A 555426-nucleotide genomic window follows, 5' to 3' on the forward strand; every position below is an offset into this window, starting at 1 on the left:
CACACAGTATTATCCCCCATAGTGTCCCCTGCACACAGTATTATGTCCCATAGCGACCCCTGCACACAGTATTATGTCCCATAGTGGCCCCTGCACACAGTATTATCCTCCATAGTGGCCCCTGCACACAGTATTATGTCCCATAGTGGCCCCTGCACACAGTATTATGCCCCATAGTGGCCCCTACACACAGTATTATGTCCTTTACTGGCCCCTACACACAGTATTATCCCCCATAGTGGCCCCTGCACACAGTATTATGTCCCATAGTGGCCCCTGCACACAGTATTATGTCCCATAGTGGCCCCTGCACACAGTATTATGTCCCATAGTGGCCCCTGCACACAGTATTATCCCCCATAGTGTCCCCTGCACACAGTATTATGTCCCTTACTGGCCCCTGCTCACAGTATTATCCCTCATAGTGGCCCCTGCACACAGTATTATACCCCATAGTGGACAGCCATAAACAATTATTATACTCTGGGGTCTTTTCAGACCCCAGAGTATAATAATCGGAGACCTGGGGGAATAAAAACATAAAAAACTACTGTTACTTACCTGTCTCCGGCTCCTACGCTGTCTTCTCCGCTGGCGTCCTTATTAAATGACGTCAGACATCACATGACCCGGGATGCAGGCCGGGTTCATGTGACGTCAGAGACGTCACAGAAAGGAGGCCTGGCAGGATCATGGAGAGGTAAGTAACACTGTTTGTTATGTTCCCGTACCTGTGGCAGCTGCCTCCGCTGCCTCTATGATAGTTACACCCCTGATAGTGCAGTGTATATTTGCTAGAAATGACTCTGGGCAAAAAAACTTTTTTTTTTTTTTTTTTTTAATGGTCTGTTAGTGCTATGAATGGGTTAATAACTGCACCCAAACAACTTTAGCGGTGTTTTGAGTAATTTCTGGGTTTCTCTGGGAGCTCCTGGCATCCTCTGTATTTGTTTACAGGATGTAACTTCTTGCTGTCTTAGCTAATGCTTTCACTCCCTCCCTCACACCCCCTCCCTGTCTCTCTAGCTATCCCACCCTCTACTAGCCATTGCCAACTAACTAACTCAGCCCACCTCTCCACCCCATCATACTTACGTGTCTTCCTTTCTAGATATCTCTTCTGGGATGGGCTATCCTCTTCTTTGACACTGCAGGCTCGTGGGCAGGTCGGAGGTGCCTCCAACACATGTTCAGTAGAGATGACGCCTGACTTTACTTTTTTTTTTTAATTAAAAAGCTGATTCAGCCTGCATTAATCTCAAAAAGTCTTCATTATTTAAGCGTTTTTGTTTTGTTGCTCACCCAATAAACATTCTTGCGCAGTCTGCGCTAATCTGAAAATAATCTGTTATTTAAGGGTTTTTTGTGCTGCTCACAAAATAAACAGTGTGATGGAGCATACTAATCTGAAAAAAAAAAAAGTTTCTTGAGTGGCCTACTCCATCATATTTAGAGATGAGTGAATCGATGCTAACGAGGTGGAATTCAATCTGAATTTCAGGAAATATTCAATTTGCCTCGAATCCGGATTTCCTTACGCTTCATAGTAATGAATCACATTTTTTCTTAAATTACTACTGCACATGTTAGGACATGGGGCAAGGAATTCTGGAAACAAGGGATCACCCCTTGATTAATTTGTAACATAAACCAATATAAATATGGTATCACCATAATCGTAATGACCAGCTGGACAAAGCTGTCATGTCATTTTTAATGCAGGGTGAATGCCGTAAAAACAAAATACAAAAAACTTGGATAGAATTGTGTTTTATTTCACATGGACCCCAAAAAATGTAATTAAAAGCTAATGAAAACATTATGTGTAACCCAAAAAGGTGGCAAATGAAAGTACAACTCATCATGCAAATACAGTCCTATGAAAAAGTTTGGGCACCCCTATTAATCTTAATCATTTTTAGTTCTAAATATTTTGGTGTTTGCAACAGCCATTTCAGTTTGATATATCTAATAACTGATGGACACAGTAATATTTCAGGATTGAAATGAGGTTTATTGTACTAACAGAAAATGCGCAATATGCATTAAACCAAAATTTGACCGGTGCAAAAATATGGGCACCTCAACAGAAAAGTGACATTAATATTTAGTACATCCTCTTTTTGCAAAGATAACAGCCTCTAGTCGCTTCCTGTAGCTTTTAATCAGTTCCTGGATCCTGGATGAAGGTATTTTGGACCATTTCTTTCTATAAAACAATTCAAGTTCAGTTAAGTTTGATGGTCGCCGAACATGGACAGCCCGCTCTCAAATGATCTGAAAACAAAGATTGTTCAACATAGTTGTTCAGGGGAAGGATACAAAACGTTGTCTCAGAGATTTAACCTGTCAGTTTCCACTGTGAGGAACATAGTAAGGAAATGGAAGACCACAGGGACAGTTCTTGTTAAGCCCAGAAGTGGCAGGCCAAGAAAAATATCAGAAAGGCAGAGAAGAAGAATGGTGAGAACAGTCAAGGACAATCCACAGACCACCTCCAAAGAGCTGCAGCATCATCTTGCTGCAGATGGTGTCACTGTGCATCGGTCAACTATACAGCGCACTTTGCACAAATAGAAGCTGTATGGGAGAGTGATGAGAAAGAAGCTGTTTCTGCACGTACGCCACAAATAGAGTTGCCTGAGGTATGAAAAAGCACATTTGGACAAGGCAGCTTCATTTTGGAAACAAAAATTGAGTTGTTTGGTTATAAAAAAAGGCGTTATGCATGGCGTCCAAAAAGAAACAGCATTCCAAGAAAAACACATGCTACCCACTGTAAAATTTGGTGGAGGTTCCATCATGCTTTGGGGCTGTGTGGCCAATGCCGGCATCGGGAATCTTGTTAAAGTTGAGGGTCGCATGGATTCCACTCAGTATCAGCAGATTCTTGAGAATAATGTTCAAGAATCAGTGACGAAGTTGAAGTTACGACGGGGATGGATATTTCAGCAAGACAATGATCCAAAACACCGCTCCAAATCCTCAGGCATTCATGCAGAGGAACAATTACAATGTTCTGGAATGGCCATCCCAGTCCCCAGACCTGAATATCATTGAACATCTGTGGGATGATTTGAAGCGGGCTGTCCATGCTCGGCGACCATCTAACTTAACTGAACTTGAATTGTTTGTCCAAAATACCTTTATCCAGGATCCAGGAACTGATTAAAAGCTACAGGAAGCGACTAGAGGCTGTTATCTTTGCAAAAGGAGGATCTACTAAATATTAATGTCACTTTTCTGTTGAGGTGCCCATACTTTTGCACCGGTCAAATTTTGGTTTAATGCATATTGCACATTTTCTGTTAGTACAATAAACCTCATTTCAATCCTGAAATATTACTGTGTCCATCAGTTATTAGATATATCAGACTGAAATGGCTGTTGCAAATACCAAAATATTTAGAACTAAAAATGATTAAGATTAATAGGGGTGCCCAAACTTTTTCATAGGACTGTAATAAGCCCTCACATAGCTATGTTGACAAAAAAAAAAAAAATTATGATGTCTGGGAGGAAAAATATGAAAAAAAGTCACCGAGCAGTAGTGTACAGACTACCCTGTGCCCATAAGGGGTTAAATATCCTACTACAAGTTGGTGGGTTTTTCTTTGAATCCCGGTAATTGTGAAAATGTTCTTAGTCTACCATTCACAGAGCCCATCATTTTGATTTAGTTTTGGTTTATTTTTAGGAGGTTTGGTGCATTTAGTTTTTTGTTTGGTTTCCGCTTTTAACAACTAATATACATTTATTTGCATATTTTCATGAAACATTCGCTTTAAATCAAAATTGCATGAAGGTGCCTGTTCGTATACAGTACCAAGTGGCATTCTGACAATGCTGCAGGTGTCTACTTTAAGAAAATATATAGGTATGGGGGGTTGGATGCTTTTTTAATGTTGTAATTTAGGTTTGATTTGTCCATCTCAAAACTGTGAAAATTGCTCTGGCTACTGGAGGTGCAAAATTTCCAGAGACCCTTGGCAGCCAAAAGGTTAAACAAAAACTCACTAACACCAAACAGTGAGAGGCAGCCAGAATTGCAGGACAGGGGTTGAGTAGGAAGGTTTGAGGGTAAAACAGACTCACACAGAACAAAACTCACACCACTTCCAATTCAGCTTCAGAAACGTACAACTCTATACTCTCCATCTAGACTGGGCCAAGAATCCTAACTGGTAACCACTAGAGATGAGCGAACAGTGTTCTATCGAACACATGTTCGATCGGATATCAGGGTGTTCGCCATGTTCGAATCGAATCGAACACCGCGTGGTAAAGTGCGCCAAAATTCGATTCCCCTCCCACCTTCCCTGGCGCCTTTTTTGCACCAATAACAGCGCAGGGGAGGTGGGACAGGAACTACGACACCGGGGGCATTGAAAAAAATTGGAAAAAGTCATTGGCTGCCGAAATCAGGTGACCTCCATTTTAGACGAATAGTGGATTTCAAATCCGGGTCATATGAGAATGTGAACTTTGTGACTATGAGACAGGGATAGCTGTACAGGCAGGGATAGCTAGGGATAACCTTTATTTAGGGGGGAATGTTATTAAAAATAACTTTTTGGGGCTCTATCGGGTGTGTAATTGTGATTTTTGTGAGATAAACTTTTTCCCATAGGGATGCATTGGCCAGCGCTGATTGGCCGAATTCCGTACTCTGGCCAATCAGTGCTGGCCAATGCATTCTATTAGCTTGATGAAGCAGAGTGTGCACAAGGGTTCAAGCGCACCCTCGGCTCTGATGTAGCAGAGCTGAGGCTGCACAAGGGTTCAAGCGCACCCTCGGCTCTGATGTAGGAGAGCCGAGGGTGCACTTGAACCCTTGTGCACCCTCGGCTCTGCTACATCAGAGCTGAGGGTGCGCTTGAACCCTTGTGCACACTCTGCTTCATCAAGCTAATAGAATGCATTGGCCAGCGCTGACTGGCCAATGCATTCTATTAGCCCGATGAAGTAGAGCTGAATGTGTGTGCTAAGCACACACATTCTGCTCTACTTCATCGGGCTAATAGAATGCATTGGCCAGCGCTGATTGGCCAGAGTACGGAATTCGGCCAATCAGCGCTGGCTCTGCTGGAGGAGGCGGAGTCTAAGATCGCTCCACACCAGTCTCCATTCAGGTCCGACCTTAGACTCCGCCTCCTCCAGCAGAGCCAGCGCTGATTGGCCGAATTCCGTACTCTGGCCAATCAGCACTGGCTAATGCATTGTATTGGCGTGATGAAGCAGTGCTGAATGTGTGTGCTTAACACACACATTCAGCTCTACTTCATCGGGCTAATAGAATGCATTGGCCAGCGCTGATTGGCCAGAGTACGGAATTCGGCCAATCAGCGCTGGCTCTGCTGGAGGAGGCGGAGTCTAAGATCGCTCCACACCAGTCTCCATTCAGGTCCGACCTTAGACTCCGCCTCCTCCAGCAGAGCCAGCGCTGATTGGCCGAATTCCGTACTCTGGCCAATCAGCACTGGCTAATGCATTGTATTGGCGTGATGAAGCAGTGCTGAATGTGTGTGCTTAGCACACACATTCAGCTCTACTTCATCGGGCTAATAGAATGCATTGGCCAATCAGCGCTGGCCAATGCATTCTATTAGCGTGAACTGAGTTTGCACAGGGGTTCTAGTGCACCCTCGGCTCTGCTACATCAGATTACTACATCTGATGTAGCAGTGCCGAGTGTGCATCAGATGTGTAGTTGAGCAAAACTGACTCAGCACTGCTAAGTCTCTGCATTCGCATAGGAATGCATTGGCCAGCCTTCGGCCAATCAGCGCTGGCTCTGCCGGAGGAGGCGGAGTCTAAGGTCGGACCTGAATGGAGACTGGTGTGGAGCGATCTTAGACTCCGCCTCCTCCAGCAGAGCCAGCGCTGATTGGTCGAGTTCCGTACTCTGGCCAATCAGCACTGGCCAATGCATTTCTATGGGGAAAAGTTAGCTTGCGAAAATCGCAAACTGACAGGGATTTCCATGAAATAAAGTGACTTTTATGCCCCCAGACATGCTTCCCCTGCTGTCCCAGTGTCATTCCAGGGTGTTGGTATCATTTCCTGGGGTGTCATAGTGGACTTGGTGACCCTCCAGACACGAATTTGGGTTTCCCCCTTAACGAGTATATGTTCCCCATAGACTATAATGGGGTTCGAAACCCATTCGAACACTCGAACAGTGAGCGGCTGTTCGAATCGAATTTCGAACCTCGAACATTTTAGTGTTCGCTCATCTCTAGTAACCACAAAAACTGGCAAGGACTGAAGCCAGCAGTCAGCCTTTTACAGACCGCAGAAAGACCTGATAGGTTGACGACAATTACACACACCTGAAGCTCACATCTACTGAGACGCAAAGCAAACTCAAATAGACACTTAGGCTGAGACCCAACCACTATCCCAACAGCTCAGTGGCAAAGAGAATCAACCAAAGGACACCAGCTCAAATCCCCAGATGAACACTATCTAAAATAACAGCAATTTTATATACAACTCCTGACAATATTGCCATCTCAACCTGTATATGATAGCTTAAATGAATATTTCCAGTTCCAACATTCAGGGTATGTCAAGTCGTGTTCAGGTTGATGTATAAGATGTTTTATCAATTCATCCGCCCAATATTCCTAACTTTTTACTAATGATTGGTCTTTTGCAAGATTACGCATACAATATTTTCCAAAATTGATTCCATCCATTTAATGTAGATCCATAATGGATTTATTTTTTATGGCATATTTTTATGATAGGCTATAAATATCTGATCGGTTCGGGGTGACTAACTGTACAAGAATGCTTTTGATGCCCAATACTCTACACCATACGGACCCAGAAACAGTTGGCTCTGTTCCCTATATAGTGGTTGGGCTGAGTTACTAAAGCAAAGGATAGGCCGTGATAAAACAGATCCTGAACTATACCTTTAATGGAGATGAAACATGTAGCTAAAAGGCAGATTCTGATTGACACTCATGTGTGCCCAAATCTGTTATCAATTGTATTACTCAGCCTATATGGAATCTATCCCATCACTTTTGACCTCTAGTCAATAATGACATTATGTAGCTGCAAGTTTCTTAGTAGCAAGCAGAATACATTGTGGTTTCACATGTTCTCAATACTCAACTGTGGGAAAATTGACCTTGTATTCTAAAGCAGTTCAGCATATGTGACAACTACATTTATTTTCTCAAAGGGCCAACATACTGTATGTAACAGAATAATCTCCATGACTCATTATATATATATATATATATATATATATATATATATATATATATATATATATATATATATATGTCTTGCATGTGAGTGCAGACCTGAGGAACCTTTTACACAGCACATGAATTGTGCGTAATGACTGCTGATCAATGATATAGGAATTTGATCAATCAGGAATAGGTCGAACAAATGATCTTTCTTGCAAAGATTCATTCCAACCTCTCCTCTCATAGACATTTTTTTTTCTTTTTTATGTTATTCAAAGTTTTTAAGTTTAAAAAGCTTAAATAGAAAAACATGTAATGATATTACACCATATTGACACAACTTATGAACATCATTAATAAAGTGTATAAATACAAAAACAAGAAAAAAAGTTTAACAAGAAAAATAAAGAAATGAGAAAACTTGAAAATTGGGAGATATAGGAGGAGAATAAATGAAAAAGTTTCTATTAGTACTGTACTTTAAATAAAAAATCCTGGAGGCCCCTTAGTATAGCACTTATACCATATAACCCTTGAACTGTGACCCATCATTAACCCTTATGTGATGCAGGCATTTTTCATTGTTTTGTTTTCGTATTTTATTTCATATTTTTATGAAATTACAGTCTGTAATAGAACTACATGGATTTTACAATACACTGCAATACACTAGCATTGCAGTGTATTGTATTAGTTATCAGATCCCCTAAAAAATTTTTTAAAAAATGTATAAAAAGTTTAAATCACTTCTCCTCTCCCTAGATCAGATATACAAATAAATAAATAAATAAAGAAAAACACATGTTAGGGATCCCTGTGTCAGAAAATGTTCAAACTAAAACTTAAATATTTTTTATATATGGGGAACACCTATGATAAAAATGTTCATAAAAAATTATAAAAACATTACAACAGGGCTGTTTCTGGGTTTGTGTGGGCCCTTGTGTGACAGACCCTCAGTGGCAGATGGATATTTTGTATTTTGTTTGTGTTTTGTCTACACCACTTCTAATAAAACTGGTTGCGGCCAGATGCACCATATTCTGCTGGACTGGACTTTCATTTTTGTGCCAAAAGTGCTCGTCGTTCTGAGGAGACGACGATCCCTGAGTTAATCCCGTTACAGTATAAATATCTCACAGCGGCCCCTGCAGCCTATATCATGCCCCACAGTGGCACAATAGACTGTGGGGCATAATAGAGGTTGCAGGGGCCACAGTGGACCCTTCAAGCTCTATTATGCCCCACAGTTGCACACCCATGAACTATTATTATACTCAGGGGTCTTTTCAGAGCCCCAGGAGAGATGAGGGAACATAATAAACAGTGTTACTCACCTCTCTGGGATCCAATGTTATTCCTAGCAGGCTTCTGGCCTATATGGTAATGTCCCAGATGTCATGTGGTCTGGGATATGACCATTTAGGCCCAAAAGCCTGTGCTAGCAGTACCATACAGGCCTAAAGCCTGTGGTAGCAGTAACAGGCTATTACTACTAGCACAGGCTTCAGGGTCTATATGGTACTGCTAACATAGGCTTTGGGCCTAAATGGTAATATCCCAGACCACATGACCTCTGGGACATTACCATATAGGCCCGAAACCTGCTAGGAATAACATTGGATAAGGTAAACAACACTGTTTATGTTACCTCACCTACCCTGGGGCTCCAATTATTATACTCGGGGGTCTGAAAAGACCCCTGAGTATAATAATAGAGGTAGTGGGATCGCGGCCAGGGCCCGGGCCTATTCACTACCTCCCGCCGCGGCCTATAATACAAGAGAAAGCGGGGGTGGCAGTGAACAGATCCGGGGAGGTTGGTAAAAAAAAATTATTTTTTTTTTGTTTTATAATAGGCCGCTACCTGCTGTAGTATCCCCAGCAGGTAGCGGCCTATTATAAAACAAAAAAAAGCTATTTTACTTACTGACCTCGTGCTGCTCCCGCTGCCGCCATCTCTTCTCCTGGCAGTAAGACGTCTGCGTCTCAGCGTAGGCGGCGTGATGACGCCACCCGCAATGACATGTATACATCTGGACCAGCACAGGAGAGCTGCAGCTCTCCTGCATTAGTATAGAGGAAAAAAAGGAAAAAAAAAATCGCCTTGTGCTGCCACCCCCTCTGCAGTGCCACCTGAAACGGTCGCCTCAATTCGCCTTATTAGAGGTGCGGCGCTGAGCGCAACTGTCACTGCATGGGGTATCACAGGAAGGAGATGTATGACCAATAGCTATAACATATAAGCATCGAGATATACCAAAATAATAAAATCCCCATTAAAAACATGACTCAGTCTAACAGACAGTATGACATAAGGTACAGCTCATTATCATTCTTAATACAATCTAATACAATCCAAAATTACAAAGTATTCAAGAGTCACTATGAACCCACAACAACACAATAAATTACTGAATAAATATAAATGATACCTCAACATGGACGTGTTGTGACAGTGATGGAGTAGATTGGTGGGGTCTGAATGTCAAGAACATTGCTCCCAGGGCTGATGGCCAAAAAAGGTATGTTGCTTACTACTGTAATGTGCTGATAAGATAAGATAAGATAATCCTTTAATAGTCCCACCATGGGGAAATTCAATGTGTTACAGCAGCATGGACAATACAGTAATATATTCAAGAAAGAACACATACAAGCTCATAGCAGATAGAAAAAGATACAAGGAGTCATAGCAACTAAGAAGAAAAGAAAGACTTCAGGATCATTTAGTTCTCTGTGCGGAGTGATGTGCTCTATAATACTTTGGTGAAAGGTAAATATACTCCTTTTAAGTGTCTTCAATGGGAATGTCAATAATGCAAAGTTATAATACTAGTTATAATACTATAATACTGTATGATTGTTGAAAGTCAACCGATGGGACTCCCACTTTTCTCAAGATTTTATGTGCCCAGTATATATAGATTTTTTGCCTATTGCTATGGGACCTATGGAGATAGCACTTAGCTTCTTTTCTGCAGTCTCATAGAAGCGAACAGAGAAGCATCTGCATATGGAAGACACAGGGCCCCCACTTCTTATGATTGATGTGATTCCCATCAGTCAGACCCCCACTGATCAGTTAGCTATCTTGTGGATCATAAATTTTCTTGCTGAGATACCATTTTTATCAATATGCAAATGAGCTCTTTGGAGCAATGATGGCTTTGTCCTCTTTGGATCAGTGGTAATGCCCTCAGTACCCCAAATAGCTAATTTGAATCCTGACATAGCCACAATATCACAGCAATGGAGGCATCGATTTGTAAAGGGAAAACACCATTTGATTCCGGGACACCACCAGATCTTTAAAAATGCCTTGGTACACACTGGCCATTTTGGAAAGAAGTCAGAACTTACAGGAGATGAGTCCGGGACTCGCCTATAGCAGCATTGGTGGAGGACAAGACACCTTTCACCACTGGACATTGGCAATATGGTAATTGTATAAACACTCTGTATGCTAATATTCATGTGTCACACTTCATATTAAATCTAGCTAGATAAGAAGCTATAAGAACATAACTCATCTCTTCCTTTCTACTCATAGTCCTCTTCATGGAGGGATATTCACAGGAGGTAACGTCAAAGCGGAGAATGAAATGTTCTTAGAGTCTTTCCCGAGCATAAAATTATTAATTACTTTCAGAATTAATCAGAACTTGGTTAAGAGTTTCATCCAAGGTATGAGAATTAACGGGAAGATGAGTGTTAAAACCATGAAGAGAAAACATAATGCAAACCACGCAAATCCCTGAAGGACTCATAAAGTCACAATAAAGTTGGGAACAGTATTAAAATGTATAAATGCACAGCAAGGGCCAGTCATTAACAGATCTATCCAAACTCAATTATGCTAGTCTTATTGTATTGATGTAGTCACCGGCTGACTGCTGCATGTTAATTTTTACATTTTTTTTTCAATGTGATCAATCTTTCATTTTTATACTGATTCCAGCTTTGTATGTTAAACTATAAACTGACTTGTGAAGAGAACATGCAATATTAGACATGCAAACATTAGAGATGAGCGAGTAGTGTTCGATAGAGTAGGTATTTGATCGAATACTACCGGGTTTGAAATACTCGTACTCGATCGAGTACCACTCGCTGTTCGAATGTAAAAGTTCGATGCAGAACCAGCATTGATTGGCCGAATGTTATACAGTCGGCCAATCAATGCTGGTTCTTCTCCTACCTTTAGAAGTCTTCTCCGTACTGCGTCCCCGTGGCGTCTTCCGGCTCTTCATTCACTCTGCCAGGCATCGGGCATGGGCAGAGCCGACTGCGCATGTCCGCTTGTAGTGCGGGCATGCGCAGTCGGCTCTGCCCAGGCCCGATGCCTGGCAGAGTGAATGACGAGCCGGAAGACGCCGCGGGGACGCTGCAAGGAGAAGACTTCTTGGAGGATCCAGCCCGACCCTCACTCGTGGACTTGGTAAGTATAATTTGATCGAACGTTGCCTACCCCTGAAACGAGCATTTCCCCCCCCCCCCCCATAGACTATGATAGGGTTTGATATTCGATTCGAGTAGTCGAATATTGAGGGGCTACTCGAAACGAATATCGAACCTCGAACATTTTACTGTTCGCTCATCTCTAGCAAACATATAACGGCTTCAACATACAACCTGATATAGTCATAATTAGAGATGAGCGAGTACTATTCGAAACGGCCGTTTCAAATAGCACGCATCCATAGGAATTAATGGAAGCGGCCGTCACGCCGACTTTGCCAACGCCCAGCCGCTTAACCCCCTGCGTGCCGGCTACGTCCATTCATTCCTATGGGTGCATGCTATTCGAAACTGGTGTTTCGAATAGTACTCGCTGATCTCTAGTCATAATACACATAGCCAGGGATGAAAGTAGAGAGCAAACTATACAGTTACATAGGGAGCATCAGCTGCGCCTGCCGAAATAGATCACAGATGGCGTGACACCTGAGGCTCGCATTCACCATAACACAGAGTTAAAGGGGTCACTAGAGATGAACAAATCGATTTGGCATGGATTGATTTTTTTCCAAAATTCTGAATAGTTTCAGATTCTAGGGAATCCAAAAGTTCTAAGATTCTTGGTGGCAACCATCTTACACATTATAATAAGACAGAGACAAAGAAGGAACACACAACCTCAGGCGGTGGACTTTTCCTTGCAGGTAGCCTTCAGTCATATGACATATTTTAGGAAGACTCACAGATGGCTTATTATAGAAAGCCCAACCATGAAGGCTGCCATGTTGTGGGGATAGATGTTGCAGAGAGCACATCAGACAGACCATAGATAGTGAGGATTAGTGTGATTCAGTGTGGAGAAGAGATAAATTAGACTGAATTACAATGTATACTTTACAGTGCCGCACCTCCCATGAGGCGACCTGAAGCGAGCGCTTCAGGCGGCGCTATGCCAGGGCCTCAGGGAGGGTGGCATTTTTTTCTAACCTAAGCCAGTCCAGGACAAGCTGTCCTGGACTGGCTTATCACCGAGCGGTGGTTTGGGGAGGCCACTGGAGCAGCGCTGCTCCAGCAGCCTACCCTCACGCTCAGGCAGAGAGCAGGCAGTCTCCGGGCCTACTCTCTGCCGGCGAACGGGGCTAAGCCACGCCCCTTCACTCGACCACGCCCCAGATTCACTCAGCCACGCCCCCGATTCGCCCGGCCACGCCCCGATACGCCCCCTCCTCCCGGCGGGGGGGGGGGGGGGCGGCTTTCTGCAGTTAGCCTCGGGCGGCGAAAGGAGCAGGCTCACCCCTGATACTTTATACATTGATAGAGAGAAATAGATTTTAGGGAGGGAGATACCAGTGTCACGGTATTATGGGGAACCAGGGCACCGCCATTGCTGTCAGGGTGCTGCATCATAATCAGTTTTACATTCATTCACGCTATGTCCAAGTGAAGTGACAATTGGTATTTATGTTATTGAGACAGAGCAACCTAAAATTGCTGAAAATCCTTTGGCAACTTGACAATTTAACACCTGTTTTAATTCCACTTGAATTCAGTATGCAGCATCCTGGAGTAGCTGCTATTTCTTGTGTTTGTCTATTGTGCCTCCAGGCTATGTTGGTATGTCCCATCCTATATGTTCTATGTTATATGTAATTTGTATATGGGTCTCCCTGTTATTTTCCCCCCTCTGCAGTTCAAACCACTGGCACGGTTCAGCCCTGACCAATCACCTGCCACTGGGCGGGATTGTGAGGAGACTGTAGTCTCCTGGTGGCAGTTGGGGATCTCAGTCTAGTGTTAGGGTGCATTCAGACTACGTAACGCCGGGCGTGTATGAGAGCCGTACACGCCGGCATTACGGCAGACTGCCGAACACTTCCCATTCACTTCAATGGGAGCGCTCGTAAACGCCGCTGTTACGAGCGCTCCCATTGAAGTGAATGGGAAGTGTTCGGCAGTCTGCCGTAATGCCAGCGTGTACGGCTCTCATACACGCCCGGCGTTACGTAGTCTGAATGCACCCTTAGCAGCCATCCTGCACAGTTGGTTTGGAACTGAGTAGAGGCAAGACCAAGACTGGATCCTAATGGTCACCTGCACAGCCTCTAAGAGGGATACTTTTCATCCCAGGCTCCTCCAGAGACAGGCCTGAGACAGAGAATTTATTTATGCAGCCCTACTATATCCCCATCCTACTAAATTGGGAGTGACATGAGAGGAGTAGTGGAGAACTATAGCGTTAGAGCCTGAAACATCCCTGGGCAGCCTCCTATGAACAAGCCAGTGGGACTGAACTGCAAATGTGCCCTGTACCCACAGTATGATGCCCCATAGTAGGCCCCTGTACACAGTATGTTTCCCCATAGTAGGCCCCTGCACACACAGTATGATGCTCTATAGTAGCCCCTGCACCCACAGTATGATGCTCCATAGTGGCCCCTGCACACACAGTATGATGTCCCATAGTGGGCCCCTACACACACAGTATGATGCCCCATAGTGGCCCCTGCACACACAGGATCGGGGCTTTCACATTTACTCGCATTCACATTCGAACTCCATATTAAACTACATTATCGACCAACTATACCAGAAAACTTTTTGATAAATTCCCCCTACTGAGTCCAAGGCTCTCCTTTGTTCAGACTTAGCCACAAAGATTGTTTTGTTTTTTTTTATTTTGCTAAAAATTGTTTTTCTTTTCGCTACAAATGAAAGATTGCTCTTTCCTATTTTTGAGAATGGGCTTTTTACATCATTTTAGACTGCTTTAGTTGTGTTTTGTTGCAAAAACCTTGGCAGCCTAAGGGTTAAAGACCTCAAACACAAATCTGCACAAATATTAATACATATTTATAGTAATCATGACTCATAGAAGCCATAAATAAGTCACAAGACGGCAGAATAAAGCGTTACAAGTACAGAAAGGCAAAATAATCACTTTGCAAAGTGTGCACCAAGCAATGATGGTTTACAATACTCGGATTACACAAAGGAAATAAAACTATAGCCTTATCTGTAATCCTTATTGGCAGATTTGCAGATTCCAATATTGAATAGCTAAGGCTAATAGTAGACAGTCTACGCACACATTACAAAACCCCACATACAGTCCTATGAAAAAGTTTGGGCACCCCTATTAATCTTAATCATTTTTAGTTCTAAATATTTTGGTGTTTGCAGCAGCCATTTCAGTTTGATATATCTAATAACTGATGGACACAGTAATATTTCAGGATTGAAATGAGGTTTATTGTACTAACAGAAAATGTGCAATATGCATTAAACCAAAATTTGACCGGTGCAAAAGTATGGGCACCTCAATAGAAAAGTGACATTAATATTTAGTAGATCCTCCTTTTGCAAAGATAACAGCCTCTAGTCGCTTCCTGTAGCTTTTAATCAGTTCCTGGATCCTGGATAAAGGTATTTTGGACAAACAATTCAAGTTCAGTTAAGTTAGATGGTCGCCGAGCATGGACAGCCCGCTTCAAATCATCCCACAGATGTTCAATGATATTCAGGTCTGGGGACTGAGATGGCCATTCCAGAACATTGTAATTGTTCCTCTGCATGAATGCCTGAGTCGATTTGGAGCGGTGTTTTGGATCATTGTCTTGCTGAAATATCCATCCCCGGCGTAACTTCAACTTCATCACTGATTCTTGAACATTATTCTCAAGAATCTGCTGATACTGAGTGGAATCCATGCGACCCTCAACTTTAACAAGATTCCCGATGCCGGCATTGGCCACACAGCCCCAAAGCATGATGGAACCTCCACCAAATTTTACAGTGGGTAGCAAGTGTTTTTCTTGGAATGCTGTTTCTTTTTGGACACCATGCATAACGCCTTTTTGTATGACCAAACAACTCAATCTTTGTTTCCAAAATGAAGTTGGCTTCTCCAAATGTGCTTTTGCATACCTCAGGCAACTCTATTTGTGGCGTACGTGGCTCTCCCATACAGCTTCTCCTTGTGCAAAGTGCGCTGTATTGCTGACTGATGCACAGTGACACCATCTGCAGCAAGATGATGCTGCAGCTCTTTGGAGGTGGTCTGTGGATTGTCCTTGACTGTTCTCACCATTCTTCTTCTCTGCCTTTCTGATATTTTTCTTGGCCTGCCACTTCTGGGCTTAACAAGAACTGTCCCTGTGGTCTTCCATTTCCTTACTATGTTCCTCACAGTGGAAACTGACAGGTTAAATCTCTGAGACAACATTTTGTATCCTTCCCCTGAACAACTATGTTGAACAATCTTTGTTTTCAGATCATTTGAGAGCGGGCTGTCCATGCTCGGTGACCATCAAACTTAACTGAACTTGAATTGTTTTGTAGAAAGAAATGGTCCAAAATACCTTCATCCAGGATCCAGGAACTGATTAAAAGCTACAGGAAGCGACTAGAGACTGTTATCTTTGCAAAAGGAGGATGTACTAAATATTAATGTCACTTTTCTGTTGAGGTGCCCATATTTTTGCACCGGTCAAATTTTGGTTTAATGCATATTGCGCATTTTCTGTTAGTACAATAAACCTCATTTCAATCCTGAAATATTACTGTGTCCATCAGTTATTAGATATAGCAAACTGAAATGGCTGCTGCAAACACCAAAATATTTAGAACTAAAAATGATTAAGATTAATAGGGGTGCCCAAACTTTTTCATAGGACTGTACATATACTAGTGCATCTCAATACATTAGAATATCAGCAAAAAGTTCTTTTATTTTAGTAATTCAATTGAAAAAGTGACACCCCCTATATTATATCGAGCCACTACAAACAGAGTGAACATTTCCAAGTGTTCCTTTCTGTTACTGTTGATGTTTCTGGCTTACAGTCAAGGAAAACCCAAAAGTCATTATCTCAGAAAATTAGAATATTATATAAGACCAAGTGTAAAAAAAAAATATTTAACACAGAAATGTTGGGCAAATGAAAAGTCTGTCCAGTAAATGCCCTCAATACTTGGTCAGGGCTCCTTTTGTATGAATGACGGCATCAATGTGGCAATGTGGCATGGAGGGATCAGTCTGTGGCACTGCAGAGGTGCAAGCCCAGGTTGTATGATAGCAGCCTTCAGCTCGTCTGCATTGTTGGGTCTGGGGTCTCTCCTCTTCCTCTTGACAATACCCTATAGAGAATCTACGGTGTCATGGTCAGGTGAGTTTGCTGGCCAATCCAGCACAATGATATTGTGGTTATTAAACCAGGTCTTGGTACTTTTGGCAGTGTGGACAGGTGCCAAGTCCTGTTGGAAAATGGAAATTCCATCTCCAAAAAGTTTGTGGGCAGAGGGAAGCATGGAGTGCTCTAGAATTTCCTGGTAGACGTCTGCACTGACTTTGGTCTTGATAAAACACAGCGGACCTACACCAGCAGATGACATGGCTCGCCAAACCATCGCCGATTGTGGAAACCTCACACTAGGCCTCCTGCAGCTTTGATTGTGTACAGCGGCTTCTCCACTCTTCCACCAGACTCGGGGACCTTCCAAAAGAAATGAAAAATTTACTTTCATCGGAAAACTCCTTTGACCACTGAGCAACAGTCCAGAAACTTTTGATGATATTCTAATTTATCGAGATGCACTAGTCTATCTATCTATCTCCTATCGATCTATCTATCTATCTATCTATCTATCTATCTATCTATCTATCTATTATATTTAGGTAGGTACTGTAGGATCTAAAAGTATTTTAAACTTATCCATTTTCACTAAATTGGATATCTATATGATTGGTGGTGGTCCAACTAATGGGATGCCTATTTATTATGCTTAAACTGAGCATCAGGTTGAACGTGTTCATTCTCTATCAGAGACTTAGAGATAGCCAATGTTAGAGATTGGTTTGACCCCACATATACATCCATTCATTGTATAACATTTCTGGAAGGTATCTGAACACCTTCCACATCGCACACACACACACTTGACTCTTGATGTTTCCACACTTCCTTCCAGCTGACCTATCCACTAGGTTTCACAGTGATTTCACACTCATGCAACCACACCAATCTGCCATCACTTTACATTAGATGACATATCAGTATACCCAAACCATGCAAAAATCACACACAAAAAGACTAGCAATTTTTAACGTGGTGAGTTAGAGACAAAGGACAATGCTATAAAATTTTAGTTTTAATATACATAAAAATGTACAGCACAATAACAGTAAACTATGGAATAAAAACAAAGACAAATACATGCAAACGATGTGAAATATTGTGAGAACTTACATACCTGGGGACAGAACCCACACCTTTTATGACTCCAAGGATCTGCCAACTGAAATCATGAACCTCATCATAGTTATGGCGCCCCTAGCCCCCAAGCTTCTTCCGTCAATCTCCCATCTGTGCTGTGATGTCATTTTTTTTTCTTTGATGAAACCACAGTCTTTTTGATTAGCAAATCCCTACATGGTCCACTGCTGCAAGATCTGCAATGGTCAGGAACCCTGGATTGCCAATTGACCATTAAATGAATTATCACCTGGGGCTGGTTTCTCTACTTTAACCTGCGTATTATAACTACTGCACCAAATATACAGGAAACTCTAGCACAAGTACACTAAGGCCCAATCTTCTAACGACACTAATGAATAAAAAACCATAACTACGGTATAATGAAATTCCAAAGCAGACAAATAACTCCTACCACAATATCTGCATAATCCATCACAGCTGAGTATTGTGCTTGTAAATTCATAAATTTGGTGCAATGGCTTGCTGGGCTCAGTAACCAAATCCTACTAATATTATAAATGTGAAAGTTTGAGTGTTTGTGTGTTTGGATGTTTGTTCCTCAATCACAGCCAAACGGCTGAATGGATTGGGCTCAGATTTTGCACCTACCAAAATATTTGTCATAGGCTACTTGGCAGGCCACGCACTCTGCCGACAGACCCACCATGACTGGCGAAACGGAGCCCCTGCTCCGCTGCAGGACCTTGGTGACGTTATCACAGGTCTGTTAGCGGGGTTAGTCTGTTAGCGGGGATACGATTGGTGCTGGGGGTGATGCCGATGCAGTAGCAGTGCGGCCCGATATGTCCACGCCAGTCTGTGGGCGGTCCGATGTCCGATGTGCAAGCTGGCCGACATGGCAGCTGCTCGCAGCGCCGGCGCTCCACCGCCAAGCCGCCTGGCTCTGCGGGGCCCAATGAGGCCAACGCCAGCACAACGCATGCAGCGAACAGGACACGCAGCTAAACTCGCCGGAGCACTCGGCTGTGCCAGCTGCGTAAGCACCCCGGCTGCCTCCAGAGTGCAGGTACGGCTTCCCAAACGCGTGTCCGTGGCCAGGATGTGCAGGGGGTCAGGGCTGTGCCAGTTGCGTAAGTACCCTGCTAGATTGTAGGGTGCAGCTACGGTGGCCCAACCCTGGGGCCACAGTCAAGGTGTGCATTGGGCCTGGCCAGCGCCGCAGGACTGTACAATTTTGGGGTGCTGGGCCAATGGGCAAGCCATTTGGGGTCCTAGGGTGTGCGCAGGAGGCTGCTATGCAGGACAGCGTTTAGGGAGGTACAAGGAGGGTGCCCGGGCCCGTGGGGCACAGAGGGCAAGGCAGTAGGCTTTCTGCGGGAGCGCAAAGCCGTGGATGTTGGGTAGGCCCCAGCAGGAGGGCCCAGAGGAGGTTTCTGGGGCCGCCGCGGGATGGGAGGGAGGGTGGTCTGGGGGCCCACGGGAAAGAGCAACACAGGGACAAAGGAGATCCGCCTTGGCCCACGGTGCATCTTCTCCGTCAACTATACAGCACCTGTACGTGGTTCCACGCCACCGCCAACATGCAGATGAAGTCACAGGTGGATGCTAGTATGAAATATTTCAATAGTGAATTTTCATCAAATATCAACATGTAACGGCTACCTAGCAGATTTATAGATGAGGGTGGCATATTATTTTAATATAATGCCATCATCTATTGTGTGCGGTTTCAAGGACCAAAAAATTGCAACAGATTTGTGTGGAGAAGTTACCTATACTTTATGCAGGCTGTCACTGAAATACACTTATTGCATAATTGAATTTGCACCCAGATTCTTAGTGACCTTTTACTGGAATACATTATAATGTAATATTCAACTATGACAAATGGAAGAACAGAGTGAATTTTTTAGATGTGTACAATTTTGGGGGAGGGGGCTCTCCCATTTATTTTTACTGCATATTGACTTGGATTACAATTAGAATTAGACCTATATAGCTAGCCATTTACCCTTTCACTTCCAATGCAAAAAATTATGCAATTTGTCTTGGCTTTAAATGAATGTCATGGTTGGAATATAAAGGCTAGAGCTTTCAGTGTTGCTTTTAAGGCCAGAATATTATAGTTGGGATACAGTACATTTTCAGACTCGGACCAGGAAGAATGCTTTTGCTTCCTGATTCCTGGAACTTTCTGATTGTCATATTGTATTTTGTTTAGTTTTTTCCCTACTAGATTGATGAGAACATAACAGTAATATAATAGTAATATTTGCATACCCTTGGTACCTAATGAGGCAAATTGTTGACTCTGAGACTCAAATGGATACTGGCAGTGGCGTAACTAAAGTCTTGTGGGCCCCGGTACAATCTTTTGTCCGGGCCCCCTACCTCATCCCTAAAGCGAATTCTTGATAGTGATGGTTACAGGAGCTAAGGAGTTTAATCAACCTTAGTGTGGTTAGTGTAATCTGTGTATCTCCTTGGTTTATGGGCCAGATGGAAGCTGCAATCTCAATACTGATGCCAGTGCTTATGGGAACCCCTAAGGCTACTGGGCCCCAGTACCCTCTGCATTCCCTTAAGTTAAACCCTTGTATACTGGCATCTAGAGTATAGCCCAGATTTACCAATAGTTAGACAAGCAAACTTAGACAGGCAATCTGAAAATACACCAGATTTATCACATTGGCTGATGTTGGATGATAAATAGAAATGAGCGAGTAGTGTTCGATTGAGTAGGTGTTTGATCGAATACTACTAGCTGTTCGAAGTTTAAGGTTCGATGCAGAACCAGCGTTGATTGGCAGAATGCTATACATTCTGCCAATCAACGCTGGTTCTTCTCTTACCTTTCCGAAGTCTTCTCCGCGCTGCGTCCCCACGTCTTCTTCCAGGTGGAATTCACTCTGCCTAGGCATCCGGCCTAAGCAGAGCCGACTGCGCATGCCTAGGCAGAGTGAATTCCACCCGGAAGAAGATGCGGGGATCCTGCGCCGGGAGAAGACTTCAAGCAGAATCCAGCCCGACCGTCACTCGTGGACTTGGTAAGTATGATTTTATCGAATTTTGCATACCCCTGAAATGAGCATTTCCCCCCATAGTCTATAATGGGGTTCGAAATCCGTTCGAACAGTCGAACAGTGTGCGGCTGTTCAAATCGGATTTCAAACCTTTTTAGTGTTCGCTCATCTCTAATGATAAATATGGCATAATCTGTCTAGAGTTATATCACATTTTAGTTGGATTACTTTGAGGCAGAATGTTTCAATACTATCATGACATATTTTTGTTGCATGGTGGTGCATTTAAGCCAAATCGCTTTATCTGACTACATGTCTAAGTACTTGGAAAAATTTTAGCCCAAATTGTCACCACATTGCACCTGATATGCACCGCACTGCCCCAAGGAAAAGCCAAAGATGGTTTAGCCATGTTTATGCCATTGTATAGTCAGAACCCCAATAGCAAATCTGGGACAATGTTTTGTCTCTCTGATGACTTTGTAAGGGTGCATTCACACGATGTAACGTGCAGCATGATCTGGCACGTATACGGCGTGTCAGAGTTTGTGTGTCGTAAAAGCTCCCATTCATTTCAATGGGAGTTAGGATCGTATATGCCGCATTATTTTGCGGCCGTGATTTTTATAGGTTGACAATTTACAGTTATATGGAGAACCAATTGGCAATGTATGCATAGATGTTCACATGTGTTTTTTTTTATTATAGCACATTTGTAATATAATGAAATTTATTGTATTATATTTGTGGTTTCATTTCCATCATATACTCAGATTTGCACTTCAAAAGTTTTGCTAGTTCCCCATGGAACTATAAGATTCTTGGCTTTCCCAGAAGAGGAAGCTTTCCTATGATGTGAAATACTATATATATATACTATATAACAGTACTTGATTCTACACTTTATAGCATACCTGAGTGTTCATGAAAAGTTATCTGTCTGTTCTATGACTGTATAAGCAGTCATACATGATGGTCTATCAGTGTTTCTGCTAATATCCCCATTATGGCTGAAACACATTTTACATTTGTCTCTTAGGTTGTGAGTGTGTAGTCCAAATGAACATAATATAGGTGATCCAGGAACATGGGACTTCAAATAAAGGGCAAATATATGCAGAAAGGCAGCTAAAAAAACAAAAAAAAGATCTGAGTACCGACAGTAAAGCTGTCTGTGAATAATACCTCATTTGTAATCACAAAGGAGCTAGATGTAGATATTAGTAAAAAGAAGACTGTTCTTACATTGTAAGCTGTGAGATTTGCAAAATCTTCAGCCCTTTGCACAGAGAAACATTTTGAAGTGTGTGTGAAGGAAAAAAAGAACCACCCCCTCCACTCACTGTGATTCTGTCTTGCTTCTATCATCATATCTATGGATAGACTTCCCTGGTAATAAGGGAGTGAACTACAAATTAGGTAGTATGGGGATTCCAGGAACAAATATCACAAAATGGGAGAGGGCAGTAGAACAGCTGCTTAAATCTAATACATTGCAAGCTTTTCTGAATTTGCGGTCCGAGTTATCTTACCCATATATTATTTAAGAAATGCTCCACTTACTGAGACCAAAATCAGAACCCATAGATTTGAAACATGAGAATATATGTCCAGGCAAATGGTCAGTGCCAAGAGATTACATCAAAGGCAGAATCAGGAAACAATTCTGAATCCAGAATCCAATACAAAACCAAGGTTCAGTTCTGAGCAGTATCGTCAAAGGCAGAATGTGTGGACAAATTAATAACCAGAAACAAGCCTAGAGTCTGAATTCAGGCAGGCAACCTGATTTAGGAAAGATGGGTCTTTTATATGCCCCCTCAGCCCTCATGCCCTAGAATCGTTGTAGTGAACCTTTGCCACACGTGTCAGAGTGGACACTCAAAGCCCTCTCTGTGGGTATGTGCGCCTTCGCCCCAGCCAGGCTCCTTAGTTGCTCACTTACAAGAAATCTAAGACAACTGTCCCAGATTCCTCAAGGAGCAAGCGCTTATTTTAGGTGTATGTGTAAATGCACATACATCTGAAATCTGTCAGTGTAAGGTGCAGGTCCATGGGACCACAGCTTACATTGACAGAAGATTGTGATCTCTTCCCCGAAGCAGGCACAAAATGTCATTCATCAGTGACTGTATTGCAGTGGAAGAAGAAGTTTGTCTGTCTGGTCTTTGTAAGAGTAAGTACAGAAGCATATTATACTGTGTGGGGGGCCACTGTGGATTATATTATGATCACACAGCCTATTATACTGTGTAGGGGCTACTGTTGGGATAATTATACTGAGTGTGATGTGGGGGGGTACTGTTGATCATATAGAACTGTGTTGGAGGCCACTGTGGAGCAGATTGTACTGTGTGGAGGCCACTGTGGAGCAGATTGTTCTGTCTGGGGGACCTTGTGGAGGAGATTGTAATGATATCACACAGTATATGTTTTATAGCAGGTATGTGATATTATTACAGGCTATAATAACATTGCTCAGTCACTATAAAACATATCCTTAGTAGAGATGAGAGAATAGCATTCATAGGTATTCAATCGAATATTACGGTATTCGACATATTCAATTTCGATCGAATACCACGCGGTAAACGCAGTAAAAATTTGTATCCCCTCCCACCTTCCCTGGTGCTTTTTTTGCACCAATAACTGTGCAGGGAAGGTGGGACAGGAAGCAGGAAATTGTAGACATGGAAAAAAATAGGAAAAAGTCATTGGCTGGCTAAATCAGGTGACCTCGGATTTATAAGAATAGTGGTAGCCATATTCGTGTCAGATGTGGTTTGGTGAGATAGGGAGAGACATCGTAGTGAGGGTCAGATAGCAATTAGCTTCTGCTAGGCAGGAAAGCTGAAAACAAAAAAGCTCTTTTCAGAGCTACACTGCAGGAAGAGTGTATATACTGAGCTGTATATACACTCAACCTGCCAAAACTTCACAAAAGCCCTTTTTAGGGCTCAAATTGATTACAAGTGGTATACATTCTAACTGTCCGATAGGGGTGAGAATAAAGCTTCATACTGTCATCACCTGTACACATTTGAAAATGTGTCAGGGTAGCACAAAGGGACGGGGAAGAGGACGGGGGCGTGGAAATCCAGCTGGGGATCCAGGCCACAGCCGAGTTACTGCGGATCCAATGGCTACTGGAGAGGGTCAGCCAGCAGAGCCCCTCGTCATTAGCACAAAGGGACGGGGACGTGGAAATCCAGCTGGGGATCCAGGATGCAGTTGAGCTACTGCAGATCCAATTAGCTACTGGAGAGGGTCAGCCAGCAATGCCACAACATGAAGTAGGGTGTAGGGTACCCCGCTGACAAGGCCCAAGCACCAGGAACTGATGTTACAGTGGATAGCAGATATTGCTTCCAGCGGCATTTGCACCAGCCAGTCACCCACTACCTCCAGGCATGTAGTAACACAACAGTCTGCCTCTCCTGGCGATGTAGTGGCTGTGAACCTACAACCAGCATGTCCCATCAACAGTACTAATGACGAGACACAATTCCATGTTTCTGTGCCAGCTCACAAGTTCCTCCTCCTCCTCCTGGTACAAGGCTCAACTCACCCCAAGGGCCTGAAGCTAAGTTTCGGAGGGCTCAGCCCAAGGGCCTGAAAAGTAAATTTTTGTATGGCTCAGCTTAAGGGCCCCTAACTTAATTTGCAAGGGCTCACGTGAAGGGCCAGAAAAATAATTTTTGGAGGTCTCACCACATCACACACACATAAACAATGACAGTTAAGGGTGGGGGCTGTTGGATTTCCCATTGTCTATGCAATCTGTGGTTATCACAGGCAACGTGATTTCAATTGGTGCATGCTAATGTTTTTTTTAGCTTAAAATTTGTGTTTCTGTCCATACTAATGTAGAGGAAAGAAGGTTTCCAAGTATTTTTCCACTTTTCATATTGAGTTTGGAGTGTCTAGTTGATAGGCTGTGATAGTGGGGTAATCCTGGGACTTGGGCATGTTAGATGCATCCAGGCATGCTTCCCCTGCTGTCCCAGTTGCATTCTAGAGGTGTTGGCATCAATTCCTGGGGTGTTGAGGTGTCATTGTGGACTTGGTGACTCTCATTAGTCGAATAGTGGTTTCCCCTGAAACGAGCATTTTTACCCCATAGACTATAATAAATATCGAATATTTCACTACTCACTCATCTCTAATTCATAGCAATGAAAATAGTGAATATTAATTGTTCAAAAGTATAAAAATATACCAAATGCAAAGATTTACCTTTCAGTACAAAGTTGTTTGTATCCTAGAAAGCTCCATAAAGCCCCATTCACACGACCGTATTTTGCGGGTCCATAACTGTTCACAGTTGTGGATCCGCACAGTATTACTTTTATATAGTCGTGTTGGCACTATTCAATAAATTAGTGGGTTTTGACTTGCAGTTTGAGCACTTAGTCTCTAAAAGGTTCACCACCATTGTCTTAGATGCATTAACAATGTAAAGCTTGACTTTAACATTTCTCTTGCATTTCCTCCTCTATCTAACAGTTTTCATTGACATTTATTAATTTCTCATGTTTCTAATCCAATATTGGTTAACACTAGAGATGAACGAGTAGTGAAATATTCAATATTCGACATTCGTTTCGAGTAGACCCTCAATATTCGACTATGGGAATATCGAATCCCATTATAGTCTATTGGGAAAAAATGCTCGTTTCAGGGGAAACCACAATTCGACTAAGGAGAGTCACCAAGTCCACAATGAAACCTCAGCAAATGATGCCAACACCTCTAGAATGCAACTGGGACAGCAGGGGAAGCATGTCTGGGGGCATCTAACAAGCCCAAGTCCCAGTATTACCCAACTATTACAGCCTATCAACTAGACACTTTCCAAACTCAATAGAACCTCTATGAAAGTGGAAAAATACTTGGAAACCTTCTTTCCTCTACATTAGTATGGACAGAAACACAAATTTAACCCTAAAGAAACATTAGCAAGCACCCCTTTAAATCACATTGCCCATGACAACCACAGATGGCCCCCACCCTTAACTGTCATTGTTTATGTGTGTGTGATGTGGTGAGATCTCCAAAAATTACTTTTCTGGACCTTGAGGTGAGCCCTATTACAATTTAATACTACTGGACTTACGGAAATAGTGAATACGCCGTTTTTGACTCCCCTCTTTCTAAACCCCATAACTTTTTTATTTCTCCGCTCCCAGAGCCATATGAGGTCTTAATTTTTGCGGGACAAATTTTTCTTCATGATGCCACCATTAATTATTCTATATAATGTACTGGGAAGCAGGAAAAAAATTCAGAATGGGGTGGATTTGAAGAAAAAATGCATTTCTGCGACTTTCTTACGGGCTTTGGTTTTACGGCGTTCACTGTGCAGCCAAAATGACATGTCCCCTGTTTTCTGTGTTTCGGTACGGTTCCAGGGATACCAAATATATATGGTTTTATTTACATTTTGACCCCTTAAAAAAAATCCAAAACTGCGTTAAAAAATGTTTTTTCTAAAAGTCGCCATATTCTGACATAGGAATTATATATTATTATGCATAGGGCGTCATTTTTTGCGGGGCTGGGTGTACTTTTTAGTTCTACCATTTTCGGGAAAAAACGGCGGTTTGGCACTTTTGACTATTTTTCCCGCTTCATCGTTTACCGAACAGGAAAAATATTTTTATAGGTTTGTAGAGCGGGCGATTTCGGATGCGGGGATACCTAACATGTATATGTTTCACAGTTTTTAACTACTTTTATATGTGTTCTAAGGAAAGGGGGGTGATTTGAACTTTTAATACTTTTTGTATTTTTTTATATTTTTTTCACTTTTTTTTTTTGCATTTATTAGACCCCCTAGGGGTGTTGAACCCCAGGGGATCTGATCACTAATGCAATGCATTACAATGCTAATGCATTGCAAAAAATCATCCTTTCTTTTGCAGGCTGCATAGACCAGCCTGCAAAAGAGAGGATTTGCAGACAAGCCTGGGAGCCTTGTACAGGCTCCCTGCTGTCATGGCAACATGACGTCGGCCCTGGAGCATGCTCCAGGAGCCAGCAATCCCGGGCAAAATGGCGGCGCCCATGCGCCGCCGGGAAAATGGCGCCTCCGGTGCCTTTGACCACGGCGCCGGAGGGGTTAATGCCCCGGACCGATTGGAGGCATTAGAGCCGATTGTCTACTGCTTAAAGGGGGGCCCGGCCAAATTTAAAAATGGGGCCGGCAGCAGTCATTGTATGTCCTGCTTGTTTCAACTCAGATCTGCGTTGAACACATACGCGGCTGAAGCGAGGAGCTGACCTGTGTCAGCTCCTCGCTTCGCCGCTGCGGCCTCTCTCGCTGACACATATGTGGCTGGCTCAGCCGCATATGTGTCAGCGAGAGAGGCGGCAGCGGCGAAGCGAGGAGCTGACACAGGTCAGCTCCTCGCTTCAGCCGCATATGTGTCAGCGTCAGCGAGAGAGGCGGCAGTGGCGAAGCGAGGAGCTGACACAGGTCAGCTCGCTTCAGCCGCTGAAGCGAGGAGCTGACCTGTGTCAGCTCCTCACTTCGCTGCTGCTGCCGGCCACCCGGCAGTGTAGACGCGATGTGATGACGTCACATCGCGTCTACAACTGTGCGCCAGTAAGAGAGAGAGGCGCGCAGAGAGCAGCAGGGAAATGAGGAAAAGGTAAGTGTAATGTGGATTATGTGGAACGTGAAACTGGGGGCAGATGAAGGAGAGGACGGCATGACACTGGGGGCAGAGATGGGGGGCATGAATCTGGGGGCAGAGATGTGGAGACATGAATCTGGGGGCAGAGATGGAGGGACATGAATCTGGGGGCAGAGATGGAGAGGACATGAATCTGGGGGCAGAGATGGAGGGACATGAATCTGGGGGCAGAGATGGAGAGGACATGAATCTGGGGGCAGAGATGGAGGGGACATTAATCTGGGGGCAGAGATGTGGGGACATGAATCTGGGGGCAGAAATGGAGGGGACATGGATCTGGGGGCAGAGATGGAGGGGACATGAATCTGGGGACAGAGATGGAGGGGACATGAATCTGGGGGCAGAGATGGGGGGCATGAATCTGGGGGCAGAGATGTGGAGACATGAATCTGGGGGCAGAGATGGAGGGACATGAATCTGGGGGCAGAGATGGAGAGGACATGAATCTGGGGGCAGAGATGGAGGGACATGAATCTGGGGGCAGAGATGGAGAGGACATGAATCTGGGGGCAGAGATGGAGGGGACATGAATCTGGGGGCAGAGATGTGGGGACATGAATCTGGGGGCAGAAATGGAGGGGACATGGATCTGGGGGCAGAGATGGAGGGGACATGAATCTGGGGGCAGAGATGGAGGGGACATGAATCTGGGGGCAGAGATGGGGGGACATGAATCTGGGGGCAGAGATGGGGGGGACATGAATCTGGGGCAGAGATGTGGGGACATAAATCTGTGGGCAGAAATGGAGGGGACATGGACCTGGGGGCAGATATGGAGGGGACATGAATCTGGGGGCAGAGATGGGGGACATGAATCTGGGGGCAGAGATGGAGGGACATGAATCTGTGGGCAGAAATGGAGGGGACATGAATCTGGGGGCAGAGATGGGGGACATGAATCTGGGGCAGAAATGGAGGGGACATGAATCTGGGGGCAGAGATGGGGGGACATGAATCTGGGGGCAGAGATGGAGGGGACATGAATCTGGGGGCAGATGAAGGTTGTATATGAAGCTGAGGGAGAGACGGAGTGGGGACATATAATTTACGGGTGACTGTAGGAGGATTATACAGTGTGCGGGCACATGAAAAATTAATGAGTGGGCGGAGTCAACATAACAGTGGGTGGGGCTAAATTTCCTGCGGCGCGCAAAGGGCGCCACACATTTTGTCCCTATTTTGGTTCTTCAAAAGTTGGGAGGTATGGGTACAGGGGGCAATGGAAAGATGTTAGAGGGTGGACGGGGGGATTGTTGGGACATCGGGTGTGCGGCACTGCGGAGAGGGAACTGGGGCAATAATATATAATATATAAGTTTTTAGCTGGAGAATAATAATGATGTAGGCCGCTATACTACTAGCATAGCAGCCTGTTTGGGGGTGGGACTTTCACTGTAAAGGAGTATTCACGTTGCGTTTTTGGCCTCCCTTGCTGGGATACGTTGGTAACCAGTCACAATCAGCTACCCACTTATCCCTGCACGGAGAACTGCAGGCCCCCCTTTTTTTTTAATGGCCAGTTCTTCGTGCAGGGATAAGTTGACAGCTAATTCTGACTGGTTACCAACGTATCCCGGCAAGGGAGGCCAAAAACGCAACGTGAATAAGCCCTGAGGATTTATTAGGAGGGCTCTTATATATGGTGTTGGCTCTCTATAGGCGCTGTCACACGTAGCAGATTATACCTGCAAATAGAATCTGATTAAGCCTTGTAATGCTGCTAAATAAAGAGAATTGTAATACAGAATTGGTATGTCGCAAAATAAGGTCGTTTTAAAATGGCAGGGAAGGGGGGGGGGGCCCAGACACTTAGGCTGTATGGGGCCCCAAAATTCCTGATGGCGGCCCTGGCCGTACTATTACAGCGCATGTCGGGAAGGGGTTAAAGACACATCTTTTCAGACAGGCCTATCACAATTCTTAATGTAAACCCTTCAGTACCGTCATTAGAATCCCCCAATTTTTTTTTTTTTCTTAATGTAGATTGTGAGCCCCACATAGAGTTCACAATGTACATTTTTTCCTATCTGTATGTCTTTTTGGAATATGGAATGGAAATCCATGAAAACACAGGGAGAACATACAAACTCCTTGCAGATGGTTTTTTGCCCTTGGTGGGATTTGAACACCAGGACCCCAGCGCTGCAAGGCTAACCACTGAGCCACTGTGTGGCCCCTAGAATCCCCAAAATCTAACCCTCCTCTGTCCCCGCTCCCACATTACCCCACATGATATGAGGCCATTTCAGGCTAACTTTATATGTCCAAGCTCCATCCACATGTTACAGGACACGACTGGTGACGGCTCGTACAGTTTTATATTTGTGTAGTGACAGTCACCTCTATTACAACATTGTCTGACCCCCTGTATAAGCAATGCCGCCCCTGCTACCTCTTGTGTCACCCCCTCTACCTCATAGATTGTAAGCTCTTGTGAGCAGGGCCCTCAGTCCCATTGTGTGAAATGACTTTCTTTGTTATGTACTGTATCTGTCTGTACTTGAACCCTACAAATTGTACAGCGCTGCGGAATATGTTGGCGCTATATAAATACAATGTATTATTATTATATCTCCTCTCTCCCATATATCACATCCAACAATCTCCCCTTTTCCTTGCCATAGTCTTAAATGTATCACTATTCTCCCTACAGAGCTCGGTTGCTTCCCTCAGTATGTCCCAGTCTTGCCTCTTCCCCTACTACTATTTTCTCTGGTGTCACTTCCCTATTCTCCTCGCAGCCATGTCTCGGTCTTGCCGCAGCTCTGTTCCTCTTCTCTCCTCCTCTCAGCCCTCCCCTCCCCGTCTCCATTCCAGCTACAGATAGCGTGGTCCTTGCTCAGCAACCCCCTGCCCTGCTCACAGTAGTCCCTCTCTCCTTCTCATTAACCCTTAGCTCTCTGCCCCAACCTCCCATGCTCCTTCCCCCATTGCTTGCCCCTTGCCTTCTTATCATTCCTTTCTGCTTCCTCTTTCTATTCCCCTCATTCCTCCAGCTCTCCTTTATTATCTCTCTACCGCTCTCATTTACTGATGTTTTATATGGATATTTGTCAGGTGACACTTTATATGATGATCCCTATTGCTTTTACTATTTATTTACATCATCTATGTTTAGCATTTGAGCTTTGTCTTTCAATGACATCATCATTATTTTTTCCCACCATGTTTTGCATATTAACGTTAACATACAAAGCCATCCACACCCTGTCCCCTCCATATATCTCTGACCTCATCTCCCGCTACCTGCCCACACGTAACCTCAGATCCTCCAATGACCTCCTACTCCGCTCTGCTCTCATCCGCTCCTCACACAACCGCCTCCAAGATTTCTCTCGTGCATCCCCCATACTCTGGAACTCCTTACCAAGACACATAAGACTGACCCCCACAATCACAGGATTCAAGAAGGCCCTGAAGACTCACCTATTCAGGAAGGCCTACAACCGCCAATAACACTATCACCGCACCCCCATCTGTACAGTCTCCCCCCTCTCCTTCTGTCTCTACCCCCCTTCCCTCATAGATTGTAAGCCCTCGCGGGCAGGGCCCTCTACCCCACTGTGCCAGTCAGTCACTGTTAGTTTTATATCTGCCTGTATATTTTGTGTATTGTATGTAACCCCCAAATGTAAAGCACCATGGAATTAATATAATAATGTACAGCACCATGGAATTAATATAATAATGTACAGCACCATGGAATTAATATAATAATGTACAGCACCATGGAATTAATATAATAATGTACAGCACCATGGAATTAATATAATAATGTACAGCACCATGGAATTAATATAATAATGTACAGCACCATGGAATTAATATAATAATGTATATCACCATGGAATTAATATAATAATGTACAGCACCATGGAATTAATATAATAATGTACAGCACCATGGAATTAATATAATAATGTACAGCACCATGGAATTAATATAATAATGTATATCACCATGGAATTAATATAATAATGTACAGCACCATGGAATTAATATAATAATGTACAGCACCATGGAATTAATATAATAATGTACAGCACCATGGAATTAATATAATAATGTACAGCACCATGGAATTAATATAATAATGTACAGCACCATGGAATTAATATAATAATGTACAGCACCATGGAATTAATATAATAATGTACAGAGTCATGGAATTAATATAATAATGTACAGCACCATGGAATTAATATAATAATGTACAGTACCATGGAATTAATATAATAATGTACAGCACCATGGAATTAATATAATAATGTACAACACCATGGAATTAATATAATAATGTACAGCGCCATGGAATTAATATAATAATGTACAGCACCATGGAATTAATATAATAATGTACAGTACCATGGAATTAATAGTGCTATATAAATAAATAAACAATAATAATAATACTATGTAGTTTGTGTCTATGATATTAATGGCCTGATGAAGGCTTCTGTCCAATTCCTAAACCAGTTGCCAAAACCCAGTTGAGCATGCTTCCTGCTATACTTCCTAGTCAATGGGGTCCCTCGTGTGTTACCACTATTTTATGACGGACCAGAACAATGGAAATGCTATATTAGTGTGAAACTAGCATAACCACAGTATTCACCAATGGCCGTAAAGCCATAAACTGAAATGTTTAGACATTATGGGGCAGATTTATGGTGTTGTTAACCTCAGTCTTTACAGTCCCATCACCATACGCCTGGGGGGAAATGTGTATGAGCTCATAGAATCACTCACACAAAATTTCTGGAATACATGATAATAAATCTGGTATGGCCTATGGCCTCCCCACACACACGCCTTCATAATGCCCCCTTTTCAGGAAAGTAGTGAGGGCAGCGTTAAAATATAAAAAAATATATATATTTTTTGCGCAAAACTGATATGAGTAAAAAATGTAAGACTTTTTATAACCTGTATGCCAGAAAACTGCCCCTTAACTCATACAGAACACCATAAAATTTCCTTTAGGATGTAGCACTTTTATCAGTTTACTTTTCTGCTTCTCTGGTTTACTGTACAATCCATAGACTTCTTGTGGCATGAGTAAACTGCATTGTGTAAGATTGTGAAAAATGAAACAGCCCTTTAAGGACTATTCATAATAAGACAGAAAGAAAAAGCAACAGGCTTTATGTCAAAAGATGTCATTAGACCAAATAATAACCTACAGTGTGTGTGTGTGTGTGTGTGTGTGTGTGTATGTATAAACTATCTATCTCCTATCTATCTATCTATCTATCTATCTATCTATCTATCTATCTCCTATCTATCTATCTATCTATCTATCTATCTATCTATCTATCATCTATCTATCTATCTATCTATCTATCTATCATCTATCTATCTATCTATCTATCTATCTATCTATCTATCATCTATCTAGCTATCTCCTATCTATCTATCTATCTATCTATCTATCTATCATCTATCTATCATCTATCTATCTATCTATCTATCATTTATCTATCATCTATCTATCTATCTCCTATCTATCTATCTATCTATCTATCTATCTATCTATCTATCATTTATCTATCATCTATCTATCTATCTATCTATCTATCTATCTATCTATCATTTATCTATCATCTATCTATCTATCTCCTATCTATCTATCTATCTATCTATCTATCCATCTATCTCCTATCTATCTATCTATCTCCTATCTATCTATCTATCTATCTATCTATCTATCTATCTCCTATCTATCTATCTATCTATCTATCTATCTATCTATCTATCTATCTCCTATCTATCTATCTATCTCATATCTATCTATCTATCTATCTATCTATCTATCTATCTCCTATCTATCTATCTATCTATCTATCTATCTCATATCTATCTATCTATCTATCTATCTATCTATCTATCTATCATCTATCTATCTATCTATCTATCTATCTATCTATCTATCTATCATCTATCTATCTATCTATCTATCTATCATCTATCTAGCTATCTCCTATCTATCTATCTATCTATCTATCTATCTATCTATCTATCTATCATCTATCTATCTATCATCTATCTATCTATCTATCTATCTATCTATCTATCATTTATCTATCATCTATCTATCTATCTCCTATCTATCTATCTATCTATCTATCTATCTATCTATCTATCTATCATTTATCTATCATCTATCTATCTATCTATCTATCTATCTATCTATCTATCTATCATTTATCTATCATCTATCTATCTATCTATCTCCTATCTATCTATCTCCTATCTATCTATCTATCTATCTATCTATCTATCTATCTATCTATCTATCATTTATCTATCATCTATCTATCTATCTATCTATCTATCTATCATTTATCTATCATCTATCTATCCATCTATCTCCTATCTATCTATCTATCTATCTATCTATCTATCTATCTATCTATCTCCTATCTATCTATCTATCTATCTATCTATCTATCTATCTCCTATCTATCTATCTATCTCATATCTATCTATCTATCTATCTATCTATCTATCTCCTATCTATCTATCTATCTATCTATCTATCTATCTATCTCATATCTATCTATCTATCTATCTATCTATCTATCTATCTATCTATCTATCTATCTATCTATCTATCTATTCCTGCATGCTGCATACAGCCACATGTGCTACCTGACTCCTGTGACCTAATCCTGCAGGTAGATTGTAGGACAAGCAGAGGTGGCTGCGTCCTGTGCCCTGCTGCTGCTGCTGCTACTGTTGCTGCTGCTGCTGCTGATGATGATGGTGATGATGATGAGGATGTGCCTGCTCCTTGCTATGCTCCTCTATGTTAGGATTTCCCGTATCTAGGCCGGCTCTCCTGCATCCACATATCAGAGCAGAAGTAATTGGTTTGTTTTTTTTCTGCCCCCTCCCATAATCAGAGAAATCGTGATCAGGTACAGTCTGTATCTCTTCTCCCACCACCACTGCAGCTTCCATGGGAATGGCTGCACCGTGCTCAGGGAAGGAGAGCCGCTGACAGGTCTCGGTGCCCTGAGCTCCTCGTCCCCAGCAGCAGCAGCAGCAGCATCATCTGTAGTGATCGAGCACCAGCAGATCTCAATCACAGCCATGCTCACCCATCTCCCCCAACCCAGGAGCTGAGCCTGCACCCGAGCCTAGCCCAGGAATACCTCCACCCTCTCGCCAGCCTGTATGGACTAAGACCAAGACACCACTTTTAACCCTTTGCAGACTTGGACATTTTCCCCCCTTTTTTTTTTTCCCTCAATCTTTTCCTGCAAACAGTCCTTGTGGATGCTGCCTTCACTGCGCATGCCCCTCTCTATTAGGAATTATCGCCTGGCTTCAGACTTTTAGTTGCATTCGTTGAATCTTCTCTCATTAAGCAACGTTTTCTTTTTTTCTATCAACTTAGTAATGTGGACGCTGCAGAACAGAGGAGGATATTTCAGGATTGTATCGTTTCCTATGCTTATAGCCATGGTGTGCTGTGCTCAGAGGTGAGATGTGCTGCAGAGAAAATATGCAGATCATTAATTGGGATCATATAGATGTATATATTTGGGATGAGGATGGGGAGGGGGAGTTATGTCTGATGCTTGTAGTTTACGTGCTGACTCCAGTATGTATATACTACTGCTTCTTCTTCTTCTTCTTCTTCTCCTTAGTGTTAATGAGCCCAGCAACATGTCATATGTGAAAGAGACAGTGGATAGATTGCTCAAAGGATATGACATCCGACTGAGGCCAGACTTTGGAGGTAACGACACCGATACAATGATGCTATTGTATGGAATGTACTAGCAATACACATATTGTCATGTAATGCAAGCACAATAATCAGAGCTGATGCTAAAATGTCATAGAAAAAAGATGGTTCCTGAATTATTCTGCAAATTGCTCCTATGATGACACGTCTGCCTCCTGCTTCTTCTCCCCAGGCCCTCCTGTTGATGTGGGGATGAGAATAACTGTAGCCAGCATAGACATGGTCTCTGAAGTCAACATGGTGAGTACATCCTATGAATTAAACAAAGTGCGCAGGGAGGAATGGAGAAGGAGGCTGGTGCTTACCCTACAACTTTGTGTCAACTTGGTCTCCTCTCCTGAGGATTTGATGACTTCACTTAGCTGCCTGTGTTGTGACTAATTGCACTGGTGATCGTTAGTGCTAATTATATCTCTGTATATTAATTCTGATGTATGAAATGTCTCCATCTGTGGAGAGTGGGGCTGTCCTACTACTCCAGCACCATGGACAGCACTAGGATTTCTCAGCTAGCTGCTTGCCTGATGGATCTGGAATCTGGTGTTGTCTGGGAATTAATGAAAGGGTTAAACGTGACTGACGTCACGTAGTGGCGTAGAAGAATTGTCGCCCTGCTGGCTTTACTATGACGTGTGACGTTGTGTACTCAGTGCCTAGAAAGACAATATACCAAATATTAAACTTATATTAATATTCATTGTATTACTTGATTTTTTTTTTATGTATAGTGTGTCCATTTTGGGTATCAAATGTAGAAGTTTCTTCTCCAGAGCTTGTAAAAGTTTCACTAAGTTCTAGGGCAGGGGTCGCCGACCTTGTCTAGTTCATGGCCTGATTTCCAATACAGTGGTCCCTTGACTTTCGGGGGGATACATTCCAAGGGCCGCCCGCGAAAGTCAAATTTCCGTGAAGTGGAGATGCGGTGTTTAATATCACGTTAGGGGATGTCCTGCAATACTGTTCATATCCAAAATAGTCTACGTACAGTACAGTACAGTACAGTATATGAAATGATATGGGTACTCACCATTGAAGAAGATGCACAAAACTTTTCTGATGATATTGATGAGCGGCCGCGGAAAAACACATGGTGTTCAAAAAAACAACGGAATATCCTTCCATTAATATTAAAACCCGTGGTATAGCCCTTCCGCGAAGGTCGGACCCGCGAACGTCAAGGGACCACTGTATGGCAGGTGTTGAGTGGACTGAAGGTTATGAAGTAAAGAGTTAATCCAAAGGGGGTTTCCTGCTATTAACATGTATTCCCTATCCACAGGAAGGAATAATGTCCAATCCCTGGTGGGATGGGGGTCCTTGAATCTCTCATGTGACTGGTGATGGTACAAATATGTGGCCATCGCTCCACTATCTATGGGACATATGGAGAGTGCTGTTCCATAAGTCCAATAACACAGTGGTCACACAAGTGTACAACTGCTCCATCGACATGGGTCAATTGGGGATTCTCATGGATCTGGCCAAACTCTCAGCCATCCGACACTTAAAAGTTAAGTGTTAGGGATGACAAATCCCTTTAATATATACGTCCCATGATGCCCTAAAAACAACTTCCAACAGCATGGTCTCATAGTCAATAATAGTATTCTATACTACTACTACTACTACGTTCCTTGTGCCACTAATATTTACAGCCTCCGCCATCTAAGAAGCCATATTGGGCCTTATGGGATGGGAAACACTGGTCTACCGTTTAGCATGAAGCTGTCAAAGTTTACTATGGAAACATTGGAAACTACATTAATGATCTTTTTATATGTTGTATAATATGTTGCTATGCAATATATTAGTGTTATTTTTTGATAAGATTTTACTTTTTATCTTCAATAACCCTGTAGTATGTATTCTTTAGTTCCTCTTGACTCTATAAGATGTTTTTCTTTGCTTTCCCTCCATTTTTGTTTTTTTAAATAAATTATTTTTTTAAAATTTTTCATAAAAGAACAAGCAAATAAATGTTTAAGATAAAAGGATAGATATGGGGCACTATTTGGTGCCAGAAGCAGATACAAAGGTTAGTGAAAGTATATGCGGTATACGCAACTGTACCACAGGACAATACAACAATCAAGTTATTTCAGTACCTTCAATATTAACCCAAGTAGGTGCACAACAATGCCCCTGTACTAAAAAGGTAAAAAGGGAATTGGGGAAGCAGAACGAGAGGAAAGAGATGAGGAGAAGACAAGGAGGAAGATCTTTTTCAATCAGCCACCCATGGGCCCTTTGGTTCTCATGAGGTCTTGGTATTCTTTCAAGCCCTAAAACATGATCTCAGGGGTCCAGGCAGAGATGAAGGAGCCATGTGTATTCTTGAGGAGCCATTAGGTCCTCCATCCTCTGAATGTCTTGCACTCTTTGGGCCCAGTGTGATAGCGTAGGCTGAATGGTGGACTTCCAAAGAGTCAGGATACAGGTTCTAGCTTCAAGAGAGAAACCTAAGACATGTAACAGACAAAAGGCCAGGGAGTCTGGTATAAAGACTTGAAAGACTAGTGTGAGTATACTGTGTACTTCATCCTAGTAGGACTTCAGTAAGGGGCATGACCAGAAGATGTGAAGGAGGATGTCCTCTGCCAACCAACATTTCCAGCATGGAGAGGAGGTGTTTATGAACATGCTGTACAGCTTGTAGGGGACATGGTACCGATGTGTCAGGAGTTTATAACCTGCTTTCTGGTACTTACTAGCAATAGAGGACTGTGCTGTATCGGGAGGCAGAGAAGGACAATCTTAGGTCCTCTTCCCATTTATGCAAGAATGGTGGAGTGTAGTCGTGAGAGGGGAGAACCTAGGCAGAGTAGGCCCTCACTATTTTTTACCCAGTTTATGGTGAATTCAACTTCCATCAAATGTTACTAAAACTACCTATCAATAATGTTAGAATACAATATTTCTTGTAGTTCTTCTGGCTTGTTCCTATGACTATCATGAATCTCGCAATAACGGCACTGAAAGCATTATAATCTGTCCTCTATATTAAAGTGAGTCTATCAACATAACCCAGCATATCAATCCAGCCCGATAGATATCAACATATATCAACCAATATATCAACCCTGATAGATAGATAGATAGATAGATAGATAGATAGATAGGAGATAGATAGACAGACAGACAGACAGACAGACAGACAGACAGACAGACAGATAGATAGATAGATAGATAGATAGATAGATAGATAGATAGGAGATAGATAGACAGACAGACAGACAGACAGACAGACAGATAGATAGATAGATAGATAGATAGGAGATAGATAGACAGACAGACAGACAGATAGAGAGATAGATAGATAGATAGATAGATAGATAGATAGATAGATAGATAGACAAAATATATATGACTGCACCAGTATAGGTATAGGGTTCACCAATAGGAAAAGGATTTGTCCCATTCAATATAACTCCAAAAAATCAGGTGGCACACCAAACAGTATGTAGTAAAAAAAGAGAAGGTTTATTGCCTGCTTCTCTTTTTTTACCACTTACTGTTTGATGTGCCGTCTGCTTTTTTGGAGTTAGATAGATAGGTAGATGGGGTCACCGGAATCAATCACTGGTTTCCTCTTGGTGCCCCAGTTTCTGAGATATCGTTTTTGTCAATTTGCATTTGAGCACTTTGGAGCAATGAGGGCATGGCCACTTACCTCTTTAGAGCAATGACAATGTCCTTGTTGCTCCAAACAGTTCATTTGCATAATGATAAAAACAGCAATATCAGCCATGGAGGTACCAATTCATAATCAGGTGACCCTAACCTATCTATGTGGGTTCTGGTAACAAACTCGCTTTAACATTTCCTTCATTAGGTGATATCATATATGTATGCAATGTAGACCTTTAGTTCTGGTGTATTTATATATGGTGCTATATGGTTCAGGTCAACAACTTACCTAAAGTTCTGACAATGGGGGCAGGTTCTTACACCGTTAAAGTCCTATAGGATAACCCAATTTAAAGCTGTTTTGGGGGCCTATCATTCTCTACAAGGAGCAAATCTTCTGGGTTGAAAATTCTTCATTGATTGTGTACAATGATAGCAGAATGATGTAGGATTAAATTAAGAGTGGATATTTCCATGGTCTGTATATGTCTTTTCCATTATAGGTGGGGCCCACATTAGATACTTTATGTTGAGAATACAATTATTTTCATTCTCCACTGTCCTTGTGTTAAATATAATGTTACAACTATGTACAGTATTAGGGTAGAAGATTAATTTGGATCAGTGAATTCGCATCTCGTCATACCTTGCACTATGTCCTAAAAAAAAAAAAGTCCCCTAGCCGTGAAATAAAATTATGTAATTTTCTAAGAAACATGGCTGGCACTATCCCGTAGACCATTCATTGTCGATATATCAGAGACCCATAGGGGGATTTATTAAACCCTGTGCTGCGGAATTCTGGTGTAAGCAAAGTTTTGAGACAATTTTGCAACATTTGACTTTTTATGGAGGTGGGCAAGTGGGTGTGGTTAGTCTGTTCCTATGATAAACCCTTCTATAGAATGTTTACTGACGTAAAAGCAGTATGTCATGGGTGTGAGTAGATGGGCTCAAGTGATAGCCCCATAAGGTATATATTGCTTAGTAGGAAATTTTTTATGTAGATTGTGAGCCCACATAGACTTCACAATGTACATTTTTTCCCTATATGGGATGAAAATCCATGCAAACATGGGAAGAACATACAAACTCCTTGCAGATGGTTTTTTACCTTTGGCGGGATTTGAACACCAGGACTCCAGCGCTCCAATGCTAACCACTGAGCCACCATGTGGCCCCTAAATTGACACATTTTCATACAATTTCCAACAAAACTTTTTAGAATACAAGTGGCACATACTACTGTTATACTTCCCTATACTAATATGTTAAATAAGATAGGACTTTTTACCCGAAATGATCAGAAGTTTTGGCAAATTAATCAAAATAATTGATAATTAGTCTTATTTTTCAATAGACCTTTCCAGTTTCTTGTTAACAATTGGGGTATGTTTGGAAACGGAACTAGGAGCAGTCATATTGGTTGTCACTGTTGCATTAGCTTCTAAGATCCTGAAGATCAACATTCATTTTGACATTATGTCCACTGGTATAACAATGGGACAATTGTACAGTTGTTGCTTATAGGGTAATGCAAAACTGACAACCGATATGGCAGCACTTGCAAAAATAGCCACTGAAACAAAATACTCATATATAGCATTTATGTGATTTTTTTTTTTTTTTTTGTTTTTTTTTGTTTTAATGAGATATTGTACCATTTTGAACCATGAAGATCTACAATAGGTACCGGTGACAAATTAAAGGAATGTCATTTACATTGTCTTATATTTAGATAAGAAACATGAGTTGTATTTAAGGAAAACAACTTCTTTGTTGATGTTTGGTCCTGAAGGTAGTTGATTGTAAAGAAGTTCCAGTTTCTTCTGAAATTGTAAACAATTTAAGTATGACCAAGACGATATCTTCTGAAGTTTTACCTTTCCAGGATAGACCCGAGAATCTGTTCCTCTACTAGATCGCAAAGCCTAAGCTAACTTACAATTTGTAAGAATACACTAACTGCTAGTATGGAAGAACATATCTATTGGCGCCACATATCTCAGGATGTGCAGTACAAAATGACCAGATTTTAAAACAATACATGATTTTGATATTTTGTCATGAGAAGTACATCCTATATGTGTCTCTGTGTGGCCATCCAGTGTTTGTCTTATGATTTGAAGACCTGCTGCCAAAGTGCAAATTGTAATGAATTGGTTTCATGTGAGATTGGAGTCCTTAATAGAGATGAGTGAGTAGTACTCGATCGAGTAGGTATTCGATCGAATACGACGGTATTCGAAATACTCGTACTTGATCGAGTACCACTCGCTGTTCGAATGGAAAAGTTCGATGCAGAACCAGCATTGATTGGCTGAATGCTATACAGTCGGCCAATCAACGCTGTTTCTTCTCCTACCTTTAGAAGTCTTCTCCGTGCAGCTTCCCCGCGGCCTCTTCCGGCTCTGAATTCACTCTGCCAGGCATCAGGCCTGGGCAGAGCCGACTGCGCATGTCCGCTTGTAGTGCATACAGTGAGTGAATACAGAGCCAGAAGATGCCGCAGGGACGCTGCACAGAGAAGACTTCTCGGAGGATCCAGCCCGACCCTCACTCGTGGACTTGGTAAGTATAATTTGATCGAACGTTGCCTACCCCTGACATGAGCATTGTCCCCCCATAGACTATAATAGGGTTCGATATTCGATTTGAGTAGTCGAATATTGAGGGGCTACTCGAAACGAATATCAAACCTTGAACATTTTACTGTTCGCTCATCTCTAGTCCTTAACCAAATTTGAGCTAAAGTATGGGTGGGCACATCTGTATACGTCTCTATCTGATAGAGTAGAAGTCATCAAAAGATGATTTTGAATGGTAAATGCTGGGCAAAAAAGGTATTATTATTATTATTTAATTTTTTTTTAATTAGACAGAATTTTTTTCAAGTGGAATTAAGCCTTAAAATATTTGTTCTCAAGCTCCTCCACTTATTCCAACACAGTTGGAATTTTTTCCCAAGTCCCTGTTAATTTTGGTGCTAGATCTGGTATTTAGGCTTTCTACTGTCAGATAGACAGTGTCTATGTCCATCTCTGATTGGAGCTTTGTATCACACCCCCTTTCCTGCTCTTGTCTAACATTGACCCCCTGGTGAGGTTACAGAGAAATCTCCACCTGCACTGAAATCAATGACATGGCACCTAATAACATGCTAAGAATTGGGGGAAGTAGTGAAAGGTCCTCTTTAAGACTATAAAACAAAAATGGGCATATTGTAATAAAAATAAATTAAGTCAGTACAATGCGCTTGAATCTCAATTTCATATATCTGAAAAAAGCTTTTTCAAGCAAATGGAGCATCTGCTGGACTATTTAATGGTATGATGGTGCTCTGCGTAATGTCCTCTACTGGCCTGAGTTTCCTGGTGGCCAGTGCAGGAACAGAAGGGAGGGTGCAGTTCTTGTACACTTGAGAAAGGGTCAGTAAGACCCGAAACGCGTTGTGTTGTGAACCTTAATAAAGTTTTATGAAGCTATTCAGAACATAATGGGTGAAGCGCAGTCCTATGTTTCTGGTCCTTTGCATCTATCTGCACACCATCGGTGATTGTGTACTGCAGCTCAGAACTCACCCAGGGAGGAACCCCCTGTCAAATGGTTCCAGAGCCCAAACGGTTGTTGTGATTTACACAACCCAACCAGGTGAGAGAGATTCTTATATTGGATTGTTCTACATCTTCTCTAATTACTACACTATATACAGTACGGTGCTGTCTTTCTGGGTTTTTTTTTAAGCACCTTGAGGATTGGTTGGGGTTCCAATTATGGCATATGCTACTGATATACCAACATATCTTATGATATGAGTAACTATTTAAGGTTATAAGTATTACCATTGACTTATTGATGAAACCCATCCAAATAATATCCAAGTGATGTATTGGAGCAGAAGTGAATTATCCTTATGTCTACTACTAGTGATTCGCAAAAAGGTCACATTTCACTCTTCCAGTGGATAATTTTAAGACTGAACATCCAAGAATTGACTAAACGTGAGCGATTCAATGAAGTTGTCTACCCAGGGCACCAAAATAAAGACACTCATATGAAAAATTGACAACATGGTGACAAGTAGCCATGCAGAAGCATTGGAATCTAGCTTCATGTGCCAATGATTGATCGCTAATATTATATAGATACATTAGGTTCACCTGAATCAGACAGTGTTTTCCCCTTGAGAATGGTTGCAAGATATCAATGTCGTCAATATGCAAATGAGCCCTTTAGCGGGTGTTGTCAATGTTCCAAAGAGGTATACACCGTGCAGCAATGCACTTATTTCTTCTGAGAGTTAATTTGCATATTGACAAAAAACTTTGATATCTCAGCAATGGAAGCCCCAGTTTACAAGGGTAAAATGCTGTTTGATTCAGGTGAACCTAACCTATCTACTGTATTGTTGGGCTAGGTTTATGGCTTCGGTTGAAAGACTTCCTTTGAATTTGGTAGGGATTACCATTTACAGACTGCAATTCACAAAATAACCATAGGATGACTACACACAGACACATATAGGCACATATATAGACACATTCCACTTTATGATATAACGTTACAAAATCATAATATCGTAAAAATCTGTTACTCTCATGCTACACATAATTGGACATGCCCAGGGAAAGTAAAGGCAAGGAATCTCTCATCTCTACTGTATAAGTACTATGACATGCCTAATATTGTTGGCACATGGCATTATGTACATCTATGAACACCAAAGGAACCAAAGATAGAGAACCCCACATATCCACGTGAGGAAATTCCTCAACCAGGGGGATTATTGACTTAGCCAATTGGCTTGCATTGTAGTAATGAAATGGAAATATGACATGGGTTAAGTAAACATTTCATTGTATTTGTTTTTCAGGGCCACGTTTTGCATATTAATTTGCCCTCATTTCTTTGAGAGATAATATTCCTAAGGGACAGATGTCCTGGATTAAATGTATCGGTGGCATTAAAAAATTACTGCAGCACTTGGTGACTTAATGGTTTGAATTTATGGGACACTCAAACGGTCTGTTAAAAATATTGAGCACACATTTATAAATGTCCGTATGTAGCGCTACCTCAGTCAGAATTTCACAAGGAGAGACGAAAATAGACTGAATTCTATGTATGCTTCAAACTGACTATAGCATGTGGGAATTTTTTTTTAACCCCTTAGTGACCAACTATTATATTCTGTATTTAGTACCTCTAATTCTAAAACTATTTTTCATTGATGAATAGCACAGGTGATTCTAAGACACTTTGTAATATGTCATATTTGAGAAATATGTTTCCTTCCCCATTTATCAATCTGAGTTACTATTTAGATATTAATCTATGGAGAGGAGAGGGGGGAGGAAGACGCTGCTGGAAAGGACATACAGATAACGGCAGCTGCTATACTCTGCTATTCTGTGAGCGCTTTTAACATGTTATGTCTAAGATAAGAGTCTACCCCGACACAGAATAAGCCAATAAATCAATTAATGCCCCCCTTCCCCTCTCCATAGAGTGCTGTGTGTGAGATTAATACTCTTATGTAAACAAACAGCATGAGTGAAGATAAAGAGAAGGAGAGCAATGGAGTGGAGAAGGAAACAGATTTCCTAACCAAGATATATTGCAACGTTCACATGTCCTATTCATTGATGAAAAGTAATTTTATAATTGGAAGTACATTTCGTTTTGAAGGGGTTTTCAATTATTTAGATGCTAATAATTAGAGATGAGCGAACAGTAAAATGTTCAAGGTTCGATATTCGTTTCGAGTAGCCCCTCAATATACGACTACTCGAATCGAATATGGAACCCTATTATAGTCTATGGGGGGAAAATGCTTGTTTCAGGGGTAGGCAACGTTCGATCAAATTATACTTACCAAGTCCACGAGTGAGGGTCGGGCTGGATCCTCCGTGCAGTCTTCTCCGTGCAGCGTTCCTGCGGCATCTTCCGGCTGTGTATTCACTCTGCCAGGCATCGGGCCTGGGCAGAGCCGACTGCGCATGCCCGCACTACAAGCGGACATGCGCAGTCGGCTCTGCCCAGGCCCGATGCCTGGCAGAGTGAATGAAGAGCCGGAAGATGCCGCGGGGAAGCTGCACGGAGAAGACTTCTAAAGGTAGGAGAAGAACCAGCGTTGATTGGCCGACTGTATAGCATTTGGCCAATCAATGCTGGTTCTGCATCGAACTTTTACATTCGAATAGCGAGTGGTACTCGATCGAGTACGAGTATTTTGAGTACCGTAGTATTCAATCGAATACCTACTTGATCGAGTACTACTCACTCATCTCTACTAATAAGCTATCCTTATGACAGGTCCTTATTGTCAGATCAGTGACATTCCCACTATTCTGCTGATATTGTGAGGCTTCAGCACTACGTAATAGGCCACAACAGCCCCTTACACTATCACAATTCCTTGTCACTCCAGCTAAGCTCCATCTCAAGCAAATCAGAAATAAGCTTCAGTTGTATTTTCTAATCTCACCATTCTTCTGACCAGTAAGATTATGAAGTTACCAAATTTACTTTTGGTAAAAAATAATGGATTTGCTTTTCATCACCATATTGTGACACACTGTTTTATTTTGCTTTGGTTAGACTTGGAGCTGTTGGGCTTGTATTTTGTGAGGAAGGTTACGGTTTTTATGGGTAATATTTGTTTCATGTGAGATAAGTAACATTATATTTATTAGTTATGAAATTTCTGGATGTAGCAGTAAAAGTTCTATTATAAATTGTGGTTTTGTCAATAGATACTATGCTTGAAAGAGAACTAGGATGGTCCAAAATGAGTAACCCTCATAATGTTCATTGGGCTTTGCTTTATAAATTTCTGAAACATGTTTTAAATTTGATCCAATATAGGGTTATAATTTTTTTTCTGGCTTGTTTCAACTTTATTTATTTTTTAATTATGTTTTTGATTCTTTTTGTTAAATTAGAAAAGGGAGTCTTATGAATTTTTCATATCTAGATTTTTTGTATATCTACACATTTACATAGTACGGATAGAAAATGTATATTCGTCAAATTTAACTAAGGGATGGGAAAGGACATGGTTTAAGAATAAAGGCAAGGAAAAGTATACCATAGATCTGTTTTAAAAACAAAACAAAAAAATCCTGGCTGGTGTCTGGGTAGGATCTGCAACTGGTACTATTGGGTCTTTATCAGAACCTGTCTATGGGTGCCAAGCATTCTTTTCATTGCCATATAGATATGTTTTAACATATTTCTTAAACCCTTTTTTTTCTTAAATAATGGGAGACTTGAACACTTTAGTATGGGAATGTATTGTATGTGCGCCAACTTCCTAATAACCCCCTCCTATCCTGTAAGATGAACTGTATGACACTTGTGTATTGTGTTTGCTGACAATCTGAGCTTGTGTCAGATAGTCCTTGTGTACTATTCCACTTTATGTATGGTTGGATGCATTAAGTGTTTAAATCTCTTTCCATTGGATTTTTTTTGCCCCCATTCTTTGTGTTCATCTATTGGTGTGTGGCATCTAGAGTTTCAGATTTCAGGTACTGTATATACTCGAATATAAGCCGAGGCCCCTAATTTTATCACACCCCCTCCCCTTCCCCAGCATCTACTGTACCCAAAAACTGCGACCATTTTAATTTTTGATGTTTTCCAGTAGCTGCTGCATTCTCCCCCCCCCCCCCCCCCCCTCGGCTTATATTCGAGTTAATAAGTTTTCCCAGTTTTTTGTGGTAAAATTAGGGGCCTCGGCTTATATTCGGGTCGGCTTATACTCAAGTATATACTTGTACTTCCTTATTAATCTACCTTTCTAGTTTTCCCTAGTTTTTTTTAAAAAAAAAAAAAAATATAAAAATCTTTCCCAAGTGTAGGGCTGTTTTTTAATGCTTTGACTTTTTGGTATTCCCAACACTTTGTGTATTAAGGATTCTCTTTTTTATGAGATAATCAAATTTTATTTAGCATGACATCATGTATTTCTACAGAATCGGCCACAATAACGGTATACTATTTTTAGGGTATTCTTGGTTTAATCTTAAGTCTATGTTGCACAATTCCAATAATTCGCTTTTCAAGTAAACATGATTTATCGGTGTCAGTGGTTATTGCAAAAAGTGATCATTGAATAAGAAATTCTTAAAGCTTGACCTGTTAAGGGCATTGGAAGATTGGAGCTGAGAAATCTTGCCTTAGTTGACACATTGCTGTAATGACAACAGGCTTATGAAAGCAGTAAGAGCATTAGAAGTATACCGAAAATCTACCTAGGGGACAGGCTCACATAGATATGTATATTCACTCCCTGTGATTGTTTGTAGATTTATATTTGTTATATGTAACTTATTTGGCCTATGTTATTAATATTTTTTTATACTATAATGAGATTTCATTAATAAAAATGCATATTCATGATTTTAAGTGATTTTGGCTGTATATTTTGAAAAGCGTTGTTTCTATTACATTTGTAAGGCCAATTCTGATATTATCATGATATATAAGCCCATTCTTCACAGGTTTCCTTGTATTCTTCCAATCTTTTGGGAAGCTTATGTTTTTATTCTTTCTTTGATGACATAGACAACTTGTTGGAAGCCATCCCTTTTGAATAACATCAGTGAACATCATATAGGACTGCAAATATAGGCCATGGTGCAGCTAAAAAGATCCCTGACACGGAAAGAGAGAACTCTATGAGCTTAATAAGGAAGGCTGCTTGCTGTCTATGACTAACATCCCATCAGTAATAGCATAAGCAGCCAGAAATAGATACAAGGACATAGTAGACTTTTCTTATATTTAAGCTATGAGATGTTGCAGAATCCTTTCTGTGTACAGAGAAAACCTTGTAGATGCTGTCAAGTAAGACCAGCTCCTCCCCTCTCCATTCAGTGAGTGAAGAAAACCAGCCCCTCCTCCCTCCATATACTGTGAACCAGTCTTGATTTTGAAGGTGACTAAGGACAGAACTGCCCTAGTAACAAGAAGTGAACATTCAATTAGCTAGAAGGGAGACACCTAGTGGCAGCAACTTTGGACTATTTTTTCAAGGAGAAAACAGCAACATTTTAAAATAAAGTGCATCATGCTTTGATCCGCAATCACGTGCTCTATTAAATGAAACTAAGTTGTCTGAGAAGTTAGTGACCATTTAATGATATGTCTGGATTTCAACAAAGGACTCCAGCGCTGCAAGGCAACAGTGACAAACACTAAGTCACCTTTTGTCGGTTACTGTAAATGCTTCATGAATGTATCCAAAACTCCATGAAAATTGGCTTCTTTTTCCATTAGGTAGTCACACAATACGGAATACGCCATCATTACTAATATGTTGGTGATTCGTGACATTTCTATGCCAGCTCATGTCTACTAGTCATTGTTTACGTTACCTTGAGATTAGAGATGAGCGAACACTAAAATGTTCGAGGTTCGAAATTCGATTCGAACAGCCGCTCACTGTTCGAGTGTTCGAATGGGTTTCGAACCCCATTATAGTCTATGGGGAACATAAACTCGTTAAGGGGGAAACCCAAATTCGTGTCTGGAGGGTCACCAAGTCCACTATGACACCCCAGGAAATGATGCCAACACCTCTGGAATGACACTGGGACAGCAGGGGAAGCATGTCTGGGGGCATAAAAGTCACTTTATTTCATGGAAATCCCTGTCAGTTTGCGATTTTCGCAAGCTAACTTTTCCCCATAGAAATGCATTGGCCAGTGCTGATTGGCCAGAGTACGGAACTCGACCAATCAGCGCTGGCTCTGCTGGAGGAGGCGGAGTCTAAGATAGCTCCACACCAGTCTCCATTCAGGTCCGACCTTAGACTCCGCCTCCTCCGGCAGAGCCAGCGCTGATTGGCCGAAGGCTGGCCAATGCATTCCTATGCGAATGCAGACTTAGCAGTGCTGAGTCAGTTTTGCTCAACTACACATCTGATGCACACTCGGCACTGCTACATCAGATGTAGCAATCTGATGTAGCAGAGCCGAGGGTGCACTAGAACCCCTGTGCAAACTCAGTTCACGCTAATAGAATGCATTGGCCAGCGCTGATTGGCCAATGCATTCTATTAGCCCGATGAAGTAGAGCTGAATGTGTGTGCTAAGCACACACATTCAGCACTGCTTCATCAAGCCAATACAATGCATTAGCCAGTGCTGATTGGCCAGAGTACGGAATTCGGCCAATCAGCGCTGGCCAATGCATTCTATTAGCCCGATGAAGTAGAGCTGAATGTGTGTGCTAAGCACACACATTCAGCACTGCTTCATCAAGCCAATACAATGCATTAGCCAGTGCTGATTGGCCAGAGTACGGAATTCGGCCAATCAGCGCTGGCTCTGCTGGAGGAGGCGGAGTCTAAGATCGCTCCACACCAGTCTCCATTCAGGTCCGACCTTAGACTCCGCCTCCTCCGGCAGAGCCAGCGCTGATTGGCCGAAGGCTGGCCAATGCATTCCTATGCGAATGCAGACTTAGCAGTGCTGAGTCAGTTTTGCTCAACTACACATCTGATGCACACTCGGCACTGCTACATCAGATGTAGCAATCTGATGTAGCAGAGCCGAGGGTGCACTAGAACCCCTGTGCAAACTCAGTTCACGCTAATAGAATGCATTGGCCAGCGCTGATTGGCCAATGCATTCTATTAGCCCGATGAAGTAGAGCTGAATGTGTGTGCTAAGCACACACATTCAGCACTGCTTCATCAAGCCAATACAATGCATTAGCCAGTGCTGATTGGCCAGAGTACGGAATTCGGCCAATCAGCGCTGGCCAATGCATTCTATTAGCCCGATGAAGTAGAGCTGAATGTGTGTGCTAAGCACACACATTCAGCACTGCTTCATCAAGCCAATACAATGCATTAGCCAGTGCTGATTGGCCAGAGTACGGAATTCGGCCAATCAGCGCTGGCCAATGCATTCTATTAGCCCGATGAAGTAGAGCTGAATGTGTGTGCTAAGCACACACATTCAGCACTGCTTCATCAAGCCAATACAATGCATTAGCCAGTGCTGATTGGCCAGAGTACGGAATTCGGCCAATCAGCGCTGGCTCTGCTGGAGGAGGCGGAGTCTAAGATCGCTCCACACCAGTCTCCATTCAGGTCCGACCTTAGACTCCGCCTCCTCCGGCAGAGCCAGCGCTGATTGGCCGAAGGCTGGCCAATGCATTCCTATGCGAATGCAGACTTAGCAGTGCTGAGTCAGTTTTGCTCAACTACACATCTGATGCACACTCGGCACTGCTACATCAGATGTAGCAATCTGATGTAGCAGAGCCGAGGGTGCACTAGAACCCCTGTGCAAACTCAGTTCACGCTAATAGAATGCATTGGCCAGCGCTGATTGGCCAATGCATTCTATTAGCCCGATGAAGTAGAGCTGAATGTGTGTGCTAAGCACACACATTCAGCACTGCTTCATCAAGCCAATACAATGCATTAGCCAGTGCTGATTGGCCAGAGTACGGAATTCGGCCAATCAGCGCTGGCCAATGCATTCTATTAGCCCGATGAAGTAGAGCTGAATGTGTGTGCTAAGCACACACATTCAGCACTGCTTCATCAAGCCAATACAATGCATTAGCCAGTGCTGATTGGCCAGAGTACGGAATTCGGCCAATCAGCGCTGGCTCTGCTGGAGGAGGCGGAGTCTAAGGTCGGACCTGAATGGAGACTGGTGTGGAGCGATCTTAGACTCCGCCTCCTCCAGCAGAGCCAGCGCTGATTGGCCGAATTCCGTACTCTGGCCAATCAGCACTGGCTAATGCATTGTATTGGCGTGATGAAGCAGTGCTGAATGTGTGTGCTTAGCACACACATTCAGCTCTACTTCATCGGGCTAATAGAATGCATTGGCCAGTGCTGATTGGCCGAATTCCGTACTCTGGCCAATCAGTGCTGGCCAATGCATTCTATTAGCTTGATGAAGCAGAGTGTGCACAAGGGTTCAAGCGCACCCTCGGCTCTGATGTAGCAGAGCCGAGGCTGCACAAGGGTTCAAGCGCACCCTCGACTCTGATGTAGGAGAGCCGAGGGTGCACTTGAACCCTTGTGCAGCCTCGGCTCTGCTACATCAGAGCCGAGGGTGCGCTTGAACCCTTGTGCACACTCTGCTTCATCAAGCTAATAGAATGCATTGGCCAGCGCTGATTGGCCAATGTATTCTATTAGCCTGATGAAGTAGAGCTGAATGTGTGTGCTAAGCACACACATTCAGCTCTACTTCATCGGGCTAATAGAATGCATTGGCCAGCGCTGATTGGCCGAATTCCGTACTCTGGCCAATCAGTGCTGGCCAATGCATTCTATTAGCTTGATGAAGCAGAGTGTGCACAAGGGTTCAAGCGCACCCTCGGCTCTGATGTAGCAGAGCCGAGGCTGCACAAGGGTTCAAGCGCACCCTCGGCTCTGATGTAGGAGAGCCGAGGGTGCACTTGAACCCTTGTGCAGCCTCGGCTCTGCTACATCAGAGCCGAGGGTGCGCTTGAACCCTTGTGCACACTCTGCTTCATCAAGCTAATAGAATGCATTGGCCAGCGCTGATTGGCCAATGTATTCTATTAGCCTGATGAAGTAGAGCTGAATGTGTGTGCTAAGCACACACATTCAGCTCTACTTCATCGGGCTAATAGAATGCATTGGCCAGCGCTGATTGGCCAGAGTACGGAACTCGACCAATCAGCGCTGGCTCTGCTGGAGGAGGCGGAGTCTAAGATCGCTCCACACCAGTCTCCATTCAGGTCCGACCTTAGACTCCGCCTCCTCCAGCAGAGCCAGCGCTGATTGGCCGAATTCCGTACTCTGGCCAATCAGCACTGGCTAATGCATTGTATTGGCGTGATGAAGCAGTGCTGAATGTGTGTGCTTAGCACACACATTCAGCTCTACTTCATCGGGCTAATAGAATGCATTGGCCAATCAGCGCTGGCCAATGCATTCTATTAGCATGAACTGAGTTTGCACAGGGGTTCTAGTGCACCCTCGGCTCTGCTACATCAGATTGCTACATCTGATGTAGCAGTGCCGAGTGTGCATCAGATGTGTAGTTGAGCAAAACTGACTCAGCACTGCTAAGTCTCTGCATTCGCATAGGAATGCATTGGCCAGCCTTCGGCCAATCAGCGCTGGCTCTGCCGGAGGAGGCGGAGTCTAAGGTCGGACCTGAATGGAGACTGGTGTGGAGCGATCTTAGACTCCGCCTCCTCCAGCAGAGCCAGCGCTGATTGGTCGAGTTCCGTACTCTGGCCAATCAGCGCTGGCCAATGCATTCTATTAGCCCGATGAAGTAGAGCTGAATGTGTGTGCTTAGCACACACATTCAGCTCTACTTCATCAGGCTAATAGAATACATTGGCCAATCAGCGCTGGCCAATGCATTCTATTAGCTTGATGAAGCAGAGTGTGCACAAGGGTTCAAGCGCACCCTCGGCTCTGATGTAGCAGAGCTGAGGGTGCACAAGGGTTCAAGTGCACCCTCGGCTCTCCTACATCAGAGCCGAGGGTGCGCTTGAACCCTTGTGCAGCCTCGGCTCTGCTACATCAGAGCCGAGGGTGCGCTTGAACCCTTGTGCACACTCTGCTTCATCAAGCTAATAGAATGCATTGGCCAGCACTGATTGGCCAGAGTACGGAATTCGGCCAATCAGCGCTGGCCAATGCATCCCTATGGGAAAAAGTTTATCTCACAAAAATCACAATTACACACCCGATAGAGCCCCAAAAAGTTATTTTTAATAACATTCCCCCCTAAATAAAGGTTATCCCTAGCTATCCCTGCCTGTACAGCTATCCCTGTCTCATAGTCACAAAGTTCACATTCTCATATGACCCGGATTTGAAATCCACTATTCGTCTAAAATGGAGGTCACCTGATTTCGGCAGCCAATGACTTTTTCCAATTTTTTTCAATGCCCCCAGTGTCGTAGTTCCTGTCCCACCTCCCCTGCGCTGTTATTGGTGCAAAAAAGGCGCCAGGGAAGGTGGGAGGGGAATCGAATTTTGGCGCACTTTACCACGTGGTGTTCGATTCGATTCGAACATGGCGAACACCCTGATATCCGATCGAACATGTGTTCGATAGAACACTGTTCGCTCATCTCTACTTGAGATCTTAAATATTTCTTGTCAAGGAATAAGTTGTTGGTTTTAACTTAAGGAGCCTATAAGCTGTCTTTGACTTTGCTTAAGTGAGTTCTATTTGAAAGATAAACATCAGTGTCCTTTTCCCTCCGGCTGTCATAAGTCAGATGCTGTTTATTCTGTGGCTGGCTCGGAGTGGACGTATTTTGATTGTAGTGTCCATTTCAATTTTACCTGCTCCTCTTTTATTCTATTGTTTCTGAAAGTTTGTCCAGAATTGCTATGTATCTGTATATCAAGGTTCTTCTAGTGATCGCATCTATAAAATACAATCTGCTGCAAGAGCTACAGATTTGATCATCTCTCAAAACTTGGCATAAAACGGAATCCGCCTGTATACTACAGTGAATATCTTTTTTATTAAATTTCTTCTTTGGTACGTGCCAAAAAATGGTCCACACGAAAACCAAAGAAAGTGGAGTAGTCACATGAGAGCCGTGCAGGGAGGAACATTGTTTGCCATCTGGCTGTATTCAAATGCTAGTCAGTATAAAGTTATGCTTAGAATAATATGGGATGACAATACACACTAAGCTATTTTTTTAACACCTTAATGCCCAGACATGAAAAGGCCTTAATAACAGACACATGTTAATATTTTTGTTCTTGTGTTGTTTTAATTTAAATTGATAGTATTTTTTTAAAATTTGTAAATTGTCAATAAAATAATATATTAACATGGGTTCCTATTGTACAATGGACATTTGGACATAGTATATACCGTATATACTCGAGTATAAGCCGACCTGAATATAAGCCGAGGCCCCTAATTTTACCATAAAAAACTGGGGAAACTTATTGACTCGAGTATAAGCCTAGGGGGGGAATGCAGCAGCTACTGGAAAATTTAAAAAATTAAAATGGTCGGAGTTTTTTGGGTGCAGTAGTTGCTGGGGAAGGGGAGGGGGTGTTTTGGTTGTCTGTCTGCCCCTTCCCTGAGCTTGAGGACTGAGTTTTTCTTCCCCCACTTGGAATTCAGCCTGGCTGAATATAGGGGATCTGCAGTGCTCCTATTAACCCCTCCCGATGGAAGAGGAGCACTGCAAATCCCCTATATTCAGTTGACCGGGCAATGTCAGACACAGGGATACATAATGTTTATGTGTTTCACAGTAATTTTCTACTTTTATATGTATTCTAGGGAAAGGAGGGATTTACAACTTTCATATATTTAATTTTTTTTTTTTTTTTTGAAGCTACTTTTTTTTCACTACTTTATGGGAGATTCTATACATTATTATTGTGGCTGGTCATGGACCCCCCCCCAAAAAAAAAAATAAAAAATGTTCTGCTTGACTTGAGTATAAGCCGAGGGGGGCGTTTTGTCAGCACAAAAACTGTGCTTAAAAACTCGGCTTATACTCGAGTATATACGGTACTTTATATAGTCTTAAGTGAAGGGGGTGGTTATAGCGACGGTTTGCTTCTATGGGCACTTTACTTTTTTTTTTATTATTGTTTTTCAACTGTAACTGGGGCATAAAGATGAGTCCCAGCTACAGGTAAGAAGATCCATAGTCACTGGCCAAACTAATCTGGGTCTGCTACTTTGGCTATCATGTGAGCACTAGGTCCAACAGGAGCGGTGCCTAATTTGTATATTGATAAAATGTTTCTTTTTTTTCTACGGATTGCTGCAGTGATTCCTAACAGTAACAGTATGTTGGGGAAATTAAAATGATCCCCTATAAGGTACTTTTAGGGGCTTAGCATGGATTAGGTACAGATGTAGCAAAGTTCAACTTGACATTGCAACGGGAAATTTTTTCACAGAACACAGACCCTTGAAAAGTTGGGTTAAAGTTTGGAGCCACTGTGTAGTTAATGTTATAAATTTAATAATATTTTTAGAGATTTTTTGTAATGCATTTTTTTTATCAGTTTTATTTGTATGTTGAACTGAGAGTGTTCAGTGAGTCTCGCGTATTGGGGTGAGGGGGCTGGGAGTCTACTGCTCAGTGGCCCCTCGGGCTTTGGGACCCACTGGAGGATTCTTCTGCTCCCCTGTGGACCAGTCCCAGCTTGTATGTAGACAGAAAGTGATTTTTTCTATTTATTCCTATGAGAGCGCCAACGTGAGGCTTATTTTTTCCTACATCTACAAAATGATTTGTTATCTACTCCAATTTTAAATCTTAAGAAAGCTCTGTGTCCCTAGAAAAAGAAACATAGAATTAAAGGTAGATATAAAAAAAACTACCATATAAACTCGAGTATAAGCCGACCCGAATATAAGCCGAGGCCCCTAATTTTACCACAAAAAACTGGGAAAACTTATTGACTCGAGTATAAGCCGAGGGGGGAAAATGCAGCAGCTACTGGAAAATTTCAAAAATTAAAATGGTCGGAGTTTTTGGGTGCAGTAGTTGCTGGGTGTTGGGAAAAGGGAGGGGGTGTTTTGGTTGTCTATCTGCCCCTTCCCTGAGCTTGAGGACTGTTCCCCCCCCCCACTTGGAATTCAGCCTGGCTGAATATAGGGGATCTGCCGTGCTCCTATTAACCCCTTCCCGATGGAACAGGAGCACGGCAGATCCGCTATATTCAGTAGGCCGGGCACTTTCAGACACAGGGATACCTAATGTGTTTGTGTTTCACAGTAATTGTCTACTTTTATATGTATTCTAGGGAAAGGAGGGATTTACAACTTTTAAAAAAAATTTTTTTTAAAGCTTCATTTTTTCCCCACTATTTTATAGGAGATTCTATACATTGATATTGTGGCTGGTCATAGACCCCCCCTCCTAAAAAAAAATAAAAATAAAAATGATTTTATTTGCTGACTCGAGTATAAGCAAAAACTGTGCTGAAAAATTCGGCTTATACTCGAGTATATACAGTAAATAACATTACCTTAAATTTTTCCGAAACATTTCTAGTTATTACAGGATTGAAGGTATAATCCAAAATATAGTTGATAAAGGTATGAGCACTGGGTACACCATCTCAGTGACCCCCTCCCCCACTAGAGTACCCCATTCCTCCTCAGTACATGACCACATTGAGGTCTGATGTATTGGTCAAGCATCCACCCTGCCACTCCTTTAAGTGTTTAGGATAGACAGAGACGACCAAGCATTATGCTAAGTTCTAGGGTAACAGAAATCTATACTACAATTTCCATATTCTAGTATAATAGATGCTATTGCCATGAAACAATATACTGCATTAATATCATCAGGGATAACCACTATATGGGTCATGGTAAATTATGAATGCTTACAGTTTGCTGAAGATCAGAAACTGTTTTATTCTTTTGCTGAATCTTAGAAAATCTATTAAAATGAATATGTATCTGGCGAGATACCGGAGTAGATATAGGGTTGCAATAAATAAGAACATTAATGGTCAGGAATTTTTGAGAGCGCAGCAGTGGAGATAAATCAATAGAGTTTCTATATGCTAATGATAGTGTTATTTTCTGCAAGTGAATACACTCTGCTGCTCTTTTCTGTGACAGCATTGTGCTGGAACATGTGGCATTCATACAATGCTCTGGGGCATCCATCAGGCTAAGATCACTTAGCAACAGCTACAGTTTCTTGGGAGTCCCGAGATGCTTTCTTAAAGGGGTTTTTCTAAGACTGAATCTTAACGTCTTTTTTTAAAGAAACGAGCTTGTAAGAATTCTGCCTCGGCCACTCGCTGCTTAACTATCAATAAATCATACATCCATAGCTCACGGTAATCCTCCTGAAGGTCACATCACATTATTGTCCAATGGTTTTGGCAATGACTATAGACAATGCAATAATGTCATTGATCGCATGGACATGTTATCAGTAGAGATGAGCAAACCGGTTCATAACAAGGCTGGTTCGTTACAACTGTTGCAAAGATCTCAGGTTTGGCTGAATCTAAGATTTTTGTTGTTCGCCACCAACAAATCACCACCATAGTGGGTGAACTTTGCCAATATGAGTCTGGTGAGGTTTGCCCATATCTAGTTGTCACGATGATTAATTATCCAGGAAATCAGCTGTAATGGGGTTGCCCATAATAATAATTAGGGTTGAGCGATCGTGTTCGGAAAAGATCGGATTCCGATCGGCAATCGAGAAAATTTCACGATTGTGATCGGAATTCTGAACTTGATCGTTTTAAGTGGGATCGAGATCGGTGATTATTTCCCACAATGCTTTGCTTAGCCTTCACACTGAGTATACGCTCCGCTCTTTCTGAGTGGAGTGTATACTCAGTGTGAAGGCTCCGCTGCGGTTCCATAGGAATGAATGGAAGCAGCCGGCACACAGCTTTAACCCCCTGCATGCCGGCTGCCTCCATTCATTCTAATGGGAGACTAAACTAACATCTCTAGCAGCTACTTACCTACAGAGATGGCTGGTCCAGTGCCCGGTGTTCTCCTTCTTCTTCGCCTTGCTGCCGCTCCACGCTGCTCTTCTCACCTCGCTGCCGCGGCCTCCCAGGTTAGTGTTTAAAGAGCTAGGAAGGCGGGGCTTGTGGCTTAGGAGAGTGTGGGCGGGTACAGGGCGGAGAGACGTGATGTCTCCCCTCCCAGTATTAGCCCACTCTCTCCTAACCCGCCCACGCTCTCCTAACCTGGGAGGCAGGGGGCAGCGAGGCGAGAAGAGCAGCGTGGAGCGGCAGCGAGGTGAAGAAGAACACCGGGCACCGGACCAGCCATCTCTGCAGGTAAGTGGACACTAGGGGGGACTAAGTAGGCTCTGGCTACTTAGTGATTCACTACACAACGTGGATTCTAACAATGAAAGCGTTCAATTGTTAGATTCCATGCTGTATAGTGAATAGGATTGCTTTTAAAATCCGATCTCCGATTAATAAAAAAATCCCATTGACTTGCATTGGGATCGGAATTGGGATCGAGATCGGGTTCGAATGAAAAATGATCGGAAATCGGATTTTAAAATCGATCCTGAAAACTCAAGATCGGCTCAACCCTAATAATAACTTATCGCTGACCAATAAGAGAGATGGTAAGCAGGTCACAGCACTGGAACCATCACAGTTCATGAGAATAAGGGTCCCATGTCTACCTACCAAATGAAGTGGTTATCTTTATCAGTCCTTTAGACTTTGAATGTAGCAACCACATGTACATGTGATGGTCACTCTATTCAACTGGTAGACACAAGACCCTTTTCTTGTGGTTCGTGGGAAGTAGACGCATTTCATGTTACATAACAAGCCTTCTGGTCACTAACATTAATCTGATGCTACTAAAATTCCACTATGTATTCTTGTGGAGGAGATTACAAACCACTGCAGAGTGCTGGATCCATGACATGATGTATATCAATAATGGTCAATGGGGTCATTAAAGATCTACTGTATGGATGGGAATAATAATGCTGCATTCTAAGCCTATGTGACTTTCCCATTCCGCACTGTGAGAAGGTGACAGACAGAGTGCAGGAGTCCAGATATATCAACCCCAGGTTTCTGACATATGTGTGGTCCAGGGCAGATCTGGAGTAGGCCTCAGCCCAGGTTTAAATCCTTGGCTCATTTCTGGGCCAGAAAAGGCTGCAGCTCTTACATTGCAGTTCAATTCCATGAGGTAAAAAGAGGTGCATGGTTCTGTCCTGTAACCCTGAGTCCGGTGAGACAATATTGCGCCTGCTTTGTTTGTGTGGCTGGTAGTAAGCCACACATATAGTTAGGTTATCCGTTCTATTTAGCTAGTGGCTCAAATGAGCAGGTTTTTATCTTGTTTTTGCCTGAAGTTAAGGCTGTATTTTGTCTTACTCATTTTGTGCCTGAAGTAAAGCTTTATTGATTTTCCTGTTTTTTTGTTTTTCTAAATAAACCAGTTTATGTCCCTGTCTTGACTGTTTGGGTCCGCACCACTGCTTCTACCGAGCTAACTTACCCACAGCTCTAGTTATTTTTTTGACTCTTTATATTTCATGAGAGACTATCCTGAAATGTTTAATCCATCAGGTCCACATTCCCCCATCACCTTCCCAGTGTTATCAGTAGCATTTGCTGAAGTTTTTTAAAACCTTTGGTGACACCTTCACACTCTAAGGTCCTGAAAGGTTCATTTTAGTATTAGCTCCAGTGTTTCGCAGAAATAGGAAACAGACATGGGATCAGGTACTAGGCAAGGGTGACATTTTGAATTTGCTAAGATGATTCCTTGCCTAGCTACAATAAACATGCTAGAGTGTCATTTCAACCTCTTCATGGCCTTTCCCAAGTGACTTCAACCTGAAGGGTCTCCAACTGGTAACAGGCGCTTAGCTAAGAAATTGGAAGATGTGGCAATGAATACAAATGTATAAGATAAGTTAGGATAGCCAAGGATCAATATCGGGAGAGGCGGAGCACCAGCAGGAGGTTTCTGATGTGGTTCATAGGAATGGCATCCTGTAGATAAAACATTGACTTTTAGATAGCATATATCGTGAACAGATTTTGTCTTGTACATAAAAGGACTGGATCACAAAACATTTACAGTAGTGCAGGTCTTGGTAGGACTATCCAGTATTAGCACAGCATTGTGCTGTAATGTTATCATCTTTATTTTTGGGGAAATATGATAATTCTTTCATGCTGTCCACAGAATCATGTTACATTCTCTGTCAGGACTAGTCACAATAGACTCAACCTCCTTGCTCTGCGCATTTCATGCGGCAGTCACATTTCCTTTAATGTAGCGTTCTACTGAATCAGATCAGCATAATTAGCAGAGAGATTAACACAATTAGAAGTAAGGAGATAGTTTAAGCTATTCTGAAAGCTGTGAAGTGGAAAATGGATAATTATATGGATGCAATATTTGGGGTGTGATTTTCAACCCAATAAAAGAAAATTTAGGTTGCGAGTGAAATGTTTTTATACTTCTATGAGTTTTGGAGTGTAAGAAGTACGTCTGGAATACATTACCTGGGATGTGATAATAATGTGTTTACTGACCTGATTACATCTAGAGACATGTTACAGAGTTACAAAGATTGATCCAGTTTTATTCAGCTGGATCTACACATGTGCAAAACTTTACTAGGACCTTAATGGGTTGTAAACTACAGTCATAGGAAAAAGCAAAATATATATACTCAATGAATTGCTGAAGCCCATGACCATCAGGGGAATTTTGCAGCGTGTTTTCTTGAAAGCCACCACCATGACAATAATCTCCAACATCAATATCAAATTCCTACATGTGAATGGCCCCCAAGGCCTCCTTCACATGACCTTACTTTTGATTAGGGTTGAGCCGATCTTGACTTTTCAGGATCGATTTTGAAATCCGATTTCCGATCATTTTTCATTTGAACCCGATCTCGATCCCAATGCAAGTCAATGGGATTTTTTTACTAATCGGAGATCAGATTTTAAAAACAATCCTATTCACTATACAGCATGGAATCTAACAATTGAATGCTTTAATTGTTAGAATCCACGCTGGGTAGTGATGTTTTTTTAATCCTCTGGCTACTTAGTCCCCCCTGGTGTCCACTTACCTGCAGAGATGGGTGGTCCAGTGCCCGGTGTTCTCGTTCTTCTTCGCCTAGCTGCCTCCTGTCTCCCAGGTTAGGAGAGTGTGGGTGGGTTAGGAGAGTGTGGGTGGGTACTGGGAGGAGAGACGTCAGGTCTCCCCGCCCTGTACCCGCTCACACTCTCCTAAGTCACAAGCCCCGCCTTCTTCCTAGCTCTTTAACACTAAAATGGGAGGCGGGGGCAGCGAGGCGAAGAAGAACGAGAACACCGAACACCGGACCAGCCATCTCTGCAGGTAAGTAGCTACTAGAGATGTTAGATAGTCTTCCATTAGAATGAATGGACACAGCCAGCGCGCAGGGGGTTAAGGCTGTGTGCCGGCTGCTTCCATTCATTCCTATGGAACCGTAGCGGAGTTTTCACACTGAGTATACACTCCGCTCAGAAGGAGCAGAGCGTATACTCAGTGTGAAGGCTAACATTGTTAGCTTTTCCCAAAATTCTTGGCCAGTAGCAAAGCATTGTGGGAAATAATCACCAATCTCGATCTCACCTAAAAAGATCATGCTCGAAGTTCCGATCACGATCGTGAAATTTTCTCGATCACCGATCGGAAACCGATCTTTTCCGAACACGATCGCTCAACCCTACTTTTGATCCACAATTTTGGATCAAAGTATGGACACGTGCATTTCTTTGGACCTAAAGACATGACTTCAAGTTTTACAGCTGTGTGACCTTGCTGTATCAAACCTTGCTGTGTGACCTCAATTTATGAAGCATGTCTTATTATTGTCTGCATTTGCAGCACAGACAATTGTAGGTGATCATACTAGTCTTTTTGCGAATCCATGTTTGTGGATGACATACTGACATGTTTTTTGCGGATTGCAGATGAGTAATTGTGGACACTAAAAACCACTGCGGACAAGTGCAGGAGGCCTACAACTGAAATGCAAGCAATATGTTCTGTATTGAATGTTCAACATAACAGTGTACAGTATATACCATAGAAATGACTATGCAGCTGATATAGGACAATTGGGGAGAAGTGTCCCATTCCAGATTGGAGTTTTCATCATTTTAAAGAGTACCTTTCATGTCCTCGGGCACATACAGTTTTATATATTGCTACGACGCCGACAGTGCGCTGAATTCAGCACGCTGTTGGCTTTCCCGTTATGTACCCAGGGCTGGAGATATTGGTGCTGTTACCGATATCTCTTCACTGTCAGAAGGGTGTTTCTGACAGTCTAACTGGTTATGCCCCTCCTGACAGTACTGTGTGTAGCGCTATACTGTGAGGGGCATGACACTGAGCGGTGAGGAACGCCCCCCTCCAGTACTAGTCTATGGACGAGTACTGTCAAGAGGAGGTAAGGGTTCCCAGTCAGATTGTCAGGAACACCCTTCTGACAGTGAAGAGCTATCAGTAACAGCACCGATAGCTCTTTCCCCGGGATACATAATGGGAAAGCCGACAACGTGCTGAATTCAGATTCAGAACACTGTCGGCTTTCTAGGAGTATATAAAACCGCATGTGCCCGAGGACTTGAAAGGTCCTCTTTAAGTTTCAGAGAGAAACAACACAGCATGTGACGTACCTTAGCTGTCCAATGTCAGTCAAATAAAAAAAGGAAGTGGGTTTTCAAAAAAAGGATGTTTCAGTAGAGAATAGACATGATCAAGTAGTGAAATATTCGATATTAGATATTCGTTTCGAGTAGACCCTCAATATTTGACTATTCAACTGAATATAGAATACCATTATAGTCTATGGGAAACAAATGCTCGTCTCAGGGGAAACCACAATTCGACTAAGGAGAGTCACCAAGTCCACAATGACACCTCAGCAAATGATGCCAACACCTCTGGAATGCAACTGGGACAGCAGGGGAAGCATGCCTGGGGGCATCTAACAAGCCCAAGTCCCAGTATTACCCCACTATCACAGCCTATCAACTAGACACTTTCCAAACTCAATAGAACCTCTATAAGGGTGAGTTCACACTGAGTATACGCCAGCTTATTCTGAACGTAAAATACGTTCAGAATCAGCGGCGTATAAAGCAGCTCCCATTCATTTCAATGGGAGCTGGCATACGAGCGCTCCCATTGAAGTGAATGGAAAGTGCTCGCGTGTACGGCTAGCTCTACTCATGCCGAGCCGTACACGCGAGCACTTCCCATTCACTTCAATGGGAGTGCTCGTAGTGAAAAAAGCAGCCCATTCATTTCTATGGGGAGCACTCGTATGCCATATGAGATAGAAATGAATGGAACTGCTTTATACACCGCTGATTCTGAACGTGTTTTACGTTCAGAATAAGCTGGCGTTTACTCCGTGTGAATGAGCCCTAAAAGTGGAAAAATACTTGGAACCTTCTCTCCTCTACATTAGTATGGACAGAAACACAAATTTTAAGCTAAAGAAACATTACCAAGCGCCCCTTTAAATCACATTGCCCATGACAACCACAGATGGAATAGGCAATGTGAAATCCAACAGCCCCCACCCTTAACTGTCATTGTGTATGTGTGAGTGATGTGGAGAGACCTCCAAAAAATATGTTTCTGGCCCTTGAGGTGAGCCCTTCCAAATTAAGTTAGAGGACCTTAAGCTGAGCTACCAGCAGTTTTTGGCCCTTGAGGTGAGTTGAGCCTTTAACCAGCAGTGTTTTTGGCCCTTTGGGTGAGTTGAGCCTTTAACCAGCAGAGTTTTAGTTTTTGGCCCTTTGGGTGAGTTGAGCCTTTAACCAGCATTGTTTTTGGCGCTTTGGGTGTATTGAGCCTTTTAACAGCAGAGTTTTAGTTTTTGGCTCTTGGGATGAATTGAGGATTGTAGGAGCATAATATTATGCTCCTATGGAATAAATTGAGCCTTTTAGGTGCATAATATTATGCTCTTGGTATGAATTGAGACTTGTAGGAGCCTAATATTATGCTCTATGGATGAATAGAGCTTTGTCAGAGCATAACATTAGGCCCTTGAGGTGAGCCTTAATGGGGTGATTTTAAATTTTGATTTTCAACTGTGATGGTGGAGGAAGAGGAACTGGAGAACTGGAGCACACACATGGAACTTCATGTTGGGGTGCTTGGCACTGGTGGACATGCAAATGATGGGTCAATCCAGTGGCAGCTCATTTTGATCAGCGGCAGCCAGTCAACACTGTCAGCTGACAGATGGCTGCACTTATCGGTGACGATGCCATCGGAGGCGCTGAAGACCCTTTCCAATAGAACGCTGGCGGCAGGGTAGGACAGCACCTCCAAGGCGTAAAGCGCAAGCTCCAGTCACAAGTCCAACTTTGACACCCAATAAGTGTAGGGCACAGAGGGATCGGAAAGGACAGGGCTGTGGTCGGCCAGGTATTAACACAACATGTGCCTATACTTGTCCCTCCTGGTGACATTAGGCCCCTCAGTGGTGGTAGTTTGGCGAGGGGGTGCCATTAAGCTGAAGCAATGGAATGCACTGAACTTCCCTGCTAGCCTCATGTGTGACAATGATCTCATCTGCCACTTCATCCTCCCTCTCCTCTTCCTCCGTCATTACAGGTTGAGAAGCTGACAGAAGTGTGCACTGACTATCCTGCTGGGATGGGTTTGCTCCTATTCCCGACTCCTCAGCGTACAATTCGTTATCCCTGATGGCGATGAGGGATTCTCGCATCACACACAGGAGTGGGATGGTTACACTTATTAGTGCGTCATCACAGCTGACCCTCTTGGTGGACTCTTCAAAGACGGGTAGTCTCTCACATAAGTCTGCCATCCATGGCCACTCATGGTGCAGAAACTGCAGGAGTTGACTTTGAGGAACCCTTGGGTTTTGGAGATGGTACTCCATCAAGGGTCTCTGCTGCTCACACACTCTACTCAACATGTGTTACGTCGAGTTCCAGCATGTGGGGACGTCGCACAACAGCCGGTGTTCGGGCAGATGTAGGCATTGCTGGAAGGTTCAGTGGCTAGCAGTGGCTACTGTCGCATTTTCACCAGTAGCTCATGAACATTGGGGTACATTTTTAAAAGCCGTTGCACCACTAAGTTGAAAACATGAGCCAGGCATGGAACATGTTGGAGGCTGGCAAGCTCCAGAGCCGCTATCCGGTTCCAGCCGATATCACGCATGGCCATGCCTAGGCCCAGGTGCAGCGTTGCAAACCACATTGCCATCTCATCGAGAATGTGGTTCAGATCCCCGCCCCAATTTGCGACCCGGTCCCAGCCTCCATTACATTCACCCAGTGTGCCACGAGAGAGATATAGTGTCCCTGTCCGCATGCACTTGTCCACGCACCGGTGGTCAAGTGGACCTTAGTGCAAAGTGCGGAACTAAGGGCACGCCTGATGTTACGTGACACGTGCTGGTGTAAGGCGGGGATGGCACACCGTGAAAAGTAGTGATGGCTAGGGACGGCATAGTGAGGTGCCGCAGCTGCCATCAGGTCACGGAAGGCCTGAGTCTCCACAAGCCTGAACAGCAACATCTCCAGGGCCAGCAGTTTGGAGATGTGCCCGTTTAAGACTTGAGCATGTGGGTGGGTTGTGCTATATTTTTGCCTGCGCTCAAATGCCTAGGAGATGGTGGGTTGCTGGAAAGAGGCGCATGATGGTGTAGGAGAAGGAGCGGAGGCAGAAAAAGGGGAGGATGAGGGTGAAGTCCCCAAAGTGACAGAGGCAGATGTGGAGGTGTCCTGCCTGATGGTCTGGACTGCAGCGACAGCTCTGGACACAGTGGAAGAGGCAGTGGCGGCAACGCCGGACAACGATTGCCCTGCGTTTGCTCTCTCCCTCTGAGCCCAGTGCTTACCTTCCAAATGACAGTGCGTGCCTGAGGTGGTAAGGTTGATCTTTTCAGAGTCCCTACTCAGTTTAGAATTGCAGTGTGCAAACCGCACTAAATTTGTCCTCCGTGCATACATTGAAAAATCTCCACACCACAGGAACGTGGCCTCGATGGGGGAGTTTTTTTTGCAAGTGGCTAGGACAGGGAACATCTTGAGCCTTGCTGGGTCTGGCCTGGCTTCTGTGAAGCAGCTGTCCTCTGCCTCTGGTCATGCCTCTGCCTGTAGCCACCTTTTTTGGTCCTGCGCTTGCCTCCAGATCTACACTGCTTTCCCCACTAGACATCACCCCTGCCCAGGTCGGGTTGGTCACCTCGTCGTCCACCACCTCCTCTTCCAATTCCTCAATCTGCTCCTCTTCCTGCACACCGCACAAGACAACAGCCTACCCTGATGGCAACTGTGTCTCGTCATCATCACTGATGACAGGTTGCGGGTCCACAACCATAAAATCGCCAGGAGATGGCGGATGCTCCAGTGTTTGGGCATCAGGACACAGAAAGTCGCCTGTTAGCTACTGGGATTTGGGAAGTGGTTGAACAGAGTGTGAGATGGTAAAAGGACCCGAAAACAGTTCCTGGGAGGGGGCAAAGGTGGGATCACTCTGCTGGGAAGATTGGGCATGTTGGGAGGAAGGAGGGGCAGTCTCTTGGCTAGGTAGATGACTGCAGGTAGTGGATGACTGGCTGGTGGAAAAGCTGCTGGAAGCGTTATCTGCTAGCCACTGTAACACCTGTTCCTGGTGCTCGGGCCTGGTCAGTGTTGTACCCTGCACTCTGCTTAATGTAGCCATTAAGCCAGGGATTGTGGAAAAGCGCGATGCTGGCTGCTCCTCACCAGTAGCCATTGAATGCGCTGTAGCTTGACCGCAACCTTGCTCCCCAGCTGTATTTCAACGCCCCCGGCCTCGCCCATGGCCTCGTTCCCGTCCCAAACTGATGTATTGTATACAACTTTTTTTTCTATACACAGAGGGTAGATATATTGAGCGTATATACTGCCGTATATACCGGATGACAGTATACAGCTTTCTTCTCACCCAATGGGAGAGTTAGAATGAGTAAGTTCACAAACTGATGTATACCAATGTTTTTTTTGTTTTTTTTTTGTATACACAGAGGGTAGATATATTGGGCATATATCCTGCCGTATATACCAGATGACAGTATACAGCTTTCTTCTCACTCCCTATGGAACAGGTATATAGTGTGTTCCAGTGGTGGAGAATTTGAGCCCTAAAAAGGGCTTTTGTGAAATTTTGGCAGGTTGAGTGTATATACTAGTGGTGTATATACTCTTCCTGCAGTTTAGCTCTGAAAAGAGCTGTTGATTTTCAGTTTTCCTGCCTAACCAAACCTAAATCCTCTCTCGCCCTCAGCACGATGTCTCTCCCTATCTAACCCCGCATCTGACAAGAATATGGCTGACACTATTATTATAAATCGGAGGTCGCCTGATTTAGCCAGTCAATGACTTGAATTTTTACTGCGTTTACTGTGTGGTATTCAATTGGAATCGAATATCTCGAATACCGTAATATTCGATCGAATACCTACTCGATGGCACGGTATTCACTCATCTCTAGTAGACAACATTTTTTGGATTGAATGGTTTGCCATAATGACCTCACGTTAAAATTTCGTTGCAGAATCCTCAGCTGTTTTATTCTGCTCTTCTGAAACAATCTATAAAAATGTTATATACTACCTACTGATATCCGAATGTCTCTGTCCATCTATCATCTTTTTTATTTCTTAACAAACTGGAGTCACAGGGAGATGAATGATATCTATGGAGCGATGCTGACGGCGAGCACATGTACGGTATAATGCACTGTATGTTTTACGGTATGAATGTGGTTAGGTTGTACGAGAAAACTGAACATATTGTGCCTTCTTCTGTTCCTCCCATGTCTATAAGAAGGTTCCATTTGACACTTGGTATGGGGGTTCTTATAGATTAATTAATTTTATGGACATTAATTCACCCTAAATATTTTAAAGGGGTATTCCCACCTCACATACTCATCAGTCTTTACTGCTGTAAAATCTTCTTTCTTCCTGGTTTCTTGCATCATTTGGTGGGCGGGGTTTCACATGCAACCTGCCATTTAGCTCCACCCCCAAATTCATGTGTAGCTCCGCCCACCCATATTGGACTATGAAGTACAGGCAGGAGCAGCTCCATTCTGTGTTACATACAGAGACTACCTGTCTCTGCCATAATGAACACAATTGAATTAGCTAGCCTGATAACTGGGAGAACAGAAGAAATGAAAGCAGCTCCTCTCCTCTATCTGATAGCAGAAAGCTAGGTCACATGGTGTAGACACAGGAATAGCTAGATACACAGGCTCGCTCCCTGCACTTAGCCCCTCCTCCCTCCCCCCTGAGAGCAGCAGATACATCACTTGACTCATGAGCAGCTAAGTCAGGGCTGTGGCCACAGAGAATTGAATGAAGTAAGATAGTAGACAAACAAAGCAGTTTTGCTGAGGCAGTGTATTTAGGAAAAGTCTTACATCCACATTAACAAGCAGTATAGATAGGATCCTTGTGATGGGACAACACCTTTAAGTGTGGGAATACCAATGCAAAGAAGTCATTGGGAAGAATTCATTCAACCTCTTTTATTGGTGTTACCTTAAAAAAAAAAAAAAATCACAATTTTGGGTTGTGAGGCTTTGCACAATTTGGTAAAATATTTTTGCAGTTTTCTGTAACTTAAAGAAGGTGGGGGTCTTAGTGGAAGGATGACAGCTTGGCAGTTTTATTATAATTGATGCCATAAAACTCTGATAGCCTAAATATAAGATATAAATTCTATCTTCTAGATCAGGGGTGCTCACACTTTGTCAGCATGTGAGCTACTTTATAACATGACCAAGTCGAAAGATCTGATCTACTACCCACTTCTAGTGGGTCGGGCCAGGGTGGGCCTGTGGGCGGGGTCGGGTAGAGCGTGAGAGCAGGAGACAGCGGCGTTCTGTGGCTGCCCAGGGATCCCCGGTGTCTGCTTGTTCACAGCGCAGGCTAAGAGTTATCTCTGGACACTGGCAGACTGGGGCTGTGGCAGCCCCTCCTGCCAGTGTCCGTAGATGACTCTCAGCCTGCGCTGTGAACAAGCAGCACCCCAGCTCCCTCCATCCCTAAGAGCGTCCTGCAAGTTTCCGGAGTACTTGTTCACAGCGCAGGCTGAGAGTCGACTCCCAGCCTGCACTGTGAACAAGCAGACACCGGGGATCCCTGGCTGCAGCCCGCGATCGACCCATACGTCCATTACGATCGACCGGTAGATTGCGATTGACGTATTGGGCACCCCTGTTGTAGCTGACCTGTGGTGTATCACTGGCCATGAGATGTCAGATTTATTCTTTGGCATATGTATCTTACATCTTTCTCCATTGACCATTTTACTGAGATTGCCATATGGGACTGTTTTTGTTTATCAGGCTAAAGTCACATGTGGCATCCTGCAGCAAAAAAGTGCTGTGGGAAAAACTATGGCGGCAACGCATTGTGTTTCTTCCCACAGTGCTGTTTCCTCTGCGGACTTTCTGCTTCATTTATACCTATAGGGAAACCGCCGTCATTCCCCAAGTATAAATGACCTGCTGTGATTTCCAAAAACGCAACGGTTTTGCCATAACGGTCTACCCCTTTAACTTGAATCCGGCTGAGCAAACAACTCATTTCAATGCCACTTCTTTTCACTATACTAGATTCAATTTTCCTGTTCGAGTGCAGCCCATAAATTTGATGTTGTACTAAGTTCAGGAAATGGACCTGCAATAAGCCATAAAGACATTTGCAATTGAGGCAAAATTACTGAATTATTTTATTCCCAGGATATGGGGTTCCAGTTTTTCCTGTAAGAGAACTTGCTCCAGGGACAGACTGTTCTAATGAAGATGTATGAGTGCCTAGGACAAAAACATGATTATTTTGTTCATCCTTCTACTATTTCACATACATTTCTTTTTAAATTCCCAGCCCATCTGATTTAATACTGCTGGACTCCCACTTCTTAAATGCTGTACAATATTCAATCTTACTTTCCATTTTCATTAAGTAAACTAAGCACATAAATCAATCTGCGGGCACACTTCAATACTCTGATGGCAAATTCTTCCACCAGTGTTTTAGTACCTCATAAACAATTTGGATAGTTTATTTAGCATATTTACTGAGCATGCAGTTTTACTTGTGTCAAGAAAAGTAATGGATGGGCAATTGTTTCTAGATATTTTAATTTTCATATTTGTGTTACATTTCAAATTACCATACACTATATTGAAAGAACAGAACTATCTACATATCTCATATCTATCTGTATGTCTATTATCTATCTATCTATCTATCTATCTATCTATCTATCTATCTATCTATCTCTCTCTCTCTCTCTCTCTCTCTCTCTCTCTATCTATCTATCTATCTATCTATCTATCTATCTCTCTATCTATCTGTCTATCTATCTCCTATCTATCTATCTATCTATCTATCTATCTATCATATGTATCTTCTGAGACCTTACCCTCTTCTACTGTTTTTTTTCTTCAATTGGTGGCCATAACTTACTGGATTTCTCCAGCAGGGAACTGCCAATTTTCAAGTACCCAACACTGCTCCTGCCCATGGCCTACTCTGCTTTGGCCTTGAAAGGGTGCTGCCCATTATGTCTCAATGCTAAACAATATCTGGACGTTGCGTCATAACATTGTTCAGTGTTGGGACTTAATATGGAGGAAGAGGCTGGCGGTGAAGTGGAGGTGGCAGGAGCAGAATGGATAAGTAAAAATTGGTCATTACTTGCTAAAGTAAACCAGTAGACCGCAGCCTAATGTTAATCTGTGGAGGCCAAAAAAGGGGGCAATTACTGTATGGGGACCAACAAAGAGGCAATAGATGGTGTGAGGGGCCAAGAAAGAGCACAATATTGAGGCATATATAATGTGTAGGGACTAGAGATGAGCGAGTAGCACTCGATCGAGTAGGTGTTCGATCAAATACTACGGTATTTGAAATACTAGTACTCAAGTACTACTAGCTGTTCAAAGTTAAGATTCGATGCAGAACCAGCGTTGATTGGCAGAATGCTATACAGTCGGCCAATCAACGCTGGTTCTTCTAGTACCTTGGCGTATCTCGGACCTGGCATCGGTCCTGGGAAGAGCCGACTGCGCATGTCCGCTTGTAGTGAGGGCATGCGCAGTCGGCTCTGCCCAGCCCCGATGCCTAGCAGAGTGAATTCATGGCCAGAAGAGGACGTGGGGATGCTGCGCAGGGAGAAGAATCCAGCCCGACCCTCACTCATGGACTTGGTAAGTAGAATTTGATCGAATGTTGCCTACCCCTGAAACGAGCATTTTCCCCCATAGACTATAATGGGGTTCGAAAACCGTTCGAACAGTCGAACAGTGTGCGGCTGTTCGAATCGGATTTCGAACTCCGAACATTTTAGTGTTCGCTCATCTCTAGTAGGGACCAATAAAGGTGGCAGTATACTGTATGGAGGCTAATAATGGTGGCCATATACTGTATGGGGGCCAGTGGAGGGAGCTGTATATTGTGTATGGGGCAATAAAGGGAGCCGCATAGCTTGTAGGAGCAAAAAAAGAGAGAGATATCATTTGTGTGTGTGTGTGTGGGGGGGGGGGCAGTAAAACAAGTGTTATACCAAGAAGAGGACAGTAAAGAGGGCTTTAAAATAGTGTGGCCAGTAAAGGGGGCATTACGCTGTGGCCCAGATTTACCAATGCTGCCTAGAAGTTAGACAGTGCAATCTTAGACTAGATAGTCTTAAACTGCCCCCCAAAAAAGATTCTTCTGTTCAGCTCACCATATCAACTCAATTGGCTCTAAGTCACAGTGCACCGAATCGCTCTTAGGACTTCAATCCAACAAACAGATGAAGACTTAGCTCAATAAAATATTCGTCACCAGCATCACCCTACAATAATCCATGTGAATATTATAAAAAATAACTTTTATTCCATACACATAAAAACTGTAACCATGTTACAGCCAGAAAAACGTGGATCCATGAAAAGCCTATTAAAGTTTTTGGTGCATTTGTGGCCATGCCCCTTTCCAGAGAATCCACGCCTCTTTCCCACCAGGCCACGTCTCGTTTTTTGGTCAAGTCGGAAAAGTGGCTACAATGTTTAAATGTCTTATGGATGGTATAATTTTTGGAAAATCAAATAACACCTTTAATCCAACTTTTTTGATCTTTGCACTTATTCCACTTGGTTTGTCCTTGTACTGTGAAGGTTTTACAGTAACTATTCAATCTGAAAGAACATCATGACAAGCCACCAAAGATTTGTTGAAAAGGTTCTACTTCAATATATTGTATAGTGCTGAATCAATTACAAGATGTATAGATAGAAGCCTTGATATATACAAGGAAGCCAAGCTGAAGAGTTGTATTTAACTTGTCTGATGCTTGTACTTGTATTCTTTGCACATTTTCTTGAAATCTTGCTCAGTATCTTAGGGCAAATGACGTTAATCAATCAAATCTAAAGAAATTATTATTTAATATCGCTTTCTTATGGACCATTTTGTAAAGTAGGTTAACAATATGGAAGACCTTTTTTAAACATAGATTATGAATATCAAATTGTTTGAGGTCCAACACCAAGCACCCCCATCGATCAGCTGTTCTCAGTAGCTAATACACAGAAAATAGAGCAGGAAGTAGACAGCGCCGCTCTATGTGTACTGGCAGAACTGAGTCACTGCAGCTTAGCTCACATTCATCTGAATGGGAACTGAGTTGCTGTATTGCTTCATTCTCAGTATATCAGCTGCTGAGAACAACTGAACTGTGGTGGTGCTAGGTGTCAGAAAGACTCATGACTTGTCCTTAAAGGGGTTTTCCCATCTCAGTGTTTCAACAGCCTGCCTGCTGTCTCTTCTTCTCACTTCTTGTGTTTCTCCCCCTCCTCCCGCTTACTAAATGGGCTTCAGAAGGATCACAATACTTATGCAGATCAGATGCTTGTACAGAATGGACACAATTGTTATCTATGCGTTTACATAGAGAGAAAAAGACTAGGCTTTATCAGCAAACAGCAATTAACTGAATAATTGTCCTGTCGGCAACAGCACTGAGTAAGTGATGTCACTTGTGTGTAAACAATAGGAGGAATAAGTTCACATATCAGGCAAACAAAGCAGAATTTCTAAAGTAAAATATTTAGGAAAAGTCTTCAATTTACATAAGCTACCAGTATAGATAGGATCCTTTACATGGGAATATCCCTTTAAAATAGTTAATCAATATTTTTTAGCTTCAGACACTCTGAAGACTGTGAACGGATGTTCTTATTTTTTTGTTTAAATATATACAGTGTTGGCCAAAAGTATTGGCACCCCTGCAATTCTGTCAGATAATACTCAGTTTCCTCCAGAAAATGATTACAAGCACAAACTCTTTGGTAATATCTTCATTTATTTTGCTTGCAATGAAAAAAACACAAAAGAGAATGAAAAAAAAGTCAAATCATTGATCATTTTACACAAAACTCCAAAAATGGGCCGGACAAAAGTATTGGCCCCCTCAGCCTAATACTTGGTAGCACAACCTTTAGACACAATAACTGCGCACAACCGCTTCCGATAACCAGCAATGAGTTTCTTACAAGGCTCTGCTGGAATTTTAGACCATTCTTCTTTGGCAAACTGCTCCAGGTCCCCCCTGAGATGTGAAGGGGGCCTTCTCCAAACTGCCATCAAGAGATCTCTCCTCCCCCACAGGTGTTCTATGGGATTCAGGGCTGGACTCATTGCTGCCACTTTACAAGTCTCCAGGGCTTTCTCTCACCACCATTTCTAGTGCTGACCTGAAGTGTGTTTTGGGTCATTGTCCTGCTGGAAGACCCCTGACCTCTGAGGGAGACCCAGCTTTCTCACACCGGGCCCTACATTATGCTGCACAATGTGTTGGTAGTCTTCAGACTTCATAATGCCATGCACACAGTCAAGCAGTCCAGTGCCAGAGGCAGCAAAGCAACTCCAAAACATCAGGGAACCTCCGCCATGTCTGACTGTAGGGACCGTGTTCTTTTCTTTGAAGGCCTCTCTTTTTTTTCCTGTAAACTCTATGTTGATGCCTTTTCCTACTTTTGTCCCATCTGACCAGAGAACATTCTTCCAGAACATTTTTGGCTTTCTCGGGTAAGTTTTGGCAAACTCCAGCCTGGCTTTTTTATGTCTCTGGGTAAGAAGTGGGGTCTTCCTGGGTCTCCTACCATACAGTCCCTTCTCATTCAGACGCTGACGGATAGTACGGGGTGACACTGTTGTGCCCTCGGACTGCAAGGCAGCTTGAACTTGTTTGGATGTTAGTCGAGGTTCTTTATCCACCATCCGCACAATCTTGCGTTGAAATCTCTCGTCAATTTTTCTTTTCCGTCCACATCTAGGGAGGTTAGCCACAGTGCCATGGGCTTTACACTTCTTGATGACACTGCGCACGGTAGACACAGGAACATCCAGGTCTTTGGAGATGGACTTGTAGCCTTGAGATTGCTCATTCTTCCTCACAATTTTGCTCCATGCTCAGTGTGGTACACACAAGGACACAGGACAGAGGTTGAGTCAACTTTAATCCATTTCAACTGGCTGCAAGTGTGATTTAGTTATATCCACCACCTGTTAGGTGCCTCAGGTAAGTAACAGGTGCTGTTAATTACACAAATTAGAGAAGCATCACATTATTTTTCAAACGGTGCCAATACTTTTGTCCACCCCCTTTTTTATGTTTGCTGTGGAATTATATCCAATTTGGCTTTTTGACAATTCTTTTTGTGGTTTTCCATTGAAGACAAATTAAATGAAGATAATAATACCAAAGAATTTGTGATCGCAATCATTTTCTGGAAGAAAATGAGTATTATCTGACAGATTGCAGGGGTGCCAATACTTTTGGCCAACACTGTAATACCACAGTGCTAAATAGAAATAGCATCACCATTAGGTCCCTGTCCCTACTTGAGCTCCCAATTGAAATCCCTGATAGCTTGACTGGTGGCTCAATGGTTTGAATACAGCAACATCTGCAAGGAGTTAGTATGTTCTTCCCATGTTTCCTTGAGTTTCCTTTGGGTACTCTGGTTTTGTCCCACACTGCAAAGACATATTGATAGGGGTTTTAGTTTATGAGCCCTGCTAGACATTGAGTGATCACAAAGTCTGTAAAGCTCTGTGAAATATGTTGGTGCTTTATGGGCATGGGGAAAAAAAAATAACATCAACATGTTCCTTCAACAAAATGCTTGGAGGAAACCCATACATATATAGAAAAGACATAGAACTCTACAAGTATTGGCCCAGTGCTGCAATGAAATAGTGCTATCACTGAGTTACCGTGCCGCACATAAAGCGGATGATTGTTCATATTGTTTTTACAGTACATTGTATTTCTTCATTTACTGCATATTGTTGAACATTTCTACTAAAATATCAAATAACGTGTTCTTATTGATCTTCTTTTTGTCTGAAAAAACTTCATTATTCTATACTTTAGTATCTTCAGTTATTGCATTTATACTTTTTGTAGGTAATGCAATGAAATAAGTAAATAAAGGGAACACAGAGCTTGGCAATTGGATTTTTTTCAACTCCTTTGAAAAGTATCATAGGTTTATTCAGGACATTTACTGAAGTGCTGAATCAAGGAAAAACAACTTTCTTTGCACCAGGTAATTCCTGCCGCTCCAGTACTTGGCAGTCCACATATATCATTGTGCTTGCCAGAAGTACACAGGTCATTTGGATACAATGAAGCGACGCAAGTCAGGAAAAAGGTTCCAATATAAAGCATGGGTAATCTATTATACTTCTGGAGGAGCAAACATTTCATTTTACTTATTTATTTTATTTTTAGGGAAAAAACTTAACATGACCTTATTCATTTAAATGTTTTACAACATTTGGATGCACCAAAAATCTCATTTTCAGAAAGATTAAGGCTAAGGCCCCACGGGGCGTCCCACAGCAATAAAGTGCTGCAGGAAAAAGCGCAACAGCAACGCAGCACTTTAAACAGAATTGACAGAGTTTTCCACTGAGGACTTTCTGTTACAATTATATCTATGGGGAAACTGCCGGTGTTTCTGTAGATATAATTAACATGCTGCAATTTCCAAAGCCGTGCCGGTTTTGGAGACCACGGCACATCCGCATCACGGTTTTTATCGTAAAGTAGGCATAAGATTCGCTAGAATCTCACCCACTTTGCACTTACTGTAAAATGCTGCAATTTTTCATGTGGTGTTTCCTCCGCAGGCAAATCGCGGCATTTCTGTCCCATGGGGCAAAGGCCTTAAAGTTTAATTTCTCACTAACAAGACTGCACTTTCACCCAAGAAATGCATGTTCACTATGTAACCATCCTACAACAGAATATAAGTGACACAATCAAATTCTTAAAATACTTCAAAAAGTTGGATGTGGGGTGAAGATGAGTCTTTTACGTAAAACCTGCAGTATCTTTCTCTTCTTCAGGAAGCAACTTACTTAAACATGCATCAGACTTTCTCTTGCAAAAGTTTTGATCACACATTGGATGCAATGAGCTACAGTATACATAGGATATTTATTAGAGATGAGTGAACGTCGTTCGATCGAATAGGTATTCGATCGACTATCAGGCCAATTGAGGTATTCGATTCCAATCGAATACCACGTGGCAAATGCAGTACAAATTCGTATCCCCTCCCACCTTTCATGGCCTGTTTTTTGCACCAATAACTGTGCAGGGGAGGTGGAACAGGAACTACAACAACGGAGGCATTGAAAAAAAGTTGAAAAAACCCATTGGCTGCCGAAAACATGTGACCTCGGATTTATAAGAATAGGGCCACCATCTTCATTGTAATTTTGTGGTTTGTAGACGTAGGGACAGATGTGCTGCTGAGGGCTAGAGAGGGATTAGCTTCTAGTAGGCAGGGAAAAACGGAAGAAAAACAACAGCTCTTTTCAGAGCTATACTGCAGGGAGAGGAGTCGGGCTCTCCACGGGGTGTCCCCCCGAAAAGTAACAGGGATACAGAGCAATTAGGTCCGGCTATATACGCTCAACCCAGCTTTCCACGGGGTGTTCCCCCAAACACCTAACAGGGACACAGAGCAATTAGGTCCGGCTATGTACGCTCAATCTAGATATCCACAGTGTGTACCCCCAAAACCTAAGTGGGATACACAGCAATTCAGTCAATCTATGTATGCTCAAACCAGTTTTTAATGCTGTACCCCCAAAGCTAAGTGGGATACACAGCAATTCAGTCAGGCTATATAAGCTCAATCCAATTTTTAGGGGTCTACCCCCCAAAACATAAGTGGGATACACAGCAATTCAGTCAGTCCATGTATGCTCAAACCTGTTTTTAATGCTGTACCCCCCAGAGCAAAGTGGGATACACAGCAATTCAGTCAGGCTATATACACTCAATCCAGTTTTTTAATGCTGTACCCCCCAAAGCTAATTAGGATACACAGCAATTCAGTCAATCCATGTATGCTCAAACCAGTTTTTAATGCTGTACCCCCAAAGCTAAGTGGGATACACAGCAATTCAGTCAGGCTATATAAGCTCAATCCAATTTTTAGGGGTCTACCCCCCAAAACATGAGTGGGATACACAGCAATTCAGTCAGTCCATGTATGCTCAAACCTGTTTTTAATGCTGTACCCCCCAGAGCAAAGTGGGATACACAGCAATTCAGTCAGGCTATATACACTCAATCCAGTTTTTTAATGCTGTACCCCCCAAAGCTAATTAGGATACACAGCAATTCAGTCAGTCCATGTATGCTCAAACCTGTTTTTAATGCTGGACCCCCCAAAGCTAAGTGGGATACACAGCAATTCAGTCAGGTTATATATGCCTAAGGATAAAAACTGAAGGTTCCGCTAAAGTTTGCTGGTCGAGCTTGCTCAGTTCCAGTGATAGGAATTGTTGGTTATGAAACAGCAGAGTACAGGTGGGGCAGAGAAAAGGAGCTAATGTTCAGGGCCAGCGTTGGGAATGGGGTGGGGGAAACTGATGAGGGGTGCAAAGAAATTCCTCACCTTTTTCCTCCATGTGAATAGCCCCTTAGACCACTACTCACATAAGCTGCTGCTGAAGGCAAATCAACTCTTACTGCTCGCAGGAGGAGACCATAAGAAACAATAGTGTAATAGAAATAATTACTTTCTAAATGTTTAGGATTTAGTATTAGCTTTGTAGTGTTGCCTAGGTGTAATAACCCTGAGGATACTTTCAATTTTCTTACCTGTATGTTGGAAAACCCCTTTAAATTGGTTGCCAAAATAAAAAAAAATGGCCAAAGTGTATGAATATTATTGAAATACTCATCATAATTATAATAAAAATCTCTGCTCATAGGTTTAATCCTAACTGCTATAACACTGCAGCTTTGGTGGCCCTTGCTAGTCTTGGCGTGATGACGCGCCATACATACACATGACCATTGCAGCCAATCACTAAGCTTGGTGCTGATGCTAGAATGTATGGCACATGATCATTGATGCCAGCGGTTGGCTGGAATGGTAACAAAGATGTATGTGGTCACTGCAGAACAAACGAACAGGGGCAGGAGGACCACCAGAATGGCAGGACTGGAAAAAAGGGGAATGAACATGTCAGTATGCATTCTTGAGGCACTGGCTTCCTAATTACATCATGCAAGTCAGATTTGCATGTTCTTCCCACGTCCCTTTGCACAGTGGAGCGCTCATGGCTTAATAAGACTCCACACACCTAAATGGTGGTTCAACCCTGTCTAAGCCTCTCACCTCTGCCAGGTCAGTCCTCTCTGTGCCAAGCTGATGAGATGCAAGAACATCAACACAGCTGTCCTTGGCTGAGAGACTGTACCTGGTAAAATACCAACATCATTGCAAACAAAGGCCTCTGAGAAGGTCGGCATGATGTTAAAGGGGGCGCCCTCTATTGGTTTGCTTGCCTGAGACTCTGTCTTCCTAATTACATCATGGAAGTCTGATTTGCATTTTCTTCCCATGTTCCTTTGCACAGTGGAGCGCTCATGGCTTAATAAGACTCCACACACCTAAATGGTGGTTCTCTCCCTATGGAGTGATGATATCCCCTCAACCCTATAAGAAACTTTGTAATATATCTTATTAAGGAAATATTCTTCTTTCCCCACTTATTTTACCTGCTCTTATCACCCTTATCTTCACTCTATTTATATAGAGTCTGTCCCCTTATTCACCTCCCCTTCACTTCAAGTCTATGGGACAGGAGGCTGTTAATTGAGTTAATGCCTCATTCTGTGTGTCAGGATCTTGTTTTGTTGAACTCTTTTTTGCCATCAGTCAAGATGGAGTTTTTTGTGTTTCCTGCCTGTGACTTACCCTGATTTCCTGATTCTTCATTATTTAGCATGTGTGTTCTGATTACCCAGTTGCCTGAGTATTGTTTTCAGAAGCCTGTCTTCTGCAAGGACCTCAAGCTCAAACTGACTGTTTCAAATTAGTGAATTACCTGCAAGTTGATTGCTACCTAGAACCACTACCCCCAGCAAGTCCTCCTGCTACCTAAGACTTGCTATCCACCCGGTCTACAGGAGCCGTGGAACTACTGATCCCAGCAAGCCCTCCTGCTGAGTATAGGACCACTGCTTCCGGCCAAGCCTCCCTGCCTTCCACAGAACGGACTGTAAGTCTATTTGTATATTACTATTGCTAGACTCACTGTTCCCAGCCATTGGTCTCTAGAAAATAGAAAGGGTATTGTGACACTGTGCATGAGTAGAGTCTTATCTTGAAACATCGCATGTTAAGACTGTTCCCTGACATATATCTGTAACTATTTATGTATCTTTTCCATCCGCTTCTTCCTTCCACCTCCACAGACTTCAATGTAATAAGTAGCCAAGTTCAATAAGTGGAAAAGAAAACATGTCTTTAAGATATATTATAAATCTTATTATATTCACTTGTACTACACTGTCTACCAATAAGTATTTGGACACCTGTAATAAAATAGAAAACAACATTTATTCCTATTTAATAGTCGGTAGAGCCTCCACGAGCAGCAATTACATCCTCAACCCTCCAGGGCTTTCCACAAGTCCTTGTATGACGGCTAGTGGGATTTTATTCCATTCGGCTTGGAGGAGACAGGTAAGTTCTCTCACTGATTTTAGACGGCTGCTGTTTCGGGAATCTGGTGACTCGGGGCACATTCTGACAATCTCTGTTCACCTTCCACTTTGTAATCACATAGGCCGCTGTTGATTTTGGGTAATTCTGTTCACTTGCTATGTCCCTTTAAGGATCAACCATTTCTGTGGTAACTGACAATTACCCCTTTCTCGAATTCAGACAACTCTGCACTTCATGGTATCTTACATGCGACTAATGCCAATGCTGTTTCCTATTTTTCGTCGGAAGGCGTGACGTAGATCATGACCGCAGATATCTTCATTTGTATTTGCATGGGTGTCCAAATACTTATTGGTAGACAGTGTATTAATTTATAAAAGGCGGTTTTAGAATTGGGGATTTGTAACTCTAGTGTCAACTCTTTATCCCTACATAGAATGGATTATCGTACATTTTATGGCATCTTCTACAACTTTCCATACTTAGGTATTGCTGCTTGCTTTATAATAAATGAAAATATGCCAACTACTTTTTCTGCAAACAAAGATAGAAAGATGTGTTTGAAGAGCTACCTTTATGAAATAATGATGAGATATCAACCCACTTTCTATATTTAGAGCCACGGAGAAGTTTCACAACTCGTATGATTGAGTTGAGGTTCATTGGATAATTACATGAAACTTATCATAAATCCAGAAGAAACGAAACGTATTATCTAACACAATGGAAAAAACTGTCATACTTCTACTTATTAAGTGAATTCTAGATAAAAAAGGAAACTTTTAACATAAACTAATCTAATTAGAAAGTGCAGTCAAACTGGAACACTATAACCTATATGCTCCTATATCTGTAATGAGGCATATAGTAACTTGTTTTCTAAGCTAAATTTGTTAAGAGGGCAAAAGTCTAAATAAAATCCGCTTTTTTTTCCCCTGTAAACTCTATGTTGATGCCTTTTCCCACAAAAATCTACTTTTGTCTCATCTGACCAGAGAACATTCTTCCAAAACGTTTTTGGCTTTCTCAGGTAAGTTTTGGCAAACTCCAGCCTGGCTTTTATATCTCTGGGTAAGAAGTGGGGTCTTCCTGGGTCTCCTACCATACAGTCCCTTCTCATTCAGACGCTGACGGATAGTACGGGTTGACACTGTTGTACCCTCGCACTGCAGGGCAGCTTGAACTTGTTTGGATGTTAGTCGAGGTTCTTTATCCACCATCTGCACGATCTTGCGTTGAAATCTCTCGTCAATTTTTCTTTTCCGTCCACATCTAGGGAGGTTAGCCACAGTGCCATGGGCTTTACACTTCTTGATGACACTGCGCACAGTAGACACAGGAACATTCAGGTCTTTGGAGATGGACTTGTAGCCTTGAGATTGCTCATGCTTCCTCACAATTTTGCTTCTCAAGTCCTCAGACAGTTCTTTGGTCTTCTTTCTTTTCTCCATGCTCAATGTGGTACACACAAGGACACAGGACAGAGGTTGAGTCAATTTTAATCCATTTCAACTGGCTGCAAGTGTGATTTAGTTATTGCCACCACCTGTTAGGTGCCTCAGGTAAGTAACAGGTGCTGTTAATTACACAAATTAGAGAAGCATCACATGATTTTTCAAACAGTGCCAATACTTTTGTCCACCCCCTTTTTATGTTTGGTGTGGAATTATATCCAATTTGGCTTTTTGACAATTCTTTTGTGGTTTTCCATTGAAGACAAATTAAATGAAGATAATAATACTAAAGAATTTGTGATTGTAATCATTTTCTGGAAGAACATGAGTATTATCTGACAGAATTTCAAGGGTGCCAATACTTTTGGCCAACATTGTATTATACAGAAAATATAGAGACATAACATTAACTGCTAGAGAAAATGTATGGCTCTGTTCACACAGAGGAATATTAAGCAAATTTGGGAGGTGGATTACACCCAGAATCCGGAGAAGATTCCTCCTGGAATCCACCTCCTATTGTTTTCAATGGGAGGCAGAGATCGCAGCAGGACGCGGAATAAAGAAGATCTTGCCGTGGATTCTGCAGCTGATTCAGCCGCAGGGTTCACAGCTTGAGTCTCCCTCCTGATTAGGCCCATGCATCCAAATCTAATCAGGAGCGACGGAATTCGGATGCACTGTGTTGGCATTCCGTCGCGGTCAGACTGCAGCATAAATGCCGGCGGTAGAAAAAGAAGAAAAATTCCTCTTCATTTTCTGCCATGGGAACACACCCAATCTGATCTGACAAGTCAACTGTGCATGGCAAATTGTAGGGCTCTAGTCAAGGACTGCTGATGGGGTTCATTAAGTTTCCATTGTTATCATGGCAAAAATAGTGCTGCATGCTATGTCATTCTTGCCCTCCAATTTGATGGAATTAAGGTCTGAGTCTCTGCTGAAAAATATACACACATAAAGAGGCCAATACTGCATAGTGTGGTTACGGGACTTAACTCATATATACAAAGAAAACAACCATATCCACAAATAAATATAAAAGTATATTTTATTACTATCCAATTAAAAAGTTTTTCACATGGACATACAATAATACATTACATAAATAACATAAAGTAAACGGGCTAAACCGTAAGGTTTATAGGTGCCAGCAAGCCAAAGTGATGTGGGTGAGACAAAGACATAGGTATTTGAAGTCAGTATTTAGCCATGGGCAGGGCAACTAACGGGTTAATTGAATAGTATACATATATACCATGATAGAAAAAAGGACAACTAGTCCATTAATATGTAAAGTTACACATGGCATAATAATCAAAGGTCACAGAACTCAATTATATCCCAAAGTGCCCACATATGAATAAGAGATATGCCTTAGCTCACCTTAACATCATATAAACTGTTCGGACAGTTTATATGATGTTAAGGTGAGCTAAGGCATATCTCTTATTCATATGTGGGCACTTTGGGATATAATTGAGTTCTGTGACCTTTGATTATTATGCCATGTGTAACTTTACATATTAATGGACTAGTTGTCCTTTTTTCTATCATGGTATATATGTATGCATGTATACTATTCAATTAACCCGTTAGTTGCCCTGCCCATGGCTAAATACTGACTTCAAATACCTATGTCTTTGTCTCACCCACATCACTTTGGGTTGCTGGCACCTATAAACCTTACGGTTTAGCCCGTTTACTTTATGTTATTTATGTAATGTATTATTGTATGTCCATGTGAAAAACTTTTTAATTGGATAGTAATAAAATATACTTTTATATTTATTTGTGGATATGGTTGTTTTCTCTGCTGAAAAATATATACAACAAAACTTGACATATGGTGTTATGGTTTATTTTTTACAATTTTGACATATTTGAAGACAAATTCTGGGCTGTTGATCTGTTGGAAAAATTTTATATCATGCAATATCATTCATACATTTTTATGGAATGGGAAACACAGAAATATTAAAACCACACAAAAGTGATGGTGTCAATCAATGTTGGCCGTAACTATTTCTCCTGACTCCACATGCTTATGTACAGTTGGTTTGGCTAAGTGCCCATGTGTTGTCATGTTACTCCCCCATGTGCACACACAGTTGGTTTGGCTAAGTGTCCATATGTTGTCATGTTAACTCTGAAGAAAAATATTGAAATTCAACATACCTGATCCATCCTTCCCCCAACGTCTTCTGTGGAACAGCTGAGAGCCCATGATATGAATACTGTAAGATGATCATCCAGACCGAAAGTGGTAGGGTTGTCTGGACTTTTTCTTATGTGTATGCAGGCCTATAAATGTCCATGAAAATAGTTCAACTTACTGTATATACTCGAGTATAAGCCGAGTTTTTTCAGCACAGTTTTTGTGCTGAAAAAGTCCCCCTCGGCTTATACTCAAGTCAAGCGCACGGGGGATATTGTTATATACACTCCAGACACTGTATTGTTTGCATGGTGTAGGTTGCACTCACATTCACTATTGTCCAGCCAGAAGGTCCACGGGGAGTGCAGTGGGATGCCCTCACTGTCCGGCTCCTGCGGCAGCTCCAGGCTGGTGATGGTTCAGGTGCAGCTGCTCCTCACTCTCCGCCTTCAGCTGCCGCCGGTCCGGACCCGCGGGGAGCAACAGCATCGTCACTAACTGCGCAGAGAGTCAGCAGTTTCGGTGTTGAGTCCACAGGAAGATGGTGCTCCCTGCGGGTCCAGAACAGCGGCAGCTGAAGGCGGAGAGCGAGGAGCAGCTGCACCTGAACAATCACCAGCCTGGAGTGCCACAGGAGCCGGACAGTGAGGGCATCTTGCTGCACTCCCCGTGGACCTCGCCGCCAAAACCCAGTCCTCAAGCTCAGGGAAGGGGCAGACAGACAACCAAAACACCCCCTCCCACTTTCCCAGCACCCAGAAACTACTGCTACCAAAAACTCCAGCCATTAAAATTTTTGAAATTTTCCAGCAGCTGCTGCATTTCCTCCCCTAGGCTTATACTTGAGTCAATAAGATTTTCCATTTTTTGTGGTAAAATTAGGGGGTCGATCTATATTTGGGTCGGCTTATACTCGAGTATATATGGTAACCACTATTTTTCTTTTCTTTATATTAATACAACCATTTAATCACTGAGGAAAACATGGCGTTCTGTCTCCATGGTGTACGCCAGGGGTCACCAACGTTCGACACTCCAGCTGCTGTGGAACTGCAACTCCCAACATGGTCCATTCACTTCCATTGGAGTTCCAAGAACAGTAGGGCAGTATACATGCTGAGAGTTATAGTTTTACAACAGCCGGAGTGTGGAAGGTTGTCTACCCATGGTGTCCACTGTATGGATCATGTAAAAACACAGACAAATAGCTAGTGGTGTGTTCACATGGTTAATTTTTCAGTGTAACACCAATATCGCAGTATGTTATATAAGAAGCCACCACTGCACAGCCCAAGGTCTGGATCAGTAAATGAATATATCCGTGTACCAAGTATTCAGAAAATCAAAAATGTGTGGGTCACCTCTGGTACACATGGATGCAGATGCATAGAACAAAGTATTGTTGCTAAATCCTTTATTGGGTACTATGTGTTATAACTAGAGATGAGCGAGTAGTACTCGATCAAGTAGGTATTCGATCGAATACTACAGTATTTGAAATATTCGTACTCGATCGAGTACAACTCGCTGTTCGAATGGAAAAGTTTGATGCAGAACCAGCATTGATTGGCCAAATGCTATACAGTCGGCCAATCAACGCTGGTTCTTCTCCTACCTTTGGAAGTCTTCTCCGTGCGGCTTCCCCGCGGCGTCTTCCAGCTCTTCATTTACTCTGCCAGGCATCGGGCCTGGGCAGAGCCGGCTGCGCATGCCCGTTTGTAGTGCGGGCATGCGCAGTCGGCTCTGCCCAGGCCCGATGCCTGGCAGAATGAATTCAGAGCCGGAAGAAGTCGCGAGGACACTGCACGGAGAAGACTTCTCAGAGGATCCAGCCCGACCCTCACTTGTGGACTTGGTAAGTATAATTTGATCGAACGTTGCCTACCCCTGAAATGAGCATTTTCCCCCTATAGACTGTAATAGGGTTCGATATTCGATTCAAGTAGTTGAATATTGAGGGGCTACTCGAAACGAATATCGAACCTCGAACATTTTACTGTTCGCTCATCTCTAGTTATAACACCAAACAGGAGGTCTAAAGCATATACACAAGTTTCTTGGGGTAAATTATACCAGAAACCTCATGCATATGTATTAGTTTATCAGCCCCATTGTTCCTGGGGTTAATCATTGATGAAAATTGCAGCAGAAAACACAGGAAGGGAATTTGGAGAGGAATCTCTGATGGAAGAATTTCTTATTGGTCTTTTCATCTAGTTATTAAAAAAGTAAGCCAAAACAATAATAAAAAAAAGAAGATACTTACAAAAATTTACCTATCAATCTTCAGCATTTTCATGTTCTATTAATTTACCTTAATTTTTTTGTATATTTTCTCCATTATTTTATTCCTATTATATTTTAGTTCATATTTTATTAAAATAATTTAATTTCTCATTTTCCAATGATACCATACTGTCCACACTGTAAATGATCTTGAAGTATGTTATGCTATATATACTGTACGTATAGTACTTATATAAATATTTCCCTTCACATATAACCCTTGTGTAACCCTCTTGTGTCTTATTCCTTTTATTCTTGCACATAGGATACTCAGACTAAAAATAGACTTGAATAGAAATGTTCAAGTCAGCAACAAAGACCGCAACATAATTGTACTTTAGATGTTGATTTTAAAAAGAAGTTTAAGTCCAGGGGGATTTCTGTAAGTAGACATCTTGTAAAAACAACGAAGCAGAAAAAGTCGTTCATGTGCTCAGAGGATGATTTTTTTTCACCATTTCTATTACCTAATACTGGATTTTCTACAGTAAAAACTACTAAATGGCTTAGAATTTTACATCTTGTCCTAGATGTTTCCTGTACGGTTTCTGGTCGTACAAAATCGAAGTTTGAAGGCTCTTCACAAGGTCTCATTCACATTACAGTATTATGGTCAATATTTTACATCAGTATTTTTTAAGTCAAAGTCTGGAATAGAACCTACAGTGAAGAAGTAAAAGAGAAAAAATTGCAACTCTTCAGTGTTATGGGCCCATTGTTGGTTTTTCCTTACAAATACTGATGCTATAGTCTGGCCAGGATAGGCTTCATGGTTAGAGTTGGCTATAAATTTAGGGCATAGTCATAGTTGGTAGATTTCTTTGTAAAATTTCTGTAACTGAAAATCAGTTTCATTTATCTGAATTCAATTGCTTTTGGTGAAAGGCAGGTGAATTTCTGTAAGAAAATTCTGCAAGAAATAATTCTCGTAAATTCACATTTTAATTCCACAAGTTATGTGTTAGGGCCAGGCATTGAATAAATGTAAAGTTCTAGTAGGGCTGTTAGTTAGTTGCAACCATGCTGTCTTTGTCATTTTCTAGACATCATTACATAGCTGACAATGACAAGGTGGATAAAGTCCATCAGGTCCAACCTACACAGTCCAGTAACATTAATGTGACCACCTATCAAAATCCAGAATAACCACTTTTGGCAGAGCGGACCGCTGAGAGACGTGCAGGAAGAGAGGGGATGTTGTGATGATATTCACTGGGATGTTAAGCCATGCTGACTCCAGTGCCGTGGCCAGCTGCGCTAGGTTACACAGTTGAGCATCCATGGCACCAACAACCCGATCGAGGTGGTCCCACAGATTCTCGATTGGGTTCAAGTCCGGGGAATTTTCTGTCCAAGGGAGTACGGTAAACTCATCCTGATGCTCCTTGAACCACGCATGTACACTGCGAGCTTTATGACACGTCGCATTGTCCTGCTGGTAGATGCCATCATCACCACCATGTAGGGGTGAACATAGTCCGCAAGGATAGATGCATACTTGTGTTGATCCATCGTGCCTTCCACAATGATGAGTGCAACCAGATGGCTGATGACACGTGCCTTCTGCCATTGGTTATTTAACGCTGATGTCAAAAGTAGGCACTGGTCACACTAATATGACTGGACTGTGTATAATCTTACAAAATTGAAGACAAAAAACCTCATGAGGCAGACACCAATTGTCCTATCAGAAGAAGAACAAATTCTCCCCAATTCCAGTTATAGCAACTGGACTAAATTCATCAATCAACATTCTATCTCAAAATTTTAGTTATCATAACTTGTGATAGTTTTACTATCAAGAAACTCATCTAAGCCCTTCTTGATCAGCCACAACCTCGCCCTTCGATAGTAAGCTCCATAGTCTCACCTCTCTTACTGTAAAAAGTCACTCAGGTCACTTGCACTAAAGATCTAACCATCAACTTGGCAGATAGACCTGGTGGATCAGAAAATGTACTGTAAGAAGTGTAAAACATCACAGTAGACTTGAGCAAAGTAGCAGTGTGGCAGAGCATACCATACACTTGTATTACCAAATGGTAATGGGTAGAAGAGTCAAGCTGGAGAGATCGCTGTTTTTGTCAGACAATAATTTTCTGTTGGCCATCACAAATTATTTATCTGATGTGTATGAGCTGCTTCGGACTGATCTGGCTCAACAGCCAATAAAAGGGTTTTCTTAAAAATAAAAAAAAAATTCTGTGCCCATATAGACTGCATGCTGTGGACATCATAAAAGATAGTCCCCTATTCATGAACCACAGTATAAGCCAGAGTAGTTAACTGCTAACAAACAGCTACAGACTGCTATGTACATGGTCATACAAGTGACTGAGAGTGACTGACGTCAGCAGCTATATGCTGTGTATATTCACACTCAATCCCTTCTTCCTGTTTCCTATTTTCTTTTTACATTACATTGAATTTTAAAAAAATTCAATTTGGCAGCTTCGCCAAATTTTCTGATACAATTCGATCCAAATTGATTTTTGGTGAATCACATTAAAAACAGCTATTTCCTGGTTGCAGAGAACCTGTAGTTTGGTGTAGAACACTGTGCCTTCCAGTGGTTTTTAGTAGAGATGAGCGAACAGTGTTCTATCGAACTCATATTCGATCGGATATTAGGCTGTTCGGCATGTTCGAATCGAATCGAACACCGCGTGGTAAAGTGCGCCATTACTCGATTCCCCTCCCACCTTCCCTGGCGCCTTTTTTGCTCCAATAACAGCGCAGGGTAGGTGGGACAGGAACTACGACACCGGTGACGTTGAAAAAAGTAGGCAAAACCCATTGGTTGCCGAAAACATGTGACCTCTAATTTAAAAGAACAGCGACGCCCAGCTTCGCGTCATTCTGAGCTTTCATTTCCCTGGGGACGTAGGTTTCCGTCCAGCTAGCTAGGGGTTAGATTCTGGGTAGGCAGGGACAGGCTAGGATAGGAAGGAGAAGACAACCAACAGCTCTTATAAGAGCTAAATTCCCGGGAGAAGCTTGTCAGTGTAACGTGGCACTGACGGGCTCAATCGCCGCAACCCAGCTTTCCCAGGATCCTGAATGGAATACACTGTCAGTGTATTCCCGTATACCCGATATATACCCCCGATACCCGTTCCAACGGTGTGCCCCCCCACCTTCACCCCAGAAATACCCTGCAAGTCCCCTAGCAATAGAATTGGGGCTATATACACCCACTATTTTTGCTACTGCCATATAGTGCCATTGTCTGACTGGGAATTCAAAGAATATATGGGGGTTACGTGCACCCACAATTTTTGCTACTGCTATACAGTGCCATTGTCTCACTGGGAATTCAAAGAATATATTGGTGTTATGTGCACCCACAATTTTTACTACTGGTATATAGTGCCATTGTCTGACTGGGAATTCAAAGAATATATTGGTGTTATGTGCACCCACAATTTTTACTACTGGTATATAGTGCCATTGTCTGACTGGGAATTCAAAGAATATATGGGGGTTACGTGCACCCACAATTTTTGCTACTGCTATACAGTGCCATTGTCTGACTGGGAATTCAAAGAATATATTGGGGTTACGTGCACCCACAATTTTTGCTACTGCTATACAGTGCCATTGTCTCACTGGGAATTCCACAAATAATTTGGGGATTCATTCACCCTACATCTCAGGCTCTTGCCATATTCACCCAGGTTGTCAGTGCTGCACCAGCTCGTTCCCAGACAGCTCGGCCCGAAAAACACGTTACCTATATAGAGGATTTGGACAATGAAGACAACATGTTCTAAATCTAATGTCTGCACCTTCTCCAGAATTAAAATAAAGGCAGCGTTTAACTTTCAAATAGCACTGCACAAAGGAAGAGCTTATCAGCTTGTCTCATGACATGCTACTGAAAAGTGTCATTTGTGTATCTTAATGTAAATATAGTTGTATAAGCTTTTTGGGTTTTAGGCACTGCCAAGTTATTTATTACCACCCGCTCCCTTATAATGATGATGACGCCAAAGTCACTGTGGGTGTTCAGAGCTCACAGCTTTGGTTGACATTTGTCTTGCTCTCTGTCGGTACCAGCTGTCTTTTTGGATACCGTAAAGTTATGTTGACTTTATTAACAGCTATAGAAGCTTTAGCCAGGTTGTGACGGTGTGTAACCCTAACAACACTAAGTGGGATACACATTAATAGTCAGTCTATGTACGCTAAACGTATCACTGAAGTAATTTTTTTTCCCTCTCCCCTAATATAAGAAAGGAACAGACATTAGACCTAGACCGGGGTTCGAGGCTTGTAAAAATCCAGTATTATTTGTTCTTCATGATGTGAAATATGTGTTGAAAAGCAACCCAAGATGAAGTCAGCCATGTGTGCCAGTGTGTTACTTGGCATGCCTTTGCTGGCCCCAACTGTAAGGGTCACTCTCCATTTCCTCCATTTTCCACTCCCCTTCACACCATTTGTGGTGAAGCAATGGGATGCACTGAAGTGCACCCTCTAGCCTCGTGTGGGATAGGGACATCAGATGCCACTCCAACCCCCTCGTCTTCCTCCGCCAGCCAACGGTGCGAAGATGAGAGGAGTGTGCTCTGAATGTTTTCTGCCTAGCAGAGGCTAGTTCTCACTTACGAAAATGGCCCCACTTTGACCTGTATATCAGGCACAATGGTGTAGGTTTCAAAGAAACATGGCACCAACAAGTTGGAAAACGTGGACCGTGTTTGAGTCTGGCAAGCTCCAGATCTGCTACCAGGTTCCAGCCATTATCACAGGCGCAAAAATGCCAGGCCCCAGGTGTAGCAGGGAAAAAAAAATGCCATCTCAGCCAGGATGGCATCCCTGACCTCGGAGGCACTGTGCTGTCTGTCCCCCAAGCTGATCAGTTTCAGCACGGCCTGCTGACATCTCCCCATGCCAGTGTTACAGTGTTTTCCGCTAGTAGCTGGGGTGGAGGTTGCAGCTTCGTAGGGTTTCAGTCTACTCCTGCCATGAATTTTGGCCTGGGAGAGGAGATAGGCCACCCCAGTTTGCACCCGGGGAACAGACTCCACCACATTCACCCTGCCTGTCATTAAAGATAAGCACTGCAGCATCCCTGACCACAGGCGCTTGTCCATGTGTCGGTGGTCAAGTGGACCTTGCAGCAAAGCGCAGAGCTCTGGGCCCGACTGATGTTATGGGACACATGCAGGTGCAAGGCAGAGACAGCACACCAAGAGAAGTAGTAATGGCTAGGCCCAGCATAGGGAGGTGCCCCAGCTGCCATCTGCTGACGGAAGGCCTGGGTCTCCAGAAGCATAAACAAACACCAACATCTCCAGGGCCAGCAGTTTATCGATGAGGCTGTTAAAGGCTTGGGCATGGGGGTGGGTTGTGTTGTACTTCTGCCTGCAATGAAAAGCTTAGGAAATGTGGAGTGGCTGGGAAGAGGCGCATGATGGTGCAGGCCAAAAGGGCGCATGAGGGTGAACTCCCCAATGTGTCAGAGATAGGTGTGTAGGTGTCCTTGCATCATATACTTGCACCATATTTGGCTTTGGAAGTTAATTTTGTGCCAAAAAGTGGTTAAGACAGCGATCCCTCAGCTACTCCCGTTACACTGTCTATTGAAGTTACCATCTGTGGAAGTGGACCACCATTTCTAAGATCCCAAAGGAAGCAGGCAAGAGATGTGCAGTTCAGAAAAAAAGATGAGAAAATAAGTGTAGGCTGTAGAGCACAGAGGGATCGGAGAGGACAGAGCTGGTGTCGGCCAGGTATTCCCACAACATGCGCCTATACTTGTCCCTCCTGGTGACACTAGGCCCCTGAGTGGCAGTAATTTGTCCAGGGGGGCCATTAACGTGTTCCAGACCTAGGAATAAGTCTTCCAACAGGGTAGAGTTTTGCATGCCTTTGCTTCTACCCACTGTTTTTGCTGCTTAGCTTCCCTCCACATCTACACTGCTTTCACCCCTAAACATCACCCCAGTTTATGCCTTTGTTTCTACCCTGTTTTTTTTGTTGAATTAGCTTCCCTCTACATCTACACTGCTTTAGCCCCTAGACATCACCCCTGTCCATGTGGGGTCGGTGGCCTCGTCATCCACCAACTCCTCTTCCAATTGCGCACTGGCCCCTTACTGCAAACCGCACATGACCACAGCTTGCCTTGATGGCAACTGTGTCTCATGATCCCCACTTAGGTCCAAACAAGTCGGTGGCGGGTCCAAAACCCCAAAATTGGAAGGAAATGGCAGATGCTGCAGTATTTCTAACACCTGTTCCTGGTGCTCGGGCCTGGTCTGTGTTGTACCCTGCACCCTGCTTAACACAGCTGCCATATCCGAAGTTGTGCTGAGCGTATGCTAATGTTTCGTGTCCAGTGCAATGGATGGGATGGGATTTCACATAAGTCTGCCACCCATGGCCACTCATGGTTGAGCAACTGAGGGAGTTGACTTTGACGAACCCGAGGGTTTTGGAGTTGGAACTACATCAAAGGTCTGTGCTGCTCACACACTCTGCTCAACACATGATATGTTTAGTGCCAGCAGTGTGGAGACGTCGCACAACAGCCGTTGTTCCAGCAGGTACAGGCGTTGTAGGAGTGCATAGAGGCTAGCAGCGGCAACTATAGACTTTAAAAACTATCCGCACAAGCGCCACATTTTCACCAGTAGCTCAGGAACATTGGGGTACCTTTTTCAAAAGATTAGCAGCAATGAGTTAAAAACGTGGCCCAGGCATGGAATATGTTGCAGGCTGCCAAGCTACAGAGCCAATCCCAGGTTACGGCCATTATCACACATGACAACATGCCTGGGCCCAGGTGCAGTGGCAAAAACCACATTGCCGTCTCATCGAGGATGACATGACTCACTTTGTAGGCAGTGTGCTGTCTGGCCCCCAAGCTGATGAGCTTCAGCACGGCCCGCTGACGTCTCCCCACACCAGTGTTGCAGCATTTCCAGCTCGTAGCTGGGGTCAATTTAACAGCGGAGGAGGGTTTTGTTTCAGCCCTCCTCCCAGGAATGTTGTGTGGGGAGACAAGTCAGTCCACCACATTTTGCGACCCGGTCCACGCCTCAACTACATTCAACCACTGTGTCCAAATTGAAAGGTAGCGTCCCTGTCCGCATGCACTTGTCCATTCGTAACTGGTCACATGGAACTTTAGGGCTAAGCGCTGAATTTAGGGACCGCCTCATGTTTGGGGGAAAGTGCTGGTGTGGACGGCACAGTGCGGTGGCGCAGTAGACACTCTGCCCAAAAAGGGCAGAGTGTCCCCCAGCCGGGATTCCAACATCTCCTGGGCCAGATTTCTTGAGATGAGGCCGTTGAAGCCTTGGGCATGTGGGTGGGTTGCACTGTACTTTAGCATGAAATGAAAGGCTTGGGAGATGGGGAGTTGCTGGGAAGAGGCGCATGATGGCGCGGGCAAAAGGAGAAATGGCAGGAAAAGGTGAGGATAAGGGTGAACTCCCCAAAGTGTCAGAGGCAGATGTGGAGGTGTCCTGGCTCCTGGTCTGGACTGCAGCGCCAGCCCTGTCAACAGTGGGAGAGGCAGTGGCCGCCAGGCCAAACGACTATTATCCTGCGCTTGCTCTCACCCACTGAGCCCAGGGCTTGCCTTCCAAATGATGGCACCCGCAAGAGGTGGTGAGATTCCTCTCCGCAGATCTCCAAACCATCTTGGACTTGCAAATTGCACTAAATTTGTCATGTAACTGACATGTATATGATGAGTCTATCCATTGTGTGTTCATTTTGGTGAAAGCCAGCCTGTCAGCTGACAGACAGCTGTGCTTGTCAGTGATGATGCCACCGGCTGCTTGTACCCCCCGTTTTTGCTGTTTAGCTTGCCTCCACATCCACACTGCTTTTGCCCCTACACATCACCCCTATCCATGCCTGTGCCTCTAGCCATAAGTCTGCCACCCATGGAAACTCATGGTGCAGAAAGTGAGGGAGCTGACTCTGAGGAACCCTTGGGTTTTGTAGCTGGTACTCCATCAAAGGTCTCTGCTGCTCACACACCCTGCTGAACATACGGTATCTAGGGTTAGAGCGTGTGGTGACCTCGCACAACAGTAGGTGCTTCAGGCAGATGTAGGCCTTGCTGGAGTGTATTGCGGCTAGCTCCAGGTACTGTAGACTTGGGAAAGTGGGTGTCCAAGTGCCGCACTTTCACCCTTAGCTCAGCTAATTTGGGGTATGTTTTTAAAAATCCTTGCACCACTACATTGAACACGTGGGCCAGGCATGGAACGTGTTGGAGGCTGGCAAGCTCCAGAGCCCTCCAACAAGACAAAAAAGCCTGGCCCCAGGGGCAGCGGGGATAAACAAATTGCCATCTCATCCAGGATGGCATCCCTGACCTCAGAGGCAGTGTGCTGTCCATCTCCCAAGCTGATGAGCTTCAGCCCAGCCTGCTGACGTCTCCCCACACCAGTGTTGCAGCGTTTTCAGCTCGTAGCTGGGGTCAATCTAACAGCGGAGGAGGAGGAGGGTGGTGTTTCAGCCCTCCTCCCAGGAATGTTTTGTGGGGAGACAAGTCAGGAAAATTCTTGAAACAGGGGAGAGTTTTGCATCTTTGCCCTTGCTGCCTATGGACATCCCTTTGCCTCTAGCCACCATTTTCCCTGCTTTGCTTGCCTCCACATCCACACTGCTTTTGCCCCTAGACATCACCCCAGTCCATGCCTTAGCTTGTACCCCCAGTTTTTCCTGCTTAGCTTGCCTCCACATCCACACTCCTTTTGCCCCTAGACATCACCCCAGTCCATGCCTTAGCTTGTACCCCCAGTTTTTCCTGCTTAGCTTGCCTCCACATCCACACTGCTTTTGCCCCTAGACATCACCCCAGTCCATGCCTTAGCTTGTACCCCCAGTTTTTCCTGCTTAGCTTGCCTCCACATCCACACTGCTTTTGCCCCTAGACATCATCCCTATCCATGCCTCTGCCCCTAGCCATAACTCTGCCACCCCTGGAAACTCACGGTGCAGAAACTTTGTGAGCTGACTTTGAGGAACCCTTGGGTTTTGTAGATGGAACTCCATCAAAGGTCTGTGCAGCTCACACACCCTGCTCAAGATATGGTATTGTAGGGTTTCAGCATGTGTGAATGACGGACAACAGCCTGTGTTTGGACAGATGTAGGCCTTGCTAGAGTGTTTTTAGGCTAGCAGCGACTCCTGTGCACTTGCAAAAGTGGGCGCACAAGCGCCGCATTTTCAACAGTAGCTTCGGTACATTTGGGTATGTTTTTAAAAAAAACTTTGCACCACTAGGTTAGACGTGGGCCAAACATGGAACGTGTTGGAGGCTGGCAAGCTCCAGAGCCGCTACCAGGTTCCAGCCATTATCACAGGCGTAAAAATGCCAGGCCCCAGGTGTAGCAGGGAAAAAAAAATGCCATCTCAGCCAGGATGGCATCCCTGACCTCGGAGGCACTGTGCTGTCTGTCCCCCAAGCTGATGAGCTTCAGCACCGCCTGCTGACGTCTCCCCACACCAGTGTTTTAGCGTTTGCCGCTAGTAGCTGTGGTGGAGGTTGCAGCGTCGTAGGGTTTCAGTCTACTCCTGCCATGAATTTTGGCCTGGGAGAGGAGATAGGCCACCCCAGTTTGCACCCGGGGAACAGACTCCACCATATTCACCCTGCCTGTCATTAAAGATAAGCACTGCAGCATCCCTGACCACAGGCGCTTGTCCAAGTGTCGGTGGTCAAGTGGACCTTGCAGCAAAGCGCGGAACTAAGGGCCCACCTGATGTTGAGTGACTCGTGCTGGTGCAAGGCGGGGACGCCACACCGGGAGAAGTTGTGACGGCTAGGGACGGCATAGTGAGGTGCCACAGTTGCCATCAGGTCCGGGAAGGCGAGAGTTTCAACAAGCCAGAACGCCAACCTCTCCTGGGCCAGCAGTTTAGCGATGTTGGCGTTCTAGGCTTGCGTGGGTGGGTGGTTAGCGGTGTATTTCTGCCGGCGCTCCAATGTCTGAGAGATGGTGGGTTGTTGTAAAGAAGCGCCTGATGGTACAGGAGAAGGAGATAAGACAGAAACAGGGGAGGATGAGGGAGAAGTCAACAAAGTGGCGGAGGCAGATGAAGTGATGTCCTGGCTCGTCCTCTGGAGTGCATCGCCAGCACTGTGAGCAGAGGCAGTGGCATGAACGGCGGGCGACGTTTGTCCTGCCGTTGCTGCCTGCCACTGATTCCATTGCTTGGATTCCAAATGACAGTGCATTGAAGTGGTGGACAGGTTGCTCTTCTCAGGGCCCCTACTCGATTTCGAGAGGCAAATTGTGTAGACGACACTATATCTGTCCTCGGCGCATTCCTTGAAAAAACTCTACACCTTCAAGAAACGTGCCCTCGATGGGGGAGTTTTTCTGGGCTGGGTACAAAAGGGAACATCTTCGGACATTCCGGGTCTGGCCTGGCTTCGGCAAAGCAGCTGACCTCTGCCTCTGGACATGTCTCTGCCTCTAGCTACCCTTTTTGGTGCTGCACCTGCCTCAACATCCACACTACTTTCCCAGCTTGACATCTGCCTTGTCCAGGTGGGGTCGGTGTCCTCGTCGTCCACCACCTCCTCTTCCAACTCCTGTCTCGCCTCCTCCTCCTGCACAATGCGCATGTCAACTGGCTGCCCTGACAGCAACTGCGTCTCATCGTCGTCGATGAGGGTGGGTTGCTGGTCATCCGCCACCAAATCGACCGGAGATGGAATGGAGGAGACTCTAGTGTTTGAGCATCTGGACACAGATACTCGTCTGTTAGGTCCGTGGAATCGCGAAATGGAGGGGCAGGTTGCGGTACAGTCAAAGGAAGGGAGAACAGCTCTGGGGAGCAGGGACAGTTGGGGTTATTGTTCTGGGAAGATTGGGAATTTTGGGTGGAAGGAGGACAAGACTGTTGGGTAAGAGGAGGTAGAGGCTGACTGGCTGGTGGACAATGTGCTTTAAGCGTTATCCGACAGCCATTGCAAGACCTGTTCCTGGTTCTCGGGCCTACTAATCTTTGTACCATTCAGCCTAGTTAATGTGGAACTTTTGTGCAAAGCGCAGAACTTAGGGCCCGCCTGATGTTAAGGGACACACGCTGGTACAAGGCTCAACTCACCCTAAGTGCCAAAAACACTGCTGGTGCAAGGCTCTACTCATGCCAAGGGCCTCAATCTCTGCTGGTAGCTCAGCTTAAGGTCATGTAACTTTGTTTGGAAGGGCTCATGTTAAGGGCTAGAAAAGTGAATTTTGGAAGGTCTTACCACATCTCACACACACACACACACACACACACACACACACACACACACACACACACACACACACACACACTCAAAATGACAGTTAAGGGTGAGGGCTTTTGGAATTCCCATTGCCTATTCCATTTGTGGTTGTCATGGGGAACGTGATTTAAAGGGGTGGTTGTTACTGTTTGTTGAGCTTAAATTGGGGTTTGTGTCCATCCATTTGGGGAGTAAAGAAGGTTTCCAGGTATTTTCCCACTTTGATAGAGGTTTTTTTGAATGTGGAAAGTGTGTAGTTGTTAGGCAGTGATGTTGGGGTAATAGAGGGTCTTTGGTGTGTTAGATGCCCCCAGACATGCTTCCCCTGCTGTCCCAGTGTCATTCCAGAGGTGTTGGCATCATTTCCTGGGGTGTCATAGTGGACTTGGTGACCCTCCAGACACGGATTTGGGTTTCCCCCTTAACGAGTATCTGTTCCCCATAGACTATAATGGGGTTCGAAACCCGTTCGAACACACGAACATTGAGCGGCTGTTCGAATCGAATTTCGAACCTCGAACATTTTAGTGTTCGCTCATCTCTAGTTTTTAGTGATGTCCCACTAGGGGACCTGAACCAGACATGCACTGATCACTGTTTCAGCAGAATAGACTGCAATACACGTGTACTACAGTCTATAGAGGAAGTCAGCCTATGCAGACGCATAAGCTCACATCTTCACTTCTGGGCAGGATCAAGCAGGTACCAGTAGATACCAGCAGGGAGTGCTGAGGGGGACATGTAGCATGGCAAAACCCCTTGGATGCCGTGGTCATATTTGTCCATGGCATCCATATGGTTAAACCCCCCAAGATCCGAGCTGTGATCCCGAACTCTGATCAACACTACAAGATCCCAGGTAACTTCACCTGCAGCACACCTAATGTGGTGTATTTGATATTGTGTACCAAGTGTCCTGGGGGTCTGTATGTAGGTGAGACAGGACAGGTACTTAGGATGAGGATGAACTCACACAGACATACTATTACAGAGCAGAGACTGGACCTCCCTGTGCCAAAACACTTCTGCAATGAAAATCATAATATGACCCAGGATATGAAGATCCTGGTACTGAGAGGGAATTTTAGAAACAGAAAGGATTGCTGCATATGGGAGATTAAACTCATAATGACCTTCAACACTCTCCAAAGGGGGTTAAATCAGGCACAGGGTTTTATGACGTTTTGTAACCACTAGACACCACGTCACTGATCAAAGCTATAAACCCAGAAAACTTTCCTGTGAACTGATACATGTTTTTTTTTTTAAACTGTTTATTTACATTATGTTCTGTTCTCCATCTATTTTGCATCTAACACTCCATTTCTCTGTGTATATATATATATATATATATATATATATATATATATATATATATATATATATATGCCTACCTTCAGAAATTGTGTTATACCATCCTGATGAAGAGACCTCTATAGAGTCTCGAAAGCTCGATATGTCATCAAAACATTTTTTAAGTTAGCCATTAAAAAAGTATCAACTACTGAGGACTTCCCTCAAAAAATTTCTTTCATTTCATACTGTAGTTTGGTAAATGTATGGTATGTATGGTGATCAGAATATGGCAATGCAAATAATATTTTTTTTTTTGGGGGGGGGGAAGCTTCTGATTTTACTAAAGGTGGTAAAACATTTTAAAATTATATAGATTTATTTTTTCTGTGACTGTACTAACCTTCACAACATAGGTAATGGCTAGGGTTGAGTGATCGGGATCGGAAAAGATCGGATTCTGATCGGCGATCGAGTAAATTTCACGATCGCGATCAGAATTCCGACCTAATCTTTTCCAGCGGGATCGAGATCGGAGGTTATCTCAAGATCGGCTCAACCCTAAAAGTTACTTTTCCCATAGAGAAGCATTGACTAGGGTTGAGGATCGGGATCGGAAAAGATCGGATTCCGATCTGCGATCGAGCAAATTTCACGATCGAGATCGGGATTGAGATCGGCTGGAAAATGATCGGAAATCGGATTTTAAAATCGATCTTGAAATCTCAAGATTAGCTCAACCCTAGTAATGGCTCATTTCTAAAACATGGTAAATGCTGGAAAAAATTAAACCCATTCCAATTCTTTTGCGTAGAATATTAAATAGTGTCATAAAAAAAATAGCCCTCACGAGGTTATGTGAATAGAAAAGTAAAAAGTTTATGGTATTTAGGAGACAGGGAATATAAAAGAAATATGGAAGAACATAAAACTACAACTACACAACATACAGTATGACAGACTCTCCTCTATAGGGAATTGTAGGATTCTAAAAATTAACCATATACTGTAAAATCTCCAGTCACCCCATAATATTTCCAGTGAATAGTTACACAATGATGTTCAATATTCATGTCTTATTTATTTCTCAATCCACTTGCTTTCTTAAATATTCATCTTTTGGATTCTAAGCCCAACAGCCATACTTCTTCTTGCTGGCTTTTCTATCAGGAAATTTCTACATTTACTATTTATTGCTATGTACAGTAAGTGAATAAGCAACACAATAGTATGACCTGCCATGTAGGAAGAGGCAGGAAGGAAATCTTACCAATATTATTTTCTAGGTCAATGCCCAACTAGTGGGTCCTTACATACTGAAGTACAGGAAAAAGCAAATTGATGTCCCACATTGGCCTGGACAGTTCCTAATTTTCAGAAACAACTTGGCCTCAAAGGGTAAGTGGTTTACCCATCCTTGCCCCAGAGTGGACACAGCAAAGGTTCAGACAGATGAGTTTTTAAAAAATATTATTAAAAATGATCATCCCCACCACCCACAAGGGTCAGTTGTTTGCACAGAGAGCCAATGAACCTATCAGCATTAGGGTTGAGCGATCAGGATCGGAAAAGATCGGATTCCGATCGGCGATCGAGTAAATTTCACGATCGGAATTCTGATCTCGATCTTTTTAGGCGGGATCGAGGTCGGAGGATATTCCCCACAATGCTTTCCCACAGGCTATTCTCACAGCCTGTGCTGGCATCTGGCCAATTAACCTCCTGCGCGCCGGCTGCGTCCAATCATTCTAATGAGAGACTAGCTAACATCTCTAGTAGCTAACACTTACCTGCACAGATCGCTGGTCCTGTCCCCGCTGTTCTCGCTCCTCGTCTTGCCTCTTCTGGCCTCGCTGACCCTGCCTTCCAGGTTAGTGTTACAGAACTAAGAAGAAGGCAGGGCTTGTGGCTTAGGAGAGTGTGGGCGGGTAAAGGGAGGGGAAACGTGAGTGATGCACTCACATCTCCCCGCCCTGTACCCGCCACATGCTCCTACGCCACAAGCCAAGTCAGAAGAGGAGCGAGAACAGTGGGGACCGGACCAGCAACCTGTGCAGGTAAGTGGACTCCAGGGGGGACTAAGTAGCCAGAGGATTTTTTTTAATCACTACACATGGAGTATAAGCTCACTGATTCTGAATGTGTAAAACAGATCCCATTGCTTCCTATGGGAGCCGACATACGTGCGCTCCCCATAGAAATGAATGAGCTGCTTTTTTCCCTATTGCTTTCAATGTGATACGCGCGTATCTATTCTATTGCCTACATACCTTTCCTCAGAACCATACACCAAAGCCTTTGAAGAGGAGGTTGCTGTCAGCAGATTAGAGTCTTCAGTTGACTGTTGGAGAATCAGAAGAGTACTCTCAAAGTAGCACTCACAGTGTAGCAGCTGCAGTTATTTTGTGTTGTCTTTTCTATTTTTTTCCCCTCTCCATAGACTTATATGGATAAAGTAAATCAGCCTGATAGATGAAGAAACAAAGATATTTCTATAAGATATAATACAATGTTTCTGGCATTCACTTACAAAGTTGTTCTATAATTGGAGATAGGCTTCAAGGACTCTAATTTGTCATGAAAACTATTCAATCAAATGTTAAAACAACCCTATAAAGACTGCAAAACACAACACAACCTCTGGTTAGCAACAGGTGGACACATATAGCCTATCACTATTAGAGAGGAGCGAACACTGTTCGGATCAGCCGTTCCGAACAGCACGCTCCCATAGAAATGAATGGAAGCAGCTAGCTACACTTTGCCGGCGATTGGTCGCTTAACCCCCCGCGTGCTGTTCGGAACGGCTGTTCTGAACAGTGTTCGCTCATCTCTAATCACTATGTGACACAATCTCACAAAACAATATTGTCGTGATAAGCTAGTCATTATCTGACACATGTACCACATGTCCAACCAAGTAGCAGAACCATTTCTAATATCATACCAGCTAATGTAAGTATTAGAGATGAGCGAACAGTAAAATGTCCGATGTTCGAAATCCGATTCGAACAGCCGCACACTGTTCAACTGTTTGAACGGATTTTGAACCCCATTATAGTCTATGGGGTGAAATGCTCGTTTCAGGGGCACGCAAAATTCGATAAAATTATACTTACCAAGTCCACGGATTCTCCTTGATGTCTTCTCCCGATGCAGCGCCCCCGCAGTGTCTTCCGGCTGAAATTCACTCTGCCTAGGCATCGGGGCCTAGGCAGAGCCGACGGCGCATGCGCGGTCAGCTCTGCCCGGTCCGACGCCTGAGCAGAGCCAACTGCGCATGCGCGGGCATGCCCGCGCATGCGCAGTCGGCTCTGCCCAGGCCGGATGCCTGGCAGAGTGAATTCAGAGCCAAAAGACGCCGGCGGGACGCTGCGCGGAGAAGACTTCTAAAGGTAGGAGAACAACCAGCGTTGAATGGCCGACTGTATAGCATTCGGCCAATCAATGCTGGTTCTGCATCGAACTTTTTCATTTGAATAGCGAGTGGTACTCGATCGAGTACGAGTATTTTGAATACTGTAGTATTCGATCGAACACCTACTTGATCGAATACTACTCGCTCATCTCTAATCATATCAGCTAATGTAAGTATACAAGTAACTTTCACCTGTTATTATTTCTAATAGATAAAAGTAATTTCTTATCTGGTCGGACAGCCACTTTAAAGGGATTCTACCACTAAAACACTTTTTTTTTTCTAGTTACCACGTCGGAATAGCCTTTAAAAAGGCTATTCGTCTCTTACCTGTGGAAGTGCTCTCCGCCGCGCCGTTCGTTCAAAATACCGGTTTGTACCGGTATGCTAATGAGTTCTCTCGCAGCGATGGGGGCGTCCCCATTGCAGCTCGAAAACTCATCGCAGCGCCGCCTCTCCGGTCTTCGGTGTCCTCCCCTTGCCTCTTCAGCGTCTGTCGGACACCTGCGCAGTATGCTCTCTGTTCGACGAAGATTGCTGAACGTACTGCGCATGCACGAAAGTTCGGTGCCCGCACTATGGCTGGGATCGCAATTTCGCGCATGCGCAGTACGTTCGAACAGAGCGTACTGCGCAGGTGTCCGACAGTACGCTGAAGAAGCAAGGGGAGGACACCGAAGACCAGAGAGGCGGCGCGGCGGTCAGTTTTCGAGCTGCAATGGGGACGCCCCCATCGCTGCTCCTGCGATGGGGACGCCCCCATCGCTGCGAGAGAACTCATTAGCATACCGGTACAAACCGGTATTTTGAACGAACGGCGCGGCGGAGAGCACTTCCACAGGTAAGAGACGAATAGCCTTTTTAAAGGCTATTCCGACGTGGTAACTAGAAAAAAAAAGTGTTTTAGTGGTAGAATCCCTTTAAGAGGAAGACTTCTTGTCTCACAAGGATAGTCTCATAGGGCAGTGTCTGTCAACACGTTATTGACTGGTTCTAGCACTATCAAGTCCATTTGTGAATGCGGCTCTAGGCTAAAACACACTGACTGTAAGAAAGAATCCGTAAAAGATAATGTGAAGTATAAACTAAAATTATCTTTATGGGTAAATTTAAACTTTAAGGTGTTTGGGAGAACCTTGTTAGTGTTGGATGCTGCAGAAACTACAAAAATTGAGATTGAGATTTACCTAGCACTTTGTAGCTCTTCCAAGAGTTGTAAAAACACTGTAAAGTGTCAGAAAAGATTAGCTTTAGTGGCTAGAGGGATATATTTGGTGTAGATTTTTCTGTTTGTAACTTCTGGAAATGCTCATTGCTTGACAGATAAAGTACTGTTCAGAGCTAGTATTTCATAAGAGAATACCCGCCATAGCTGTAAACATGTCAAAAGAATTTATCTCAAAATTCGGTGCCATTGTGTACATCTTAACTAGGTTTCTGTGCTTAAGACAAGCAAATGTCATCCTGTTCTAAATATATTTGAGGTTCTCATTGCTTTCCCCGGTTTGCTACTTATATTTATTAGCAGCTCCTCTTTTTATTTCTGCCTTGATATTCTATAACACCTGAAATCATATTTTCTTTTCCAGAATTCATAAATTTTAACAATCTACAATATAGTATAATGTTGTTTTCTTTTGTTCCGTACTCAGAAATGGTTACAATGAGATTTCTATACTTCGCAGTATTGCAAGTATAACTCAGGCTAGAAAGCAGCTATAGGAGGTGTAAAAGCAGCAATCACTATAACTCAAGTAAGTGGGTGTATATATATATATATATATATATATATATATATATATATATATATATATCCCCTCCTTCCTATGTCACCACTAGGATTGAGCGATCAGGATCGGAAAAGATCAGATCGGCGATCGAGTAAATTCCGCGATCGGAATTCCGATCACGATCTTTTTAGACAAGATTAAGGTCAGAGGTTATTTCCCACAATGCTTTGCTACTGGCCAAGCATTGTGGGAAAAGCTAACAATGTTAGCTAGGTCACATAGGAATGAATGGATGCAGCCGGCACACAGTCTGTGCTGGCGTTCGGCCGCTTTGCCCCGTGCGCGCCGGCTGCATCCAATCACTTTAATGGGAGACTAGCTAACATGTCTAGTAGCTAACACTTACCTGCACAGATCGCTGGTCCGGTCCCCACTGTTCTCGCTCCTCTTCTCACCTCTTCTGTCCTTGTTAGTGTTACAGACCTAGGAAGAAGGCGGGGCTTGTGACTTAGGAGAGTGTGGGCAGGTACTGGGAGGGGAGACGTGAGTGATGCACTGCTTTCTCTTTGGCTCTTATCTTTGGCTTGCTAAATTCACTTCTGTGTTGTTTTGTCCTGTCTTGTTTTCTGTGTGATACTTATTTCTAGGAAGGGATTGCCGCCAAGTTGTCATCTGTCACCTAAAACAGTTCAGACTAGTAGGCAGGGACAGGGGCTGGGTCAAGTTTAGGATTCACTGTCTCTCTTTCCCTTCTTCCATTGTTCCAATAGCAGCGCTAGGGAATTACACAACTTGAAATTCCCTTATATGTTGCCTGTGAATGATGGTAAGGAAACTTCATTTTCTTATTCAACATTTACGCAACTGTCTACAGCTGGCCGCATGACTCTACCCCAACAGTAAGTATTGGGGAAAATAATTTTTCTGTTTTCAACATTCCTGACCCTTTTGTGTCAGTGACTTACTCCCCCACTGAAAAATACAATCATGCATGCATATGTATGGGATGTTGGAAAGTAATAGCTGTTGTCCAGCTTCAGACTGGACGCTCAATCAATCAGCAATTTCTTTGACCACCAGGACAGTAGTACTTACAAGTAGGCAGGATTTACCATTGGTGCCTTGGATTTGCTTTTGTTAATTTGCTTTGGTCCTGGTATTTAGTTATTATTTCACTGTATAGGCATCACTTGAATGCTGATAGAGGTGCATAACATTTTTGGGCCATATTCAGACTGACTGAGTCAAGTCCAGGAAAAGGGGAAAGCTGGAACTGATGGGGTTACAATGAAAACAATAAAACAGTCTATGTTCTTTAGCTTCTGTGTTAAAGTAATAATAGACAGTAGGCAAAGTTTTGATGACTTTAATGTTCGACTGAAATATCATTGATACCTCTTCTTGAGTGAATGGATGTGACACATTTCATGAGACTTGACAAACATATTTTCTTGCCCTGGGCACAGACATTGTAAAGCACATAAATAAACAAGTAGATAAACTTTGAATCCCAGCAGAGGAAACATCAAGAAACTGAGCAGCCAAGAAAATTAATTCTTCCTGACACCTGAAATGTCATGCACTAAGCGATCATCTGAAATGGGAACGTAGCGTCCATGATAAATTAATGCATGTTCTTCTTGTGCTCTCTGAAGCGTATTATTTAGTGTATGAAGCTACATGGTACAACACTTGGGGCACATCTATAGAAATGGTTTGGTCAGGGGTATAACTATTGGGGGTGCAGAGGTCTTAGTTGCACCTGAGACAGTGCTGTAAATGTGTATGGCTCTGTGGTTTGCTTGGTATTGCTGTGTGTCAGATACCCACGGATCTTCAATTGATCAGCTATCCCTAGGATGGGTCACCAATTTTAAGCCCCAGAAAATCCCTTTAATCACATGACTGAATATTGGCATCATTGTCTGCGTGATCTTTGTATTGTGATGATGCTTTACTGTGATATCGCTGTATACCTTTTCCATGAATAGCAATACTAAATGTATCATCCGTGTACTGTGACATCACTGTGGGTCTAAGTTATTAGCTGTAAAATTATTATTAATAATAATACTGTGACATGTTCCTGTTCTTTGACATCACTGACTATCATTCTGACTCTTATCTCTGTTGTGACATCACTGTGAAAAGTTTATTGTCTTAGTTTGGTGACATTATCCTTGTTGTGTGACATCACTGCATGTAGTATTCTTGTATTATGATGTTGCTCTCTCTGTGCAATGATATTACTGTGGGCCATAGTCTACCCCAGTTCTGTGACATTACTGTATGTATTATCCTTTTGTTACAGTGCTGGAACTATTATCCCTATCTGACACATCACACTATGTATTATCCTTGTTTTATAATGCCCGAACCATTATCCTTGTCTATGACATCACTATGTGCATTATCCTTGTATTATATTGCGGGATCTATTATCTCAGTCCTATGACATCACTATATGCATTATCCTTGTATTATATTGCGGGATCTATTATCTCAGTCCTATGACATCACTATATGCATTATCTGTGTGTTATAATGCAGGATCTATTATCTCAGTCCTATGACATCACTATATGCATTGTCTGTGTGTTATAATGCAGGATCTATTATCTCAGTTCTATGACATCACTATGTGCATTATCTGTGTGTTATATTGCGGGATCTCTTATCTCAGTCCTATGACATCACTATGTGCATTATCTGTGTGTTATAATGCAGGATCTATTATCTCAGTCCTGTGACATCACTGTATGCATTATCCTTGTGTTATATTGCGGGATCTATTATCTCAGTCCTGTGACATCACTATGTGCATTATCCTTGTGTTATATTGCGGGATCTATTATCTCAGTCCTATGACATCACTATGTGCATTATCTGTGTGTTATAATGCGGGATCTATTATCTCAGTCCTATGACATCACTATGTGCATTATCTGTGTGTTATAATGCGGGATCTATTATCTCAGTCCTGTGACATCACTGTATGCATTATCCTTGTGTTATATTGCGGGATCTATTATCTCAGTCCTATGACATCACTATGTGCATTATCCTTGTGTTATATTGCGGGATCTATTATCTCAGTCCTGTGACATCACTATGTGCATTATCTGTGTGTTATAATGCGGGATCTATTATCTCAGTCCTATGACATCACTATATGCATTATCCTTGTGTGTTATAATGCGGGATCTATTATCTCAGTCCTATGACATCACTATGTGCATTAACGTTTTATTGATACCACACCTAGTTTATCTGGTTTGTGATGCATTGCCACTGTATTAGCGCTGTATTTATTATCCCTATGCTGCGACATCACTGTGACCCGTTGCTATTAGCTGTGACATTACTATGTTTACTCTCCAGTTCGGTGGCATCATCCCTGTACATCCCAGTAATGCATTATCCTTGTAATTCTATGTTGTATCTATTATCCTTGTGCTGTGACATTACTGCAGTCCTTATCCATTAGCCATGACACCACTCTTTTATTACCCCCATTCTCTGACATTACAGCCGTGCTGTGATATCACTGTGTACAGTAACTGTTTCCTATGAATTTGGCACAAAGTATCTTTGTACTATGACATCACTATGCCTGTTATTCTAGTTTTGTGAACTCGCGTTGTGCATTATCTCCATAGAATTGGGACGCACGGTTACATATTTTGCATTGTAGCTTAGGATCTTCAAGTTACATAAAATACACCATTTTTCCATTGGATAAAACAGGGCAATCTTTATTCAATAATTACGGTATAGGACGCAGAGCCTTGAAATATAGGGCAGCGGTAACATACACAGCATGAAATATATATTCTAACAAGTATGACAGGTGTGTTTGATGCATTTCTGTAGTGTGTCATATTATTACACAGCGTGTTGGAATAGGTCTGGAAATAGTATCTTCAGTATTGGAGAAGGTGAAGCGCTACATTCTCACACTGTGTAGGTTTTTACGTAAGGAATCGTCTATTTTTATACCTTCATTTGTGAATGTGAATGGTAAATATACGAGACATCTTCTGGTGGTCTGTAAGGGAACAGGCTTCCATTTGATTTCAATTTTGTATGTGCTAGAGCTAGTCTTCATACTGGGGAACATTTAGATGACATTCTGTTATTTTATATAGCCCAAGGGAGAAAATGATGACATTTTAAAATGGCACAGAGCGGAATGCACACAAACAGTGCAAAAGCTTTAACATGTAGTGAAGTAGAGCACCATGCTAGAAAAATGCTGAAATGAACGGGACGGAAATCTTATTTTCCAGCGTGTGAGCTTGAAATCTTTAAGTAGAATACTGCAGGTGCAAACTGTATATGGAGAATATATATGTAAGTCCTGTGCCAGCATCTTCAAATGATGGTACAATTTATTGAAGCCCAGACCTGCTCGTCTGAGCAACTAACTAAACAGAACTGATATCGGCTCAGACAGGGGGCTTTTTCATGTGGACCAAATATGATGTATAGTCTCGGCTTCAATAAATGGCTTCATTGGAGATGCTAGCGGAGGACTCTTTCTTGCTAGATTGAGAAATTGGGTTTCTGCTCTGCAACAATGGTAAGATGGTTAGTGTGGTCTTGCTTTTTTTTTCTGAACTAAAGTCTTGTTTTCTTTCATACTGTATACAGGAGACAAAAAAAAAATATATAATATATATGGGAAGTTAGCTCAGTACAAGCAGTAGTGCGGACCCAAACAGTCGAAACAAGGACACAAAATGTGCAGCAAACTGGTTTATTTAGAAAAAATCCAGGTAAATAAATAAATAAACCATGACTTCTGGCACAAAATAAACAAAACAACATACAGCCTTCAGGCAAAAACAAAATAAAAACCTGCTCGTCTGAGCAACTAACTAAACAGAACTGATAACCTAACTAATGTGTGGCTTACTTCCAGGCACACAAATAATACAGGTGCAATATTGTCTCGCCGGACTCCGGGTTACAGGACAGACCCACATACCTCTGTTCACTCCATGGAACGGCACTGCAATGCAGGATCTGCAGCCTTTTTCTGGACCACTAATGAGCCAAGGACTCACACCTGGAGCTGAGGCCTACTTCAGATCTGCCCTGGACCATACATAAGTTAAAAACCTGGGGGAGATATAGCGCAATTCCAGAACTCTGCTGTCACCTTCTCACAATATGTATAACAGACTTGCCTTTATATAGTGTGAGCCGACGCCTGCCGGGTGCTCACATTTTAACTAAAATTGAGACAGGAGTTCAGGGCTAGGTTCCTGTGAAAGGCAGGTTGTCAGATCAGGGATCTAAGTTAGGATTCTTTGGCTCTGCCGTTAGCGACCTGAATTGCCTATAGAACTGTCCATCAACTTGGTAGCTCCAAGCTATTGTGGAGTCCTTTGTGTTGCTGACCAGGGGTGACTGTTAACCCCTGGCAGCCTTTCCTGTGTAGCCGGGTAAAGCAGGTGCTGGGTACATCTCTCTGCTGATAGTTTGCAGATGACTTTTCCAAGGCCTCATTAGGCTTCACTCAGCAGCTATACACAGGTGTGCTCTCCCACTGAAGTTAACTGGTGAGAGTTGATTGCAGGCTGTTCACACACAAACCGCACAAATGCCACTGCCAGTGCAGTTTAACTGGTAGTTCGCTTTGCAGACAGACGGCTGCCCTGCTGGGGCTTGTGGACCTCACTGCAGTGTCTTGCTGTCTAGCGGTTCTGTCAACATTAAAAAAATATTAATTTTATATATATATATATATATACACACCGAACCGTAACACTTGTCTTCTGATTCTGATGTGATTTTCTGGAACTGACCCTTGGCTTGTTACCTGACACCCGCTTGTCTTCTGATTGTAACTCTGATGTGATCTCGAGGAACTGCCCATTGGCTAGATACCAGAAAACGGATTGTTTCCTAACTCTGATTCAGACATTTCCACCAGAATGGTGGATGGCATGGACATGGACATTTCCACCAGACGTGACTATTGGCATGGATGTTCTCTCTCCTTATTTTTCCTCTGATTCTAATCAACCTTGTAAGTTTATTGTGCGTTCTGGTTTGATTTCTGATAGTGGAGCATTTACTCCTTGTACACTTTCTGCGGTTGTAACGTGGACCCTAAATTCAGCAACGTTTATCTGCCCCTGTGGCTAGTGCTGGTAATGGTGTTTTTAGGTGTATGGGACCTATTGTTTAGCACAGTGTAGGAGTTAAACAGCTAGTTCTATTGCTCTCTGTTATCAGCCAGATTCTGCTATTTTCTGACACTTGCTCCATGGACTCTACCATGACAGGTGGATTATAGGACAACCCTGTCTTATCCACTTTTGTGACAAAAGTGCTCTAAAAACAAGCTATTGGGACCTCCGATGATCCACTATCATTGCACATGAACCAGCCTAGAAGAAATGGAGCATGACATACTGCTATTGAAATAAATAGCCTATCTGTGTAATACATGGACAGGCTCGGTCAGCGATAAATGAGGCTTCTGAATGAAATACCCCTCTCCAATTGGGGAATTTTCTATAGTGGATTTTCTATGAGATGCTTCAAACTGCAATAGTCATTTTTTAAGAATGATTTCTAATAAACGGACAATGCAAATTTCATTTTATCCATTTCTGTGGCGAGGTGAAGCCAAAGTCGTTTTTGTGACATTTCTCTATCCAGATGACTATTGGAAACACATACAAAGTCTCTATTTGTCACTAAGTTCAATTGATTTTCCTGCATGCCTTGAAGTCAGAGGAGCAGAGTGCAATGAATACAAACAGCACGGATCTGGAAAACAATGTGACATGAATTAAAAGCGCTGTATTTTCTACTGAGCTTGTATTACATTCAGATTGGAATGTGCTGCTTGTGTGAAGCTGTCAATTTTACGCTTAGCACATGATAACATATGTGTTGGTTAGTGTTAGGAAGAAACATCCAAGTTCTAAATCCCAGAATTACACATAGATATTACAATTACACATTTACATTAGTCAAGCCAATACCATATGACTTGTTTGTTGCATTTATTAAAGGGTTATTCCTATTTCTGCAAATTTCTGCTGAGATGGGAATGACTACTCATAAGTCCTGATAACCAGGGCACAACTTATGGAGACTGTGTGATGCTGAGGAGAGCAGTAGGGGTTTACACACTGTTTCAGTAACTTCCAAAACTGAATGAGAACTACAGAAACAGTGTAACACATTTAGCTATATTGTTTGTATTACTAGAGAGCTACAGAAACAGTGTAACAAATTGTAGCTATATTGGTTCCATAACTGCACAGCTACAGAAACAGTGTAACACATTTAGCTACATTGGTTCCATGACAGTGAAACTACAGAAACAGTGTGACAGATTTAGCTACATTGGTTCCATGACAGTGAAACTACAGAAACAGTGTGACAGATTTAAATACATTGTTTCTATTACTGGAGAGACATAGAAACAGTGTAACACATTTAGCTACATTGGTTCCATAACTGCGGAGCTACAGAAACAGTGTAACACATTTAGCTACATTGTTTGTATTACTGGAGAGCTACAGAAATAGTGTAACACATGTAGCTATATTGGTTCCGTAACTGCACAGCTACAGAAATAGTGTAACACATTTAGGTACATTGGTTCCATAACTGTGGAACTACAGAAACAGTGTAACACATTTAGCTACATTGCTTCCATAACTGCTGAGTTTTAGAAACAGTGTAGCACATTTAGCTACATTGGTTCCATGACCGTGAAACTACAGAAACAGTGTGACAGATTTAACTACATTGTTTCTATTACTGGAGAGCTCTAGAAACAGTGTAACACATTTGGCTACATTGGTTCCATAACTGCACAGCTACAAAAACAATGTAACACATTTATCTACATTGGTTCCATTACTGTGGAGCTACAGAAACAGTGTAACATTTTTAGCTACATTTTTTCTATTACTGGAGAGCTACAGAAACAGTGTAGCTCAACTGTGCTATGCCATTTCCATAGCTCCCATTCACCTCTATTAAAGTTACAGAAACAGTGTAGAGCTGCACTAGTCATCAGCATCTGTAATTCATCCCCCAGTGATTGGCCAGTGATTTACCAAGATGGGGATAACCCTTTAACATTGAGGCAGAGGCTCCACGTTGTGGTAATGCAACATTTTGGTGAAATGAGGTGATTTTGCTGCATTTTTTTTTCTGGCAAAAAAAATTTGCAACCCTTGAGTTTTTGACTTTTTAAATACCACTTACAACAAACATTGTCACAACATTTGTTTTTACACTACCCATGTTGCTTTGCACAAGGCATGGTGAGGGTATGCTGGGGGCTGAGCCATAGACCCAATCAGATTTATTATCATTTAGGCCAGAAAACTGGTCTAAATGATGCCTAATATGCACACCAAGTATGAGATACGGTAAAGTTCAGGGCAGGTGTACGGTCCAGCGTGCGTCTCCTCATAAGTCAGTTGTGAGATATAATAAACTTGTTAGGCTGAGGCTTTCCCACCATGGCCGATCTTGCTCGTCCCCACCACTTGCAAAAAGTGGCGAGTGTGGCACAGAACATACAGGCAATCTGGAAGATGGGAGTCGTAGTTATTGTCAATAGTAGCCAATAGATTCAACCAAATCTTCCAACCCACTTTGTACAAATGGATTAGGACTGACATTCGAAGAGATGGTCTTAATAAATTATTATTATATATTAGTATTATATGTTCATTCTTCCTGCTCATTTTAACCACCAACCACTATTGAAAATACTAGTTACTATGTATAGTTGCTGGTGAAATGTGTGGCTGTAAACCATTACATTCATCCACTGTTCGATAATTCTCAGTCATTCCAACAAAACTGAAGTCATAATATTTGACTGGTTTTAGTCTCTACTTTGTGGATTAATAGACTATGGAGCTCCATTTGCATAAATATTCAGCGGCTCAGGTCTGAAGGTCACAGTCATTCAGATTGGCGGTTGTCCTTTTGCCCTGCATAAAGCCACACATAATCAGTGTGGGCATACATCACATGCCGCAGGATTACATTCACACTCTGTATATGTGAGATACACTGGAGCATTTGAAGCTGTAATATTTAGCAGCATAGACGGGGCTTTATTTATAGAGTCTGTGCCAATAAAGTGTCTAGCTATGGTTAAGTCATTAATTGGTATTCAATTACCACTGACATTTTTTCCCAGAAGTCTCAAGAGGTACATTGAACGTATTCATCAGTCATACTTATGTAGTCAAGTGTTTCTTCATATTAGACTGTCTGTCGGAAAGATAAAGAATCAGATGTTACTACCAGTTAAGAGAAAATGGATGCGGAATAGGTTTCTTCTATAGAAGAGATTTTCATGATGTCAGTCCAGTTGATGACTTTTTCAGATTCATGCAAAGATGTAGCTAGACGTTCCTTCCCCAGGACAAAGATTTCAGGTGGTTCTTTCATAAACCTTCTCCCTTCATCCCAATGTACATAAGGAGGTAGACTAGAAGGCTGGGAGTAGTAGTCGCTGTAGTAACATTGGAAAGAATCTTTACCAGATCCTTCAATGTTCAATCTAGGTTGGAGCAGTGCTGAGGGAATCTGCAACGTGTAAGATTTTGGTAGTAGTGTTGACCCAGGGGCACAATCTAGTAGTAATAACCTTTCTGAGCTTGATGGTGGTTTAGTGTCCATGATGGTAGATGCAGGAGTAAGAAACAAAACTGGGTAAATCCAAACAGTGTCCAGATAGTGGAGGTAAAGTTCTTAGGTGCTTTCTGCTGGAGCTGTACTGGTAGACGCCACTTACCAGGTAGCATTCTGTGTCTCCGTTGATGGGGCAGTCTTCCAGTTTGTGCTTGTTATGGTCAGCAGGGTTTATTAAAAAAAAACTAAACAAATGAAAACCCTGCGTAGCCCTCTGGGCTTCTGAACTGCAAAACAACCTGCTGTGAACACTGTCTGACAGTTAGTGTCACTGCCAACTAAATAAAACAACCAGGTGACCTCTGTTACCATTCACAGAGTCCAGTGCAGTTAGACCAGCCGCTACAAATAACAAACTGGCTAGCCAGAACTCCTGGACTAGCCAGAGACCAAGTAACACTGTGTGCTTCCAGTTCCAACCAACCACCAAGGCTGCTTACTGCCAAACAAACTCTCAGTGTGAACACTGACTGAGGGGTGAAGCTAGCTAAGGCCAACTGAGATTCTACCACACACCATACAAGGCAGCATGCTGCCTGACTACCAGTGGCATTGCTGTCTCAGGGATAATTTCTAGCTAGGCCAATTATGGTTATACAGGCTGGAACCCAATCACACATACACGCACCATTTAGGATTTCAGATTTGAGAGTGGATCTTAGAGAGTCGGGCGATTAGGCCAGCCCCCTTATATAGGCAAGGGGCGGTCACCAGAAAATAGCCCAGCTGCCCAATCTGAGCATCCATTGGTCGACACACCAGTCCATCAAAGACTCGACCACACCCGGCTGTTGCAAGGCCGGTTAACCCCTGCAACCCTGGACTGTACAGAAGCACAGGCAGCGACGCCCATCTCATGACCGTAACTTCTGCACAATCCTAACAGTGCTACACTCTTCAAAAATACAAACAGTATCTATAATGGATGTGGGGTGCAGGTAGCCTACTGGAACAGAGGCTATCAAAGGCTAAACAATCTCTTTTGCCAGTCAGCATTTTTAAGTGTGGTGGCAGGGATGTATTGGCACCTCTGGTATAGAAATGTGGTCAAACACATCAGCAACCACTGCATTATAGCTCCACCACTGTATAGTATCCCACATTACAAAAACTTACCTTTTCTGTAGATTTTTCACCTTCCAGTAGTGTACAAAGCTGTGTTTAGTAGAGGACAGATATTTTTTGCAGTCTTATTTCTCTTTAAGACTACCCCTGTCCATTCTGACAGTGATACCGCATGGATCAAGTTACAACAGCTAATAAAAAAAAACTTGCTGCTGTAACTTAAAGAAACAAAGGCTTGAAAGGAGAGAAGATGGCAGAGTCTAAGCACTGTAGGCAGGACAAGCGTATGAGGACAAATTGAGCAATTGCCAATGGCCACCATCCTCCAAAGGGCCTCCAGAGATTCAGACTTTCGAACTGGTACTTTAAGTGCCCAGATTCAACTATATCCATGACCTCAAAAAATATGGATACTTTAAAACCAATGGTATATTTGGGAGCTATTGGCTCCCTGTGCTGCTATTCTCAAGTCTAGACTGCACACAGGACATTCGGCATCCTGGTGGCTTAATGACATTGTTGCATCACACTGCCTGTGCTGTCAAGCTGCTCTGCATCAGCTGCTCTGGACATCAGGGGATTTGGGTTAGGTAAGAGGTACTTCTTAGAAAAGGTGGCCTTGTCTGACTATGGGGGAAGCCTATGAATACTATTTTGGTACGATTTTACTACTTGTCACCATAAGGAGGTACTTTATGTCTAAAAGGGGCGCTACAGTGCTAATAGGGAGCATCACCTGGCTACTGTGGCACTTTTTGGATAATAAGGGGGAACTTCTTGACTATTGGGGACACTACCTGGCTACTGTGAACGATCTGCCTATATAAGAGACTCTGTCTTATATCCCAACATCAAAGTCAATCAGAATAAATCCTTAGATGAGTCTCCCATCTCCAGAAATCAAATATACATATCTTGCAGCCAACTCCAACTTCTATGAGATAAGCATCTAGCCTCTCGTGTAAGGGGGCATTCACACTGCGTATACTGAAGCTTATTCTGAACGTATTTTACGTTTAGAATAAGCTTCAGTATACGTAGTGTGAATGCCCCCTAAAAGTGTTTATATAGTATCTGCCATTACGACCTAATGTCACTGCTCTAACTATAAAGAACTATTTCCTATATAAATGTCTAAATCACATTTCCTCTACATGTAAAGAATGTTGCAAACCATTTTTCATGCTCACCTTGCAAGATCCATAATTTCTATTTTTCTATCAATACAGTATATAGATATAACATATAAGCACCTGTTTTTTTTTTTGTTTTTTTTGCGCCTCTCCTTGCTCTTGACTCCCCCTCTTCATCCCAACGTGTGCTCCCATATCCCATATCTTACATTCTGATACAAATCAAATCAAATCAAACAGGCTTTATTGGCACGTCCGAATGGATATTTGGCATTGCCAAAGCTAGTAAAGTAGGGGGGGAATTGGAGTCGAGGGGGAGAGTATGGGGGGTGGGGTGGCTGATTTGGGGTATAACAGTCCGTGGAGTCTCATCTTCCTCTTAGTTGGTGACCGCTATATGGGGGGGTGGGGGCGGGTGATTTGGGGTATAACAGTCCGTGGAGTCTCATCTTCCTCTGGTTTGGTGACAGCTGGACACGTATTGGGCAGCGATCTCCACAGTGGCCTCTTCTTCTCCCAGTAGGATGTAGAGTTTCCTCTTCTCGTCTGCAGATATGAAGTCTGGGATGTGGGCAGAGAGTCTTTGGAAGTAGACGGCCCTCACAGCTGAGTATTTGGTGCAGTGTTGCAGGAAGTGGGTCTCGTCTTCTAGGGCCCCCTGGTCGCAGTGCTGGCACAGTCTGTTCTCCCGTGGCTTGTACGTCTGCCTGTGTCGCCCCGTCTCCATCTCCAGGTTGGGGGCGCTCAGTCTGTACCGGCTCAGGGTCTGTCTGTGTTTGGGGTGGCGTATTCTCTCCAGGTAGGTGGCCATGGTGTAGTTCCTTTGCAGGACTTGTACATGGTGAGTTTCTTGGAGTAATTCATTGCGCTTCTACATTCCTCGATGTACCGCTCTCTGTCTCTCTCAATGACTCCTTTTATTTGAGCCTTGTTCAGGGCATGTTGGGGGTTTTGGCTTGGCAGATGGTTGATGCTTGGTTGGGGGGTATCAGTTTTTCTCAGGGGTCTGTGGCTCAGCCAGGCTTGGTGGTGGTAAGAGCCAGGACTGCTGCCCTGTATGTGTGTCCAGAATGATAGCGCCCTCTTCTGCATGGTGAGCCATAGGGGGAGTCTTCCTAGCTCTGCCCTGCAGGCCATGTTGGAGGTGCATACTATTAGCATGTGAATGTAACGTGCAGCAGTTCCTGAAGGCACTTGTTGATGGCAGCACTAAAGGAGCAGTATACTGTATAAGGGGCACTAAGGGGGCATTATACTGTGTAGAGGCACTAAGGGGCATTGTACTGTGTGTAGGGGGTACTAAGGGGACAGTAGGATGGAGTTAATGTATTTACAGAATGTGACTGTATTTTTTATTAAGAAATTCCAATTTTAAAATCAAGATAAATTACAAGTCATTAAATATTGGCTTACATGAAGTCTGTCAAATAAAATGGCTGTTCATCAAGAATAAGAAATGAGATAGAGCTTTAACTACGAGACTGCTTCGAAGTCATGCCTTCCTCTTATGCCGCAGACACTGTGTGGCTTCTGGATCCCACTGTGCATGTGAGAGACGGAGCACAGAGTTGATTGTTTTTCTATGGGTCTAGTATTACTATTACTTATAGTCACCAGCGGAGAGATATAAGTGATTAAGGGATGTTCAATGTGCAGGACATACTGTAATACGGCACAGGACGCTCGCTTACTGTCATTTCTGAGTCTTGATTTTTTTTTTTTTAGCTGTGGTGATAAATGGAACAGTTATTTACTGATGTTTTTTCAGTTTTTCTAAGGAAAAAAATGACAGTAAATGTTGTAATATTTGCAATTATGATACAGTATATATCTCATTGGTGAGCATTTTTAGAAGTATTATATTAAGGCTTTGCATTCATCTATTAGGAGACTCCATTGAAAATATCTTTTTTTTTTTAAGTATTGGGTCAGAATTACTAATACTATAATATTAATATTACTAATATCTCATAAATTTAGGGTCGGTTTATCATGTTTTGTTCCCCAGTTTCTAGTGTATAAGACATGAGAACGTTGGCAATTTTTGGTACACGCCAATTTTGCGCAGAAAATTGCAACTTTTTGCCTTTTCCATGAGGTGGGAGGGACAAAACAGATCCACACAGGCATGCTTCTAACCAATGTGCAGAATATATTTGATTTTTTTTGACCGAAGGGAAGTTATTTGGTGAGATTTACCGGTACATCTATTAGATGCCTCAATTGCAGAATCCATGGTTTTTAAGGAAAAAAAAAAATACTGGAGAACATTTACTATACGAGGCAGTGTAAATGTAGAGGACAATTTATCATGCTTTTTATACCAAGGATACGAAAAGTTGCAATTTTTGGAGCAAATAAATTTTATGCAGAAAATGTAATCTTTTTGTCATTTTCACCAGGTGTGGGGCTCAAGACTTGCCATGACATGGAAGACTGACACATTTGTTTTAACCTGTACGCATTTATTTTAACTTGCATCAGAAAATTGGTGCAGATTAGAACTGAAATATACAACAGTCCTTGACTGGCGCAGAATTTAGTTCAGGCACATGGGAACTCCTGAGATTCACCTGAATTATTAAAGAGGACCTTTCACGTCCTTGGTCACATGCGGTTTTATATACTGCTAGAAAGCCGACAGTGCGCTGAATTCAGTACATTGTCGGCTTTCCCATTATGTGCCTCAGGGCTTTAGATATCGGTGCCGTTACCGATAGATCTCTTCACTGTCAGAAGGGCGTTCCTGACAGTCTAGCTGGGCTGTGAGGAACGCCCCTCCTGACAGTTCTGTCCATAGCCCTATACTGTCTGGATTCAGCGCACTGTCGGCTTTTTAGCGGTATATAAAACCGCATGTGCCCGAGGACATGAAAGATCCTCTTTAAGAGGTTAAAGTCTCTTAATAGTTCTGGTGCATTTCAGGCCAGTGGATGAATGGATTAAAGCATATCTAACCTTTTTAACAATTTTTACATAGTAACACAGTAGATTAGAAGAAGTCCAACATATAACCCGACGGTGTGGATCCAGAGAAAGGCAACAAAAAAAAACATGAGGCTGATGGCAATTGCCCTATTTCAGGGGAAAAAATAGTTCCTGACTCCAACTCAATCAGTATAAAATCAATATAAAAAAAATCATCAAAAATCTTCACCAAAAAACTAATACCCATAACCTTTAATATTTTTCCTTCCAAGAAAGGAATCCAGAACCCTCTTGAATTTATGTAATATTCTACTATCACAACATCCTGTGGCAGTTTTGATTTTCTGGCATTTTTTGTGTCATTAATAAATGTAATACCCGTATATACTCAAGTATAAGCCGACCTGAGTATAAGCCGACCCCCCTAATTTTACCACAAAAAAATGGGAAAATTGACTCGAGTATAAGCCGAGGGGGGTAAATGCAGCAGCTACTGGAAAATTTCAAAAATTAAAATGGTTTTTGGGTGCAGTAGTTGCTGGGGAAGGGGAGGGGGTGCTTTGGTTGTCTGTCTGCTCCTTCCCTGAGCTTGAGGACTGTTTTTTTTTTTTTCCCCACTTGGAATTCAGTCTGGCTGAATATAGGGTATCTGTAGTGCTTCTATTAACCCCTTCCCGACGGAACAGGAGCACTGCAGATCCCCTATATTCAGTAGACCGGGCACTGTCAGACACAGGATACCTAATGTGTTTGTGTTTCACAGTCATTTTCTACTTTTATATGTATTCTAGGGAAAGGAGGGATTTACAACTTTTATTTATTTTATTTTTTTATTATATTTTTTAAAGCTTCTTTTTTTTCACTATTTTATGGGAGATTCTATGCGTTACTATTGCGGCTGGTCATAAAAAAAAAAAAATAATAATAATAATTTTTTTTTTTGCTTGACTCGATTATAAGCCGAGGGGGGCTTATACTCGAGTGCTTAAAAATTCGGCTTATACTCGAGTATAATTAGCAAATTTTGACAAATCATGCTGAAATCCACTTTGTTTCTTTATTGCCAGTAGAAATCTGTACACCATTTCTCAGTAGAGCATGGATGTGGGGTCCTGACATAATCCCGGGAAGCTGAGTTGGGTGGGGTCACTCCAGTTATAGCTCTGATAATATAAAGCGTTAAACAGTGGTACTAGAAAACCATGGGGAATTGATACAGAAAGTAGATTGAAAAATTCTACAACTTTTCGTTAAGCAAACAATAACATTTGTCTCTCAGTATTGGTCTGAAACTGGAAAACCCCTTTAATAATAAATCCAATACATTACACAAAATTACTAATCCATGTGAAAAAAACAATGCATGAGCTCAGAATGACAGTAGGTAATTTGCCTGTTATAGTAGTGTGCTGTATCGCACAGACTATAGAGTCGTCACATAATATTATTAATGAATATCTCAGTCTGGTTCACTGAAGAGGTAATTAATCATGCGGCTTGTCCTATTTTTAATGTGCACATTTCCTTTATATATTGGTTGAATTCAATGAGTACCCATGCCGTGGAAAGATTATGGGTGGGATTCATCTAGATCGGCGTATTGTACGCCAGTCATTCTGTCTTTTTCTGCTTGCAGAGGATGTGCTTAAAGAGGACCTTTCATGTCCTCAGTTACATACGGTTTTATATACCGCTATAAAGCTGACAGTGTGCTGAATTCAGCTTTCCCGTTATATGTCCCATGGGGAAGAGATATCGGTGCCATTACCGGTGTCTGTCCACTGTCAGAAGGGCGTTCCTGACAGTCTAGATGGGCTGTGAAGAATGCCCCCCTGACAGTACTCATCCATAGCCCTATACTGTCTGAGGGGGCGTTTCTTACCTCCTAGCGATGACGCTAAGCTGTGACTAATGTCCCCCCCCCCCCCCTCCCGACTATAATTGTCCATAGACTAGTACTGGGGGGCATTCTTCATAGCTTAGCATTATAACGGCACTGATATCTCTAGCCCCAAAGTACATAATGGGAAAGCCGACAATGTGCTGAATTTGGCACACTGTCGGCTTTCTAGTGGTATATAAAACCGCTTGGTAGGAGGACAGGAAAGGTTATTTAATAGAGATGAGCAAACAGTAAACTCTTTGAGATTCAATATTCGTTTCGAGTAGCCCCTCAATATTCGACTACTCAAATCAAATATCGAACCCTATTATAGTCTATGGGGGGGAAAATGCTCGTTTCAGGGATAGGCAACGTTCGATCAAATTATACTTACCAAGTCCACGAGTGAGGGTTGGGCTGGATCCTCCGAGAAGTCTTCTCTGTGCAGCGTCCCCGCGGCGTCTTCCGGCTCTGAATTCACTCTGCAAGGCATCGGGCCTGGGCAGAGCCGACTGCGCATGCCCACACTACAAGCGGATATGTGCAGTCGGCTCTGCCCAGGCCCGATGCCTGGCAGAGTGAATGAAGAGCCGGAAGATGCCGCAGGGAAGCTGCACAGAGAAGACTTCTAAAGGTAGGAGAAGAACCAGCATTGATTGGCCGACTTTATAGCATTCGGCCAATCAATTCTGGTTCTGCATCAAACTTTTACATTTGAATAGCGAGTGGTACTCGATCAAGTACGAGAAGTTTGAATACCGTAGTATTCGATCGAATACCTACTCGCTCATCTCTATTCCTTAACTCATTACGAGACTCATGCCTCCCCATGAATTAGGTGCATCCTCTGGGACCCCATCCCATATGTCTTGGCTAAAATCTATGCCAGCTAATTGCCAGAGTAAATTCATGCAGCTTTTACATTTCAATAACTAGTTAGTAAATTAGATTAATGTACCATCTACAAATCAGCAGTTTTGAAGTCCTCTCAACAGCTAATACCTTAGAAAAAGGATGTGGTATGTCGAAATTCAATGTCTGATCCTCTACCTGGTTATAGAATGAGTTATGTGTAATCACTCAAATTCCAAATTCCTGTTTGTTTCCAGTTTTGCTATAGGAATCTATTACTTGAAGATTTGCTACGTCCAGGTCTACTAGCTCAGTTTACTTGCCTCGGGGCCTTAGTACTCTCTTGTTGGTTATGTCAGGATTAGTATTGTGGCTTTCCATTAGGAGTCATTGCATTGTTCTAACAGGAGGGATTTTCTGAGTGATGATGTAATCCTCTAGGTTCACCATAAGCCCCGCTTTTCCTGAACAATCAGGGTTGTTAGTTTTGCTGTTTTACATGCTAACTCAACTCTCTAATGTGAAGTGTTAGGCAAAAGCATACAAGGTGACATGAGACAGAGCTCTAGTCAGAGATGAATAGTGTCGGAGCTCAAACCCCCTACTTGCCCCTGCCTGATACCTCCTACCTGACATTAAGAAGTCTAATTAGCATACCAGGCATCAAAACTACCTGCACTTTTTGCTCAGGAATAATGGGGGCTACAGAGAATATAGTGTTACTGTGTTGGAACCAATGGACCAAAGCCTAGTAAATAATAAAAAGCACTTGGATTGGTGATCATTCTTAATACTACAGGCATTTTTGTGTCCGTTACAATAAAGAGATTTCATAGTATAATAGATAGTGGTGAACCAATATTGACTTTTCAGGATCGATTTTAAAATCCGATTTCCGATCATTTTTCATTCGAACCCGATCTCGATCCCAATTCCAATCCCAATGCAAGTCAATGGGATTTTTTTATTAATCGGAGATTGGATTTTAAAATCAATCCTATTCACTATACAGCACGGAATCTAACAATTGAAAGCTTTAATTGTTAGAATCCACGCTGTGTAGTGAATCACTAAGTAGCCGGAGGATTTTTTTTAATCCTCTGGCTACTTAGTCCCCCCTGGTGTCCACTTACCTCCAGAGATGGCTGCTCCGGTGCCCGGTGCCTTCCTTCTTCTTCGCCTCACTGCCGCTCCACGCTGCTCTTCTCGCCTCACTGCCCCGTCTCCCAGATTAGGAGAGTGTGGGCGGGTTAGGAGAGTGTGGGCGGGTACTGGGAGGGGATACGTCACGTCTCCCCGCCCTGTACCTGCCCACACTCTCCTAAGCCACAAGCTCCGCCTTCCTAGCTCTTTAAACACTAACCTGGGAGGCGGCGGCAGCGAGGCGAGAAGAGCAACGTGGAGCGGCAGCAAGGCGAAGAAGAAGGAGAACACCGGGCACTGGACCAGCCATCTCTGAAGGTAAGTAGCTACTAGAGATGTTAGTTTAGTCTCCCATTAGAATGAATGGAGGCAGCTGGTACACAGGGGGTTAAGGCTGTGTGCCGGCTGCTTCCATTTATTCCTATGGAACCGCAGCGGAGCCTTCACACTGAGTATACACTCCACTCAGAATGAGCGGAGGGTATACTCAGTGTGAAGGCTAAGCAAAGCATTGTGGGAAATAGTACCAATCTCGATCCCACCTAAAAAGATCGTGTTCGGAATTCCAATCGCGATCGTGAAATTTTCTCGATCGCCGATCGGAATCCGATCTTTTCCGAACCCTAATAATAGATAAAAAACAAAATCTAATAGTCCAGTTATTGAAACCTACTATATAATGCAACTAATACCATAATTCTCTGCCATCTTATATCTCTGTCCTAGAGCAGGGAACTATCACAGTACCGCAAGTTAAAATTGCCATCAATTTCCTTATATTGGTGAAAACCTGATAGTGAAATATCACCGTTATTAATGCCATGGAGGAAGAGACTTCTAGTTGAATGTAGAGATTTGAAGTACTTAAAAATAGTCTTAGAACATTGAGATGACTATTTAATGAACTACTTTAATGCCCGTGTACACCTGCAGTATAAATGGCTTTACATCTACACTATAAATCACTTTATTCCTCCAGTATATTTAGCTCTCCGAGGAAATGCGCCCTCATACCAAAATATTATACCTGCTCAATGGATTAATAAAGTAAAGAAGATGCAGCGACTATGCACTAATGCCTTAGATTCGCCTCATAAATTTTCCGGCTTTCTGACAGGTAACATGTATTTGATTAAGTTTCTAGTGTTAGTAAATTAAGCAATAGACTTGTTTCAGGATTGGAAATTACTTTTAATGAGAGTGCTGTAATTAGAGGTATCTGTTTTGTTACATGGTTGAGATCAGCACCATTGACCACAATGGCAGGTGAAATCTTTCACAGTAATGGCTTTTAGACATATTATTGTAATGATGTCTAGAGAAAAAAAAAATCTGTTTTTCATCACTTTCTGTTGTGGTATGAATTTATTCCACCTAGTGGATTATAATGAATCTTGGTTAACATTCACGTTGGGTCTGAAAGTGAAATATAATACAGAATTTATTACACAGGATGCTTGAATATAAAAACGTTATTCCAATTTTAGCTTACTGTATAAGAATATCGAAAGCCACTAAGGATTTGTTGGATGGAATAGTGGATTGTAAATTGTATATTATGTTGTTCTGTAACGCAGGCATATGAAACGTTAATACAGTATAACTTCTAATAATATTGTTTGTTAGGGTGGAGGGTCATATACTTCCTATAACATAAGACCTAAGATTCCCATAAATCTTTAGTAACCATCAACCAAACATATGTTCCTTCTTACCCCAATACACCCACATGCTTGGGAAAGGGGAGTAAGTAACTGGCAAAGACCTCTGGTGGCAGCAGAAGGATCAGGTATTGAAAGTCTACTGGACCAATCATTTGTTTCTTTAAATGGGTTGTCCTATCTCAAGGATCCTATCTGTACTGGTAGCTTAAGACTTTTCCTAAATGTATTGTTTTAAAAATACTGCTTTGTTTGCCTGCTATGTGACCTTATTCCTCCCATTGTTTACACAGCATTACCATAACCACGGATCTATGGAGAAAGATGTGGGGAATCAGGAGCAAGCAAGGGGTTTGAGCTCCGACACTATTCATCTATGACTAGAGCTCTAACTCATGTCACCTTGTCTGCTTTTGCCTAACCCTTCACATTAGAGAGTTGAGTTAGCATGTAAAACAGCAAAACTAACAACCCAGATTGTTCAGGAAAAGTGGGGCTTATGGTGAACCTAGAGGATTACATCATCACCCCTTGCTGCCTGATACCGCCCACCTGACATTAAGAAGTCTAATTAGCATACCAGGCATCAAAACTACCTGCACTTTTTGCTCAGGATTAATGGGGGCTACAGAGAATATATTGTTACTGTGTTGGAACCAGTGGACCAAAGCAGCTAATTGCAGTTTTGCTGATAAAGCTGAGTCTGTTATCTCTATATGTAAACTCAAAGATAACATTAAGCCCATTCTCTACAAGCTTCTGCATATTATCTGACCTGCATAAGTGTTGTGAGACTTCTCAGTCCCGTTCAGCAAGGGGGAAGGAGAAATACAGGAAGTGGGAAGAAGAGACTGCATCAGACTGCTGAAACACTGAGTTGGGAAAACCCCTTTAACATCATTGGGGAAGTGTTTGGAGGCCTGATAAACATAAGATATCTAGCTAATCCTATGAATTTGGCTGACTTTACTTTTATATGTATGAGGGCCTATAAAGTTTGATTAACTACAGGGGGTTTCTGGCCCCAAATGCATTGTTATTACTTTGACCTATCCACAACATAAGTCTGATCTTATCTGATCTTTGTGGGTCTGACAAATGGACACCTGATCCAATTGACTACTGAAGCTGGAAGCTGGAGCAGTGAACAGGGAGAAGAAGCCAGCTTCTCCTATTCAAGTAACAGAAGCAAAGCTGCATTTCCCCAGCCCCATCACTATACAGTGGACAGAGTTTAGCTCTATGTTTCTATTCTCGCCTAGGAGCAGACCGCCTCTGCTACCCATCCACTGCTATGCCGCTCATGTGACCATATAATTATGGTGGTGACTATGAATATCAATGCACTTATGTGAACCTCAATACAATACGCCACAGTCTGTGGACATAAGGTTGTCCTTGCATAAACTGGATATTGTTAAGGAATTTCCAGAAGTAATTGTCATTTAGGACATTGTGTTTGGTTAGAGCTGGCTTTATAAGGAATAGAAAATATATTACATTGCCTTAGAGAATATGTTCTAATTGGATCTGTCTTAAACCAAATTCCTTCATTACATATGACATTAATTTTATGCATTAATCAAAATCTTCATATTGAAATATAGTTCCCTTTGTGACTGTGATCCAAGTAATAGTTACTGAAAATGCATCATTGTAGCAGTGTAACACACATAGGGATGCTTAATAATTGTTGGAAATTGGGTTATACACTACTGTTATCTACAATATGGTATTTAATGAAAGTCTATTGGTATTTACACACACATCGATGTATACTATAGATCTGTGATCCCCGGTGGTGGCCCAGGAGTCACATGTTGCTCTTAATATATGGCCACTATTAATACAATGCTGTCCTAGAGACACTAGGGATCTCATAGTAGTGTTAAAATATAGTAATGGATAAAACTATATCATTACTAGTTATTTCTAAGGTAAAATTTAGTTTTTTTTTCTTTTTAATATCTAAAATGGTTTAATACCACTTGTCCTATCTCATGTGATTGAAAAGGTTGGGGCCCGTTGATGAACAAGGCTGTGATGGTTCTATAGATCCAAGATCCAGCAAGCTCAATAAGTGTCCATAGGAGTCCAGGAGGCATAGATTCATAAGACTTAAAGGGGTTGTCTCATCACAAGGATCCTATCTATACTGCTTGTTAATGTGGATGTAAGACTTTTCCTAAATACACTGCTTCAGCAAAACTGCTTTGTTTGTCCACTATCTTACTTTATTCAATTCATCGTTGACACAGCCCTTGACTTATCTGCTCAAAAGTCAAGTGACGTAGCTGCCTGCTCTCAGGGGGGAGGGAGGAGTGGCTAAGTGCACAGGAGCGAGCCTGTGTCTCTAGTTATTCCTGTGTCTGCACCATGTGACCTAGCTTCCTGCTCTCAGATAGGGGAGAGGAGCTGCTTTCATTTCTGAACTTGTCTTCTGTTCTCCCAGTTATCAGGTTAGCTAATTCAAGTGTGTTTATTATGGCAGAGACAGGCAGTCTCTGTATGTAACACAGAATGGAGTTGCTGCTGCCTGTACTTCATAGTCCAATATGGGTGGGCGGAGCTATACACTAATTTGGAGGTGGAGCTAAAGGGCAGGTTGCATGTGAAACCCCACCCACCAAATGATGCAAGAAACCAGGAAGAAAGAAGATTTTACAGCAGGAAGACTGGTGAGTATGCGACGTGGGAATACCCCTTTAACTGGCCTGAACTTTGGCACATCGTGTTTAGCTGATATGCAGACTATGCAAGAGCAGGATGTGACTAGGAGGTCATAAAAGCAGATTGAGTGGATATTGAACACCAGAATCATGGGATACCAGAGAGGAGGCCTGAAATCAGAGAGTGAAGCAGCTAATATCCCAGGAGGTGACACTTGCCAGATTTCCTCTGTGCTTGCTTGGCTGCATTTTAGCTTTTCTGTGGCATGTGTGGCAAATTTCAGGCCAGTTAAGTCCTATGAATCCACACCACTTGGAGTCCTAAGCTTATCGAGCTGGCTGGATCTTGAATCTATAGAACCATCACAGCCTTGTTCATCAGATAAGATAAGATAATCCTTTAATAGTCCCACAGTGGGGAAATTTCAGTATGTTACAGCAGCATAGTAATACAGATACAGGATAATACACAGTAATATATTAGACGTAGACACAGATATACTAGGAGTCCATAGCAGCTAAGGAACAGAAGAAGAAAGAGGAAGACTTCATAGTCATAATCATTAGTTCTCTGTGCGGAGTGATCTTCGCTTGGTCTGATGTAGATTATACAGCCTGGTCGTGGTTGGAAGGAAGGACCTGCGATAGCTCCTTCTCACACTTGGGGTGAAGCAGACGGTCACTTACAGTGCTGCCAAGTCCCATCAAGGTCTCATACATGGGGTGGGATTTGTTCTCCTGCATGGAGGTCACCACGGACAGTATCCTTCTGTCACCTACCACCTGTACTGGGTCCAGGGGGCCCCCCAGGACAGAGCTGGCCCTTCTGATCAGCCTGTCAAGTCTATTTTTGTCCCTGGTTGATATACTGCTCCCCCAGCAGGCCACACCGAAAAAGATGGCTGAAGTAACCACAGAGTTGAATAAGGCCCTAAGAAGTGGCCCCTGGACTCCTAAGGCCCTCAGCCTCCTGAGCAGGTGGAGTCTTCACCAACAGTCCCCAACCTTTTCAGTCACAGGTGCTTAGCTGCATTAACTAAAGGGACCTAGAGGTAGTCTAAGACACCCCCCCTGTCTCATCATTGGTTCAGGTCGTTACTCTCCCTCTTTTGAATGGTTATGTATATGCAGTGTCCAGTTATGAGCTCAGAGAGTGGATAGAAATATAATTTCTATAACAATTCTTCAAGCTTTTCTAGATCTTCTCGGCTGTGCACTTGTGTGTCCATCGCATGACTATGGATTGTATAGCACATGACTATGGACTGATTTGTATCCAGAATGAATGACAGGAAGGATATTTTCTCTCAATATTGGTCTGAAACTGGACAACCCCTTTAAGAACGTATTTTGGAGGACAGAATAAGATAGACAAACAATCTGTGTTAAGTTACAGTCTATCCATTTGCACGATGTAGTGAAGTAGCACTTTGCCTCTCCTTATCACCAAGAAATGTGATATTGTTCTGCACGGAGCATCTCATTATTGTTACTAGACCATGACCATGAAGTAATACATAAGAAATCCATCCCTAGCGTTTAATACTATGAGTCAGTAGTAGACGAACATCTCATGTAGAGATTACGGTGATGAAAATTACTTGCCCAATGCGCACTATTAGTCTAGACCCAAGTGAAGCCGTTTTACATGGAGAACAGAGTCAAAAGACAAATGCAAACAGTCTAAGGGGGAGTATGCATCAAAGTAATTGTATCAATGTCGTAGGTGTATTACTTCCAAAAAAAACGGTATACCTAATGACACTCGGAGAGATAGAGATGGAATACGGGTTTCTTTTTAATGCATTCAAATTGTCACTTCTTGTATAATTTTGTCATCCGTTTTTTTATGACTACTTTGCAAGTCAAGTCATGGACTCTGCCAGAAGGACTTCAAAGGTAGAAATACATAAGAGAACCAACAAAGCAGCGAGATAAAAGATTGGAACATTAGGATCTCTGACAAGTCTCTCCAGCTTTATTTTCATTCCGCTTGCGTCTTAAGCAACGGAGACAATTTAAGAGTTTAATTTAAAAATAAAAAAATGGAAATGACATGCCGTTTTAATTGGAGGAGGGGGCAGTGTACGGAGTATGTGGGGGGGTTGTATATGAAAACGCATGACGGTGTCTGAAATCTGATGCGTCACAGATTAATTAATCTTTTGACTGCGTTCCTTGACCTGGAAACTAATTATTTTACTTCATCTAATACAAGATCACTATCCTTCCTTCAGTTCAAATGACTTCCTTTCCAACATGCCTAAGTTGCCTAATTGTATATTCAAAGCATGCGATCAATCTTTTATGTCTTTGCACTGCTGCCTTGCATATCAGCTTCTCTACAGATGAAATTCCACAAACACTCAAAAACTAATTCCATAAGGGTTGAAGGGTTCATTGAATTGTTCAGCAGATAACACATTGAGAGTGGATATCAGTATTCACCTGCACTAATGCCTTCAGAACATTTCTCCTTCTTCCTATTTTACTACTTCTGCCGGCTAATTTCAGAGAAAAATAATATTCGTGTAGAAATGACGGCTCGTCTAGGCATAGCCATGGCGGTATACGGCATCAGAGGGAATTGTTTAGTATTGTCTATTAGTTAATTACGCTCTTCGATGTCGTAGGCAGGGTCATTGGGGAGATTACAAAGAGAGCTTAGTCTTTCATCCTTAAAATAGATGGCCGCGATTGTTATTGGGCCGTCTGTGGAAATAATAAAGGATCTTGGTTATTTGTAAGCAGACGTCAAAATACTTACATGGTATTAAGCAGATCGTAGGGCATTGGAAAATCTCAGAGCTACGCCATCTTATGTAGAGATGAGCGAACAGTAAAGTGTTCGAGATTCGATATTCGTTTCGAGTAGCCCCTCAATATTCGACTACTCGAATCGCATATGGAATCCTATTATACTCCATGGGGGGAAAATGCTCGTTTCAGGGGTAGGCAACATTCGATCAAATTATACTTACCAAGTCCACGAGTGAGGGTTGGGTTGGATCCTCCGAGAAGTCTTCTCCATGCAGCGTCCCCGCGGTATCTTCCGGCTCTGAATTCACTCTGCCAGGCATCGGGCCTGGGCAGAGCCGACTGCGCATGTCTTCACTACAAGCGGGCATGCGCAGTTGGCTCTGCCCAGGCCCGATGCCTGGCAGAGTGAATTCAGAGCCGGAAGACACCGCGGGGAAGCTGCACGGAGAAGACTTCTAAAGGTAGGAGAAGAACCAGCGTTGATTGGCCGACTGTATAGCATTCGGCCAATCAATGCTGGTTCTGCATTGAACTTTTCCATTCGAATAGCGAGTGGTACTCAGTCGAGTACGAGTATTTCGAATACCGTAGTATTCGATCTACTCGCTCATCTCTAATCTTATGGGCTGGGTTTGATATTGCAGATCAGGCCTATAGCTGAGCTGTAATATTAGACCAGTCCATAAACAAGAGTGGCTCAAGCTAAGATTTTCCTATCCCATTCAACAATTTTAACGTCAAAGTACAACTTCATGGCAATATCTGACACCAAACATTGACTTTCTGAGACAAAACGAAACAGGATTCCCAGCAGGGTGTCACTCAGATATGTTTAAAACTTAACTTTTATTGGAGACGGTTCACATCCTTAGAAAAACGTTGTTGTTTGCGCCTACACATTGACTTTCCGACCATAATGACTAAACACTCATAATCTGTTAAAGATTACCTGTCACCACTTACACCATGTAAAAGGCGCTGTCATGCTGAGCATTTCGGTATTTTGTTTGTCCATACCTATTCAGCTATTCTAAAGCTATAAGCCCTTTTAATGTTGATGCAAATTAGGATATGCGAGACAAGTGGGTGGTAACACTGCGTGACATACAGCACACAGGGAAACCTTAGTATTACCCCCCACGTGGCTTGGATATCATAATTTGCATCAACACTAGCAGGGCTTATATCTTTGGAATAACTGAACAGATTTGGAAAAACGGAACACTGAAATGCTCTGGGTGACGACGCCGATCAGATGATGTATGTCATTGAGTTTTTCAGATCTGGTACAAGTCCTCTCTAACTGACTAATTTGTGTTTTTTTAAATATTTTGTAATTCTTTTAAAACCTACTTCAATGTGATATATTCCCATTGTTTGTACCAGGTTTTCTCATAGCTATTATGCCACCGTATTCATCTCAGTTTTACTTATAAATTCATCTATCCAATCCCAAAAGCATTCTTTTTTCTATCATCGTCATTTTGGTCTAAGCGTTACGATGGAAAGGGAAACTTTGCAGTGTGATAATGTAGTTGTTATTGCTGCTCTATTTCCCAGTGTCCACTACTATATACAGCACACATATACAGCATTTATAGTCAGTCATTCAGTTCTACTCAGCCGTATGTGTGTGTGTGTGTATACTGTAGTCACAAAAAGCATTCTATTTTATGCATAACCTATAACACGTGTATCACATATATATATATTTATTTACAGGGTGGCCATAATATAACCTCAGCTGTTTGGAGTCGTGTGCAGGCTGACCCAATGGTCGGAATTGCCTGAAAATTTGTATGTGTGCTAATCAAGGTATGGGGAAACGGACGACGTGAAAAAAAAATAAAAAAAAAAACCTAAAAATCATCACCAACTGCTTCCTCGTGACAATGGCACCCGCATGACATTTGCATTAATGTTTCTGGCCAGAGTGGAAGTGGATACCAATTGGCCATGGAATATCCTGGGGAGCGACAAAGTGCATTTTTACCTGAATGGAACAGTCAACACACAGAACTGTCGCATATGGGACACCGAAAACCTGCGTGCGCTCGAGGGGGTTCCGCTGCATTCGCCCAAGGTGACCGTTTGGTGTGGGTTCACCTCATCGTTCATGATCGGACCGTTCTTTTTCAAAGATTTGGGCCCAACTGGGGTTGCCACCTGTTCCGTCATGTCAGCAAGGTACCGGACAATGCTGGAAATAATGGTCGTTCCCCAACTCAAACAGCAGCAGTGTCTGCAGACGATCACCTTCATGCAGGATGGAGCCCCTCCTCACATCACAAATCCTGTGAATTTTCCCGATGACAGGATTTTGAGACGCTCATTCCCTACAGCGTGGCCACTGCGCTCTCCGGATCTCACTCCTTGTGATTTCTGGTTGTGGGGACACTTGAAGGAGCGTGTTTATTGGGGGAATGTCGAAACCCTATCTGACCTCAAAGACCGCATCACGTTGGAAGTGCGCAGCATCTCACCAGAGATGTTACACGCAAGCGTCGAGCACGTTCTGCATAGGATGGCCATACTCACCATACATGATGGCAGCCACATTGAACAGTCATGCTAGTCGGTGGTCCAAATGGGACATCCCCAAGTATCGACAGAGGGGTTTTGCGCCGCGCGCTCACTGTACAGCGCCACATTATCCCCTGGTGGGGAGTTTTCGTATTACATTTTTTTTTTTTTTTCATGCCGTCCGTTTCTCCATGCCTTGATTAGCACACATACAAATTTTCAGACAATTCCGTCCATTGGGTCAGCCTGCACACGACTCCAAACACCTGAGGTTATATTATGGCCACCCTGTATATATATAGTCTATTATACATCTGAATACTGTATATAGTGTAATATTATACCGTAACAATTGGCTCCACTATCTCACAGCTTGACCTGGTGTGACCATCACAATTTCTGCGGTGCTCTGTTTTAGAGTATGCGAATTGGGGTTGGTTTTTGCCTTTTGTTTGTGCTCGCTTACTATGTAATTTGAATGTCTAAACATGGTTAAGTGTGTAGGAGGTTAAATGGAGATTAACATTATTACAGTAGTAAACCTATTAATAGCACAGAGATTTAAAAAAAAAAAAAAAAAAAAAAAAAAGCATTTGTGTTCATGGTAGGATAGCACGTGTCATAAACACGATATCTCTGGCGAATTGAGTATGTACTGGCATCATTCAGCCCAAGGACTTACATTACTTTTACCTTACGCTCTAGCACTTTAACTCTTGTGATGTATTGCAATGAATAGGATCATACAATGATGAATGGTGTGGGAATAAGGAGATACTATAGTAACTGCTGGAATTTAAAAACGGCATGACCACATTCATATGACGCTTATGTGTCATCTCCATGCAGAATACTGTCCAAAAGGTTAACATCACACGCTATTATGCAAAACTAGTGAACATCATGGAACTATTTCGCTTGGATTGCATGGTATTATGCGCTTGCAAGCGATATAGACAGATAGGTCCATAAGTATTTGGACCGTGATACAAGTTTTGCATTTTAGCTGCCTACCAAGCATATTCAAGATACAGTTATATAATCAATATGGCCTTAAAGTGCAGACTCTTGGCTTGAATTTGAGAGTATTTGCATCTTAATTCGAGGAAGGGTTTTTTAGAATTACAGCTCTCTGATATGTTTCTACCTCTTTTTCGAGAGCCCAAAGGAAATTTGACAATTATCTCTAAAGCTATTTAATGGGCTACATGGGCTAGTCCCTGATTTACCCATCATCAATTAAGCAGGTAAAAGGTTTGACATTGTGTCCAGGTGTGGCATTTGCTTTTGGAAGCTGTTGCTGTGAACCAACAACTTGAGGTCAAAGGAGCTCTCAATACTGTTAGGAGTGGCCAAATCCACAGTTTGCTACATTCTAGAGCACACTGGTGAGCTCGGGAGCTCGGAAAAGGTCTGGACATCCACAGAAGATCATCTAACATTGGTGGATGTTCACACAATCTTTTTTCATGGTGAAGAAAAAACCCTTGTTATGGTTTGCTGGGTTTATTAAAAATAAATAAATAAAATGAAACCCTAAGGAGCCCGCTGGGCTCTGGACCACAGAAGTGCCCTGGAGTGAACAGGGTCTGACAGTTAGACGCCACTGCCAGCCCTCTACACACCCTAGTTCGTTCTGTTAAACCACAGCGGTCTGTGTAGGTCAGAGCAGCCGCACAAGGACTCAGTCTAGACAGCACTCCTGTGCTAGACTGCCCACAATTAGCTAGTGTGCGCACAGTGGCTTCCTGAGGCACACCAAGCAGCTACCAACTTAAAGTTTTTAGAAATAGAGTTCTACCTGAACTACAATTCTGCCTAACAAAATTTCTAACTAGCTAGCTAGCCTAAGCACACGCAGTGCATTTGTGAATTGACATTAGGGCAGCGGGCTGAGGAACCTCCCTCTTTATAAAGGGAAAGGGCGGTCCACTTTCGGCCAAGCCAGCTGCCCAAGGCGGAGGTGATTGGTCGATACGACTGTCAGTCACAGCCTGACCACAACCTCCGGCTGCAAGAGGGTTTAACCCTTGCTAAACCTGACTGATAGCACAAGGAGGGAGTGACAGGCGGCAATACGCTACCACAGAGAGACGGGCTGCGACCTGACCCCTCGGCCGCAGTTGCCGCACAGTCCTAACACCCCTTCACAACAACCACTCAAATGAAGAACAATCTTCAAGAAGTAGGTGTAAACAGTAGTAAAGATTAGTTTTGTCCTGTGTTCAAATGAAGGGAACCCCCGGTTCGATCTGAACTAGTTTGCATAGAATCGGAAAGGAAATTACTATAGACTGGGGTTTCTTTAGAGCTGGATGCCCAGAGGAAGTGACAAAAATAATAATAATAATAAAAAAAAAAATTATACTCGCTTTACGATACCTCTTTGGGCTTCCACACAGCGTCTGGTGCTCTTCTGTGACATCATGTACCCGGGGTCAATGGCGAGGCCTGTAACTAGGCCATAGTGGTGACATGAGCATGCTGAGCATCAGAATGTCACAGCACACTGCTACTTGAAATAAACAAAGAAGAAGACCGAGTGGCCAATAGTGTAGTATTTCTAGATCCCAATGGTAATAAATATAAAAGGCAGGTTCTCACCTGACTAGGTTGTGTTCACACAACCCTTTGGAGGCGTTGGAACCGATCAACAGAGGGCTCCTCTCTGTGTGGGGATGGTTACAGCTGCAATAAATTCCAGGACACCTCAAGGTGTGTATTAGCAGTAGGAGAAGGACCAGACATGGACCCGCCGGGAAACCAAGTCTCAGGAATTGCGCTTCCACAACAATGAAATTTGAATCGGTTTTATTTAGCAAAACACTACGTGTTTCGGGCTTCGCATAACCCTTTATTAAGTGTAATAAGCTCTCTTGGACCTAGACAGGTCTATAGTGTGAACACAGGGCAAACTACCTCTCTCGGACCTGGAACAGGTCTACAGTGTGAACACAGGGTGAGTAGGGTCCAGAGCACAACTTTAAACTAGCCAATTCAAATTTCATTGTGGTGGAAGTGCAATTCCTGAGACTTGGAGACTTGGCGGGTCCATGTCTGGTCCTATTCCTACAGCACACTGCTAGACACCGTAAGGAAGCAGAAACAGAGCACCGGACACTATGAGGAGGACCAAAAGAGGTAATGAAGAAGAGTATTAATGTATTTTTTTAATTTTTTTTATATCTTCTCTTGGATCAGAAGAGAACCCAGAGTATAATAACTTTCCAGCAATGGCCATTTTAGTTTGTCCAAGATGAATCCCGAATTGTTAGGTTTAATTAAAAACTAAACAATTTGGAATATTTGGGTCATTGCTAACTGATTCATCTATCTCTAATCCGTATCTAAGTCCACCATAAGGCAAAGACTTCATGAGACCAAATACAGAAGGTTCAGACCATTAAATAGCCTCAAAAATAGAGAGGCCAGATTAGACTTTGCAAAAAAAAAAAAAAAAAACATCTAAAGAAGCCAGCCAGCAGTCATTGGTCAGATGAAACTAAGATCAACCTGTACCAGAATGATGGCAGTATGTAGAAGGCTTGGAACAGCTCTTGATCCAAAGTAGACCACATCCTCCATAAAACATTGTGGAGGCCGCGTGATGGCTTGGGCATGCGTGGCTTCCAATGGCACTGGCGCACGAGTGTTTATTGATGTTATGACAGAAGAGAGAAGCAACTGAGTGGATTCTGAAGTGTACAGGGATATACTTTCTACTCAGATTCAACCAAATGGAGCACTTAGAATCCATTCACATGGAGGAAAATGGTGAGGAATTTGGTGTGGAATTTCAGCAATGAAAAAAAAGCCTCCCATTGACTTCAATGAGTTCCTTTTAATGCTACAGCTTCAATGCAATGTACAAATTCAGTATGCAGCTACTAGCATCTATCCCTGAGACCAATACTAGCAGAAAAAGGAACCCATTGAAGTCAAAGGGAGGCTTTTTTTTCGGCGCTGAAATATATATACATATATATCCTGTAAGTATATACTCTTATTCTCCAGCAGTGCTTTTAGCCAACTAAGCCTACAAGTCATGTAGGCCCATCTTCAGCATCTTCAGTGTCTGGAATTACCAGCATAACAGGATAATAAACTGACATAGTAAAGATAATATGACTTCGATAAAGTTGATGGAAAAAAACAATATTAAATAGTCTTTGGGACTTTGACTGGGCACGTAGCAAGATGACTTCAACTGTCATGTGATGAGAATTTATCTATTTGGGAAATTGGCATTGGATACATGTGAACTAAAACGACTTATTCAAATGATTAATGTTTAACCACTTCCGGACCGCCCATAGACTACAAACATCCAGATAGTGGTTGCCTAGTTCTGACTGGATGTACCGGTACATCCAATCAGAACACAGCAGCTGCATGGAGATTGTGCAGCTGCTGAAGCTGGGAGCCGGCTGTAACTTCAGCCGGAGATCACAGAGAGATGGCAGGGAAGGTTTATTCCCGTCCCTGAGCGCTGTATACACAGCTATGGGCGCCGCCATGATGCGGCTGCCCTCTGACCCGGCGGTCATGTGAACCGCCGGGCTCAGTGTCTTACAAGAGCTGCTGGGTCCTACAGGATCCAAATCAGCTCTGTATACTGTGTATGATTACGTTTTATCATGTTTTGATTATTGATTTTAATTCTAGTTTTTGTCTGTTACTGTATATTTTAGTGGCCTGAAGAAGACACCCGCCCGGTGTCGAAACGCGTAGCCGTTTTAAGCTATTGTTCATGTCCTTGGAGCAATAAAACAGAACCAATTCATCTTAACCTTGCATATCGTCATTTTTATTTTTCAAGTCTATTACGGATTTTGCTGCCTTTAGCGCTCTGCCAGTTCCCGGTCTTTCTATATATCCTATACAGCGTGCAGGAGGCTGTATTCCACCTGCAACTGAGACTAAATGTAGCAGCCTCAGTTATAGGGGAAATCAGCCTCTCTAACAAAAAAAGTGATCAGATGTCACCAATGGTCTTTTATGACCTTATGGGGACACAATCTGAAAATAAAAATAAAATATAATAAAAAAAATTTAAAAAAATGAAAATAAAATAATTTAAAAAAATTAAATAAAATATGCTAATAAAACACCGTTATTAAAGGTTATAACCCCACCCCCGACGACGCCATACAAAATAAAAATTACCGTAACGAAGAGGAAAAACTATTTTATAAAGTTTTTCAGTGACACTTTGTGTTATTAAATAAATTAAAAAAATAATAAAGTGAAAACCAGACACAATTTCCCTCCTATTATGTTTACATTTTCCCGGATATAAAAAAAATTAAAACACATTCGAAAATAAAAACAACATAAAAATAAAGCCCTATATGTCCCCGAAAAAAGACGCAAACTTTAGTTGAATGAGACGTATGAGAAAAATGTTACAGCCCTCAAAACCGCACATACAAAATAAACCTAAAATGTTTCTGGTCCTGGACCACAAATTGGCCCGGTACTGAAGTGGTTAATCACAGATGTACGCCCACTCTAGTAAGTATAAGAAGGTGCGATGTACACAATAAAGCTATGCTTCTACCCAGGTTCAATTTATCTCTAGGTTAAATGTATCACTGACTCGAGTCTTTATCTTTAAACTTAAAGACAAAAAGGGGATAAAGGACACCGAGCAAACCGTAGTGTAGTATTTTCTTGAAATTTTTTTTTCAAAAGCTTTACAGAGGAATGATGCTCACCTTGAGAGGTTGTGAGCCCAAGTCACAACTCTGTATTCGCAATATGAGACAACCATAGGGCTTCTCTTCGACTGAGGCAGCAATGTTTCCAACACCTCACAGGCGTGTAATTACGGAGTATAAAGGACCGACAAACCAGATTCAGTAATGGACCTGGTACCAAGGAACTGTGCTCTTCTTAATATTTAGAAAACACGGCTTTATTGGTATCAAAACACACACAACGCGTTTCGGGCGTCAGACCACGCCCTTCCTCAGGAGCAATAGTTTCTTTTGCCTGCTGGGATGAGAGACTCACGCATTGTGTGTGTTTTGATACCAATAAAACCGTGTTTTCTAAATATTAAGAAGAGCACAGTTCCTTGGTACCAGGTCCATTACTGAATCTGGTTTGCCGGTCCTTTATACTCCTTATCTTTAAACTTGGCTATCATCCAATATACTTCAGTGGTCCCATTGAGACCACCCCGACAGTAGGAAAGCATAGTTGTACAATCATGTTCTAGTGTTTTCAGCTGTATAAAATAACACATTTACAATTAAAATAGGTTTGATTTGTGAAGAAATCTAAATTATATGAATATTTGGTGTCACCGTGCATTGGAGGAGGAGTCCTGGAAGTGATGATACGGCCCCCACAGAGCTTTGCTCTCAGCATCATCCAGTCTGTCTGGGATTACATGAATAGATAGAAGGATTGGAGCAAACCTACATCTACAGATATGTGCTTAGTTCTCCAAGTTTACCCAGAAGGCAATGGGCGGACACACAAAATATTGATGTCATTTACATCTCTCTTTTGTTCATTGTCCTAATTTTGTTCGTTAATGAAAATAATCTTCTATTTTTGAAGGCATTCTTACTTTGCAGTATTTTTTTTACACCTGCCTAAAAATTTTAGGGTTTACAGCGATCCCAAATAAATCACAATAAAGTACTGTGTGCAGCAAAAAGGAAGCCAACAGACTTATCATTACACTTTACCCATATAGTTTATGTAATTCTTCTGTGTTGTGAGAATCAGTATAAGATTTGGAAATAATGTTATGAATGTTAATTCAGTCTAATGAATTGTTCCTATAATGTGCATAGGTCAATGCTGTTGAACTTGGCAGTATTTTAATAATTTTGTTTTTGGCATTCAGTTTCGCCCTCTGACTTGAACAGTATTTTACAATCCTGCCATGATTTTCATTCCTTGGAAAAATAAATATGACTGTGAATTGTAGATTACTTGTAAAGAATGCTAATCAGTATTGTTAATACATTAAAGGATTTGTTGGGCTTTCCATATTGATAATCTGTAAATTAATAATATCAGTTTTATAGGGTTCCAAAACCGGATACCTCACACTAATATTCCCCCTTACATATATAGTACTGGGCATGAGGTTCACTTGCAAGTATTATTTTATACCTAACTTGCTATTATTATATTGTGGAGACACTTCACTGTCGTGGCATTAAAGGGGTTGTCTAATTTCTGACCAATATTAAGAGACAAATGTTATTGTTTGTATAATAAAAAGTTGTACAATTTTCCAGTATATTTTCTGTATCAATTCCTTACAGTTCTCTAGATCTCTGCTTGTTGTCCTTCATTCAGCTTACTTCTAATGGATAAAATTCGGATCATGATCATGTGACATACAGTCCATAGAAAACGGTGAGAAATTGGTACAGGATGTATATTGGAAAACTGGACACATTTTTATTATACAAACAATAAGAGACTTAATAAGTAGAGATGAGAGAGTAGTTAAATATTCGATATTCGTTTCGAGTAGCCCCGCAATATTTGACTACTCGAATCGAATATTGAATTCTATTATACTCTATGGGGGAAAAATGCTCGTTTCAGGGGTAGGCAACATTCGATCAAACTGAACTTACCAAGTTCACGAGTGAGAGTCGGGCAGGATTCTCCGAGAAGTCTTCTCCGCGCAGCGTCCCTGCGTCATCCAGCAATGAATTCACTCTGCTAGGTATCGGACCTGGGCATAGACGACTGCGCATGCCCGCACTACAAGAAAATGGCCGCTTACAGTCAAAGCGGCCATTTTCTTGTAGCGCGGGCATGCACAGTCGGCTCTGCCCAGGCCCGATGCCTGGCAGAGTGAATTCAGAGCCAGAAGACGCCACAGGGACGCAGCGAGGAGAAGACTTCTAAAGGTAGGAGAAGAACCAGCGTTGATTGGCCGACTGTATAGCATTCGGCCAATCAATGCTGGTTCTGCATCACATTTTTCCATTCGAATAGCGAGTGGTACTCGATCGAGTACGAGTATTTCGAATACCGTAGTATTCGATCGAATACCTACTCGATCGAATACTACTCGCTCATCTCTATTAATAAGTTTACATGGTGGAAAACTTTTCCGCTGTGTGACTTTTCCACACGGCTAATCGCAACGGGATACCAATGCGGCATTCTGCTCCTGTTTAGGCCTGAATGAATGGGCTTAATCAGGAGGGCGTCTCAAGCCTAAAGATAGGGCATACCGCTTCTTTTTCCTGCTAGCTGAAAAAAAATCTCTAGTGGAAAAAAAAGTGAGGGACTCCCATTGAAATGAATGGGAGACGTTTTTGCAGGCAGATTTTGAGGCAGATTGGGAACATACCCTAACATTGGTCTCTCAATATTGGTCTAATAGTAACCAACCCTTTTACACCCTCAACATGACTGCTGAGGCCAAATCAGTCTTCATTGGTGACCTGGCCACTGAGCACACAAAGGAGACTGGAAGAAGCTGGGAATGCCTAGGAAAGCGGACCAATGCCGTGGTGAGGGAAAGGTGAGTATGAGTATTTCTCTTATTTTTCCTCACCTTCCTTGGGCCTGAGATTTTTATACTTCATCATTGTTTTTTTTATACTGTCCATTAAAAATGGATGCAAAACAGACGACCCTTGAAAAACAAAAAAGAGATTCAATAACGAAAGAGATCAGATGCAAAATTGATTAAAAAAAACAGCCATACAAAATGTCCATTTTTAACGGGGATCCGTCAAAAACATTATGGGCGTGTGAACAAGGCGCAAAAAAAACTTGAAAATGTTAAGGTATGTTAACTCCATGTGTGTATAAAGTTCCATAGAGTGTTGCGATAAAAGCGAATACGCTACATTTCCATATAACTGGACAGCCCCTTATATCAGTGGTTGGCTGTGACCCATGTGACGCTTATGTAATGGGGTAGGTGATAGGATCGCTTGACTTTTTGTTGTACTTTTGTGTTGGAGGATTAGTATTGCACACGAGTCCTGCGTAGCAGGTTGTTTTGTCATCTTAGATAAAATATAATAAGTAAATGATGGAATCCAAATGAGACAACAAGACATAAAGTATTAGGTAGACCTTCTTAACGAAGTTGAATATTCATTCATTAGCATTTAAATGAAAACTAGACACTGTGTCATTTGATTAGCTAAGAAAATTGATCAAGTTTAATTTGTAAGAAAAATTCATTACGGCTTCCTCATTGATGCCAGGACAAAACAATACAATCTAAACTGATTGCGGCATTAAAAGAAGTAAGTTCCAAGAGAATGCAGATATCCAGAGTCATAATTGAATCAGTGATACGTCTTGTGTACCGCAATACGTTTTATAGGCTTCCATATTATTGCTATTGTCTTGTCCTTTTAATGGGGCCAATGAAGCAAGAAATATATGTTACTGTTGCCATTTTGCTGAGTGGGCAACCTGTTGCGTTTATTTGATCAATTTGTGTTAAAGTGGTATTCCCATCTCCAGGATCATAATTAAACATCTAGCTTAAAGGGAGTCTATCATTAGAAAAGAACCTAACTAATGGAACATTGGAATGGCCTTTAAAAAGGCTAATCTACTCCTATTTTCCATTCTTTTCTTCTCCCCACAGTTTCTGATAAAATCAGTTTCTTCCGTTATGCTAATCACGATCATGAAGCCCTGGGGCATTACCCCTGTGTTCCAAGTACCCCCGCGTCATAACTTTCTACCGCCCCTTAGCTCATTGTGTTTACTCCCCTCTTCCTCTTCTCCATATCTTCTGCCTTTTGCAGGCATTGAACGCAGCATTGTAACAGACCACCTGGGCATGCTCAGTCGGGTCTGCCCGGGCCGCCATTTTCCGGGGGTCTGTTACAGCGCTTCATCCGATGTCTGTGAAAGGCAGAAGATACAGAGAAGAGAAAGAGGGGCGTAACAATGAGCTAAGGGGCGGTGCAAAGTTATGATGGGGGGGTGCTTGGAGCATAAGGGGAATGTCCCTGGTGCTCTGTGATCATGATTAGCATAACAGAAGATACTGGTTTTATCAGAAATGGTGCGGAGAAGAAAAGAATGGAAAGTAGGAGTAGATTAGCCTTTATAAAGGCCATTCCAACATTTCATTAGTTAAAAAGGTGTTTTTCTAATGACATACTCCCTTTAAGATAACTGAAATATTTTACCCAATGCATTGCTTTATCCATCGTGTTCTCTTTGTTAGATACAGCTGAATAGTGTTCTCAGTGTTTACAATGTGTTGACTTGGTTACAGACCACCACAGTATTGTGTAGTTGCAGTGGTTAGGCTGGTGAGGTGACACCCTGTTCCCAACCACTTCTATTCTTTTTACTGTAATTGACAACTAAAGTGGCCCTCTGCCAACTCTGCAAAGGAAAATGTTTGTTTTTGTACCGTGTTAGCCAGTGGTTATGAAATATAAAAAAAAAAAAAAAAAAAAAAATTGCAAGTCTTCAGTAGGTGATACCTTTTGGCATGACCCTATTCAAGACTCTGGATAGTGGAATGAACCTTTCACATGGGTTCATGTCTTTCTATACAAATCACTGAACTAAGACAGCCATAAAGATAAAGAATCTGGGAATTGTTTATTTGATTTTATATGTATATAGTAATAAGCCTCTTCCCCCCCCTCCCTCCTGTAATCCTATCCCAATGTGTCCAGTTATACATAAATATGCAGCCTGCAGAAAGTGTTTTTAGATATATCTGAAGAAGAAGCCAGAGGTAGCTTTAAAACATCATATTCTGTCATCATTATTAGTTAGCCATTAAAAAAAGGTATCACCTACTGAAGACTTGCAAGTTTTTTTGTTTTTTTTATATTTCAACTCTGCAAAGTGCACTTAGCTGCCTAGCCCTGATAAAGAAGGGCAAGATCAGTTCCTCTGGTATGCCTGTCTTGTAAATCCAAAAATAACATTGTGCATTTTGGTCTTGGAAGCATGCTGTTGACCTGACCTGTACATTACACAGGCTATGCCTACCCACCATCTTGTCACTAAAAGCAGAGAGTGTAGGGGAGACAAGACAAAGCAACAGGTGAAACCCTAAGATGAAAAAAAAAAAACCCAGTTTTGTGTGTCCATATATACATTCGGCTGCAACATGTTCAATATTATAAATCTATACCACATGTCCAAGTGCCATACATGTATATAAATGCTGTTATGTGTACCAAGTTAATGACCCCAATGACACCTGTAGTCCACAACTAACCTCCTTTCCAGAAGTCTCCATGTTCGCCAAACACACCCTACAAATTAGACAAAAATTAAATAGCACACGTTTGTGTGGTCTCTGGACAGATAGGTTCCATTTTTTTTCTTCAAAATAGCATTTTCCTGTGTAACAGTCACAATATGTTTGTCAACTGCTAAGCAACAGAGACTACGGCAGGTGTTTGACACCACCGCCATAAAAAAGACTGACGTGCACAATGATTTCTTTTGCCAGCAACTTTGGTCACAGCTTGCTGACGGAAAAACAAAAGGTTCCGTAATGGACTATTAAGATTTCAAATATCCACTAGGGAATTTAGAGTTAATAGAGGACATTGCTCTGTCCAGGACTGTCATCTATTAGGCACAATGCAGAATCTCTAAAAACGTGCCTTTCTTTCTGCAGGACACATGTCTCTGAATTAACAATAAAGGGGAACTGACAGCGGATTCATATTACCCTAACCACAGTCAGCACAAAATACAGACAAGCTCCGTACTTTTGCTCCGTCCAAAAAATAAGAATACACGACGGACTGCAACAAATTAGTTTTTTATAACATGTGGGTCTATGGGTCAGTGAAAATCACACACAGCACACGGATGCCTTGTGTGAATAAGCAATAAGAAATGTTCAAATTTTGATCATTAACATAATTGTTCTCTTTAAGGAACTGCTTTGACCCCTTCTGACCTATGTCTATGATCTCTCATCTAGCCAGCCAGTGCCCTGCTTGTCTGCAGATGGGTTTTCTCTTCCTTTGGAGGAGATATTCTGGTCTGATTCCCAGATCATGTCACTAGGTTTCTTGAAAACCAATCATTGATTTTTAGGAATATACCTTCCAAAAGATGGTGCTAGAGCATTTTTTTGTTTGTTTTCCATCTATAACACCTTATTTGTATAATCTTTCCAAAGACTTCTTAGCAGAACATGTATACTCTGTAAAATTCTGCAGGCCTATATGTGGCCTGTAAATGCAGTCTCCTTAAAGAGACAAAGGCTTTCATTGAATGCCGTAAAATATCTATCTGTGTCTCAATTGTACATTTGGTTAGAGTCAGGGGTTTAGCTATATGAGGTTCAGAAGTAGCGGGCACTACCAGGCCCTGGAACCTGAGTGTCCCCAAAGGTCCCCTTGTCACATAAAATATATAAACTATACCATTATTCTAAGAGGCACACACTATTTAGAGGCCCCATTACAGATTTTGCAATGAGGCGCAGGTTCTTCCAGTTGTGTCTCTAGTAAGAGTCATTTGGACAGGTTTATGAAACTGTCTACAATAAAATTGGTCATTGTTGATCATCATCACCAATCACAGCTCACCTTTCATTTTAGAAGAGCAATGTAAACAATGAAAGCCGAGCTGTGATTGGCTGCTGTAGAATAGAGACAGTTTCCTGGCTAAAAGATCTTGTTAGCCCCTGGACTGAATAGCTCACCAAGACCAGAGCACCTGTCAACAACAATCACATATCATCTAGACATATTGCATTGCTTTTCTTTACTGTGCTGCTGTTTTATTTACATACACATTCTGTTATGACTAGCAGGATACTTAAAAAAACCCCTAAATAATAATATCCTGCGGAGCCCAACTGGGCTCTGAGCACAGAGCTACCCTAGTATGAACAAGGCTCGACAGTTAATGTCACTGCTGGGCTACAACACCATCTGGGTGAACACAGTAACTTATAGAGAAAATCTCTGCAGGACAGAGCAGCCACAAATGAGTACTAAGTCTTTCTGTTACTCCACTGAAAGACAAACACAAACTATGACCGTGTGCTCCCAGTAGCCTACTGGGCTGCTGTTAGGACAGTGCGGCAGCTGTGGCCAAGGGATCAGGTCGCAGCCCGTTCCTCTGTCGCAGCATCTTGCTGGCTGTCACCACCTCCTTGTTACTGGCACTCCAATACAGCAGGGGTTAAGTTCTTGCAGCCAGGTAGGCGTGGTTGGTTGCCTGACTGACAAGGGTGTTGACCAGTGAGTGCCCGGCTTGGGCAGCTGGGATGGCTGCTTGGGACCGCCCTTTCTGTATTTAATGAGGCAGGTGACAGCCCACTGCCCTAGCCTCTTTCCAGATCCTCTTTCCTGATTTGTTGTGTGCATGCGTTCCTGTGCCGTTCTCTAGTTGGCCATAGCTAGATTATTTCCTCTGAGATAGAATCACACCATTCGTTGTTTGGGCAGCAAGCTGCCTTGTGTGTTTGATTGGAACTGGTAGCACACACTTTAAGTTGGTCACAGTCTAGCTCTGTTGTACTGGCTAGACTTCTGTGCTGCAGAGGTCGCCTCTGTGCTGTAACAGAGATCACCCAGTTGGTGGAGTAGCCCAGCAGTGACGCTGTCAGGCCTTGTTCACACCAGGGTACGGTTCAGAGCCCAGTTGGGTTCTGCAGGTTTTATTATTATAATCTACTGACCGTAACAGCCGCACCCACTACAGCTACCTGTTGTTGCAGCACAGCGAGGAAGCTGACAGACTGTGTGAACTAGGTTCTAAGTAAATAGCCTAAATTTCGGAAGGGAGACCCACTTCCACAAACATAAAAGTACACAGACAAGAACATAGACCAGTGCTGGGCCACACAGAGCCGCAGCACCACACACAGTGTAATTAGAAATGACACACACACGTACTAAACATACTTTGAATTGAGGCTAGGACACCGGGCTGAGAAACCTGCCTCCATAAATGGAGGGAAGGCGGGCCTGATCAGCAAGCCCAGGTGTCCAAGACAGGCGCTCATAGGCTGACACCACTGTCAGTCAGTAGACTGACCACGCCCAAAGACTGCAAGGGAATCAACCCCTGCTATGCTGGACTCCCAGCAACAAGGAGGGAATGACAGTGTGTTACGGCACCACAACAGAGGAACAGGCTGCGACCTAACCCCCTGGCCGCATCTGCCACACTGTCCTAACACATTCCTTTAGTCAAGAAGTATGTTAATATGTCAATCTGTGCCATCTATTATATGTATAGACATTAGATAGATAGATAGATAGATAGATGAAATTGTTAAAGGAGCAGAGAAGACAAAAAATTGGGTGCAAGTCTAAAAAGGAGAATGACTACTTTTCCAATGGTAAATGGAAAGATGACGGTCCTCACAGGAAGAGAAAGCTAGATAGATAGATAGATAGATAGATAGATAGATAGATAGATAGTAGGGGTGTCACTACCAGGCCCTGGAATCTGAGGGGGTCCCAGAAGTCCCTTTGCAACATAAAATATTATGTTACAGATTTTGGCCCTGGAACTTCAAGATATAGCTCAGATAGATGGATAGACAAACAAACAGATGAATGAATAGATCGAGATAGATAGATATTAGATGGATAGATAAATAGATAAATAGATAGATAGATAGATAGATAGATAGATATTAGATGAATAGATAGATATTAGATGGATGGATGGATAGATAGATAAATATGAGATAGATAGATAGGAAATAGATAGATAGGTAGATAGTAGGGGTGTCACTACCAGGCTCTGGAATCTGAGGGGGTCCCAGAGGTCCCTTTGCAACATAAAATATTATGTTACAGATTTTGGCCCTGGAACTTCAAGATATAGCTCAGATAGATAGACAAACAGATGAATGAATAGATCAAGATAGATAGATATTAGATGGATAGATAGATAGATAGATAGATAGATAGATAGATAGATAGATAGATAGATAGGAGATAGATAGATAGATAGATAGATAGATAGATAGATAGATAGATATTAGATGGATGGATGAATAGATAGATAGATAGATAGATAGATGGATAGATAGATAGATAGATAGATAGATAGATAGATAGATAGATAGATAGATAGATGGATAGATAGGAGATGGATAGATATGGGAGATAGATATGGGAGATAGATATGGGAGATAGATATGGGAGATAGATATGGGAGATAGATATGGGAGAGATGGATAGATAGATGATAGATATGAGAGTTAGATAGATAGATAGATATGAGAGATAGATAGATAGATAGATAGATAGATAGATAGATAGATAGATAGATATGAGAGATAGATAGGAGATAGATAGATAGATAGATAGATAGATAGATATGAGAGATAGATAGGAGATAGATAGATAGATGATAGATATTAGATAGATAGATAGATAGATAGATAGATAGATAGATAGATAGATAGAATCATCTATTTAATACAATAAAAAAAGATTTCCAAAGAAAATATCCCACAAAATCAACATTATTTCCGGGTTGAATTAACAGACCTCAGTGCTAAGTTATTATTAATGTAACCATGACAGCCAATCTCTCACGTCATCGAAGTAACGTTATGTTGGTCACCATGGCAACCGCGTGAATAGCAGTGATACAAAGCATGCTCACAGATGACTTTGTCAGTAAATTTCCCCATATAAATTGTGTTATACAACATGAAATATTAGCCGTGATTGGTTTTTAGATCAACGTATGAAAGTGGCTTCTACATTACAGTAGGGAAATGCATTTTATGACAGAGCGGGTGATTATGTGCTGTTTATTCTGGACAGGTAGGAAGAAACTGCCACAGAATAACAAAAAAAAAAAAAAAAAAAAAAAGGAAAAATAAAACCTGTTTACACCAGTTCATTTCATTTGCAATTTCCCAGTATAATTGTAATATTCGAGTCGCCATCTTTCAAGAGCAGGGGCGCTGACTGATATTTCGACATTAAAAGTAGACACATTGGTATTCTGCTAATAGGTTCAGTAGGGCAGCGGACATCTTTACGTCCCTGCTGTATTGTCAAATGAGTCCCACAGGTAAAGAAATAGCTAAAAATATGCTAAAAAAAACCTTGAGATCTCTTTGTAGGAGCCATAACAAGGACCTGTTCTTCGTCAGAGGATCCTGAAGTCTCCAAAGATGAGGTGTCATGGATGGGCCATTCACTTGCCATTGCTCCCCCCTGCAAAATGATAGATGTTGCTGTATATGTGATCCTCGTAATGACTAGAAGAGATGGACAGGAACATTGTCCTCTTGGCCATGATGTCTAGTCCAGCTTCTGTGTCTGGCCTTGTAGTGGCATAAACCATGGTGGAAATGTAGGCCAGCTATGAGATGAGCTGATATAGCTTTCACTTTAGGCATATAGCCCAGTGGTAGGTTCCCTACATACAGCACACCCTTCATTGGCACAAGGGGCATCAAGACTGGCATTGGACATCAGCCTATATAAGTCTCCTCCTGTGTTCTTATACTACACCTGTGGTAATTTGCAGATCCTCCAAAAGTATATCTGTGAGTCTTCATCCAAATATTTGTTTCTTTGTTTGTTTGTTTTTTAAAAATGTAGATTGTGAGCCCCACATAGAGCTCACAATGTACACCTTTCCCTATCAGTATGTCTTTTTTTTTTTGGAATATGGGATGGAAATCCATGCAAACATGGGGAGAACATACAAACTCCTTCTAGATGTTTTTTTTTTGCCCTTGGTGGGATTTGAACACCAGGACTCCAGTGCTGCAAAGCTAACCACTGAGCCACCATGTGGCCCCCATATTTGTTTCTTTTTGTGAATATTATTGAACATGTGCAGGATTTTGTAAAAGAGATGATTCAGGCCAAGACAATTCAGTACCACCATTTTGCCTTTGGTCCCACATAGTCGCTACGTGCTCTCAAATAGCAACAACGGCTTTCCTTGTTGATGACAAAGTATGATGACCCCTTAGTGTCCCCCACACAGTTTGATGCTCCCTTAGTGCCCATTATAAAGTATAAAGCTTTCTTAGGGCTCGTTCACATCTGCGCCCAATCTCCGTCTGTCGGGTTTCCGTCTTCTGCAGACAGAAGATGGAAACCCAACAGACAGTGTCTGGCCGTGAGCGCCGGGGAGCGTTTTGCGCTCTCCACGCTGAAAGCATTTTATTTTTAATCAGACACAAAGTCCTGCATGTCTGACTTTGTGTTCGGTTAAAAAAAAAAAACGCTTTCGCCGCGGAGAGTGCAAAAAGCTCACCGGGCTCACGGTCGGACACTTTCAAAACCCATTCAAATGAACTGACTGCAGGTTTTCTGTCTCCTGCCCAGTTTCGGGCAGGAAACGGAAACCTGCATAACGGAAGCCAGGGCGCAGATGTGAACCCAGCTTTAGTGGTGGCCACACAGTATAATGCTCTTTAGTGGCTCTCCACAGTATTAGGCTTCATTAACCACTTCTGTACCAGGCCAATTTGTGGCTCAGGACCAGACACATTTTCAGGGTTTTTGTCTGTGTGGTTTTGAGGGCTCTAACATTTTTAGCATTTGCATAATTAAACTAATTTCTTTTTTCAGCTTTATTTTTATGTTTTTTTTTTATGTAGATTGTCAGCCCCATATAGGGATCACAATGCATTTTTTTCTTTGTGCATGTCTTCGTAGAATGGGAGGAAATCCACACAAACACAGGGAGAACATACAAACTCATTGCAGATGTTGCTCCTAGGCAAGATTCGAACCCAGGACTCCAGTACTGCAAGGCTGTACTGCTAACCACTGAGCCACCGCGTTGCCCCTATGTTGTTTTTATTTGTTCATGTGTTATAATTTTTTTATATTCAATGAAAATATAAATAAAAGAGGAGGGAAAACCTGTGTTTTTCACGTTTTCATTTTTTTATTTAACAACACAAAGTGCTACTAAAAGTCTTTTTAGAATAGTTTTTCCTCTTCCTTATAGTAATTTTTATTTTGTATGGCGTCGTCGGGGAAGGGGCTATTATAAGTGTGTGCTATTGACATATTATTTTATTTATTTTTTAACTATTTTATTTACTTTTTTTTCACATTGTATCCCCATAAGGTCATAATAGATAATCTGATCACTTTTTTGGGGAAGAGAGGCTGATTTCTCCTGTAACTGGGTCTGGATACTGGGTATACAGCCTCCTGCCCATTATTATAGGACTAATAGAGCTGATCTAGATCTTGTAGGACCAGGCAGCTCTTAAACATACAAAAGATGAATGCTACATCAGACTCAATTGTAGATCCGATATGGTTGCATCGGACAAAACCCTGACTGCAAAGGGTCAACAATGTTCAAACATTCTCAAAAAAAGTATGTCCAGCAACCATTGAATAAAATATAACTTTTACTTTATCAAAAAAATAAAAAGGAAACATCTTACATGCTCCAGGAACAAGACAGAAGAAAAAATATCCGCTTACGCGTTTCGGGACATGTTGTTGCGTCCCTTAGTCTTAGCACCTTAGCATAGCTATAACTAAGGGACACAACAACATGTCCCGAAACGCGTAAGCTGATATTTTTTCTTCTGTCTTGTTCCTGGAGCATGTAAGATGTTTCCTTTTTATTTTTTGATAAAGTAAAAGTTATATTTTATTCAATGGTTGCTGGACATACTTTTTTGAGAAGCTCTTAAACATGCTGATCCCAGCAGATCATGTGACCCCATAGCGATGCATACAGTGATCATTGAAGTGCTTTATACACAGTGATCGGGAAGTCATAAGCCGTCCCTGCCTTCTCTCTGAGAGACCTGGCTGACGTTACAGCCGGATCCCCATTTCAGCAGCTGCACAATCTCGTGCAGCTGCTGAAACCTCTTGGACATACCGGTACATCCTTGTAGAACAATGCAATCACCTTCCGGACGTAAAAATCCAATAGTCGGTCCAGAAGTGGTTAACAACTGCCACACTATATAATGCCCCCTTTGTGGACCCGCACGGTATACTACTTCCTTAGCAATCCCCTCCACAGGAAACCTCTTAGTGTACCCCACACGGAAACCTTTCTGGTCTGAGTAGTCTAAGGGTGCCTTCACACGGAGTTACGCTCCGTGCGTTTTGTCCATTTTACACATGTAAAAATACAGGTGTAAAACGTAGTTAGCCATTGAGTTCAATGGCTTTTTTTAAATGCGCGTCTTTTTGCGCGCACAAAAAGACGCACATTAAAAAAAAACCATTTGGAATCGATTACCTCAATCCCTACACACCCTCACAAGCCACTTTTTCAGGAAAATGTGCAAAAAAACAAAAAGTTGCACATTTGTTATACAAAAATCTGATTTGCACAAAAAATTGTGATTTTTTTTTTTTATGCTTTGTATTTGTACACTAGAATAAAAAACATAATAAATGTGTAGCATGTAACACCTGCAGATTTTGTTGTACAATTGCCGCGGGTTTTCTGAAGATCTGCTGCAAAACCCATGATGGAAGGAACTCAACGCCTCTTGACTTACTCTTAGGTTTCAACCTATTTTGTTTCCATTAACCCTGACATGGATAAACTAGGGTGGCCTACCTACATAATAATGGAAACCTGGTAGAAATTGATGGATCCCATATTGAGTCAATAAGATCCATTATGTCCATAGCCAACATGTTAAAAAAAAAAAAGTGGGAAGTTCCCTATTTTAGAATAGCAATTCTAGCTACGAACTTGTGCCTAGAATGGAATCACAGAGCCAGAACAAGTTCATTTATTCCTGACACATGTTTTTGGCTGTGGTCCAGTCCTATCAATACCAGTGTATGTGGAATATGGTGCCCTAGAACTATTACACTGAGTCTGAGCTTGTGGTATAACTGGATGCATGACAAAACTCCTTGTCATCTCGAATCAAACTAGATTTTGCAATATTTATACCTTAAAAGAATGGACGTTTCACGGCCAGTGCTGTGTACTCTGCTTGCAGGGTCTTAGCTAACTGTCCAAGGTAAATAGGGAATCTTTGTGGATTAAAAATACTTGGCCTTAGATGATGCATTTATTTGAAGAACTTATCACTCTATAGCAACCTTGTCATGTATCAGTCTTTATACGGCTGCAATAAACACAGCTTTGAACCAGATTCTACCATTGCTCTGTACACGTGTTAGTGTTACATCACGACATATTCATAGAATAGTCAATGAACTTCTGTCTTTTTTTCATTGTCCCATTGGTCATAAAATTGTTCTTTGTAATAAATTAGTTTTATGGTCTATTTATACATCAATAATACAGCGTGTTATACTGTATACGGTGGATTTAGCCACAAAGAATCCCCTGCAATGGTGTGGGGCACCAAGGATCGGGGGAACTATTGTTCTAGCTTTTTTTTTTTTTTTTAACTTGTCTGTGTCCAATTGGACAACTCCAAAAGATAAAAGCAGATCACTGATCCTTGGTTCTACGCTGATCCTCATCCTCTTTGGCTCCATGGAGCATCGCACAACATGGATTCAGAGCAACATCCAGTCTTCAAGTCCTGACTAGAGATGAGCGAACACTAAAATGTCCGAGGTTCGAAATCCGATTCGAACAGCCGCTCAGTGTTCGACTGTTCGAACGGATTTTGAACCCCATTATAGTCTATGGGAGGAAATGCTCGTTTCAGGGGTACGCAAAATTTGATAAAATTATACTTGCCAAGTCCACGAGTGACGGTCGGGCTGGATTCTCCTTGAAGTCTCCCGGCGCAATGACCCACGGCGTCCTCCGGCTGGAATTCACTCTGCCTAGGCATTGGGGCCTAGGCAGAGCCAACTGCGCATGCGCAGTCGGCTCTGCCTGGCCCAATGCCTGAGCAGAGCCGACTGCGCATGCGAGGGCATGCCCGCGCATGCGCAGTCAGCTCTGCCTAGGCCGGATGCCTAGGCAGAGTGAATTCCAGCTGGAAGACGCCGCAGGAACGCTGCACGGAGAAGACTTCTAAAGGTAAGAGAAGAACCAGCATTGATTGGCAGAATGTATAGCATTCTGCCAATCAACGCTGGTTCTGCATCGAACCTTAAACTTCGAACAGCTAGTTGCACTACTTGCTCATCTCTAGTCCTGACATTACTCAGCATCAAGATGTGGTATACGTTAGGAGGCCTGCGGCAACAAAGACGACGAAGTACTAATCAGTGAGTACTAAATATCAGCCATTACCTGTTGGGACCAAAAATGGGGATAATTTACAGAGTTGTGTTGGGGCCTAAAAAGGGGACATTATATTGTGTGGTTGATAAAAAGCAGACCATACACTGTTTAAGGCCAGTAAAGAGGCCAATATACTGTGTGAGGTCCAATAAAGGGGCCATTATACTGATTGGGCAAAAATACTATGTGTGGGGCAACAAAAGGGACCAAATACCGTGGTGGAAGGAGGTAATAAAAAGGAAACTGCTTGGTCGGCCAGAAAAAGGTTGCAATATACGGTATGAGGACCAGTAAACGAGGGAATACGTTTTCTAAGTGTAAGGGAATTGTTAAAAGAGCAATTCCCCAGCAGTTGCTGCTGAACCCTGGGAGGGAGGGAATGACAAAACAGTGAATCTTAAGCTGAACCCATTTCCTGTCCTTGCCTCATTGCCCTAGGCGGCAGACGACAACTGGGTGGCGGTCCCTTATTATGGTATAGGTGATAACACAGAACAAAGACAAGAAAGACAACAACAAACTAGAGGCCAGCTGGCCAAGGGGTCAGTGGAGCAGGGCAAAATATGGAACAGCATAGGGAACATGCTGAAATATTTTATCAACATTTTTGAACCTGCAGATGGGGGTAAAGAAGAGGCATGGCCTAAAAATTTTGATTAGGAAGACTCAGGGTATAAATTTTTATGGGCCCTTTTAAAAAGTCCACATCTGATAATATTACAACTGCAAATTTTGTCCTGACGGGAAATCTAGTGGCCTGAACTAGCTGAATCTCACATTCGTAGGAGGCAACTAGTTTGGGTCATTACTTGTTGTGGGTAAAATATGGTTTATATAATATAGCTAGTCTACATTGTCTATAAGTTGTATGTCTACGATCAGAATGTAGGCTGCGGGGTCAATAGCTGCCCATCACATAAATTGTCCCCTTGTTTGAGGCCATAGGATAGGCACATCAGCCTATAGAAGATGCTGGCTTTTATATTATATTCTATAAGGTTAGACATGGGCAGAGAATCATTTTTTGATTGAGATACACAGAAGACATTTAGTAGGTCGTCAAGGTCAGATAATTAGAGAAAACAAACATAATGCAGAACATATTTAATATGGAATTCTCAAACCCAAAGACACAGAAAAACATCTTGATGGCAGATGTTTCTTATTTTTTTCTATTGGTCTAGAGCAGGTTTCTTAAACTTTTGGACAAGTCACTTAAGCAGCCACTACTTGCCTCAGTTGGAATGGCTTACAACTAGAGATGAGCGAGTAGTATTCGATCGAGTAGGTATTCGACCAAATACTATGGTATTCAAAATACTCGTACTCAATCGAGTACCACTCGCTATTCAAATGTAAAAGTTCGATGCAGAACCAGCATTGATTGGCCGAATGCTATACAGTCGGCCAAGCAACGCTGGTTCTTCTACCTTTAGAAGTCTTCTCCGTGCAGCTTCCCCGCGGCGTCTTCCGGCTCTGAATTCACTCTGCCAGGCATCGGGCCTGGGCAGAGCCGACTGCGCATGTCCGCTTGTAGTGGCCCGACCCAGCCCGACCCTCACTCGTGGACTTGGTAAGTATAATTTGATCGAACGTTGCCTACCCCTGAAACGAGCATTTTCCCCCCATAGACTATAATAGGGTTTGATATTCGATTCGAGTAGTCGAATATTGAGGGGCTACTCGAAACGAGTATCGAATCTCGAACATTTTACTGTTCGCTCATCTCTACTTACAACCAATAATGAGGCCTTGGTATCACAGTGTTGTGACTGGTGAGACCCCAGTAGAAAATTACTGAGAGTATGACTGTATTTTGCTATGTGGGGCCTTAGCCATAAGCTATATTCACATGTCATCACATGGCTGAAGTAAAATTGATTCATTAAAATGGGGGGCTACTCATATGACCATGACCGTCAATTAAAATGTATGAGAGATTTGTGAAAATGAATGCCCCTCGGGTGCCAGATGTCCATGAAAAATGTATGTTTTTAAAGGTCACGTTACACAATGTTGGTGTGAATGTAGCCTTAGGGTAAGTTTACTACCATTATTAATGTCCATTGCTCTAATCCATCATTGGATGTCAGCAACAGACATTAACTGCAATAAAATGACTGATGCACACATTGCATTGTCTGTCTGTATTCACTCTAATATAAAAAAAAATATGACACAGGCTTTGTTTCATCATGTTTTTTACTTTTGTAAAGGAAGAAGATGTCCTGCATGTAGCAACTTTTCATGTTTTCCATGTCCTCTTCCCAAAATGTAGAACTTTTTTATTTTTATGCCAGCATAGTCCTGTGATAGGTTGTATTAATATTTGGCATCATGTTGGGGTATACATCACAATTTATACTTGAGTATAAGCCGAATTTTTCAGCACAGCTTTTGTACTGAAAAAGCCCCCCTCGGCTTATACTCGAGTCAGCAAAAAAAGAAAAAGCTTTAAAAAAATAAAAAAAATAAAAGTTGTAAATCCCTCCTTTCCCTGGAATACATATAAAAGTAGAAAATGACTGTGAAACACAAACACATTAGGTGTCCCTGTGTCTACTGAATATAGGGGATCTGCAGTGCTCCTGTTCCATCAGGAAGGGGTTAATAGGAGCACTGCAGATCCCCTATAGTCAGCCAGGCTGAATTCCAAGTGGGGGAAAAAACAGTCCTCAAGCTCAGGGAAGGGGCAGACAGACAACCAAAACACCCCCTCCCCTTCCCCAGCATCTACTGCACCCAAAAACTCTGACCATTTTAATTTTTGAAATTTTCCAGTAGCTGCTGTATTTCCCCCCTCGGCTTATACTCGAGTCAATACGTTTTCCCAGATTTTTGTGGTAAGATTAGGGGCCTCAGCTTATATTCGGGTCGGCTTATACTCGAGTATATACGGTAGCTCCTATTAATGTTTAGGGGGTCCATATTTTTTAAAAGTTTACAATTTGGTCATTATTTTTGTGGCTTGTTTTTATGGCTTTATGATTATTCTGATACCATATTTATATCGGTTTTATTATGTTTTACCCCTTTAACTAAATAAAACTCCATTTTGTGCATATAATTGATTTGCCTGGAGTTACGTGAGAGCTCTGTTTTTTTTGCTAGGTAAGTTGTAGTTTTTATTAGAACCATTTATTGCTATGTATAACTTTTTGATCAAGTTTTATTGCTTTTTTGGGAGATGAAGTGACCAAAGCACGCTCATTATTGTAGGGTATGTAAGTAGAACATACTGTAGTATGCGGTGCTTTGTTAAACTTTATTTCATATAATGTATTTTAAGAGAACCTGTCACATTGAGAACGCAGTCCACTCTGTATATAGAATGTTATAGGTTAGATGGGACTAAACAAGTTAAAATATAGATTTGGTAGAAATGATTCACTACAACTTCTCATTTACTCATTAGAATTTCTGGTGGTCATTCTAAGATAAGGGGTCTAGTCCAGTAATTGACAGTCTTTCCTGCACGAGTGTGCAAACAGATATCAATGTCAATGTCAGTAAGTACGACCGCCCACTGGACTCTAAAGCCCAGAAATGGACAGAAATGTACATAGGCAAATGAAACGTTATAATGGAACTTTCCTACAAACTACATAATATATTAATCTGCTCATCACCTTCTGCTTTATAACATGATGCTTGCTGATTTGTAACACACTCCCTTTAAGCTATATCCAGATACTATGGTGTAGGTCTACTAATACTGTCTAGACAGTGTTAAAATGGGCCAAATTTATCCCAATGACTCATGCTGGATTATAAATTCGAAGCAACTTTGGACAGTATAGTCAATGCTATCCCACCTATTAATTGGATTAGTTTCGGACAAAAAAAAATCCACAGTTTTGGCAAATTTTTGCCACACAATGCTGTATCATAAACGTATACCATACAGTTTCCACAAAGCCCTATACCCTTGTTAGACAAGACTCAGAAAGTTTTAGAAACAATTAATAAATTTAGTCTGATGTGTGTGTGATGAGCGTAAACCAAGACAGGCATAATCCACTAACGTAATAGTAAAGAAAGTTTAATTATATAGCAAACGTACCAATCTGACCCCTCAGATGAGCCAAGAGGACTACATAGCTAATCTAGGTTCTAAATACATCTTCTTGTCTGAGTTGGGCATCTTAGGTATCTACGTAGGCTCATGTAAATAATCCACTAGATAAGTGATGGCGAACCTTTTAGAGACCAAGTGCCCAAACTGCAACCCAAAACCCACTAATTTATCACAAAGTGCCAACACGTAAATTTATCCTTAATAATGTGCGGATCCACAATTGCAGACAATTATGGAACTGCAAAATACGGTCATGTGAATGGGGCTTTATAGAGCTTTCTGCTCCATTGTGACCCCCCCACACAGTCCAAACTGCTTCACAGTGACATCAGCTCCACAGTAGCCCCCACACAGTACAATCAGCTCCACAGTGGCCTCCACACAGTATAATCTGCTGCACAGTGGCCTCCACACAGTACAATCTGCTGCACAGTGGCCCCCACACAGTATAATCTGCTGCACAGTTGGCCCCCACACAGTATAATCTGTTCCACAGATGGGTGCCCAAAGAGAGGGCTCTGAGTGCAACTTCTAGCACCTGTGCCATAGGTTTGCCATCACAGCACTAGATCTTGAGTTTTTGTAAAGCATGGGTCAAAAAATAGACTGAAATGCCTCTCAGAGTGCTTGCACTGAGCACTGGGCCTACAATCTCCCTAAAGCCTGATTCGGAACCATATTCCTAACCAATCACAAGGTCCCTGAAAAAGGAGGAACTACTCAACATGACATGTTTCAGTCCCAGTTAGGGGCTCATTACGGGACAACGAAACCAAATAAAAAAAAGGTAACTTAGCATAAGTTAACAAAAATGTGATATGGTATGGGTACATGACAGAACCCCCCTAGAGACTAATAAATCATAGAAGGCACTTGGATGACACTTGGGTGTTGGCACACAATCGGTCTGTACTCTCGGCCATGTGTGAGGCCTTAAATGCATAGTGTGTTGTATATTTACATATAATAATTTAGAAATATTTTTGGCTTAGAAATTGTATTGCAATAAATATAGTTTATCTGCTAAATGGCATAATTATGTGTATGATGATGATGATAAAGTGTCTGGTGTTAATATTTTATTACAGTAAATTTGTTGTTACTAATTGTTATGCACAGGGCATTTATAAAGTCAGAAAACTCAGAAGTTTGGCTTATCAATTCCACATTCCTATTTGCAGGAGCTTCTCTTTTCTGGAGGAGCACTGTCTTGTTCTACATTGCACAAAAAGCCCAATGAGTTGAATGGGTAATGTGAAATTCTTCATTTCTCCTGCAGGGGCACTGTGGGGAAATTGGACACATGCCAACATCTTCCGTTATACACAGCGCTTTATAGAGCAGGGACTATATCTGTCAGGTCTCAACTGATTTATACTTTGAACATGGGCCTCCAGTGCTACTACACTTAACCTCCTTTCCCTTGTCTTGTGCTGTCTCTGCCCATTGTTTTCAATTTGATTTCATGGGATGGCTCCCATCCAACAAAAACACAGGAACCGTCCAATCTCTATGACAGTATGGAGACTTGTGAAGGCTCCCAGGCTTATCATAGTTGAGGTTTGCCTCGACAATCGAAGCCGTTCGCTTTTTTTTTCCCGCTAGCTAGTAGCGAAAAAAGAAGCATGACCTATGACATGACCTATTTTGCCGAGACTGTTTAGGCCCATTCATTCGGGCCTAATTAGTAGCGGGATGGCCCAACAGAATCCCGTTATGGCTACCTGCGCCAAAAAATCACACGGCAGAAAAATTTTCCGCCATGTGAACGAGCCCTAATGATCGCCGGTTCAATACATTTTTTTTTCACCCTCCTTTAAAAATATTTTTTAAAAAAAGTAAAAAACTCTCAAATAAAAATAAACAAACATAAATTCACATAAAAAATGTCCAAATATAGAAAAATACTTTTCCCATACTGTAAACACAGTAGTAAGAAAAAAAATCAAAATGGGCGAACGTCAGTTTTTTTTCCAAAAAAAGTATAAAGAAAAAGCACTCAAAACATCAGACATTTTCCAAAATGGTATAAATAAAAACACATTTGACCCCAAAAAAACCATGCTTTGCATAGACCCATATAAAGAAACCTAAAAAATGTACAGGTGTAATTTTTTCCAAAAATTTATATTTTTTGTTAAGGTATAAAACATGATAAAATACAATATATATATATATATATATATATATATATATATATATATATATATATATATATATTGTATCCCCAATATCGCAATGGCCCACTGAAAATAAGAAATAGGTCATTTTTTTCTGCACAGTGAAATCTGTAAAATCAAGACCCCCTAAGAATTTTAATTTTTCTCTAAATAATCGAAATTCTGATTTTTCTTATTTTTTAAAGCATTGCACAGAATATTTAATAGTACCACTATGAAGTAAATCTGTCCTGCAAAAAATAAGTTTTTAACTATATGGTATGAGAGCTTATCGTTTTTGGAAGGTGCGAATAAAAAGAAGAAAAAATAAAATTTAACATTAAACTTTAGATTTTTCAAACTTTGCAAACATAAAGATTTTCCTTTGCCATTGATACAGCCATCGGGAACTGAAGTTAATGAGCAAATAGACAAGGCACTAGGTGCTCTTCTATGTTCCTTAGTGACTTCCCTCCTGCTTCTTGGCCATGAGTGCAAACATTTTGGCTGCTCTAGGTGTAGAAGAGAATAGGCATTTTTGTTTCCCTAGAGCAACCTCAGTCGTTTGGATCTGTCTACAAACAAATGCACAATGAAAAGGGAACTTGTGCCAGAGTAACAAACATAGTGCTATATTATAATAAAGAGCTTCACAAAACATACATCTTTCCTGAACCACAAAATAAGATTTTTGAAATTTCTTAAGCTTAGAAAATGTGAATTTTTTTGCCCTTTCATTTGATTTTTTTTGGGGGGTATTTTAAGTCATGCTATAGAGTTTAGTAATAGTTGTACCAGCTCTTTGTAGGCTGCTCCAAGAATTGATCTATCCATTTGGTTTGCACTGTTGTACATGCGTAATACAATTACTTGTGTCATCTAAATGAAAAAGAAAATCTGCATTACCAGTCCTGTGCCAAGAACTGATTCACCCCTGCAGGGCCACCAAAGTGCTAATATAGTACATTGATCAATGCAAGCTATTTTCCCTGGTTCAGGACTGTACACATTTTTTGTTTTTTTCATGCATGTGGTTGTGAGGGCTATAACACTTTTTTCCTTTGGGTTTTTCAATTAATTTTTCACTTTATCTGTGATGAATGGGGCTAGATTTTTATTTTGTTTTTCCTTGTTATTTTATTTTATATATGTTTCTGAGAAATAAGCAAATTAAAGCAACGAAAATGGCAGATACATAAGATAACATAATTCTTTAATAGCCCCAACATGGAGAAATTCAGTGTGATAGAGCAGCATGGATAATACAGTAATATATTACAAGAAAGAACACATACAAGCTCATAGCAGATAGAAAAAGACACTAGGAGTCATAGCAACTAAAAAGAGAAGAAAGACCGCAGGATCATTTAGTTCTCTGTGCGGAGTGATCTTCGCTTGGCCTGATGTTGATTATACAGCCTGACCGCGGTTGGGAGGAAGGATCTCCGATAGCGCTCCTTCTCACACTTGGGGTGAAGCAGTTGGTCACTGACAGTATTGCCCAGTGCGGTCACAGTCTCGTACATGGGGTGGGAGTTGTTCTCCAGCATGGAGCTCACCACGGACAGTATCCTTCTGTCACTCACCACCTGTACCGGATCCAGTGGGCTCCCCAGGACAGAGCTGGCCCTTTTAACCAGCCTGTCAAGTCTATTACTATCCCTAATTGATATACTACTCCCCCAACAGGCCACTCTGCAGATAACACAGGTTAATAACTTTTCACACCATACATGCAGTTGGCAGACCCCAAACTCAATAGAGGCACATTTTTTGAGCCCCTCCACATATTTCCTTTTTTGACCTGTACCTTATCATGTACATGTAAAATGTGGGAGGAGGCGGGTGATGGTGGTGGGCCCTGATTTTGTCTAGGGCCTGTGATATCCTGGGCCACAGCTGGCTATCTAATAGGGGGAGTGAGGAAAGTGAGTAGGACTGTGGAGGTAAGTGATAGGCCCACATGTGACATGGACAAAATTCCAGTGGGATAAGTCTGTCTGGATGGGTGGGCTACAACTGCACCTGCATTAGTATTAACTGAACTGATACTGATGTCACAACTCAGTGAATACTAGTGAATAGATATGAGCGAACACTGTTCGGATCAGCCTTTCCGAACAGCACGCTCCCATAGAAATGAATGGAAGCACCTGGCACGTACACTTTGCCGGCGGCCGGTCGCCGTGCCAGGTGCTTCCATTCATTTCAATGGGAGCGTGCTGTTCGGAAAGGCTGATCCGAACAGTGTTCGCTCATCTCTACTAGTGAAGTATCTTGTAGTCACAGATCCTCCTTTGGAGTGCACTGCTAGTACAAGCCAGCTAAGATTTGCAATGCCTCTTCTCTGCAAGTATTTCTGCCATTCCTCTCATACTGCCTGGCTATGAATGACTGAAGAAAGCAGTCAGCAGCAGATATTAAAACCATGCATGTTTATGGGCCCGTTCCATTATCTCTATGGCTGGGTTCCAGTACCACCAGTACTGCCTTGATGACAGCTGGGATCTCCCCTGTCACTCTCTGGTCTCTGGGATAGATGGCATCACTTCCTGGAAACTGTAATGATCTAGGACATCCCTCTATTGACTGACTTCCATTCATTTCAGCTGCCAATATCAAGCCTGAAAAGTCCAATAGCATACATCATCTAGAGCTCTTACCTTGAGTTACCTTGGTGTTTTGTTTTTCCTAATCCGTCCAACTTTGCCTAAAATATAAGCTCTTTTAGTGTCAATGCAAATTAAAGTCTACTAGCCATGTACTTTTTATGGGGTTGGATGCCTGGAGTGTGCTGTGTGTCATGTAGTGTTACCACCCACTTGACTAGTATACCCTAATTTGCATTTTCTCTAAAAGGTCTTATATGTCTGAAATGCTCTACAGTATAGATTTTGATAAACAAACCACCAGATTGGTGTCATTGGGGTGTTCAGACCTGGTAATCTTTAAAGTGTTTAACCCAGTTCAAAGATCCTAACTATACCGGTAGCTTATGTAAATTGAAGTCTTTTCCTAAATACATTGCTTTAGAATTGCTGCTTTGCTTGCCTGCTGTGTGAACTAATCCCTCCCATTGTTTACACAGTGTTTCCATAAACACGGACCTGTGAGATAGAACAAGTGACGTCACTGCTTTCTCTGTTATCTATCAGTTCAGATAATTGCAGTTTCCTGATAAAGCCGAGTCTGTTATCTTTCTATGTAAACACACAGATAACACTGAGTCCTTTCTCTACAAGCATCTGCATATTATCTGATCTATGTAAGTATTTTCATCCTGTTCAGCAAGAGGAAGGGGAGGGGGGGAGAAATACAGGAAGTGAGAAGAAGAGACAACAAACAAACTGCTGAAACAGTGAGATGGGAAAACCCCTTTAAGGAACTCCATGTCTACAATATGCAACCCCCTCCAATTTTTCTGAAAAACTGAAAAGAGATACGACTTTCTAAAAAAAAATACTATTTATCTTCTAAAGATTTACATCTAAGTAATGAAAGGAATATAAATACAGTACATGATGAGACATTCCCTTTAAGGGACCTGCTGGTGCAGCAGCTACTATTCAGATGCCTGGGGCAACATGTGATGCTTTGACTTGGGAGTTAATACTGCAATTCCCTCTGTGTTATGGAGCCTGTCAGTCCCTGTCATTACCCGTCAATGTAATACTCTTTAATTGGTTACAAGGGTAATCTAACATCTTAATGAAGGAATTATATATTTGGCTTGGTTTTCCTTTAATTGTACACGATCGCACTAAAACTTTAGCAATGGTTTAATTCTTCCCACTTAATTACTAATCTTAATTGTTGTGGAGGAAGGAAACGCTGCTGCTGAAAACTTAACAAATAAGTCCTGTTATGAGAAATCAATAGTGAATTGACTTATACTATTTTCAATTACTGTGCCTTACAACCAATTTCTGTGCTGCTTTACAGAAGAATGCCACAGTAGATGCCTTGGGTCATTTTGATACGTCTAGTTTTTGCTTGTGAAGGTCATAGTGTTAGACTTTTCAAATTCCTTCTGGATTTGTTTTTCACAGTATGTTTTCTCTAAGTCTAAGACTTCAAGCTGCTGAAGCAATATACTCCGTGCAGCAGGCATTTGTAATAAAAGGTAAGACTCTTATAATATGCTGTACGGGATATTTTGGTAAGCAACGGAAGCCTAGCTTGTATTATTAATTGGCATTGCAGTGTCTACAACAAATGGCATTTTTATTTCAATGTATCAATTTTATTTTATTTAATGTTACAAACTTAGTATATAGGATCAGATTGACTGGCCAATAAAACTAAAAGCTCATAGCGCTGTAAAGAATAGAGATGAGTGAGTAGTACTGGATCGAGTAGGTATTCGATCGAATACTACGGTATTCGAAATACTCGTACTCGATCGAGTACCACTCGCTATTCGAATGGAAAAGTTTGAGGCAGAACCAGCATTGATTGGCCGAATGCTATACAGTCGGCCAATCAAGGCTGGTTCTTCTCCTACCTTTAGAAGTCTTCTCCATGCAGTTTCCCCGCGGCATCTTCCGGCTCTGAATTCACTCTGCCAGGCATCAGGCCTGGGCAGAGCCGACTGCGCATGTCTGCTTGTAGTGCGGGCATGCGCAGTCAGTGTGCCCAGGCCCAATGCCTGGCAGAGTGAATTCAGAGCCGGAAGATGCCGCGGGGACGCTACACAGAGAAGACTTCACGGAGGATCCAGCCCGACCCTCACTCGTAGACTTGGTAAGTATAATTTGATCAAATGTTGCCTACCCCTGAAATGAGCATTTTCCCCCCATAGACTATAATGGGGTTCGATATTCGATTCAAGTAGTCGAACATTGAGGGGCTACTCGAATTGGATTTCGAACATCGAACATTTTAGTGTTCGCTCATCTCTAGTAATGAACAATGTCAAGAATTCTATGTTGCCGATCACCTGCAATTCCAATTTTCCCCTGGTCCCCAGCCAGTTTCTACTTCCTGGTGACACATGGCAAACACTGGCTAGGCAGTCATTTCCTGTTTCCTGTATGTAGTGAGGGACCGGGAAGTAGACAACTGTGGGGAGGTGGGAAATGATGTACAGGAATGACAGGGGATCAGTGGGGTGCTTAACTTTATATTTCAATAAAATGAGCATTCTTTAAATTATATTAACTGGACACCACATTTAAATAGAGAATACGAGAAATAAGACTTGGCGTTTTTGAAACATACTTATTGAAGGGTAGGCTTCTAAAATAAAGCCTAAACTTCAAAAACCAATGTACTGCCTTAGAATGTAACCTCCTACAGAAATAAAGGAACCCCAAGTAAACTAGGCAAATGCATGATTCAATGGTATACCTGAAGTTTTTGTAATAATACTGTAATACTTCAGAAATCAGACAATAAAAATCAAGACAACTTCTTAAAGAGGTTGCCCAGGCTAAATAATGTTTTCTAATTAAGTTGCGGGACGTAAAATTAAAAAAAAATCTAAAAAAGTCACCTGTCCAGATGCTGTGTTGTCCTCTCAGAGCGGTCCAGTCAGCTGATTTCTCCTTGATAAATTTCTCATCAGATGTGACATTCTGGATCCCTTCCACTGAGGCCACTGATTAGCCTCAGCGGTCACGTGACTACTAATGCCAATCAGTGGCCTCAGAAAGAGAACCGAGGATATCACAGATTGTGACATTCTGGATCCCTTCCACTGAAGCCACTGATTGGCCTCAGCAGTCACGTGACTACTGAGGACAATCAGTGGCCTCAACAGCCTCAGGAACATAACCAGGAACGTTACAGGTAGAGATGTCTCAGGTTCCCTACTTGATTCTGCACGTTAGCCTCAGCTGTCACATGGGACAGGTACTTCCAACGGAAGACAACCATGAAGCTGCAGGACTGGACCGAACCGTGCGGGGACAACCTCTTTAAGTAGTTCTCCATTTTGGTCAATTCTTTTTTTGCTCTGATAGTCCCTTGATGATAAGCTGAGCAGAGAGTTTAGCACAGTTAGTGACTACTAGCAAATTCTAATCTATCCTGCAGCGCCACCACAAGCAGAGTGAAGCATTACACCTTTCTTATTGAAATCAATGAACTATCCATGCAAGGCTCCAATCTGCTGAGTCCTCCTAAACATGAGCGGCTCTGTGTGGCTGCTTACAGTACGGCTACTTCTTGAGTAATGTAGGATTTCTATTTTCTCACAGCCAATTTTCTAAGCCAGACATACTCTTTAACGAAACCCCGCATAAAATATATGTTGCCTATTAAGTCAGCCTTTTTGGAAGTTATGTGTATGTCATGTTGTGCTGTGTCTAAGCCAGCCTTTCACATAAACCATGCTCACTGAGAATATTTTAATGCACGTACTTTCCTTTGGATAAGGAGAAAATGAATATCAGGCAAACATTCTGCATAAGTTCTATTTAAACATCATAATAATACCGTATATTGATGCTTGTAAAGAGTCTTTCAGTTCAGGCCTGAAGTATAAAAATCTCTAGAAAGATGAATATAATTCACATTCTCATGATATCTGTTTGGTTTTTCTTATTCTGGTGCTGTACTAAACACTGGAGTGCTCAGCATTATAGGAAAGCAGGAAGACATAGGAGGCAATGCTGTACTGAGTGTAACCCTTTGTTCACATCTGTATTGGTATTTTGTACGGGGGAGTCCGCATGGGGACCCCCCAAACAGAATACTATACACAATTGCAAGTGCTGTGCAGCAAAAGCACACAAATCCCCATAAACTATAATGGGGTCCGTGTGCTTGCCGCCACATCTCCGCACAGAACATACGGACAGGAAAGTAGTTCACAAACTACTTTCTTGTCCGCATGATTCATGTGGGCACCGCGCAGCAAGCACACAGACCCCATTATATTCTATGGGGTTGGTGTGCTTTTACTGCACAGCGCTTGCAATTGCGTTTGGTATTCTGTTCAGGGGGGTCCCCATGCGGACTCCCCCATATGGAATACCAACGCAGATGTGAACTAACCCATCCCTAGCTGAAGAGCAGCAGACAGGAACCATAAACTAATTGTTAGTGATAATATCAATGTAAATCTTTAGGTTGCATGTTACGTTGAGGCAGGCTAGCCATATATCATGTATTTATCAATTGCACAATTTTTCAAAAAATTTTTGGTTTGCTAATTTTGTATGCTTTATCAATCCATGCACCTAATTTACTAAAAATGCAATGACATCATAATGATACAAAATTAACCTAATTGAAAGTAAGGTTTTTCATGCTGCCCATTTATTGGAGTGGCGTTGCCCCTTTTTTGGTAACAATTTTACTCCAGATAAACCACACACACCTTCCCTGACAATAAGGTAAAATGATGAGTCTTGTGTAAAACCCTGCCTAATAGATAGAAACAGATGATAAATCTTAATCACAGGGCATAAAACATAAAAAAAAGGGCAGAATTAAAGGTAAATCGGAGCAAAAGGCTTAACAATGTTTATGCTTATTTATAGAGAGGACTCTCCTTAGAAACTCTGTTAGAGCAATGCTAAGGAAACATTTACTAAACATTTACTAAAAGAAAGCAAAATATTCCATCCCCCATCCGCTTGAAAAATGCCTGAAAAGTTCTGCAAGCAGTTTACTCCATGGGGCTGTGGGTTTACACAGGAAGATCAGGAAGTGTTGAAGAGTTCAGGTACCAACCTTGCCCATCTTGGCTTGAGTGACATGTTCTTGGCCACCATACATAACCAACAGCTTTTCCAAATATTGCACGTACTGTACACTGTTGATGTACTACCCGGGTATGTAAATGAAGCAAGGTGAAATGTAACTGACTTTACCACTGTTCACTTTTGGCACTCCCACATAACCCAACTGCTAGAGGAGGAGTTCCCCAGTAACTTCTGGTGAACCCTGGGGGGGAGGGGCACAACAAGACAGTGAGCGCTAAGCTGAACACCCCTCTTCCCCTGCCTGCCTGCCTAGGTGGCAGAGGACAACTGGTTGGCAAAGCATTTCCTCTATATATATGTGGCACAAAGAACAAGACAAGACAAACAACACAGAAGAGGGGTCAGCAAGTCAAGGGTCAAAGCCAGAAAGACAAAGCAGTACAAAATCGTAATCCAAAAGAGTAGTCATAAGAGAAGCCAAAGGTCAGAGATCAGTAATACAATAGTAAGAGAAGTAGGAAGCTAGCGAGGACAAAGTCACAGAACAGAGTCACAATAGCCAGCAAACATGTGTGGGCTGATGACCTGTATATAGGAAGTCTAGGACTTGATTGGTAGACAGGCTGTCAATCACACGGGTAAGGCTAAGACTTTATTTGATGGACAGAGGGAAACAAGGTGCAGGAGATGGGTGCGGTGGAAATTCAATTACAGAGGACAGGTAATAGAGTAGCATTCAGACAGAGCAACAAAAACTTTAAGCAAGGTATCAATCTGAACACGCCTCCTGTGAGTGAAAGGTGGTGCAGGGACCCGAACAGGCAGAGACGTTACACCAACATTCTATCCAGAATCCTATATTAATACAGAATCTGATAGTACTAGTATATTATTCCTATCAGGCTAAACTTGGTGCGCTTCTATAGGTTGGTTCTTCCATATTGTTACAACTAGTTAGTATTTTTTATTTGACTTATTACCAGATTTGCCAAATTGCTCATTGTAAATGAAAAAAAAAAAAAAATGCCATTGTAGGAATCTAAAGTTTTATTGTATTTTGTACATATTGTATATTCATTTACTATCTTAGCTGGGTTTTCGGCAGTGCTCAACGTGTTCCACAAAACAGCACAATTGAGCAAACTCTCTGTTACTGTATATCACCTAAGAACTGTGTGACTATCTTGATTTAGTTAGATTCCAATAAGTTCAAAAGACAATGGCTCTCCGAACACCAAGGAAATGCTGCAAGTATCGATTTTGTAATCTATGTGTATAAAATATCTGCAGCTTTTATTTATCTGTGCTACATTGTACTTTTACTCTGAACTAAGAGTTTAAAGTTATTTCTTAGGTCTGCCAGGGCTTGAAGTAATTGATACTTGCACGGACAGAGAGATCCTTCTAATTCTTAATGGATACAGTATTTTGCACTTGTTGCCCTAGTAGGTAATAGCTTTGGGTATAATATGGACAAGCACTTTCAAATAGATATTTTCCATATTGTAAGATTAACAAAGATTAAATGTCAATTGTAGGTGAACAATTATTATCATTATAAAGTTATTAGATGATCAGGAGATGGGCCTGGGTATAGGATCTCTTGGTAGGATTGGTAAGAGGGCTAAATATGTATTTTCCTTACAAGTAAACAGGCTAATATTACGATTTTTTTCACCTTAGGAGACAGAGTAGTTGCCCGTGAAATTGTTCATCAGTTTATTGCTTCATTGCTATTACTTATTGTATGCCATGTAAATGGAATACTCATTTTGAGTAATGTATATGCAAAGAAGACCTCATTGATGTAGGAATTTGCACCTAGGACCACCTTCTGGAAGGTAGCTCCCTGCAGATTAATACCTGGTTTTCAAAAGAAACCTGGGAATTATAAGCCAAGCAGGGTTGAGCGATCGTGTTCGGAAAAGATCGGATTCCAATCGGGGATCGAGAAAATTTCACGATCGCTATCGGAATTCCGAACACGATCTTTTTATGTGGGATCGAGATCGGTGATCTTTTCCCACAATGCTTTGCTTAGCCTTCATACTGAGTATACACTGTATACTCAGTGTGAAGGCTCCGCTGAAATTCCATAGGAATGAATGGAAGTAGCCGGCACACAGCCTTAACCCCCTGCGCCCCGGCTGCCTCCATTCATTCAAATGGGAGGCTAAACTAAACATCTCTAGCAGCTACTTACCTCTAGAGATGGCTGCTCCGGTACCCTCCTTCTTCTTGCCTTGCTGCCCCGCCTCCCAGGTTAGTGTTTAAAGCACTAGGTAGGCGGGGCTTGTGGCTTATGAGAGTGTGGGCGGGTACAGGGCGGGGAGACGTGACGTCTCCCCTCCCAGTACCTGCCCACACTTTCCTAACCCGCCCACACTCTCCTAACCTGGGAGGCAGCGAGGCAAAGAAGAAGGAAAGCACCAGGCACCGGACCAGCCATCTCTAGAGGTAAGTGGACACCAGGGGGGACTAAGTAGCCAGAGGATTTTAAAAAATCCTCTGGCTGCTTAGTGATTCACTACACAGCGTGGATTCTAACAATTAAAGCGTTCAATTGTTAGATTTCATACTGTATAGTGAATAGGATTGCTTTTAAAATCCGATCTCCGATTAATAAAAAAGTCCCATTGACTTGCATTGGGATCGGAATTGGCGTGGAGATCGGGTTCGAATGAAAAATAATCGGAAATCGGATTTTAAAATCGATCCTGAAAAGTCAAGATCGGCTCAACCCTAAAGCCAAGTCAATATCCGATCGGTGGCAGTCTGATATCTGGAACCCATACCTATAGACTTAAGAGACCACAGCATTCAGAAAAGTGATAAAGCCTCTTCACTTACCAAACACATCACCATGCATTGAGCAATGGCTGTGCTTGATATTGCAGCTCAGCCCTTTGACTTGGATGGGACACATTTTCAAACTGGCCATGTAATAAAAGGACCTGATACCACATGTCCTGTAATGCAAAAGCAGCACTCACTGGAGTTCCACCATACCTTTGATCAGCTGTTCTGTAGAAGACAAAGGTATTGGACCACCGCCGATCTAATATTCGGGATTTATCCTCAATATTAAGTCGGCATAGGTAGACCATCAATGTTTTCATTTCTCTTAATCTGGTAAGAGTAGATACAGCTGCAGGTCATCTTCAGAGAAGAAAAATATAGGAATAGGAAACATCGTTGGTCATGGACATAAGCGTTCTGATATTTATCCCTTACACTTTAACCCATTGTTTCTTGTAAAAAAGGATTTAGGGATATCTAAACATTAAAAAAAAACAAAAAAAACGTATCCTTCCTTATAATGGCACTTTACCAGGTTATGCACTTCTTTTTGGCTATCTGATTGTACAGGTGGTTCCGCTTAAAGCCTACCTCCGGCTATAAGCCACTTTTCATATTGAATATAAGAAACTTTGTAATATACATTATTAAGGAGATCTGTTTCCTTCAACACTAGCTGCTCTCCTGCTTCTTGTCTTCAATGTGACTGATTATCTACTTTATATTTTTCTCATATTCAGCCTCAGGCACTTAGAACTAAGACAGCCATAAAGATAAGAACCTGAGAACTGTGAATTGTTTACATGTATATACTAATAAGCCTCTTCTCCTCAGCCCCTCCCTCCTATCCTATCCCTATGTGTCCTGTTGTACATAAATATGCAGCCTTCAGAAATTGTTCTTAGTTATATCTGAAGAAGAAGCCAAAGAGCTTTGAAATGTTATATTCTGTCATCATTATGAGTTAGCCATTAAAAAGATATCACCCACTGAAGACTCAAGTTTTCTGCCTGAAAAGTGTAGAAGAAAGGATATTTCATTAATAAGATATTACATTGACAACTCCCTATTTCAATGAAGTGTGTGAATTTTTTTTGCTATGTCTTAACATTGTCTAAAACAGTATGTTAGTAAGTCATTACCACCTTTACTCATCTGTCTATTATTAGACTTAGTGATCAAAGTAAAAAATATACATAGTGATATGGTAAAATCATATTATTTATATAATATGTGTATTGTGGGGAAAGGTAACTCGGTAGAAGCAGTGGTGCGGGCTCAACCAGTCAGAGACAGGGACACAAATCTTGCAGCAAAAACTGGATTATTTAAAAAAACCTCAAAATAAATAAACCTTTACGTCAGGCACAGGATAAAAAAAATAAAATTCAGCCTTAACTTCAGGCAAAAAGGCAAAACAAATCCTGCTCGTCTGAGCACTAACTAAACAGAAAATACTAACTGTATGTGTGGCTTACTACCAGCCACACTAATCAACCGAACAGTAGTAGAGTATCACATCTCACCAGACTCTCAGGGTTTCAGGACAGCCCCAGGCACTCTCTCTCTCTCCCAAGATCTGCCCTGAAGTTCAGGCTCTGCAGCCTTTTATGTCCTAGTAATGAGCCTATGAACCAAAACTGGGGCTAAGGTCTATTCAAGACCCGCACTGGACCACACATAGGTCAGGAATCTGGGGGAGATAAACAATGACTCTAGCACTCTGCCTGTCACCTTCTCACAAAGTATATATATATGAGACCCAAACATGAAAATTAAAAAAAAATCACAAAAAGTTTAATAAAAAAGCAAGATATAAACAATTGTTCATTTCCTGGCGACCCTTTAAGATTTTTTTAATACAACCTGCAAAACAATTATAGGGAAATGAAAGATCCCTGTAGCCCTGTATGTTATTGGCAGCCTGTCACCACTTAACAATGTTAGATAGGTGGAAGTCAGCCATCTGAAATTCTCAGGAGTCTAGGGTCTCGTGTTTCGGCTCTGTACACTGAAGTGGTTAGATGAGCAGAAGAGAGCACTGCAAAGTTTTCATGCACAGGCACACATTATAGTCTAAAGGCAAGATGAATAAATAAAGTACTATTAATGGAATGAGACAATTGTTAGTATAGGAAAAGGCAAACACGTGAATTCAATACAATTGCTTAAATTATATTATATGATTTCCACTTTTACATGACCTTTTTTGTTTTTTTTAATTTTTTTTTTTCGTTTCACCAAAATGATAAGTCAGCCTGTTTTTCTGTCCTCTTGTGTAAATTACAGTGTATCAAGCAAGCAGCATAGAAAGATGTAGTTAATCCAGGCATGCCATCCCAGATCAAATGCAAAATATTCCTCAGGCAAATGAAAAACATCTTGGCTGCACCAGCAGGAAGGTGGCTGTGTTCTTGACAAATCTTTATAAATGAAATGACACACATAGTGATTGTCACAGCCACTTTTTTCTGAATTTTATAAAATATTTTGTAAAGTTAAGACTGGTTGTCATCACGTTTCATCATGATCAGATACATGCTGAAAGGAAAACATGGTGCAACAAGGTTAACGTTTGCTAAATTTGTCTCTTCGCAGAGGTTATACATTGTGCGTAGTCCTTGTTTCTACAAGCATTACATTGATCAGGTTAAATTGTAGTGATAGTCATAGGTCATAAATTGGGGAAAAACTGGAAATAAAAGTGGTGCTACCCATGGAAAACAAGGAAAAGAAAATTGTTATTCTTATTCAGGGTCATTTAAAAGCTTTAATAAAAAACATTTCTGAAAAAAATAAAAAAACTTGTATTTTTTACATAAATTTTAGAAAATTATAGAGGTCAACCAGCAATGAACAATCACAGGCACAAACTGAAGCACCTAGGTCCCAATGCAAAATTTTTAATGCAATTGTGTGCCAAGTAGAATAGTGGAATATTTTATATAGCAGAGGGGCCTTTAGGGTTATATCAGGGTCCAAGGCCCACTAGTGACTGCTAATGCTGTACCCTCTACAGCTATGCTTGTATTCATAGGATGTGCAAAGAATATGCTACAACGATTTGTGGCATTCTTACTGTTCTGATTCTATGAGAGGGTCCAGTGTTCCCCATTACTGCTTGGAACCTGGGCTAAAGAAAGTAGAGGGACCTGATTAAGTATTAAAGTCTACGACAATCTGTGCCTACCAGGAGACACACACACACTCCATCCACAGCCATTACAAGGAAAAGAACGCATTTGATGGCCCTAAGCCAGACATAGTTACAAGACCCACCGGTCTTTCTAAGATATGGAAACCTTTCAGTACTCATGCTCAGATTTCCTTTGTCATGAGAGGCTCTTATGTGACACAAACTATCTGCATTAATACTGTAGGCATGACTTATCTCTACAGATGTGTCTGCACGTGCCTGAAATTAGACTCCAAATTTTCATGAACCAATTCCTAATTCGCAACACAACTGTGGTGTTCGTACATAGATGTACTGTATACACTCGAGTATAAGCCGACCCGAATATAAGCCGAGGCCCCTAAATTTACCACAAAAAAACTGGGAAAACTTATTGACTCGAGTATAAGCCGAGGGGATAAATGCAGCAGCTACTGGAAAATTTCAAAAATTAAAATGGGCGGAGTTTTTGGGTGCAGTAGATGCTGTGGAAGGGGAGGGGGTGTTTTGGTTGTCTGTCTGCCCCTTCCCTGAGCTTGAGGACTGTTTTTTTCTTCCCCCCACTTGGAATTCAGTCTGGCTGAATATAGGGGATCTGCAGTTCTCCAATTAACCTCTTCCCGAAGGAACAGGAGCACTGCAGATCCCCTATATTCAGTAGACACAGGGATACCTAATGTGTTTGTGTCTCACAGTCATTTTCTACTTTTATATGTATTCTAGGGAAAGGAGGGATTTACAACTTTTATTTTATTTTTATTTTTTTTGCTGACTCGAGTATAAGCCGAGGGGGGCTTTTTCAGCACAAAAACTGGGCTGAAAAATTTGGCTTATACTTGAGTATATACGGTATATAGAATGGACATTATGTGAAGGAGGATCACAAAATCATGTTGTTTTTAAAAGCTGGTCACATATTATACATGGTCAGCCAAGAGAAAAGGTTAGAAAGGATACCTTTTCGGAATCTTCTACTTACTTTCCGATACCTAAAATCTTTCTATAGTGTATACTCTAACAATGGCTTATACTATGGGAGACATAGAGAAGAACAAGTCTTCCTTTGATTGGATTACATCCCCCTCCTTCCTTTGTTCATAGCCAAAATGCTTGAAGTGACCATGCTGATATGTTAATCATTTTTTTTTGTCTTCTTCATAAGTTTCTTAATTTTCTTGATTGAAAAGTCAAGTATTTGTAGAGATCCTGCATGCGGAGAGGCTAGGGGAAGCGGCAGCATTACTAGATGATTGAAAGCTTGGGGGTTTTATAATAGTTCCTTTCACAAAGTTGAATTGGAGTGTCCTATAAGAGGCATCACTGTATATGAATTGCAGATAAGCTCGCTTCCATTTCAGTAATGGTATCCAATCCACTACTTCTCCTTCCTTACATGTATCATAGTAATTAGAGATGAGCGAGTAGCATTCGATCGAGTAGGTGTTCGATCGAATACTACGGTATTCAAAATACTCGTACTCGATTGAACACTACTAGCTGTTCAAAGTTTAAGGTTCGATGCAGAACCAGCGTTGATTGGCAGAATGCTATACATTCTGCCAATCAACACTGGTTCTTCTCTTACCTTTAGAAATCTTCTCCGTGCAGCGTCCCCGCGGCGTCTTCCGGCTGGAATTCACTCTACCTAGGCATCTGGCCTAGGCAGAGCCGACTGCGCATGCGCGGGCATGACCTCGCATGCGCAGTCGGCTCTGCCTAGGCCCCGATGCCTAGGCAGAGTGAATTCCAGGCGGAAGAAACCGCGGGAGCGCAGCGCCGGGAGAAGACTTCAAGGAGAATCCAGCCCGACAGAGTGGACTTGGTAAGTATAATGTTATCGAATTTTGCGTGCCCCTGAAACGAGCATTTCCTCCCATAGACTATAATGGGGTTCGAAATCCGTTCGAACAGTCGAACAGTGTGCGGCTGTTCGAATCGGATTTCGAACCTCGGACATTTTAGTGTTCGCTCATCTCTAGTAGTAATCATTTATGTGACCTTTAATAGATCAGATGAGATTTAGGGCACAATGTGTAATCCCAGATAAACAGTAACATAAGATCTGATAAACCTTACATCATAGACACAAAGCCTTACAGCATACTGGTCTAGAAAATATTCTGTTATAAAGCATGTATAAATGTATACTGAATTGTTACTGGATCCATGTCACGGTGTCTTAAAGAAACCACATACACTTCCACACAGCTAATGAAACTGTTAATAGGGCCTGTAATTACTTTTATAGGGTATTTTTGCTCCTGGTGCTATACCTTTTAATGAGCCCATTATACTGTGCTTTTTCTTATTAGCAAACTCACAGAGGGTTTCAGTTTTATTTCTGTAAAAACCTGATTTAACCCCCTAAGGATCAAGCCATTTTTGGCTTTAAAGGTATTCTACCATTAAAACCCTTTGTTCTGTGGATAAGACGTTGGAGTAGCCTTTAGAAAGGCTATTCGTCTCTTACCTTTAGATGTGATCTCCGCCTTGCCGTTCCTTAGAAATACCATTTTTTTACCGGTATGTAAATTAGTTCTCTCGCAGCGATGGGGGCAGCCCCCAGCGCTGAAAATGCGATGAGGGCGTCCCCACTGCTGCCCAAGAACAGGATCCTGCGACACCTCCATCTTCTGCTGGATCCTCCACTTCTTTTCTCATCTTTCTTTGGCGCTTCATCTCCGACGCCTGCGTAGTTGGCTCTGCTAGTGAGACACTGGTAGAGCCAACTGCGCATGCCGGCCGGTGGCCATAGTTCCGAGGCCGCAATTGCGCGCATGTGCAGTCGGCTCTACTAGTGTCTCACTGGCAGAGCCAACTGCGCAGGCGTCGGAGGTGACGCCGCCAAAGAAATCATTTTTCATTTACACATCCCAATATTAGTAAAATCGGTGAAACAGCTGTAGGGCCAAAAAGGTCACTATACCCCTTGATGAATTCTGTGAGAGGTGTAGTTTCTAAAATGGGGTCACTTTTATGGGGTTTCCATTGTTTTGGTACTCTAGGAGCTCTGCAAGTGAGACATGGTGCCTGAAAATTGTTCCAGCAAAATCTGCTGTTCAAACACCCAGTGTCGCTCATTCCCTTCCATGCGTTGCTGCCTGCCCAAAAATCAATTTACACCCACATATGGGGTATTTCTGTGCTTTGAAGAAATTGCATGATAAACTGATAGATGAATTTTCTCCTTTAACCCTTTGTGAATGTGTTAATTTTAAGTCTAAATGAATGTATTAATGAAAAAAAAAATGAAATTTCTAAATTTCACCTCCATATTATTTTATTCTTATTAAATGCTTAAAGGGTTAACAAACATCCCAAATGTTGTTTTGAATGATTTGAGGGGTGTAGTTTTGAACATGGGGTGATTTATGGGGGGTTTCTATTATACAGGCCTTTATAATTCCTTTCAGAACTGAAGTTGTCCCTAAAAAATTAGTTTGGGGAATTTTCTTGTAAATCTGGAAAATTGCTGTTAAGCCTTGTGACGTCCAAAAATAAATTAAAATACAATCAAAAGATGATGCCTGAAAAGCAGAAAATTTCAAATTTTGATAATTGTAATTTTTTCAAAATTTCCTTCAAATTTCCTTTTTTTTTTTTTTTTTATAAATAAATATAGAAATATTGATCAATGTTTACCGCTAACATGAAGTATAATGTGTTACAAAAGAAACAATCTCAAAATCACTTGTGTAAGTTAAAGCGTCTCAAAGTTGTTGCCATTTAAAGTGACACGTCAGTTTTGAAAAAATAGGCCTGGTCCTTGACTCTTGTTATTTATAATTGTAGTCCTGTTTGGGATGTAAATGAAGTAACAGCTGCAAAGAAAAGCTCTACAGAATTGGCAAATATCAGTCCATGATTAGGTTTAATGACTAGAATGACAATTGCAGGATATAGAACGCTTCAAATTATAGATAGTGGAAAATAAAAACAATAATCTGGGAAGCATCAGAACAGAAGTTGCAGGAGATAGGTGAGGTGAGTACAACATTATTTATTTTGTGTTTTATGCAATTTAGTCACTTTTCTTAAATTTACAGACCAAATAAATCCCTTTAATATCAAGAGATACTACTTAGGGGGCTTTCACACCTGCATGTCTGACTTTGTGTCCAGCTAAAAAAATGGTTTCCCCCGCAGACCGGCAGCAGTTAGACACAGACGATTACATTTACGAATAGAGATGAGCGAGTAGTATTTGATCAAGTAGGTATTCGATCGAATACAACGGTATTCAAAATACTCGTACTCGATCGAGTACCACTCGCTGTTTGAATGTAAAAGTTCGATGCAGAACCAGCATTGATTGGCCGAATGCTATACAGTCGGCCAATCAACGCTGGTTCTTCTCCTACCTTTAGAAGTCTTCTCCGTGCAGCTTCCCCGCGGCGTCTTCCGGCTCTGAATTCACTCTGCCAGGCATCGGGCCTGGGCAGAGCCGACTGCGCATGTCTGCTTGTAGTGTGGGCGTGCGCAGTCGGCTCTGCCCAGGCCCGATGCCTGGCAGAGTGAATGAAGAGCCGGAAGATGCCGCGGGGACACTGCAAGGAGAAGACTGCTCGGAGGATCCAGCCCGACCCTCACTCGTGGACTTGGTAAGTATAATTTGATCGAACGTTGCCTACCCCTGAAACGAGCATTTTCCCCCCATAGACTATAATAGGGTTCGATATTCGATTCGAGTAGTCGAATATTGAGGGGCTACTCGAAACGAATATCGAACCTCAAACATTTTACTGTTCGCTCATCTCTATTTACGAACCCATTCAAGTGAATTGGTTATAAAGCTGACCGCCGGGTTTGCATCTCCTGTGCAGTTTCGCCGATGCTGAAAACGGAAACTCGGCGGAATGTACAAACCGGAAAATGAGTGCAAGTGTGAAAGACCTTTATCCAAATCTGTCAGCCATTCCAAAGATACAAGCCCTTTTTTACTGATTATGAAAATTAGGGTTTACTAGCCAAATGGGCAGTAACACTGTGGTTTCTTGGGGGTAGGGTCTCTGTGTGACGTATGTCATGTAGTGTTACTGGCCATTTGGCTAGTATATCCGAATTTATATCAAGCACTAAAAGGGCTTATATTTTTGGAAAATCTGGACAGATTTGGAAAAATAAAGACCAAAATGCTCAGAGTAACATCAGATGATGAATGTCATTGTTCTTTTTTCAGACAGGTTCTTTGTCACAATAGGAATGATTTTTGCTTTTTGCAGATGGTAACTAGAGCAAGAATTACTGATACAATAAAAAGTCAAATGATACAGATTTACTATTTGGTTATGGACTCTAGATTTTAAGGACACGTTGATCCAGGGTTTTATACTGACCGCCAGATTTGTAGTCGGGAAGGAATTTTTTCCCCTGAAATAGGGCAATTGGCATGAGCCTCATGTGGGTTTTTTTGCCTTCCCCTGGATCAACACTGTAGGGGTTGTAGGGTTATAGGTTGGACTTGATGGACTAATGTCTTTATTAGAGATGAGCGAACAGTAAAATGTTTGAGATTCGATATTCGTTTCGAGTAGCCCCTCAATATTCGACTACTCGGATCGAATATCGAACCCTATTATACTCTATGGGTGGAAAATGCTCATTTCAGGGGTAGGCAACAGTCGATCAAATTATACTTACCAAGTCCACGAGTGAGGGTCGGGCTGGATCCTCTATGCAGTCTTCTCCTTGCAGGGTCCCCACAGCGTCTTCCGGCTCTTCATTCACTCTGCCAGGCATCGGGCCTGGGCAGAGCCGACTGCGCATGCCCGCACTACAAGCAGACATGCGCAGTTGGCTCTGCCCAGGCCCGATGCTTGGCAGAGTGAATGAAGAGCCGGAAGACGCCGCGGGGAAGCTGCACAGAGAAGACTTCTAAAGGTAGGAGAAGAGCCAGCATTCGGTCAATCAATGCTGGTTCTGCATCGAACTTTTACATTCAAACAGCGAGTGGTACTCGATCGAGTACGAGTATATCGAATACCGTAGTATTCGATCGAATACCTACTCGATCGAATACTACTCGCTCATCTCTAGTCTTTATCCAACCTCATCAACTATGTAACTATGTTACAACCAGACATTGGTGCAAACATGGTACATCTCTATTGAATCTTTGGTGCAAGGCTTGGTATCCAGTTTGGACTTATATTTTTTGATTTGTTAAACATGTGGGTTTGGATTCTGAGAAAAGGGGGTCACAATGTACCACATTGTGTTACAAACTTTTCACTTAAGATAAGCCATATAAAAGTTACATTAGACTTAAAATCCTGTATCAGCTATTTCGATAAACTGGCAGGGTTTCTAGACTGTCTATGCTAGTTCACAGTGTCAGAGAATGTAAAAAAAAACCCTTTAATTTAAACAGAAATGTTGCACCTCTAACCTGACATTGGATGTTTTGTTCTTTCCATATGAAAAAAAGTGGAGTCCTTATTTTGTTAATACCTCCATTTTTCATTTGCAAGCAATTTTGACAGTATACAAGACCGACGCTTAGTAATGATGCGAAATCCAGATATTTAAAGTGTGTTCTGCCGTTCAGCTTTGTGCATGTAGCAAATATTTATGATGCTTTGTCAATGGCATTTATTATGCTAATCTGAATCAAGTACTCATTATTAAAAGTTCACAGCACACTTGCTGGCTTTCCATTTTTGGTGCCCTTCAAACAACCCTTCCTTATCTTAACAGAGGTTCAAAGACTTTAGCTTTTATTTTATGAGATTATTTTGAATTACAGAATTAATGCCCCGGCAAAAAAAACCATGAACATCTAAACATCTAAGTATTAGAAAACTGCAGCGATAAAACAGAAATACATTAATTCATGAGAATATGTTTGAATAAAATTCAATGTAGCAGTTCAGTCGTGTACTACTTGTAAGTTCTGTCATGCAAGTTAATGGAAAAAAAATTAAGGGACTTGCACTTTAAGTGAACCCATAAATTCCGGGGCAAACAGATCAAAAGAGAGAGAGAGGGCAATTAGAATTGAAATTTGAGGTTTTATCTTGGTTCACTTGCGAAAATGTGACTTTATTTTGTTGGTTATTAGTAGGATGCAGTTCTAGAATAGGACTCAATTTATGAGAAGGAAATAAATCGATGGTGCCCATTGTTATATAATAACTGTCTGTGATGGATTGAGAAGACTTCAGCTGTCATATACTTAAAGAGGACCTTTCGTGTCCTCAAGTCGGCTTACCCAGTATGTGCCTTGGTGGTGGAGATATCGGCGCCGTTAGTGTCAGCACCGATATCTCCCCACTGTCAGAAGGGTGTTCCCCGTAACTCAACATCATTGCTGAGCTGTGAGGATTGCTCCCTCCTGACAGTATGTCAACAAAGCCTTGTACTGTCAAGCGAAGTCGCTGAGCTCCCCCTCACTTCAGTCGAAGTCTATGGATAAGTAATGTTAGGGGGTGCATTCCACACAATGTAGCAATAACACTAAGCTATGAGGAACACCTTTCTGACAGTGGGGAGATATCAGTGTTGAAACTAATGGCGGCAGGGAACATACTGGACTATCCACCAGTGTGCTGAATTCAGAACATGAAGGGTCCTCTTTAAGGTAGCTATCAGATTTGTTCCCTTTCGGCTAACAGCAATTTTGTTATGATCCCTGAAGGACTAGAGAGACGTAAGCCACTGTCGGATACATCTGGTGGTGGCTTATCTCCTCAAAGAGCAAAAAGGTTGACCATATTGAAATCCATCAGTCTGATTCTTTAACTTCGACCATTAGGGAAAAGTTGTGAAACACTGAATAGGGACACCATCAAAAATTGAAGGTTTGCCTCTAGTTCTATTAGGCGTCGATGCGGAGAAAGCCTTCGACCGAGTCGATTGGGACTTTATGAGATTGACTCTACTTAAGTTTGGCTTTCCTTCACCCTTCATTACATCTATCTTCTCCCTTTATGCCAATCCATATGCCAGGCTAAAGATAAATGGGACTTTGTCGGAAGCTTTTAAAATAACAAATGGTACGAGGCAGGGATGCCCTCTCTCACCGACTTTGTTTATACTCGTACTAGAAACATTGCTACAAGCAGTGAGACAGGACCCCAAAATTCAAGGAATGAAAGACGGAACACTGACTACATCGTCAGTCGCCTTCGCGGACGATGTGCTCTTCCTGGTGTCAAATCCGGAAACAGGCCTGAGCTCTTTAACCGCCATCCTTGAGGAATATAGCATAGTATCCAGATATAAGGCAAATTTCGAAAAATCTGAGGTCCTCAATATCTCTCTCGGCCCAAATCGGGTGAAACACCTGAAGTCGCAATCACCGTTTCAATGGGCCACCAAATCGATTAAATATTTAGGTACTCAACTCACGCCCAGAGTGGACCTCCTTTATGAAACCAATTTTTCACCCTTACTACTTACTCTGAAGAAAGACCTCCAGAATTACCGTGATTTACCCTTGTCGTGGTTTGGAAGGAAGGCCCTCATTCAAACTTACCTAATCCCGAAGGTCTTGTATCTGCTCTCTATGCTGCCAATCTTCCTGCCAAAAGAATTCTTTAGCTCCCTCAGAACGACATTTTCAAAATTTGTTTGGAATTCCAAGACCCCCAGAATTGCTTGGTCCCTTCTACTGAAAAGCAAACACCAAGGGGGCATTGGTATGCCAGACCTCAATCGTTATTATAAGGCGATACAACTACGCTGGTGGGCGCATTTATTATTTCCGATACAGGATCGATCTGTTACACTTTCGACTGAATTGCAAGGAGACTTGTGGCTACCATCCACTATAGGAAAACCCTTATCTTCTATGACCCCGCTTTTTAAGGGTGCGGTCGATACTTGGATGGAATTAGGTACAGACTTGGCCCCTCTTCCGTCCCCATTATTACCTGTGTCTCTTCTCCCACGATGGTTGAGCCATGATAAAAGAAAGTTTGGCCCTACTTGGCCTCCGAGCCTCAATTTGCATTTACGTGAACTATGCACAGATTCTCACAACACTATGTTTATAGATCCTATGACGTTCCAACAGGATTGCCAAGTATCTTTCTTACATCAAGCTCATATCCATCATTACATCTCTGAATTCAATGACTTGAAAATCCCACAGAGAGCGATGACGAGTTTTGAAAAATTGCTTGTGTCCAAAACAACCATGTTGAGGAAAACCTCGGCTCTCTTACACAGATTTATCACTCCTCCAGCTTCTTATAAACCAGCGTACCTCACTAGCTGGGAGAAGGAACTGAATATATCCTTATCCGAGGAGGACACCGAATTGGCCCTGAAGGCGTCACATGGTTTTTCCACCTGTATCAGATTACAGGAAAATAGTTTTAAGCTTTTGTCCAGATGGTACAGGACCCCCGAATGGCTGGTACAAAAAGGCCTCTCAAAAGACTCAAATTGTTGGAGATGCCTTTCACAGAGGGGCACCTACCTGCATATCTGGTGGACTTGTCCCAAGATTGCACCCTTCTGGAGGGAAGTTACGAACCATATTTCAGACATTAGAGGATCCCCTTTTACACTTACTCCAGAAACACTTTTCCTGTCATTACCGAAGGTAACCTACTCTCCATCCAAGGATCGACGATCACCATGCTTTTGGCAGCAGCCAAACTCTTAATCCCGAGGTTTTGGTTACAAGAGTCACCACCACCTATCGACCTCTGGATACGGACAGTCCAGGATATAGCTAGACTGGAGGAATTGCTTAGCTGGTCTTCTAGAACACATGATAACTTTTTGAAAGTCTGGAGGCCATGGAGATTGTTTATGGCTACTAGATCATCTGACTCCTTATGATTACAACATATAACATCACCACCCCTTCGCGCAATATACCTACAAATTTAATGTCCCACCACTTTATTCTCTACATCTATTTCATACCCACCCTCTCCCCCTCTTTTCCTTTATCCCCTCAGGAATTTGTACTTCTTTCCTGGTTATTGGTGTTTATTCTTTAACCCTTCAATGAGAAATGCTGTTATTGGTCCTGCGTGACCACTGTTGTTATATACCTTTCACAGTACCACTTGATTTGTAACTGAACTATGTTTGCTTTTGAGTTATGCACCCAGTCCGGGAATATCCGCACTGTTGAATTACCTTTCTATTCTTTTGTCTATGTACCTTAAAAAATCTTCAATAAAAATGTTTGAATAAAAAAAAAAAAAAAAAAAAAAAATTGAAGGTTTGGTTGATATTAATCTGAAATGTATGGCCAATGTTACACCTGTATGTGTGGAAAACCCCTCTAGCTTACAGCAATAAACCTATTATTTGACTCGTGGTCTCATATCAACTTTGCAATTTTGCTGTGGTTTACTCTACATGTACTGCACCTGAGGATATTGCTAGTTATGTTATGTTATACTATTATTAGTATCATGCTTGTCTGCTTGTGTTGGTTTATTATGCTCTTTTATCACTTGAAATTGTAAAGTTTATAGTAAAAAATAAAAAGTAATTAAATTTAACAGAAAGTATAAAGATAAATTATACTTTGGTAACTATTGTCTTATTACTAAGCATTCAATTATTGTAATATAATAATAATAATAATAATTATTATTATTATTATTATTATTATTATTATTATTATTATTATTATTATTATTATTATTATCACATGACCACAAATAATACTTTTAAGGTATTAGTATCCAGTGATTATACACTATGGGAGAGTGTGAACCTAGGGGGCGCTGTAGAGCAACCATAAACAGGGTGGAAAAGGACCACCTGCTCCCTGCAGGTCACCAGCAGTACTGTCTCTGGAGTTGGGTCCCTTTCTCGGGTATGAGTGTGGTCGAGGTCCTTTTCCACCCTGTTTTTGGTTTTTCTCCAGCGCCCTCTAGGTTCACACCCTCACAACTACTACTATGTGGTTTTATGGATAAGTCTGAGTATATCGGCTAATAAACATTTATTGGGATGCAGGATATGTCTTCATCGAGCATTGGTTCAATAGAGTTTCATTGTCAATATCTAGTCAAATAAATATATCCATGGACTTTTGAGTAATGGATCATCGTTCTAATACTAATACTTTCAGTAAATCCCTCCTTGTGTTTTTTTTGGATGTTAATCGAAGCCTGTCATGCCTTTCAATCTGTTATCAGCATGTTCTAAGCTAAACAGATCGAAATAAGATAAGATAAGATAAGATAATCCTTTAATAGTCCCACAGTGGGGAACATATATATTTAATTAAAATGATTCCTTATCCTTTGTAGTTTCTTGACCTAAGCTTATTGATAGTCTAGTTCCAGTATGGGAACTAGAATTTCTGAGAATTGATGTTGATCCAGATATATAGTCCAATTGCAAATTGGAGTTAGGAAGGAATTTTCTTCTCTGTTGGTGCAACTAGTATCCGTCTCGTGCAATTTTTTTTGCTTTCCCCTGGCAGGTTTATAGGTTGTATTGGATGGACTTGTGTCTTTAGTAGGGTTGAGCGATCGGGATCAGAAAAGATCGGATTCCGATCAGCGATCGAGTAAATTTCATGATCGCGATCGGAATTCCGACCCGATCTTTTCCAGCGGGATCGAGATCGGAGGTTATCTCAAGATCGGCTCAACCCCAAAAGTGATTTTTCCCATAGAAAAGCATTGACTAGAGTTGAGGATCGGGATCGGAAAAGATCGGATTCCGATCGGCGATCGAGCAAATTTCACGGCTGGAAAATAATCGGAAATCGGATTTTAAAATCGATCTTGAAATCTCAAGATCGGCTCAACCCTAGTCTTTAGCCAAACTTATAAACTAGGTTACGTTGCAAGTAGTACCGCTTGCTGGACTCCCCAGCCCAGAGTAGGGATATAGATTACTATAGATCGAGTGATACTTTCTCGAATGGATTTTCCAGTGTTCAGAGTTTTCTTCGAATAAGTTAGCTATAGGATGTGCAAGTAGAAAAATTGTAAGTAACAAAAAGGACTCATTTACCTTGCAGAATTATTATATGAATTTATTTGAGCATATATTAAATACTGTTTCATGGCATTGCAATAAAGATGGAAATTAATATCTCCGTTATATTTTTATGTTTTGCTTTTCTTAGGACTATACACTCACTATGTACTTTCAACAATCATGGAGAGACAAAAGACTTTCTTATTCAGGAATTCCTCTTAACCTTACATTGGATAACAGGGTCGCTGATCAGCTCTGGGTACCTGACACATACTTTCTCAATGACAAAAGATCATTTGTCCATGGAGTTACTGTAAAGAATAGAATGATACGTCTTCATCCAGATGGAACTGTTCTTTATGGACTAAGGTAAGATGAATTTTTTATTATAATATTTTTATTGTTTTTCAGTCTGATTATACATGAAATAAAATAATGGCGACTAGAACCTGGTTACATGTCAGCAGTCTGGGTATTTGGGAACCAGCAGAGTGTTGGGGTTGTTGGGGGTTGGGAGGAAGTAGATTCTTATGTTGTAGGGTCAGGGATTTATGATAAAAATATAGAAGACTAGCTTTTACCCGCGACTTCGTCTGCGGTGAGTTGAGTATTGGGCGGACACAGACGTGTGAAACTGTAAAAGTGCTTTAAAAAGTTTGGTGGGCTAGCAAATGTGATTTGATGTGTTATATTGTGTAAGTTGTGATACAATGTGATGTGTTATACAGCCTGTGTACAGGAGTATATATGTATCAGGTACTGTATATAGCAGTGATAGGAGATACATGTAATATATAGTATAGACAGCCTGTGTACAGGAGTATATATGTATCAGGTACTGTATATAGCAGTGATAGGAGATGCATGTAATATATAGTATATACAGTCTGTGTACAGGAGTATATATGTATCAGGTACTGTATATAGCAGTGATAGGAGATGCATGTAATTATATAGTATGTACAGCCTGTGTACAGGAGTATATATGTATCAGGTACTGTATATAGCAGTGATAGGAGATACATGTAATATATAGTATAGACAGCCTGTGTACAGGAGTATATATGTATCAGGTACTGTATATAGCAGTGATAGGAGATGCATGTAATATATAGTATATACAGTCTGTGTACAGGAGTATATATGTATCAGGTACTGTATATAGCAGTGATAGGAGATACATGTAATTATATAGTATATACAGCCTGTGTACAGGAGTATATATGTATCAGGCACTGTATATAGCAGTGATAGGAGATGCATGTAATTATATAGTATATACAGCCTGTGTACAGGAGTATATATGTATCAGGTACTGTATATAGCAGTGATAGGAGATACATGTAATTATATAGTATATACAGCCTGTGTACAGGAGTATATATGTATCAGGTACTGTATATAGCAGTGATAGGAGATACATGTAATTATATAGTATATACAGCCTGTGTACAGGAGTATATATGTATCAGGCACTGTATATAGCAGTGATAGGAGATACATGTAATTATATAGTATATACAGTCTGTGTACAGGAGTATATATGTATCAGGTACTGTATATAGCAGTGATAGGAGATACATGTAATTATATAGTATATACAGTCTGTGTACAGGAGTATATATGTATCAGGTACTGTATATAGCAGTGATAGGAGATACATGTAATTATATAGTATATACAGGCTGTGTACAGGAGTATATATCAGGTACTGTATATAGCAGTGATAGGAGATACATGTAATTACAATGTGATGTGTTGTATTGTGTATGTATAGTGGAAAGCTATATGTAAATGTGAGTGAGTAGAGTGAGGGCTACTCCTGAGGTGACAGTAAGGAGTGTGCAGGCAGGTTGAGGCAGGAAATGCCAGGCAGTGTGTGTGAGTCTATAGCTGGGGCTAGGAGTCCTGCTTTTGTGAGTCTCCTGCTAGGAAGCCATGTTGTTTAGTGGCACCAAAAGTAGCCTGTGACTCAATCCTGAGGGAAAACTATGTTTGTGGAAAATTGCACGCAAATCCGTCCAGGCGTTTTAGCGTGATCGAGGAACAAACATCCAAACTCACAAACATCCAAACATCCAAACACACAAACTTTCACATTTATAATATTAGTAGGATTGAGAGCCGAAAATATCCATCCAGGGTTCCAGCTACTCTGACTTTACATTATTACTAGGGTTGAGCGATCAGGATAGGAAAAGACCGGATTCCGATCGGCGATCGAGTAAATTTCATGATCGCGATCGGAATTCCAATCCCGATGTTTTTAGGCGGGATCAAGGTCAGAGGTTATTTCCCATATGCTTTGCTACTGGCTAAGCATTTTGTGAAAAGATAACAATGTTAGCTAGGTCTCATAGGAATGAATGGATGCAGCCGGCACACAGCCTGTACCGGTGTCCAGCCGCTTAACCCACTGCGCGTCGGCTGCGTCCATTCATTCTAATGGGAGACTAGCTAACATCTCTAGTAGCTAACACTTACCTACACACATCGCTGCCGCTGGTCTGGTCCCTGCTGTTCTCGCTCCTCTTCTCGCCTCTTCTCACCTTGCTGCCCCCGCCTCCCAGGCTAGTGTTACAGACCTAGGAAAAAGGTGGGGCTTGTGGCTTAGGAGAGTGTGGGCGGGTACTGAGAGGGGAAACGTGAGTGATGCACTCACTAACTTGGGAGGCGGGGGCAGCGAGGCGAGAAGAGGAGCGAGAACAGCGGGGAACAGACCAGCGGCAGTGATGTGTGCAGGTAAGTGGACACCAGGGGGGAGCAAGTAGCCAGAGGATTTTTTTTTACTCACTACACAGCGTGGAGTCTAACAATTAAAGTGTTCCATTTTTAGACTCCATGCTGTGTAGTGAATAGGATCGTTTTTACAGTCCGATCTTCGATTATTAAAAAAAATCCCATTGACTTGCATTGGGATCGGAATTGGGATCAGGATCGGATTTGAATGGAAAATGATCAGAAATCGGATTTTAAAAACGATCCTGAAATCTCAAGATCGCCTCAACCCTAATTATTACAATTTTATCTTAGGATAGATGTGTGTTTATCTCAGACGTATAAATTCAATTACTGTTTCCCAACAACATCTGCTGCAATCTCCTGACATTGCTTCTGATCTGCCCCCAAACTAATTTGGGATTGTGTCCCCTTGTTCTCATGTATATTTTTTTTCTATACTGAAAACATTTTATTCCTGAACCTTATTCATGCATTTAGCATATTTACTTTTGGTAACTTCTTTTTATTGACGTGTAAATGATAGTTATAGTTTATACTTACCTTTACATATGTGGTTTTCTCATGGTTGATGCTGGAACATTTTTATCATTTGGATTACATATTTAAATGAGGATTTTTGAAGAAGAAGAAGTTTATTGTGCCATATTATAAAATATATTAAATTCTACTTAGTTTTAGGGATGATGAAGTTTTATGTAAAATAAAGACAAAGCCTATACTTACCTTTTTAAAGGGATTTTTTCACTAGAATACCCTTTTAAAACTAAATACATGTAGGAATAGCCTTAAGAAAGTCTATATAGGCTATAAGAAAGGCCTATTCCTAAGGCTATAGCCTTAAGAAAGGCTATTCTTATCTAACCTTTATTATTCTGATCCGTGCCGCCGTTCCTTAGAAATATCTTCTTTCTTCCTTATGTACATGAGTGTTCTCACAGCACTGGGGGCGTTCCCAGTGCTGCTTGAAAACTCTCAAGTGATGGCCTCTGTCTTCTTCTCTGCCCCGCCTCTTCTCTTGTGCTCCTCTTCTCTTTTTCAAAAAGCACCGACTGTGCATGTCCATCGGCCATTTTCTTCATGCCTCTCCTGTTTGGCCACAGGAAAATGGCCGAAGGACATGCACAGTCGGCGCTTTTTGAAGAAGAGAAGAGGAGCACAAGAGAAGAGGTGGAGGCAGAGAAGACGACAGGGGCCGCCACTGGAGAGTTTTCAAGCAGCACTGGGGACACCCCCAGTGCTGTTTGAGCGCTAGGGAACGCCCCTCGGTGCTGCGAGAACTCATTTACATAAGGAAGAAAGAAGATATTTCTAAGGAATGGTGGCGCATATCAGAATAATAAAGGTAAGAGAATAATAGCCTTTCTTAAGGCTATCCCTACGTGTATTTAGTTTAAAAGGGTTTCTAATGATAGAATCCCTTTAGTTCTGGAGCTAATCCAAGTACTACCACTTTGATCCTGCAGTGATGACATCATGTTCTTCATTCATTCCTGTTTAACCAATCACTGGTGTCAGAGTTCTTGTATGCATCTATGACACTTGGCCAGTGATTGGTTGCAGTGGTCACCATTGAGAGGTTCTTGATGTCATGATGACAGTTCGGCAGGGTTTGGAGTGATATCGGAGGAGTCAAGGACCATTTAAAAGATGACTTCAGGCAATTCCTTTATTTTACAATTTCATATACAAAGACATGCTAGAAAAATCTCGGACATTCCATTTAAAAACTTTTTTTTCTAACCAGTTTTAGAAGTTTGAGTTACATAATGCCGGGAAAGGTAACTCAACGCCGAATAAAGGAAAACAACAGTGTTCATGTTAGTAGTAATGAATCATGTGACATCTCTGCTAAATGTAAATTATGATTTCAGTTATATACCAGCTGAAGTTGCAGGAGATAAATGCAATCACAATCATTATAATTTGCATAGAGAAGTAAAGGAGGAAATCAAATGTAAAAAGCATTAAGCATAATTTTCCTTTGCAATTTCAAGAGGTGCTTCAGCTAAAAAAAGAAAATATTTCTGTATGCCTTGAGACCAATGAATTTGTCCTCTTAATCAGTCAAATTCTTTGAACGTCAAAATTGTCAGCACGGTGCACCATGTAAGTGATTTATCATTATTTTCCTATGATGTTTAGAGATGGATGTGCTGGGCTTAAGTGGGGATAAGTATCTGATTTTAATTATCACAAAGTTGAGCACTTGATATTTACCAAAATAATGAAAATTGGCATGAAAGAGAGCAAATATGTTAAGTGTGGAATGTCATTGTAACTCCGCCACAAAGTTCATACTAAAGTTCTTTAACCAACTTTTCAAGTGTCTTATCTAATGCTGTAGCATAGTGGACAGTCAAAAAGGAAGAGGGATCCGGTTTTGTCTATTTTTCTTGTATTTTTATTCTGTATAATTTCATTCTTCTCTGGAATGTTCAATTTGGCGGTTTTCATGTAGCACATAGTCTAGTGTGGATGTAGCCACTTGACCTTCAACAATGTAAGGTAATGTAGTAGGTCAATGGTCAGAATTGTGGATAGAATGGTCAGAATTGGAATCAGGATAGGAATCACAGGTCTGAATTTGAAAATTTGACCAAGGGAACATCTTCATAGAGTTTGGATGTTCTACTCATGGTGGATTTTGTGCAGGTGTCCTTGCTCAGGACAGTAAAAAAAAATTTAGGGTTTTTGCATTTGCTGTAAGTGTCCATGGTTGAGATATGAGAAGAATATGCAAATCTGACTTCCCTGATGTAATTAGGAAGACAGTGCCTCAAGTATGCACACCAATAGAGGGCACTGACTGAGAATGTGCAAGTCTGTCTTCCATGATGTAATTAGGAAGACAGTCTCAGTCAAGACAACCAATAGAGGGCGCTCCTTTTAACATCATGCCGACCTTCTCAGAGGCCTTTGTTTGTAATGATGTTGGGATTATACCAGATACAGTCTTCTCAGCCAAGGACAGCCGTTTCGATGTATTTGCATCTCGTCAGCTTGGCGTAGAGAGGACTGATCTGGCAGAGGTGAGAGGCTTAGACAGAGTGGAGCGCTCATGGCTTAATAAGACTCCACACACCTTAATGGTGGTTCTCTCCTTATGGAGTGACGATATCCCCTCAACCATGGTTGAGATAGGAAAGTTAAAGTAACTCTATTGGGGACAGGGTCTTGTGTGTACTCTAAATTCTATTTTTGGATAGACTCGACCAATGGAAAAAAAGATATATTAGATATATAGCTGTGAATTTTTGCTGTAAGATGCTTTAAATTCACATCTACGTCAAATAAGTAAACATTTAACAAGACTGATGTTTTATATTGTATGCGATCTTAAGTCAGTCTTTCACATCAGATTTTCTTCCATGACTGATTCATTATCCGAGACGCAGATGCCGCAAAGCGTAGTTCACTACTGGTTGACGGCAGACCTTAGTCTGCTGAAATCAGATTAGTCCTACTGGATATTTTTAGCTGGCTGTAGGTTGAAAACATCAGTGATTGGCACAACCGTCTGCTTGTGGGCGATCATCAGCCACACAGGTGTAACTTGAGGGGGTGCAGAGGGTGCAGTCGCATCGAGGCCCAGGAGGCTTATAGGGCCCATAAGCACTGGCATTAGTATTGAGGTTGCAGCTTCCATCTGGCCCATAAACCAAGGAGACCTACAGATTACTCTAACCACACTAAGGTGGATTAAACTCCTTACCACCCGTAACCATCACTATCAAGAATTCACTGTAGGGATGAGGTAGGGCGCCCCGGACAAAAGACTGCACTGGGGCCTGCAAGATGGGATGCTGCATCGGCATCCCGTCACGGCTAGCCGCGTGGAATGTTCACAAGGCAGAAAAGGTTTCCGCCACCTTTTCCTCCATGTAAACATACCCTTAATCTGTGGTTTATGGGTATAAGATGTATCAGTTATTAAGTGGAACATGTACAATGTCTATTAATTGTGGTACATCTTGGGCAGTTCATGTCCCAGAAATCAAATTTATGCCAGCTAGGTTTCACACCAATTTTCTGCCTTAAATGACTATAAATGTGTCGGGCCATGAAGACCGCATCCTTTCCTTCTCATGTAAACAAAGTAGGTCTCTACTTACTCATGTAACACCACTTGCTGTTCAAGCTCCTGTTTTGTAAGACACCTTCCTGACTACCCAAACCGCGAAACAAGGGGAAGGGATTTACTGTAGTAAGACAGAGCTAGATTCCTTGCAGAATGTAACACGTAATCTGTGACTATACAGACTGGCACAGGAAATAATAACTATATAAAGAATACTGCTGATTGGTTACCTCCATGTATGGAGGATGAAGTATATTGTGTTAAAGACTCATTGTGACTGGCACAATTGTGTGTACTGAATGCTTCTAGTAAGAGCTTAAAAGGAAGCTTCTCCGGAATCTAAAGTTATCCATGTAGCCCATTATGAAATCCCATGTGCCATCTTGCTTCTTCTATGTCAGTACAGTACATCACTGGGATAGGTGCATGGCTTTCATGCTTTCTCTACTAGAATCTATGTGTTCAGGTGTCAGAAATGTGTGTGTAATGAAATGGCAGGTACTGCCCCCCACAGGATAACCACAGGAAGAAGACAAACTCCTATCACAGTTACTGATGATTATTGGATGGCTCCTGTCACACAGTAAGGGCCCCTTCACACGGAGTAAACGCGCCGCGCATTGTGGCGCGTTTACTGCGCGTGTACGCCGCGTTTTTTTACGGTGCGCGATTACGCCGCGTTAACGCGCGGCGCGTTTACTCCGTGTGAAGGGGCCCTTATAATGTAGAAAATGCTGGATCGGGTTTTGTAACTGTTTATGGTTTATAGATATTTTTTTTTGAAAATATAGAGGATAGTAATAATAATAATACATTTTATTTATATGGCGCCAACATATTCCGCAGCGCTGTACAATTTGTAGGGTTCAAATACAGACAGAAAGATACATAACAAAGAAATAGTCACTTCACACAATGGGACTGAGAGCCCTGCTCACAAGAGCTTACAATCTATGAGGTAGAGGGGGTGACACAAGAAGTAGCAGGGGCAGCATTGCTTATACAGTGGTCAGATAATGTTGACAATGTAATACACAAACATAAAAATATATGAGCCGTCACTAGTCGAGTCCTTTAACATGTGGATGGAGCTTGGACATATAAAGTTATCCTGAGATGGCATCATATCATTTGGGGAATTGTGGGAGCGGGTACAGAGGAGGGTTAAGGGTTTACGTTAGAAATTGTGATAGGCCTGTCAGATAAGATGTGTCTTTAGTTTGCATTTGAAACTGTATAAATTGGGAGTTAATCTGATTGTCCGGGGTAGAGCATTCCAGAGAAGTGGTGCAGCTCGGGAGAAGTCTTGTATACGAGCGTGGGAGGTTCTGATAATAGAGGATGTAAGTGTTAGGTCATTGAGTGAACAGAGAACACGGGTTGGGCGGTAGACAGAAATGAGGGAGGAAATGTATGGAGGTGCGGCATTATGGAGAGCCTTGTAGATGAGGGTGATAACTTTATATTTTATTCTATAATGAATAGGCAGCCAATGTAGTGACTGGCACAGACCAGAGGCATCGCTATAGCGTCTAGACTGATAGAAGAACCTGGCCGCTGCATTCAGAATAGATTGTAGAGGGGAGAGTTTAGTGAGGGGAAGACCGATTAGTAAGGAGTTACAGTAGTCAAGGCGAGAATGAATCAGAGAGACAATAAGTGTCTTTAGTGTATCTCTGGTAAGGAAAGGCCGTATTCTGAAGATGTTTTTGAGGTGGAGGTGACATGAGCGTGCGAGTGATTCCATATGAGGGGTGAAGGAAAGGTCTGAATCAAACATAACCCCGAGGCAGCGGGCATGCTGCCTAGGAGTTATAGTAAGGCCTGAGACTGCAATGGATATATCAGGGACAGATCTATTAGATGGTGGAAACAGCAGTAGTTCAGTCTTAGAGAGATTTAGTTTCAGATAGAGCGAGGACATGATATTAGAGACAGCAGAAAGACAGTCACTGGTGTTCTGTATTAGTGCAGGGGTGATGTCACGGGAAGATGTGTATAATTGGGTGTCATCAGCATAAAGATGGTACCGCAAGCCAAATCTAGCAATAGTTTGTCCAATGGGGGCTGTGTAGAGAGAAAAGAGCAGGGGGCCTAGGACCGAGCCCTGAGGAACCCCAACAGCAAGGGAAAGAAGGGAAGAAACAGAGCCTGCAAATAATACACTGAAAGTGCGGTCTGAGAGATAAGAGGAGAACCAGGAGAGCGCAGTGTCATTGAGGCCAACTGAGCGGAGCATAGTGAGGAGGAGATGATGGTCAACAGTGTCAAAAGCTGCAGAGAGGTCCAGAAAAATAAGAAGAAAGAAGCCACCTTTGGATTTAGCCATTAGGAGATCATTGGAGACTGTTGTGAGGGCCGTTTCAGTAGAGTGCAGAGCACGGAAACCAGATTGTAAGGGGTCAAGCAGAAAGTTAGCAGAGAGATAGCGGATTAAATGAGAATAGACCAGGCGTTCCAAGAGTTTAGAGATGAAGGGGAGGTTAGAGACGAGTTGATAGTTAGCAGCACAGAATGGGTCCACGGAGGGTTTTTTCAATAACAGGGTTATAACAGCATGCTTGAAGGAGGATGGGAAGAGAAGAGAAGAGAGAGAGAGGTGAAATATTTTAGTAAGGTAAGTTGTGACAGAAGGCGACAGAGATTGGAGAAGGTGTGAGGGGAAGGGGTCACTACTGCAGGTTGTAGGGTGAGATGAAGAAAGTAGCTGGGAGACTTCCTCTTCTGTAACAGGTTCAAAAGATGAGAATGGAGAGTCTGAAGTGCGGTTGGTGAGGGGATCATTGCTATGGTAGGTGATGGGAATCAATGCCACCTGGGGCTTGGGTAAAAAATATGCAAATCTAGTCTCCTGGATGGAATTAGGAGAACAGAGTGCACTCTGTACACCACCCTATAGAGGACAGCATCCTTAACATCATGAACGACTCAGTTATAAAGTCTTTTAATCATAATGTGGATTTAATTGCTAAATCAGTATTTCTGTCCCAAAAGGAACAGATTCCCAACTATGGACAGCGCTGTTTCAGCCTATTGGGCCATCATCAGCATAGTGTAGGGATACTGATTTAGCATGGTGAGAGACTATAGACCAGGGTATGGGGGCACTCGTCCACATTAGGGAGAGTGTTCGCCTTTTGGGACAGAAATACTGATTTAGCAATTAAATCCACATTATGATTAAAAGACTTTATAACTGAGTCGTTCATGATGTTAAGGATGCTGCCCTCTATAGGGTGGTGTACAGAGTGCACTCTGTTCTCCTAATTCCATCCAGGAGACTAGATTTGCATATTTTTTACCCATAATCCCTAGCGGAGCAGGAATGACTTGTAAGTCTCCGTACTGCCTATGTAGGCGAACACTCTCCCTAATGTGGACGAGTGCCCCCATAACCTGGGGCTTGGGCAGTTATTTCATGACAGATCTTATCAATTTTATCATGGAAATACGTGGCCAGGTCATCAGCACTAAGGTCTGTGAATGGGGTCTGTACCTTGGGTGAAAAGTTTAAAAAGCCTTTTAGGGTTGCTAGAGAGAGAAGAGATGAGAGTGGTGAAATAAGCTTGTTTGGCGAGTGGCGAGGTAAAGGACAGAACTATATGTTTTAAGCATTAATTTGAAGTGGAGGAAATCTGCAGGTGAACGTGATTTTCTCCAGAGATGTTCGGAACACCTAGAGCACCGCTGAAGAAATCGTGTGTGTGGCGTGTGCCAGGGTTGCTGCCTCCTATGTGGGACTTTACGAGTGGAGGGGGGAGCCAGCTCATCCAATGCATTTTTAAGGGTTTCATTATAGTGACTGGTGGCCAAGTTGGGACAAGAGATTGAGGAGATGGGGGACAGAGAGGACTGTAGAGTATCTGAGAGGTGCTGGGTGTCAATAGCACGCAAATTCCTATATGTGTGATGGGTAGGGGTATCTTGTGAAGGGGAGAGGGCACTGATGGTGAGAGATAGAAGATTATGATCATAGAGTGGCGGAGAAGAGTTAGTAAATTTAGAAACTGTGAGGAGTTGATGGAAGACAAGATCAATCGTGTTGCCAGCTACATGTGTGGTGGAAGAAGAACATTGTGAAAGACCAAGAGAAGTGGTTATTGAGAGAAACTGTGAGGCAGCTGGGGAGACAGGGGTGTCAATAGGAGACATCTCATGATGCTGGATTTGAACCAATCGGATTTGAACCGCCGGAAGAAGATGACGATGAAGCCAGGGGAAGAGCCAGGACCGAAGGGCGTCACCGAAAGAAGAAGAAAGAAGAGGAAGGCGTGCCAGAAGATGACATTTGATTGTGCATCACCGCCACCTGCGCGATAAGTATAATTTACATATATGTTTTTAGGGTTTTATTTTAAAATGAGGGGGGGGGGGGTTAAAATAAGATTAGCGGTGCCTATGTGGGACTCATAGAGCATTATGTTGCTGATAGAGCCCCTTTAAGCAGCAAGAACAATGCTCCTGAATCAAAAGGCCCGCCCCCAGTGCACAAACTGCCTGATTTGTATAAGACTTCAAAGTTGATCTCCAAATCTACTAAAGTGACCAACACAGGTATGTTATTTGTCACTATTATGTGCTCTGTACCACAGTGGTGATAGTTGAATATGCTTGGGGGGAGATGGTAGAATTCATTTACTGATTTTGTATGTGTGTTTATGTTGTTACCTAACAGTATTGTGAGAGTAACCTAATAGTATTCCAGTTTATCAAATCTTGTTTCTTTATCATAAAATATAAATCTGAAAACCCAATGGTATCCTATAGCATTTAAAGTGATATGGCAGCAATATTGTTCCATCTTTGCGATGTGTTACGACACATATAATCTGTTAAACTAAACACTGATCTTCCTTGAGACTTGTCATACAGCGTGGATCTGAACTCTAACTTTATTGTCTTGAGTTTCATATAATTAATGTTGGGAAATATATTCACGCCACTGTCTGATGTCACATTTCAGATCTTTGGATTAAAGTGTTAACAGTTTACTGTGGTCAATTAATATTAGGGAAAATGAATGAAGAAATGAGAAATCTAAATCCCATCCATAGTTGGATGACTCTCACTCTGCCAAATCAGTAACCCTGCACTATGCTGAGGAGGTCCAAAAGACCGAAACAGCGCTGTCCATAGCTGGGAATCTGTTCCTTTTGGAATAGAAATACTAATTTGGCAATAAACTCTGCATCATGTTAGTAGGCTTATTAACTGAGTCATGCATGATGTTAAGGGGGCTGTCCCTAGATGGTGGCGTACAGAGTGCACTGTTCTCCTAATTACATCCTGGAGAATAGATTTGCATATTTTTTTACCCAGAATCCCTAGCGGAGCAGGAATGAGTTGTAAGTCTCCGTACTGCCTATGTACGCACACACTCTCCCTAATGTGTATAATTATCGCCTGACTTCTAGATACACTTGCACACTGTTTTTGAAGCATCCTAGCAGGGAGGTTGTTCCCGCCATCTTGGAAAACTAAGCACAGATCTTCTGTAGAGTTAGGCTTGCTCTGATCTGTCTGTCTCTTCATGTAATCCCAGACAGACTGGATGATGTTAAGATCAGGGCTCTGTGAAGGTCATATCATCACTTCCAAGTATATCCATGTTTTTTTTGCAAGGCACTGGTGGAGTGATTTCTTTTCTATCTATCTATCTATCTATCTATCTATCTATCCATCCATCCATCCATCCATCCATCCATCCATCCATCCATCCATCCATCCATCCATCCATCCATCCATCCATCCATCCATCCATAATATATATACACAGTATAAATGCAAGTAGGAGGTTTGTTAGGCACGTTGGTCTTTTATTGGAAGTCTCCCTTTAAGTCCTCCTATGTCTTAGTATAATAAGAAATATTTTCTTGTACATCTTAAATGTTCTATTTTACTCTCCGGTTCCACATAAACAGGATGGGTTTACACAGCAGTAAAATAACAAAACATTTGCCATTTGGATTGCTTGTCCTACTGATGAAATTGAACTTTTATTAAAACTATTCAGTAAGCATTAATCAAACATGAATGCATAAATTAATTGCCAGTCTATAAATAAATTAGTTAATTACGGGAAGACAAAAGCTCTGTTTTTCTGTGCTGCATGTTATAAACAGAGACAGTTGCCAGCAGGGCACTGAGAATAATTTGTGACACATAAATGTTGGAAGGGAGCAGGATTATGTAAGATATGCCTTAACTTTACTGGGCTGAGTTTTTTTTATTAAATTGACACAGAACAGAACTAGCGCATTCACTGAGCCATAATCAACAAGAGTGTTACGTTCCCCTCGTGGCGGCTGCAAGTGAAGTTCTATCTTCTTTAGCTATCCCTTATGGGTAATGGTGCAGAGAGGGGGCAGAGCATGTCCTTCTCATCGGAGGCGGCATGTCCTCATATCCTCTCCTTCAGCTCATCTTTGCTCCTCTAATCAAGAGAATGGAATTAATAGATAGAATTTATGTCTCATTATTCCCGTCTTGTGGGACATAGAGGTGGATACGCAGGCCATTTGTTTCCCTTCTATGCTATTATCTCATTTGCAGCTGAACAGAGTCAACATTTAGAAATTTTTCAAACAAACCAATATTATTTTAAAGAATTTTATCCTCAATTGGTGATTTGATAGTTTGAGTTATACTATATATATTTTGGAATTATTATACTTAATGTTTGCAAACTGTTGTTTAAAGGGATTTGTTAATAAAAACTGTATTTTTTCACGCTAACACGTAGGAATAGCCTTAAGAAAAGCTATTCTACTTCTACCTTTAGAAGTCTTCTCCGCGCCGCCGTTCAGTAGATTCATCTGTTTCATCTGTATACAAATTAGTTTTCTCACAGCAATGGGAGCGGTCCTCAGTTCTCAAACAGCATTGGCGGCGTCTCCAGTGCTGCGAAAAATCTCTCCAGCGACGGCCTCTTCTTCCTTTGGAACGCCCTCTCCACGACGTGCTCGTCAGATGGCTTCTTCTGGCTTTAAATGGGATGCATGCACAGTCGGCTCTGCCATGGCTGTGGCCATTTTCTTGTGGTCACTTACGCAGTACGCTCATGTAAGCGGCCACTAGAAAATGGCCGCAGGCATCTACAGTTGGCTCTGCCCGATGGCAAAACTCATTTACATACTAATGAAAACCGGGATATCTACGGAACGGCGGAGCGAAGGAGACTTCTAAAGGTAGGAGAAGAATAGCAGTTCTTAAGGCTATTCCTACATGATAGCGAGAAAAAATACAGTTTTTATTAATGAATCCCTTTAAACAACAGTTTGGCTGCGGAAGAGCTCCGGAGTGGATGCTGAGTCCAGGACAGGTGAGTATCAGTATTTTTTTTATTTTTAATCACCTCCCCTGGCATGGCATCTAATGAAAAGGGGTCCGGCGATCGCCAGGCTCTACTCCATTAGCAGTATGTATAGCAGTTGCAGAACCAGGCTTTCCCCGACTGCTATCATGGTGGTCCAGGCCCCCAGCCATTTCCACCTGGCCACAAGCCCCATACCCTATGACACCAGCCCTGCTGCACCCACCGATCTCATTGTGAACAGTGCCAATGGGGACATGTAGCATGGCAGAACCCTTTAGATGCCGCGGTCATGTTTGAACATGGCATCCGTATGGTTAAAACCCTTGATCAGAGATGTGCTCTGACTGGGGGTTATGGAGTAGGGTGTTAGCTGCCTGCAATTAGTTACCACGAAGTGTGAGGAAATCCAGATTTGATGCAAATTGAATATTTCCTAAATTTCGGATCGGATTCCATTTTATGAGCTTCGATTCACTCATGACTACATACAGAACATCTCTATGTTCAGTTATTGTAGTTTTAAACATAGTGGGCCATTAACAGGTTTTCTTCCCTGTGTTGCTTTTAAAAACTTGTAAACCTCTGCTTTTTACTCCATGGTCAGCACTTTCTGAAAAAGGGGCATGGTGATGGCATGCTATGCGCTGAACCATTGGCACCGCCAAATTCATCATTATCAATGCCAAGAAGTCACTTGATTTAATCCGGTGGCATAGAGCTCATATAGACCGATGTACAATACGCCAGTCTTGATGAATCTTCTCCCACTGCATTCTATGAAATCCTTAGCATACCATCAGTACAAGACTGCAACAAAATGTCTAATTCTAGATTTAATCTTTTTATCATTGTTATCCACTTTGTGTTTGACTCTACTTATTCAGCAACGTATTTGACTCAACCAAAGAAAAACTTGTGCAATTGTATGTTTACCCAGATGGTTAATCCACCCATAAATTTTCAGTGGAAAAAAATGCAGGCATTCAATAAAAGTCAGTGCTGATGAGGTGGGAAATAAAAAATTCATTAGCCTTTCTCCACCTAAGCAGTAATAAAGTGCCTTATAGCTTCTGGAAGGTTTCCAGACTGAAGATATGATGTGGTTCAGTGGGGAGTTTGTGGTGATTTAATAAGGAGGGTATAAACATAGGAAGGCAGGTGCTGTGTCAAAATTTGGTGCAAAATATTGCAAGGTGCTTCCCTTTAAATGTCATCCAATTATATTGTGAAGGTTAATGAGATCTTAAACAGTTTTCCGAACAAAGACTATCTACATAAGGTTACAACGGAGCATATGCAGTAGATATTTTATGCTACGCAATAGGAAGCTTTGATTTGTTGCGGTTTATTAAGTTCTCCATTGTATTCTATACTGTATTCTATATTCTATATTTTATTATGTGTCAAGGGAGATTTACTAAACATTACAACTGCTTAGAACCTATGTGATGGTACAATATGTCATTGGATACATTGTATACATTCAATGCATTTAGTTTATTAACATACTATGTTTTTTGTTGTTTAAGGTGTACCAAAAAGTAAATTTTACAAAGGAGTCTTTCTGTTTCAAAACTTGATATTGTGTAAAGATAAAAATTCTTTATACAGTGGAATCAGTTCCAATTCCTCTTAGATCTTTCCAAAGTGTACTAGGCTATTATTGAAATTAAGGGGGGTTGTCTGGCCTCCCTGCATAGTCCAGTCTTGCAGCTCTATTGCCATCTTCCGGTGGAAGTACCTGCCCCACGTGACAGCTGAGGCCAATCTGTGATGTCCCCGGTTCCTTTACTGATTGGCCTCAGCAGATATGTGTCCACTGAGGCCAATCACTGGCCTTAAGAAGGGAACGGGGGTTGTCGCCACCTATGACATCCCTGGTTCCCTTCCTGAGACCACTGAGGCTGCTGATTGGCTTCAGTAGTCACGTGACCACTAAGGCCAATCAGCGTTCTCAGAGGAAGGGATCCGGAACATCACAGCCGGCGAGAAATTAATCCACATTGCTGACGACCAGATTGGACCACCTTCAGGGGCAAGTGAGTGTTTTTTTGTTGTTGTTGTTTTTCAACTCCCCCAGCCTGATTAGAAAATGTTATTTAGCATGGACAACTCCTTTAAGTTCAATCAATGTTTTATGCTAATTATCAGGACTGTATTTAATTATCTTAAATCCTACCTAAGCATTCATGTTGTTTACATTAGTGTCAATGGGAATGGCTACAGATTGAGAGAGTTCTATCTGTGTCTGTTATTCTGCTACAGTTAATGCCCGTTGCTGTCATCCTATGTCGGGTGACAGCAACGACATTGCACAATAGTAGAGTGAACCCTCCCTTATAGCTCAAATCTATATTAGCTCCTAGCTGGCACAGATTTTAGGTTATGACTAGAGATGAGCGAGTAGTTCAATACTCGATATTTGATATTCGTTTCGAGTAGCCCCTCAATATTCGACTACTTGAATCGAATATTGAATCCTTATATACGCTATGGGGGAAAAATGCTTGTTTCAGGGGTAGGCAACATTCGATCAAACTGAACTTACCAAGTCCACGAGTGAGGGTCGGGCTGGATTCTCCAAGAAGTCTTCTTTGCGCAGCATCCCCGCGTCATCATCCGGCAATGACTGTAGGCATTGGGCCTTGTCAGAGACGACTGCGCATGCCCACACTACAAGAAAATGGCCACTTACAGTCAAAGGCCCGATGCCTAGCAGAGTGAATTCATAGCCGGATGACGACACGGGGACGCAGTGAGGAGAAGACTTCTAAAGGTAGGAGAAGAACCAGCGTTGATTTTCCAACTGTATAGCATTCAGCTAATCAACACTGGTTCTGCATTGAATTTTTCCATTCCAATAGCGAGTTGCACTCGATCAAGTACGAGTATTTTGAATACCGTAGTATTCGATCAAATACCTACTCGATCGAATACTACTCGCTCATCTCTAGTTATGACACATGGAAAGCAAAAAATGATACACCTGATTTATTGAGAATCATGTGCCTCTATGTAAATTAGGGACATGAGAAGATGAAATGCCAGTCTTGATAAATCTTCTCGAAAGCAAATGCATTCTGCGTACAGCCAAATAACACAATCTAAAATATTTTGGTGCTGTACCAGATAATAAAATAAAAGTAAATCAAATGTTATGTCATCTTTTTCTCTAAATGAGAAGTTTCTCGGATACGCCAGTGACAGCAGCTACAGTCACGTATAACATTTGTATCACAGTCATCTACTACTAACATACTGTTCCGTCTCCTCTGCTTTAAATACAGATGTGTCCACCATTATCCGAGCTCAGCTTAGGATAAAGATTCCAAATTTTCAAAAAACTAATATAATATGGTGTCAAAACATGGTAATTTTGGCTCACCTTGTACCAGTTAAGACTAGCATACAAAAAAGCAGTTGTAATTAGAGATGAGCGAACAGTAAAATGTTTGAGATTCGATATTCGTTTTGAGTAGCCCCTCCATATTCAACTACTCGAATCAAATATCGAACTCCATTATAGTCTATGGGGGGAAAATGCTCGTTTCAGGGGTAGGCAACGTTTGATCAAATTATACTTACCAAGTCCACGAGTGAGGGTCGGGCTGGATCCTCCGAGAAGTCTTCTCCGTGCAGCGTCCCCGCGGCGTCTTCCGGCTCTGAATTCACTCTGCCAGGCATCGGGCCTGGGCAGAGCCGACTGCGCATGCCTGCACTACAAGCGGACATGCGCAGTCGACTCTGTCCAAGCCCGATGCCTGGCAGAGTGAATTCAGAGCCGGAAGACGCCGTGGGGACGCTGCACGGAGAAGACTTCTAAAGGTAAGAGAAGAACCAGCGTTGATTGGCCGACTGTATAGCATTCGGCCAATCAATGCTGGTTCTGCATCAAACTTTTCCATTCGAATAGCGAGTGGTACTCGATCGAGTACGAGTATTTCGAATACCGTAGTATTCAATCGAATACCTACTCGATCGAGTACTACTCGCTCATCTCTAGTCGTAATACATCTGCCCAATATCTCCACACTAAAAGTTTGACCTCGAGATTGACATAAGCTGTTGTAGAAGCCAGTTTAAGTATATGTGAAACAAAACATATGTAAAACCTTTGTAAGCATTGGCATTTTCTTATTGCTTCTACAAGAATTTCTTAGAATTTCTTATACATTTGCTACTTTTCTTTGATAGGTTACCAAGGAAACATGAATTTCAGCATTGAATATCTTTTGTTAGATCCCTTGAGTACTAAATAGTAGAGAGAATGGGAGTAAGAAAATGTATAGAGAGACTTTGATTGGAAATAACTGGATCACATGTAGCAAGACAAATAAATACTTCAGAAGATCGTGTTAATAACATTCTGTAGGACAAATGATGAAGAGTATCCAAGATTAATGCGCCAAATTCAACCGAAACTTTGCAAATCTTTAGATTCAGAGAAGTCCAAACTTTTCGCATACATCAGCCACTATAATGGTGGCTGATGTATGAAACCATGGTACAAGCAAAAGATCCCATGACTTTGGGGATCAGGCACGCTTCCCCCTAACTTCTTCCAAGCAGCCATCATGACATAGTCATTAATAAGGGACTATAGGCCTGAGGTCAGTGATGATTCAGCAATGAGTGACCATAGTCTCAAAGGCAGTATAAAAAGCCCAGGCGTGAAGAGAAGGTGTCCATTTTCGGGGAGGGATTAGAGCACTTTTCAAGACAAAAATCCTGAAAGCAGCACCTTTTTCTCCGCATGTTTTGTGCAGAAACCGAACAGAAACCACACGAACCCCATTATAGTCTATGGGGTCCACGTGTTTTCCCAGATAACCACTTTAATATACATATAGGTTTCCATTTGGGCGGTCACTAACTGGACTCCCTGAAACGGAACCTGAATAGTGCCTTAGTGCCAAAACATTCAAATCCAATCTGAGTTAATTACAAGACCAAGAATAGACAATTTACCTGGTGCCATTTGACTTTTTTCCTTGCCAACCGCAAAACCCAGTTTTGTATACATAGTGCACTTGTACCAATGCAGTTGAATTTTTGCTATATCAAAGGGATACAGTTAATTTTTTTTTATATACATACTACAGTAGTATCTCTGCAATTGAGTCATGGTGGCCAAGGATGTGCAATATGGATGAAAGAAACGCCGGTGTCACATTATCTAACAGCATTGGTAGCACTAAGCCCAGCAAGTTGTAGTCAGAACATAACGTAACATTACTAGTGTATCAATGTACTCAATCTCCTTATGATGTACCTACATTCTGTGACACAGATGTGCAAAATTTACAATAGCATTAGCTATCTGTAGAAGAAGGACCAGAAAAACTGATAGGTGGATCGTTAAAATAACAGGTACATAATGAATAGAGATGAGCGAGTAGTACTCGATCGAGTAGGTATAATAATAATAATAGAGTAGGTATTCGATCGAATACTACGGTATTTGAAATACTCGTACTCAATCGAGTACCACTCGCTGTTCGAATGTAAAAGTTCGATGCAGAACCAGCATTGATTGGCCGAATGCTATACAGTCGGCCAACCGACGCTGGTTCTTCTCCTACCTTTAGAAGTCTTCTCCGTGCAGCTTCCCCGCGCCGTCTTCTGGCTTTGAATTCACTCTGCCAGGCATTGGGCCTGGGCAGAGCCGACTGCGCATGTCTGCTTGTAGTGCGGGCATGCGCAGTCGGCTCTGCCCAGGCCCGATGCCTGGCAGAGTGAATGAAGAGCCGGAAGACGCCGCGGGGACCCTGCAAGGAGAAGACTGCACGGAGGATCCAACCCAACCCTCACTCGTGGACTTGCTAAGTATAATTTGATCGAATGTTGCCTACCCCTGAAACGAGCATTTTACCCCCATAGGCTATAATAGGGTTTGATATTCGATTCGAGTAGTCGAATATTGAGTGGCTACTCGAAACGAATATCGAACCTCGAACATTTTACTGTTCGCTCATCTCTAATAATGAACCCTACGGACCCTATCGACTATAATGGGGTCATCAGATGTCCATTGTTTTAAAATTGAAAGTGGCGAATGAACAAGCTGGGCTGGTTATGGCTAAAGCCCCCTGCGGTGTCCTGCAGCAAAAAAAGCTCTGCGGGAAAAACCGCGATGGCAGTGCATCACGGTTCTTCCCGCAGCGCTTTAGACAGAAAGTTTGCAGAGGTTTCCTCCGCGGACTTTCAATTTCAAATATACCTATGGGGAAACAGTCGGCATTTCTGTAGGCATAATTGACATGCTGCGATTTCCAAAAACACGCCAGTTTTGGAAATCGCCGTGTGTCTTCACTGTGATTTTTACTGCAAAGTGAGCATGGGATTTGTTGGAATCCCATCCACTTTGCACTAATTCTAAAATACCACCATTTTTTTGTATGGACTTTCTGTCTTGTGAAAATTGTGGCGTTTATACCACGTGGTGCCTTGGCCCCGGCTTTGTGCAAATGTGAACGTAGTATTATTTAGCCAACTACTGTATAGGGCAGTGTTTTTTAACCTGAAAACTATACCATTATTTGTGCCATACAGAATTTTATACCTACAGTAGGCAAGTGTAGGCTGAGGAGTCACAAAAATAATAATCTTTAAACATGAAATATTCCTCCATAATTACATTCTATTTTTATTTTACATACATTTGCATTTGAGCATCTTGTTGTATTATGTTGCTAATATTTTTTTTCTTTACAATGTATAGTTCTATAAAATACACCGCTATGCATTTGATCCGTTCTTTATAATTACGTAGACTAGACTAGAAGAAGCCTTATCTGCAACAAATTCTGTATCGAGACAAAAAATGTAATCAAGTCAGCAAAGCAAGTGTAAAAAAAGGGCCAGTAAATCATGATTTTACTCAAAGCCATATGTTTTCACATATTTAACAAGTGAACCAAGATATGCCAGGCAATTAGGCCAATCTTCTTTGGGACTCTTGTCAATTTTTCTTCATCTTGGGAAACAAAAGCTCCATATAAATCTATTAAATAACAAAGCTGGTTAGACCCAAGGAAGGCAGCAGAGTGAAATAATACCTTATGGCAAAAGCCCGGATTCAGGCAAAGTTTTGCACACAAGGGTTCTGTTGCAGCTCATTAACTACAGTAAATATTTCTGTTACTAGCCAAAGAAAAAAGCAGCATATTGATAATCGCCGCGGCAGAAAATAAAGTAGTTCTAAGCCCGGCGCTTGGTTCTAAATAGAATTTCCTACTCCAATTTTTAACTAAAGTTTCAATTATTTTACTTTTCCAATTTTGAATCGAAATGGTCTAAACTAAGTATTTTTCACGACCAAAAACTTGATATCGATGTCCATATACTTGACATTAAAGTCTCATTTATATTTCATACCTTGACATTTTTTGGAGATATCAATGTTTTCAAAATGAAATTTTATTTTATTTTTTTTTTTTTCCCAAAGCTCATTGTCAGGAGAATTCAACAAATCTATAGTAGGAAAAAATGGAAATGAATGAAAGGCAATTCAACGGAAAAAATACAATGTAACGAGATTAAACCATTGAAAGTCACTGTTGTCAATAGCTAGAGTATAGTTGCTTTCTGCTTTCAAATAGGAAAGTTTAACTAGGAAACCAACAAGTATAAAATAGACTTTGTCAAGTGACTGACTCAAAAATGAGGCAATGGGACTAATGGGATATAAAACAAAGGTAAAATGAAGAAAAGATGGAGGAGTAAAGGAGAAGTCAAATTTGACGAGAAAAAGTATACAAGTGCAAAAAAGTATACTAAAGAATTGAAGTCAATCAAATAACTGGGAGGGCAAAACATCAACTGTGACTCTATAGTGCGTCATAAAAAGATACTGTGTAAGATTAATAGGGGTGCCCAAACTTTTTCATAGGACTGTAAGTTATTTGAACCTGTAATTTGTTATGGCTTCATACACATGAATGTACAGGCTGATGGGGGTCTGTTTTTTCTTTACTAAATGCACATGGATGGCACCCAATTGATTTCAATGGGGGGGGGGGGTTCTGCTCCATTCCGTTCCTTTTCAACAGAGCTGGATAAGAGATGCTTTGTTCCATTCAATGGAATATGGAGCATCAGAACCTTCCTTGGACAATGCACCTGGTCATGTGAATGGGGTCTCACAGTAGGAAAAGATTGTGTTCGGTTATTGTGATATGGTTAAGTGTCCTCCACTGACTAAAGCCCAGGTAATATTTGAGGATCATCAAGAGAAGTTGATATAGTATTGATTCCTTCATCCCTAAAGTGAACCACGTCTTTTATAGTAAATCTTTGTAGAGATGAGCGAGTAGTACTCGATCGAGTAGGTATTCGAACGAATACTATGGTATTCGAAATACTCGTACTCGATCGAGTACCACTCGCTGTTCGAATGTAAAAGTTCGATGCAGAACCAGCATTGATTGGCAGAATGCTATACAGTTGGCCAATCAACGCTGGTTCTTCTCCTACCTTTAGAAGTCTTCTCCGTGCAGCTTCCGGCTCTTCAATCACTCTGCCAGGCATCGGGCCTGGGCAGAGCCGACTGCGCATGTCCGCTTGTAGTGCGGGCAAAAAAAGAAGCTGCGTTTCTGCAATGTGGAGCCTCAGCTTTAGAGAAGGAAATGGTTACACCCAGTTATCAATAGATTCAGAAATTTCTAGATAACAAACGAGTGACAAAACATAGAGTTATAGGAAAGACGTTCCAGAATTGTTATTTAATGGGGAATCAAAGTATTTACTAAAATAGAAAGGATAGAACAGCTGCAGGTCCTATTAAATGCTAATAGAAAACAGAGAGTGTTCCTTCTAAGAAAAGAGTTTCACTTATGGAAGACCCATCTGTGTGCAAATCTTGGCAAGCATTTGTTGAATAATATGGGATATATGTCATGAATTACAGGAATTACATCGTAGAATCACAATGACAGTAAATTATAATAATATTCTATGCATTTTAAGACTGAACCTTTGTGTACCAATATATTGGTGGGAGTTCAAACAGACTGGTAAAGAGAAGGATTGAATATTTTAAAAAAGACCTTTCACCATTTTAACCAACTCCAGTTCTTAGAATCTGCTAATAGTCGCTACTCCACTGATTCTGGCGCAGTTGGAGTTTTTCTCTAGCTCCCACCATTTCCAAGAAATCAATGCTGTTAGTTTTGGTGCCTGATGTGCTATTTAGGCTCAGGAGGCGGCATCAGGCAGGAGCAGACAAGGAGTGTGATTCTGAGCTCTGACACTGGCTGCCTCTGATTGGAGTTGCTCTGAGTCACACCCCATGCCTGACACCGCCCACCTGACAGAGCAGAGCTTATATAGCATCCCAGGCACTAAAACTAACTGTGCTTGTTGCTCAGGAATAGTGAAAGCTAGAGAGAAAATTCCAACTGTGTTAAGGAACAGAGCCTATTAAGAGATGCTAAGCACTTGAATTAGTGGAAGTGGTGAAAGGTCCTTTTTAAGGAAAAAGTCTGACTCTATGACTGTAATCTTTGGTAAATAGATTCTACAGGTACAATATTACTTAGAGATATTAAGAAACAATTGATAACATCATCAAACCAATCACAATTTCAGGGTGTATTTCAGTTTACGAATTTTCCTGCCAAATTTTGGATTCTGGAGCAAAACTGACCCATATTTAAAAAAAAAACTATTTCACAATAAAATGCATAATGCATAAAAAACGTACCCCTCCTGTAACATCTTTGCCCATCCGGGCTTTGGTGTCATCATCCGGCTGCATGATGCGGCGCAGGAGATGTGTTCGGTTGTGATTTATTCCTTTGGGTTCTTCTTGCACTGTCTGAACACTGCTCTATTCTTTCACCTTGGTAATTGATTTTCCACCGCACCTGTCTCCTTCACCTTCAGTTTTCTCTGCTCCTCTAATGGTTAACCTGGCCTTGCCCTGTGATTGACAGCCTGCCTTCCTGTCAACTCCTTGGGCGGGTTCTTCCTCTCTATTTAGCCTAGGCTCTCATTCACACCAATGCTTGCTATTGCCTTGTGCATACTTGCATCTTGCTGTCACTATTTTTGCTTGCATTCTTATCCTTGACCTTTGGCTTTCCCTACTGACTATTCTTCGGACTCCGATTTGGCACTGCATCACTCGACTATTACTGACCCTTGGCTAGCTGACCTCCCTTTGTTGTTGTCCATCTTGTCTTTATTTGGGGCTCACATATACAGGAAAGGATCGTCTTCGTGGTTGCCGCCTATTACATAGGAGAGGGCCTGGCAATAGGAAGGGTCAGTTGGGGGCTTCAGATTAGGGCTCACTGTCTCTTGTGTTCCGTCCCAGGGTTCAACAGCTTCTGGGGAATTGCTGTCCTAGCAATTCTCTAACACCTCCTTTATATTTTTTTTCTTGCTTGGTTCCTCCACTTCCTAGTCTATTCTTCCTTTCTCTAAAATGGCCACTAGTTTCTCAAACTACTATACACACATCATGCTTTGGTATTGTGATACATTCCCTTCTTCTTTGTACTGTATGGAGTGTGTATGGAATAGTCTGAGACTTCCCTCTGTTTCTCGGGTGCCATAATCGGCAAATAGAATCGACATGTTGTCAATGAGTGTGGTCACTGTTGTAGAGACTATCAGTTCGTAGAGTAGTTGGTGGCCTTTTCACATGTAACTGAGGTGACTGTTGGAGGAACCATAACGTGAGAGATTAAAATTTCTTTGTAACATTCACAAAGCAAAATTCACACCAGCACTTGCACTACGTTCAGGAATTCTGTTCCACTCTCCACATGAAAAATTAGGAGAGAAAAGCACTTTTCAGGCCGAAACCGAGAGGAAACCTTACATTCCCCATTATAGTCCATAAGGTCCTCGAGTTTCCTAAGGTAACCACTTTTTTATGCAAATTAGGTTAACATTTCGGGGTTCCCCAAGCAGACCCCCCAAATGGAAACCCGAGCACAGATGTGAACCTAGCCTAAGACACACACTTTACAATACCACAACCTTGTCCCATGTTTTCCAAGATAAGAAGCAGAATATGAAGATAAGGCTCAAGTCCTACTGTAGTTCAGATCTTACACTTGGAATTCAGAGTAAAGTAACAGCCACATTGGATGGGAATTGGCAGATTCCTTTTATTAATATACATCAGTTTTAGCATTTTGGTAATAGCCTTGTAGTAATATCTCACAGTAATCAGCAAATTTGAAATTAAAATCTTTGATTAAAGGTAATTTTTTTTAATGTTTTTTTCTGTGTTCATTTCCTTTAATGCCTTTTCAATACAAGTCCTATACTAATTTGGTCGTGGCTGAGTTTCAAGTCAGTGTTCAGCTGCCAAGAGCCGAATGTCATGTTTTCTTCCTTTTTTGGCATCTGTAAAAAGTCCAGATGTCTTTGCCGAGTTCTCCTTTCCAGTTGCATATAATATTTTTGTAGAAAAATGATAAAATGAATAATGACAATATAGAAAGCACTGAGCGGGCTAGCACATTTCTTAAAGGAACAGGACAGTGTTGATTTACACATTGATGGGTAATTTGTACAATACTATTTAAAGATCTCTGCAAAAATATGACCCCTAAAGGAATATTACTAGGGTTGAGCGATCGTGTTCGGAAAAGATCGGATACCAATCGGCGATCAAGAAAATTCGATCGCAATCGGAATTACCAACACGATCTTTTTAGGTGGGATTGAGATTGGTACTATTTCCCACAATGCATTGCTTAGCCTTCACACTGAGTATACGCTCCGCTCATTCTGAGCAGAGTGTATACTCAGTGTGAAGGCTCCGCTGCGGTTCCATAGGAATGAATGGAAGCAGCCAGCACATAGCCTTAACTCCCTGCATGCCAGCTGCCTCCATTCATTCTAATGGGAGACTAAATTAACATCTCTAGTAGCTACTTACCTCCAGAGATGGCTGCTCCGGTGCCCGGTGTTCTCCTTCTTCTTCGCCTCGCTGCCGCTCCATGCTGCTCTTCTCGCCTCGCTGCCGCCGCCTGCCAGGTTAGTGTTTAAAGAGCTAGGAAGGCAGGGCTTGTGGCTTAGGAGAGTATGAGCGGGTGCAGGGCGGGGAGACGTGACGTCTCCCCTCCCAGTACCCGCCCACACTCTCCTATCCCGCCCACACTCTCCTAATCTGGGAGGCAGGGGGCAGCGAGGCGAGAAGAGCAGCATGGAGCGGCAGCGAGGCGAAGAAGAACACTCGGGCACCAGAGCAGCCATCTCTGCAGGTAAGTGGACACCAGGGGGGACTAAGTAGCCAGAGGATTTAAAAAAAATCCTCTGGCTACTTAGTGATTCACTACACAGCGTGAATTCTAACAATTAAAGCGGTCAATTGTTAGACTCCATGCTGTATAGTGAATAGGATTGCTTTTAAAATCCGATCTCCGATTAATAAAAAAATCCCATTGACTTGCATTCTGATCGGAATTGGGATCGAGATCGGGCTCGAATGAAAAATGATCGGAAATCAGATTTCAAAATCGATCCTGAAAAGTCAAGATCGGCTCAACCCTACTTATTACTGAATTCTAAATTTTGTTTTGTAATCTATTAGACAAATGATTTTTTTACAGCATAAAATATGTCATCATCATGACATCAAAAATAATCTATCCATAGGATAATTTGTTGACAAGCAGGGGTCCCAACTGGTTCTGAGAAAGGTAGAAGTTGTTTTACCTCTATCATAAATGCAGCCGCTGTGAAGGTATCCAAGCCCAGGTGGACACCAATACCCCCTGCTCCCATTCACATCAATGGCAGCACTAGAGATAGTGTTGTATTTTGGCACTTGTATCTCTGGCACTTCCATTGAAGTGAATAGGAGAAGAGGTGGATCAGCGTTCACCAAGGGGTCACCAAGCCTTTGCAATGGTTGTATTCACACTACCTGTTCTCAGGATTGGTAGGTGTCTCAGTGGTCAAATCACCACCAATCAGCAATTTTTTCCTCTATATCATGGATAGAGGATACATATTTTTATAACAGAACTCCATTAATAATGTAAATGCATTAGGCTGAAGAGCCACATTGGTCATGTCTCTGGGAATTAATCCTATGAACAACATTTATTATCCCAGCAGTGACAGGTAAATGTAAGGAACCAATGGATGGCACCACCACCGGTCATGAGAACAGGGAACCCTGAGTCTCCTGTATGATTGGTGTATGACTGATGTTCTATTTACTTCTTTGAGACTATTGGAGTGATATACCCATTTATCTCCATCACAGGGGCGTAACTATCAGGGCAGCGGCGGTAGCGGCTGCCACGGGGCCTAGGATATTAGGGGGCCCGGTGGCAGCCACTTCCGCTGTGTTTTTTTTTTTTTTAATAGTCCATTACCAGAAGGTAACAGGCCCTATTTACTTACCAATCCTGGCTCCTACTCAAGGCTGCTGGAGCTCCTTCTTCTGCAGATGTGGGGATGATCAGGAACGAGGATCGGGAAGTAAGGCCACCAGTCCGCGAACCACAGAAACATTATCATTATATTTGGGTGTCTTTTCAGACGTGATTTGGTTCTAAAGCCATTGCTGGACACCTCCAACTTGGCCTGAAGAAAACATCCACCCGGTGTTGAAACACGTAGCTGTTTTATGCCATTGTTCATGTCCTTGGAGCAATAAGCAGAACCAATTTATCATAACCATCCACATCATTTTTTTTAATGTTTATTATTACAGATCTTGCTGCCATTAGCACTCTATCATTTCCCATTTTTTTTTAATTATCTTATCCTGAGGTCAGACCATAAATACCTGATCAATAGGGGGTTGACACCCAACCCTGGACTGATCTTCTGTATGGAGCTGTTTCCAGCACACGACTTGTAAACTATATGGGGCCAGAAGCAGAAAGCTTGGGTGTTTATCCAATGTCCGTCCTTTTTAACTGAAATCACCAGACAAAAAGTTGAGATTTCAGGTCTTTTTCAAATGGATCTGCATCTGAGACTCCAACACAGATTAATACATTTTCAGGAAGAACAAAGGTAATGGTAATTTGCCCTGCCAGACATCAGAAGAGATCACTGCCCCATTATTTCAATAGGAGTCGAAAAGATAGCCGGCGGCATAGTCTTACACTTCTGTCCTGAGGTGTTGCTACACTTTCAATGTTACTCGCTCATTGAAGTGACATTGCCAAAATTTTGGCAACTTTACATCTAGTATCTTCAGGATTGACAGGTTAGTTTTGTCCACTTTCCTACCCACTTTATAAAAGATGAGTGATTCCAAAAGTTGCTAAATATTTTTCCGAATGAGCCAAAAAATGTACACAATCCTCTTTTTGCAACATTTTTTTTTTTCTAACTTTTTAATATGATGTATGCCAATGTTTTGGCACAGAATAATAGTGTAATGTTAGCTTACCATAAAGGGAACCTGTCAGGTTGATTTGGAACACTAAACCACCCAAATAGTGTCCCAAATAGCCTTGTTGTAATGCTGTCTACTAGAGATGAGCGAGTAGTATTCAATCGAGTAGGTATTCGAACGAATACTACGGTATTCGAAATACTCGCACTCTATCGAATACTACTCCTATTTGCAGTAAAGATTCGATTCAGAACCAGCGTTGATTGGCCAAATACCATACAGTGTATAGCATTCAGCCAATCAACGCTGGTTCTGCAGCAGGCTCACCCTTGCTAGTCAGGAGAGCTGGCAGCTTGCGGTTATGCGGGAGCTGACTTTTTCTCGTAGGAATGCATTGACCAGTGTTGATTGGCCAAATGCTATACAGTGTACAGCATTCGGACAATCAACGCTGGTTCTGGCGGAAGCTCGTCTGTGAGGAGGCGGAGTCTAAGATCGGACCACAATGAAGACTATTTGTTACATTAAACCCACAGTTCTTAAAGGGGTTGGCCACTTTCAGACCAATATTGACAAACAAATGTACAATAAAAAGATATACAATTTTCCAATATACTTTCTGCATCGATTCCTCGCGGTTTTCTAGATTTCGGCTTGCTGTCATTCATTCTGTTACTTCTAGAGGATAAAGCTCTGACCATGGTCATGTGATTTCCGGTCCATGGTCATGTGATGAGCACACAGGTGCAATTTTTGTCTTGTTACAATAAAACGGACTATTATTTGCTTTATTTCTGCTATGCTTTCTGCAATTGTTCCATCAGTTACAGTTCATCATCGAATGTCACTTCTAACATACACTATGTGATCAAAAGTATCCGGACACCGGGCTGTGACTTACAAGTTGGTGGCGCCTCCATGGGTAATGCTGGATACAATATGGTGTTGGCCCACCCTTAGCCTTGATGACGGCTTCCACTCTCGCAGGCAGATGTTCAATCAGGTGCTGGAAGGTTTCTTGGGGAATGGCAGCCCATTCTTTACGGAGTGCTGCACTGAGGAGAGGTATCCATGTAGGTCGCTGAGGCCTGGCACCAAGTCAGCGTTCCAAAACTTCCCGAAGGTGTTCTATAGGATTCAAGTCAGGACTGTGTGCAGGCCAGTCCGTTACAGAGATGTTATTGTGGTGTAACCACTCCGCCACAGGCCGTGCAGTATGAACAGGAGCTCCATCGTGTTGTAAGATGCAATCGCCATCCCCGAATTGCTCTTCAACAGTGGGAAGCAAGAAGGTGTTTAATACATCAATGTAGGCCTGTGCTGTGATAGTGCCACGCAAAACAACAAGGGGTGCAAGCCCCCTCCATGAAAAACACCACCACACCATAACACCACCGCCTCCGAATTTTACTGTTGGCACTACACACGCTGGCAGATGACGTTCACCGGGCATTCGCATACCCAAACCCTGCCATCGGATCGCCACATTGTGTACCGTGATTCGTCACTCCACTGTTCAATCGTCCAATGTTTACGCACCAAGCGAGACGTCAATTGGCATTGACCTGCGTGATGTGTGGCACCCAATCACCTGACCACGTTCAAAGTCCGTGGCTCTCTCACGATGTCTAATGTCTACTGAGGTCTCTGATATGGAGTACCTGGCAGTAGGGGGCAGCACAATGCACCTAATATGAAAAGCGTACGTTTTTGGGTGTGTCTGGATACTTTTGATCACATAGTGTATATGTTTAACTATTTTAATATATGCATGTTACCACTTTCAGTGCTACAATAAGGGTATCTAGATACCTTCATACACCTACATCTGCCTATGTATACGTTACACTATGCAGTATATTTTTTATACATAACCTATAGTGACAATGTGAAATGTGAACCTAGCCTAACCCTGCAATATATCTATTACCCACCAAGAAACAGAACAAATATTGCCGTCATTAACCCAAAGGTAGAGCTCATTCTCCATTCACACGCCAGTACACCAAAACTTTTCTCAGCACAAAAGACATTGACAAATAACCGAGATGAAGCTGTGACATCGGGATCACTGATCCCAATATAATTCTGTTTCTATGTGTTATGTAGAAATTGGATTAAAACCAGCAGGAGATCGCCAACTTGTCTGGAGAAAACATAATCCATAGAATATTATGTCAAGATGATAATCTTCTACAAGCTTGTGCGCAGAGTAGCATCTACATAAATAAATAAATACGTATATTAATATGTATAAACAGTTATTAGGGACCGCGAGACGTTCTACTCTATCTACACAAGCAAATGTGAATTAGGGTTGTATTTATGGCAGACATCTTGTAGATGTAATGGAGCAAAGCATCAGACACAACATTGATATATTCATTGCAGAGAGCCTAGGAATTTCGGTTCATTCTAGTTCACCCCAGACATCATCACCATCCTTCTTGAAAGCACAACTTGTTAATGGCACCATCAGTCTGACACCTAATGTAACACTGCAAATAAAAACAATATTGGATACAGGATGATTTACTTGTCAAAGCGACTGGATGTCCTACATGGTAGGAAGGTTTATAGGTCAGAATAATACAGCTTTACAACTGAAATGTTGCTACATCTTGCCTAAGCAAAACTATATATATAATATATATATATATATATATATATATATATATATATATATATATATATATATAGTATTGTATTTAATATAAAGTAAGCAAGACATACATATAAATAAATAAACATACATAAATAAAGTTTTTCTTCAGCAAGATGAAGCAACATATTGCTTCTAAAGCTCTACTATATCTAAAGCTATTATATATACTTATATATGTTATCTGTTCGTGTTTTGAAATACCGTATATACTCGAGTATAAGCCGACCCGAATATAAGCCGAGGCCCCTAATTTTACCACAAAAAACTGGGAAAACTTATTGACTCGAGTATAAGCCGGGGGGGGGGGGGGGGGGGAGAAATGCAGCAGCTACTGGAAAATTTTTTAAATTAAAATGGTCGGAGTTTTTGGGTGTAGTAGGTGCTGGGGAAGGGGAGGGGGTGTTTTGGTTGTCTGTCTGCCCCTTCCCTGAGCTTGAGGACTGGGTTTTTTCCCCCCACTTGGAATTCAGTCTGTCTGACGATAGGGGATCTGCAGTGCTCCTATTAACCCCTTCCTGACGGAACAGGAGCACTGCAGATCCCCTATATTCAGTAGACACAGGGACACCTAATGTGTATGTGCTTCACAGTCATTTTCTACTTTTGTATGTATTCTAGGGAAAGGAGGGATTTACAACTTTTAAAAAAAAAAAAAATTTAAAGCTTCTTTTTTTCCCACTATTTTATGGGAGATTCTATACATTGATGTTGTAACTGGTCATAGACCCCCCCTCCCCCTCCTAAAAAAAAATATTTTTTTTTTTTTGCTGACTCAAGTATAAGCCGAGGGGGGCTTTCTCAGCACAAAAACTGTGCTGAAAAAATCGGCTTATACTCGAGTATATTCTTAATGGTTTTTTTATGAACTTTAGGTCTACCCTAATGTACATAGGTATCCTTGTGATGTAAGGCTATGTTCTCACTACCATTATTAAAGTACAGTGCCGATATCCATCATAGGATGACAGCAAAGGACATTAATGGTGGCAGAGTAATAGACACAAACATCGTCATCTCCGTCTGTGTTCCTTCCCATTAACTATAATGTAAAAAAGAGGAAAACAAAAAAAAAACATTTTCGGCACTTTTTCCCATCATCTTTGTTTACTGGCTGAAGGAAGCCTCTGACTGGAGCACCACATGGCAGAAACGCAGTAGAAACTCCGTGGCCATAACTAACAATTTACAGTCCCTGCAAAGTGGATGAGATTCTAGAGCATTCCATTCACACATTGCAGAAAAATATACAGAGTGGAATTGCTATGATATACAGAAACGTCACATTTTTGGAAATCACAGCATGTCCAATATACCTATGGAAACGCAGGCAGATTCCCTATGGGTATAATTGAAAAAGAAAATCCTCAGAGGAAAACTTAGAGACTTTCTGTGAAAAGGTCTGCGGGAAAAACCTGTGCTGGATGAGAGCAACGAACATTAAGTAATGGTAGTGTGAACTCAGCCTTAGCATAATATGTTTGAGACTAGCAATATTAGAATGCGGCAAGCAGAAGCAAGTCTGACATGTAGCCTGTCCATTACCGTATTAGAGACTATCTTTTACCATTGAAACCATTTTGTCTATCATTCCCCTGCCTCTTGAATGAAGAGTGCAGGAACTTTGAAAACAATGTCGATTAAACATTACCCACTGTTTGTATCAGCAGACTCTATAAATGTGGCCGGCATTAGGGAGGGGGGTGCAAAACAGGGAGAATGCACAGGGCCCCCGTCTCCAAAGGGGCCCCGGGATCCACAGCACCAGATGTTTGGTCTGGTGACCCAGTTTTTGTGTTATCATTCATATTTTCTGAAAAAAGGCCAAAAAAACAAAAAACTTTTTAGCACAATTGTTGTCGCAGTGTTGAAGTAGTGTGCTACCTGGGCCTAGTACAGAGGTGTTAAATGTCCTTATACGAGTGGTTATTGTCTGTATAGCGGTAATAATTCCCCCCAGTATGGCGTATACACATGGTGGTTTCACAACTATATACATATGTTTACAAATATTTTTTTCCCTAATCTTATAAGACTATATCAATACCGCTGGACGTACAGCCCTGACTTCTGAAATGGCTAAATATGATGGTGTTTTTGCTATGTCACTTTTAATTTTGCCCGAGGCCGTATTGTGTCTAAAACCAGCTCTGTCTGGTTTTATGCTCTCCGCAGCAAAACCGTTTTTTTTAAACCGGACACAGAATACTGTATGTCTGACTCTGTGTCGGTTTAAAAAACGGTTTCATAAAACATAAAGCATAAAACGCTCCAGGGCACTCACAGCCGGACACTTTTCAATCCCATTCAAATGAACGGGTTTGAAAAGATGCCAACAGGTTTCCATCTCCTGCCCGTTTTGTGCAGGAAACGGAAACCTGCAGAACGGAGACCGGGCGCAGATGTGTACGAGCCCTGACAGACAACAAATAATTCAAAATAATGCAATGTGTCTTCTATTGGCTTATCTGCCAAATATATGTTTATGTTAGCAATAATAAGAGAATTAATGGCAGTATTACTGCAGGATAAGAGTGCGCAGAGTTTGGCGTCTGTTCTCAAGCAAACACAGGTCTTTTATATACCTTCCATTTAGGCTAATGCTGCTCTAGAAAAGTGTTGTGTCTAGACATAGTAGTAAGCTCATAAGACTTTCCAAGCAAGACATTTATAAGCTATATTAAAGTAATAGTAAAGTGATAGTATGGAGATAGTGGAGCCCAATGGCAACATTGTACAATAATAATAATAATAATAATAATACAGTAATAAAATAATAATAATAATAATAATAATAATAATAATAATACAGTAATAATAATAATGTAATAATAGTACAGTAATAATAATAATAATAATAATAAAGTAATAATAATACAGTAATAATAGTACAATAATAATAATGTAATAATACAGTAATAATAGTAATAATAATAATAATAATAATAATAGTAATAATAATAAAATAATACAGTAATAATAATAATAGTAATAATAATAATAAAATAATAATACAGTAATAATAATACAGTAATAATAATACAGTAATAATAATAATAATAATAATTAATAATAATAATAATATTTAAGAATGTGTATATATATATGTATATATATATACGTGTATATATATATATGTATGTATATATATATATAATAGTTTGCTCCTCGCGTCTTTGTAATTCCACAGCTTATATTCTGTAATAGGTCATTCACAAAATAATTAAGTATTTATCAAGTATAGTATCAAAATAATCAAGTATTTATTGACCACAAATTAACCCCTAAAAGGGTTGAATGAGATAAAACAAGTTTTCGCTTTAGCTGTCACTACATTTATTTTTGCATCTTTGTAAGCATCAGCTTTATCATTTTATAGAAAGAGTTGTCATTCCTACAGGCATAATAAAAGTTGTTGTGTTTTTTTATTTATTTATTTTTTTTAAAAAAATACTGATTTATTGTTGACTTAGAGAATACTGAAATATACTTAAAAAACAACAACATAAATTATCATAAAAAATAACCAAACTTTCTTTTTAGATATTTTAAGTGCCGCTAAAGACTTTATTATATGTGTGGTCATCCAACGGTCTAGTACACTGTCTGCCAATAAGTATTTGGACAGCTGCGGTCCGAGCAGCATGAGCGGCAATTACATCCTCCGTGGCTTTCCACAAGTCCTTGTATGACAGCTAGTTGTATTATATTCCATTCGGCTTGGAGAAGATAGGTAAGTTCTTTCACTGATTTTGGTCGGCTGCTGCACCCCTTAATTCGGCGATCCAATCGATAGGGTTCAAGCCTGGGCTCTGGGCAGTCCAGTCAAGTCGGATAACCTGATTGTCACTGTACCAAGCCATGGTAGACCTCGCTACATGATAGAACCACCATAATGTAGGAAGCACACTGATATCTAAAATAGTGCAATAGGCATTGGTGTTGAGTTTACCATGTACTGGGACCAAGGGTCCATACCAGGAGAAACACCCCCAGACCATAACTCCACCTCTGCTGAACTTTACTACGGTAGGTGTCCAAATACTTATTGGTAGACGTGTATGTATGTGGAGAGCCCAACTGTCCCACAACATGTGGCACTTAAGAAAGGGTATATATTGGGGTATAAAAATACCCAGTCCTTTCCCTCCCAAAGATATAGCTGTTGTCATAGATGGTATACAGATGCGTATCTCTCTCTCCATACTAAAATAAGTCATGTAAGTCAGCTGATGTAAGTCATGTGACTTACATTAAGCCCACTATTGGTGGTATTACATGAAAAGAGTTTTCCCAATGAGCACCGATTGGCTAAAAACATATCAATCAGCGCTTATTATGCGTTGCACAGGCCCATGGAAAGGACATGCAGGAGGAGCCGTTGCTAAAGCCATTGTTCTCAAAGCGTATTCTTTCATTGTTTGCCGGTAGGTCATCAGGTGATTGGTGGCGCTACTAGACAGACTGTCTATCAGGAAAGAAGCCTTGTATGAGCATTCATTCCTGATAATTGACTATAAAATCCCTCCATCTGATAGGGACTCAACTGCTACTAATTAAACTGTTGTTCCTGAAGTTGAGGATCTTCCAAAGCTGGCCATAAACCTTAGATATTCATTGGCCAAACATGTCGAAGGACCATGCAACCACTTGAAGGATCATGCAACCACTTGAAGGACCATGCAAACATGTTGAGAAGGCTCTTGCAACCACTTTATATTCATGGAAGCCTCTGAACTCTGCCCTGAATGCAGATTTTGGGGACAAAAGGATACGGCATTCACAATAACACAAACATTTGCTCTCACGGATGTTCCGGGAGAGATAACTATTCAGCCCATAGCGAGTATGGCTAGCCTAAATCATCCCATTATCGGGGATTAGGCAATCGAAAGCAACTAGAGCGCACTTTCCTGATAAGAAGGAATTAGACATTTCATTTAAACATCACTGCACAGGAAAATCCATATTTTTTGGGCTACTGAAAGTCCACTGTAGCCTAATAGAGATGAGCGAACACTGTTCGGATCAGCTGTTCCGAACAGCACGCTCCCATAGAAATGAATGGAAGCACCTGGCACGGCGACCGGCCGCCGGCAAAGTGTACGTGCCAGGTGCTTCCATTCATTTCTATGGGAGCGTCCTGTTCGGATCAGCTGATCCGAACAGTGTTCGCTCATCTCTACAGCCTAATATTGAATATGTCCCGTTCTACATCATATTTGTGAAAAAACACAATCACGGTATGAGATTTTCCTGGCTCCTTAGACAAAATCTGTAATACTACGTCATGTCTCACTTATTATACCGGGGTTCTCCTAAGTGACCCTATATCACTAGGTTTGGGTGCGACTGTCGCCTCGGCAAACCTCGTAGTTAGGCCCCTGACAGTAACATTAAAATGAAATGCCTGGCATTGTATAATAGGATGGCCTATCCCAAACCGCTTTTATCACATATTGTAATTCCAATAATGATAATATGATAAATTGCGGTACCTTTCATCTCCTGCTGTGTACAGACAAAGAACCAATTATTCCCTTAATTGCCTGTCATGGCCAATTGCATACTTAACACACATTTTTTATGTTTTCACATGTTAGCTGAGAACTTACAGCTTTATTTTAAATACATTTGTCTATATTTAAGCCACTTAGAAAGAAGCAAATATATCAGCGTTACAGTATTGGGAATGAAAGCATTTTATCAAAATAAATTCGATAGAAAATAATGATTGCAAAAGATTCTATTTTAGGAATATTTTACATGGATCATTGCAATATATAGTAGGTTTCTTTTTACTATTTTTTAGTTTAGTCATATCTATTTGTTCACATAAAAGTAAAAAAATAGTAACTGTATTTAAATACAACTTTATAATAATAATTATACATTTGATTTACCGTATATACTCGAGTATAAGCCGACCCAAATATAAGCCGAGGCCCCTAACTTTACCACAAAAAACTGTGAAAACTTATTGACTCGAGTATAAGCCGAAGGGAGAAATGCAGCAGCTACTGGGAAATTTCAAAAATTAAAATGGTCTGAGTTTTTGGGTGCAGTAGATGCTGGGGAAGGGGAGGGGGTGTTTTGGTTGTCTGTCTGCCCCTTCCCTGAGCTTGAGGACTGGGTTTTTTTCCCCCACTTGGAACTCAGCCTGGCTGAATATAGGGGATCTGCAGTGCTCCTATTAACCCCTTCCCGACAGAACAGGAGCACTGCAGATCCCCTATACTCAGTAGACACAGGGATACCTAATATGTTTGTGTGTCACAGTCATTTTCTACTTTTATATGTATTCTAGGGAAAGGAGGGATTTACAACTTTTAATTTTTTATTTTTTTTAAATCTTATTATTTATTTATTTTTTTTGCACTATTTTATGGGAGATTCTATACACTAATATTAAGGCTGGTCATAGACCCCTCCTCCTAAAAAATAAATAACTAAATTTTTTTTTTTTTCTGACTCGAGTATAAGCTGAGGGGGGCTTTTTCAGCACAAAAACTGGGCTGAAAAATTTGGCTTATACTCGAGTATATACGGTATATAGCGCCAACATACTCTGCAGCACTGTACAATGTGTAGGGTTTCAGTACAGACAAATAGATATATTACAGAATAATAGTCAATTTACTCAATGAGACTGAGGGTCCTGCTCGCAAGAGCTTACAATCTATGAAGAAGGCAAAATTTTCAGAACAAATTGGGACTAATAGAGATATAATAAATCAGCATTGTTACATATAATTGTACCCCATAGATTTCCTACTTTGCCCACCCACCGCTTGTCTTCTGCCTATAATACTAAGAGCTCTCTGTCACATTATAGCATAAGACTAGGAAGCAAGGACACTCAACTAGAAGAAAGCAGAGATCTGCCCCAGTGGTATTTGGGTCAAAGTAACCAGATATTCTGTACCAGACTGTACTATCCAATAATCTGTAATCTGAATATTGAATATGATGAACAGATAAATTAGGATTAGTTAGCATATTACTTCCCTAAATCACTTGCTTGTCGGATTGTACAGTAACACCAGATTATCACGCTTTACTTGGTCAGATATCTGGTTAATTTAATATTTACTGTCCATGTGACCAGAATGGAAACGCCTGTGGACTGATTTTTAGACTCCGCCTCCTCACACAGAACCAGCGTTGATTGGCCAAATGCTGTACACTGGCCAATTAACGCTGGTCAATGTATTCCTATGGAAAAAAGTCAACTCCGGCATATCGCAAGCTGACAGGGAATCCCGACATAATAAAGGTACTTGATGCCCCCAGACATGCTTCCCCTGCTGTCCCAGTTGCTTTCCAGGGTGTTGTCATCATTTCCTGGGGTGTGATAGTGGACTTGGTGACCCTCCTGAGTCGAATGGTGGGATCCCCTGTAGCGAAGCATTTTCTCCCATAGACTATAATGTGGTTCGAATTTCGATCGAACAGTCGAATTTTGAGCGACTATTCAAAACGAATATCCAATATCAAACATTTTACTGTTTGCCATCTCTACTTAGGTATAACTGACATGCTGCAATTTTCAAAACCGTGCTGGTTTTACAAATAGTGATGTGTCCTCACAGCGTTTTATACTGCAAAATGGGCATGGCATTCGCTAGAATCCCATCCACTTTGCCTGTACTGTAAAACACTGTGATTTTTCCCGTGGCGGCAAATCATGGCGTTTCCGTCCCTTAGGCCCCAGGTTTTGGAAAAGCAGCTTTTTAGGTTGCAGACTTTGCTGCATTTTTTTGAGCCAAAGCCGGGAGTGGATTTAATAGAAGGGAGAAGTATAAGGGTATGTTCACACAGCGGAAAATGGAATCCATGTGTGAACATGCCGGGATGAATGCCGATGCAGTGCACCAGTATCCCGTCATGGCGTTCCGCTCCGGATTAGGCCCAAATGAATGGCGTGATTGGGAGGGAGTCATGTGCCGGGAGGGAGTCTCGTGCCGTGGAATCTGTGGGAAGAAGGGGCATGTTGCTTCTTTTTTCCGTTACTAGCTAGCAGAAAAAGGAAGCGAGCGGCTCCCATTGAAGTCAATAGGAGCCGTTTTTGATAGCGGATTTTGAGGCGGATTCTGCGTCAAAATCCTCTGCCATAAAACTGTGTGAACTAGCCCTACGAGTTCCCTTCATATTTCCCATTCCTTTTCAAGCTTCTCTTGACTTTGGCTCAAAAACGGAAGCAAAATCTGCAACAAAAAATCGCAACGTGGGGCTTTAGCCTTAAGCAACATTTATACATCCTGTTTTGTCATTTTGGAAAGCTGCTACAACATGGTACGTCTGAATATATCGGTACAATTCAGTGACACATACTTACCATCTCTTTCCATATGCATGTGTTACACAAAGATACACTCATAGAAATGAACAGAAACTGCATATATGCACAAAACAAATGGCTGGCGAAGAACGCCTGACGGGGTTATGGCTGAAAGAGAAAATGACATTTTAAAGAGAAAAGGGAATCATTGCAAAATGTTCTGAAATGGAATGAGTCGCTTCCCAGCAGATATAAGTAAAATTAATTTTTCAAGATCTGCCAAGTGTACAATGCTGCAAATGCAATGAAGTTTTAAATATATCCCCAAATGGGAGAAGATAATGAAGTTGCTGTTAAATATTTATCAATGAATGTAAAATCTCTCCATGTATTCGGGGAGCCCCCTGCTGGGAACCTGCCTTAAGGTACAAGTAGCATGATACAAGCAGCGGTACAGATGTAGCTCCTTCCCGTTCATCTATAATGTGACAATTACAGTACAGTGCTGGAGTGGTGTACTTATGTAATACTCTGCACTGATCTCTATACGTGTATAATCAGATGCTCCTATGGCAAGCAGCAGGCATGCAATTAATGGGGCTTTTATCATAGAAAATGCATGAAAGGGGGGGCCGAAAAACAAGAAGATGATGTCAGATGGTGAAATGAAAATGAAGATGTATGCAATGGGGGGTATTTATCAAGAGCGGCATTTTTTACTGCGGTCTTGATAATCTGTGCACCTGTGCACCACTGCAAATTTAGTTTTATTAACCCCTTCCCGCCGATGGCATTTTTTGATTTTCGTTTTTCGTTTTTGACTCCCCTCCTTCTAAACCCCATAACTTTTTTATTTCTCCGCTCCCAGAGTCATATGAGGTCATAATTTTTGCGGGACAATTTTTTCTTCATGATGCCACCATTAATTATTCTATATAATGTACTGGGAAGCAGGAAAAAAATTCAGAATGGGGTGGATTTGAAGAAAAAATGCATTTCTGCGACTTTCTTACGGGCTTTGGTTTTACGGCGTTCACTGTGCAGCCAAAATGACATGTCCCCTATATTCTGTGTTTTGGTACGGTTCCAGGGATACCAAATTTATATGGTTTTATTTACATTTTGACCCCTAAAAAAAATTCCAAAACGGTGTTAAAAAATTTTTTTTCTAAAAGTCGCCATATTCCTACGGCCGTAACTTTTTTATACGTGCGTGTACGGGGATGTATAGGGCGTCTTTTCTTGCGGAGCCGGGTGTACTTTTTAGTTCTACCATTTTCGGGAAATGTTACTGCTTTGATCACTTTTTATTCAAATTTTTATCAGAATTAAAACAGTGAAAAAACGGCGGTTTGGCACTTTTGACTATTTTTCCTGCTACGGCGTTTACCGAACAGGAAAAATATTTTTATAGATTTGTAGAGCGGGCGATTTCGGACGCGGGGATACCTAACATGTATATGTTTCACAGTTTTTAACTACTTTTATATGTGTTCTAGGGAAAGGGGGGTGATTTGAACTTTTAATTCTTTTTATATTTTTTAATATTTTTTTTAACTTTTTTTTTTTTTTTTTTTTTTTTTGCATTTATTAGACCCCCCTAGGGGTGTTGAACCCCAGGGGGTCTGATCACTAATGCAATGCATTACAATGCTAATGCATTGCAATGCATTGCAAAAAATCATCATCTCTTTTGCAGGCTGTATACACCAGCCTGCAAAAGAGAGAATTAGCAGACCGGCTGGGAGACTTTAACAAGGCTCCCGGCTGTCATGGCAACGGGGGGTCGGCCCTGGAGCATGCTCCAGGAGCCAGCGATCCCTGCCAAAATGGCGGCGCCCATGCGCCGCCGGGAAAATGGCACCTCCGGCGCCTTTGACAGCAGCGCCGGAGGGGTTAATGCCTCCGATCAGTCCGGGGACCGATCGGAGGCATCAGAGCCGGTTGTCTACTGCTTAAAGCAGTAGACACCCGGCGGCTATGGCGGCCGCCCGGCTCCCGGGCGGTCGCCATAGTTACAGACCCGACACGCGCCGTACTATTACGGCGCATGTCGGGAAGGGGTTAATGACAAGACACAGGCCTCATCATACTGTACATCAGGCACAGCTATGAACCTTTTTCTATTGAATACTTGTAGGTTAGATATGTGTAGAGATGGACGAACCTCTCAAGATTCATTTTGTGTTTGGGTTTGGTGGTTTGGGTCCTCGGTTCAATTCAGGACAGACAAGTCTGGTAGAAACCACACTTTAAATTAAATTAAAACATAGTGTAGAATACTGTCAGGGCTCCTAGGAACCTATCTATAAAACATAGTGTAGAATACTGTCAGGACTCCTAGGAACCTATCTATAAAACAAAGTGTAGTACACTGTCAGGACTCCTAGGAACCTATCCATAAAACATAGTGTATAACACTGTCAGGACTCCTAGGGACGTTTCTATAAAACAGTGTATAACACTATCAGGACTCCTAGGAACCTATCTATAAAACATAGTGTATAATACTGTCAGGGTTCCTATGAACCTATCTATAAAACATAGTGTATAATACTGTCAGGGTTCCTATGAACCTATCTATAAAACATAGTGTATAACACTGTCAGGGCTCCTAGGAAACTATCTATAAAACATAGTGTAGTACACTGTCAGGACTCCTAGGAACCTATCTATAAAACATAGTGTAGTACACTGTCAGGACTCCTAGGAAACTATCTATAAAACATAGTGTAGAACACTGTCAGGGCTCCTAGGAACCTATCTATAAAACATAGTGTATAACACTGTTGGGGCTCCTAGGAAACTATCTATAAAACATAGTGTAGAACACTGTCAGGGCTCCTAGGAACCTATCTATAAAACATAGTGTAGAATACTGTCAGGGTCCCTAGGAACCGATCTATAAAACATGGTGTAGAACAATCACAGTGCTCCTGGGAACCGATCTATAAAACATAGTGTATGACAGTCAGGGCTCCCAGGAACCTATCTATAAAACATAGGGTACAATACTCTCAGGGCTTCTGGGAATCTGTCTATCCAATTTCTAGCTAGTCAAGTTATGTCAAAGTGAAAAGTGACATGATTACTATCTTGGGTCTCTTTAGATCCAAGAGTGTAATAGAGGGAGGCCTAGGTGAGGTGTAAAAAAAAAAAAAAAATTCATACTCACCTTCTGTTAGCTGTTTGGACCTCCTGGAGACGTGCGGCACTGTCCGAATGATGTCTGGCTTTCTTCTGTGATGTCATAGGTCCATGAGTTACAGGTGAGACCTGTAATCAGCAGTCACATCGACATGCCGAGTGCCATGTTGTCATGTACATGCACACACCACATGTGACAACTGTCCATTTACTGACCCAAAAAAATGGAAACCCTATCCACTTAAAAAGAGGTCACCGGCGAAAAGCTGCAGACCCCATAGACTATAATAGGATCTGCTAGGTTTTCTGCCTGAAATCAGTGGAGAGAAAAGTCCTGCTTGCTTGAAGCACTTTTATCTTCACATATTTTAAGTGGAATGGGGGATGGAGTGGTCACTGAACGTTAGTGTGAATACAGCCTTAATCTATTCCCCATTGGCATAAAATTAGCTACTGTTTGGGCCATCCCATGACACAGAAAAAAGCTACAGAAAAGAGTTACAATTTATAATATTTTTCTGGTGCAGACATTGCTCCACCTACTGCTCACCCTGATCCACCCACTGCTCACACTGCTCCACCTACTGCTCACCCTGTTCCACCCACTGCTCACACTGCTCCACCTACTGCTCACCCTGTTCCACCCACTGCTCACACTGCTCCACTTACTGCTCACTCTGTTCCACCCACTGCTCCACCCACTGCTCACACTGCTCCACCTACTGCTCACCCTGTTCCACCCACTGCTCACACTGCTCCACCTACTGCTCACCCTGTTCCACCCACTGCTCACACTGATCCACCTACTGCTCACCCTGTTCCACCCACTGCTCCACCTACTGCTCACCCTGTTCCACCCACTGCTCCACCCATTTTAAAAAAAATTGGACGAAGTGACAGAAAAATCATTTATTAATGTAAACCTTGCATACAACAAATAATGCAAATTTTTTACAGCAAAAAACTAGTCTAAGCCTCCCCCCCCCCCCCCAAGGTTATTGTTAGATCTAATGCACTGGAGATGGAAATAACATACACAGTGAATGTATTATTATTTTGAAGAATCTAAATATTTCAACACATTTCAAGCCAGATTTTTAGAGTAGTTTTATCCCAGATGCCTAGAGAGTAAAGAATCTTTACAAGCATAGAGTGGTCAACAGTGTCACACTCAGCAGAGAGATCAACTCCAAAGTGACAAGAAAAGTAACCTTCACATTAGGCATCTTGAAGGTCATTAGCAGTTCCACAGGGCATCCTCAGTCAAATGAACTGAACCTCATCGTGAGCAGATTGTCAAAAGACATAATGAAAAAACGGAAATGATATTTTTCTGCTAATATTGATGCTTCATGTTTGATAAAACTATACTTATTGCTTAGGATTATAGGGTATCCTATGGTATTAAAGGAGGCAAAGAATATACAAACAATAACACACAATGGAGGTGATTTATCATGACTTTTTTGTCTAACGCTGCTGCATAAATTTTTTCATGTAGGGTACCAATGTTTAATAAGGATTTTTTTTGGTACATTTTCTATGCCACCTTAGAAGTGGTGGTGGCTTGAGCAAAAAATTAGCGACTTTCTAAAATGTTACAAATAATTAGGATTAATGTGCATTGGGTACAGAGCTTAGGGGTGTACATCCATAATAAATACAATGAAGAAAAAAGATGCAAAACCCCCTAAAACGCTGCAGAAAAAAACAGCAACGTTTTACAGTCCCTTCATAGCAGATGGAAACAGTCCACAGTGCGAAAAAAATATATATATCGTCTATGGGGTCCATGTGCTTTCATAAGCTCACCACTTACCAATGCGTTCAGTAGTCCGTTCAGGGGGGTCCCCCAAAACGGATTACCGAACACAGATGTGAACCAGGCCTAAGGCCCCATGTAGTGAAACAGTCAAAAAAAGCAACTCTTAGGGTAAGTTCACACAGTGGAAAATTAATTCAGCGTGTGAACATACCGCTAGCTGTGCACTCGAATCCCGTCGCTGCATTCCGGTCCAGATTAGGCCCAAATGAATGGGCCTAAAGGGAGGGAGTCTCGTGCGGAGTCAGCCGTGGAATCCGCGGCAAGATAGGGCATGTCGGTTCTTTTTTCCACCTGTAGCTAGGCGGAGGGAGATTCCACATCAAAATCCACTGGCCAAAAATTCTGCGTGAACATATCCTTACATTGCATCTTCACAGAGTTCTCCTCTGCGCCCTTTCTGTCCCTATTATATCTACACAGAAAACATCAGCATTTCTGCAGGTAGGATGGACATGCTGCAATTTTCAAAAATGCAGGCGTTTTTAAAAACGCAGCTTTGCCATCACGGAAAAAATCTGCATTTTTGTAACGTGGGGCTTCAGCCTTAGATACTTTTTGTCCCTTGTATGTTTAAAGTGTCTAGAAAACTTAGCCTGGTTTACAATAATCTAAAATGTGCCAAATTGTGCCAAAATTTAGGTGAAAAATATTGGTTTAACCACTTCCGGACCGCCCATAGACTATATACGTCTGGATAGTGGTTGCCTAGTTCTGACAGGGTGTACCGGTACATCCAGTCAGAACACAGTAGCTGCACGGAGCTGCTGAAGCTGGGAGCCGGCTGTAACTTCAGCCGGAGCTCCCAGAGAGATGGCAGGGAAGGTTTATTCCCATCCCTGCCATCTCAATCTGTGTATACACCGCTCAATGAGCGATGTACACACAGCTATGGGCGGCGCCATGATGCGGCCGCCCTCTGACCCAGCGGTCACATGATCCATCAGGAACAGCGTCTTGCAAGAGCTGCTGGGTCCTACAGGACCCAGATCAGCTCTGTATACTGTGTATACAGCGTGCAGGAGGCTGGATTCCTCCTGCAACTGAGGCTAAATGTACCAGCCCCAGTTATAGAGGAAATCAGCCTCCAGTACAAAAAAAAGTGATCAGATGTCCCCAAAGGTCTCTTATGACCTTATGAGGACAAAATCTGAAAAAAAAAATAATATAATAAAAAAGTTCAAAAAAATGTAAATATAATAATTTAAAAATTAATAATAATACGCTAATAAAACGCTGTTATTAAAGGTTGTAGCCCCACCCCCGATGACACCATACAAAATAAAAATTACCGTAACGGAGAGGGAAAAACTATTTTATAAAGTTTTTCAGTAGCACTTTGTGTTATTAAATTAAAAAAATAATAATAAATTGAAAACCAGACACAATTTCCCTCCTATTATGTTTATATTTTCCCAAATATAAAAAAAATTAAAACACATTCGAAAATAAAAACAACATAAAAATAAAGCCCTATGTGTCCCCGAAAAAAGACGCAAAAATTAGTTGACTGAGACATACGGGAAAAAATGTTACAGCCCTCAAAACCGCACATACAAAATAAACCTAAAATGTGTCTGGTCCTGGACCACAAATTGGCCCGGTACTGAAGTGGTTAAAGTAAGGTAACCATGAGGGATCATAAGGGTGAGAAAGGTGTATAACATGCTTCTTATGTAGGCCAGGACTATTTTTAAGCTGACTAAGGCGGTAATAACATCCCTCCATATGGACTATATGTCTTTGTTGGAGAGTCTGAAAGCATTCATACACTGAAACTTTTAACAATATTCGGGAACCGGGTAGTAGCGGTCTTAACTAATAAAGAAAGGTACTCTGGCGCAGGAACAATAGTGAAAGTTACAAGTCCATTTATTTCAAAAAGTGTAAAAGCCTGGGCTGTGCACAGCAACAGAACCTTCTATTTGATCTCCATTCAGACGGGTTCCCCCTCCGATGCATTTCAGGCTGTACCTTGTATATTCACGGTATCATAGTATATGATTAAGGACTGACAGAATACAGTCTAAAACGCGTCAGAAGGGGAACCTTTCTCAATGCACGTTCTTTTCTGTGCACAGCCCAGGCTTTTAATGTTTTGAAATAAAAGGATTTTTAACTATTTCTATTTGCTGCAGAACCTTCCTTTATTACGTGTTGCTTATACCCGAAACCGCCTGGTGGTCTGTCCAAGCTTGTATTAATCGGAGCAGTGCTATACAGGGTGAGCCGATCTTTTTTCTTTTATAGTAATAGCTACCTTAGGATGGATTCACGTCTATAAGTTGAGCACAGCAAATTGTTTTGTGACCCGGACACCACTTTGTGTTTCCGTACAGAAAAACATTCAATAGAATGTTCTTCTCTCTGGCACAGAAATTGATGTGCTGGAGGAAAGTAAGAGTCTCACAAAGTCATGAACATTAATTTCTCTCCACTACCATAGTGGTGGGAAAGTGCCAGAAATAAGTGAGGCCAGATTTTTATCTTAGGATGGATTGGCACAACCTGGACTTTTGCTTTGCCTCGATATCTCACACAGTGTCATCCCAACTGATCATGTCCATGATATTGGAAGGATAATAGGCTCAAAAATATTAAAGGAATACTAAATGTAAAAAAAAAAAAAACATTGAAACTGTCCCCCTCATTGGTCTAGACCAAAAATGTATGTGAGAAATGTGTGAGAAGACAATCTCTTTGTCTCGATAGGACAATCTCTTCTTTAAAAGAAGCTGGCCTGGTTACCATCTGGTCACCTTTGGTCCAGCTTTTGAAACCCCCATTATCCATTTCCCTTGTAGGGCCTAGAAATGCACAGTTATGCTTGAGATAATGGAGTGCATCGGTCAGACATGTCCAACAGAATGAGCTCCTTTCCTTGAATTTGGCTTTTATTATGACTTACGGAAGGGGTTCCTCACCCTCCCCCCACCTATGATATTCATATGTCATACTAGGCTTTGGCTGGCTCTGTCAGGAGGAATACAAATGGAGCAAAGTGTTAGGAACCTAGTGCAATATATAACGGACAGTTAGTCCCGGGCAACCAGACTCCCCTGCACACCGAGGAAAAACAGCACTGAGCGCCCAACGCTCACCAAACCGGAGCGGAACCTGGCCCCAGAGGTCTTTGCCAGAGCTCCTGATGGTGGAAATGGACTAGTAAATTCTGGGACCCAGAACCACAGCCTCCTAGAGAGCATCACATGAACAGCACACCCCAAGTTACAATGGAACCAGAAAATCCAAAAGCCACTCAACGTAGGTGGGTGAAGGAACAGGTGAAGCTGGTCAGCAGAGTTGAGTGCAGTAATGGATGATTGCCAGGAGGTGGTGGAAGCAAAGCAGGGTAGTCAAACAAGCCGGGTTGGTACACTGGAGGTCACAAGGTAACAGAGGGTGCAGCAGAAGAGTAATCAGACAGGTCAGGTCATACACTGGAGGACACGAGGTACAGCGTTGCAGGTCAAGGAAAGGTAGTCTTCAGGCAAGCCGAGTCACTCATTGGAGGTCAAGAGGTATCAGAATCGCAGGTGAAGAAGAGGTGGTATAGAAAGCAAGCAGGGTCATTTAGGGAGGCCAGATAACAGGAACACAATAGAAGGCAGGGAAAGCAGGTCAGGCAGGAACAGGAGCACAGGGTGAGCTGATAACAGAAGAACTGAATAACCGGTGGCGGGTCGGAACCAGAATGAGGCCTACATAGCCTCCAGCCTGCTACTGACCCCTTAACCCCAGAAGTGCCGATTCCGGTCCCAGGGGGAGACCAGCAACCCCCGCAGACTATTGCGGAGGTTCTGGTCCTCCACCCCAAGGGACTGGGAACACCGGACGCGGCATTGAAAGCAGAGTAGGCTGGCAGCCTCCAGCCCGGGACAATGACAACACGCTACTCCATTATATTTTGTCACCAAAAGCCATGGAAAAAGTTGAGCTAACAGTCTTTGTTATGGTGTAGTTACCACGTTATTTATAATGTTACATTTTACTACATCTATACACAAAGGCAAATGTACAAAATAACAACTAATCTCGAGAAAACGAGACAGCAGGGATTATGGTATAATGATAATGGCTCGGGGCTTTTTTTGTTTTTTTTTAGTAAGTCCCCTTCTTCTAGCAGTAAGGTGCATTAACTGCATAATAAATAGACTTATTAAGATGTTTGCATCGGAATGATAAGGTAACGTTTCCAACATGTCAAACATGTCCAGTTCATTGCCTCTCGCGCTAAAAGGTAAGGATTATTCATGGTATTTAAATGAGTTCTCACATCAATAAACATGTCGACCAAATACAGTGACTACAGAAAAGGTTAAATTGATTAAAATTATGTAGGCATTTCACGAGCAAGACGAACATAACTCACATGTGAATTTCTCTTTTGTTCATTTAATCTCCTTTTCTCTCATATTTTTTTGCTACTTCATGGTGAGTTTGGAAATTATTCACAGTTGGTAAGCTGAAGAATTATTTACAGATGACTAGCATTAAGAATTTGTTCAGAACTGGTTTTACTTTTAGCATTAACCCATCTGCTGTTGAAACAGATTTGATGCACAAAACGTGGGCGATAGACCCTTCCGTTTATTGTTGTATGGGGTCATGGCTGGACAAGTCAACAGAATATCTGGATTTTGTTTTTTGCTAAATTGTTCGAATTCTAAAATATTTCGGTGCCGCGTTCTCCTGAAAACAGCGTCAGCTTCTACATCAGCGAGGGATTGATTGCAATCAGAAGACTTACGGAAATCTGCGGGTTTTTGTAAGATATCAATCCTCTTTGCAGATACTTAGTGATGAGGGTGTTGCTAGGAAGATTGTGGCCGTAAGTCTAGAAATAGATCCAGCACAGAGGAGGAGCAAAGCAAAGGTCAGGATTAAGATAGAAATACATGGAAACACGAGCTCAACAAAGATAGACATTAGAGATGAGCGAGTAGTACTCGATCGAGTAGGTATTTGTTCGAATACTACGGTATTCAAAATACTCCTACTCGATCCAGTACCACTCGCTGTTCGAATGGAAAAGTTCGATGCAGAACCAGCATTGATTGGCCGAATGCTATACAGTCGGCCAATCAACGCTGGTTCTTCTCCTACCTTTAGAAGTCTTCTCCGTGCAGCGTCCCCGCGGCGTCTTCCGGCTCTGAATTCACTCTGCCAGGCATCGGGCCTGGGCAGAGCCGACTGTGCATGCCCGCTTGTAGTGTGGACATGCGCAGTCGGCTCTGCCCAGGCCCGATGCCTGGCAGAGTGAATTCAGAGCCGGAAGATGCCGCGGGGACGCTGCAAGGAGAAGACTGCTCGGAGGATCCAGCCCGACCCTCACTCGTGGACTTGGTAAGTATAATTTGATTGAACGTTGCCTACCCCTGAAACGAGCATTTTCCCCCCATAGACTATAATAGGGTTCAATATTCGATTCGAGTAGTCGAATATTGAGGGGCTACTCGAAACGAATATCGAACCTCGATCATTTTACTGTTCGCTCATCTCTAATAGACATGTAAAACACATCATTAAATAGCATGACGCTTTTGCAATACCTAGTTTACCAGTAAAGAATTCTGAAATTGGTAGGCCAATGGGGAGATGTTGAGTTATGTTGTATAGACCCCCTATTCAAACTAAAACCAGCTCAATTTCATGTGGAAATTTTTTGTATATAGAGTTGAGCGAGTACTGTTGGGATCAGCCGATCCGAACAGCACGCACGCATTGAAATCAATGCACGCAGCTGGCACGCGGCAGGTTAAGCGGCCGGCTGCCGTCAAACCGGAAGCACCAGGTGTTTCCATTCATTTCAACGCGTGCGTACTGTTCGGATCGGCTGATCCGAACAGTACTCGCTCAACTCTATTTGTATATTTTATTGGTATACTGTATATACTATACGATGTACTTAGACTGTCTCTCAGGATCATCATAAGGAACCCACTGGTCTGGGCTTACGGGAGCTCAATGCTGTTTGCTGGCCAAAAAATATTTAACGAGGATCATTCATCTCCAACCATTTAGAATTTTTTTTTAAACCACTCCATGGATTTCAGCACATTTGGAAATTTTTCTCTATCCTTCACCATGAAGGAGCAATAATGTCTGTTAGTTATAGTACAGTCTACGCTCTACTGTCAGGTGGACGGTTCTGGATAATTGCAGAAAGACAGGGACCACTCACCTGACAGCAGGGCAAAATTGTGCTGAAAATAACATCCACGATTGCTTGGGAATAGTGGGACATAAAGAAAAAAATTCCAATTGCACAAGAACCAGTGGAGCAACACCTAATAAAAGACGGAAAGAGTTGGAGTTGATGGAGGTGTTGTAAAGGTCCCTTTAAGGATGAAGCCCCATGTTGCAGAAATGTAGCTTTTTTTGTTGCAGAGTGGATTGAACAGATGATCGAAGTATAAGAACTTCCTAGATATTTCCACTCCTAGGTTTGGCTCAAAAAATGCAGCAAAATCTGCAACAAAAGAAGCTGCGTTTCCGCAACTTGGGGCCTTAGCCTATAAGTATTGTCCAGAATTAGAACAACACGACTTCTTCCTTTCACAAATAGCAACATACCTGTCTAAAGGTTGTGTGTGGTATTGTAGCTAGGACCTATTCGATTTAATAGAGCTGAGATGTAATATTGCCCACAACCTGTGGACAGATAAGCTGGTGCTTCTAGAATACAGCAGCCATGTTTGCTAATCTTGCACTATCCCTTTAAGGGAGCTGTTCAGACGTTCCTATGGTTTAATTTCAGGTAAAATTTCCCTATTTTGGCCAGTGTCTGTTTTCTACTTGAAATTGACCTGACCGGATATGATCAGGTTCCCCTCACTATTCTTTACGTTTTTACCACCTATGTGGTTCTGCTAGGTCTCTGTTAAATGAACTACGACTTCTTAGACAACGTGTATATCGTATATCGTATATGACCATGGGTATAACAGGAACTAGAGATGAGCGAACAGTGTTCTATCGAACTCATGTTCGATTGGATATTAGGCTGTTCGGCATGTTCGAATCGAATCGAACACCGCGTGGTAAAGTGCGCCATTACTCGATTCCCCTCCCACCTTCCCTGGCGCCTTTTTTGCTCCAATAACAGCGCAGGGTAGGTGGGACAGGAACTACGACACCGGTGACGTTGAAAAAAGTAGGCAAAACCCATTGGCTGCCGAAAACATGTGACCTCTAATTTAAAAGAACAGCGCCGCCCAGGTTCGCGTCATTCTGAGCTTGCAATTCACCGAGGACGGAGGTTTCCGTCCAGCTAGCTAGGGCTTAGATTCTGGGTAGGCAGGGACAGGCTAGGATAGGAAGGAGAAGAAAACCAACAGCTCTTATAAGAGCTAAATTCCAGGGAGAAGCTTGTCAGTGTAACGTGGCACTGACGGGCTCAATCGCCGCAACCCAGCTTTCCCAGGATCCTGAATGGAATACACTGTCAGTGTATTCCCGTATACCCGATATATACCCCGATACCCGTTCCAACGGTGTGCCCCCCCACCTTCACCCCAGAAATACCCTGCAAGTCCCCTAGCAATAGAATTGGGGCTATATACACCCACAATTTTTACTACTGGTATACAGTGCCATTGTCTGACTGGGAATTCAAAGAATATATTGGGAATACAAATACCCTCATTTCTTGCTACTGCCATATAGTGCCAGTGTCTGACTGGGAATTCAAAGAATATATTGGGGTTACGTGCACCCACAATTTTTACTACTGGTATACAGTGCCATTGTCTGACTGGGAATTCAAAGAATATATTGGGAATACAAATACCCTCATTTCTTGCTACTGCCATATAGTGCCAGTGTCTGACTGGTAATTCAAAGAATATATTGGGGTTACGTGCACCCACAATTTTTACTACTGGTATACAGTGCCATTGTCTGACTGGGAATTCAAAGAATATATTGGGAATACAAATACCCTCATTTCTTGCTACTGCCATATAGTGCCAGTGTCTGACTGGGAATTCAAAGAATATATTGGGGTTACGTGCACCCACAATTTTTACTACTGGTATACAGTGCCATTGTCTGACTGGGAATTCAAAGAATATATTGGGGTTATAAATACCCTCATTTCTTGCTACTGCCATATAGTGCCAGTTTCTGACTGGTAATTCAAAGAATATATTGGGGTTACGTGCACCCACAATTTTTACTACTGGTATACAGTGCCATTGTCTGACTGGGAATTCAAAGAGTATATTGGGAATACAAATACCCTCATTTCTTGCTACTGCCATATAGTGCCAGTTTCTGACTGGTAATTCAAAGAATATATTGGGGTTACGTGCACCCACAATTTTTACTACTGGTATACAGTGCCATTGTCTGACTGGGAATTCAAAGAATATATTGGGGTTATAAATACCCTCATTTCTTGCTACTGCCATATAGTGCCAGTTTCTGACTGGTAATTCAAAGAATATATTGGGGTTACGTGCACCCACAATTTTTACTACTGGTATACAGTGCCATTGTCTGACTGGGAATTCAAAGAGTATATTGGGAATACAAATACCCTCATTTCTTGCTACTGCCATATAGTGCCAGTTTCTGACTGGTAATTCAAAGAATATATTGGGGTTACGTGCACCCACAATTTTTACTACTGGTATACAGTGCCATTGTCTGACTGGGAATTCAAAGAGTATATTGGGAATACAAATACCCTCATTTCTTGCTACTGCCATATAGTGCCAGTTTCTGACTGGGAATTCAAAGAATATATTGGGGTTACGTGCACCCACAATTTTTACTACTGGTATACAGTGCCATTGTCTGACTGGGAATTCAAAGAATATATTGGGGTTATAAATACCCTCATTTCTTGCTACTGCCATATAGTGCCAGTTTCTGACTGGTAATTCAAAGAATATATTGGGGTTACGTGCACCCACAATTTTTACTACTGGTATACAGTGCCATTGTCTGACTGGGAATTCAAAGAGTATATTGGGAATACAAATACCCTCATTTCTTGCTACTGCCATATAGTGCCAGTTTCTGACTGGTAATTCAAAGAATATATTGGGGTTACGTGCACCCACAATTTTTACTACTGGTATACAGTGCCATTGTCTGACTGGGAATTCAAAGAATATATTGGGGTTATAAATACCCTCATTTCTTGCTACTGCCATATAGTGCCAGTTTCTGACTGGTAATTCAAAGAATATATTGGGGTTACGTGCACCCACAATTTTTACTACTGGTATACAGTGCCATTGTCTGACTGGGAATTCAAAGAATATATTGGGGTTATAAATACCCTCATTTCTTGCTACTGCCATATAGTGCCAGTTTCTGACTGGTAATTCAAAGAATATATTGGGGTTACGTGCACCCACAATTTTTACTACTGGTATACAGTGCCATTGTCTGACTGGGAATTCAAAGAGTATATTGGGAATACAAATACCCTCATTTCTTGCTACTGCCATATAGTGCCAGTTTCTGACTGGGAATTCAAAGAATATATTGGGGTTACGTGCACCCACAATTTTTACTACTGGTATACAGTGCCATTGTCTGACTGGGAATTCAAAGAATATATTGGGGTTATAAATACCCTCATTTCTTGCTACTGCCATATAGTGCCAGTTTCTGACTGGTAATTCAAAGAATATATTGGGGTTACGTGCACCCACAATTTTTACTACTGGTATACAGTGCCATTGTCTGACTGGGAATTCAAAGAATATATTGGGGTTATAAATACCCTCATTTCTTGCTACTGCCATATAGTGCCAGTTTCTGACTGGTAATTCAAAGAATATATTGGGGTTACGTGCACCCACAATTTTTACTACTGGTATACAGTGCCATTGTCTGACTGGGAATTCAAAGAGTATATTGGGAATACAAATACCCTCATTTCTTGCTACTGCCATATAGTGCCAGTTTCTGACTGGGAATTCAAAGAATATATTGGGGTTACGTGCACCCACAATTTTTACTACTGGTATACAGTGCCATTGTCTGACTGGGAATTCAAAGAGTATATTGGGAATACAAATACCCTCATTTCTTGCTACTGCCATATAGTGCCAGTGTCTGACTGGGAATTCAAAGAATATATTGGGGTTACGTGCACCCACAATTTTTACTACTGGTATACAGTGCCATTGTCTGACTGGGAATTCAAAGAATATATTGGGGTTATAAATACCCTCATTTCTTGCTACTGCCATATAGTGCCAGTTTCTGACTGGTAATTCAAAGAATATATTGGGGTTACGTGCACCCACAATTTTTACTACTGGTATACAGTGCCATTGTCTGACTGGGAATTCAAAGAGTATATTGGGAATACAAATACCCTCATTTCTTGCTACTGCCATATAGTGCCAGTGTCTGACTGGGAATTCAAAGAATATATTGGGGTTACGTGCACCCACAATTTTTACTACTGGTATACAGTGCCAATTTCTAACTAGGAATTCAAAATGCGCAAGGCTCCCGGAAAGGGACGTGGACGAGGCCGTGGGCGAGGTCGGGGGAATGGTTCTGGGGAGCAAGGTAGCAGTGAAGCCACAGGGCGTCCCGTGCCTACTCCTGTGGGGCAGCAAGCATTGCGCCACTCCACAGTGCCAGGGTTGCTTGCCACATTAACTAAACTGCAGGGTACAAACCTTAGTAGGCCCGAGAACCAGGAACAGGTCTTGCAATGGCTGTCAGAGAACGCTTACAGCACATTGTCCAGCAGCCAGTCAGACTCTGCCTCCTCTCCTCCTATTACCCAACAGTCTTGTCTTCCTTCCTCCCAAAATTCCGAAGCTTTACAGAACAATAACCCAAACTGTCCCTGCTCCCCAGAGCTGTTCTCCGCTCCTTTCATTGTCCCTCAACCTGCCTCTCCACGTCACGATTCCACGAACCTAACAGAGGAGCATCTGTGTCCAGATGCTCAAACACTAGAGTCTCCTCCATCTCCGTTCGATTTGGTGGTGGATGACCAGCAACCCACCCTCATCGACGATGATGTGACGCAGTTGCCGTCAGGGCATCCAGTTGACCGGCGCATTGTGCGGGAGGAGGAGATGAGACAGGAGTTGGAAGAGGAAGTGGTGGATGATGAGGACACTGACCCGACCTGGACAGGGGGGATGTCAAGCGGGGAAAGTAGTGTGGATGTTGAGGCAGGTGCAGCACCAAAAAGGGTAGCTAGAGGCAGAGGCAGAGGTCAGCAGCTTAGGCGAAGCCAGGCCACACCCGGAATCTCCCAAGATGTTCCAGTTCGTACCCAGCCCCGAAAAACTCCCACCTCGAGGGCACGTTTCTCGAAGGTGTGGAGTTTTTTCAAGGAATGCGCCGAGGACAGATATAGTGTTGTCTGCACAATTTGCCTCTCGAAATTGATTAGGGGCTCTGAGAAGAGCAACCTGTCCACCACTTCAATGCGCCGTCATTTGGAATCCAAGCACTGGAATCAGTGGCAGGCAGCAACGGCAGGACAAAGGCCGCCTGCCGTTCACGCCACTGCCACTGCCTCTGCCACTGCCTCTGCCTCTGCCACTGCCACTGCTGACTGTGCTGGCGATGCACTCCAGAGGACGAGCCAGGACACCACTTCATCTGCCTCCGCCACTTTGTTGACTTCTACCTCATCCTCCCCTGGTCCTGTCTTATCTCCTTCTCCTGCACCATCAAAGGCACCATCAGGCGTTTCTTTACAACAACCCACCATCTCTCAGACATTGGAGCGGCGGCAGAAATACACTGCTAACCACCCACACGCGCAAGCCTTGAACGCCAACATCGCTAAACTGCTGGCCCAGGAGATGTTGGCGTTCCGGCTTGTTGAAACTCCCGCCTTCCTGGACCTGATGGCAACTGCGGCACCTCGCTATGCCGTCCCTAGCCGTCACTACTTCTCCCGGTGTGCCGTCCCCGCCTTGCACCAGCACGTGTCACTCAACATCAGGCGGGCCCTTAGTTCCGCGCTTTGCACAAAGGTCCACTTGACCACCGACGCGTGGACAAGTGCATGCGGACAGGGACGCTACATTTCACTGACGGCACACTGGGTGAATGTAGTTGAGGCTGGGACTGCTTCCCAAACTGGCCCGGTGTACCTCGTCTCCCCGCCTAACATTCCTGGCAGGGACACGAGAAGAACACCCCCCTCCTCCTCCTCCTCTACCGCCTCCTCCTCCGCCACCGCCTCCTCCTCCGCCACCGCCTCCTCCTCCGCTGTTAGATTGACCCCAGCTACGAGTTGGAAACGTTGCAGCACTGGCGTTGGTAGACGTCAGCAGGCTGTGCTGAAGCTGATCAGCTTGGGGGACAGACAGCACACTGCCTCCGAGGTGAGGGATGCCCTCCTCGATGAGACGGCAATATGGTTTGAGCCGCTGCACCTGGGCCCAGGCATGGTCGTTTGTGATAACGGCCGGAACCTGGTAGCAGCTCTGGAGCTTGCCGGACTCCAACATGTTCCATGCCTGGCCCACGTCTTCAACCTAGTGGTGCAACGTTTCCTAAAGAGCTACCCCAATGTTCCAGAGCTACTGGTGAAAGTGCGGCGCATGTGCGCCCACTTTCGCAAGTCGACAGTAGCCGCTGCTAGCTTAAAATCTCTCCAGCAACGCCTGCATGTGCCACAACACCGGCTTTTGTGCGACGTCCCCACACGCTGGAACTCAACGTTTCAGATGTTGAATAGAGTGGTTGAGCAGCAGAGACCTTTGATGGAATACCAGCTACAAAACCCTAGGGTGCCACAAAGTCAGCTGCCTCAGTTTCACATCCATGAGTGGCCATGGATGAGAGACCTTTGTGACATCCTACGGGTCTTTGAGGAGTCCACAAGGAGGGTGAGCTCTGAGGATGCGATGGTGAGCCTTACAATCCCGCTCTTGTGTGTTCTGAGAGAATCCCTGATTGACATCAGGGATAACTCAGATCACACAGAGGAGTTAGGGATAGCATCCGATCCGTCACAGCTGGAGAGTAGGTCCACACATCTGTCCGCTTCACTGCGTTTAATGGAGGAGGAGGAGGAGGAGGAAGAAGAGTTGTCCGATGATGTGATGGTGATACAGGAGGCTTCCGGGCAACTTCGAATCGTCCCATTGTTGCAGCGCGGATGGGTAGACATGGAGGATGAGGAGGAAATGGAGATTGAACTTTCCGGTGGGGCCAGAGGAGTCATGCCAACTAACACTGTGGCAGACATGGCTGAGTTCATGTTGGGGTGCTTTACAACCGACAAGCGTATTGTCAAAATCATGGAGGACAACCAGTACTGGATCTTTGCTATCCTTGACCCCCGGTATAAAAACAACATCTCGTCTTTTATTCCGGTAGAGGGGAGGGCCAATCGCATCAATGCTTGCCACAGGCAATTGGTGCAGAATATGATGGAGATGTTTCCAGCATGTGACGTTGGCGGCAGGGAGGGCAGTTCCTCCAGTAGGCAACCAAGTTCTCACCGGTCCACACAAACGAGGGGCACACTGTCTAAGGTCTGGGACACCTTGATGGCACCCCCTCGCCAAAGTGCCGCCACGGAGGGTCCTAGTGTCACCAGGCGTGAGAAGTATAGGCGCATGTTGCGGGAATACCTTTCCGACCACAGCCCTGTCCTCTCCGACCCCTCTGCGCCCTACACGTATTGGGTGTCGAAGTTGGACCTGTGGCTTGAACTTGCCCTATATGCCTTGGAGGTGCTGTCCTGTCCTGCCGCCAGCGTCCTATCTGAGAGGGTGTTCAGTGCAGCCGGTGGCATCATCACTGACAAGCGCACCCGTCTGTCAGCTGAGAGTGCCGACCGGCTCACTTTGATAAAAATGAACCACCACTGGATAGAGCCTTCATTTTTGTGCCCACCTGTGTAAAGCACCCCAACATGAAACTCCATGTCTGTACTCAACCTCTCCAATTCCTCCGCATCCTCATACTCATCCACCATAAGCGTTGCACAATTCTGCTAATACTAGGCTCCCTCCAACATGATTTCCCCCAACTCTGCTGGTTAGAGGCTCCCTCCACCCTGATTTCCACCAACTCTGCTGGTTAGAGGCTCCCTCCACCCTGCTTTCCCACAACTCTGCTGGTTAGAGGCTCCTTCCACCATGAATTTGCCCAAACTGGGCTGTTTAGAGGCTCCCTCCACCATGAATTGGTCCAAACTGGGCTGGTTAGAGGCTCCCTCCACCATTAATTGGTCCAAACTGGGCTGGTTAGAGGCTCCCTCCACCATGAATTTGCCCAAACTGGGCTGTTTAGAGGCTCCCTCCACCATGAATTTGCCCAAACTGGGCTGTTTAGAGGCTCCCTCCACCATGAATTGGTCCAAACTGGGTTTTTTAGAGGCTCCCTCCACCATGAATTGGTCCAAACTGGGCTGGTTAGAGGCTCCCTCCACCATGAATTGGTCCAAACTGGGGTGGTTAGAGGCTCCCTCCACCATTAATTGGTCCAAACTGGGCTGGTTAGAGGCTCCCTCCACCATTAATTGGTCCAAACTGGGCTGGTTAGAGGCTCCCTCCACCATTAATTGGTCCAAACTGGGCTGGTTAGAGGCTCCCTCCACCATGAATTTGCCCAAACTGGGCTGTTTAGAGGCTCCCTCCACCATGAATTTGCCCAAACTGGGCTGGTTAGAGGCTCCCTCCACCATGAATTGGTCCAAACTGGGGTTTTTAGAGGCTCCCTCCACCATGAATTGGTCCAAACTTGGCTGTTTAGAGGCTCCCTCCACCATGAATTGGTCCAAACTGGGGTGGTTAGAGGCTCCCTCCACCATTAATTGGTCCAAACTGGGCTGGTTAGAGGCTCCCTCCACCATTAATTGGTCCAAACTGGGCTGGTTAGAGGCTCCCTCCACCATGAATTGGTCCAAACTGGGTTTTTTAGAGGCTCCCTCCACCATGAATTTGCCCAAACTGGGCTGTTTAGAGGTTCCCTCCACCATGAATTGGTCCAAACTGGGCTGGTTAGAGGCTCCCTCCACCATGAATTTCCCAAAACTTGGCTGTTTAGAGGCTCCCTCCACCATTAATTGGTCCAAACTGGGCTGGTTAGAGGCTCCCTCCACCATGAATTGGTCCAAACTGGGGTTTTTAGAGGCTCCCTCCACCATGAATTGGTCCAAACTTGGCTGTTTAGAGGCTCCCTCCACCATGAATTGGTCCAAACTGGGGTGGTTAGAGGCTCCCTCCACCATTAATTGGTCCAAACTGGGCTGGTTAGAGGCTCCCTCCACGATTAATTGGTCCAAACTGGGCTGGTTAGAGGCTCCCTCCACCATGAATTTGCCCAAACTGGGCTGTTTAGAGGCTCCCTCCACCATGAATTTGCCCAAACTGGGCTGGTTAGAGGCTCCCTCCACCATGAATTGGTCCAAACGGGTTTTTAGAGGCTCCCTTCACCATGAATTGGTCCAAACTTGGCTGTTTAGAGGCTCCCTCCACCATGAATTGGTCCAAACTGGGTTTTTTAGAGGCTCCCTCCACCATGAATTTGCCCAAACTGGGCTGTTTAGAGGCTCCCTCCACCATGAATTGGTCCAAACTGGGCTGGTTAGAGGCTCCCTCCACCATGAATTTCCCAAAACTTGGCTGTTTAGAGGCTCCCTCCACCATTAATTGGTCCAAACTGGGCTGGTTAGAGGCTCCCTCCACCATGAATTGGTCCAAACTGGGGTTTTTAGAGGCTCCCTCCACCATGAATTGGTCCAAACTTGGCTGTTTAGAGGCTCCCTCCACCATGAATTGGTCCAAACTGGGGTGGTTAGAGGCTCCCTCCACCATTAATTGGTCCAAACTGGGCTGGTTAGAGGCTCCCTCCACCATTAATTGGTCCAAACTGGGCTGGTTAGAGGCTCCCTCCACCATGAATTTGCCCAAACTGGGCTGTTTAGAGGCTCCCTCCACCATGAATTTGCCCAAACTGGGCTGTTTAGAGGCTCCCTCCACCATGAATTGGTCCAAACTGGGTTTTTTAGAGGCTCCCTCCACCATGAATTGGTCCAAACTGGGCTGTTTAGAGGCTCCCTCCACCATGAATTTGCCCAAACTGGGCTGGTTAGAGGCTCCCTCCACCATGAATTGGTCCAAACTGGGCTGGTTAGAGGCTCCCTCCACCATTAATTGGTCCAAACTGGGCTGGTTAGAGGCTCCCTCCACCATGAATTGGTCCAAACTGGGGTTTTTAGAGTCTCCCTCCACCATGAATTGGTCCAAACTTGGCTGTTTAGAGGCTCCCTCCACCATTAATTGGTCCAAACTGGGCTGGTTAGAGGCTCCCTCCACCATGAATTGGTCCAAACTGGGTTTTTTAGAGGCTCCCTCCACCATGAATTTGCCCAAACTGGGCTGTTTAGAGGCTCCCTCCACCATGAATTTGCCCAAACTGGGCTGGTTAGAGGCTCCCTCCACCATGAATTGGTCCAAACTGGGGTTTTTAGAGGCTCCCTCCACCATGAATTGGTCCAAACTTGGCTGTTTAGAGGCTCCCTCCACCATTAATTGGTCCAAACTGGGCTGGTTAGAGGCTCCCTCCACCATGAATTGGTCCAAACTGGGTTTTTTAGAGGCTCCCTCCACCATGAATTTGCCCAAACTGGGCTGTTTAGAGGCTCCCTCCACCATGAATTGGTCCAAACTGGGGTGGTTAGAGGCTCCCTCCACCATTAATTGGTCCAAACTGGGCTGGTTAGAGGCTCCCTCCACCATGAATTGGTCCAAACTGGGGTTTTTAGAGGCTCCCTCCACCATGAATTGGTCCAAACTTGGCTGTTTAGAGGCTCCCTCCACCATGAATTGGTCCAAACTGGGGTGGTTAGAGGCTCCCTCCACCATTAATTGGTCCAAACTGGGCTGGTTAGAGGCTCCCTCCACCATTAATTGGTCCAAACTGGGCTGGTTAGAGGCTCCCTCCACCATGAATTTGCCCAAACTGGGCTGTTTAGAGGCTCCCTCCACCATGAATTTGCCCAAACTGGGCTGGTTAGAGGCTCCCTCCACCATGAATTGGTCCAAACGGGTTTTTAGAGGCTCCCTTCACCATGAATTGGTCCAAACTTGGCTGTTTAGAGGCTCCCTCCACCATGAATTGGTCCAAACTGGGGTGGTTAGAGGCTCCCTCCACCATTAATTGGTCCAAACTGGGCTGGTTAGAGGCTCCCTCCACCATTAATTGGTCCAAACTGGGCTGGTTAGAGGCTCCCTCCACCATGAATTGGTCCAAACTGGGGTTTTTAGAGGCTCCCTCCACCATGAATTGGTCCAAACTTGGCTGTTTAGAGGCTCCCTCCACCATGAATTGGTCCAAACTGGGGTGGTTAGAGGCTCCCTCCACCATTAATTGGTCCAAACTGGGCTGGTTAGAGGCTCCCTCCACCATTAATTGGTCCAAACTGGGCTGGTTAGAGGCTCACTCCACCATGAATTTGCCCAAACTGGGCTGTTTAGAGGCTCCCTCCACCATGAATTTGCCCAAACTGGGCTGGTTAGAGGCTCCCTCCACCATGAATTGGTCCAAACGGGTTTTTAGAGGCTCCCTTCACCATGAATTGGTCCAAACTTGGCTGTTTAGAGGCTCCCTCCACCATGAATTGGTCCAAACTGGGGTGGTTAGAGGCTCCCTCCACCATTAATTGGTCCAAACTGGGCTGGTTAGAGGCTCCCTCCACCATTAATTGGTCCAAACTGGGGTTTTTAGAGGCTCCCTCCACCATGAATTGGTCCAAACTGGGTTTTTTAGAGGCTCCCTCCACCATGAATTTGCCCAAACTGGGCTGTTTAGAGGCTCCCTCCACCATGAATTGGTCCAAACTGGGTTTTTTAGAGGCTCCCTCCACCATGAATTGGTCCAAACTGGGCTGGTTAGAGGCTCCCTCCACCATGAATTGGTCCAAACTGGGGTGGTTAGAGGCTCCCTCCACCATGAATTGGTCCAAACTGGGCTGGTTAGAGGCTCCCTCCACCATTAATTGGTCCAAACTGGGCTGGTTAGAGGCTCCCTCCACCATTAATTGGTCCAAACTGGGCTGGTTAGAGGCTCCCTCCACCATGAATTTGCCCAAACTGGGCTGTTTAGAGGCTCCCTCCACCATGAATTTGCCCAAACTGGGCTGGTTAGAGGCTCCCTCCACCATGAATTGGTCCAAACTGGGGTTTTTAGAGGCTCCCTCCACCATGAATTGGTCCAAACTTGGCTGTTTAGAGGCTCCCTCCACCATTAATTGGTCCAAACTGGGCTGGTTAGAGGCTCCCTCCACCATGAATTGGTCCAAACTGGGTTTTTAGAGGCTCCCTCCACCATGAATTTGCCCAAACTGGGCTGTTTAGAGGCTCCCTCCACCATGAATTGGTCCAAACTGGGGTGGTTAGAGGCTCCCTCCACCATTAATTGGTCCAAACTGGGGTGGTTAGAGGCTCCCTCCACCATTAATTGGTCCAAACTGGGCTGGTTAGAGGCTCCCTCCACCATGAATTTGCCCAAACTGGGCTGGTTAGAGGCTCCCTCCACCATGAATTGGTCCAAACTGGGTTTTTTAGAGGCTCCCTCCACCATGAATTTGCCCAAACTGGGCTGGTTAGAGGCTCCCTCCACCATGAATTGGTCCAAACTGGGGTTTTTAGAGGCTCCCTCCACCATGAATTGGTCCAAACTTGGCTGTTTAGAGGCTCCCTCCACCATGAATTGGTCCAAACTGGGGTGGTTAGAGGCTCCCTCCACCATTAATTGGTCCAAACTGGGCTGGTTAGAGGCTCCCTCCACCATTAATTGGTCCAAACTGGGCTGTTTAGAGGCTCCCTCCACCATGAATTGGTCCAAACTGGGTTTTTTAGAGGCTCCCTCCACCATGAATTGGTCCAAACTGGGCTGGTTAGAGGCTCCCTCCACCATGAATTGGTCCAAACTGGGGTGGTTAGAGGCTCCCTCCACCATTAATTGGTCCAAACTGGGCTGGTTAGAGGCTCCCTCCACCATTAATTGGTCCAAACTGGGCTGGTTAGAGGCTCCCTCCACCATGAATTTGCCCAAACTGGGCTGTTTAGAGGCTCCCTCCACCATGAATTTGCCCAAACTGGGCTGGTTAGAGGCTCCCTCCACCATGAATTGGTCCAAACTGGGGTTTTTAGAGGCTCCCTCCACCATGAATTGGTCCAAACTTGGCTGTTTAGAGGCTCCCTCCACCATTAATTGGTCCAAACTGGGCTGGTTAGAGGCTCCCTCCACCATGAATTGGTCCAAACTGGGTTTTTTAGAGGCTCCCTCCACCATGAATTTGCCCAAACTGGGCTGTTTAGAGGCTCCCTCCACCATGAATTGGTCCAAACTGGGGTGGTTAGAGGCTCCCTCCACCATTAATTGGTCCAAACTGGGCTGGTTAGAGGCTCCCTCCACCATTAATTGGTCCAAACTGGGCTGGTTAGAGGCTCCCTCCACCATGAATTTGCCCAAACTGGGCTGGTTAGAGGCTCCCTCCACCATGAATTGGTCCAAACTGGGTTTTTTAGAGGCTCCCTCCACCATGAATTTGCCCAAACTGGGCTGGTTAGAGGCTCCCTCCACCATGAATTGGTCCAAACTGGGGTTTTTAGAGGCTCCCTCCACCATGAATTTGCCCAAACTCTGCTGGTTAGAGGCTCAATCCACCCTGATTTTCAAAACAAATGTTGGTGCCAACCTCAACTTACTACAAGGGCCAAATTCACTGCTGGTGACAAGCTCTCCTCACTGCAAGTGCCAAATACACATGTTTCAAGGTGTTTTCCTACTGTCAGAGAGGTGGTATTGAGTGTGTAAAGTGTGTAGTTGTTAGGCTGTGATGTTGGGGTAATAGAGGGTCTTTGGTGTGTTAGATGCCCCCAGACATGCTTCCCCTGCTGTCCCAGTGTCATTCCAGAGGTGTTGGCATCATTTCCTGGGGTGTCATAGTGGACTTGGTGACCCTCCAGACACGGATTTGGGTTTCCCCCTTAACGAGTATCTGTTCCCCATAGACTATAATGGGGTTCGAAACCCGTTCGAACACACGAACATTGAGCGGCTGTTCGAATCGAATTTCGAACCTCGAACATTTTAGTGTTCGCTCATCTCTAACAGGAACCAGATCACTAAAATCATTTGGGGTACCAGGGTTGGCCCCCAACCAATCGCACTTTTATCCGTCGCCTGACTGCTTGACATGCCATTGTTGTAATTTTTGATCCCATTGTTTTCTTTTCTTTTCTCCCTCAATTAGGCCAGGTTCACATCTGTGCATGGGTTTCCATTCGGGGAATAAGCATAAAAAAGCAGTTACTTAAGGAATGCGGAGAGGGGAACAGCCTGAATGCAGATGTGAATCGGGCTCTATGGCAACCTAAGGGCAGTTTTATCAAGGGCATAATATAGTCTTGATTTGCTATCTAGATTGTACTAAACAACTGTTATCCCCATCTTCCACATTGTCTACTTTACCGAGCCTAACTTAGAATTTTTTGGGTCTATAGTAGCTACGCTTGGCTCAGAGTAACTATAGAGAGTCAGGATAATACAGCCATGGGAAAAACTGTCTAAAGCTGATGATACATATTAATGTCAGCCAGTGGCGTAACTAGCAATGGCGGGGCCCCGTGGCGAACTTTTGACATGCCCCCCCCCCCAACCGACACCGACGCCGAAGACCTCGAGTGACCCCCACCTCCGCACTCTATTATGTCCCTTAGTAAGCCCTGCACACAGTATTATCCCCCATAGTGGCCCCTGCACACAGTATTATCCCCCATAGTGGCCCCTACACACAGTATTATGTCCCATAGTGGCCCCTGCACACAGTATTATCCCCAATAGTGGCCCCTACACACAGTATTATGCCCCATAGTGGCCCCTGCACACAGTATTATCCCCCATAGTGGCCCCTGCACACAGTATTATCCCCCATAGTGGCCCCTACACACAGTATTATGCCCCATAGTGGCCCCTGCACACAGTATTATCCCCAATAGTGGCCCCTGCACACAGTATTATCCCCCATAGTGGCCCCTGCACTCAGTATTATCCCCCATAGTTGCCCCTGCACACAGTATTATGTCCCTTAGTGGCCCCTGCAAACAGTATTATCCCCCATAGTGGCCCCTGCACACAGTATTATGTCCCATAGTGGCCCCTGCACACAGTATTATGTCCCATAGTTGCCCCTGCACACAGTATTATGTCCCTTAGTGACCCCTGCACACAGTATTATGCCCCATAGTGGCTCCTGCACACAGTATTATGTCCCATAGTGGCCCCTGCACACAGTATTATGTCCCTTAGTGACCCCTGCACACAGTATTATCCCCCATAGTGGCCCCTGCACACAGTATTATGCCCCATAGTGGCTCCTGCACACAGTATTATCCCCCATAGTGGTCCCTGCACACAGTATTATGTCCCACTGTGGACACCCATAAACAATTATTATACTCTTTGGTCTTTTCAGACCCCAGAGTATAATAATCGGAGACCTGGGGGAATAAAAACATAAAAAACTACTGTTACTTACCTGTCCCCTGGCTCCTATGCTGTCTTCTCTGCTGCCTTCTCCGCTGCTGTCCATGTTCAATGACGTCGGATGTCACATGACCCGGGACGCAGGCCAGGTTCATGTAACGTCAGAGACGTCAGGAAGGAGGCTTGGCAGGATTGTGGAGAGGTAAGTAACATATTTTTTATGTTTCTTACCTCTCCCAGTCCGAAAAGACCCCCAAATATAATGATAGCAGCGGTAGCGGCTGTCACCGGGCCCCTAATGTCCCGGGCCCTGTGGCAGCTGCCTCCCCTGCTATGGCGGTGGTTACGCCACTGTGCCCAATCCTTTTGTTCTAAGAGTTACCCGGCAACATTGTCTGACACCCCTCCCTTCATAGCACATGCACAATTGGACGCGCCAAGACTAGAGTACATGTGTAGGAAGATGGGGGATAACATTTGTTTTGGGACTAGTCTGTAATCCTCAACGGATATTTCTTGCACTTAACGCAAAAAGTGTCATTCAGACATTTTTTAACCCTAACAATGCAGCAATTCTATAGACCTAAGACCTCTACGGTTTACGGAAATATTACTACATCACTCCATTATCTGTGTATGTAATTGTGAAGTTCTTAGCGCACCATTTGATCAAATTGTGAAAGCCCATTGTTAGAGGACAGCACATCCCTTCGGCCTTAGACTGTAACGAAAACCAGAATATCCATTTTATTAGACAGCAAATAATGAGCATAGTCTCCGTCTCAATGAAAGTGCCAGCAGTTCCTTTAAAACAACACAGATGGAGAATCAGTAGTAGATAGACAGAAGGTACACTTAATAAAACATTCACCAAGATGCATGCAGACAATAGCAAGCTCAAGCAAAAGCTAATAAAGCTGAATGCAGAAAAACACAATGCTGACAGTATCAGTCATTTTAGTGCTTCTGGCACTGCCACTAACACAGAGCTCTAGTATGATCACATGCCAGACGTGCAGTCATTGCTGTTATATGTTGCTTAGGTTAGGGCATATTTTGAGATGCTGTGACAGATTGCGGTGCTAACATTCCACTGTGCATTGACTGCCTGTGTGTGATCATTTGCCTGGGGTGCTTGCTTTTTCTCAGGACATTGGGCTAATTGCAGGAAAAAGTACAATAGCTCAATTAAATACCATACGGCAGACTCTCATGTAGCTGATATTATGACTATAGTAATACTATTGGTGCTGGCACTTCTGTATAGGGTTATGTACTACGGTGAATGCTGTAGATACCCAACATAATGTTCAGAATGCTACTGTAAGTATGCTGAAGCAAATTTGCATATAAATTTAAATATTATGACTATATTTAATATATAAGAGGAAAGACAAGGGAGCGAATTCAAAATTCTTGTATATAGGGATGTTATTGATGTGCATATTTGGATACCTTTCCCACCACGTTGTGTGAATGTGGATGGAGCAGTACAAGGATCAGGCCAGGCAAATGTGGGGATGCCTAGGCTCGACTGATTCATTATGACTCATAAGTTTTATGGCGTGAGTTAGAATGGAAATCTATTACCAGAGCCTATTCATAAATCTCCGGTTCATTGCACCATCCAGGTCATTTATTAAGACTCTACACCAGTCTTAATATACTTACTAGAGATGAGCGAACAGTAAAATGTTCGAGGTTCGATATTCATTTCGAGTAGCCCCTCAATATTCGACTACTCGAATCGAATATCGAACCCTATTATAGTCTATGGGGGGAAAATGCTCATTTCAGGGGTAGGCAATGTTCGATCAAATTATACTTACCAAGTCCACGAGTGAGGGTCGGGCTGGATCCTCCGAGAAGTCTTCTCCGTGCAGCGTCCCCGCGTCATCTTCCGGCTCTGAATTCACTCTGCCAGGCATCGGGCCTGGGCAGAGCCGACTGCGCATGCCCGCACTACAAGCAGACATGCGCAGTCGGCTCTGCCCACGCCCGATGCCTGGCAGAGTGAATTCAGAGCCGGAAGACGCCGCGGGGAAGCTGCACGGAGAAGACTTCTAAAGGTAGGAGAAGAACCAGCATTGATTGGCCGACTGTATAGCATTCGGCCAATCAATGCTGGTTCTGCATCGAACTTTTACATTCGAACAGCGAGTGGTATTCGATTGAGTACGAGTATTTCGAATACCGTAGTATTCAATCGAATACCTACTCGATCGAGTACTACTCGCTCATCTCTAATACTTACCCTAATGTACTTTAAAAAGTAGGCACAATAATAATGAGAAAAGGAGATACACGGTGGCCTTTGCAGCACTGAAGTCCTGGGTTTAAATCCTGCCAAGGACAACATCTGCAAGGAGTTTGTATGTTCTCCTCGTGTTTGCATGGATTCCCTCCCATATTCCAAAAACATACTGATAGGGAAAAATTTAGATTGTGAACCCTATATGGGGCTCACAATCTACACAAAAAAAAAAAGAGAGAGAGAAAAGAATATGAAATTTTCTTGTAAAACTCAGGAAGAGACGTAAAAATAAAATGCAAATACAAAATATTCTACTGGTGTTCAGGAATATAAGAAAAATAAGCAGGTTGACTCTTGCCCAGACATTAGGTAAAGGGCCGCTCCTGCCATGAGGTAACCTGATGCGATAGCGGGCATTATACTGTGTGTGGGCATGGACTAAAAGTTTAATTAAGTGGGTCCCAATCACCTTTACCAGTACCAGTCACCAAGGCGTATGGACTTGTGCTAAATTTCAGGCCTAAGTTATCACCACAGAAAATGATACAAGAAATAAATGTTCCACAAGCTAAATTCAAACCATGATAAACTTCTAAGCCAGGCAAAAACAGGAGGATTAATCAAAAGAGGGAACGTGTCCAAGCCAAAAATCAGTCTTAAAAGTAATGTCAGAGCCAAAATGAGAAGACAAGCGGATTTACAGTAACAAGCCAACGGTCAATATAGAAAAATCCCGCAAAAATGATCAGAATATGAAAGACTCACTAAAGTACAACTAAATAGCAGACACTTAGATCAGGAGGAACAGGGTTTAAACATCCCTCTTCAAAGGCCTAATGATTGCAGAAGCTTTACAGGTTGGCATGCTAACCTAAACTGAGATTTCTTACATGAATGCCATATTGTTGAATTAGATAAACCTGTTAATCTCTATATAACTTCATGTGGGGAATTAATCCAGCCTGGTTACTGCTTCATACCAAGTGTTGGTATTTGTGTAAAGAAAAATCTATACTTTTTATAATGTAGTTAACAACTGTGTGTCTGACACTGTGATCTGTAGTACGGGGGCACCACAAGGTACAGTTCTTGCCCCATTCCTCTTCACACTGTACACTGCTGACTTTAGGCACAACTCATCCAGCTGTTACTTACAGAAGTACTCTGATGACTCTGCTATAGTAGGCCTTATCACTGATGGTGATGATAGGGAATACAGAGACTTAAATCGGGATTTTGTAGAATGGTGCCAGCTGAACCAGCTCAGGATTAATGCTGGGAAGACCAAGGAGATGGTGGTGGACTTTAGTAAACGGAGAGGCGCTCCGACCCCAGTGGAGATCCAGGGGACATGCATTGAGATAGTCAGGACCTATAAGTACCTGGGTGTGCTCCTCAATAATAAACTAGAGTGGGCTGATCACCTGGAGGCGCTGCACAGAAAGGGCCACAGCAGACTCTACCTGCTCAGGAGGCTGAGGACCTTCGGAGTCCAGGGGACACTTCTTAGGGCCTTCTTCAACTCTGTGGTTGCCTCAGCCATCTTTTTCGGTGTGGCCTGCTGGGGGAGCAGTATATCAACCAGGGACAGAAATAGACTTGACAGGCTGATCAGGAGGGCCAGCTCTGTCCTGGGGAGCCCCCTGGACCCAGTACAGGTGGTGGGTGACAGAAGGATACTGTCTGTGGTGACCTCCATGCGGGAGAACAAATCCCACCCCATGTATGGGACCTTGATGGGACTTGGCAGCACTGTAAGTAACCGTCTGCTTCACCCCAAGTGTGAGAAGGAGCTATCGCAGGTCCTTCCTTCCAACCGTGACCAGGCTGTATAATCTACATCAGACCAAGCGAAGATCACTCCACACAGAGAACTAATGATTATGACTATGAAGTCTTCCTCCTTTCTTCTCTGTTCCTAAGCTGCTATGGACTCCTAGTATATCTTTCTCAGCATATGTGTGTCTACTACTTCTGTAATATATTACTGTGTATTACCATGTATCTGTATTTCTATGCAGCTGAAACGTACTGAAATTTCCCCACTGTGGGACTATTAAAGGATTATCTTATCTTATCTTAACTACATTGACGCCAATTTATCATGTTCTCTGGTGCACAATGCATGTAAAATCACAATTTTTTTTTGCATCTACATGGGCTTTTGTGCAAAATCTGTGAATCTTGTTGTATCCTTGTCGTCCCTTTCAAAAAGTGGGTGGAATGGGGCAAGAATCTAGACAGGCAGAGGCAGGAACACCTCATCCATGGCTTTTAGATGTATCGGGTTGCATCTCGACTGCCCACTACCTGCAACATGAAACCATATCATCTCTCCTCAAATGAATACGGCAACTTTCTATGGTCTGGTAGTCCTCAGGCAGGGACACTACATGTATGAGAAGATAACCTGGCCACAATAAGGAAACCATGGCCAGTCCCAAACCTTAGAATATTCCTGCACTCATGGTCATATCCACTGCCAACTGGGGTTGAGCCGATCTTGAGATTTCAAGATCGATTTTAAAATCCGATTTCCGATCATTTTCCAGCCAATCTCGATCCTGCGGGGACTCTGATAAAATAATAAAACATAACTTTTAATGAATATAAATAGATAAAAGTGTCTTTTTTGTGTATAAACAAAGAGTGGTCAATTATTTAGTCACACTTTCAAATGAAAGACTGACTGATATATAGCAACAACGGCATGCTATCTACACACCCCTTCTAATGGTATGAGTGGTAGTCCAAGAAGTGGTAAGGAATAGGACTTCGGCCCGGAATGTGTATATTATTCGTAACTACAATGTCAGTAGCTGGCCCTGCCTCCCTATACCACAAAAATGCATGCCATAGGAGTAATAAGATAAATAGACCTCAAGGGTTAACAACAGAATGTTTCATTAAAGCATTTATCCTGAGGATACTGGCCTAGTGCCACACCAACAGGAATCAATACCAAATGAACATCTGACTTGGGTAAATAATACTCCTTATGGCGGTGCTAACACAGACATGAAGCTGAATTGCCCTGCCTTTCAATTGTATCTGCCCTACGAGTTTCAACTCCGTTCAGAGAATCATCAGGGGCTATTCTCATTTTCAAATAAACATGCAGCGTGACCGCAGTATGACCGCTCTGATACCGGCGGTGCCGTGCACTGAAAAACCTCCACTATTTAAGGACCAGGCTCCTCCCAGTTCCTCTCACGCCTCCAATCAAGGCACTGCTGTGGACACTCCTCCACACATGTGTGTTACGCTCAGCACACGATAGATCGCTGTGACCACGTAAGCCCATAGAAACACTCGCGCATGCGCGTTCTCTTAGCTCCGCTACCTCCACTACACCCGAAGCTCATAGCCTCATTGTTAAAGTACTTCCTACCGTTCAACCGCTACCGCTGCATACGATCGTACTAACAGGCTGCAGTTAACCTTAAGTGCCAGGCAGTCCTGTTATGGGTTATTTTAACCCCATATCATTAAATGCTACGGAGCATGGGGTAAGTACTTTAACCAAACCATATCCCTTCCATAGTCTCTGGCACACCTACTTTCCTATGCCAGAATGAGATAATTATTATTTGGAGAGGGATATTAGAAACTAAGTATCCTTGTTCAGAACAGGATAATAATAACTGTTTGGAGGAAAATGTAATTCAGAAGAACTATATTTAGAAACAAAGTGTCCTCTTGCAGTGAAGAACTGCTCATAAGGAGCCCATTGTCCCAATATCATCAGGGAATATAACCAGATGCAGACGTCATCGCTTTGTCAAAAACCATTTATTCAGGTAAGTATCCAGACTCACATGTCCCCTTCCAGAGACAGAACAACTATATGACATATAATACAAATGTCACTAAACGCACCGGTGTTTACTTCAACATATTCATATTTTGGATCCAGGTTACAGTCACCCCACATAAAACGTAATAAGAGGTGTCGGGTACAGAGGATACGCGATATAGATGTACACTCAGAGTGTACATTGTACATATGCACACCCTGATCAGTGGTCCCCTCATTTTTGCGAAATAAAGCACGTAAAATCCATCTGTTCATTTAGACCATTAGGATACAAAGTATCCAGTCTGTATATCCATTCTGTTTCTTTTCGCAAAACGAAATTGTCCCAGTCCCCGCCTCTACTGGGTGGCCGGACCACCTCAATTGCTTTAAATTTGAGTTTAGTGACATCACCTCCATGATATCGTATGAAATGGCGTGCCACAGGTGTGTCACGTTCGTTCAGGACGTCACAAACATGATCGCGAATCCTCCTTCTAAATTGTCTAATCGTTTTCCCTACGTATTCCATAGGGCATAACCTACGTAGGGCAGATACAATTGAAAGGCAGGGCAATTCAGCTTCATGTCTGTGTTAGCACCGCCATAAGGAGTATTATTGACCCAAGTCAGATGTTCATTTGGTATTGATTCCTGTTGGTGTGGCACTAAGCCAGTATCCTCAGGATAAATGCTTTAATGAAACATTCTGTTGTTAACCCTTGAGGTCTATTTATCTTATTACTCCTATGGCATGCATTTTTGTGGTATAGGGAGGCAGGGCCAGCTACTGACATTGTAGTTACGAATAATATACACATTCCGGGCCGAAGTCCTATTCCTTACCACTTCTTGGACTACCACTCATACCATTAGAAGGGGTGTGTAGATAGCATGCCGTTGTTGCTATATATCAGTCAGTCTTTCATTTGAAAGTGTGACTAAATAATTGACCACTCTTTGTTTATACACAAAAAAGACACTTTTATCTATTTATATTCATTAAAAGTTAAGTTTTATTATTTTATCAGAGTCCCCCTATTTTCATTCAGTGATATATAGTTTTCTGGTGGACAACTTATCTGTATTTGTCAGTGATTGGTCAATCTTGATCCTGATCGCGATCGTGAAATTTGCTCGATCGCCGATCGGAATCCGATCCTTTCCAAACCCGATCCTCAATCCTAGTCAATGCTTCTCTATGGGAAAAGTCACTTTTAGGGTTGAGCCGATCTTGAGATGACCTCCGATCTCGATCCCGCTGGAAAACATCGGGTCAGAATTCTGATCGCGATCGTGAAATTTACTCTATCACTGATCGAAATCCGATCTTTTCCGATCCCGATCGCTCAACCCTACTGCCAACCGATCAAGGCACTAAGATGGGTAGAAAAAACCTTTAAAACACAGCTACACTTTTAATGAAACATATTTGCAAAAAAGTTGAACTTTGAACAAATTTACAGTAAACATGGCTATGTTCATGGAGATCCCCCATTAATAACTAGGGGCAAAATATTCATCATTCCACTTATTCTACATAGTACAGAGATATCAGATAAATTGTTATAAAAACTTCTTAGGTGGAACCTAAACTTTAAAACTAGAGTACAGAAGTTGCAGTGATGTATTATGAGGCTATTAAGGCGACATTATGAAGTTTCATTTTACCCTTGAGTTCTGTCCTTGTTCATAATGTGCTCCTGGAGCCTCATTCTCTAGAAGTTGGATTACAGAGGTTGTAAATGTTACTTATTAAGCATAAAATGTCCCTGTCTCCTATGGTTTTGTGTTCTAGGTTTGTGCTTTGCCTTTGTCATTGAGTCACTTATTTAGAGGGAAAGATTTCTTATTATACTGGTTGCATTTTTGTAGCATATAAACTATATGTTAACTATAGTGAACCAATCCAATCCAAACGTAATGTCTACATTTTCAGTATAGCGGTGCATAACTATGGCTGATACAGACAAGTTTCACAGATGCCTTTAGCTAAACCGCCCCTTTAAAATTCAAGATTTGGTTTTTAAATTTTGCCAAATTTGGAGATATTCTTTTTGTCTCAAATTTTTTGCCCCACATGTTTAAATTTGGAAGTTCATTTAATAGCATATTCCATTTTAAAAAATCATATGCATGCAAGACTTTTTGATTAACACTATAAGGGATAGCTTCGTAGTCAATGGGGTCCTTAAGGATCCGTTTTCATGTCCATTAATTTACAAATCTGTCCCTGCCAGGATTTCAGGATTGTGTTCCTATAGCAGAGCAGAGAATGGACGTATTAATGGAGATGTCAACTCAGTGTTTTACTGTTTCTTTAACCCTTAAGTACTATCATAGTGTCTATCATACAGCACTATCATACACATACCATTATTAGAGCTGAGTAAACAGTAAAATGTTCGAGGTTCGATATTCGTTTGGAGTAGCCCCTCAATATTCGACTACTCGAATCGAATATCGAACCCTATTATACTCTATGGGGGGAAAATGCTCGTTTCAGGGGTAGGCAACGTTCGATCAAATTATACTTACCAAGTCCACGAGTTAGGGTCGGGCTGGATCCTCCGAGAAGTCTTCTCCTTGCAGCGACCCCGTGGCATCTTCCGGCTCTGAATTCACTCTGCCAGGCATCAGGCCTGGGCAGAGCCGCCTGCGCATGCCCGCACTACAAGCAGACATGCGCAGTCGGCTCTGCCCAGGCCCGATGCCTGGCAGAGTGAATTCAGAGCCGGAAGACGCTGCGGGGAAGCTGCACGGAGAAGACTTCTAAAGGTAGGAGAAGAACCAGCGTTGATTGGCCGACTGTATAGCATTTGGCCAATCAATGCTGGTTCTGCATCAAACTTTTACATTCAAATAGCGAGTGGCACTCGATCGAGTGCGAGTATTTCGAATACCGTAGTACTTAAGGGTTAAACCAACACAAACTTCAGTTCTACCAATGCAAGTGTTCCTTTATTTTACCATGTTCTGAAGTCTTATAACAGCCCCCTATAAACAATGCAGCTTATATTACAATACCCAGAGTTAGTATTTAATTAAAATAGTCTAAGAACAAATAAAACTTTATTTTGTAATATGTGTTATGTTTATTAAGGGATTATGCTTCGTTCTAGAAAATCTGGTAACAACTCCAACCTATATTTGCTTTCGTACTTGAAAACTTATGTTCATAGGAAATGGCAGGGTAGACTTAGGTTGGATGATGTTCTGTGCAGAGACTTCAATTGACCCCTCCCCCATAGAGTGTACCATAGAGTGATCAAATAATGCATATAGTAAACACAGTCTACATATAACACCACCAGATACTGTAGTCATAAGTATAAGTAACTCTGTACAGTCTAACAATAACCCCGCATTATGCAGTAAAGACTTCTGGGAAAGTCAGGCATGATGTTCAGGGTGCTTCCCAATAGAGGGCAGCATAACAGAGGCACTGTCGCCCTCTTTACATCTTGGGAGACAGATTTGCATATTCTTCCCATGTTCCCTTGCAGTGGAGCAACTATGGCTGTATAAGTCTCCACACACCTGAAAAGGTGGTCTCTCCCTAAGGAGTGACATTATCCCCATAATCCAGTCTAACAAAGGAATACATCTGTATTCTGTATACCCACATCCAGTGGTGTAACTAGTCTTGTGGGCCCCAATGCAATCTTCTGTCCCTTATTTTATCCCTACAGAGAATTCTTGATAGTGATGGTTCCTGGTGCTAAGGAGTTTAATCCACCTTAGTGTGGTTCAGGTAATCTGTGGGTCTCCTTGGTTTATGGGCCAGATGGAAGCTGCAATCTCTATACTGATGCCAGTGCTTATGGCCCCCCTAAGGCTACTGGACCCTGGTGAGACTGCACCCTCTGCACCCCCTCCGCCCACATGTCTATAGGTTAGGGCAGCAAGTGTAGAATCTGGGGAGTGAGAGTGAAGTTCCCAGCCAAACACAGTCACCTCTTTCAGGAAAGATACATAATGTTCTGTATACAATTGCACACATACCATAGGACACCCCTGCAAACATCCCCGGGCAGGTTCATAGTGTAGCGCAATGTTACAATCATACAACACTACGATTTTACAGTTTAGTTTTTGGTCCTTTTCACTGGTAGAACATGTAAGGAAGAATAACAGTAGTTTATTCTATTGGTCGTTACAACTGCAAAAATGATAAATCTGTTAATTTTTATGGAACACTATTCTTAAAAAACAAAATATCTTTCTGTGACAAAAAGTTTTTATTTTTTTTGGCACTTATTGACTTTTTATAATGAAACAACTGGGATCAGAGGTTGATTTAACAAAGGACATTGCATTATCTATGGATAAATCATTATTTGCCAATAGTCTACCTATCAAGCCGAAAAACAGAAACTGACAAAAGCTTTGATCCTCTCCAGATTAGGCCCAAATGAATGAGCCTAATCGGGAGGAAGTCTTGCACCGATAAGTCAGTCGCGGAATCCGCAGGAAGAAGGATCATGTCTACGGTTGAGCAATCGTGTTCGGAAAAGATCGGATACCGATTGGCGATCGAGAAAATTTCACGATCGCGAACGGAATTCCGATCACGAACTTTTTATGTGGGATCGAGATCGGTGATCTTTTCCCACAATGCTTTGCTTAGCCTTCACACTGAGTATACGCTGTATACTCAGTGTGAATGCTCCGCTGCAGTTCCATAGGAATGAATGGAAGCAGCCGACACACAGCCTTAACCCCCTGCACGCCGGCTGCCTCCATTCATTTGAATGGGAGGCTAAGCTAAACATCTCTAACAGCTACTTACCTCTAGAGATGGCTGCTCCGGTGCCCTCCTTCTTCTTGCCTCGCTGCCCCACCTCCCAGGTTAGTGTTTAAAGTGCTAGGTAGGCGGGGCTTGTGGCTTAGGAGAGTGTGGGCGGGTACAGGGTGGGGAGACGTGACGTTTCCCCTCCCAGTACCCGCCCACACTCTACTAACCCGCCCACACTCTCCTAACCTGGTAGGGAGGGGGCAGCGAAGGGAGAAGACTGCAGCGTGGAGCGGCAGCGAGGATAAGAAGAAGGAAGGCACCGGGCACCGGAGCAGCCATCTCTGCAGGTAAGTGGACACCCGGGGGACTAAGTAGCCAGAGGATTGAAAAAAAATCCTCTGGCTACTTTAGTGATTCACTACACAGCGTGAATTCTAACAATTGTTAGATTCTATGCTGTGTAGTGAATAGGATTGCTTTTAAAATCTGATCTCTGATTAATAAAAAAATCCCATTGACTTGCATTGGGATCGAGATCGAGTTCGAATGAAAAATGATCGGAAATCGGATTTTAAAATCGATCCTGAAGAGTCAAGATCGGCTCAACCCTAATCATGTCGCTTGAAGTCAATGGGACCCGTTTTTGGCAGCGGATTTTGAGGCAGATTGCACGTCACAATCTGCTGCCAAAAAACTGTATTCCATTTTTTAAAATATATATGGAATAGGCAATAAAATAATTGAAATATTAACAAAGGAGGACATATTAGGTAAATAATCATGTAGTAGATCAAAACACGTTTGTACATCTAAACGTCTCCTTCTAACCTTTGTTTGAAGAAAATGGAGATTTCACACCTAATAAATAAAATAAAATTTCACACACTTTAATAAAATAGGAAACTCTCCCAAAAACACTGTAGAAAATGAAATGAAAGAGTCTCATTTTTGCTGAGTTACTTGTCAGTGAACTTTCTATGAACTCCAGCACCTAGACACTTTCCTTAGGTATGAAAGGCGGGTGTTATCCAGGAACGTCTTCTCATACATGCCGAATTATTGGCTTAACTATGAAACAGCGATCTGGAAATAGTACACCGTAAAGAAGATCAGAACCGTTTTTGCATGTATTTGAAGCTGTAGATTATAAATCTCAAGTGGAATTATATTTTTTTCTTATTCTCTGTGGGCAGTCTCCATTGTATTTTTCAGGCAGCCCTCGTGTTAGCTCACGGAGTATTTTTTACCTCTTTTGAAAATACTTGTAAGTATTCAGAATGTCAGATTATTGTTTCCACCACTCATCTGCAGCTTGTCCTATTAGTCTCTGTCTAGGGTTATTATCGTTCTATCAGATGACATCCCAAAATGGCACACAGACAAGGAGAATAGAATTTACACAGTAGAAACATTTTTAATGGAATTCTTTGTAGCAATTTTAGACTTTCCTTAACATTTTCAACTCTTTGCTGTGTAAGAAAGTTAACCAAGCATGAAGAAGCACTCAGAACAATTGCCCTAAAGCCCCCATGTCCAGTGTAATAGTCCAACGCACACCCTCTTGTTATCTAAAATTAGATTTTCTTATGTAATTGTATGCCCCAAGGAATGTCTGCCTGGTATTCACTTAGAATATATTACATGCAGTACAGTACATTGGAACGATGTAAATATGTTGACTATACAATTAGACATTCTGACAAATTGCATTTGAGTAAAAAAATATGACTAGACTTCAGAAGCTATTTTCACCAAAAGTATACAGGAAAATATAATGAAGTTAAATTAATAATAATATGACTCAATCTGCTATAAAGTCAACTCTGTGATATATACTGCAGCAAATGGTTACTTACTCCAAGATGCAATTTTATTGAATTCCAGTTGCTTATACGCTGTCTACCCAGAAGTATTTGGACACCCATGCAAATGAAGATATCTGCGGTCATGATGTATGTCAGGCCTTGGTCCCAGTGCATGGTAAACTCAACGCCGATGCCTATTGCACTACTTTAGATAACAGTGTGCTTCCTACATTATGGCGGTTCTATGGGTCGGACCAATGTTACTTCCAGGATGACAGCACCAGCTGTCATGTAGCGAGGTCTACCATGGCTTGGTACAGTGACAATCAGGTTATCCAACTGGACTGGCCTGCCCAGAGCCCAGACTTGAACCCTATCGAGCACTTCTGGGACTAGTTGAATCGCCGAACTAAGGGGTGCAGCAAAATCGGTGAAAGAACTTACCTGTCTTCTCCAAGTCGAATGGAATATAATACCACTAGCCGTCATACAAGGACTTGTGGAAAGCCCCGGAGGGTTGAAGCTGTAATTGCTGCTTGTAGAGGCTCTACCAACTATTGAATATGAAAGAAGGTTGTTTTTCTATTCTACCACAGGTGTCCAAATACTTATTGGTAGACAGTGTATAGTGCTAGCATATGCCACAGAGCTGCACAGAAATTATCATTCACAAAAATCCATTTCTTCAATGGGGCTCACAATTTAATCTCAAACCACACTCGGGTCAATTGTAAAGTAATAAACTAACCTATAAGTATCATTATCTGTATATTTTTGTAGAATGGCTATACTTGCAAACAGTCCCTAAAGGGGATTATGGGGGAGTAACCAGTTATTTGCGAGGCACTACCAGACAGGGTTTAAAGGGGTTGTCCAAGCTAAAATAAAATTTTTTAATTAGGCCGGGGGTGGTGAAAAAAGTTTTGAAAAAACTCACCTGTCTCCGGTGCTCCAGTGCCTCCCAGCATGGTCCGGAGCTGCAGCTCCGTTGTTGTCTTCTGTCGTATGTGACTGTTAAGGCCAATCAGCAGGCTAAGGAAGGGACCCGGAATGTCACAGGGAAGGAGGAATTCCACCGCAAGAAGGCAGCTAAACAAGAAATACCAGGCTGGAAGGACACCGGAGCACTGGGGACAGGGGATTGTTATTTTAATTTTTTTCACTTTTTTTTTTTAGTCTGGACAACCTCTTTAAATATCCCAGAAATGATGTTCTAGATTGTTGGCACGATAAAAGTCTGGGCGGAAACCAGAGTACTTGGGGAACATACAAGTTCTGTGGTTTTTCTCTTAAGATTACTTCTTACATGTTGGGATAGCTTCATTTAAAACATGCCATGACATTTTTTTTTATATTTGTGAATTAAAACAGAGAGAGAGGCCATATTTATCTTAGATGCAACAATGGTTCACAGCAGGATGCAGCCATGCCCAAATAGAATATGGTAGAGGCTGCACAACTGCAAGATGATGATGGTGATGATATAGCATCCACTCACACACCTATTGTTAGGGAGTTGCCTGTTGAGCAATTCCTGGGTAGCTGCTGCTGAAAACTGGGAGGAAGGGAATAACAGAGACAATGAGTCCTAAACTCGAAGCAGCCGCTGTCCCTACCTACTTGCCATAGCTACCCTAAATGGTAGAGGACAACTGGGCAACAGTCCCTTCCTACAAAAACAAGTGTAAACAAAATGTGTGAAACACATACACATTAGGTATCCCTGTGTCTACTGAATATAGGGTATCTGCAGTGCTCCTGTTCCATCATGAAGGGGTTAATAGGAGCACTGCAGATACCCTATATTCAGCCAGGCTGAATTCCAAGTGGGGGAAAAAACCCCAGTCCTCAGGGAAGGGGCAGACAGACAACCAAAACACCCCCTCCCCTTCCCCAGCAACTACTGCACCCAAAAATTCCGACCATTTTAATTTTTGAAATGTTCCAGTAGCTGCTGCATCCCCCCCCCCCCCCTCGGCTTATACTGGAGTCAATAAGTTTTCACAGTTTCTTGTGGTAAAATTAGGGGCCTCAGCTTATATTCGGGTCGGCTTATACTCAAGTATATACGGGTACTTCATATTGGACGTAATGGAGCGAGTTTCTGGTTGAAAAGCTGCCTGACAGGTTCCCTTTAAATGATGATGTTTTCTAAGTCTTTGTAATCAAGACAAAAGTGTAGACTAGAAGTAACAGACAGAGGTGTCTGTAAACATGGAGTGCTGTATCCGAAACTAGGCTGTTATATTTGATCTTATGAGTTATGTCATCAATAAATTCTATCCAGTTTAATACATAATTCCAAGAAGGCAAAATATATTGAATGTGTATTTCATACCACAGGATAAAAGGTAAAAGTTACAATAAAGCCTCCCATGATCGGGTCAATCACATTAGGGGCATAGGGCAAAGGATCGGCTGGATGTGAAATTATTTGACCTCTCAAGCAGCCCAATAAATTATTTTTTCTGTCACTGGACCATTAGGTCAAGCAGCTGTATCTTCAAGGGAACATTACTTGGAAATCCAAGGTGTCTCTGATAAAGAATTCATGCCCATGATATTTGACAAAAAACTAGTACTGTTATTTTATTGTAGAGTTTCGAAACCCATTATAAAACTAGAATGAACTGCTATTCGGAAATCAAGCCGATCTGACAAATATAAAATTAGCACAACTTAAAGTCCATGGAAACTACTTTCTTATAGATCCATAGCACCTTCAATAATAAAATAACTTTATATGTCATAATCCTAACCAAAACAGAACAAAAAGATTGCTCACATATTCAAGGTTTGTTGAGATCATCAGATCTGCTGAGATGTGACCACTCCTTAGTAGGGTTGAGCGATCGTGTTCGGAAAAGATCGGATTCCGATCGGTGATCGAGAAAATTTCACGATTGCGATCGGAATTCCGAACACAATCCTTTTAGGTGGGATCGAGGTCGGTGATTATTTCCCACAATGCTTTGCTACTGGCCAAGCATTGTGGGAAAAGCTAACAATGTTAACCTTCACACTGAGTATACACACTGAGCATCTTCCATCTCTGAATTTACTCTGCCAGGCATCAGGCCTGGGCAGAGCCGACTGCGCATGCCCGCACTACAAGAAAATGCCTGGCAGAGTGAATTTAGAGCCGGAAGACGCCGCGGGGAAGCTGCACGGAGAAGACTTCTAAAGGTAGGAGAAGAACCAGCGTTGATTGGCCGACTGTATAGCATTCGGCCAATCAATGCTGGTTCTGCATTGAACTTTTCCATTCGAATAGCGAGTGGTACTCGATCAAGTATTTCGAATACCGTAGTATTCAATCGAATACCTACTCGATCGAATACTACTCGCTCATCTCTAATAGCTATCTATCTATGTACAATGAGGCTGGGGTATTTTGATCCGGAAACTGAGGTGGATGCCGCCTCAGTTTCCGGACCAAAAAACGGGTAGCCACGACTGGATGCCGGTGTATTGCACAGTGGCACACTCTGCTCCAGAGGAGGAGGGAGTGTCTTCAGGCCATTTTGCTAGGCAAATTGGCCTGAAGAATGAGCATGTCCGTTCTTTTTTCTGGGAGCTGGAACAAACAGCTCCCGGAAAAAAGACCTGACCATTTTCCATTGATTTCAATGGGAGCCGTCTTTTTGGTCAGGATTTTGAGGCAAATACGGACTCAAAATCCTGACCAAAATACCCCGTGTGAACTCAACCTTATACATGGAGCCTGTCTATCACTGAATAGGCCTGCCCACTAGACTCCTAAGCCCAGAAAAAAAACATAAATCTAATTATAAAATGATGTCATACTGAATCTTTTCCTACAAAACTACACTCAATCTACTCAACTCCTCTTGTTCTACAACAGGCTTTTTTTATAGTGCATATTTATGGAGGCGCATAGGACTACATAGGGGCTATAAACAACATTTTGGGATGTTACTAATGTTTATAAAGTCGATTCTGTTTTTATTTTAGAGGCACAGAAACATTACAAAAAATGACTGAAATAGCATAGCAAGCCTTTAAGCTATCAAGCATTTCCACTTCTCGTTAACCAGGGTAGGGGCTTGTACAAAGGCACATACTTTCTATAGCAGGGGTAGGGAACCTCGGCTCTCCAGCTGTTGTGAAACTACAACTCCCATCATGCTCCATTCACTTCCATGGGAGTTCTAAGAACAGCAGAGCAAGTATGCATGCTGGGAGTTGTAGTTTTGCAACAGCTGGAGAGCCGAGGTTCCCTACCCTTGTTCTATGGTGTGCTAGTTTGTTTTATAAGAAATACAAAGCAAAAAATAATAAATTATAGTTGACATCTTGGAGGAAATTAAAATGAACTATAAGGGTGCATTCAGACTACGTAACGCCGGGCGTGTATGAGAGCCGTACACGCCGGCATTACGGCAGACTGCCGAACACTTCCCATTCACTTCAATGGGAGCGCTCGTAACAGCGGCGTTTACGAGCGCTCCCATTGAAGTGAATGGGAAGTGTTCGGCAGTCTGCCGTAATGCCGGCGTGTACGGCTCTCATACACGCCCGGCGTTACGTAGTCTGAATGCACCCTAAGTCTGTCCTCATGATCTTTTGAACTGCGTTTTCTGTAATTTTAATTTGTAAGCTCCTTCAGTCATTTCATTACCTTCAAGGTTATTATTATGAATGCCAGGCAAGACATGTGATATATGCAACCTGTACAGTTACATAGAGGTCCAGTTTTAAGGGCGGCACTACCTCCTTGAAAAGTCTCTGTCTTATGATGTAGTATATTGTCATTATGACTTTTGCACAGAGTATGCCCACAATATTCTCCCATGCATATTATTGATTGAGCTACGAATACAGGTTCCTATGTTCCATGTGGTCGTAATAAAGTATATCTGTGATTGCAGTTCAAGAAAGATAGCTGGAACATAACCATGAACAGAAAGTAAAAATAGATGACAAAAAATAACATCAGCGGTATCTGATTTCACTTAGCTAAATACACAACAAATGAAGTTTCCTTACACCACGTTCCTTTCATTACAATAATATTGTTCTATAAACTTAGGTATTATTTTTACATTAAGAATTTTTTTAATTATTTGTCCATTTTCAAACAAATATTGGGAGACCATTGCTATGGTTTGTATAATGTCAAATTCTGATATATATATATATATATATATATATATATATATATATATATATATATATATATATATATATATATATTTTATATCAATTCCTCAGTTTTTTAGATCTCTGCTTGTTTTCATTCATTCTGTAACTCAGAGGGGATAAATATCAGTCCCTGGTCATGTGATGGACGCACAGATGGACAGCTCATTACCAGGCAGGAGTCTGATTATTGTGTGTTCATCACATGACCATGGACTGTAGATCACATGCCCATGGACTGTAGATCGCATGACCATGGACTGTAGATCGCATGCCCATGGACTGTAGATCGCATGCCCATGGACTGTAGATCGCATGCCCATGGACTGTAGATAGCATGCCCATGGACTGTAGATAGCATGCCCATGGACTGTAGATCACATGCCCATGGACTGTAGATCACATGCTCATGGGCTGTAGATCGCATGCCCATGGACTGTAGATCGCATGACCATGGACTGTAGATCGCATGCCCATGGACTGTAGATCACATGCCCATGGACTGTAGCTCACATGACCATGGACTGTAGATCGCATGACCATGGACTGTAGATCGCATGACCATGGACTGTAGATCGCATGCCCATGGACTGTAGATCACATGCCCATGGACTGTAGCTCACATGACCATGGACTGTAGATCGCATGACCATGGACTGTAGATCGCATGACCATGGACTGTAGATCCCATGCCCATGGACTGTAGATCCCATGCCCATGGACTGTAGATCACATGCCCATGGACTGTAGCTCACATGAGCATGGACTGTAGATCACATGCCCATGGACTGTAGATCACATGCCCATGGACTGTAGATCACATGCCCATGGACTGTAGCTCACATGACCATGGACTGTAGCTCACATGTCCATGGACTGTAGATCACATGACCATGGACTGTAGATCACATGCCCATAGACTGTAGATCACATGACCACGAACTGTAGATCATTTGGCCATGGACTAATTTTTATCCACTGGAAATGAACAAAGAATTAAAGCAAGAAAAAACATTGAAAACAGCATTGCGTTAATACAGAAAGTAGATTGGAAAATTGTATAATTTTACATTATACAAAGAATGATATTTGTCTCTCAATATTTGTCTGAAATTGGACAATCCCTTTAAGAAAACCTCAATACAACACAATACAATGTACAATAGGGTACCGTTCACTATAAAGAGGAGGCAAGGAAGAAAATGTTTTTGAAAGAAAAAAATCAATAAAGAGAAAAAAATCATTACAAGTGAAATGCACAGAATAGTAGTCTCTAACCACATAATATGAACATTTTGGACAGCACAAATAAAAATTTATATATATATATATATATATATATATATATATATATATATATATATTTGGTTAATATGATATAAGAGCAATAATCTAAAAATGGTCTGGATCCTCAAGGGCTTGTAAATACCATAATGAAATTAGTGGGAAAATGTCATGTGTGTCAATCATATATGTATACTGGGCATATATTCCACATACTGTGTATTTCTGTGCATAGATGGTCTTACAGGATAATAATTCCCCCTTTAAACTGACAGTACAGTATGTTATTGAGAACAGATGGTAAGCTATATTTAAATGATATGCTAATTTAATATTTCAGTGGGAGTTCTATCAGGTGCACCCCATGCTATCGGGTGAATGAGTCATAATTTACAGTTTAATTTGTTGCTATTTTTATCACCTTTATATTGTTTACTATGCTGTAATCGGGTCTTAATTTCCTGAAATTGTCGCTATTTTATTTTCACCTAGACGTCATATACACATGAGATTTTACAATAAAACTGTAGTGTGCCATTGTGTAGTGTATATTTTTATATACATATTTTACAATGAATATGAAAATACTATGCCGCATTCATAAAAGTCATTAATTCCAGGACTTCTCCACAATATAAACCAGTAGTATGAATTGTAGCTTTGTAACAAAAAAGATCCAAGGACTGAAGGAAAAACACTAGTTTTTTTTTTTGTTTTTTTTTATTAAGCATTCCATGGATTATATAATAAGTAATGCGGAGAAATGTCAATACCCAGGACTCTATCTCAACTGAATCATCAACTAAGTTCAGACCATTTTAAACTTGGCGTACTTTGTCCTGAAGAAAGGAAACCCAAACGCTAGTGTGAACCTAACGTAAAGTTGTGGTCAACGTTATTGGCTCCTAAATATTTAAAGGTTCACCAGGAAGTGTACACATACTTCCTATATCAGGGTTATATTTGGAAAGACCGGTTTCCAGGATAGCTCTGACCCCTGGTCAAGAGACTGGAACCGACCAAGTCTGTCCTTTTCCACCCACCTCTCCTATGCTCACTGCTAGAGACCTGTACTAATGGGGCTGGAGAACTAGATCATTCTAATAGTAAATTCCCCATTGTATAAATAATACCTATTAAAAAGCACAGAAGAACATGAAAAACTTTTGCGGGTTGTCACTATTGCCAAAGTTTGTGCAGCCAAGTATACAGTCCAGTCCCCACCCTATTCTAAGAATCTCCTTTATTCCTTTTGATAAGAGATAAGATAAAATAAAATAATTCTTTCCACCATAGGGAAATTCAGTGTGTTACAGCAGCATGGATAATACAGTAATATATTACAAGAGAGAATACATACAAGCTCATAACAGATAGAAAAGATACTAGGAGTCATAGCAACTAAGAAGAAAAGATCATTTAGGATCATTTAGTTCTTTGTGCGGAGTGATCTCCACTTAGCTTGATGTAGATTATACAGCCTGACCGCGGTTGGGAGGAAGGATCTCTGATAGCACTCCTTCTCACACATAAGGCAAAGCACTCGGTCACTGACAGTACTGCCCAGTGCTATCACGGTCTCATGCATGGGATGGGAGTTGTTCTCCAGCATGGACCTCACCATGGACAATGTCTTTCTGTCACCCACCACCTGTACTGGGTCTAGGGGGCTCCCCAGGACAGAGCTGGCCCTTCTACTCAGCCTGTTAATCCTATTTCTGTCCCTGGCTGGTAAGCTACTCCCCCAGCAGGCCACACGGAAGAAGATGGCTGATGCCACCACAGAGTTGAAAATAGCCCTAAGAAGTTGCCCTTGGACTCCAAAGGCCCTGAGCAAGTGGAGCCTGCTGTGGCCCTTTCTGTGCAGCACCTCCAGGTGATCTGCCCAGTCTAGCTTATTATTGAGGCGCACACCCAGGTACTTATAGGTGTTGATTATCTCAATGCATGTCCCCTGGGTGTCCACCGGATTCATGGGAATATCATGTATGATTGCAGTTTTTGTGTTGTATGTATTTGGACATTTTCTTACAATAGTCCAATGATATAAAGTCATTGTATATCCAATTATTTCTCAAGATATTGGCTATTTATAGAAAACAGTCAAGGGTGTCAATAATGTGAACCACAACTCCGCTCCCCAAATATGTTTAATTAATAACTACTGTAGGTATTTTATACCCATAGCCATGAAGAATGTTGAGTTATCCTGAAATCCAGATATCCTGAAAGTGAAAACCTTTTCTATATTCTTTCCAGTGATATATCATCAGACAGGACTTTGGAGCAGAGGAAAGCTCAACCCAGGTCTCATCATTAAATTAAAATCTTGTGCCAACCGCGGAAAACGTTTTTATTCTTCTTCTGATGGAATATTTCTAATATTTTTAGTTGGGATATGGATTAGATGCTGACTATTCTGGCAGGGACACAGTATGAAAGCCATGTTCCAAAGACATTGCTAAAGACAAACATAATAACATTTTATTGCTGATACAGAAGCAATGCTGTAAAACTGCCATAGGAAACTTAGAAAGTACATGACTTGTTGTGGAAGTGGCGGAGGAGACAGAACCAGTGTCTTTCTTGCCTATTTTGTGCATTGATAACTGATAGCTAACAGACAACTATCAGGGTTATGCTATCTGTTATACATATACTGTATATATACTGTATGACTGCAAGCACAACCTTTCTCTCCACTTGATTCGTGCAGACACCGCACAGAAAAGGAAGGGACTCCATTATAGTCTATGGGGTCCATGTGGTTTCTATGCTAACCGCTTTTTAATGCAATCAGTATTCCATTTGGGGGTGTCCCCAAGTGCCAGTCAGCTTATCATAGAGACTGCAGCACTTAAGGGAATAAGTATAGTAAGTGCTGTACCAGGTATTATTGATCTGATATTGATGACCTGTCTTAAGGTCATCAATTGTAAAGGCATGGAAAACTATTGAATTTGCACTTGCTGTCCGAGTTATAATATATTGTACACTAGCTTCTGCCCTCGACTTCTGCGGTTGTTGGCGTAGATGATCCGCCTATATTCAGCAAATTGCTGCCGTCGATGGTTTGGTTGCCCCGGGAATTTGGCAGCTCTCAAGCTGTCCTGCTGCTGACATTGTTCCTCATACCGTGCCTGTGTTTGTTCCGACATCTCAGCAGCTCACTGGGATGCCATATAATGAGTGTGTTGTTGGTATTGATGATCCGCCTGCTCCTGCATTTCAACAGCTGTCAAGCTGTCCTGCTGCTGAATTCATTCCTCGCGCTGTGCTGTGATTGTTCCGGTATTTCAGCAGCTCACTAGGACACCATATACTGAGCGTTTTGTTGGCGTTGATGATCCACATACGCCATACTTGTTTCTTGCACTGTGCCTGTGATTGTTCCAGCATCTCAGCACCTCACTGTAATGTCATATAATGAGCTTGTTGTTGGTGTTGATGATCCGCCTGCTCCGGCGTTTCGGCAGTTGTCAAGCTGGCCTGCCGCTGAACTCATTCCTTGAGCTGTGCTCGTGATTGTTCCGGCATCTCAGCACCTTGCTGGAACATCATGTAATGAGCGTGTTGTTGGCATTGATGATCCGCCTCAGCTCCACTTGAGGAGAGCTCTGTGACTTCTGGATCCTTCATAGCTCTCGTTGTTTGTGACAAATTAGATTCTCTTTTTCCAGGCATGTTGAAAATTGGCAAACTGCCAATTTGGATTAAAGGTGTTTGTCAGCAGTGCCTGAACCAGATCAGATAATATGCAAATGCATGAACACAAACCACAGAGGGTTAGCGTGTGTTTACAGAGAGATAACAGCCCTGGCTTTCTCAGAAGCTGAAATAAGAGCAGTGTAATATAGTATGTGAACATTAATTCATAACAGTCAAGAAGACATGTCATTTACTGGGATAAAAAGTAGCCTATTTTTTAATTGAGGTTACAATCTATCTATGTGCCAAATTTCATTCAAATCCGTTCAGCCATTCTTTGCGTGATTGAGGAACAAACACACAATTATAATATTAGTAGGATTGGGAGAATTTACCAACACATACTGCACCTCCAATGGTAGATTACAACATATGGCACTGAATTGGCACACAATGGTGTATGTCACCTCTTCAACTTATTTGTGAAGGCTTTTTGTGAGATCCTCTTCATAGAAAAACTAAGTTAGGTGTACGTTTTTTATAAGGTAAAATAAAAGGTCTCCCAGTATATACCAGCCTGACGCTTGGCAAATTACATTTTTTTGCAATGTATTGCAATGTATTAGCATTGCAATGCATTGCATTAGTGATCAGACCCCATGGGGTTCAAGACCCCTAGGGGGTCTAATAAATGCAAAAAGAAATTTAAAAAAAAGTTAAAAGAAATATTTAAAAAATTTAAAAATTTTAAAAATTCAAATCACTTCCCTTTCCATATAACACATATAAAAGTAGTTGAATACTGTGAAAGACATACATGTTAGGTATCACCGTGTCCAAAAAAAGCCCACTCTACAAATCTATAAAAATATTTTTCCTGTACTGTAAACACCGTAGTGGGAAAAAAGTCAAAAGTGCCAAACTGACATTTTGATAAAAATTTGAATAAAAAATGATCAAAGCAAAAGCAATTCCCCAAAATGGTATAACTAAAAAGTATACCCCGACCTGCAAAAAATAGACGCCCTATGCATCCTTGTACACAGAAGTATAAAAAAGATACGGCTGTCAGAATATGGCAACTTTTAGAAAAAAAAAAAAGGGAAAACCTGATGTGGCCCAGCCTCACCCAGACTCTACCTCCAGTGGCCCCCAGGTAAATTGAGTTTGAGACCCCTGCCATAAACATTCCTATTGGGTTAATCTATTAATGCACTGTACACTATGTCGAGGAGAGGAATATAAGCCCCTTAGGCAATTGTCTATCTCATAAGTAACAATCACCCAATGTGTTTAGGACCCCCAACATTCCTCGATGGAAGATATGAAGGGAAAGAACGATTAGGCATGAAAAAACAATGATGCCATTGGAGAATATCTTGATGCACCTAAGCACATTTCATCCTTGTTACTATAGAAGGTAAACTAATGCCAAGATGACTTTGTACTCTGCCCCCAAGGAAACAAGAACAGAAGCCAAGCTGAGCATGCATTCTTGGAAAAAATCTGTCAAACAGATGTCTATTATGTATGGCCGTAAGAAGATATCCCTAACTAAACTATCATCAGATCATGAAAAATCAATTCCTAACAGACATTGATTAAAAACAAGTCTTCAAGACTTCCTGAGACTTTATCAATAGTCTTACATTTCAGTTTAAAATAAAATAAGGAAAAAAATCCAGATTACAATTTACTTGGGAACGGTCATGAAATTAAGGATGTTGTAACTAAATACATTTTTGCTAGCCCAGTATGGTATCTCCATCAGGTTTGATCTCTAATTCAGAAGAGCTAACAGTTGGGATGAGGCCTAGATACTCCCTGACCTCATTAATATTTTATCAATTAGAGAACTTCTTGCGGATCTGACAAGATCCACCAATGACACTTCATTTTTAAGTAATTAAATATGAAATAAAATTGCATTTTCCCCAATGATGCAAATGTGGGCTCAGTTGACGTGTTCAGTCAATAGATGTAGAAGAACATCTATGACATATTTAGTAGAGATGAGCGAACAGTAAAATGTTTGAGGTTCGATATTCGTTTCGAGTAGCCCCTCAATATTCGACTACTCGAATCGAATATCGAACCCTATTATAGTCTATGGGGGGGAAAATGCTCGTTTCAGGGGTAGGCAACGTTCGATCAAATTATACTTACCAAGTCCACGAGTGAGGGTCGGGCTGGATCCTCCGAGAAGTCTTCTCCTTGCAGCGACCCCGCGGCATCTTCTGGCTCTGAATTCACTCTGCTAGGCATCGGGCCTGGGAAGAGCCGACTGCGCATGCCCGCACTACAAGCAGACATGCGCAGTCGGCTCTGCCCAGGCCCGATGCCTGGCAGAGTGAATGAAGAGCCGGAAGACGCCGCGGGGAAGCTGTGCAGGGAGAAGACTTCTAAAGGTAGGAGAAGAACCAGCGTTGATTGGCCGACTGTATAGCATTCGGCCAATCAATGCTGGTTCTGCATCAAACTTTTCCATTCAAATAGCGAGTGGGACTTGATTGCGTACGAGTATTTCGAATACCGTAGTATTTGATCGAATACCTACTCAATCGAATACTACTCGCTCATCTCTAATATTTAGATATCAGACTACTAGTGGAAAACTCTTGAACGGTCTAGAAAAAAATTGATGGTTCTATCAAAATATTCCTATTAGATGGAAACCTACTTGGCCAAAAATCAGTTATTTGGACTATTACATATAGTTCACATATGCATTCGGTATTCCATTCAGGGAGTCGGCTTGGGGACCCCCCAAATGGAATACCGAATGGACCTCATTATAGTCTATGGGGTCCCTGTGCTTTCATTGTTCTTTGCTTTTTAATGGGTTCTCCAAATAGAATACCGAATGCAGATGTGAACCGGGCCTTAGGTAACGATTAAAAGGTCCAATATTTTCTAAAATACAAACATAATGTGGCAAAACCATTGACTACATTTGTACACGTGGACAATGAATGTTTTTCTCCTCTTCCCATCGCGCCATATTTCGTATTTTGATTTTCATTTTTTACTGCTTTCCAAAAGCCACAACTTTTTATTTTCTGCTCACAAAGTTGTATTCAAGCCTGTTCAGGAATAATTGTACTTCCTAATGGAACTATTTATTATTTCATATGAAATACTGGGAAGCTGGAAAAAAATTCAGAATAGGTTGGACTTAGAGAAGAACTAATGGGTTTAGTTTTTGCAGAGTTCACTGTGCACTAATAAATAACAGGGTTCTTACCATAGTATTCACTGGATTTATGAGGAGGCATACCCCTCCTCGTGAACTAGACTCAACTTCCACTAACACAGAAATGATCAAGTCCAGCGTAACATCCCTTCCAATGTGTTTCCAAAGGGAAACTAGTCCAGGCATTATAATTGTACAATAATGATGTATAGTTGTGAAGGGACTTACAAACTGGATAATGCAAATGTATTACAAGTCATCACATCTATCTTTATAATACCGCTCCTGCCCTGGGATGAGTGTGGGTCTCACATGACTGTACCTGTGAATAGCACATATGTAGGGAAATCGAGTTAGCACATAGCCAGGGTATGAAAATATGTCATGGATATAAAAGAGACTATTCACATGCTGACACCATGCCGTGAACCTAAATATAGAAATCACTTTTTTTTTTTTTTATTGCATCTGGTTTTCTTCCAAGCAACTGAACCATCAGTACATACAATATTACACTCAGTGGCCAAAAGTCATGGGTAGGTACCAGATGTGTCGTTAATAACGGGTTGCCTCTCCACAAGCCCAGATAACTGCAGAAAGATAACAAGGCATGGACTCCACGAGGTGTTGAAAGACTTCTGAAGGGATATTGATCCACGCAGTCTGCACTGCAGCCCACAATTGGTCCTGTGTAGTTGGCGCTGGGTCCATGGAGCGGACACTGGTAAAGACAGCATCCCATAAATGCTCTATGGGATTGAGGTCGGTCGAGTGGGCAGGCCAATCGGGGTCATGAGGTCACTGGTGTGTTCATTACGCCAGTCCCATACCACCAACGAGCAATGACATGTTGTATTGTCCTGTTGGTACACAGCATCCCCATCAGAGAACTCCAACACCAGAAAGGGTTGCAAATCGTCTGCCATAAGTTAACTGTTGTAGCCTATGCGGTGCAGTTCTCGGTGGACAGTCCTGATGGAAATGGGGTCCTGGCGCCCCACATTCAAATTGGCAGCGATTTGACCCACAGTAGACTGTGGAGAGCCCCGTACGACTCTGCGGAGGTGACGTAACAACCGTTCATCGAACACTCGTGGTCGACCGGTGCGCTGCCAACGTTGTCTCAACATTGTCTCTGTAATCCACCCGAAACACTGTTGACCTCAGAAACTTCCCGGGTAATCTCCAAAATGATATGCCCCATGTGTCTTACACCGATTATTATCCCAAATTCAAAGTCACTTAACTCGCGATGTGCTGCCATGTTCACGAGACACCTGTCTGCATCAGACTGCTCAGATATCCTGGTGACACTAGCACCATAGACCGTATCACGTCACACTCTTTGAGCATCATATCCAACACAACCAGCACAGGGACACGCCTTCCCATGACTTTTCACCACTGAGTGTAGTTTACAGCAGGGGTCTGAAACTTGGCCAGATGAATGTGTTGCATGTAGAAAAAAGTTGATAGGCCATGTTCCTTCTTTTGGACCCATACCATAAAATGTTGTCTCCCACAAAGTAACCCCTATACAATATCCAGGCCTCCATCACTGCCCTCCTTTGGAGGTGATTAGTACAGTACTTAACAATACATAATTCTAACAATTGTTTACAATGGCTGACTATTATTACCAGAATGATATCTGTTAAAACTGTGATCTGTCAGGAAGGAATGAAACCCTACAAACTGTACATATACCATTAAGAAGTCTACCTTGACCCTCTCACTGAAGATAATGTTACCCTTATATTTTTATTTTCAGATATTATACTTATTCTGCAGTCCATCTGTCCACTTATCTATGTACATGTTGGCTTTCCTTTTGATGGCAGCTTTTATGTCATCTCAGTTCTCGTACTGCGATTTTTGTTTGCCCCGGAGAGCTCATGTCAGGGGTCTCATGATGAGTGCTGGTCTGCTAAAGCCTCACAACAGCATTATGTAAGGAAAGCTAACATAACATTGCTGGCGTTCCCATCAGTGGGATTTGTATTATTGCTTAGTTTAGAAGAATAATGCTGTATCCATGTGTAATGTCACTACATTTATAACACATTTTGTGATTTGATCCGATGTACTGCCTTGTCAGATTGTTGTGGGATAAAAAATGGACCACGATCTGAAGATATTTTAACCAAGGTATACATAGCATAAAATGTATTGCTTTAAAAGAATAAAATGTTTAATATTCCAGCACAGTTAATATTTTATAGTATATCAATATTTATAATTTATTTATAAATTATAATTATATTATATTGTATACATGTAAGTATTATTATTATTATTATTATTATATTACAGATTATAATTATAAATGTAGAATTAATTTATTTAATTTATTTATTTATTTACAATTAATATTAATATTTACCAAGCCATAAAAATAGGATAATGGTACTCATTAGGGTTAAGCCGATCTTGAGATTTCAAGATCGATTTTAAAATCCGATTTCCGATCATTTTCCAACCGATCTCGATCCTGATCTTGATCATGAAATTTGCTCGATCGCCGATCGGAATCCAATGTTTTCCGATCCCGATCCTCAAACCTAGTCAATGCGTCTCTATGGGAAAAGTCACTCTTAGGGTTGAGCCGATCTTGAGATAACGTCCGACCTCGATCCCGCTGGAAAAGATCGGGTTGGAATTCCGATCGCGATCGTGAAATTTACTCGATCGCCGATCGGAATCCGATCTTTTCCGATCCCGATCGCTCAACCCTAGTACTCATTCAGTACTAGTGAAAAGACGCGTCATTTTTTCCATCACATCCTTTTAACCAACTATGCATCCTAAAGTATAAGTAAACAGAAGTGGCAAAGCCTTTATAAATGTTGTAATATACTGTATTAACAGATTTTGGCTCCTTTCTGTGAAATCTTGCAGTAATATCCACCTTCTGTTCCTCTCTCCTCTCACTGCTTCCCACTGGTGTGCAGGCTCTTGTGTAATGCAGAAAAATTGTGGCTGGAAAACATTAAACAGGCAATATAAGAGGTACAACAATGTTTCCGGAGTCATATGAAGGATGAGAGTCTTGTCACCATAACTGCATCTCTACCTGCCATGTTGTTTCCAGAGATATCATTTAAAAAAAGTCGGAAAAAAACACATTTACAGACAAAGTCCCAAGTCTGACTGTGTTTTTAACTAATGATATTAGTAATAGAGTTATAACGTTAAGAATCTCATCTTTTATATGACACCAGAAGCACTGTTCTATGTTTTATAATTGCCTAAGATATTACTGTGTCACAGGCAGTGCATTGTGGCTCTGCTGTGCTACCAAACCAATTTTGCCATCTCTAAGGGTGTTATTCCAGCATATTCCTGGCCTATACCCTTTGGGCACTACTTGGGATATGTTAGTTGGCAGTGTTAGAAACTGTGTTTTATCACCATCTGAAGATACTGTTTCAAGAATCTTCACTAGTGGCCACTGTTCTCAAGTATCCTTTACTTCCACCACTTGAGGCCACTGTTCCCTTGCTCTTGCCCACAATCAAGATGGCTAGTACTGTTTCATGTCCGTGGCCATCTTGCTTCCTGTTTTAGGCCTATATAAACTCAGAGCACATTCCAGACCCATGCTAGAGTATTGAGTTTATTCCCAGTCTCTAGCTCTGACCGATATCTTGCTCAGATTACCTTGGCTCTGTCTGCTTACCCGCTTGTGTACCCACCATGATTCCATCTGCTTACCTGCTTGTGTACCAACTTTGGCTCCATCTGCTTACCTGGTTGTGTACCGACCTTGGCTCCGTCTACTTACCCGCTTGTGTACCGACCTTGGCTCCATCTACTTACCCGCTTGTGTACTGACCTTGGCTCCATCTGACTACCCACTTGTGTACCGACCCCAGGCTATCCACCGACCAAGTCTTCTACTCCACAGCATCTTTCACCCCTCCCTAGCTACCGGATTCCAGTTGTATATCACCAGTATCGTAACAAGCGGACAAGATAGGACAGTGGTGCAGAGCACCACAGAAACAGGATAAAATGTATAAAAAATACAAAGTGTGTACAGAGATTAAAACCAGAAGCCAGGTAAAAAACATGAAAAATAGGCAGGCCATAAGGACATGTACAAGAAATATAGTAGAGAGCCCAGAGGCCAGACAAGTACAAGTGGTATATAGCAGAAAACCCAAGGGCCAGACAGATAACAGAGTATTTCCCTTTATAACATCAATATGTCCTGATAGAGTCCTAGAGTAGCAATGCAACCTCTTTAATATGAACTTATAATACAGACTATATCTGAAGATTAAATATGGCGTATACTGGCTCATACATATGTTGGAAGACAATAAAGTTCTAGAAATGTTTACAAATTATCCACGCATAAAATAAGGAAAAGAAAATTCTGATATAAAATATATAAAAATAAAATATAGTGAAAATCATAATGGTCAACAAAAATTTGAGTAAATTAAAGTATAGTAAAATACAATTGGTATGTATCCTATATACAGTATATTAAATATCCATTTACAGTACTATGAAAAAGTTTGGGCACCCCTATTAATCTTAATCATTTTTAGTTCTAAATATTTTGGTATTTGCAACAGCCATTTCAGTTTGATATATCTAATAACTGATGGACACAGTAATATTTCAGGATTGAAATGAGGTTTATTGTACTAACAGAAAATGCGCAATATGCATTAAACCAAAATTTGACCGGTGCAAAAGTATGGGCACCTCAACAGAAAAGTGACATTAATATTTAGTAGATCCTCCTTTTGCAAAGATAACAGCCTCTAGTCGCTTCCTGTAGCTTTTAATCAGTTCCTGGATCCTGGATAAAGGTATTTTGGACAAACAATTCAAGTTCAGTTAAGTTAGATGGTCGCCGAGCATGGACAGCCCGCTTCAAATCATCCCACAGATGTTCAATGATATTCAGGTCTGGGGACTGGGATGGCCATTCCAGAACATTGTAATTGTTCCTCTGCATGAATGCCTGAGGATTTGGAGCGGTGTTTTGGATCATTGTCTTGCTGAAATATCCATCCCCGGCGTAACTTCAACTTCGTCACTGATTCTTGAACATTATTCTCAAGAATCTGCTGATACTGAGTGGAATCCATGCGACCCTCAACTTTAACAAGATTCCCGATGCCGGCATTGGCCACACAGCCCCAAAGCATGATGGAACCTCCACCAAATTTTACAGTGGGTAGCATGTGTTTTTCTTGGAATGCTGTTTCTTTTTGGACACCATGCATAACGCCTTTTTTTATAACCAAACAACTCAATTTTTGTTTCCAAAATGAAGCTGCCTTGTCCAAATGTGCTTTTGCATACCTCAGGCAACTCTATTTGTGGCGTACGTGCAGAAACGGCTTCTTTCTCATCACTCTCCCATACAGCTTCTATTTGTGCAAAGTGCGCTGTATTGCTGGCTGACTGCACAGTGACACCATCTGCAGCAAGATGATGCTGCAGCTCTTTGGAGGTGGTCTGTGGATTGTCCTTGACTGTTCTCACCATTCTTCTCTGCCTTTCTGATATTTTTCCTGGCCTGCCACTTCTGGGCTTAACAAGAACTGTCCCTGTGGTCTTCCATTTCCTTACTATGTTCCTCACAGTGGAAACTGACAGGTTAAATCTCTGAGACAACGTTTTGTATCCTTCCCCTGAACAACTATGTTGAACAATCTTTGTTTTCAGATCATTTGAGAGCGGGCTGTCCATGTTTGGCAACCATCAAACTTAACTGAACTTGAATTGTTTTGTAGAAAGAAATGGTCCAAAATACCTTCATCCAGGATCCAGGAACTGATTAAAAGCTACAGGAAGCGACTAGAGGCTGTTATCTTTGCAAAAGGAGGATGTACTAAATATTAATGTCACTTTTCTGTTGAGGTGCCCATATTTTTGCACCGGTCAAATTTTGGTTTAATGCATATTGCGCATTTTCTGTTAGTACAATAAACCTCATTTCAATCCTGAAATATTACTGTGTCCATCAGTTATTAGATATATCAAACTGAAATGGCTGTTGCAAACACCAAAATATTTAGAACTAAAAATGATTAAGATTAATAGGGGTGCCCAAACTTTTTCATAGGACTGTATTTTGTTTTAGTCGTTTAGCTGCAATTTTTTTCTTATTGGTAAAGAAGAACGTGGTCAGTTATTTTCTAAAGCAATTATATTATACGCGCCATGTTTGGGAACAAAAAAAATCAATCATCTGGCCCCTATGGTCAACATCAGCTTGTTACTCCAAAGTACGTGGACACAGTGGTAGAAATCTCAAATAAAAATGGACATTTGCTGCAAGAAATAATGTTAGCTGTAGTCAACTATTTAATCCTCTCCTAGCTCTTCACCTGGAAACAGCTTCACAGCCGGGAACATTCTGTTCTTTCTTTTGAAATTTCAAGGGCATAAGAACCGAAATGTGAATGTTGTTATGAACTACAATCAGAATTCTGATGCTCACGCTATGTCTTTGCTGCTTGATCTCTTCAGAATGATTTGCTTTTCCAGTTATGTTGTCTTTATTTCCTTAAATTATCCTTAACTCCTTCCCACATCCTCACGTACATGTAGGGTCTCTTTCCTACAGCCACATGTAAATGTACAGTACTCTATGGTGAATAGGCGGGCACAGAGATAGTACCCACCTGCTGTGATTGACAGCTGCCCTATAGCACTAATGGTCTGGATACAGAAAAACTCTGATCTTGGCAGTATATTACCCTTTAAGACCGGGGCCACTAGGGACGGAAATGCCACGATCTGCCCATGGTGGAAACTTGGGTCGTTTTACAGGCAGGGCAAAGTGAATGGGATTCTATAGAATCCCATGCCTACTTTGCGGTAAAAACTGTGGTGCGGACACAAAGCTATTTCCAAATCTGTGGTTTTGGAAATCGCAGCATGTCAAATATATCTACAGAAACGCCAGCGGTTTCCCCATAGGTATAATTGTAACAAAAAGTCCAGGCAGGAAAACTGAGCATACTTTCTAATTAAAGTGCAGCAGGAAGAACCGCGATGAGTTGCCACCACGTTTTTTTCCTGCAGCACTTTTTGCTGCAAGACATCCCGTGGGGCTCTAGCCTAATGCAGATTGCAACGCTGACAAAGAGAGGGGGTTCCCATTGTCACCTCTACACTTGTCCCACCTCAGCCTGGGAGGTCACGAAAATACCCTAAAATTATTTAGTATATAGCAGGCCCAGTGTATTGTACATGCACAGAGTATACACTAATGTCAAATATACAGTCATGGCCAAAAGTTTTGAGAATGATACAAATATTAATTGTTACAAAGTCTACTGCTTCAGTTTTTCTAATGGCAATTTGCATATACTCCAGAATGTTATAAAGAGTGATCAGCTTAACAGCAATTACTTGCAAAGTCAATATTTGCCTAGAAAATGAACTTTATCCCCCCAAAACACATTTCAACATCATTGCAGCCCTGCCTTAAAAGGACCAGCTAACATCGTTTCAGTGATTGCTCCATTAACACAGGTGTGGGTGTTGATGAGGACAGGGCTGGAGATCAATCTATCATGATTAAGTAAGAATGACACCACTGAACACTTTAAAAGGAGGCTGGTGCTTGGCATCATTGTTTCTCTTCTGTTAACCATGGTTATCTCTAAAGAAACACGTGCAGTCATCATTACACTGCACAAAAATGGCCTAACAGGGAAGAGTATCGCAGCTAGAAAGATTGCACCTCAGTCAACAATCTATCGCATCATCAAGATCTTCAAGGATAGAGGTTCCATTGTTGGCAAAAAGGCTCCAGGGCACCCAAGAAAGACCAGCAAGCGCCAGGACCGTCTGTTAAGTGTTTCAGCTGCGGGATTGGGCTACCAGCAGTGCAGAGCTTCCTCAGGAATGGCAGCAGGCAGGTGTGAGTGCATCTGCACGCACTGTGAGGTGGAGACTCTTGGAGCAAGGCCTGGTCTCAAGGAGGGCAGCGAAGAAACCACTTCTCTCCAGAAAAAACATCAGGGACAGACTGATATTCTGCAAAAGGTACAGGGAGTGGACTGCTGAGGACTGGGGTAAAGTCATTTTCTCTAATGAATCCTCTTTTCGATTGTTTGGGACATCTGGAAAACAGCTTATTCGGAGAAGACAAGGTGAGCCCTACCACCAGTCTTATCTCATGCCGACTGTAAAGCATCCTGAAACCATTCATGTGTGGGGTTGCTTCTCAGCCAAGGGAATCGGCTCTCTCACAGTCTTGCCTAAAAACACAGCCATGAATAAAGAATGGTACCAGAATGTCCTCCAAGATCAACTTCTCCCAACTGTCCAAGAGCAGTTTAGCGATCAACAATGCCTTTTCCAGCATGATGGAGCACCTTGCCATAAAGCAAAGGTGATAGCTAAATGGCTCAGGGAACAAAACATAGAGATTTTGGGTCCATGGCCTGGGAACTCCCCAGATCTTAATCCCATTGAGAACTTGTGGTCAATCATCAAGAGACAGGTGGACAAACAAAAACCTACAAATTCTGACAAAATGCAAGCATTGATTGTGCAAGAATGGACTGCTATCAGTCAGGATTTGGTCCAGAAGTTGATTGAGAGCATGCCAGGGAGAATTGCAGAGGTCCTGAAGAAGAAGGGTCAACACTGCAAATATTGACTTGCTGAATTAACTCATTCTACCTGTCAATATAAGCTTTTGTTACTCATAATATGATTGCAATTCTATTTCTGTATGTGATAAAAACATCTGACAAACACACAGAAAAACCAGAGGGCAGCAGATCATGTGAAAATATAATGTGTCATTCTCAAAACTTTTGGCATGACTGTACTATATATACCATGCCATATACTATAAGGGCCCCTTCACACGGAGTAAGTGCTTGGCTCATTCCGAGCCGTACACACGGCTTTACGCGCACTCCCATTGAAGTGAATGGGAAGTGTTTAGAAGCGCTCGCGTGTATGGCTCGGAAGGAGCCGAGCGCTTACGCCGTGTAAAGGGGCCCTTACATTATAAAAAGGAAAAAGTCTAACGTAAAAGTCAACTAACAGGACCAACAAATGTGAATAATAATTTAATAAAATTTGCAATTAAAAGAAAAAGTACAGTAAACTATTTTTTTTTTCTAATTTTTACTGAATAAAAATAATTTCATAGCAAAAAACATACACATGTGAGGCTTTCCATGCACAAAAAATTTATTTTTGTCAGTTTTGGTAAATGGGAAAAGTATAAAAAAAAATGCATCTCCATTCTAAAAATAGAACATGTAGAACATGTGCATCAAAAATCCAAAAATATAACCTTATTCCACGAAAAACGAGTTCATGACTGATAGTATGTTGTGGGCAGAGCAGCCACCAAGAATTTCAGGGTCCATACAGGCAAATAGTGCAGGCCTCTCTTTTCTGGGAAGTAGAAATGTCAACCTGGGAAAGCCCTTCATAGAGAGATTTGCAAATGGCTGACTGTGACAAGGTCAGAGTTCACTTTTCCTTTTAGGAAAATGCCCAGCTATTTTAGTAAATTCTTATACATGTATATAAAGTTTGAGTCATTTTTCCTTGCACCATTTTACAGTTCCACCATTTTCCAACCAAAGCGATGATGCTAGGCTGTAAGGCCCACACTTCTGACGGTGGGGAGATATCAGTGCCGAAATGAACGGCATTGATATCTCCACTACCTAGACAAAGATCGGTAAAGCTGACAGAGCGCTGAATTCTACATCTATGAGGACATGGAAGGTTCTCTTTAACTTTCAACCTAATGGAAAAATTTTTCCTGACAACAATCTAAGTATATTTCTCCTTTACGTGCATAATGTATTTAGAGATATACCTCTGTGTGCCAGTACATTGTACAGCCGGGTCACATGTCTGCGACACCTTCTTCATTAAGAGTCCATTCACATGGAGGAAAATGGTGAGGAATTTGGTGTGGGATTACAGCGCTGAAAAAAAAGCCTCCCATTGACTTAAATGGGTTCATTATTCTGTTAACAAAAAAAGGAACCCATAGTTAATGGAGGCTTTTTTTTCAGCTCTGAAACTCCACCCCAAACTCGTCACCCTTTTCCTCCGTGTGAATGGACCCTTAGTATATACTGTACTGATGATGATGTCACATTTTAGTGAATATTAATGCTGCCTGGCTGTGGGTATTTGTAGGGGGCACCAAATATGTATAGCTTTTATTATTTTACTACTTTTGCATAACACAAATGCTTATTTTTAGTGTCGATGTGAAAGACTTAACATTTGTATTTTTCTGTTGACAGAGCTGTGTCAGGGCTTGGTTTTTGTGGGATGAGTTGACATTTTTATTGGGAATTATAATTTGACTTACCGTATATAGTCGAGTATAAGCAAATTTTTAAGCACAGTTTTTGTGCTGAAAAAGCCCCCCTCAGCTTATACCCAAGTCAGCAAAAAAAAAAAAAAAAAATATTTTATTTTTTTTTTAAAGGGGTGTCTATGACCAGCCGCAATATCAATGTATAGAATCTCCCATAAAATAGTGGGAAAAAAAGAAGCTTTAAATTTATTTTTTTAAAAAAAGTTATAAACCCCCACTTTCACTAGAATACATATAAAAGTAGAAAATGACTGTGACACACAAACACATTAGGTATCCCTGTGTCTACTGAATATAGGGGATCTGCAGTGCTCCTGTTCTGTCGGGAAGGGGTTAATAGGAGCACTGCAGATCCCCTATATTCAGCCAGGCTGAATTCCAAGTGGGTAGAAAAAATACCCAGTCCTAAAGCTCAGGGAAGGGGCAGACAGACAACCAAAACACCCCCTCCCCTTTCCCAGCACCCAAAAACCATTTTAAATTTTGAAATTTTCCAGTAGCTGCTGCATTTCCCCCTCAGCTTATACTCGAGTCAATAAGTTTTCCCAGTTTTTTTTGTAGTAAAATTAGATGCCTCGGCTTATATTCGGGTCGGCTTATACTCGAGTATATACGGTAAGTTTATTTGTTCATCTAAGCTTTTTTGATATTGTCTTTTATTGATTTATTTTTTTTGTGACAATCACCATGCAGGTTTAAAAACGCAATAATTTTTTTGTTTGTTTCATTTGAGGCAATACCAATTATATTTAGTTTTTTTTCTCTATTGGAGTATAGGCCATGAATATTCTCATCCTTAAAAACCCTTGCTATAAGATAAAATAAGTTAATCTTTTAACGTGTGTTCTGGGGCCCACTTTTGGCTTTGGATTTTTCCCTCTGCATACTGATGGTCTCAGGGATTGATGCTAGTAGCCGCATACTGAATTTGTACATTGCATTGAAGCTGTACAACTAAACAAAAACAGTTGACTCTATTGTGTTCCAGTTAAAACAGATTAATGTTTGTTGAGCTTGAATAAAACTAGTTCCTCTGAAAAGCTTGAAAATAAAGCCGACGCCACTGGGTACCGCTATACTCTGTGTCTGACCTTTATAGAATAAGGGAACTTTTGTAGATAAACTGGACAGCTTTGAAAATGCAAAACCAAATACTGCAGATGAACTCGGCCCCATCTAGAGCACAAATACAAGTTTATTTCAGAACCGTTCACATATTATTACTGCTATTATGAATTTCATTGTTCCACATAAATACTTCTACATAATTTATATCATGTACACGAATCTAAACACCGCCATATAATGTGCATCTTATACGGCTTGGGGAAAAAAAAAACTTTGCAGCCATATTAATAATGTAGAATATTTATCTGGGTATTTCCCAAAGAATTCATGTACATAGTGTATTAGACTATTGTATATATTTTTTTATTATAAAATGTGCAATAAGTTTCATTTTATTTTTTTTTCCCATAACTGCAATAACCCATCTTTTACAATATTGTCAAACTTTTGCCATATTGTAGCTATTTGTTACAACTTTCTTTTGCATTGCATTTTTAATATACAGAGAAAAGCAATGCCAGCACCCTTTGCCAAAATAGACATCAATAGACCAACATACTCCAACATGTCAATTTTTTATTTTCATTTTTCCTTACAAAAGCCATAATTTTTCTTTGCTGTCAACATAGTTGCATTCAGGGCTTGTTTTTTGTTGGACAAGTTGTGTTTTCTCTTTTTTTTTTATAATGTAGATTGTGAGCCCCATATAGGGATCACAATGTGCATTTTTTCCATTTAAAGTATGTCTTTGTAGAATGGGAGAAAATCCATGCAAACACAGGGAGAACATACAAACTCCTTGCAGATGTTGTTCCTGGTGGGATTTGAACCCAGGACTCCAGCACTGCAAGACTACAGTGCTAACCACTGAACCACCGTGTTGCCCCAAGACGATGTACATCTTGCTCAGTTCCACCTATGACTTACTTTCAGGAAAAATACTGTGAGGGTCAAAAAGGGATAAAAATGTCACCATTAGGCATGCCCCAAAATTGCTATGATCAGTCCCCCCACTATGTTTCAGTCACATAAATGTTGTAAATATGTACCATGCCAGCAGAGTCACTTATTCAGGGAATGATGTTATCCAGTGCTCACTTTGTCTCTGTCGGCTTTACAGTCCCTAGGATTGTTGACTTAGGCCCGGTTCACATCTGCGTTCAGTATTCCATTTGGGGAGTCCGCTTGAGGAACCCCAAAAACAGAATACACATTGACACACATTGACAAGTGAATAAATTCCACACAGCACACAAGTGGTGTAAAATATTCGCAATTCCATGACTTATCACTATTATACAGAATTTATAACTAATATAGTTAAAAGTGATGTGCTAGCCTTGCCATTTTTCCAAAAGTGCTCTGAGACTAGGGAAGGTGTGGTTGGGGTTTCTTCTTGTGTCCTATTCGGAATATATGCTGGTCTTAATGAATCCCACCTTTCATGTACATATTGTACTTCTATCATACCATATGTTTGGCAGGGTGTAATAGAAATGATATAACAACAGGCATGGGAGCCTTCATTGAGGCCCCATAGATTTAACAATAGTGAATTCAATGGGGTACATTGTCTTTTGACCTAGGAGAGTCAACAAGAGTCATTCTGAACTTGCCCACACATTGTGATTACTAGCTAGGCTGTGTTTTAGTGGGATAAGAAGGCCTCTATGCTGCTTTCAGATAGGAGAGGTTCATTTTAAGGTCTGAAGGGATCCATGTAAGCTAATACCTTCACCTCCTCCTCAGACTGAGCAATTCATTTCCCAATCCTGATCTGAACAAGAGAATTGCCCCAAAATTTTCACACAATAACTGGAATATGAAAGAGAGTCCTATACATTTCATTAAAGATGTATGCACGTTATGGTATATTACAGATTGCATTAACAGCAGTTTCATAATATTAGATTAATACTAGGACTGGGAAAACCGATTTGTTTAGAATTCAACCTGAAATTTCAAAAAATTTTGGGTTCGCTGAAACATTTAGTAGAAAAAATATATATAAATATTCTTGACTATTGCTCACCATTAAAAGCTGTAGAAGCTGCTCGGGGTGCACGATCCTGGCTTAGGGACTGCAAAGAAGTCAAATACCAGTAAATAGTGAAGATTAGAAGAAGGATTCGAGCCACCTCCCGGCTTCAATAAGATATAACTTTTAATTCATACGAGGTTTAAAATCGATAGATACATACAAAAAGTGAAAAAGTTAGAAAAACGAACACAGTGGTGTTTTAAAAATCGCTACTATGTTCGTTTTTCTAACTTTTTCACTTTTTATATGTATCTTTCAATTTTAAACCTCTTATGAATTAAAAGTTATATCTTATTGAAGCTGGAAGATGGCTCGAATCCTTCTTCTAAGCTTCACTATTTACAAAACTTTTAGGGTTCGCCACCCACTGAATGCTATTATATTCTGGGCTCTCCCCAGGAAGTGAAGGAAAATAACCAACACTTATACTCACCTTGTCTCACCGTTCCTTGGTGTCTGGTAGTTCCCAGACATCCTCTTCGGGGCTCTTGCAGCTCACGGTGTGTCTCATTTGACTGCTAAGGCATGTGATTGGGTGATCCCAGGGCATGTGGTAAATAGAGGCTGGAAGAGGCATGGGGGCCATCGGACATTAATAAGATGCCCAAGAGAGGTGAGGCAAGGAATATAAGTGTTTGTTATTTTTCCTACCCCACTTATTATACTAATGGGTCTAATAGGACCCCAGAGTATAATAATGGCACTTCCAGTTCTATCCTAACAAGTTTGGTAATAAATTATATAAAAAAAAACACACAGGACCAATACAGATACACGTAGTAAGAAATAAAAAGAATATAGGGATGGACATGTATGTCCCAAAATGCAAGCCACATACCACTACTACCAACCTATGATGACAATGTTCAAAAAATTCTATAAAAATAAATTCATGTGGCTTGCATGGGCTGTTTGTATTACTTAGCATTTGTGGCAATCCATATTAGCTTGACTTAACTCATTATGGGTGTTACCGGTTGCTTAACAGCCTGTGTAACTCACTAGTCTGAATTGCATGTTGCTTGCCATGTCCCTTTGTATGTATATATGTCCAAATTTAAGCATTACCTCTTGATCCACTGTCTGGGTAGTCATTGGTATATTTTGGGACATACATGTCCATCCCCCTACTCTTTGTTTTTTTACTACGTGTATTTGTATTGGTCCTGTGTTTTTATAATGTATTAATAAGCATTCATCCATTTTATAAATTTTCTTGTGTGGATGTTTCGCATGTACTAGTGTATCACTAAAGAAAAAAATCGCAGCATCCTATATAGTTTAAAAGTCCAAGTGGATAACTGGTCATTAGAAGCATACTCCATTATCATCCATTATCATTAAATTCAGTTAACAAAAAGCTTAAAGGGGTTGTCCGGGATAAAGTAATTCCTACACTAATCTAAACACCCTCCCCCCGACTACTTTCTAAATTGCTTACTTTAGTAATAATGTATATTTAATCTTATCCTTGGGGCAGTCATGTGGCCAGGCCAGGTACATTTTCAGATAATTCAGTGACATTCCGTTTCCCGTTTCTGGAAACAGTACATCCCCGATACTACCCCTCCCTTTTCTTTGACCCTCTGTTAGCGCATGTACAATAGAGCTGAAGTCCCTGCATTACGCTGTCATCGGTGGAGCCTCCAACGCCTGCACAGTAGAAGTGGTGTGCTAGATATGTTGCAATGCTGGGACTATTACGCACACGCTGGCAGAGGGTCAAAGAAGAGGAGCATCCATCCACACAGAAGGAAGTCTGGATAGGAAGATGGGTAAGTATTAGAGATGAGCGAACAGTAAAATGTTCGAGATTCGATATTTGTTTTGAGTAGCCCCTCAATATTCAACTACTCGAATCGAATATCGAACCCTATTATAGTCTATGGGGGAAAATGCTCGTTTCAGGGGTAGGCAACATTCGATCAAATTATACTTACCAAGTCCACGAGTGAGGGTCGGGCTGGATCCTCCGAGAAGTCTTCCGGCTCTGAATTCACTCTGCCAGGCATTGGGCCTGGGCAGAGCCGACTGGGCATGTCCGCACTACAAGCGGGCATGCGCAGTCGGCTCTGCCCAGGCCCGATGCCTGGCAGAGTGAATTCAGAGCCGGAGGACGCCGCAGGGAAGCTGCACGGAGAAGACTTCTAAAGGTAGGAGAAGAACCAGCGTTGATTGGCCAACTGTATAGCATTCAGCCAATCAATGCTGGTTCTGCATCAAACTTTTCCATTCGAATAGCAAATGGTACTCGATCGAGTACGAGTATTTCGAATACCGTAGTATTCGATCGAATACCTACTCGATTGAGTACTACTCGCTCATCTCTAGTAAGTATGATGGGGTGGTCTGAGTTAATTAGTTGGGAAGGGCTAATAGAGCATGGGGTAGCTAGGGAGACAGGGAGGGGGTGTGAGAGGGAGAAGGGGAGGGAGTGAGAGAGAGGTAGGGTGAGTCATACTACAACTACCATGATGCATTGCATGAGCTAAGACAGCAGGAAGCTACACCATATAAACAAAAGCAGAGGATGCCAGAGCTCCCAGAGACACCCAGAAATCTCTCAAAACACCGTGAAAGGTATTTGGGTGCACTTATTAACCCATTAATAACACTAACAGACCTTTTTTATTTTTTTTGCCCAGAAAACCCCTTTAATACAATAAATTCAGAATGACCATGTGGCCTTTCCCATGCCATGAAATACTCTAGTTCTGCTACAAAACTTTGTAAGTGTGGTAAGAGGTGGCAACCTGATAGTAGATGGCAAATTGTGGAGTCCTGTGATCAATGTAAAATGCAAGCGCACTACACTAAATTGTAGATAATAGTAGTATTACTTTGTTTTGTTTTTATGCGTATCCAATCCCCCCGAGATCAGCTCCTGTTCATGAATAGCTTGCTGTGAGCTTGAAGTGAACGAACTTTCTTTTATTAGTCAAAGCACTGTCTGCATGACTACTCCTACAAGGGCTAAATTAGCGCGGAGTCCTAGTTAGTATTCTTGTGACTTTAGGTGAATTACAGTAATTTTGTGTTTCAATTCTTCATGCTCATAGGGGGAGGAACAAATGTACCTGGGAAAAGCTTTCATTTTTATATTATATGGTATGAAATATGTGGAGATCATTATGTTATGATTACGCGTTATCAAAATATGTTTGTACTATAGATCAGTTCCCATTAGAAATACCCAGAACATAAAACATTCCCATTGACAAATATTTTACAAATCTCAGTTTGAGACTCCTTACGGTACTCTTTCTTACAGGTTATAATTTCTTAATGCCAAACTGTTACTGTATACTGTATTTGGCATTACAGAAAGCATGAGAACACTCAGCTACTCTATAGGCACTGTGCGGAAGGTAGCTCGGTAGCAGTGGTGCGGACTGTGGGGCAGTTATCTCAGTAGAAGCAGTGGGGTGGACCCAACCAGTCAAGACAGGGACACAAACTGGTGTCTTTAGAAAAACAGGCAAATAAATAAACTTCAGGCACAAATGAGCAAAACAAAATACAGCCTTAACTTCAGGCAAAAAAAACTAAATCCTGCTCGTCCGAGCAACTAAACAGAAATGATAACCTAACTATACGTGTGGCTTTCTACCAGCCACACAAACAAAAAAAGCATTCTATTGTCTCACTGTTCTCAGGGTTACAGGGCAGACCCAGCCGCCTCCTTGCACTCCATGGATCTGCATTGGAGTGCAGGATCTGCAGCCTTTTTCTGGCCCAGTAATGAGCCAAGGATCTACACCTGGAGCTGAGGCCTACTCCAGATCCACCCTAAAAACCTAGGGGAGATACAGTGAGATTCCAGCACTCTGCCTGTCACCTTCTCATAGTACTCATTGTTTCTTAGTATGGCACTCATTGCAGAGCTGTATTACTGATGCATTGCTTCTAGGGAAGTTTATGGATATAATATATATCTTTTTGTCAAATTTTCCCATCACGTTAAAAAAATACTTGACTGTCCTTTGCATCCAGTGGCATATCGAAGCGTTTGGAAAATAATTCTATAACAGAAAATAAATTAATTGTTGGCTTGAAATTTAATTTTTATTTTTTTTTAATTTATTTATTTTTTTAAATCTAAATTTATGCAAAACTCTTTTGTGTTATAGGGAAGTAGCCAAAAAAACTGTACGACAGGAAAAAGCATCTGTTCTCACCTTCTTGAATAAAATACTCTGTTATAACAATACTGGTAAAAATGTTTCCTATTCTCTTGAGTTTACTGTGGGAAGCAATATTTAACACAGCATGAATTGTTAATGCATGGCCTACACCGAATGATAGAAACCTTGTCATGAAATGCCCAATCCCTTGTGGCGAAAAAGGAAATTAAACTTTAATCTGTCCTCGCCTTTTCTTAACTGACATGATAGAATATAAATTCTAACCATGTACTAGGTTAGGAATTGGGAATAAGCCAACCTTTAAGAAATCTTAAATACACAGAAAGCCTAATGCTACCAAAGTGAGTTTTCGAAATGCCAAGGAAAGATTGCTTACTTAACTTTTTATAGACTTGCACAGATAATCCTATTTTTGTTATTTACGTCTGACGGAGCTCAGATGCACCAGTTTATGTCTGATATGTTCTTCGAGATTCCTATCTCAGAAAAAGGATTTAAAATGTGTCATGGAAAAGTATTCCTATGCCAAAGGGCTCTGAAAACTGTCATGGCAGACCTCACAGGAATTAGCTACAGGAGTTTTTTTTTTTTTTTTCAAAGACACTCATTACTACAAGAATTTCACCTACTATATATTTTCTGATATATATATATATATATATATATATATATATATATATAATAATAATACATTTTATTTATATAGCGCCAACATATTCCGCAGCGCTGTACAATTTATAGGGTTCAGATACAGACATACATAACAAAGAACGTCATTTCACACAATGGGACTGAGGGCCCTGCTCAAAAGAGCTTACAATCTATGAGGTAGAGGGGGTGACACAAGAGGTAGCAGGGGCGGCATTGCTTATACAGTGTTCAGACAATTTTGTGCATTAGGAATTGTGATAGGCTTGTCTGAAAAGATGCGTCTTTAGTTTGCGTTTGAAACTGTAGAAGTTGGGAGTTACTCTGATTGTCCGGGGTAGAGCATTCCAGAGAAGTGGTGCAGCTCGGGAGAAGTCTTGTATACGAGCATGGGAGGTTCTGATAATAGAGGATGTAAGTGTTAGGTCATTGAGTGAGCGGAGAGCACGGGTTGGGCGGTAGACAGAGATGAGGGAAGAAATGTATGGAGGTGCGGCATTATGGAGAGCCTTGTGGATGAGAGTAATAACTTTATATTTTATTCTATAATGAATAGGCAGCCAATGTAGCGACTGGCACAGACCGGAGGCCTCGCTGTAGCGTCTAGCCTGATAGAAGAGCCTGGCCGCTGCATTCAGAATAGATTGTAGAGGAGAGAGTTTAGTGAGGGGAAGACCGATTAGTAAGGAGTTACAGTAGTCAAGGCAAGAATGAATCAGAGAGACAATAAGTGTCTTTAGTGTATCTCTGGTAAGGAAAGGGCGTATTCTGGAGATGTTTTTGAGGTGGAGGTGACATGAACGTGCGAGTGATTCAATATGAGGGGTGAAGGAAAGGTCTGCGTCAAATATGACCCCAAGGCAGCGGGCATGCTGCCTAGGAGTTATAGTAAGGCCTGAGACTGCAATGGATATATCAGGGACAGATCTGTTAGATAGTGGAAACAGTAGTAGTTCAGTCTTAGAGAGATTTAGTTTCAGATAGAGCGAGGACATGATATTAGAGACAGCAGAGAGACAGTCACTGGTGTTCTGTATTAGTGCAGGGGTGATGTCACGGGAAGATGTGTATAATTGGGTGTCATCAGCATAAAGATGGTACCTGAAGCCAAATCTGGCGATGGTTTGTCCAATGGGGGCTGTGTAGAGAGAAAAGAGCAGGGGGCCGAGGACCGAGCCCTGAGGAACTCCAACAGCAAGGGAAAGAAGGGAAGAAACAGAGCCTGCAAATAATACACTGAAAGTGCGGTCTGAGAGATAAGAGGAGAACCAGGAGAGCGCAGTGTCATTGAGGCCGACTGAGCCTATATATAGTACAGACCAAAACTTTGGACACACCTTCTCGTTTTAATTAATTTGTTTGTAGTATTATATTTTAATTAAGACAAAGCAATAAAAATTGTTTGCAGCTGATGTATTTTTTGTTTCCTATTTTCAGTTTTCCTTTAACTATTTAATGTTAAATATCAAATATATTCAATTAAATTATGTTCAATGGATTATGTATAATGAAACTGATTAGAAACAAGAGAGAAAAACCACATTTCAGGCACAGAAAATACAATAATATAATAAAATGTCATCACTTCCTGAAATGTTGCATTGTCCCCAGAAGCAAGGTTATCTAACTGGGAAAACATGTTTTGAAGGATGTGTGTTCTCGCTGTGAATACAGTTACTTGCGATACATTCTGTGCTCCGATAAATTGTTTACCGCAGTATACTGCACTCTGCAACTTCTCAGCTGTACAATGTGGAGAACTGCGGCTGAGTAATTCGCTTTTTAACTGCTATTATATTGTGTGTGTCCAAGTTTCTGTCTGTACCAACGTATTAGTGAGCACCGTGCACCTTGTCTTATCGAATGGATGAAAATAATAGAAAAATAGAGTAATTCCAGCTTGCTGCTAGTAACCACATCCATTCCTGCAATCCTGATCTGGGTTTATAGCCTTCTATTATGATCAGACACCCAAGTATCCCCTCATTTTCACCCGCTAAGAGGACGGTATACCTGCTCAATGTAGAGATATTGCTATCGTGTACATGGGTAAAATGCCACGAAACAGCTCAGATATTACTATCATCCTTAGCAATGTCATCCATAGGCCTCCTAATTTTCACCTTTAGACTAAGTAAAACCAACATACAGTAATCTGTTTACAACTAGATATACAATTACAATAGATATACTGACTAATGGTGTATGTAGAATGATTGGCGCAAGGTGGAAATATTGGGAGTGGTAGAGTAACTTGCCTCTAGTACTCCGAGAGTACTTCATACAGTCCCTGAACCCCAGCAGCCTGCTAGACCGGAAGAGGAGTCACATCATAGCTGTGTACTACGCTCATTGATCTCTGTGTGCACATCCATCAGGAAGGCAGGGATGGTAACAACCTGTCCCTGCCTTTTCTATAGGAGGTCCAACTGTGGTAATAGCTGGCTCCCCAGTTCTCCCCGTGATGCAACGCTCCCAGTGCAGAAATGTCTAAAACACAATAAATGTGGTGCATGAGTGTATGGAAGGATTGCTGTGTGGTTGGAAATACAGCAAGCAAGCCTATGGTCACATTTTGGGTACCCTTATCACCCAACCAGATATTTTATTGGTGAATAAGTTGACCAAATTTGTCCTAAATCGGTTGTTCTCTTTAATATACTTGTAACCCCTTCCTGGAGTATTTCATGAAATATTGGACCTACTGCATTGGTATTATTTTATTGGTTGTTCCTCTGACCCTCAGGACCAAAAAGTATCTGCAATATCTGTAGTCCCTTGTTGTGCCTTTGACAACATGGTGCCATATGGGACCATAAAATGGGTTGCAAACAGTGGTGTAACCTGACGGGGTGCAGGGGATTTAGTCATACCCTGTCCAGGATCAAAAAAAGTGTCTCTAGCCAATACTATGAATAATACATTACAGTTGGGTGCCTCATACCTCTACATTGAAGCTCGACTGTTTTATGTTAGACCTTAGGATGGAGGAATTGAGGTAATAAAAGAGGGAAAACTAACTGATCAATTTGCTGGGAGAAAAGATGAGGTACAGTGAAAGAAGACTAAACTCTGAATGAGAAAAGGCTAGAGGACCAAATTAATCCCAAATTAATCAGTATGCATGGTAGACTTATGCCAGGTTCACATGGAGTTTTTTTGGTCCAGAATTTGACGCGTCAGATTCCGGACCAAAAAATGGCTATACACGACTGGATGCCGGTGCAGTGCATAGAGTGCACCGGTATCCAGTCATGGCATTACTCTCCGGATTAGGCCCAAATGTATGGGCCTAGTCCAGAGGGAGTGTTGCTCCGCGGACTCCCACGCCTGGTTCAGCCACGGAAGAAAGGGCATGTAGCTTCTTTTTTCTGGCTCCCTTTGAATTCAATGGGAGGCGGGTTTTTGAGCCTGATTTTGATGTGGATTCCACGTCAAAATCCGTACCAAAAAAATCCCTTGTGAACTTACCCATAGGAGGTTAGGTGCCATTATTGCATGTTCCTAATACTGTACGTACAAGGCAATGAAGGCTGAAATGTGGAAAATACAGAACTGCAATGGAGAATTTGCTAATTCATCATAGGAAACGTTTTATAGTAGCACTATCCGAATTTTTTTTTTATTGTAATCTTTTTCTGTATACAAGTCTATGAGAGTCTCGAATCTGACTTCTGAACCATACAGCAGACACTACATTAATCGGTGAGTCTGTCTACTGATCACATGACACAACAAGGAACCTGAACAAAGGCTGTATTGCAAAGAAGCAAAACCAGGAGACCAAGCTAACAGTACTACAGTTCACAAGATGACCGGTAGCAACAGTCAAATTAATTTCTATTTAATTTATAAGAAGACTGTTGCCAAAATGTCCTTTTTCCTCCAATTGCTCCATTGCATATTGACAAAAACAATGAGTGATATCTTACCAACAAAAGCTCTGATTTACAAGGGGGAAACACTGTTTGATCCAGTTGATCCTAAGCTATCTCTTTGAAGAGCTCAGTTGATATACTGAGTTTTGGTGACAGAATCCCATTAAATGTCCACTGTGAAGAACAGCAAGGAATGGGAAGAATATGTATAACTAGCTATAACCCTTGCGCGAACCACCTGCAGCGTGGCCAGTGGCCCCCCATGGCCCTTTCCTTGTGGTCAGCACTGGGCCCTCCAACAGCATCGTGAACCGCCGGGAACCTTCCCTTACCCCCTCCCCTTACCCAACCCCTTACCCCCTACCTGCGCTCCTGGCCTCCTTCCCCCCCTTTAGAGATCACAGTCACCTCCTACATCTACCCCTTCCCCCCCCCACCACCTACCCATGACCCCGGTTACCCTCCCCCCCTTTCCACATGTGCAATCTGGCCCCCCTCTCCCCTACTTACCTTCTGCCCTCTGGTGCCAAACCACCCCCTCGCCCTCCCTAACCACCAAAACCTCCCCCAAACCACCAACCCCCCCAGCCCCTACCCATCACCTGTTGTACCCCCACCCCTCTCTTAAGCAACCCGCCGATCCCTGTTCCCCGCAGCACTCACCATGTAGATGCTGGGGAGCTGTGTGTCTCATGCCTGCAGCTTCAGCGAGCATGTGCAGTCCTTCCCGTGCCGTGTGTTCCCGACCGCACAGTTCGCGGGTACGTGCAGCTGGACTTGTTCGGGCCGGGTGTGCTGCTGCATGCTACACTGGCCTGAGGCAATGTGTGGCCGGCCAGCATGTCAGCGGCGTTCAGAACCATGCGGGCAGCCGCCATGTTGAGGAAAGGGTCCCCGTGCGCTGGCCATGCCCACAATTCAGCGCCAACCTATGGGCTGCTGTGCTGGCTCCCTATCCCGCCCACACACTGCCATGCACCAATAGGAGTGGCGTGTAACTACCTGCGCTGACGTCATGCCCCGGCCGACAGCGGAGCAGTAGACAACTTTTGAGGATTGCGGTGGCGTTTTGGGGTGAGTGAGACACTTTTAAAGTAGCCCATTTTTCCTTCCTAGCCAATATGTAAGTGTTGTCAAATTTCTATGAAATCCATTCAGCCGATCCGCTGTGATTGAGGAACTAACATCCAAACCCACAAACATCCAAACACACAATATTAATAGGATGAGAACAAAACGTAGAGGTAGCCTGGGTTTGCATGCGATCTAGGGGCTGGTGTCAGATTGGGTTGGCAAGGGAAACCTCACCGTGACCTGACAAGATATTGGGATACAGCTCCAGAGTACCAAACTTATACTTTGCCCCAAGTTAAAGAAAGTCTGGCTATGAGTCTGTAATAACTTCTCACTGTAAATCATAGGCGCACGCCATACTCCGGAAACCACGCTGCGTTCTTCATTATCACAAGCAAAAATCCAGACGTTTTGTATATATTTGTTTCAGAAGTAATTAGTTAAAAAGACAAGATTATTCAGCCTGAGATAAGAACGTGGCTGTTACATAAGATAAAAGTTTGCATTTCTTCAGCATCTGCATTGCACAACCCCTGCTAACCTTTTCAGCTTTGTTTTCTTGCAGCCTGCACTTGAAAGCGTTGCCTTTCTTTATAGCCTACAGCTTTTTGTTCTAGTCACTTCTACTTGTTCATAATAGAACCGCATCCTTAGGGCCAACATCAGACAAATGAGAAACTTTATAAACTTTAAAAGCATTGGGATCTACATATGTGTCACCGCGCACTGGATAGTCGGGTGTCAACTTAAAATGACTGTCTGCTGTTATCAAAAGCGTAGCACATATTATATTTTGGATATGGATGTTCCAACCATTGCTGGTATTTTCATATGATACTTATTGTAATATTTTAATTCTTTTATTGTATTGAAATGAGTTCTTCCTAATGAGACACCCCTGTCCATAAACCTTTTAGAGTATATGGATGTCTTAAATGGAGAACCCTTGCTTGGGATCCCCGCCCTATAAAACAGAGCAGAGCGTTGCTTCCTAAGGGGGCTATCGACATAGAGCAGCCTGCTATATACTGTCTACCAATAAGTATTTGGACACCTGCGGTCCGAGCAGCACGAGTGGCAATTGCAGCCTCCATCCTCTGGGGCATGCTTTCCACAAGTCCTTGTATGACGGCTAGTGGTATTTTGTTCCATTCGGCTTGGAGAAGACAGGTAAGTTCTTTCACTGATTTTGGTCGGCTGCTGCATTCCTTAGTTCGGCGATCCAACTCGTCCCAGAAGTGCTCGATAGGGTTCAGGTCTGGTCTCTGGGCACGCCAGTCCATTCGGTAAACCTGATTGTCACTGTACCAAGCCATGGTAGACCTCGCTACATGACAGCTGGCGTTGTCATCCTGGAAGTAACATTGGTCCGACCAATAGAACCGCCATAATGTAGCAAGCACACTTATCTAAAGTAGTGCAATAGGCGTCGGCGTTGAGTTTACCATGCACTGGGACCAAGGGTCCATACCAGGAGAAACACTCCCAGATCATAACTCCACCTCTGCAGAACTTTACTGGGTGTCCAAATACTTATTGGTAGACAGTATAGCCTTCAATAGGCTCCTGGCTGTCATGCCAACTATTGTGACCACTCAGCTCCTGAGCGGCCGCCATATTTAAATACTTGACATCCTCCCTACTATTATGGCAGATGTCGGGAAGGGGTTAAGTATTTGAAAGTCCAGACTTCAACTAGACGGTCTTAACTACACCAGATTCATCGAAGTATTTGAAGTTGAAATATATATATTTGGACTGTCCAGTCCAACTTCACACCACATATTGGTTGACTTAGCTTCGGACAAAAATTTGGCACACAGTATCACAGTGTTACTTGTTTTGCTCAGCCCCTCCTGCTGCATAACATAGTGTCCACAGATCAGACTACATACTGTATATAATGTGACGGGTTCCCTTTAAGTGTTTTACTGTAAGCAGCCCTATAACATTTTGGCTTTCCGGCTTGAATAGAGGGCTGCAGGTTATATTTCATGTTGTTTATCCTGACAACTATGTGAAATGTTTGTACAGAAAAAAAAAACAAACCTGAGCAATATTGTCACTGCAGAGAAACCGGTGGAGGTGCTCAGAGGGAGCATTGTGGTGGAAGGTATTGGGATAATGTAATTACTCTGAGCATATGGCGCGCACCTCATAGACACCCACTGGATTTTAAGTCAAGGGATTCTTGGGAGTTGTACTGAAAATGTCTATGTTATGTTAATGTTTTCAAATCCCTTATTAGGTTTCTGGAAAAAAAGGGAATTGCTAAATATTATGTCTCTGTTTTCGGAAGATATTGTTGCACTGTTTCCTATGGACTTGGGGGGATCACTTCATTTTGTGCCATGAATCTTATAGGCAAGTTCATGGTATTTTCCGTATTTTGGGGGACTTTTTTTTTTTTTTTTTTGAAAATTTTCAAGTCAATTTTACAGAAATAAACGAACAATGCAATCTCCAAAAAAGGCCAAATATATATGTCTTTCTTTGGTATGCCCGGAGCCCTTGCTGATAAATTTTTTTGCAGGTTATTGCCTGGGTGGTGGGACAATGACTAGAGATGAGCGAACATTAAAATGTCCGAGGTTCAATATTCGTTTCGAGTAGCCCCTCAATATTCGACTACTTGAATTGAATATTGAACCCTATTATAGTCTATGGGGGGAAAATGCTCATTTCAGGGGTAGGCAACGTTCGATCAAATTATACTTACCAAGTCCACGAGTGAGGGTCGGGCTGGATCCTCCGAGCAGTCTTCTCCTTGCAGCGTCCCCGCAGCGTCTTCCGGCTCTTCATTCACTCTGCCAGGCATCAGGCCTGGGCAGAGCCAATTGCGCATGCCCGCACTACAAGCGGACATGCGCAGTCGGCTCTGCCCAGGCCCAATGCCTGGCAGAGTGAATCAAGAGCCGGAAGAGCCTGAAGACGCCGCGGGGAAGCTGCACGGAGAAGACTTCTAAAGGTAGGAGAAGAACCTGCGTTGATTGGCCAACTGTATAGCATTCGGCCAATCAATGCTGGTTCTGCATCGAACTTTTACATTCGACCAGCGAGTGGTACTCAATCGAGTACGAGTATTTCGAATACCATAGTATTCGATCGAATACCTACTCGATCGAGTACTACTCGCTCATCTCTAACAATGACCTAAATTATTTTCAGAGGACCTTTCTAACAAAAAGGGATTGTCAAAATGGACAACCCCTTTAACATAAGGTGACTGCAAAGAACTCTATTACAGGAGTGCTTGAAAAGAAGGTGATGGGGGTTTTACAGGATTATTATTCGAAACCTGGTACCCCCGCTTTCACTTGTCATATGGCCTTGCTGCAAATGAATGGGATTGAGCTGCAGCACCAAACACAGCACCTATACAATATACAATATACAGCAATAAACAATGTATGTAGCAATGAAGAAGCTGGAGCACTCTGGGTGCAGCGCAGACTATCCACACAGCTGATCGGTGGTAGTGCCAGGAGTTGATCATAAGGATGGATCTTCAATGTCAAACCCTTTTAATTCAGCTATAGAGGAGTTCTAATTTTTTGATTTTCCACCACGATCCTGTAATTTTATCTCTGTTCCTGTACTAGGTCTGTGACTGCGAGTGAGTCACAAAGGAAAGACTGTCATAAACAACCTGACAACAGGGAAGACATAGGAAATATGAGTTTGCTGTATAAAGAAAAAAGCTGCCGCTAAAGGGAGATTCCTATAAGAATTATGGCAGTGTGACTGTTGGCATATTTAGGTCAAGAAAGTGTTCATTTCTCCATAGGAAAGGAGGATGGAAGTAAAAAAAAGTCCAAGAACGTTGGATGTTTCATTGTGATCTGCAGACCAATGGGCTGCTAATGAAGCTTCATTATCAGAGAGATGGAAAGGTTCTATAGGTGAAATGTGAGAAACCCTTCCCACAAGGCTACCTGTCTGAGGAAGAAGCAGACAATGGCCTATAGGAGCCATAATCATATAAGATGGTAGGAAGCTTTGTGGTTGTGGAGATAATGGGTCTGGGTCTCGTAATGAGGGACCCTGAATGTCTAGTTAGTACAAAGACAGCTGACGTCATCCGTGCGTGATCCATTTTTCATAGATACAACGTTAGGCGATTGTTGAAAAATAATCCAAGACAAACAAAAGCCCCTGGCTCATACACAGATACAACATGGAAATGCACTAAGATGCACGACTTTCCATTTTTGTATGTGTATAGTATAGTAAAAGCAATAAAAAGCTAGTTGTGGTCTTTTAGGAGGCGAACCCAGTTACCTACACTATGTGATCAAAAGTATCCGGACACCTGGCTGAGAATGACTTACAAGTTGGTGGCGCCCTCCATGGGTAATGCTGGATACAATATGGTGTTGGCCACCCTTAGCCTTGATGACGGCTTCCACTCTCGCAGGCAGACGTTCAATCAGGTGCTGGAAGGTTTCTTGGGGAATGGCAGCCCATTCTTCACTGAGTGCTGCACTGAGGAGAGGTATCCATGTAGGTCGGTGAGGCCTGGCATCAAGTCGGCGTTCCAAAACATCCCAAAGGTGTTCTATAGGATTCAAGTCAGGACTGTGTGCAGGCCAGTCCATTACAGAGATGTTATTGTGGTGTAACCACTCCGCCACAGGCCGTGCAGTATGAACAGGAGCTCCATCGTGTTGTAAGATGCAATCGCCATCCCCGAATTGTTCTACAATAGTGGGAAGCAAGAAGGTGTTTAATACATCAATGTAGGCCTGTGCCGTGATAGTGCCACGCAAAACAACAAGGGGTGCAAGCCCCCTCCATTATCGATGGAGGGCGCCACAAACTTGTACTTTTCAGCCAGGTGTCTGGATACGTTTGATCACATAGTATATATGCACTGGCAGACTATAGAAAAGCAAGTTCCCATAGAACACGTAACCAGTGGTGAACTTGAAAGAAGAGGAAGGAGAAGTAGCAACTCCAGGTGGTGGCCCCAAGGACATGACCCAGCTGTCTGAATCAGGCCACAACCCCTGGGTTCAATTCCGAAAAGCCTGTGCTATAGGGGCTGTCTTTATTATAGACAGTCAGCCACATAGCACAGGCACCTAATTACCTATGAGATTGTGGAAAGAGGGGGTAGTAACACTGCTTCAGGTTACACGACATGGGGGTCGTGATGTCACCCCCAGGACCAGAGAAGTAAATTACTACTCCCAGAACAACCCATTTAATACTGAAACAGCCATTTAATTTATATTAGTGCTATTTTTTTGCATACAGTATGTTAATAACATGTTAGACTATACAACATACTACAAATGAAGTTATATCACATACTACTGTACATCAAATTACTGTATTTCAAATACTTCATATTTTTTATTTTAGGATTACCACCACAGCTGCTTGCATGATGGATCTACGTCGATACCCACTAGATGAACAGAACTGCACACTGGAGATTGAAAGCTGTGAGTAAATTTCAGTTACCTTTCTATAGTTTACAAGAAGTCACCAGAACCAATCCAATTATACAGATAGATAGGTTAGAGTCTCCCGAATCAGGCAGTGGTTTCCCCTTGTAAATCCGGCCTCTGTTGCCAAGATATGGTCTCTTTTATTTATTGGAGAAAAAAGGGGCATTGCCATAGTGTCAAAGAAGTGGCAACACCCTTGTTGCTCCAAAGAGCTTATTTGCATAATGCGGTATCTCAGAAATGGAGGGGAAAACACGGATTCACTTGACGTTAACCTATCTATCTGCAAGGCTGCAAAGCTTAGTCATGGTGATAAACTCCCTTTGGATTTCCATTTAAGGCTATGTCAATATGGGCATCTGATAATGTTATTTCTTTATGAAGGAGGTGATTCTGTTGCCCATCTTCTTCTTCATGTTGTGATGAAAATTTACTTCCTTTTGAGTTTGCGGTTAGGCATACTGAACAAGCAAAGCAGCAGTGTAAAGCACAACTGGGCAACAGAGCAACATTTTGGGCGACTGATGAGACAGAAGGTGGATTTCCAACTATCCCACACTTCAGATGCGGCTAAACTGTAGTCAGTGATCAGGCATGTGCCTTAGAGTTATAAAGAAAAAAAAGAAGAGTAAATAACAGTATTAGGAGAATATATATTCTATATATATAGAATATATATATATATATATATATATATATATATATTATACAAACTATAGAGTGCAACCCAGGCAGAAGTGGTCCAGTTCAATGTTATAAAAATTTTAGAATATCCTGATATTCCATTATGTTGGGTTTCAGAGGATAAGTGTCGATTGGCAGCGCTGAGTGTCAGGGAGCACCAACAAGTCACTTCGTCAGGGTATTGGAAAGTCTATGTAAAACTCTGCTCTATATAATGGCTAATTCAGTTTATTATGGTCAGTATTGCTTCCTCGGCGGTAAAAGCAATGTAACAACATTACGTATCAATGGAGGATTTTGAAATTCCCACCTGATGCCCTGGAAATTGATCAGCACTCAGGAAAATGTAATTTACACCTGACTGTAGTCTGTGGACTGATAGTGGGTCTACATGGTAGCAGTGAAGAATGTGAAATACCCTGTGAGCTCTACGTGTTATTATTAGATTCTCTATACTGATAGAGGGACGTATATTCAGATAGAGGGACGTATACTGTTTAAGAAAAAAGATATTCAAGTATTTCAAAAAATGCCATACAAAAATATATACTGTGCGCTAAGGACTCATAATATATCTATTGTATTGTATGGATTATAGATATGTCCTTTCTTATCTCTCTTCTTGGCTCAATATATCCAGAATAATGGAAGGAATCAATTAAATTGTACCTCCAATTATACCTACTTATCATAAATGAAAAGTACAGGTGAAAGAAACTTTGTAATATGGAGAGGGGAGGGGAAAATGCGACTGCTGGAAAAGGCACACAAATAATAGCAGCCGCTAAACTCTGCAACAGTTTGAGTAAGGGTTCGTTCACATGGGCAAGAGGGGGCGGATTTCAAGGCTGAATCCATCTCAGAATCCGCCCCCTCGCAATAGAGGTCTATGTAGACCACTAGCTTCCTTTTTTCTGTGAGCGGTATGTTCCCGCTCATGGAAAAAAGAAGCAAGTTGCCCTTTCTTCAGGCGGGTTCAGTCCCAGCGTCCGCCTCGTGGCAGCACCCTCCGGACTAGGCCCATTCATTTGGGTCTACTCCGAAGAAGGAAGCCGCAACTGTCGGAAGCCGCGACAGTCACTGCAAGCGCATTTTGGTCCTATTCTGACGCGGCTTACCACGTCAAAATCGGGACCAAAATATGCGGTCCCGTGTGAACGGGGCCTAAGGGAGCGCTTTTAACACTATGATACGTTTCAAGGTAAGAGTCTAGCACTGCACAGTATGAGGCAAAAAATCAATTACCATCCTCTCCCTCCCCTCCCTCCTCCATAGTATACTGTGTGTAGTATAAATTCAGAGACAAACTGTATAAAAAAAAGTCAGAGTGTCTAGGCTAACTCCATCGGAAAAGAAAGTCAGCTGAAACACAAAGTTGGCATATTGCTCTAATGGCTGTGAGTGGTCAAAACTAGAGATGAGCGAGTAGTACTCGATCGAGTAGTTATTCGATCGAATACTACGGTATTCGAAATACTCGTACTCGATCAAGTACTACTAGCTGTTCCAAGTTAAGATTCGATGCAGAACCAGCATTGATTGGCAGAATGCTATACAGTTGGCCAATCAACGCTGGTTCTTCTCCTACCTTTAGAAGTCTTCTCCGTGCAGCTTCCCCGCGTCCTCTTCCGGCTCTGAATTCACTCTGCCAGACATTGGGCCTGGGCAGAGCCGACTGCGCATGTTCGCTTGTAGTGCGGGCATGCGCAGTCGGCTCTGCCCAGGCCCGATGCCTAGCAGAGTGAATTCAAGGCCGGAAGAGGACGCGGGGACACTGCACAGGGAGAAGAATCCAGCCCGATCCTCACTCATGGACTTGGTAAGTAGAATTTGATCGAATGTTGCGTACCCCTGAAACGAGCATTTCCCCCCATAGACTATAATGGGGTTCAAAACCCGTTCGAACAGTCGAACAGTGAGCGGCTGTTTGAATTGGATTTCGAACCCCGAACATTTTAGTGTTCGCTCATCTCTAGTCAAAACACAATTTTCAGCCACTTAACCTCTTAGATGCCAACATAAACAATAATAATGGCAGACTCTTACTTTATGTTTGCCTTTGTCTTTGTCACCCCTGCAATGTGATTGCAATGTGCCAAAGACAGAGGCAACCATAAAGTAAGAGTCTGCCATTATTATTGTTTATGTATTCCAGTGTGATTGCAATACATTGTCATGGTGATGGGAGGCCTAATGAAAGCCCCCACATTACCATCATAAATTAACCCATAATTCCACATCACCATCTTAAATTAACCCATAAAAAAACCCATACTATAAAAATATAAAAATAAAACATTATTTATCCCACACAGCCAGTGCAATAAAAAAAATGCTATTTTTTTTGGTCACATTACCAAAAAAGTTGTTAAGTCAAACAGATGACACCAAGAGAAACTAAAGCTGAATGCGCAAAAAAAAAAAAAAAAGCCCTCACGTAGCTCCAATGATGGAGAAAAAAATGATGTTAAATAAGCAGTACAACATAAAAAATATTCTATAAATTTCGTATCACCGATTGTACTGAAAAGCAAAATATAGTAAGTAGAGTATAGTAGGTAATGTAGTGTTAGTTGTGATGCTCAATGGATCATGCAAAATTTGGAACATTTTTCTGCCATCCCACAAAGCTAATGTTAATAAAATATGATCAATAAACTAAATCTTTTCCAAAGTGGTGACAAATAAAAGTACAAACGAGTGCACAAAAAACAAGCCCCCCTATGACTATTTTGACCTTAAAGTGAAAAAGATAATTTTCTAATATGTGTCAATTCACTACATTCTTAATTAGCAAATGTGAGAAGGTGACAGGCAGAGTGCTGGAGTCCAGATATATCTCCCCTAGGTTTCTGACATATGTGTGGTCCAGGGCGGATCTGGAGTAGGCCTCAGCCCACGTGTAGATCATGGGCTCATTACTGGGCCAGAAAAGGCTGCAGCTCCTGCATTCCAAGGCAGTTCCATGAGGTGAAAGTAGGTGTATGGTTCTGTCCTGTAACCCTGAGTCAAGTGAGACTATATTGCTCCTCTTTTGTTTGTGTGGCTGGAAGTAAGCCATAAGTATAGTTAGGTTATCTGTTCTGTTTACTTAGTTGCTCAGACGAGCAGGTTTATATTTAGTTTTTGCCTGAAGTTAAGGCTGTATTTTGTTTTGCTTATTTTTGCCTGAAGTCCAGGTTAATTTATTTTCCTGTTTTTTCTAAATAAACCAGTTTGCTGCACATTTTGTTTCCCTGTCTTGACTGTTTGGGTCCGCACCACTGCTTCTACCGAGCTAACTTCCCCACACAAACTGTAAGCCAAACTATATGTCCACTGCCCCCTATAGCTATGTCTCTGATCTTTACCATGCCAATTACTCAGGGAATCGGATTTACCACTATTTACCTTGTCTCATCTGTTTGTCAACCTTGCACTCTAGTATTGTAGATTTGGAGAGATTGGTGCCTGGCTGGAGGTTTTTTTTTCCAAGACCTTTGTTTTCGACAGATTTTTCATTGCTTTTGTACAGCTTGGTGCGGCAGTATACGTATACCTTACAAGCTTTTTAGCGCACAAATGTGCTGTCAAAACCGTAGCAAATCCCCTTTATACATGTATTTTACACCAGACAGACGAACAGACAAAAAGAGTAAAGCTGGTCTTTAGCGTTCCTGCCACACTGAGATTATTTTGCGGCGTAAGCCCATTTTAGAAATAATGATTGTTTTCTAACCTCTCTTTTATTCAGGATGTGTTTCAAGGCTCCGTTATTAAAAGTTTTTGAAAATCCATTCTCTTTTAACTTTGCTTTAGGCTTTTTTCTCAAGAACAGTTATATAACTTGTGCACTGAATTGCACTGAGTCATATTAGAGTATAAAAAGACATTTACCTTTGGCCACAAGTACAGTTTATTCCCCAGGTAACCTGGCGTCCTTTTATGAAAGTCATTGTATGGATTGTCTGAATTAAGTTGCTGCAATTGTTTTTGGTTTTTTTTAACCCTTTGTGACCCAGACGTTCCAAGTCTAACAACTGCTTGATATTGGTCAAATGGCTATAGCTATAGCTTTTATATTATAGGCTGTTCGTATGATGTTTCCATTGTTATTAAAGTAGAGTTTAATTAAAGGGATGGCCTGAGTTTTAATGTTATCCCCTATCCGACGACTGGAGACCCACCAACTGGAGTTTTATTCTATCAGTTTTGTTTCCACCTCTATATGGAGTGGCAGGCCAAGCATGGACGTTATCAATACATTCATTTTCTATAGCACTGCCAGAGACAGACGATCATTGTACTTGGCTACCTTTGATAGTCCCATAAGCAGTAAATGGAATGGTGGTATACGTATTCAGCCTGCCGCTCAACCCTTGTTCTTGTGATTGTTGGAGGTCCAATTGGTCAGGACCCCAGCGATCAGCATGTTATCCCATAAAACATAGTCAACCCCTTTACGATAAAACATCTATGTAAGCATCAAAAGTTTCCTATTGTATAATTAAACTCCCTAATTACTAATTTTTAGCCATGGTAGTTGTAGTTTTACCAGTAGTTGACATGCCAGATGGGAGGCTACTAGGGTTGAGCCGATCTTGACTTTTCAGGGTCAATTTTGAAATCCAATTTCCGATCATTTTTCATTCGAACCCGATCTCGATCCCAATTCCGATACCAATGCAAGTCATTGGGATTTTTTTACTAATCGGAGATCAGATTTTAAAAACAATCCTATTCACTATACAGCATGGAATCTAACAACTGAACGCTTTAATTGTTAGAATCCACGCTGTGTAGAGAATTTTTTTAATCACTAAGTAGCCAGAGGATTTTTTTTTAATCCTCTGGTGACTTAGTCCCCCCTGGTGTCCACTTACCTGCAGAGATGGCTGGTCCAGTGACCGGTGTTCTCGTTCTTCTTCGCCTCACTGCCTCCTGCCTCCCAGGTTAGGAGAGTGTGGGCGGGTACCTTCTTCCTAGCTCTTTAAACAATAACCTGGGAGGCGGGGAAAGCGAGGCGAAGAAGAACTAGAACACCGGGCACCGGACCAGCCATCTCTGCAGGTAAGTAACTACTAGAGATGTTAGCTAGTCTCCCATTAGAATGAATGGACGCAGCCGGCGCGCAGGGGGTTAAGGCTGTGTGCCGGCTGCTTCCATTCATTCCTATGGAACCACAGTGGAGCCTTCACACTGAGTATACACTCCGCTTAGAATGAGTGGAGCGTATACTCAGTGTGAAGGCTAACATTGTTAGCTTTTCCCACAATGCTTGGCCAGTAGCAAAGCATTGTGGGAAATAATCACCGATCTTGATCCCACCTAAAAAGATTGTGTTCGGAATTCCGATGGCAATTGTGAAATTTTCTCGATTGCCAATCGGAATCCGATCTTTTCCGAACACGATCACTCAACCTTAGAGGCTACTAGTAGAGATGAGCGAGTACTGTTCGGATCAGCCGATCTGAACAGCACACTCGCATAGAAATGAATGGACGTAGCCGGCACGCGGGGGGTTAAGCGGCTGGCCGCCATCAAAGCGGAAGTACCAGGTGCATCCATTCATTTCTATGGAGCATGCTGTTCGGATCGGCTGATCCGAACAGTACTCGCTCATCTCTAACTACTAGTCCTTAGCACTTATTTTAGTAGAAAGTCATTGGTATTAGATCTGATGATCTGATTTACAACATGATGAACAGAGGATTAGGACAAGTATGTCTCTGTCCGAGGATGACTGTTGCATATTCATTTTGAAGGGGTTTCCAGGTTTGATGTCTTTATAAAAAAACATGGCCAGTGTTTTCCAGTGAAAATTAAAAAAATATGCAACACTAACCTACATATTACTGCACCATCAGTACTATTCTGCTGGCAAGCCTTTGTCTACTCAACTGTAGTAGTGACCTCAAATAGACAACGTGACTGCTATACAGCCAATAACTACCCCGACAGTCACAATCACAATCGGCAGCCCGAAACAGCAGCTGTCAACGTCACATTGAAAACCTGTCACTGCTGAGGCCAGGACTGGCCTCATTTCTAAAAAAAAACACAAAAAAAAAACCTAAGAACTAAACTCCTTTAAGCTTTATAAATGTTTAGCCTTAAAGAATCTGTAAAAAGATAAGCCCTATTTGTTGTGGTCTATCAGGAACACAGAAGTAGAAATGAAATGAATGAATAATTTGATTGGTGTTTAACACAAAGTCCCAATTCTCCCAAGTCATTATTATAGGATCCGTGAAGCCATGATCTGGAGTGCTCTCCAGTAGCGATTCCACCACACGAGAACTTCTTCAGCCATCCTGATAGCGGCAGAACTAAATATGAGACAGTAATTTTTCCCTTACAACACTGGGGAAAATGTATTAAGATGTGCCAGAAACACAAATCTATCTAGGAGCCGCCATAGATACAAGAGATCATTTACGCTAATTTTTGGTTTAAGTTATAATAAATCTACTGGGCTATAGGAGACTATGCCCATCCTGCTCAGTTCCACCCATGACTCACTTGGAGGAAAGATACTGTGAGGGTCATAAGGAGGAAAAAAAAGTCACCAGTTTTGGAACCAAATTAGGCATGCCCCAAAATTGTCATCTTCACCATAAATCACAGATTGCCTTACCAAAGACCCAACAACATCCAAAGTTTTATTCCACCAATTACAGTTTATTCTTATGGACAGGGCACCTCCTGCTTCAGACCCATGGTGGTCTGGCTAACTTTAAACTTATGAAGCTGTGGTTGTCCACAAGGTGTCCACATCGACTTTCACCGAAGGGCCCAGAAGCACATGTTGGAATGGAATAGACAATATTGTATCTAAGGATACTTTCTGAGCTAAGGAGGACAATTAGCAATTTTATTAAATCTATCATTTTCAATTTAATATTTCTTGGATTTTTTTTTTATATTCATGTTGTATCAACTTTAATGTAGAAAATTCTCAGTAGAACAAAGGTACAATAGGGAATGAGTCATGAGAAAATGGACAATTTCAAAATCAAAGTTTTTAATTTTAAACAAATGTCTTATGAATTTTTGATCATTCTTTTTCTTTTTTTACATGTCACTATTTATATTTTACAAGATATTCTAAAGTCTTCAATTTTCATTCTGACCTTTCAGCCTAATCATAAACTGACATTTGCCAATGATGTGGTTTTCTTTGCAGCAGCTGCCTTATTTACGTCACAGACAGTATTACAATAGAAGATAACGCTTCTATCACTAAGACCACTGATACATCATTGCATCCACTAATAAATAGATAATGTCACCGCTTATTCTTACTCTTCTCTTCCTTCCATAGACATCAATTAGTTGTCTCCAGATTATTGTTGCCAATGGTCATAAAACTGTTCATGGAACAGAGGAGAAACTCCAGCAATATGGCAGCCCCCATAAGCATGTACAGAGAATGTAATAAATAATCTCCAATCATAAAATTGAAACATATTAGAAAAAGTGATAGATTTCATTATCTGGTTTTAATAAAAATAAATAATAATTGGCAACATTAACAGCATCGGAAACGTAAAGAGAATATTTCAGTGTAGCCAGGTGACTTTTGTCTTTGCTCATCTCAGTGATCTTTGGTGTCATGAACTTGTCCTCAAATCTTTCAACCTCTATCTTGGGGGTTTCAAGAAAAAAGACTCAGTGTAGTTACAACGCAGCACCAGTCCTGTGGGGTGGCAAGGCTTCTACGCCCAACACAGTTCAGGGTAGCAAGTTGAAAGAGTATCATGTAAGAACAAAATATAGCAACTACCATTGAATGTATACTGCAGGTACAACCAAGTAACTGATTTCATGGTTCTATTTTACACTTAAATTTATATTTATAGATTATGAAATATCTGGACCCTTTATTTCTCTTACTTGTAATGTACAGATATTATCAGTCACTATACCATATAGGGCTCACAAGCTAAGTTCCCTCTAGGAATGTAGGAGGAAACTCATACAAACTCCTTGCAGATGTTACCCTTGGTCGGATTCAGTCCTAGGGCTCCAGTGCTCCAAGGCAAATGACACAAACACATTAGGTATCCTGTGTCTGAAAGTGCTGCATTTCCCCCCTAGGCTTATACTCGAGTCAATAAGTTTGCCCAGTTTTTTGTGGTAAAATTAGGGGCCTCAGCTTATATTCGGGTCGGCTTATACTCGAGTATATACGGTATTCTAAACATATGTCCAAGGCAATTCCTCTGCATTACAAATTGCTCTGCAAATGTTTCTTGATCTCTTGCGAGAGCGAGGTTTGTTACACGTTTTAGCAAGAGCTACATATTGCACGATACCCCATGTCACATCGCAGATTCAGGGGTACAAGCCTGTACACATGCACTGTTAAGGTTTTCAGTCAATTGGGTTCTCTGACCATATATCACATATTACTGTACAGTAGTGCAAATTGAGTAGGTGATTTTAATAATCAAGTCCAATTGCACGAGATTGATGATATGTGAAGCACAGTGTTGGGATGAGTTTCTTTGGGTCCACCAGATATAATGACTCTGGGGTCTCCCCCCCCCCCCCCCATCCCCACCAAGCACCCCTTAGAAATAAGCCATAGCACCCTTCAAATTCTGCTGGCACCATTATGGTGTTAGAGTCTAGGCCAACCAGGGAATCCTTTAGTACTCTGGTAGGCCAATCCAATACTGACCAAGTATGTCTTAGCTTATCTGAGAAAGGGGCCTTTGAGCCCAGAACATTTGGTATTTAAGAGTAGAGATGAGCGAGTAGTACTCGATCGAGTAGGTATTCGATCAAATACTACGGTATTCAAAATACTCGTACTCGATCGAGTACCACTTGCTGTTCGAATGTAAAAGTTCGATGCAGAACCAGCATTGATTGGCCGAATGCTATACAGTCGGCCAATCAACGCTGGTTCTTCTCCTACCTTTAGAAGTCTTCTCCGTGCAACTTCCCCGCAGCGTCTTCCGGCTCTTCATTCACTCTGCCAGGCATCAGGCCTGAGCAGAGCCGACTGCGCATGCCCGCTTGTAGTGCAGGCATGTGCAGTCGGCTCTGCCCAGGCCCAATGCCTGGCAGAGTGAATTCAGAGCCGGAAGATGCCGCGGGGACGCTGTACGAAGAAGACTTCTCGGAGGATCCTGCCCGACCCTCACTCGTGGACTTGGTAAGTATAATTTGATCGAACATTGCCTACCCCTGAAACGAGCATTTTCCCCCCATAGACTATAATAGAGTTCAATATTCGATTCGAGTAGTCGAATATTGAGGGGCTACTCAAAACGAATATCGAACCTCGGACATTTTACTGTTCGCTCATCTCTATTTAAGAGTGTTACTCAATAAAGACCCTTCCTGGATGAATAAAGGTTTTGGGCCCTTTGAGAGACACCAATACGTTCTTCACAACCTAATTCCAAACATCGAGGGAGTTACTTTAGCAGAGAAATGTTGACTTGACGTCTATATGTCGTGTCATCCATCACTTGAGATCAGAAGAGAAGGCATGGTCTCATGTTCATGTCTAGGACAGGACATAGGTGGACACAATAGAGAAGAAAGTTAATTGAAATATGTAAGGTATGGACTCGTAGCACTGATATGTTTTTATTTGCGAAAATACTTGTATAACTCAAAATGAACTACCCATAGCAGACACAAGGCAGTAAGAATAACTTCTTTGATGCCAGTGTTTCCTATTACACCTTCGCTTTATAAATCGAGATGAACTTTTTTTTTGCTGTTTCTGCAGGTTTTTGAAACAGTTCTGTTTAGTTTGTGTGCTGTGGGAAATCTTGGATATCATTGTAGTGTCTGTATCTTCACCTTTACTCCCTTACCAAGCAAATCCAGTATCGTTCTCCTAATTTAATGACCAGGCTCTAATGAGATTTGGGAATTTCAGAAGCACACAAATAAGAAGTTATTCTAACAATGGTTTTAGAAATGTTCTATTTGACTAAGGACTCTTGGAGATGTTCTGGTAAAGAGGACTTGTAAACCCATGAAATAAGAATTCTGTGATATCTTAGATCTGTTATCTCCCCTTTTTGTTACTAATCGGGGCTATGTTTCTACATGGTCTGACACTGTCTAGTCAATGTCTAAAGGTAGGACACATCCCTATGGTAAGGAAGGTGGTTCTTTAATAGATCTTAAAGGGGTTGGCCACTTGCAGACCAATATTGACAAACAAATGTACAATAAAAAGTTATACAATTTTCCAATATACTTTCTGTATCAATTCCTCATAGTTTTCTAGATCTCGGCTTGCTGTCATTCATTCTGTTACTTCTAGTGGATAAAAGTCTGACCATGGTCATGTGATTTACGGTCCATGGTCATGTGATGAGCACACAGGTTTTCTAATGTTTTCTAGCCATCCAGTGTTCTTTTCCCCAGTTTATTCTACCTTAAACTGTGTTGAGTTTTTACTTTTGCAGTTGGTTTGCATTTTTAGCAATATGTCATATGTAATATTAAGGAAACCATTAAAGGGGTTGTGTAGGAAAGGAATCCAGCTTGGACCAGGCGATTAAAATATAACTTTTATTTGCTCATTAAAAATTAATTCCATAGTAACCCGAGGGTCATAGCAGATGATAAAGCATTGTAGGTTTTTATGCTATGCGTTTTGGAAATTTAAAAACATTCCTTCCTAATGGCATTAAAGGGGTTGTCCAGGATAAAAAAAAAATTAAACTAAACACCCACCCCCATCTACTTTATAATTTACTTTTATTAACAAAAGTGAATATTTACCCAGATTGCTGGGGCGGTCACATCTTATCCTGTGACTCTCCGTCTCTCCAGTACCGGAGACGGGGGTCACATAATATATCTCCCCTCTCTCTCCTGCCTTCTTCTCCTGTCTCCAGCCCTCCCATCTCCTCACTTCCTGTCCTGTCCCCTCACTACACTGCTCATGTCTCCAGCCTTGCCCTCCCATCTCCTTGCCTCTCGTCCCCTCCTCTCACTACACTGCTCCTTTCTCCAGCCCTCCCCTCCCATCTCCTCACTTCCTGTCCCCACCCCTTACTACAACAGTCCCAGCATACTTACCTTTCCTTCCTTACCTTTGCGTCATTAGCGACACGTGCAGTGAGTTATTGCGCATGCGTGAGCTGGCTAGCTAGGGAAAAAGGAGGGAGACAATGAGTGTGAGAGGAAGGGATATCTAGTATTATATTTATAGCTGTAGTGGGCGGGCTAGCTAAGGAAATAGGGAGAGGGAGTGTGGGAGAAAGGGAGGGGTCAGTTAATGAAAGGGAGGCATCCTGGAACTTGTAGGAAACACAGAAGAGGAAGTTATAGATGTAAACAAACACAGAGGATGCAATGAGCTCAGTGAGAACCCCAGAAATCACTCAAAACACTACTAAAGGTATTTAGTGGCATTTATTCACCCATTGATAGCACTAACAGACCTTTTTTGTAATATTTTTTATCCAGAAAACCCCTTTAAGTCTGGACCCAGTTTTAACTCTTCTTTGAAGACAGTAAAGAACATTGTAAAAAGAACAGGCTTTCTGTCTCAAAAATAGAAAAAAAAAAAACTATGAACTGATGTGTTTATTTAAAAACAGGCTTGTTTTTGATAGGATCAGAAACATGCAGTGCCTTTGTGGCCATAAACTGATGAAGCAATGCACATATGCAAAAAGTCAACCTCCAAATGCCTTAGGGGTAGGTCAGATTTGCCAATCTTTCCTTTCAGAAAGCTGAATGTACTGCATCTCTCTTCCAGAATCACCACCCAATCCTGCCCCTTCAGCTATGATTGACATATTCAGCCCCTGCCACAACTCCTAGGCATATCTTGCAAATTTGGACCCATCCCATACCTTCTGCAAAAAAAAAAAAAAAATCCAATTGGTGGTTTTCAGGAGAACACATTGCTAAATTTTGTCCACTGTGTGTGACTACCAGCCTTAAAGAGGTTGTTTCACAAAGTGAAGCTTGCAAGACCTTTTGTCCTGCTCCTCATTCATCCTGAGCACAGTCACTGTGTAGCCAGAGTGTAGGAATTGGCAATCTCTGAAACTGCCATAGAAGTGAATTGGAGCACCGACCACCACCAGCCCCACCTACATTCATCCTGGCTGCACCCAGGTTGAATGTGGAGCTGGAGAAAAGCCCTTCATTCTCCATTTCGTGGGACAACCCCTTTAACGGAATGTGGTTGACCAGCATACTGAATCAAATTTTGGGAAAGAGCAGTGCCATTTCTGTAAAATAATAGTAATAGTTTAAAAAATTCTAATCCTAGATATTCCCTTTAAATTCTAAATCTCTAAAATGCACTGACTTTACTTAAAGAGGACCTTTTATGTCCGTGGGCACATGCGATTTTACATACTGCTAGAAAGCTGATAATGCGCTGGATTCAGATTTATCGGTGCTGTTAGTTTCAGCACCGATGTGTGCCCACTGTCAGAAGGGCATTCCTGACAGTCTAGCTGGGCTGTGAGGAATGCCCTCCTGACAATACTCGTCCATAGTCCTGTACGGTCGGAGGGGGCGTTCCTTATCGCCCAGGAATAACGCTGAGTGGTGAGGAACCTCCCCCCAGTACAAGTCTATGTACTGCGTTCCTCACAGCCCACCCACACTGTCAGGAATGTCTTTCTGACAGTGGGGAGAGATCGGTGCTGTTAGAGATCTCCAGCCCCCGGGCGCAGAACGGAATTCTGCGCACTGTATATAAAACCGCATGTGCCCGAGGATCCTCTTTAAGTGCATCGCATCGCTGGTATGTATTATAACTTTATTTATTACATTATTTCTTCCATGCTGCATTTTTTTTTACCCTTTCTAAATGAAAGCAAATAGAAGATACCTACAAGTGATCTGTCTCTCCTCACTACCTGAGCGTGCAAACCGATTCTCATATCCTGCGCGATAATCACTGCAGTGGGTTTGTTCGCAGTGGAGACTAATGACAGGCTGCATATGAGTCATCCCAGCGATGGTTTTCGTGTGACTAAACTGCGGCTGAAGAAAAACACAGATAACATAGCACAGCAGTACGTGGCTAAATGCTTTACAAATCAGGTCTATTGAATGCATTCTAATGTAAACCTAAAAACTCAGAAAATTCTAAAATGTCAAATTTGGAATACAATACAATAAATCACATACTAATTGGCTTCTGGACAAATTATGCTCATCAGAAGCTAAACATCCCGTCTTATAAAGCCAAAACAATTTAAAACAGTTATTTGCTGCCTGTGCGGCTATTGCTGCTTAGAGACTGTTCTGATTCAATTAAGATAAACAATTATGAGGGATTTCAATCTCTTTTTCTGTAACAAATGATCTCGCAACGCCGAAAAAGTGGCTGACATTTTGTTACTCCTGTGTAGTTTTAGTTCTAGGAAAGATGCCAGGAATCTCCTCGCTTTTATGTTACCGCTCGTTTTCTTGACATGCTTTAGAACTTACATTTGCTACTTTTTACTGTTCAATCCCATAAATATTTGAGAAACGATTCAAGCAAAAAATTCAAATGTAACTCGACGACAGCTAAAGCAAAGTTGTTCTTCACAATTGTAAATAATGAATATTAGACCTTTCACTGATGCCAAAGGTGCCGCTACTTGGGCTATGTATAGCGCTCTTCACTTAAGCCTCGCTTTCTTATACTTCCTAGTTTTATCTAGAAACTCACTCACTGCTGCCTCTCCACGTTGCCATCTTCTGTATCACCATTGTGTTTTTAGTTATTATACCTACAGAGATTCAGAGGGGTGTAGCTATAGGGGGTGCAGAGGTATAAAATGCATCCAGGGGGTCTCTATGGTGGTTCTGCGCAATGTGCAATATTCTTCCAAGGACTGTATGTCTAAGAGACTAAGAAAACCAACATACCCCACCAGTCTCTACTTCCTAGACTCTCTTGACACAAAGGAACCAAGAAGTGATCTGTCAACCCATCGCTGGTCAAAGCTGCTGTATCTAGTTACATATAGTTACATAGTAGATGAGGTTGGATAAAGAAATTAGTCCATCAAGTCCAACCTATAATCCTACAGTCCCTACAGTAGTGACTGGCTAAGGCTTCATTCACATCTGCATTGGAGCCTATGTATGACAATCCACCTCCTTGGTAGAGAGAAAAGTACTACAAGGACCATATTATAGTCTATGGGGTCCATGAGTTTCCATGCGTAACTGATTTTTAAGTGGACAGGGTTTCCGTCTTTTGGGTTCTGTCTCAACACAAAGGAAACAAGAAATGACCTTTCAACCAATCACTGGTCAAAGCTGCTGTTAGTGACTGGCTAAGGCTTTGTTCACATCTGCATTGGAGACTATGTATGAAACTCCACCACAGATTCTGCTTAAAGGGATTCTACCATTAAAAATTCTTTTTTGTGGATAAGACGTCGGAATAGCCTTTAGAAAGGCTATTCGTCTCTTACCTTTGGATGTGATCTCCGCCGCGCCGTTCCTTAGAAATTAGTTCTCTCACAGCAATGGAGGTGGGCCCTGGCACTGAAAATGCGATGGGGGTGTCCCCACTGCAGGTCGAGAACACGATCCTGCAACACCTCTATCTTCGGCTGGAGAAGGGGAGGATCCAGCCAAAGATAGAGGCGTCACAGGATCCTGTTCTCGACCTGCAGTGGGGACACCCCCATTGCATTTTCAGTGCTGGGGCCCGCCCCCATCGCTGCGAGAGAACTAATTTACATACCGGTAAAAACCGGTATTTCTAAGGAACGGCGTGGCGGAGATCACATCTAAAGGTAAGAGACGAATAGCCTGGAGCCTGACATCTTATCCACAAAAAAAGAGGTTTTAATGGTAAAATCCCTTTAAAGGATTCTATCTTTAGAATCCCTTTTTTAGCTATGAACATGTCGGAATAGCATTAAGAAAGTCTATTCTTCTCCTAGCTTTCTTTTTCTGATTTGTGCCACTGTTCTTGAGAAAACTCTTATTTCTTCCATACGTATATGAGTTTTCAGACAGCCCAGGGGACGTTCAGCTTTGCTCAAACAGCACAGGGGCATCCCGTGTGCTGTCTGAAAACCCTCCAGTGACGCCTCTGTCTTCTTCTACCAGCTGCCTCTTTGCAGCATCACCGGCTGCATTTTCATCCAAAAGTGCTAACTGCGCATGTTTGCGCATTTGGTCCAATAGGCGCTCATGTAAGAGGCCACAGGAAAATGGCCGACGGACGTGTGCAGCTGAAACTTTTAGATGAAGATGCAGCCGGTGACACAGCAAAGAGGCAGCTGGTAGAAGAAAACAGAGGCGTCGCTAAAGAGTTTTAAAACTCATTTACATATGGAAGAAATAAGAAATTTCTCAGGAACGGCGGCATGGATCAGAAAAAAGAAGGTAAAAGAAGAATAGCCTTTCTTAGGGCTATTTCAATGTGTTCTTAGCTAAAAAAGGGATTCTAATGATAGAATCCCTTTAAAATCTGTCACGACCTGAATTCTCGTAATAAAATTGTGTATTTTTCTGGTGGGGATTTGATCCGGGGTTCTGTGATCTTCGGGTGGTTTCCTTGCCATCAGTCCATTCTGTTTGTCCATTTGGTATCAGCCTTCATAGTATACTTGAGGTTCTCTGGAGCGAACCTCAGGTGTTGGTCGTTGTCATTATCCTATGGAACGATTATGGGGCCTGTATAAGGAGGAGGGCTGGCTTCACTAGTTGCCGGTTTTTGTTGTATACTACATAGAATTTGCGGCTCAGGGAGGAGGAGTGGTTTTGGAACTTCAGCTGACTAGGAAGTGGTGTGAGTGTTACCTTGTGTGTGTCTGGTTTTCCCCTCCACACTTCTACTCTGCCCTGTCCTTCAGATCTGGTTGCCTGTAACTGTCTTGGTGTTTGTGAGGAAGTTTGGGTTCCAGTTTGTTTCGCTCCAGTCCTGTGTTAACCCTTTCCTCACCTCTCCACTGTCCCTCTCCTCATTCTCTTGTTGCATATTGTGTTGTGCTGCGTGTCTGTTGTGCAGCACACCCCATCCTATTTGTTTTGTCTGCAGCTACCCCTTGGTTTCTGCAGGGGTGACCACCTTAGAATCCCCAGTCCTTAGCTCTCTTGTAGCTCTTGCCCTATCTGTCGGCTAGGCCTATGTGTTAGAGAGCCAGGAGTTGTCGGGGCCAAGGCTAGCTTGGGAACAACTGACCACCACCCGCAGGCAGGAGCTAGCTAGCCGCCGTAGCGTCAGAGAAAGTTTCCCTCCCCGTTCCCTTAGCAGTGCAGTCTGCAGTCTGGATTTTGGGTCTGGGCATAGACACAAGCGTGACAAAATCAGTGGAGAGAACAGCACTTCAAGGGACACATTATAGTCTATGGGATCCGCATGTAACCACTTTTTAAGAGGACAGGGTGTCCATCATTCAAGTTCCCATGTGGAATCAAAAGACGGAAACCCAAAAGCTAGTCTGAACCTAACGTAAGTGGTCATTTCTTCCTGTTTGTTGACGTGGAAGTAAACAACTCTGGGGACATAGGTATGGCTGACAAGTCCCAGACCGTAGAAAGTTGCATTTATGGTCTTATCCAATGGCATCATATCAAGGTAAAAACTCTCATTACTAAGATGTTAGAGAAAATCTGTAGAATTTTGAATTATTTAAATTTGCAAAAATGTTTAAATTTCAATTGTCTACAAATTTCAATATCCATATAACTTAGGAAGTACTTTGAGACCATGTACTATATTTTAGGGTTAAGATTAGGACTAGCAAGTGTGTGTTAAAATCGTTTAAAAATACAATAATAAAAAAAGCTCTTTTCTGCGCTTACATAAGGCAGTGTGGATTATGCTGACATTATCTTGTGATTATTCATAGCACGCACACCCAGGCACTGAGAACGCGTCTAATGGCAGGCAGAGCATTTTGGATGAACCTATGCAGATTTTTCAAGCATTATCTTTTCATGACGTCGCTTGGTGCATCTTAGTCTGCGGAGGAGAACATCTAGTAATGATCTCAGCCTGTGCATCATTCAGTTTCCCAGACACGTAATGTAACCTTTAAGATAACTATCTTTCTTTTTCAACTCAACATTCATGACAGATTGTGCCAATAAAAACAGGAGGTGCCGCAGGTAGAATATATGAGGCATCAACAAGTTAACGGCGAACACACAAAATATTCACCTTTGATTATTGTGTAGGATTCAAGAAAGGTTTTCTTGGACAAAAATGAAATAAATCCTTTTGACAGTCATCTTACAAATAATTTGTCTTGTGATGTTCGGTTGGAGAAGGTAAGGGGATATTTAGGAGATGTTTTATAATGTTCCTAATACTGGTATTGTGGAAATCAACTGACTGATGAAAAATCCAACCACATAATGTTTAGAGATGAACGAGTAGAGAAATATTCGATATTCGTTTCGAGTAGACCCTCAATATTCGACTATTCGACCAAATATCAAATCCCATTATAGTCTATGGGGAAAAAAATGCTTGTTTCAGGGGAAACCACTATTCGACTCAGGAGGGTCACCAAGTCCACTATGACACCTCAGCAAATGATGCCAACACCTCTGGAATGCAACTGTGACAGCAGGGGAAGCATGTCTGGGGGCATCTAACACACCAAAGTCCCTGTATTACCCCACTATCACAGCCTAACAACTGGACACTTTCCAAACTCAATAGAACCTCTATGAATGTTGAAGGATACTTGGAAACTTTCTTTCCTCCACAATAGTATGGCCAGAAACACAAATTTAAAGCTAAAGAAACATTAGCATGCACCCCTTTAAATCACGTTGCCCATGACAGCCACAGATGGAATAGGCAATGGGAAATCCAACAGCCCCCACCCTTAACTGTCATTGTGGAGGTGTGTGTGTGGAGGTGTGTGTGTGTGGAGGTGTGTGTGTGTGTGTGTGTGTGTGGAGGTGTGTGTGTGTGTGTGGAGGTGTGTGTGTGTGTGTGGAGGTGTGTGTGTGTGTGTGGAGGTGTGTGTGTGTGTGTGGAGGTGTGTGTGTGTGTGTGTGTGTGTGGAGGTGTGTGTGTGTGTGTGAGAGATGTGGTGAGACCTCCAAAAATTACTTTTCTGGCCCTTCACGTGAGCACTTCCAAATTAAGTTGAGTCCCTTAAGCTGAGCTACCAGCAGAGATTGAGGCCCTTGAGGTGACTTCAGCCTTTTACCAGCATAGTTTTAGGCCCTTTAACTGAGTTGAGCCTTGCAGCAGCAGCGTGTTAGCCCCTTTAAAATTGTTAGCCCCTAAAACGGTGGTTCCACAACCATCACTCTCATTGTGTGGGATTGATGCAGTGGATTGGACTGAGGACCCAGACATTGACCTTGATTTTGATTGGGAAATTGATAACATTTTGGCATCAAGTCCTGGGGGTAACTTTTATTTAGAGGACTGCAAAGGTGGAGAATTGGCTGAAACCTCTACTACCGGTAATGGTCCTCTAATATCGGACTCTACATTACCTCTACAGGGTTCTAATCAGGTGTTAATGATCCAAACAACATGCTCCAGTACTTTAGACGTAGATCAGAAACCACTTTCCCTTCCGACACCAGATTTAACCAAGCTTCACCATCATCATCCTGCTGAGATGGAGCCACTGAAGGAAACCTTGCCTTCCAAGGCATGTCCTGGAGCTGCAACTGAGCCAAATCTAAACACAGAGTCCTTTGGAACTGAACAAAATTCAAAGTGTCAAAAGACTTTAGAGACTGTTGAAAGTAATGGGATCCAGAATGAGGAGTTCATCACACGGCTTATAGACCCAACTCCACATGCTGCAGCACAAGCAACCAGCAGTTAGACTAAGATGGTCTCTTCTTCAAGTAAGACACAAAATTCTTTAGAACCAGAACAGGAAAACCCAGTGATTGCCATTGCAGCAATGCCTAGGCCATCTGTCAGAGCAGTTCATTCAGAGATTGAATTGGAGAAAAATAAGGACATTTACTGTGATCGAGTCTTCATGCATATTAGTGGGCATGGACAACGTAACGTACAAGATCCTCATGCTGAGCTGGCCTCATTACTGAACAAGATCAACCAGGATAATCAGGGCTGGAAACAGCCATCAGATCTTACCAGAAGGAATCACCCTCGGTTTGGAAAGAAGCCATCTAAACGTTGCACCTTTAATTGAGTTGAGCATTGCACCAGCAAAATGTTAGGCCGTTTGGGTGAGTTGACCCTATAACCAGCATAGTTTTTGGCCCTGTGTGTGAATTGAGCCTTGCACCAGCAGTGTTTTTGGTCTTTTGGGTGAGTTGCGCCTTGCACCAGCAGTCTTTTAGTTTTTGGCCCTTGGGTGAGTTGAGCCTTGCGCCAGCAGTGTTTTTGGCCCTTAGGGTGAGTTGAGCCTTGCACCAGCAGTGTTTTTGGCCCTTGGGGTGAGTTGAGCCTTGCACCAGTAGTGTTTTTGGCCCTTGGGGTCAGCCCTAAAAAATTATTTTTCAGGCCCTTGGGGTGATCCCTAAAACATTAAATTTCAGGCCCTTGGGGTGAACCCTAAAAAATTATTTTTCAGGCCCTTTGGGTGAGCCCTAAAACATTATTTGTAAGGCCCTTGGGGTGATCCCTGAAAAATTAATTTCAGGCCCTTGGGGAGAACCCTAAAAAATTATTTTTCAGGCCCTTGGGGTGAGCCCTAAAACATTATTTGTCAGGCAAAAACCCAAGAGGTCAAAAAAAATGTTTTTTTCCATCTTAGAGAGTAAAACATTCGTTTGGCAATGAGAATATATTCATGGATGAGTGAGCAATATCCAGTACCTTAGCAACTGTAACTTAATATATCATTCAAGAAAGGCATCCAGGCCCTTTCTGAACTCTTTTAGTGAGTTCACCATGACAACTTCATCTCGATAGAATTCTACAGCATTGTGTTCTATGTTGGTGTAGAAACCTTCTTGCTTTCTTTCTGCTATGTATATGTGGAACTCCTACGTATAAATAAAGGGACATTGGCTATTGGGGTGTAGGTTTGGGTGGATTTAGACCTTTATTAAGATTGTACAGATTCTATAGTCTTAACTGTAACATAATTACCGTATTTTCCGGACTATAAGGCGCACATAAAAACCTACGATTTCCTCAGAAATCGTAAGTGCGGCTTATAGTCCGGTGCGCCTTATATATGGATGGAAGCGGCGGCAAAGTCTGCGTGCCGCTTCCATACATACATAAAAGGCACCGTAAGGGTGCATTCACAGTACGGAACGCCGGCGTGTATCACAGCCGTACACGCCGGCATTACAGCAGGGCTGCCGGACACTTCCTATTCATTTCTATGGGAGCCGGCATGCGAGCGCTCCCCATAGAAATGAATGGAAAAAAGCAGTCCATTCATTTCTATGGGGAGCGCTCGCATGCCGGCTCCCATAGAAAAGAATGGGAAGTGTCCGGCAGCCCTGCTGTCACGCCGGCCTGAAACAGAACGTGAAACTTACCGAGCGGTGCAGGGCGGGCGGGCGGGCATTCAGGCCTCCTCTTCCTCCGATGTCCTGACCACTTCCTCCGGCGCTCGCGAACTGATAATGGCCTGGGTGCATGCGCAATATCATAATGCTTCTACTACGGCTACTGCACATGCGCCCAGGCCATTATCAGTTAGCGAGCAGCGGAGGAGGAGGACGGAACATCGGAGGAGGAGGAGGCCTGAATGCCCGCCCGCCCTGCACTGATCGGTAAGTTTCACATTCTGTTTCAGGCTTTTATTTTAAAACGGGGGGGTAGTTTAATCTAACGTTTACGGTTGGGCTCTATCAGCATGATTTTGCTGATAGAGCCCCTCCTCGCCTGCCGAGCGCTTCCAATAGAAGCGGCTGGCACGCAGGGGGTTAAGCGGCCGCTGGCAAAGTCTGCCTGCCGCCGCTTTCAATAACATATAATGCGCACCGGACTGCGGCTTATAGTCCGGTGCGCCTTATATATGAACCGAGACGGACTATAAGGCGCTCATGGGCAATGCGTCTTATAGTCCAGTGCGCCTTATAGTCCGTAAAATACAGTATGGAAATATTCATTCTGGTATCAGTACATGAAATTCCGTAGGAGACAAATATAACTAGTTCAACTCAATATTGTTGCAGATAATAAATGTGACTTTCCCCCTGATACATTGCTATACTGAATCTTATTTAAGTCCTTCTTCCATTTCTACAATACCGCGCTGCTTAGCAGTAAAGATACAGTATAAAACCTGGATATGGAGAGAAAGCCTGGTAGGAAGTTTAAAGTTTCAGTAAATCCTCTAATCTACTCAGATGATTAGTTTCACATTACCTGACATTCTCCAAAGTATTTTTAGACTGTTAAAGTTTGCAGATAGACGCGTTAAGCTACCATTATCCTTGGGGTGACATTAACAAATCTATGTTTGCTGAGACGAAGGGAAAGGGAAGAACTGGTAATAATCTATTTTATGAACCATAACTTACAATCGACTCAACACTTCGGTCACCCTTAACCCCTTCCCGCCGATGGCATTTTTTGATTTTCGTTTTTCGTTTTTGACTCCCCTCCTTCTAAACCCCATAACTTTTTTATTTCTCCGCTCCCAGAGTCATATGAGGTCTTAATTTTTGCGGGACAATTTTTTCTTCATGATGCCACCATTAATTATTCTGTATAATGTACTGGGAAGCAGGAAAAAAATTCAGAATGGGGTGGATTTGAAGAAAAAATGCATTTCTGCGACTTTCTTACGGGCTTTGGTTTTACGGCGTTCACTGTGCAGCCAAAATGACATGTCCCCTATATTCTGTGTTTCGGTACGGTTCCAGGGATACCAAATTTATATGGTTTTATTTACATTTTGACCCCTAAAAAAAATTCCAAAACGGTGTTAAAAAATTTTTTTTCTAAAAGTCGCCATATTCCGACGGCCGTAACTTTTTTATACGTCCGTGTATGGGGATGCATAGGGCGTCTTTTTTTGCGGGGCCGGGTGTACTTTTTAGTTCTACCATTTTCGGGAAATGTTATTGCTTTGATCACTTTTTATTCAAATTTTTATCAGAATTAAAACAGTGAAAAAACGGCGGTTTGGCACTTTTGACTATTTTTCCTGCTACGGCGTTTACCGAACAGGAAAAATATTTTTATAGATTTGTAGAGCGGGCGATTTAGGACGCGGGGATACCTAACATGTATATGTTTCACAGTTTTTAACTACTTTTATATTTGTTCTAGGGAAAGGGGGGTGATTTGAACTTTTAATCCTTTTTATATTTTTTTATATTTTTTTTAACTTTTTTTTTTTTATTTTTTTTTTTTGCATTTATTAGACCCCCTAGGGGTGTTGAACCCCAGGGGGTCTGATCACTAATGCAATGCATTACAATGCTAATGCATTGCAATGCATTGCAAAAAAGCATCATCTCTTTTGCAGGCTGTATACACCAGCCTGCAAAAGAGAGAATTTGCAGACCGGCTGGGAGCCTTTAACAAGGCTCCCGGCTGTCACTGCAACATGACGTCGGCCCTGGAGCATGCTCCAGGAGCCGGCGATCCTTGCCAAAATGGCGGCGCCCATGCGCCGCCGGGAAAATGGCGCCTCCGGCGCCTTTGACAGCAGCGCCGGAGGGGTTAATGCCTCCGATCGGTCCGGGGACCGATCGGAGGCATTAGAGCCGGTTGTCTACTGCTTAAAGCAGTAGACACCCGGCGGCTATGACGGCCGCCCGGCTCCCGGGCGGTCGCCATAGTTACAGACCCGACACGCGCCGTACTATTACGCCGCATGTCGGGAAGGGGTTAATGTGAAGGGTGAGAATTGCTTTCTAGTGTTAGTTCTCTCCCATTGTGGCATAGTAATGTTTTGGATGGTGCATGGTGGGATCGGTAAGGATTCGTGATAAATCACATAGTAAAAACTTCAAGTATAATCGTGGATATATCTTATAGGGTATCATTTATAAGAGTTATCTATTAAAGGGATTGTCTGAGATCCAAGCAAAATGTATCCACAGGAAAGCTCATCAGTATCAGATCTGTCCGGTCTATTACCTGTACCCCGTACCCATCAATTATTTCAGCTGTATACAAAGTATATGGTCAGAAGCAGCTCTGCTCCTATTCAAGTGAATGGTGGTATAGCTGTAGTCCCCGGGGGTACTATACACAGCCGTGTTGTCAGACCCCAACCAGTCTGAAACTGATGACCTAACCTGAGGATAAATCATCAGCATCCATTTTGCTTGGGTTTTCTACAACCCCTTTATATTTAACAGCAACTGAGCATCATATTAAGAATGTTCTTTCATTTTCAGGTCTCTAGTTGAAAAATAAATGATGACTGCTGTCCTTATTATACAGTCCTATGAAAAAGTTTGTGCCCCCCTATTAATCTTAAACATTTTTAGTTGTAAATATTTTGGTGTTTGCAGCAGCCATTTCAGTCTGATATATCTAATAACTGATGGACACAGTAATATTTCAGGATTGAAATGAGGTTTATTGTACTAACAGAAAATGTGCAATATGCAATAAACCAAAATTTGACCGGTGCAAAAGTATGGGCACCTCAATAGAAAAGTGCCATTAATATTTAGTAGCTCCTCCTTTTGCCTCTAGTCGCTTCCTGTAGCTTTTAATCAGTTCCTGGATCCTGGATGAAGGTATTTTGGACCATTCCTCTTTACAAAACAATTCAAGTTCAGTTAAGTTTGATGGTCACCGAGCATGGACAGCCCGCTCTCAAATGGTCTGAAAACAAAGATTGTTCAACATAGTTGTTCAGGGGAAGGATACAAAAAGTTGTCTCAGATTTAACCTGTCAGTTTCCACTGTGAGGAACATAGTAAGGAAATGGAAGACCACAGGGACAGTTCTTGTTAAGCCCAGAAGTGGCAGGCCAAGAAAAATATCAGAAAGGCAGAGAAGAAGAATGGTGAGAAGGGCGTTCCTGACACTCTAGCTGGGACCGCCCTTCTGACAGTTGGGAGAGATTGGTAATGGCACTGACAGCTCTTGCCCCGGGGCACATAACTGGAAAGTTGACAGTGCACTGAATTCAGCGGACTGACAGCTTTCTAGCGGTATATAAAACTGCATATGTTCGAGGACGTGAAAGGTCATCAGCATTGCTCCTGAACCTGACCCCTTTCTATACTTTTTGTTATTTTCATAATCTATGTTGATGATTCTTTTGCTTTGTTCTTTTGATCCACAATTGGTACTTGTTTTGGCTTGCGCCCAATACTTTTTCTCTCTCTTGACTTCTCACTTATGTTACTTACTAGAGATGAGCGAACACTAAAATGTTCGAGGTTCGAAATTCGATTCGAACAGCCGCTCAATGTTCGTGTGTTCGAACGGGTTTCGAACCCCATTATAGTCTATGGGGAACATATACTCGTTAAGGGGGAAACCCAAATCCGTGTCTGGAGGGTCACCAAGTCCACTATGACACCCCAGGAAATGATGCCAACACCTCTGGAATGACACTGGGACAGCAGGGGAAGCATGTCTGGGGGCATCTAACACACCAAAGACCCTCTATTACCCCAACATCACTGCCTAACAACTACACACTTTACACATTCCAAAAAACCTCTATCAAAGTGGGAAAATACCTGGAAACCTTCTTTACTCCCCAAATGGATGGACACAAACCCCAATTTAAGCTCAACAAACAGTAACAAACACCCCTTTAAATCACGTTCCCCATGACAACCACGGATGGAATAGACAATGGGAAATCCAAAAGCCCTCACCCTTAACTGTCATTTTGTGTGTGTGTGTGTGTGTGTGTGTGTGTGTGTGTGTGTGTGTGTGATGTGGTAAGACCTTCCAAAATTCACTTTTCTAGCCCTTAACATGAGCCCTTCCAAACAAAGTTACAGGACCTTAAGCTGAGCTACCAGCAGAGATTGAGGCCCTTGGCATGAGTAGAGCCTTGCACCAGCAGTGTTTTTGGCACTTAGGGTGAGTTGAGCCTTGTACCAGCGTGTGTCCCTTAACATCAGGCGGGCCCTAAGTTCTGCGCTTTGCACAAAAGTTCCACATTAACTAGGCTGAATGGTACAAAGATTAGTAGGCCCGAGAACCAGGAACAGATCTTGCAATGGCTGTCGGATAACGCTTAAAGCACATTGTCCATCAACCAGTCAGCCTCTACCTCCTCTTACCCAACAGTCTTGTCCTCCTTCCACCCAAAATTCCCAATCTTCCCAGAACAATAACCCCAACTGTCCCTGCTCCCCAGAGCTGTTCTCCCTTCCTTTGACTGTACCGCAACCTGCCCCTCCATTTCGCGATTCCACGGACCTAACAGACGAGTATCTGTGTCCAGATGCTCAAACACTAGAGTCTCCTCCATCTCCGGTCGATATGGTGGCGGATGACCAGCAACCCACCCTCATCGACGACGATGAGACGCAGTTGCTGTCAGGGCAGCCAGTTGACATGCACATTGTGCAGGAGGAGGAGGCGAGACAGGTGTTGGAAGAGGAGGTGGTGGACGACGAGGACACCGACCCCACCTGGACAAGGCGGATGTCAAGCTGGGAAAGTAGTGTGGATGTTGAGGCAGGTGCAGCACCAAAAAGGGTAGCTAGAGGCAGAGACATGTCCAGAGGCAGAGGTCAGCTGCTTTGCCGAAGCCAGGCCAGACCCGGAATGTCCGAAGATGTTCCCTTTTGTACCCAGCCCAGAAAAACTCCCCCATCGAGGGTACGTTTCTCGAAGGTGTAGAGTTTTTTCAAGGAATGCGCCGAGGACAGATATAGTGTCGTCTACACAATTTGCCTCTCGAAATCGAGTAGGGGCCCTGAGAAGAGCAACCTGTCCACCACTTCAATGCACCGTCATTTGGAATCCAAGCACTGGAATCAGTGGCAGGCAGCAACGGCAGGACAAACGTCGCCCGCCATTCATGCCACTGCCTCTGCTCACAGTGCTGGCGATGCACTCCAGAGGACGAGCCAGGACATCACTTCATCTGCCTCTGCCACTTTGTTGACTTCTCCCTCATCCTCCCCTTTTCCTGCCACTTCTCCTTTTGCCCGCGCCATCATGCGCCTCTTCCCAGCAACTCCCCATCTCCCAGGCCTTTCATTTCATGCTAAAGTACAGCGCAACCCACCCACATGCCCAAGGCTTCAACGGCCTCATCTCCAAAAATCTGGCCCAGGAGATGTTGGAGTCCCGGCTGGGGGACACTCTGCCCTTTTTGGGCAGAGTGTCTACTGCGCCACCTCACTGTGCCGTCCACACCAGCACTTTCCCCCAAACATGAGGCGGTCCCTAAATTCAGCGCTTAGCTTAGCTGGGAAGAGGCGCATTATGGTGCAGGCCAAAAGGGCGGATGAGGGTGAACTCCCCAATGTGTCACAGACGGATATGTAGGTGTCCTTGCATCATATCCTTGCACCATACTTGGCTGGATTGGACTTTCATTTTGTGCCAAAAAGTGGTCAAGACAGCGATCCCTCAGCTAATCCCATTACACCATCCATTGCCAACTGCAGCGCTGAAATTACCATCTCTGGAAGTGGTCCAAAATCTTTCTCTGCATTTAGCCAGGCTTGATGCTATAGTAGGCTCCAGGGTTCTCTTAATGCATATTGCATGGGGGACTCAGATGTGTTTCTCAGCACTGAGACCACCACTTCTGAGATCCCAAAGGAAGTAGGCAAGAGATGTGCAGTGCAGAAAAAAAGATGAGAAAATAAGTGTAGGCTGTAGAGCACAGAGGGATCGGAGAGGGCAGAGCTGGTGTCGGCCAGGTATTCCCAGTCAGAAACTGGCACTATATGGCAGTAGCAAGAAATGAGGGTATTTGTAACCCCAATATATTCTTGGAATTCCCAGTCAGACAATGGCACTATATACCAGTAGCAAAAATAGTGGGTGTATATAGCCCCAATTCTATTGCTAGGGGACTTGCAGGGTATTTCTGAGGTGAAGGTGGGGGGGGGGCACACCGTTGGAACGGGGATTTGGGGTGTATATATGGGGTATACGGGAATACACTGTCAGTGTATTCCATTCAGGATCCTGGGAAAGCTGGGTTGCGGCGATTGAGCCCGTCAGTGCCACGTTACACTGACAAGCTTCTCCCTGGAATTGAAGTTATATGTAACCCCAATATATTCTTGGAATTCCCAGTCAGACAATGGCACTATATGGCAGTAGCAAAAATAGTGGGTGTATATAGCCCCAATTCTATTGCTAGGGGACTTGCAGTGTATTTCTGAGGTGAAGGTGGGGGGGCACACCGTTGGAACGGGGATTTGGGGTGTATATATGGGGTATACGGGAATACACTGTCAGTGTATTCCATTCAGGATGCTGGGAAAGCTGGGTTGCGGCGATTGAGCCCGTCAGTGCCACGTTACACTGACAAGCTTCTCCCTGGAATTTAGCTCTTACAAGAGCTGTTGGTTGTCTTCTCCTTCCTATCCTAGCCTGTCCCTGCCTACCCAGAATCTAAGCCCTAGCTAACTGGACGGAAACCTCCGTCCCCAGTGAATTGCAAGCTCAGAATGACGCGAAGCTGGGCGTCGCTGTTCTTTTAAATTAGAGATCACATGATTTCGGCAGTCAATGGGTTTTTCCTACTTTTTTCAACGTCACCGATGTCGTAGTTCCTGTCCCACCTACCCTGCGCTGTTATTGGAGCAAAAAAGGCGCCAGGGAAGGTGGGAGGGGAATCGAGTAATGGCGCACTTTACCACGCGGTGTTCGATTCGATTCGAACATGGCGAACAGCCTAATATCCGATCGAACATGAGTTCGATAGAACACTGTTCGCTCATCTCTATTACTTACCACCTGACGATGGCCCCTGGCTAGCCTCCCAATATGCTTCCTGTAGGGTGTTACTGTAGCCATTAATCCAAGAGAATACCCTGGAACAAAATCCAAATTCCTCTGTAGAGGTTAAATAGTGAATACTGGAAAGTGCATGAGACTCAACCCCTTTGTCTAGCTGGTGCCAATGAGATTGAACCTTAAAGAACCCAGCGGATGCACAGTTGTATCATTTTCCCTTTCCATATCTGCATCAAGGTGTAAACAGTGTATAACACTGCTAAAAATAAAAAAAAATTTGGATATCCTATACCGAAGAGCCCTACCAATCACCAACACATGGACCCTTCATTCTACTGTTCATATTGGTACCACTCATAAACCATCAATATTTTCCCCATAATATTAGTAATGTCTTTAGTTTTTTGTCTACGATGGACTTTTCCTCTACTCCCTGCTGGCCAGGGAAAATGATTGTCCAGGATTTGGAGCAACCTCAGTGGTGACTGGTGTGAGACTAAGCCATACTTACCTAACCTCGGCATATGTTGCCCAGACCTGGTCCCCTTTCCTTCACATGCCAGGGGTCTCTGTACCAGAACACATGAGGCTTACATGACCACAGTGATATCACTCACAGATTCCTCACCAGTAGAGATGAGCGAACAGTAAAATGTTCGAGGTTCGATATTCGTTTCGAGTAGCCCCTCAATATTCGACTACTCGAATCGAATATCGAACCCTATTATAGTCTATGGGGGGAAGATGCTCGTTTCAGGGGTAGGCAACATTCGATCAAATTATACTTACCAAGTCCACGAGTGAGGGTCGGGCTGGATCCTCCGAGAAGTCTTCTCCTTGCAGCATCCCCACGGCATCTTCCGGCTCTTCATTCACTCTGCCAGGCATCGGGTCTGAGCAGAGCCGACTGCGCATGCCCGCACTACAAACGGACATGCGCAGTCGGCTCTGCCCAGGCCCGATGCCTGGCAGAGTGAATTCAGAGCCGAAAGACGCCGTGGGGAAGCTGTACGGAGAAGACTTCTAAAGGTAGGAGAAGAACCAGCGTTGATTGGCCAAATGCTATACAGTCGATGCTGGTTCTGCATCGAACTTTTACATTTGAACAGCGAATGGTACTCTATCGAGTACGACTATTTTGAATACCGTAGTATTCGATCGAATACCTACTCGATCGAATACTACTCGCTCATCTCTACTCACCAGCATTCATTGAGCCATTGATTGGACTCAGGAGTCATGTGACCCTCATATGTCACCTATACACACCCGGGCCACCCTGAGATTGTTCCAAATCTTGAACAATCCCTTTAAATTGATGGAGAGCTTGTCCTATGACAACTCTAATGTAACGACTTAAAGGAATTTCTGCAAAGAAAAAAGTATTTTCAATCTCATTGTATTATGGGTATTATCTCAGAAATAGACCTGGCAATAGCAATACCTTAAATGTCTAAGCTTTGGTTGCGATTTGTCCTTGTATCAATAGGGTCCCTTGTTCTCTCAGAAACAATCTCAAAAACAAATCTTTTCTAATGTGTTGTAATGGGCGATCAAGATTAAAAAAAAAAAAAATCAAGAACCAAAGAAAATAAGTGAGCAGAAAAATACTCGTAAAGTTGTAACTCAGATAAAATAAATTTCTCGTGGAATGCAGCCGGCGTCCGATTGATAAGAACGTTCCCTGCATTGTGGTTTTACAGGAAAACATAATCCGACACAATAAATAAAAAGAGGTTATTATTTTACAGCCACCATTTACAGTTCTACAGTGGAACTAGATTACATGTAATGCTCCATCAAAATAACATTGGGAATGACAAGTGAGAAATTGGCAGTACAGATGAGCCAAACTATTGCACTAAAATTCCCTTTTCACAGTGATGGCTGTTTCTTCTACTTCTCCAAGGTCACCTAATAGTTAAGAAATAAAATCGCACCTTTACGTATATATTTACTTCTACCATTGATACTGTTAGTGATGCAATAATGTCGGAACATTTGTTGAGCAAACTGATAATATCACAGAACATACTGTATAGTACGTGGTAAAATCACATTATACCAACAGGTTCCTATACATAGCAGTTACAGAGACCACACTGCATACTCATTAAATATAACCTGACCTTTCATGATAAGCTGCCATGTGTGTGTACATGAGGAGTAACACCATGTCTGCTCATGATAAACCTTGTATTCTGCATTCTGTAGTAGTATTTTCATTTGCAGGTGCCATCTCTTATTCTCAGTTGTCTCTGAACGAGTGGCTTGCTACTAGCTGCTATAGTGTCTGCCATAGACATCGCATGGGGAAAACTGTGCAATTCTCACTCACATACTCACTCAGAAGCAGTAGCAGTGTACAGGGGTGAAGGCCAACAACTCCAGTGAGCAAGCTAAAGTAGATGACCATTGATGGCCATATACTGTGTCCTTACCAAAGACAGGTTAGAAGCCCCACTTTAGAGAGTTATAGTTGGCTCTATGCTCATTTCACTGACTGATATATGACTGCTGTATCGATGTTCTACAGTACTGTGTTATGGCGTTGTACTATAATATTTTGGCTACTATTTTTTGTTGACGGGTCCATGTGGACAAGCAGAACTATAGGGGCGCCTAATGATCCCCCATTGACTACACCATAACATTTAGTTTCATCTATCCTCCCGACTGTTGTCAGTATCACTCCAGCACCATACTAGACGTTACTGAGAATCACTACTGAATAGAGATGAGCAAACACTGTTCGGATCAGCCGATCCAAACAGCACACTCCCATAGAAATGAATGAAAGCACCTGTGACGCTGACTTTGCTGGCGGCCGGCCGGCGTCACAGGTGCTTCCATTCATTTCTATGGGAGCGTGCTTTTCGGATCGGTTGATCCGAACAGTGTTCGCTCATCTCTACTACTGAACAGTACTGGTGTGACTAAAGCACTTGGGGAACACTTTTGGTTCAATCTTGTTGACCTGTTTTTTTAGGCTGCATGCACACGGAGTTACGCCGGGCTTGTAAAAATACTCATTCACAGCCGTACACGTTATGCCGGCGTTACAAGAGCTCCCATTGAAGTGAATGGGAAGTGTTCGGGAGCCGTCCACAGCGCTCGCGTGTACGGCTGTGAATGAGTATTTTTACAAACCCGACGTAACTCCGTGTGCATGCAGCCTTACCTTTATCTAAGGCCCGGTTCACATCTGCGTTCGGTATTCCATTCAGGGAGTCTGTATGTAGGAATACCGAATGCATTAAAAAGTGGTGATCAATGAAAGCACATGGACCCCATAGACTATAATGGGGAGTGTGTGTTATCTGAGCAGTGTCCACACAAATCATGCGGAGAGAAAAGTACATCAAGAACTACTTTCTTCTCCGCATGATTCGTAGATTATAGTCTATGGGGTCCATGTGCTTTCATTGTTCACTGCTTTTTAATGCATTCAGTATTCCATCCCCAAGCGGACTTCCCGAACGGAGATGTGAATCAGGCCTTACTGTATCCTGAAACTTCTTTCCCCAATACTGAGCTTTAGTGTAAAGGATTGTAAGAGAACCACCTATTAGAAAATTTGTAGGACACTGATATATTATAACACCCAATGCCCCTAATGTTTTCCTTTGATTCATCCCATTCTTCTCAATTTTTATTATCATGGGTTGGGATGATCTTTTGTTGGATGAAATGCTGACGTCTTCAGAGGAGCAGACACCCCCTGACGGATAGTCAGGTTTACTCTGAGCGACATCACAATGCACAATAGAATCGAGCTTCATTTATCATGGTATAATATAAAAATATCAAAGTCATTTTGCAAATCGATACATAGTCAACAAAAACTCTGTTGGATGTGGCACAATATAGGCTTTAAAATGTAAACTAGGATTAACATAATGCGTCTTTTGTTAAAAAAAAAAAAAAAAAAAAAATAGCAAGAAAATTGTTATTGAACTCACACTCCACAATTGTCAACATTTTCTATCCTGGTGACAAACGCATGCTAGGAAGAATGGCTAATGGTTCTGAACATCCCCTGCATCCTTTATCAGTGACAAAAGCATGCCACAAAGAATAACTAATGGGACTGAACATCTTGTGCTTCCTTTATTTAGCTGCAGGTCACACCAGCTTGTACACAACAACAGAGGCGAAGCCGGTTCAGGACTAAATAATGTGCAGCCCAGTGCATTAGATATGTCCTTATAGAAAGTGCATGGCTAGCAGCACCGTGCCCTTAGCCTTGCATTGCAACGTATACAGTGAATCTTACTGTAAATAGACATTCACGTCTAAGATATAAAGCATTGCTACATCGCAAATAAGGACACGGAGAAGGTTAATGAATTCAGAATAATGCCTTATACAATGGAGTATGCATAGATTGAATTTTAATGAATTTGCTGGCTAGTGCCACATACCAGATATTATTTGTCCATGGAGTGTCCCTGAATAAATATGAAAATCTTAGGATGATTATAGCTGCTAGACCAAATAAAAATTAGCTAAATCACTTGAATCGTGACTCCTAAACGTAACCGAACAGTGTGAAGAGTGCAAAAAAATTAGCTCAAGAAAACACGATTTCTGCTCTGGTCAGACTTGCGTGGTCTTATAATAGGAAATAAGAATATTTTAGTAACATTAATCCTTGGGTGTATTGTAATGTAATGCAGGGGCGTAACTGCCGGGGTAGTAGCTGCCACAGGGCCCAGTATATTAGAGGGCCTGGCGTATATACTCGAGTATAAGCCGACCCGAATATAAGCCGAGGCCACTCATTTTACCACAAAAAAGTGGGAAAACTTATTGACTCGAGTATAAGCCGAGGGGGGAAATCCACCATTGCAGATAAATAGTCAGGTCATTTGCATTGCAGCTTAGTAACTCCATGGGGATCATAGTAATAGACATTAACCCCATCATGTCCCTCACATTAACCCCCTGTGTGCCTCACATAAGAGTTACTGATATGTGGGACATATGGAGGTAATAATTAGGTATCTTCATAATTAAGGTCCTTCATTAGTCCCCTCATGTGTCTCACCTATTAGTAACCCTTATATGGGGCACACAGGGGTTAATAGGAGGGACATGATGGGGTAACTGTTATTAATGTGAGGCACATGGAGTTACTGAAACTAAATGAATAACCCCAAATGCCTGACATTACTAGGCAGAGTAACTAAAGGAAGGTCCCTGTGTGTCACGTTACTGGAGCTTCCTCTCCTCCATACAACAGACATCTTCCATAAGACACAATGAATCCTGGCCACTCATCTGCAGGGGAGATGCTAAATCCTAGTGTGCTAAAGGACCTCTGATGACGTCATGACCATGTGATCGGACTCTGGTGTGGGCGGAGCTACTAGGATTTAGACTCCACCTTATCTGCAGATGTTACATACCAGTGGCTACAGGACCTTTGATGACATCACAGTCACGTGACCTCATGACAAGCCAATCACAGAGCAGTAGAACAAAAGGACCTCCCCCTTCCAGGTCCTTCCAGTTTTCTGTGCTTTGTGGACCCTGACTCGTGTATAAGCCGAAGAGAGCTTTATCAGCATGAAAAAATGTGCTGGAAAAGTCGGCTTATACTCGAGTATATACGGTATTTTTAATAGACTAGTAACTCCAGCCGGTAACAGGCCCCATTTACTTACCGATCCTGGCTCCAGCTCGTGGCCGCTGACGATTTTTAGACAATTTAAAGTTAAACATTTTTTCAAATAGAAATTATTAAAATTTTTATAGTGATTTAAAAACTAATTTTATTAATTAATCTCTTATGTCTTGATCAGTTGCCAATGGATACAATAATGACTGCTGGGACTTGTTATGGTCTGGCACTAGTCCAGCCATGATATCTTTATCTTGGTATATCAGGCAGGGGCGCCACATGTATAAGAAGATAACCCGGTCACAATAATAAAATCATGACTGGGTTTCAGACAAGTACCAGGCCATTCATTGTCATATCCATTGGCAACCGATAAGGACAGCAGACTGTCACCACTGAAATGGCTAAAGAAAATTGTTAAATATCTGAAAAAAAAAAAAAAAAAAAAAAAATTATATTTGCAGAAAAGTTTAACTTTTAAATATCTATAATTCTAAATATGGTAATATTTATGGAAAAAGCCCATTCAATTCCTGGAAAGTCTGTAAAAATAGGAGATATTTTTCCATCGTCCGTATAAGAAATTTGATGCTTATCACAATTCCTTCTTATGCTGGAGGAGCTTGTGCAGGTTATTGTGACTGTGATTGTAATGGATCTACAGATCACAGTAATTGGTGCTAATGTGTCCATATTACTGCTCTAAGCCATAGACATACATCACTTAGTATCTTCATTGTTACTTTCCAGTTTGTTTGTTACAAAAAAAAAAAAGTTGGCAATCTATGACTTTTTGAAATTTTTATAAAAGAAACTAAAATTAATTTGGCAATGCTACTGTTTTGCCTTAACTAGAGGCTCCATGATAATAGCCAGGATCAGAGAAACTTCTTACACTTGGGTGCTCAACTACTCATAAGTGTTATACACAAAAGGGGAGAACTTTTGCCTTAGGTCGGTTGCAGACCACCATGACCGGTTTCAGTGTGTTGTCCATGTATTTCACGGATAGCACACTGACCCATTCTTTTCAATGGGCCCTTACACATAACAGTGAATTTCAGGGTACCGTGTTCGAACCGACAGTCCAGGAAGATAAATTTAGAACGGGTCCTATTCCTGTCCTGTTTTGCGGCCTGTGCTTCTGTGGATCTTATTTATTTAATGAAAGGAGCCACAGAAGCATATCCTGTGCACAGGCGGCATCATCATTGCATTCCCCTTGTGCCGCCCATGCTTGTAATTTATGGCCGACCGGTTGCAGCCCGATCATCTGCAACCGGATATAGTCCCAGCATTGCAATTTGTTCTGATGGATCAAGCATAAAAAAAACCCCATTCTCTTCTATCTAGACTTTGCTGTTGCATCCACCTTAGAAAAGCCCCCAGTAGGGTTGAGCCGATCTTGACTTTTCAGGATTGATTTTGAAATCCGATTTCCGATCATTTTTCATTAGAACCCGATCTCGATCCAAATTCCGATCCCAGTGCAAGTCAATGGGATTTTTTTTACTAATCGGAGATCGGATTTTGAAAACAATCTTATTCACTATACAGCATGGAATCTAACAATTGAACGCTTTGTTAGAATCCACGCTGTGTAGTGATTTTTTTTAATCACTAAGTAGCCAGAGGATTTTTTTTTAATCCTCTGACTACTTAGTCCCCCTTGGTGTCCACTTACCTGCAGAGATGGATGGTCTGGTGCCTGGTGTTCTCGTTCTTCTTTGCCTCGTTTCCCCCACCTCCCAGGTCAGGAGAGTGTGGGCGGGTTAGGAGAGTGTGGACAGGTGCTGGGAGGGGAGACGTCACGTCTCCCTGCCCTGTATCCGCCCACACTCTCCTAAGCCACAAGCCCCGCCTTCTTCCTAGCTCTTTAACACTAACTTGGGAGGCGGGGGCAGCAAGGCGAAGAAGAACGAGAACACCGGGCACTGGACCAGCCATCTCTGCAGGTAAGTAGCTAGTAGAAATGTTAGCTAGTCTCCCATTAGAATGAATGGATGCAGCGGAGCCTTCACACTGAGTATACTCAGAATGAGCGGAGCGTACACTCAGTGTGAAGGCTAACATTGTTAGCTTTTCCCACAATGTTTGGCCAGTAGCAAAGCATTGTGGGAAATAATCAGCGATCTTAATCCCACTTAAAAAGATCGTGTTCAGAATTCCGATCGCGATAGTGAAATTTTCTCGATCGCCGTTCGGAATCCGATCTTTTCCGAACACGATCGCTCAACCCTAGCCCCCAGTTTTCTGTGCAGTTGGCTATACTACCTATTATCAGAGGCCCATCCCAAATATCCTCTTGTACATGGGAACTAGACAGAGTCCTGCTATTCCATAGGCTAATAATAAGAATCAACATTTCAAAGGCAAGTTTTTCTCATTGTCATTGACTCTTGGGCAATCCGAGAAAAGAATAAAAAATCACCAGAGGCAGCATAGAAATTATGTAACAGCATCATCTACACGCGGGAAAATTCTGTTGTGTTGATTCCAATAGTAGAATAAAAGAATAGCATTAAATGATCTCTAAGGTTACGCTCACACAGTGGCATGTGGAGAGAAATGTGAGGTTCTTTTCCATCTCAAAATTTTCCAGAATCTACTTTCCATTGTTTTCAATGAGAGGCAGTGGCAGAGGCTACTTTTTTCACTGCGTTTAAAGAAGATACAAAGTTCTTTGTACCAAGATATAGAGCTGTGTTTTCCTCCAATAGACCACTTGTGTTCATACATTCTTTAAGAAAATTCATTGGAATGGCCAGTATGTAATGCTACATTTCGGCCACAGTGCCATGGCTTATCTTTTTGACCCAATGGCTACTATGATTAGTAGCCAGACCCAAATAGACGGCTCCATTGTGTATACAATAAGATCAATATACAGAAATCAATGCGCATGCACTGGTTGGAACCAAACATTACCAATTATGAAATATGTCAAACATGTGATATTGGTATTTACTATCCTCTATTATTTTATGTTACAGGTACTCTGAAACTTTCTCTAAAATTGTATTTCTTTTAAATGCAAAGTTCCTGACAGATATCTTTGAAATTTCTTGAAATAGATCACCGAGACGTACCAGGACTTTTATAGTTTTATAGTAATATCTTAAAACATATTTTCCTCAGAAATAAAATTACAAGGGTTTCAACTTCAAGTCTAGATTTATTAAACTCAAGGACATTGTATGAGTCACGTCCATCAAAGCAGTTCTATTCTTTTTGTTTTTACTTAAGATTTCTATATTCCACTCGAATAGAAAAATGATGAATCCATGATGTACCGTAATTAAAGGTTTCTGATGTCTGGGTCGCAGATGGAGAAAAAAACAGCAATTATGGGGGGAGGGGGTTGTTTTGTTTTTTGTAGATTGTGAGCCCCACATAGAGCTCAAAATGTACATTTTTCCCTATCAGTATGTATTTGGAATATGGGATGGAAATCCATGCAAACACGGGGGGAACATACAAACTCCTTGCAGATGGTTTTTTGCCTTTGGCGGAATTTGAACCCCAGGACTCCAGCGCTGCAGTGCTAACCACTGAGCCACCGTGTAGCCCTGTTTTGTTTTGTTTTTAATAGTGGACTATGTGGGATTGTGGGATGGAGAACATGGATCATTTTATAGTAGTGTAGTAGTGTTTGCAACATCAAATTTTTTTTGCTGTAAGAAAGCATTTTGTAAGGGGAACATGTTTGAATTTTTTAGGGCATTTTGTAGCATTTTTTATCTTACCAGATTCACAGGGGGTTACTATACGTGATCATTTCATAGCTTACAAAATGCATTGCACTACTTATGTAATGCATTGTATTATGCTGCCTCTGACCGGACCTAATAGTAATACAAAGATGGTCCCTGGCCTTTACCTTATACTGAAAACCACTTAGATACTATTGAACTAAAGGGATCAAAGCTCCTCCATTCCAATGCATTAGAGCAGGAGCTCAGCTGTCATTGCACAAGGAAACCTGAGTCTCCATACACCTATATGGTGGTCTCTCCCTAAGGAGTGACAATATCCCCTTAACCCTGTCTAAGCCTCTCGCCTCTACCAGGTTATAGTCCTCTCTACATCGGGCTGAAGAGATGCAAGTACATCGAAACAGCTGTCCTCGATTGAGAGACTATACCTGGTAATAATCCCAGTGTCATTGCAAAACAAAGGCCTCTTGGAAGGTCGTGTATGATGCAAAAGGGAGCAGCCTTTATTGGGTTATTTCACTGGAATTTTGTCTTCCCAACTACATCAGGGAAGACAGGCTTGCACATTCCAGTGAGCGCCCTCTATTGGTTTGCAATACTGAGGCAGCATCTGACTTCCTAATTACATCAGGGAAGACAGATTTGCATATTCTTCCCATGGTCCTTTGCAAAGTGGAGTGCTAAAAGCTTAATGAGTCTCCACACACCTATATGGTGGTCTCTCCCCAAGGAGTGACAATATCCCCTTAACCAAGGAAACCTGTGCAGAGATTAGACTAGGCCAGCCTATGAAGGTGGTGGCTTAGCCTAAGGGTCTTTAGTGACCTTCATATAATTGGTGCATATAACAGTTTCTCAGACATGACAATAATGCTACACAGAATGTAAAATGTTATCCTTATATTATAATGCAATAAAATCTAGAATAACTTAACCACTTCAGTACCGGGCCAATTTGTGGTCCAGTACCAGACACATTTTACGTTTATGTATGTATGTGCGGTTTTGAGGTCTGTAAAATTTTTCTCATATGTCTTAGTCAACTAATTTTTGTGTCTTTTTTCGGGGACACATAGGGCTTTATTTTTATGTTATTTTTATTTTCAAATGTGTTTTAATTTTTTTTATATCCAGGAAAATATAAACAAAATAGGAGGGAAATTGTGTCTGGTTTTCAATTTATAATTTTTTTTTTAATTTAATAACACAAAGTGTCACTGAAAAACTTTATAATATAGTTTTTCCTCTCTGTTATGGTAATTTTTATTTTGTATGGTGTCGTCGGGGGTGGGGCTATAACCTTTAATAACGGCGTTTTATTAGCGGATTATTTATTTATTTTTTATTATTATTTTATTTACATTTTTTTAAAACTTTTTTTATTATATTTTTATTTTATTTTTTTCCCAGATTGTGTCCCCATAAGGTGATAAGAGACCTTTGGGGACATCTGATCACTTTTTTTTTGGATTTGAGGCTGATTTCTCCTATAACTGAGGCTGGTACATTTAACCTCAGTTACAGGAGAAATACAGACTCCTGCACACTGTATACACAGTATACAGAGCTGATCTGGCAGGACACTGCTCCCGGCAGATCACGTGTCTGCCGGGTCAGAGGGCAGCTGATTTATGGCTGCGTCCATAGCCGTGTATACAGCGCTCATTGAGCGCTATATACACAGCGATTGAGGAGGCAGGGGAGGTAATAAATCTGCCCTGTCTTCTCTCTGGGAGCTTCGGCTGAAGTTACAGCCGACTCCTAGTGAAAGCAGCTGCACGATCTTGTGCAGATGCTGTGTTCTGACTTGGACGTACAGGTACGTCCTGGCAGAACTAGGCAACCACTTCCCGGACGTATATAGTCTATGGGCGGTCCTGAAGTGGTTAAACTTAAGCAGTTGCATACTTACCATATCAGAAATCAGAAACGTATGAGACTGGATCTATTACAGCATTCTTGTAGATACAACCTGGATATTACATGTACTGTTGATATCCACACAGCCCTGCTTTGATGCCCTTATTGCTTTGACTACTACCTTCTACATGACGTACGTGTTCCTTACTATATGGGCCTCATAAACACAACACATCTACTGTATATGCCGGAGACTGTGGCACATAAACACTGATATGACTCCATACTATGGATCCACCGGGACTGTGTGCCATGCAGAGCACCATATAACAGCACACGAGTTCCTGAGACTCAATAATATGGTATAGTGGAGCTATTCTACATTAGAAGCAATCCTTCTAAAAGAGGGAATATCCACATCATACAACAACTGACAAAAAATATCTTCACACATATTAGAGGCACAGTACTGGGTAAATGTTTTAGGCAGGTGTGGAAAAATACTTTAAAGAAGACCTTTCGTATCCTGGGGCACATGCGGTTTTATATACCACTATGAAGCTGACACTGTCAGTTTTCCTGTTATGTGGCTGGGGCGTTCCTGACAGTCTAGCTGGGCTGTGAGGAACATCCCCCCTGACAGTACTGTCCACAGTCCTGTACTCTCAGAAGGGGCATTCCTTACCGCCCAGCGATGACGCTAAGCTGTGACGAATGCCCCCCCCCCCCCCAAACTATGCTCGTCAATAGACTAGGGTCAGGGGATAATCTTACACATTAGGCATACGGAGACTTACAAGTCATTCCTGCTCCACTAGGGATTCTGTGTAAAAAATATGCAAATCTATTCTCCAGGATATAATTAGGAGAACAGTGCCTCTGTATGCCGCCCTCTAGGGACAGCCCCCTTAACATCATGCAATACTCAGTTAATAAGCCTACTATCATGATGCAGAGTTTATTGCCAAATTAGTATTTCTATTCCAAAAGGAACAGATTCCCAGCTATGTCAATAGACTAGTACTGGGTGGTGTTCCTCACATATCCTTATGACAGTGGCCTGAGATCGTTGCCATTATAACGGCACCGGTATAGCCGGCCCTGGGGCACATAACAGGGAAGCCGGCAGTGCACTGAATTAAGTGCATTGTGAGCTTTCTAGCAGTATATAAAACCACATGTGTCTGAGGACAAGAAAGGTCCTCTTTAAAGTAAGAATATTTTCAGATTTAGAAGTGTTTATAGTTTATTTTTGTCAACTAACAAATTGAAGTGAATAAAGAGAAGAGAAATCTAAATATCATCAATATTTGGTGTGACGGCCCTTTTGGAAGTGATGATACGGCCCCCGCAGAGCCCTGATCTCACCATCAGCCAGTCTGTCTGGGATGACATGAATAGACAGAAAGATTGGAGCAAGCCTACATCTACAGAAGATCTGTGCTGAGTTCTCCAAGATGTCTGCTATAACCTCCCTGCCGAGTTCCTGCAAAAACTGTCTAAAAGTACCGAGAAGAACTAATGGAAGGCAAAGGACGGTAACACCAATTGAGATTTTGTTTTCTCTCTTCTTCATTCACTTCAAATGATTGCTAAAAATAAACTATTGAGACTGTTATTGTTGAAATAATTCTTACTTTGCAGCGTTGTTCCCCAGGCATGCCTAAATCTTTTGCACAACACTGTATAGAAAAGTACAGTAGGGCCTCCTATACTGATATATGGGTGTAATTTATAGGATATCACAATGTGCAGGAGGCATAGGTCCTATTATATTGTAGTAAGAGAAAAATGTCTCCCTGCCGAGGAAAGTTGGTATGGACCACGTCATAATACAGGATCTTCTTGAATAAAGACAAAGATGCAGCAAAGAATGCATGGCCGCCAGAACACTAGTCTGTATTAATAAGAGCCATTGTATTAACTAATTCTAACATTTTCCCAGCAGCATCCAGATAAGTGTGTGGGTAGAATAATACTCTTATAGCAATGGGAAGGCTTACCCTATAAAGTCTTTGTATGAATCTGTTTGATGCCTTTGGCCAGCATGTGTATCCAGCGGTGTCTATTTTTTTTATGACATGCCTTTAAAATTTGTTGTAAAATATTAATTATTTCAGCAGGGTGTATGTTCTGTAATTTGGCCAGAGAAACAGAGAAAATAAGAAATTGCACAAGTCAGGCTCTAATACCGTAATACTCTATAAATACACACTAACATATCAGTCACAAATAAAAGCTCTAGGTACATAAGTATACCGCCAATCATTCAGCACTTATATCCATGTAATGGTGTTTGAAGGTTTGCAGTGATGTTAGTTTTGGTAATTGATATGCTAATTGATCTCTCTACTGTCAAGTGGGTGGTCTTGTGTCACGGTAGACAAGGGGGCGTGATTCTAAACTCTTTGACACTGTCTGCCTCTGATTGGACTCTGACTCTGAAGAACACCCACTTGCCTGAGACCTCCCACTTTACAGTAGAGAGGCTAATTAGCATATCAAGTTATAAAAAAAAAAAGTAAATAAAATAATTTAAAAAATAAATAAAATCATACGCCAATAAAACGCTGATGACACCATACAAAATAAAAATAAAAATTACCTGAACGGAGAGGAAAAACTATTTTATAAAGTTTTTCCGTAGCACTTTATGTTATAAAAAAAATTTAAAAAAGTGAAAAACAGACCTGATTTTCCTCCTATTTTGTTTATATTTTCCCGGATATAAAAAAAAAAAAAAAAAAGAAAGCACATGAAAAAAAATAAAAACAACATAAAAATAAAGCTCTATGTGTCAGGGAAAAAAAAGACGCAAAAAATTTTGAATAACACATGATAAAAAATATAGCCCTCAAAACCGCACATACCAAATAAATCTAAAATGTGTTTGGTCCTGGACCTGGCAAATTGGCCCGGTACTGAAGTGGTTAATTTTAAGTTTCCCCCAAAAATGACAAAAAAAGTCAGGCTTATGGTCTTAGATTAAAATCTGGGTGCACGTCTTTAATAGACTTGTGTTTATATAACCGCCTTGCTTAGTGATGGAGAAAAAAAGGCCGAATCGATGGCTAAACATGTTTCCGCAGTGAGCTACTGCTCTCTCTTGGCATCTTGTCAGCAGGCAGCCATGTCCAGTGAAGACGAGGGAAATGCGATCGCAGAACTTCATTGATATTTTCCTGGAAATAATTCATTTTGCGTACAAGACTTAATTTCAGGAAATAAATTAGAAGAAAAACTGGAGTATAATTTGCCAGTTAATGTTATATTTGCGGCACGCTCTTCGAGTAAGAACATTTCATCGAATAACATGTTGTATTGCATAATGAGAAGTCATTTTTCTGCTTGTAATAGGAATTAAGACACAATTGACTTGTAGAGTTGGAAATTCTGGGTAAAGCTGTTGTCATGAGGTGTTGTGTAGAATTGACAGGAAGCTCCTACGGTGATAGTGGTGGTGATAGAGAGCCGAGAGGCACGAGGTGTGAAGCGTCAAAGAAATATGTAAGGGAAGTATAAGTCTTAGTTCATGTATTGTTAAATAATAAAGTTTTAAAGGAACACTAAACCCAGAAAAATAATAAAATCTCCCAGCCATTCCTCCATTAACCTTTCCTTTCACTTGGGTCTGCTTTGTCTCATATTACAGTTAAAGGGATTCTACCACTAAACGAACATTTTTTCTAATTACCACATCGGAATAGCCTTAAGAAAGACTATTCGTCTCTTACCTTTAGATGTGGTCTCCGCTGCGCCGTTCCTTAGAAATACCGGTTTTTACCGGTATGCAAATGAGTTCTCTGGCAGCGATGGGGGCGGGTCCCAGCACTCAAACAGCGATGATGATGTCCCCACCACTGCCAGGGAAGTGTCTCCAAGCACCGCCTCCTTCCTCGTCTGTTCAATTCGTCATGTTCAATATCTTCTGCGGCACAGGCTCATAACCTAGCAGAGCAGAGCAGACTGTGCAGGTGCACAGGCCATGGGAAAATGGCCGCTAACAATACTGTGCAAGCGGCCATTTTCCCGTGATCTTTGCGCCTGCGCAGTCTGCTCTGCTCTGCTAGAAGTTACGAGCCTGCACCGGATTGAAGATGACGCGGTGGACGAAGAAGGAGGCGCCGCTTGGAGACACTTTTCTGGCAGTGGTAGGAACACCCTCATCGCTGTTTGAGCGCTGGGGCCCGCCCCCATCGCTGCAGGAGAACTCATTTGCATATCGGTAAACGGTATTTCTAAGGAACGGCGCAGCGGAGACCACATCTAAAGGTAAGAGATGAATAGCCTTTCTAAAGACTATTCCGTCTTATCCACAAAAAAAAGAGGTTTTAATGGTAGAATCTCTTTAAGTTATGCCTCTGATCAAGACTGTATCTTCATACAAAAATGTTCAAGACATATTCAATTCAAACACAACTAAATAAATTTAATTTATTCCCAGATATCTATAAAAAGTTAGAAAGCTTGAGTCTCCCGACCTTGCTTCAATTTTTTACTTCTTAGCTAGATAGGTTTCCAAAAAAATATCAGTAAATTTTATGAAATGATGAGCAAATTGATCCTTACATTATAGTCCAGGAACCATCAAATCATTGGTCCAAGTGAGACCCCAAAACAGATAACCATGCTGATATATAATCATATATAAGCTACCAGTAATGCATGTATACATTATCATGAAATGCCGGTATCAACTTACCTAAAGTCATGGCCACTTTTATCAAATATTTCCCATGAGGCTCCTTACCTTCCATCATCATGAATCTGTTCCTTTTGGAATAGAAATACTAATTTGGCAATATCCTCTGCATCATGTCAGTAGGCTTATTAACTGAGTCATGCATGATGTTAAGGAGGCTGCACTCTAGAGGGCAGCATACAGAGGCATTGTTCTCCTAATTATATCCTGGAAAATAGATTTGCATATTTTTTTACCCAAAATCCCTAGCAGAGCAGAAATGACTTGTTAGTCTCTGTACGCCTATGTAGGCACACACTCTCCCTAATGTGTATGATTATCCCCTGACCCTGGTCTATAGTCTCTCATTCTGCCAAAACAATATCTCTGCGCTATGCTGACGAGGTCCAAAAGACCGAAACAGCGCTGTACATAGCTGGAATCTGTTCCTTTCGGAATAGAAATACTAATTTGGCAATAAACTCCGCATCATGTCAGTAGGCTTTTTAACTGAGTCATGCATGATGTTAAGGAGGCTGCCCTCTAGAGGGCGGCATACAGAGGCACTGTTCTCCTAATTACATCCTGGAGAATAGATTTGCATATTTTTTACCCAGAATCCCTAGCGGAGCAGGAATGACTTGTAAGTCTCCGTATGCCTATGTAGGCTCACACTCTCTCTAATGTGTATGATTACTACCTTCCATCAGTCTGTGTTCCCAGTTTCCTCTTTCTCTCTCTCTTCCCCCCCCTCCCCTGCACAAGAGTCTGATCACATGGTCATGACATCATCAAAAGATTCTTTAGCCCACTAGGATTTAGCATCTACCATTTAGCCTTTACCCTACCCTAACAAACAGGGTAGGGGCAAATACTCCAGGGGCATAGCAGGACATAGCGGGATGTAGAATCCAGGATGGATGGGAGCTATGCATGAGGTGTATAGGGTGGACACCATGGCACCAAGAATAACTTCTAAATCCAGACCACCAATGACATCACTATTCAAGTAGAGTGTTGTCATAAGCAAAACCAGCCTACTCTATAGGCCTGGGCCTTCCTCCGTAGAGAGGCTTCCTAGTGTCATTGTGTCTGCTCCAAGAATGCACAAAGTGATGATATCATCCAAATCATGTGATATACTGCTAAACAGGCTATTACTTATGGCAACTGCTATCACTATATAGCCAGTAGATGGCGACAAAGTATTAATAGAGAAATGATATATAGTCAATAAAACTAAAGTTATAAAACAAAACAGGCGAAAGCATAGCGAAAAATAAAAGTGTAAGTGTAAAATACTAGCGCATAAGTGAAAGTGACAGAACGAAAGCAATAATGAGTAAATAAATATATGAATCAACTATTAATAAATTCATATATAAAATATACTGTAAGTGTATAATACACATATCGTATTTTTCGGACTATAAGACGCACTTTTTTCCCCCAAATTTCGGAGGAAAATGAGCGTGCGTCTTATAGTCTGAATGTGGGTTTGCAGCATGGCCGCGCTACTGCCACCGCTGGTTTTCTTCAGCGGCAGTAGCGCGGCAATCTGCAGGCCCCGGCAGCTAAGACAGTCCCCGGCATCTGCTGTAATAGACCGGCGGATGCCGGGGAGTGTCTTAGCTGCCGGGGCCTGCAGATTGCCGCGCTACTGCCACCGCTGGTTTTCTTCAGCGGCAGGAGTGTGACAATACTGCAGGCCCCGGCAGCTAAGACACTCCCCGGATATCCGCCGGTCTATTACAGCGGATGCCGGGGACTGTCTTAGCTGCCGGGGCCTGCAGATTGCCGCGCTACTGCCGCTGAAGAAAACCAGCGCTGGCAGTATCGCGGCCATGCTGCAAACCCACTCCTCCTCCGCAGGTCCCGGCAGTCAGTTAGCCCCCCCCACCGGCCCCATACCTTTAGTGATGCAGGCCGGCTCCTGCACGGCGAGGCCGCAGGAGCCGACCTGTTCCGATGACAGCCGGGAGCTAATGAAGGCTCCCAGGCCTGTCATAGATATATATTACTATCGTGGCTGGTCTATGACCCTCCGTGATAGTAATGTATAGAATCTCCCATAGACGGCAATACACCTGTATTGCCGTCTATGGGACTTGCAATCAAATGATTGCAGGTTCAAGCCCCCTAGGCGGGGGATAATAAAATAGTAAAAAAAAAAAAAAAAAAACTTAAAAAAATATAATAAAAAATAAAATAAATAAAAGTTCACCTCCTTTCCCTAGAATACATATAAAAGTATAACATTACTGTGAAACATACGCATTAGGTATCCCTGTCTGAAAATGCCCGGTCTACTAATATTTTTATGTACAGTGAACGTCAAAATCAAAAGTGCTAAACTGCCGGGTTTTTCTCTCTGTTTTGCCTCTGAATTAAATAAAAGGTGATCTAAGCAATAAACATTTCCCAAAATGGTATAACTAAAAAGTACACCTGGCCCCACCAAATAAAAACGCCCTATACATCCCCGTACAGCTGCAGGGTCACCTGTCAATGTGGCCTTGCAGCTGTTCCAAAACTACAACTCCCATATATTAAATATTTTACCATTTTTTGCCTGAAATTTTTTTTTCCCTATTTTTCTCCTCTAAAACCTGGGTGCGTCTTATAGTCCAGTCTTATAGTCTAGTCCGAAAAATACGATATATAAACTCATAACAACGAATCTAGAGATATGAAAACAGCCAAATATCCACAAAGTAATATATCTCATGAAGGAAAAAATAGATGAAAAAATGGTCACTCACAATGGATGTCCCTAAGCCACGGTGCAGAGATAGGATCCAGGAGAACGGTGCACGGATGATCTCCACCGGCTGAGACAGACACTGTAGAGGAAGGAAGGAAAAATCCAGCACCCTGAGATCCAGCGTAGATTAAATGTAAAACTTCATTTTATTGTGGGAGATATACTCGAGTATAAGCCGAATTTTTAAGCACAGTTTTTGTGCTGAAAAAGCCCCCTTTTTTTTTTTTTTTTTTTTTTTTTTGGGGGGGGGGTCTATGACCAGCCGCAATAGTAATGTATAGAATCTCCCATAAAATAGTGAAAAAAAGAAGCTTTAAAAAAATATAATAAAAAATAAATAAAAGTTGTAAATCCCTCCTTTCCCTAGAATACATAGAAAAGTAGAAAATGACTGTGAAACGCAAACACATTAGGTATCCCTGTGTCTACTGAATATAGGGGATCTGCAGTGCTCCTGTTCCGTTGGGAAGGGGTTAATAGGAGCACTGCAGATCCCCTATATTCAGCCAGACTGAATTCCAAGTGTGGGGGGAAAAACCCAGTCCTCAATCTCGGGGAAGGGGCAGACAGACAACCAAAACACCCCCTCCCCTTCCCCAGCACTACTGCACCCAAAAAAACATTTTAATTTTTGAAATTTTCCAGTAGCTGCTGCATTTCCCCCCTCGGCTTATACTCGAGTCAATAAGTTTTCCCAGTTTTTTGTGGTAAAATTAGGGCGGTCGGCTTATACTCAGGTCAGCTTATACTCGGTTATATACGGTACTCCAAATAAAATAAATGATAAGTCCAAGTCCTAAAGGAAAAGGGCCCCTCCCGTCTGCACTTGTGTGCACATGTTATACACATGTGTGTTTGAAACGTTCAAGACCATGCACAAGTGATGTTTTATATCCAATCATGTATACTTCCGTCCAAGGGGCCCTTTTCCTTTAGATGTTTTAATTACTTGTATACTGTTATGGTCTCGGGATCCTTGACCACGGACTGGCCCCTGACTGATAACTTCTCAGTACAGTACAAGAAAAACACATCAAAAGAAAACAAAATCGGAAGTATGAGCAGTTTAGACTTCTAGTGTGGATCCTCCTACACCCTGCCTCGCACAACTAGAAGTAGCCGTGGGCCCGACTAACTTGCCTGAAGGGGCACGAGCACAGCCGGAGAAGTAGCTAACCTGCAAAGGGAAATAGAGCCCCTGTCTAGCTTCACGTTTACGAAGGAGAGGCAGATACAGAACAAGCCCCCCACGGATGTCCAGACGCGGACTAACGGTGAACATGAGTAACACAAAAGCATAGGAAGAGAATAAACGTGAAACACAGAATAACTGAACTAAGCAAGGGATAGGGAAAAACAGAACTTAGGATCACACACAAAAACCCCTACCAAAACTCCAAACTTCCAAACAGAAAAATACCTAGGGCTCGCTGCGCCCGGAACACTATGTCTGGATACAAGCTCAATACTTAGCGAACAGTCCTGTGTGAACAGGAGCAAGAAACTGGATGGGCCGGGATGCAGATGGTAGCAGCTTCAGACAACAGACATTCACTGAGAACAGGAACAGACGTTTAAGACCGGCATCAGGTAGCATGTACAACAGCCTTATATACTGAAGAGAAGGCCTTGCCCATGGCCTGTAAAGTATTCAGCACTGCAGAGAACTTAACCCTTTCAGAGGCCGACACACCAGGCACTGATCCATCAGGCCACTCACCACGTAATCCACGCCCGAGTGCCAGAGCAGAAACTGCATGTCTGGTGTGAACATTCCCCTGCCGTGCATCAGGTGATTCACGCGCTGAATACTGTCCGGACACTCTGCGCCTGAACCTAACAGGCCGAGACTGCTGAGACCGGGTCATACATATACAAACCAGATAGTCCATGCACGTACATCTATGCCATGACTAAGGGGCTATAAGACTTGAAACGCATAGGCTAATTGCCACCGACCGCTGCACTTGGACTTATCATTGATTTTATTTGGAGTATATCTCCCACAATAAAATGAAGTTTTACATTTAGTGTACGCTGGATCTCAGGGTGCTGGATTTTTCCTTCCTTCTTCTATAAACTCATAAAAGTTCATAATTATACATTAATTGAATAAAAATGATATGATAAAGAGCTAGTGAATGATATATTAGTATTACTGTGCATAACAAGTATATATCAATTCATCAAAGCGAACACTTCCATATCCATTATAAAAAATCTAGTCCACAATGTAGCAAACCTCTGCAGAAAGTATCTAAATAAAAAAAATCAGACCACAAATATAACCTAAGAACAAATAGACAGACTATTAAAATCAATATGGATACCTTAACAACTCAACAAAGATCTGTGACCATTTAAGAAAGAGAGCAAACAAAGGGAATGGTGAATCAAATATGGAGGTCAAAAAGAAATCCATACCTCTGTTCCCTGTTTCAGGAACTCTGGCACGCTGACGGGTAATGAGAATAAGTTTATCTCTTCTTTACATTTATAAGTCAATTGTGACATTCGTATTCCCTTAAGACTCCATATTGCGGAAACGCAGCATTTTATAGTAGCAGTAGAATGAAAGAAATTTCATTTATCTCATTCACACACAAAGCTGCTTTTTTCAAAAACATACTGTAGGTTAATTTTAGTTGCAGAATCGCAGGGGGTTTCCCTATACATTTAATAGGGAAACAAAAAATACAGGATAAAAATGTGATGTGTTCTTGGGATTGCCTAAAGATGTCTTCTCAAGATAATCCCGGTCTCTATGTCCTATTAGGGCGTACGCCCATCTCTACCTCACCTCGATGATCCAGAGTATAAAGCTCTGACAATCTCAAGCTGGTCATATATTACACAAACAGCCATTTGTCTGAATTTCTACCCATTGTCCTGAGATGCAAAGAGCAGTTCCAATATGAAATACATTGTCTGCTATGGTGACGCTCATATTCTTTCTCCTACAATATTATCTTGCCTTGTAAAGACATTGGTCAAATAAGGCAATAAATTCCCAATAAGACAAACATATTTCGAGTGTGTAGAAAATGGAGCTAGACATAACAAACCTCAGCACTTTGAGGACTCTTGGGGATCAGCTATCTTTTCCCTTGTCTAGTTTTCCTTGAACCATATCAGTATTACCAATATTTCAACATTACCAACACATTTATAGTATGTATGAAATGGAGTAAGATGTATTGCAGAATGCAGCTATTTGAGGTCTCTTGGGTGATGGTTATCTTTTCCATTGTCTAATTTTGCCGGAACAATATCAATATGACCAATATTTCATTTATAGTATATGTAAAATGGAGACAGATATAAAACAGAACTTCGCACTTTAAGGTCTCTTAGGTGATAGCTATCGTTTTCTTTGTCTAACTTTCCTTGAACAATATCAATATGTCCAATATTCCATTTATAGTACGTAGAAAATGGAGACATATATATACATAGCAGAGCATTGAGTACTCTCGGGCCAACATAGTTTGAAAATGTAGACAATACAGATAGACATAGCAAAACTTGGCTCCTTGAAGACTCTTTGGTGTCAGCTATCTTTTCCTTTGTCTAACTTTCCTTGTACCATATTAGTATTGGCAATATCTCAATATTACCAACTTATTAATAATATGCAGAAAATGGAGACTATATATATATATATATATATATATATATATATATATATATATATATATATATATATATATATATATATATATATCAGAACTTAACTCTTTGAGGTCTCTAAGGTGTAGGCTGTATTTTCCTTAGTGTAACTTTCCTTGAACCATATTAGTATTGCCAATGTTTCAATATTACCAACACATCTACAGTATGTATAAAATGGAGACTATATACACACACACACACACACATATATATATATATATATATATATATATATATATATATACACTAGCCTCTGCTAGTATATATATCAATACATTGATATATCAGGTCGATGACCCGCCTATATTCAGCAAATTGCTGCCATCAATGGTTTGCCTGCTCCAGCATTTCAGCAGCTCTTAAGCTGTCATGATGCTGAACTTCCTCCTCACGCCATGACTGTGATTGTTTCAGCATCTCAGCAGCTCGCTGGGACATCATATAATGAGCATGTTGTTGACGTTGATGATCCGCCTGCTGCGGCATTTTGGCAGCTGTCAAGCTGGCCTGCCGCTGAACTCATTCCTCGCGCTGTGTCCCTGATTGTCCTGGAATCTAGGCAGCTCGCTGGGAAGCCATATAATGAGTGTGTTGTTGACGTCGATGATGCGCATGCTCCGGCATGTTGTCAGCTCTCAAGCTGGCTAGCCGCTGAACTAGTACCTCGCACTGTGCCTGTAATTATTACAGAATCTCAGCAGCTTGCTGGGATGCTATATAATGAGCGTGTTGTTAGTGTTAATTATCTGCCTGCTCCGGCGTTTCGACAGCTGTCAAGCTGGCCTGTCAGTGAACTTGTTCCTTGCGCTGTGCCCGTGATTGTTCCGGTGTATGAGCAGCTTGCTGGGAAGCCATATAATGAGCATGTTCTTGGTCTCGATGATCCGCATGCTCCAGCATTTGGGCAGCTCTCAAGGGCCTGCCACTGAACTTGTTCTTCACACCATGCCTGTGATTGTTCCGGCATCTCAGCAGCTCACTGGGATGCCATATAATGAGTGTATTGTTGGCGTCGCTAATCCCCCTCAGCTCCGCTTCCAGAGAACTCTGTGACTTCTGGCTACCTTCATAGCTGTCATTGTTTTCGAATTTTGTGACAAATTAGCATGTTTAAAATTGGCAAATTGCCAATTTGGATTAAAGTTGTTTTTTCAATCCAGTGTGTCAGCATGTTGCCTGGAGCATATCAGATAATATGCAAATGCATGTACACAATGTACTGAGAGATAACAGACCTGGCTTTATCAGAACCTGAGATAGGCTGCTGCAAGAGCAGTGTAATATGGTATGTGAACATAAATTCATAAGAGTCATGGAGCTATGTCATTTACCAAAATAAAAAGTAGCCTATGTGTTAATCAAGGTTACAAACTATCTATATGCCAAATTTCATTCAAATTCATTCAGTTGTTTTAGCGTGATTGAGGAACAAACATCCAAACATCCACATTTAATATTATAATATTAGTAGGAAGGAAGAAAGGATAGTAGGATAGGATATACAGTATATATATATATATATATATATATATATATATGCACTGTCTACCAATAAGTATTTGGACACCTGTGGTAGAATAGAAAACAACATTTATTCCTATCCAATAGTTGGTAGACCCCAGCAGCTACTTCCTTACAGATGGTACTGATCGGCACAATACTCCCGGATGTCTGTTGAAACTCCTGGTGTATGTGAGCCATCGGTTGAGTGCGGTTTCTCTAGCCAGCACCCGTCGGTCTCAATCTCTCAGTTTCGGGGGTCTGCCAATTCGGGGCACATTCCGAAAATCACCAATCACCTTCCACTTCGTAATCACATAGGCCACTGTTGAGTTTGGATAATTCAGTTTGCTTGCTATGTTCCTTAAGGATTGACCATTTTTGTGATACCTGACAATTACACCTTTCTTGAAATTGGACAGCTCTGTGCTTTGAGGCATCTTGCATGCGACTAATGCCAATGCTGTTTCCTATTTAACGGTGGAAGGCATAACGTATATCACAACTGCAGATACTGTATCTTCATTTGCATGGGTGTCCAAATGTGTGAAATCTCACCTAAATCCATTCAGCCGTATGGCTGTGATTGAGGAACAAACATCCAAACACACAAACTTTCACATTTATAATATTAGTAATATATATATATATATATATATATATATATATATATATATATATATATATATACACACATTGTGGGAAATCGCTAAGGTAGATGCTTGTAGCAGTGCAGGAAACAGGGACACAGACACTGGATTGCACACAAGTTCAGGCTTTATTCACATGTAACGCATACACTGCTTTTGCAAAGCCACAGGATAAACAAAACAAAATCCTTCTCGGCTGAAAAAACTAACTTAAACGTAAGGAAACTTTTCCCTGACTATACAGGAGACTGGATACCAGTCTCCAACCTTGGCAACAACAACAGGTGGCACAGTACCTGCTTTGGAGGTCCGGTCTGGACAGGTCAGCTCTGTCAGTGTGGTGCCACACTCCTAGTCTTCACACACAGACTGTTATTAGGGCCTGATTAGTCAACTGACCTCCCTGGTGTGAGTCTTTACCAAACACCCTTTAGCTGCCTGGCTGGGACATGCCTGTCTTCCCAGACCACACCCTTCACTTTCTCACTATATATATGGGGCAAAAAAGTATTTAGTCAGTCACCAATAGTGCAAGTTCCACCACTTAAAAAGATGAGAGGCGTCTGTAATTTACATCATAGGTAGACCTCAACTATGAGAGACAAAATGAGAAAACGAATCCAGAAAATCACATTGTCTGATTTTGTAAGAATTTATTTGCAAATTATGGTGGAAAATAAGTATTTGGTCAGTAACAAAATTTCATCTCAATACTTTGTTATATATCCTTTGTTGGCAACGACAGAGGTCAAACGTTTTCTGTAAGTCTTCACAAGGTTGGCACACACTGTTGTTGGTATGTCGGCCCATTCCTCCATGCAGATCTCCTCTAGAGCAGTGATGTTTTGGGGCTGTCGCTTGGCAACACGGACTTTCAACTCCCTCCAAAGGTTTTCTGTAGGGTTGAGATCTGGAGACTGGCTAGGCCACTCCAGGACCTTGAAATGCTTCTTACAAAGCCACTCCTTGGTTGCCCTGACGGTGTACTTTGGATCATTGTCATGTTGAAAGACCCAGCCACGTTTCATCTTCAATGCCCTTGCTGATGGAAGGAGGTTTGCACTCAAAATCTCACGATACATGGCCCCATTCATTCTTTCATGTACCCGCATCAGTCGTCCTGGCCCCTTTGCAGAGAAACAGCCCCAAAGCATGATGTTTCCACCCCCATGCTTTACAGTAGATATATATATATGTATGTATGAAAAACAAACCTTAACTCTTTGAGGACTCAGGTGTAAGCTGTATTTTCCTTAGTCTAACTTTCATTGACCCATATCTACATTTAGTCAGGGCAGCACTGATACGTTATATAATCTTATTACGTATTTATAGGGCTAAACCACACAATATATCTAGAAAAATGGTGGTATTGAATATACTGTAATTTGTTTTTATTGTTACCCGTTTTAACTCTATCATTGCAGTCCCTGTATATAAACTATCCAGGCACAGGATTATAACGCTTTCATCCTGCTTTGATAAAGATTACAACTACACCTCTCTTATGACTAGTAAGTGAAACCGAGGCCTGTCACATTAAATAAACCAGTACAATATATTACAAGATGTCAAGACAGCACTGTCCTAAATGAGTGAGCTAATGTGACAAATAGAGCAAAAAAGGAGAAGAGAGCTTGTGCGCGGCCATTCTACGGCACAGATACGTTTATCGATTTCTCTTAGTCGCTTCTATACGCCTTTGACATCATTTGATTTTAGTAGGTCATTCATTTTTCTGTTGTTGTAACTGTATGTAAGAAGCAAAATTGTCAGCCAGCAGCGGTACGTGAAATGGTTGAGTTATCTTTAAGTCAGAAACAGCATGGCAGCTGAAAATCAGAGCTTTCTTTTTTTTTTTTTCAATTCTCATTTTATTATGATTTTTTTTTTTACAACATTTTACAAAGAAGAAATGTTCACCACATACATACTCTAATACAAAAACAAAAAGGATTGTACACTGTAGACATAGCGCAATACCTAAAAAGGTAAAGTCTGTAAATAATTTGTGAGGAAATAAAAGACAATAAACATAAAGAAACCAGAAACATAACACCAACCAACGATGGAAAACGTGGGGAAGTATGAAGATGTTTGTGAGCCAATCTTATATCAACTGATCTCAAAAATTGGGTGTAGAGTCAGTAGATGGAGGGGGTAAAAAGGGGGGGAGTGGGGGGGGTATTAGGAGGGGGGTGGGTCATAGGGCAACCATTGACATGAATCAGGTAGAAGAAGACCACCAAGGGGACCAGGTCCACAAGTATTTATCGTGAGTTCTCTCCTTCCAACTGATTAGCTCCTCGAACCTAGCTATTTGATATACTTTTTCCTTCCAGGCTTTTACAGTAGGGGGAGAATCTTGTAACCAATGTAGTGGTATAAGGGATTTAGCAGCTTCCAGTAAGTGTGTGGTCAAATTTTTCTTAGAGGGAATGTACTCAAGAGAGGGTTTGGCTAAGAGGACTTCTGCCGGACCGAAGGCGTGTTTGCTGTTCGTGATAACAGAGATTTGTTCCAAGATGTCACACCAATACTTTTGTATAATTTCACATCCCCACCATATGTGCAGCATCGACCCTGGGGCCTTCTTACATCTCCAACACACATCTGACTCTGAGAGCTGTCTGTGGAACAGCCACTGGGGTGTTCTGTACCACCTCGATACAACCTTAAAGTGTGACTCTTGCAACCTCACGCACCTAGAGAAACCGTGGGAATGCGTCAAGATAAATTCAGATTCCTGATCTGTGAATGCAGTTCCAAGTTCCAGTTCCCAGGAGCTCAAGTAAGTGGGCTTGGAAGGGCATTCCTGCTGCAATAAAAACATCTTGCACATCGATATCTTTCTACTGGAGTCTAATTTACTTGTCAGGTTTTTCTCAAAATTAGTGGGTGATCTCGAAAGATTTACCTGCTTCCGAGCGGTATTTACAACATGAACAAAATGAGCATAATCCAAGAAGGTGAGATGTGGTACAGATAAAATCAGAGCTTTCTAACCATATCTGAAAGCCAATTCAGTGGAAGGGAACACCCTCTCCCGGGAAGAGGTCTAATTTATTCTTCATGCTTGCTGATTTTTGGACTTTATATCAGTACACTGCACACACATCGTCCTGGTTACATGCCTGCTGTCTATTAAATATGAACATGTACATGAACTCTAGCAAATGGCGTTGCAGAGTGGTGCCGCAGAGTAACTATGTTAAATTTTAAAAAAGCCTTAAAATAAATCTAAGGGTAAATTCACATCAGTGGTTTAGAATGGACAAAACACTAAAAACGATGATGGACATCGGCGGATCTGTTGATTATAATAGGGTCCATCGGGTTCTACTATGTGGGGATGACCAAATCGATTCTTCACCCACAAAACAATATTATACACTAGATATCACCTTGCCTCACCTCTCCTACGTGTCCAATGTCCCCCCCCTCCCCCCGGGCATCCTCATTCTGGGTGACATTACACTCCCTATAGGCCTCGGTGATCATGCGCAAATTTCTTCTAGAATTTTATCTTGCCTTCTGATGACATTGGTCAGGGCAATAAATTCCAGATGAAGACAAACATATTTTGAGAGTGTAGTAAATGGAGATAGACATTACGAATAGAGATGAGCAAGTAGTATTCGATCGAATACTACGGTATTCTAAATACTCGTACTCGATTGAGTACCACTCGCTGTTCGAATGTAAAAGTTCGATGCAGAGCCAGCATTGATTGGCCGAATGCTATACAGTCGGCCTGTCAACGCTGGTTCTTCTCCTACCTTTAGAAGTCTTCTCCGTGCAGCTTCCCCACGGCGTCTTCCGGCTCTGAATTCACTCTGCCGGGCATCGGGCCTGGGCAGAGCCGACTGCACATGTCTGCTTGTAGTGCGGGCATGCGCAGTCGGCTCTGCCCAGGCCCGATGCCTGGCAGAGTGAATTCAGAGCCGGAAGATGCCGCGGGGACGCTGCACGGAGAAGACTTCTCGGAGGATCCAGCCCGACCCTCACTCGTGGACTTGGTAAGTATAATTTGATCGAATGTTGCCTACCTCTGAAACGAGCATTTTCCCCCCATAGACTATAATAGGGTTCGATATTCGATTCGAGTAGTCGAATATTGAGGGGCTACTCGAAACGAATATCGAACCTCGAACATTTTACTGTTCGCTCATCTCTAATTACAAACCTTGGCAGTTTGAGGACCAATATCATGCCATGTGACTACTGAGGTGTCAGACAGAGGTCAGAAGAGGTCACTGGGGGCAGTGACAAGGAGAGGTGAGTATAACCGTTTCCTATTTTTACTCGCCTCCTCTGGGCCTCCAGAGAGTGAGAATTTGGGTACGAAACAAACTATAGGGCGGACCCTCTAAAATATTTGTCAAATATTTGTCAAATCTAGTTAGGGTTGTCCATCTTTATGTCTATGTTGCCTGTCATTTCGCCAGGTGAAAAAGTCCTACATGCAGCACATTTTCATCTCCAATTTTAGACAAACTCTGGAAGGGATAAGATAACCAGAAAAAAGAAAATCATGGTTGTTTTTTTTGATAAATGGCTGAACATAGAAAGTTCCTGCATTCTTGTTTGCATCCATTGGAAACATACCAAGACAAACGATTGTAACTTCTGAGATGTTTACAGAAACTTTAAAGCACGGCAACATTTTTAATTTCTTATATTTGCAAAAATTTGCACATTTCTATCTAATTATGTTTATGGGAAAACCCTTTTAAGTGTCAAGTTAAAGTTCATCTGTATGATGGATAATGGAGTCATTCACCTTTGAACATGTATTCGATGATCATCATGGCAGACGTACCCTACGTACAGTGAATATATCAAATTACCTTAAATATATATATTTCACATTTGTAGTTAATGATCCCAGTCTTGTAAGTCAAAGCCACTTCTAAGTATGATCATTTACCCACTTAATCCATGGATACCAAAGATTGTGGAAGATATGTCATTTCCTTCTGCGAATAGAAATAAGCTCTTGGAGAATTATTAAGTGATTAATCACATATTTCCAAGCTGCAATCTTTGGGGAGTTAATGGTTTTCCAGTCTTGAGCTAGCAATTTTCTAAATATAAAGAAAATTCTAGTTATATTGTAACTAATCGTATTAATTTGTAAGATATAGATCAGATTACCTTGCCTAGAATACTCAACATAATGCTACATAATTCAAGTGCAAGTTGCAGGTCTAGTTCATGGAAGTTGGTGCCAATAGAATATTATACGTAATATTTTAGATACTAGAAATTTGTATATGTTTTGTATACCATATTTGTGTTTTAAGAAAAGGAATTTCATGTGTTGCTAAACTTCAGATTTCAGCCAACCTGGGCAGGAGTTTGTAAAACTTGAGTATTAGGACTGTGAAGGGGGCATAGCCTAATATACTGAACAAAGCCTGGACTGAGCATACAATATCACAGACAGTGCTTCAGTACATGTATGTGATCATCATACATGACAAACTGAAGATCCATTCAATCAGTATTAGCATTTCATTTGAAAGCCAATCATATTACCAAAATACATGCATTGTTTAGCTGCCTATTAGCGCCGCTACAGTATAGTGTAGCACTATACTGATATAATGCTCTCTAATAGAGATGAGCGAACAGTGTTCTATCGAACTCATGTTCGATCGGATATTAGGCTGTTCGGCATGTTCGAATCGAATCGAACACCGCGTGGTAAAGTGCGCCATTACTCGATTCCCCTCCCACCTTCCCTGGCGCCTTTTTTGCTCCAATAACAGCACAGGGTAGGTGGGACAGGAACTACGACACCGGTGACGTTGAAAAAAGTAGGCAAAACCCATTGGCTGCCGAAAACATGTGACCTCTAATTTAAAAGAACAGCGACGCCCAGCTTCGCGTCATTCTGAGCTTGCAATTCACCGAGGACGGAGGTTTCCGTCCAGTTAGCTAGGGGTTAGATTCTGGGTAGGCAGGGACAGGCTAGGATAGGAAGGAGAAGACAACCAACAGCTCTTGTAAGAGCTAAATTCCAGGGAGAAGCTTGTCAGTGTAACGTGGCACTGACGGGCTCAATCGCCGCAACCCAGCTTTCCCAGGATCCTGAATGGAATACACTGTCAGTGTATTCCCGTATACCCGATATATACCCCCGATACCCGTTCCAACGGTGTGCCCCCCCACCTTCACCCCAGAAATACCCTGCAAGTCCCCTAGCAATAGGATTGGGGCTATATACACCCACTATTTTTGCTACTGCCATATAGTGCCATTGTCTCACTGGGAATTCAAAGAATATATTGGGCTTACATATAACTTCAATTCCAGGGAGAAGCTTGTCAGTGTAACGTGGCACTGACGGGCTCAATCGCCGCAACCCAGCTTTCCCAGGATCCTGAATGGAACACACTGACAGTGTATTCCCGTATACCCCATATATACACCCCAAATCCCCGTTCCAACGGTGTGCCCCCCCACCTTCACCTCAGAAATACCCTGCAAGTCCCCTAGCAATAGAATTGGGGCTATATACACCCACAATTTTTGCTACTGGTATATAGTGCCATTGTCTGACTGGGAATTCAAAGAATATATTGGGGTGACGTGCACCCACAATTTTTGCTACTGCTATACAGTGCCATTGTCTCACTGGAAATTCAAAGAATATATGGGGGTTACGTGCACCCACAATTTTTAATACTGGTATACAGTGCCATTGTCTGACTGGGAATTCAAAGAATATATGGGGGTTACGTGCACCCACAATTTTTAATACTGCTATACAGTTCCTTTGTCTCACTGGGAATTCAAAGAATATATGGGGGTTATGTGCACCCACAATTTTTACTACTGGTATACAGTGCCATTGTCTCACTGGGAATTCAAAGAATATATGGGGGTTATGTGCACCCACAATTTTTAATACTGGTATATAGTGCCATTGTCTGACTGGGAATTCAAAGAATATATGGGGGTTACGTGCACCCACAATTTTTACTACTGGTATACAGTGCCATTGTCTGACTGGGAATTCAAAGAATATATGGGGGTTACGTGCACCCACAATTTTTAATACTGCTATACAGTTCCATTGTCTCACTGGGAATTCAAAGAATATATGGGGGTTATGTGCACCCACAATTTTTAATACTGGTATACAGTGCCATTGTCTGACTGGGAATTCAAAGAATATATGGGGGTTATGTGCACCCACAATTTTTACTACTGGTATACAGTGCCATTGTCTCACTGGGAATTCAAAGAATATATGGGGGTTATGTGCACCCACAATTTTTACTACTGGTATACAGTGCCATTGTCTGACTGGGAATTCAAAGAATATATGGGGGTTATGTGCACCCACAATTTTTAATACTGGTATATAGTGCCATTGTCTGACTGGGAATTCAAAGAATATATGGGGGTTACGTGCACCCACAATTTTTACTACTGGTATACAGTGCCATTGTCTGACTGGGAATTCAAAGAATATATGGGGGTTACGTGCACCCACAATTTTTAATACTGCTATACAGTTCCATTGTCTCACTGGGAATTCAAAGAATATATGGGGGTTATGTGCACCCACAATTTTTAATACTGGTATATAGTGCCATTGTCTGACTGGGAATTCAAAGAATATATGGGGGTTACGTGCACCCACAATTTTTGCTACTGCTATACAGTTCCATTGTCTCACTGGGAATTCAAAGAATATATGGGGGTTATGTGCACCCACAATTTTTTATACTGGTAAACAGTGCCATTGTCTGACTGGGAATTCAAAGAATATATGGGGGTTATGTGCACCCACAATTTTTAATACTGGTATACAGTGCCATTGTCTGACTGGGAATTCAAAGAATATATGGGGGTTACGTGCACCCACAATTTTTAATACTGCTATACAGTTCCTTTGTCTCACTGGGAATTCAAAGAATATATGGGGGTTATGTGCACCCACAATTTTTAATACTGGTATACAGTGCCACTGTCTGACTGGGAATTCAAAGAATATATTGGGGTTATGTGCACCCACAATTTTTACTACTGGTATATAGTGCCATTGTCTGACTGGGAATTCAAAGAATATATGGGGGTTATGTGCACCCACAATTTTTACTACTGGTATACAGTGCCATTGTCTGACTGGGAATTCAAAGAATATATGGGGGTTACGTGCACCCACAATTTTTAATACTGCTATACAGTTCCTTTGTCTCACTGGGAATTCAAAGAATATATGGGGGTTATGTGCACCCACAATTTTTACTACTGGTATACAGTGCCATTGTCTGACTGGGAATTCAAAGAATATATGGGGGTTACGTGCACCCACAATTTTTACTACTGGTATATAGTGCCATTGTCTGACTGGGAATTCAAAGAATATATGGGGGTTATGTGCACCCACAATTTTTAATACTGGTATACAGTGCCATTGTCTGACTGGGAATTCAAAGAATATATGGGGGTTACGTGCACCCACAATTTTTACTACTGGTATATAGTGCCATTGTCTGACTGGGAATTCAAAGAATATATGGGGGTTATGTGCACCCACAATTTTTAATACTGGTATACAGTGCCATTGTCGGACTGGGAATTCAAAGAATATATGGGGGTTACGTGCACCCACAATTTTTAATACTGCTATACAGTTCCTTTGTCTCACTGGGAATTCAAAGAATATATGGGGGTTATGTGCACCCACAATTTTTAATACTGGTATACAGTGCCATTGTCTGACTGGGAATTCAAAGAATATATGGGGGTTACGTGCACCCACAATTTTTACTACTGGTATATAGTGCCATTGTCTGACTGGGAATTCAAAGAATATATGGGGGTTATGTGCACCCACAATTTTTAATACTGGTATACAGTGCCATTGTCTGACTGGGAATTCAAAGAATATATGGGGGTTACGTGCACCCACAATTTTTAATACTGCTATACAATTCCTTTGTCTCACTGGGAATTCAAAGAATATATGGGGGTTATGTGCACCCACAATTTTTACTACTGGTATACAGTGCCATTGTCTGACTGGGAATTCAAAGAATATATGGGGGTTACGTGCACCCACAATTTTTAATACTGCTATACAGTTCCTTTGTCTCACTGGGAATTCAAAGAATATATGGGGGTTATGTGCACCCACAATTTTTAATACTGGTATACAGTGCCATTGTCTGACTGGGAATTCAAAGAATATATGGGGGTTACGTGCACCCACAATTTTTACTACTGGTATATAGTGCCATTGTCTGACTGGGAATTCAAAGAATATATGGGGGTTATGTGCACCCACAATTTTTAATACTGGTATACAGTGCCATTGTCGGACTGGGAATTCAAAGAATATATGGGGGTTACGTGCACCCACAATTTTTAATACTGCTATACAGTTCCTTTGTCTCACTGGGAATTCAAAGAATATATGGGGGTTATGTGCACCCACAATTTTTAATACTGGTATACAGTGCCATTGTCTGACTGGGAATTCAAAGAATATATGGGGGTTACGTGCACCCACAATTTTTACTACTGGTATATAGTGCCATTGTCTGACTGGGAATTCAAAGAATATATGGGGGTTATGTGCACCCACAATTTTTAATACTGGTATACAGTGCCATTGTCTGACTGGGAATTCAAAGAATATATGGGGGTTACGTGCACCCACAATTTTTAATACTGCTATACAGTTCCTTTGTCTCACTGGGAATTCAAAGAATATATGGGGGTTATGTGCACCCACAATTTTTACTACTGGTATACAGTGCCATTGTCTGACTGGGAATTCAAAGAATATATGGGGGTTACGTGCACCCACAATTTTTAATACTGCTATACAGTTCCTTTGTCTCACTGGGAATTCAAAGAATATATGGGGGTTATGTGCACCCACAATTTTTAATACTGGTATACAGTGCCATTGTCTGACTGGGAATTCAAAGAATATATGGGGGTTACGTGCACCCACAATTTTTACTACTGGTATATAGTGCCATTGTCTGACTGGGAATTCAAAGAATATATGGGGGTTATGTGCACCCACAATTTTTAATACTGGTATACAGTGCCATTGTCTGACTGGGAATTCAAAGAATATATGGGGGTTACGTGCACCCACAATTTTTAATACTGCTATACAGTTCCTTTGTCTCACTGGGAATTCAAAGAATATATGGGGGTTATGTGCACCCACAATTTTTAATACTGGTATACAGTGCCATTGTCTCACTGGGAATTCCACAAATAATTTGGGGATTCATTCACCCTACATCTCAGGCTCTTGCCATATTCACCCAGGTTGTCAGTGCTGCACCAGCTCGTTCCCAGACAGCTCGGCCCGAAAAACACGTTACCTATATAGAGGATTTGGACAATGAAGACAACATGTTCTAAATCTAATGTCTGCACCTTCTCCAGAATTAAAATAAAGGCAGCGTTTAACTTTCAAATAGCACTGCACAAAGGAAGAGCTTATCAGCTTGTCTCATGACATGCTACTGAAAAGTTTCATTTGTGTATCTTAATGTAAATATAGTTGTATAAGCTTTTTGGGTTTTAGGCACTGCCAAGTTATTTATTACCACCCGCTCCCTTATAATGATGATGACGCCAAAGTCACTGTGGGTGTTCAGAGCTCACAGCTTTGGGTGACATTTGTCTTGCTCTCTGTCGGTACCAGCTGTCTTTTTGGATACCGTAAAGTTATGTTGACTTTATTAACAGCTATAGAAGCTTTAGCCAGGTTGTGACGGTGTGTAACCCTAACAACACTAAGTGGGATACACATTAATAGTCAGTCTATGTACGCTAAACGTATCACTGAAGTAATTTTTTTTCCCTCTCCCCTAATATAAGAAAGGAACAGACATTAGACCTAGACCGGGGTTCGAGGCTTGAAAAAATCCAGTATTATTTGTTCTTCATGATGTGAAATATGTGTTGAAAAGCAACCCAAGATGAAGTCAGCCATGTGTGCCAGTGTGTTACTTGGCATGCCTTTGCTGGCCCCAACTGTAAGGGTCACTCTCCATTTCCTCCATTTTCCACTCCCCTTCACACCATTTGTGGTGAAGCAATGGGATGCACTGAAGTGCACCCTCTAGCCTCGTGTGGGATAGGGACATCAGATGCCACTCCAACCCCCTCGTCTTCCTCCGCCAGCCAACGGTGCGAAGATGAGAGGAGTGTGCTCTGAATGTTTTCTGCCTAGCAGAGGCTAGTTCTCACTTACGAAAATGGCCCCACTTTGACCTGTATATCAGGCACAATGGTGTAGGTTTCAAAGAAACATGGCACCAACAAGTTGGAAAACGTGGGCCATGCGTGGACCGTGTTTGAGTCTGGCAAGCTCCAGATCTGCTACCAGGTTCCAGCCATTATCACAGGCGCAAAAATGCCAGGCCCCAGGTGTAGCAGGGAAAAAAAATGCCATCTCAGCCAGGATGGCATCCCTGACCTCGGAGGCACTGTGCTGTCTGTCCCCCAAGCTGATCAGTTTCAGCACGGCCTACTGACATCTCCCCATGCCAGTGTTACAGTGTTTTCCGCTAGTAGCTGGGGTGGAGGTTGCAGCTTCGTAGGGTTTCAGTCTACTCCTGCCATGAATTTTGGCCTGGGAGAGGAGATAGGCCACCCCAGTTTGCACCCGGGGAACAGACTCCACCACATTCACCCTGCCTGTCATTAAAGATAAGCACTGCAGCATCCCTGACCACAGGCGCTTGTCCATGTGTCGGTGGTCAAGTGGACCTTGCAGCAAAGCGCAGAGCTCTGGGCCCGACTGATGTTATGGGACACATGCAGGCGCAAGGCAGAGACAGCACACCAAGAGAAGTAGTAACGGCTAGGCCCAGCATAGGGAGGTGCCCCAGCTGCCATCTGCTGACGGAAGGCCTGGGTCTCCAGAAGCATAAACAAACACCAACATCTCCAGGGCCAGCAGTTTATCGATGAGGCTGTTACAGGCTTGGGCATGGGGGTGGGTTGTATTGTACTTCTGCCTGCAATGAAAAGCTTGGGAAATGTGGAGTGGCTGGGAAGAGGCGCATGATGGTGCAGGCCAAAAGGGCGCATGAGGGTGAACTCCCCAATGTGTCAGAGATAGGTGTGTAGGTGTCCTTGCATCATATACTTGCACCATATTTGGCTTTGGAAGTTAATTTTGTGCCAAAAAGTGGTTAAGACAGCGATCCCTCAGCTACTCCCGTTACACTGTCTATTGAAGTTACCATCTGTGGAAGTGGACCACCATTTCTAAGATCCCAAAGGAAGCAGGCAAGAGATGTGCAGTTCAGAAAAAAAGATGAGAAAATAAGTTTAGGCTGTAGAGCACAGAGGGATCGGAGAGGACAGAGCTGGTGTTGGCCAGGTATTCCCACAACATGCGCCTATACTTGTCCCTCCTGGTGACACTAGGCCCCTGAGTGGCAGTAATTTGTCCAGGGGGGCCATTAACGTGTTCCAGACCTAGGAATAAGTCTTCCAACAGGGTAGAGTTTTGCATGCCTTTGCTTCTACCCACTGTTTTTGCTGCTTAGCTTCCCTCCACATCTACTCTGCTTTCACCCCTAAACATCACCCCAGTTTATGCCTTTGCTTCTACCCAGGTTTTTTGTTGATTTAGCTTCCCTCTACATCTACACTGCTTTAGCCCCTAGACATCACCCCTGTCCATGTGGGGTCGGTGGCCTCGTCATCCACCAACTCCTCTTCCAATTGCGCACTGCCCCCTTACTGCAAACCGCACATGACCACAGCTTGCCTTGATGGCAACTGTGTCTCATGATCCCCACTTAGGTCCAGACAAGTCGGTGGCGGGTCCAAAACCCCAAAATTGGAAGGAAATGGCAGATGCTGCAGTATTTCTAACACCTGTTCCTGGTGCTCGGGCCTGGTCTGTGTTGTACCCTGCACCCTGCTTAACGCATCTGCCATATCCGAAGTTGTGCTGAGCGCATGCTAATGTTTCGTGTCCAGTGCAATGGATGGGATGGGATTTCACATAAGTCTGCCACCCATGGCCACTCATGGTTGAGCAACTGAGGGAGTTGACTTTGACGAACCCGAGGGTTTTGGAGTTGGAACTACATCAAAGGTCTGTGCTGCTCACACACTCTGCTCAACACATGATATGTTTAGTGCCAGCAGTGTGGAGACGTCGCACAACAGCCGTTGTTCCAGCAGGTACAGGCGTTGTAGGAGTGCATAGAGGCTAGCAGCGGCAACTATACACTTTAAAAACTATCCGCACAAGCGCCACACTTTCACCAGTAGCTCAGGAACATTGGGGTACCTTTTTCAAAAGATTAGCAGCAATGAGTTAAAAACGTGGCCCAGGCATGGAATATGTTGCAGGCTGCCAAGCTACAGAGCCAATCCCAGGTTACGGCCATTATCACACATGACAACATGCCTGGGCCCAGGTGCAGTGGCAAAAACCACATTGCCGTCTCATCGAGGATGGCATGACTCACTTTGTAGGCAGTGTGCTGTCTGGCCCCCAAGCTGATGAGCTTCAGCACGGCCCGCTGACGTCTCCCCACACCAGTGTTGCAGCGTTTCCAGCTCGTAGCTGGGGTCAATTTAACAGCGGAGGAGGGTGGTGTTTCAGCCCTCCTCCCAGGAATGTTGTGTGGGGAGACAAGTCAGGCCACCACATTTTGCGACCCGGTCCATGCCTCAACTACATTCAACCACTGTGCCCAAATTGAAAGGTAGCGTCCCTGTCCGCATGCACTTGTCCATTCGTAACTGGTCACATGGAACTTTAGGGCTAAGCGCTGAATTTAGGGACCGCCTCATGTTTGGGGGAAAGTGCTGGTGTGGACGGCACAGTGCGGTGGCGCAGTAGACACTCTGCCCAAAAAGGGCAGAGTGTCCCCCAGCCGGGATTCCAACATCTCCTGGGCCAGATTTCTTGAGATGAGGCCGTTGAAGCCTTGGGCATGTGGGTGGGTTGCGCTGTACTTTAGCATGAAATGAAAGGCTTGGGAGATGGGGAGTTGCTGGGAAGAGGCGCATGATGGCGCGGGCAAAAGGAGAAATGGCAGGAAAAGGTGAGGATAAGGGTGAACTCCCCAAAGTGTCAGAGGCAGATGTGGAGGTGTCCTGGCTCCTGGTCTGGACTGCAGCGCCAGCCCTGTCAACAGTGGAAGAGGCAGTGGCCGCCAGGCCAAACGACGATTATCCTGCGCTTGCTCTCACCCACTGAGCCCAGGGCTTGCCTTCCAAATGATGGCACCCGCAAGAGGTGGTGAGATTCCTCTCCGCAGATCTCCAAACCATCTTGGACTTGCAAATTGCACTAAATTTGTCATGTAACTGACATGTATATGATGAGTCTATCCATTGTCTGTTCATTTTGGTGAAAGTCAGCCTGTCAGCTGACAGACAGCTGTGCTTGTCAGTGATGATGTCACCGGCTGCTTGTACCCCCAGTTTTTGCTGCTTAGCTTGCCTCCACATCCACACTGCTTTGGCCCCTACACATCACCCCTATCCATGCCTGTGCCTCTAGCCATAAGTCTGCCACCCATGGAAACTCATGGTGCAGAAAGTGAGGGAGCTGACTCTGAGGAACCCTTGGGTTTTGTAGCTGGTACTCCATCAAAGGTCTCTGCTGCTCACACACCCTGCTGAACATACGGTATCTAGGGTTAGAGCGTGTGGTGACCTCGCACAACAGTAGGTGCTTCAGGCAGATGTAGGCCTTGCTGGAGTGTATTGCGGCTAGCTCCAGGTACTGTAGACTTGGGAAAGTGGGTGTCCAAGTGCCGCACTTTCACCCTTAGCTCAGCTAATTTGGGGTATGTTTTTAAAAATCATTGCACCACTACATTGAACATGTGGGCCAGGCATGGAACGTGTTGGAGGCTGGCAAGCTCCAGAGCCCTCCAACAAGCTAAAAAACCTGGCCCCAGGGGCAGCGGGGATAAACAAATTGCCATCTCATCCAGGATGGCATCCCTGACCTCAGAGGCAGTGTGCTGTCCGTCTCCCAAGCTGATGAGCTTCAGCCCAGCCTGCTGACGTCTCCCCACACCAGTGTTGCAGCGTTTTCAGCTCGTAGCTGGGGTAAATCTAACAGCGGAGGAGGAGGAGGGTGGTGTTTCAGCCCTCCTCCCAGGAATGTTTTGTGGGGAAACAAGTCAGGAAAATTCTTGAAACGGGAGAGTTTTGCATCTTTGCCCTTGCTGCCTATGGACATCACTTTGCCTCTAGCCACCATTTTCCCTGCTTTGCTTGCCTCCACATCCACACTGCTTTTGCCCCTAGACATCACCCCAGTCCATGCCTTAGCTTGTACCCCCAGTTTTTCCTGCTTAGCTTGCCTCCACATCCACACTGCTTTTGCCCCTAGACATCACCCCAGTCCATGCCTTAGCTTGTACCCCCAGTTTTTCCTGCTTAGCTTGCCTCCACATCCACACTGCTTTTGCCCCTAGACATCACCCCAGTCCATGCCTTAGCTTGTATCCCCAGTTTTTCCTGCTTAGCTTGCCTCCACATCCACACTGCTTTTGCCCCTAGACATCACCCCAGTCCATGCCTTAGCTTGTACCCCCAGTTTTTCCTGCTTAGCTTGCCTCCACATCCACACTGCTTTTGCCCCTAGACATCATCCCTATCCATGCCTCTTCCCCTAGCCATAACTCTGCCACCCCTGGAAACTCATGGTGCAGAAACTTTGGTTGCTGACTTTGAGGAACCCTTGGGTTTTGTAGATGGAACTCCATCAAAGGTCTGTGCAGCTCACACACCCTGCTCAAGATATGGTATTGTAGGGTTTCAGCGTGTGTGAATGACGGACAACAGCCTGTGTTTGGACAGATGTAGGCCTTGCTAGAGTGTTTTTAGGCTAGCAGCGACTCCTGTGCACTTGCAAAAGTGGGCGCACAAGCGCCGCATTTTCAACAGTAGCTTCGGTACATTTGGGTATGTTTTTAAAAAACTTTGCACCACTAGGTTAGACGTGGGCCAAACATGGAACGTGTTGGAGGCTGGCAAGCTCCAGAGCCGCTACCAGGTTCCAGCCATTATCACAGGCGTAAAAATGCCAGGCCCCAGGTGTAGCAGGGAAAAAAAAATGCCATCTCAGCCAGGATGGCATCCCTGACCTCGGAGGCACTGTGCTGTCTGTCCCCCAAGCTGATGAGCTTCAGCACCGCCTGCTGACGTCTCCCCACACCAGTGTTTTAGCGTTTGCCGCTAGTAGCTGTGGTGGAGGTTGCAGCGTCGTAGGGTTTCAGTCTACTCCTGCCATGAATTTTGGCCTGGGAGAGGAGATAGGCCACCCCAGTTTGCACCCGGGGAACAGACTCCACCACATTCACCCTGCCTGTCATTAAAGATAAGCACTGCAGCATCCCTGACCACAGGCGCTTGTCCAAGTGTCGGTGGTCAAGTGGACCTTGCAGCAAAGCGCGGAACTAAGGGCCCACCTGATGTTGAGTGACACGTGCTGGTGCAAGGCGGGGACGCCACACCGGGAGAAGTTGAGACGGCTAGGGACGGCATAGTGAGGTGCCACAGTTGCCATCAGGTCCGGGAAGGCGGGAGTTTCAACAAGCCGGAACGCCAACCTCTCCTGGGCCAGCAGTTTAGCGATGTTGGCGTTCTAGGCTTGCGTGGGTGGGTGGTTAGCGGTGTATTTCTGCCGGCGCTCCAATGTCTGAGAGATGGTGGGTTGTTGTAAAGAAGCGCCTGATGGTGCCTTTGATGGTGCAGGAGAAGGAGATAAGACAGAAACAGGGGAGGATGAGGGAGAAGTCAACAAAGTGGCGGAGGCAGATGAAGTGATGTCCTGGCTCGTCCTCTGGAGTGCATCGCCAGCACTGTGAGCAGAGGCAGTGGCATGAACGGCGGGCGACGTTTGTCCTGCCGTTGCTGCCTGCCACTGATTCCATTGCTTGGATTCCAAATGACGGTGCATTGAAGTGGTGGACAGGTTGCTCTTCTCAGGGCCCCTACTCGATTTCGAGAGGCAAATTGTGTAGACGACACTATATCTGTCCTCGGCGCATTCCTTGAAAAAACTCTACACCTTCAAGAAACGTGCCCTCGATGGGGGAGTTTTTCTGGGCTGGGTACAAAAGGGAACATCTTCGGACATTCCGGGTCTGGCCTGGCTTCGGCAAAGCAGCTGACCTCTGCCTCTGGACATGTCTCTGCCTCTAGCTACCCTTTTTGGTGCTGCACCTGCCTCAACATCCACACTACTTTCCCAGCTTGACATCTGCCTTGTCCAGGTGGGGTCGGTGTCCTCGTCGTCCACCACCTCCTCTTCCAACTCCTGTCTCGCCTCCTCCTCCTGCACAATGCGCATGTCAACTGGCTGCCCTGACAGCAACTGCGTCTCATCGTCGTCGATGAGGGTGGGTTGCTGGTCATCCGCCACCAAATCGACCGGAGATGGAATGGAGGAGACTCTAGTGTTTGAGCATCTGGACACAGATACTCGTCTGTTAGGTCCGTGGAATTGCGAAATGGAGGGGCAGGTTGCGGTACAGTCAAAGGAAGGGAGAACAGCTCTGGGGAGCAGGGACAGTTGGGGTTATTGTTCTGAGAAGATTGGGAATTTTGGGTGGAAGGAGGACAAGACTGTTGGGTAAGAGGAGGTAGAGGCTGACTGGCTGGTGGACAATGTGCTTTAAGCGTTATCCGACAGCCATTGCAAGACCTGTTCCTGGTTCTCGGGCCTACTAATCTTTGTACCATTCAGCCTAGTTAATGTGGAACTTTTGTGCAAAGCGCAGAACTTAGGGCCCGCCTGATGTTAAGGGACACACGCTGGTACAAGGCTCAACTCACCCTAAGTGCCAAAAACACTGCTGGTGCAAGGCTCTACTCATGCCAAGGGCCTCAATCTCTGCTGGTAGCTCAGCTTAAGGTCATGTAACTTTGTTTGGAAGGGCTCATGTTAAGGGCTAGAAAAGTGAATTTTGGAAGGTCTTACCACATCACACACACACACACACACACACACACACACACTCAAAATGACAGTTAAGGGTGAGGGCTTTTGGAATTCCCATTGCCTATTCCATTTGTGGTTGTCATGGGGAACGTAATTTAAAGGGGTGGTTGTTACTGTTTGTTGAGCTTAAATTGGGGTTTGTGTCCATCCATTTGGGGAGTAAAGAAGGTTTCCAGGTATTTTCCCACTTTGATAGAGGTTTTTTTGAATGTGGAAAGTGTGTAGTTGTTAGGCAGTGATGTTGGGGTAATAGAGGGTCTTTGGTGTGTTAGATGCCCCCAGGCATGCTTCCCCTGCTGTCCCAGTGTCATTCCAGAGGTGTTGGCATCATTTCCTGGGGTGTCATAGTGGACTTGGTGACCCTCCAGACACGGATTTGGGTTTCCCCCTTAACGAGTATCTGTTCCCCATAGACTATAATGGGGTTCGAAACCCGTTCGAACACACGAACATTGAGCGGCTGTTCGAATCGAATTTCGAACCTCGAACATTTTAGTGTTCGCTCATCTCTACTCTCTAATTGTGCCTGGAAGACTGGCCTCTTTGCACATCAGCTTGATGTTGTTTTTCTGGAACGTTGCATATTGTATAGGACCTTGAAGAAGCTCCTATCCACAAAATAGAAATTGATGTATGTGCATTATTCATCTGCTTATTTTAGGAGGATAGGCTCAGTGGTAGCAGCAGAGGACCCAGTCAAAGAAAGACACAAAAATTCGGGTGCAAACAGGTTTTGCCCTGTGTGTTTATTTTGCAAAAACGGCAAAACAAAATAAGCCTTAATTTCACTCAAAACAATAACAGGAATCCTGCTTGTCTGAGCTACTAACTATACAGCAAATACCCTAACTGTATGTGTGGTTTGCTTCAGCCACGGTCAACACAGAGCACAGTAATGGTATAATTTCAGACTGGACTCTCACTAGTTTGCAGTGTGTTAGGATAGAACTTGGCTCCTCCTCTCTCGCCCAGGAACTGCCCAGGACAGAGGTCTTGGCAACCTTTTATAGAGGTCCAGCTCCCACCTGTCTTTGAAGGCTCCTCCCTAGTAGGACAATAGGTAGTTAGCAGAAGGCGCCGTATCACTGAATTGTAAGCTCACTTACCACACCTAAATGAGGAATATGGAGGAGATGTAGCCACCTAGAAGACTCTCCCTAGACCTCAATGAGTTGGCTCCAGACTATTACTGCTTATGGCTATGACTAAGCTGTAAAGCATTTCACTAAAAGTTGTTAACAGAGAAGAAGAGAAGCTCAGGCAAGATGGCAGCCAACATAATCATGTATGAAAAAATTGAATAGGAAAATAAATCAAATTCTAAAAATGTGACACATTTTTAATATCTGGTTTAAATAAAAAAAAATGTAAATAAAAATATTCTAAAATATTCCTTTTAAGTCAGCAAAGTAAAACAAACCAAAAAAAACCCAAATTATAATAAAGGAAAGTGTGTAGCCCTCAATATTAGTTACGTAATTTGTAACAAATTCTCCTTTTTGGCAGACATTTCATATCCTGCACCATCCTTAAATTATCCTTTGGTTAAATAAACTTGTTTTTTAGTTGTTAAGCTGCAACATAAAATACAACTATTAAGTTGTGTACACAAGTGTAACATGGGGCATGAGATTACTACATGTTTTTTGCTTTTACTTAAATAATTAATCTCTAAAATCAATGATCTAGACTTAAAACATTTCTGGTGGAAACTGGAATATTCCCATCAATTAGTCCCACTGAAGCATACAGAGGCTTGTATTAATCTGTCAGAGGAAATTAAACATTAGCATATTAAGGACATGGAAGAGCGGACTCGTTTACTAGAGCCCTCGCCAGCCCTTCCTCTGAGTCAACACAGAATACAGGTTTTATCCTTTACTTGCTAGTCCACTGGACCCGGAATTAGAAATTAGTAGATTGGCATGGTTTGGAAGTTGCCAAGTATTGCTCCATTTACACCACAGTCTATAGTATGGTTTGTTTATTCATATTGAGTGTTTTTAGGAAAATTTTAAAGAATGTAAAAATATATCACACAACGAAATGTAAATTAGAGTATATAAAACCTGTAGACATCCACTTCTAATGACATCATAATTGGTGGTGTTATCACTGAATATACCTCAATAAGATCTGATAGGTTATTGATACATGGATTATAGTCACTTACTCCAAAGTAAGGTCCAAATGGGGTTGTCAACTGTTGTGCCGATTAACGTCCAACGGTACACTGGGAGAGATGAGCGAGTAGTATTCAATCGAGTAGGTATTCGATCGAATACTACGGTATTCGAAATACTCGTACTCGATCGAATACCACTCGCTATTCGAATGGAAAAATTTGATGCAGAACCAGCATTGATTGGCCGAATGCTATACAGTTGGCCAATCAACGCTGGTTCTTCTCCTACCTTTAGAAGTCTTCTCCGTGCAGCGTCCCCGTGTCGTCTTCCGGCAATGAATTGACTCTGCTAGGCATCAGGCCTGGGCAGAGCCGACTGCGCATGCCTGCGCTACAAGAAAATGGCCGCTTTGACTGTAAGCGGACATTTTCTTATAGTGCGGGCATGCGCAGTCTTCTCTGCCCAGGCCCGATGCCTAGCAGAGTCAATTCATTGCCGGAAGAGAACGCGGGGATGCTGCGCAGAGAAGACTTCTCAGAGAATCCAGCTTGACCTTCACTCGTGGACTTGGTAAGTTCAATTTGATCGAACGTTGCCTACCCCTGAAACGAGCATTTTTCCCCCATAGAGTATAATAGGATTCGATATTCGATTCGAGTAGTTGAATATTGAGGGGCTACTCGAAACGAATATCGAATATTTAACTACTCGCTCATCTCTACTGATTATCAATTTTCCAAAGATTTCAGGTTTGGTCAAACCCCAACTTCTTGGGGTTTGCCACTGACCAACTACTATTAAAGACCCCAGAGAGTAATAATCGGAGGCACAGGTCCCCATTCTCTTCAGGTGTCTTTCAGCCTCCTAAATTATATCAGGGACCATGGAGAAGGTGTTTGGGCCTCAATGGTCATGAGGTGTCATAATGAGTCAATGCATCATCATGCCAGCATGACCCATGTGATGGCAGAGGACCAATCAATGGTTCCTGTCACTGACATCATTCATGCAGGTAAAAGAGGCCCAAAGAGTGCTGGAATCCAGGGGAGGTGAGTAACTCTGTTTGCATTATTTACTCACCTCCCCTGGTCCTCCATTAATTATACTCTGGCGTCTGAGGTGACCCAGGGCATAATAATGAATAGATAGATAGATGAAGCGTCATTGAGGCCACTACTCAAAATTGCCATAAAAATCATTTGTATATGGATGATTCTCTTAAAGAAAAGAGTCAATTTCCATAGAACATATGGCAACTGAAAAACTGTATGTGAAATCTAATTCCCCTTTAAGTGAAAAATCAAACAAATAGTCTCAGTGTCAGACTCAGGTATTTTAGGTCTACAAGAGGAATTTATTTCTCCATTCATTTCCATCTATAATAAAATAATACTGCACATATAAATAATACCATATAAATAATACCAACCTGTCCTGAGCTTATAAATAATGTTACCATGCATTGCAACTATATATAACATAACAGTAAGTCCCCAGTATCCATGGTTTCACATCTATATGGACATTACACACATACGCTATGGATAGATAGATAGATAGATAGATAGATAGATAGATAGATAGATAGATAGATAGATAGAGAGATAGATGTTACTTATATACACATTCACAACATGCATTACTCACTGTAATAAGTATTTGGACACCAATGCAAATGAAGATATTTGCAGTCCTGATGTATGTCATGCCATCTGCCGTTAAATATTGTGTATGAAACAGCATTGGCAGTAGTTGCATGCAAGATTTTGAGAAGTGGGGTAATTGTGTGGTACCACAGAAATGGTTTATACTTAACCCTTTCACTGCCAACCACGTAGCTCTACGTCCTCCCAAGGTGGCACATCAGTAGTGGAGGATGTAGCTACTACGTCCTCCCTACTAATGCCAATATCTCTGGACTGAATCAACATATCTTGATGCTTTAAAATGCATTTTAAAGAGGAGAATTTCATCTTTAAAATGATACCAATAACTTGATGATACAACTTACAGTTTTGGAGCGATTCACTGTTGAAAATGCTATTTGGCATTGAGAACCAACTGCAGATCTCAATTCCCGACATCATTCCAACAGTGAATTGCTCCAAAACTTTAAATTGTATCGTCAAGTTTTTGGTATCATTTTAAAGATGAGATTATCCTCTTTAAAATGCATTTAAAAGCATCAAGATGTGTTGATTCAGTCCAAAGACATAGGGCTCTAAAGTGTCCCCCCTCCTGTCTAAGCAAGCAATTTGCGAACTGTAACAGGAAAGGGAGGGCAGGAGCAGCCCAGCAGTGTGCACAGAGACAGAGAAACAATCTGACTCAGTGCATAACTTGTATGTGACACCAGGAGGGGGGTGGCAGGGACTCTTCTGTCCCTATTAACCCTTCTCCTGCAAATCAGAGCACATTCTATACTTTTGCTGTCTGATTGTCACATACAGGTATAATATAATTCCCCCCTGAGCTTTACTAGTGGGTTATTCTTATGTAATACCCTCTAAACATAACCAGGAAGTTTATTTTGGCGCTGTGAACCAGATGCTTACCTTTATCCAGGTCGCAGCACCAAAATAAATTTGCACCAAACACTTACACAACATATACACAAAGTCATGAATAAAGTTTACATTTAACCCAATCCCTGTCCTGTCCATACCTGAACTTTCTACAGTAAAATACAGCTCTAGCGATACCCATTACACGCTAAAATAATAGTAATAGCGATTATCACTAGAGATGAACCTATAGATTGCTAAAATTTTTATAGGGGGATGGAAAATAACATTTTTATGTAAAGTCCTATTTAATTTACATGCACAAAATGGGATGGCGCATTTCTGCGATTTTGGCGTTTCTTTAACACCCGCCCAGGTAAATATATACATGTGTGGTCTGTATGAACTCCTCACATATTGCTGTTTTATGGACAGTACATTATGTTTGCAGAAAGGGATTGCTTGAGCCGCACTTTAGTGGCAAATTTGAATTTTTGTGTACTTTTTGCTAGCAATCTCTGTTTACCGCAACATTGCATGAAGGTGGTTGTGTATATGAACTATTAAATTGTGTTTTTATATACGGTATGCTGTGTACTCTGAAAAAAGTTAGATTTTGGTATCACAGTCACAGTTTGGTAGGTGCAGTATAGCTTGTTAACATATTAGTGAATAACAGCAAAATCCTGCCCGTCTTCTGTATTAGGGTTTTTGGGACTATATTAGAAAACTGTAAAGCCTTTCATTATATTATGAAAAGCATTTATTTGCCGCAGCCATGACACCCCTTTACTAGTCATGCTTCCAATGGTGATAACAACATCTGCTAGTTTTTTGACATATATATTTAGGTTGTTATTTACAACTCAGGCTTAGAACTATTTTATTATTACGGTATGTTTTCTTTTCTTTTTGCATTCTCTGGCCAACATTATACTCAATATGTAGACAAGAAAGGATAGTAGGACAAAGTGGCTTGAAATCCGCAAGTAAATAATATATATTGTGTCCTGCGGAGGAATCATACTGAGTCATTGGATTGGGCTTTGATTTTCTCTCTTACTAACAAAACTTCCGGCAGGACATCACATTTAATGACACCCTGTACGTTCCTCTCTGCTTTGGCAGTCGACAGAAAAACACATTATAGGCAGAGAATCAGCTGCAAGCCCAGAGAATTCACTTATGACATATGAAAGGTTATACCCCTGCTTGTGGACTACAGTCCGGAACAATATAGATCAGCTCAAATGAAATGATCTTTTATTAAACAATGGCATCTGCATATTGTTCTCCTGCAGTGGGTATTGAAATATTCTCATTTGGCTGGGTTTGTTCTTTTGGGTCTGCAGTTCATTGAAACAGTAGGAACAAAGAGACGAGAATAAAATGTTTACTTATTAAATACTGTAGCTGGAGATGTTCTGTATGAATCTGAATATTACATATTGTAGCTTAGAAATGTGAGGTTGTGACCTCAACAGTCTATGAAACCCTTCAGTATTTATCATATAAATATAAGTAATATAGAAAGCAAACCAATATAAAAGTTTGATACATGACATGCTACATATACAATATATGACATGCTACAAAACATACATGATACACAGAGAATGGAGCAGGAAGCAGACAGCCCTGTTCTCTGTGTAGTGGCCAAAGCAGGTTACTGCAACGTAGCACTCATTCAAGTAAATGGGAACTGAACTGCAGTAACTTGGTTTGGCCACTTGTTTCTCCTTGTTTTAAGGGAAACATTCCAGTTTGGCCTAAACTCAAGATTCCATAACGAGCAGGGTCGGACTGGCCCACCGGTGTACCGGTGAATCCCCCGGTGGGCCCCAGGCCCTGACTGTTAAATCCTCATTTTACTAATGCAGATACATTGGTCGGGGCCCCCAATCGAGCACCTGACCAATGCATCTGCATTTGCCTCAGCACACAGGGGCCTCCATTAGCTGATGCTGCACATAGTGTCCTCCCGATATATAGGGAAAGTATATACCGGAGGACACGTGTGCAGCTTCAGCCTCAGCTATAATGGCAGCTCGTACTCCTGTCACTGACCTGCTGCTCTCCTGTGAGGACCTGCTGTGCTGCCCGGACTTCCTGCTTCCCTCCCCCTCCCCTCACAGTGAGTTGTCTCTCACATCGGAGCGTGTGGGGAAGACAGGAGCTGTCTCATGCAATGCTGTGCTCTTCTGGAAAATGTAAGTATATCCTTTTGGTAAAATCTGTCTATGTAATATGTATATATGTGTACATTTGTGTACTGTATGTGTGTTGTATATTGTGTGAGTACTGTATCTTTGTATACAGGTATATATACAGGTATGTATACTGTATACAGGTATGTATACAGTATACTACAATAATGTTTATGGGTGAGTGTATGTATGTATATATGTGAGTATATATAGTATTCATACATTCATATAAGTATATATATGACATATATGGTATTAGGGGCGTAACTACCATAGAGGCAGCGGAGGCGGCTGCCACAGGGCCCGGGCCATTAGGGGGCCCGGTGACAGCCGATACCGCTGCATTTATTTTTTTTTTAATAGGCTGTTACGGGCCCTATTCACTTGCCGATCCTGGCTGGGCTGGGATCGGTAAGTGACACCGCGGGTCCCACAAATACCATCATTATACTCAGGGGTCTTTGCAGACCCCCGAGTATAATGATCGGCGGATCGGGAGAGGTAAGGGAACATAACAAACAGTGTTGCTTACCTCTCCACGATCCTGCCAGGCCTCCTTCCTGACTTCCTTTCTGACGTCTCTGACGTCACTTGAACCCGGCCTGCGTCCCGGGTCATGTGATGTCTGACGTCATTTCAGAAGGACGGCAGTGGAGAAGACAGCGTTGGAGTTGGGGACAGGTAAGAAACAGTAATTTTTTATGTTTTTATTCCCCCGGGTCTCCGATTATTATACTCTGGGGTCTGAAAAGACCCCAGAGTATAATAACTGTTTATGGGTGTCCACAGTGGGACATAATACTGTGTGCAGGGGCCACTATGGGGACATAATACTGTGTGGAGGGGCCACTATGGGGCATAATACTGTGTGCAGGGGCCACTATGGGGGATGATACTGTGTACAAGGGCCACTATGGGGGATAATACTGTGTGCAGGGGCCACTATGGGACATAATACTGTGTACAAGGGCCACTATGGGGGATAATACTGTGTGATGGGGCCACTATGGGGGATGATACTGTGTGCAGGAGCCACTATGGGCTATAATACTGTGTGCAGGGGACACTTTTGGGGATGATACTTTGTGCAGGGGCCAGTAAGGGACATAATACTGTGTGCAGGGGCCAGTAAGGGACATAATACTGTGTGCAGGGGCCACTATGGGGGATAATACTGTGTGTAGGTGCCACTATGGGGGATAATACTGTGTGCAGGGGCCACTATGGGGGATAATACTGTGTTCAGGGCCACTATGGGGGATAATACTGTGTGCAGGGGCCACTATGGAGGATAATACTGTGTGTAGGTGCCACTATGGGGGATAATACTGTGTGCAGGGGCCACTATGGGGGATAATACTGTGTACAGGGGCCACTATGGGGTATAATACTGTGTGCAGGGGCCACTATGGGGGATAATACTGTGTACAGGGGCCACTATGGGGTATAATACTGTGTGCAGGGGCCACTAAGGGTCATAATACTGTGTGCAGGGGCCATTATAGGGGAAAATACTGTGTGCCCCCATAGATTAGATTTCCATGCGGTCTCTGTACGGAACATGTGGACAGGAAAGTAGATCATGAAGTACTTTTCTGTCCGCATGTTCCGTGTGGACACCGCACGGAAAGCACACGGACTCCATTTTAATCTATGGGGTCCATGTGCTTTCACAGCACACCGCTTGCTAATGCGTTCAGTAGTCTGTTCGGGGGCCACCATGCGGACTCCCCAAATGGATTACTGAACGCAGATGTGAACCAGGCCTGAGTGTGTAGGTATATAGTGTGTGCAATCCCATCCACACATTGCAGAAAAATACATGCAGTAGAGGTGTAAAAAAAAAAAAAAAAAAAAAAAAAAAAGTATACTCACCTGTCCACAGCACCCCGTTGTCCCCGCCTGTGTCTGTTCGGTCTCACGGCCTCATTTCTGGAAATTCTTTACCTGACTAGTCTCAGCGATCACATGAGGTGCAGGACTCCCAGCAAGGAGGCGCCAGTACGAGACTGAATGGACATTGGCAGCGCACAACGGAGCGCAGAGGACAGATGAGTATGCTTTTTTATTTATTTGTTTTTTATTTTACACTTCCCACCCGGGACATGAGTTGCTCCAATTCCTGGACAACCACTTTAAGGGCTAGTTCACACGGGAAAGTTGGCAGCGGATTTTGAGGTGGAATCCGCCTCAAAATCCGCTGCCAAAAATGACTCCCAATGACTTCAATGGGAGCTGCTCGCTTCTTTTTTCCGCTAGCTAGTAGCGGAAAAAAGAAGCGAGCTGCCCTATCTTGCCGCAGATTCCGCGGCTGAATCAATCTCAGCATCTGCGGCACGAGGCTCCTGCCCATTCATTTGGGTCTAATCCGGAGCGGAATGCCACGACGGGATGCCTGGCATCTGCGACAGAATGTTCACACGCAGAGTTCATGTATCTCTGTGTGAACTAGCTCTAAAGGATTTATTCATCTTTCTAATATTGATGGTCTGTCCTCAGGATAAGCCATCAATATTACATCTACGATGATACAACAGCCAGGACCTCTGCAGATCAGCCTTTTCCAGGACCAAGCAGCTACAGGGAATAGTAGCATTTCTAGGAGCCGCGCTGTTCACTTGCCATACAAGGTGTAGCAATACATTTAGGTAGTGCACATGGTATAATGGGTGAGCAGCATGGCTCCCGACATGTTATTACCTTTAGACGTCGTGTTTTGGTACCGCTGATCTGCAGGGTCCTGGGGGTGGGCCCCTAGAAACAATTCCACTGGTGGGCCCTAGACACCCCAGTCCGACCCTGATAACAAGTAGTTTAAAGAGAACCTTTCACCAACTCTAAAAATTCCAGCTCATTACATCAATTAATAGTCCTTTCTCCACTGATTCCAGCACAGTTGGAATTTTTTTGTGTAGCCCCCACTATTCCCAAATAATCAATGCTGTTAGTTTTGGTGCCTGATATGCTATTTACGCTCTGTACTGTCAGGAGGGCAGTGTCAGGCAGGAGCAGACAAAGGTTTTGATTCTGAACTCTGACACTGGCCGCCTCTGATTGGCGCTCTGAATCACACCCCCTGCCTGACACCGCCCTTCTGACATTACAGAACTTACATAGCACCTCAGGCATCAAAACTAACTGTGCTTGTTGCTCAGGAATGGTGGGAACTAGAGTGAAAACTCCAACTACACTGGAATCAGTGGAGCAGTGTCTATTAACAGATGGTAAGTACTTGAATTGGTGCAAGGTGGTGAAAAGTTCTCTTTAAAATTGTTTTTTAAACCAAACAACTCCTTTAGGTAGTATCTTCCCTATTTTCATAGGTACAGTAGTATCAGTACATAGTTCCAGGTTCCCTTCACCAATACTCATTTGTCTCGGTTGATACCTGATATCCATAACTTTCTCACCAGTAGTTTAGTAGTCTGTATTTTAAGATCAGTCTGTCCTTGCTGTAATGGAAATATTTTCTTAAAACCTCCACTACAGAAAAAGTTTTATCTTTTAGCCCTGTGGTACAGGCCATTCTTATACTCCCCGAGTGCATTGTTCACTTTTCTCGGTGTCCGAATGATGACCTGCTTGGTCATATGATCATGGCTGATTCACACATGAGCTGAGAGCCCGGGTCATACACAGTCATAGACTTACATAGAAATTATTGGCTTCTCGCTGGTGTATGAATTGGCAGGTCAGTTTGCTGATCACATGACCAGCCAGGTCTCCTTTTAGAAGTTGAGTGAGTGAGTTGGTGAGTGAATGCATTGTTCACTCTGTATTAGCATTTACCAAGGTGGAGCTTTAATACAATAACATCCCCCTTGTAATAGGATGTATTCAGAACTACAGGGGTGGGAATGGGAGTAGAGGTCAGAATAATATTCATAATTCCCTATAGAATATAAGGGAACCCCTTTAAAGGGTACCTGAGTTTTCATGAAAAGTTAAGATATGTGCAGGGTCTTGCTGGTCTATTATATGACTGTATGTCTTCATATAGTATGCCCTATCTGTTTTTCCATTGCTAATAATCAGATTATGGCTGCAACACATTTTGCATTTCTGTCTGAGGCTGTGGTCGTGTACAATAAAGAACGATCTGCCCCCTCCCCCTATCCATTACTGATAATGTTCTTCCATTCTGCTAGTAAGAACTATAAAATTGCAAATAGACTGACTTGGCAGAGGTGAGAGGCTTAGGCATATTCTTCCCATGTTCCTTTGCACAGTGGAGTGCTCATGGCTTAATAAGACTCCACACACCTAAATGGTGGTCTCTCCTTATGGAGTGACGATATCCCCTCAACCCTGTCTAAGCCTCTCACCTCTGCCAGATCAGTCCTCTTTGTGCCAAGCTGATGAGATGCAATAACATCGAAACAGCTGTCCTTGGCTTAGAGACTGTACCTGGTATAATCCCAACATCATTACAAACAAAGGCCTCTGAGAAGGTCGGCATGTTGTTAAAGGGAGCGCCCTCTATAGGTTTGTTTGACTGAGACTCTGTCTTCCTAATTACATCATGGAAGATAGACTTGCGCATTCTTAGTGAGCGCCCTCTATTGATGTGCATTTTTGAGGCACTGGCTTCCTAATTACATCATGGAAGTCAGATTTGCATATTCTTCCCATGTTCCTTTGCACAGTGGAGCGCTCATGGCTTAATAAGACTCCACACACCTAAATGGTGGTTCTCTCTCTATGGAGTGACGATACCCCCTCAGACTTGTCTGTGCAGGCTATAAGGAGAATCAACCTCTCCCCTCTTCATCCACTGTGTGAAGAGAGAAAAATATGGCCCTGTGTATTGACAGAGATAAATAAGATGGAATGGAATGTATCTAGGGATGGACTTACAACAGAATGAACAGTAAATTAGCAAGAAGGGATTTTCGAGAGGTTTTTCATTTTACGTATCAGAACGATATTATTTTAGAAGTACAGTACAAGTAATATGGGTGTAAGTCAAGATGCAAATACTCTTTTGTATGATAAACTGAACTAAGTGATAAAACTTATCAAGATGTCGTAGTACAAGTTAGTTTTTGCCAATAGCAATCCATATTAAGGTGTGCCCCACACAATCTGGAGCCATTTCAATCCAAGGAAACATCAAGAGAGGGACCTTCTGGTATTATTGGGCCGGGCATCACTCAGCGGTTAGTCCATGCTGTCCTCGAATCTAATTGTTCTGAGCAATGCAGCAAGCCTACCATAAACAGAAGGAAACGACGGCCTAGATCAACAAATAAACAGTCAAGCAACAGAAGGCATTTATTTATCATGTGGCTCCAAGTGCACAAATGGTATGTTGTGTTACACCCAGAGGAAGGTATGAGGCAAAGAGGACAGAGAAATGGAAGATGACCATCTGTGCCTCTAGTGTTACAGATTGCCATCCGCAGATTGCAGAGCACTTCTGTCTCGATCAACCTGGTAGTGCAAAATGTCATCATATATCACCACACATGACAGAAACCACTCGAGCACATCAGAAATACTTCTGAGCAGCGTCTATTTGTTTCCTACGTACATTGTTTATGTTGCAATGTCATACTCCGATTTTTACAAGAATATTGTAATTTATAAGGAACATTGTGGGTTCAGTTTTATGGTTGAAATGATAAAATTCTAATTTAGGAATTCCTGAATTTTTTTTACAGATGGCTATACGACTGATGACATAGAGTTTTATTGGAACGGAGGCGATAAAGCAATCACAGGAGTTGAGAAGATTGAGCTGCCTCAGTTTTCTATTGTCGACTACAAAATGGTTTCGAAGAAAGTTGTCTTCTCCACTGGTAAGAACCCAACAATCTTAGGAATAGGAAAAATACTTGTCAAAATCCACTCCTCTTAGCATGGGGAGTTACTATAGTGCTAGCAGCTGTAGCAGACAGGGTTTGAGGGAACTCACTCAGATTTGCACCATATGGTTTCTTCTTTGGATTATCTACCATACTTCCAACAACACCGATCCTCCAGATTGTAGTAGATCTGATGTTTGGCGATATCATTTCTTGGTGCTATCCACAATGAATTATTTCTAACTTTGCATTGAGGTTCCATGGATTCTGGTTACACCCTGATGTTTTATTATGTGTTATTCTTTGCAGGTTCCTATCCTAGATTGTCATTGAGTTTTCGTCTTAAAAGAAACATTGGCTACTTCATTCTGCAAACTTACATGCCTTCTACACTGATCACTATCCTGTCCTGGGTATCTTTCTGGATCAACTATGATGCATCGGCTGCAAGAGTTGCTTTAGGTGATGACATATGTATTTAGTATGGAACACACATTACATATGCACAATAGATCATAAAGACCATAGATATACTGTACGTCCTATAGAGAAGGCTATTTATCCTCCGTATAGGTGCCAAAGAACACTATAGACTTTATGAAAGGATTATCCAAGCTCTTGATGTTTCTGGGCCACATTGGAAGAAGAGGATTTGCCACGCCTTATGTACACAAACACATAGATGATGAGCAAAAGATTAAAGGGCCATGCAGAGATGTGTGAGATGCAGAGGTGTGAAGGTGTCCTTAAAGGGGTATTCCCATGACGCTTGTTCACTAACCTGCAGGCTGTTGTGCTCTCTTCACTTCCTGCTTTTCTTGGCACATTGGTGGGTGGGGTTTCACTTGCACGGGATTGGTTGTAAATGAATTACCACAGTGTGAAGCTGATGTATCAGAGCTGGATTTGAGTCAGCTTGCATTACATACAGAGGTAACAGACTCCCTATCTCAGCCCTTATCAGCCAAATTCAATTAAATCAACTGCAAAGAGCTCAGAAATCCCGGAGCTCTCAACTCCCCTATCTGTGTCGTTTAAGTAGCGGAGCCTCTCAAATAGCTCAGAGCTGCTCCCAGCCCCCGAGAGCAGGCAGCTACATCACTTGACAAATGAGCAGATAATCCCAAGTGCCATAGAAACGGAGTGTAAACAATGAAGTGAATAAATTAAGATAGCGGCCAAACAAAGCAATGTATTTAGGAAGAGTCTTAAATCCACATAAAATAGCAGTATAGATAGGATCCTTGTGATGGGACAACCCCTTTAATGGTCAAATAAAAATGCTTCCCTAATGTTGCAATGGCAGGTGGATAATTGCTACCTCCCCAAGTCATCACAAAGCACATGTAACGTCTGATGGTGTCAATTCTACTGTCTGCAATTAGAAGATAACACACCATAATAATTCTAAAGCTACATATGAGGTGGTCGAAATACCGTAAGGGCTCCTATGAAGCCCACGTTCTTAAAGAGCCAGGTTGGCCCCATACTGTTTTTTCTTAATAGAATTTCTGAAGTGGGTAATGATCATTATTTACTTTTTCTGTCCACGTTTGGCCACCTTTGCCTCAACCTTCATCCTTCAGCTCTCTAGAGGGCCCTGTGCTTCCCATACAAGGTCGCTGATGCTGAACAGCGTCAAGACATTGGTGATACTACTCAGCATGGCTTAAAGGAACTCCTGGAGACATAATGGGATTTTTACTGTGTTGAATCCAGTAAAGCAGGCAAAAAACTTAATGGGGTCCAATAAGGAGACATTATACGATGTGGGGTCAGAAAAGGGGGTCTTTACCATGTCTCATCGATAGCCATCCTGCTTTAGGAGTAACGTAAATGTAACTTTTTATAATAAAAATTAATGTATCCCATTCATATACTGTATAGGGGGTATCTAAAATCAGATAATGGTGGTCTTTCCTCAGGATAAGTCATCAATATCAGATCAGTGGGGGTCCGACACCTAGCACCAATTAGCTGTTTTCCGTACAGTGTATACAGCATAAAGCAAAAGGTTCTGCATACTGTGTAGTGCCTGTTCCACAAGGATATCTCAGCTCCTAAATGATTAAATTGGAGCTGAGTTGCCATAGAACAGGAAAACCACTGCACAGTGTACAGAGCCATCTGCTTTATCTCCCTCTGTGCTCTGAACAGCTAATTGTTGGGAGTGATGGGTGGTGGACCCAACTGATCTGATATCAATGGTTTATGAATGGTCTATCCTAATCTTGGATCTTGGATAACCCTTTAGTTATAAAATATTGTAAAGGGACTGGTTGGCCGGTTCAGTTCTTTAACTAAGCCAACCACCTTCTACATTAGCCGCAACGTAGATAGGCAGCTAGCCATTGTACTTAAAGCACATTATTGAGACTTTATTGAGGATTGGAAACAAGATTTCTTCCAGACAGTATTGGAGTGACAGCAGAAGCTCCTCTTCTGGAACTATGGGACCGGTACATGACAATAACTATGCTTCAATAATTTCCATTTGAAAAACAACCTGAGAATGTTTTATGTTGATCAGTATTCCTATTCATTGGAGGACCCAATATGCTATGAGAAATATGGTGGGAGGAGTGTGGATCCCATTTTTCCTCTTATAGCTACATAATCTTTGAGCTTTCTTGATTCTTTATTTCTTGTTCCTGAATCAGGTTCGCTCCCAAGATCATTTTGTGTAATTGTACAAATCAATTGGACAAACCAAATAAATTTAGATTTCCAAGTAATGTATGTTCAGTTTACTTAGACTGTATTAGGGGTGTAATTTGAGGAGTTGCACTGGGGCCAGGAGCCTTAGGGGGTCCATAAGCACTGGTATCAGTATTGAGATTGCAGCTTCCATCTGGCCCATAAGCCAAAGAGCCCCACAGATTACCCTAACCATAACCCTATTAACTCCTTAGCACCCGTAATCATCACTATCAAGAATTCACTGTAGAGATGAGGTAGGGGGCCCCGGACAAAATATTGCACCGGGGAACACAAGACTATAGTTACGTCACTGGACAGTATAGTATACTATATACGTTGTCCTACTCAGAAACCAATATGTTCTATTAGAAGAACTGAATGAGTGAATGGTTCGTATCCATTAAACCGAAATACAGTTACTTATACTTTTTCTCTTGCACCGTTTTAGTAGAGGACTCTATTATACAATGTAAAACTGACTTCAACCTTGTCTTACAGGAATCACCACCGTGCTGACAATGACCACTATCAGCACACATCTCAGAGAGACCCTACCAAAGATCCCTTATGTCAAAGCTATAGACATCTACTTGATGGGATGTTTTGTATTTGTATTCTTGGCATTGCTGGAATACGCTTTTGTGAACTACATCTTCTTTGGAAAAGGTCCTCAACTCCAGAAGAAAGCAGCAGAGAAAGCAGAAAAAGCAAGTAATGAAAAAAATAAACTGGAAATGAACAAAGTTCAGGTAATAGGAAACTTTAAATCGAATTTTTGTGGTTTGTGGTGCTCAATGAATAGTGAAAGAAGCAGGTCAGGCTATTTGGGTGCAACCACCCAAACATTTTATGGTTATTGTATATGAATAAGATTTGAAGAAATACATATATATCCATGTATAACTACTATAACTTACTAGACCACGTTTCTATAAATATGTGTTCCCTTAGGGATAAAGTGGATCTGTCAGCAATATACTGTCCGCAAGAAGGCCAACATGTTAAACCAGGGGTCAGCAATCTTCAGCTGTTGTAAAACTACAACTCCCAGCATGCTTGCTCGCTCTGCTGTTCTTGGAACGCCCATGAAAGTGAATGGAGCATGTAGGGATTTGTAGTGTCACAGCAGCTGGAGTGTCGAAGGTTGCTGATCCCTGTGTTAGAGCATTAGGTCCGTACTACTAGTAGATCAAAGGGTACAAAAATTATTCTAAAGGAGAGCTAAAAATATATATGGGGCACATAGCTTATGAGTTTGGTGTATTCATGAGACTAACACTCATGTGTAGATATACAGAGGTGTCTTCTTAAGAGTCTGGCTAGACTTGTCCAGTTTTGTGTATCAGAAGTTACCGTATATACTCGAGTATAAGCCGAATTTTTCAGCTCAGTTTTTGTGCTGAAAAAGCCCCCCTCGGCTTATACTCGAGTCAGCACAATAAATTAATAAATAAATAAATAAATATATAAATAAAAATATCAATGTTTAAAATCTCCCATAAAATAATGCAAAAAAAAAAAAAAAGATTTAAAAAAAAAATAAAAGTTGTAAATCCCTCCTTTCCCTAGAATACATATAAAAGTAGGAAATCACTGTGACACACATACACATTAGGTATCCCTGTGTCTACTGAATATAGGGGATCTGCAGTGTTCTTGTTCCATCGGGAAGGGGTTAATAGGAGCACTGCAGATAGCCTATAGTCAGCCAGACTGAATTCCAAGTGGGGGAAAAAACCCCAGTCCTCAAGCTCAGGGAAGGGGCAGACAGACAACAAAAAACACCCCCTCCCCTTCCCCAGCACCCAGCAACTACTGCACCCAAAAACTCCAACCATTTTAATTTTAGAAATTTCCCAGTAGCTGCTGCATTTCCCCCCCCTCGGCTTATACTCGAGTCAATATTTCCCAGTTTTTTGTGGTAAAATTAGGGACCTTGGCTTATATTCGGGTTGGCTTATACTCGAGTATATACGGTAAGCAGCTTTTCTAAAAGGATAGATACTTTTTTTTTTTTAATGTAGATTGTGAGTCCCATACAGGGATCACAATGTACATTTTTCCAATCAGTATGTCATTGGAGTGTGGGAAGAAATCCAGGCAAACACAGGGAGAACATACAAACTCCTTACAGACGTTGTCCTTGGCAGGATTTGAACCCAGGACTCCAAGACTGCAGTGATAACCACTGAGCCACCGTGTTGCCCTGAAAGGAAAATGATCTTGTGATCTTTGTATGCCTTAAACATCCAAACATCATATAGGTGTAGACACTTCTGCACTCAACGATTTCTGGAGGGGTAGGAAGAAGAGGGGGGAAGCTCTACTCATGAAAGACCAGTTTTCTGATCTATTGTAAGACTGATGAGATGCTGCGTCCTCGGCCCACCTAGATCCCCACCCCGCACTGCCTACTGTCTGAAAAAAGTAGCAATGGAGACGCAGGAGCTGAGATATGCTATCATTTGCCAAATATCAAGTTAAGGCCCATTTTTGCCCACTTTCTAGATTAGGCCCAGATAGTAAGATTGGTCCAATGTGTCTGGTCACAAAGTATTCTTTCAGTGCTCCAGGTTTTGTGCCATTTAGACTTACAGTATTATGGACCTGTAGCTGTAATAGGCTTCCTTCCATAGGTAGACCCTCCTCTATTTCATGAATGCTGTATTAGGTTTCAATAACATATTTACTATACTAGTCTACCTCTTGGAGTAAGGGATAATGAACTGTGGCAAGTCCTATAAACCTCATTAGCAACAATGCTACTATATTATCCATGTATTGATAGAACCTCACAGCCATTTTATATTACATTTATTGAGAATGGATTCACAACATGTAAGATTTAAAGGAATTTTATCACTAGAATCCCATTTCTTAAGACTAACACGTAGGAATAGCCTTAAGAAAGGCTATTCTTCTCCTACCTTTAGATGTCTTCTCTGTGCCGCAGTTCAGTAGAAATCCCGGTTTTCTTCGGTATGCAAATGAGTTTTCTCACAGCACTGGAGGCGGTCCTCTGTGCTGAGAGAAAACTCTCCAGCGCCACCTCCATTTTCTTCTGGCTCGCCTCTCTGCCGCGTCCTCTGCGATGTCTTCTTCCGATGGTTTCTTCTGGATTTAAATGTCACACATGCAAAGTCGGGTCAGCCATTGGACAGAGCCGACTGTGCATGTCTGCAACCGGTTTCTTGTGGACTGTGCATGCATACTGTGCAGGGATATCTACCGAATGGCGGCTCGGAGAAGCCTTCTAAGGGTAGGAGAAGAATAGCCTTTCTTAAGGCTATTCCTACGTGTTAGTCTTAAAAATCACATTCTAAAGGGGCCACACGGTGGCTCGGTGGTTAGCACTACAGCCTTGCAGCGCTGGAGTCCTGGTGATCAAATTCCGCCAAGGGCAAAAAAACCATCTGCAAGGAGTTTGTATGTTCTCCCTGTGTTTGCATGGATTTCCATCCCATATTCCAAAAAAAAGACATACTGATAGGGAAAAATGTACATTGTGAGCTCTATGTGGGGCTCACAATCTACATTAAAAAAAAAAAAAGAAAATCACATTCTAATGATAGAATCCCTTTAACATTAGCCATGTACCTGACAATTTGGCAAACACCACAATTCTCCAAGCGTTTATGCTTAAATGAATAGTTTTCTAGGTTTTAATGATTGTTTGCTTTGATCTTAGCCTTTCATTGTATCTCAGGATCTAATCAGTTATTTATATGGGAACATTTCTTCCATTGAGTACATTTAGGATATGTGTTTGTGCAGGTGCATTCTTGGCTTGACATTTCTTCTCTTCTTCTGTTATACTGTGTAGGTGGAGTGTCTAATGAGATTATGACTGTTTATGTTTATGTTTCTTTTGTGTTCTTTTGACAATAAACTTCCTCCTATATACACAGCGTATTAGCAGGATGGTAGGATATAAAGAAGGAAAAATACACTAAAAAGCTAACTGCAAATACAGCATGTTACTGTCTTACTAACCCTTTAATGACAAGGTCTGTTTATGCTTTACTTTCCCACAATCTTTGAAATTTTACTTTTTCATCCTTGCATTCCAAGATTCCTTTTCTGATTTTTCCTCCTATTTGTCTGAAGGAGATTTTGTTTGAATAAAAAACACAAGGGATCAGAAAATCATATAAAATTAACAAAAATATTTATTGAATATCAGAATATTAATAAAAAGAAAATATACGACACAATGGAGGACAACATAGGAAGGTCCACCTAGATGACTGGCGGACAATACCGTAACCCTCCCACTAATGGCTAACTGGAGATAACCCCTGAACATATAAAGTATACATATTCAAATAGATGATTATAAATAGGGATATATACGCACTGTCCAAATAGAATGCAAAATCTTATTGGTAGCACACATTTGATAAATAAGGTAATGGACAACCGCTTTAATAAATAATGAGCTTGTACATACACTATGTGATCAAAAGTATCCAGACACCTGGCTGAGAATGACTTACAAGTTTGTGGCGCCCTCCATCGGTAATGGAGGGGGCTTGCACCCCTTGTTGTTTTGCGTGGCACTATCACAGCACAGGCCTACATTGATGTATTAAACACCTTCTTGCTTCCCACTGTTGAAGAGCAATTCGGGGATGGCGATTGCATCTTACAACATGATGGAGCACCTGTTCATACTGCACGGCCTGTGGCGGAGTGGTTACACCACAATAACATCTCTGTAATGGACTGGCCTGCACACAGTCCTGACTTGAATCCTATAGAACACCTTTGGGATGTTTTGGAACGCCGACTTGGTGCCAGGCCTCACCGACCTACATCGATACCTCTCCTCAGTGCAGCACTCCGTGAAGAATGGGCTGCCATTCCCCAAGAAACCTTCCAGCACCTGATTGAACGTCTGCCTGCAAGAGTGGAAGCCGTCATCAAGGCGAAGGGTGGGCCAACACCATATTGTATCCAGCATTACCCATGGAGGGCGCCACCAACTTGTAAGTCATTCTCAGCCAGGTGTCCGCATACTTTTGATCACATAGTGTAGGTGTCAATAAAAAGCACCAATAGTCAAATGATCAAAGTATTAGGGCAAATCCAAAACCACACCTAATACATACCAATCGACATGCTGGCAGTGTCAGTATACCACACAGTGGATAAACACCAGGACGCCACTCGTGGGAAAACCAATTGCCCCGACGCACGTTTCACCTTAGTGTAGCTTCATCAGGAGGCTAAGAATAATACACCGCAATACGATATATAAACCCCACTAAATATACATAGCAAGGTTCACCTGTAATCATCTGTCATCTTGCTACAGCACAGCGTCTCACCTCCGTAACAGGCTGCAAGTGAGCAGTGACGTCAACACGTACGCGTAACGTGACGACGCCACTGCTCACACTGCGTGCTTATTCACAGCGGTTTCTATTGAAAGCTATTGAAAGAATGCGTGTGCGCAGTAGCACTCCCTCCGGCACGCTACTGCGCACGCACATTCTTTCAATAACCTTCAATAGAAACCGCTGTGAATAAGCAGGAGGAGGAGGGCTTGGAGGCAGCGATGGGCGTGCAGAAGCTATGGCGCTAAAAGGGTGCACGACACGCCCACAGTGCATGATCAAGCTAATTTACATATCGATTACCAAGGTAATTAACAAAAACAGGGGGGTCTTTTTACAAACTAATAGCAGCACCTGAATAGCCTTTTTAAAGGCTATTCAGGCATATCTTTAGCTCATAACCTGTAAATCTGGTGATAGAGACACTTTAAACAGAGGAAGTCAGTGATTTCAAGGCAGGAACCCAGGGATGTGTGAGTGAAACTACAGAATAGAAAATTGTGTGTAAGGGGTCACATGGTGGCTCAGTGGTTAGCACTGAAGCCTTGCAGCTCTGGAGTCCTGATGTTCAAATCCTGCCAAGGGCAAAAAAACCATCTGCAAGGAGTTTGTATGTTCTCCCCGTGTTTGCATGGATTTCCATCCCATATTCCAAAGACATACTGATAGGGAAAAATGTACATTGTGAGCTCTATGTGGGGCTCACAATCTACATAAAAGAAAATTGTGTGCAAAATGATTAAGAGTAAAACTTTAGAAGAATCCAAGGAATGAGCTTTGTTTATACTGGAACACAGAAGTCTGTAAAGTGCTTGTCGATGGCATGAAAATAAGCAATGTGTGTAGAGATATACGGATATTACTTACAGTCTATGGGAAAGTGATGATCATTGGGTTTCAGGCTCCAGTGAAAAGTCTTGGCACCCTGTCTGTGTGTTTTCTGTGGAAGATAGAAGAAAATGCTGGTAGTTGTAGTGCCACATAAATCAATGAATCATTTGGTGATTACGTGACTACAGGGGATTGCAAAAAAGTTGTGCCTGTTTGACGCCAATGTGTCCTGATATTTCAGCCATGGGCAAGAAGAAGAAAATATTCAGTTTGTAAGAAATCAGAAAAGACGCACATAGATGTGTTAGTACGGCAGTGTCAAGGCACAGAGACACAAAACCCAAAACAGAGTCTGCGCATTGCAAGTACAGCAAAAGTGTTGCATGAGAGCAATTGAATTTTTGTGAAGTATCTCTGTCCTATGATTTAATATGACCCCGCTGACTGTAGGCCTCATACTGAAGTGCATGGAAGCACCAAAGAAGAAAACATTATGTGCAGCAGCTTCAGGAGGAGATTAAAACCATCAGGTTTGTTTACGAGGATGAAATATCTGATTGGAAATGGAGACTTGAGATGTCACAAAAAGACAACTTGAAGTTAAAGAAAGAGCTTGACTCTTGACTCTTGACTTATTGTGGTAATGTGGTGCTGGGTTTACCTGCAATGAACTAAGTCACTAAGAAGGAGTTCGATAAGATGAAATGCAACTTATCTAATAAAGTCCTACAGAGTGGGGAGCAAAATCAAGTGCACGATATAAGGGAGCAGGACTTCCAAGACCCCCAGCAGCGTCATTGTGTAAAACTTCAGGTGGTCGGTGTAGTTCACCAGGAAGATACTACACTGGATTATGCATAGCTTAAAACACTGCAAGTTGCCAATGTTGATGAATAGCCAAGTAGTTTGGAAGAACTCCGACCTCCTCAGGTTCCTGTTGTAGTAACTGCTGGAGGTGATCTTCCTACAGAATATGATGAGGTGGCCAAAGAACGTCCGATGGAAGAAGTGACTATGAATAGTTTGCACCTAACAGAGTGGATCCATGTTTTCTAGCTTGAAACCAATGAAGCTCCAAATACAAAAAGAGTCATCCTGGCAAGAAGTTACCGATGGTACCTTGACCTGCCAACAATACAAAGAAATGTACTCTGGGCAGTTGTAAAAAGAATGGTATTGATGTGCCGAAGAAATATTGAGGTTATAAAGAGGAACGGGAGAAAAATCTGATGTCCAAGGTTAATTTACAAAAAGTAGTGAGAAGTATGACACCACCTAGGCTTACATAAGTTAAAAAGTTCTATAACGCAATTAATCAAGTATGGCTGCACTTATTAGGAGACCTTGAAACCTCAGGAAATTGCAATTCAAGCCGAGCTCTTGTTGCGCCTGGCAGGGCGCAAAATAAGAATATTGGCCAAGTATAATAGGCAGCGTCCACCGGCGACGACTCTTGGGTCGGAATATATGATGCAAAATATAATGGGGAAAGAATTCCTCAATGTTTAAACCAGCCACGCGCTCCCTTGGTGTAGACAAATATCGATACACGGATATGTAGACAAGAGAAGATTTATTGTAAAAGATGACGCGTTTCGGGGTAATTTTGGTACTCTATGAGTGCCACCCCTTCATCAGATCTCTTAATGAAGCTATATCAGCATGTGTTATTTTCAGGACAAATGATGAAGTTCTCTTAGATGGTCAAAACAGATGAAAAGTACAGATCCAGTGCCACGAGAGCCGAGAGATAGTAAACAAGATGAAGGTTCGTCAAAAGGGTGGAACATGAGTCCGTAAGAAGACTGACCACAGGTATAATTATATACAGATGTACGAGATGGTGGGATGTCATCATTGATGTTACATTAATCTACACAAAGACAAAGCTGCTGAGAACCTTGGAAAGTCAAGTAAGCGGAACTTGAAACAAGAGACCACCAATGGGATATGTGGAGAAACACTGGAAAAATGTACCTGAATAAAGAGGGACGTCGTCATTGTCTTGTCCCATTTTTGCTCACCCCATAGGTGGTGAGCCGAGGGGCAGGAAATGTGAGGGTGTGAACCTACTGTAGAGTGTGCTGACGTACAACCCAAAAACAAGATAGAAAAGGATCTTGACCACACACAACTCTGGGTCCAGCTACAAAGAGAGAGAATGCACAGGGACGGAAATGCCGCAATTTGATTGTGGTGGAAAGGCAGCTTGAAAAATGGCTGCATTTTACAATACAGGCAAAGTGGATGAGATTCTAGCAAATCCCATTCCCACTTTGCAGTAAAAAGCACTGTGCAGACATGCCACGATTTCCAAAACCAGAGCATTTTTTGGAAATCACAGCAGGTCAATTATATCTACAGAACACTGGCGGTTTCCCCATAGGTATAATTGCAACAGCAAGTCCACGGAGGAAAACTCTGCGAACTTTCTGTTTAAAGCTCTGCGGAAAGAACGGCAATGCGCTGCCGCCGCAGTTTTTCCCACAGTGCTTTATAGCTGCAGGACGTGCTGTGGGGCCTTAGCCTAAATAATCCTGGTTGTATTAGGTTTCATAAGACAGAAATAAAGGGGGAATATATCCCCCTTTAAAGTTCAATCGTAATCTCTCCCTATAAAGACAATGTATGGTTATCATAAAACTAGCAGAATAATGAGAGCATAATGAAGTATAGTACCTGTATATGATGTGTTATTGATAGAGATGAGCGAGTAGTACTCGATGGAGTAGGTATTCGATCGAATATTACGGTATTCAAAATATTCGCACTCGATCGAATACTACTAACAATTCGCAGTAAATATTGGATTCAGAACCAGCGTTGATTGACCAAATGCTATACACTTCACTACACTTATGCAAATCAACGCTGGTTCTGCAGCAGGCTCGTCCTCGCTAGTCGGGAGAGCTGGCAGCTTGCTGTTATGAGCGAGCTTACTGTTTCTCATAGGAATGAATTGACCAGCGTTGATTGGCCAGTGTACAGCATTCGACCAATCAACGCTGGTTCTGCTGGAGGCTCGTCTGTGAGGAGGCGGAGTTTAAGGTCGGACCACAGCTGTCTCCATTGTGGTCCAACCTTACACTCCGCCTCCTCACAGACGAGCCTCCGGCAGAACCAGCATTGATTGGCCGAATGCTGTACACTGGCCAATCAACGCTGGTCAATTCATTCCTATGAGAAACAGTAAGCTCACTTGTGATATCAAGCTGCCAGCTCTCCTGACTAGCAAGGACGAGCCTGCTGCAGAACCAGCATTGATTTGCCGCAGGAATGTCTTTGCTAGTTGGGAGAGCTGGCAGCTTGCTGTTACGAGGGACCTTACTTTTTATCAGCGCAACTGCAAGCACTATGCAGTTAAAGCGCACGGACCCGATAGACTATAATGGTATCCATGTGCTTTAACTGCACAGCGCTCCTCCTAAACACTCTCCTCCTGCTATTCGTGGACTTGGTGACTCTCCATTAGTCCCCTGAAACGAGCATTTTTTCCCATAGACTATAATGGGATTCGATATTCGATCGAGTAGTCGAATATTTAGGCTCTACTCGAAAAGTATATCGAATCTCGAATATTTCACTGTTCGCTCATCTCTAGTTATTGATCTTTTATCAATAACTTATCTTATATTTTATCCTATTGCCATCATTTGCAGACCATGAGTAGAACCCTTGGCAGTAGTCATAAAACAGTCATCCTATTTCCATATTATAATTCCAAATATACAATTATAGTGATGTCCCAGTCATGGACCAAGCCATAAAATAATTCTGATCTTCTTCTAGGCTGTATAACCTATAAGTAATCGTGCCAAACGTGACAGATGAAAATATGAAATCAATACAGAACCCGGCCCGGCCCCTCGCTAGAATGTTTCTGCAATTATCTTCAGTCCTTTTTGTAGCCCAAGTTATTTCTCAATCTTTACCGATGCTAGTATGCCTGACCCTCTTCTGTAAATTCAGCCTTCAACTCATTGTCCTGCTATTCATCTCTATTATTTTTCTGCTGACTATTTTAAAATCAATGTAGTATTTATTAGACAAAATATCACCTTCACCTCTTCGAGATGTTCTTCTTGCCAAGAAAATAGCAGGGTACCAGGAAATATCACAACACTTTTCTCTGTTTTGCAATAGTTCAGTTCTCTGACTTACAATCTAAATGTCCCCAGTGAACAAATCGATAAATATATAAGTACAAAAAGAACATTTTTAATAGAAATGATAAAATAAAAAACAGACCTTGGAGGATTTTGATTTAAAGAAACATGAACATGAGGCCTTTACATTGGAGAAATATTTAAAAAAATAATAATTAAAAATTATATATCCTCTCAATTTTTCCAATCATTTCTTTTGTTTTGTTGTCATCCTATATTCTCTGATGTTGCATTTCAAAATATATGTCCCCAAAAACCACCCTTTTTCCTTCCCTCCATCTGTATATAATACTGTATTTGGCTATGAAGGTGCGAGGTCCCCGTAACAGCTACATCCTAAATAGATCCCTCTCACTTTGGCAGTTTCGTGTGGTGTAGTTGGTCAAGGGAAAGATGCTCCTTATCTACCTGAACCAAAGATTTAAGTAGATTTAGAAAGTTGCGGGATATGGCACACAAAACAGTATCAAGTAATACACAGGTCTTTCCCATATAAGCTAGTGGGCATTCAACCCATTCTCATAGGCCTAGGACTCGAAGTCCTGTGTCACAGTGTCTGCTTCAAATTCAGCCAACCGGAACAAACTCCAAGAGGGAACTTCCCAAAAAAGTGCAAAGGCCACTCTTTATATAGTATGAATTCACCCCAGTGTAACCCAACATCATGTGTAACCCACAGCCCAGTACACCCCAGTGTAACCCGACATCATGTGTAACCCACAGCCCAGTACACCCCAGTGTAACCCAACATCATGTGTAATCCACAGCCCAGTACACCCCAGTGTAACCCAACATCATGTGTAACCCACAGCCCAGTACACCCCAGTGTAACCCAACATCATATGTAATCCACAGCCCAGTACACCCAATGTAACCCAACATCATGTGTAAACCACAGCCCAGTACTCCCCAGTGTAATCCAACAACATGTGTAACCCACAGCCCAGTACACCCCAGTGTAACCCAATATCATGTGTAACCCACAGCCCAGTACACCCCAGTGTAACCCGACATCATATGTAACCCACAGCTCAGTACACCCCAGTGTAACCCAACATCATGTGTAAACCACAGCCCAGTACTCCCCAGTGTAACCCAACATCATGTGTAACCCACAGCCCAGTACACCCCAGTGTAACCCAACATCATGTGTAACCCACAGCCCAGTACACCCTAGTGTAACCAGACATCATGTGTAACCCACAGCTCAGTACACCCCAGTGTAACCCAACATCATGTGTAACCCACAGCCCAGTACACCCCAGTGTAACCCAACATCATGTGTAACCCACAGCCCAGTACACCCTAGTGTAACCAGACATCATGTGTAACCCACAGCTCAGTACACCCCAGTGTAACCCAACATCATGTGTAACCCACAGCCCAGTACACCCCAGTGTAACCCAACATCATGTGTAACCCACAGCCCAGTACACCCTAGTGTAACCAGACATCATGTGTAACCCACAGCTCAGTACACCCCAGTGTAACCCAACATCATGTGTAACCCACAGCCCAGTACACCCCAGTGTAACCCAACATCATGTGTAACCCACAGCCCAGTACACCCTAGTGTAACCAGACATCATGTGTAACCCACAGCTCAGTACACCCCAGTGTAACCAGACATCATGTGTAACCCACAGCTCAGTACACCCCAGTGTAACCCAACATCATGTGTAACCCACAGCCCAGTACACCCTAGTGTAACCAGACATCATGTGTAACCCACAGCTCAGTACACCCTAGTGTAACCAGACATCATGTGTAACCCACAGCTCAGTACACCCCAGTGTAACCCAACATCATGTGTAACCCACAGCCCAGTACACCCCAGTGTAACCCAACATCTTGCCACAGCCAGTACTGGTTTGTATTCTGGGACATCCCTCTAAGAACCCCTCTGCTTTACTGCAGGTCAGCTCCTGTTGCTGTCAATGGGAGCTTTGATACAGTAATGCTGTCCAGCCACCAATCAGTGTACAGAGCCTTCTGTTTCCAGCTCCACACACTATTTTGTTTGGGGATCTGATGCAGCCCCAACAACTGATCTATCTGGAGCTGGCTATTAGACCTCTACAGTGCTGATAAGATACTTATGGCCTATCCTAAAGATAGGTCATCTAATCAAATCAAAGAAGCTTTACTGGCACGTCCGAATAGACATTTGGCAAGTAAAGTGGGGAGGGGGGGTTGAGGTTAGGGTAGAGAGTGGTTTGGCAGGCGTAGGTGGATGGGTGAATGGCTGGGTGATTTGGGGTATAATAGTCCTTGGGGTGCATTAAAAAAAAATCTCTGACAACTTCTTTCAACAAGGGAACATGGATGATGGATAAAGACATGAAATAACAGATATACAGTATCGGAGAGAAAATATACTGATGAGTTAGCTAAGAATGGAAATGCAGATGGTAAAGAGGAGAAGACCAAGGACAAAACCCAAAAACAATTATAGAGGAGACTGTAGGCACTATGGTAGTTAGTATCCATCCAAGAAAATGGTACAAGACCAAGTAAGTGCCAGTAAGAGATTGATAGGGTCACAGACGGGGTCTTTAGATTCAGAAGATAGTAGGTCATTAGTAACTTTATCAATTGTGGTTTCAGTGAAAACTGTTAAGGATCTAACAATTAGGAGATTGTTACACAGTTCGGAGTATATATATGACACGGGCCAGTATCTGGAAAGTGCGGCAAAGAGAACAGAAGAGCAGTCAGAAATAAGATGATATGGGATGGGATGAAGATGGTAGAATTAAGGTGAATGAGGACACAGATTGTCTGTTAATGTGGGATGACCTATGAGAACTAGGACTGCAAAAAAGAGGATACTAGTGAAGGGGCAGAAAGATCCAAGGGTAATGATTTGTGCGTAGATATAAAAGTTGTCTACAGAGATATGGCAGGTCTCTGTACATATCTAATGTTGTAAATTCCTCCCAAAATAACAAATCTTTTTTCATACTTTTTCCTGTAATTCTTCCTAGACTTTATGGGCATTACTATTGCTCTCATTAAAGGGATGTGTCTCTAGACAGTCTGATATTATAACAATGCCATAAAGTGCAGGGACACATCCCCAAATGTTAGTACCCAGTTATCAATGGATTCATATAATACTAGGAGGAATAACAATGACACCTTTGTAGATGTTCAGTATTCCACAGCTTATGTTCTATTCGTTATCACAGTATGTTTTGAGTCATTGTGTGGACAGGTGAAATTCACACCAATACAGGTTAATTTACTGAGCTATAGCAGTGTAAAATGAAGTGATCCCCTTTCATGAGAGTGCGGGTATGGTAATCATACCATCTATTAGCACTAATTTTTACATTACCTTTTCAGTGCTTGACAAAAGGTATAAAACTCTTTGTCATCCTTTGGTGTTCTCTATGCTTCACATGACAGCCCCTTTGACCTAAACAGATTTCCATAAACGAATAGTACAGGTAAATATAAAAAACGTTGTATATACTATAAGAAAATATGTTTCCTTCTCTACTGAGTTACTTTGTACATAGAAGTCTATGAAAAGGGGGAGGAGGAGGCTACTAGTAACACACATGAATAGCTGTAGCTGCTAACCTCTGCTACACTGTGAGAGAAGTCCTTTGACACTACTATCTTCTAAGATAAGGATCTACCACTGTACAAAATGAGGCAATAAATCAACTTACTAGCCAGAAGAAGCTTCCTCCTCCTCTTCTCTCCTCCATAGACTTCTGTGTGTGAGGCTGGAGACAAGTAAGGGTGCTATGACAGAAAAAAGTCTGAATGAAGGGAAGGAGTAGAGAGCAGCCTCATAAGCTGAGAAGGTCACATTATTCTTTAATAAGCTGGGGGGGGGTTAGATACTTGGAGATACACTTTAATCTATCTAGGTTAAAGGGCTCCTATGTGAAGCTTAGAGAGCACCAAAGAAGGACAAAGTGTTCTTTATCAATTCTATTTTTTTGGGTCACCCACCAACCATTCTTTGTGTTTTCATGACTCATGCACATTTTTCTTTATCTTCTCCAGTTTTAAATATGGGTTTTCATTTGTAGTTCTGCCTGTAAGATCAGTATGGCATGGACATAGAATACTGTTGTAGATGATGCTGGAACTTGGTATGTAAAAATGTTTCCATTTCAGGGTCAGAAAGGTGTCTGTTTATAACAGTGCAGACTCTTGTGTAATTTCCATATTCTTCTTTTATGTAGATTGTGAGCCCCCTATAGGGATCGCAATGTACTTTTTTTCTCCTATCAGTATGTCTTTGTAGAAAGGGAGGAAATCCATGCAAACATGGGGAGAACATACAAACTCCTTGCAGATGTTGTACCTGACGGGATACGAACCCAGGACCTGCAAGGCTTCAGTGCTAACCACTGAGCCACCGTGTTGACCCTTGCATTCTTCGTCTTCTTATATCCAGTTTAGTGTCAGTATGTTCTATAATCAAGATCTTAAGAGTCTCTGAAATTAAAGGATTTATCCAGGATTAGAAAACATGGCTGCTTTCATTCATGAAGAGCTCCACTTCCACTTCTCCGGACATATCATCCCATCCATTGGTCACATGGCGATGCTGCAGCATTCATTGGAATGGGACTGACCCATAGCATGGTCAGGTGGTGGAAGTGGAGCTCATTTTGAAAGAATACAGCCATATTTTCTAATCCTGGATAGATCCTATAAACAAATCTCATCCACATACTGCAGAAATAATCCACAGTCAACATTGATATGTAGTGTGGATTTTAGACCTGCAGAATGGATTTTACCATAAACTGGCCCCATCATGTGCAGGATGAAGTAATTCCCTTTCCTGTGCTGCCCTTCTGTAAACTTCCTGTTGCAGCAAAGTGAAATTCAAAAAATTTGAAAGCATGAAAAGTCAGATGTAAATTACCCCAAGTAGTCATGGGGGCGGAAGCAGCCTAGTAATGCTGCCCCCTCTCTAACCAAACCTCCTGGACATTGGGAGCGCAGACATTGTGAGAGAAATATCAATCATGCCCATGGAGGAGTGAAGAGCAACTGGACACCATGACTAGTCCGAAGCCACCCCAGCCCTCCATGACTATTTAGGGCCATTTACATAGCAGTGTTTGTACTTTCCAACATTTATAACTTCACTTTCCTGCAAGAGAAAGATTACAGAGGAGGAGCAGTAGTGGAAAGGTCATTACTAGGGTTGAGCGAACGTGTTCAGAAAAGATTGGATTCCGATCAGTGATCGAGAAAATTTCACGATCGCGATCGTAATTCCGAACACGATCTTTTTAGGTGGAATCGAGAACAATGTTAGCCTTCACACTGAGTATACGCTCCACTCATTCTGAGCGGAGTGTATACTCAGTGTGAAGGCTCTGCTGCGGTTCCATAGGAATGAATGGAAGCAGCCGGCACACAGCCTTAACCCCCTGCACGCCGGCTGTGTCCATTCATTCTAATGGGAGACTAGCTATCATCTCTAGTAGCTACTTACCTGCAGAGATGGCTGGTCCGGTGCCCGGTGTTCTGGTTCTTCTTCGCCTCGCTGCCCCCGCCTCCCAGGTTAGTGTTTAAAGAGCTAGAAAGAAGGCGGGGCTTGTGGCTTAGGAGAGTGTGGGCGGGTACAGGGCAGGGAGATGTGACATCTCCCCTCCCAGTACCCGCCCACACTCTCCTAACCCGCCCACACACTCCTAACCTGGGAGGCAGGGGGCAGCGAGGCGAAGAAGAACAAGAACACCGGGCACCAGACCAGCCATCTCTGCAGGTAAGTGGACACCAGGGGGGACTAAAGTAGCCAGAGGATTAAAAAAAAATCCTCTGTCTACTTACAGATTTTAAAAAATCACTACACAGCGTGGATTCTAACAATTAAAGCGATCAATTGTTAGATTCCATGCTGTATAGTGAATGCATTGGGATCGGAATTGGGATCGAGATCGGGTTCGATTGAAAAATGATCGGAAATCGGATTTCAAAATCGATCCTGAAAAGTCAAGATCGGCTCAACCTTAGTCATTACTTGATCCTGCACATGGTGGGGTCAGTTTAGGGTGGAAAAAACATCTGACAGGTTTCCTTTAAATCTAATTGTGGTGCCTTGAAAAGGAAAGTGTTATTTTTTTTAAGCAGAAACTTGATGACAAAGAATAAACAGAGTCGTTTTTTAATGAAACACCATACACAGAAAATACAAAAAATTGTAAAAAAAAAAATTCTTGTACTTCCTTCAATCCTCTATCCCTTTCCCTTCGACCTATTTTGTTTAATGCTATAGAAAAAAAATGAGAAACATATAAAGGAATCTTCTTACTAAGCCTCAGCCATGTCCCCCTTCCCTGCCTTGACATAATGTAAGACAACTGGCTAGATCAGCAACATCAATGCTGTGTCTTGTCTGCAACAGGGCAAAAATATTAAGCTCTCCCATCACCGGATGGTCTCCATTGAACGATGGAGCAGATCAGCAGGGGAAGAGACATTTCTACAAAACGGAATCAAGATCACGCTCCTTCCGTAGTATACTTTTATACAGTGCTTAGTTATCAGAGTATTAATGAACGTGATCTCAGGTCTATGCTGTGGTGACCTCATAAGAATACAATATTATCCAATGGCTTTCATGTATTTTATGGCTATACTGTTTAATCATATTACAACGTTTTCTTGTGTCATCTATAATTGTGATATAAAACAATTACGACTAGAATAATAAACTATAAAATGATATAAAATGCTTTCTGTGAAGATCTTTAGCTGAAAGGATGTTCTGTTTGCAGGTCGATTCACACGGAAACATTCTGCTAACCACGCTCGAGATCCGAAATGAAGTCAGCGGATCCGAAGTCTTAACTAGTACCATCGATCCCCGAGCCACCATGTTCTCCTACGACAGCGCAAGCATCCAGTATCGGAAGCCAATCGCCAATAGAGATATGTACAGCAGAAGCACTCTGGATAGGCACATAGTTCACAAAAAAGGGCGCTTAAGGAGAAGCGCCTCGCAAATGAAAATTAAAATTCCTGATTTGACTGATGTCAATGGTATAGACAGATGGTCGAGAATGATATTCCCTGTTGCATTTTCTTTCTTCAATGTCGTGTATTGGCTTTACTATGTACACTAACTTATGCAGTTAGGTGGCCCTTTTGAAGACAGTAGTTCTATTTTTCTGATCCTGAAGGGACTGCATTAGCAATAGTGCTGCAAATTCAAGGTAAGATATTCAGCCATTAAAATGATTTCAGTGTTTGCACACGACATTTAATTTTCAACCAGTAGGTTCTTTAGAAAGCGAGATCTTAGCTTTTACCGAAACTAGTTTGTTGTCTTCTGAACCGGAAGACAGAAATGACTCCAATACATTATGGTAAGAAAAAGCTTTATACATAGATTAAACATTGTGTTTCCATCCTAACCTCTTGGCTGCAAAATGGGGAAAAAAAAATCCCAGCGAGACGTTGCAGGGAAGGGGTTAGGATACCGGTCTGCACACATTTTATACTTTCAATAGATTTATCGGAAAAGCCTTTTTTAAGCATCGAGTCATTGTTTTTTACGAATACAGAATTGCCATTAAAGTCAAGTTGAGGTTTACAGCTACATGTCAACACTTTTGGTAATCGGATGCCAAATACATGGACATATCAGACGTTGCTGTCATAGTCAATAGGGTATGCAAGGTGGCGTACGTAGGGTATAACTTATAGAGGAGAATATATGTTACGCTGAGAAATGAATGTTCACTGCCAAAATCCCTTTAAACTGTACGCAAGTTTAATGGACTGAAATGCCATATGGGCATGCTATGAAAGAGCCCAAAAACACTCAAAATAATAATAAAAAGTTATGGGAACAAATATTTGGGCACCCAAGGTCAAGATATACAGTATTACTGAGCCTATCCCCAATATATTGGTGAACCTACAGGGTTTCAGCTTAGCCACGTTGGAGCTTTAATCGTACGTTCTGACAGCCTTAAATGAATACGACAAGCCATGGAAAAGCCCGGTAGCTTCCAAGCTTGTTGTGGTCAGTTGAAGAATAGAGAGAATAGTTGATTGTAGCCAGGGCCGGTTTAACCCTGAAATTTCTCATTCCTGACCACCACCAGGGCCCCTCAAAAATGACCTTTACAGAACAAAAAGTAGCTCTGGTAATCCAGATTTTTTTTTCCCATATCATGCCGACATTTTACTCATGCCGTAGGTTATCTAGATGAAATTAGTTCTTGATTTTATTTATGAATAAGATAAGATAATTCACCAGATCATTGGTGTCTGTTAGACGACTCTCGATAGACCACTTGTAGGATATCGCACCATTGGTATGGTAAATGAAATGTTGATCCTTTATAGGTCTGGAAGAGAGGGATTTTACCTTTAACAGCACCAGTGCCTCCACATAATCACACCTTGTGACTATCAAGCGTAGTCACACATGACAATATACCGATCACCATAAAAACCAACCATCATTGCTGTATACCATCACTGTTTTGCTGTACTTGACCAGGAATCAATTGACTTTACAATAGAGTGACCTTGCAACTAAAAAAAATTCAAGTTAACACAACTTTTTAGGAAAAATTTATGGAATTTTTTTTTCCCTTGTGGTAACTGTACACTGTCTTTTACAATGGTGGCCATGGCTTTCCCATTGGTGACCATACGCATTAGATAGACCGATGGTTGAACAACCAATGAAAGAACAGATGTAGGATGGAACGATAGTCGTGTAGGCACAACCATACATATATTCAACGATATAAGAAGAAGGTCGAACAATCTTTACGGAAATTTTCTTTTATGGATAGATCCTCCATGGACTGTCATACCAATGTTTTATCCTCACTTGACTATCAAAAATAATCTGTGAATTTTATTTGTTGAAGGAACATTTCATGTGGAATTTTCTATTTGACCAACTTTAGACTAATGTGGACAGTACCCATAATAATAATAATAATAATAAAATTTTTATTGTTATTATTATTATTTGCAAAATCTTCAGCCCTTTGCACAGAGAAACATTTTGAAGTGTGGTTAACCAATCATTCAAAATCATGCCAAAAAATAATGACCATCTATTTGCCATCAAAGATAATGATGTCATTTCATACCAAAACCCTAGACAATTTTAGACAATTTTAGAGAGAGAACTGCCCTGGAACAACAAGAACTCAAGGAATCAACAAAATGGCGGAACCAAACCATATCTCACAAGACAAAGCCAACTTGTATAAAAGCAGCCACAATAGATGTGGATCAGGGGCTACGGGGATTTCTAGCAATATTTGTGACAAAATACCCTGTTTTATGTGTGTACTTATCGCATCAAACCAATCCTTCGTTCAGTCAACTCCACCTATGTTGTGCGAAGAAATTCATCGGACTGTGTCAAAAACGCTTTGTGATGCGATGACACCAAGATTGAACTCTTTGCTCTTAATTTTGAGTGACATGTTTGGCACTAAATCAAAAAAGATCTTAACCTAAAGCACATATCACTAAAGTGAGGCGCAGAAGTGTGAGAAACACGCTTTGGGGCTACGTCTCTTCAGCTTGGATGACTGTTCTTCGAAGAGAGAATTTCACCTTCTAAGATGACAACAACCCAAAGCAAAGTCTAGTCGTTCCTCGAAGTGAAGAACAAATTTTTCTAAAGGGTCGGTCAAAGTCCCTTTCTCCGTGACGTAGATGGAATTGCCTAAAATGGATACGTGATGAGATTTTTTTAAATTTTTCTTAGTAAAGAGAATTCTAAAATTGTCAAAGTGTGTAAAGTTCACAAAAACGAATTTGAAGAATTTAAGCCCCGTGCACAATTTCACAACCACAAAAATTTCAAAATTTTTCCTAAAAAATACATCCACTTGAGTTTTTTGGGCTGTAAAGTCACTTTAATAATGGAAAAAAATTACAGTCCAGAAATATCTCGTTTTCAGGTTTTTCACGAGAACCTGTCATTTTAATAATGATGTGTAGACTTTTTATATCAGTGGTGTCGCATTTCACATCCATACCTATAAAATGTAAAAATGTAATATAGAGTCGAGAGAAAACCTGTTTTTATATATTTGTTTTTAACAATGAGACACAAAGGCCGATTGTGGCAAAAATGAACTGACGTTTGGGTTACAGTTATTTATTAATTTTGTAATATGTACCTGGTGCCAATATTTTGCAGGGTTACCGACACCTAGACATTGCAAATGCGTTTGATATACAGTAGGAACATGCGTGCCTAATGTATACACAATCCGTACTTGGACTGAAGATTTTACAGATTTCACATAAAGCAGAGGTATCTGTATATCTCTTCACGAAACTCACTCCAACTTTTATTACCTTAATTTTAGAGACTATATTGCGCCCAAGGCTGGTCAATTGCAATTGTAAATTCGTGATTTCACAGATTTTCTATTTTTGTTTATATGGCTCATATGAATTGGTACCACGTGAAGCTTAGAGGTATTCTTACAGCCTTGTCCTGGATTGCTGCACCTTATATGTGTAAACTTAAAACCTTCTTCCCCATTGGCTTCCATCACCATTCCCTTCATACATGACTGAATGCAGAGTCAGCTGGCGTGCATTTGAGTCTACATGGTCATACAAAGATATTAAAAAACACTCTCACGATGGCACCCTGGCCAGTTGCCTTTACTGCCTAGCCCTTGTCCCAGCCTTGTTTTTTCTCTTCCGTTGTAGTCATTTGCAAAACTAATTCAGGCCCAGTTCACAGCTGCGTTCGGTATTCCATTCGGGCAGTACTTTTCTCTCTGCATGATTCGTGCCAGCACCGAGCGGAAACCAAATGGACCCCATTATAGTCTATGGGGTCCATGTGGTTTCTTGGCTAACCGCTATCGGTATTCCGTTCGACGGGTCCCCAAGCGGCCCAATACCAAACGCAGATGTGAACCAGGCCTCAGCTCTGTGTCACCACTGAAATGGATGAAGGTCCTGGGAAGCCATTTTTATACGACTGTAGAAGGCAAACGAGAGTGTCACCAGGGATTCCCCAACTTTGTCACTGCTTTCGATTAAAGAAAGTTTTGTAAGACGTCAATCACGTGTACAGATTCTGAATTCTAGAACACTATGCGCTACTACAGATTTAGAATTCAGCATATAGTACCTTATATACTTACGCTATGTAAGGTATCACATGAAGTTACTGCTGACAAACACACTGGGGACATTTATTAACCATTTACACTATATTTGTGGCATAGAAAAATTCACATATTGGCGGTTTTCAACTTTTTAATTGTCACAAGTGGTGTTTTTACGCCGCCTTCGACACTTTCATGAAATGGGCCATGGTAAGAGGCAGAACCACCAGATTTATGATCATTTCTGCCAGTTTATTGATACCTATGACCTGCACAGCCCAACATAGGGTCCACTTTATTTATGAGGATGTGGGTACCTCTACGTAAATGAGGCACATCCTCAGATGAAGATTGATGTTGAAAACACAAATTTTCATATATGTCCCCCATTATATGCAACTTTAGCATAGAGATATAAAAAAGATCAATCCTGTGTAGCTAAAGCTAGCCTATTACGGTTGGTGCTGGACAATGGCGCAGTAAGAACAAACATATAAAACCTACATGTGAATATTGGAAAAGAAATTCTAGAATTGCTATTTTTCCTTTTGAATTCAATCAAAAACAAGATCATATCTATCAGGGATAATACTGTGATTTGAAGACGTCGAGGCTCTAGGTTGCATTGTCGGAATAGGGTAACCCCCATAAACTCCCATATAAAAACATGAAACCTTTGTCTGCCATATACTGTACTGTTTTGTTAGTAAAACAGAATTGTTCATATAATACATAGCTATTAAGTATCCAAATTAGGGTTGAGCCCATCCTGACTTTTCAGGATCGATTTTAAAATCCGTTTTCCGATCATTTTTCATTCGAACCCGATCTCGATCCCAATTCCGATCCCAATGCAAGTCAATGGGATTTTTTTATCAATCGGAGATCGGATTTTAAAAGCAGAGTGTGGGTGGGTTAGGAGAGTGTGGGCGGGTACTGGGAGGGGAGACGTCACATCTCCCCACCCTGTACCCGCCCACACTCTCCTAACCTGGCAGAGAGGGGGCAGCGAGGCGAAGAAGACTGCAGCTGGAGCGGCAGCGAGGCAAAGAACACCGGAGCAGCCATCTCTGGAGGTAAGTAGCTACTAGAGATGCTACTTTAGTCTCCCATTAGAATGAATGGAGGCAGCCGGCGCGCAGGGGGTTAAGGCTGTGTGCCAGCTGCTTCCATTCATTCCTATGGAACTGCAGTGGAGCCTTCACACTGAGTATACGCTATATACTCAGTGTAAAGGCATTGTGGGAAATACTACTGATCTCGATCCCACCTAAAAAGATCGTGTTCGGAATTCCGATCGCGATCGTGAAATTTTCTCGATCGCCGATCGGAATCTGATTTTTTCCGAACACGATCGCTCAACCCTAATCCACATACGTCTGGTTTTAGAGCTGTAACTTGAGGGTTCTGGACCCAAGAATAAAACCTGGGCCCCCATCTACTACATGTTATTCATAATACTGACATCTTTATATATGGCAGAGGGGCAATTGTACCAAATCCCCCAAAGCCAGAGTACAACTACTACCAAGGCACCCCCTACAGCTATGCTTCATAGCTGATTTAGACTAATTGTAATAGATATAAATCCATTACATTGCATTGCATTAGCAAAAAATCACACAAAATTAATAAAATTTATATTTTATTAAATTGATCATATAAATATGCTAGGAGTAAATATAACATCTATCTAAATATCAGTAACGCTATTAGTTAAACAATACTGACATATGAGAACTACTATTAGAAAAAAAAAATCTATTTTTTCATTGTATTAATTATTTTATTAATTTGTATATTGCAATAGGATCTATAATATAAATATGCTGGGGGTTAATATAATGTAATAATAGAAAAAGTAATGACGCATAACATCTATTTATATCTCAGTAATGGTCTTAGCTAAATATTACAGACCTATAAGACCGACAATTGGGAAAAAAAGATATATATATTTGTGTTGTATTATAATATTACCTCAATCTTTATGTTTATTCATTTGTATATTGTAACATGATATTTATAATATGAATACACTGAGGGTAATATAATGGGATCATTAAAAGAAGGTTATAATACGTAACATCTATTTATCTATTCAACTAAAAATATCTCAGTAATGGTATTAGTTACATATTACCGACCATAAAATGTTAGAAACAGTTAGAAAATCTATCTATCTCCTATCTATTCAGTTATCTATCTATCTATCTATCTATCTATCTCCTATCTATCTACAGTCCTATGAAAAAGTTTGGGCACCCCTATTAATCTTAATCATTTTTTGTTCTAAATATTTTGGTGTTTGCAACAGCCATTTCAGTTTGATATATCTAATAACTGATGGACACAGTAATATTTCAGGATTGAAATGAGGTTTATTGTACTAACAGAAAATGTGCAATATGCATTAAACCAAAATTTGACCGGTGCAAAAGTATGGGCACCCTTATCATTTTATTGATTTGAATTCCCCTAACTACTTTTTACTGACTTACTGAAGCACAAAATTGGTTTTGTAACCTCAGTGAGCTTTGAACTTCATAGCCAGGTGTATCCAATCATGATAAAAGGTATTTAAGGTGGCCAATTGCAAGTTGATCTCCTATTTGAATCTCCTCTGAAGAGTGGCATCATGGGCTACTCAAAACAACTCTCAAATGATCTGAAAACAAAGATTGTTCAACATAGTTGTTCAGGGGAAGGATACAAAAAGTTGTCTCAGAGATTTAACCTGTCAGTTTCCACTGTGAGGAACATAGTAAGGAAATGGAAGACCACAGGGACAGTTCTTGTTAAGCCCAGAAGTGGCAGGCCAAGAAAAATATCAGAAAGGCAGAGAAGAAGAATGGTGAGAACAGTCAAGGACAATCCACAGACCACCTCCAAAGAGCTGCAGCATCATCTTGCTGCAGATGGTGTCACTGTGCATCAGTCAGCAATACAGCGCACTTTGCACAAATAGAAGCTGTATGGGAGAGTGATGAGAAAGAAGCCGTTTCTGCACGTACGCCACAAATAGAGTTGCCTGAGGTATGAAAAAGCACATTTGGACAAGGCAGCTTCATTTTGGAAACAAAAATTGAGTTGTTTGGTTATAAAAAAAAGGCGTTATGCATGGCGTCCAAAAAGAAACAACATTCCAAGAAAAACACTTGCTACCCACTGTAAAATTTGGTGGAGGTTCCATCATGCTTTGGGGCTGTGTGGCCAATGCCGGCATCGGGAATCTTGTTAAAGTTGAGGGTCGCATGGATTCCACTCAGTATCAGCAGATTCTTGAGAATAATGTTCAAGAATCAGTGACGAAGTTGAAGTTACGCCGGGGATGGATATTTCAGCAAGACAATGATCCAAAACACCGCTCCAAATCCTCAGGCATTCATGCAGAGGAACAATTACAATGTTCTGGAATGGCCATCCCAGTCCCCAGACCTGAATATCATTGAACATCTGTGGGATGATTTGAAGCGGGCTGTCCATGCTCGGCGACCATCTAACTTAACTGAACTTGAATTGTTTGTCCAAAATACCTTTATCCAGGATCCAGGAACTGATTAAAAGCTACAGGAAGCGACTAGAGGCTGTTATCTTTGCAAAAGGAGGATCTACTAAATATTAATGTCACTTTTCTGTTGAGGTGCCCATACTTTTGCACCGGTCAAATTTTGGTTTAATGCATATTGCACATTTTCTGTTAGTACAATAAACCTCATTTCAATCCTGAAATATTACTGTGTCCATCAGTTATTAGATATATCAAACTGAAATGGCTGTTGCAAATACCAAAATATTTAGAACTAAAAATGATTAAGATTAATAGGGGTGCCCAAACTTTTTCATAGGACTGTATCTATCTATCTATCTATCTATCTATCTATTTATCTATCTATCTATTATCTATCTATCTATCTATCTATCTATCTATCTATCTATTATCTATCTATCTCTTATCTATCTATCTATATATCTATTTATCATCTATCTATATCCTATCTATCTATCTGTCTATCATCTATCTATTCAGTCATCTATCTATTTATCTATCTATCTAGTAGTCATCTATCTATCTATCTATCTATCTATCTATCTATCTATCATCTATCTATTCAGTCATCTATCTATCTATCTATCTATTCTCTATATCTATCTATCTATCTATCTATCTATCTATCTATCTATCTATCTATCTATCTATCTCTTATTTATCTATCTATCATCTATCTATTCAGTCATCTATCTATCTAGTCATCTATCTATCTATCTATCTATCTATCTATCTCCTATCTATCTATCTATCTATCTATCTATCTATCTATCTCTTATTTATCTATCTATCATCTATCTATTCAGTCATCTATCTATCTAGTCATCTATCTATCTATCTATCTATCTATCTATCTATCTATCTATCTATCTATCTAACAAGACCTACTATTAGAAAAAGATATCTAATTTGGATGTTGTATTATAATATTAGATAAGTCCAGGAGTGTAGCTATAGGGGTGCAGTGATAGTTGTTATCAGGTCCTGGACCCTGAGGGACCTCAGATGTCTGTTTGCCACATAAGGTTACCACTGGTACAAGGTAGGCAGATTTTGCATTGGGGCCCAGAAGCATCAAGTTACGCTGCTACATAAATCTCTATTTTATTAATAAAACACTTTGCTAATCTGATAGAGAATACATTGTTCTAATCAGAGCCTAAAAATTTAGCAGCCCAATCTCATCCCTGTCCTTTAACATTCAGCTTTTGTGCAGAACCTTATAGCGGACCGGTCAGTTCTCCTGACATCACTTTTAGTAAATTCTTGTATTGCTCATGAAATAACAATTCTGGAGCATCTTGTCTTATAGCTCTACTTCTGTTATTATTCCTCCTAGTGTGTAGAGACCAAGTGCAGAATTGTTATTATTGAAAATGCAATATTTACTTAAAAAATAGACAGGAGTCGGGATGAGTGACCGATTCTCTTTAATAATAAGACCATATACATATTCCTTTAAGAAAAATTCTCGGAGCAAATCATTGTGGTCTAATTCTAAAAACTAGACAATAAAAGCCGGTCTAGTATAAGGATTAATGGCGTGCCATATTGCTCATACCATATATTTCATTCTGTGGATATGTCATATGAATAAGAGCCCTGAAGACAAAATCCTGCAGCTGTTTTAAAGGTCACTGACTAGAGAACTGATATAAAGCAGAAAATCAGCGCTGTCAGCGACCTTATAACAGCTGCTGGGAATAGCCCATGTCCCCCACAAGAGCCCGACTATCGTCCATATATGTATGTTACACAACAGTGAGTGAGATATTAAAGTATCTTTTCCACACGTTACAGACGTAATATTTCTTAATCCTTACAGGTTTGGTGTGGTTTTCTCACATTTATCCTCACTGACGTCAATGAGGAAAAATCATGCCATAGCAAACAAGTCTGAGCTGTGATGACAGCTTTCAGTAATATTTCATGCAACTACTCATTGGAAACTCTTTCTTCTTGTAGATCTAACTTTCCATTGTGTTCTGTGTACACGAGGTGCAGGATCAACAGGGATCTCATCAGAGGCCTGCACGCAACTCAGTCCATAAAATGGTCCATGTGTAGGCTAGATAGCCCAGACTGGTGGAACTCAGTTGTGTGCATGACCCCAAAGAGGGCAGGGGTTATAATAGCTGCTATTCCTCCCAACTCATCCCATCCCAACTCCTGTATATTTGGATCAGGATCAGGCATTAAATTTCAGCATGTCCAATACTCTTCGATCTCTTGAGCCTGGAGGTGTACTTAAACATAAGTTAGATGGCCGATCCCATCCAAATCTGCAGGCTCAGCCAATTTTACATGGGCGTGGGGATCTTAAAGGGGTTGCCTGGGATCAAAAAAGTTGTGGTCAGTGGCAGGGGAGGCTGTAAAATAAAAAAAAACCCAGATCTACTCACTTCTCTGTTCCGCTCTGGTGAATCCTGTTTTTGCCGCAACCTCTGTACGCAAACAGAAATGGACAGCAATGCCTCGCCTGCTACTGAGCACAAAGTTTTTGATCCTGGACAACTCCTTTAGGCCTGGGCCCCATGGTAAGGAAATGCTGCGATTTTCCCGTGTGGGAAAAATTGTGGCATTTCACAGTAATGGCAAAGTGGATGGGATTCTAGTAAATCCCATGTCCACTTTGCAGTAAAAAAAAACATGTAGCAGAGAAGCCGTGAGTTCCAAAACCAGAGTGGTTTTGGAAATCGCAGCATGTCTACGTAAATGCCGGCAGATTTCCCCTGCGAACTTTCTGTCTAAAGCGCTACGGGAAGAACCATGATGTGTTGCCGCCATGTTTTTTTCCATGACGCTTTATTGCGGCCGGACGTCCCATGGGACTTTAGCCTGAAGGCAGAATAAGTTTCTCTTCCTTTTGGAAGAGATATTCTGATTTTGCTTTAGTCCCAGATCACGTCACTAGGCTTCTTGAAAGCTAGACCATTAATCTATAAGGATCTAGCTTCCAAAAGGTTGTCATGGAGGAATCGTTTTACTTTTTAAATGATTTGCAGTTTCTTTGTTATAGATGACAGTAGGTGATGCTTCCCCCTTCCCATATCAGAGAGCATGCCCACAACACTCTCAGATCGAGGTCCGTAAGTCATTTCTTTCCTTATCCGATATAATATCGGTTTATGCTGTAAAGAAATCGTTGGAACATCACAGCAGCTTAGATACAATGGTTTATCCCATTCTCATGTTACGGACATAAGATATACGCATATACAATGAGGACATAAAAACTGACTAGGAAAACGAATGGTTAGGTATACAGGTAATAAAACATAAGGTGATAGATTGCCTTGAATCTATCCCTCTTATACTGTTATAGCTTATAAATTGACTACGAGATACAATAAAACTGTGTACCTTTATACGCAATCCACTGTGCTACAATAATGTCATACCTCTCAGCTTTACAAAGCTGCTAACCTTGTAAATACATGTTAGTTATTTAGATAGATCCTATCAGCACCAGCTTCTATTAGGTCAGAAGATAGAAAATAGGAAGAATCTATTGCTACGTTTAACTCCAATACATTAGATATTTCAACAATTCTTCACAATGTTGCACATCATGGCTGAATATAGTGCCTTATACAGCAGTATTACATTTCCATGGAAATGATTATACAATGTGACCCTCTTTATTGCATTGTCATCTACGCCAGATTTCCTAGAAATAATGGATAATTTTCTTGTCAAATGTTTATTTAAAGTGGCACTCCATCTTCGAGCTGCTTTCTATAGGAACTTCACAAGACCGGGTTCACACAGTGCAGACCACATGGAGTTTTTATAGAATGGAATCCAAAGAAGAATCCAAAACTTCCCCTGTTTTTGGATTCCTATCTGGTTTTGTCTTACAAGGACATATAAATGATACATCAACTCTGCAGTGCGTGAACAAGGCTGTGCTTAATGTATAATACATTGTTATAAAGTTTTTATCTGAATTTCTTGCATACAAAAAAATTGACTTCTACAAAAGTTCCCCAGCAGACTGCTGTTTACAGATCTCTGTAGTCTGTTTATTGCCTCTAGGTTTTTGCATCCTAGCTGCTACCTATGTATGGACTATTGATGTAGACCATGTGCCAGCAATAGGGCCCCATTGCAAATTTGTTGCAACCTCAGGCAAGCAACAGAAAAATGTACATAAGTTCTGAAAATACAATAGGGATGCAAGAAGTCCCTGGTATTTAAGATTGTCATGGTGTAAAGAAGCATCTTGAAATGTGGAGCCATTTTAAGGGGCCCCTAAGAGTCTACCACTTGCTGGCACTACTTTATGGGGAAGAGTTGTCAATAACAGTATTACACTAAGGAATTGGTTACTTGTACAATTCTTTATTCCGTACTCGAAGGTAACTCTAAGATGGAACTTTGTTTTACGATGTTACGTACTTGCCATGTTTAAGGATGGGTTTGTTTGCTACCATTTGCTCAATATTCTGATTCATTTACATAAACTGATCTATTACGAGGGTAGCGAAATATACCTTTATAAGAATATCGCCAGGTCAGGCCATTATTGTCACTTGCATCATGGTTTTGTGTATAATACAAGCCATAATGCATAGCTGGATCTGAAGACCACCAGATCTCGGGGGACCTTATAGACTTCATATAATGGAGTCTATCAGGTTCCATTATGGCGTCGTTTTGACAAGAACAATAGCATTGACTGATCATTATTTTGCATCATAATTTTGTAAGCCACCACCGGTAATGGGTCTTTCCATGATATTTTCCCTTTGTACAGCCTCCATTCCTGGTTTTGGGTTTACAGATACTTATGCAAAATACTGACCATATACTGACCATGTGAAAGAGGCCATAGAGTTTATATAATGCTTCAACTTAGTACAGGATTTTTATATTAAGTTGCAATATATGAACTGGATCTCCTCCTCTCTTCTTCTTTTTGCATCCAGTTATATTATTGTTTAGAAAAAGGCATCAAAATGCAAATTGTGAACTGAGCCTAACAATGCCTGACCTTCAGAGAAATACAGCTTTATGTGCATTTACACACTCGCGGACTACAGACTGGCCAAACAATCTGCATTCTGGATCCCATGTCAAGGTTGGCTGAATACTCATTCAGGCAACAGCTAATCCCCCCAAACTCCCCCATACACTGCTAAGCATGCAAGTAACATGTTGCCAGACGCCTCTGGCAATTTACAGTATCTCCCATGAGAACAAAGAATTGGGTGTGTTGAAATCCAGCATGCTCGATCTTAGACATATGAGATGGTCATCTAGTCCTACTGAAATCAGGGACTAATGCGTTTGTCCACCATTAAAATGACCATGCAATTGAGAAAAAACATCCATTCAACCAGCCAATTTCGGCAGGGTTTGCACAAGATCCCATGTATTTCCAGACAAAACCCCCCAGCATATTGAATTGGAACCACCAGTCATGGGATTAGTAGGCTTAGACTCCTACCACAGAAATATTTGCACTGCATTATATTACTGAATCTTCATGTCACCCATCTATGTAATAGTCAGCATATGATGTCATAGTTACATAGTTACATATTAGATGAGGTTGGATAAAGACATTAGTCCATCAAGTCCAACCTATAACCCTGTCATTCACATTCATGATAATACAGGAACATAGCAACAATTGTCCGACTGGTTGCTAAAGGACATATCAACTTTTTGTGCAATGGGACAAGCTGCAGAATTAATCGTTCAGGTATTATAAATGATATGTTATCCAGTTACCAGTCAACCCAAGCATACTAAAACCTAGTGAAGGTAGACATTGCTAACGTGGCCATGTCCAGCCACGGACACACAGATATCATTTATGACTGTTTCCTTCTAGAATATTAGTATTCTAGTGATTGTAGTTAGTGTTGGGCGGGCCCATCAGAGTACAAGAGGATCCTCCAGGGGGTCCAGGCTCAACACAAAAATGGTCCTGAGTAAAATAAGACAAACTGGTGGCTAGGGACTTGATGCCTGATAAAAGCTGGCCATACACATTAGTTGTATATTAGCATAGTCTGACAACCACCTAATGTGTATGGCTGCCTCCTGACTCTCCAAGGATGGCAGATGTCAGGAAAGATAAGGAGTGGGCACTTGGATTTTGCTTTAAGGAAGATAAGGTGCTGCCAGAAGAGCCTGGCATTGACCTTCTCCTCTCTACCAGTTGAGTACATACGTACTATTTGGCCAGACGGAATCGGATGAGATAGCTCATCCATTTGGTTCATATCTAGCCTATGTTTATGGCTGGCTAAAAGCAACAATCCAATCTGTGGCAAATTACTCAGATATTTAGCTTAAAATCTTTTGGATTGGCACTGTGCTGACAGTGGGGAAGGGAACGTAGATCCAGTCAATCCAAGCATCCCACCCATCTCATCCTGTTATTGGTCAAACAAAAAAATTAAGGTGGAAAACTTTTTTAAAGACAATTTGTCATTGGGTTGACCTCTTATAATAAGAGCATGTATAAAATGCCCTAATAGTGCAATACTAGGGTTGAAGCTGTACCTAAAAATGGCCCCTTCCTCCAATTCTTTATTGGAATACCATATATTGTGTTATATGTAGGATTGCCACTGCAGATTAGCCTAGATTAGTGTCCAGAGACGTAGCCTATGAGTGCAGAGGTAGCAATTGCTATGGGGCCCAGGATCCTCAGGGGGCCCAAAAACCTCTCTACAACATAAGACACCAGTGTTATAGATAGAACATGGTAAGTTGGACCCTGTTACATATTATGCATTGATACCTTATGTAGTTTAACAACACAAAATATCTTCGAATGGGTCTTCAACGAATGCACACAGCAATATTTGGTCTGCATATTGGCAAGGTTGCCATCGACATCCATGAAAGCTTCCCTGTATAAGTATGACTCCATTGAATGCCATATGTATGAATAGCTCAGTACATAAGGCACTCAACATAGTCTTTACTGCAACACATGTTGGCTTTATGGCTATGTACTAAGGAGCAGCATAGCCTTCATGTACTGCTGTGCTGGCTCATTGCTGATTTTGTCAAGGGGACATATAGTCCTAGGTTGGCTTTACTCAGCCCCCTCTATTGGAACCTCGTAGGTCAGCCCCACAAGTATAGTACTATTACAGCATCTTGTACATGCCAAGTCAAGTAAAGAGTTTTACATGGCATTTATGGAAAAACACTTGAAATTAAAATGTAATCTTGTATATTTTAGGTTTGTTGCCTAATATTGCAAAAAAGCCAAATTCATCCAAAATTTTGTGTTCCAAATATCTAAGAAATGATGCATCTGTATTACAATGGCTGCCATTACTGTCTGTTATCAAAGAAGAATATACACAAACCAGAAGTCCATACATAACATAATGACACAGTTAATTCCTTTATTTTACAATGTAGATCTGGCAGGCATTGATCTGCCACGTGCAATCATGGCAAATGGACAAGGATCCTCATTTGCCTTATGGGACTGCCTCACAGTCATATCACGGCAATGTCTGAAACCTAATGACGCATAAACAATTCATTTGGGTTTTGTACAACAAATCATCCTATGAATATATATATGGTCGGTGATGCTGTGATCCCAGTGCTTGGAGGTGTTTGATGCCACCGCGTGCAGCATTATATCATACAACTGCATCAGAACATCAGATAATGACAATCTAAGTGTTGTTTCACTGACTGCTAAGATAAGGACTGGGTGAGTAAGTCAAGACTGACACGGACTACTTATGGCAAATACTGTCTTTATAAGGAATTATTGGTTATGGTACTGCTTTAAGCAGAAACGAATGATACCACTTCATGCTATTATTGCTGGTAGTTGTAGTAGAAATAATGTAAGTATAGTATACATACATTCATAACAGTAGTGGAAATAATGTAAGTATATTATACATACATTCATAACAGTAGTAGAAATAATGTAAGTATATTATACATACATTCATAACAGTAGTAGAAATAATGTAAGTATAGTGTACATACATTCATAACAGTAGTAGAAATAATGTAAGTATAGTGTACATACATTCATAATAGTAGTAAATATAATGTAAGTATAGTATACATACATTCATAATAGTAGTAGAAATAATGTAAGTATAGTATACATACATTCATAATAGTGGTAAATATAATGTAAGTATAGTGTACATACATTCATAACAGTAGTAGAAATAATGTAAGTATAGTATACATACATTCATAATAGTAGTAAATATAATGTAAGTATAGTATACATACATTCATAATAGTAGTAGAAATAATGTAAGTATAGTATACATACATTCATAACAATAGTAGAAAGTCATAGTAGTAATTTTATTGCTACAATGAAGTATATAAATCTAGGAAGTCACCAAAGAGTTCCATGACCTTGCCCCTTATAATATCGTATATTATTGTTCATGATCATTTCTAGAGTTTACCTGTATATGACATTTGTTCTGCATTCTATAGAAATGTTCCCCTGTCAGGGTTCATCTCTAGCAGCCATGATGGAGACTCGCTTCTATGATATCACTTATATAGGAAGCAGTCAAGACTATATCTACCTATCTCTGAACAGTATTGGTATGGATCCAGTCGTTATGAGACAGCAAAACACTTACTATTAGCTGCTGCAGTCTGCTTATAAGTATGCCTCTAATTTTTATTCCCTTGGATATTCCTCCTCTCCCTGCTCCATAGACTTCTATAGGTCTATGTAACCTGAACAACTTCCTATAACTTGATAATCTGTCTGAGCCTCCCAAGAGGTATTCAAGAGAGTGTACAAAGCATACATTTGTTACCTAGAGGAGAACATATTCTTACTACATTGTAAATAAAATAAGAATACGATACTATTATGTAAAATAGATTTATTTAAAAATAATAATTTTTACATATTTGTCAAATATTTTTGTTAACAAGTCTATATATAAATAAATAATATTAATGAATAATTAAGATATAGATCTATATATTGTACAAAATAAGGAATTCTCTAAACTGAGAGCAAAATCAAGATTCAGCTTCAGCTCACCTACAGTGAGATTCAATTCTGGTATATGTACCAAGTACCCCCTGAATAAAAAGATGGTATAGCTCAATATACAAAGTCCTAAAAAAGGAAAAAAAAATATTTTACCCAATCATGACCATGGCTTTGCCTAAATATCCACCTCAAAATTCTATCAATATATTATAAATTTTTATTTGTCTTATTTTTGAATTTTTTTTACATTGTCTTAATTTTTTATTTTTTTTTTGGCTAATTTTCCTTGAAACTGGTTCTGATATATTTAACCCCAGTTACAAGAGGAATGAGGCCTCCTGACCATAACTGCAGAGGTGATCTGGCCCCTGTAGAGGACCACTGGGTCAGAGGGGAACCCCATCATAGCAGCTCCCATAGCTATATACACAGCACTCATTGAGTTAGCATTTGCAATAATTTTTAGCACTGAATTTACCTATTTTTGTGGCCGAAAGCTGATCATGTTCAAAAACATTAACTAGTAAATAAATTAAACAATTCACCTTGAGACTTTCCAGACCGTAAATCAATATCAACATATATATTAGGGCTAAAAACATTAAGGACTACCATCTAAAGTGCATCAGAGTAGGGTTGAGCCGATCTTGAGATTTCAGGATCGTTTTTAAAATCTGATTTTCGATCATTTTCAAGCCAATCCTGATCGTGAAATTTGCTCGATTGCTAATCGGGATACAATCTTTCCCAATCCTGATCGCTCAACCCTAGTGAAGAGCAATATTACTATTACTACTACTACTGTTACTACTACTACTACTATTACCACTATCACTATTATTATTCATGTTACTATTATTACCATTATTTCAGCTTATAAAATTGAAAGTTTTCTAAAAAAATATATTTTTATTGCACTTACCTTGCAAATATGAATTGACCATAGCATGACGTGATATCATATCAAGCAAGGTTTCTTATTCTTTTGTACCTATTACTATTTTCTGCTATTACATAATAATAATTTCTTGATGTTCCTAAACAACCAATACATTCTCTCGATCAAGATTCCTATACTTTGCTTGTTCACATGTGCAGATCAGATCAGTTTATTTTTTGCTCATAGATTTTGTAAACCTAGACTTTTTTTAACATGCTAAAATTCAGAATCTGGGGAATTGTTGCCTAATATTTTATACCGTTTGATTTTCATTTGTAATGAGTTGTTATCCAATGAACAATTTCTATTGTAGGTTTTCTGTCCAGGTCTTAAATACAACTTAGTAATGACGTAAGGGGCAGAAAAAGGGCAAGCTTAAGTTCACATCTGTGCTAGAGTCTCGGAAATCGACAGATGAAAAAGTTCTTAACGGAGGAATTTTTCTTTTTAAAACAAAGGCCACCCAACATACTATATTATAGTCAATGTGGTCCATTGGACTCTTGATGGTCCACTTATCCTCCGATGATGAGAACAATGGATTGGCCAATTCCAGTATGAACCTAGTGTGAAGGCTCTGTTCACTTTACTGCCATCGCTTCATTTCTTAAAAGCTATAACTGGTAACACAATCCTTTTTCGACATTATTCCGATTGGTGGATCCCATTGACATTGGTCAGTCAGTATTCAAATTTTTTGAGAGCAAGACTAGAGCTGTAGACTAAACTATTGTTGGTATTATAAGAAGTGGAACTGTGACAGAATTGGAAACGTCAATGTCAACAGCAACCTTTCTGCTGTGTGCTCCAGAAATTTTTTAGAATTAAAAATTCCAAACCTTTCAGACAGGAAGAGCTATTGCCAAGATTGTAAATTCTCATTAGGGGTTTCCCGTAACCAAAAACTTATCACCTATCCACAGGATAGCCAAGAAGTGTCTGACTCATGGGGTTTGACCACTGATACCCCTCTGGTCACAAGACCGATATGAAGTTCCACAATGAATAGAGATTGAGGGGAATATATATCATGCCTTGTATACCAGTTTTCAGGCATATAAGGCATGAAGGAGTCCAAATTTTTGCACAAAACTTACCATTGAAAGATTTTACACCACTAGCCCACCAGATTTATGATAAGTTTACGGTGTGTATGATGCATAAAGTCTATGCCACCTACGACTCGGCGTAGATTTCAGTGCAGCCACGTGGCCCATTTAATTTATGGGGAAGCATATACTTTCCCATATATAGGGCAAATCCTCGGCCAATATAGGAGATATGAATATGACACTGAAAATTCCCATCTTCATGAATATAGACCGTACCATACAAATTCTACAGAGCTGTATCCCTACCAAGGTGGACAAGAAAGATGTTTTGTGCAAAATGCTGAGATACCTTTTTTACTTACATTGTATAGGCTAAAATAAAAAAAACTCTGGAGCAATCTGGCAAATATAGTGTTTGCTGGCCAAGGTTGAAATTCAACCCGAGAGAACTGACGACAAGCAAAGACAATTTACCAAATTATTTTCGCTTAATGAGGTTTCCAAGAATAAAGTATTTTTACGAAAAAAAAAAGTAATATCAGAACAATTCTCCAATAAAATTCCCAGGTTTTTGTTCCGTTCCCCAGAATGCGATTGTTTTACACATTGAGGCCATTATTGCAAATTGAATTTCTTTGTAAAAAATCTGCTATGTTTCGAAATTTGTAAATCATTTAATGGGGAATGTTCTTCTAATGGATTGTAAGATTGCTAGAACTTTGTAACAGGGCAGGAATTCTTCTTTGTCTATGAATTAACCCATCATTCCCAGAGGAACCTGCGATGTATGGACTGCAGGCCCCTGCGGCTTTGATGATGAGCAGTCAGTCGTGTACACATTCCTGTAAATTCTGTACATATTTCACGAAAAATGTTGTTATTATGGGGGTTGTTCAGAGATTTTAAATGCATTTTGTCTATAGGGTATTAATATTGTATATACAAAAAAAAAAGAATTAAAACTGCTTTACTTAATGAAACAGACTGAAACCTAATTTGCTTCTTTTTTCTAACCCGTTCTTATTTTGTTACTTTACATTATCGATGTTCATTCTTCGTAAAGGTACACTAATGTAGAATGGTTACTTCCATCCATTCCGGTTATAAGCCATAATATGGGGAAACGTAGACTATATAATATCTTAAAGGGTTATTTCTATCTCCAAGTATCAAATGTCTTCAATATTGATATCCAATCTAGCCAATGACTATGTGTTATCTATTTGAATATATATATAAAATACCAAAATATTTCCAAGCAATGTACAAGTGTTAATGGAGCTTGTTCAAGTGCCACCTTTTAGAAATGAGCTCCCTATAGATCAATGCTTTGTTTTCCGGAAACCTGGTGACTAGAGATGAGCGAGTAGTTAAATACTCGATATTCGTTTCGAGTAGCCCCTCAATATTCGACTACTCAAATCAAATATCGAATCCTATTATACTCTATGGGGGGAAAATGCTCATTTCAGGGGTAGGCAACATTCGATCAAATTGAACTTACCAAGTCCTCGAGTGAGGGTCGGGCTGGATTCTCAGAGAAGTCTTCTCCGCGCAGCATCCCCACGGCTTCTTCCGGCTCTGAATTCACTCTTCCAGGCATCAGGCCTGGGCAGAGCCGACTGCGCATGTCCGCACTACAAGAAAATGGCCGCTTACAGTCAAAGCGGCCATTTTCTTGTAGCGCGGGCATGCACAGACAGCTCTGCCCAGGCCCAATGCCTAGCAGAGTGAATTCAGAGCCGGAAGACGCCGCGGGGAAGCTGCACGGAGAAGACTTCTAAAGGTAGGAGAAGAACCAGCCTTGATTGGCCGACTATATAGCATTCGGCCAATCAACACTGGTTCTGCATCGAACTTTTCCATTCGAATAGCGAGTGGTACTCGATCGACTACGAGTATTTCGAATACCGTAGTATTCGATCGAATACTACTCGCTCATCTCTAATAACTACCTATAGACTGCAAGGTGACTTCAAAAGACAATAGTCTTTTCAGAAAAATCATCTGAAAGGACAGGTACAGGACACGTTACATGATTCTTCCCTTTATCTATCATCTATCATAGATTTTTCTATACTATTGTGAATATTTCATTCAAGAATCAAACTTCCTAGAAGGAGCTTCTTTCTTATTCTTTTTCAGATACTCAACATTATTTTTTTTTATTAGCAATATATAAAGTATATACTTTTTCTATTGTATAACATGAAGGTTAATGTACTTAGTAAGAGCTTTTTCCATAATATTATAGATTGTATGTATTGCGCCTATATTCACATCTTTTGACTCTCTGATTCTGCATTATCTCTGGACCTGTCTGTGAAAAACTGAGGCCATGAACGACTTGGCTTTGGTTTATGGGTGAACTGAATGATGTTCAGCTTTCATGGCCCCTCAGGAGAAAGCCTGTTATGGCCTCAATTTTCAAAGTTTATCGATGACATAAATTCATATAAGGCGAAAGTCAAAGAAAATGGAGATGCCATTGTTTGTACAATACTATACAGGTACTTAGACCGCAAAGTAAGAACGCTTTCAGAAATAGAAGGGTTCATAGTTTTGTCAATTAACAAAATGAAGTGAATGAAGAAAAGAAAAACCTAAATCCCATCGATATTTGGTGTGACCTTTGTAATTTGCCTTCAAAACAGCATCAAATTTTCTAGGTATACTCTTTAATGGAACTCGACAGAGAGGAAGTTCCAAACATCTTGGAGAACCAAGCGCAGATCTTCTGATTAAATCCTTCTGTGTCTTCATGTTGTCACATTCAGACTGGATGATGCTGAGATCAGGGCTCTGCGGGGGCCGTATCATCACTTCCACGACTCCTCTTACAAAGGACGGTCACACCAAATATTGATTTTATTTATATTCTTTTGTTTTTTTGTTCATTTACTTCATTTTGTTAATCGACAAAAATATTAACTATTAACACTTCTATTTTTGAAAGCATTCTAACTTTGCAGAATTTTCCTACAGGAGTCTAGATTTTTTTGCATGGTACTGTATACACTGCAGTAAGTCCTGAGGTAAAATAGCTCAATAGAACTAGTTGAGGTTCACTGTCTACCGATATGTATTTGGACACCCAGTAAAGTTCTGCAGAGGTGGAGTTATGGTCTGGGGGTGTGTCTCCTGGTATGGACCCTTGGTCCCAGTGCATGGTAAACTCAACGCCAACGCCTGTTGCACTGTTTTAGATAACAGTGTGCTTCCTACATTATGGCGGTTCTATGGGTCGGACCAATGATGAGAACGCCAGCTGTCATGTAGCGAGGTCTACCATAGCTTGTTACAGTGACAATCAGGTTAGCCGACTGGACTGGCCTGCCCAGAGCCCAGACTTGAACCCCATCGAGCACCTCTGGGACGAGTTGGATCGCCGAACTAAGGGGTGCAGCAGCCGTCCAAAATTGGTGAAAGAACTTACCTGTCTACTCCAAGCCAAATGGAACAAAATACCACTAGCCATCATACAAGGACTTGTGGAAAGCTCCGGAGGGTTGATGCTTGGACCACAGGTCTCCAAATACTTATTACTAGACAGTGTATTACAGAAAAAATGGGAAGTGATAAAATTATGTTGTTGTACTAGCACACTATACCCCCCCTACACACACATACACACACACACACACATACACACACACACATACACTTGAGTAGAAAACTATAGGTATGTATTAAAGTAGTGATTGTTCTAGACTATATACAGCGATGTTCATTATAATCCTCATTAATAGTCTGTGTAAGGGGAAGCCGATGATACCAGCACTTCATGATGAAACGATTCTCAGTATATACCTGAGTAATTGTAGAACAGAGCCCATAGTAAATGAGAGATAGCAAGGTTATTTACAACAAAAGATCCCCTACTTTCTGTACGACACGTTTCTTTTGTTTCTGAAACATGACAGTTGTTGTGGTTTCTTTGATGGTAACATCAATCCGAGAGCAACAATTGTTATATACCAAAAAAATGAGTGAAATACAGTATATAAAACCGGCTCTTTCTTGTTAAGACGAAAGTGAAGTTTTCTAAAAGTGAGACTTCTAACTGATGCCCTCCTATAAAAAGATATATTTAATGGTTGGCGCTGGCAGCAATGTGCCGCAGTATAATCTATCCGTGGATTTACTGCAGATTACTCCATTGATTTCAATAAGCAAAACCAATGTACTGAAAACTGCAAGTAAAAAAATTATTAAACTATTTATTTACAGTAACTTAATGTTCTTAAGAAAATATCTCAACCATAATTGGGGCAAAACCATAATAATTAAAGGGAACCAACATGTCCTTATGGAGTATAGGTTTAGGTAAGATAAGATAATCCATTAATAGTCCCACCATGGGGAAATTCAGTGTGTTACAGTAGCATGGATAATACAGTAATATATTACAAGAAAGACACATACAAAGTCATAGCAGATAGAAAAGATACTAGGAGTCATAGCAACTAAGAAGAAAAAGAAAGACTTCAGGATCATTTAGTTCTCTGTGCGGAGTGATCTTCGCTTGGCCTGATGTTGATTATACAGCCTGACCGCGGTTGGGAGGAAGGATCTCTGATAGCGTCCCAAATATGCCTATAGTATAACTGTCTAATTCTGGGTTGCTTGGTATAATGCTACAATATATACTGATATATATGAAGCAAGCACCAGGGGCATAACTACCGGGGTAGCAGTGGTAGCAGCTGCCACAGGGCCCAGGACATTATTGACCCAGCGACAGCCGCTACCGCTGCGTTTATTTTCTTTCTTAGCAGGCCGTTACCGGTTGGAGTTACTTCAAACGGGTCCTATTTACTTACTGATCCTGGCAGGGGCTGGGATTGGTAAATGATGCCGCGGGCCCCACAAACACTATTATTATACTCAGGGGTCTCTTCAACCCCCGAATATAATGATGGGAGGCCCGGGAGAGGTAATGGAACATAAAAAACAGTGTTACTTACCTCTCCGGGTTCCAGGCAGGCTTCAGGCCTACTTCTGTGATGTCCCTGATGTCACATGACCCGGGACGCCCCGGACATCATTGAAGATGGCTGACACCACCTAGGAGAGCAGCGGAGCCAGGGATAAGTAAGTAACAGTGCTTTTTTTTATGTTGGTACCCCCTCTTGGTCTCCAATTATTATACTCTGGGGTCTGAAAAGACCCCAGAGCATAATAATTGTTTATGGGTGTTCACAATGGGGCATAACACTATGTGCAGGGGCCACTATGGGGCATAATACTGTGTGCAGGGGCCACTATGGGGCATATTAGTGTGTGCAGGGGCCACTATGGGACATAATACTGTGTGTAGGGACCACTATGGGGAATAATACTGTGTACAGGGGCCACTGTGGGTATAATAGTGTGTGTAGAGGACACTATGGAGCATAATAGTATGTGCAGGGACCACTATGGGGCATAATACTGTGTGCAGGGACCACTATGGGGCATAATACTGTGTGCAGGGGCCACTATGGGGCATAATACTGTGTGCAGGGACCACTATGGGGCATAATACTGTGTGCAGGTACCACTATGGGGCATAATACTGTGTGCAGGGGTCACTATGGGGCATAATACTGTGTGTATGGGACACTATGGGGCATAATAGAGTGTGCAGGGACCACTATGGGGCATAATACTGGGTGCAGGGACCACTATGGGGCATAATACTATGTGCAGGGGCCACTATGGGGCATAATACTGTGTGCAGGTACCACTATGGGGCATAATACTGTGTGCAGGGGCCACTATGGGGCATAATACTATGTGCAGGGGCCACTATGGGCATAATACTGTGTGTAGGAGCCACTATGGGGCATAATAGAGCGTGCAGGAATGCAGGGGCGGGAGGGGGGTCTTCGGTGTTGCTCAAGGGGGGGGCCATGTCAAAAGTTTGCCACGGGGCCTCACCATACCTGGTTACACCACTGGCATGCACATATCTTCAGAGAAGCTGGGGAGATACACCTACACTTCTCAATGCATGTTCTCAATGTCAGACACCTGTATAGTGTGGCTGAAGTGCACTATTCTGACTTTAGTTGAAATACACATGCTCGGGGAGTTCTACATTTGACTGAGGCAGGATTCCTTTGATCAACATTTTTAGGCTATGCCCCACTTTTTACAGGAACCAACCCAACTGGCAGGTCAAAACATCTCAACATAATAATGTAATATGCTGCACTAACTTGTCAAGTAAAATATGAAACTCTCTAGGCTGCACCCCTGAATATTTTACACAGGACTATTCTATATAATATCTTGAGTAAAGTCTTGAGATTCCATTGTACCGTGCACAGATTCAAGACACCCTGTGCCAGATGCAGCAAAGCAGCCCCAGAACATAACAGAGCCTCCTCCATGTTTCACAGTAGGGACAGTGTCTTTTCAAGATATGCTTCATTTTTCTGTCTGTGGACATAGAGCTGATGTGACTTGCCAAAAAGTTTGATTTTTGTCTCATCTGTCCATAGGACATTCTCCCAGAAGCTTTGTGGCTTATCAACATGTAGTTTGGCAAATTCCATTTGGTCAGATTCAAGTTATTTCTGTGACCATTGTGTTTTTTTCTTTCATTAAATGAGGGGTACCAACAATTTTGTTCACATGTATATGCCCCCTTTACTATCCCTGCACATTATAACGCCACCTTTACTGTCCCCACATACTATAACGCCCACTTTACTGGTTCCCACACGATACAACACCATCTTTATTGGCCAACACACAGTATATTGCCCCCTTAACTGTCGCCCTTGCAAACCATGGGTAAGATGATCCCTAAAGTCCCTGACAAAAGTTCTGTCGCTTATCCATGTTGTAGAATAAAAAGCTTATAAACTGACTTTAGATTCATCCATTGGTTTTAGAAATGACTCCTATGAAAGCTGAAACCCTCCCAAAAGTTTTTTTTTGTTAAGAAAATAAATTGGCTTCACTGGCGAAATATTGATCATTTAATGAACACAGAAAGGTCAGATTTTGGCAAGACAAAAGTTTTGTCGCACACATAAAGTAACATTGGTGAATGAGGTTGTGGTGCTATTAGAGCCATATTTAATATTTTGTGTGACTTCCATGAGCTTGAAGGACGGCATTCATGCGTTTCGACAATGATTCATACAATTTATTGATGAAGTCATCGGTAATAGCAGAGAATGCCATCTTACAGCCTCCCAGAGTTCATCAAGATTCTTTGGTGTTGTTTGCCAAGCTTCCTCTTTCATCATAACCCAAACATGCTCAATGATGTTCATGTCTGGTGATCAGGCTGGCCAGTCCTAGAGACCTTCATCTTCTTTGCCTTGAGGAACTTTAATGTAGAGATGGATGTATGAGATGGAGCACCATCCTGCAGCAAAATGTGACCCCTTTTATGATTGGGAATGTAAGAGGAAGCTAATACTTCTTGATATTTTAGGCTTTTGGTATTGCCTTCCACCTTGCAAATGTTTCGCACACCCTCATACTGAATGTAACCCCAGACCATGATCTTACACCCAGAAAACAGTTAAGTTTGGTGGTGATATCTTGGATCAATACGGGCTCCAGTAGGTCTCCTGCAGTATCAACTGAAGATTCATCTGAGAAATCCACCTTCTGCCACTTTTCCAGCGTCCATCCGTTTAGCAGGCTGTGGGCCTTTAATTGCCTTTTGTTTAGAGATGGCTTCTGGGCACTGAATCCACCATGGAGGACATTTCGAGGCAGAATCCTACAAACTGTTCTAGCTGACACAGGGACTTGAGGTGACCAGGCCTGTTGGGGCTCTGCTGCAGTGGAAGAGGGGCTGGCTTTGATTTTCTAACCAACAAACGTTCCTCCTGAGCCGTTGTCTTGCGGGGTCTGCCAGACCTGGGCTTATCAAAAACATCTCCAGTCAAATCTTTTTTTAAATTCTTTGTACTTGACACTGAGACACATTAAAGGTGCAGCCACCTCTGCAGTGGATCTGGTCTTCAACCTCTTGATAATCAAGGCTTTGGTCGCAGGGTTGATTTTTGGCATGTTGTCAGAGGTGAAGTTGCAGTTGAAGTGAAGGTCTGGGGTGCTGGAGTGCGTCTTATACACCCCCACTAATTAACCGATCAATTAGTGAGCACAGGTGAGGCTGTACACTAGGATTGGGGGCATCACATGACAAGGCAACAAAACTTTTGTCTTGCCAAAATCTGACCTTTCTGTGATCATTAAATGATCAATATTTCAGCAGTGAAGCCAATTTATTTTCTTAATAAAAACACATTTGGGAGGGTTTCAGCTTTCATAGGAGTCAATTCTAAAACCAATGGATGAATTTAAAGTCAGGTTATAAGCTTTTGATTCCACAACATGGATAAGCGACAGAACTTTTGTCAGGGACTGTATTTTTGACATATACCCCTATACCTTCCTCATTCCAAAAGTGCTGGAGCTTTAATACTTAGGCCTGGTTCACATCTGTGTTCGGTATTCCGTTCAGAATACTGGTGTTCTATGTGTTTTCCACATGACTTGTGCGGACACTGCGTGGAAAACACACAGACCCCCATTATAGTCTATGGGGTCCATGTGCTTTCATTGCTCACTGCTTATTAATGCGTTGGGTATTCCGTTCGGGGATCCCCATGTGGACTCCCTGAACGGAATACCGAATGCAGATGTGAACCAGGCCTTAGGTGCCAGTGCCTTGTTTTAGGATATGGAGCATTAAACTTTATTACCGGAAAGAACTTTTACTTATACATAAAAATACACGTTGTAAATTCAGAAATCATTCCTTATTATTCTATTTACTTTTAGAATTACGGTAAGGAAGAAAACATAAAAAGGAGAAAATTTGCAACATCTACTGAATGCCACATTTTTCTGTGTAATAGTTTGTACATTTTCAAGACACTTCTGCAAATTGATCTACATTAGATTTTATCTCTTTATTTAGCAATGTTAAGTGAATTCATGTTTTAGCCTACTCTATGATGAAGAAACAAAATTAAATAATTGGTATCAAGAAACCTCCCGAGGGAGACATATCAATAGAGAATTCATTTAGAAAAGTATCCTAATGCAGTTAAATGAATTTCTAATTTAATTTGGGGCAAGTAAAGAAACAGAGCTTAAGTGCAGCGATCTGGACTCACAGGGGAGATTTATCAATGCAATTACACCAGGTTTCATGCGAAAAAATAACATTTGCTAGAAATGGAAGATTTGCTAAGGTTTCTTTAATTTCTTCCAAATTTGCATACAAATAGGTAGTATAAAAATAAAAACCTCGATGAAAGATATTTTTGTGACCTTTTTTGTTCACACATTTTCACATGCTTTTTTTCCAGACATTTTTTCCTATGAATATGGGAAAACAACTGTAAAAAACACCATATTTAGATGCTGTGATGTGCAAAAATTGTAGTGGACTCAAAAAAACCAACATAACTGGAAAAAAACACTGTTTTATCAATTTATATTTAAAAGCTGCAAAAACACCTGCAAACTTGCAACAAATATGCCAGGTGCTTTAACTAGGAGGGGGTGTTCACATTACCTTTGCTAATGTTCGTTGCTGTCTTCCATCATAGGCTGACAGAAACAGACATTAAAGGGGTTGTCCCATCACAAGGATCCTATCTATACTGCTAGTTTATGTGGATTTAAGAATTTTCCTAAATACATTGCTTTATCAAAACTGCTTTCTTTGGCTGCTATCTTAATTTATTCACGTCATTGTTGACACTGCGTTTCTATGGCCCTTGGGATTATCTGATCACTTGTCGAGTGATGTAGCTGCCTGCTTTCGGGAAGGGGGGAGGGGCTGGGAGCAGCTCTGAGCTGTTTGTGTCTTTTAAGTAGCGGAACTTCTCAGATAGGGGAGGTGAGAGCTCTGGGATTTCTGAGCTCTTATTAGTCGGTTTAATTGAATTAGGCTGATAAGGGCTGAGATAGGGAACCCGTTACCTCTGTATGTAATGCAAGCTGACTCCAATCCAGCTCTGATACATCAGCTTCACACTGTGGTAATTCACACATAATTCATTTCCCATGCAAGTGAAACCCCGCCCACCAATGTGCCGAGAAAAGCAGGAAGTGAAGAGAGCACAACAACCTGCAGGTTAGTGAAAAAGCGTCATGGGAATACCCCTTTAAACTGTCACAGGCTGATTGTGTGTTCGTTCCCATTGACACTAATGTAAACATGACTACAGCTAGTTTCTGTCATGTTTGTTTACCTTTTTAATGGAAGATAAAGTTGTGCATAGCTTCCGCCATGTTGTTTACATTAGTGTCAATGAGAACAGACACATGGACACAGAATCAGTCTCTGACTGTTCTCTGTGACAGTTTAATGTCCATTGCTGTCATCCTATGACGGAAGACAGTAACAGACATTAGCAATGGTAGAGCGAATGCCCCTTTACTCCTGTCTTTGACTCTTATCTGAGTTATTTGGTCCAATACGCTGCACTGCAGTGAATAAGAGCGCCATCCACTACCAGACACATCTACATTCATCCTGGCTCTGGTCAGGCTAAAGTAGAAGCAGGAAAAGGACCACAGCAGTCAGACCCCCACTGATCTAGAAATTATCCTCTATCCTATGGATAAGGGAGAAATACTTTCAGGGCATAACCCCTATAATATGGCCACACAGTATAATGTGACACTTAATATGACTCCCACATTAATGTCCAATTTAATATGCCCCCCACTATATAATGTCCCCCTTCATATGACCTCCATCATATAAAGTCTCACTTAATATGCCCCACAGTATCATTTCTTCATTATTGTGGCACCTAAGATTATAATGCCCCCCGTATGGTGCCCCCACAGTATATAAATATACTTATACATACATAAGCACAGTGTGTTTTAAAAATTTTCCATCAGATCTGACACTGCTCTACATGGCTTATGATCTCTGAGGACATTTAAAGATGGCGCCTCTAGCCTCACAGTGGCTACTGCACATGGGCGAGACAACTGACACTGAATGCACTTTATTTTCATCCCATTCCCGCACATGTGCTGTGGTGATCACTACACGATATATATATATATATATATATATATATATATATATATATATATATATATATCTTGTCGAGCCTCTACAAGATGTTTAGATTTATGACATCCCACAGCTTGGTTGCTCTTATAATACACATAAATATCAGTTGCCTATATAAATGGAGTAAAACTTCCTTAATACCTAAATCATGTATTCTAGTTCATTATACAGTTATTAAAGTTAATAGTTCACACGTCAATTTTTGGTTTACAAGACAGTTATTTGCAGGATGGATTGTTGTCTGTGGACATCGATCTAGTTAAAAGTAAAACATGTATTGATGGCGGTCCCCAGAGTGGGCCCATAAAGAGTCAGTGGGCCCAGAGCAGCTGCCCCCTCTGCCCCCCGCTAGCTATGTCTAGAAAATGGATATGGTCAAAGGATCCGCGCTCAGAGGTCATACGGAGGAATGATAGGTTCGAAGATCATGTGGTTAAAAACGGAACGTTTTTTATTGTAGATAAAACAGTAGGCACAACGCGTTTCGGATTACAAAAAATCCTTATTCAAGTGCAAGAAATCACTGTATAGTAAAATGAACAAGAACACAAAAAGACATATAAAAAAGAAATCAAAACAAAAGAGTGCTCCTGAAGAAAGGGGCATACTCTCACATCACGCCCTTTATAGAAATAAAAATAAATGCCCTTGATAAGGCTTAGAACCAAATTGATAAAGGAGAACACAAGCAGTACGGTAAAACAATAAATAAATAAAGCATATCCATAATATATGCAAGGATATGTTTAAAGTTCCCAATAAAAAGTTCAAATCTATATGGAATGAGCATTTGCATACATAACCTGTTGAATAATGGCTACAAAGTGGGATCGAAATAAATGGATTTGGCCTAGATTATAACATATTAATTCAGAGTAGGACCTTCAGTTTGACTAAGGATGGATACATAAAATATAAATAAAGAAAACATAAACAAACAAAGCTCTTGGGAAGAGTCAGCAGAGCAGTGAAGGTTTAAAAAAATATATAGAGAGTCTCTGATTATCAGAAATACATACAGACCAATTGACAGCAACCAACGTAAAAATAAATATAAGTGGCATAACTGGCAGGTGATAAGGGCACTAGCCCAAATAGATAACATGAAAGTTAGCACAAGTAGCATGAAGTGCAAGCAAGAGGGCACTGATTCAGGTATACATAGTTCAAATATATGCAGTCCAATTGATAAAGAGCAACACAAGAATAGGCATAAATAGCATAACTGACAGGCAATAAGGGCACTAGCCCAAGTAAATATCATGGGAATCAACATGAGTGGTATAAATAGGAGGCATGAGGACACTAGTCTGAGTGTATATAGTGTAGATATAAAAATGGATGTAGCCGGTAAATACCATGGGGATAGGCATAAATGATGTAAATCATAAGCATGGGGACACTGGTCATAGTGCAGATGTAGAGATAAAAGTAGCCGGTCCACTTACCAGAAGCACGTCGGGCAAGATGCGTGCCTGTCTGGGTGAAGTCCTGTTGTTTATAGTGGGAGAGGCAACAGGAGCACGCGCTCCGACTCAAGAGTTGCTAGCTATGTCTCTGCACTTACAGGAGTTTTTTCTAAGTCCATAGGAATTAATATGAAGTCCGCCCACCAATACAATATCCACTCATCTGTGAAGGCTTTCTATAAGATTTTGGAGTGTGTTGGTGGAAATGTACCCCTTATGGATCTTGCTTTTTCATTGGGGCACAGTGATGCTGGAACAGAATGAGCCTTCCCCAACCCACTTCCACTAAGTTGGCAGCATACAATTGTCCAAAATTTCTTGGTATGCTGAAGTATCCAGATTTTCCTTCACTGGAACTATCGAGCCTAAGGCAACCCTTGGAAAACATAACCCCATAGCATTTTCCTTCCTCCACCAAACTTTACATTTGGCACAATGCAGTCAGACAGGTAAGGTTCATCCGACATTTGGTAGTCCCAGACTCATCCAGATGCCAGGTAGAGAAATCTGATTAATGACTCCGTTTCTGCTGCCCCAGAACACCACCCCATCCAATGTGCCTCAGCATTTGGCGACCCCGCTCTGTAACTGAACATCGTCTGCAATCTCATGGCTGATTTGCTGTTGTTCTTAAACTCTTCCATTTTTCTAAACTATCCCTCACAGTGGATGGGGGAATATCTAAGAGGGAACAAATTTGACAAACTGACTTCAAGACTTTTCTCAGAGAAGAAAAATCCTTTGGTTAAAGTTGCCAACCTTTGAATGTTTCTCGACACCACTATAACTTTTTTCCAAAACTGCACCTTATATTCAATATGTAATATATAAGACAATATGACATTTAATTCAAAGGATATATCTTATATTAAGGACTCAACAATAAAATACAATTTGCTTTTGGAGCTGCCATTTGGCATTGAGTGCTGCTTAGTCCAGCAGTAACCAATGTATGGCAGGATATTCTCTTATTCTCCAGTCTTCCTATTAATGCATTCACATCATACTGCTACATTAAATGTATCTACATATTCATGTATTAAATTAGTTAAAATTCTTCATTTTTATCTGTTATGTAGTTTACCCGGCATGACCTAGTTTTGCAACATTTGTAAAAGATTGACAATATCATTTTTATTCCAGATAATAATATAGTGGATGAAAACAGAACCTGTTGGTTCTTCGCTGCTAATCTGTATTCCATTTACAGCTCATCTCTGTGGGGTCTTAACTACAAACATGCTCTTTTCTCCAGGTTCTGCATCTCAAAACTTCCATAATACTCTGCTATAAGGTACAGTGTTTGATTGTTTTACACAATTCATATATACTGTATCACATCACTAGCATTGCAAACATAATGCTTACATTCTCCAAAAAATGATCAAATCAGTTGGACAAGGCGCAAACAGTTTTTGTAAATCCAATCTAGTTATCCATAATTGCCGGACAATTTGCAGTTCTTTAAAGCTATATTCACACAATAGTGATAGTCGACTTAAATTCACTGTATGTGAATTGGGGCTATTCATAAGACAGATTGTTTGGCAGTCTGTTTTAAAGGGGCTCTATCATTGGGAAAAGTCATTTTTAACTAATCACATCCTTGCATAGGCTTTAGAAAGACTATTCCACACCTACCTTTAGTATGTAAATTGCCTCAGTGGTTTTTTAATTAGCCTCTCGGTGCACGCCAGAAGTCTCATCGTGCACCCTCTGCCTATTCTTTCCTATGTAGACTGTGCCGCTGCTGCTGATGACTTCCTGCTTCCTGTTTGCACATACAGATAGGAAAGAATATAAGAGAGTTAGTGCAGCTGGGAACTTCCTGTGCTGGCTGGAGGCTAATTAGCATATGTATAAAAACGGGCTCATTAAAAAAACACTGAGGCAATTTACATATAAAAGGTAGGTGTGAAATAGCCTTTCTAAAGGCTATGAATGTATATGCTTAGTTAAAAATGACTTTTCCCAATGATAGACAAATGTCTTATTTTTACCCATTGTCATGGTTCCCTCAATACATATGAGGGATCCATGAAGACAGACACCTCTCAGGTGCAAAAGAATCAAGAAAAAATGTAATTTTTCTAAGCTAATTCATCCACTGTTGGTGTAAATGTTAGCTTAAAAAATCCCTTTGCCCTAAATGGTCCCCACACAGCACAATATGCTCCACAGTGTCCCACACACAGTATAATATTCTCCACAGTGTATGATATGCTCCACAGTGATCCCACATACTATAAAATGCTCCCAAAAGCCCCCTTCCAGCCATTTCAAGTGAGCCTCACCAAATTAATTTTGACAAATTTTCATGAGGTTCGGCCCTTCAGTTCATTTTGGTCCTATTATTAAACTCAGGAAGTGCAGGGGAAGTGATCAAAAATAGCAGACACTTATACTCACCTTGCCTCATCTCTCCTGGGCATTGTTGCTTTGGCTCTGTCCAGCATCATTTTCTCCTTGCGAATGCCTGTGATTGGGCCTCAGTAGTCATGTGGAGCAACATTACGCCGGTGCACCCCATGAGTCTGCTGAGTCTCAATCACAGGCTCCAGCCATGACCTCTGTGGCATGTGACCTCAGAGCCCCAAAGAGGATGCTAGGAAGCATTGGAAGAGAGGTGAGTATAAGTATTTCTTTTATTTAATCATCCCCCATGGGCAGGATTCTACTGAAAAGAGGTCAGCGGCATGTCCATATATTATATCTGATAGTCTTTTGTAAATTCCTAAAATGCTACCAATATTTTTTTTTTTTTTTTTCAAGTAATATCTGGCTGCCTCGCCCTTGCATCTGATTGTTTCTGCCCTTGGTTTCGGTCAGTACTCCATTGTCGGATTGTTGCCTTGAATAAGATCCCTTATCTCTGTGCACTAGAGATATGTGCCCATAGAGCAGCAGACCTTCGTCAACAGTGAGACTCTACAAGATGATTGTTGATTGGGGCCCCTACAGTGTTACTGAGAAGATGGAGCCCAGAAGATGGTGTTGGGAAGGATACTGACTCTGCACCTAGATATCATTTCATCCACCCAGTATATCTACAGTGTATTATAGTAAAGCATATCCTGGTTGAAATGCTGTATAATCTGAATCTATATACAGCCCTATAAGTGTACTGAGCCATGCCAGGGAGAGCCGGTGGGCCATCAGGGGACTCACCTGCTCGAACCTGTGTAATGAATTACTGTCTACAGCAGACCTGGCAATGTACAGCCCGCGGGCCACATCCGGCCCTCTGCCTTGTTCTGTCCGGCCCGCATAGCTTTTGGAAGTTTGTTCAAGGACCTGTGATGACGTCATCACAGTCTATCACCAGGATAGGCTATGACTCATTAGTGGGCGGAGACACAAAGGACAGTGTGAAACAGCAAGCTGCCGGCAATGGAGGCTGCTGGATGATGAAGAGAGAAGAGACAGCATGTGTGAGCAAGAGGGGGGAACTAGGGGCAGATGTAGGGGGCAGTTAAACTGAATGCAGATGGAGGGGGGGCATTAAACTGGGGTCAACTAGAGGAGGATATTATACCATGGGGGATAGCTGGAGGTTGACATGTCTGCCTCTAGTTGCCCCCAGTTTAATGTCCCCCTCCAGCTGCCCCAGTTTAATGTCTCCTCTAGTTTCCCCAGTTTAAACTGGGGCACGAGGAGAGGGACCTAATAACGTGGGACATTTGGAGGAGAACATTATAATGTGGGGACATATAATGTACGGGTGACTGTAGGAGGATTATACTTTGTGGGGGCACATGGAAAAATTATTGAGAATGGGCGGAATCAGCGTAGAAGTAGGTGGACCAAATTTGCTGCAGCGCACATGGCCCTCTAGAACCGTTTCAATGTCTCATGTTGCCCCATGGGAAAATGAATTGCCCACCCCTGGTGTACAGTATAACCATCATCTTTCATGTGTTACTTTTCAGGTTATTAACTTTTTATAGGAAACAGGGCAAATATTTTTTATGAATGTATCCTGCGTTGTCATATAAAACTGTGTGACGTTTGTGAATTATACATTTTTGAGGTTTGTTACAGTAAAAAATAAAAAACGATTAAATATCCGTGCAAGGTGGGGGGTTTGTAGACGTATTCCTTTTGTAATTAATGTTCCTATTCCCTTAAGACAACTATTGCACTTCATAAATAACAGATCTCTTGGTGATACACATTTTTACATATTGAAATCTAATTTTACCAAGGTTTTCAATGTTCTTTGTTATGAAAATAGTTACAAAAAGTAATTGTCTTTCTCTTTTCTTCCCATTACTCCTCAGAGCTGAACATTTTTCTTCCCCCTGTGGAGCCGTAGATTTATTTACAAAACTTTAGTGTTGTCAGAGAAATAACTTGGTGTTATAGAAATGAAAATTAAAAGAAAAGATAAAGAAGTTGTCGGCATCCAACCAAAAAATACAGTTTCCATTTTCAGAAAGTGATGAGTTCTAGGGTGTTCAGCTGTAAACACAAAAACCGTCTGCAAAATATAGAAAAATACCCCGGCATGTATGGCAAGTATGTAAAGTACTTTCATCTCAACCCCACAAAACAGAAATGCTATCCTACTAATATTATAAATGTGAAAGTTTGGATGTTTGTAGGTTTGTTACTCGATCACGCAAAAACGGCTGAATGGAATTGGATGATATTTGGCACATAGATAGTTTGTAACCTGGATTAACACATAGGTTATTTTTTATGCCAGTAAATGACATGGCTTCACAACTGTTATGAATTTATGTTCATATACTATATTAAACTGCTCTTGGCAGCAGTTTATCTCAGCTAACTGCATTTTGCTGATAAAGCACAGGTCTGTTATCTCTCTATGTGAACTCACAGATAACACTGAGTCCATTGTGTTCAAGCATTTGCATATTATCTGACCTGCTCCAGGCAGCTGCTGACAAACACCTTTAATCCAAATTGGCAGTTTGTCAATTTTAAACCTGCCATGAAACAGAAAATCTAAAACAACGAGAGCTATGAAGGTAGCTAGAAGGCAACAGAGTTCTCCTCAAGTGGAGCTGAAGAAGATCATTGGTACCAACAACACACTCATTATATGGCATCCCAGTGAGCTGCTGAGATTCCTGAACAATCACAGGCACGGTGCGAGGAACAAGTTCAGTAGCAGGCCAGCTTGAGAGCAGCCAAAATGCTGGAGCAGGCAGATCATCAACGCCAGACCTGGGCAATGTATGAGCCGCGGGCCACATCTGGCCCTCTGACTCCTTCTATCCGGCCCACATAGCTAGTTGAAGTTTTTTCAAAGACCTATGATGATGTCATCACAGCCTATCACCAGGATAGGCTATGACTCGTTAGTGGGCGGAGCCACACGGGACTGTGTGCTTGATGCAAGCTGCCGGCAATGGAGGCTGCTGGGTGATAAAGAGGGAAGAGACAGCATGTGTGAGCAAGAGGGGGGAATTAGGGGCAGATGTAGGGGGCAGTTAAACTGAATGTACATGGAGGGGGCACATTAAACTAGGGGGAAGATGGAGGGTGACATTAAACTGGGGCAGATGGAGGAGGATATTAAACCATGGGGGGTAGATGGAGGGGGACATGTCTGCCTCTAGTTGCCACCAGTTTAATGTCCCCCTCCAGCTGCCCCAGTTTAATGTCCCCTCTAGTTTCTGCTAGTTTATACTGGGGCACCAGGAGAGGGAATTAATACTGTGGGACATTTGGAGGGAAACGTTATAATGTGGGGGTGAATAATGTTAGGGTGACTGTAGGAGGAATTTACTTTGTGGGGCACATGGAAAAATGATTGAGAATGGGCGGAGTCCGCGGAGAAGTGGGTAGAGCTAAGTTTGCCACGGTGCGCATGGCCCTCTAGAACTGTTACAATTTCTCATGTGGCCCCATGGGAAAAATAATTTCCCACCCCTGATCAACGCCAACAACACGTTCGTTATATGGCTTCCCAGCGAGCTGCTGAGATGCTGGAACAATCATGGGCACGACACAAGTATCGAGTTTAGCAGCAAGCCAGCGGCCAAAATGCTGGAGCAGACAGATCATCAATGCCAACCACATGCTCATTATATGGTGTCCCAGCCAGCCGCTGAGATGCCGGAACCATCACAAGCATGGTGCAAGGAACAAGTTCAGCAGCAGTACAGCTTGAGAGCTGCCGAAACGTTGGAGCAGGCAAACTATCGATGGCAACAATTTGCTGAATATAGGCGGATCATAAACGCCAACAATACACAGACAAAGTCGTGGGCAGATACTAGTCAGCAATAAACCCAGTCGAGCAACAGGCACGCAAAGAATACCTTGTCTTTCTGGTTGTCAGTAACCAAGGAAAGAGTGTCAATCCAAATCATACCAAAATTAAGATTAGAAAATATATAATTCTACAAATCTACTATTTTTTATTACTTAAAACCAAGTCTCGGAAAACATTTTATTCATTTTATTTATTTTTTTTAAAGGGATTCTACCATTAAAACTTTTTTTTTTTGTGGATAAGACGTCGGAATAGCCTTTAGAAAGGCTTTTACCTTTAGACGTGGTCTCCGCCGCACCGTTCCTCAGAAATACTGGTTTGTACCGATATGCAAATGAGTTCTCTGGCAGCGATAGGGGTGGGCCCCAGTGCTTAAACAGCTATGAGGGTGTCCCCACCACTGCCAGAGAAGAGTCTCCATGCGCCGCCACCTTCTTCGTCTGCCGCATCATGTTCAAAGTCTTCTTCCAGCACAGGCTCGTAACTTCTAGCAGAGCAGAGCAGACTGCATAGGCGCACAGGTCACGGGAAAATGGCCGCTTGCACAGTATTGTTAGTCGAGGATAGAGGCTAAGTGGTGATGATAAAGGTTAGGGAGACCCAAACAACTGAGTTTCATCAGTGTAGAACGTGAGATGCAATGTTTTGCCTGTTGCCAAATGAACATGGTTATTTGCTTGTGAAGGGAGGAAAAGGTGGGCATGGGAATGGGAACCATTAGTGTTCTGAGGTTTTTCATGCTTTCTTGAATAAGTATGGGAGCATGTTGTCACCGGCGGTTACGCTGATCATGTTCCCTATAATATGTCTAGGACACTATTTATATGATCAATGATAATTTCTAGAGATGAGCGAACACTAAAATGTTCGAGGTTCGAAATTCGATTCGAACAGCCGCTCAATGTTCGTGTGTTCGAACGGGTTTCGAACCCCATTATAGTCTATGGGGAACAGATACTCGTTAAGGGGGAAACCCAAATCCGTGTCTGGAGGGTCACCAAGTCCACTATGACACCCCAGGAAATGATGCCAACACCTCTGGAATGACACTGGGACAGCAGGGGAAGCATGTCTGGGGGCATCTAACACACCAAAGACCCTCTATTACCCCAACATCACAGCCTAACAACTACACACTTTACACACTCAATACCACCTCTCTGACAGTAGGAAAACACCTTGAAACATGTGTATTTGGCACTTGCAGTGAGGAGAGCTTGTCACCAGCAGTGAATTTGGCCCTTGTAGTAAGTTGAGGTTGGCACCAACATTTGTTTTGAAAATCAGGGTGGATTGAGCCTCTAACCAGCAGAGTTTGGGAAAATTCATGGTGGAGGGAGCCTCTAAACATCCCAGTTTGGGCAAATTCATGGTGGAGGGAGCCTCTAAAAACCCCAGTTTGGACCAATTCATGGTGGAGGGAGCCTCTAACCAGCCCAGTTTGGGCAAATTCATGGTGGAGGGAGCCTCTAAAAAACCCAGTTTGGACCAATTCATGGTGGAGGGAGCCTCTAACCAGCCCAGTTTGGGCAAATTCATGGTGGAGGGAGCCTCTAACCAGCCCAGTTTGGACCAATTAATGGTGGAGGGAGCCTCTAACCAGCCCAGTTTGGACCAATTAATGGTGGAGGGAGCCTCTAACCAGCCCAGTTTGAACCAATTCATGGTGGAGGGAGCCTCTAAACAGCCCAGTTTGGGCAAATTCATGGTGGAGGGAGCCTCTAAAAAACCCAGTTTGGACCAATTCATGGTGGAGGGAGCCTCTAACCAGCCCAGTTTGGACCAATTAATGGTGGAGGGAGCCTCTAACCAGCCCAGTTTGGACCAATTCATGGTGGAGGGAGCCTCTAAACAGCCAAGTTTTGGGAAATTCATGGTGGAGGGAGCCTCTAACCAGCCCAGTTTGGACCAATTCATGGTGGAGGGAGCCTCTAAACAGCCAAGTTTTGGGAAATTCATGGTGGAGGGAGCCTCTAACCAGCCCAGTTTGGACCAATTCATGGTGGAGGGAGCCTCTAAAAAACCCAGTTTGGACCAATTCATGGTGGAGGGAGCCTCTAAACAGCCCAGTTTGGGCAAATTCATGGTGGAGGGAGCCTCTAACCAGCCCAGTTTGGACCAATTAATGGTGGAGGGAGCCTCTAAACAGCCCAGTTTGGGCAAATTCATGGTGGAGGGAGCCTCTAACCAGCCCAGTTTGGACCAATTCATGGTGGAGGGAGCCTCTAACCAGCCCAGTTTGGGCAAATTCATGGTGGAGGGAGCCTCTAAAAAACCCAGTTTGGACCAATTCATGGTGGAGGGAGCCTCTAACCAGCCCAGTTTGGGCAAATTCATGGTGGAGGGAGCCTCTAACCAGCCCAGTTTGGACCAATTAATGGTGGAGGGAGCCTCTAACCAGCCCAGTTTGGACCAATTCATGGTGGAGGGAGCCTCTAACCAGCCCAGTTTGGACCAATTAATGGTGGAGGGAGCCTCTAAACAGCCAAGTTTTGGGAAATTCATGGTGGAGGGAGCCTCTAACCAGCCCAGTTTGGACCAATTCATGGTGGAGGGAGCCTCTAAACAGCCCAGTTTGGACCAATTAATGGTGGAGGGAGCCTCTAAACAGCCAAGTTTGGACCAATTCATGGTGGAGGGAGCCTCTAAAAACCCCAGTTTGGACCAATTCATGGTGGAGGGAGCCTCTAACCAGCCCAGTTTGGACCAATTAATGGTGGAGGGAGCCTCTAACCAGCCCAGTTTGGACCAATTAATGGTGGAGGGAGCCTCTAACCACCCCAGTTTGGACCAATTCATGGTGGAGGGAGCCTCTAAACAGCCAAGTTTGGACCAATTCATGGTGAAGGGAGCCTCTAAAAACCCGTTTGGACCAATTCATGGTGGAGGGAGCCTCTAACCAGCCCAGTTTGGGCAAATTCATGGTGGAGGGAGCCTCTAAACAGCCCAGTTTGGGCAAATTCATGGTGGAGGGAGCCTCTAACCAGCCCAGTTTGGACCAATTAATGGTGGAGGGAGCCTCTAACCAGCCCAGTTTGGACCAATTAATGGTGGAGGGAGCCTCTAACCACCCCAGTTTGGACCAATTCATGGTGGAGGGAGCCTCTAAACAGCCAAGTTTGGACCAATTCATGGTGGAGGGAGCCTCTAAAAACCCCAGTTTGGACCAATTCATGGTGGAGGGAGCCTCTAACCAGCCCAGTTTGGACCAATTAATGGTGGAGGGAGCCTCTAAACAGCCAAGTTTTGGGAAATTCATGGTGGAGGGAGCCTCTAACCAGCCCAGTTTGGACCTATTCATGGTGGAGGGAGCCTCTAAACAGCCCAGTTTGGGCAAATTCATGGTGGAGGGAGCCTCTAAAAAACCCAGTTTGGACCAATTCATGGTGGAGGGAGCCTCTAATTAGCCCAGTTTGGACCAATTAATTGTGGAGGGAGCCTCTAACCAGCCCAGTTTGGACCAATTAATGGTGGAGGGAGCCTCTAAACAGCCCAGTTTGGGCAAATTCATGGTGGAGGGAGCCTCTAACCAGCCCAGTTTGGACCAATTCATGGTGGAGGGAGCCTCTAACCAGCCCAGTTTGGGCAAATTCATGGTGGAGGGAGCCTCTAAAAAACCCAGTTTGGACCAATTCATGGTGGAGGGAGCCTCTAACCAGCCCAGTTTGGGCAAATTCATGGTGGAGGGAGCCTCTAACCAGCCCAGTTTGGACCAATTAATGGTGGAGGGAGCCTCTAACCAGCCCAGTTTGGACCAATTAATGGTGGAGGGAGCCTCTAACCAGCCCAGTTTGAACCAATTCATGGTGGAGGGAGCCTCTAAACAGCCCAGTTTGGGCAAATTCATGGTGGAGGGAGCCTCTAAAAAACCCAGTTTGGACCAATTCATGGTGGAGGGAGCCTCTAACCAGCCCAGTTTGGACCAATTAATGGTGGAGGGAGCCTCTAACCAGCCCAGTTTGGACCAATTCATGGTGGAGGGAGCCTCTAAAAAACCCAGTTTTGGGAAATTGATGGTGGAGGGAGCCTCTAACCAGCCCAGTTTGGACCAATTCATGGTGGAGGGAGCCTCTCAACAGCCAAGTTTTGGGAAATTCATGGTGGAGGGAGCCTCTAACCAGCCCAGTTTGGACCAATTCATGGTGGAGGGAGCCTCTAAAAAACCCAGTTTGGACCAATTCATGGTGGAGGGAGCCTCTAAACAGCCCAGTTTGGGCAAATTCATGGTGGAGGGAGCCTCTAACCAGCCCAGTTTGGACCAATTAATGGTGGAGGGAGCCTCTAAACAGCCCAGTTTGGGCAAATTCATGGTGGAGGGAGCCTCTAACCAGCCCAGTTTGGACCAATTCATGGTGGAGGGAGCCTCTAACCAGCCCAGTTTGGGCAAATTCATGGTGGAGGGAGCCTCTAACCAGCCCAGTTTGGACCAATTCATGGTGGAGGGAGCCTCTAAAAAACCCAGTTTGGACCAATTCATGGTGGAGGGAGCCTCTAAACAGCCCAGTTTGGGCAAATTCATGGTGGAGGGAGCCTCTAAACAGCCCAGTTTGGACCAATTCATGGTGGAGGGAGCCTCTAACCAGCCCAGTTTGGACCAATTAATGGTGGAGGGAGCCTCTAAACAGCCAAGTTTTGGGAAATTCATGGTGGAGGGAGCCTCTAACCAGCCCAGTTTGGACCAATTCATGGTGGAGGGAGCCTCTAAACAGCCCAGTTTGGACCAATTAATGGTGGAGGGAGCCTCTAAACAGCCAAGTTTGGACCAATTCATGGTGGAGGGAGCCTCTAAAAACCCCAGTTTGGACCAATTCATGGTGGAGGGAGCCTCTAACCAGCCCAGTTTGGACCAATTAATGGTGGAGGGAGCCTCTAACCAGCCCAGTTTGGACCAATTAATGGTGGAGGGAGCCTCTAACCACCCCAGTTTGGACCAATTCATGGTGGAGGGAGCCTCTAAACAGCCAAGTTTGGACCAATTCATGGTGAAGGGAGCCTCTAAAAACCCGTTTGGACCAATTCATGGTGGAGGGAGCCTCTAACCAGCCCAGTTTGGGCAAATTCATGGTGGAGGGAGCCTCTAAACAGCCCAGTTTGGGCAAATTCATGGTGGAGGGAGCCTCTAACCAGCCCAGTTTGGACCAATTAATGGTGGAGGGAGCCTCTAACCACCCCAGTTTGGACCAATTCATGGTGGAGGGAGCCTCTAAACAGCCAAGTTTGGACCAATTCATGGTGGAGGGAGCCTCTAAAAACCCCAGTTTGGACCAATTCATGGTGGAGGGAGCCTCTAACCAGCCCAGTTTGGACCAATTAATGGTGGAGGGAGCCTCTAAACAGCCAAGTTTTGGGAAATTCATGGTGGAGGGAGCCTCTAACCAGCCCAGTTTGGACCTATTCATGGTGGAGGGAGCCTCTAAACAGCCCAGTTTGGGCAAATTCATGGTGGAGGGAGCCTCTAAAAAACCCAGTTTGGACCAATTCATGGTGGAGGGAGCCTCTAATTAGCCCAGTTTGGACCAATTAATTGTGGAGGGAGCCTCTAACCAGCCCAGTTTGGACCAATTAATGGTGGAGGGAGCCTCTAAACAGCCCAGTTTGGGCAAATTCATGGTGGAGGGAGCCTCTAAAAAACCCAGTTTGGACCAATTCATGGTGGAGGGAGCCTCTAACCAGCCCAGTTTGGACCAATTCATGGTGGAGGGAGCCTCTAACCAGCCCAGTTTGGACCAATTAATGGTGGAGGGAGCCTCTAACCACCCCAGTTTGGACCAATTCATGGTGGAGGGAGCCTCTAAAAAACCCAGTTTGGACCAATTCATGGTGGAGGGAGCCTCTAAACAGCCCAGTTTGGGCAAATTCATGGTGGAGGGAGCCTCTAAACAGCCCAGTTTGGGCAAATTCATGGTGGAGGGAGCCTCTAACCAGCCCAGTTTGGACCAATTAATGGTGGAGGGAGCCTCTAACCAGCCCAGTTTGGACCAATTCATGGTGGAGGGAGCCTCTAAACAGCCCAGTTTGGGCAAATTCATGGTGGAAGGAGCCTCTAACCAGCAGAGTTGTGGGAAAGCAGGGTGGAGGGAGCCTCTAACCAGCAGAGTTGGTGGAAATCAGGGTGGAGGGAGCCTCTAACCAGCAGAGTTGGGGGAAATCATGTTGGAGGGAGCCTAGTATTAGCAGAATTGTGCAACGCTTATGGTGGATGAGTATGAGGATGCGGAGGAATTGGAGAGGTTGAGTACAGACATGGAGTTTCATGTTGGGGTGCTTTACACAGGTGGGCACAAAAATGAAGGCTCTATCCAGTGGTGGTTCATTTTTATCAAAGTGAGCCGGTCGGCACTCTCAGCTGACAGACGGGTGCGCTTGTCAGTGATGATGCCACCGGCTGCACTGAACACCCTCTCAGATAGGACGCTGGCGGCAGGACAGGACAGCACCTCCAAGGCATATAGGGCAAGTTCAAGCCACAGGTCCAACTTCGACACCCAATACGTGTAGGGCGCAGAGGGGTCGGAGAGGACAGGGCTGTGGTCGGAAAGGTATTCCCGCAACATGCGCCTATACTTCTCACGCCTGGTGACACTAGGACCCTCCGTGGCGGCACTTTGGCGAGGGGGTGCCATCAAGGTGTCCCAGACCTTAGACAGTGTGCCCCTCGTTTGTGTGGACCGGTGAGAACTTGGTTGCCTACTGGAGGAACTGCCCTCCCTGCCGCCACTGTCACATGCTGGAAACATCTCCATCATATTCTGCACCAATTGCCTGTGGCAAGCATTGATGCGATTGGCCCTCCCCTCTACCGGAATAAAAGACGAGATGTTGTTTTTATACCGGGGGTCAAGGATAGCAAAGATCCAGTACTGGTTGTCCTCCATGATTTTGACAATACGCTTGTCGGTTGTAAAGCACCCCAACATGAACTCAGCCATGTCTGCCACAGTGTTAGTTGGCATGACTCCTCTGGCCCCACCGGAAAGTTCAATCTCCATTTCCTCCTCATCCTCCATGTCTACCCATCCGCGCTGCAACAATGGGACGATTCGAAGTTGCCCGGAAGCCTCCTGTATCACCATCACATCATCGGACAACTCTTCTTCCTCCTCCTCCTCCTCCTCCTCCTCCATTAAACGCAGTGAAGCGGACAGATGTGTGGACCTACTCTCCAGCTGTGACGGATCGGATGCTATCCCTAACTCCTCTGTGTGATCTGAGTTATCCCTGATGTCAATCAGGGATTCTCTCAGAACACACAAGAGCGGGATTGTAAGGCTCACCATCGCATCCTCAGAGCTCACCCTCCTTGTGGACTCCTCAAAGACCCGTAGGATGTCACAAAGGTCTCTCATCCATGGCCACTCATGGATGTGAAACTGAGGCAGCTGACTTTGTGGCACCCTAGGGTTTTGTAGCTGGTATTCCATCAAAGGTCTCTGCTGCTCAACCACTCTATTCAACATCTGAAACGTTGAGTTCCAGCGTGTGGGGACGTCGCACAAAAGCCGGTGTTGTGGCACATGCAGGCGTTGCTGGAGAGATTTTAAGCTAGCAGCGGCTACTGTCGACTTGCGAAAGTGGGCGCACATGCGCCGCACTTTCACCAGTAGCTCTGGAACATTGGGGTAGCTCTTTAGGAAACGTTGCACCACTAGGTTGAAGACGTGGGCCAGGCATGGAACATGTTGGAGTCCGGCAAGCTCCAGAGCTGCTACCAGGTTCCGGCCGTTATCACAAACGACCATGCCTGGGCCCAGGTGCAGCGGCTCAAACCATATTGCCGTCTCATCGAGGAGGGCATCCCTCACCTCGGAGGCAGTGTGCTGTCTGTCCCCCAAGCTGATCAGCTTCAGCACAGCCTGCTGACGTCTACCAACGCCAGTGCTGCAACGTTTCCAACTCGTAGCTGGGGTCAATCTAACAGCGGAGGAGGAGGCGGTGGCGGAGGAGGAGGCGGTGGCGGAGGAGGAGGCGGTAGAGGAGGAGGAGGAGGGGGGTGTTCTTCTCGTGTCCCTGCCAGGAATGTTAGACGGGGAGACGAGGTACACCGGGCCAGTTTGGGAAGCAGTCCCAGCCTCAACTACATTTACCCAGTGTGCCGTCAGTGAAATGTAGCGTCCCTGTCCGCATGCACTTGTCCACGCGTCGGTGGTCAAGTGGACCTTTGTGCAAAGCGCGGAACTAAGGGCCCGCCTGATGTTGAGTGACACGTGCTGGTGCAAGGCGGGGACGGCACACCGGGAGAAGTAGTGACGGCTAGGGACGGCATAGCGAGGTGCCGCAGTTGCCATCAGGTCCAGGAAGGCGGGAGTTTCAACAAGCCGGAACGCCAACATCTCCTGGGCCAGCAGTTTAGCGATGTTGGCGTTCAAGGCTTGCGCGTGTGGGTGGTTAGCAGTGTATTTCTGCCGCCGCTCCAATGTCTGAGAGATGGTGGGTTGTTGTAAAGAAACGCCTGATGGTGCCTTTGATGGTGCAGGAGAAGGAGATAAGACAGGACCAGGGGAGGATGAGGTAGAAGTCAACAAAGTGGCGGAGGCAGATGAAGTGGTGTCCTGGCTCGTCCTCTGGAGTGCATCGCCAGCACAGTCAGCAGTGGCAGTGGCAGAGGCAGAGGCAGAGGCAGTGGCAGTGGCGTGAACGGCAGGCGGCCTTTGTCCTGCCGTTGCTGCCTGCCACTGATTCCAGTGCTTGGATTCCAAATGACGGCGCATTGAAGTGGTGGACAGGTTGCTCTTCTCAGAGCCCCTAATCAATTTCGAGAGGCAAATTGTGCAGACAACACTATATCTGTCCTCGGCGCATTCCTTGAAAAAACTCCACACCTTCGAGAAACGTGCCCTCGAGGTGGGAGTTTTTCGGGGCTGGGTACGAACTGGAACATCTTGGGAGATTCCGGGTGTGGCCTGGCTTCGCCTAAGCTGCTGACCTCTGCCTCTGCCTCTAGCTACCCTTTTTGGTGCTGCACCTGCCTCAACATCCACACTACTTTCCCCGCTTGACATCCCCCCTGTCCAGGTCGGGTCAGTGTCCTCATCATCCACCACTTCCTCTTCCAACTCCTGTCTCATCTCCTCCTCCCGCACAATGCGCCAGTCAACTGGATGCCCTGACGGCAACTGCGTCACATCATCGTCGATGAGGGTGGGTTGCTGGTCATCCACCACCAAATCGAACGGAGATGGAGGAGACTCTAGTGTTTGAGCATCTGGACACAGATGCTCCTCTGTTAGGTTCGTGGAATCGTGACGTGGAGAGGCAGGTTGAGGGACAATGAAAGGAGCGGAGAACAGCTCTGGGGAGCAGGGACAGTTTGGGTTATTGTTCTGTAAAGCTTCGGAATTTTGGGAGGAAGGAAGACAAGACTGTTGGGTAATAGGAGGAGAGGAGGCAGAGTCTGACTGGCTGCTGGACAATGTGCTGTAAGCGTTCTCTGACAGCCATTGCAAGACCTGTTCCTGGTTCTCGGGCCTACTAAGGTTTGTACCCTGCAGTTTAGTTAATGTGGCAAGCAACCCTGGCACTGTGGAGTGGCGCAATGCTTGCTGCCCCACAGGAGTAGGCACGGGACGCCCTGTGGCTTCACTGCTACCTTGCTCCCCAGAACCATTCCCCCGACCTCGCCCACGGCCTCGTCCACGTCCCTTTCCGGGAGCCTTGCGCATTTTGAATTCCTAGTTAGAAATTGGCACTGTATACCAGTAGTAAAAATTGTGGGTGCACGTAACCCCAATATATTCTTTGAATTCCCAGTCAGACACTGGCACTATATGGCAGTAGCAAGAAATGAGGGTATTTGTATTCCCAATATACTCTTTGAATTCCCAGTCAGACAATGGCACTGTATACCAGTAGTAAAAATTGTGGGTGCACGTAACCCCAATATATTCTTTGAATTCCCAGTCAGACACTGGCACTATATGGCAGTAGCAAGAAATGAGGGTATTTGTATTCCCAATATACTCTTTGAATTCCCAGTCAGACAATGGCACTGTATAGCAGTAGTAAAAATTGTGGGTGCACGTAACCCCAATATATTCTTTGAATTCCCAGTCAGAAACTGGCACTATATGGCAGTAGCAAGAAATGAGGGTATTTATAACCCCAATATATTCTTTGAATTCCCAGTCAGACAATGGCACTGTATACCAGTAGTAAAAATTGTGGGTGCACGTAACCCCAATATATTCTTTGAATTCCCAGTCAGAAACTGGCACTATATGGCAGTAGCAAGAAATGAGGGTATTTGTATTCCCAATATACTCTTTGAATTCCCAGTCAGACAATGGCACTGTATACCAGTAGTAAAAATTGTGGGTGCACGTAACCCCAATATATTCTTTGAATTACCAGTCAGAAACTGGCACTATATGGCAGTAGCAAGAAATGAGGGTATTTATAACCCCAATATATTCTTTGAATTCCCAGTCAGACAATGGCACTGTATACCAGTAGTAAAAATTGTGGGTGCACGTAACCCCAATATATTCTTTGAATTACCAGTCAGAAACTGGCACTATATGGCAGTAGCAAGAAATGAGGGTATTTGTATTCCCAATATACTCTTTGAATTCCCAGTCAGACAATGGCACTGTATACCAGTAGTAAAAATTGTGGGTGCACGTAACCCCAATATATTCTTTGAATTACCAGTCAGAAACTGGCACTATATGGCAGTAGCAAGAAATGAGGGTATTTATAACCCCAATATATTCTTTGAATTCCCAGTCAGACAATGGCACTGTATACCAGTAGTAAAAATTGTGGGTGCACGTAACCCCAATATATTCTTTGAATTCCCAGTCAGAAACTGGCACTATATGGCAGTAGCAAGAAATGAGGGTATTTGTATTCCCAATATACTCTTTGAATTCCCAGTCAGACAATGGCACTGTATACCAGTAGTAAAAATTGTGGGTGCACGTAACCCCAATATATTCTTTGAATTACCAGTCAGAAACTGGCACTATATGGCAGTAGCAAGAAATGAGGGTATTTATAACCCCAATATATTCTTTGAATTCCCAGTCAGACAATGGCACTGTATACCAGTAGTAAAAATTGTGGGTGCACGTAACCCCAATATATTCTTTGAATTCCCAGTCAGAAACTGGCACTATATGGCAGTAGCAAGAAATGAGGGTATTTGTATTCCCAATATACTCTTTGAATTCCCAGTCAGACAATGGCACTGTATACCAGTAGTAAAAATTGTGGGTGCACGTAACCCCAATATATTCTTTGAATTACCAGTCAGAAACTGGCACTATATGGCAGTAGCAAGAAATGAGGGTATTTATAACCCCAATATATTCTTTGAATTCCCAGTCAGACAATGGCACTGTATACCAGTAGTAAAAATTGTGGGTGCACGTAACCCCAATATATTCTTTGAATTCCCAGTCAGACACTGGCACTATATGGCAGTAGCAAGAAATGAGGGTATTTGTATTCCCAATATACTCTTTGAATTCCCAGTCAGACAATGGCACTGTATACCAGTAGTAAAAATTGTGGGTGCACGTAACCCCAATATATTCTTTGAATTACCAGTCAGAAACTGGCACTATATGGCAGTAGCAAGAAATGAGGGTATTTGTATTCTCAATATACTCTTTGAATTCCCAGTCAGACAATGGCACTGTATACCAGTAGTAAAAATTGTGGGTGCACGTAACCCCAATATATTCTTTGAATTACCAGTCAGAAACTGGCACTATATGGCAGTAGCAAGAAATGAGGGTATTTATAACCCCAATATATTCTTTGAATTCCCAGTCAGACAATGGCACTGTATACCAGTAGTAAAAATTGTGGGTGCACGTAACCCCAATATATTCTTTGAATTCCCAGTCAGAAACTGGCACTATATGGCAGTAGCAAGAAATGAGGGTATTTGTATTCCCAATATACTCTTTGAATTCCCAGTCAGACAATGGCACTGTATACCAGTAGTAAAAATTGTGGGTGCACGTAACCCCAATATATTCTTTGAATTACCAGTCAGAAACTGGCACTATATGGCAGTAGCAAGAAATGAGGGTATTTGTATTCCCAATATATTCTTTGAATTCCCAGTCAGACAATGGCACTGTATACCAGTAGTAAAAATTGTGGGTGTATATAGCCCCAATTCTATTGCTAGGGGACTTGCAGGGTATTTCTGGGGTGAAGGTGGGGGGGCACACCGTTGGAACGGGTATCGGGGTATATATCGGGTATACGGGAATACACTGACAGTGTATTCCATTCAGGATCCTGGGAAAGCTGGGTTGCGGCGATTGAGCCCGTCAGTGCCACGTTACACTGACAAGCTTCTCCCTGGAATTTAGCTCTTACAAGAGCTGTTGGTTGTCTTCTCCTTCCTATCCTAGCCTGTCCCTGCCTACCCAGAATCTAAGCCCTAGCTAGCTGGACGGAAACCTCCGTCCTCGGTGAATTGCAAGCTCAGAATGACGCGAACCTGGGCGGCGCTGTTCTTTTAAATTAGAGGTCACATGTATTCGGCAGCCAATGGGTTTTGCCTACTTTTTTCAACGTCACCGGTGTCGTAGTTCCTGTCCCACCTACCCTGCGCTGTTATTGGAGCAAAAAAGGCGCCAGGGAAGGTGGGAGGGGAATCGAGTAATGGCGCACTTTACCACGCGGTGTTCGATTCGATTCGAACATGCCGAACAGCCTAATATCCGATCGAACATGAGTTCGATAGAACACTGTTCGCTCATCTCTAATAATTTCATGATGCTGGGTAATAAAGTATGAATATGTGACTAACAGCATCCTCCACACGAATATAGCTCTCATTAACATCTGTATTTGTCTAGCCAGGTAACACAGAACTTCCCAGTGGCGTAAGCCACTGTATTTTCCTTCATTTTTTGAATCTAGTAGTGCGGGGGAAGAAATATTCCCCTTAGTCCCATTCCACATGGCATATGATCCATTTCAATGTGGTTGACAATAACAATACTAATACTCACCAATCTGGTTTAGCCGGAGACTTGCGGGAGGTGAAGCACTGGAGATTAAGAGTCTGAAAATGACTCTAAGTTCAAGCGCATGCGCGAATTCCCTGCTTCGCAGGAGCCGCCGAGACGAACAAGCTCCGATTATCAGTACGCATGCGCGTAGAGCGTGAAGTGTGTGCCATACTCCTGTCAGCAAGCATGAATGGGCATGAGATTTGTTGTACTAAATACGCATGCGCGAAGAAGTTCTATAGCGAATGCGCAATAAGAGGTGGGTTCGTCACTGATCCGCCAATAGGAAATAGGGGCGGGAATATCTAGTGACGTACCACTGTCAGCACATTGAATAGCGGCCATTGGCCGATTATGTGGAATGGGAGGGACCTTGGGCACGGTAAAAGCGTGCCTCCCAGCCGGGCAATTCATCGCTGATAGGAATAGCAGCGGTCCTGCTGGCGGTCAGAATATCAACCGCCCTTGTTTCTCAATAATGATAGCAGTCTTTACTGCTTTTAGTCAGAGATTTTTTTGACTGACCCCTGATGAGTCTAGCGAAACGCGTTGGGTCAAAAGAAATACACTATTTTAGCCGGCAGTTGGCTTGAGCTAGTCTGCTTTAGGACTTAGCCAGCAATTTACTCTTTCCCCCCCTGGTTGGCGCGGCATAAAGCCGGCACTCCAGAAGGCTGGGGAATGTTTTGCTGAGCATGGTTTATAGTCCTATTCAGAGTCTATGCTGATAGCCACATTGGCTTGTAGTGGTAGGTAGTTAGTGGTATTCAGAGTGGGTACATTGTTTCATACCTTCTCCCTGGCACTGAGTAAAAACTCTCATTATAGGGTGTGTGTTGTATGTGCTAAAAATTTTATTGGCATAGTTTAATAAAAGTTACATTTTATCTTTTTAATCCTATTTTTGAGGTCTAATCAATCTCTTCACGGAATTTAGTGTTCTGAGGTACTATAAAATACACAGTAACATAAACATTGTATAGAGAACTATTCTGCTCATCTGAGAGTGTTCAAACCTAAAATTAGCTGCCACCAGGGAACTTACCGAAGGAGTCAAGTTAACCCCTAGGTACAGAACATAGATGTGGCTCCATTGAAAGGGAAAGATAAAATTTTTGAGTTTGAGGGGAGATGTAGATCCGCCAAAATTGGGATTTAGATTAATTAACCTTATAGTAAGATATCTGGCCAAGTAAGTGTAGAACCTCACGAGCTGCAATCTTGATGGATATCTCACAGCCCACCATATCCTATTGCTACATGGTAAGTACTGACATAGACTCAAAGCTTAAGCGTTCTGTAAAATCTGTAAATTTTTTTCATTTAATATAAAAAAGATCAGTGAGATTGACATTTTTAATTGCGCTATATAGGGAATTCTTACATGTTTATAAGCACCACAGTAGCCATAACAACCAGCAGCTAAGGAAAAATTAGATTTTTATGTAGCAGAGAAACAATAAATAGTGGCTCATTATTAATCTTAAGAATTACAGTAAAGCGTAGCTCCAATTATAAAACATTTCATAAATGAAAAGTACGGGTTAAGAAACTTTGTGATACTATATGTCTTAGTAAAGAAATCTGTTTCCATCTCCACTTATTTGGCTGTTCTCCTCCTCCTTACCTTCACTTACGCTGTTTATTTATATAGAGTCTGTCTCTATATACTCTATATATCGTCTCACTCACACAAATCTTTATTAGGGCCTTTAGTGTAATGAGAGTGACCCATGGACTCCTCCTACCTCATGGCCCTGGTCTCAAGTATCCACTACAATTCCTACATATCTCCCAACTTTCAAAGGATAGAAAGAGGAATTTAGCCCTGCACACTTCTGCTTTGACTCCGTCCTTTCCCATCCATTTGTCTTTGTACCCCCACACAGCATGATGCCCTTACAATCACCCTGTATGATATGCCCCCACATTATTATGTCCCTCTACAATTGCCCCTACAGTATAAAGTCCCTCTCCTGGTGTAACCACAGTTTAATGTCCCCTTCAAACTACCCCCATAGTTTAATGTCCTCCTTCGGCTGCCACCAGTTTAATGTCCCTCTCCAGCTGACTCCATAGTTTAATCCATCTATAGTTGTCTTCAAATAATTTCCCCCACCGATTGCCCCCAGTTTAATGTCCCTCTCCATCTGCTACCAGTTTAATGTCCCTCTCCGTCTGCCACCAGTTTAATGTCCACCTCCATCTGCCACCAGTTTAATGTCCCCCTCCATCTGCCTCCAGTTTAATGTCCCTCTCCCATCTGGCACCAGTTTAATGTCCACCTCCATCTGCCACTAGTTTAATGTCCACCTCCATCTGCCACCTGTTTAATGTCCACCTCCATCTGCCACCAGTTTAATGTCCACCTCCATCTGCCACCTGTTTAATGCCCACCTCCATCTACCACCAGTTTAATGTCCCCCTCCATCTGAGCCCACAATTTATCGTCTAATGTCACAGTTTAATGTTTAATGTTAAATTATAGGTTGCCCCACCCCTGAGATACCCATTGATAACTAGAATGGAGGTCCCTCTATTGCCATTCATCCTCATTCATCCTGTAAGTGTGCTTGGCTGTTCTGCATACTCCCAGAGAAGTGAAGAGCGCTACATTCACTGAGGCTATGGCACTAATTGGAATGGGGACTTGAGGACTTTTGTTTTGGAGATAGGTACAGATTCCAAATGTAGAACCCACATGTATCATACATTTATGATATAACCTGTCTGATAAATACTAGGTCTATAGTGAGACAACCCCTTTAAGGCTGAGGCCTCACATTATGGAAATGCAACATCTTTTGTTGCAGATTTAGCTTCATTTTTTACAAAAGGAATAGAACATAGTATACTTCTACTAGGTAAGTTGGAAGATAGATAGATAGATAGATAGATAGATAGATAGATAGATAGATAGATAATAAATAGATAGATAATAGATAGATAGATAATAGATAGATAGATAGGAGATAGATAGATAGATAGATAGATAGATAGATAGATAGATAGATAGATAGATAGATAGGAGATAGATAGATAGATAGATAGATAGATAGATAGATAGGAGATAGATAGATAGATAGATAGATAGATAGATAGATAGATACATAGATAGGAGATAGATAGATAGATAGATAGATAGATAGATAGATAGATAGATAGGAGATAGATAGATAGATAGATAGATAGGAGATAGATAGATAGGAGATAGATAGATAGAGAGATAGATAGAAGATAGATAGATAGATAGATAGATAGATAGATAGGAGATAGATAGATAGATAGATAGATAGAGAGATAGATAGATAGGAGATAGATAGATAGATAGATAGATAGATAGATAGGAGATAGATAGATAGATAGATAGATAGATAGATAGGAGATAGATAGATAGATAGATAGATAGATAGATAGATAGAAGATAGATAGATAGATAGATAGATAGGAGATAGATAGGAGATAGATAGATAGATAGATAGATAGATAGATAGATAGATAGGAGATAGATAGATAGGAGATAGATAGATAGGAGATAGATAGATAGGAGATAGATAGATAGATAGATAGATAGATAGATAGATAGATAGATAGGAGATAGATAGATAGATAGATAGATAGATAGATAAACATGCCATTGGGTTCGTATAGGAAATCTTAATTTATCTCATATTTGCAGTTGTAACAGATATGTACTGCAATCCGTTTCCACTGTAAAACTGATTTCATTTCTCGCCCTTTTATCACTCCGTCTCTGCTGCATTTTTCTCCGGAGCGTGCTGAAATCAAAAGACAACCATGGAAACAAAGCTTATAAATGAAATCGAAGCTGTGACCCAACAGTCAAGGGTCAGGAGGCAGAAGACACAGGAGGCTATTTTGTCACAGAATCCTAAGTAGGAGATTTCACTGATGAAATGCCAGACAGGTGGCGGAGGCAGACAGAAGCTTCCTTGATTCTAAAAACTGAGCTGTCACTCGACAAGGAAGGATAGAATCCATGTATAATGCAGGTTGTTTTGCTAGGTGCTAAACGCATCCCTCCTGAACCATCTAGAGATGCGTCACCCAACCTATAGCTAGTAATCATCACCAATCAATGCAAATGCGCTTCCTCTCCATCAATTCCAATTAGACCCCGTACAATCCCACCAATGTGCCTATCTCAGTCCATCCTCAGCCCCGTAGGTGTCTACTAAAAGTATCATTTGCTTGATAACTGAAAAGTTTATTTTCCTGCTGGGGACGGCCGCCTGACACCGTCGAGAGAGTTTTTCATCTTCCTTTTTTTTTTTTCCAAGCCTTGTTTAAAGCAGTCGAACTGGAAAACATTTAAAGAATCTTAATTCACATCACGTCACCGCCAGTAACCATAGCTACTAACCTGACAGTGACCAAGGCAATACATAGCAATGAGAACATTTTCTATGTGTCATAAGGAAAAAAAAATATAAAAATATCCTGGAGATAAGAAATGTGGCTGAGAGGAGAAAAAAAACACAACGGTGATTGCAAGGAGGGAGACTTAATGATCATGGAAGGACACCGAGGATTGTAGGGATTCTATGTAAAGCTACACAGGGGAAATAGTCTTGAATTATTAAAATCTTTCCTTTGTCTCCATCACGTCTGGGGAAATGCGAGTTACATCTGAATGTAAGAAATGGAAGCATTCATCAGATATGCCAAGCACAATGACCAGGGAGATGATTTGTCTACAGCCATGATGTCAGTTTTACGAAGGTCAGGCTGATGGTGGCGTCAATGGCGGGTATCCAGCTGCTGAAGATGTGGAGTGTAATATTATCAGTGATGCCCCCCTGTGTGTCTATGATTGCACTGCAGAGGAATCGAGCAAGCTAGCGCTTCTTTCTAAAGGGCAATAAGCACAAAAGGAGCAGTATTTGAGGTTCTAGCTTTGATACTGTATATCTAGATAAATTATTCACATGTACAAAGAGATATTCAGAATCTCCATGGCACTCACACCATTATCGTGATGCATAGATAGATATGAGTCAGATGGACGGATAGAAAAAGGCTCAAAGCGTCTTGAACTGAAACGTTGCATTTTTGAATGGGGCAACAAACCCACAATTTTCACTAGTTTCTTTGATGCCGCCTATTTTTTGTATATATTAGAACTTGCCTGTACCTTGAGTGTGGTACCTTTCCCTTGCCGGTGTTATCTGTGTAACTGTAGATAGATAGATAGATAGATAGGTAGATAGATAGATAGATAGATAGATAGATAGATAGATAGATAGATAGATAGATAGATAGGTAGATAGATAGATAGATAGATAGATAGATAGATAGATAGATAGATAGATAGATAGATAGGAGATAGATGGATGGATGGATGGATAGATAGATAGATAGATAGGGAGATAGATAGATAGATAGATAGATAGATAGATAGATAGATAGGAGATAGATAGATAGATAGATAGATAGATAGATAGATAGATAGGAGATAGATAGATAGATAGATAGATAGATAGATAGATAGATAGGAGATAGATAGATAGATAGGGAGATAGATAGATAGATAGATAGATAGATAGATAGATAGGGAGATAGATAGATAGATAGATAGATAGATAGATAGATAGATAGATAGATAGATAGGAGATAGATAGATAGATAGATAGATAGATAGATAGATAGATAGGAGATAGATAGATAGATAGATAGATAGATAGATAGGAGATAGATAGATAGATAGGGAGATAGATAGATAGATAGGGAGATAGATAGATAGATAGATAGATAGATAGATAGATAGGAGATAGATAGATAGATAGTAGAGATGAGCGAACGGCATTCGATTGAATTGATATTCGATTGAATATCTGGCAATTCGAGGTATTCGATTACAATTGAACACCACGAGGCAAACGCACTCAAAATTTGTATCCCCTCCCACCTTCCCTGGTGCTTTTTTTGCACCAATAACTGTGCAGGGGAGGTGGGACAGGAACTACGACAACGGAGGCATCGAAAAAAAAATCAGAAAAAGTAATTGGCGGCCGAAATCAGGTGACCTCCAATTTATACGAATGGTGGATTTAAGATCCATGTCATATGAGACTGTGAACTATGTGACTGTGATAGGGATAGATGTACAGGCAGGGTTAGCTAGGGATTAGCTTTATTTAGGGGGGAATGTTACTCAAACAGCTCTTTGGGGCTCTATCTCGTCAGGATCCCTGTCAGCTTGCGATATGCGGGAGCTGACTTTTTCCCATAGGAATGCATTGACCAGCGTTGATTGGCCGAATGCCATACAGAGTACAGCATTCGGCCAATCAACGCTGGTTCTTCCGGAGGAGGCAGAGTCTAAGATCGGTCCACAGCAGTCTCCATTGTGGTTCAATCTCAGATGTAGCAGTGTTGAGCGCACAGCTATGTTACAACGGAGATGTAGCAGACCTGGCCGTGCACTGAGCTCCGCTACACCAGAGATGTAGCAGAACTGAGTGCCAGAGGAGGCAGAGTCTAAGATCGGTCCACAGTCCAATCTCAGATGTAGCAGTGTTGAGCGCACAGCTCTGCTACACCTGAACATCTCCGGTGTAACAGAACTGTGCTCTCAACTATGCTACATCTGAGATCGGACCACAATGGAGACTGCTGTGGACCGATCTTAGACTCTGCCTCCTCCGGCAGAACCAGCGTTGATTGGCTGAATACTGTACTCTGTATGGCATTCGGCCAATCAACGCTGGTCAATGCATTCCTATGAGAAAAAGTCAGCTCCTGCATATCGCAAGCTGACAGGGATCCCGACGAGATAGTGGCGTAATACATGTACTTGGACGTGTTAGATGCCCCCAGACATGCTTCCCCTGCTGTCCCTGATGCATTCCAGGGTGTTGGCATCATTTCCTGGGGTATGATAGTGGACTTGATGACTCTCCTGAGTCGAAGTGTGGCTTCCCCTGAAACAAAGCATTTTCCCCATAGACTATAATAATAACGAATATCGAATATCGAATATTTCACTGTTCGCTCATCTCTAATAGATAGATACTGAAGATAGATAGATAGATAGATAGATAGATAGATAGATAGATAGGAGATAGATAGATAGATAGATAGATAGATAGATAGGAGATAGATAGATAGATAGGAGATAGATAGATAGATAGATAGATAGGCGATGGATGGATAGATAGATAGATAGATAGATAGATAGATAGATAGATAGATAGATAGAGTGCCTACAAGTAGTATTCAACCCCCTGCAGATTTAGCAGATTTACACATTCTGAAGTAACTTGGCATTGTGACATTTGGACTGTAGATCAGCCTGGAAGTGTGAAATGCACTGCAGCAAAAAAGAATGTTATTTCTTTGTTTAATTTTTTTTTTTAATTGTGAAAAGTTTATTCAGAGGGTCATTTATTATTCAACCCCTCAAACCACCTGAATTCTGTTTGGTTCCCCTAAAGTATTAAGAAGTAGTTCAGGCACAAAGAACAATGAGCTTCACATGTTTGGATTAATTATCTCTTTTTCCAGCCTTTTCTGACTATTTAAGACCCTCCCCAAACTTGTGAACAGCACTCATACATGGTCAACATGGGAAAGACAAAGGAGCATTCCAAGGCCATCAGAGACAAGATCGTGGAGGGTCACAAGGCTGGCAAGGGGTACAAAACCCTTTCCAAGGAGTTGGGCCTACCTGTCTCCACTGTTGGGAGCATCATCCGGAAGTGGAAGGCTTATGGAACTGCTGTTAGCCTTCCACGGCCTGGACAGCCTTTGAAAGTTTACTCCCGTGCCGAGGCCAGGCTTGTCTGAAGAGTCAAGGCTAACCCAAGGACAACAAGGAAGGAGCTCCGGGAAGATCTCATGGCAGTGGGGACATTGGTTTCAGTCAATACCATAAGTAACGTACTCCACCGCAATGGTCTCCGTTCCAGACGAGCCCGTAAGGTACCTTTACTTTCAAAGCGTCATGTCAAGGCTCATCTACAGTTTGCTCATGATCACTTGGAGGACTCTGAGACAGACTGGTTCAAGGTTCTCTGGTCTGATGAGACCAAGATCGAGATCTTTGGTGCCAACCACACACGTGACGTTTGGAGACTGGATGGCACTGCATACGACCCCAAGAATACCATCCCTACAGTCAAGCATGGTGGTGGCAGCATCATGCTGTGGGGTTGCTTCTCAGACAAGGGGCCTGGCCAACTGGTCCGCATCCATGGGACGAAGGATAGCACGGCCTATCTGGAGATTTTGGCCAAGAACCTCCGCTCCTCCATCAAGGATCTTAAGATGGGTCGTCATTTCATCTTCCAACAAGACAACAACCCAAAGCACACAGCCAAGAAAACCAAGGCCTAGTTCAGGAGGGAAAAAATCAAGGTGTTGCAGTGGCCTAGTCAGTCTCCTGACCTTAACCCAATTGAAAACTTGTGGAAGGAGCTTAAGATTAAAGTCCACATGAGACACCCAAAGAACCTAGATAACTTGGAGAAGATCTGCATGGAGGAGTGGGCCAAGATAACTCCAGAGACCTGTGCCGGCCTGATGAGGTCTTATAAAAGACGATTATTAGCTGTAATTGCAAACAAGGGTTATTCCACAAAATATTAAACCTAGGGGTTGAATAATAATTGACCCACACTTTTATGTTTAAAATTTATTAAAATTTAACTGAGCAACATAACTTTTTGGTTTGTAAGATTTATGCATCTGTTAATAAATCCTGCTCTTGTTTGAAGTTTGAAGGCTGTAACTGCAGGGGGTTGAATACTACTTGTAGGCACTGTAGATAGATAGATAGATAGATAGATAGATAGATAGATAGATAGATAGATAGATAGATAGATAGATAGGTAGATAGATCATTGCAAAACAATGCTTTTTACACCTTCTTAAAAATAAAATAATATACATTGTTATGTAGCAATGAGCAATAGCAATAACATAGCGCCTAACAATGTACATACAGTACATACATATGGAGCATGTATATGGATAGGTAAGGGCTGCAGTGTCTGGTAGGCCCCTCCCATTTAGTTGTTGTTTTTTTTTTTTTTTTTTTTTTTTAAACTGTCTGAAGGGGCTGCTATGGAATATTATACTGTGCAGAGGCCACTGTGAGACATTATAGTTGGTGAAGGGACCAAGATGGGACACTGTAGTGTGTGCAAATGGGGCGTTATATTGTGTGGGGCTAGGAAAGGAGACACAATGCCATAGGGGGGCAAATCAAAAGTTTACAATGAGGCCCAGTCTTTGCTAGTTACGCCTCTGGGGCCACGTCACAGTATGTGTCACCTTTGTAAGATTTGTCATGACATAGGTTAACCTAGCTTTAACTTTGGCTGCAATCTAGCCACTCGATAAATGAGGGTCTATGTGTGTTATCTGTAGCCATGGCTATATAACAGATGAGCCACCAATATTACTAACAATACTAGAAACTAAATCTCTGCTGTTGTTAACTTCAAATAAACAATGAGAACTGTGTAATGCTTTGTTTGCCCTGTGGAGGCACTGCAGGAGAACTGCACACTTGCTCTCAGGATCCTCCACAGTTGATAACTTGTATCGAGCAGCAAGACACCCTATTGTTAAGGGACCCGTCTGAGAAAAGGGATAATCCAAAGTGGACAACACATGTGTTACCAGATACATCAAAGATACAGGCAACCACTGTAAGCAAAGACCGAACGCCAAACCAACTAATGGCCATCTCCAAAAAAAAGTTGCCCAAAAAGTTGCTATTATAAGGCATTACTTACTGTGTATTGTTACCTCTGCAATGTTTTATGGCGAGTATTAAAAAATTCCAGAACTAGTTCACGTTAAAGTCTTCCACCTGTAGCATTTTCATACGCACATATTATCGGAGCACAGTCTTGCAAGCGAATGACTAAATCTTATTATAAGAATTGCTGGAAGGCATTTTAGAGGCCCTGCTGATTTCTAATCTTAAAAATCCCCAAACTGTGCAATCACCATGAAAATACAGCGTGGCCTCATCCATTATGTATAAAAAAGTACACAGCACCAGTTACGTTTATTTAGAATTGTGTATATACTAGGGGTTACCGAAAAGTCAAAAAACATCCAATGTTTTTATCGAATGCAATAAAAAGACAAAATGTATCGTATTAAAGGGGCTCTATCAGCAAAATCATGCTGATAGAGCCCCACATATGCATGAATAGCCTTTAAAAAGGCTATTTAGGCACCGTAAATGTTATATTAAATCCCCCACCCCCACCCCCGTTTTAAAATAAAACCCTAAAACAGAATGTGATCTACTTACTAGAGATGAGCGAGTACTGTTGGGATCAGCCGATCCAAACAGCATGCTCGCATAGAAATGAATGGACGTAGCCAGCACGCGGGGGGTTAAGCGGCCGGCCGATGTCAAAGCGGAAGTACCAGGTGCATCCATTCATTTCTATGGAGCGTGCTGTTCGGATCGGCTGATCCGAACAGTACTCGCTCATCTCTATTACTTACCCATCGTGCACGGTGGGCGGGCATTCAGGGTCCGCCGTCTTCTTCAGCCATGCCTCCTCTTCCTGCAATGTCCTCGGGTCCTGTCTTACTCGCGAACTGACATTGATAAAAAATGGCGTGGGCGCATGCGCAGTAGCATGCTGCTTCTACTACAGCTAGTGCGCATGCGCCCACGCCATTTTTTTTATCAATGTCAGTTCGCAAGTAAAACGGGACCCGAGGACATCACTGGAAGAGGAGGCATGGCTGAAGAAGACGGCGGACCCTGAATTCCCGCCCACTGTGCACGATGGGTAAGTTGATCATATTCTGTTTTAGGGCTTTATTTTAAAACTGGGGGTAGTTTAATATAACTTTAGCCACACCTCTGCCAGTGATGATGAAACATAACACTTATATGTAAGGGCCCAAACCATGAGCCCCACTACTCTGAGTCTGTGATGTCATATCCGTCAACGTAGAGATGTAGATGGTGGTTGACGTCAAACCAAGACCTCCACAACGATACTGCACCTGTTAGAAATTGAGAATGTCTTAGTAGTGCAGCCTCAGGCTTCAGACTTGTAGGTTTAAGAAATCACATTTCAGCATAGACATAGGATATTTAGACTAGGGCTATGCAACAGTTTTGGCCGAAACTCGCGTTCCAGGATCAAAGATCGCTATGTCGCCCTGGGACTACTTCACTAATGACCCTGAGGGTTTCACGACCGCAACTTCTTGTTGCTAAAAGATCAGACATTGCTTGATGCAACTAGAAGATGATGACAGAACTCTTGGGGTTTCAATACAACTTCAGTCAGCAACATTAGTGAAAGAGTTGCAAGACAACATGGTGATCTTTGGTCGCACATGGGAAACGTGGCCAAAATATAAAGCACTAGTCTAAGGCCAGGGCCACACGGGACGGAAACGCCGCGATTTGGCTGCGTTTTACAGTACTTGTAAAGTGGATGGGATTCATGTGAATCCCATGCCCACTTTGCGGAAAAAATTGCAGCGCAGACACGCCGCGATTTCCAAAACCGTTGCGGTTTTGAAAATCGCTGCATGTCAATTATATCTACGGAAACGCCGGCGGATTTCCCATAGATATAATTGTAACAGAAAGTCTGCGGAGGAAAAATCCATGAACTTTTTTTCAAAGCGCTGCGGAAAGAACCGCAATGCGTTCACGCCACGGTTGTTCCTGCAGTGCTTTAGCGTGGCGGTTCCGGCCCGTGGGGCCTTAGCCTAAAGAATAGTTTGACCTTTTAGCTATAAAAGGAAATCCTAACTCACATCTTCTGTAGTTCCTCCCAGAGTTGTGATTATCTTACTTACTTATCTATCTTATCTTACTGTTATTTTTCAATTAAATGGTCACTAACGTTTCAGACCACGTAGTCTCATTAATAGAGCATGTGATTCTGGACCAAAATGGACAAAACTTATTTTAAAATGCTACTGCTTTCTGCCTGAAAAACCTCTCTTAAGTTACTGCCACTAGGTATCTCTACTAGCTAGTTTGCAGTTCACTCCCTGTGACTAGGGAAATTCTGTCTATAGATTCTGTTAAAAAGCAAGACAGCTTCGCAGTGAGTGGAAGGACTCGTCTCTTCACACAATGAATGCCTAGGGGAGGGGTTGTTTTCCTTCACAGCACATCTGCTTTCTTTGTGCACTGGATTCAACATGCACATCTCACAGAAAAGTCTACTATGTACTTGTATCTACTTCTGGCTACATTTGTGATTACAGATAGGACACTCACAGACAGCAAGCAGTTTTCCTGACTGTGCTTATAGATTGCTCTTTACCTGTGTCAGAGATCTTTTTAACTGCATCATGCCTGAAGGTATTTGCCCTGTATTTGCAGTTCAATGCTCCTGGATCTCCTGTATAATACTCACTTAGGATTTTTTTCAGCTATATGTTTGCTGTTGTACAGTTACTCCTGGCAGAATTATCTGAAAATAAACCAGTAGTAGTTATAATGGATAGGAGCCATGCAGAGGTTACTTACAGAACCCCAAGACAGAAACAATCAGAGGCAAGAGCTGGGCAAAAATATACTACTGAAAAATAAGTTTATGTTATATTTTATGCAACATTTTTGAAATTTGCGTACCAATGTAAGTTAATATTCGTATGTAACTGAATTGTGGGCCCACAAAATTAATTTTGCTTGTGAGACCACAGTAAAACACTTTCTAGTCATTGAATGGAAATGGGTGTATGGTTTGTTACTACTCTAGTACAGTATTCACACAACTAGGGTAGATTTTTATTTTCTGATAAAAAATTGAGGTTTCCACACTACAAGGTTGTCTTTCTAGAATGATAAAGGAATATTTTAAAGGGAATCTATCACTTCCTCCAAACATATTCAACTGTCACCCACATGTTACAGAGCAAATTATAGTGATAAACAACAGACAATTGTTATTATGTATTTCACTTTTGTTGATTTGGACAAATTTATGTCTTATGCAAATTAGACAGTTGCTGCACCAGGGGCGGGCCCTCAGTCTTGGGAGAACTGTTCTTTATGCTCAAGTAGAATTGGTGACATTATCATAGCAGAGGGAGGATTAACTTTTACTCCATGGGGTGACACAGGCAATGGTTACAGGGGTCTTTTACTGAGACCGGGATCTTTTTAGCTGCATCATGCCCTGTATTTGCAGTAGTGCACCTAGGGCTGAAGGCCTGCCCCCAATGCACCAACTGACTCATTTGTATAACATGTCAAGCGTTTTTTTTTTCTCAAAATCTACCTTTTAAAATACCTCTTCAAGACAAAAAAAGAATAATTTTGTATCAGAAGACCGCAATAGATTCTACTTTTTTATTTAGAAAAAAAACTCTAAAGGCCACTAAGTAAAAAAAAAAGCAAAAGAAAAGCTGTCACCTACACACCAGAATTTTGCTTCGCCAATGTCTAAATTTTGCACCGGCAATCCTGATGTATGTGAGTTTCTGGAAGAAATCATTAAAAGAACCAATCTCATACAGTATGAAAGTAAATATTTTCGTAAGTAAAACCAATAAGCCTGCTGTTCAAGGCTATTGCTCTAGGTTAATTGGTTTGTGAAGACTGATGAGTCCCATGTCTCCATACGCTGCCTGAGAAATAGTTGTCCTTGTAATTACTGTTACAGTCTATGGCAGTAATGTTGTCGCTGGTATTTACAGGCCTTACATAACCTCTCTTTGGGAAACTCACACATACTGATCAATTGACGTGACAGATACAAGACGGGGGTAAATATACAGTCGGTACAATTACTAAATATCACTGTAGGCTTCAAAGAAAGACGAGCTTCAGCTGAAACATAAAGCTCTGAGTTGAGTTATGTCAGATTTTAATTTGTTTTATGATATACTGATAATCCAGCTTCAAATTGGAGGTGATAATGGATTTGGGATGTAGACCAACTCATCGTACAAGGGCAAATAGCCCATCTATAATTTCATGGACCAGTCATGAGTACCATGGACCATTCTTGAGGCTGGTATATATTTTATGCCATACAATTTCTAAAACCATACGACAGGCCCATATTGCACTCATGCTAGTCTACAGGGCTGGCGTCAGCGCACGGCATAGTCGGGCAAGTGCCGGGGCCCACAGAGCCTCTGGGGGCCCCCCGGCACTTGCCCGCCCCAGCACTTGCCTGTCCCGATTTCAGCTCATCGGCGTCCGACGGACGCCGATGAGCTGAATTCATAGGCGATTAAAGCAGGAGCTATGAGCTCAGCTCTTGCTTTAAAGCTGCGGCCCGGCTTGCGTATGTAGGCGCAATGACGTCATCACATTGCGCCTACACACGCAAGCCGGGCCGCAGCTTTAAAGCAGGAGCTGAGCTCACAGCTCCTGCTTTAATCGCCTATGTGAATGGAGTGAGAGAGCGGAGAGAGAAGCGTCGGGGGAGCGATGGAAGGTGAGTGTAAGTGTTTGTTTTGTATTAAATATTAAGGTGGAAGATAATGAAGGGGGCCCATGAAACTGGGGGGCAAATGAAGGGGAGGGGGGGAACGGCATGACACTGGGGAAGATAAAGGGGGTGGGGAGAGAACGGCATGAAACTGGGGACAGAGATGGAGGGGGCCAAATGAAACTGGGGGGCAAATGAAGGGGAAGGGGGGGAACGGCATGACACTGGGGAAGATGAAGGGGGTGGGGAGAGAACGGCATGAAACTGGGGACAGAGATAGAGGGGGCCCAATGAAACTGGGGGGGGCAAATGAAGGGGAGGGGGGGGATGGCATGACACTGGGGCAGATGGGGGGGTTGAACAGCATGACACTGGGGCAGAGACAGGGACATGAAACTGTGGGCAGATGAAGGGGGAGAACGTGATGAAACTGGGGGAGAGATGGAGGGGGGGCATATAATTTATGGGTGACTGTAGGAGGATTATACTGTGTGGGAGCACATGATAAATGAATGAGAATGGGCGGAGTCAACATAAAAGTGGGTGGAGCCAAATTTGCCGCAGCGCGCAGAGCGCGCTGCACATTTTGCCCCTCTTTCTACTCTTTAAAAATTGGAAGGTATGGCGTTGGTGACGCCACACTCCTGCGTGACGTCCCTAGCTTCATCTGCGATGCACAGTGTCTCGACTCCCCCCGCCTCCTTTACAAGGGGGCCCACTGAGGCTCTGTCACCCAAGGGCCCATAAAAACCTGGAGCCGGCCCTGATGCTAGTGTATTAAAGTATGACAGTAATGTATGTTTCTGGCCTTAGTTATCATTGCTTAAGTATACAGCCAGAGAAAAATAAAACTTCTCTGCGTGTAGGTCCACAGACCATTGAGGAACCTTTGTTTCAAAGTGTAGTGATTTGCTCTGCATATGTCTCCTTCTTACTGATTTACTACCAGGAAGTTTTCATTTTCTGCCATGCTAGAAATATAGTAGATCTGTAACACAGTCATGGTCACTATGTCTACAAGCCAGGGGCGTAACTACCGGGGTAGCAGTGGTAGTAGCTGCCACAGGGCCTGGGATGTTAGGGGCCAGGTGACAGCCGCTACTGCTGCGTTTTTTTTTTTCTTAATAGTCCGTTACTCCAGCCGGTAACAGGCCCTATTTACTTACCGATCCTGGCAGGGGCCGGGATCGGTAAGTGATGCCACAGGCCTCACAATCACTATTATTATTCTTGGGGGTCTTTTCCGACCCCCGAGTATAATGATCGGAGGTCCTGGAGAGGTAAGAGAACATAAAAAACTGTGTTACTTACCTCTCCGGGTTCCAGACAGGCTTCGGGCCTAATTCTGTGACGTCCTGGACGTCATTGAAGATGGCCGACACCACCGAGGAGTGCAGCGGAGCCTGGGCTAGGTAAGCAACAGTGTTTTTTTATGTTGGTATCCCCTCTCAGTCTCCAATTATTATACTGTGGAGTCTGAAAAGACCCCAGAGTATAATAATTGTTCATGGGTGTTCACAATGGGGCATCATACTGTGTGCAGGGGCCACTATGGGGCATAATACTTTGTGCAGGGGCCACTATGGGGGATGATACTGTGTGCAGGGGCCACTATGGGGCATCATACTGTGTGCAGGGGCCACAATGGGGCATCATACTGTGTGCAGAGGCCACTATGGGGCATCATACTGTGCGCATAGGCCAATATGGGGCATAATACTTTGTGCAGGGGCCACTATGAGGCATAATAGTATGTGCAGGGGCCACTATGGGGCATAATAGAGTGCGCAGGAATAGGTAAGGGGAAGGTCGGGGTTTTCAACGTCGGTCAAGAGGGGGGGGGCCATGTCAAGCTAAGAAACCACATGGACCCCATAGACTATATTGGGCTCCGTGTGGTTTCTGCACAAAACATGCGGAGAGAAAGTACTGCTTGCTGCTTGTCTTTCATGAACTTGTATTGCAGGCTACTCTATGCAGCCTGCAATAGAAGAGCCTTTTTTTTTCAATGCATTAGCATTGTAATGCATTGCATTAGTGATCAGGCCCACTGGGGTTCAAAACCCCTAGGGGGTGTGATAAATGCAAAAAAAATAAAAAAAAATAAAAAAATATATAAGTTCAAATCTCCATCCTTTCCATAGAACACATATAAAGTACTGAAATACTGTGAAACACATACACATTAGGTATCCCTGTGTCCGAACACGCCCGGTCTACAAATCTATAAAAATATTTTGCTGTACGGTAAGCACTGTAGCAGGAAAACAAAAATCAAAAGTGCCAAACCGCAATTTTTTTATTTTTTTGCCTCTGATAAAAATTTAAATAAAAAGTGATCAAAGCAAAAGCAATTCCACAAAATGGTAGAATTAAAAAGGACACCCGACCCTGCAAAAAAAGACGCCCTATGCATGGAAGTGTAAAAAAGTTACAGAATATGGCGACTTTTAGAAAAAAATATTTTTGGACAGTTTTGGTTTTTTAAGGGGTTAAAATGTAAATAAAACCATATAAATTTGATATCCTCGAAATCATACCAGGGCACAATACTTATAACAGCTGCCCAGCACTGAACCCTGGGGTATAGCTCTTATAACAGGATCCAGCATTGAACCCTGGGGTATACAACTTATAACAGAGGACCCAGCACTGAATCCTGGGGTACTGGCCTTATAACAGGACCCAGCACTGAACCCTGTACAACAGATACAACAGTGGACCCAGCACTGAACCCTGGGGTACAGGCCTTATAACAGGATCCAGCACTGAACCCTGGGGTATACAACTTATAACAGAGGACCCAGCACTGAACCCTGGGGTACAGGCCTTATAACAGGATCTAACACTGAACCCTGTGGTACACCAGATACAAGAAGTGGACCCAGCACTGAACCCTAGTTTGTAACCACAATTAAAATGTAGGCTACTTTTTATCCTGGTAAATGACATGGCTTCACAACTGTTATGAATTTATGTTCACATACTATATTACACTGCTCTTGCAGCAGCTTATCTCAGGTTCTGATAAAGCCAGGTCTGTTATCTCTCTGTATAAACACTCAGCTAGCCCTCAGTGGATTGTGTACATGCATTTGCATATTATCTGATCTGCTCCAGGCAGTGCTGATACACTGGATGGGAAAACACCTTTAATCCAAATTGGCAGTTTGCTACTTTTAAACATGCAGAGGAAAAACAAAATCTAATTTGTCGCAAAATTCTAAAACAACGAGAGCTATGAAGGAAGCCAGAAGTCACAAAGGTCTCCTCAAGCGGAGCTCAGAGGGATCATTCACACCAACAACACACTCAATATATGGTGTCCCAGTGAGCTGCTGATATGCCAGAACAATCACAGGCATGGTGCAAGGAACAAGTTCAGCAGCAGGCCGAAACCCCGGAGCATGTGAATCATCGACACCAACAACAAGCTCATTATATGGCGTCCCAGCGAGCTGTTGAGATGCCAGAACAATGACAGGCATGGCGTGAGGAGCAAGTTTAGCAGTAGGACAGCTTGAGAGCTGCCAAAATGCCAGAGCAGGCAAACCATCGACGGCAGCAATTTGCTGAATATAGGTGGAACATTGCCAACAGCACGCAGTTGTATATACTGTATATATTATAGTAACACTTGGGAACTTTAGAACTTGTTTTCTTCTAAAAGAAAGTGTAATATGTTAATAAAATATATTACAATGTACAGTCCTATGAAAAAGTTTGGGCACCCCTATTAATCTTAATCATTTTTAGTTCTAAATATTTTGGTGTTTGCAACAGCCATTTCAGTTTGATATATCTAATGACTGATGGACACAGTAATTTTTCAGGATTGAAATGAGGTTTATTGTACTAACAGAAAATGCGCAATATGCATTAAACCAAAATTTGACCGGTGCAAAAATATGGGCACCTCAACAGAAAAGTGACATTAATATTTAGTACATCCTCCTTTTGCAAAGATAACAGCCTCTAGTTGCTTCCTGTAGCTTTTAATCAGTTCCTGGATCCTGGATGAAGGGATTTTGGACCATTTCTTTCTACAAAACAATTCAAGTTCAGTTAAGTTAGATGGTCGCCGAGCATGGACAGCCCGCTCTCAAATGATCTGAAAACAAAGATTGTTCAACATAGTTGTTCAGGGGAAGGATACAAAATGTTGTCTCAGAGATTTAACCTGTCAGTTTCCACTGTGAGGAACATAGTAAGGAAATGGAAGACCACAGGGACAGTTCTTGTTAAGACCAGAAGTGGCAGGCCAAGAAAAATATCAGAAAGGCAGAGAAGAAGAATGGTGAGAACAGTCAAGGACAATCCACAGACCACCTCCAAAGAGCTGCAGCATCATCTTGCTGCAGATGGTGTCACTGTGCATCGGTCAACAATACAGCGCACTTTGCACAAGGAGAAGCTGTATGGGAGAGTGATGAGAAAGAAGCCGTTTCTGCACGTACGCCACAAATAGAGTTGCCTGAGGTATGCAAAAGCACATTTGGAGAAGCCAACTTCATTTTGGAAACAAAGATTGAGTTTTTTGGTTATAAAAAAAGGCGTTATGCATGGCGTCCAAAAAGAAACAGCATTCCAAGAAAAACACATGCTACCCACTGTAAAATTTGGTGGAGGTTCCATCATGCTTTGGGGCTGTGTGGCCAATGCCGGCACCGGGAATCTTGTTAAAGTTGAGGGTCGCATGGATTCCACTCAGTATCAGCAGATTCTTGAGAATAATGTTCAAGAATCAGTGACGAAGTTGAAGTTACGCCGGGGATGGATATTTCAGCAAGACAATGATCCAAAACACCGCTCCAAATCAACTCAGGCATTCATGCAGAGGAACAATTACAATGTTCTGGAATGGCCATCCCAGTCCCCAGACCTGAATATCATTGAACATCTGTGGGATGATTTGAAGCGGGCTGTCCATGCTCGGCGACCATCAAACTTAACTGAACTTGAATTGTTTGTCCAAAATACCTTTATCCAGGATCCAGGAACTGATTAAAAGCTACAGGAAGCGATTAGAGGCTGTTATCTTTGCAAAAGGAGGATGTACTAAATATTAATGGCACTTTTCTATTGAGGTGCCCATACTTTTGCACCGGTCAAATTTTGGTTTAATGCATATTGCACATTTTCTGTTAGTACAATAAACCTCATTTCAATCCTGAAATATTACTGTGTCCATCAGTTATTAGATATATCAAACTGAAATGGCTGTTATAAACACCAAAATATTTAGAACTAAAAATGATTAAGATTAATAGGGGGGCCCAAACTTTTTCATAGGACTGTAAATGTTAATCAGACCCCTCCCTAAATATTAGCCAAAAAAAAGTGAATCAATAGTTACACTATCAAAGGATCTAATCTATAAAATAAATCTTGATTAAATTTTATTACCCTCAGTCAAGAGAAAAAAACGTATGGCCTTAAGAAGATGACCTGATTTATTATTTTGCATTTTGTTATAGGGGAAATCTGTATGCCAACGGCATTTTGGAAGCACCAAAGCAATTACACGGGGATTATTATATTCATCACTCACTAAGGAGCCGTGTTTAGATAAGTCTAATCTTTAACCGCCATCAGTCCATGACTATAGTGAATTCTAAGGTGGCCAATCGCCATCTCTATGGCCTTGTAAAATGCATGCACAATGTGAAAATTTAAAATTTATTCCATTTAGGATATTTTTTGGCTTTTTTTATACTAGTCTTTCAAAACAGAAAAATAAAAGGACCTGCATTGTCGAAAGCATTAACGGCCAAGAGCAGAACTACATCTCCAGCCCAGGTTTCCAAGGAGAGGATGAAGCATTCAGACATTTAGCTTAATCAGGTTGGATAATGTTCTATCAAACCTGGCTAAGTTTCCAGGAGACCCATCATGCATGTCAATCGGGGTAATCGCTGAAGGCTTTTAGTTTTGGCAGAAATTTCACATTTAGGTGGATTTACGGATCATAATAATATAGATTTAGAAGATGATAGAACCCAGGAAAGCAAGCTCTATAGTGGTTTCCACTTTTGTTCTCAATTTTGCTTTTGAGATACATAAATAGCATTAAATTTGTAAAAATTACCGTATTTTTCGGACTATAAGACGCACTGGACTATAAAGTTTTAGAAGAGGAAAATAGGGGGAAAAAAATTTGAAGCAAAAAAATGGTAAAATATTTAATATATGGGAGTTGTAGTTTTGCAACAGCTGCAAGGCCACATTGACAGGAGATACATAAACCCTTTTTTTTTGCGGGGCCATATATACTTTTTAGTTATACCATTTTGGGGATTGTCTATTGCTTAGATCACCTTTTATTTAAATCAAAGGCAAAACGGTGAAAAAAAAAACATGGCCGTTTGAAAAATATCAGTAGAGCGGGCATTTTCAGACACAGGGATTCCTAATGTGTTTGTGCTTCACAGTAATTTTCTACTTTTATATGTATTCTAGGCAAAGGAGGTGATTTAGAAGTTTTTTTTATTTTATTTTTTTAAAGCTTTTTTTTTTTCACTATTTTATTGCCCCTTCCCCCTAGGTGGCTTGAACCTGCAATCATTTGATTGCAAGTCCATAGACGACAATAGAAGTGTATTGTCGTCTATGGGAGATTCTCTACATCACTATTACGGCTGGTCATAGACCAACCGCAATAGTAATATAGCTATGGCAGACCTGGGAGCCTTCAGTTGGCTCCCGGCTGTCACCAGAACAGGTCGGCTCCTGCGACCTCACCGCACAGGAGCTGGCCTGCAACTTTAAAGGTATGGGGGTGTACAGGTGGGGGGAAAGGGGGGTTAAGTTTTAATGCCCGCAATTAGAATGCATTCTAATTGCGGGCATTAGCTTTGGGCCTCCGTGTATAGCGGAGACCCGGTTGCTATTGCGACCGCTCTGCAGCAGAGCGGCCGCCATTATTCTTACACACCCGACATCAATCCCTCCCCGGCAATAGAACGGTGGATGCTGGGAAGGGTTTTAGACGCCGGCACAGGTGCCGGGGCCTGCAGAATTGCCACTAAAAATAATTGGCAAAAAACGGGTTAACATCTCTAAAATACCACCTATATGGCAGATTTTCAATTCCTGTATCATCGGGGTATCTTGGAGAGGACCACTCAACTAGAAGACCATGGCTAATTTGGGGGGGTGTCTCAAAAATTTTCTCTAAATTGCTGAACTTGGAAAATCTTTTATCATTTGTATCACTAGGGCATGTGAACGTCTTGATGGGGATGGGGATGCTTTCACTTGAGACTTAGCATCATCAAGAATTTTCTGCCATTAAGGCTGAGGCCCCACGGTGCGGAAACGCAGATTCTTTTGTTGCAGATTTTGATGCGGTTTTTTGAACCAAAGCCAAAAATGACTACAGAGGGAATGGAGAATATATAGGAAGTTCTTATACATCTTCCTTCTGCTCAATCCACTCCTGGGTTTGACTCAAAAAACGGCAACAAAATCTGCAACAAACGAAGCTGTGTATCCGCACCGTGGGGCCTCAGCCTAAAGTGGTTTTCCATGAATATAACCATATTTAAATTTGTAGATAATTAAAAGTTAAACATTTTTGCAAATATAATAATTCCAAATTATGTAGAGTTTTCAAGATTTTCTGTAACCAATTTAGTGGTGACAGTCTGTTGTCTTGATAAGCTGCCAATGAATGCGACCATGAATGCAAGAAATTTCTATGGTCTAGCACCAATAAAGACAACAGACTGTCACTGCTAAAATGATTAGAAAAAATCTTTGAAATCTCTGCAAAATTGTAATTACTTTTATTTGCAAAAATGTTTAACTTTTAACTGTCTGCAAAATGAAATATGGTTATGTTCATGGGGAAATCCCCAATTTTAGCTTTATTTTTTGCAGATTTTGTTGCATTTTTTGAGCCAAAGCCAGGAGTGGATTGAGCAGGAGGTAAAATATAAGAGATTCTTATATATTTCACAATGCTCCCATAAAGCATATGAAATGCCACTGTCTTCATGAGACAACTCCATTAATAAAGTATTTGGTTCAATCACTTGATGAACATATTTCACGTTTCACTATAAATTGGTGTTATTGTGTTTGGTGTTTTCGGTATCTTTATTACAGTCCTATGAAAAAGTTTGGGCACCCCTATTAATCTTAATCATTTTTAGTTCTAAATATTTTGGTGTTTGCAGCAGCCATTTCAGTTTGCTATATCTAATAACTGATGGACACAGTAATATTTCAGGATTGAAATGAGGTTTATTGTACTAACAGAGAATGCGCAATATGCATTAAACCAAAATTTGACCGGTGCAAAAATATGGGCACCTCAACAGAAAAGTGACATTAATATTTAGTACATCCTCCTTTTGCAAAGATAACAGCCTCTAGTTGCTTCCTGTAGCTTTTAATAAGTTCCTGGATCCTGGATGAAGGTATTTTGGACCATTTCTTTCTACAAAACAATTCAAGTTCAGTTGAGTTAGATGGTCGCCGAACATGGACAGCCCGCTCTCAAATGATCTGAAAACAAAGATTGTTCAACATAGTTGTTCAGGGGAAGGATACAAAACGTTGTCTCAGAGATTTAACCTGTCAGTTTCCACTGTGAGGAACATAGTAAGGAAATGGAAGACCACAGGGACAGTTCTTGTTAAGACCAGAAGTGGCAGGCCAAGAAAAATATCAGAAAGGCAGAGAAGAAGAATGGTGAGAACAGTCAAGGACAATCCACAGACCACCTCCAAAGAGCTGCAGCATCATCTTGCTGCAGATGGTGTCACTGTGCATCGGTCAACTATACAGCGCACTTTGCACAAATAGAAGCTGTATGGGAGAGTGATGAGAAAGAAGCCGTTTCTGCACGTACGCCACAAATAGAGTTGCCTGAGGTATGAAAAAGCACATTTGGACAAGGCAGCTTCATTTTGGAAACAAAAATTGAGTTGTTTGGTTATAAAAAAAGGCGTTATGCATGGCGTCCAAAAAGAAACAGCATTCCAAGAAAAACACATGCTACCCACTGTAAAATTTGGTGGAGGTTCCATCATGCTTTGGGGCTGTGTGGCCAATGCCGGCACCGGGAATCTTGTTAAAGTTGAGAGTCGCATGGATTCCACTCAGTATCAGCAGATTCTTGAGAATAATGTTCAAGAATCAGTGACGAAGTTGAAGTTACGCCGGGGATGGATATTTCAGCAAGACAATGATCCAAAACACCGCTCCAAATCCTCAGGCATTCATGCAGAGGAACAATTACAATGTTCTGGAATGGCCATCCCAGTCCCCAGACCTGAATATCATTGAACATCTGTGGGATGATTTGAAGCGGGCTGTCCATGCTCGGCGACCATCTAACTTAACTGAACTTGAATTGTTTGTCCAAAATACCTTTATCCAGGATCCAGGAACTGATTAAAAGCTACAGGAAGCGACTAGAGGCTGTTATCTTTGCAAAAGGAGGATGTACTAAATATTAATGGCACTTTTCTGTTGAGGTGCTCATACTTTTGCACCGGTCAAATTTTGGTTTAATGCATATTGCACATTTTCTGTTAGTACAATAAACCTCATTTCAATCCTGAAATATTACTGTGTCCATCAGTTATTAGATATATCAAACTGAAATGGCTGCTGCAAATACCAAAATATTTAGAACTAAAAATGATTAAGATTAATAGGGGTGCCCAAACTTTTTCATAGGACTGTAAAAGCTACGGCTTTTTAATTTTTTTTCACAACGATATGAAGGTTTATTTTTCATATCATGTTGCATTTTGGATGGCTTTAATATGAGGTACATATAATGTATTTTCATGTATTATGATCAGTGTTTTTGGGGTGACTGTTTTAAAAATATCTACAATATTGTCATTTTTGTGTTTCTTTTTTATGGTTACCGCTCTGTGTTAAACATGACATGATAACATTTTTCAGTGGGTCATCAGCCATGTTGAGATACTGCATGCACAGTATGTACCAGGGGTCCTCAAACTACGGCCTGCGGGCTACATACCCAGAGCGCACACTAATGGGAAATCTGGTAAAGGAGCGATCGCTGCCTACACTGCCTGCAGAGTGTGACCTCTGTCCCAGCGCAGGCGCAATGACGCAAGTCATCAGCACCTACAGTCTGAAGGAGGAGGATGCCCGGCGGCTCTTCATTTGTAAGGATAATACTGTGTGTGTGTATGTGGGGGGACGTACTGAGGAGCAAATAATACAGTGGGGGGGTGTACAGAGGAGCATATAATACTGTGTATGGGGCGGTGCGACATAATTAGGAGCATATAATACTGTGGGGGTGTACTAATTAGCATATAATACTGTGTGTGTGTGTGGGTGGGGGGCGTACTGAGGAGCATATAATACAGTGTGGGGGCATACTGAGGAGCATATAATACTGTGTATGGGGGGGTGCGACATAATTAGGAGCATATAATACTGTGGGGGTGTACTAATTAGCATATAATATTGTGTGTGTGTGGGTGGGGGGCGTACTGAGGAGCATATAATACAGTGGGGGGGTGTACTGAGGAGCATATAATACTGTGTATGGGGGGTTGCGATATAATTAGGAGTATATAATAGTGTGGGGGTGTACTAATTAGCATATAATACTGTGTGTGTGTGGGTGGGGGCGTACTGAGGAGCATATAATACAGTGTGGGGGCATACTGAGGAGCATATAATACTGTGTGCGCAGGGGCGTACTGTGGAGCATATAATACTGTGGGGAGCCTGTTGTGGAGCGTATAATACTGGGGGGGGGGCTTCTGTAGAAGTATAACACTGTGGGGGGAGCTACTGTGGAGCGTATAATCTTAATTTTTTTTAAACTATATTTTGGCCCTCCAATTGTCTGAGGGACAGTGATTTACCCCCCTATTTAAAAACTTTGAGGACCCGTGGTATAGACTAGGTTTTACCCCTTTTACTAAATAAAACCCTTTTTTGTGAGAAATAAAATCAGTAAAATAGTCCATTTTTATAGTGTGAGGACCTTATTTTTAGGCATTTAACAGCATTCACTGTAAAGAATATTTTAATAGTTTGGATGTTGGTTTTGCTTGTCATTTTGTTGTTCAATCTATCTATATTATCAACAGGAAAATGGGTTTTTAACAGGTTTTTTTAAAAACAGTTCTCAAATACTTTTTAAACTGATTAAAAAAATTTTTTTACAGTCCCAAAAGGGGACTTAAGCATGTGATCCATTTTAACAGATGCTCACAGTTGAACAGTTCAGATGAAGTAACTCCCTGCTTTCACTATGCTCTGTTTTTATCAGGTCAGCTAATTACATTTTGCTGATAAGAGCTGAGAGCTTGTTATCACATACAGATTGTTAAGATTACTACAATTCCGTATTTAGTCCTAAATCCTGGCGGCATGAAAGTTTTTTTTCTCTTCAAATATTTACTGTGCATATTATTTGATCTGCATTATTATAGATGTCTAGTAATCCTAATAAATAATCTATCATAGTAAAGGCAATTTATAGTTTAGGCAGACTATATCTACTGAGGTACTGCATAGTGTCCTGTTCATCAAATCATCAAAGTCCACCCAAAAGCTTGTTGAAGAATACAGGAAGTGTGAAGAGGAGACAGCAGGCGAACTGGAGAGTGAAGGAGATGGAAAAATCCCATTAACATAGGGAATTTGTTTCAAACGTCTTGGAGAACTAAGCAGAGATCTTCTGTAGATGTAGGCTTGCTCCAACCCTTCTGTCTCTTCATGTAATCCCAGACAGATTGGATGATGTTTGAGATCATGGCTCTGTCGGGGTCATATCATCACTTCCAAGATGTCTTGTTTTCCTCTATTTTAAAGATTGTGTTTAATAATATTGGCTGTATGTTTAGGACCATTGTCCTGTTGCAGAATGAATTTTCAGCCAATCAGATGCCTCCTTAATGGTATTGCATGTTAGATATCTTGTCTTTTGTTATTGAGACCTGAAAGTTATACACTGTTTTTACTAGGTGGGATGGGCTGGCTCTTATATAATGCAGAAAAGTTGAGGATGGAAGGTCACATCAAATAGTTACATATGAGGCATTAGAAAATGTAGAACAGTGCTTCTGGTGTCATGTGAATGAAGAGATTCCCAGCTTCCAAGATTACACCAAGATCTCAATTCTACCCGTATCATCAGGTTTGTGAACAGATGCATATAATATGCCAATTCCGGATGGGTTTTCAACTGGTGACACCTAAAGCACACTGTTCTAGGTTTTCAAGTGCCTGAGATACAACGGTTTGAAGTGACCCACAAGTATGAAGTTCCCTGCCTTTTCCAAAAGTCAGCCCACCCATGCAGAAAGTTTTGATTGCACATATTTGAGAACACTGTTTTACAGTCATTCATTTTCAGTCATTTGAGGCTATATAATTTCCAATAATAGGTTTGTAAATCCTTTTATTCCAAGTGCTTCAGTACATTTACTGCGTGTTAGGAGAGCACCTTAGACTAGTAAGACTCGTGCACACAGCGAAGTGTGCATCTGATATAGGGCCAAGTTTGCAGCAGAATACAGTGGGATGGCACCCGTAGTGACATCAGGGTGCATTCCATGATGCATTCATGTCTATGGGGGCTTGTAATCCATTCTGTTCCTATGACATGGAATCAAAAACAGAAGGAGAAACAGCACCGAGCCACATATGGTGTAGTACTTTGGGTAGACCACAGGAATTAACTGAATAAATTAGAATCTCAGCTTGATAGATAGATAGTCAAAAATTCACAACTACTGTGCAGGTGGTAGAACCGATCTACAGAGGGTTACTCTCTGGATGGGTGAAGCAGTAGGGTCAACTACTGTGCAGGCGGCAGAACCGATCTACAGAGGGTTCCTCTCTGGATGGCTGAAGCAGTAGGGTCAACTACTGTACAAGCGGCAGAACCAATCTACAAAGGGTTCCTCTCTGGATGGCTGAAGCAGCAGGGTCAACTACTGTACAAGTGGTAGAACCAATCTACAAAGGGTTCCTCTCTGGATGGCTGAAGCAGCGGGGTCAACTACTGTACAAGTGGTAGAACCAATCTACAGAGGGTTCCTCTCTGGTTGGCTGAAGCAGCAGGGTCAACTACTGTACAGGTGGTAGAACCGATCTACAGAGGGTTCCTCTCTGGATGGCTGAAGCAGCAGGGTCAACTACTGTACAGGTGGTAGAACTGATCTACAGAGGGTTCCTCTCTGGATGGCTGAAGCAGCAGGGTCAACTACTGTACAGGTGGTATAACTGATCTACAGAGGGTTCCTCTCTGGATGGGTGAAGCAGTAGGGTCAACTACTGTGCAGGCGGCAGAACCACTCTACAGAGGGTTCCTCTCTGGATGGCTGAAGCAGTAGGGTCAACTACTGTACAAGCGGCAGAACCAATCTACAAAGGGTTCCTCTCTGGATGGCTGAAGCAGTAGGGTCAACTACTGTACAAGCGGCAGAACCAATCTACAAAGGGTTCCTCTCTGGATGGCTGAAGCAGCAGTGTCAACTACTGTACAAGTGGTAGAACCAATCTACAAAGGGTTCCTCTCTGGATGGCTGAAGCAGCAGGGTCAACTACTGTACAAGTGGTAGAACCAATCTACAGAGGGTTCCTCTCTGGTTGGCTGAAGCAGCAGGGTCAACTACTGTACAGGTGGTAGAACTGATCTACAGAGGGTTCCTCTCTGGATGGGTGAAGCAGCAGGGTCAACTACTGTACAGGTGGTAGAACCGATCTACAGAGGGTTCCTCTCTGGATGGCTGAAGCAGCAGGGTCAACAACTGTACAGGTGGTAGAACTGATCTACAGAGGGTTCCTCTCTGGAAATTGCTGGGTGAATTTTCCACAATCCTTTTTGATGACATGGAATGGATTGGAAGCCCCCATAGACATGAATGCACTCAGATGTCACTACAGGTGTCTTCCAATGGCATCCCACTGTAAACTCGAACCCACATCATGTCATGTGCATGGACTGCTCAAATCAGTCCATGCTGTCTATAGCTCTGAATCATTTCATTGGAAAGTGACTGCATCACCAATAAAAGTGACAAACAGAACCTTCCATATTCCACAAAAGTGCGTCACAGGAAAACCTGCTAAACCTTTGTTTCTGCCCAAGTCCAAGTCTTTTGAAGTTTCATATACTACATAGAGGGGTATACATCCTCCACCCTGGCACAAGTATGTTCTGCCTTATCGGTGTCTAGCCCATGCAGCTTGGTATCGTGTGATTATTTGTCAGATCCATTTGCCATAGTTTCCTAAAGTCTTTGAAGCCTGAGACAGATGGCTCTTTATACTGTAGTTAACCAGTTTGATGATGTTAATAACCGAATCATATTTCCTGCAAGAAACTTCAATAGACATTGCACGCAATGCTTCTTTTTATATTATGGGTGGGGGAAAAAAAGCAATATCATCCATAGCTGAAATCCATTTGACTCAGGGACTGTTGGTATTACTTTTTTGTTTTACACCCTGACAGGCACAAACTGCACAGTATTTCCGCTTGAGCTCTCTTGCATATTTAAAAAGAGCACCAGAATGTATAATAAAACCTACAGCTCCCCGGCATACTGGCCATGAATTTCAAGTGATTTTCAACACACCATCTAACAAGCTTCATGGGTCACAGAAAACAAAGGTTTCTCCTCGGATTCTGCATTGATTAAGTCAGTAATGGGTAACCTTTGACACTCCAGCTGTAGAGGAGATTCAACTGTATTTCCCATGGTGCTCAGCCAGATGCTGAGCATCGTGGGTGATGTAACCACAATTTAGCAGCACAATTTAGGGAAATCATTCAGTATGCATGAACATTAGCTCATATTTAGTTGCTTTTGGCTTGCCTCTAAGCGAGTATTGACAGGACCTTGGTTCACTAGAATATTAGAACTGCCCACACACCAACAAAGTTCACCAAGATGAAAGAATCTACACTAATTCACATAAAAAAATAATGTACCCTGATAGAAATGTAATATTGCTTCAAAAGCAGCATGCCATTGTGTCTCAGACATACAGTACAATACAGACCAAAGAGTTTTTGGTATTTTCATGACTATGACAATTGTAGATTCCACTTCCACTGAAGGCATCAAAACTCAGAAGTAACACATGTGGAATGATATACTTAACAAAAAGTGTGACCACAACTGAAAATCTGTTTTATATTCTATGTTCTTCACAGTAGCCACCTTTTGCTTTGATTCCTGCTTTGCACACTCTTGGCATTCTCTTGATGAGCTCCATGAGGTAGTCACCAGAAATGGTTTTCACTTCACAGGTGTGCCCTGTCAGGTTTAATAAGTGGGATTTCTTGCCTTATAAATGGGGTTGGGACCATCAGTTGTGTTGTGCAGAAGTCAGGTGGATACACAGCTGATAGTCCTACTGAATAGACTGTTAGAATTTGTATTATGGCAAGAAAAAAGCAGCTAAGTAAAGAAAAACAAGAGGCCATCATTACTTTAAGAAATGAAGGTCAGTCAGTCCGAAAAATTGGGAAAACTTTGAAAGTGTCCCCAAGTGCAGTTGCAAAAACCATCAAGCGCTACAAAGAAACTGCCTCACATGAGGACCGCCCCAGGAAAGGAAGACCAAGAGTCACCTCTGCTGCGGAGGATAAGTTCATCCAAGTCACCAGCCTCAGAAATCGCAGAAACAGTAGCTCACCAGGTCAATGCCACACAGAGTTCTAGCAACAGACACATCTCTACAACAACTGTTAAGAGGAGACTTTGTGCAGCAGGCCTTCATGGTAAAATAGCTGCTAGAAAACCACTGCTAAGGACAGGCAACAAGCAGAAGAGACTTGTGTGGGCTAAAGAACACAAGGAATGGACATTAGACCAGTGGAAATCTGTGCTTTGGTCTGACGAGTCCAAATTTGAGATCTTTGGTTCCAACCACCATGTCTTTGTGAGATGCAGAAAAGGTGAACAGATGGACTCTACATGCCTGGTTCCCAGCGTGAAGCATGGAGGAGGAGGTGTGATGGTGTGGGGGTGCCAAGCTGGAGACACTGTTGGGGATTTATTCAAAATTGAAGGCATACTGAACCAGCATGGCTACCACAGCATCTTGCAGCGGCATGCCATTCCATCATGCAGTGATGTTCATGCTTTAAAGGGTTACCCTGATGGTAATAGGTGTAGCCACAGGAATTTATTGGAAATAGTGGCACACATTATCTTGTTAGATTTTAGTAACAGCCTAATTCCTATAATATATCCTCTCCCGCATTTAATTATTTCATTAGCAATAGGAATTTGTAGACATTGTGGCTAACATTTATATTTTACATATCCTATACAGTGCCTACAAGTAGTATTCAACCCCCTGCAGATTTAGCAGGTTTACACATTCTGAAGTAACTTGGCATTGTGACATTTGGACTGTAGATCAGCCTGGAAGTGTGAAATGCTCTGCAGCAAAAAAGAATGTTATTTCTTTGTTTAATTTTTTTTAAATTGTGAAAAGTTTATTCAGAGGGTCATTTATTATTCAACCCCTCAAACCACCTGAATTCTGTTTGGTTCCCCTAAAGTATTAAGAAGTAGTTCAGGCACAAAGAACAATGAGCTTCACATGTTTGGATTAATTATCTCTTTTTCCAGCCTTTTCTGACTAATTAAGACCCTCCCCAAACTTGTGAACAGCTCTCATACATGGTCAACATGGGGAAGACAAAGGAGCATTCCAAGGCCATCAGAGACAAGATCGTGGAGGGTCACAAGGCTGGCAAGGGGTACAAAACTCTTTCCAAGGAGTTGGGCCTACCTGTCTCCACTGTTGGGAGCATCATCCGGAAGTGGAAGGCTTATGGAACTACTGTTAGCCTTCCACGGCCTGGACAGCCTTTGAAAGTTTCCTCCCGTGCCGAGGCCAGGCTTGTCCGAAGAGTCAAGGCTAACCCAAGGACAACAAGGAAGGAGCTCCGGGAAGATCTCATGGCAGTGGGGACATTGGCTTCAGTCAATACCATAAGTAACGTACTCCACCGCAATGGTCTCCGTTCCAGATGAGCCCGTAAGGTACCTTTACTTTCAAAGCGTCATGTCAAGGCTCGTCTACAGTTTGCTCATGATCACTTAGAGGACTCTGAGACAGACTGGATCAAGGTTCTCTGGTCTGATGAGACCAAGATTGAGATCTTTGGTGCCAACCACACACGTGATGTTTGGAGACAGGATGGCACTGCATACGACCCCAAGAATACCATCCCTACAGTCAAGCATGGTGGTGGCAGCATCATGCTGTGGGGCTGCTTCTCAGCCAAGGGGCCTGGCCATCTGATCCGCATCCATGGGAAGATGGATAGCACGGCCTACCTGGAGATTTTGGCCAAGAACCTCCGCTCCTCCATCAAGGATCTTAAGATGGGTCGTCATTTCATCTTCCAACAATAGAACGATCCAAAGCACACAGCCAAGAAAACCAAGGCCTGGTTCAAGAGGGAAAAAATCAAGGTGTTGCCGTGGCCTAGTCAGTCTCCTGACCTTAACCCAATTGAAAACTTGTGGAAGGAGCTCAAGATTAAAGTCCACATGAGACACCCAAAGAACCTAGATAACTTGGAGAAGATCTGCATGGAGGAGTGGGCCAAGATAACTCCAGAGACCTGTGCCGGCCTGATCAGGTCTTATGAAAGACGATTATTAGCTGTAATTGCAAACAAAGGTTATTCCACAAAATATTAAACCTAGGGGTTGAATAATAATTGACCCACACTTTTATGTTTAAAATTTATTAAAATTTAACTGAGCAACATAACTTTTTGGTTTGTAAGATTTATGCATCTGTTAATAAATCCTGCTCTTGTTTGAAGTTTGAAGGCTCTAACTTATTTGCATCTTATCAAACCTGCTAAATCGGCAGGGGGTTGAATACTACTTGTAGGCACTGTATATGAGGTTCCTTTTTAATATTAGTAAAAAAAAAAAAGTTGTTTTATTTATCACATTTATTTTCGCCATTTTTTCTTTCCTTGTACCTTTATAAATACCCAGCCTCCTCTAACCTATTACCAAAAAATGGCAGCCATGGGTTCTTCTAAGTATTTGTCTAGTGCTCTGTAAATTAGTGATAACCCACAAAGCAGGAGAAAGTTATAAGAAGATAGCAAAGTGTTTTCAAGTTGCCCTTTCCTCAGTACGAAATGTAATTAAGAAATGGCAGTTACCAGGAACAGTGGAGGTCAAGATAAGGTCTGGAAGACCAAGAAAAATTTCAGAGACAGCTGCTCATTAGAGATGAGCGAACAGTGTTCTATCGAACTCATGTTCGATCGGATATTAGGCTGTTCGGCATGTTCGAATCGAATCGAACACCGCGTGGTAAAGTGCGCCATTACTCGATTCCCCTCCCACCTTCCCTGGCGCCTTTTTTGCTCCAATAACAGCGCAGGGTAGGTGGGACAGGAACTACGACACCGGTGACATTGAGAAATGTAGGCAAAACCCATTGGCTGCCGAAAACATGTGACCTCTGATTTAAAAGAACAGCGACGCCCAGCTTTGCGTCATTCTGAGCTTGCAATTCACCGGGGACGGAGGTTTCCGTCCAGTTAGCTAGGGCTTAGATTCTGGGTAGGCAGGGACAGGCTAGGATAGGAAGGAGAAGACAACCAACAGCTCTTATAAGAGCTAAATTCCAGGGAGAAGCTTGTCAGTGTAACGTGGCACTAACGGGCTCAATCGCCGCAACCCAGCTTTCCCAGGATCCTGAATGGAATACACTGACAGTGTATTCCCGTATACCCGATATATACCCCCGATACCCGTTCCAACGGTGTGCCCCCCCACCTTCACCCCAGAAATACCCTGCAAGTCCCCTAGCAATAGAATTGGGGCTATATACACCCACTATTTTTGCTACTGCTATATAGTGCCATTGTCTCACTGGGAATTCAAAGAATATATTGGGCTTACATATAACTTCAATTCCAGGGAGAAGCTTGTCAGTGTAACGTGGCACTGACGGGCTCAATCGCCGCAACCCAGCTTTCCCAGGATCCTGAATGGAACACACTGACAGTGTATTCCCGTATACCCCATATATACACCCCAAATCCCCGTTCCAACGGTGTGCCCCCCCACCTTCACCTCAGAAATACCCTGCAAGTCCCCTAGCAATAGAATTGGGGCTATATACACCCACTATTTTTGCTACTGGTATATAGTGCCATTGTCTGACTGGAAATTCAAAGAATATATTGGGGTTACGTGCACCCACAATTTTTGCTACTGGTATACAGTGCCATTGTCTGACTGGGAATTCAAAGAATATATTGGGGTTACAAATACCCTCATTTCTTGCTACTGCCATATAGTGCCAGTTTCTGACTGGTAATTCAAAGAATATATTGGGGTTATAAATACCCTCATTTCTTGCTACTGGTATATAGTGCCATTGTCTGACTGGGAATTCAAAGAATATATTGGGGTTACGTGCACCCACAATTTTTGCTACTGGTATATAGTGCCAGTTTCTGACTGGTAATTCAAAGAATATATTGGGGTTACAAATACCCTCATTTCTTGCTACTGCCATATAGTGCCAGTTTCTGACTGGTAATTCAAAGAATATATTGGGGTTACGTGCACCCAAAATTTTTGTTACTGGTATATAGTGCCATTGTCTGACTGGGAATTCAAAGAATATATTGGGGTTACAAATACCCTCATTTCTTGCTACTGCCATATAGTGCCAGTTTCTGACTGGTAATTCAAAGAATATATTGGGGTTATAAATACCCTCATTTCTTGCTACTGGTATATAGTGCCATTGTCTGACTGGGAATTCAAAGAATATATTGGGGTTATAAATACCCTCATTTCTTGCTACTGGTATATAGTGCCATTGTCCGACTGGTAATTCAAAGAATATATTGGGGTTACGTGCACCCACAATTTTTGCTACTGGTATATAGTGCCATTGTCTGACTGGGAATTCAAAGAATATATTGGGGTTACGTGCACCCACAATTTTTGCTACTGGTATATAGTGCCAATTTCTAACTGGGAATTCAAAATGCGCAAGGCTCCCGGAAAGGGACGTGGACGAGGCCGTGGGCGAGGTCGGGGGAATGGTTCTGGGGAGCAAGGTAGCAGTGAAGCCACAGGGCGTCCCGTGCCTACTCCTGTGGGGCAGCAAGCATTGCGCCACTCCACAGTGCCAGGGTTGCTTGCCACATTAACTAAACTGCAGGGTACAAACCTTAGTAGGCCCGAGAACCAGGAACAGGTCTTGCAATGGCTGTCAGAGAACGCTTACAGCACATTGTCCAGCAGCCAGTCAGACTCTGCCTCCTCTCCTCCTATTACCCAACAGTCTTGTCCTCCTTCCTCCCAAAATTCCCAAGCTTCACAGAACAATAACCCCAACTGTCCCTGCTCCCCAGAGCTGTTCTCCGCTCCTTTCATTGTCCCTCAACCTGCCTCTCCACGTCACGATTCCACGAACCTAACAGAGGAGCATCTGTGTCCAGATGCTCAAACACTAGAGTCTCCTCCATCTCTGTTCGATTTGGTGGTGGATGACCAGCAACCCACCCTCATCGACGATGATGTGACGCAGTTGCCGTCAGGGCATCCAGTTGACCGGCGCATTGTGCGGGAGGAGGAGATGAGACAGGAGTTGGAAGAGGAAGTGGTGGATGATGAGGACACTGACCTGACCTGGACAGGGGGGATGTCAAGCGGGGAAAGTAGTGTGGATGTTGAGGCAGGTGCAGCACCAAAAAGGGTAGCTAGAGGCAGAGGCAGAGGTCAGCAGCTTAGGCGAAGCCAGGCCACACCCGGAATCTCCCAAGATGTTCCAGTTCGTACCCAGCCCCGAAAAACTCCCACCTCGAGGGCACGTTTCTCGAAGGTGTGGAGTTTTTTCAAGGAATGCGCCGAGGACAGATATAGTGTTGTCTGCACAATTTGCCTCTCGAAATTGATTAGGGGCTCTGAGAAGAGCAACCTGTCCACCACTTCAATGCGCCGTCATTTGGAATCCAAGCACTGGAATCAGTGGCAGGCAGCAACGGCAGGACAAAGGCCTGCCTGCCGTTCACGCCACTGCCACTGCCTCTGCCACTGCCTCTGCCACTGCCACTGCTGACTGTGCTGGCGATGCACTCCAGAGGACGAGCCAGGACACCACTTCATCTGCCTCCGCCACTTTGTTGACTTCTCCCTCATCCTCCCCTGTTCCTGTCTTATCTCCTTCTCCTGCACCATCAAAGGCACCATCAGGCGCTTCTTTACAACAACCCACCATCTCTCAGACATTGGAGCGGCGGCAGAAATACACTGCTAACCACCCACACGCGCAAGCCTTGAACGCCAACATCGCTAAACTGCTGGCCCAGGAGATGTTGGCGTTCCGGCTTGTTGAAACTCCCGCCTTCCTGGACCTGATGGCAACTGCGGCACCTCGCTATGCCGTCCCTAGCCGTCACTACTTCTCCCGGTGTGCCGTCCCCGCCTTGCACCAGCACGTGTCACTCAACATCAGGCGGGCCCTTAGTTCCGCGCTTTGCACAAAGGTCCACTTGACCACCGACGCGTGGACAAGTGCATGCGGACAGGGACGCTACATTTCACTGACGGCACACTGGGTGAATGTAGTTGAGGCTGGGACTGCTTCCCAAACTGGCCCGGTGTACCTCGTCTCCCCGCCTAACATTCCTGGCAGGGACACGAGAAGAACACCTCCCTCCTCCTCCTCCTCTACCGCCTCCTCCTCCGCCACCGCCTCCTCCTCCGCTGTTAGATTGACCCCAGCTACGAGTTGGAAACGTTGCAGCACTGGCGTTGGTAGACGTCAGCAGGCTGTGCTGAAGCTGATCAGCTTGGGGGACAGACAGCACACTGCCTCCGAGGTGAGGGATGCCCTCCTCGATGAGACGGCAATATGGTTTGAGCCGCTGCACCTGGGCCCAGGCATGGTCGTTTGTGATAACGGCCGGAACCTGGTAGCAGCTCTGGAGCTTGCCGGACTCCAACATGTTCCATGCCTGGCCCACGTCTTCAACCTAGTGGTGCAACGTTTCCTAAAGAGCTACCCCAATGTTCCAGAGCTACTGGTGAAAGTGCGGCGCATGTGCGCCCACTTTCGCAAGTCGACAGTAGCCGCTGCTAGCTTAAAATCTCTCCAGCAACGCCTGCATGTGCAACAACACCGGCTTTTGTGCGACGTCCCCACACGCTGGAACTCAACGTTTCAGATGTTGAATAGAGTGGTTGAGCAGCAGAGACCTTTGATGGAATACCATCTACAAAACCCTAGGGTGCCACAAAGTCAGCTGCCTCAGTTTCACATCCATGAGTGGCCATGGATGAGAGACCTTTGTGACATCCTACGGGTCTTTGAGGAGTCCACAAGGAGGGTGAGCTCTGAGGATGCGATGGTGAGCCTTACAATCCCTCTCTTGTGTGTTCTGAGAGAATCCCTGATTGACATCAGGGATAACTCAGATCACACAGAGGAGTCAGGGATAGCATCCAATCCGTCACAGCTGGAGAGTAGGTGCACACATCTGTCCGCTTCACTGCGTTTAATGGAGGAGGAGGAGGAGGAGGAGGAAGAAGAGTTGTCCGATGATGTGATGGTGATACAGGAGGCTTCCGGGCAACTTCGAATCGTCCCATTGTTGCAGCGCGGATGGGTAGACATGGAGGATGAGGAGGAAATGGAGATTGAACTTTCCGGTGGGGCCAGAGGAGTCATGCCAACTAACACTGTGGCAGACATGGCTGAGCTCATGTTGGGGTGCTTTACAACCGACAAGCGTATTGTCAAAATCATGGAGGACAACCAGTACTGGATCTTTGCTATCCTTGACCCCCAGTATAAAAACAACATCTCGTCTTTTATTCCGGTAGAGGGGAGGGCCAATCGCATCAATGCTTGCCACAGGCAATTGGTGCAGAATATGATGGAGATGTTTCCAGCATGTGACGTTGGCGGCAGGGAGGGCAGTTCCTCCAGTAGGCGACCAAGTTCTCACCGGTCCACACAAACGAGGGGCACACTGTCTAAGGTCTGGGACACCTTGATGGCACCCCCTCGCCAAAGTGCCACCACGGAGGGTCCTAGTGTCACCAGGCATGAGAAGTATAGGCGCATGTTGCGGGAATACCTTTCCGACCACAGCCCTGTCCTCTCCGACCCCTCTGCGCCCTACACGTATTGGGTGTCGAAGTTGGACCTGTGGCTTGAACTTGCCCTATATGCCTTGGAGGTGCTGTCCTGTCCTGCCGCCAGCGTCCTATCTGAGAGGGTGTTCAGTGCAGCCGGTGGCATCATCACTGACAAGCGCACCCGTCTGTCAGCTGAGAGTGCCGACCGGCTCACTTTGATAAAAATGAACCACCACTGGATAGAGCCTTCATTTTTGGGCCCACCTGTGTAAAGCACCCCAACATGAAACTCCATGTCTGTACTCAACCTCTCCAATTCCTCCGCATCCTCATACTCATCCACCATAAGCGTTGCACAATTCTGCTAATACTAGGCTCCCTCCACCCTGATTTCCACCAACTCTGCTGGTTAGAGGCTCCCTCCACCCTGATTTCCACCAACTCTGCTGGTTAGAGGCTCCCTCCACCATGAATTGGTCCAAACTGGGCTGTTTAGAGGCTCCCTCCACCATGAATTGGTCCAAACTGGGGTTTTTAGAGGCTCCCTCCACCATGAATTGGTCCAAACTGGGCTGTTTAGAGGCTCCCTCCACCATGAATTGGTCCAAACTGGGCTGTTTAGAGGCTCCCTCCACCATGAATTGGTCCAAACTGGGGTTTTTAGAGGCTCCCTCCACCATGAATTGGTCCAAACTGGGCTGTTTAGAGGCTCCCTCCACCATGAATTTGTCCAAACTGGGGTTTTTAGAGGCTCCCTCCACCATGAATTGGTCCAAACTGAGCTGGTTAGAGGCTCCCTCCACCATGAATTTGCCCAAACTGGGCTGTTTAGAGGCTCCCTCCACCATGAATTTGCCCAAACTGGGCTGTTTAGAGGCTCCCTCCACCATGAATTGGTCCAAACTGGGGGTTTTAGAGGCTCCCTCCACCATGAATTGGTCCAAACTGGGCTGTTTAGAGGCTCCCTCCACCATGAATTGGTCCAAACTGGGGTTTTTAGAGGCTCCCTCCACCATGAATTGGTCCAAACTGGGCTGGTTAGAGGCTCCCTCCACCATGAATTTGCCCAAACTGGGCTGTTTCGAGGCTCCCTCCACCATGAATTTGCCCAAACTGGGCTGTTTAGAGGCTCCCTCCACCATGAATTGGTCCAAACTGGGGTTTTTAAAGGCTCCCTCCACCATGAATTGGTCCAAACTGGGCTGTTTATAGGCTCCCTCCACCATGAATTGGTCCAAACTGGGGTTTTTAGAGGCTCCCTCCACCATGAATTGGTCCAAACTGGGCTGGTTAGAGGCTCCCTCCACCATGAGTTTGCCCAAACTGGGGTTTTTAGAGGCTCCCTCCACCATGAATTTGCCCAAACTGGGCTGTTTAGAGGCTCCCTCCACCATGAATTGGTCCAAACTGGGGTTTTTAGAGGCTCCCTCCACCATGAATTGGTCCAAACTGGGCTGTTTAGAGGCTCCCTCCACCATGAATTGGTCCAAACTGGGGTTTTTAGAGGCTCCCTCCACCATGAATTTGCCCAAACTGGGCTGTTTAGAGGCTCCCTCCACCATGAATTTGCCCAAACTGAGCTGTTTAGAGGCTCCCTCCACCATGAATTTGCCCAAACTGGGCTGTTTAGAGGCTCCCTCCACCATGAATTGGTCCAAACTGGGTTTTTAGAGGCTCCCTCCACCATAAATTTGCCCAAACTGGGCTGTTTAGAGGCTCCCTCCACCATGAATTGGTCCAAACTGGGGTTTTTAGAGGCTCCCTCCACCATGAATTTGCCCAAACTCTGCTGGTTAGAGGCTCAATCCACCCTGATTTTCAAAACAAATGTTGGTGCCAACCTCAACTTACTACAAGGGCCAAATTCACTGCTGGTGACAAGCTCTCCTCACTGCAAGTGCCAAATTCACATGTTTCAAGGTGTTTTCCTACTGTCAGAGAGGTGGTATTGAGTGTGTAAAGTGTGTAGTTGTTAGGCTGTGATGTTGGGGTAATAGAGGGTCTTTGGTGTGTTAGATGCCCCCAGACATGCTTCCCCTGCTGTCCCAGTGTCATTCCAGAGGTGTTGGCATCATTTCCTGGGGTGTCATAGTGGACTTGGTGACCCTCCAGACACGGATTTGGGTTTCCCCCTTAACGAGTATCTGTTCCCCATAGACTATAATGGGGTTCGAAACCCATTCGAACACACGAACATTGAGCGGCTGTTCGAATCGAATTTCGAACCTCGAACATTTTAGTGTTCGCTCATCTCTACTGCTCATAGGATTGCCAGAGAGGCAAATCAGAACCACCACCTGACTGCAAAAGACCTTCAGGAAGATTTAGCAGACTCTGGAGTTGTGGTACATTAGTCTACTGTTCAGCAATACAAAAATGGCCTTCATGGAAGAGTCATCAGAAGAAAACCTCTCCTGTGTCCTCACCATAAACTTCAGTGTTAGAAGTTTGCAAAAAGACATCTAAACAAATCCTGTGGACTGATGAGGATAAAATAGAACTCTTTTGCCACTATGATCAAAGGTATGTTTGGAGAAAAAAAGGACACAGAATTTCTGCAAAAGAACATTTGTCCAATCATTAACAATGGGGAGGATAAGATAAGATAATCCTTTAATAGTCCCACCTTGGGGAAATTTCAGAATCAGAATTCAGATCAACCATGCTTTGGGGTTGTCTTGGTGCCAATGGCACGAGTAACATTTCACGGGTAGAGGGAAGAATGGATTCACTGAAATTTCAGTAAATTCTTGCAGCAAACATAACACCTTCTGTAAGAACGCTGAAATTGAGAAGAGGAGGAGGATGAGGATGGCTTCTACAAATGGATAATAATCCTAAACACACATCAAAATCCACCTTAGACCATCTAAAAAGGCACAAGCTGAAGCTTTTACCATGGCCCACATAGTCCTCTGATCTGAACATCATTGAGAATCTGTGGCTAGACCTCAAAATAGCAGCACATGCAAGACGACCTAGGAATATCACAGAGCTGTAAGACTTTTCCAAGTAAGAATGGATGAAATTCCGTCAAACAAGAATTCAAAGATCCTTGGCTGGCTACAAAAAGTGTTTACAAGCTGTGATACTTGCCAAAGAGGTGCTACTAGATACTAACCATGCAGGGTGCCCACATTTTTGCATTGGGCCATTTTCATCTCTTGTTATTTTGAAAAGGTAGCATATAAAAATAATTTTCTTTTTTTTCCAAAAAATACATTGGGAATGTTTCATCTGTAATGTCATGCCATTTGAAGATCATTCAACTTGCTTAACTGTTCACAATAAGGATGTCCACATTTTTGCACTGTACCATGAGGTGAACAAGCTAAGCATGTGTATCATAGACTAAAGACTCACTTTTGAAGGTTATGCAAGGATATAGGCACAACATTACCAAGCAGACATGAGTCCTGAGATACGATGTGTGAGCCTTGTCATAAATGAGATGCTTCTGCCAGTAGTGCAGAGATTATCAAGACTAGTGCAGGTCTTGGTAAATTTCCCAAGTGAACCCAACAGTCTACTTATTGCAGAATATGTTTTTCATGGTGCTCTTTTTGCAATAATAGAAAAATGAACAGTGTCTGTTCAACAGATATACATGGCTTCACATCTCAGTGTTCATTTCTTAGGCTAAGGCCCCACGTTGCAGAAATGCAGCATTTCTGCAATGGAAATACAAGCGTTTTCCCTATAGGTTTAATACGGAGAGAAAACTGCAATGAAAAAACCTAATGCATTTTGCTACGTGGAGCCTTCAATTTACTAAGCAGGGCAATATGAAGCCCTAGACTAATGTCTTTCCAGCTTGAGACCTTTATCAACTAAACCATTCTAAATATACATTTGATCACAAATTGCTTCACAATTGTAATGTCTGCAATTTGATTCAATGTCAAACCCTCCCGCATCTGTAAGATCACTTATGGAAGCTTTTGAGAGACATCCTTGAAACCACTAAACTCTTTCTAAAGACAGTGATAATTATAGTCTTAAAGAAAACCTCTCACCAAGTTCTCCACTCATTGTATCCTCTATGACATAGTATCTTGTGAGCTCAATTACAAGAAACAGATATCGAAAGGCAGGTAGTGCAGGATAAGCCAAGGAGATCTATCAGCAGGAAGAACTGGATTGTGAGCTCCATCACAATCAAAGAATTCTAGTTTGCCCTTTAACTGACTCTATAGTCTATGAAGGATCTGCAGAGAAGCTATAAAGGAATTCAGTACTAGTAAATGGTCTCTAGATTCACTTTAAACTTTATATTAATCTGTCATTGTCATATTGTGCACTTTTCAACAGAAACTTTTTTCCCACGTTGCGAAAATGCAGTGTTTTTATTGTAGATTTTTTTGCTTTTTTTTTTTTGAGCCAAAGCCAAGTACGACTACAACAAGGGATGGAAGATTTATAGGAAGCTTCTTATACTTCAACCTTCTGCTCAATCCACTCCTGACTTTGGCACTGATGCAAAATAAAACTTTACATTTACTAAATATGCATGAAAACCGTGCTAACAGACATATAAATATAGAAAAACATACCAACAATTCTCCTAACAAGGAGAAATATCACACGGTGACCTATATAAGTGTGCTTTAGAAAACACAATGTCACTGAACAAACAGAAGTGTCTTACCATTGGTAGTGGGTAGGAGACAAAAAACTGGCACAGGGTGTACCACAGGAGGATCAATAGTCCCTGATTTTTACCTGCCGATAGACCCTAGCACCCACAAGACTCCCACCCTAACAAGGGCAGTACCAAGCTGTCCCTCAAAAGCAAGACCCAAGATGTCCCTACGCGTTTCCTGGCACAGTACCGCACCACTCATCAGGGGACTTTATGCTGAACTAGCTTTAAGTATAGACAGACCACCCCTATCCATCTGATCTGAGTATGCCCACAGTGGTAGGACACAATGCAGATGAAGGAGGCCATCTCCTAATGCTGACTACAGGTAGTGACACTGGCAGCACTATACATGTCCTCATGAGGCTTTTTGTGCAGCTATTAAGCGACCCGCCCCCACACCGACATACCTGAACTCCGGTGAGCATCATCCTTCTGAATTTGGCGCCATTCCGCGCCCCCTGATGACGTCGCTCATGCAAAGATGTCATCGGTGTTTGCCTTACTATAGAAGGTTATCGCGGGATCACACCATAAATCTGCATGCCAGACATCCATAGCATGGATACATCGCGCGGGACTACAAATATATACTATATTATGTGATAACAGTGACCTCCCATATATAGTATAGTATATATAAAAGAAGAACCCGCACATGCGCAGTAGCGCATAAGTGCCCAACACAGGCAAACCTGTCATGAAGAGGCAGAGCTCTATAATTAGACATCATGGGAAGACTCTGCCCCCTATCCTAACAATCTTTATGGAGGCAGAACAGTCCCTCCCGAGTCTATACAAGTATCCTATAATCATGACCCCCTCTATAGCTTAAACCAGCCCCAGAGGTAAGTATCTATACACAGGATACCCTTCATATCAGGAACAAAGCTCAAAGAGACATTTTGTAAAATAGATCGAATCTACTGATATTAGCTTGGACACTTCATTATCATCGCATATGTGAACAAATAAGAATAAAGAAGAGAAAAGAGTCTTGTGCCGAAACACCAAACCTCGGGACATTAACCTGATTTCCAATATTATGTAATAACAGTGACCTCCCATATATACTGAAGTTCTGAATTTAAATAAAGCAACAGAAATCCAGTCGTTTGTTCAGTCCCCGCGGGGCTTCTGTTTTTCATTTCAAAATCCATCTGGTTTCGCACTGCAACGTCATTTTAAACCAGTCCCCCCCCCCCCCCCTCGGCTTCACTAAATCAATTCCCATGAATCTAAGGCAGTTTAAATCTCCCCCCATGACAGGAGTTCACATGTCTCGCTACAGGGGTAGCTCCCAGTTTTACCCACATGTTCCAATTTACATTGGCATGTCATTTTATAAATTACACTTCTTAATCATCAAGAAATAAAGTGTCTGATGTCAAAAAAAAAATTTAAATTCTCTGAGTAAAACTGCTTACCAGTTGCAAGATTGGGACAGGTAGAACACCCACTGCATTTGTAAGACCCCCCTCGGTGGGGTCAACCATGTAGGGTTTTTTTAATATTTAAGTGACTATGCACTAGGCGATCCCTCAGGGACTTTCCCCAGCGAAACGTAATCTGAGGTCTATCACCTACCACTGCCTTTATGTCGGGATCAAGGGTTAAGATATCCCAATGACGTTGCAATATGTTTCACACTTCCGATGCTCCATTGTCATAAGTTCCAATCATTCGGACCATACTACCCAAGTCATCTGATTTTTCCTTGACTCTTAGTAGTTGGGTGCCAGAGAGGATTTAAATGCCTCCCTTAGAATATGATCCGGATACCCCCGTCTAAGAAAACGGGTTCTCAAATCTGCCACCTGGTCCACAAAGGCCTGCCCCCCAGAGCAGTTCCTTCTCAGCCTCAAATATTGACCACGAGATATACCCCTCCTCAATGGGTATGGATGACTACTATCTCATCGCAGGAAGGAATTTGTGGCTGTAGTCTTTCTGAACACCCTGGTGTCCAATGTTCCATTACATCCTTTAGATATAAGAACATCCTGAAATGGAAGAGATGAACCACTTCATTCATACGTGAATGACAGGCCAATCATATTCACATTCAAATGTTCCACAAATTTTGAAAAAGACTCTGGTGTTCCCCTCCACAAGACCAACACATCATCAATATACCGCGCCCGGGATATCTGGATCACCTGGCTAAGGCCCACTTTGGTTGTGTCAACATCATGAGACTTACCGGTATATCAAAGCATCATATAACAGCAGAATAATACTAACACTTCTGGTTCAGAATGAAACTGGTGAGTGAACTTAGCAAATATGCAAGAAATGAATCTTGGGAAGATTTGCCCATCTCTACAAATAACTTATTCGAAAACAGTCATAGAGATCTGGCTGAGTATACATTATATACCTGGCCCACTGATCTTATCCAGAACATAGCAGCAGAACTCAGGACAAGGAAAAATTCATTGCTTTGCTGCTGTAAACCATTCAGGACAAAACGAAAAAAAAACTAGAGAAGAATGTGGAGAGTTATGTAACATCTAGAAAAAACTAGTAAAGATATATAGTACTAGATATAACCCGCGACTTTGTCCACTGTCTCCTCACCCTTGCGTGAACCGCCTGCAGCGCGGCCCGTTGCCCCCCACGGCCCTTTCCTTGCGGCCGGCGTGGGCCCCTCCCACAGCATCGTGGGCTGGGACCCCACGGCCCCGATGCTGAACCTCTGGCCCCCCCCTTTCACCCCACCCACGCCCCCGGCCCCCTTCCCCCCTTTAGAGATTACAGTCACCTCCTACATCTACCCCTTCCCCCCACCACCACCTACCCGTGACCCCGGTTACCCTCCCACTCCTTTCCACATCTGTAATCTGGCCCCCCTCCCCCTACTTACCTTCTGCCCTCTGGTGCCAACCCCCCCTGCCCCTCCCTAACCCCCACCACCTCCCCCAAACCACCAACCCCCCATCTCTATCACCTGTTGTACCCCCTCCCTCCCTTAAGCAACCCGCCGATCCCTGTTCCCCGCAGCACTCACCATGTAGATGCTGGGGAGTTGTGTTCTCATGGCTGCAGCTTCAGCGAGCATGTGCGGTCCTTCCCGAGCCGTGTGTGTTCCCAGCCGCACAGTTCGCGGGTACGTGCGGCTGGGCTTGTTCGAGTCGGGTGCGCTGTTGCATGCTACGCTGGCCTGAGGCAATGTGTGGCCGGCCAGCATGTCAGCGGCGTTCGGAACCATGCGGGCAGCTGCCATGTTGAGCAAAGGGTCCCCGTGCACTGGCCACGCCCACAATTCGGCGACAACCTATGGGCCGCTGTGCTGGCTCCCTATCTCGCCCACACACTGCCATGCACCAATAGGAGTGGCGTGTAACTATCTGCGCTGACATCATGCCCGGGCCGACAGTGGAGCAGGAGACAATTTTTGAGGCTTGCGGTGGCGTTTTGGGGTGAGTGAGACACTTTTAAAGTAGCCTATTTAACCATCCTGGCCAATATGTAGGTGTGTGTGAAATTTCTATGAAATCCATTCAGCCGTTTGGCTGTGATTGAGGAACAAACATCCAAACACACAAACATCCAAACACACAAACTTTCACATTTATAATATTAATAGGACACAGGTGTGTCTACCCTTATCTTGGCTCGAATTTTGTTAAGAACTTCAGTTTCTCATGAAACCAGCTCAATACAATAGCATGACATGGTAGCAAATCCTTGACAGGCTGCAGTTGACAACACAACCACTAGGTGGTTACACCTGGGCACATATAGGAGAATCACCTTGTGACAGTGTGCCGTGAAATCACGTCCTTCTGAAAAGCGGCTCTTCTCGTAAGTCACATGTCTTGACAAGTCTAGTATATATGTATTCTTATATTTTAAGACTTTTGGTACCAAACTTCACTACAAACGATAGGATGCTCTGTATGCTGTATACAGGAATGAATAAAGTTTGGTTAATGAAATTCTAATAAATTCGGACTCACATTATATTATGCAAGTCATGACTACAAAAACAGTTTTTTACAAATGTCATCACAGGTAATGGAAGGACCTATGCAGGAAAATTTGACAAAGTGAAGATGACATGATCTGAAGAATGATTGAATCATAATAGCGTAGGAAATGTCTTGTGTAGGGTTGAGCGATCGTGTTTGGAAAAGATCGGATTCTGATCGGCGATCGAGAAAATTTCACGATCGCCATCGGAATTCCGAACATGATCTTTTTATGTGGGATCGAGATCGGTCTCCCCTCCCAGTACCCGCCCACACTCTCCTAACCTGGCAGGGAGGGGGCAGCGAAGGGAGGAGAGCAGCATGCAGCGGCAGCGAGGCAAAGAAGAAGGAAGGCACCGGGCACCGGACCAGCCATCTCTGGAGGTAAGTGGACACCAGGGGGGACTAAGTAGCCAGAGGATTAAAAAAAAAATCCTCTGGCTACTTAGTGATTCACTACAAAGTGTTCAATTGTTAGATTCCATGCTGTATAATGAATAGGATTGCTTTTAAAATCCGATCTCCGATTAATAAAAAAAATCCCATTGACTTGCATTGGGATCGGAATTGGGATCGAGATCGGGTTCAAATGAAAAATGATCGGAAATCGGATTTTAAAATCGATCCTGAAAAGTCAAGATCGGTTCAACCCTAGTCTTGTGCCATCTTGGAGACGCCGCACTCTGAAACCACACAGGTCTTATTTTCCTTTGGAAAGTGTTACAAGTATAGTAAAGCCATGGAGGAGGTGAAAATGTCTTATCTGTAGAGTACAAAAAAACTGCCAATGTTCACCAGGGAACCCAACATGGGAAGTAGTAGGATACCTTCAAGGTTGTTAAATTGGGAATATATAAATGGTTGGTACAGAGATCATTCCAACAGTTTCTTTACACCTAGGCTTGTAGCTATGAGAAGGGGGTATTTTCTATATTTAGAGGATATAAAGGTTTCATGATCAACAAAGATAGGGCTTCAGTACAGTGTGATGAAGAGACCATCAGTTGTGTATTTCCAGTCCTGTATTTTTCATCTGAGTAATATACACGCTCATATTTTCACAGGAATGCGGTATGTCTGGTTTAATCAAACACGTTTCCCAAAGAGTGAAAGTTTTCCAAATGTGAAAGTCATTAACCCAGCAGGGAAGTTCCTGGAGTGCGTTGTCTTCCAATACTGTTGGTGGACTCTCTGTCTCTCGCCCAGGAACAAAGAAAATATAGTTTTAGGTCAATATTTCCCCAGAAAAACAAGGTACAGTCTTGCTGATAAATTCCTCAGGTGCACAAGGGGAAGAAGCACGTTTCCAGTCCAAAGACAGTGCTGTTGAGAGAAAGAGAAATTACCCAAAGGGGATTGGATTGTCATCCTTGGTGTCTACACGATGGGTGTCTCACCATGAAACCCATCATACCCCCTGCCTGACACTGCGGTCATCTGGTGAGGAATTATGACTGTTTATAGTTATTTGGCTTCAAGATGGAGAGTGGGGCTTACCTAGCCTCATGGCATCACTCAGGGGAGGAGACCAGGATAGTATATGGTTTCACTTTAGAGGGAAACCTGTCTCTTTGTCCTGGCCATCATGTAGGAGACACATGCTCTTTGACCGGTCTCCCCTATCTTTTATTCCCATTTTATTTTATGTATTGTATTGTACTTTAACTGTATTTGCTTATTATCCACTGATATATAACTCGGTGTCTAGTACTGACCCACTCAGGTTATTAAATATATAAAGTATTATCCTATAAGACCCGGACAGATTCGTGGGGCACGAGTGGAAAGTAAGAAAGAAGGGTGATCGCCAGGTGTGCCAAAGTGGCTTTGGTGAGGCGGTATCCTTCACATACAGTAAGAGTGGTTAGACTATGGAATTCATTGTCACAAGATGTGGTGTGGCCGAACTCTTGAAATTTTACAAGTTGAGACCGAATGCTTTTTTTCAAAGTAAAAATAGAAAAAGTTATGGAAGCAAGTAATTCTGGATGGGCTGGTGATTCAGGGATGTATTCTGACTGCTATATTTGGCGTTGGGAAGGTGTCAGTCATAGGGTTTTTGCCTTTGTCTGGATCCACATAGTAAGATTATAGGTTGGACTTGATGGTCTTTGGTGTTTTGTTCACTATGTTGTTATGCTGCAATCTGTCATGATGCAAAGAGAATTTAATGTGTGTGTATGCTACATACCCTATTAGATGCAAACTGACAGCACAGTCAAAAGAAGAAGACGAAGGCTGAGCAGACACCTCTATACAGACAGGATTCTGAAAGAGACTGTGCTTTGCAGTACTAGACTCCTGCTTTGGAAACCGTCCAAGCACAACATTTCCTTCAACACTTCAAAACCCATACTTAAAGGTTAGTTAGCTCCCAAATAAATTGGTCCTTGGGTGCTTAAGATAGGCAAATGAGATAGTAAGCCTTATAGAGTGCTGAGAGGTATACTGGCAAGAAATAAATAATGGTACTGCAGGCAATTGACAGGATTCATTGTAAAGAAATATACAGACGTTATTCAGAATGGATAAGAAGAGGAAGTAAACAAATGGGTATCTTCATGATAAATATGCCCTCATCCCAGACTTCATATCTGCAGACGAGAAGAGGAAACTATATCCTACTGGGAGAAGAAGAGGCCACTGTGGAGATGGCTGCCCAATACGTGTCCAGCTGTCACCAAATAAGAGGAAGATGAGACTCCACGGACTGTTATATTTATCCCAATACACCCGCCCCACCTCCACCCCACCCCACCTCCCCTCATATAGCAGTCACCAACGAAGAGGAAGATGAGACTCCACGGACTGTTATACCCCAAACCACCCACCCCACCCCACCTCCCCATATAGCGGTCACCAACTAAGAGGAAGATGAGACTCCAAGGACTGTTATACCCCAAACCACCCACCCCACCTCCGCATATAGCGGTCACCAACTAACAGGAAGATGAGACTCCACGGACTGTTATACCCCAAACCACCCACCACACCCCACCTCCCCATATAGCGGCCACCAACTAAGAGGAAGATGAGACTCCACGGACTGTTATACCCCAAATCAACCCCCCCACCCCCCCAATCCCATCACTCCCCCCGACTCCAACCCCCCACCCCCCCCCCACCCCCACACACACACACACTTTACTAGCTTTGGCAATGAAAAAATTCCAAAAACTAACCGCTACATCTGGCTATGTATGTCCAACAATTGCAACGGACGACCCCAGACTGTGGGGGTCAACAGCAATAATTCAAAGAGGATTTAGTCCGGCATTCAGATTATTTAAAATGTAACTTTTACTTCATTAAATATAAAAAAGAAACATATACATGCTCCAGGAACAAGAAAAAAGGAAGCACAGCTTAAGCGTTTCAGGACATGATGTTGAGTCCCTTAGTCATAGCATAGCTTAGTCATAGCTATGACTAAGGGACTCAACATCATGTCCTGAAACGCGTAAGCTGTGCTTCCTTTTTTCTTGTTCCTGGAGCATGTATATGTTTCTTTTTTAATATTTAATGTAAAAGTTACATTTTAAATAATCTGATTGCCGGACGAAATCCTTTTTGAATTATAGCTTTGGCAATGCCAAATATCTATTTGGACTTGCCCATAAAGCCTGTTTGATTTGATTTGATATGCTATTGAAAGCCATACTGGGTCATAACCTTTCCATTTTGAAAATGGTGAAAAAACCCAAAACATTTTAATAAAAACAAGTCTACAACAAACCTATAGGAACCTCAAACATGGAGGAAATGAAAAGGCAATGAACCCTGACGAGAAGCATCGGAAGAACATTTGGGTGCTTAGAATGTAAACCAGGACAAGATACTGTTCATCAATCGAGTTTAGGATGCTTAGAAGTCAAAGATGATCGATAATCTGCAGAGTCAAATCCGAAAGGATTAATAATATGGACTTGGACTTGGCAGTCAAGAAATCATTAGAGAGAGAACATCAGTTCATTCTGCCTCGATATTAGTATAAAAGAGATGACGCTGTTCTTTATCGTAAGCACTATGCGTCCATCTATACTATCAGAGCATTTTCTTGTATCATATCATGGTCATGTAACCGCTAGCACACAGCTTCAACACGGTCTATAAAATCCAAAGACATAACTGTAAAAGTGGGAATCCATGGACTCCAGCACCATCTAGTGTCTGCAACATTGTATAGAGAAGACAGTTCTGCATGGACCCTGGTCGTCTTTTGATCAAAACATATGGCTTCATACATAATGTACTGTGCCGAGTCCTTAGGAGCCACAATACATCTATTATAACCAAAGGTCAACGAATATGCAGATCACACAGCTTAATGTCTCCGGGCTGTCAATCTTTGTCTTCCAGTACTAAATTAAAGCACAAAAATTTCAAGTATGGAGAAAGTCAGTGCGAGGAGAAGCAATAGTATAGGGTATATTCACACACTACCCCTACTAACCCCTCTCACCTTACTCTTCCCTCACTCTGCCTTCAATTCTCACTCTCCCCCCCACCCCTCCGTCTCTCTAGCTATCCTGCCCTTCCCTACCTTCTCAGCCCACCCCCCGATCCATATTATATACTTACCCCCCACCCCTATGCTTCTTCCGGTGAGACGGCCCCTCCTCCTGTACTGATTTTGTCTCCACTCTTCTCCACCAGCAATGATTCACCTGTACTGCGCAGTAGAGGTGAGTTATCAGCAGCAGTGCACACAGTGTAAGTATACGTTTTGTATTATGTTATTTAGAAAGTAGGAGGAGGTAGGGTGTTTAGATTAGTGTAGGAATTTCAAGTTACCGTATATACTCGAGTACAAGCCGAGTTTTTCAGCATAGTTTTTGTGTTGAAAAAGCCCCCCTCGGCTTATACTCGAGTCAAGCAAAAAAAAAAAAAAAAAAAAATTATTATTTTTTTATTTTATTTATTTATTTATTTATTTTTTATTTTATTTTTTTTGGGGGGGGGGTCACAATAGTAATGTATAGAATCTCCCATAAAATGGTGAAAAGAAAAAAAAAAAGCTTTAGAAAAATATAATAAAAAAATAAAATAAATAAAAGTTGTAAATCCTCCTTTCCCTAGAATACATATAAAAGTAGAAAATGACTGTGAAACACAAACACATTAGGTATCCCTGTGTCTACTGAATATAGGGGATCTGCAGTGCTCCTGTCCTGTCGGGAAGGGGTTAATAGGAGCACTGCAGATACCCTATATTCAGCCAGGCTGAATTCCAAATGGGGGGAAAAAAACCCAGTCCTCAAGCTCAGGGGAGGGGCAGACAGACAACCAAAACACCCCCTCCCCTTCCCCAGCAACTACTGCACCCAAAAACTCCGACCATTTTAATTTTTGAATTTTTCCAGTAGCTGCTGCATCCCCCCTCGGCTTATACTTGAGTCAATAAGTTTTCCCAGTTTTTTGTGGTAAAATTAGGGGGGTCGTCTTATATTTGGGTCAGCTTATACTCGAGTATATACAGTATCTTAGACAACCCCTTTAAGCATTTGGCTTTTGGCAAGGAAAAAGCATCAAAATCCAAACCAAAAACGCCATTGGAACATACCCTTAATTGGCATTAATAAAACTACAACTAGACTATGACTATTTCCTCATGTGCTACTTGGTTGTATTTATTCTTTGTTTTTATAAAAAATTTAATAAAAATCAAATTTAAAAAAAAAAAAAAAAAAAAGACTATGACTAAGGATTCTTCCGAAACGGGTCAGTCTGGCTGAGTTACATCACCCTGTCTATGTGAACACATTTTTCACGATACATTAGAAGAATAAAGATTACGTTTTATTCATCTACGTGCCGGCTGGATCCATTTTATTGTTGGGACTATCTGTTTGCCTCAAGCAGAAGAAGTTGGATTCCATGCCAAACATTGTAGATCTGGGAGTGGAACCTGGACATTCGAGGAGTTTCTCCTGGAGGGCTGAGTATTCCCTTTTCTTCCTCTTCTCCTTTGTTGTTGCTTAATTGGCATTCTCTATTGCTGGGCTAGATGACTAAACTTGACTACACAGAAAGGGATAAAGATTATTTTTATTGTCATTGACTATGCAAGAAAGGAAGATAAGCAACTAGCTAAAGAAAATATAATTACTAGTAGTGTGAACACATACAAGTGGAGATGTAGTTGGTGGCTTACTTTTCACATAAAGGTTAGAAATGCATAGTTTTTGATGCAGTTTTTTCAGCCAAAGCCAGAAGTGGATGCCGCAAGAAGAAGATTCTTTCTACCTTTTGAATTCACTAAGGGTCCATTCACACTGAGGAAAATGAATATAACAGTCTGTGCGGTTTCATCTTCCTCTTAGTTGGTGACAGCTGTATGGAGGGTGAGATGGGTGATTTGGGGTATAACAGTCCATGGGGTCTTTTGGGTGGTGGGTTTGCTAGTCCATGTGTCTCATCTTCCTCTTGTTTGGTGACAGCTGGACACATATTGGGCAGCAATCTCCACAGTGGCCTCTTCTTCTCCCAGTAGGATGTAGAGTTTCCTCTTCTCGTCTGCAGATATGAAGTCTGGGATGTGGGCAGAGAGTCTTTGGTAGGAGACGGCCCTCACAGCTGAGTATTTGGTGCAGTGTAGCAGGAAGTGGGTCTCGTCCTCTAGGGCCCCCTGGTCACAGTGCTGGCACAGTCTCTTCTCCCGTGGCTTGTATGTCTGCCTGTGTCGCCCCGTCTCCATCTACAGGTTGTGGGCGCTCAGTCTGTACCAGCTCAGGGTCTGTCTGTGTTTGGGGTGGCGTATTCTCTCCAGGTAGGTGGCCATGGTGTAGTGTCTTTGTAGGGATTGGTACACGGTGAGTTTCTTGGAGTTATTTATTTCGTTTCTCCATTCTTTAATGTACCGCTCTCTGTTTGCCTCTGTGGTCGCCTTTATTTTGGCCTTTGTTATCATCTTTTGGTGTTTTTGGTTTGGTGGTTGGCTGTTGTTTGGTTGGGGGATGTCGAGTTTTCGACCGCCGAGTTTTCATCTCTTGGCCAGCTTTGCAGAGCAGAAGACAGAAACCGTCCGCATTGGCTAAATCGGAGACCGGGAGCAGGTGTGAACCCGCCCTGAGGGTGACCAAGCAGGATAAACGTCATGATGCCTCCTCACTGCATCACATGGGCAGCTAGAGACAGTATCACCTCTGCTAATTTGGGAGATCAGTGTGATCCCTTTCTCATCTATATTCTATATAGACACTACAGGTTCTGTCACCAAAACCTAGCACATCAACCCAACTCTGCAAATAAATAGGTGTAATAGGATAAATAGGGGCACCTATATTAAAATCAGTCTTTTTTTAAATAACATTAGCGGCGCCTTAATTCACCCATATGTGGGGCTCATACAGCATAATTTTGCTGAAAGAGCCCGCTTAAAGCCCTGAAAACCACTATAAGGGTGCATTCAGACTACTGATACGCTGCCTGATTCTGAACGTTAAAACACGTTCAGAATAAGCGGCGTATAAAGCAGTTCCCATTCATTTCTATGGGAGCCGGCATACGAGCGCTCCCCATAGAAATTAATGGGCTGCTTTTTTCACTACGAGCAGTCCCATTGAAGTGAATGGGAAGTGCCGGCGTATACGGCTCGCCATGAGCAGAGCTAGCTGTACACGCGGGCACTTCCCATTCACTTCAATGGGAGCGCTCGTAGTGAAAAAAGCAGCCCATTAATTTCTATGGGGAGCGCTCGTATGCCGGCTCCCATTGAAATGAATGGGAACTGCTTTATACGCCGCTGATTCTGAACGTGTTTTAACGTTCAGAATCAGGCAGCGTATCAGTAGTGTGAATGCACCCTAAGGCTGAGGCTCCATGTTGCAGAAATGTAGCTTTTTTAGTTGCAGTTTTTTGAGCCAAGGCCAGGAGTGGAATTAGCAGAAGGGAGAAGTATAAGAAATTCCCATATATTTCCCATTCCTTTTGTAGCCATTCTTGGTTTTGGCTCAAAAAAACACAACAACAAAAAAAAGCTTCGTTTCCGCAAGTGGGGCCGTAGCCTAAAGATGGTTGGATGGAAAATCTCTTAATATGTTTGTTTTAGGGATGTGGTTTTCTTGAAATACCTTGTAAATGGTTAGGTCTCTAAGAAAAAGAAATCACATCCTGAGACATGCTTTGACAGTGCTAATGACTAATATCCCGGTGAATACTTTTCTGGATTTGATAGACATTTTACACACAATGACATTTGAGTTAATTTAACATTTATTGAACATATGCTATGCACTTAGCCATTTAATCATTCAATTTAATAGTTCTGACACATTTATAATTGGAACGCTATTAGATGAAACACAAAGACTGAACACAATTTTCCATTGTAGTAACCTTGGTGGCATTTTAAAGGTCTGCGTATAACAGCTGCAGGTAACAGCTATGTGTTTTCTGAGTTTGGTAAATTGTGATATTTTAATATACTGCAGGATTGTTTTCTCAGGCAGAAGAGAACAAGAATGAAGAACTTTCTGTCCACCCATCTACGTAGTCACAATGGTTTTTCACACTCTTTGTTCTGCATTTATTCCAATTTTCAAAGTCTAAGTCACACATTACATTTTAGTTGTGGCTACAGCAAGTAACATATACAGTATGTGATCAATAGTATCCGGACATCTGGCTGAGAATGACTTACAAGTTGGTGGCGCCCCCCATCGGTAATGCTGGATACAATATGGTGTTGGCCCACCCTTCGCCTTGATGGCAGCTTCCACTCTCGCAGGCAGACGTTCAATCAGGTGCTGGAAGGTTTCTTGGGGAATGGCAGCCCATTCTTCACGGAGTGCTGCACTGAGGAGAGGTATCCATGTAGGTCGGTGAGGCCTGGCACCAAGTCAGCGTTCCAAAACATCCCAAAGGTGTTCTATAGGATTCAAGTCAGGAGTGTGTGCAGGCCAGTCCATTACAGAGATGTTATTGTGGTGTAACCACTCTGCCACAGGCCGTGCAGTATGAACAGGAGCTCCATCGTGGTGTAAGACGCAATCGCCATCCACGAATTGCTCTTCAACAGTGGGAAGCAAGAAGGTGTTTAATACATCAATGTAGGCCTGTGCTGTGATAGTGCCACGCAAAACAACAAGGGGTGCAAGCCCCCTCCATGAAAAACACCACCACACCATAGCACCACCGACTCCGAATTTTACTGTTGTCACTACACACGCTGGCAGATGACGTTCACCGGGCATTCGCCATACCCACACCCTGCCATCGGATCGCCACATTCTGTACCGTGATTCGTCACTCCACACAACATTTTTCCACTGTTCAATCGTCCAATGTTTACGCTCCTTACACCGAGCGAGGCGTCGTGTGGTATTGACCTGCGTGATGTGTGGCACCCAATCACCTGACCACGTTCGAAGTCTGTGAGTTCCGCGGTGCGCCCCATTCTGCTCTCTCACAATGTCTAATGTCTACTGAGGTCGCTGATATGGAGGACCTGGCAGTAGGGGGCAGCACAATGCACCTAATAGGAAAAACATGTTTTTGGGGGTGTCTGGATACTTTTGATCACATAGAAAATATGTGCCCACCCTTACCTTGGCTTGAATTTGATTCCAACTTCTAAGGGTCGGATCACATCTGCGTTTGTATTCCATCCAGTTAGAGTCCGCATGGAGAATCATTCGTGCGGGCAGTGCATGGCACGCACAAGGACCCCATTATAGTCTATGGGATTCGTGTGCTAATTGCACAGCGCTTGCAGTTTTGTTGGCATTTCCGTTCGGGGGGGGATGAACTCATGCGGACTACCACAGATGAAATCCAAACGCTAATGTGAACCAGGGGTAAGAAAACAACATCAGTACTGTTTCAGGACATAGTGACTTGTTAGCAAAATTCTTCAAAAGCTGCTACTCACAACACAACCACTAGGTGGCCATACACATACTCGATAGACATCTCATGACAGAGTAACACAAAACTTTTGTTGGTTATCTTGTGCCACACTTCTCGGAAGACAAGAATAAAGGTAAATCTGATGTGCCGGTCAGCCCATCTGATATAGCAGAGCCGAGGGTGCACTAGAACCCTTATGCACACTCGGCCCTGCTACATCAGATGGCTCTGCCTTGGCCAGCCTTCGGCCAATCAGCGCTGGCTCTGCCGGAGGAGGCGGAGTCTAAGGTTGGACCTGAATGGAGACTGGTGTGGAGCGATCTTAGACTCCGCCTCCTCCAGCAGAGCCAGCGCTGATTGGTCGAATTCCGTACTCTGGCCAATCAGCGCTGTCCAATGCATTCCTATGGGAAAAAGTTTATGTCACAAAAATCACAATTACACACCCGATAGAGCCCCAAAAAGTTATTTTTAATAACATTCCCCCTAAATAAAGGTTATCCCTAGCTATCCCTGCCTGTACAGTTATCCCTGTCTCTTAGTCACAAAGTTCACATTCTCATATGACCCGGATTTGAAATCCACTATTCGTCTAAAATGGAGGTCACCTGATTTCGGCAGCCAATGACTTTTTCCGATTTTTTTTCGATGCCTCCAGTGTCGTAGTTCCTGTCCCACCTCCCCTGCGCTGTTATTGGTGCAAAAAAAGCGCCAGGGAAGGTGGGAGGGGATAAGAATTTTTTGGGAGTTTGCCACGTGATGTTCGATTCGAATCGAACACATCGAACAGCCTGATATCCGATCGAACATGTGTTCGATAGAACACTGTTCGCTCATCTCTAGTAGTTATCACTTGCATATAAAGTAATATTGGATGGGCTGCAGTATTTGAATAGGTCAAATGATAAAATGTAGCTAATAGCCGATAAAAACACAAATTGTTAAATGTGGTCAACCAAAAAATGTATAAAATCAGACACATGCATAGTCACTGACCCACATTTGTGCTTAGGTATAGTGCTATATATGTATCAGATGAAGCTGCATAGAATCAGCCTACATTGTCTATTCTAGCTAAAGCGGTCCTTGTAAAAAAAAAAAAAAAAAACAGACCTACTGCTCAGGTACATAGCCTCCTCCTAGACTGCCCAATGATAGCCTGAATGACTACTAAGAGCCCTATTAAAGGCCCTACACATTTCCCTGGTATAGCAGTATTATCAGGGGTCTGATAAATATAGGATAAAGAAAAGAAAAAACAGGTCCAGACACACTCTGGCAGCATGTCCGCCTGGATAATAGCGGCACGCCATCATGAGCTACAGCCCGGGCTTTTCTAGAACAATATCCTCCCCTTTACCACCCAATAGCATCTTGTTGTGTATGCGCCTGTATGTTGTGTATAGTTATATTGAAAAAAATGACATTTTATTAGTAAATGAGGTAAAACATAAAAGCAGTAAAGAAAAAAAACAAAACACAAAAACCCCAAGCTACACTGCATCCTTAATGAGTACATTTTACTATCACCACCAATGTAAGTTCCTAGCGTCTGTTAAAAGTCTCTACTCCACCTATTACAGCGCATTTGGAATTCCACCAATCCTGAGCAACAAGTGCAGTTCGTTTTGGTGCCCTATGTGCTATTTAAGCTCTGTAATATCAAAGAGGCGGTGTCCAGCAGGGGGCGCGAGTCAGAGTTCCAGAGACAGCCAGTGTAAGAGCTCAGAGTCCTACCCCTTGCCTGCTCCTGCCATTCTGATTGTACAGTAAGTACCGTATATACTCGAGTATAAGCCGACCCGAGTATAAGCCGAGGCCCCTAATTTTACCACAAAAAACTGGGAAAACTTATTGACTCGAGTATAAGCCGAGGGGGGAAATGCAGCAGCTACTGGAAAATTTCAAAAATTAAAATGGTCGGAGTTTTTGGGTGCAGTAGGTGCTGGGGAAGGGGAGGGGGTGTTTTGGTTGTCTGTCTGCCCCTTCCCTGAGCTTGAGGACTGGGGTTCCACCCCCCCATACACACACTTGGAATTCAGCCTGGCTGAATATAGGGGATCTGCAGTGCTCCTATTAACCCCTTCCCGACGGAACAGGAGCACTGCAGATCCCCTATATTCAGTAGACACAGGGATACCTAATGTGTTTGTGTTTCACAGTCATTTTCTACTTTTATATGTATTCTAGGGAAAGGAGGGATTTACAACTTTATTTTTTTATCATATTTTTTTAAAGCTTTTTTTTTTCCCACTATGGGAGATTCTATACATTACTATTGCGGCTGGTCATAGACCACCCCTCTCCTCAAAAAAATAAAATGCATTTTTTTTTTTTGCTTGACTCGAGTATAAGCCGAGGGAGGCTCTTTCAGCACAAAAACTGTGCTTAAAAAGTCGGCTTATACTCGAGTATATACGGTGCGCATATCAGGCACCAAAACTAACAGCATTGATTCCACGGGAATAGTGGGGGGCTAGAGGAAAAATTCAAACTGTTCTAGAATGACTGGAGTGGCGCCTATCACTTTATTTAAAGACTCATTGGAGGTGGTGAAAAGCACTCTTTAAATGCAAAAGAGAGCAAGAGAAGGAAAATAGCCCGATAATTGGAGAAAGCAGCATTTTTATCTAATGAGATATATATGACAATTTCTTATATCTGCTCGTACTATTGATTTTGCAAAGTTTGTAAATCAAACTTTATAACTGATACCACTTCTCAGCAAAAGGACAGAGCATAACTCCACACATAATTATTCTGAATTTTTTTAGTTTTTTTTTTTATTTCACTTTTGCTTGTAATACATAAATGAAATTGTACTTCACATAATAATCCCACCTAAAAATTTAAGTCATGGCATGTATATAAATTTTATATACTGAGAGCCGCAAAAAAAAAAAAAAAAAAAAAAATTAAACTGCTTGTCAAAAAAATACAAAAAGGCTATGTACACTGCCGCAAGACCAAGACCGGCTCTCACTACAACCAAAGTGAGATTTCAGGGGCACTGGCGACAGATTGTAGAGCATATTCATACAAAGACAATTTACGTACGCCCCCTAAAGTCTCTCTGGTAATGTTTTGATATGTTATCTGGCTATTTCAGTACAACAATCTTTCAGGGCTTGCTCGGAAAATGTAATTCTCCAATTCTTCATCATTTTAGTTGAAGGACGACCTGCAAACAAGAAGAAAAGTTTATTTTGCTTTTAATAAAAAAAATGGAGGACACTGTAATAAATTACAATATACAAGACCGTGTTGAAAAAGTGCTTATGTTTTAATACATTTTATCTAGGTTTTTGGGTTTTTTTTTATTAAGTTTTGTTTTTGTTTTTTACCTACTGTGACAGGCAGAGAGCTGTCTCCCCCAGGTTTCTGACTTATGTATGGTCCAGTGCGGGTCTTGAGTAGGCCTCAGCCCCAGGTGTGGTTCCTAAGGCTTATTAATGGGCAATAAAAGACTGCAGAGCCTGCAGATCCTGGGAGTGAGTGGAGGTGCCTGGGTCTGTCCTGAAGAGCCGAGTTGAGAACAAGCTAGGACTTATTGTGTTTTGTTTCATGGGAAGAATATGCAAATCTGTCTTCCATGATTTAATTAGGAAAACAGCTGCTGCCTCAGTATTGCAAACCAATAGAGGGCGTTGACTGGAATGTGCAAGCCTGTCTTTCCTGATGTAGTTAGGAAGACAGAACTCCAGTGAAATAACCCAAAACAAAGGCCTCTTGGAAGGTCGAGCATGATGTAAAAGGGAGCAGCCTTTATTGGGTTATTTCACTGGAGTTCTGTCTTCCTAACTACATCAGGGAAGACAGGCTTGCACATTCCAGTCAGCGCCCTCTATTGGTTTGCAATACTGGGGCAGCAGCTGTTTTCCTAATTACATCATGGAAGACAGATTTGCATATTCTTCCCGTGATCCTTTGCGAAGTGGAGTGCTAAAGGCTTAATAAGTCTCCACACACCTATATGGTGGTCTCTCCCCAAGGAGTAACAATATCCCCTTAACCCTGTGTTTTGTTTGTTCGTGTGGATAGAAGTAAGCCACATGTACAGTTAACCTTATACTGTATTAGTTAGAACTCGGACGAGCAGGAGTTTTGTTTTGCCTGAAGTCAAAGGTTGCATTTTATATTGCTTATTTTTTTTTTTATATATCTGACGTGAAAGTTTATTTAACGTTCCCGTTTTTTCTCTAAATAAACCTGTTTGCACCAGATTTTGTGTACCCGTCTCTGACTGGTTGAGTTCGCACCATTGCTGCTACCAAGCTATCTTTCTGACGCTACTCATTATTTTTGTTGTATTTTTGATTACAAAGTACAGGTAACGCTAGGTTCACACTAGCGCCCGGAATCCGTTCTGAGCTTTCCGTCTTCTGCATGCATGCGCTCACGGCCGGACATCTTTCAAATCCATTCAAATGAATAGGTGTGAAAGAGTCCTGCAGGTTTCCATCTCCTGCTCAGTTTTGTGCAGGAAACGGAAACCTGCAGAACGGAGACCGGGCACACATGTGAACGAGGGAAACAAACTTTACCATTTGCTTCATTAAAAAAAATAAAAAATAAAAGTTACTGTGTCTTTACTTATCTGATTCATTCTATCAGTACTCCATAGACAAGCAGTCTCAGTTTACACTGGGCTCTATGGAGGGAGGAAAAGAGAAGGAGAAAGATCTCTACAACATTACAGGAGTCATTTCTGTCAGGAGAAGATTGGATACTAATTCTTGACAACCTAGCGGTGTTGTGAAAAAGAACCGTCTCTATTACTAATTAGAGATGAGCGAACAGTAAAATGTTCGAGGTTCGATATTCGTTTCGAGTAGCCCCTCAATATTCGACTACTCGAATCGAATATCGAACCCTATTATACTCTATGGGGGGAAAATGCTCGTTTCAGGGGTAGGCAACATTCGATCAAATTACACTTACCAAGTCCACGAGTGAGGGTCGGGCTGGATCCTCCGAGAAGTCTTCTCCTTGCAGGGTCCCTGCGGCATCTTCCGGCTCTGAATTCACTCTGCCAGGCATCGGGCCTGGGCAGAGCCGACTTGCTTGTAGTGCGGACATGCGCAGTCGGCTCTGCCCAGGCCCGATGCCTGGCAGAGTGAATTCAGAGCCCGAAGATGCCGCAGGGAAGCTGCACGGAGAAGACTTCTAAAGGTAGGAGAAGAACCAGCATTGATTGGCCGACTGTATAGCATTCTGCCAATCAATGCTGGTTCTGCATCGAACTTTTCCATTCGAATAGCGAGTGGTACTCGATCGAGTACGAGTATTTTGAATACCTACTCGATCGAATACCTACTCGCTCATCTCTATTACTAATGTCTCTGAGGATTGCTCCTATTCCTCCCCTCCTCTTGCATAGAGTTCTATTGTGCAGATTTGATCAGTGACAGAAGAAAGGCAAACGGATTTCTTATATGAAGAATATTTCAAAGTTTGTCGTCTTCGTCTGAACTATGGTTTTATGAGAACAAAACAAAACAAAAAATTGATTTTGTTACACTTACACAGTCATGAGCAGTTAGAATAGAAGTGCGGAATTATATCAAGATTATATAAGACAGTTTTACGTCGACTCCCATAAAACTCATAAAAAGTCAATCCTGGCCTGCTGCCTTCTGATTTTTGGCCTCAGGTTCATCCTCCGTTACCTAGGGTCTCCTCTAATAGTAACCACAGAATTACTCAGTCTGTGACAGTTCATAGCGGACACTGAAATACTGTTCCATAGTGATTACAGTTCTATTATACGGGTGACACCTAGCCTCAGAGAACTACAATGTTAGGAGTCCATGTTCAGGGATACAGTTCAGGCCAGTAAATTCGTCTCAGGCTAAGGCCCCACGCGACATCCCGCAGCAAAAAAGCGCTGCGGGAAAAACCACTGCGGCAACGCATCGCGGTTCTTCCCGCAAGGTTTTGGACAGAAAGTTTGTGGAGTTTTCCTCCGCGGACTTTCTATTACAATTATACCTATGGGGAAACCGCCTGTGTTTTGTAGGTATAAATAACATGCTGCGATTTCCAAAACCGCGTCAGTTTTTACCACAAAGTGGGTATGGGATTCGGTAGAATCCCTTATCCACTTTGCCTTTACTGTAAAAAAAAATTTCCATGGCGTTTCTGCCGTGGGCAAATTGTGGCGTTTCCGTCCCACGGGGCCCTAGCCTCACAAATGGAGAGTTATAGCCATGAAAGTCAGACAATGTGTGGGTTCTGGTGCCAATTTAACACGGCGCTGCTGAAACTAAAATATTCCAAAGGTGGTAACTTTGGGCATAGAGGATATTTTTAATAAAAAATTCCATTAGTTCCTATAATATACTTTCATGGAGATAGTGATACGATTGTTTGGCAAATAAAAAAAAAAAAAAAAAAAAAAAAATAGATTGTATGCCACATGTTATGGTCATGGCCAGACTGAAAATTCTGACACACACATATCTATATATAAAAATTATATACAATTATATATTAAATAATATGTAATTAATTAATTAAATATATATTTAAAAAATTGGCAAAAAATAAGGCTGATCATTTTGTTGTCCGAAGACTTAAACTGATCTGTTTGAGGAGTAGGTGAGACCTTTAAGAAGCAATGAAACCGAGAGATGGAGGGAGGGAGGGAGGGATGGAGGGGTGGATGGAGGGAGGGATGGAGGGGTGGATGGAGGGAGGGATGGGGGGGTGGATGGAGGGAGGGATGGGGGGGTGGATGGAGGGAGGGATGGAGGGGTGGATGGAGGGAGGGATGGAGGGGTGGATGGAGGGAGGGATGGAGGGGTGGATGGAGAGATGGAGGGAGGGAGGGATAGATGGATGGAGGGATGGATGGAGGCTTGGATGGAGAGATGGATGGAGGGATGGATGGAGGCTTGGATGGAGAGATGGATGGAGGGAGGGATAGATGGATGGAGGGAGGGATGGAGGGATAGGGGGAGGGAGGGATAGAGGGAGGGAGGGATAGAGGGAGGGAGGGATAGAGGGAGGGAGGGAGGGAGGGAGAGAGGGAGGGATAGAGGGAGGGAGGGATAGAGAGAGGGAGGGAGGGATAGAGGGAGGGAGGGAGGGATAGAGAGAGGGAGGGATAGAGAGAGGGAGGGAGGGATAGAGGGAGGGAGGGATAGAGGGAGGGATAGAGGGAGGGATAGAGGGAGGGATAGAGAGAGGGAGGGATAGAGGGAGGGAGAGAGGGAGGGATAGAGGGAGGGATGGAGGGATAGAGAGAGGGAGGGATAGAGGGAGGGAGGGAGGGATAGAGGGAGGGATAGAGGGAGGGAGGGATAGAGGGAGGGATAGAGGGAGGGATAGAGGGAGGGATAGAGGGAGGGATAGAGGGAGGGATAGAGGGAGGGATAGAGGGAGGGATAGAGGGAGGGAGGGAGGGAGGGAGGGAGGGAGGGAGGGAGGATTTATTTATTTATTTATTTTTTTTGTGGTTTTGTTTTTTGTTTTTTTATTTCCCCCAGCTGACAGGTGGCCAAATGAGTTCTATTGATACATTATAAATCTCCTTCCTGTCATCTAATTATTTTTGTAAATTGATTGCTAATTTAAATATACTACGATTATTAAAAAATAACAAGGCTTTTCTTGTGAAAAAAAAAAATTACAATTTAACTAGCAAATGCTCTGGTGGCAGTGACTTTATTTCTACACACTACATACCCTAAATAATAAAAGCATGACAAGGACACAGGCCCTACTTTACCATTACAATGCAGCTCTGCGGATGAGGAATCCTTACAGAAAAACACGTCACACCATGGAAAAGTCATTTCCTAATCGATTAAATATGGAGACATTTTTTAGCATTCAGATAAATCAGCGCTAGCCGTCACAAGTAAAATTGTGTTGCATCCCCGTATAAAAAGGCACGGCGGTCCATTTATCACGTCTAATTTCCAGTATTACATTTGTATAAGGTAGCACTTCCAGGAAATCCAGTCCAAATAAATCACGTAGATGTCATCTCAATGCATTCAGACACCGCGTATATTCTGGAGGAAGAAAGGTGATCTGGGATAATAGGACAGATAAAAGGCCAACACGCACCTTGTTAGCTGCCTCCAGAGAATTGATAAGATTCTGCAACTCTTCTTTATTCATCTCGATGGAGACAGGTGCAATTGCTCCATTTTCTACAATATCCAGGTCGAGATTCACAAGTGGCATTTGCAATGTAGAGAGCTTATCACTGGACATAGCAAGCTAGAAGGGGGAAAATAGAAAAACACTCAGGTTTGTGCTGAACTATAAAAAGTACATAAGACACAGTTCGTGTGTAAACCGGAAAAATTGACCTATGGGTAATTGTTCTCTGTTTCAATGGGCCACATAAGTCGGCAGCCATGTAATACATGAGCCAAGATATGAAGGCAGGGCTCCAGGTGGCAACAAAAATGGCTGGATTCACATCTGTGGTGGAGACTCTGCTGCAGATTCCACCTACAATTGGTAAAGAAACGTCCTGCAAGGTGGACTTCTCTCTCCACTGGTGTTCAATATAACACTGGCAGAAACCCATTATAGTCTTTGGGTCTATGATCAACTGAATTTTAGGTAAAAAAAATATGCAAATCTATTCTCCAGGATGTAATTAGGAGAACAGTGCCTCTGTATGCCGCCCTCTAGTGTCAGCCCCCTTAACATCATGCATGACTCAGTTAATAAGCCTACTAACATGATGCAGAGTTTATTGCCAAATTAGTATTTCTATTCCAAAAGGAACAGATTCCCAGTTATGGACAGCGCTGTTTCGGCCTATTGGGCCTCCTCAGCACAGCGCAGGGATACTGATTTGGCAGAGTGAGAGACTATAGACCAGGGTCAGGGGATAATCGTACACATTAGGGAGAGTGCGTGCCTACATAGGCGTACAGAGACTTGCTGAGGAGGTCCAAAAGACCGAAACAGCGCTGTCCATAGCTGGGAATCTGTGCCTTTTGGAATAGAAAAACTAATTTTGCAATAAACTCCGCATCATGTCAGTAGGCCTTTTAACTGAGTCTTGCATGATGTTAAGGGGGCTAATGTGAACCCAGTATAAGAATTTGCAATTAGCCCTAGTGCCATTTGGGGCTAGTCCCACTACTGCTGTATCTCCTTAGGAAAAACAAAAACCTAAAAAAACAAAACGAAAAACACAGTTATGTTGCACAATTGACTGTTAGTCAAAGCACTAACATCCCATTAGTGCACCCCCCCCCCCAACTAACTCTGCTCCCTCGCACAGTATTTGGTCACGTTGATGCCCCCTCACTAGTAAGGGGGTGTTCACACTTGCACCCCTGTGCACTCTGTGTCATAATTCCGGCGGGTGTCCATCCTAAGCCTCGGCGAAACTGCATAGGGGACTGCTTCCCAGCCGTCCCCTATACCGTTTCGCCGGGGCTTGGGACGGAAACCCGGCAAAATGATGACACAGAGCGCACAGGGGTACAAATGTGAACACCCCCTAAGTGACCTTGGCCCGTCAACTTTACTTGACCATCAGGGAAGGCTAAATTAACATGAAATATTTTTCAAAATTTTTTGTTTATAGTTAGACATGTTATATCTGAAAAATACAAAAAGCTACTTTTCAGCTCGGAGCTTCACATAATAGTGGACCCCGGTCAGTGGGCCGATACTAAAAGTAGTTGAGCACCCCTGATATAAAGAGAAGGTGATTCATCGCACCAAGCCGACTTCTTCCATTGCTCCAAAGTGACTCTTCACGCTTCGCTTATGTCGACATGCCATAAACGTCCCCAGTAGAAATACCCCTTTAAGTCCACACCGGCAAGCGTCTCCAATAGTTATAAGAGCAGAGGACTCATTTTCATCCGAAATAATCTCTTGACAACGTTATCTCGGAACGTAGTCATTTTCACAAGAGCAGAAACATCAACTGTATATTTGAGCAGAAATTGCAGGTTTTATGAACGGCTGCAATGATCATTATGTAAGCGGAGAATGGGGTTTCACAGCGGCTTCATTCTCAGAACCGCTTGTCCTGATGCCACGGCATATCGCCAAATATTGTATTCACATGTTATTGCATGCACAAAAAATAAAAAATTTTTCATTGCCGTGTTTCACTTTCAATATAGAGAAATCCATTTAATTACTTTAGGAAGAGGGATGATGTAAGGCGCTCTATTCAGACCTAGGCTACATTTCACTGCCAAATCAATGAATAAATGTATGAAATCAGCAAGACTCTTAAGCACCGCTCCCTAATGAGAGGAATGTTCTCCGTTTCTCACATTTTCGGTTTTACATTCAGACCACCACTACAATTCAATCAGGGAAGATAAATCGATATCAAGCGGCAGATGGGCTCGGAACAACATGATGCTTTCTGTTATTTCTGTGCGAGCCATTTCAGGTCAGAAATTCACTTAAAATTCATCATTTTGCAATGTTCCATTTGTTCAAAACCAATTTTCAGAAAAATAAAATGGGGATAAAGAACCTCTACTTAGCCATGGGTGAAAAATGCAAGTGGCGCAAGTCTAAGAGCCCAGAACAGCAACTATATTACATCTGCAATTCATTTCTCGAATTGTGCAACATATTAAGGATGAAAAAACTGGATTCTCCAGGGACCCGGCACCTCATTACCAGAAGGTCAGAGTACCAAAGGGAAGCACTGCCGATAACTCCTGCACACGGAGAGAAAAAAGTCTGAAAATTAAAATACTCCAGGCTTAGGGTTCATAGAAAGTCTCCTGTACAGACTAAGGAAATGCGCCATGCTAGGCTTAAAATGGCAAAGACATTTTCTTTTTGCTAAAAAAAAATTGCCAATCTCGTGTTGCATAGATCACAAGTGTTTAGTTTTTTTTTTTCGGGGGATTCTACCATTAAAACCTTTTTTTTTTTTTTTATTTGTGGATAAGACATCGGAATAGTCTTTAGAAAGGCTATTCGTCTCTTACCTTTAGACGTGGTCTCCACTGTGCCGTTCCTTAGAAATACCGGTTTTTACCGGTATGCAAATGAGTTCTCTCACAGTGATGGGGGCGTCCCCAGTGCTCAAACAGCGATGAGGGCGTCCCTACCGCTGCCAGAGAAGTGTCTCCAAGCGCCGCCTCCTTCTTCGTCCGCCGCGTCATCTTTAATGTCTTCTTCCGGCGCAGGCTCGTAACTTCTAGGCGTCGGGCCTTGAGTAGAGCAGACTGCGCAGGCCACGGGAAAATGGCTGCTAACAATACTGTGCAGGGGGCTGCGGAAAAGGAAAGTGGGGCCACCGTGGGAAAGTGGGGTGCCATGGGAGTGGGGGGCCGCTGACGGATCCCACCGGCGCGCACATGGCACATCACAACCAGCAGCAGTTGCATACATGAACGCGGCTCAACGCCATCGCGAACCCGCAGACGAAGTCGCGGGCACATGCTAGTGTTAAAATATAACAGATGCTTGATGTGCATCATGAAACGGTTTTGGTTTTTAGTCTGCAAAAAAAGAAAGAAAAAAAAAAAAAAGACAAAATCCCATTGAAATGAATGGAATTCGTAACAGATTTGTGACAGTTCAGCTAGAGTCCGTTGCTAAAATCTTGTAACAGATAATAGCAACAAGTGAGGAATGATATCAGCTGGTTTAACTGATGGCCTATAAAAAAAAAAAAAAAAAAAAAAAAAGGTGTCCCATTACTAATACACACGGCATATCACCTCAAAAACAATGTTCAATATCTGTAAAGCGCTGAGGAATATGATGGCGCTATACAATAATCCTACTATCCTACTATTATTATCTATTATGAATGAATGTGAAAGTTTGTGTGTTTGGATGTTTGTTCCTCAATCACGCAAAAACGGCTGAATGGATTTGCCTGAAATTTGGCACATACAGTGCCTACAAGTAGTATTCAACCCCCTGCCGATTTAGCAGGTTTGATAAGATGCAAATAAGTTAGAGCCTTCAAACTTCAAACAAGAGCAGGATTTATTAACAGATGCATAAATCTTACAAACCAAAAAGTTATGTTGCTCAGTTAAATTTTAATAAATTTTAAACATAAAAGTGTGGGTCAATTATTATTCAACCCCTAGGTTTAATATTTTGTGGAATAACCTTTGTTTGCAATTACAGCTAATAATCGTCTTTCATAAGACCTGATCAGGCCGGCACAGGTCTCTGGAGTTATCTTGGCCCACTCCTCCATGCAGATCTTCTCCAAGTTATCTAGGTTCTTTGGGTGTCTCATGTGGACTTTAATCTTGAGCTCCTTCCACAAGTTTTCAATTGGGTTAAGGTCAGGAGACTGACTAGGCCACGGCAACACCTTGATTTTTTCCCTCTTGAACCAGGCCTTGGTTTTCTTGGCTGTGTGCTTTGGGTTGTTGTCTTGTTGGAAGATGAAATGACGACCCATCTTAAGATCCTTGATGGAGGAGCGGAGGTTCTTGGCCAAAATCTCCAGGTAGGCCATGCTATCCATCTTCCCATGGATGCACACCAGATGGCCAGGCCCCTTGGCTGAGAAGCAACCCCACAGCATGATGCTGCCACCAGCATGCTTGACTGTAGGGATGGTATTCTTGGGGTCGTATGCAGTGCCATCCAGTCTCCAAACGTCACGTGTGTGATTGGCACCAAAGATCTCGATCTTGGTCTCATCAGACCAGAGAACATTGAACCAGTCTGTCTCAGAGTCCTCCAAGTGATCATGAGCAAACTGTAGACGAGCCTTGACATGACGCTTTGAAAGTAAAGGTACCTTACGGGCTCGTCTGGAACGGAGACCATTGCGGTGGAGTACGTTACTTATGGTATTGACTGAAACCAATGTCCCCACTGCCATAAGATCTTCCCGGAGCTCCTTCCTTGTTGTCCTTGGGTTAGCCTTGACTCTTCGGACAAGCCTGGCCTCGGCACGGGAGGAAACTTTCAAAGGCTGTCCAGGCCGTGGAAGGCTAACAGCAGTTCCATAAGCCTTCCACTTCCGGATGATGCTCCCAACAGTGGAGACAGGTAGGCCCAACTCCTTGGAAAGGGTTTTGTACCCCTTGCCAGCCTTGTGACCCTCCACGATCTTGTCTCTGATGGCCTTGGAATGCTCCTTTGTCTTTCCCATGTTGACCATGTATGAGTGCTGTTCACAAGTTTGAGGAGGGTCTTAAATAGTCAGAAAAGGCTGATAAAAGAGATAATTAATCCAAACATGTGAAGCTGATTGTTCTTTGTGCCTGAACTACTTCTTAATACTTTAGGGGAACCAAACAGAATTCTGGTGGTTTGAGGGGTTGAATAATAAATGACCCTCTGAATAAACTTTTCACAATTTAAAAAAAAATTTAAAGAAATAACATTCTTTTTTGCTGCAGTGCATTTCACACTTCCAGGCTGATCTACAGTCCAAATGTCACAATGCCAAGTTAATTCCGAATGTGTAAACCTGCTAAATCTGCAGGGGGTTGAATACTACTTGTAGGCACTGTAGATAGATTGTACCCTCGATTAAAACATAGGTCACTTATCCCGGTAAATGACCGGATTTCATGACCGAATTTATGTTCAGACTACACTAAAGGACCCTTGATGATGTCATCACAGGTTCTATAGCCATTATCGGATAGGATCACGCTATTGTGTGGGCAGAGCTACACTCTATTTTGTGGGTGGAGCTATATAGTATTGAAGCGGACAGTGTGGAAGCTGCAGAAAATGGAGTCTCATGGAAGGTCAGGAGAGTAGCGAAGATGCAGCCTGTGTGTGGGCAAGAGGAGTATATCGGGGGTACAGTTTGTGTGAGTACGATGCAGGAATGTGGTGTTCAGCCGCTGATGGGGAAGGGGGGAGAACTATGGCAAATTTCAGCAACATCCGTTGGCTACATATAAGCGGATCATCACCAACAACAACACGCGGACAAAGTTGCGGGCAGAAGCTAGTAGATGATAATAATACTAATAATAAAAACACCATACCAACAGTGAAGTTTGGAGGTGATAATATCATGAATATCATCGTGTGAGGCGGTTTTTCAGCATACAGCGCTGGCAAACATCGTCAGGGGCCTCACGGTGGCTCAGTGGTTAGCACTGCAGCCTTGCAGCACTGGAGTCCTGGTGTTCAAATCCCACCAAGGGCAAAAAACCATCTGCAAGAAGTTTGTATGTTCTCCCTGTGTTTGCATGGATTTCCATCCCATATTCCAAAGACATACTGATAGGGAAAAATGTACATTGTGAGCTCGATGTGGGGCTCACAATCTACATTTAAAAAAAAAAAAAAAAAAAAAAAAAAAGTCATTGAAGGAAGGATGAATGGACAAATGTACCGAGACATTCTTTATATAAATCTTCTGCTAACTACCAGGAGGATGAGGATGAGGATGAACATTTGAGAACAATGCTGAGATCAGGAATATAATACTGTACAGCACCATGGAATTAATGTAATGTACAGCACCATGGGATTAATATAATAATGTACAGCACCATGGAATTAATGTAATAATGTACAGCACCATGGAATTAATGTAATAATGTACAGCACCATGGAATTAATATAATAATGTACAGCACCATGGGATTAATATAATAATGTACAGCACCATGGAATTAATATAATAATGTACAGCACCATGGAATTAATATAATAATGTACAGCACCATGGAATTAATATAATAATGTACAGCACCATGGAATTAATATAATAATGTACAGCACCATGGGATTAATATAATAATGTACAGCACCATGGAATTAATATAATAATGTACAGCACCATGGAATTAATGTAATAATGTACAGCACCATGGAATTAATATAATAATGTACAGCACCATGGAATTAATGTAATAATGTACAGCATCATGGGATTAATATAATAATGTACAGCACCATGGGATTAATATAATAATGTACAGCACCATGGAATTAATATAATAATGTACAGCACCATGGGATTAATATAATAATGTACAGCACCATGGAATTAATATAATAATGTACAGTACCATGGAATTAATATAATAATGTACAGCACCATGGAATTAATATAATAATGTACAGCACCATGGAATTAATATAATAATGTACAGCACCATGGAATTAATATAATAATGTACAGCACCATGGGATTAATATAATAATGTACAGCACCATGGAATTAATATAATAATGTACAGTACCATGGAATTAATATAATAATGTAAAGCACCATGGAATTAATATAATAATGTACAGCACCATGGAATTAATATAATAATGTACAGCGCCAGGGAATTAATATAATAATGTACAGCGCCATGGAATTAATATAATAATGTACAGCATCATGGAATTAATATAATAATGTAAAGCACCATGGAATTAATATAATAATGTACAGCGCCAGGGAATTAATATAATAATGTACAGCACCATGGAATTAATAGTGCTATATAAATAAACAATAATAGCATTTTTTCCCCACACCTGCCTAAAACTTGTGCACCATACTGTATATTGAATGTAAAGAGTTAGTTTACCAATATGGTAAATGTAGCAACTCCCATACTCTACGCTACTTTCCAGTACTTAAAAATTCGTATTGCCAGCTGATGAATGTTCATTGCTTGTATTCATAGGGACTGGAAGACAGTGGCACCGGGCTCATCAGTCTTTTGATTATGGAGTCAAGCCGAAGACCACGTCTGAACGCCATGACAATGAGGTAGCAGATTGTAAAGTGGCCACCGGAAGCCATTAAACATAAAACCATGCTTTCCACTGTAAATAAGTCTTTTTCAGGCATTTCTTTCCAAGTGGCGTGGGGCGCCGCGGATCATCCCGGTATGTTTCAATGCGATGTACATGCTGTTTTCAATTTAACTTAATGAGTATCCGCTTTGTAGGAACACATTTGCTATAATTGCATTTCACAGGTGTAAAGGCCTCTAAGACTAAAGATGACCCCGGCCATCTGTGTAATTAGAAGGGGCTATTACCAAGACAGAGGCGGGTGGAAGCGAGCCAGATGCCGGGACATCAGCAATACCAGCTCACATCTGCACACAACTTTTGGTGTGTAAGTCTCTATATTAAGCTCAATGCAGGTGATGTCACGATGTAAGAGCTCTTTAATGGAACATACAATTAACAACCGAGTGACATGCAGAGGTGGTGTCACATTTTTCTCCAAAGGAGTACGAAGACAAATGATATGTAGGCACAATAATGCTAAGAGGTCGCTATTTAAAGGGGTTGTCCCATAACAAGGATCCTATCTATACTGCTTGTTAATGTGGATTTAAGACTTATCCTAAATACACTGCTTCAGCAAAACTGCTTTGTTTGTCCACTATCTTAATTTATTCACTTCATTGTTGACACTGCGTTTCTATGGCCCTTGGGATTATCTACTCATTTCCTAGGTGACGTAGCTGCCTGTTCTAGGGGGGAGGGGCTAAGTGCACAGGAGTGAGCCTGTGTCTGTAGCTGTTCCTGTGTCTGCACCACACAATGTGACCTAGCTTCCTGCTCTCAGATAAAGGAGGGGGGAAATGAGTGCTGCTTTCTTATATAAAACAGTCTAAATCCTAATGGGCTAAAGGACCTGGTCCCTCTGCTCACTAGGATTTAGCCGACTCTATAAAGAACAAACTAAATCCAAGTGTTATAGGACCTTTGATGACATCACAGGCCCTTCAGTCGTCCCATAGGATCACGCTATGTGGTGGGCAGAGCTACACGCTAATTTGGGGGTGGAACTAAACTGGAGGTAGTCGGACAATGTGGCTTTGCATACGAAACCCCGCCCACCAATTGACGTCGAAAACCAGGAAGAAAGAAGTCTTTGCAGCAAGGGACATGGGAATACTCCTTTAACCAGGGGAGCCATTACAGTCTTCCACATATAAACAGTAATTTGGGGGTATGGTTTTTACCATGGTCACTACACAGTAAAAATTACCTTCCTTATAGTCTTTGGGTTAGCATGGCTACAGCCATACCAGATTTATATAGTTTAATACCATATATATATATATATATATATATATATATATATATATATATATATATTTATTTATTTAATACTTTAATCATTTTAAAGGGTTTCTATCATTAAAATGACATTTTTTTTGTCCCCAACATGTAGTAATAGCCTTTAGAAAGGCTTTTCTTCTCCTACCTTTAGAGGACTTCTCCGCCCCGCCGTTCGGTAGAAATCCGGGTTTTCTTCAGTATGCAAATGAGTTGACCACCCCCAGTGCTGCGAGAGAAATCTCCAGGGCTGCCTCCATCTTCGTCTGGAAGGGACTCTCTCTGCATCTTCTTCCTTCTTTTTATTTGTGATATAAGGAAAGGGGGGCCCGATTTGAATTTTTTATTCTCCTATTTTTTTTCTCCTCCATAAGCCCAAGCAGGGTTCTATTACGGCACGCTGAACATATAGTTAATGCTCAACGCCATCATAGTACGACGCTATAAAGCCTGTAAAGCCACGGCTAACACTCATCTGTGTTACACAACCGAGAGCTAGGACCAGACATCGGACATACAGTATATCCATCAACAGGATAGTAAGAAAAGTTATAGGTGTCAGAATACGGTGACCCCATGAAAAATCATTCATTTTCAAGAAGTATAGTTTTATTTGTTTATTGTTATTTGTTCTCCATCTACACCCTTGGCCTGGGCCAACTCATAGAATCTCATGGCTTTCAGTACCACTGCTATGCCGACGACACCCAAATCTACATCTCTGGACCAGACATTACCTCCCTGCTGGCCAGAATTCCAGATTGTCTAGCGGCAGTAGCCTCCTTCCTCTCCTCCTGCTTTCTCAAACTCAACATGGAGAAAACAGAGTTCCTCATCTTCAGCCCATCCTGTATGGCCCCTCCACCTGACCCATCTATCAAAGCTAATGGAACCACAATTACCCCTGTCCCACAGGCCCGATGTCTTGGGGTAACCCTGGACTCTGACCTATCCTTCAAGTCACATATTCAAGCCCTCAACACCTCCTGCCGCCTCCAGCTCAAGAACATCCACCGAATCCGCTCCTTCCTCACCCCTGAAACTACCAAGATGCTCGTCCAGGCCCTCATAATCTCCCGCTCAGATTACTGTTACACCCTTCTCCATGGACTCCCAGCTAACACCCTTGCCCCCCTCCAGTCCACCCTAAACTGCGCTTCTCGCTTAATCCACCTCACCCCCCGATCTTCATCGGCTGCTCCCCTCTGCCAGTCCCTCCACTGGCTACCAATAGCCCAGCGAATTGAGTTCAAGCTACTAACGCTAACATACAAAGCCATCCACAACCTGTCCCTTCCATATAGCTCTGCACTAATCTCCCGCTACCTGCCCTCACGTAACCTCAGATCCTCCAATGACCTCCTACTCCGCTCTGCTCTCATCCGCTCCTCACACAACCGTCTCCAAGATTTCTCTTGTGCATCCCCCATACTCTGGAACTCCTTACCAAGACACATAAGACTGACCCCCACAATCACAGACTTCAAGAAGGCCCTGAAGACTCCCCTATTCAGGAAGGCCTACAACCTCCAATAACACTATCACCGCACTGCCATCTGTACAGTCTTCCCCTCTCCTTCTGTCTCTACCCCCTTCCCCCATAGATTGTAATCCCTTGCGGGCAGGGCCCTCTACCCCACTGTGCCAATCGGTCATTGTTAGTATTATATCTACCTGTATATTCTGTGTATTGTATATAACCCCCAAATGTAAAGCACCATGGAATTAATGGTGCTATATAAATAAATAATAATAATAATTTGTAACAGCGGTAAAACCTAACGACAACCAATATAAATATGGTATCGCCGTAATCGTAATGACCCGCCGGACAAAGCTGCCATGTAGTTTATAAGGCTGAAAAAACAAAAATGCAAAAAATGATGATAGAATTTTGTGCCAAACGAAAGCACAACTCAACACACAATGAATAAGCCCTCACGTAGCTATATCAACAGAATTAAAAAAAAAAAAAAAAAAAAAAAAAAGTTATGAATTTTTGAAGGCGGAGAGGAAAAATATGAAAAAAAAGTCACTGAGCATTAAAGAGTTTGTTCAGACAAATTATTATTAATTATTATTATTTATTTTTTTTTAATAAGCCATGGAGGGGGTGAAGAAAAAAATAAATAAATCACACTCACCCGTCCTCGTTGCTCCGATCCTATTCAAAGTGAAACTGTTCGCTGTCTGTGATGTTACGGATCCCTTCTGGTGAGGCTACTGATTGGCCTCAGCAGTCACGTGACCACTGAGGCCAATCAGCGGCCTCAGCAGGATATCAGTGACACCGTTGGTGTCCGCTCAGCAGTGTCCATGGCTATTGTCTGTACAAGATTTTAGCAACGGACACTAGTTGGTCCGTTTCCAATTTTTATTAATTTCTATGGGATTTTATAACCATGTCCGTTTTCTCAAGCGGACAAAAAAAAAATCCTAAATGCAGGACTTTTCAGTCGTTTAAAAAAACAAAAATACGGACAGTAAGTGTCCTCCTGAGGTCTATGGACAACGGACATATAATGGACAGTAAATGATAGCCATCAGTTACTGTCTATTTGTGTCCATTAGGATAGGTGTCTGTTTTTTGTTTGGTTTTTTTAAACAGACACCTTCTGAGCGGACACCAACGGTAGTGTGAACCCTGCCTAAGGGCGCCGCTCATTTAGACACGTATACATGTGTCCGAGCAGCGCCTCAAAACAGAGCCCATTGATTTCAATGGGAAACGCGAGAATATGCCGATATACGCACACTTCCCAATGAAGCGCCGCGCTCGGACACGTGTATACGTGTCTAAATGGGTGGCGCGCTTACGCCGTGTAAAGGGGCCCTTACAGGTAGTGACATATCATGCCCTTTGTGGAGGCTGCTGATTGGACTCTGTGTTCACCTGTGGCTGGGAATTCCACCACAAGTTAAGGGCCCGTTCACACGGAGTAAACGCACATGTATTTTGGCAAAATACACATGTAAAAATAAGACTCCCATTGACTTCGATGACATTTTTTTTTTTTACACGTGTAAAAAAAAAAAGTCAAAATACACATGTAAAATGTAATTGAAGTCAATGGGAGTCTTATTTTTACATGTTTTTTTTTTTTTTTTTACACGTTTATTTTGCCAAAATACACGCGCGTTTACTACGTGTGAACAGGCCATAACAATGGACTGAGAAGACCGGAACGCACTAGGAGGCACTGGAGCAATACAGAAAGGAGAGTATGATTTTTTTTGCATACCGCACCCGGCTGTTTTAAAAATTAAAAGGGTTGTCCCATCACAAGGATCCTATCTATACTGCTAGTTTATGTGAATTTAAGACTTTTCCTAAATGCATTGCTTTATCAAAATTGCTTTGTTTGGCCGTTATCTTAATTTATTCACTTCATTGTTTACAATCCGTTTCTATGGCCCTTGGGATTATCTGCTCATTTGTCAAGTGATGTAGCTGCCTGCTCTCGGGGGGGGGGGGGGGGGGGGCTGGGAGCAGCTCTGAGCTGTTTGTGTCTGATAAGTAGCGGAGCTTCTCAGATAGGGGAGGTGAGAGCTCCGGGATTTCTGAGCTCTTAACAGCCGGTTTAATTGAATTTGGCTGATAAGGGCTGAGATAGGGAGTCCATTACCTCTGTATGTAATGCAAACTGACTCAAATCCAGCTCTGCTACATCAGCTTCACACTGTGGTAATTCATTTACAACCAACCCCGTGAAAGTGAAACCCCGCCCACCTATGTGCCGAGAAAAGCAGGAAGTGAAGAGAGCACAACAGCCTGCAGGTTAGTGAACAAGCGTCATGGGAATACCCCTTTAACTGGTTGTCCATTTCTGCCTGGACAACCCATTTAGGCGGTTCTTCCCGCAGTGCTTTGAACAGAAAGTTCATGGAGTTTTCCTCCACCAACTTTCTGTTACAATTATATCTATGGGAAAGCCGCCGGCGTTTCCGTAGATGTAATTGACATGCTGCGATTTTCAAAACCGTGACAGTCTTGGAAATCGCAGCATGTCTGCGCTGCGATCTTTTCCGCAAAGTGGGCATGGGATTTGCATGAATCCCATCCACTTTGCAAGTACTGTGCAACGCAGCGATTTTTCCAGCAACATTTCCGCTGCAGCCTAATCATGGCGTTTTCGGCCCGTGGGGCCCCAGCCTTAATGTACAGATTATCCTGCGTCCTTACAGGGTTAATACACACACAAAAAATTGAACAAATAAAAACGCTTATCCAGACATCTAGGACGACTGTATGAGATTTATTGTGACTTCTGCAGACATGTATACTATAGAACTGAAGTATAGCACATTGAGGTGTATAGCCAGCACACATGGTGCAAACTGCACCCTAGCAAATCAAATATTAGGAATGTCAATGACCCTGCTGTGAAGGTCTGCTGAGAGGGAGGAGTGGTACTGCTGTGATCACTAGTAGAAGGGCCCAGTGGGGAAGGGACATAGTTATATGCTGCAACAAATCCAGGTGTGCACATCCCTGATCTGCAAAGGAAATAGTCTCTCTACTAGTTACCAACCAGTGATCATCTCTAAGGGGTTGTAGCAGGCGTAACCACAAAAAATAAAAAATAACCAGAACAATTTTGGGGGGGAAAATTTATGAGATTACACCATATCTGACAAGGCCTTTAGATACTGAAGAGAAAACCTACCTTGAGCTGCCAGTCAAAATCTTGTAAATACGCCGAGGACATAGAACACACTTTCTCTACCAAGGCATCTTTAATTTCAGATTTTCTACTCTTTATGCACTTCATAATTATTTCTTGGCATTCTGGATTTAATCCAGTCAGTTCACTAGACGTCTAGAAGAAAAGGAGAGCTGTCAGAGAGTGATGTCAGGAGAGGAGCCCTGAGCTTACAAATACTACACACACGTCCTGCAAATATTACCGGGTGAATTTACAAGCTTGAATAGTATGGAGGCAGAAAATGTGAATGCAATATTTACCAGTACAATGACAATGCGCACTATTAGGCCGGGGCCCCACGGGACGTAAACGGGCACACAGCACACAGCACTTTTAAGAGAAAGTTCACAGAGTTTTCCTCTGAGGACTTTCTCTTAACATTATATCTACGGGAAAGCCGTGTTACACGTGTATTGCAGTGTATAGGAAGCTGTCAGCCTGTGTAGACGCACAAGGCTGACAGCTTCCTTTTGGGCAGGATCAACCAGGTACCTGGAGGGGGTAAATGATGGGGTAGTGATCAGACCCCAGGCTGCCCCCTATGAACATCGGCACCCCCCGAAACCGGCACGGGGTTGCCGATCGGCACCATAACATACTGAAACCCCGGAGATGCCGGCGGTCATGTTTAACCGCCGGCATCTCAGGGGTTAACATCCTCAATCGGACCCGCAGGGCATGGTGCACACAGTTTCTGTGTGCGCACCATGCAGCCGCCGTACTAGTACAGCGGTTTGCGGGAAGTCCTTCCCAGCAGCGCCGTACTATTATGGCGGATGTCGGGAAGGGGTTAAATACACTGGATTTTTTTCCTGTAATTTTTGCAGACAGACATCCAACATCACAATTTATCACAAAGGCTGAAGCTAGTTACTAAATGTGGTGCTTCTATAGACATTTCTGCTGGTTCAGTCATTTATTTTATTTTTTTAATTTTGGTGGAAGTTCACACATTTAAAAGGGATAAACCCTTCCTGCAGTACACTCATAGCAGAAAAAAGTGAAACCTATTGTCAGCTGGTGACAGGCAGAGTGTTGGAGTCCCGCTAGATCAGCCCCAGATTTATTGAGTATATCTCCTTCTGTATTTCAGGGTGAACTGAAAGGTAAACTGGCGACTTACCTCATCTGAGGATCCATCTTTGCCAGCAGCAGTTTTAATAAAAGCAGTAGTGCTTTCTAAGACTTCCAGCCATTCCCTCAAGTTCCAGATACTGCCATAGTCCTGAAATCGAGGCTGCGCCCGGCCACAGACTCCATCGATGACTTTGTGGAGAAACTAAAATAAAATAATAATAATAATAATAAAAAAAATACATCATTTTCTATGGCCCTTTTCACAACTGTGTATCATCAGGGGTCCCTGTAGGAAGTGGTGAGCCTAGGGACAAAATTCAGGACAGGTCCTATCGCTGCGCATTTTGCAGCCCAGGCTCATTAATGCAATCTATGTGTCTTTAGAGGGCACAGACTGCACACATGTAGTATCCATGCAGTTTTCTCACAGACCTGTAAATGCACACGCTCAGGAGTGTAGGCCAAGTCTCAGTTTTCCTTGTGCTGGTAAATCAAAAGTATCTGCTATGATGTCTCTCACAGGCATCACACGGAGAAAACAGGAGATTATGCTCCCTCCTACTCTGTCTCTTTCACTCAGCTGCACCATATAGCTCATACAGAAATAATGAACAGTACTGAAGTGAAGAAAGCACTTGTGCTGAGATAGTAAATGTATTAACTTCAATAGGATGTGCATGTGTGGTTCTGCTTCTTATCGCTCATCCCCTCTCTATACACTTACATGAACATGTGCAATGTGATGCCTCAGTGAGCTGGAGTCTGACTTGGAAGACCAAGGTGAAATTCAGCAGATTCCAAAGTGAGCAAAAAGTTTAAGAAGCAGTAACAGAATCAAGGAAGTGTAGAAAGAAGCATTTTTCTCTGATAAGATGTATTGAATGCTTCTTATGTTGGCCTGTACTATTGATTTATGCAAATTTAAAGGGATTCTACCACTAAAACGCTGTTTTTTCTGCTTTACACGTCGGAATAGCCTTTAGAAAGGCTATTTGTCTCTTACCTTTAGACGTGGTTTCCTGCCGCGCCGTTCCTTAGAAATACAGGATTTTACCGGTATGCTAATGAGTTCTCCGCAGCAATGAGAGTAGGCCCCAGCGCTGAAACGGTGATGGGGGCACCCCCACTGCTGCCCGAGACCCTCCCTCCAGCGACGCCTTCTTCTTCACCTGCATCCTCCCCTTCTCTGTTGTCTTCCCTCTTCGTCAACATTGATGCCTGCGCAGTTGGCCCTGCCAGCAAGACACTGGTAGAGCCGACTGCACATGCCGGCCGGCGGACATATTTTCGAGGCTGCAAGGCAAGACTGTGCAGGCCTCAGAGCTGACAAAGAAGGAAGACAACAGAGAAGGGGAGGATTCAGGTGAAGAAGAAGATGTCGCTGGAGGGAGGGTCTCGTGCAGCAGTGGGGACGTCGCCGTTTGAGCGCTGGTGCCCGCCCTCATTGCAGCAGAGAACTCATTAGCATACTGGTAAAAACCGGTATTTCTAAGGAACAGCGCAGCGGAGACCACGTCTAAAGGTAAGAGACAAATAGCCTTTCTAAAGGTTATTCTGACGTCTAAAGCAGAAAAAAAACAGCGTTTTAGTGGTAGAATCCCTTTAATTCAAAAGTTAGCGACCATTTAAAGAGGAGCTTTCATGTCCTCGGACACATGTGGTTTTATATAGTGCTAGAATTCAGCGCAATGTCAGCTTTCCCTTTATGTGCCCCAGGGGCTAGAGATATCAGTGCAATTACCGATAGCTTTTCACTGTCAGAAGGGCGTTCCTGACAGTCGAGCTGGGCTGTGAGGATCGCCCCGACTGATAGCACTATCCATAGCCCTGTACTGCCAGAGGGGGCGTTTTTTACTGCCCAGTCATGACGCTGAGGGGTGAGGAAAGCCCCCCCCCCATCCCTCCTGACTGTACTCATCCATAGAGTACAGTCAGAAGGGGGCGTTCCTCACCACTTAGCATCATTGCTTTGCGGTAAGGAACACCCCCTCAGACAGTACAGGGCTATGGACAGAACTGTCAGGAGGGGCGTTCATCACAGCCCAGCTAGACTGTCAGGAACGCCCTTCTGACAGTGAAGAGTTATCGGTAATGGCACCTATAGCTGTTGCCTCGGGGCACATAACAGGAAAGCCGACACTTTCTAGCAGTATATAAAACCGCTTGTGCCCGAGGACATGAAAGCTCCTCTTTAAGATGTATTACAGCAATTAAATTGGCTGTAATAGCACAGACAGCGCTCCAAGGGTGTCAGTCAGTCAGCGGGAAAATTGGTAGCAGACTAGTATTAGCACCTTATAAGTCTCTTTCTACACTTTCCAAAGCTGCCTTTGTTATTCTGCATTGCAGCTCCATTTTAATGAAAATCAGTATTTTATTCATATGCAAATTAAAAATCAGCCGAAAAGGGCTTTAGGGATCAGGGCCACATCTCCCATGAGGCATCCTAAGCAGAAGGTAGTGAAAAGGTCAGAGGAAGACGGTAAATGCCAGACTGCACCGCTGTCTACATCTGTGCCATGACCTTCACATCTCTCCAGCCACCCCCACAGCTAATAGCCTTAGTTATATTGGGTGGGAGACTAATACCCTTGGCCGGTCATATTAGTGCACTATTGCAGTAATTAGTAATTGCACTTTTAGTATTGAACAATTAGAGTAATAGTGCATGGGGGGGGGGGGGGACGACCATTACCTGGAGGGCACGATTACTGTAAAACAGGTAATAACATGACTTATGTCAGGAGCACTATTGTATTAATAACTCCCAGCTAATGAGGACCTTTCATGCCCTCAGGGATCGGCAATAAGCCGCTTTCCCGGTATGCGCCTGACTGTCGGAGATATCGGTGTCGTTCGTTTCAGGACCTATGGGGTTAATCAGTTTTGCTGCAGTTGATCAGCAGCAGAATTTGCAGGAAGATTATATAAGACACTTATTTTTTTTTCCCAAATGGAAGGAACATTCTAATGGGGGAGGGCATTTTATAGAGGACAACCTAGAACCAGCCCTGTTAAGGACATTTCTTCTAGTGGAGCTTCACTCTCTAGATCAGTGGTTCTTAACCAAGGTTCAATCGAACCCTAGGCCCTATGCACGGTTCATTTTGTGTACCGGTAAAAAAAAAACCAAACATGTACCTATGTCTTGAATTTGCAAAAAAATCATATTTGATTTATCACTAAAGGGTTCGGTGAGTGTGCAGATGAAACTGGTGGCTTCGGTACCTCAAACAAGTTTAAGAGCCACTGCTCTGGATAATTAAAACCCCCACCTAGTCCCCCCCCCTCCATTGCTTGAATGACATCTTCCACTTTGTCTGTGGGCAGGGGCAGTTATACAGTATGGAGCAGAAATCAAAGCCCTTGCAGGAGAATAACTGCCCTTAAATTCCTTTTCAGCTAATTTGTATTAGAATAATAATTTTTATGAAAATGGAGCTGCAATGCAGAATAAGAAAGTCATCTTTGGAAAGTGTAGAAGCCGCTATACAAGGTACTGTCATTAGTTTGATACAGATGTTCCTATAGAAAGACTCCTTTTAAACCCTTCCCGATATCCACCATACATATACACCAGATGCCCGCACGGTGCCCACTCAGGAGCAGAGCAGGTGCCTGAGCGGCCATGCACAGCTTTATACAGTGGAGACCAAGCGGCAATACCTGCGATCTGAGAACACACAAATGTAAAATTAGTCATAAATTTCTAGTAGTAATAACAGAGGAACATGACAACAACAACATTTTCCAGAATTGTTATATCATTGGAAATGCACTAATTTACTAAAACAGACAGGAGAGGGGACAGTCCTCTTGGATCTTTCATGGGTTTGGGCACATGCGGTGTTATATACCGCTGGAAAGCTGAATTCAGCGCACTGTCAGCTTTCCCGATCTGTGTCCTGGGTGAAGAGCTATCGTCCCGGTACCGTAACTCTTTACAGTCAGAAGGGCATTCCTGACAGTCTGTCAGGAACGTCCTTCTTCACAGCAGCGCCTATTGTACTGTGCTGTATGAGTACGCCCCCTCCCCTCCTGATAATACTCGTCTATGGACGAGCCCTGTGAGCAGAGGGAGGGGGCGTTCCTCCCCGCTCACCCTGTACAGCGCCATAGGCGCTGCTGTGGAGAAGGACCTACCTGACTGACTGTCAGAAACACCCTTCTGAATGTAAAGCGCTACGGTACCGGGACTGATAGCGCTTTACCTGGGGCACAGATCGGGAAAGCCAACAATGCACTGAATTCTGCGCACTGTCGGCTTTCCAGTGGTATATAACACCGCCTGTGCCCCAAACCATCAAAGATCCTCTTTAAGGCTGAGGCCGCACGTTGGGGAACGGTTGCATTTTTTTTAGTGGATTGCGCAGACAATAGAAGTATAAGTACTCTGTATATATTTCCCATTCCTCTTGCAGCCATTCTTGGCTTTGGCTCAAACAAAAAAAGCTGCGTTTCTGTAATGTGGGGCCTTAAACTAAAGGGGTTTTGCTGCAATAATAACTATTCATCATATATTCACAGATGAGACGTATTTATGACATCATAACCCCACGAACTGACCCAAAACTCTACAAATCCAAGGCCGGGATCACATGTATCCGCTTGTATAAGAGGGTGAGGTCTATGCCCAGCGTTATTACTATCCATAGGCGGGCATGGTATCTGTTCTGTGCACAAGCCTGGATTGCTGGCTATCTATTATATGCTGGATATGTATTATGTGATAGCAGCAGCCAATCATTTGGATACATCACCCAGATTGTATAACATGTACGATACAGATCAGCACAGAATCCAATATAACACATCTACCCCAGGACATAAAGTACAATGCACAGTTTACACTTCCTTATATATTGTATGTAAGAGACTACAAATCCCAGCACACCCCGGGTAACCCATATAAGGAGGCAGCAGGGTACAGTTATCAGTGCAGTACCCTGCCCCGCCGGTGGGGGCAGCAGTATAGTCACCTGCGGGCACTGAGCCAGCGGCAGCTTCACGATCAGCTCCAGACCTCCCTCCTCTGCACCGTCCATGTCCAGACCGCTGCTCTGATCACATGACCCGCAGCTTCACTTCCTAGTGCGGCAGCCAATGACAGGAGAGCGGCAGCCGAGTCATGTGACCGGCCGAGTGCGTGACGTAATATGTTGGCTGTCAAAAGTGGAGCGTGCGCAGTGCGGATGTCAGAGACTAGTGATGTGTGCGGGGCTGTCACTGCTGTGTGTGATTTCTCCATAGGACTATACAGTGTCTACAGGACTAGTGCACATAGCAAGCAGTTATTGCCATATAGCGTCATTTACTGTATATATACTATAGCCATACAGTGCCAGTATATAATAGTGCCAAATGAGCCTATAGACACCATACACTGCCTACCTAGCCTCATACTCTGCATATAAGAGGGGCGTCACTATATGAGGTCATAGTCACTATCGGGCCCTGGAATCTAAGGGGCCCCACATAAAATATACCGCCATTCTATAAAGGGCACATAGTATTAAGGGGCCACATTACACTGCATTGGGGCCCAGGAACTCTGATGAGGCGGTCCAGGGAGTTTAAATTGACTTAGGCCTGGTTCACATCTGCATTTGGGCCATTCCCTTCCCCTATCTGTATGAACTATGCAGAGAGAATAGTCCTACACTTTTCTTTGCGTATTTTTTGTGCGGAAAAACACAAACCCCATTAAAGCGTGTGGGGTCCACGGGTTTCCTTACGTAACCACTTTTTATGTGGATAGGTTTTTGTTCAGGGGGTACCTAAGCGGACTCCCTGAACAGAAACCCGAATGCAGATGTGAACCAGGCGTTACTTGAAATGGCAGAGGATCAGTGGCGTAACTAAGAATGGCGGGGCCCCGTGGCGAACTTTTGACATGGGGTGCCCCCCTTCCTGACCGACACTAAAGACCTCGACCGACCCCCCCCCCACACACACACACACACATTCCTGCGCACTCTATTATACCCCATAGTGGCCCCTGCACACACTATTATGCCCCATAGTGGCCCTTGCACACAGTATTATCCCCCATAGTGGCCCCTGCACACAGTATTATCCCCCATAGTGGCCCCAGCGCACAGTATTATCCCCCATAGTGGCCCCTGCACACAGTATTATGTCCCATAGTGGCCCCTGCACACAGTATTATGCCCCATAGTGGCCCCTCCACACAGTATTATGCCCCATAGTGGCCCCTGCACACAGTATTATGCCCCATAGTGGCCCCTGCACACAGTATTATGCCCCATAGTGGCCCCTGCACACAGTATTATGTCCCGTAGTGGCCCCTGAACACAGTATTGTAGCCCATAGTGGCCCCTGCACACAGTATTATCCCCCATAGTGGCCCCTGCACACAGTATTATAGCCCATAGTGGCCCCTGCACACAGTATTATCCCCCATAGTGGCCCCTGCACACAGTATTATGCCCCATAGTGGCCCCTGCACATAGTATTATCCCCCATAGTGGCCCCTGCACACAGTATTATGTCCGTCAGTGGGAACTGCACACAGTATTATCCCCATAGTGGCCCCTGCACACAGTATTATGCCCCATAATGAACACCCATGAACAATTATTATACTCTGGGGGGGGGGGGGGGAGTATAATAATTGGAGACCCTGAAGGTAACCTCTTTTTAATGCGTATAGGTTTCCATTTGGGAGGTCCCCAGGCAGACTCCACAAATGGAAACCTGACCGCAGATGTGAACCGGGCCTAAGCATCACATTATAAAATACAATTCTAGTATGTACAATGGTAGACATGTATAAAAGCAAAAACAGATAGACAGACAGACAGATAGCTAGATAGACATTGATATGCTGTATATACTTACACATATACACATCTATTCACACACATACATTCATATACACACCTATCTACACACATACAGGACTCACACAGTATGTGAGACACATAATGTAAACACATATACATACCTCCCAACCGTCCTGATTTCCGCGGGACATTCGCGATTTGGGTGACATGTCCCACGGTCCTGGTTGGAGGGAGGTATGTCCCGATTTCAACTCAGATCTGCGTCCCTCTTTCAGTTCTTCAAACATTGGGAGGTATGCATATACACATTTATACATATTTTACCCAAAAATATACTTACATGTTGCTGAATGGCTGGGTGCCCAGGACATGGAGGAAACCTTTGTGCAGCTCTGCCTGGCAGTGGAGAAAGCTGTGACATTGCAAGAGACTTCTCCGCTCACACTCCGATGCTGAGGAGGAGGGGCGGCACAGGAAGCTGCTGTGTGCAGGAAATGTTACAAGAAGCGATCGGCAGCCCCTGCATCTGCAGATGATTTCTCTGCTGCTGATTTTCTCCATATCATAGGGAAAGTATGGGGCCCCTGGAAAATGGCCCAATTTGCTCCCCCCCCCTCCCCTCCCATTACCGGCTGAACTATCTCCATTCGGTAACGGCCTATTAAGGAAAAAAAACGTGCAGGGGTAGTGGCTGTCACCGGGCCCCTAATGGCCCGGGCCCTGTGGCAGCTGCTACCTCTGCTACCACGGTAGTTACGCCACTGCAGAGGATGATGATGAAGCCGGGGGTTCCAGACTTGTCACGACTACCAGGTCAGGTGGTTGTTAGCAGCGTGCTAAACCTGGATCGCTCTGCCCTGAGTAGCTCCGCCTCTGCTTTCCTGTGAGATTGATGAAGGACAGGGCAACCCGGGAATTTGAGCGATGCTTCCAATCACGTGACCTGGATCTGCTAAGACAATTTAAACTCCATGGGCAACCCTTTTAAGTTAAGCCTCTATGTGCATATAGAGCTACATGTTGAACATGCAGTAATATAGTGCCCAAATAGAACCATTCTCTGCCATGCCCTGGATACAGTGCTCATGTATACACAGGGTCGGACTGGCCCGCCGGGGTACCGGTGAATCCCCCAGTGGGCCCAAGCCTTGACTATCAGTTCGGGGCCCCAGGCTGCCGGCAGCGCTGTAATTACTAAAGATGCCCGGCTGCCAGTTTCCCAGGGCCCCGACACTTGCACAGAGGGGCCTGCTAACAGTGCTATACTTTCCCTATTAATATAGAGAAAGTATACATCCGGAGGATGGCGCACACCAGGGGCAGCAGCTGTATCTCTCCCTGCCATCCTAGAAGTGATCTCTCTGCAGCCCGGACTTCCTTCCCCTCCCCCTCCCAGCAGGGAGTCATCTCTTACTTCGGACAGTGTGGGGACAGAGGAGTCTGCTGCTGTGATGACCTGCTTCACAAATGTGAGTATATTTTTTTTCTTTTTTTTGGTAAAATGTAATGTTTAATATGTATATGTGTACATTTGTTTAACCCTTAAGTCCTATCATGGTGGCTATCATGCACCACTACCATACACATATCACTATGATAGACAGCATGATAGTACTTAAGGGTTAAAGCATGTGTCTTGTATACTGTGTGAGGACTGTATGTTTGTATACAGGTATGTGTGATTGTATATAGTATGCTATAATAATGTGTATATGTATATATAGTATTCATACATTCATATAAGTGTATATATGGCTTATATATGGTATATGAATGTATATCTATGAGTGTGTAGGCAGTGGCGTAACTAGGAATGGTGCCCCCCTACCCCCCCAACCGACAATGACGCCGAAGACCTCGACCGACCCCCTCCTCCGCACTCTATTATATCCCTTAGTAAGCCCTGCACACAGTATTATGTCCATTAGTGGCCCCTGCACACAGTATTATGTCCATTAGTGGCCCCTGCACACAGTATTATCCCCCATAGTGGCCCCTGCACACAGTATTATGTCCCATAGTGGCCCCTGCACACAGTATTATCCCCCATAGTGGCCCCTGCACACAGTATTATGTCCATTAGTGGCCCCTGCACACAGTATTATCCCCCATAGTGGCCCCTGCACACAGTATTATGTCCCATAGTGGCCCCTGCACACAGTATTATCCCCCATAGTGGCCCCTGCACACAGTATTATGTCCCTTAGTGGCCCCTGCACACAGTATTATGTCCATTAGTGGCCCCTGCACACAGTATTATCCCCCATAGTGGCCCCTGCACACAGTATTATCCCCCATAGTGGCCCCTGCACTCAGTATTATGTCCCTTAGTGGCCCCTGCACACAGTATTATGTCCATTAGTGGCCCCTGCACACAGTATTATCCCCCATAGTGGCCCCTGCACACAGTATTATGTCCCTTAGTGGCCCCTGCACACAGTATTATCCCCCATAGTGGCCCCTGCACACAGTATTATGTCCATTAGTGGCCCCTGCACACAGTATTATGTCCCTTAGTGGCCCCTGCACCGCAGCTGTAGCGGCTGTCATCGGGCCCCCTAATGGCCCGGGCCCTGTGGCAGCCGCCTCCGCTGCCTCTATGGTAGTTACGCCCTTGTGTGTAGGTATATAGTGTGTGCAATCCCATCCACACATTGCAGAAAAATACACAAAGCGGAAATGCTGCAATTTCCAAAACCATTGCGGTTTTGGAAATCGCAGCATGTTACTTATATCTACAGAATCACTTACAGTGTCCCTATAGGTATAATGGAAGCAGAAAGTCCTTGGAGGAAACCTCTGTGGAGTTTCTGCAAAAAGCGCTGCAGGAAAAACTCATGTGTTTTCCCGCAGCGCTTTTTTGCTACGGCTTGCTACATGGGGCCTTAGCCTTATAATGTAGTATATACAATGTAGTGAGTACTTTTTTTTTCCTGCAATGTGTGGATGAGGTCAATTTGATTAAATTTCATTCACTTTGTTTGTTTTGTAAAACACATAATTTTTTTTTCTGCCGTAGCCAAAAACGCTGTGTTTCTGCAGTGTGACGCTTTAGCTTAAAGAGGTTGTCCACAAACTGGAGCGATCACTGTGGCGGCCACCAGGGAGGTGTAGAAATAAAAAAAGCCTTCTCACCTGTCCCCAACACCCCATTGTCCCCCGCCTGTGTCTGTTAAGTCTCATAGTAGCGCCTAATTTCTGGAAATCCTGTACCTAATTGTTCTTAGCAGTCACATGAGGTGCAGGACTCCCAGCAAGGAGGTGGCAGCACGAGACTGAGTGGACACTGGCCACGGACAACCCAGCACCAAGGACAGATGAGTGTGCTTCTTATTTTATTTATTTATTTTTTTTATTTTTTAATTTTACACCTCCCGCCCGGCACGTGGGTTGTTCCAATTCCTGGACAAATCTTTAAAGGACTTATCCACCTTTCGAATATTGATGGTCTGTCCTTAGGATAGGCCATCAATATTACATCTGCGGTGATACAATAGCCAGGACCTCTGCAGATCAGCTCTTCCAGGACAGTGTGGCTGCAGGTAATGGTAACATTTCTAGGAGCCGCGCTGTTCATTTGCCATACAGGGTGTAGCAGTGGGTTTAGGTAGTGAAGTGGTGCACAGTGTATGGGGGGTGAGCAGCATGGCTCCTGACATGTTATTACCTTTAGCCTACCTGTCTCAGTATCACTGGTTTGCAGGGTCCTGATGGTGGGCCCCTAGAAATAATTCCACTGGTGGGCCCTAGACACCCCAGTCCGACACTGTGTATACACAAACAGAACTGCAGTATTTTCATACGCAGAGCCATATATTGCTAACCATGCTCTGAGATACTGCCATACAGTGCCCACAGTGATGTTGCCAGCCGTCCCCATATCACAGAGCAGCCACCGCTAATGTGCCCTTGTGATATGCAGAGAGCTATACTGCCAACTGCTGGGAGCCAACCAATTAGGTCTAGGCTACACTTTAGGGCATGTGACACTAAGAACGCAAATGTTGCAAAAATAAAATAAAAAACAGCAGATATAACACAATGCATTTTTTCTGCATTATTTTTTTTAGCTGCGTTCCACAACGCGAGGCCTTAGCCTTAAAGCCCTAGTTGTGCTGCCACCATTCCCGCTACGCTACTCTATTAAAATGATATTCACCTTTAGAATGCATCATATCATATGTCATATTTTATTTGATTCAAGCAATTAAGATTCCTGATCATAAAATAAATATTCTATTTAATAGAGGTATTCCAGATAACATCAGGTTTTTTAATATAGGAAGATTCTCAAAATGACCTCAGGGTGGCAGTAGAGCACATAGTGAAGTGTAGATTAACTCGCACAATAAAAGGTTTCCTTCAAGGTGTTGCTTTGTCTGCTGAGTTATCTTTTACATGCAAAATGGTCTTACCTCCAGGCCGGCATACACTGTACAGACTACTGCAAGCAAGAACTATCCTATTGGATTGTTCTTTGATTTGTTCTAACACTGATATAATGTTCATTAACAAGGAGTGCAGTAATATAGGGGAGAAAGGAGGTTGTGGGGGAAACATTGGGAAAGAGGGGTTCTGGGAACGGAGTAGGGTTTAGTAGCCTTCTACTTGGAATTCTATCCCCTGAGCTCCAACCATTAAATCGTACTGCTATTTTACTTATTTATTTACTTCATTCTTAGATACTTTTAAGATCACCGACCATGTAAGAGTTTTATGATTCTAGCCTTGTATCTTTCTTTCCATGGATGGGCCCATTCTTCTTCCATCAATGCTAGCTACAATGTGTCTCTTATAGTGGCTTTACTTATGGATGCTACTGGCATTGGTAAACATTCTGGATTATTGTAGCATCTTTATATTTTCTTATGCTAGATGCAATCTCAAGGATGTCAGTATAAGAACATAGCATACTCATGTCGACCTTACAAAAGTGACTGCTGCAATTTGCATTTTGTAATAAAGTTATCATGTTGTAGCAGAGATACATGTACTGTATCAACGACTGAGTTTGTCATTTATGTTTTTCTCACTTCTTGCATTATTTTAAATGCTAATCTATCAACCTTCTGTTTTCTGTTACATGTAAGATGTCCTATAAAATGAAGTCTGGAGTATCTGCCCTTCTTGGTTGTGAGACAGAGGAAGTACTCTGGGTAAGAAGTGGGGTCTTCCTGGGTCTCCTACCATACAGTCCCTTTTCATTCAGACGCTGATGGATAGTGCGGGGTGACACTGTTGTACCCTCGGACTGCAGGGCAGCTTGAACTTGTTTGGATGTTAGTCGAAGTTCTTTATCCGCCATCCGCACAATCTTGCGTTGAAATCTCTCATCAATTTTTCTTTTCCGTCCACATCTAGGGAGGTTAGCCACAGGGCCATGGGCTTTACACTTCTTGATGACACTCCGCACAGTAGACACAGGAACATTCAGGTCTTTGGAGATGGACTTGTAGCCTTGAGATTGCTCATGCTTCCTCACAATTTTGCTTCTCAAGTCCTCAGACAGTTCTTTGGTCTTCTTTCTTTTCTCCATGCTCAATGTGGTCACACAAGGACACAGGACAGAGGTTGAGTCAACTTTAATCCATTTAAACTGGCTGCAAGTGTGATTTAGTTATTGCCACCACCTGTTAGGTGCCTCAGATAAGTAACAGGCGCTGTTAATTACACAAATTAGAGAAGCATCACATGATTTTTCAAACAGTGCCAATACTTTTGTCCACCCCCTTTTTATGTTTTGTGTGGAATTATATCCAATTTAGCTTTTTGACTTTTTTCTTTTTGTGGTTTTCCATTGAAGACAAATTAAATGAAGATAATAATACCAAAGAATTTGTGATTGCAATCATTTTCTAGAAGAAGATGAGTATTATCTGACAGAATTGCAAGGGTGCCAATACTTTTGGCCAACACTGTACTTGCCCTGGGAATAGTCAGATATAGATGTGGAGTTTTCAGGTCTCTCCTGTCTGTATTCTAAAACATTACAGCAGCAGGAGCTTCTTACCAGCTGTTATAACTTACAGGAATTTTCAGGGATTTCATTATTGATGATCTAACCATATGTCTCTTTCAATAGCTAATCTTCCAGGTGTCTATGTGTTATCCCAAGGATAGGTCATAAATACTACTATCCAAATCTCTCTTGATGGCTTAAAGAGGGACGGAGTGAAGTGTGCATAGAACATGTCTGACATGAAACAAGCTCTGCTCTGCTTACCATAGCTGCTCCACATCACTGGGATGTAACATCTCTATAAGAGAGGTAAGTACTGTACAGTATATGTAATGTGTATAACTATGTGTGCATCCTCTCTCTGCTTCACCATTCCTCTCCTTTGAGCTCCGGGAGTTATGGCGTAATGTGATGATGTCACTCACATCGCTCCTGCAGCTCCCTGAAGCCTCCAGAAGCAGAGACTTCAGACAGAACAGCAGAGGAGCAAGGGGAGGTGAGTATTAGTTTTTTTTTATTTTTTGTTGGTACCAGGATATGGACATAATGTTGTGGGGGCAGCTGGAAGGGACTGTAAACTGTAGGGGCAGCTTGAGGGGGATAGAGGGGGGACATTAAACTTGGGGCAGATGGAGGGGGACATTAAACTTTAGGGGTTACTGGAGGAGGACATTAAACTCAGGGCAACTTGAGGGGGTCATTAAACGCGGCATATGGAGAAGGGCATTAAACTGTTGGGGTACATAGAACTGGACATCAAACTCTAAGACCAGATGGAGGGAGACATTAAACAGGAAGCAACTGGAGGAGGACCTTAAACTGGGGGGAGCTGGAGGGGGACATTAAATGGTGGGGGTAGCTGGAGAGGGACATTAAACTGAGGCAGCTGAAGGGGGACATTAAACTGTGAGTGAACCAGGAGAGGGACTTTATACTGTAGGGACAATTGGAGGGTCACATAATATGAGGGCCTATCATGTTAGGGCATTATACTATGTGGTGGTACAAAGAGAATGGATGGGAATGGGCAGAGTCAATGTAGAAGTGGTTGGGGCTAGATTTTGCATTGGCGTGCTGCGTAGACCCCACATTCTGTCCCTCTTTCTGTCCTTTGAAAGTTAGGAGGTATGCTACTGCAGGGCTGAATACTGAAACATAGACAGCCCTGCGTATGAACAGAAACGACATTTCCTGCAAAATACGGTAATGTCGTTATTATCAAAACTGAATAAAGGACAGTGATGATTACACTGGGTCCTATAACAGACAGAAGCCCTTTAGGAAGCTGGGTCTAACATCCCAAAATTGATAACATCTTAAGTTTAGTAATTTGTAACTTGCTACAGATGAGTTCGGGGCTCATTGCGAGTGGCCCTGGGTGTATTGCACTGACAAAGCAGAGACCAGTACACCTACAGTACCCAATGCACTGCTGATAACACATTGATGGTGCCCTCTATAACATGGCTGAGAACTTCCTAATATAACATTGCAGCTGCAGGAATATAGAGGAAAAGCCATTTATTAATCTCATGTCCTTTGAATACAAAAATCCCTGAACCATATGGGTGCCATTTCCAATAGTACTCGCTCATCTCTATTATGTATCTAATGTGAGATCTATTGAGAGGATATAAGTTTCTTAGATTTGTATCATATGTGAGATCAACTCTACTAGTGCAGCATTCAGTATGCTAAACCACTGACATAAATAACTTTTTTCCGAGGGTCACATGGGGCTGTTTCCTGACAGGTGTTCACATTTTCGTGTTAGTGCTGCACCAGTTTAGAAAACACATGCATTCTTATACTGCACTATGTGGTATTCTCCTATACCCAGTGGCATACATACTACAGAGGCTGCCCTTTAAGAAAACCTATATAAAGCCGGGGCCCCATGGACCAGAAACCCCGCGATTTGCCCGCAGTGGAGACACTGCGCGAAAAATCGCGGCGTTGTACAGTGCAGGCAAAGTGGATGGGATTCATGTGAATCCCATCCCCACTTTGCGGAATAGATCGCAGCGCGGACACGCTGCGATTTGCAAAGCCGCAACGGCTTTGCAAATCGCAGCATGTCAATTATATCTACGGAAACGCCAGCGGTTTTACCATAGATATAATGTTAAGAGAAAGTCTGCAGAGGAAAACTCTGTGAAGTTTCTCTTAAAAGCACTACAGAAAGAATAGCAATGCGTTCACGCCGCGGTTCTTTCCGCAGCGCTTTAGCGTTGCGATTACGGCCCGTGGGGCCTTAGCCTAAGGATCCCCTCAAATAAATGAGGCTGAGTGCACTTCCAAAAACAGGCAGGTAGCCTAGGGCGGGTCTGTGCATGGGGTAACTGTGAAGGACCTTGACCTCTAAACTGGAAATCGCTTTGTGTCCGCTGTGCGTATTTTTCCTCTGGGTGTGGATGGGATTCGCTAGAAACCCCATCCACTATGAAGTGACTGTAAAACGCCGCGGTTTCCATCACATAAGACCAACTTAGGCTAAGACCCCACATAAAGGGGAATTTGGTATTACTGTTTATTGTGGCCATTCCTATTGTCTGTGAATCCTGGCAGTACATGGGTTTTATAAACCCCTATTCCCATGTGCGGATCCTGGGGGCTCTGACACGTGCTCTATTCTTATAAGTATTCTCATAGGAAATAGTTTGCAGATTTTGCATACATTCCTGATTTGTGTTTGCCTATTGTGTGCATTCACAAGCCTTATTGATGCATTTATTGTAGAATTCCAGTATACACTACATAAGTGAATATGGTGTTACATAGCTTCATTACCGGTCTTAGGCTTCCAATGCTCCGTTCCATTCCAAAGATTAGAGAGCAGGTCTTATTCTGTGCTGTGACATAGGGACACTACCACCCATTGAAATCAGTGGGGGATGGAAGGCACAGATATCATCTGAGTGGTATCTGAGTAGAATCCACTAAAATGTCCATTAATCTGCACACTATGTGCAGGAGGCCTAAGGAAAAGATCAGATTTGCTAGCATGTTGCTGATCTTCTAGACTTTAGCATGATATGTTGCTGATGTCTTGTACATTTGCTCAATATATATATATATATATATATATATATATATATATATATATATATATATATATATACAGTGGCGTAACTAGGAATGGCGGGGCCCCATGGCGAACTTTTGACATGGGGCCCCCCCCATCCCAACTGACGCCGAAGACCTCAAACGACCCCCTCCTCCGCACTCTATTATGTCCCTTAGTAAGCCCTGCACACAGTATTATGTCCCTTAGTGGCCCCTTGCACACAGTATTATCCCCCATAGTGGCCCCTGCACACAGTATTATGTCCCTTAGTGGCCCCTTGCACACAGTATTATCCCCCATAGTGGCCCCTGCACACAGTATTATCCCCCATAGTGGCCCCTGCACACAGTATTATCCCCCATAGTGGCCCCTGCACACAGTATTGTGGCCCCTGCACACAGTATTATCCCCCATAGTGGCCCCTGCACACAGTATTATGTCCATTAGTGGCCCCTGCACACAGTATTATCCCCCATAGTGGCCCCTGCACACATTATTATGTCCCTTAGTGGCCCCTGCACACAGTATTATGTCCCTTAGTGGCCCCTGCACACAGTATTATGTCCCTTAGTGGCCCCTGCACACAGTATTATCCCCCATAGTGGCCCCTGCACACAGTATTAACCCCAATAGTGGCCTCTGCACACAGTATTAACCCAATAGTGGCCCCTGCACACAGTATTATGCCCCAATAGTGGCCCCTGCACACAGTATTAACCCCAATAGTGGCCCCTGTCTTTTCAGACCCCAGAGTATAATAATCGGAGACCCGGGGAATAAAAACATTTAAAAAAAACCACTTTCTTACCTGTCCCCAGCTCCTACGCTGTCGACCGCCTCTCACGTCCTTCTTTAATGATGTTGGACGTCACATGACCCGGGAAGCATGCTGGGTTCATGTGACGTCAGAGATGTCAGACAAAGTAGGACGGAGACCTGGCAGGATCGTGGAGAGGTAAGTAACAGTTTTTTATCTTCCCCTACCTCTCCCAGATCTCCGATCATTATACTCGGGGGTCTGCAAAGATAGTCTTTGTGGGGCCCGCGGTGTCACTTGCCGATCCCGGCCCAGGCAGGATCGGCAAGTGAATAGGGCCCGTAACAGCCTATTGAAAAAAAAACGTAGCGGTAGCGGCTGTCACCGGGCCCCCTAATGGCCAGGGCCCTGTGGCAGCCGCCTCCGCTGCCTCTACGATAGTTACGCCCCTGTATGCATGTGTATATATTACGCACTGCAATGGGAAGGGTCAGGTCTTATTCATGTGATGCAAATCAGCCATGAAAATGGATGAACGCTCCCTCTCTCATAGCTGATTTGCATCTGTGCAGCACACATGGACACTTGAGACTTGAGCCTACAAGTGATCCACAAAAACAAACAGAAATCAGTAATAGGATATAATGGCTTATTCTTGTCTGACCATATTCACAGTCCATTAAAAAACTGGACAAGTATATACATACCCATTCACATGGCCATTCTTCACCTACACACCATTAAAAAATGTAACTTGTAAATATACCTGCCTGTTATTACACAATTATAAAAACGGATAAAATATGGCCCCGTGCACACCGCCGCATGTGGGGTTAAGATGCCACCTTATTAAACCAAAATTACAGGTCATTAGTATTAAATACGTAAAAGAAGGTCTGGTGTTGGGCACAGCTTCAGGATATAGTTGGATTGTGGAGTTAGTCACTAAAAACCTTCAAAGCATTGTAATGTGGAGACTTGTGACTCACACACCAAGCATCTTCAAAAGTGTCTGGCCTTGTAGACACTCCAGCTTTAAAAAAAAAAAAACAGAAAAAAAAACATATTTTAATGACAAGGTATAATAATGTAAAGACGCGGTAGTGGTCCAACCCCTGGAAAAAACGATGGAATCACCAATCCCTGAGGTTGTTCCTTCAGTTGTTTAAAGGGGTTGTCCCATCACAAGGATCCTATCTATACTGCTTGTTAATGTGGATGTAAGACTTTTCCCAAATACATTGCTTCAGCAAAACTGCTTTGTTTGTCCACTATATTACTTTATTCAATTCTTTGTGGCCACAGCCCTGACTTATCTGCTCAAAAGTCAAGCAATGTATCTTCTGCTCTCAGGGGGAGGGAGGGGGGGCTAAGTGCACGGGAGCGAACCTGTGTATCTAGCTATTCCTGTGTAGGGGGTAGTTTACACTTTGGGGGGAA

At 42.5% G+C, this 555426-nt stretch overlaps 2 protein-coding genes and 1 pseudogene across 4 annotated transcripts; 2 read left to right on the forward strand and 1 right to left on the reverse strand.

Moving 5' to 3' along the window:
- Nucleotides 1-27222: 27222 nt before the first annotated feature.
- On the forward strand, nucleotides 27223-27337 carry LOC142190966 (small nucleolar RNA SNORA17; annotated as a pseudogene).
- Nucleotides 27338-34266: 6929 nt separating this feature from the next.
- On the forward strand, nucleotides 34267-409058 carry GABRB1 (gamma-aminobutyric acid type A receptor subunit beta1). 3 transcript variants are annotated; one of them, XM_075261617.1, is made up of 10 exons: nucleotides 34267-34285; nucleotides 35011-35095; nucleotides 35264-35355; nucleotides 35537-35604; nucleotides 184491-184711; nucleotides 304619-304701; nucleotides 388071-388208; nucleotides 388524-388676; nucleotides 391413-391663; nucleotides 408012-409058. In XM_075261617.1, exons 2-10 carry the CDS (start codon nucleotides 35013-35015, stop codon nucleotides 408357-408359), a joined length of 1437 nt encoding a protein of 478 aa, XP_075117718.1. In that variant the 5' UTR covers nucleotides 34267-34285; nucleotides 35011-35012; the 3' UTR covers nucleotides 408360-409058. The 3 variants fall into 3 exon arrangements, with proteins under 3 accessions (XP_075117718.1, XP_075117717.1, XP_075117716.1); XM_075261616.1 differs by lacking the exon at nucleotides 34267-34285 and adding an exon at nucleotides 34367-34473; XM_075261615.1 differs by lacking the exon at nucleotides 34267-34285 and having other exon boundaries at nucleotides 34509-35095.
- A 108350-nt stretch (nucleotides 409059-517408) lies between these two features.
- On the reverse strand, nucleotides 517409-542488 carry COMMD8 (COMM domain containing 8). The gene is made up of 5 exons (XM_075261627.1): nucleotides 542377-542488; nucleotides 537444-537599; nucleotides 536282-536434; nucleotides 522705-522860; nucleotides 517409-517809 (listed from the first exon to the last, which is right to left on the reverse strand). The coding sequence occupies exons 1-5, from the start codon at nucleotides 542440-542442 to the stop codon at nucleotides 517789-517791; spliced, it is 552 nt and encodes a 183-aa protein (XP_075117728.1). The 5' UTR covers nucleotides 542443-542488; the 3' UTR covers nucleotides 517409-517788.
- Nucleotides 542489-555426: the final 12938 nt, after the last annotated feature.

This window comes from Leptodactylus fuscus, chromosome 1 (genome assembly GCF_031893055.1).
Source record: "Leptodactylus fuscus isolate aLepFus1 chromosome 1, aLepFus1.hap2, whole genome shotgun sequence".
NCBI lineage: Eukaryota > Metazoa > Chordata > Amphibia > Anura > Leptodactylidae > Leptodactylus > Leptodactylus fuscus.

Excerpts from the sequence above, each read along its gene's own strand:
- GABRB1 (XM_075261617.1), top strand. The coding sequence starts at position 35,013 with ATGTGGACGCTGCAGAACAGAGGAGGATATTTCAGGATTGTATCGTTT. Across the intron at positions 388,209-388,523 it reads GAAAGTTGTCTTCTCCACTG|GTTCCTATCCTAGATTGTCA; the intron begins GTAAGAACCCAA and ends TATTCTTTGCAG. Across the intron at positions 388,677-391,412 it reads GGCTGCAAGAGTTGCTTTAG|GAATCACCACCGTGCTGACA; the intron begins GTGATGACATAT and ends CTTGTCTTACAG.
- COMMD8 (XM_075261627.1), bottom strand. The coding sequence starts at position 542,442 with ATGGACGGTGCAGAGGAGGGAGGTCTGGAGCTGATCGTGAAGCTGCCG. Across the intron at positions 537,600-542,376 it reads CGCTGGCTCAGTGCCCGCAG|TTTCTCCACAAAGTCATCGA; the intron begins GTGACTATACTG and ends ATTTTATTTTAG. Across the intron at positions 522,861-536,281 it reads ATTTTGACTGGCAGCTCAAG|CTTGCTATGTCCAGTGATAA; the intron begins GTAGGTTTTCTC and ends TCCCCCTTCTAG.